Source organism: Perca fluviatilis, chromosome 4 (genome assembly GCF_010015445.1).
Source record: "Perca fluviatilis chromosome 4, GENO_Pfluv_1.0, whole genome shotgun sequence".
Lineage (NCBI taxonomy): Eukaryota > Metazoa > Chordata > Actinopteri > Perciformes > Percidae > Perca > Perca fluviatilis.
In genome coordinates, this window is record NC_053115.1 from 17704598 (window position 1) to 18143004 (window position 438407).

At 39.8% G+C, this 438407-nt stretch overlaps 18 protein-coding genes, 1 long non-coding RNA gene and 1 other non-coding gene across 86 annotated transcripts in view; 14 read left to right on the forward strand and 6 right to left on the reverse strand.

Moving 5' to 3' along the window:
* Positions 1–1617: 1617 nt before the first annotated feature.
* LOC120556837 (hyphal wall protein 2-like) lies at positions 1618–14732 on the forward strand. 7 transcript variants are annotated; one of them, XM_039796599.1, is made up of 16 exons: positions 1618–1688; positions 1906–1932; positions 2133–2429; positions 2887–3183; positions 3606–3665; positions 3764–3817; positions 3985–4032; positions 4129–4188; positions 4990–5064; positions 5918–5977; positions 6075–6134; positions 6235–6309; positions 7228–7329; positions 7623–7767; positions 14331–14440; positions 14619–14732. In XM_039796599.1, exons 1-15 carry the CDS (start codon positions 1655–1657, stop codon positions 14407–14409), a joined length of 1473 nt encoding a protein of 490 aa, XP_039652533.1. In that variant the 5' UTR covers positions 1618–1654; the 3' UTR covers positions 14410–14440; positions 14619–14732. The 7 variants fall into 7 exon arrangements, with proteins under 7 accessions (XP_039652533.1, XP_039652536.1, XP_039652531.1 ...); XM_039796602.1 differs by lacking the exons at positions 7228–7329; positions 7623–7767 and adding exons at positions 13117–13215; positions 13533–13653; XM_039796597.1 differs by lacking the exons at positions 14331–14440; positions 14619–14732 and adding exons at positions 8443–8551; positions 8713–8845.
* A 1111-nt stretch (positions 14733–15843) lies between these two features.
* Positions 15844–29414, forward strand: LOC120556838 (hyphal wall protein 2-like). Of its 7 annotated transcripts, XM_039796606.1 has the most exons (16): positions 15844–15906; positions 16121–16147; positions 16348–16644; positions 16833–16958; positions 23327–23497; positions 23919–23978; positions 24076–24129; positions 24297–24344; positions 24441–24500; positions 25297–25371; positions 26240–26299; positions 26397–26456; positions 26558–26632; positions 27562–27663; positions 28682–28725; positions 28809–29413. In XM_039796606.1, the coding sequence occupies exons 1-16, from the start codon at positions 15873–15875 to the stop codon at positions 28899–28901; spliced, it is 1386 nt and encodes a 461-aa protein (XP_039652540.1). In that variant the 5' UTR covers positions 15844–15872; the 3' UTR covers positions 28902–29413. The 7 variants fall into 7 exon arrangements, with proteins under 7 accessions (XP_039652540.1, XP_039652539.1, XP_039652542.1 ...); XM_039796605.1 differs by lacking the exons at positions 15844–15906; positions 16121–16147; positions 16348–16644; positions 16833–16958 and adding exons at positions 22213–22275; positions 22490–22516; positions 22717–23013 and having other exon boundaries at positions 23201–23497; positions 28809–29410; XM_039796608.1 differs by lacking the exons at positions 15844–15906; positions 16121–16147; positions 16348–16644; positions 16833–16958 and adding exons at positions 22213–22275; positions 22490–22516; positions 22717–23013 and having other exon boundaries at positions 23201–23497; positions 28685–28725; positions 28809–29410.
* An 84-nt stretch (positions 29415–29498) lies between these two features.
* cacna2d3 (calcium channel, voltage dependent, alpha2/delta subunit 3) lies at positions 29499–67275 on the reverse strand. 5 transcript variants are annotated; one of them, XM_039796591.1, is made up of 39 exons: positions 67024–67275; positions 65057–65138; positions 62321–62545; positions 60627–60743; positions 58965–59024; positions 54632–54794; positions 53960–54091; positions 51227–51287; positions 50608–50758; positions 50392–50466; positions 50193–50282; positions 47821–47934; positions 46705–46783; positions 45778–45911; positions 45372–45389; positions 43661–43732; positions 42695–42775; positions 42507–42581; positions 41506–41589; positions 41112–41183; positions 40943–41004; positions 40773–40840; positions 40491–40536; positions 40282–40379; positions 40027–40120; positions 38584–38679; positions 38341–38462; positions 37611–37688; positions 37454–37515; positions 37316–37360; positions 37162–37224; positions 36613–36683; positions 36409–36484; positions 32210–32250; positions 31705–31760; positions 31458–31575; positions 31203–31315; positions 30955–31037; positions 29499–30418 (listed from the first exon to the last, which is right to left on the reverse strand). In XM_039796591.1, the coding sequence occupies exons 1-39, from the start codon at positions 67146–67148 to the stop codon at positions 30326–30328; spliced, it is 3495 nt and encodes a 1164-aa protein (XP_039652525.1). In that variant the 5' UTR covers positions 67149–67275; the 3' UTR covers positions 29499–30325. The 5 variants fall into 5 exon arrangements, with proteins under 5 accessions (XP_039652525.1, XP_039652527.1, XP_039652526.1 ...); XM_039796593.1 differs by lacking the exon at positions 62321–62545; XM_039796592.1 differs by lacking the exon at positions 45372–45389.
* LOC120556840 (parapinopsin-like) lies at positions 64889–76231 on the forward strand. Of its 4 annotated transcripts, none has more exons than XM_039796617.1 (5): positions 64889–65231; positions 73354–73513; positions 73728–74056; positions 74897–75139; positions 75756–76231. In XM_039796617.1, exons 2-5 carry the CDS (start codon positions 73387–73389, stop codon positions 75867–75869), a joined length of 813 nt encoding a protein of 270 aa, XP_039652551.1. In that variant the 5' UTR covers positions 64889–65231; positions 73354–73386; the 3' UTR covers positions 75870–76231. The 4 variants fall into 4 exon arrangements, with proteins under 4 accessions (XP_039652551.1, XP_039652550.1, XP_039652549.1 ...); XM_039796616.1 differs by lacking the exon at positions 64889–65231 and having other exon boundaries at positions 72871–73513; positions 75756–75907; positions 76060–76231; XM_039796615.1 differs by lacking the exon at positions 64889–65231 and having other exon boundaries at positions 72871–73513; positions 75756–75871; positions 76060–76231.
* A 474-nt stretch (positions 76232–76705) lies between these two features.
* cacna1da (calcium channel, voltage-dependent, L type, alpha 1D subunit, a) lies at positions 76706–139633 on the reverse strand. Of its 19 annotated transcripts, none has more exons than XM_039796573.1 (49): positions 139227–139630; positions 136706–137144; positions 133269–133374; positions 117390–117529; positions 113793–113971; positions 112373–112525; positions 109848–110044; positions 109355–109458; positions 107803–107972; positions 106086–106160; positions 104284–104371; positions 103874–103900; positions 103216–103376; positions 102488–102713; positions 102186–102393; positions 101345–101465; positions 101113–101200; positions 100989–101019; positions 100738–100892; positions 100489–100618; positions 99129–99188; positions 97732–97838; positions 96839–96926; positions 96626–96733; positions 96445–96497; positions 96200–96346; positions 95821–96022; positions 95330–95488; positions 94390–94500; positions 93399–93482; positions 92728–92739; positions 89301–89333; positions 88223–88351; positions 88072–88137; positions 87882–87973; positions 87602–87761; positions 87053–87180; positions 86840–86936; positions 86603–86705; positions 86337–86438; positions 84538–84671; positions 83557–83673; positions 82790–83178; positions 81974–81997; positions 81174–81302; positions 80844–81004; positions 80344–80450; positions 79778–80095; positions 76706–79621 (listed from the first exon to the last, which is right to left on the reverse strand). In XM_039796573.1, exons 2-49 carry the CDS (start codon positions 136996–136998, stop codon positions 79316–79318), a joined length of 6378 nt encoding a protein of 2125 aa, XP_039652507.1. In that variant the 5' UTR covers positions 136999–137144; positions 139227–139630; the 3' UTR covers positions 76706–79315. The 19 variants fall into 19 exon arrangements, with proteins under 19 accessions (XP_039652507.1, XP_039652509.1, XP_039652504.1 ...); XM_039796575.1 differs by having other exon boundaries at positions 80865–81004; positions 81974–82000; XM_039796570.1 differs by having other exon boundaries at positions 81974–82000.
* Positions 139634–156748: 17115 nt separating this feature from the next.
* Positions 156749–166189, forward strand: LOC120557367 (transketolase-like). Its single transcript, XM_039797629.1, has 14 exons — positions 156749–157153; positions 158738–158855; positions 158977–159090; positions 159197–159294; positions 160255–160446; positions 160692–160810; positions 160952–161148; positions 161286–161450; positions 162579–162735; positions 163227–163357; positions 163471–163554; positions 163687–163780; positions 164257–164379; positions 165042–166189. Exons 1-14 carry the CDS (start codon positions 157047–157049, stop codon positions 165227–165229), a joined length of 1887 nt encoding a protein of 628 aa, XP_039653563.1. The 5' UTR covers positions 156749–157046; the 3' UTR covers positions 165230–166189.
* A 3317-nt stretch (positions 166190–169506) lies between these two features.
* LOC120557366 (protein bicaudal D homolog 2-like) lies at positions 169507–183982 on the forward strand. The gene is made up of 8 exons (XM_039797628.1): positions 169507–170034; positions 174934–175146; positions 176603–176755; positions 177349–177813; positions 179100–180092; positions 180432–180583; positions 181078–181309; positions 182641–183982. The coding sequence occupies exons 1-8, from the start codon at positions 169795–169797 to the stop codon at positions 182641–182643; spliced, it is 2451 nt and encodes an 816-aa protein (XP_039653562.1). The 5' UTR covers positions 169507–169794; the 3' UTR covers positions 182644–183982.
* A 649-nt stretch (positions 183983–184631) lies between these two features.
* card19 (caspase recruitment domain family, member 19) lies at positions 184632–189668 on the forward strand. Its single transcript, XM_039798374.1, has 6 exons — positions 184632–184699; positions 185180–185319; positions 186079–186235; positions 186384–186446; positions 187155–187220; positions 187396–189668. The coding sequence occupies exons 1-6, from the start codon at positions 184693–184695 to the stop codon at positions 187503–187505; spliced, it is 543 nt and encodes a 180-aa protein (XP_039654308.1). The 5' UTR covers positions 184632–184692; the 3' UTR covers positions 187506–189668.
* Positions 188696–188823, forward strand: LOC120558252. Its single transcript, XR_005639081.1, has one exon. It is a non-coding gene; the product is annotated as a U6atac minor spliceosomal RNA (small nuclear RNA).
* A 118-nt stretch (positions 189669–189786) lies between the features above and the next one.
* On the reverse strand, positions 189787–195426 carry ninj1 (ninjurin 1). Of its 2 annotated transcripts, none has more exons than XM_039798375.1 (3): positions 195000–195426; positions 191763–192000; positions 189787–190567 (listed from the first exon to the last, which is right to left on the reverse strand). In XM_039798375.1, the coding sequence occupies exons 1-3, from the start codon at positions 195054–195056 to the stop codon at positions 190425–190427; spliced, it is 438 nt and encodes a 145-aa protein (XP_039654309.1). In that variant the 5' UTR covers positions 195057–195426; the 3' UTR covers positions 189787–190424. The 2 variants fall into 2 exon arrangements, with proteins under 2 accessions (XP_039654309.1, XP_039654310.1); XM_039798376.1 differs by having other exon boundaries at positions 195294–195425.
* Positions 195427–200100: 4674 nt separating this feature from the next.
* On the forward strand, positions 200101–225521 carry wnk2 (WNK lysine deficient protein kinase 2). Of its 17 annotated transcripts, none has more exons than XM_039797862.1 (30): positions 200103–201709; positions 206097–206269; positions 206901–207121; positions 207949–208106; positions 208712–208800; positions 209019–209238; positions 209912–210179; positions 210509–210816; positions 210926–211819; positions 212233–212355; positions 212852–212884; positions 213099–213215; positions 213358–213774; positions 213978–214589; positions 214961–215010; positions 215130–215292; positions 215389–215505; positions 215592–215762; positions 215888–215930; positions 216041–216202; positions 216369–217240; positions 218708–218765; positions 219537–219601; positions 219736–220325; positions 220435–220667; positions 220792–221022; positions 221163–221261; positions 222065–222109; positions 222187–222509; positions 223168–225521. In XM_039797862.1, the coding sequence occupies exons 1-30, from the start codon at positions 201041–201043 to the stop codon at positions 223453–223455; spliced, it is 7812 nt and encodes a 2603-aa protein (XP_039653796.1). In that variant the 5' UTR covers positions 200103–201040; the 3' UTR covers positions 223456–225521. The 17 variants fall into 17 exon arrangements, 16 of the variants coding, with proteins under 16 accessions (XP_039653796.1, XP_039653798.1, XP_039653799.1 ...); XM_039797864.1 differs by having other exon boundaries at positions 221163–221237; XR_005638976.1 differs by lacking the exon at positions 223168–225521 and having other exon boundaries at positions 200101–201709; positions 221450–222109; positions 222187–222290.
* Positions 225522–225884: 363 nt separating this feature from the next.
* Positions 225885–243241, forward strand: LOC120557498 (inter-alpha-trypsin inhibitor heavy chain H3-like). 8 transcript variants are annotated; one of them, XM_039797885.1, is made up of 24 exons: positions 225885–226011; positions 227356–227516; positions 227633–227737; positions 228085–228247; positions 228397–228507; positions 228851–228979; positions 229101–229217; positions 229421–229589; positions 229674–229784; positions 232403–232584; positions 232725–232904; positions 233004–233125; positions 234056–234300; positions 237129–237146; positions 237399–237425; positions 238112–238126; positions 238591–238614; positions 238883–238927; positions 239490–239549; positions 241288–241395; positions 241996–242164; positions 242547–242695; positions 242829–242913; positions 243010–243241. In XM_039797885.1, exons 1-24 carry the CDS (start codon positions 225940–225942, stop codon positions 243122–243124), a joined length of 2682 nt encoding a protein of 893 aa, XP_039653819.1. In that variant the 5' UTR covers positions 225885–225939; the 3' UTR covers positions 243125–243241. The 8 variants fall into 8 exon arrangements, with proteins under 8 accessions (XP_039653819.1, XP_039653820.1, XP_039653823.1 ...); XM_039797886.1 differs by lacking the exons at positions 237129–237146; positions 237399–237425; positions 238112–238126; positions 238591–238614 and adding exons at positions 234591–234608; positions 235573–235587; positions 236052–236075; XM_039797889.1 differs by lacking the exons at positions 237129–237146; positions 237399–237425; positions 238112–238126 and adding exons at positions 234591–234608; positions 235573–235587.
* A 3250-nt stretch (positions 243242–246491) lies between these two features.
* On the forward strand, positions 246492–257129 carry LOC120557497 (inter-alpha-trypsin inhibitor heavy chain H3-like). 5 transcript variants are annotated; one of them, XM_039797880.1, is made up of 25 exons: positions 246492–246646; positions 247366–247526; positions 247658–247762; positions 248126–248288; positions 248385–248495; positions 248876–249004; positions 249126–249242; positions 249434–249602; positions 249688–249798; positions 249949–250130; positions 250271–250450; positions 250550–250671; positions 251038–251288; positions 251566–251589; positions 251865–251909; positions 252296–252316; positions 252625–252669; positions 253057–253077; positions 253216–253242; positions 253820–253885; positions 255193–255300; positions 255883–256051; positions 256438–256586; positions 256716–256800; positions 256897–257129. In XM_039797880.1, the coding sequence occupies exons 1-25, from the start codon at positions 246575–246577 to the stop codon at positions 257009–257011; spliced, it is 2748 nt and encodes a 915-aa protein (XP_039653814.1). In that variant the 5' UTR covers positions 246492–246574; the 3' UTR covers positions 257012–257129. The 5 variants fall into 5 exon arrangements, with proteins under 5 accessions (XP_039653814.1, XP_039653815.1, XP_039653817.1 ...); XM_039797881.1 differs by having other exon boundaries at positions 251038–251249; XM_039797883.1 differs by lacking the exons at positions 251865–251909; positions 252296–252316 and having other exon boundaries at positions 251038–251249.
* Positions 257130–260764: 3635 nt separating this feature from the next.
* Positions 260765–274005, forward strand: LOC120557499 (inter-alpha-trypsin inhibitor heavy chain H3-like). The gene is made up of 21 exons (XM_039797894.1): positions 260765–260901; positions 261621–261781; positions 261898–262002; positions 262168–262330; positions 262430–262540; positions 262783–262911; positions 263033–263149; positions 263341–263509; positions 263594–263704; positions 263845–264026; positions 264167–264346; positions 264446–264567; positions 266430–266638; positions 267037–267084; positions 269078–269131; positions 270523–270582; positions 272049–272156; positions 272757–272925; positions 273312–273460; positions 273590–273674; positions 273773–274005. Exons 1-21 carry the CDS (start codon positions 260830–260832, stop codon positions 273885–273887), a joined length of 2619 nt encoding a protein of 872 aa, XP_039653828.1. The 5' UTR covers positions 260765–260829; the 3' UTR covers positions 273888–274005.
* A 3882-nt stretch (positions 274006–277887) lies between these two features.
* LOC120556720 (inter-alpha-trypsin inhibitor heavy chain H3-like) lies at positions 277888–293940 on the forward strand. The gene is made up of 20 exons (XM_039796419.1): positions 277888–277980; positions 278735–278895; positions 279012–279116; positions 279282–279444; positions 279544–279654; positions 279899–280027; positions 280147–280263; positions 280455–280623; positions 280708–280818; positions 280959–281140; positions 281281–281460; positions 281560–281681; positions 283291–283644; positions 283938–284077; positions 284173–284211; positions 286217–286354; positions 287841–287948; positions 292253–292421; positions 293466–293614; positions 293810–293940. Exons 1-20 carry the CDS (start codon positions 277909–277911, stop codon positions 293938–293940), a joined length of 2850 nt encoding a protein of 949 aa, XP_039652353.1. The 5' UTR covers positions 277888–277908.
* A 1394-nt stretch (positions 293941–295334) lies between these two features.
* LOC120557500 (interleukin-17 receptor C-like) lies at positions 295335–302781 on the forward strand. The gene is made up of 15 exons (XM_039797895.1): positions 295335–295480; positions 295641–295980; positions 296294–296534; positions 297381–297484; positions 297702–297816; positions 297898–297939; positions 298041–298156; positions 299013–299069; positions 299269–299332; positions 299420–299643; positions 300057–300110; positions 300203–300254; positions 300356–300463; positions 300820–300858; positions 300961–302781. The coding sequence occupies exons 2-15, from the start codon at positions 295882–295884 to the stop codon at positions 301617–301619; spliced, it is 1974 nt and encodes a 657-aa protein (XP_039653829.1). The 5' UTR covers positions 295335–295480; positions 295641–295881; the 3' UTR covers positions 301620–302781.
* Positions 302782–302858: 77 nt separating this feature from the next.
* On the forward strand, positions 302859–307891 carry LOC120556657 (protein disulfide isomerase Creld1). 2 transcript variants are annotated; one of them, XM_039796297.1, is made up of 6 exons: positions 302859–303195; positions 304074–304283; positions 304376–304459; positions 306221–306316; positions 306440–306580; positions 306658–307891. In XM_039796297.1, the coding sequence occupies exons 2-6, from the start codon at positions 304085–304087 to the stop codon at positions 306876–306878; spliced, it is 741 nt and encodes a 246-aa protein (XP_039652231.1). In that variant the 5' UTR covers positions 302859–303195; positions 304074–304084; the 3' UTR covers positions 306879–307891. The 2 variants fall into 2 exon arrangements, with proteins under 2 accessions (XP_039652231.1, XP_039652230.1); XM_039796296.1 differs by having other exon boundaries at positions 304112–304283.
* A 3637-nt stretch (positions 307892–311528) lies between these two features.
* On the reverse strand, positions 311529–352925 carry LOC120557728 (ERC protein 2-like). The gene is given in 21 exon segments (XM_039798292.1): positions 311529–313030; positions 313168–313351; positions 313478–313545; positions 313793–314030; positions 314032–314441; positions 316298–316445; positions 317889–318049; positions 318243–318366; positions 318758–318769; positions 322116–322318; positions 324553–324588; positions 326148–326288; positions 326517–326657; positions 329415–329552; positions 330658–330825; positions 331020–331187; positions 332140–332295; positions 334702–334776; positions 335098–335532; positions 346175–346982; positions 352802–352925. Coding segments are annotated over 18 exon segments (3456 nt in total). The 5' UTR covers positions 346850–346982; positions 352802–352925; the 3' UTR covers positions 311529–313030; positions 313168–313351; positions 313478–313518.
* A 12486-nt stretch (positions 352926–365411) lies between these two features.
* bsnb (bassoon (presynaptic cytomatrix protein) b) overlaps positions 365412–438407 on the reverse strand; it is a 74843-nt gene continuing 1847 nt past the window's right edge. Inside the window, 13 exon segments of the mRNA XM_039797849.1 lie at positions 365412–368680; positions 369606–369817; positions 370274–370393; positions 370605–370659; positions 370846–370992; positions 371084–371204; positions 371724–372445; positions 372448–372675; positions 373022–375110; positions 377190–383594; positions 384936–385742; positions 415580–416404; positions 432212–432593. Coding sequence (XP_039653783.1) covers positions 370619–370659; positions 370846–370992; positions 371084–371204; positions 371724–372445; positions 372448–372675; positions 373022–375110; positions 377190–383594; positions 384936–385742; positions 415580–416404; positions 432212–432593 — 11767 coding nt within the window. The 3' untranslated portion in view covers positions 365412–368680; positions 369606–369817; positions 370274–370393; positions 370605–370618.
* LOC120557485 lies at positions 406578–407905 on the reverse strand. The gene is made up of 3 exons (XR_005638973.1): positions 407766–407905; positions 407469–407640; positions 406578–407027 (listed from the first exon to the last, which is right to left on the reverse strand). It is a non-coding gene; the product is annotated as an uncharacterized LOC120557485 (long non-coding RNA).

A 438407-nucleotide genomic window follows, 5' to 3' on the forward strand; every position in this document is an offset into this window, starting at 1 on the left:
GTGTAATTTCTACACTTTAAGTGGAGAAACTGTCAGAGTCCTCTCATGTCTGCAGATACTACACGTTCATTCTATAACCAGCACATTGGTGTTGCTACGGAGGATTCGGCAGAGTAATAGTGACAGCTGCAGGTCAGAAAGGCTACTGCCAAATTTTCCAGCAGAATCTGAGATTTACACTTTTCACTCACATCATTTAGATGTTTGGGGAGTAATTCATTAATTTGGAAATGTGTACTAAGCTTTTGCTTTCCTCTGCCATTAAGACACACTCTTTACAAAAGCTGTTTTTCTATTATTTTCCATTTAGACCAAAAGTAAACGTATCTGGTCTGCTGGCTGGTTATGATGAAACTTACAGTATTGTCACCTATGGATCCAACACATGAGCTGCTTTTCTCTTCCTGAATGTAGCATAAGGTAGAGAGTTTGATTAGCTTCTTGTTGGTGCATATTTAGCCAAAATATGTAATGCTGGAACGGGCATAACATGTCATTATAGGTACAAATTAAAATGCACATTCTCAGATGTGAAAAAAGTTGTTATTGTGGGATTACAGAAACCAAACATGCATATCAGAGTCATGTCTGTTTCTCTTCATAGAATGACAACAGCAGCAGCTCAGAGATGCCAGCTACATCAGTCCTCAGAGATCCAGTAAACAGCACTCCAAAGTTAATTTGATGTCCAATTGTTGTTTTATTTGCATTTTTTCACTTGTCCTTTGTTTTTGAGGTTAATTAATGTTTGTACTATTTACATCATGATCCCCAAGTAATGTAACTTCATTGAATTGATATAAACAGAAGTTAACATGTGTCATGTGTCACAGTGCTTTGAATAATAAAAACATTAATTTCAAAAGGTGAAGTTCAGTAGCAGACGTCTATGCAAATTGACTCAGATCGTTTTGTGAGTGAATGTCTTCTCAGCTTTTGTTATTCTGTTGCTTCCTGTAACCTTGTATAAAACCCTGACCAGAAAACTCATTCTGGTCAGAGAGAAACCTACTGTTTCTTGTGAGCTTCTGTCTCCACTGGGCAGTGAATAAATCTCATCTGAACCAGCCACTTTATTGGACCTGAAAGAACTTTTTCTTCCACACGTTTTTACTAAAGTGCTTTAGACAAGAGGAGTGAAGTGAGTCATACATGTACACAAAGTCATACAACACACATACAAATAAAACAATAAAAACAGATTACAAAACAATATGCAATACAAGAATAACAATAAAGGGGAACACATCAAATAGAATAAATCAATAACAACTGTTATCAACAAGAATATACGTTTTAAGATGACTTTAATGAATTGAGCCAATGTTTACACTTGATTTTTTGTATATTTCATATAGAAAAAGCAGAAACAGAACTGCTGTATATCAACCAAGACACTGAAATGATGAAAACACGTACTCATCTTTCTTCAGCTATGGACCTCCAGTGTGGTCGATTCAATATAAATAAAACACATGTACTCTAATAAGATTGTTCTGTGAGTGTATTTCTGTGGCCTGTCTGTTATGGTTTCACGTGTGATGCTAGCTGTGGTTTTCCTGAGAGCTGCAAAATGACAGTTAATATGTCAAAGTCTACGTAGTCAGACACACAACTATCTTCTCTCTGGACAGTCTTAGTATTCAGCTTCATCATGGCTGAACGCCTGCTGTTTGTCATCCTCATGTGTAAGTAAAACCTTTTTTTCATTCCTAATACAAACTAATGCAGGTTCACACTAGCAAACATGACATTAATATATAACGTCAGCCATCATGTATCAGCTTGTTATACCACACTCTTGTTTTTATCTTTTTAATGGCTAGTGATTATTATTATTATTATTATTTAGTTATTATTATCACATCATTATTAAGTCTATTTGTGAACACGTATTTCCAACAGATTCCTTTCACGAGGTTCAAGCACACGGTCAGTCTCTGATCTGTTATCTTTCATGTCCAGCTGTGCTGTTATCACTGTGTCTATTATAGAGTCTGGGTTTATTATAGTCTGTTGGTAATTCAATGCTTGTATATACTTCATTAAAATCACAATTTCTCAAGTATATTACGATGATAATGTAATTATTTATTCATTGATATAACATATGTTTACCTCTAAATTTTCAGCTCTTCTTCCACCTAAACTGACAGTGAATCCAGCGGTGATCACAGCGACAGAAACAGTCACACTGAACTGTCAGTCTCCATCATCTGTTTCTGTGTCTCAGTGTTATTTCTACACTTTAAGTGGAGGAACGTTCAGAGACTTCTCATGTCTGCAAACACTGACAGGAACTGAGCTGCTGAAGATGTCGCATCAAAGTTTACCTGCTGAGGTTCAAGTGAAATGTTACTACACCGTAAAGGATGGAGACAGAAATTCTCAATCTCCACACAGTGACACATCCTCCATCACCATACACGGTGAGTGAACACTGCGGCTATGGACATGTATCAGCACAAACAACAAAGTGGCTTTCAACGTGGATGTTGAGTTTTTTAGAAAATGTTCAATGGGCATCTTCTATCATCATACATTTATCATCAGATTTTTTTTTTTTTAAATACATTACATTCCACCTAACCAAACCAAACCCACCTTTTTTAAAAAAAACACTTAAAAAAAAAAAGTTGAAAAAAAAGCAGAAAAAAAACTATAAAAAAAAAAAAAAAAAAAAAAAAAAAAAAAAAAAAAAAAAAAAAAAAAAAAAAAAAAAAAAAAAAAAAAAAAAAAAAAAAAAAAAAACAAAACCCAAAAAAAAAGAAAAAAAAAAAAAAAAAAAAATTTTATTTTATTTAAAAAAATAAAAAAAAAAAAAACTTAATTAAATAAAAAAACCAAACCTTCAGTTATTTGATCCAACATGTGCTTCATTTTCAGCTCTTCTTCCACCTAAACTGACAGTGAATCCACCAGTGATCACAGAGACCGACTCAGTCACACTGAACTGTCAGACTCCATCATCTGTTTCTGTGTCTCAGTGTTATCTTCACATTTTAAGTGAAGGAACTGTCAAAGTACTCTCTTGTCCGCAGACACTGACAGGAACCAAGCTGCTGAAGATGGCAAATAAGAAGTCATCTGCTGAGGTTAAAGTGAAATGTTACTACTTTGTAAACGTTGGAGAGAAAAAGTATCCATCTCCACACAGTGACACATCCTCTATCACCATACACAGTGAGTGACTTCTGTTATCGTTCTTTTATACATTATCTACATTTTCAGTTAGTGGCTACAGTACCCCTAGTAAAAAAAGTTAGTCTGGAGCCCTGTGTAATCTTTGGAGGGTGGCAGTGAAACTAATTTGTTAGTGGGATCAATATTGTGCAGTATTTTAAAATGTAATTCTTTAAATTTATTGGGGATAACAAATGTGTACGCTAGAAGCCATGTTGATTCCCAGTGAATATTAGAAAAACAAATTTCCCCTGTGGAATTATTTTCCTTTTGCTGTAGAAATAATTCTTTATATGTTTATTGGTACATTTATGACTTTTATTCCATTAACAAAGAAGGTCAGATCCAATTCTTGTCTCTCAGAGTGACACTTTATTAGTTGAAGAATTCCACATTGACATTCACAAATCCCTTTCCTGTAGATATTGTGGCAGGAGAGTCAAGCATTATCCAGGCAATGCCAACCATTACTATGACCACAGGTAGGACATGTTATACATTTTAATAGCAATCCAGAACATCATCACATTTCACTTCTATAAAAGAGTTTAAAAGTTTTGTGTGTGTATTTATTCACCAGATTTGACTGATAGCAGCCCAGGTGTTTCCACGACTCCTGTGAAACCAGCAATGGGTAACAAAATGTTCAACGTGTTATGTGTGACATTAGTTAATCACAAATTATTTAGTACTTAAATTTCTTTTATTGCTGCCTGCTTAAGCAATTGCACAAATACAGTGTGCCACACAGTTGTAAATGCATGAAGCTCACAGTTTAAAATCCATCTTGTTTTATTGTAGATATTAAAGAGGTGACACAGACTATGCAGTCTTCTACTATGACCACAGGTACGGTATATATGTATATTAACATAGAAATCCAGATCATTATCACAAATCCATTATTTGTTATTTTGAAAGTTTTAAAAGATTTTTATTCCGCAGGTCTGACTGTTAGCAGGTCTGGTGCTTCCACTCCTGTAACTCCTGCAAAACCAGCATCAGGTAACAAAATTACATAATAGATAAATGTGTGACTTAAATCACAAAGTACATTTATTTTATTTTTATTTTATTGGTTTATTTGATAGGGACCATGCATATTTATGAACATTGTTGTATAAAAACACCATCTAAATATGCCAGAATTAGTAAAAATAACTACTTTTCATCTGCAGTCCCTAGGCAGGTAACATAGGACTAACATTGTTTAGTTTCATGTGTCGCCTGGACAAGTCAGAGAACCACATAATTGAAGCTCTAGTCAGCCCTGTGAAAAGCTGTTATAGATACACTTCTAGGTTAAGACAGCATTGGTGCAATAGCCTGTATATTCTATAGGTTAATATGAAATTTGTATGTATTATTCTATATCCTATAGCCTAATATGCAATTATTATGTATTTTTGTATCTCTGTTTTATACTATGTATATTGTATTATGTGTTATATGGACCTGTGTCTGCAATAAAGTTTATATATAACATATAGTTATAGACAGCCAGCAGTCATACAGCACTCATTCACTATACATTAATAGATACACATAATGGTGACATATACAGTACATTGACAAAACAAACAAACAAAACAAAAATACATGATGACAAAGAAATTATTCATCCACCTCTATACTGCACTCAATTTAACAGTGAAAGTGTATGGGTGATGATATGTGTGACAGTTAAAAGTGAGTGCATCTCTGGTTTTCTAGAAGCCACTGTTTTAAGTGAGTTTTAAAAGTGTTTAAAACATGTGTATTACACTTTATGTGAGTATTATTAAATGTATTTTTCTTTATTCACAGGTCACCTGACGGTTGGATCAAGCAACACTGATAGTTGTATCTCTACTTCCCTAACACCAGAGGAACCAGCACCAGGTGACACAAATGCTCAGTTTCTCAATGATTCACACTGACTTTTTTATTGTTTTTTTTGGACATATGTCTTTATTAGATAGTGATATAAGATAAATGACAGGAAGCGAGAGATACAGCAAAGATTTAAGAATCATTTAGAAAATGTTCAAATATGCCATTTTAATGCTTATTTAATATTTTCACTGTCGAAACTCCTCTGAATCTGGCATCTGGTGAATATTACAGCTGAGATTCTTATGAGTTCATCATACCGTAAATGCAAAAATGCATTTCTCTAAATGTGTTGATTTTGTCAGACACCTCATAAGCCAAGCAGTAAAGCTAGCTTGTTCCCTGTAACCACTAAACCCAGCAACAGGTGATTACCTGGTGATTACTTACCCATACTGCATGCAATTCATTAATTCAAAAACATTTAGCAACATACCTAAGATTTAATATTTTAATGTTAAAAATAAAATAATAAAATCAACGAGATGTGACAATTCTTGTCTCTCAGAGTGACACTTCATTAGTTGAAGAATTCCACTAGGTATAGCACTTGTTGCTGTTTGATATTCTTTGTGGGTGACAGAAAAGATTTTAGATCTCAGAAATTCCTCATAACAAAGTTGAGCTTCATCATTTTGTAAGTCTGCAAGAAAAATAATATTCCTATCAACCCAGTGTTGTAAAGACTTATTCTATTTAACAACCTCCATTCCCATTAAAATGCCACCTGTGGGCGATGATACAGGTGATACAGATTGTATCAGATTGTATGGTGTTGTATCACAGCAGGATTTCTACATTAATATTTATATATTTGTACACTCAACATTTCTCAGCTGAAATTCATCTTCTCTTACTGTAGATATTGTGGAAAGAGAGTCAAGCATGACCCCGACAATGCCAACATTTAGTATGACCAAAGGTAGGACATTTGATACATTAAGGAAGCAGTCCTGAATATTATTACATAGCAATTTAATATGAATTAGTTTGAACATCTTTGTGTTTTTATTTGTGAGGTCTGACTGTTAGCAGGCGTGGTGCTTCCACTCTGGTAACTCCTGTGAAACGAATGTCAGGTAAGAAAATAACTCTTAATGAGTGTGACATTAGTCAAATACAAGTTATACTTATTCAATGTATTTAATATTTTGGAATGTACTTTTGTTGATTCAACAGGTCAAACTGTTGATATGCCAAGTAACACTGGTAGTTCCACCTCTACTTACCTAACACCAGTGAAACAAGCAGCAGGTGATGGAATTATTCAGTTCAATGATTCAAGCTGACTCTTTACAAAGTGTTCATACAATATATTCACATGTACACTCAATGTGTCTTTACAAAGCAAAATGCAGTTGCTTATGTGTATGTGAAGTTAGCCTTCCTATTGTGCAGATGTTAGCCAACATTGTTCAAGTAAAATAAAGTTATTAAGCAGCACATTAACCCTAACCCAAACAATGTGCGGTGCTGCTTAACATTTGTACCCCTAGTGCAAAGGAAGAAAATATTATAATAGTTGTGATGTCAATATGTTTCGTGCCTGCAAGTAACAGATACTAGTACTTATGACTCCAGAATCTGGAGATAAATAACAGGTACATTTTTATTATTGCCTCAAAACGCAACCTGCTTTGCTTTTCTGTGGATGTTTATTGCTGTGCACTTATGGTCGAGTGTTAGTATGCCTCGCACAAATACAGGACCTTGTATTCTGATATTAACATATAAAACCTATTACAGTAATGTACTATCTAGTAGTATGTAACTTTCAAAGTTAACTTGAATTGTGCATATTGCACACCCAAATCACATTAGAAATAAAATATTAGATGTAATGTCATTTGTGCAAAATGTTGAGAAATAGCTCAAATTTTATATTTGACAAGTTGAATCACGTCTTTAGTAGACACAATGCACATAAGGACGTAATACATTTTGAATTATTTAAATTCTTGACATGTCCTCATTGAATTTAGTGATTAAATAATGTTTACAACCTAATTAATTCCATAACAAAGCACTATTTTGCTTTCCATGTTATATATTTGGTGTGCACTGGTATTGGTGGTTGAAACAATGTCGTTATGCACAGAACATGTCTTCCTGCTTTTTGTTAATGTTTTGAGAAGCAAAACTGACTTGTTTATGGCTTCTATTGTTGCAAAGCAGAAACGTGGATATTGAAGTTTGTAGCAGTTATGACTGGTTGTGGAGTCATTGTGGGCGTCATCTTGCTGGTTTCTGCAATTCTCTGCAACAAAAAAACTGGTGAGAACGAGGTTCATTTGTTTGTCTACTATATATTAAGTCTAAATCAGTTTTTTATATAGGGGTGCACATACTGTTCTCTAACGAATCTAAAACCCTCTCTATATATTTTTTAGTTTGTCTCTGATTATTAAATGATGTAAGCTCAATAAGTTGCATGGGGTACAAGTCTTCAAAATAAATGTTAGAAAGTTTTTAATAGACATCGTCTGCTATTATGAATGTATTATTAGAATTATTTTAAATAAATGCAATTTTCATTTATTTAATCCAACATATACCTACATTTCCAGCATCTCTTCCACCTAAACTGACAGTGAATCCACCAGTGATCAACGAGACCGACTCAGTCACACTGAACTGTCAGACTCCATCATCTAAAACCAGCACGTCAGTGTTGCTACGGAGGAATCAGCAGAGTAATAGTGACAGCTGCAGGTCAGAAAGGCTACTGCCATATTTTCCAGCAGAATCTGAGATTTACACTTTTCACTCACATCATTTAGATCACATGTGTGAAACTCAAGGCCCGCGGGCCAAATCTGGCCCCTCGCAAAAGATTTGATCCGGCCTGCATATCAAATTTCGGTTCACTATAGATTTTGGCCGCCTAGTTGTGCGCAGAAACCAAAAAGACCGCTAATTATTTTCAAACTGTAATTATGTGACACTCAAAGCAGAAATTTGGCAGATTTGCCAAATTTGAGACTCAGGAATTCCCACAGAAGCAGAGAGTTATCATATTTAGTCTGTGAAACAGGTTGCTGTAAAAAATGTAATCATTGTGTTGCTTTATTTGCAAAACTCTATGATGGCTAAGGAACTTTTTTTTAGGGCTTTATGTTGACATAACTGTAACTGAGACATGCAATAATACAGTCAAATATGTTTGACTTCGATTAAATAAAAGCATGTCAATAAACTCTACATGTCTGGCCCCTGATGTGATTCTTATTTCCAAGTGTGGCCCTTAGTGAAGTTGAGTTTGACACCCCTGATTTAGATGTTTGGAGAGTAATTCATTACTTTGTAAATGTGTACTAAGCTTTTGCTTTCCTCTGCCATTAAGACACACTCTTTACAAAAGCTGTTTTTCTATTATTTTCCATTTAGACCAAAAGTAAACGTATCTGGTCTGCTGGCTGGTTATGATGAAACTTATAGTATCGTCACCTATGGATCCACACATGAGCTGCTTTTCTCTTCCTGAATGTAGCATAAGGTAGACAGTTTGATTAGCTTCTTGTTGATGCATGTTTAGCCAAAATATGTAATGTTGGAATAACATGTCATTTAAAATGTATATTCTCAGATGTGAAAAAAGTTGTTATTGTGACAGAAACCAAACATGCATATCAGAGTCATGTCTGTTTCTCTTTATAGAATGACAACAGCAGCAGCTCAGAGATGCCAGCTACATCAGCCCTCAGAGATCCAGTGAACAGCACTCCAAAGTTAATTTTTACATTATTACATATCATTTAGCTGACGCTTTTATCCAAAGCAACTTACAATTGCTATATATGTCAGAGGTCGCACGCCTCTGGAGCAACTATGGGTTAAGTGTCTTGCTCAGGGACACATTGGTTGATGTATCGCAGAACCCGGATCTCCCGCACCAAAGGCATGTGTCATATCCACTGCGCCATCACCACCCTATTTGATGTCCAATTGTTGTTTTATTTACATGTTTTCACTTTTCCTTCGTTTTCAAGGTTAATTAATGTTGGAACTATTTACATCATGATCCCTAAGTAATGTAACTTCATTGAATTGATATAAACAGAAGTTAACATGTGTCATGTGTCACAGTGCTTTGAATAATTAAAAACATTAATTTCAAAAGGTGAAGTTCAGTAGCAGACGTCTATGCAAATCGACTCAGATCGTTTTGTGAGTGAATGTCTTCTCAGCTTTTGTTATTCTGTTGCTTTCTGTAACCTTGTATAAAACCCTGACCAGAAAACTCATTCTGGTCAGAGAGAAACCTACTGTTTCTTGTGAGCTTCTGTCTCCACTAGGCAGTGAATAAATCTCATCTGAACCAGCCACTTTATTGGACCTGAAAGAACTTTTTCTTCCACACGTTTGTACTAAAGTGCTTTAGACAAGAGGAGTGAAGTGAGTCATACATGTACACAAAGTCATACAACATACATACAAATAAAACAATAAAAACAGATTACAAAACAAGATGCAACACAAGAATAACACAATAAAAGGGAACACATCAAATAGAATAAATCAATAACAATGGTTATCAACAAGAATATACGTTTTAAGATGACTTTAATGAATTGAGCCAATGTTTACACTTGATTTTGTGTATCTATTCATATAGAAAAAGCAGAAACAGAACTGCTGTATATCAACCAAGACACTGAAATGATGAAAACATGTACTCATCTTTCTTCAGCTATGGGCCTCCAGTGTGGTCGATTCAATATAAATAAAACACATGTACTCTAATAAGATTGTTCTGTGAGTGTATTTCTGTGGCCTGTCTGTTATGGTTTCACGTGTGATGCTAGCTGTGGTTTTCCTGAGAGCTGCAAAATGACAGTTAATATGTCAAAGTCTACATAGTCAGACACACAACTATCTTCTCTCTGGACAGTCTTAGTATTCAGCTTCATCATGGCTGGACGCCTGCTGTTTGTCATCCTCATGTGTAAGTAAAACCTTTTTTTCATTCCTAATACAAACTAATGCAGGTTCACACTAGCAAACATGACATTAATATATAACATCAGCCATCATGTATCAGCATGTTATACCACACTCTTGTTTTTATCTTTTTAATGGCTAGTGATTATTATTATTATTATTTAGTTATTATTATCACATCATTATTAAGTCTATTTGTGAACACGTATTTCCAACAGATTCCTTTCACGAGGTTCAAGCACACGGTCAGTCTCTGATCTGTTATCTTTCATGTCCAGCTGTGCTGTTATCACTGTGTCTAGAGTCTGGGTTTATGATAGTCTGTTGGTAATTCAATGCTTGTATATACTTCATTAAAATCACAATTTCTCGAAGTATATTACGATGATAATGTAATTATTTATTCATTGATATAACATATGTTAACCTCTAAATTTTCAGCTCTTCTTCCACCTAAACTGACAGTGAATCCAGCGGTGATCACAGCGACAGAAACAGTCACACTGAACTGTCAGTCTCCATCATCTGTTTCTGTGTCTCAGTGTTATTTCTACACTTTAAGTGGAGGAACGGTCAGAGTCTTCTCATGTCTGCAGACACTGACAGGAACTGAGCTGCTGAAGATGTCGCATCAAAGTTTACCTGCTGAGGTTGAAGTGAAATGTTACTACACCGTAAAGGTTGGAGACAGAAATTCTCCATCTCCACACAGTGACACATCCTCCATCACCATACACGGTGAGTGAACACTGCGGCTATGGACATGTATCAGCACAAACAACAAAGTGGCTTTCAACGTGGATGTTGAGTTTTTTAGAAAATGTTCAATGGGCATCTTCTATCATCATACATTTATCATCAGATTTTTTTTTTTTAAATACATTACATTTTCAGTTATTTGATCCAACATGTGCTTCATTTTCAGCTCTTCTTCCACCTAAACTGACAGTGAATCCACCAGTGATCACAGAGACCGACTCAGTCACACTGAACTGTCAGACTCCATCATCTGTTTCTGTGTCTCAGTGTTATTTTCACATTTTAAGTGAAGGAACTGTCAAAGTCCTCTCTTGTCCGCAGACACTGACAGGAACTGAGCTGCTGAAGATGGCAAATAAGAAGTCATCTGCTGAGGTTAAAGTGAAATGTTACTACTTTGTAAACGTTGGAGAGAAAAAGTATCCATCTCCACACAGTGACACATCCTCTATCACCATACACAGTGAGTGACTTCTGTTATCGTTCTTTTATACATTATCTACATTTTCAGTTAGTGGCTACAGTACCCCTAGTAAAAAAGTTAGTCTGGAGCCCTGTGTAATCTTTGGAGGGTGGCAGTGAAACTAATTTGTTAGTGGGATCAATATTGTGCAGTATTTTAAAATGTAATTCTTTAAATTTATTGGGGATAACAAATGTGTACGCTAGAAGCCATGTTGATTCCCAGTGAATATTAGAAAAACAAATTTCCCCTGTGGAGTTATTTTCCTTTTGCTGTAGAAATAATTCCTTATATGTTTATTGGTACATTTATGACTTTTATTCCATTAACAAAGAAGGTCAGATCCAATTCTTGTCTCTCAGAGTGACACTTTATTAGTTGAAGAATTCCACATTGACATTCACAAATCCCTTTCCTGTAGATATTGTGGAAGGAGAGTCAAGCATTATCCAGGCAATGCCAACCATTACTATGACTACAGGTAGGACATGTTATACATTTTAATAGCAATCCAGAACATCATCACATTTCACTTCTATAAAAGAGTTAAAAGTTTTGTGTGTGTATTTATTCACCAGATTTGACTGATAGCAGCGTTGCCGCATTTCACTCCTGTGAAACCAGCAATGGGTAACAAAATGTTCAACGTATTATGTGTGACATTAGTTAATCACAAATTATTTAGTACTTAAATTTCTTTTATTGCCTGCTTAAGCAATTGCACAAATACAGTGTGCCACACAGTTTATTATTAGTTAGTATTATTCTATATCCTATAGGCTAATATGCAATTATTATGTATTTTTGTATCTCTGTTTTATACTATGTATATTGTATTATGTGTTATATGGACCTGTGTCTGCAATAAAGTTTATATATAACATAGAGACAGCCAGCAGTCATACAGCACTCATTCACTATACATTAATAGATACACATAATGGTGACATATACAGTACAGACAAAACAAAAAAAAAAAAAAACAAAAATACATGATGACAAAGAAATTATTCATCCACCTCTATACTGCACTCAATTTAACAGTGAAAGTGTATGGGTGATGATATGTGTGACAGTTAAAAGTGAGTGCATCTCTGGTTTTCTAGAAACCACTGTTTTAAGTGAGTTTTAAAAGTGTTTAAAACATGTGTATTACACTTTATGTGAGTATTATTAAATGTATTTTCAATGTGCGGTGCTGCTTAACATTTGTACCCCTAGTGCAAAGGAAGAAAATATTATAATAGTTGTGATGTCAATATGTTTTGTGCCTGCAAGTAACATATACTAGTACTTATGACTCCAGAATCTGGAGATAAAATAACTGGTACATTTTTATTATTGCCTCAAAACACAACCTGCTTTGCTTTTCTGTGGATGTTTATTGCTGTGCACTTATGGTCGAGTGTTAGTATGCCTCGCACAAATACAGGACCTTGTATTCTGATATTAATATATAAAACCTATTACAGTAATGTACTTTCTAGTAGTATGTAACTTTCAAAGTTAACTTGAATTGTGCATATTGCACACCCAAATCACATTAGAAATCAAATATTAGATGTGTTGTTATTTGTGCAAAATGTTGAGAAATAGCTAAAATTTTATATTTGACAAGTTGAATCACGTGTCTTTAGTAGACACATTGCACACAAAGACGTAATACATTTTGAATTATTGAAATTCTTGACATGTCCTCATTGAATTTAGTGATTAAATAATGTTTACAACTTAATTCCGTAACAAAGCACTATTTTGCTTTCCATGTTCTATATTTGGTGTGCACTGGTATTGGTGGTGAAACAATGTCGTTATGAACAGAACATGTCTTCCTGCTTTTTGTTAATGTTGTGTGAAACAAAACTGACTTGTTTATGGCTTCTATTGTTGCAAAGCAGAAACGTGGATATTGAAGTTTGCAGCAGTTGTGACTGGTTGTGGAGTCATTGTGGGCGTCATCTTGCTGGTTTCTGCAATTCTATGCAACAAAAATACTGGTGAGAACGAGGTTCATTTGTTAGTCTAATATATATTAAGTCTAAATTAGTTTTTTATATAGGGGTGCACATACTGTTCTCTAACGAATCTAAAACCCTCCCTATATATTTTTTAGTTTGTCTCTGATTATTAAATGATGTAAGCTCAATAAGTTGCATGGGGTACAAGTCTTCAAAATAAATGTTAGAAAGTTTTTAATAGAGATCGTCTGCTATTATGAATGTATTATTAGAATTATTTTAAATAAATGCAATTTTCATTTATTTAATCCAACATATACCTACATTTCCTGCATCTCTTCCACCTAAACTGACAGTGAATCCACCAGTGATCAACGAGACCGACTCAGTCACACTGAACTGTCAGACTCCATCATCTAAAACCAGCACGTCAGTGTTGCTACGGAGGAATCAGCAGAGTAATAGTGAAAGCTGCAGGTCAGAAAGGCTACTGCCATATTTTCCAGCAGAATCTGAGATTTACACTTTTCACTCACATCATTTAGATCACATGTGTGAAACTCAAGGCCCGCAGGCCAAATCTGGCCCCTCGCAAAAGATTTGATCCGGCCTGCATATCAATTTAGGTTCACTATAGATTTTGGCCGCCTAGTTGTGCACAGAAACCAAAAAGACAGCTAATTATTTTCAAACTGTAATTATGTGACACTCAAAGCAGAAATTTGGCAGATTTGCCGAATTTGAGACTAAGGAATTCCCACAGAAGCAGAGAGTTATCATATTTAGTCTGTGAAACAGGTTGCTGTAAAAAATGTAATCATTGTTTTGCTTTATTTGCAAAACTCTATGATGGCTAAGGAACTTTTTTTTAGGGCTTTATGTTGACATTTATGTTGTAACTGAGACATGCAATAATACAGTCAAATATGTTTGACTTCGATTAAATAAAAGCATGTCAATAAACTCTACATGTCTGGCCCCTGATGTGATTCTTATTTCCAAGTGTGGCCCTTAGTGAAGTTGAGTTTGACACCCCTGATTTAGATGTTTGGGGAGTAATTCATTACTTTGGAAATGTGTACTAAGCTTTTGCTTTCCTCTGCCATTAAGACACACTCTTTACAAAAGCTGTTTTTCTATTATTTTCCATTTAGACCAAAAGTAAACGTATCTGGTCTGCTGGCTGGTTATGATGAAACTTCCAGTATCGTCACCTATGGGTCCAACACATGAGCTGCTTTTCTCTTCCTGAATGTAGCATAAGGTAGACAGTTTGATTAGCTTCTTGTTGGTGCATGTTTAGCCAAAATATGTAATGTTGGAATAACATGTCATTATAGGTACAAATTAAAATGTGTATTCTCAGATGTGAAAAAAGTTGTTATTGTGGCATGACAGAAACCAAACATGCATATCAGAGTCATGTCTGTTTCTCTTTATAGAATGACAACAGCAGCAGCTCAGAGATGCCAGCTACATCAGCCCTCAGAGATCCAGTGAACAGCACTCCAAAGTAAATTTTTACATTATTACATGTCATTTAGCTGACGCTTTTATCCAAAGCGACTTACAATTGCTATATATGTCAGAGGTCGCACGCCTCTGGAGCAACTATGGGTTAAGTGTCTTGCTCAGGGACACATTGGTTGATGTATCGCTGAACCCGGATCTCCCGCACCAAAGGCATGTGTCATATCCACTGCGCCATCACCACCCTATTTGATGTCCAATTGTTGTTTTATTTGCATGTTTTCACTTTTCCTTTCTTTTTCGAGGTTAATTAATGTTGGAACTATTTACATCATGATCCCTAAGTAATGTAACTTCATTGAATTGATATAAACAGAAGTTAACATGTGTCATGTGTCACAGAGCTTTGAATAATTAAAAACATTAATTTCAAAAGGTGAAGTTCAGTAGCAGACATCTATGCAAATCGACTCAGATCGTTTTGTGAGTGAATGTCTTCTCAGCTTTTGTTATTCTGTTGCTTCCTGTAACCTTGTATAAAACCCTGACCAGAAAACTCATTCTGGTCAGAGAGAAACCTACTGTTTCTTGTGAGCTTCTGTCTCCACTGGGCAGTGAATAAATCTCATCTGAACCAGCCACTTTATTGGACCTGAAAGAACTTTTTCTTCCACACGTTTGTACTAAAGTGCTTTAGACAAGAGGAGTGAAGTGAGTCATACATGTACACAAAGTCATACAACATACATACAAATAAAACAATAAAAACAGATTAAAAACAAGATGCAACACAAGAATAACACAATAAAAGGGAACACATCAAATAGAATAAATCAATAACAATGGTTATCAACAAGAATATACGTTTTAAGATGACTTTAATGAATTGAGCCAATGTTTACACTTGATTTTGTGTATCTATTCATATAGAAAAAGCAGAAACAGAACTGCTGTATATCAACCAAGACACTGAAATGATGAAAACATGTACTCATCTTTCTTCAGCTATGGGCCTCCAGTGTGGTCGATTCAATATAAATAAAACACATGTACTCTAATAAGATTGTTCTGTGAGTGTATTTCTGTGGCCTGTCTGTTATGGTTTCACGTGTGATGCTAGCTGTGGTTTTCCTGAGAGCTGCAAAATGACAGTTAATATGTCAAAGTCTACGTAGTCAGACACACAACTATCTTCTCTCTGGACAGTCTTAGTATTCAGCTTCATCATGGCTGGACGCCTGCTGTTTGTCATCCTCATGTGTAAGTTAAACCTTTTCTTCATTCCTAATACAAACTAATGCAGGTTCACACTAGCAAACATGACATTAATATATAACGTCAGCCATCATGTATCAGCTTGTTATACCACACTCTTGTTTTTATCTTTTTAATGGCTAGTGATTATTATTATTATTATTTAGTTATTATTATCACATCATTATTAAGTCTATTTGTGAACACGTATTTCCAACAGATTCCTTTCACGAGGTTCAAGCACACGGTCAGTCTCTGATCTGTTATCTTTCATGTCCAGCTGTGCTGTTATCACTGTGTCTATTATAGAGTCTGGGTTTATTATAGTCTGTTGGTAATTCAATGCTTGTATATACTTCATTAAAATCACAATTTCTCAAGTATATTACGATGATAATGTAATTATTTATTCATTGATATAACATATCTTAACCTCTAAATTTTCAGCTCTTCTTCCACCTAAACTGACAGTGAATCCGGCGGTGATCACAGAGACCGACTCAGTCACACTGAACTGTCAGTCTCCATCATCTGTTTCTGTGTCTCAGTGTTATTTCTACACTTTAAGTGGAGGAACGGTCAGAGTCTTCTCATGTCTGCAGACACTGACAGGAACTGAGCTGCTGAAGATGTCGCATCAAAGTTTACCTGCTGAGGTTGAAGTGAAATGTTACTACACCGTAAAGGTTGGAGACAGAAATTCTCAATCTCCACACAGTGACACATCCTCCATCACCATACACGGTGAGTGAACACTGCGGCTATGGACATGTATCAGCACAAACAACAAAGTGGCTTTCAACGTGGATGTTGAGTTTTTTTAGAAAATCTTCAATGGGCATCTTCTATCATCATACATTTATCATCAGATTTTTTTTTTTTAAATACATTACATTTTCAGTTATTTGATCCAACATGTGCTTCATTTTCAGCTCTTCTTCCACCTAAACTGACAGTGAATCCACCAGTGATCACAGAGACCGACTCAGTCACACTGAACTGTCAGACTCCATCATCTGTTTCTGTGTCTCAGTGTTATTTTCACATTTTAAGTGAAGGAACTGTCAAGAATCTAAACGTCCGCTTGTCGAGACACTGACAGGAACCAAGCTGCTGAAGATGGCAAATAAGAAGTCATCTGCTGAGGTTAAAGTGAAATGTTACTACTTTGTAAACGTTGGAGAGAAAAAGTATCCATCTCCACACAGTGACACATCCTCTATCACCATACACAGTGAGTGACTTCTGTTATCGTTCTTTTATACATTATCTACATTTTCAGTTAGTGGCTACAGTACCCCTAGTAAAAAAGTTAGTCTGGAGCCCTGTGTAATCTTTGGAGGGTGGCAGTGAAACTAATTTGTTAGTGGGATCAATATTGTGCAGTATTTTAAAATGTAATTCTTTAAATTTATTGGGGATAACAAATGTGTACGCTAGAAGCCATGTTGATTCCCAGTGAATATTAGAAAAACAAATTTCCTCCGTGGAGTTATTTTCCTTTTGCTGCGTAGAAATAATTCCTTATATGTTTATTGGTACATTTATGACTTTTATTCCATTAACAAAGAAGGTCAGATCCAATTCTTGTCTCTCAGAGTGACACTTTATTAGTTGAAGAATTCCACATTGACATTCACAAATCCCTTTCCTGTAGATATTGTGGCAGGAGAGTCAAGCATTATCCAGGCAATGCCAACCATTACTATGACTACAGGTAGGACATGTTATACATTTTAATAGCAATCCAGAACATCATCACATTTCACTTCTATAAAAGAGTTAAAAGTTTTGTGTGTGTATTTATTCACCAGATTTGACTGATAGCAGCCCAGGTGTTTCCACGACTCCTGTGAAACCAGCAATGGGTAACAAAATGTTCAACGTATTATGTGTGACATTAGTTAATCATAAATTATTTAGTACTTAAATTTCTTTTATTGCTGCCTGCTTAAGCAATTGCACAAATACAGTGTGCCACACAGTTGTAAATGCATGAAGCTCACAGTTTAAAATCCATCTTGTTTTATTGTAGATATTAAAGAGGTGACACAGACTATGCAGTCTTCTACTATGACCACAGGTACGGTATATATGTATATTAACATAGAAATCCAGATCATTATCACAAATCCATTATTTGTTATTTTGAAAGTTTTAAAAGATTTTTATTCCGCAGGTCTGACTGTTAGCAGGTCTGGTGCTTCCACTCCTGTAACTCCTGCAAAACCAGCATCAGGTAACAAAATTACATAATAGATAAATGTGTGACTTAAATCACAAAGTACATTTATTTTATTTTTATTTTATTGGTTTATTTGATAGGGACCATGCATATTTATGAACATTGTTGTATAAAAACACCATGTAAATATGCCAGAATTAGTAAAAATAACTACTTTTCATCTGCCGTCCCTAGGCAGGTAACATAGGACTAACATTGTTTAGTTTCATGTGTCGCCTGGACAAGTCAGAGAACCACATAATTGAAGCTCTAGTCAGCCCTGTGAAAAGCTGTTATAGATACACTTCTATGTTAAGACAGCATTGGTGCAATAGCCTGTATATTCTATAGGTTAATATGAAATTTGTATGTATTATTCTATATCCTATAGGCTAACATGCAATTATTATGTATTTTTGTATCTCTGTTTTATACTATGTATTTTGTATTATGTGTTATATGGACCTGTGTCTGCAATAAAGTTTATATATAACATAGAGACAGCCAGCAGTCATACAGCACTCATTCACTATACATTAATAGATACACATAATGGTGACATAATACAGTACATTGACAAAACAAACAAACAAAACAAAAATACATGATGACAAAGAAATTATTCATCCACCTCTATACTGCACTCAATTTAACAGTGAAAGTGTATGGGTGATGATATGTGTGACAGTTAAAAGTGAGTGCATCTCTGGTTTTCTACAAGCCACTGTTTTAAGTGAGTTTTAAAAGTGTTTAAAACATGTGTATTACACTTTATGTGAGTATTATTAAATGTGTTTTTCTTTATTCACCAGGTCACCTGACAGTTGGATCAAGCAACACTGATAGTTGTATCTCTACTTCCCTAACACCAGAGGAACCAGCACCAGGTGACACAAATGCTCAGTTTCTCAATGATTCACACTGACTTTTTTATTGTTTTTTTTTGGACGTATGTCTTTATTAGATAGTGATATAAGATAAATGACAGGAAGCGAGAGATACAGCAAAGATTTAAGAATCATTTAGAAAATGTTCAAATATGCCATTTTAATGCTTATTTAATATTTTCACTGTCGAAACTCCTCTGAATCTGGCATCTGGTGAATATTACAGCTGAGATTCTTATGAGTTCATCCTACCGTAAATGCAAAAATGCATTTCTCTAAATGTGTTGATTTTGTCAGACACCTCATAAGCCAAGCAGTAAAGCTAGCTTGTTCCCTGTAACCACTAAACCCAGCAACAGGTGATTACCTGGTGATTACTTACCCATACTGCATGCAATTCATTCATTCAAAAACATTTAGCAACATACCTAAGATTTAATATTTTAATGTTAAAAATAAAATAATAAAATCAACGAGATGTGACAATTCTTGTCTCTCAGAGTGACACTTCATTAGTTGAAGAATTCCAGTAGGTATAGCACTTGTTGCTGTTTGATATTCTTTGTGGGTGACAGAAAAGATCTTAGAATGTCATTCGTGCAAAATGTTGAGAAATAGCTCAAATTTTATATTTGACAAGTTGAATCATGTGTCTTTAGTAGACACATTGCACACAAGGACGTAATACATTTTGAATTATTTAAATTCTTGACATATCCTCATTGAATTTAGTGATTAAATTATGTTTACAACCTAATTAATTCCGTAACAAAGCAATATTTTGCTTTCCATGTTATATATTTGGTGTGCACTGGTATTGGTGGTTGAAACACTGTTGTTATGCACAGAACATGTCTTCCTGCTTTTTGTTAATGTGAGAAGCAAAACTGACTTGTTTATGGCTTCTATTGTTGCAAAGCAGAAACGTGGATATTGAAGTTTGCAGCAGTTGTGACTGGTTGTGGAGTCATTGTGGGCGTCATCTTGCTGGTTTCTGCAATTCTCTACAACAAAAAAACTGGTGAGAACGAGGTTCATTTGTTTGTCTACTATATATTAAGTCTAAATTAGTTTTTTATATAGGGGTGCACATACTGTTCTCTAACGAATCTAAAACCCTCCCTATATATTTTTTAGTTTGTCTCTGATTATTAAATGATGTAAGCTCAATAAGTTGCATGGGGTACAAGTCTTCAAAATAAATGTTAGAAAGTTTTTAATAGACATCGTCTGCTATTATGAATGTATTATTAGAATTATTTTAAATAAATGCAATTTTCATTTATTTAATCCAACATATACCTACATTTCCAGCATCTCTTCCACCTAAACTGACAGTGAATCCACCAGTGATCAACGAGACCGACTCAATCACACTGAACTGTCAGACTCCATCATCTAAAACCAGCACGTCAGTGTTGCTACGGAGGATTCAGCAGAGTAATAGTGACAGCTGCAGGTCAGAAAGGCTACTGCCATATTTAGCAGCAGAATCTGAGATTTACACTTTTCACTCACATCATTTAGATCTAGATTTTAGATTTAGATTTAGATCCCTTAGTGAAGTTGAGTTTGACACCCCTGATTTAGATGTTTGGAGAGTAATTCATTACTTTGGAAATGTGTACTAAGCTTTTGCTTTCCTCTGCCATTAAGACACACTCTTTACAAAAGCTGTTTTTCTATTATTTTCCATTTAGACCAAAAGTAAACGTATCTGGTCTGCTGGCTGGTTATGATGAAACTTACAGTATCGTCACCTATGGATCCACACATGAGCTGCTTTTCTCTTCCTGAATGTAGCATAAGGTAGACAGTTTGATTAGCTTCTTGTTGATGCATGTTTAGCCAAAGTATGTAATGTTGGAATAACATGTCATTATAGGTACAAATTAAAATGTATATTCTCAGATGTGAAAAAAGTTGTTATTGTGACAGAAACCAAACATGCATATCAGAGTCATGTCTGTTTCTCTTTATAGAATGACAACAGCAGCAGCTCAGAGATGCCAGCTACATCAGCCCTCAGAGATCCAGTGAACAGCACTCCAAAGTTAATTTTTACATTATTACATGTCATTTAGCTGACGCTTTTATCCAAAGCGACTTACAATTGCTATATATGTCAGAGGTCGCACGCCTCTGGAGCAACTATGGGTTAAGTGTCTTGCTCAGGGACACATTGGTTGATGTATCGCAGAACCCGGATCTCTCGCACCAAAGGCATGTGTCATATCCACTGCGCCATCACCACCCTATTTGATGTCGAATTGTTGTTTTATTTGCATGTTTTCACTTTTCCTTCGTTTTCGAGGTTAATTAATGTTTGCACTATTTACATCATGATCCCTAAGTAATGTAACTTCATTGAATTGATATAAACAGAAGTTAACATGTGTCACGTGTCACAGTGCTTTGAATAATTAAAAACATTAATTTCAAAAGGTGAAGTTCAGTAGCAGACGTCTATGCAAATCGACTCAGATCGTTTTGTGAGTGAATGTCTTCTCAGCTTTTGTTATTCTGTTGCTTCCTGTAACCTTGTATAAAACGCTGACCAGAAAACTCATTCTGGTCAGAGAGAAACCTACTGTTTCTTGTGAGCTTCTGTCTCCACTGGGCAGTGAATAAATCTCATCTGAACCAGCCACTTTATTGGACCTGAAAGAACTTTTTCTTCCACACGTTTTTACTAAAGTGCTTTAGACAAGAGGAGTGAAGTGAGTCATACATGTACACAAAGTCATACAACATACATACAAATAAAACAATAAAAACAGATTACAAAACAAGATGCAACACAAGAATAACACAATAAAAGGGAACACATCAAATAGAATGAATCAATAACAACGGTTATCAACAAGAATATACGTTTTAAGATGACTTTAATGAATTGAGCCAATGTTTACACTTGATTTTGTGTATCTATTCATATAGAAAAAGCAGAAACAGAACTGCTGTATATCAACCAAGACACTGAAATGATGAAAACACGTATTCATCTTTCTTCAGCTATGGGCCTCCAGTGTGGTCGATTCAATATAAATAAAACACATGTACTCTAATAAGATTGTTCTGTGAGTGTATTTCTGTGGCCTGTCTGTTATGGTTTCACGTGTGATGCTAGCTGTGGTTTTCCTGAGAGCTGCAAAATGACAGTTAATATGTCAAAGTAGTCAGACACACAACTATCTTCTCTCTGGACAGTCTTAGTATTCAGCTTCATCATGGCTGGACGCCTGCTGTTTGTCATCCTCATGTGTAAGTTAAACCTTTTCTTCATTCCTAATACAAACTAATGCAGGTTCACACTAGCAAACATGACATTAATATATAACGTCAGCCATCATGTATCAGCTTGTTATACCACACTCTTGTTTTTATCTTTTTAATGGCTAGTGATTATTATTATTATTATTTAGTTATTATTATCACATCATTATTAAGTCTATTTGTGAACACGTATTTCCAACAGATTCCTTTCACGAGGTTCAAGCACACGGTCAGTCTCTGATCTGTTATCTTTCATGTCCAGCTGTGCTGTTATCACTGTGTCTATTATAGAGTCTGGGTTTATTATAGTCTGTTGGTAATTCAATGCTTGTATATACTTCGTTAAAATCACAATTTCTCAAGTATATTACGATGATAATGTAATTATTTATTCATTGATATAACATATGTTAACCTCTAAATTTTCAGCTCTTCTTCCACCTAAACTGACAGTGAATCCAGCGGTGATCACAGCGACAGAAACAGTCACACTGAACTGTCAGTCTCCATCATCTGTTTCTGTGTCTCAGTGTTATTTCTACACTTTAAGTGGAGGAACGGTCAGAGTCTTCTCATGTCTGCAGACACTGACAGGAACTGAGCTGCTGAAGATGTCGCATCAAAGTTTACCTGCTGAGGTTGAAGTGAAATGTTACTACACCGTAAAGGTTGGAGACAGAAATTCTCCATCTCCACACAGTGACACATCCTCCATCACCATACACGGTGAGTGAACACTGCGGCTATGGACATGTATCAGCACAAACAACAAAGTGGCTTTCAACGTGGATGTTGAGTTTTTTAGAAAATCTTCAATGGGCATCTTCTATCATCATACATTTATCATCAGATTTTTTTTTTTTAAATACATTACATTTTCAGTTATTTGATCCAACATGTGCTTCATTTTCAGCTCTTCTTCCACCTAAACTGACAGTGAATCCACCAGTGATCACAGAGACCGACTCAGTCACACTGAACTGTCAGACTCCATCATCTGTTTCTGTGTCTCAGAGTTATTTTCACATTTTAAGTGAAGGAACTGTCAAAGTCCTCTCTTGTCCGCAGACACTGACAGGAACCGAGCTGCTGAAGATGGCAAATAAGAAGTCATCTGCTGAGGTTAAAGTGAAATGTTACTACTTTGTAAACGTTGGAGAGAAAAAGTATCCATCTCCACACAGTGACACATCCTCTATCACCATACACAGTGAGTGACTTCTGTTATCGTTCTTTTATACATTATCTACATTTTCAGTTAGTGGCTACAGTGCCCCTAGTAAAAAAGTTAGTCTGGAGCCCTGTGTAATCTTTGGAGGGTGGCAGTGAAACTAATTTGTTAGTGGGATCAATATTGTGCAGTATTTTAAAATGTAATTCTTTAAATTTATTGGGGATAACAAATGTGTACGCTAGAAGCCATGTTGATTCCCAGTGAATATTAGAAAAACAAATTTCCTCCGTGGAGTTATTTTCCTTTTGCTGTAGAAATAATTCCTTATATGTTTATTGGTACATTTATGACTTTTATTCCATTAACAAAGAAGGTCAGATCCAATTCTTGTCTCTCAGAGTGACACTTTATTAGTTGAAGAATTCCACATTGACATTCACAAATCCCTTTCCTGTAGATATTGTGGAAGGAGAGTCAAGCATTATCCAGGCAATGCCAACCATTACTATGACTACAGGTAGGACATGTTATACATTTTAATAGCAATCCAGAACATCATCACATTTCACTTCTATAAAAGAGTTAAAAGTTTTGTGTGTGTATTTATTCACCAGATTTGACTGATAGCAGCCCAGGTGTTTCCACGACTCCTGTGAAACCAGCAATGGGTAACAAAATGTTCAACGTATTATGTGTGACATTAGTTAATCATAAATTATTTAGTACTTAAATTTCTTTTATTGCTGCCTGCTTAAGCAATTGCACAAATACAGTGTGCCACACAGTTGTAAATGCATGAAGCTCACAGTTTAAAATCCATCTTGTTTTATTGTAGATATTAAAGAGGTGACACAGACTATGCAGTCTTCTACTATGACCACAGGTACGGTATATATGTATATTAACATAGAAATCCAGATCATTATCACAAATCCATTATTTGTTATTTTGAAAGTTTTAAAAGATTTTTATTCCGCAGGTCTGACTGTTAGCAGGTCTGGTGCTTCCACTCCTGTAACTCCTGCAAAACCAGCATCAGGTAACAAAATTACATAATAGATAAATGTGTGACTTAAATCACAAAGTACATTTATTTTATTTTTATTTTATTGGTTTATTTGATAGGGACCATGCATATTTATGAACATTGTTGTATAAAAACACCATGTAAATATGCCAGAATTAGTAAAAATAACTACTTTTCATCTGCAGTCCCTAGGCAGGTAACATAGGACTAACATTGTTTAGTTTCATGTGTCGCCTGGACAAGTCAGAGAACCACATAATTGAAGCTCTAGTCAGCCCTGTGAAAACCTGTTATAGATACACTTCTATGTTAAGACAGCATTGGTGCAATAGCCTGTATATTCTATAGGTTAAAATGAAATTTGTATGTTTTATTGTATATTCTATAGGCTAATATGCAATTATTATGTATTTTTGTATCTCTTTTTTATACTATGTATATTGTATTATGTGTTATATGGACCTGTGTCTGCAATAAAGTTTATATATAACATAGAGACAGCCAGCAGTCATACAGCACTCATTCACTATACATTAATAGATACACATAATGGTGACATATACAGTACATTGACAAAACAAACAAACAAAACAAAAATACATGATGACAAAGAAATTATTCATCCACCTCTATACTGCACTCAATTTAACAGTGAAAGTGTATGGGTGATGATATGTGTGACAGTTAAAAGTGAGTGCATCTCTGGTTTTCTAGAAGCCACTGTTTTAAGTGAGTTTTAAAAGTGTTTAAAACATGTGTATTACACTTTATGTGAGTATTATTAAATGTATTTTTCTTTATTCACCAGGTCACCTGACGGTTGGATCAAGCAACACTGATAGTTGTATCTCGACTTCCCTAACACCAGAGGAACCAGCACCAGGTGACACAAATGCTCAGTTTCTCAATGATTCACACTGACTTTTTTATTGTTTTTTTTGGACATATGTCTTTATTAGATAGTGATATAGGAGAAATGACAGGAAGCGAGAGATACAGCAAAGATTTAAGAATCATTTAGAAAATGTTCAAATATGCCATTTTAATGCTTATTTAATATTTTCACTGTCGAAACTCCTCTGAATCTGGCATCTGGTGAATATTACAGCTGAGATTCTTATGAGTTCATCATACCGTAAATGCAAAAATGCATTTCTCTAAATGTGTTGATTTTGTCAGACACCTCATAAGCCAAGCAGTAAAGCTAGCTTGTTCCCTGTAACCACTAAACCCAGCAACGGGTGATTACCTGGTGATTACTTACCCATACAGCATGCAATTCATTCATTCAAAAACATTTAGCAACATACCTAAGATTTAATATTTTAATGTTAAAAATAAAATAATAAAATCAACGAGATGTGACAATTCTTGTCTCTCAGAGTGACACTTCATTAGTTGAAGAATTCCACTAGGTATAGCACTTGTTGCTGTTTGATATTCTTTGTGGGTGACAGAAAAGATTTTAGATCTCAGAAATTCCTCATAACAAAGTTGAGCTTTATCATTTTGTAAGTCTGCAAGAAAAATAATATTCCTATCAACCCAGTGTTGTAAAGACTTATTCTATTTAACAACCTCCATTCCCATTAAAATGCCACCTGTGGGCGATGATACAGGTGATACAGATTGTATCAGATTGTATGGTGTTGTATCACAGCAGGATTTCTACATTAATATAATTAATAATATAATATAATAATTTGTACACTCAAAATTTCTCAGCTGAAATTCATCTTCTCTTACTATAGATATTGTGGAAAGAGAGTCAAGCATGACCCCGACAATGCCAACATTTAGTATGACCAAAGGTAGGACATTTGATACATTAAGGAAGCAGTCCTGAATATTATTACATAGCAATTTAATATGAATTAGTTTGAACATCTTTGTGTTTTTATTTGTGAGGTCTGACTGTTAGCAGGCGTGGTGCTTCCACTCTGGTAACTCCTGTGAAACGAATGTCAGGTAAAAAAATAACTCTTAATGAGTGTGACATTAGTCAAATACAAGTTATACGTGTTTCAATGTATTTAAAATTTTGAAATGTACTTTTGTTGATTCAACAGGTCAAACTGTTGATATGCCAAGTAACACTGGTAGTTCCACCTCTACTTACCTAACACCAGTGAAACAAGCAGCAGGTGATGGAATTATTCAGTTCAATGATTCAAGCTGACTCTTTACAAAGTGTTCATACAATATATTCACATGTACACTCAATGTCCCTTTACAAAGTAAGTTATGGTTGCTGATTGGCTACTCAGATAGTGTGTGATAGATATGCAGTTGCTTATGTGTATGTGAAGTTAGCCTTCCTATTGAAGAGATGTTAGCCAACATTGTTCAAGTAAAATAAAGTTATTAAGCAGCACATTAAAAACAATGTGTGGTGCTGCTTAACATTTGTACCCCTAAAGAAAGAAAATATTCTAATAGTTGTGATGTCAATATGTTTCGTGCCTGCAAGTAACAGATAGTAGTACTTGATGACTCCAGAATCTGGAGATAAAATAACAGGTACATATTTATTATTTCCTCAAAACACAACCTGCTTTGCTTTTCTGTGGATGTTTATTGCTGTGCACTTATGGTCGAGTGTTAGTATGCCTCGCACTAAACATAGTTCTTTACACAAATATACAGGACCTTGTATTCTGATATTAATATGTAAAACCTATTACAGTAATGTACTATCTAGTAGTATGTAACTTTCAAAGTTAACTTGAATTGTGCATATTACACACCCAAATCACATTAGAAATCAAATATTAGATGTGATGTCATTTGTGCAAAATGTTGAGAAATAGCTCAAATTTTATATTTGACAAGTTGAATCACGTCTTTAGTAGACACATTGCACACAAGGGCGTAATACATTTTGAATTATTTAAATTCTTGACATGCCCTCATTGAATTTAGTGATTAAATAATGTTTACAACTTAATTCATTCCGTAACAAAGCAATATTTGGCTTTCCATGTTATATATTTGTATACATGTATATGTCTTCCTGCTTTTTGTTAATGTGAGAAGCAAAACTGACTTGTTTATGGCTTTTATTGTTGCAAAGCAGAAACGTGGATATTGAAGTTTGTAGCAGTTGTGACTGGTTGTGGAGTCATTGTGGGCGTCATCTTGCTGGTTTCTGCAATTCTCTACAACAAAAAAACTGGTGAGAACGAGGTTGATTTGTTTGTCTAATATATATTAAGTCAAAATTAGTTTTTTTATATAGGGGTGCACATACTGTTCTCTAACGAATCTTAAACCCTCCCTATATATTTTTTTGTTTGTCTGATTATTAAATTATGTAAGCTCTATAAGTTGCATTTTCACAATCAGTGCATCTTAAGATTTATTCAGTTTGAGAGGGTTAAACAACTACTCAAAAGAAGCATCATAAAAGCTACCACTTCAGTCAGAGACACTAGTCAAGGAATTGGCCATTTATTGCAAATGGTTATACAAAGGTTGTGCTCTTTAAAGAAAGCTCTCAAAGAATCCAGCAGCATTCAAATTAAATTAAATATACAGTACCAAGAATATAGCTCATAGCAGCAGCAGCAGCAAATGTTATTGGAGTGAGTCTGAGTCGAAGTGTCAGATTATAATGGCTGTGCCACACAGCTGGTGAAGAAGCTACTGATGCCAGTCAGCTAATGCAAGAGCAGCCTCAGTGCTTTCTCTGAACTAACACGTTTTGGTTAAGATTGGCCAAACAGTTGTCCTTTACACACATTGTTGGCTTAGATTGATCTTAAAACCCTTTTGCCATTTGCAAGACATATTTAGCGTAGCTTCACATTTTCTAACTTAAACAGAGTTTAAGTAGCTCACAGCTACTAAAATAACTATTGGGTAACTCATCAGCTTGCACAGAACAAACACACAAGACCTGCATCTCAAACTGGAAGTAGTGCTGTGGAAATAGGTCTGGCAATGCGAGACTCAACTGAAAGTAAACCATGCGTGTGGGAGACCACCACTGCACTGAGACAAAAATAACCTCCTTTGCTCGGGTCCAACACTCTTTTTCACATGTAAGCAAAACCATCTGGTAAGAGAACACTCTTACCAGATGGTTTATTATGTTTTGTTTTTTAGAAACATATTAATTGATAGAGACTTTTGAATAAAACACCACCCTTTGTGGGGAACAGTCATCTTACTTTGTGTGTCTTTCTTACTAGCAGGTTCTGAGGAAGTAAAAAGGCAAGACCCTGAAAACAAGAACGTAAGTCTGACATGAGAGGCAATTATAAATACATGTTCCATATATATTGATAGATGTTACAGTTGGTTCCTCCCCCCCCCCAGTTTGACACATACCATATGTACTACACCATCGATGAAGAGTCAGCTGCATCAGCCCTGAAGGATATGGTGTACAGCACCGTGCAGGCACACTGAAGCAGTGTTATACTGTATAGAGAAAGAGAAGCAGACAGCCTAAAAGACTAGAGAAATGTAAAAATTTAAACCTTGTGTTTAAAGTTGAGTGGTATATTCCAGACTAATGTTAAACGATTGTAATGTCTTTTTATCAGATCAACCAAACTGCTGTTTAAGACTGAACCAAACTTTTACAAAAAGTTTCCAAGTTTTCCCAGTTGGATGCACTTTTAAAGTTGAGGTTCATGATGTACAAAGCACAGCTTGGTTTCCAAACTGCATTTAAATTTAGCTTTATTTTAGATCAAGATTAAACATGCATTTAGTTTTACTCATACACAGTATAATTAAGACGAAAGGTCACTCGTGTTTGTAATTGTTTTGTTTGCTAATGCGTTTTCTGTTTAATGTTGGTCATATTTTTTAACTTACTGATACTGTACACACTGTATGCACATGGCCTCCCAATAATACCATACCTTGTAATACTTTGTATTGTTCATTTACATATCACACACACACACAAACACACACACACACACACACACACACACACACACACACACACACACACACACACAGAAATAACACAAGGGGTAAATAAAGAAAGGAAAATATTTCTTTCTGTTTATTCATCAGCTTTCTTAAACATGGGGTCAAGAGTATGTGGTCACCTTGACAAATTATGGCTGGTTATATCAGTGTAACATTCTGTGATCTTCTTCATGCATCTTTAGCTCTTCTGAAATGTCTTCTGCTCTAAAACAAGGAAAAACTGGCAGATTAAAGCAAGTTCTAATTTTTCCGTTGTCTCGCAGCTATTTTACATGATCCGTATTATTACAGACACTAAAAACAATTAGTTACAAAATAAAATATTTGAAGAAAGAAAACTATGACGGCACTGTTAACTCTTTTTTAGCAATTTACTGCCAAAATATAGACCGCTCTGCATTCTTTTCACATATGACAAAAGTGCATTTTACATTCTGCAGACTTTTACATTAACCTTCATTTTTTTTCACTCACAACAAAAAAACATGACTTCTTACAGTACTATCATCCTTAGCACAAAATAGCAGCAAAATACTTAGTTTTTACTGTTGACATACTGTATTTCTTTCTCTTATTTCAGCACTCATTCAGAACACTGTGTAAAACTGTCAGTGGTGTAATCTGCAGTGTTCAGAGCAAAGTCACCGAGCATTCCTATAATTCTCATTTTCTTTTGCTGCACCACATCGCTTATTTTATTTTTTAAATTTTATTTTATTTTCTGCATTAATGGATGAGTCTCAGTGCTAGATTTGTTTTCTTAGTAGAGCGCTGCCTGTTGCAGAGGTATGAGCAAATTCATTTCTGATTGGCCATGTTCTCGATGTGTTTATAAGCATCTTCTTGTTGTATTAGTCCTTACTGATGGGCAGTTCTGCTGCTAATGGTCACCTGCTGATGGTCGCTGCTATCAGAGGGAGCAGAGCTGCTGTTAGAGGACTGGAGAGGCGTGTTGCTGAACCACACTCCATTGCATTTTCCTGCAGAAGACACAGTCATGGGTGATACAGATGAAGCTGTTCAGGTTATGTTGAATGTTAACAGGGTGGATATACTGTACTGTATGATTTTATCTGGCAAAGACAGTAGTTGGTGCTAATAGATGTAAACGTTTGGTTGTTGAGGATTTCCGTAATGTTTCGTAGAGGTTGTAAACAAGCAAACAGTTAAGCTAATTTATCTAAACCACTATATTTTGAGGTAAAAGCAAAAAGAAACACACCTGTAATATTGTTAATAATCCCTCATTGCAAAAGTAAATTGTGCATGTTTGGTACGGCTACAGTTGAAGCAGTAATTTGGTCTGTAAACATTGGGTGATCATTTTACCATTCACCTTCTTTTATTCATCCAAATAAGTTTGCTAACCTCAGGGTTTATTTAAAACCAGTATGACTGTCTACTTGCCCCGTTGGACTTCTTTTTAACAATACTGCTAACAAGGCGGCTGGCATCCCCCCTCATCTCCCCTCAAATCGCCTACTGCTTATATGCAGACAAACACATGTCCTCATACCTCAGGGTGGAAAGGATGGCATGATTCAGGCTTTTTTCTGTCCTTCTGAAACTTCAGTCTGTCACATTTAAGTGACTCGTTGTGTTCAAAGGCGTCAAGGATGTAAATAAATGAACAGAAATTCAGCGCTTCACCAACATAAACGCATTGAATCCTAAGGAAGATATAACATAATTCTCACATTAAGTAACTGTACAAATATTCTTAGGATCTACTTTCTGCATCTGTGTTACATCTCGAAAGGATATACATGATCTCGATGGGATCCATGGTTACTGGAGGAGAACTGCTGCAGTCACACTTATTGTCCACAACAACCATGAAGAGGTTGCTGCTGGGAATCTGCTGTATGACAAAAGATCTGCAGCCCAAACAGAGACAGGAATTGAAATAAAATGAATAGTAGCAGACCGAACATCTACTGATCAATACGGATAGATATTTTCAGGAAAAGTGATGATTATTATATGATTCACTGTGTTTACGTTGGGCTGAAGCAGTACCTGATACAGCCCTCACAGTCAATGTTGCCTGTTGTTTCTTTGATGGTGCGTTCGGAGACAAAGGCAGGGTATTCTGTATCACACGGCACCATCATGGTTTTACCCCGAGATCTCTGAGCTGAATGTGTGACAAAGCAAATTCAATTGAACTGCAGCATGTTAACAAAACCACAGATGAACAGAGAGGGTTTCCAGTTTCCTTCTCATACTCTCTCTCTAACACATAATGATGGTTAACTACAGTTACCTTTAACTGAAAGATCCACATTCCACCAGCTGTACAGGTTAAATTCGAGCAGAAAACTTAAGAGAAAAAACACAAAAATCATATTAAAACAAATGTTTCCAGTGACACGTTATGAGAACATTTTAATTAATATCAGTTAACACAAGGATACACATTATTCAATAGTTAACTAATGTCTTTATTAAAAGGGTATAGTTAATGAGAGAATTAATTCTGTTTTTATTCATAGCACAATATATGAGTATTAAGTAACCATTAACCATTGTATATTGTTACTTGTTGAAATGCTGGGTTATGAAGTAATATTAGTACATAGTGGATAGGATGTAATATTTAAATGCCTTTATAAGTGAAAATATGTTTTAAAATGTTTATTAAAAGGTAATGATCATCAACTTAAGTCTCCATCCTTCAACATTTTGTTCTTTTCAAATACTAACTATTATTAATCAATATACCTTTATTACCACATTGTGTACATCATACATGTTTTTGTTATTCTTACATGACAAGTTCAGTCAGGAGCCACTTAACAACAGTGAAGGGCTAAAAGAGAGAGAAAAGCATATTATGTTAGAACGTGAAATGAAAAAATGTTTGAGTTTGTTTAAATGTCGAAGTTCCTTTCGAGACTGCTCTCTCCCGATGTTGCACAAGAGAGCAAACAGCATCGACCACAAACTCTGAGAGAGGTTTCGAGGTCTTTGCTACAATGGTTTTAACCATTGACATATATAAAATGGACCAACAGAGCCGTTGCTCTGGATGGAGACCAGTGAAGGCTATTAGAATCACTTTTCCGGTGATCTCTTGCTTTACTGCGCAGCCTCCAACTGAAGGAGACAACGTAAATGTGACGTGAGCAACGTGTCTGAAAGTGTGAAGTCTTCTGGTAGCTGTGCCAAGAGAAATCTCAATCATTTCCAATCTTACGGAGACGGAGAGCGTAGGTATATGTAAGGAGAGAACATAGGCACAGGCTAATTATTGATCACTAACATGCTAGTTAACATTAGTAATTAAACCTAAACAGCTAACGTAAGTCCAAACTGCCTGCGACCTTCTCCTGTACTATACGGTTACCTCTTCTACTGTGCGACAGTAAGTTACTTGGTTATGACACAATCGTTAGCCTATTTTTACAAAAACGTCTGCTACGGAGCCATAACGTGAGGTACAAGGTAATGGAGCCTTTTATACATTGTCGTGTTTCTTTAGAAATAAACAATGGACAAATGGAGTCTTTAAACGCTTCAGATGTAAAGTTTTTCGCTGTCAAAGTGGCGCCAAAATGTATGCTAGTTAGTGGAATGCTAACGCGAGGTGATCTCTTTGTAGCGTCAAAATGGCGCCATAGGAGGTTCGAGTTCTGAAGCGAAGCTTACCCCCTTGGTTTTAACTCAGGTCCAGTGGCGGTTTTTGGCACGGGCGAACCGGGCAGCTGCCCGGGGCGGCATTTTTTCATGTCACATGGGGGGCGGCACGAGAACTTAAAAAATATTAAAAAATAAATCCTCTGCGCCGCAAAGCGTTTTTCTGTTTTTTATCATTTCACTGTGTGGGGAATTGGTAGATCAGCGCCCCCAGCAGCTGCAGGCGCCCTGCTTGCTGAGAGAGGTCAACACCCCCACTTTCACAATGAAATGGACTAGTCCGTAAAGTGTGCCGCGGCGCGAAAAATAAAAACAAAGTGACAGGAGAAATGGGAAGTACACAGAGACTGAGCAAGACCAAGGGGGTAAGCTTCGCTTCAGAACTCGAACCTCTGATGGCGCCATTTTGTTGCTACAAAGGTATCACCTCCTGTTAGCATTCCACTGACCGCCATTTTTTTTTTACGCCACTTGACTGCGAATAACTTTACATCTGAAGCGTTTAAAGACTCTATTTGTCCATTGTTTAGTTCTAAAGAAACACGACAATGTATAAAAGGCTCCATTACCTTGTACCTCACGTTATGGCTCCGTAGCAGACGTTTTTGTAAAAATAGGCTAACGATTGTGTCATAACCAAGTGACTTACTGTCGCACAGTAGAGGAATTACCGTATAGTACAGGAGAAGCTTGCAGGCAGTTTCGACTTACATTAGCTGTTTAGGTTTAATTGCTAATGTTAACTAGCATGTTAGTTAGTAATAATTAGCCTGTGCTTATGTTATCTCCTTACGTATACCTACACTCTCCGTCTCTGTAAGATTGGGAATGATTGAGATTTCTCTTGGCACAGCTACAAGAAGACTTACAACTTTCAGACACGTTGCTCACGTCACATTTACGTTGTCTCCTTCAGTTGGAGGCTGCGCAGTAAAGCAAGGTATCACCGGAAAAGTGCTTCTAATAGCCTTCACTGGTCTCCGTCCAGAGCAACGGGGTCTATTGGTCCATTATATACTGTCTATGAGCAAGACCAAGACGAGTCTAACACTTTCTTTTATGTCAGTGGTCTAAACGCCAAAATGAAACAAAGATACCCAAGCGGCTCAAATAAAAGAAAAAAGCGAAAACATTATTTCGGCAGTAGCAGGACCTTCATCAGCTCCCATGGCCGATGATAGTGGTGTCGACAGCAGTGGCATATGCACAGTGGGGAGGAGACTCAGGAGGAGAGGGACAGAGATGAGGGAGTGAGGCTACAACCTGCGGTAAGCACAACTCCCCTTAAAACACTTAACCCCTTGATAAAACTGAGTGGTGGACAAACTGTTGATGATAACACTACAAAAATAAAAAAGTAGGCATGCTTTACTGTATGATTGCATTAGTAGCCTATATAAACGTTGCACATCATGCAAACTTTCTTCACGAGAATTGTAGCTTTTCTATCTGCATTGGCAGACAAAAACTCATAATAGACCTCTTCAAATTATAGCACAGGACCTATTGAACTGATAATCATAAAACAAGCTATATATATTTATATGTTTGTGTGTCTGATATTGTGCTGCTGCAACACAGGATCTATCTATCTATCTATCTATCTATCTATCTATCTATCTATCTATCTATCTATCTATCTATCTATCTATCTATCTATCTATCTATCTATTTATTTATTTATTTATTTATTTGTGATCTTATGTGGTGGGCCGGTCTGGGCCAAAATGCCAGGGCTGATTTTTGGTCCCTGTCCGTCCCTGTCAGTCACTGTGGCTCAAGCAGAGAGGAGCTTTTCCAAACTAAAGTTGATCAAGTCATACCTGAGGTCACCATGTCCCAGGAACGGATCACTGGCCTTGCCGTCATCAATATCAATCACTCAATAGGGGAGCAGATTACATACGATGTAGGGCTGCACAATTAATCGAATTTTAATCACGATCACGATTTTGGCTTCCCACGATCAAATTTGCGTGATCGAGCGATATTTAAAATGCGTCATTCCCTTCATAGAACAGTTTTTGCAAAGCCAATCTAGCGCTCCATAAACCACTGTCTGATCACATGTCTCCATGAGCCAATCAGAGCTGTTCCCTGCCTGCACCGCGCAGCTTAGTTTCTAGATGTAGACAGTCACAGAGGACAGAGTAACGTGAGGAAAATTCCTCATCATAAGCCGGTCACAATGTTTACCAGTTTACCAGTAAACGCAACGTTTTGTCCCGTCTGTGTTGTTTTTCAAACAACTAGTTTGTGTCTTTTAGCTCATAGCTTTAGCAGCAGACTGTTGGACGTCCCGCTGTTGGAATCCTACAGTGAAATACTTCACACTACACACTACACTGTTTAGCAGTCAGCATTTTAGCCGTGTTTAATCCAGTTACTACTGTGGCTAACGGTAGGCTAACGTTACCTGCTGTGTAACGAGTTATTAGTGTTTACTAGCGTGACATTCAGCGATGTTTATGTTGCCTCTAACGTGGGTTTCGGAGCATCAGAGCGCAACGCAGACATGTAAGTGGCAGTGTAATGAGCCACAGAAATCCGCGTAGCTATTTCGTTTGGTAGATACCTGGCACCACATGCGCCGTTAAGGTGAACAGAAAATTGCGTTGCCTGTATCTTTCACGGCAAACATGCATGTGTGGAAAGTGGTTGCACAACAGCTGAAATGGCATACTCCTTCACAGTATCCTTCAATAAAGGAGGAATGTAGCACAATATGGATGTATTAGTAGGAATGTAGCACAATATGGATGTATTAGTAGGAATGTAGCACAATATGGATGTAAAAGCAGTTATAATTATATAATTATGTGACAATAAAAGTTTTGGCTAAAATCAACAAATAATTGTGATAATTAATCGTGATCTCAATATTGATCAAAATAATCGTGATTATCATTTTGGCCATAATTGTGCAGCCCTAATACGATGACATCATTGGTGATTTTGCATCAAGGAAGGCCAGAAAGGTCAGGTTTTAGATGTAGTTTGGGTTTTCTGTTCTTAGTGCTATAGTGTAATAATTACATTCTCTTTAGTGTGTTTTCACATTTGTGTGATGAAGGATTTGTGCTATTTCGAATATTTATTCAATATTGTGTCTTTTGGCAATGTTGGAGGTAGAGATTGTGCACCTTAAAAAAAAAAAAAAATTGTGGGGGGCGCTCGGAGGGGGTCTCGCCCGGGGCGTCATTCAATGTAGAACCGCCCCTGCTCAGGTCATACAAATGTAGATGGAGCCTACAGTAGTGAACCGCAGATGATAAAAGTATTGTGTCTAATGTCTCTATCTATACATCTACCAGCTGATGTTGTGTCTTACATCTGACAGAGTGCGTGCACTGTCGCTGCTCCCAGCGTAGTCTTTGCAAAGGGCCTGGTAATCATACAGCATGATCCTGCAACACAAACCGAGCAGCGCACGTTGTTATAACCACATATAATGTTTTTTGTAACAACATGATTTTAAAGTCAGGTTAAATGTATCAATTCAGGGCTCAGGGAAATGTTATGTTGTGTCTCAGACCTTTTAAATGACCCCATTTGGAGAAGTTTGTTCATAACAGCACCCTCCACCTCCCCAAAGAAGAGCCCTGTCTGAGAGAGAAGTTATGTCAAAGCACACAGGCACATAGCTTTACACATACAATGGGTGGACAAAATAATAGGAACATCCGATGAAAAGACTTAATCTCGTAACTAAGTAAGTTGTGATTCAAGTTTTTTTTTGGTTTCAAAACTTCACAAATTGCATCAGCAGAGAAACTGCTTTTTTCAGGGCTGCTGTTACAGTATAGGAAGCCATCTTGTAGGAGTCAGTGTGTTATATTATCACATCTAAACATTATTGAATCTCTCTGGGATGTTCTGAAGTGCAAAATGCAAAGGCCTTCAGTTATCCTATTTGGATTTACGACTCAGTGTTGCGCTATACACATTCACGACTTGTGGGAAAACATTGGAGCAGTTAAGGTGTGTGTGTGTGTGTGGGGGGGGTTGGGTGTTTAGGTGTTTCTATTATTTCAACCTTTGTTTTATAGATGTAAACATGCATACACAGCCATGCACACCGTACCTGAGATTGCTCCTCTGTGACAAGAATGAAGCCATTGTTGTCAATGAGATAACAGTTAATGTCCTGTCAGAAGGGCAAATAAAACATTACTATATGTTAACAAAACAACCTGACAAGAAAATTCAAAAAGCCAGAGTTATGTGACTGTTCTTACCGCGTTATCACAGCTAATGCTACATTTTCCATCCAGAGCTGTACACTGAGCACAAAACAAAGTCATTAAGCTTCACGCCTATTACGGGAGCTCATGTTGTTGTAAAACATGCTGCAGTAGATGATGATGTGTAGCTACCTGTCTGCAGGCAGTCCAAAACTTCCTCTGAAAGAATTCAAGCTTCATCTGGATCCCCACAGCTGAGCACAAGACCAAGCACATGAGCTACTGCATCATATCATAAGTCTTAACATGAAGATAATAATGATATGATAGATGGTTTAGAGGTTGTTACCTGCAACAATTGGAGACTTTCTATCATCGAGGAGCTGAATTGCTGTGCTGGCCAAAACCACACTCTTATTTTCTAAAGCTAGAGAGGAAGAGCAGAGAATAAACTTACACTTTCTGCTCACTAGATGGTGGTCTTTACTCAGCAGCCTGATTTGGCAGGCCCAAAAGAAACCGCAGTACCAGTCTATTTCATTACAGTAATGTCCAGTCAGAGCTTTTACTACAGCAAGATGACTCTAAAAACTCTGAAATGGGTGCTGTGATGGGAACATTTCAGGTTATGAGTGGATGCAGTCATCATTTACAGAGGAAAGGTGGTGAATGTCCCGCAGAGTGAAGCTGAATTCTCCATCTACGAGCAGGCAGAGCATGGGCCACATTAATTGCATAAAAGCTGTAAGGGAGGTGAGCTTCCTATCTCATAGAGCACATCCTATCAGCGGAAACCAGTAAAAACCACAATCCATAACAGAAAGAGGGACAAAGAGAAAGACTGATTAAGATATTAAAAAGCTGAATGGCCAAAGCAACCAGATGAACTACCCTGAAAAATAATTTATATATTTGCTGCACTCAATAATTAAGATGTTCTTATATAACGTAGATGCAAGATGCAGATTATTTAGCAACAATAGGCAGATAAAATTACTTTCTTTGTGCGGCACAGGGAACTTTTATTTTGAACTGCACACTTGAGCTTCTACCTCTATCTCTGGTTCTGTTCTGCATACCTGTGCTGAAGGGTATGGAGTAGAGAAATGTGCCGGGGACCTGCTCTGCAGCTCTCTTGTACCACAGTGGGAAGTGATCAGCATTAAACACACCCTCCTTGTCCTCAGCTGTCAGGAAATCTCTGAGGAAGCACACATAATGAAATTGAGGCGAGGAGCAAAGGATTAGATTTATCAAGCACAATCACAGCCTCGCCTTGTGCTGTAAGTATAATTAGAGCAATGTTGAGCAGCGGGACTCACTGATTGGATAGCTGATCGGCAGGTACAAACAGGTTGGTCCTCGACAGGCCGGTGCGTGTACCCAGAAAGGCAATCTCCACTCCTTTGTCTGAGTTCCTGTGGGTATATGCAGGAGCAGTGTAACACATCTGTACATTCTTTCTGAATGCTTTCCCTGAACATTACTGACTGAAAAGTCTAAACACAATTTTACAATGCCACATGTAATTTGGGTTTTACTTTGAAATTTATGGTGTGGAATATTTATGAATGTATTTATGCAGTGTGAGTCAGATCTGGTGCTGATTAAACTGAATGGTAAATAGAGGAAAGCTCTCAAAATACCACATTAAATGAGTTCATCTCAAACGTTTATTATTTTATAAGCTAAATTATTGATGAAATAGTAGTTAGTTGTATATAGTAGAAGTTGGCTCAGTGGGTAGAGCAGGCGCACATAAACATAGAGGTTTATACCTCGACGCAAAGGTCCAGGGTTCCAATCCAACCTGTGACGATTTCCTGCATGTCCCCCACCCCTCTCTCCCATTTCTTACCTAACTGTCCTAGCCATTAAAGGCGGAAAAGCCCAAACAAATAAAAAAAAAGATGAATCTAAAATGATAATAAACTTAAGTTATACTGTAAAGCCTTATATGACACATACACATCAAACGTACATTTTAAGACTGACAACGTCACATTAATATGTATACCAGGACATTATAATAGGATTCAGAGTTTAAAAGGATAAGTTCTTAAAATAGAACTCATATGTCCACACAGTTTTTTGTCACTGTGATTCTTTTCTCCTGTTCATTCTGTCAGTGAAAAAACACCCCTTCCTAATATCATGTATCATGTATCATATCATCTCCCAAAGTTCTCTTTGTGGTCCCCTCCGTCCACCAGTGCACAGCAAGGAAACTGTGTCTGGGTAAACACACAGAGATAAGGCAGTAACTTTTGGAAGACTGATTAAGCCCCATCTCTTACACTGAGATTGCTTTAAGAAGGGAACAATAAAGTGACTAACAGTTCTTTCAATGTACATAATGAGTATGTTAGTATCATTAATGGTAAAGAGATATAGTTATAGAGTTTCTGTAAACAAATGTAGGTGCCACTTTCTAAAAAGGCATATAAAGGGTATGTAACGATTGCCTTTGTTAATGGTTATTAATGCCTTATAAATCAGTTATACACCATTAATAAGAATCATTTTGGGTTGCCAGCTTGTAAAAAATCCCTTTGGCTGTTTTTTTTCCCTTTCTACTTGATCATGAAAACTTATTATTAACATTTACATAGCAGACTTGATGGATTATTGTAAGAACATTTCATTCATGACTTGCAAACATTTATGATTGCTGATGACTTACAAACATTTCCTGCTGGCTTATTAGAAAACCTTAATGACACCCTTCATTAATGACTTGAAAATGGTACCAAAAATGTTCTTACTCTGACTTGTTGAGGGCCAGTCCAGTCCAGTAGGCCTCCAGTGGAGCAGTGACCACAGCATCAAATAACACCTCCTGGATCAGCTCTCGGTCACCTGCAGAGTGTTGTTCAAAAACCTAAAACATCCATCTCTTTTGTAACAAAATTCATTTTTTTCTGTATTATATTCATTCATATTAGAATTAGAATTTGATGAGAGATAAAACAGACTCCATGTAGTGTAGTTCATTCAGGTGTGACTCAGATGTCTCTTACATCTGAGGTGTGGTCTGCGGCCCGTCATGAAGAGCTTGATGGCTTGAATCTGGGTCAGGTGACGGTGCTCGTGCTGTTCTTCTGTGTTGCAGTAAGTCCTGTGGCGCAAACAGAGCCACACTGTTACATCACAGGCCTCACTGTGTGATGATCACCGAGGGATAACCTACATAACGCATGAATGCCCGCTCCCATAACCCCAGTGTTACCATTCATTTGCCAGGGCGACATCTGGCTGTTCCAGATCACGGAGCCCTGAAAAACACAAGTCAGTAACGCTTCAGCAATGCCAGCCTGGGTAGACGAATACAATAAGCCCTCTCAAACAAGCAAGTCTGAGTGAAATGCATCTCACTGTATTTAGGCTTTTGTTAATAGAGTAAATGACAGAGTTGGAGTGACATTTTATTTATTTTATTTAACCTTTATTTATCCAGGTAAACTGTTTGAGAACAACTTCTCATTTACAAACATGACCTGGCCTGACATACCTGCTTCAACTGATACATTTCCTCGGAAGAAGTACTTTCCCTGACCTCTGGAGAGAGCCACTCCGACACTGGAGATGCAGACAGAGGTGAAAATCAACATTTAACTGTAACCAAGACATAAACGGACAGAAAGTCGTTTTAGGAATGTAATGAAACTTTTTTTTCTCCACCTGAATGGTGTTCCTTTGATGTCAGTGAAGTAATAGTCATTGTGCATCTTCAGGACACGCCGCTAAAAGAGCAGAAAAGAAGTGCAGATGAGATTTACACCTTGAGTCTCGAGACAACGGAGAGAACAAGCCTTATCTGATAGAGAGACATCTTTATCTGCAGCCTCACCCCTCTATCCACCGTCTTCTTCACTTCCATAGAGAAAGTCCCTGTCCTCCTGTTCACCATAGCGTTGCGTAGCTGAAAGATAAAGCACAGAAAAAGGCACATGGAGCAGAGAAGTCGAGGCCGGATCAGTGATCCAGCAGCCTGGATGTGGCTGGCATTTTGCTACAGTAGGATACTGAAAACAGAGTCGTACCTTGATGATTCTTAGGGTTAATTTGAAATAATAGATGATTTACTGGACAAACTAACTAACAATGTGAAATCAAGGCATTGTGTCAATTGCAGTCACACAATGTTGCATGTAGTCCAAAGTACATCTATTGTTTCATATTGTAGACTGAATAATGACTTGTCTTTCCATAGAACATTGTTTTTTTAGGAGTTTAACACGTACAAAATCATCTTTGTCTTCCCATTCCACCTCAGAGAGATCCACGCTGCTGTAGTTGGGCTTCCTCCTCTTCTGACTGCCCTGATACTGCACAGAGAAACACAATATACACAATTGAATGATCAATTAATTTTATTTTTGACAAACCACGGCTTAAGCATGTCTGCTACTCTAGCCTGACCCATTTGTGAAATCTGCATGTGACACAATTTTCAAATCTATGAGCATGATATTTAAAGAAATAAATCTATTTAGAAAGGTGTCACTGTAATCTGTCTTTTGTGTTTCAGTGTCAACATGAAGACTTGCTGTATGATCTTATTTATCAAGCCTTGTTATGGAGGTTTTGTTGTGTAATTATTTAACAAATCGTCTGTGAAATTAACACCACTGTCAGGTAAATTAAAATCATTAACATGATTGATAGGAAATCCAAGCTTAAACAAGTCTACATCGATGCATTAAATTGTACATGTCAAACTCTGCTAGTGTATGTTGTCTGGTCAATGATACAACCACAGCACAGTTTTAGCCACAAAGAGACGCTCACAAAAAAACAACAAAGACCACCACATACACGCACACACACACACACACACACAGTTGCACAGAGAGGAACAGCACTAACACTGGCACACACAGATCCATTAGCACAGCCATAGCTCCTGAGGAACCAACGGTCCCAGGGCAAGCGGCTGTGGTCTCTGCCAGCGAGTGTTAAGTTACCTCTGGGAAATCTCAGGCCGGCCAGCCCTATGAGTGGCCTTTATCCCTGCATGCATACATCAAAGGAAAAGGTGGGGATTACAGACTATACGAGCCCATTTAGCCTCCTAACTAGATAACACATTTGTCTCTGTGTGCCCTCAATAATGGAGGCTTTCAGTTCATCATTTCCGTTATGTATACAATTGCATGGACAAAACAAAAATAAAAACATGGTAAAGTCAGGGAATGCTGTGAGACTGTTCTGGTGTAAAAGTAACGTTAAGAAACTGAGTTACCAAAGGCCTGAGGTCTGGATGTGTCAGGACGTAGCCATTGTTTGTGATAGCAAATGCGTACCCATGGATTCCTAACTAGAGACACAACATGAGATACAGAGAAGAAGAAGAGGAAGAAGAAAAAAAAGCATATTAATACATATTTTTTACTCAAAGCAAAAGTACAAGAAGATCACAGCTGATTGTACCATATGTTTAGGGATGAGCTTCATCAGCTCCTGCAGAGGGATGTCTGTTCCTACGACCCCCAACAGAATACCCTGGTTCTTCTGCATGAAGAGATTCAAAACACACATACACAACTTTAGAGGAAATATGCATGAATATTTACTTAGCAGTGGTGGAAGAAGTACTCAGATCCAAGTACCAATACCACAACATAAAAATACTCCATTACAAGCAAAAGTCCTGAATTCAAAATCCTACTTAAGTGAGTAAAAGTACGGAAGTATTATCAGCAAAACGTAAAGATTTAAAAGTAAAAGTTCTTGTTACTTAAAAAAAAAGCCCTGCTGATGTCATTGTATATGACATTATTAGAAAATACTAATTCATCAATCTGTAAGCAGCATTTTACTGTAGCAACTGATCAAGGGGTAGCTAGTTTTAACCACTTCATATACTGTAAGGTAGTTTAGTCAAAAAGTAAATCAAATTTATAATCATTTTCTAGACTTTTCTCCATACTCTACATTTTGTGAAATATTTAATAAGTGTACCTCTTTGGGCCTTGGAGAGTTGTTTAAATGAAACCAAATGAGAAGTTTAGAGGGGAAATGTCTCTTTGGTGGAACTGCTAACAACTAAAAGACATCTGAAATGTGACAATAAGCCCCAGCAAGATTTATTTGTAAAGGGTCACAAGCCAAAAAGGTTGGGAGCCATTCATTTATTCTTTAACAATGTATTTCATTTAACAATATCATCATATCTTTTTTTTTGGAAAATCTTAATCTGAAAAGGAAGATGTAACTTTAGATGTAAATATGCATATATTATATAAATGTAGGAGTAAAAAGTACACCATGAAATGTAGTGAAGTATAAAAAAATGGAAATACTCAAGTAAAGTATGTCAAAATGATACTTAAATACAGTACTTGAGTAAAGGTACTTATTTCTACCATCATGTGAGTCAATGACTCACTCGCTTACCGTTTCATTCTTTGTGCTGAAGACAGGCATGGCTACTGTAGTCGTCAGACTTGGGCCTGCTTTGTTTTTCAACTGAAAAAAAGAAGGAATTTCTGTTTGTTGAATGCTGCTATTTGAACTGAGCAATCCCATTGAGAGTGGTGTCAGCGTGTTCTCTCATCAGGTTGGTAAGCATTAGTCAAAAAGCAAAAGCAAAAACTGAGAAAGACACACATTTAAACTGTATTCTTATACCTACAGAAAAAAGATGATATTTTTTGTCCTTTTGCTACTGCAGCCACCACTACAGAAGAAATGCTATTAATGATGTTAAAACAATAATTTTATTCATAAACAAAACGTCATCTAAACTCAAACAATAAAAGAATGTAAAATTTAAAAGAAAAAGAACAGCTGCCATGGAAATGTTAATCAATGTTGCCAGGTGAAAAAGCACTTGACTCCTAACACTTTTTTCCACATAGTACAGTAGCTAATTACCAGTGAACAGGCAGCCTAATTTACATGAAATTCAATTTAAAATGTCCAAATATTAAAGAGAGAGCATGGGTTATTCAGCAGGGAATAACAGCTTCAGGACTTGACAATAATGAAGCCAAAAGTGGCTACAAATTCAGTAGTAGGGAACACAAACAACAGACAGAATCTGTTAAAAGCCGCCTCAACATGAATTCCTGCAGAATCATACAGGATCCTGGTCGCAGCCTTTCAGTTGTCAAACCAGAACCGAGTGAGTCTCACGTGGGGTCAGTTCAGTAGGATGAAGGCTGACATTATTAAGCACATGAGCGCTGTTAAAGTAGGTCTGCTATTCCCTCACCTCGTGAGTTGACACAGCTGAGTGTGCCTACGTCCCTGTTTGTGTGGTGTGTGTGTGTGTGTGTGTGCGTTGTTGATGTTCATTTGTGTATGTGCATGCATATGAAGCAAACGAGCCGTGAACTGCAGTGTGTACTATCTAGCTTGACAAAATGAAGAATGGCGGGTCCTTAAATTCATCACACAATGGAAGTAGAAACTCGACTGCTTCAGTCCACACACACACACACACACACACACACACACACACACACACACACACACACACACACACACACACACACACAGGTCAGGTAAAGCCACAGACGCCTAACCACATCCCCCCCCACCCCTCTCCCTTTCTTGGTCTCCCCTCCAATGTCAGTTTTATTATGGGCTTTAGGAGATAAAATGCAATGATCCACAGAATGATGAATGGTGTGTCTGAGGCTGAGATACAAGAGCACACACTCCAGAGGACAATCTCCCAACCCTTCTGTGTGTGTGTGTGTGTGTGTGTGTTGTGTGTGTCTGTGTTTTAATGTATGCATGCTCATTGTCTCCATACTGAGAGAAGTACAATAAATGCTCCTCTACTGCTCCTGCCCCTCAGAGAGCCTCTCCTCACTTTAAACTTGTTAAAGAAAATTAAAAAAAGCATAATGTTGAAAAGTAGGGGCAATAAGCAGCTATTTAACCTCTCAGGGGACTTCTTTATAAAACATGACTCAAATTTGAGTCCCAGTGGAAACCTTTCATAACCTGCCCGTGATCTCTTTCTGATGCTAGTTCAGAACTACTTCCTACAGCATCTGTTCAATTATTTTATGATAAGAATAAGAATAACATTAATAATTCTTTGATTAACATGATTCTACCTGCGAGCACGCAAACATCACATGTAGATATTTACCTTATGAGCCTGGGAAAGCTGAAATGAAAGAAAAGATGCATAAAGATTGAATTGTTCAGTGGATTAAAGCCTTCACATTGTGCATTGACTTTGTGGACGCAGATGTACGACGGGGGGGGGGGACTAGTGCAGATTAATGAACCTCATAATGAGGAATCATTCCAGCAGCATGAAGAGTAATGATGAGAAAGCACACCCACACGTGTGGATGCTTACTGTACGGCACAGGAATGGACAAAATAACGTGGATCCTGCAACTATCACAAACTACAGCCCCTAAAAGTGGAATCAAAACATTTTGCTGCACTGTACGCACATGCATGCAGTCTCACTCATATACTCACTCATATTCAAATGTGAATTGGGAGAATTAATAACTTGAAGTAAAGAACTGTAACACACTCACAGCACTGTCCACGTAAGCTTCAGTCCACACTGTGTCGTGCTCGTGGTCAATAACCTTCGGGCGGCTCATGACGTGAAGATACCTCATCACATTCTCCTGAACGTCTGCTAAGGTGGAGATCTGACTGAAATACCCTGCAATTAAACACATATTAACCTAAAATGAGGCACAGCATACATAATGTGTAGTCCTACATGTATTCTGACTATTTAAGACAACACATAAAAATATTTACAACTGATATCCAGTGGTAAAAATGTTTAGTCCTGCATCTGAAACTTAAACAAAAGTACTATCAGCAAACAGGGCTGTAGCTAGGATTTTAGAAATACTGAAGTCATGAGTCCAAGTTTCCCCAAAGCACTTACCCCTTAACAACATTTCGTAATTTGCGGCTAATTTCCCTGACATTACTGCATTGCACTGAACGACTCTGGAAACAGATTTCCAGTGGGTCAGTTTACACTGACACGGGAGTCACTTGACTTGTGTCAGCTCCTGCTGTTGCTGACAATGCTTCATATCGGACATGTAAGGTTATTCCACATTGGGGGTCTGTATGGGGTAGGATTTTTGGGGCTTTCCCTTTTTTCAGTTTTCCTGCCTGTGACTTTCCCTTCCAGAGGGCACTCATCCAGAGCGTTGACACGTGGGAGCCATCAGCAGCGAGCAGCCAAGGGGGAGACACTCTGACAGGAAGAGGGATTAGAGCAGATTGACCTCTGACCCCCCCCAAGTGCCACTTCATTGCCTCTTGGCAGAACGAGTCTGAGCCAGCACACACACATAACATACGCATACACAGCCAAACCACACGGAGACATTCACATCCTCAACCATCATCACATTGCTCACCACAGGAGCAACACATCAGCCTACACTCGACACTAGCTGTCTTGAGAAGTGTTCGTCAAAAAAGTCCCAAACCTTTGTTGGCACAAGCCATCCATTTGAGGTTATCAGCAAATGCAGACTCTCGTCCAATCAGGTACGGGAATATTCGCACCTGTGCAGAGGACACATAGATGTCGACAGTTTCAAAGATGGAAGGATTGAAAAAACATGCAAAGTGATGTGTCTCCTTAGGACTTTATCTTCCTGTCCTGATTCTATCAGGCTTTGGAGCAAGAAGTATAGGTGCCTGCTTTTACATTCTCATGCAAAAGCACTGAGCATTATGCTGCTTTTCCAGCTCTTTTTTTCCAATTCTTTACCTTTTTCAGTCCATCTTTGTCAGTTTTTTAACAGTAAGTTATGGCTTTTTTTTTGTTTCTCTGCAGTTCATTTTTTTTTCTTTTGTTGGGGGTTTGGCATGAGGGCATGTTCCACTGTCCTTTTAAAGAACGCTGTGTGACACTTTGCCTAACCTGCACGGCTCATTGGCTCCAGATGCTTTGCTAAGCATGAAGCATATAGAAAACAGTGAATGGCTGCCATATAGCAGCCCTGAGGGTGTATGAGGGGGGATGGGGTCCCAAATATCCTGCCAAACACTGCCAACACACACATGCTTGATAGGACTGAACAACCGCCCCTGAGCTCTTGTTTTATCGCTTTGTGAGTGGCACAGTAGTCCATTCCATTTCAATTGCATTTTGGTCTTACAATGGAAGGCTAACAAAAGATTTTAAAACCCATCGTTGAGTCCAGGAAGAAAAGTGGGGAGAGCACAGCAATGAGGGGACGAAGAGAGCCTTTGAGACTGAGCTGCTTGCACTGTACACACTCTACCATTGGAAGCAGTTTATTCCCCATGTATTATTCTATGTGGGGGGAAATATTGCTCTGTAATGCGTCAACATGTTGAAAATCATCATATTGACATGGGTTGTAAATTACAGAGTTATGAGTGGTGATGAAGTAAGAAACCAATTCCTCATAACGTCAAGACAGGAGCTCCAGCTGGCATAAGGTATTAAAATGTACATGTATCCCAACTGGAAAAAAAAAGTGCAGCGCAAGCACAGTGTTTTAAAAAGGACATGGTTAACATTGAACATTAGGCACTGTGAGGAACGGAAAGAAAGAAAGAGAGAGCCTCACCTTTCTTTCTGGCCAATTGTACTTCTCAAAAACGTCGTCATACATTTCAGTTGCCCCGTCAGTCACAAGCATTATGGCCTGGCTGCACAGACTGCCATGTCCAGTCTGATTAAACTGCAGAAAGAGAGAAAACACATTAAGATATAAATTCACAACACAAATAATATACAGTATGGGTTGTTATTTAAACATTAAACAAACAGAACTGTCCGTTTCCACTGTATATGATGATGATGATGATGATGATGATGACTGATAAGGCAGCTGTGCAACCATCAGTCAATAAAATACAGATAATGTCTTGGTAAATAAACCTAAGTGTGGTACACTTTATTCTGATGCCAGAAGATGCATGGCAGTAATTAAGTGGTTCATTGACTTGTAACGTAGAGGAAGAGGAGGATGTAGTGACACGATCACACAGGATGAAAACTGCTGAGCACCGCTACTCTCAAATCACAAAGGCCGAGCATCAGGAGGCCTCTCTTGAGAAAATCATCTGACAACCATATTTTTGAGGGTCTTTAAATTTCGTATTGGCTGGGAACTTTTATATGCATGACACAATAAACAAATGTCTAATATCTAGATTTTCCATGTTCACTTATATAAATATAAATAAATAACTCTAAAGTAAGATAATCAGCCACAATATTTTGATATCATGAAATGTTAATTGTTTTGCTGATAATGGACTTTTTTTTTTTTTTTACAGGAAAGATTTTGGCTTGTCACGGTAGTGAAAGCACAGCTGTTATTAATGACATTAACGATGGCTCTGTTCCATTACGTGTCCCAGTAGTCAGTGACAGTTAGCCAGCATGCACAGTACCAGGACCCTAAAAACTGAAGCAGCTAAATGGAATTCAACCATCATTAATTTACTTATTTACACCTGTGCTTTAAGATGTCAAAATAGCTTCTGTGCAAGAGGCAGTCCAGTGTGTGACATTCCTCCTGCCGTGAGTAGGCTCTCTTCATCAAGCTCAAGAGGCAACTGGCTGACAATGGAGGGTCGCAGCTCATCTAGCTTCCCTGGGCTACAGTATATGTGATTAACCTCCTCCTTTTCTTTCTTCCTTCAGCTGGTGTCCACCCTGCATCCGTTTCTTTTCCTTTTTTCAACACCTCCAAAATGCATTGCTGATTTAAGCATCCTTTTTGTTATGTTTAGTTTAATAAATTACGTTGTTTTAATATATCTCTTACGTGGACTCTCCATTCTCTGAGCCAGAAGGAGATTTTCAGTCTTGGTTTGAATGTATAAAATTACATTTCTTTCAGTAATGAAAGTAAATAGGAATTAGTAAATCTAAATGTTAATGATAAAAGACATAATCAATAACAGGAATCATGAAGTAGTTGATGCTGATACAATCTAATCAACCCCAAGCCCTAGTTGTTTGAGAGATAAATCAATGATCTTGTTCTAATACCATCCAACAAGGGGATGTTGGGGATATTTTATTACACATTTTGTGATTCTCTCATACCATCCGCCTGTGAGAGGGTGAGACTTTGCTTTTTTGTATCTCAACACTGCTCTTATGAACATGGTGCAGTGCTCTTCAAGTGAAGCAAGTTTCTTTTTGATTTGGTCTAGGATAGGCTGTATTTTGACTTCATTCACTGGGCAGTGGTGTAACAATACATTTCAGTAGTAGGCTACTGGCTACCTGATTACCATATTCATTGCAGGGCTTTAATTAATCTGACAAATGCAGAGGTAAAAGCTGCAGTCCCTCAGCTTCAGCGATGCAGCCAAAGCTCGCCTGAATACAGGGAGATAAAAGGAGTGCGGCGTGGCTCCTGGCCTTATCTGCTTTGTGTTCCAATCAGCCACGTTATTAATCATCAACATTAATTAGAGCCATTAATCACGATTCAGAATAGATGTGTCTGTGTTTGGAGGGCGGAACAGGGATAGCGCTGGAGCGTTTCGACAGGCGACACACCTCCCAAACGCTTAAATATATATGAATGGAGTGTGCTACTTTTTATGATTAGCTGAGAACATGAGGTTGTACTCGAACACTTCCTGTCACTGAGAATAAATGTGGCTTGTAAAATTAAAGTTTTCCTAATGTTCTGATGAAGTGGAGCCCTTCAGTTAAATGAAAACAAAGAGCATTTGTGAGATCTGTGCACAAATACATTATTGTTCCGTCAAATGAATCAATAAATAAATGGATCATTTTGTGATAACTCATGAATACTTAACAGCATTGTCACATAATCATTAAACAGTAAAAAAAAAAAAGAACTGAATTGGTCTGCTTTGTGATACATCATTTCAGTGGAATATAGACTAGGAAGATCCCTATTAAACCGACAGTCACAGATACAGAGAGGTTTACTGTACTGGAACTTACATCACTCAGGATTGTGAACGCTTCAGCCAGAGCGTCACCCAGCAGCCCAATCCCTTTGGCAAACAGCTTGTCCAGATGTTCGCGGAAATGCTAACAGATAACGATAAAAGTGGAAAAGAAAGGTTTTAAACATTAATCACAGGAATTAACCTTATACGATATACTGTATTCATTACATGTCAGTTTGATTGCGACTCACGTCTTTATTGGTTCTGTCGGCTCGGATCAGCGTGCCATTCAAACAAGGCTCCACATAGTGGATCTCCTGATTATACTGTGGAAATGCAAATTACAGATTAGTATTTTCCATGGAAGACTGAGCTCCAGTTATCTGAAAAACTATTTTGTTAAGATAATAGACAGGAATAGACACAGATATAGGACATAAACTGTAAATGACTAAACTAAAACTTACTGCAATAATGTTGAAGAAGTCGTCCTCTCCAAGTGTATCTAATATGGAGGAGACAGTCTGCCTGGCGATGGTCAGCCTCAGTCCTTTCATGCTTCCACTAACATCGACTAAGATAACGACATCTTTTGGAGATGTTGCTGCCTGAATGTACCTGAAATATGCAAATATGTTAAATTACACATTTTGATACCTTGTTGCAAAATAAGAAAAAAAAACCAATATCAACAAATTTAGTCTAGTATGTAGTAGTCTCGCTTTGCCAGACCTTCCTCCACAGCGCTGCGGAGGAGGGTCTGGCTAGTCCACACAGCATTCTGGGATGGTAGAAAAACATGCTCTGGTTTATTGGCATTTCTTTAAACCAATCACAATCGTCATGGGCGGCGCTAGGTTCGCACGGAGCCACGGTGTCGCTGCAAAATAGCCTCTGGAAGGAACTTGTTTTGGTGGAACGTGTATGTTCAATAGTTGTTTTAGTCGTGTGAGAGAAAACTCAGATTGGACAGATAGTCTAGCGAGCTGTCTGGATTTACCTTGCAGAGATCTGAGGAGCAGTTAACCATAGTCCACATAAGTGGAACGTGGTGGATATAGACTAAGTAGTTATGTAGAGGCTTACCACTTCCTGTTTCTACAGTCAAAGCCAATGACACCATGTTCATCTGGATGCCACTTTACTCCTGTGAAATAGAAGGAATAGGAAGTCAATTAAAGTGCTCATATTATGGTAATTTTCAGGTTCATAATTGTATTTATAGGTTATACCTGAATAGGTTTACATGGTTTAATTTTCAAAAAACACCATATTTTTGTATGTACTGCACATTGCTGCAGCTCCTCTTTTCACCCTGTGTGTTGAGCTCTCTGTTTTAGCTACAGAGTGAGACATCTCACTTCTGTTCCATCTTTTTTGGGAGTCACACACGTGCAGTACCTAGGTAAGGACTACCAGCCAGTCAGAAGCAGAGTATGAGGGCGTGCCACACTAGCAGCTAGGCGAGCATTATAACGTGTGTTACAAAGTGACGAGCGTTCGTCACGGAAGTAAAGGCTGGACTACAATAGAGCTGTTTGGAGCAGTTTGTGAACAGTGTTTTCTGTTGGAGATGGTAAGTCCCTTTGGGGTGGACTTTGAGCTTTTTCACTCTGTAAACCTATTACATGCACAAAAAAGATATATAACACAATAAAGGAAAGGGAAAAAGCCAAAAAGCATAATATGAGCACTTTAAGAGAAAATAACAGAAAACAGAAAATAGCATTTCTGAGTGGATAAACACAAGCAAACTGCCATAGGATATATATGTCAATGCGCTGCACCATGTTATTATACTGTACAGTGTCAGCTGTATGTACGAAGCTTACTGTAGGCATTAAAATTACCACAAAAAATGAACACATTCACAGGGAGGTTACTAACAATGCTTTATGTTTAAAAAGGCATTGACTTACAAATTGGTGACCATTAATTTTGTTTTGGATGTATTGAACAAGAACCCTAGTCAGTAGTGGAAGAAGTAATAAGATCCTTCACTTAAGTAAAAGCAACAATACCAAACTATAAAAATATAAGTATGTACGTCTTTTTTCCAAAGTATCAAAAGTAAATGTTTCAATAGTATCAACGTATGCATCCGTTTTCTCAATCCAGTTTTTTATGGAGATGAAATTTTCTGCAAAAGTTAGAAATGGCTAGAAACTTCACCTTTCTGTATACCTTTTTTTTAATCTCTCGTCTTTACACCGGTTTGAAGTGGGCGGGTCTCAGATGAAAACAGGTGGTTCACATACTTCTGAGCACCAATCAGGATTTAACAACATTGGAATCAATATCTGATGACAGTTTGTGGGTTGTTTGCTCACGTTGCCAGCAGCGTTAATCAAATCTGATAAAACCGCACCCACACAGTCCTGATGAAGCAGATATTAAAGTCTTAAAGCTGTAGTGCGTAGTTTCTGTCTCCCCCATGAGGAATTCTAAGTAAGAAGAAGACAACAACACTGTCGGCGCATCCACATGATACAAGCCTTCCATAATTGCGCACGCGGCCCCACCCTTCCTCCACGCAGTTGCTAGTATGCAAGGAGGACACGGAGGATTAAAAAAACATGATTGACTCTTCAGAAGAGGTCATTATCTTCGCTCGAGCTTCTGCACGGGAAAGTGACCGGACGGCACAATCTTCTGAATATAGCCATACTAAGAAATACAGATAGAGTTGTGTGGAGCTGATAGTCTTAATTAGCTTTGTAGCAGCTCTTTTGGCAATGGCTTGAATGTGAATGACGTTCATTAATATCAAAAAGTTACACACTAAAGCTTTAATAAATATTAACAGAATATTTTTTCAAAGTGCTTATTTAGTCATGCACATTAATGATTTAGGGAAATACTTCAGATTTGAGGGGTTTTAACATGTAGTTGGTACTTTGATGTTGTAGTTGATCAAGGCTGAGCTAATTTGAACTGCTTTTAAATCTATCAAAATGCATCATATTTTATAAACTGATGTTTGGATGTAAAATCTTAATATGAAAGGTAACTGGGAAAAGTGCAATATTCAATATTGCAATATAAAGCAGCATAAAATGGAAGTACTCCAGTAAAGTATGTGTACCTCAAAGTGGTACTTAATTAGTACTTGAGGAACACTGCCTACAGTATAACCTACATACTGGGGGCTATATCTTTATTAATGTTTTCACTCTTTGGATATTGCATACGAGTATGACCAAAACAAGAAGCCAAGAAGAGTTCAGTGAAGTTTGATTTGCAAATAACATGTTAATGATGAATACATTACTAAAAGGTGTCACAAAACACTGGTGAAAGAAATCTCTTTTTTTATGAATGGCTCCTGATACATTAAACATACAGAGTCCATATCTGTATTAGAATATCATCAGCTGTAGCTCATCTCTGCAGCTTCACTCCACTTCACTGCAGTGAGCCGACCGCCTGTTTCATATCATTGTAACAGTCTGATAAGTTTGGTTGGATCCAGCAGCCGCGCTCAGTACGACTGTAGACCTACACCACCAAATTCTGATTAATTACAGCCTGTATATATGCATCCTCTCTGATGGTCTGTAAAATTACAACATTAGCCAAATTACCCTTTTAGTAATTCAAAATCATTTGTTCTGATCTTTTTTTTGTCTTTTTTCGTGCGCTGATGGCTGATGGCTCCCTTGAGACAAGCCTTTTTACACACACACACACACACACACACACACACACACACACACACACACACACACACACACACACACACACACACACACACACACACACACACACACACACACACACACACACAGACTGACAGAGTGACAGAGTGACAGCACTCACCAGGGTACTGCCTGAAGAAACCCTTGGCGCTCCCAAAGTACTGCCAGATTAGTGTTGGGTCTCTTTCAAAATTATCTACAAATACTTTATTCAGAGCCTCGGACCAGTACACTCCGTTCACTATGTCAGGATCTGAGGAGGGAGAGAAACAAGTAAATTAAATGGTGATAATAGTAATCATCCTGGTCACCATTACTGAGTGCACAGTTGACCTTTGTCCCTTATTGACTCCCCTGAAGGAGTTACAATGCCTGTGACTAAATCATCCCCTCCCCTCCTCCTGCTGGACGAGCCTGCCTTTGTGCTGTGAACAGAGTTATGGGGAGTCCATTATGACCAAACAAAAGCAGCCCTGGCAATACACAGGGAAAGGTGACACACTCTGTTAAAAAACAAGAAGCGACTGAAAAGCTAGCGTATACATCTTTCCCACACCCCCTCTCTGCAATCTTTCCAGTCTCTTTGAGAGGTCTGCAGTTGCTTTCCCTTTATGTCTGGACTGTTATTGATCCCTCAACTCCACTTCTCCCAGCCCGTGACACTGATACAGCTTCAGCTACCATTTCTCATTTTCACCACTTACTTTCCTCCCTTCTCTTCTCCTCCCCATTAATCAGCTCACAGTAGGTAAATCACACTCCCATAATCCTTGTGTGCAGGCTGAGCTCTCACCTTTGTTGTACATGTTGGTGGGCACCTGCACCACACTGAGGCTCAGGTTGACTGATAGGTTATTGAAATGGTCGTTGGGCTCCAGGAGGAACTCTCCTCCCAGCTCTACATTATTGCCCTCCTCGTCCACTTCATTGATCAGCACGGCGTTGAAGTACTCATACTGAGAAATAGAGTGAATACCCAAATGCTTAAAATCAGTGGTGATATTAATACTTAAAGTATAGGTTCACATTTTTACCAATCTTTTTTTAAACAATACTCACATTCCCATATGTATATTTAAACACTGGTGGAGAAAATCCACAGTCCTTGGTCTGTGCAAAAAGTGCATTCTAAAGTTTAGTCGAAGATTAAATCTGAGCAGTCTGAATTGTCTGAGTAGCTTCCAAAGTTACAGTCTTATTCGTATAAATTTTTTCCTCTGACAGTGTTGCGGCCGTGGATGGATAATACCACAAAGATGGAATCTGGGACTGATTTTGTCCCCCATCTCTTCATGGCCAGTATAGACAGCAAGAACAATTACAGCAACCAAAAACTGTTTCAGTGTGCATATAGGAATTTAAGTATTTTTCACAGATTATTATTCAGATGCACAATAAGATGTGCTTGTTTCTACATCTGTCCTCCTAGCATTATAAGCTGATAATAAGGTCACAGAGAAGTAAGAAAGACTGTGAAATGCAAAATAAAACAAGTGTCACAATAAAACCAGAAAAATAAGGTGTAAATGGTTAAAAAAAATGCATGATGGCTTCTCACAATGTGGAAATATTACATTATGTTTTTTACATTGCATTGATTTGGAAGAGGTTTTTGTTCTAAATTATTTCCGCCACATGCACACACCATTTGGGAGCAATTTGGGTTCAGTGTCTTGCAAGGACGCTTGGACACACGGACTGGAGGAAGCGGGGATAAATGAATGTGCTGTACTACCAAAGCTACTGCATGTTTATTAATTATGAGTTCATAATTAATAAACATTTTTTAATTAAATAATACATAATAACAACAAGTGAGGTTGTGCAGTTTTTTTTATTTTTTATTTCTGTTTCGTTTCTTCAGTTCTGTTCAGCTCAGTTTTTCAATGTTCTTAATGTATCAAAATGTGCAACCATTGTAATTGTCACTCGTCACTGAGGTCTAAGAAGGCCCTGGACGTGCAAAGAGGACTTCATGATTGCCAGTTAAAGGTCTGTCCTCCCTGAAGTGAAACCCAACAGTTTGTCTGTCCTGCCCTTCACCGAGAAGAAAGACTATCCTGTCTGAGCGGCCTCTATGTGGCCTGTGGTCCTTATTGGCTACACTAAGAGAGAGAGAGAGAGAGAGAGAGAGAGAGAGAGAGAGAGAGAGAGAGAGAGAGATGGGTGATGGACTCTACAGCATCACACTCGAGGGAGGCCGCGCGGGCATCACCATCAAGCAGTCCCTGACAGCTCATACCACGCCTGAGCAGCTCTCTGACGAGCTGCGGCAGGGCGGGGGGTGGTGATGGGGGGCTGCTGCTGCAGAGGGGGAGCAGCAGGGGAGAGAAACCTGCACCCTCAGCAGAACTTATAGTGCTGTAGAGAGGCACGTTAACCACCAGGGTTATTACTGTAGAGCAGGCCATGGGACACTGCAGCTCTCTGAGACGCCCCGCTGACTCTACACCACTGCAGTTAGCTGTAGGCCCTGCTGCAGAGATCTGCCCTCCATTATGGGCTGCTGGGACTTACTGTGTACCCACACTCCAATATCTGGAGATGGTGGGTCCCAATAAGCACTGAAGGTTTAACAGGCCCTGACTCGTACTGCCGTTGTTATAACTAACATCTTCATAGAGTCAAAACTAATTTGCTCAGAAACTTCCCTGATGTTACAGATCACATTGTTCAAGTAGACGTGTTGTTTAAGATAAGTTACAGTAATGTGTGATCAATACAATACATTCAGCATATGAGCCAAATACACTGTATGCCTTACTATATGAATCAATTAGAGTGTTATTGTATAGCATAATTTTGTAACAGTGTTACTGGGCCAAACCAGTTGTTTTTTAATGATCCTTAGAAACTATCCTAACAGCAGCCAAAATCAAGTGGATTTTAGCATTTTTTAAAATCCATTTATCCCTTTCATTTTAATTTGATCATGTAAAAAAAATATGAAATGCACAATAAACAAGGATTCTTAAATTAAACAATATGTTTTACTTTTTACATATGCTTCAAATATTTCAGGGGCAATCACAAAAGCAGAATTTCAGCTTTTATCTCAACAAGGTTCTGGCAGTCAGATTAAAGAAATCTTTAAAGCACACAAAGAGCATTTAATGAAAACTGTTCAAGTTGTTTAACTGTTTAATTATTTTTGAAAAGTTCCTGATTTTCAAAATCGATTAGAGGCTTTTTTCATAGGCCAACATAAATGTTTAAAGTTGAAAGCAAAAGCTCTGTTAGCAAAGACACTTTACAGTATAATACAATTTCTGAGAGCCAAGTTTCCGTTGCTCCGTCAGACCTGATCTGCACACCCTTGAACCGCGGACTACGCTCGGGTCAATGCAAAACACCTGACTGCCCTGACACAAAGAAGCTGAGATAAGAGCAGGCGGCTTATCTCATTGTGGTCAGTGAAATGGTGCGTGAAAAATGTGCAGTGTCAGGGGAGGCGAGGCTGACTAAATGATGCCACGAGGAGTAATATCATGACATCACATGATTATCGAAGGTGGATATTGAATTTTCCTTATTATTTTTTATGGCCTTTAAGATGAAATCTCTGTGATAGGCCTGTGCTGTATGTCAATTGCCTGAATATAAAGCATTCAAATAGCTTGAACTTATCAAAAGTATTTTGTTTACATTTAATTTATAAAAGCACATAAATGCTTAATATATATATATATATATATATATATATATATATATATATATATATATATATATATATATATATATATATATATATGTCTATGGCAAACTATAAAAAGAAAGCCAATGAAACTATCATAAAATCATGTCAAGTTTACAAAATATTATTTAAATATTTCAGCAAAAATAATATAAAGAATTTAATTAATACCTTGGGTTCTATGTATTTGTGGAGTCCATATTGTTTGATTTAAGGATTACTAGTTTGAGAGTAAGAGATACCAAACTGTTTATAACAAATATTATAATTTAATCAAAAATATCTAATGAAACGAGTCATACATACAGTTCATCCTTCAGTAAAATGTGTTTTTGGAAGCAATCTGCTTTAGAGGGCCAAAGCCATATTAAAGTCTATAGGCCAAATATTTTCAAGGATAACGGTGAAAACAAATATATATTTTTTCCCCTTTACTATTAGAATAGCAGTCGTATTTTTTTTTATTGAAAATGTTTAAAAGTAGGCTACAATCTACCTGTCTTGTTCTGGCTGTGTGAACAGCAGAGAAAGGGGCAGGGAACAAGGCGACTGAAATGTATTCGTATGATGTAAATGCTGCTATTAACTGTAAAGTGCTGCCGTTATTTCAGTGGTTTGTTGCTCGAGTGGGTTTCCAATCTAGAGCCACGAAAGTGAAACAATGCGCCGCGTAAAAGAGTTTCATTTATCTTTGTCCACTGGACGCACACACACACAGAGAGAGAGAGAGAGAGAGAGAGAGAGAAAACTAACAAACGACAGAAATACTGCATTCCCTCTGCAGACACCGAGGAAGCTCAGTGCGACCTGGAAATCCGCAGTGAGAGACGCTAAATAATGTCCTGAACAGAGTCTGAGCATACGAGCGTAAAATACGATTTAAACTAGAAACAATGCGGGCCGACTTCTTTCTCCCATTTTTCTCTCTGCTTTAGCCACACAGAACTGAGTCCAGTATCTCCTGAGAAATGTTCCTGCTAATAAATAAAATACACAACACAGCCTTTAATTCTGCACGCAACATCAGGAGGACACAGGTTCTCTAATAGCCTACTGTATTACAGTTATTCGGTTACTGTAGGCTACTGAACCTAAAGGCGCTGCGGCAGGCCTACAGACAGCCTTTGAGATTGCACTTTCACAATCAGTGTGAGTTATGACAGCATGGCGCTGCAGCCTTCAATATGTGCGGCATTGCTTATCAAAGAAGCATTATGTATCAAACCGCTGACAGGACATCGGTGCGAAGGACGATGCCAACGCAATTAAAGACTTTTAGGGCCTATTACCCTTCTCTCACCTTGCAGCCGCTCCTCCCCAGCTCAACTAAAAATGATTCATTCTGGTCTATATATAACACAATGACACACCACATTTTTAATAATTACGTTCCTCTTTTCTTTTCTTTTCTTTGGTCCGGGACAAACCTCACCTGCAGGTCGGGATTATCCTCATGCTGATGGTGCGCTTCTTCTGCTGCCTCCACCAGCCGCTGAGAGGAGAAAAAAAAAACGTTGGTTAATAAGAATAGATACAATGTAGCCTAATATGTTAAACAACCAAATTCCTATACAAAACATGCATATTTACATTAAGAAATATACACTATTCTTTGAGATTTCCCCAAAGCCTTCTAAGTCATTCCCAGAAGTTTTTCTACACTACTTTTCAGCTCTCTGTATTTCTCAAACTTGCTGTTTGCGCATTACTCTGCCACTCTTATTTTCAAACCTCAACACATGTCATTCCATTGAAGAGCAACATGACCGAGGGCCATTGCCAGGCTTTAGATTGATGTTTGGATAAAATCCATGTCCAGCTATTGTTTTAAATTGTAATAATAGAATATGATGACAGAACTGTTAGTCTCTCCCTCCTTTGCAATCCTTTCCTCCTTTGTAGTATTTTGGACAACAATATGCATAAAATGTAGGGCACTACTGTGGAGTGCAGCTGTGAAATGATTGATGGAGGCAGGTAGGAGCAGGATTTCATGCCGTGTATAGCAGCGATAGCTTCTGTAATAATTTGATTCTGGAAAATGTGCTTGGCTCTGTGTTTCCGGGGGAAACGCCACCTAAACGTCACGGTCACTCTCGCCTTCGGAGCCAAGCAGGTAATTAACATCCGTCACATGTGTCAAAAGAACTGCCATATAAACACAACTGGGGCGGTGGTGACCAAATTCAATTGACCTCATGCTGAGATCTCATGTCGTCAGCAGTTGGCTAATAAAAAACATCATGAAATAAATATTATGTTTTCTGATTTAGGCTACTCTTGGTAGCCTAAATAATTTCTCTTCTTGTGAAATGTACCTGCAGGAGCCAGACACCCGACCTCCACCGCTTTATTGAGGTCACTGCATCATTTTAAAACTCTGATTTCAATTTGAAGAAAAGCGATGACGTCATCCGATTATGATTTATCACACCTGTGCTGGTTATTACAACGGCCAAATTTGTGCCTTGTATTGTTAAAAAAATAAATAAAACACCATCATATGTTGATGCATCTCAGGGAACCAAATTATGTTAAATTAAATTAGGGCTTTACTGTTCGTGTAATTTATAGGCTGGACTGTCATAAATTGTCGCACACATGGGATCAGGCGGGGGGAGATAAACGTTATCAATACCCAGCAGTCCCTGCGAGGTGCAGCATTAAAATGGTTACAAGCTCCTTAGCGCTGAGGTCGCAGACAGGCTGCTGCTGTGAGGCTGACAACAGCTCAGGCCTGCACCGTAATACATTACATACAAGACCATATCCCAGACGGACCTTTTACATTTACATTAAGAACAGATTTTATTTTTGAACAGTAGTCTGCTTTTCCAAGTGACTAATCTGCTCAATTGAGGGACTGTACAAAAATCAGGCATATTGTGGTGGAGAGGTGCCCCCCCCCCCCCACACACAGTGTTCTTCTATTTAAACCTTATTATGTTAACAAAAGCAATACTTTTTTTTCATTAAAAGTAGAGTTATTAACTGCAAAAAGTATGGCTAACTCAACAAAAATGCAGCAGAATATTCCAGAAACATAAATACAAAACAAAAGGCTTCTTATAAATATATTTAATATTGTACCTACCCTGGTGGCCTCCGCTTTTTTTCGGAAAACTTCCTCCATCTTCACAGCCAGGTTTTTGACCAGTTTTACACCATCAATTTCCTCCACTCTGACTGACTTTTCAAAGTCTTTATATTTCTGAAAATAACCAGAAACCAAAGTGTAGCATTGACAGACTGTAAATCGTATAACATGGCTGCAGGAAAACATACTGAAAAACGTATTGAGCTCACATGGTTGATTAACCCATTAGGAGTGTCTTAAATGTCCACTTAATAAGACACGTTAAAAAAAAAAAAAACATTGAGATAATCATCTCTTTCTGTGTGTGGTTCTGCAACATTTTAAAACAATTCACTGCATCACACTCCAGAGAGGTGGGGAATTGTTGAACAAGGCTTATAAGCCTTCACATGTTGGCTGACAAGCTGCACGCAGCCAGTCTCAGATGAACGGTTGATAAAACCCTCCCTGCAACACAGAATGATTGATAGTCTTTATCCCGTCTCACTCATTGGCTGCACATGCTGCTTCCTTAACTCTGATTGGCTGGAGATGGCCATGTAGGGTGGCCAAGGGAGGGAGGGGGGCAGGCTGGATCTGAAGGCTATGCATGGTAAGAGGGTAATTGAAATGGAGTCAAAGCACAGGAGAAAGATAATAACGTGTCAAGCTTGGGCGATTCTGGGTAATGAACTACACCTCACATAATGCTGATTCTGCTGGATGCACAGGACCTCCAGTGATACAGAACAAAGCCCGCCACAGCTCGGAGGAATATAACATTACATAATCCCACACCTGGCACGCACGTGCACGCACACCCACACCCACACACACACACACACACACAAAATAAAAACAAAAACCTGATGCTCTCACACTGTTCAGCTATATCACACACACTTCCAATAACCTTATCTAAAAATAAACAGGCCATGTTAGGCTCATAGGACCCATTCAAACATGACACACACAAAAACACATGCACACACATACACACATACACACTTATACACACTTATACACACACACACACACACACACACACACACACACACACACACACACACACACACACACACACACACACACACACACAGACCCCCCAGTACATGAGGCGACAAATTACCTACTGAAAGGAAGAGTGTGGGCTCGCAGTGGAGCAGAACAGTTCATTTCACGCCTGTCCTCCTCGCCTCAGCACCCCGAGTCCCCCAGTCCCCCAGTTCCCCCTCCTGCTCCCTCACACTCCTCCAGTCATCAAGAGGAGGTTAAGCCCCATCCATCAAAAGCACTGATCATGATTATTGATTAGAGTAATGACCAACGCAGGAGTAAGGCCGCCCGGTAGCCTGAAGATCCCCAGTGTTTCCCCCTTTGCAGAAAATCTTGGTGAAATCGGGTAATTCACCATAAAAGCATCTAATGATCAGCCTTAATGACCAGCCCCTAACGACCCGTCAGTTCCCTCACAGCTCACTGCTTTATGCTGACTGGCTCGGCACAGCTCTCTCCAGACATGCCTCCATGAACAGGAACACAAGCAAAGTGCTTACATACACACAAAAAAGGGAACAAATCTGCAGGGCATATTGCAAAATGTTTTTTGTAGAAAGATGAAATACATATTTGGTAACAAATGGAAGGACAGTGCTTCAGCTTCCAACACACGTTTGAACTTTAAATCTTATCTTACATTAAGGAACTGTCACCTCAGAGCAAGGAGGTCCTAGGTTTGGACCCAGGAGCCGCTTTCTATATGCAGTTTGAACGCTCTCCCCATGTTTGCGTGGACTTCCTCTGGTTCCTCCTCTTTCCTCCCACGCTCCAAGACATGCAGCGTTTTTAGGATTAATCCTGCTATTGCCCTTGACCGAGGCACTGGCCTCAGAACTGGAGTTGGTCCCCGGACGCGGCGCTGTGATAGCCCACAGCTCCTAAAATAGTGAGGATGGGTCAAATGCAGAGGGTTAACAAGTATGACGGGGACTGATGTAGTAACTTAACCTACAGGAAGAAAGTAAAGACTTGTTATAGATCACTACCCTGGAAATCTAGAGTTCTCGCGAGAGCACAATTTGAATATGCTCAGCGAGTCACTCTGGCATTCAGTAATGACGCTCATTAACTATGCCCTTGTAGCCATGCTGCACCAATCACATGGGTGTATCTGATATAGGCGGGCCAGAGGTGAGCTAAACAGATGACGAGAGCGCTGCAACGTCAAAGTCATTGGTAAATATTGCAAGATGGCTACGGATGAACACCAGTTGTTTGAAACGGCTTTGGCCGCTACAATGAACGAGTTAGACTTGGCCTTTTATCTAAAAGAGGAACAGAAGACGGCACTAGAATTGTTCCTTTGCAAGAAGGACGTTTTTGCTGTTTTGCCGACCGGATACGGCAAGAGTTTAATCTACCAGTTAGCTCCGCTGGTAAGCTAAGTGTATGGGTACACTCTGGATACGTCACCCCATGTGTTGTTGTGATTGGTCGTAGTGTTATCCAATTGCGTGCAGTGAGATTTTCAAATGCATGCTTGGTGCTGCCCCTCGAGTTGGGCCATTTTCATTACTCATTGCCAGACCCTTAATCTTTTGGATTTGGGTCTGGATTTCCAGGCTAATAGATCACTGTGTCCCAGTTGACAATGGTCTATACCGGATTTATACTGTATATGAGTTAAATAGATGCCATGTCCACCGAGTGACCAGAAAAATAGAAACAGCTGTCCACTGTGATGTAGTCCTGTAATAAATCAACTCTGACAATTAAACTCAGTTGTCAGAGAGGCGTTGATTCAAATCTGTTGTTATTTTTAGGCTGAAGTTGGTGGTGTTCTTTAATTGTAATGCATGATTAAGAAGGTGACTCCAACATTTTTGTTCTTTCATACTGTATATGTAAAATATGATTGACACAGTATTGAAAACACCTTTCAATATAATGCAGTTCATTTCAACACTACACCACAAACCACAGCCTCATAACATACAGAAGAACTAAGTCAACCAGCTGAAATAGAAAAACTAAAACAGGACATTTTAGATACGGTTTTATTTATGACTGTAATGTAGTGTGTTCTACAAAACCCAGGATTTAAACAAATCATGCATTATCATTAACCCCAAGTAAAAAAGATTTTAAACTGCTGATTAGACAGAAAAGAGACCTGAGACATTTGAGTATAACCTTCTTAAAATGCCATTATTTAGTTTGGCTAGAACCTAAAGTGTTGGTAACTTCCTGTATATGTTTGCGGTATGCTTTGCACGTACATAACCCTTTACCAGGGTTTAACCTCTTCAACCCACAGAGCTTCTTGTGCGTCCACTGCTTTTATTTTGGATACACAGAACTAAATACAACTAATACAACTTTCTACACATTCTGCATATTGTAGTGCAGAGTTTCTAAATATAGCTAATATGCCAGGCTGCATTTTGGGGAAGCATAAATGAAATAATGCACACGATTTCCAGAACATTTACATTTGATGTAATGATGCAGCCATAAATACGTGGTGTGTTGGGTTTGAATATTTCACATGGTCTATGTATCATAAAGTATGTTGAAACAAGTCTATATGTCACAGACAGTGGGTGCACTTTTTTAAATGAAGGGCTTGTTAAATGTGATGTTTTTGTGGCTTGTGCAGTCTGTGTGCATGTTTTTATCGTCTTGTCCGTCGCTTCGTATTTTCTTTCTTTTCTCTTGTTTTGCAAAGTCTAAATTTCTTTAACTTATTAAGGGGAACATTTAAGGCTAAAACCAGAATTAATTAGAGATGTAATGCATTTTAAAATGCCATAAGACACGACTGTAAAGGAGAGTTTACACACACATTAAACACCTTATAAGCATGCTGATGAAAAGTTCACCGTTCATCCACCTGACTCACCAGAGGCCTGTAAACACAGAGCCCACCTTTGCCTTTAAGTGGTCAGAAAGTTAAATCTACTGCACTGAGTCATCACTCATTCTCTGCTGATTTCATTCATCATATCAACACCCCCTCGCCCACTATCGAAACCAACCACACACTTGTTCAATTTGTCTCCTTGTCGCATTCATATCCAGAGGTTGAAACTCTTGACTCCAGAGAGTTAACTGGAGAGATGAGATGAAAGCGGAATCAGAGACGTGGTTAATGGGCCGTATCAAGTACACACACACACACACACACACACACACACACACACACACACACACACACACACACACACACACACACACACACACACACACACACACACACACACACAGAGCTCTGTCCCACACCTGAGTCTCCTCTAAAATAACGCATCAGCATTCAGCTGAGACACCGAAATGTTTCTGCAGCCATTAGAGAGGGAATACTTTATATCATGCAATGTGTGTAACTACATGACCATCAGACAAAAGGGAAACATGCATGTTCACACAAGACTGGGACGTAAGAAGAATACCTTTTGCAGTAGTTGGGATCCAGAATATTTTGCAGAAATGGATTTAATTTCTCCACCAAATGCCGAAGCCCAGAGCTTCACGCTAGAACACAAAACAGCCAAATAAGACTTTAGCCAACAATCTACCAAGTATTGTGGAAAAATGCGCATAAAAATGTGAAAAGAATTACATAAGGTAAGTGATTCAATTAAATCATTAAAAATTAATATCTAAGTTATTTACAAGAAGACATTTAAAACCATTCTTAACAAATGATATGAGATTTCAGTTTGAGCAGCAGTCATATCTTCATCACCTGCTTGTCCTCTCCTCGGCCCAGCTGCTTTTAAATGCCTTTAATCTCCCCTCGGCTGTCATTTCCTTTTAGTTTTTTTTTTTTGATCAATCAGTCAAAAGATTATCGTCATGGCTCTGGTGTCCCTGACCTTCACTCTCCTGACAGATGTTTGCTTGTAAATTTGATGATCTATATTTATTGGAGCTTTTTTAAACTGTAAATGACTAAGCGTGGCGGCAAAATACTGTACATAAAATGTAGAACATGTAACCGTCTTACAGAAGACATAGATGCTGCTTTAAGAATGGGGCCTGATTTAAAGATTCAGAAATTAAGGAAAACTACATTTATAAAAGTATGTTTACAAAATAAAGGATTTGTAGTTACATGAGGTGGTTGAACTGTCCTCATCTGCAGAACCAACTTTTCAAAAACAGCTCAGAGGTGTTTCATGAGCACAGCCTTTTTCTAAAACAAACCCCAAACATTTTCTTTAAGAATAATGAGATCTCAGTTGGCGTTCTATTTTCTACTGTTTTGCAAAATCGTATTGATTGTTTCTGTAATATTGTGGATTTTAAACTAAACTGACCATTTTAAGACCTTGCAGGAAAATGATTTAAAATGCTTTATAGGTGCGCAATCTAGCCTTTTTGAATCTGTGCAGAGTTTAAATACATACAAATATATAACTCTGGCATGATATCGGGGTGAGATGAACTTTTTGAGTACACATTTACATTTTAGACTTTTATTTGGGATTTTGTGTTTAAAGTGTTTTAGGTAGAAATAGCAAAATAATTCTGCAAAAAAAGGTTCCCAGAGTAAAAGGTTTTGCAATTTAACAAATCTCCCAATCTGCTGCAGATACAATCTGACATATAAAGAAAACTGTGATTTATTATCAGTTCATTATTGTTGTGATATGTAGACAATTGTGAATGATTAGATTGCACTTGTGAAGGCATGCCGAATTGTGAATTGGATTGTAACAATTTACAGTTATCAGAAAGTTTGTAAAAACATGACCTGCTCTTCATCAATTTGAAATATTGTAGACATAAAAAACCAACTGAGATAAAATGTGCCATTAAAAATGTACCTCTAAAGTCCATGAGATCTAAAAATCTGTCTTGTTTTTAGCAGAACCATATATTTTAATAACTTTTTATTATTATTAGTATTATTATAATTTATTGATTGTATATAATGCAACCATATAACAAAATAAGACAAATAAGAGTTAAATGTCTTAACCTCTTTACTGCAACAGTTTAATCAACATGTCACATTTTTAATTACTCCACTTTCTATGATTTTTTAATCATGCTGCTTATTTACTAAAATCACATGTGTGATTGCTTGTTCGTACCCACCTATAGTGTCACTCTCTACCAATAGCTAAACCTACTGTAATATGGCCTGTGTGTGGGAATACAGACAGATGTCTGTGGTTAAATTAAACTCCACATGGTGGTCATTTTAAGACAAACAAGAATCAGATGATGGAGATTTTCACAAAAGAAAATCCCAATCTCTCTGTTCCTGTAACCTGTTTAAACATCTTTAAAAGCCTAATAAAAAAAGTCAATGTAAAAATGTTGCACTTCTGGTTACAAGTCCTGCCCATAAGGGGTCAACATATTACTTAATTCCATGTGAAACAAAGTTGCAGAGCTTCTCACTCACACTGACAGAGGGATCCCTTGCTGGGACCCCGCCACCTCCTCCACATTGATGCCGACGAGGATCCAGAGCAAAAGGAAGCTGCTGCTGCACACGTGGGAAAACAGGATCCTCCAGTTCCCCAGCATCTTCGGCTCTTCTTATAAAATACCTGTACAGTAAGAATCCCGTCCCAGCACCGTACTGGACCCCGGTGCAGCGTCTCCAGTCCAGCCTCGCTTCTGCCAGCACGTACCCTACTGTATTTGATTGGAGACAGAGAGAGAGAGAGAGAGAGAGAGAGAGAGAGAGAGAGAGAGAGAGAGAGAGAGGGAACCCCCTCCCCTCAGTTGGCTTTCTGCTGCAAGAATCACGGACCTTTTATTCTTGGAAACGTGTCGCCTGCATGTTTGCAATTGCAACTAATAAGCCTGAAAAGCTTGTGGATGTGAAATCGGCACAGTCTGATTCACGAAGAGGGTTCCTCTATTCAGTTTCCAGCCGAGAAGAGCAGCATGGACAGGTGCGACCGGCTACACAACTACCGAAAACATGTATATTCCTCTACAAAATGCTGAAAAATCAAATTGCCTGCTGTACTTTAGTTGTCCTCTGCGACGCACATCCCTGATGTCGACTGTTCAGAAGTTGTTGCATTTAACGCTGACGCTGCATTATGGGCTACTGTACACGCTTGATGTAGCCGAGTGTAGCCTATACTGTCTCCGATCTCCACGCTGCACACACAAAAAGCTGTTTTTACTATAACTGCGATGTGATTATGTAGTGCATGACATAATGAATTACCTAGAACATACAGGTTAAAAAGAAGCACAGAATGAGGGGAGATTCCTGACAAAATGGCTCTGTGGGCGATAATGAGACTGCAGATGTTTGATGAAGGTTTCCGCACTGCCAGCAGCACAGTAGAAGAAAAAAAGATGTGCACACTGAGTCCAGATGAATACTACATAACAACTAAAATGAAAGAGCACCATTAAAAGTCCTGCACCCAAAAAAAACACTTAAGTAAAAGTACAGAAGAATTAGCAACAAAATGTATGTATGTATGTATTATATATATGCATATATATATATATATATGCATATATATATATATATATATATATATATATATATATACTGTATATATATCATATTTTATTAACTGATGTGTTTTTAGCTAGACTCTTAATTTGAAAAGTAGCCATTCCTAACTATAGCTCTTAAATAAATGCAGTGAAGTGAAAAGTACAATACTTTCTACTGAAATGTATTGAAGTAAAGGTATAAAGTGGTTGTGTATTTTGTCTATGATTGGCTGAAGTTTTTTAATTCATTACTTTGGACAATGACGTAACTCACCAGCAATTCTTCCACGTGGACGTGTATGGAGGGTAAGCGCCTCTGCCACGCACGTGACTGGTGAAGACATAAAGTTTTGGTCAGTGCTTACTGTATAAAATAAGACCGAAAGATGTTCTCATCGTCTTCTGTAAACGCTGATTAGGAAGCGATAATGATGTCAAGGCAGCAGGCGGGTTGATGCACCACCACCACAGGAACCACGTTTCGACTTGAAGCTTTTATTAGTTTAGTAATTGCATCGTACATCAAAGTTGTGAGGAGCCTGTACTGTCTGGGACGTGCCGATAAGGTGCCTGCATGTTGGATGACGGACAGTATCATCCACTCTCTCCTCCCTCGCCTCCCTGAATGCTTTAATTAACTATTGACGGCAAATAAAAGCAGTTCTCTGTCATGATACTGAAGAAAGTCCTCGAGTTTTATTCGTCCGGTTAAAAACATGACTGGGACTCAAGTCCTGCTGAAGTGTCCTTGGGCAAGGAATGCGTCATCTGCTTCTGGGTCGCTGCACCAGCCTAACTAAAAAGTCCATACTCAGGGTATGCATCACACTTGTGTAAGTTGCATACTGGATCACGACTGGCTTCCAAGCTAGTTGTGATGTCACAAATCCTGCTGGTACTACACGTCCTAAACTCAGATTTAAGGTGAACACAGAGAACCTTTCTGTGAAAACAGCCTTCGATTGTCAAACTCTGCACATACATCACTCTGCACAGTGAAGCTGAAACATCACCGTGAAGTACCAACAAGCAAAATTCATTGGTGAGAGAGGGGGAGTTGCTACATACATTTCAATGAGGAATGTACACAGATATTTATGTTATGGGTTTCACTGTCCACATTATGAACTGAAATAGAGTTGAGAGATTTGGTTAAATGCTTCTCAGGCCTTTAGGTGCTCTGGACTTGGTTTGCAGTGCAGCATCTGAGTGTGTATATTCTTTATTTAAAGAAAAACAATCCCAATTTAGGGTTAACTTACAAGCTTTTCCTGGGGCTTTCAACCATACCGCACAGACTTCATCAGGGAGTGATCATGCTCAGTTGTCATGGTGATGATGGGGCTGATTTGGGGTTAAGAGTTCAGCAAGCTGAGTAGCTTTAATCATTTAATCCATAGCACTTTGATGCGTTCTTGTCCAGGTTGGCTTAGCGTAAATTCATATTTAACCTCGGAAATATTACTTTGACAAAACAATTTGAACTTACTGGCTTTATGGAGAGCTTTGTACCAGAAAAAGCTCAGAAAACTCAGAAAAAAAGATTTAAACTGCTGAAACCTAATTCATGGACCTTGGGATGGATTAGTCAAACTGTCTCCAATTTCATGGTTAACATGGTTTTTTAAAAACTGTTTCACTTACAGTATGTGACAACAAAGAAAATATACAAGTGAATGGACCTCTGCTTTATGTGTCATTTCAAATGAATCAAAATTAAAGATATTGTTCTAGACATAAAGCTTTATAATCGCAACCAGACTGCTGTTGAACTCTTAACCCAAACAGTAGTCTCTGTCTTGACTTAATTGGAAATAAACCTCTTAGGGGTTAAACATCAGACACCTGTTGTCTAGGAGCTTAACCTCACCTCCTGCTCTCAGCGGTGAAGGATAATTCATGTCAGACCACCTACAACTGTCAACTCATTCTCATCCAGTGGATTGTGACTGGAGAAAGATTACATCTCACCTCAGTGTACCATATGTTGTTAATTGGTCTTACTCATGTACAGACTGTCAGACCCATTGTCATTTCAAGTGATAAAGCCTTGATATGTGTAACTCAGCATCAATCTGACTAGGTGTTTAATAACATCTTTAGAGGAGACTTATTTTTAGCACATCCCAGTGATCCTGAGTCCAGACTCGCCATTGTGTAAGTCAAAAAGAGCTTAACCAGTTACTTCACCATTGTGAGAATACCAGTGGGGTTTAATTGGATCTCGTTGTCATTTGTAGGACATAAATAGAAAAGGGAAGACCGTCCAATCGCATGTGGAGTTAAATCTTATTTAATGTTTTCATTCATACGCAGTGCAGATGTGTATAACACTGCAGGAGATGGACAACATGACCAAAACACCTCACAATAATTAGGCTGTCAATACCAATTTGGTGAAGTTCATATAATATTCATTCTTATTCAGAGATGCATCAGAGGTATTGATTTTACACGCAACACATTAGATTACATTGTTGTTTAGTAGATGACTTAATGAATGCTGCAATGTTGGTATATATTCAGGTGTACAGGCTGTATGCTGGGTTTGATATATGTTTCCATCATTTAAATCCCTGGGCTACCATACCAAACCAAACCAAACCATTATTGACTAAAACATGGTATGTAGTTATGTGGTACATCAGGATGACATTTTTAAGATCAGATACAAGTTTGTAAAGATGCCTTTAGGCTGTATGACGAAGTAAGTCTTTCCAACACACTGATTTATCCACACAAACAAAAAGAATCAAGGCGTCTGACAAAATCTGACAAACTAATTTGTAGCTTTTTCCACATAGGTCTATTGTGAAAATACACTTGATTGCATATCATTCTTTATTTCTATGATGTTTTAAAAATTCTCTTTCCCTCCGTCTAGCTACTCTCATCCTAAAGCTAAGAATCAATCTAAGAATGAAAACATAAAATAAGATTTAAATCTATTGTATTGTTATACCGTACACTAACAGTATTTTTTATATTCAAAAAGCTGATTCTGATTCTGAATCAAAAAAAGATTTAAATGCTTCAGTAATAGTGAAGAAAATACGAGTCCACCAAAATAGATTCAAGTATATCAATTATTGAATATTGATCAGTTTGACACTACCCTGTGCCAAACTAAGCTTGTCCTAGCAGCATATATTATGTTTTATACTTGTCATTGATTTGTGCAGTTAATATTTCCACTGTGCAATGACAGCAGGTTTAAATTTCAATTTGTCAGCCTTTCCCCATGTTTTTATTTATTATTCTTTTTATTTTACACGTTTTACATGTTCTCATCTCTTCGTGTCTTGGTGACACTCTCTTTATGTGGGAGTCAGTCACCTTGTCCACAATGCAGCAGCAAGACTCCTCACTGCTACCAAGAATGGAGACCACATAACTACATGATCCCTTTTATTTTGTTGGCAACAAGTAGCCTAATATAATAGTGCAAATGTACTTTGGTCAACATCTATTGTCCTTCTTACATGTGCTCTATAAATAACTTGACCTGACTTGATGCTGATTAAACTTTCTCTGATCTCTGATTTGTGTGAGGAGAGAGAGAGAGAGAGAGAGAGAGAGAGAGAGATAGTCTGTGTGTGTGTGTGTGTGTGTGAGAGAGAGAGAGAGAGAGATGTAGAAAGTGAGAAAAAGAATCAAAAAGAGATAATCAGCCCTCATCAATATTTACACTATACCTGAGCATTTCTTTTTTGTTGTTGTTGGCCTTGCAAGGATGATGATCCTGATGTTGATCCTGGTGAAGAGCAATGCAGAGTCATCCTGTTATCCTGAGGTCAACGCTGTATATGACAACAAATAAATAGTTTTAAATTTAAAAATAGTTTTATGTCATATTTAATATCTCCAGATCAATACAGTGTAACTTAGAGATTACTTTTTTTGATTATAAGAAGAGAAATGCGCTGTTTTCAACGACATCTTCCATGCAATCGTAGGCCTTTTTAGAAATCTTCAACCAGCCTGGAACTACAGTATCTTTGTAAAATAAATCCATAATGATGAATCCATAAATCACGTTACGTTATCTCCAATATTTCCGCATTGTGTCAAGTTAGCATCATTTCTTATGAAAGCTAACATCTGGGCAATTCCAAAGAGGGCTTCCGTGTGATCATAGCTCTTCTAGAAGCTTAGTAATCTAGCCTAACTTCAGTGTCTTTTCGGCGACTTTGCACAATAATTCCAAAACAAGAAATCCACAACTAAACGATTTTTAAGTAATCTTTTCATATGAAAAGATTGATTTACTGTTAACAACGGCCATCTTCACTTCCTGAATTCAGTGGGCTGAAAGTGTTGACCAATCAGAGGCTATCTTTCTGACTATTTTCTTCTTCTTTGGCGTTTTATGGCAGCAGCAACCGCAATTGTGTAGATGCTGCCACTTTCCTGTCCGTGTTACTTTGCTGCTACATATTCCAAACATAAAACAAATGAACCAAAATATTAATATAACAGCGTGAATGTAATTAATAATGTGTAAATTATCATTTGTGCATTTGGATAGTATTGTAGGAGGTGTATTGGATATGACACAACCAGCTTTTTTAATAAGAAAGTGTAGACTTTTCTAGTAAAGAAATTGAAATAGTTTTATATTTGTGTTAGTTAGTGTTTATTTTTGTTCCCTCTGATTGCCAAGACTTGGGAGAACAATTTTCAAAAGCCAAAAGTCTTGTTTATTATTGTTCTCTGTGTGATTTCGATACAATTCTGTCAGATTCAATTTCCATTCAGTTTTTTTTTTTTTTTCGTCATAGTCATGAAACAATTTACACATTAACATGACATCGCTGCAGCATACATATCCTGATTACCCAGGTTGTTCTGAAAACAAATATGTTTATTGATTGTGCATAACAGAGCATTAAGTGCCTTTACAATCCAGCAAAAGGTGGGCGATCGAGGATCATCATTTAGAGGAATTACTCTTTGTTAAGCCCAGATCTGGAGGACTTATGCTTAGACTGTGGGCATCTAATCTCAGCTGTCACACTCAAGCAGTGAGATTTTGAACTTCTAGAAGCACCGGGACAAGAAGAAACTACCTGACCACTTATTTAGTGTTACATCCATGCAACCATCTGTTTTTTTCCAAAATGCTTCCTATGTGGGCCCACATGGGGAACCCCCTCTGTCACGCATTGGATTCATCATTCTCTCCATCATTATGGCTATTTTCACCGGTCCAGCCATCATACTCAACGCTACAGTGATCATTGTATCTCTCATGCACAAGCAGCTGAGGCAGCCGCTCAACTTCGCTCTGGTGAACATGGCTGTGGCTGACCTGGGCACAGCCATGACCGGAGGGGTGCTGTCTGTGGTCAACAACGCCCAGGGGTACTTCTCCCTGGGAAGAACAGGGTGTGTGATGGAGGGCTTTGCAGTGTCCTTGTTTGGTGAGTGAACAGAGAAGCACAGTAAAGGTTTACCTGCTTATATTATTTCAGAATTATAGTGCCTCTCTTATGTTAAATCACATTTTAGTTCAACAAACATTTAGTTCAACACACAAGGATGGCACATTTCATCCCTGTGTTTACACCTTTTTAACAATATTTATACTTAATTTTAGTAATCCCCCTGACTTTGCTTTGCCTCACTTGTCCGCAGGCATTACATCTCTGTGCACAGTTGCTCTGATCGCAGTGGAGAGGATGTTTGTTGTATGTAAGCCATTGGGGTATATGACCTTCCAAAAAAAGCATGCAGTTGGAGGTATTGCCTTATCTTGGCTGTGGTCCCTGACTTGGAACTTGCCTCCCCTGTTTGGCTGGGGCAGGTATGAGCTGGAGGGCGTTGGGACGTCCTGTGCACCAGACTGGCACAACCGAGACCCTCAAAATGTCTCCTACATCCTGGCTTACTTTGCAGTGTGCTTTGCAGTTCCCTTTGCCATTATCTTGGCATCCTATGGGAAGCTGATGTGGACATTACACCAGGTGAGCATTTATACATTTGGCTAGCTAAGTACTGTAAATATTTTTGTAGATTTGAAGGTGCATTATTTCCATATTTCCACACTCTGTAGGTGATTTGAGGGGGGATGCCATCCTCCTTGTTAGCTAAATGTCCAAAATGCATGCCCCTTGTTAATCTGCCCCCCCCCCCAAACCCTTATATCTATCTTGTGAGGGGGCAGAACTCTAGGTTCTACTAACCAGTGTTATGTTGTCACAAGCAGAACCTCTTAAAAATACAGTTTTCATAAGCAAAATAAAAGGTGCATATTAGCAAAAAAGAAACAAAAGGCAAATAAATATCAGAATCTTGTACCTTATAAAATTTTGTGACAAAATATAGAATATCTCTTTACAAGTATTCTTTCATTATATACTATAACTATACAATATTAATCAGGATATTCTAACATATTAAAATAACCTGCCTGCTAGTGCATTTCTCACAAATGTGTTTGTCACTTCAAAGTACATATCTCAAGTTGAATGATGCTATAAGCACAACACTTGTTTTAGTAGAACAAAATTCAGATTGGACAGATAGTCTAGCTAGCTGTCTGGATATACCAAGCAGAGATCTGACGAGCAGTTAACCATAGTCCTCATAAATCCACCGGAGTTTAAAATGCCAACACAAAGGAAGCCCAAGGTAACGGACATCCGGCCGAAAAGAGGGACATCCAGCGGAATTACTGGCCGCACCGGAGCAATCCCGGAAGTGGAACCTCCTGGATATAGACTAGGTGTATTGTGACATGCAGCAGTGGCACCCTGTCATTATCATGGACCCCTAACTATTTTAAACAATATTCTGTGTTACAGGTATCAAAGATGGCCTGTCTGGAAGGCGGTGCAGTAGCTAAAGGAGAGCTGAAGGTGGCGTACATGGTGGTTCTGATGGTCCTGACATTCCTGATCAGTTGGTTGCCTTATGCCAGTCTGGCCATGCTGGTGGTCTACAACCCTGATGTGGAGATTCACCCGCTGGTAGGCACAGTGCCTGTTTACTTGGCCAAGAGCAGCACTGTATACAATCCTATCATCTACATCTACCTCAACAAAAAGGTAATGTAACACCACAAACAAATGCTCATTGAATTTAGCCAGACGTGATGGACAAAATTTAGGGAAAAAGCTTGCTGTAAATCGCCTCTCAAATGCTTTACATCAGCACCATCTGGTGGTATTGATGGATAGTATACCTTGTCTTCGGATATTGGGGGGATGAAGACATAACTACATTTTATGTAACAGCTCTTTCTGTTTTCTATTCTATTCTATTCTATTATTATTATACTGTTTTTGTCAACAATTATAACTTCTCTTATAAAGACTTATTTTTATATTATTAATAAACACTTATTTATGCTCACAACTACATTATAGTGCATTATGAACTATTTATTAAATGTTTATATACTGCCTATAAATGCTTAATAAAGGGAGTTAAAGAAAAGTGTTACTGTTTTTGAAGTTATTGTTTATTTGTCAATATATTTAACACTATTGTTGAATATTAGTTAAATGTTATTACACAGCATATATCATGTATATGATTTGGATTGATGTTTGTACTGTATGCACAAAACTGCATCTTGTATTAGCTGCTGAATGTACATAAAAAAGAGACAGTATGCATCTTCTTGGCTTAACTTTTTATGGCTCATTTTGTTTTCTATAGTTTCGTAAATACACAGTGCCCTTCCTACTGTGTGGGAGAGAGCCCTCGATGGACGATGATAATTCAGGGGCAACGACTGTCGAGATTTCAACCAGCAAAGTGTCTCCCGCCTGAAAGTACACACACCTACAACTCTATCTATTAAAAATAATGTTGGTTTAAATGTTTACAACACAATTTACACATCCTTTTTGTCACTAGCTACACACACATAGTGGATCCATGACTACTGGTGTTTGAATGTTTGTATTTGGGTGTTTTGCTGTGAATTGGGCATTTATTCTTGTTTTCTTTGTTAATTCAGTTTTTCTGCTTCGGTACCCAGAGCTCCTTGACTAGAGATGAGCTCAAAAAGACCAGGGATACATCTCCAGCGAATTTCATTTAATACTTTGCTTTATTGTTTATTCCCTTCTAATATGTTTATTGTACAAACTTAATTTGGCAATAAATCTTTTTCAAGTTCAGATTTTAAACTGTGATTAACTGTGATTTTATAGTAGGTATGAAGATTTTTTTTTGTGTATGTACAAACTTAGTTGTGATGAAAACAGTGTTTGTTCTCTAAAAAGGGCACAATACAAATAAATGAGAACAGTAATTCAGCATAAGTTTATTCAATGATGATCAATAGAAAATAAAATATCAGTATCGATTCAATAAAGTCAAGGCCAAAATAAAATGAAAAATACAAAAAAATGTATTGATAAAAAACCTAGAAGTTTATGGTAAAGCATTTGCTACTAAGATAAATAATGTTTACTGAATAAAAACATTAAGGAGCAAATATCAAGACTTTAAAGTAGAGAACATTACCATGGGTCTTTCCATACTTTTGTACATATTTTACATTATCTTCTATTTTAATACAGCTTTCAGAACATTAATAGTTGTAATAGTAATTATAATCATAACAATATGAGGAAAACTAATAGAAACGTTCAAATCAATATGTGTTTCTCTGTAAACTGGTACTTTACCATTTTATTTTTTCCCTACCTGCAAACAGAGAAGCAGTGCACCTTGAAAATATTTTTGAATACTCTTTCATTCCCAGCATTGTAAGGTGAGGTGTAAATGACAAATATAGATTCCACTAAACCATACACACAGTCACAAAAAGTACAAAATTGTCTCACCTTAATACACAAATCTTTTTAGAAAAAGGAGAACCAAAAGCACTATACAGTTACTTGTGCAAAGACAAACAGCTATGTGCTAATATTTAAATACCATTGGTATAGACTAAACCAAATCATTATTTTCTTTTTTCAGGAATCCCTGACATGAGGTAAAAGTAAGTTCTTTTCATCTTTAGTTTAACACAACTTTTAAAAGTGTTTACAAAATAATGCATATCTTCAGTTCATCAGTACTGTAATTGCTACGAATAGTACAATGTGCCTGTTATGTGCATTGGTCCTTTCATATGACAGTTGTCAACAAAAGGACTAGAACACTTTTTTTTTTTTTTACTCACAAACAATTCAAAGAGCCCTTTCAATGTGCACACAAAATGTAAAACCTACATTTTCATGACAGTATTCGGTTGAATTAGAATACAGTACGCACTCACCTACAAATCAAACACTCATGAACGACACATTAACCCTAAATATCCTTGGTGCTAATTCAAACTCTCCATGGTAATGCCTGAAAAGCCCACTTCAGTTTGTTTAGTTCAGTATCCGTTTTGTAATAGATCAGTAGATGATAATTGATAAAAACTAAGAGATATTCTATTCTGTCATGTGTTCCAACTTGTGGGCTTCAGTTGCTCATTTTATGCATCCAGCGTGAGTTTTCCCCTACTGTTCTCATTAATACATATGCTTAGAGAAAAAAACACAAAGACCAGGTTCAATCTCTTTCAAATACTCCACTGTGGGACACTGTGACTGACAGGTAAGATGAGAATGATATGTTGTCACCGTTGCCTAACGAGGTATAGTGTATGCAGGAACCAGGCAGGCTGAGAGAGAAAGGGGCGGGGGGTTAGTATTGCTTAGCCTCTCTCCAGCATCCTGACACCAGGACACCCTCTGTCCTTCCACCTGCAACACATGTTGGACTGTTTTTGACCTTTGGATGTGTGCATGTGTCTCCTGCCACCACAGGCTGTGAGGCCTCACACACTACATGAAGGCTAAGATGTGATTGCCAAGATTCAGTACAAAGGTTTAATTGAATTATTACACCATCAACAAAGAGTATGTCATGGAAGATCCCAGCACAAGCTATGAGAAATATTAATTTATCCCTGTTATTACCATCTATCATTTTTCGTTCTTTCAACAGCAAAAAGGCATTTCAGTAGGGGCTGACGAAACCTAGGTTTTACTCTGAAACCAACTAAAAAAAGCAGCATTGTTAATGCACTATGCATTTTAAATTCCTGTGCATGCCCTGCACAAAATATGCAAACAAATGTGTTCATCACATCTGTATAAAATTTTAGCGCTGGATCCTAAAACTGCTCCTTTAAAGGGGGCTTAACCTTATGCAACTGGTGTTGGTTTAATGAAGTAACACATGTACTCCTAAGCTAAGAAATCAAAGCCATTTGCATATCTTGTGCAGTAGTGTTGTCATAAGCAGAACCTCTTAAAAATGCTGTTTTCATAGGCAAACTAAATGGTGCATATTAGCAAAAAGGAAACAAAAGGCAAATCAGAATATTGTACCTAATAAAATAATGCAAGTCTGCTTTTATAGCATACCAGGCGTCACAAGGGTCCATATTGCTGATCTTTTAAATGATACATAATTACAAAATATAGAATATCTCTTTACAAAGTTTCTTCTGTTATATAATACAATTTACAGCATATCAACTATGAAATATTAATCAGGATATTCTAAAATTTTAAAATAACCTGCCTGCTAGTGCATTTATCACAAATGCGTTTGTCGCTTCAAAAGTACATATCTCAAGTTGAATGATGCTATAAGTAGGACAGTTAGTTCCTGCATAATCTGGTACAAGTCTACTGGTGCACTTCACTTTTTGACTCAGCTGTAGTGATCATTAAACGGTCTGCTCTAACAACAAAGGGATCAAGTCATACTAACGAATACGGGAGGAGATATGCCTTTCTATGCTTGCATTGAAAACTTGCATGATATGCCAAACCTTAATAAAGTGACCGAGGTAATGACATCGTACATCTGATTGTCATCACCCTTAGAGACCCAACCTAGAGAGTATCTCACACTTTTGCCAATTGGTCCATCTTTTACTGGCATCAATGTCCTCATCTCTGACTGGCTGCATGCTGAACCTGTACGTCACCTCCAGCTTAAGGCCTTTGACAGGAGGTTTGCAGTCAGTCCCTCTGTGCTCAGCAGGGATGGTGTCTGGCTCTGTGTCGTGACCTCCTTAGCCGGCAGGTGGAGAACAATTAAATGAACGGGACTAATGTGTCTCTTGTCTATATGCCTATTTATCTTCAATGTAAAAGGCACTTCTTTTGGTCGGAGCCAACAGATGCATTTCTATTTAAAATTTTCACTGATTGTAGTCTGACAAGGTTCTAAGTTGCAGATTTCTTCAGCTACTGCTATAAAGTCGTGATGCAGATCATCTCGTCTGCCAGGTCCTCCTCATAAGGAGCTCTCGGTTCTGTCTCTGGCTCCTCGTCGCTGTAGCTGGCTGCAGTATCCTGCAGTTCATAGTCCCTTGAAGTCAGAAGGGGGAACACGTTGACCCCGTTGACGCTCGGGGCCATCCCTCCATTCAGCAGGTGGCTGGCTGCACTCTCCATCTCATCTATTGTCATCTCACACGCATCTGCTATTTCGTGCTTTGTGGCAGCGACGAACTTGGGATCCTTGGCATATCTCCCAAGCCCTTCTGATATCAACACCTGCTTGACAGAATGAGAGGAAAGAATATGTTACTGTAGATGTTTTAGATACTGTAGATCTTGTTTTTCTCATCTTATTATTTTGTTTTGACAATCAAATGATTTGGTCACGCACACCTCTCCTCTCCCTACTTCCCGACCAAGCCTCAAACTCACCGCTTCCACAAGGCTGGTGGCGCTGCCTCTCTTCTGGTGGTACTGGTTGTGGTACTCAGGTGGCACCTGCAGGTGGACAGGTGAGTACATCCTCTGGGAGAACTCTGGGTCGTCTGTGTACCAGGAGCTCTTGCGCAGAGACACGTGGCTGCTAGCAGCACTCTCCCTGTGCGGGTGGTCCACACGGATGAGAGGGGTGTAGTATGGTGACTGGTCTTTACTGGCCGGAGTGGCAGGGGGAGTGGCCCAGGAGCGGGTGGAGCGGGTCGGGGAGAGGCGGTGGGCTCTGCTGGAGTCCAGGCCTGCTACAGCCATAACCTGATGGTTCAGGAGAGACACAAGATACAAACTTGATACACTTTGTAGCACAGTGTAAGTTGTACAACTACTGCTATTACAGGAGGATGTGTGCACAATTTACCTTGCTTCAACAAATATACGGGTTTTATATCAACAAATTTAGAGACTGAGGGAAATAACACATTCAAAACGTGTCCAAAACGTGACGGTGTGTTCAAAACAGTGTAAGTGAGCAAACAGTGCAGTGAGACATGTGCCTGTGTTACCTGGTGCTGCATAAGGTGCAGTGGTAGAGCAGTACGCTGATGTGGAAGCTCGTCCTGGCTACCTTGTCTGCGCAGACACTCAAAGTTGAAGGACGGCCTTCTGTTACCTGAACGAGTCAGGAGTGGACCAGTGAGTGACCTCATGCAGGAAGATTTGACAGCATGCAAACACTCAAGGAATATGAAACTGGGTGAGTGGGTAAATCTGTGCCGAATTCACATTTTACAGTTACAATTAAATTATTATCATTTATATGTTGATTTATCTCATAATATTGTATTCTACTCTTGACATATTATATTTAATTTAGGTCTAGTGATAACTATTACATTTTATTTGTGTTCCTGGTGATGCTGTGTGCATATAGGATAAGACACACGTGTCAGCTCAAGATTTACACTCTAGCAATGATTGGATCCTACATGCCTCATATTATGTGGCATGATATTTTTGTGTTTTATCTAAAATGTATAGGCTACAATGTATAAGTTGAACTTACATGCTGCAGGGGGTAAGATACCTTGAGGTGTGGCAGGAAGCAACCGTCTCTTTGGTGACCTCCGTGAGTCGCGGTAGAGAGGCTGCTCGTCATCGTCGTAGTAACTGTCGGGGTGATGGTAACCTTTGGGAGTCTCATACTCCGTGTCACTGTTCGGATACCTGTCAACATATGGAATAACGAGCATGTTGGACTGCAATGGTTTTGCACACACTAGCCCAAAACCCCTTGTATTTGGATTAAGTTTCTGGTTTTTATGCATCTTTCTTTCCTATTCTGAGCAGGTTACAACTGCACAACGACTTCTACATAATTCAGAAAGACTAATACCTGTCCCCTGACAGCATACTGTCATCTTCATAAAACTCCTCCCCGCTGTAATACTCCCCAGAGAAGCGGTCTTCATCAAACTCCTCCTCCCTGCGGATGGTGGGGTGGTGTCCATCGACTCCGTGGGACCTGATGAGAAGTCAGGGCACAGGGGTCAGAGTGTGCATGCACGCTGCGGCTGTTAAGGGAAGTAACTGGAATATGGCCATGCACTGGCATGCATACAGGGGGCAGCAATGCAACTGCCCACTCTTATAATTAGTAACCACAGCCAAACCAAGACAACAGGCAGACATTTCGAGCTGAAGAGCATCACTCTGTCATGTAATCATCCCATCTCATATCATCACTTTGAGGTTCTTGTTAGATTAATTAAAACACAGATCTTATCTGGAGTGAATGTAGGACACTTTTGGCGATATGAGCATAAAACAGAACTAGCAGTGACTGGTATCATTCTCATACACTTCCTTGTTTTCGAGCATCTGGGTCCTTTTTCAAAGCAAGCTTTAGCGTTACTTTTATACATGCATAAAGCAGGGCTGCTCTCAGCAATATGCTGGCCACTAACATTAACGTTATTTCTACTTTAAGGCATTGACACAACTGCGTCATAACAAAAGGCAGATGACAACCAGTCAGTGACTGGCCAGCATATAGCACATAACACTGCCTTAGCAAGGATGCAACCATTCCCCGATCCAAAACCAAATCAAAATGAAACAAACAAACATGAAAATAAACTCCTTCTTTTGCTGTTGAGATATACTTCTGGAGCCAAACCTAGAAAAGCAACATACCTAACATAGGTCTCATAGTAGCGCCTTCTGTCCAAGAAAGCAGAGGGAGGGATGGTTGAGAGAAAGCATTTTGGTTAGGAAGGAGAAAGGGGGGAGAAAACAAAGAGAAATGCGTGGAGAAAGCATGACATATATATCATACAGTATATGAAACATATACAGCATTTTCATATATATGTATGAGGAGGAGAGAGCGTGACGGCGGATGTCGACAATTCCATTTTCTATTCTTAAGATAAGAAACAAACTCAAAATCATTTCTCTTTTGTAAAGTGGCAGCAATGAAATTGTCTCCCAAACTTATTGGGTACTAAAGAAAAACTAAATAGACGAAACAGAGCATGGGAAATCAGGAGATAAGTGCACTATTGATCACTTATGAAATTAACTGTCAGTATGAGAGTAGGCTTGTGATTCATTATGGAGTGAAGGGTTTACAGTACAATAAAGGTTTGTGAAAAGGGAAGGTCTGATAAGAAGCTAGGTCCTGCCTGTGGGAAAAAATACTTGCAACAGATAATGTCCATTTCGATGCAGCGAGCACAATGCAAAGAAACTAATGTTTTTTTCTTTTTAATTTGCTCAGTCAGATAGCTGCATGAAATGACTAAGAAAGCGTCTCAGGTGAACAGTGGAACATGATGAATTTCAAAACTTCTGCAGTGTTTTTTTTTTATCTGTCAATTGAATTTCTACACACCACCAAACAAAATGTGCTCAGAGACACAGGGTACACAGATATTTCAGCTGACTCTACATCTATTGTTTGAACTATTTCTGCAGCAGATCAAATGCTGATGATCAGTGTGTGCATACCTTTGACCCTGGGGTGTCCGGGGCTTGTCATAGTCGTAGTAGGAGCTGCGAAGACCTGGGTAGCCATTGGGAGGTGCATGTTCATAGTAACGATGGTGTCCTCCGTTGGGCAGACTGGACACGTTGGCATTGTTGAGGTTGATGTTGGTGGATTTGGGCGACTTTCCGTAGGAGTTGTGGTGGCGGTGGTGATGGTGGTTGTGGTGGTGATGGTGGTTGGGGTGGGACATTGCGTTGGCTCGAGACAGCCGTCCCACCGGCTGCTCCATGTGGGCGTAGTGAGGTGGAGGTTGCACCTGCAGAGGTCGCTGCGTGGCGTTGGTCTGGTGGCCGTTGGATCGCCGATGACCACCGTTCATGAGATGGTTGCCGAAGAGTCCACCATTACGCTGTGAAAGAATGCTCAAAGTAAAACCACCAGAGCTTGTACTTCTTACAAAACAAATGTGCTATTGATGTTAAGTCTCAGGGCTGATTTTCTTTTCAGAAATTGTATGAGCAAAAAGAAGTTCAGAAGCTGGTTTCATGGCACATGACGTGAGCAAAAATGAATGCACTGTTTGTAATTTGTTGGAATTGAAATGGAGGAAAAACAAAGAAAGCCAAAGTTACGTAAAAGCTACATATAGTAGCAATATAAACTAGAGATTATACATCTACTACATAGTTAGCTGATTATGTCAGAACACCAATAAGTAACTTTACAAGCACAATATTTAACTTTTGCCACAAACATTCCTCCTGTCATGTAAAATTAAATCAGTTACCCTATAAATTTCCTCGTCTTCCTCTGGAATAAAGTCTACTAGCTCGTCATCTTGCAGATCACATGATATCGCTCGGCGAATTTCGGGCCCAATATCATGCAGCGTGCGAAGGCCAGCCTGTAACCATGACAATAAGAGGGCTAAACACTACAGCGGGGACCTTCATCTTACAACTCACATAAGGAAATCTGACATCATACAGTCACAACCACCACACATACTGGGCATACACACACCTGTGTTGGAATATGCAACACCTGACGTTTACAGTACTGACAGACTGTGAGAGATGAGAATACACAGACAGACAAATGTGCTCTCCTGAATGCAACCTGCCATAAGGATTACTCTGCTGAAATGTCTTGTGTAGCATCCAGCTGTGCTTGGTCTCACATATGCTGCAGTGAGTTAATAATTACTTACCCCCCCCCCCCCTTCCCTTTACTTTGTAGGAGTAATTAACCAAATTAGCACAATATACACAAACATGTAAGTAATTATAAATAAATTAAAAGTTGGTCATGTTTACTGTCTTACAATGATATATGGGTGAATAGTATAGCCATATATCATACATTATAAGGTAACAGAAATGGCGACAAGCTTTGCATGTGAATTTCATGAGTCGATGAGTGAATTGTGATGCAGAGAAAACACGTGAAATGATGGTTGGAGATGATGACACACGCTTAACATCAACATCTATGATATATAAAGACGCAGAGACACGAATAACAAATTCACACATCGGAAACGTAAAACAAACACAGTAACAGATTCATACTGTACACCAAGATCATGAATGTCCTGCTGGATCATAAACCATAACATTAGCACACTTAATGATATTTGAATGAAATGCACAACGACACATTTTACAGACAACAGAATTGCAATGCTCATAAATCCATGTTTTCACCCAATTTCAAACAATCTCTCTCCTCTCTCCCATAAATAATACACAAACACTGTGAGACTCACCTGTAATGCGATAGCTGTGTTGTTCTGCGCCGGGTGAGCACCCACCAGGCCTTCCTCTTTACGTTTCTTGAATTTCCTAAAGTAGTCCTGTATCAGGAAGGTGGCATAGAACTTCCCCACGGTTACCTCATCATCTGAGTGAACAGACCACACAAATGCTTCCTGTGTCAGCAGGTCACTTCACACAGTACCCTGGGAGAGAGAAGGAGAGACTCTTCTCCTCTCTCGTCCATTCCCCTAAAAATTGTGGGTCCATCACCTCAGGACTGCAGACAAGTGAGGCACTCTTCCACCCCCAATCAAATTGATTTTTATCCCAATTATATACATCCATCATGATGGTGTATATACTGTACCTCAATCTGCACATGAGATTCTTCGCTGTGATTAAAAAACAACAACAGAAAATCAAATATGTGCTACAAAACCTTCATGTGTGTAGGTGTATTTCTACACATGAACAGCTTTAGATGATACATAAAAAAGAGATCTTCTACATTATATGTATGTTTGATTTTAAATTGGATGGATTTAATTGTATCAATATGATCCACTGAAGCTGTGAGTATTATCTAATGTAACTTCTCTGTCCCTACTGATGAAGAGGACAGAATGAGAAGAATCAAGGTCAGATAGACTACAAATAAACATACACTATGATTATAAAATACTGCTACTTTTCAATTAGCTTTCAATTAGCATAGGTTTTTAAATATTTAGATAATATTTATCTTAAACAACTGCCATTCATTTATTTTTAAGACACTTTTTAAATGTGTTAATTTTTCAAAATATCTTTTATTGGGAGGCAGGAAGGTATAAGAACCATTCTTTTTTAAATGTCAGAAAATTGCCATTTAATTTACTAATTTAGCACATGCAAGCAAGCAGATCTACAGTACAGTGTGCATCATACATGTCAGTATGTTTGCGTTAATTCACCTGTTTGTGCTCATGTATGCCTTTTTGTTGTACGGTGTGTGCTAGTCAGTGAATGTTAAAACTGTGTATGTGCATGTTCTTGCATGTATTTTTGTCCCATTGGATTGGATTTATTTGAAGTGTGTGAGAATCATTCTGAAGCAGGGGTCTGAATCACTTTAAACAAGCACGCTGGGGACAGAGATCGGAGAGAGAGGCAACACTAGTTCCATGCCACCACCCTAAAACAGAACTGCTTCAGAATATTCTGAAGTGCCTCAGAGTTTTAGATACAGAGATATAAGAGTGTGAGAAGAATAAGCTGTGGAAGCTCAAGCAGTGAGAAAAGGACAGAGATTAAGACAACTGAGTGAGTCAGAGAAATTGAGAGAGGAGCTAGAGAGACAGATAAATAAGAAAAGAGAGTGAGCTATTAGTAAGGAAGACAGAGCATGCACTTGCACAGAGGTCTACAAGGCCATGCAAGCCCAAAGCCCAGCAGACAGTCAGTGGCCTCCATTAGAATCCAGGGCAGGAGCAAAGAGTGTGGATCAAACACACACATAGATAAGAAACACACTGCTGAGGGGGCAACCAGGAGAACATGAGCAGAGCAGAAACAGCACAATACAGCGTTACTTGTGTGTGTGAGCGAGTTTCTATTTGAGGACATAGTTATGAAAGAGCAGTTTGGAGCTTCCTGTAATTTTATGCGAACAGCATATGGGGTGTGTGTCTGTGTGACTGTGTGTGTGTGTGTGTGTGTGTATGTGAGTGAGTGTGTGTACGAGCTGCTTTAGCTGGGATTGTGTGTCAAACTATAACAGGACAGGGAGGTGTGTGTGTTTCATTGACAGGCAGAGGCAGATTCCACTAACCACCAGCAGGAGGCACCACTTGATCCAGAAGCTTCATGCTGGTTCTCTTCCAGATTTTCTTGATGACAGCTCGCAGCTCTTCGTTGGCCTGCTCTAGATTACCTGCACAACAGGGAAACAACCGTCCCTGAGAAACAGCACTCCAGCTCACAGCCATTTTAAATCCACCAAAGCTCGTAAATACAGGTAACAGAGAACGTTCAGTGAAAGTATCAGCAGAGTATGATTGTATGAACAGTGTAATGGCATTACAATTTGTCTTATACCTTCTGTTTTGATCTTCAGGGCAGTGCGCACCAGTGCAAACAAAGTGGCATTAAACATGACTGTGCCGTCACTGTTCAGAGGCATGTTCATGGCTACCAGCCTCTGAAAGAAGAGAGCACATAGAGGAGAAGAGAGCACATAGAGGCTTTTAACAATGTAGAACAGGCCAGCTAAATGATCTCTATTTCTGTGTGTATTTTGTAAATTAGATGATAAAATAAGGGAGGAGAAGAGACCTTGCAAGCCACTCTGTGAGGGCACAGTTTGCCGAAGCCGAGGGGAGGCTGGATTCGACGAAGAAGTGTCACAACATCCAGATGTTTAATTCTGCCCCTGTATGAGAACAAAAACAGATGTAAGTAAGACATTAACTGCCAATGTACTTACTGACAGAGACAAACGACTGCACAGAAACATGAATGTGAAACACTTTCTGATAAAGCACATACTTAGCCTCCGGGTCGTACTCTGACCAAATTCTCTTGAATTCATCGAGGTGGTGTGGACCAAGAATGGACCAATCACGTGTAAGATAGTCAAAGTTGTCCATGATGACAGCCACAAACAAATTGATAATCTGGAAGGGCACAAGCAAATTGTCTTACATACATTTGCTTAGCATTGTGGGGCCTTTTTAACGTGTTTCTACAAATCACATCAAGCACTATCACTAGACACTGAATATTTGCATTTTGTTGAACTATACTGTACAGCAATCAAGGTTACATAAATCTAAACTCCAAAATAAAAGTGTAAATACTGGCTATCATGTGGTTTAGAAAGGGCTGTGAATGTTACATGCTATTTTCATGAGTCTTACAGGCTAGATCAGTTAAACTAAATAAAAATGATAGACACACATTGTGACTATGTTGTGCTTTATTGGAAAGAAATTACGATGATGCTGTCTTGGTTGTGGCTGTCTCTTAACAGATGCACAGATTATTATTGAGTTACGGCCAATTTCATATTACAACTTTGTAAATTTTTGCACGTACCAAAAAGGCGCAGAGCATGTAAAAGGTGATGAAGTAAATTATTGCAAATCCACTGCCACACGTCATCTCCTCCCCAGGGTTGTAATCAGACTCCGGGTCACACAGTTTCCCTGGCATACAGGCCAACATGATCTCCTGCCACGCCTCTCCAGTGGCACACCTGGTGGAACATACAGACAAGACAGACACAAATGAATCACTCAATTAAGTAACCCAGAAAAAACTAAAAACACAGTGCCTCATTTTACTGATGACCCCCTGAACCCAGAATCATACACACCTGAAGAGAAGGAGCACAGCCTGAGGGAAGGTCTGGAAGTTGTTGTTTCGGTTGATGTGCGTGCCGTCCACCATGGCAACCTTTCCAAACACCTGATGCAGAAATATCGTGCACATGAATTTAACTGCAACCTTACCAACTAGCGTAACCCACAGAGGAAAAATATTTTCTGTCACATTTAGTTACCAACCTGCATGCCAATGACAGCGTAGATGAAGAACAGCATGGCTATCAGAAGAGCAACATATGGCAGAGCCTTCAGGCAAGTAGAGAAAAAGATTAATATGAGTGACTTTAAAATTTCCCTCAATCATCGATCAGATAATTGTACTGCCCCTCACCTGGAAGGATTTGATGAAAGTCCAGAGCAGAGTGCGAATGCCCTCCCCTCTGCTGAGGAGCTTGACCAGCCGCATGACTCGAAACAGACGAAAGAAGGTGATGGAGATGCGAGCGCTGTCCTCCGTGTTCTGTGGAGAAATAGTCCGGTGTCAGAGAGGAAAGGAGAGCAACAGTGCATGTAGTGGACACAGAGCACCTGGCAGTGCTTTACGGGATGATGCGGTCTGAACTGAGACCCCAGAGCCAGATACATATGGGCTGAGAAAGCAGCACTGCATCTTCTTATGGGCAAAACCGCATGTTTAGATTAGAACAAACCTAGTTTTGCCTTTGAGCATGGATTAGTTTTCTGGTGTGGTGGCAACATCTTTTAAATGTTCATAGTGCAGCTATTATATACAGCATATACAAAGCTGCAGATTTTAGACAATTTCTGGTCAAAACATAATTTAAGTCTCTAAAGCAGTGTTGCTGCAGCTGATATGTTTCTGTTAGTCTGCGTCCAAAGCACTGTCAGGAGCCCTGTGACTGTACAGACCTACAGGGTAAGAAGCAAGGAGGCAAGCATGCTGGAGAAAAAGCATGGCACCCTCAGTCCAGAGTCACTGCATGCGGAGTCACAGTGGGGCCAACCCGAACGGGTCGGCCGGGAGGTTCACAGGTCAGAGCTGGGTGACCTGATTCCCAGGGGTCATCCATGGGTCACTACCCTACGCAAGAATGGTGGCAGAGACCATTTTGTATTGTCAACAGCACAAACGCGAGGAGCGGCACAAACCACTCCCATCTAACAGGACACGCAGCGTCACGTTTGAGTGACACACTCTCCTTAGAAATAACTCCAAACATTTAGGAAGAAGAAAAACTAATAAAAAATAAAAAAGAAGCAAATTAACAAACCAAACAAATGAATGAAATACAGAGAATGGGAACATACCATGAGGAAATAAATGAAATAGAAATAAGCAATAGATCATAGGGGGTTTAACTGAAAAATACCAAACAAAGAAATGCAGATCTAAACATGGCATGGCCCTAAAGGGGAGGGGTTGGGGGGTTGGGGACGGAGCATCTTACCCCCTGCTCATCCACCTGAGGAGTCTCCGTTGGCTTTAAAATCAAAGACCTGTATTAATGACTTGTACAGAGCCCGCAGCTCTCACAAACATTGGACCAAACACGTAAACATTACATTGGAAATGTCTTTATCACACAATGTCAGCACACGTCAGTCAAGACGCAGACAGAACAAAATCACTATACTCTTCTCATTGACGGGACAAAACTGTCTTATTGTTTCACTATGACAAAAACAGACATTCATGTATCACTGTCTTTGTAAACGTAATATAATGACAGACATAACACATATCTTAACACTTTAAAGGACTACCACAGATTTACAGCTTAACATTCCTATGCTTGCATGTCAGACTGACGAACAACATGAAATTACTTATTAACTTAGTAACATGTAAGACTTGCACACAACTTTATCACTCCCCCAGTGTAATGGTCATTACTGATGGGATTGAATGGATTTTATGGTTAAGATGTCTTTGCTTAGCTTCAGAAAATATTAATGAAAGGTAACTGATTGACGTAACAAATGTTATGAATTTGTGTCATGATAAAAGCACCGTATGCTATTCTTACAGAGCCTCAACTCATAGCTAATTATTAATTTTTCCTGTATATCATCATTTGGGCGGATTCAGGTACGTCAACATATGACTTAACTGGACAAAAATCATAAATTGTGTGCATCATTAATAGCACCCATTAAAAGGATTGGAGTACATGTAAGACAGCTGCAATCTCTCTGGGTTGTAATTTTTCTTTTGTAAACCAAGTATTTTTCAGTGGCCGAGATGAAAATGCTTGCTGACCAAAAAGAGATTGAGCATAATAAAATAATTTGATCTACACATCGCCCACACAAATCCACACCCATACACAGATATTGTTTGTGATTCTAGTCTTAACAATAAATTACAGGATATCAGCAGTATTCAGCGAGCATTTTATACACAGTGAATGTCCAGGTGCAAAATAAAACCAATCATAGTGGTGGCGGTTAGATTGAACCTGTATATTGATAATGTGATTTTTTTGTGTGCAAAACAATGAGATTAACTTGACACTGAAAAAGTCATATCAAAAGGCTTTGAACTGGAAATAAAGAGATACTCCAGACAGAAATGGCTTCATTCAAATCCCTCAGCACAATACTTCACAAACCGTAAGTATGAGGTGCAGAATGAGCAGAAACAATAACAAAAAAATGTAGAATTAGCTTGAGGAGGTTCTTTAGGTAATCCTGGCCACAGCCTTGATGGAGCATGCGTTCAGCATTGCCACGTTGCTGCGGAAGCACTGCACGCACACGCAAGACGTTTGGATGATAAGGAGCCTTTGGTGAACTCATAGCAATGCAGCAACTCATGCATGTCAGTAGTGCCCTGCAACAAAACCGCCATAGCAGGGCGCTCTCACAGTCCAGTGCAAAAAGAGTTGAATGAACAACAGAAGAGGAGAGAGGAAGACAAAGAGGGCGAAGGAGAAAGCCAGAGATAGAGACCAATACTGGCATAGGAAATAAAACCAGACAGATTGAGTCATATTGGAATAGATGAAGAGTAAAGGCAGAGAGTAGTGAGGAGTAGAGAGAGTAGTTACTGTTCATGCACCTGACTGGAGTCTACACACCTGCGCTACACATGAGCTCCATTCTGAGCTTTAAGAGCTCACTACAGGAAGACAGAACAAAACACAGAGACAATCACTCACAGAGACACAAACACAAGATCATCAAAGAACCTCAAACTCAGCTGCATTAAACCACCATCAGTGTAAATGTACAAAAATAATACTAATTCAGTGTCTTCTGACCTGCTGAGGAATTTTTTCTTCACAGATTCTTATCTGATAACAGTATGGTAAAAAGGATGCTGAAATTTCTTTCTTTAATTCGAGGACTGTGACTGAAGCCTATTCTAAGTTTTAGTTGCTGCAAAATCTATATCCATTTCACGACATGACTTATCTGTTTTACCTAATATTGATGCATTAAATCAAACATATGTGATGCTGCACTGGCCTACACAACTTTAGGGAAAGTAAAAGATGACATTTCTTAAAAATCTCATCACGATTTTCCGCTTTAAAAGCGGATTGAGCTTCACAAAGTCTATATTATAGCTGTCCTTAATGTTGTGTAGGATGGATACTTCCAAGCTCTGAGCTCCAGGGCCATCCTGTCTGGAGGTAAAGATTGAGGGGTATGGTAAGAGAGAAAGGGCAAACTTCACAAGGCTCTATGGAAAAAACTGACCGGAGGGGAATGGAGCTGCTGGCCGAGCGCCATCTGTGAGAGGCGGGACATGGAAAGGATGTTAGGGAGTGAGGTAAATGGCTGACGCTTCCCAGCATGCATTTGGAAAGGTCAGGGTAGTCAGGTTAGAAACTAAACAATCACACAGCTCATAACAGAGATGGCAAGCAAGTAGCAAAAATTAATAAATCAAAATGCAAACCCATTGTAGATCAGCTACAAATGTTGAATTTAATATCTGATCTAGTTAGTTTGCTGTATGACACAAACAGCAACAACATGCAATGCAAACAAAATAAATGTAAATGATGGATGCAAGGTGCCTCACAAGAACAACTTTAAAAGTCCTTGTGAAATCAACATTATGTCCCCAACGTTCACAACACGCATACGATCATACATACAGCACACCTTAAAGAACTGTATAAACATGTATGTAAAACACACATGCATAACAATAATAACCTGCACACACCACCACTGTATGTTTGAAATAAAGTTAGTGCTTGTTTATACACTCATGCAGACACACATTTAGGAACACAAACTGAGAAAACACAGAAAAAAATGAACCATAACTCCAGAAAAACAGCACTGCAGCTCAGATGTAAGAGCACTCAGGATGGGGGGAGGAGTGGTGCAGCAGTGAGTGACTGCCCCTTTAACAAGCACCATCATCACCATAACGATTCCTTTTAGTCTCTTGGTGTTTGTTTGTATCTTGGACTACGAATCTAACTATCTTTACCATTTATATAACAGTTAATCTCAAAGCACAACAAAGTGGATCACAGACATTTTGTCTTTGTTTTAAAGGTTTTTGTGAAGAGCCATAAAGAGAAGAGTATTTTTGTAGTCGGTTAATGTAGAGAAGTAGTCATCCACTATTCTATGGAGCCTTGACATTAATTTTCAAAGTGACTGACTTTGATTAGTAATGAAATAAGCTGTCAAATAAAATTAAAACTATGTGCTACTCTAAATTACAAACATTGAATGTTCAAAAACATTCAATGACCAATCTAGTTTTGAATCCACTGTAAAGGGGTCCCGCAGATAAAGTTGTTATAAACATTAGGTCACACACACACACACACACACACACACACACACACACACACACACACACACACACACACACACAACATTTTTGTTCATTGCCATACTTGCCTCTACAAGTTTCTATGGAAACAAAACGAACAAGAGTAAGAATTAGACAACCACATCATAAATCATTCTGCTCTGAACCAAATACAGGCCTCAGTTCACAAAGAAATGTGACAGACTCCTGTTTTTGACCCGTGTTTTCACTGCTGTGTCCAAAGGGTTAACAATCAACACGTTCATCACACATTTTGTCATGATTCCTGCAACAAACAGTTCTGCAACACATTGGCGATAGAGCGTTTAGCAGAAGCAAAATTCCAACGAGACAGACTTTGAATAACTCATTGTACTGTAGATGTAGCACTAATAACAGGACACAAATGAAGGTCAAACTGAAGCTTTACAGAATAAGCCAATGGCACCTTGACAACTATTAAAGCCTTTACACAAATAGCAATGCAAAGGTTTAGCATGATAAATATGGAAGCTCTTAGTTTAGCAGACAACATTTTAAAGTGGAGGCTACAACTACACACGCTAAAGAAGAAAAACCCACTCATCGATTGATCTGCTCTCAACTCTTGTCAAGAGGGCAATGTTTCATTTTCAGGGTCCTCAAGACAAAAAGGTTGGGATCCACTGCACTAGAGGTTGAGATGAATTCTGGCAATTGCCATGTGGCTTTCGTGTAAGGCTTCAGTTCAACTTGGAAGGCAGAAGAGAGTAGTACTTACATTAACTTCAGTGATAGCAATATCGACGACGCTACCAACAACAATTAAGGCATCAAATGTGTTCCAAGCATCAGCGAAATAGTGCTGTTAATGCATGACGTTACATGTAAGGGTAAAGGTGGGAAAGAAAGAGAAAGACCATGAAGAGAAGGAAAGGGTAACAGAATCGAACAGATGATCAGAAGAGTGAATTTGATGAAATGGCAGGGTCAGGGGAGGACAAAAAGAGAGAAAAAAGGAGATAAAGTATTAAGATTGATCAGATAAAAAGCCAGAAATCAGAGTCCTGCCATGTAAACCTGCAGTGTGGGCCGAGGTTGCCCGAACAGAGAGAGGACAGAGAGCAGCGGGGCTCGCTGTAGCGGAGCTTTACTTACATCAATCTCACTGAGAACAATGTCTACTATGCTGCCCATCACAACCAGGGCGTCGAACACATTCCAGGCATCCCCAAAATAGCCCTGAGTGAGGTGGAGCGAGTGGTGGGCAAGTTGGATGTGAGATCAGCACAAACTAAAATTCTTTACTCTATACTAATAAGTATATAGACTTATTCTGGTCATTTAAAACACACAGGAACCCCTGTTGGCTTCTTTAGCTGAATGGCAAATTATTACAGTGTATTGATTTCTAGCTTGTGGTTGAGCAGCAGAGTACTAGATCTGATACTAATACTACATGCAGAAACACTGCTGCCAAGAACTTGACAAACAGTTTGTGCTATTTTACTGAAAAAGAAAGTCAGCACTGCAACCCACACTGTGTCTCTTACTAGCATCCTGTCCTTTTTCGCAACACAGAGCTGTTGGCCAGACAGTTGAGGGAAAATGTTTGGAAAACAAACAAAAAAAAACATTCACTGCATGTACACTGCTCCATTCTTTAAAGATTTAAGCAATAGTTCAACATTTTAGGAAATACGCTTATTTGTTCTCTTGCTAAAAGTTCGATGAAAGTGGTTGTCAATGAAGACGTTTGCAGGCTGACTCACCCTGGGTTTGAAAGCGATGAGTTTGAGAACCATTTCCACAGTGAAGACAGCAGTGAAGACCATATTAAGAATGTCCATTACATAGTTGAAGAGCGCTGACTGTCCGTAGTGCTGCAGAGAGGAGATGAAGAGACGGTTAAAGAAAACTGAAGAAAAGGGAGCTGCTATTATTTTGATATGCACTTAATTTATTTTAGACAAAACAAAGACTCTGGTCAGAAAGATACTAAACAAACACGAAAACTGTATGATAAGAATGCGAAATAGTACATTTAAAAGCCACTAAGTGTATATTATTCATGTGATTACAGTATCCTTCAAATTATTCTAAAGGTTAAGTTTTATGTTGGAAGAAAAATTAAACAATCTGGGCGAATATTGATCATATATGCTTTGCTGTCAGTCCATGTATCTACTTGTCCCTGGGTCTGCTTGCATTGATGTCTACCACAGTGTCTTTGTTGATAATACCACTGGAGGGGGCCAAAATCAAACATTTTAAATTGTACACAGTAGATGGAAAAAAAACTGCACTGCTAAAGTAATTATTGCAGTTAGGCTGGCAGAAAGAAAGCTAGCAGTTAAAATACTGATGACAAAATAACGAGACTAATGTATCTATCCTGATGAAAATATTTTTGGAACATCATTGCACTAAGACCAGTGTTTGATATATTATAATGTCAACTTGACAGCAGATTAACACATATTTATAAAACATATATAAGTAGTTATATTAGTTATATTGAATATATATACCAAAATAACCACACATTCAGAAATGCCCACTGATAACAAACCTTTTCTCAACCTCTGCTTTCAAACTAAATAAGCATTAACAATCAAGTGTGATCTCATTCTTTTGAACAGATTTTTATTTTTATTTTTTTGTCACAGAGCTGGTTGGTTTCAGCGGTGTAAATACAGTGCGACTTCTTACCTGTACAGCCAGGCAGAGCGTGTTGAGCATAATGAGCACAAACATGATGTACTCAAAGCCTGTGGAGTTCACCACATACCAGAACTTATACTGGTACGGGTTCTTAGGGATGTACCTCCTCAGCGGACGTGCCTTAAGAGCGTACTCCACACACTGACGCTGCACAGAAATATACAAAGTTAGTTTTAATGCTCAGTTAATGACACACTTAATACTTTGATTTCAGTCCAACTAAGATTATTTATATGATGTTAAGAATGTAATGGTGATAATCAATTCAAGGAATTAATTATTCAATTATTAAAATCATACCTCAGCTTTTTCTTCACACATTACCACAAAGTCAAGAGACCAACTATTAGCTTTGTTTGTGGAATAAGTTAAAATCAGTATATTTTAAGTTCTCCTTAACTTCTCTTTAGTTTTTCACCAAACACAAACAAACACGCTGCTTCCACACACCCATATTGCGTGAACCTGCTGACTCTGACCTGGTTCTTGTCGAGTTCACAGTTTTTGTACTCTTTCTCTCCTTGTTCCTGAAATGTGACGATCACAAAACCTACAAAGATGTTCATCATGAAGAAAGCAATGATAATGATGTAGATGATGAAGAAGATGGAAATCTCCACGCGGTAGTTGTAAATGGGACCCAGGTTCTCCCTGTTGGAGTCGATTGCCTTGTACAGTAAACTGAGAGTAGAAGAGAAGAGAAGAGAAGAGAGAAGAGAAGAGAAGAGAAGAGAAGAGAAGAGAAGAGAAGAGAAGAGAAGAGACAGAGAGAACATGTGATCCAATTTCTTTAAATACACATTTTTGAGAATACTGACTCAAAGCTTTAACAACAGGATTAAAAAGTTAGAATCTTACGAAGGCCAGCCTTCAAAAGTGGACACGGTGAACAGAGCCATCATAGCCATGAGGACGTTGTCGAAGTTGAAGTCGCTGTTGTGCCACAGTCGTTTGTGGATGGTTGGCTGGTTCACATCTCCTTCCTTATACAGGATGTAGGTGCCCCTAGGAGAAAATCACATGTTGCGTGGAAGTTTAATACTGAAACTAGGATGATAATTGCAGGTAATTAACTGTGAAAAACCAAGATAAGTAAAACTAACTTGCACTCATCTGAGCTGGACTTGGCTTCATCCGTGCAGCGATAGAATTTTCCCTGTGGAGGAAAATTATTCATATTTTTAAACTATTCTATATACAGTATATATATATATATGCATACTATACTCTAATCTCTGACTTAATGTGTAATACAGATTTCTTTTCAACCTCAGTACTGCTGACCTTAAATAGCTGCACCCCTATACAGGCGAACATGAACTGGAGCAGAGTGGTGACGATCATGATGTTACCGATAGTTCTGATGGCCACAAACACACACTGCACCACGTGCTGTAAGACGGAGACATAAACATGTTTACAGATTGTGGCAGCTATACTGATACTGTGGTTATTGTTGTTGACAAGCTGCAGAATGACTTTGAGATGAGGCCTCACCTTTAGGCCTTTGGCCCGGTTAATGGCCCGAAGGGGTCGAAGAACACGCAGGACCCTAAGAATCTTCACCACAGAGATGGCCGAGGACCTGAACGAAAAAGAAAAGCAAATGGGTGTACTGGCAGTTTAAAAGCAAGATATTCCAGAATACCAAGTTCAAGTTTGACCGCAGGAACTCAGGGACTTTACTTGCTTTTCAGCCAGAGGAACCAGGAATTAAATTATTTTTGTGCCATAGCTCCTTGTGCCAAATAAATTGTACTTTTGATGGCCCTGTAGCTACTGAAGTGGAGTCTGCAGGGCTGACTGTTGCTCATTATTCAAACGTAAAACTTGTGGCTGCTGTTTTTACAGCTTTATTATAATAAGAAAGCACTGTGTGACACTAGTATCAATACAAGGACAAGAGTGGGACATTTCTTCTAATGTTTACTGAAAACAATTAAAGTCATGTTGTCGCTTTACTGACTAATCTAAAAACAAAAAAATAAAGAGACAGTTTGTAAATGAGTGGAGTGAATGAAAGAGAGAGCCAGCAGCGATCGAGAGAACAAAGTGAACTGTTACAGTAAGTATTAAACCAGAAATACATAACCATTAAACACTCAGTAGATTGTCTACATTGGAAACAGAGGTTCTGGGGTTTTCAGTCTCCTTTTCCATCTCTGCATGTCACCTTTGCATTCATTCACAACATCCATTCAAACATTAATTTGTCAGTCTTTAATCTGTTATCTGGCTAATTTGCCAAATTTCCATGTTGTTTTTAGAAGCGTTGGAAATGCAAACTTGAATACTAAAAGGGGACTTTTGAGTTTAGCTCCTGTGGCTCCATTGTTCCTGGAACTATTTTGTCAAAAAGGGCTAATTTGTCTGTGTTTGTTTATACTCACTGAATGCCAAAGGAGACAAGGGAAACTCCCACCACCAACAGGTCCAGGAGGTTGAAGTAATTCCTACAGAATGCCCCTTTATGTAGAAAGGCTCCATATGTTGTCATCTGAGGAGACGACAGAGGAAGTTAGAGGAGCAAATGACCAAGAAAAAAACACATATCATTCAACGCACACTAGTCACACACAGAGTTACACTGCAGAAGACGCAGACACACATACAGTACAGTGTGAACATGTTAAATAGGAAAAACATATGCTCACATACATCACTCTCCACCTTGCACACGCGCACACGTCTCCACACTCTTTTAGATCACTCTGATTCAGGGTGGCGAGCTCAGAGCAGTGAAACAGGAGGCTAACTCTACCGTCGCCACCCCCACAGCCCTTAACTACATGAATGTAGTAGTAAGTCATTCATTTCACAATCTACTATGGGATGAGGCAATAAAACATGCATTTTGTTGCCATGAAGTCAGGGATATCTACTACCTGCAAGAGCTGTAGTTATAGTGATTGGAAAGTAGAAATGGCCTTACTGTCACATTCATGTGGACCGTCATCTTAAAGCACATTCCATTATGTTCTTTAACAGTTCAGAATAAGGGGAAGCAGCTCCCAATTAAAACTTCATATTTCAGCAGGCAGAGAAGAAAAACCAGCCAAAATAACTCTGCTTCAAATAATAAAAGGATTAATTTTCCAAGTGCATGTAAATGTGGAGCCTTGCAGAGAGACAGAGAGAGAAGAGCGCTAACTAGGAGCAATTTGAAGTAAAACAGCGGTGGACTTGAAAGGTTTTTGCCCAAATGGGTGCAGCCACAACTCCACATTTCTATGCACTCAGTCAGGGAAAGCAGACTGAACCATGCTCGGCAGGAACATGGTTGGTTTTGCCCCCTCTTTTATGGGTAAACTGAAGAGCAGTCAGTACGAGAGGCATGAAGTACGCTTCGACTGGAGTTGACTTCGAACACCTCCCTAAAGATGACCTCAAACTCAACTTCAGCCAATGCCTTAACAATGTCTGAACAGCTCACTAAAATGTGTTGCATTGCACAAAGGGTTGCATCATGTTTTAAATATCTGCATCATCAAAATCATTTCAGCGATGACTGCCCGAATGACGTGACACCCATGTGAGTATGTAATGTAATGTAGATGTGATGTTTCCTTCCCCCAACATGAGTTCTTTGATTAGTGTAATTTGAACAAATCTTGTGTTTGTGTAAATGTGTGCAAAGTAACAGCTCCAATATTTGCTTTTTAAAAGAGGTGCCGTGAAGAAAAAAGTAAATAAGAGAAAGGAAACAAACAAGCCAGGTTGTACTGAGTGGCAGGTGACACACAAGGAGAGAATGCAGCAAGGCTCTCGTTGTCATTTAAGGGGTTACCTTCAATATGATCTCAAATGTAAACATACTAGTGAAGACATAATCTGCATAGCCTAGGACCTGGAAGGCAACGAGACATTTGGAGTGTTACTGGGGTATGGTTAGTCACAGCACGGACAGGGGACACATGGCATTTACCTTCAATACGATCTCAACAGTAAAGATAGCCGTGAAAGCATAGTCAAAGTAACCAAGTATCTGCAAAAAGCAACGTACATGTTTAACAAAGACAGGTCATTGTGCAGCTTCATACATCATATGTAAACAAGATGAATGAAAAAATAAATAAAAACATTTGAAGCCTTTTTTTTAAAAAGAGTTTGATAGAGTAAACATCACACAGTACATTATTACTTTCATTATTCACTGACTAGTTCATAAAGTGCAAGGTGCAATTTTACTAATCTATCATTTCCTATGCAATATCATAGTGCAGTTGCACTGAAAATGAAACACAGATATCCCTGGAATGTTTACTTTACAGGACTGTACCAGTGCTTTTGCCTGTTTTAGCTTATAAAATATAAATTGCATATTTTTATATTAACATTATTGTCAGCCAAAGTGTACCATACATTCAAACCTTCCAGATAGCAAGGGACATTCATTTAATTTTGGCATTTCAGAAACTTGACACTAGCTTGACATGAAGTACATCACTGTGAAATAATCACTGGCTTTCTTTTGTTTTGTACAGATTGTGTCCTCAATGAGTTAAGGCAGGCAACATTTCTTAAAAGCTCTCCTTTACGATGCATTTAAGGACACTCTGACATCTGTGATGTGTGAGCCTCCTTGCAAATATAAGCTGTCTTGCTGTTAAAACAATTCCAAAAGGCAAACGGCATTGTCAAAAAGATTATGTGAATTTAACCTTTTAGATTTAAAAGGTTAAGGTACCTTAACCCCTAAGTCATGAATGTTGGAACAAACCAGCATGAGCAGAGTCACCAGACGTCGCCATTAAATTTGGACAGGCCGTATTTTCAAGCATTTATCCTGGCATCGAGATAGAAACTGGTAATTACATTGTATGTATTGTTTTTGAAAATAAACTGCAATTCACTGAAACATAAGCATGAATGTTTCCTCAAAAGAAAGAAATAAACGTACAAACTCAGGTGGTGAATGCTTTGGAAAATGGTCAGTAGTAATGTAACATATGCAAGTTATAACAAATGGGCTAAAACATGCAAAACCACTAGTGTGGTCAACGAATTATGAAACAGATCTCAAAATGCTAAACTAACTTAACACTCAGAAAAGTTATATTTTCATGATGTAACTTGACCCACTTATCTTTGCAACACAGTCTGTTAGAAGCCATAAATACAATCCTGTTGAAGGGTCGTGGACTTACAATATTGCGAGCTGAGAAGTTTCGGATCGGATCCTCAGCAGCGAGTGACACGGAGCTGAGCATGATGAACACCAGGATGAGGTTGGTGAATATGTGGTGGTTGATAAGTTTGTGGCAAAACACACGGAACCTGGAGGACAAAGGAAATACAACACAGCAAGAAGCATCAGTGTGATATGAGGCACTGTGAGTGTGTGTGTGTCCATGTGTGTGAAGCCTGTGTGAACATGATGTGTGAGTGTTTCGTACGGGTTTGTGGTGCTAAAGATGAAGAAGGCACTTCCCTCTGGGATAGGAGTGATCTTCTCCTTCTTTATTAGGTCAGAGATGACCGGCCGAGGCCCCGATGGAACTTCTGGATCCTCCTCCTCTGCCGCAGTGTCGTCAATCTCCTCTTCTTCATCCTAATAGACGAGTAGAAAGTTTGAAAAGTATGTCAGTGTGTATAACTCCTCAAACTGTAAAGATAAGTTACTGTTAGATTCAGTAAGTCAGGATACCTTGTCATCTTTTTCATCCTCCTTTTTGTCCCTGTAATGAACACAGATATTGTTATGAATAATAGAGTACATACAAGCATATTTATACAGAGAGATATACAGTAGTAGGAGATCCAGCTGTTACCCTTTCTTGTCTCCTTCGTCTGTGTTGAGAGACTCTGCATCTGCCAAGTTGTCCACAGCGATAGCCAAGAAGACATTCAGAAGGATATCTGAGCAAAGTGTTCAGTAAAGGACAGTTCTCTGCAAAAGCACTTTAACACTGCTTTAAACACATACAATGATGAATGTAGGTCAACTCATGTATTTGCTGTTTCAGCAGTTTCAAGTGTGTTTGTATCAGTGACAGAGGATACAGTTTCCACAGATGAAGAGGATGATGAAGTAAAAGCACACGATCATCCCAGAAGAGGAAGGGCCTCCATACGCCATGATCCCATCGTACATAACAGCGTTCCAGTCTTCTCCGGTCAGGATCTAAAATCAATTATCATATTTATTTTGTGGGAGATGCATCAACAGTAGTGTGACAAGCTTAACGATTATACGGGGCCTGTATGTGTTGACGACACTTTTCCACATGCTACAATCCCCCAATCCCTGCTGAGAGTCCACAATAAACCCGTTACAGCTGCTATCAATGGGCAGAGATACAGCAAATGGATATGTACGTTGAACTATGGCTGTATATTTTGTCTGATTGACGCTGCCCGTTGGACGGTTCTGGTCTTCCCGTCATCCATTAATTCCTGATAATGGACACCTGATAATGGACACCGCGTCGGACATTAAAGGTGCTGTAGGTAGGATTGTGAAGATCCAGGACTTAGCCAAAAAATGTGAACATAGACAACTTCTCAGTCCCTCCCCCCTTTCTGCTAAAGCCCAAAACTGTCTCCTAAGCCCCTCCCCTCACAAGGGAGAGGTGTGCACGATAGAGCGTGTGTGAAGAGGGGGGGAAGGGGAGTAAACCTATCTGCAGCTCGTGCTCGGGGAAAGGGGGAGGGGAAGACGCTATGAAATGTGTGTGCCTGAGCAGTGATTGATACGCAGTTAGACAGTTAGCTTTTTCATTTTTATCTGCATGTTTATATGCAATGTATTTTCCACCAAATGCACCAATGGGCAAATGATGGATCTTCTGCTATTCAGATGGGAGTGACTGTGGTGTACCGTCATAATCTGAATAGTAAATACCTGAAACACAGTGAGAAGGGCTTGGGGAAAGTTGTCAAATGTACTCCTCTTGGTCTGGGTCTCGTCAAAGTTGAACTTTCCACCGAACACCTGCATGCCCAGCAGCGAGAAGATGATGATGAAGAGGAAGAGCAGCAGCAGCAGGGAAGCAATGGACTTCATGGAGTTGAGCAGAGACGCCACGAGGTTACTTAAAGACTGCCAGTGACTATAAAGCAGTAGAGAGAAAGAGAGACAGGTGATTAACTGAACACCACACAAACACACACACACACACACACACAGCATGGAAGCAGTCTTACCGTGTGACCTTGAAGATCCTCAGCAGGCGGACGCAGCGGAACACAGAGATACCCAGAGGAGACATGACTTCCAGCTCGACCAGAATGGTTTCAGTGATTCCTCCACACACCACAAAGCAGTCAAAGCGGTTGAACAGTGATACAAAATAGGCCTGTAGCCCGAGACTGTACATCTTCACCAACATTTCACATGTGAACAGGGCTAGCAGCACCTTGTTGGCCACATCTGTAACCCAGAATTTAAAAAAAAAAAAAAATAAATGGAGAGAGAGAAAGAGAGAGAGATAAGGAGTTAAGGATGACACGTGAGATAGTGTAGGTGGTTATATTGCTGCTGTTAAACCACTTAGAGATCATAAACCTAGGCTGCACAAATATAACAGCTGCACAGACAAACATTGCATTTTAATAATTAAAATATAGATGACACAAAAAATGTAACATCTTCACTAATATTTTATTTATATACATTTCTATTCAAATAATTGAGAAAATAGTTAAAATGTTAAAAAATCCCATCATCATGACTTGCAATATCAAGTAATCCTTTAATACTTTAGTTCTCTTTGGCTCATGGTTGAAATCTCCACCTAGTTTCATTGAAATGTAAGATATCATAACTAAATGAAATAGACAAATGAGGTAATAAAAAATGTATCAAAAGGTTTTCTTTCTTACTTTCTTTCTTTTAAATAAGACTTTGATGTGTACTGTAGTGCTGTTCATACCCTGTACTTGTGTGAGCCACATTGGCTGGTTGTAATGCTCTGATGATATGGTGAGCGTGTTGAGGAACACAAGGATGATGACCAGCCAATAGAAAGGCACCGATTTGACAGCCAACCGGCACTTCCTGCGGCAGAACCTGTTCCAACGGCGCCAGCGCCGACTGCAGGAGCAGAAAGCAATGTCAGTACGAAGTATAATGCTGATGTGTGTGTGTGTGACTCACTTTGCTAATGAATTGATTTAGAAGAACACAGAATCTGGTCACATAGATTACAGTGTCTAAACACAAAAATGTAACACTAAAATAGTTTAAGGTAAACACTACATTTGTTTCTATTAATAAGAAGAATGCAGAGGAGTGAGGGGAAGGAGTCCTGGGGGAACTGCATCAATATATTTTTTGCAAGTCATACTGTAAAGTAAATGAGCTGAAAAATACTGCGTAAGACTATTCTATAAAAAAACCTTATGGTACATGCTGACTTTCTAAAAGCTGTTGATTTATCATCCCCAGTAAAGTCTCATTAAAATACAGTAAAATGAAAGCCAAGCACTTACAAATAAACATTTATATAATCTAATGCTGGGCACAGACCCCTATGGTAACAGCTGTACTGTATGCACCATGCAGAGACACACACCCATAAAGATACTGACCTGAACTTTGACTTTGAAATTTTTTGACTGAAAGAAAGAAGAATTTGTCAAAGTTTACAAATGCAGGTTGTAGCAAAGGTTTGATAGGGGCAATGGAGTGGTAGGGAGAGGTCCATTGATAACAACGTTAAAGTGTCCAACCGCAAAAGTCAGCAGCATTACAGGGTAGGAAGGCAATATAAACATGCGAGTTGCTTTAACCATTTGACCGTTTAAAAAAAAAAAAAAAAATTGAAATCAAAAGTGAAAAGAGTAGCACTCGATAGAGAACCTGTAACGTGAGGGACGGATGCTTTTTAAATCTCTGTATGCAACACTCACACCAGAAGGGACAGCAAGCCGATGTATAGAAATTCAAAGTAATAACTGTGATCTGGTTTTTGAACAGGTTTGCTGTGTAAAGTTCTCACCACAGAGGTCCGCAGCATGGTGTCTTCTCCTCCTCCCCGTTTTGATTCTCAGTGTTCACAGATTCTGTTTCGCTGGGTGGGACGCTCGCTGCAGCAGCAAATAAAGCAGACATTTACAAAAGAATACTCATATGTGCTTCACAGTGGCACAATATTCTACACCCTTAGATAGACTGGAGTGCAGTACATCCCAGAGTGAAGAAGTGTCTAAAGAAATAAAATGGAGACTGCCTTCATCACATCAGGCTATTCTGACAGGCATTTCTTCAGAAGGAAGTAAAAAGATACACTAAAGGAACATACTTAACAAATCAGCAAAGACAAAAAAAAGAAGTTACACTCAAAAAACTAAGTGCATCACAATATTTTGATAGTGATTTAAAAAAAGGAAGTGACAAAATGATTATATTTTTCATCTCCAAAACCATGTTGCAGCTCCAAAACTTCCAACCTTATAGAAAGGAAAGAGCTAAGCGATGTGGCTGTGCATCACTGTCATCATTAGTATCATTTACCAAGTGCTGAAAGGGAGCTGACATGGGACAGGCGAGTGGACAGCTGCTCTACGAGGGCTGACTGATGCAGACAATGAAGGAGCAGAGGGAAGAGGGGAGCAGGCCGAGGAGGACAGAGCTCTTAAAGCTGTCTCTGAAATACTACACTCAAAGTACTGCCAGCGCTGCGGAAAGACTGTCTGCACAGACAGATGATGATTAACTGTGCGAAACATCTCAGTGCTTTAACTCGAATGAGGGAGCGTGGTGTGTGCTGCTTAGCTTATGTAGACGTGTTGGCTTTGATTCCTGAGTGGTCGGACAGCTCTCCGCTCTGAAAATAGTGCTGACTGCTGGAGTAGTGATCTGGGTTTAGCCCTGTTTCCTATATATTCATACTGAGCCGCTGCTTTTAAAATGGGACATGGAAAGGAATCAGGGCGTGCCTGCTATCAAACATAGCTGTATTTCTATTTCATATTAGACACGTTTCATGAGTAAAAGATAGGCTTTTTTTTAATTTAGAACCAGTAGATTTTTAAAGAAGAACAAAACTGGGAGGAAAAACAGGAGTGAACAAAAACTGAAAAAGGCTGTGATGCTCGGACACGACGGGTTTAACACAATAGTAAAGCACAAAGTGATGAGGTATTACATTAGGCTTCACATCAACACACTCTTACTCAGCTGTCACTCAGGATGCTCCAAATGGGATTTTAAGGCCGCTGCTGCTTACTACCTAGTTTTAAGTCCTGATGTGTTCACCAATAATGCAGTTGAGTATTTGGGAAAATCAATGATTCTTCACTGATAGATGGAAGTAAAGTTTAAATGATTATTGTGTGGGTTTTTTTTGCCCACAAGATGAAACACAAGCTAGCAGCATGTTGAATAAAAACAACAAATGAGATTTTAGGTTCATGGTTGTCTTTCAATTGTTTATGATATTTAGCATATTCTAATATGTTTAGGTTATTTAAGTTTCCTTTCCTTCTGCACTCTAAGGTATTTCATTTTGAGCTTATCTTTTCTATTTAAATCTGTTCTATATGATGTTTTATTGTAATGTTGTGTTGAATGTTTGAATGTCTTGTCTGTCAGCTCACCAAGGCGACTTCCTAACAACAGTTTTTGGAAATGGCAATAAAGTCAACTTTGTAAGATCTAATCTAATCAGGTCTAATCTGATTTTGACCTAATTATTGACACATTTTTCTGCATCAGATTAATTTGAGCATCAAACACATACACACGCACGTACACATACACAAGAGCAAGAGAACACTGGAGGGAAACCACAGGATTTACCATGAGTGTCGGACGACTGGCTGAACCACCCAAACCTTCCTTTCTTCTTCTCAGTAAGGTCAGCCAGAGTCACCCCTTCATGTGTAATGCATGCAAGCCCATGCATTCAGACACAACAGCACAGCAGAGGGACATGGGGGGCGAGAATGGGCTGCTATCAAAATGGGTCAGAGCAGACAAGCACCACAGGACAACAACAGTATTCAAAATATCAATATCCAACAATGACAAGAGCAGCAGGAGTCACAGGGGCTGCAGACACTGAGGAGGGCAGAAGAACAACACGGAGAGCTGTTAGTCACTGGAAGTGCCTGCAGGTGACGAGGCCCTTTGCTAACATATTACAGTGACAATTAAAGCATTCACATGTTAACGTGTTAGCAGGGGCTCATTTATCGTCGACAGACACCAAAAGCCAGGATGGATGTTGAAGAAAAGCAGTATGGACCTGCCTCCTTGTCACACAGAACCTCCACAGCTTTAACTAGGAGCCTAAACATCTAACTTTATACATGAGGTATGACTAGAGGAAAAGACAGGTGGGAGAGGCGACAGTAAATGGACAGAGTACATTCAAAATGATGGAAGATCGTAATGAGCAGACAGAGTGTATAAAAATAAAGACCAAACTATAAGGTGAATCAGTCGCAGTTTCTCTGTTCTGCATCGTGTCTGCTGCTTATATAAAGAGGATTTGGATTAAGAGTTTTTCTACTGCTCAAGTAATATCTTTTTTTCCTCCTTTTACCCTTCTCAGATAAACTCTAGTGGTACTCACAGCGTGCTCCACTTCCATCAGTGACATGGATTGAGCGTGAAGATATTAACAATCTGTACAGCTCTGCTTCAAGCACCTTTCATATACAAAACAGTAGTCAAAACATGCCCCTATGTTATGTAGGTATGCATCTATGTGTGTGCACTGTGTATAATGAAAGTATCACTGAATATAGCACAAATATTGTCGATAATTTTACTAGTCGTTAAGGGAAAAATTCCATCATCAATTGTTATGAAACTGTTAACCGTGCAAATTTGCGGCCACAATCGATCAACCTGCTTCATCTATTTTTGCTTCAGTTAGTGATTTCCTACAATTCCCAGAATGACTTTTGAAAAGCTTTATCAGACCAACAACTGATCTGCATGAATTGCATTATGGACTATTAATGCTACTGTCGGTGGAGAAAGTAAATAATTCTCTCTCTGATGATTTTTTGTGGAGCTAAATTAGGAGCATGTCTTAGCTTGAAGCTTCTTTTTACCTAATTAATACCAGCTGTATCTATGCTAGATTTGTCTTAATATGATTGACCAGTTATTCGGGTCAATTTGAAAAATGGAGCACTTTCCACCCAAATGGACACAGGAGTGCTAGGAAAAGCACCTGTTTTGTTTTCAACTGTATGATGGGATAATACATATTTCTCCTCCTGAGAGAAATTATTTTTTGTTTTTTTGTTTTAGCTAATCCACTTTTCCCCCCTTTTCTTTACAAAAGGCCCACACTATATATTTCTTGAGGACCAACTCTTGCATTTTCTGATTATATAAAAATACTAGTTATAGTTCAAAACCCTCTTAAGCCACCAATAATACACACTGCTGGATATTTGTCTTGATGCGCCAGTAACAGATTCGATCAGTTTGCTGTATTGAAGGGCTCTTGTGATGCCAGCGCAGCATTACTCTGGGAGGAATGGGAGAAGGTGCTTACGGTTGCGCTTGGTCCCCTCATCGGCCTCATCCTCGTTGTCAGGGTCGATGTCTTCGGCCTGAGTGATCCAATCCAAGTAACCTTTCAGATCCTCCTCCAGCTGCTGCTTCTCACGCAGCTTCTGGAAGTCTCCACGGGCTTTAGCCTTCTCTCTCTCCTTGGAGAACTCTCTGGGTTTGCAGAGGCACACATAGACAAAAAATGCAAACACATACAAACACACAGGAGTACATAAATGACCCAAAACACATAGAGAAACTTACTTTCACAGCAAACAAAGTCTTCCTTCCTATATTAAATAATCTCTAACAATCTGAACATTTCCACTACACTGCATAAATACATTCTACATATTCACATACTTCAATCATAACCTTTCAATGCCTTGTGTGTTTTTGTGAACCCTAGCCACTGGAGGGAGATGTACACCTTTGAAAGACAGACACAGCACTATATTTAGAGCCCGACAGTACAGTAGCGTATCCTTCAGGCGAGCATCTTATTCATACAGAAAAGGCAATTTAGGTGGACAGATGGTTTCAAGACGCACGAAACATTTGCACAACATCTAAACTCATATATTTTATAGAACAACAACTGTGGAAACTACAGTATGTAGGGATTCAGAAGATGATACATAAATATATTCAGTGGACGGTGGGATGTTGTCTTTACTGAAAGAAATAAGCCAAAAACAAAGAGACTTGATGGTAAGAGGGTAGAAAAGCAGCATTTGTAATGCTGCATTTAGAAAATTGATGCAAGTAACAAATTGTGCCAATCTACAGCAGCCAACAGGACTGCAGGAGTGTCTGAGTTGATGATTCTGCTAACCTTGTTGGCTTTTTAAAAAACATCTGGCTTTGCTGGCTGGTCAACCATCCAGAGTTAATTCAACTGTAATACCCCACCCCCCACTCCACAGAGCTGGGAAAGCAAACTGGGGTTTGAGAGAGCTTAGTAGCGCAGAGGGAGTGAAGGCCGAGGAATAAGATTAATTTCCTTCTCAGGAGGTTGGGTGGGTTGAGGATGGGGGGGAGATGAGGAGGAGGAGGAAGCGCTCACTTTGCAGTTGCTACGGAAAGAACGTGATAGTTTGACGCCAATGTCTGAGAAAGAATATTCATATATCTCGTGGTCCTAACACAGAATAGCCAATCATAGGTTTAATAGCTCAATATTTTTGTATAAAGATTTTCAGGATCTTACTTCCCAAGACTGCAGCATAGTTTATACTTATGTATAGGCTAACACTACATACTAAGCAAATAACAAACCACTGCATACATGCTTCGCACACTGCAAACGAAAACCACTGCACACGTTTCCTCTTACCCACTTAGCACACCTAACACAAGGTTTAACACAAAAAAGGATCCCAGTATGATCAGGCTAACAAAGTAAATCCAAGGTGTTTCCCATCCGATGGCGTCGTTGACCTACGGGAGCCAAAAGTAGCCGTTTAACAGACAGAAACACAAATAAGAACAGAGAACCTGCTGCCTGAAATCAAGCAGAAGGTCTCTGTCTGCAAAGAGAGGAAGATGCTTACCCGCTCAACACACCCAAAACCAGGTTAAGAACGAAAAAGGAGCCGAAGATCACAAGACTGACAAAGTACACCCATGGAAGCTCAAGGCCCATAGCATCATTCATCTGGAGGAACAAGCATCACCACAGAGGAAGGAGAGGAGGGGTAAGAGAGGGGAAAAAAGAGTGAAACAAACTGTTAAATGTAGAAACAGTCAGAAAAGAAAAACAGAAGAAAAGATAGTCAAAAGTAGCTTTTTCTTCAGATGAAGAAAAATAGAGATCTTGCAGGAAAAGTACCAGGATAGCATCTTATTGTTGTTGTGAGTTGTTGTATGCATCCAATCATTTAGTCAATCAATCATATCAGAGCGATAAGAGCTGCCTCAGGAAGTTATCAGCAGCTCCATCTTCAGAATGTCAGTCACATTATTGTTGTGTCTGATCTGAGTCGACGTTTAAGCTGAAGGCGTGTGACAGTCACAGGATATTGAACTGGGAGAGCAGAGACTCACCCAGTATAACACGTCCGTCCAGCCCTCCATGGTGATACACTGAAACACTGTCAGCATAGCAAACAGGAAGTTGTCAAAGTTGGTGATGCCACCGTTGGGACCATGCCAGCCTTCCCTGCACTCGCTGCCATTGATGGGGCATTGGCGCCCATGCCCTGAGATCGCACATGGAGCTGGTTCCTCTTCTGCTATCACATCTGAAGAAAGAGAGGATACAACTAGGATTGTAATCATGTATGTATTATATATATATATATATATATATAATAATATTATATATTATAATATGTTAAAAATATTAGATTAATTCAAACAGTGGTCACAAACCAAAGCCCCCTCAGACAATTTAATCAGGCCCTGACCATGTTTACGATGTATTGTTACCAGAGATGGGGACTCGAGTTTGAGACTCGGACTGGAGTCACACTTAAGTCACACACACAGAGTGACTTGAGACTTGACTTGAGACTCGTCCTCAAAAGACTTCAGACTCGACTTGGACTCAAGATGCGGGACTCGTGAACAATCTTTATTTTTAGGAAAAGTCCGATGAGCTGAATGTTATTCCCCTCCCTGCGTAACCTACAACCAGCCTACGTAACACGTAATACGTAACGTATCTGCTGTGGGCGGCTACACGTGAGAGAGTGAAACAAACGTGTCGACCGCAGCGGCAGCTGCTGTGCCATTCATCAGAAGCTTTAGCTTTAAAAACTTCAGACAACAAGGCCCAAACAAAAGTAACATTGAATGTGTGGTAATATGATAAAGGATTCTTGCTCTACCACATCTAATTGTAATAGTTTGTATTGTATTTTAAAAAAGTATTCTGATAGGTTAACAAACATGTTTAGCTCAGCATTGGCCATCTAACGTTAGCTTGCTTTAGCTACGACCTACGGGAGGTTAACCCCGACTGTCATTCGCTAGATATTATGAAAAGATGAATGAGCATTTGTTTGTTTGCAAAACTTGTGATACTGGATTTATGTAATCATTAACTTCCTGATGGATGCAATCCTTGAATTCCTTATACAGTATATACAGTCCTTCCAGAAAAATGCGATGGAATATGCAGGATATTTATGCAATTTTATGCGATGAAATTGCAGGAACTTGCAAAAACTGCGATTTAATGAAAAAGAGGGAAAAAAAGTGATTCCCCCAACACCCTGCTTTTTGATGATGTTCACGTCGCGTAATTACATCACTTCATAACGTTCCCATGGCAACAGGGAAAAATGGCTGCTCTTGTGTGAAGTAAACACAACATTTTTCAACTTTCTGCTAAGATATATGTGACTTTTTTGCAACGAAAATGCGGGGATTATGAAATCATGCAAGGCCCACATATTTTGCGCGAAAATCTGCAATTTATGCGGCGAAAGTGCGTGGTATTTGAAAAAATGCATAATCGCGTTTTTCTGGAGGGACTGTATATAGCATAGTGTTCTAAGCAGCTTGGATGGAACACAGCAGGTGATATAACATTATAACCACAAGAGACTTGAGACCTGACTCTAGCTCAGAGACATGTGAGCATCTCTGATTGTTACATCTGGTCTTCAAATACATTTCTTTACTTTTTCTCATTTTAATTATAGTAATTGTAGTATAGTAATTATAATCATTTAACTTTCTAGCAAGACTGCAAAATTAGCGAATAAAAATGGCTTTTTATTTCACATTTAGGCTTAACTGCGGAATTAACACTTGCTTTGACCAACAGCACCTTACACTTTCTAAACCTTAAAGTAAGGTTGACCACGAGGACAAATAGTTTTAAGAGTGGTGGATTGTTTTCCGTCATGGAGTGTAATGTGACTGCCTCCCTTCTCATCTGGAGAGGGAGGAGAAAGCTGCAGTTCTCCAGGAAAACATTCTCACTTGGCATTACTCTAAGGAAATTACAGAGCAGCATGATGTACAAGTGTTTTAACAGGCCCTCTTGGACAAAACAACCTGGCCAGTGCATCCACCAGGTAATGAAGAGATTTGCAATGTCAGAGTATAAATGTCATCACCTGCATGAGACATCCACTAGACATTGTAAAAAAACAATTAAGGTAAAGTAACACAGCAAAATGTAACAGTGTTAGACTGTGCATATGTCTGCCTATACTGTAGATAGTGTGTACGTTTTTTCATAGTGTTGCAACTAGAAAAACACTGATCATGTTTTATTCCCTATTTGAGACAAAGTGAGTCAAATAAATTTATGAAAAAGCATGCCTGTGACTTTCTATGCTTCAGTTTGTGCAATATGTCATGCACATAAGTTATTATGTCAACCTGACTTGATTAATTGTGTGAAGAATCCCTTATACACCTTTTAGGTGGGCCCACATGCTGTCAGATTAGACATTAGGTTTCACCTTCATAATGGAGAAATGCATGTTGATTTTTGTTTGTTTGTTGAAAGTCAGTGTACGTCAGTATAGTGTTACAGTATTCAAAATACTAGATGTGTAGACTAGAAAGATGACTTAATTGTATATGTACAACAGACAATCAAGAGGGCATACCTGAGCCAGGAATAAAGCAGGTTGCGTGCATTTTACCGATGAAAAGCTCCAGGCCGATAATCGCATAGATGATGATGACAAATAAGACCAGGAGGGCAATGTGAAGGAGAGGGACCATGGCTTTAATGATGGAGTTCAACACCACCTGTAAACCTAAGCAAGGAGGAAAATAAACACATTATATGAAGCTTGGCTGTACTTTGAATGCACAGTAAGAAACACAGCTGCAAACGTCAGTTGGTACCAGTCTCCATCCATGTCCTTATTGCGACGAAATAACTCTTGTGTCTTTTGTAAGTCATGATGGTTCACATAATGACGGGCTAATGACCTAAATATAAAACTATAAGACATACATTATAATATTTTGTTTATCAACATGCGATCTGAGCATACAGTATGTGTGCAGTGTGGGATGATTATACTGTAGATGACTGTATGTTTCCCCCACAAGTAGGAAGTGTGTTTTCTTTTTTACAAATTTGATACCAGTTTGACCATGACCATGGGCGCTGCCCTAGGGAGATGTTCCAGACACGTCCAGCTGGGAGGAGGCCTTGGGGAAGACCTAGTCTATATTGACGACGTTTCATTTCCGGGATTGCTCCCGTGCCACCGGAAAGTCAGCCAGATGTCCCTCATTTCGGCTGGATGTCCGGTACCTTCTGCTTTCTTTGTGTTAGAATTTTAAACTTGGATTTATGAGGACTATGGTTAACTGCTCCTCAGATCTCTGCAGGGTAAATCCAGACAGTTACCTAGACTATCTGTCCAATCTGAGTTTTCTGTTGCACGACTAAAACAACTTTTGAACGTACACATGTTCCCCCAAAACAAGTTCCTTCCCAAGGCTATTTTGCAGAGGCTCCGTTGCTCCGTCCGACGCTTAGTGCCTCCCAAGACGGGAGGAAGGAAGGTCTTGCAATTCGAGACTAGGGAAGACCCAGGACTAGGTGAAGAGATTAATTCTCCACCCTGACATGGGAATGCCTCGGGATCCCCCATTCAGAGCTGGTTAATGTGGCTAGGGAAAGAGAAGTTTGGGGTCCCCTGCGAGAGCTGCTGCCCCGCAACCTGACCACAGATAAGTGGATACATTTCAGTACATATAGAACAACATATAGTTCATAAATGTGTCAGAAGTGTTTACTCTGAGGTTGTTTTTATAACAGAGCTCATGCCTCTAGGGTGCTGATGTAGATGTTGAATAGATGTTTTTGAAAAACAGTCCTCAGGGATGATACATAGACCATCTGGACTTGTGATGTGTAACCCTTCAACCTACAATTTACTGGGACTAATAAGGGTTAGGATCATTATACAATATATACAGAAAATATGTGGTAAATCGTATATCTTATCTTATGTATTTGGTTACACAGGGTAAACATGGTGTTTGCATATGGAGCTCAGTACTTACTGGGTACTCCTGAGACCAGCCGCAGGGGTCGCAGCACACGGAAGGCTCGAAGGGCTTTAACATCGAATCCACCTGGTTTTCCTCCATGTCCTTGCATTGACGGATGGAGACCTTCTCCTTCTGCTTCGCTTTCTACCTTCTCTTCTTTGGTCAAAAGCTCCAAGACAACACTGAAGAGTCTATCAGAGAGCAAAGACAGAACCCCACACTATTAGTCTACTGAGGAAAACATTCTGTATAACATACAACAACGTGTTTGCATTTGAGCCGAGTTAGCAGAGCTGAAATGATTAGTCGATTATTCAATTAGTCGATCGGCCGAAAATTAAGTAATTTGATTTATTGTTTTAGTCCATTTTCAAAAAAGGAGATGCCAAACAAACAATTTGCAGATGTCACCTTTGGCTCTGGAAAATTATACTATACATTGTTTTTTATAGAAAGAATGACAATTATATTATCAACAAAATAAGCAGAAAAAAAGCAGAATTGTCAATTTTAAAAATTGTTCCAATCCTAAATATCATTTCCTTTACAGAGAAGAGTTTTCCCAAGCAATATAGGCTACTAGATGTGTGCTTTTTGAGGGGTCATATCAGACGACCAGTTTGATGGAAAAATAGCTTTGATTTTCGATGGGAATAGGTTGTTCTGCTTTCAGAGAGGCTTTCATAGAATTCATGATACATCCTGCATTATAATCATGAGTTGTGCATTAGTTAAGCATTACAAATAAGATTCATACCTTTATTATACACATATAATCTAATTTGAAAACATATAAACAGGTTCAAAGACCAAGCACTGAACAGAACCCTTAGAATGAATGCATTTCATTTCATCAAGCATCATATATTATATAGTTTTCCATCATAAATTATTCACAAGTAAATGTTCTCTTTGTACTTTGCACTTACTTAATTCTGTTAACAGTACATTTAACAGTGACTGCAATGTACCGATTCAATTCATCTTTTTAATAATGCTCTTGACTGTATACAAGCTCTGTCACAAAGCCTTCTTACATGTTGCCCTTTCCTGGCTGAGAGCATTTTTATTTTACTGTTGTTGATCCCTCAATGCATGAGATGTAAAACTATAATGTAGCATGTGCCAACGCGTACTTTACAGCCACCCACAAACCATACTGATATCACCAGGATACAGTTGGATTAAAAGAGTACTACACATATTAAATGCAATGCACCATTAATTTTAATATGTTACATAAAAACTGGTTAGTAAACACTGTAGTGGTAGCTTCCACATATTCATAGTATTTGTACTTTTGCCAGGGGCGATGCTGAGAGTGCAGTACAGCAGCATCTCATCCCCTTTGTCTCAATGCCCAGTTACAGTGTACAAACAGCAGATAAATGTACAAAAGCTGTTTCCTTACTGTGGTCACAAAGTGAAATCAGCAGTGAACAAATCCCTCACCATGAAAAAGGACATTTCATTACAGTCAGTTAGACGTTCCTCGCCTAGCCAAGAGGGGAAATCATCTCGACACATCATCACATCAAAGCTGTGGACTGTGAGCAGTGAATGAAGCTGCCAATAGGAAGGAGTTCTGAGGGCCTATAAGCACAGTCTGCTCAGACTTATGTTATACTGAGTCACAGCTGTAAGACTGACCACTAGGGTTTCATTACTCATTCAGTCATGTTCAAAAGAAAACATATCGACACCTTATTTTACTGCATATACCTGAAGAGAACCGCTTTGATAAAAGTGATACATCAGGTTTCTTTACCGGTCAAGCTGCATAACTTAAATGTGTCTCCTCGATATTTAAGGAGTCATACAAGTGGTTTTAACTGTTTTAGTCTATTAACTACAAATCACTTTACAAAACTGCTGTAAACCATGCTACTGTGTGAATGTTGTTTTCTCCTGCTGGTTTCAATATATACTGTATCTGTATGAAAGTCGATGGCTAATTGATTTTAAAAAAATGGAAACAATTGCTGCATGGAATTGTACATCCCAATATATAAAACTGTATAACATGCATTTAAAAATGATCAACACTTGGTTAATATGAATCCATTATTGACTGTCTTTATGTTTTGGTCTCTTTAGCTGCCTAATGCTCCACTAAATATGTTCACCAGCTAGTTGCCAACTAAAAGGTGGGGGAATTGCAGATTAGGGTGATCATTCTATTTGTCATTAAATCCATTGCTACTGTTATGTAAAAATATTGATTAGTGCAGCTTTAAGATCTGTAGTTTAAGAGCTTAAACACACTGGCATGATCCTTTAAGGAAAAATAAATCTTCCGATCTCATCATTACTCACCTCTACTACTATACCCTCAAAATTGAATATGTCTCATTTTTTTGATAAATTCAATAAATGTTCTTTTACATGACCTTACTGTTAGATTTTTCTTTGTTGCAAAGCTAATTTACATTTGAAACCCACGTCCTTTTACAGTAATACAATTATGTTTTTAACAAATCTTCCCCCCACCACTTGTTTTTTACTTCTTTTTTTTTAAATTAGATAAGTCAAAAAAAGAAGGATTTTTACTGTAACATTATACCCCACAGGCCTAAGATATTTTCTTGCATTTCAACACTTTTCTCTCTGTGAAGAGCAGTATTGAATAAAGAAATACATTAAAGCACGGCTGAATCTTCGGGCACCTACGACCTTTTGTTAACCTCTATTGAACCATAAGGTGAGCTGCTATAATCTATACATACAAAGACACACAAACATATTGAAGTGTGCTGTGAAGTAGGCTGAACCTTGACCTTTCGACATGAATTTATATAGCCGTTTTAGAGCCACATTGACCTAGCTATATATTGTTACTGGGAGTATTATTTCAGTGGGTCATTTCAGTGATTTAGCAGCAACAGTCACTCTCCATAGCAGGAGCAGCCGTCTTTGAATTTGACTGCATGGCAGATCAACTCTGCATGCTGCAAACAGACAGAGATCTGACCCAGCTACCCACTGGACTGTGTATGAGAGGAGAGAAAGAGGGAGGAGAGACATGAAGGAAGATAGAGGAGAAAAAAGAGAAGCTGCTATAAGGATGAAGATAACACGAGGAGAGTGTGCAGGAGATAGGAATGAGGGCAGAGTGAGGTGGGGAAGTGTAAAGCTTAACGTACAAGATCAAAATGGAAGGGGAAGTAAAAGAAAGAGCTGCAGAGACAAAAGCAGAGCAGTATGGAAGAGTGTGAGCGAAAGAGTGAGAGGAGAGGGAAAAATGGGAGGGAGTGTTGGAGAAGAGATGAAGTATGGAGAGATGGTGACTCACGCCAGTGGTGGTAAAGCTCTGATTTATTCTCTCTGTCTTTTCTGGGTCATATACTGTGGGTGTATGAGGGTCTCTATTCGCACTTGGCCGCTTGGAACAGAGGCTTAAGCAACTTTAACTTTAACACCAACGGCCTCTCTCAGAAACTGTCAAACTGTAAACTGCAACTGTGAAACTGAGATCAAAGTGCAAATCCAAACCCCAAACTGAAATAATAAAACCTGATGATCTGGTCTGCAAAAGGACAAAGTTAATAGGTTTAATCAAACACATTATACAGAAAACGTTAATTGAAATAACTGAACTTGAGGACTTACCCTATGACGACAATGACGAAATCCAGCATGTTCCAACCGTTTCTCACGTACGCATTCTGGTGCATCACCAACCCGTAAGCAATAATCTTCAGAAAGGTCTCAATTGTGAAAATGATGAGGAAGGCATACTCAACGGTTTCCTGCAGACACAGAAAAAGTATATATTTTTGATAGGAACAAGACATGATGGATTATCATGAAAAAGCATGAGCATGGCATTAATAGAGTGTGTTGGCTGGATGACGCAGGCAGGTACAAACACTGAAGCACAAATACAGAAGCACACACAGACACGAACGGATAAAGAATCTGATGAGACCATTTCAATCCATCTCTGTAGTATTGATGAATGTGCTCAACGGAGTAAAGACAAAGCTAATTTTGGTGGAAACACCAGAGACAACAATGAAAAAAATTCCAGGACCTGATTGGGTAATGCTTTAGACTATGGCCTGCAACGTATAGTGTAATTCTTTTTTTGTTCCAGTACTGTAAAAAAATATTAATAGTTCTCTTTAAATTCCTCCCAAATGCCAGATTGTTGCTACCTAGTACTCCATAATGTTAAACAGGTACCTGTTGTATCAGTTCTCTTTAAATTCCTCCCAAATGCCAGATTGTTGCTACCTAGTACTCCATAATGTTAAACAGGTACCTGTTGTATCAGTATGTACTGTAGTAGTACAAAAAGTAGTACAGAAAACACAGTAAATTGGAAAGAATTACACTGCACATTGCATGCCATAATCTAAGGCATAATGTATTTGTTATATCCATGACAAAATATGATGTTATATTTGTTTAAATACATTAGAATGTTGTTAATAAGCCAAACCAAAATAATGAGGTGCATGTTGTTACACAAATGTCATTCACAGAGCATCAACAATAGTTTTTTTTTTAAGATTATTTTTTGGGCTTTTCTGCCTCTAATTTGACAGGACAGCTAGGTGAGAAAGCGGAGAGAGAGGGGGAAGACATGCAGGAAATCGTCACATGTCGGATTCGAACCTTGGACCTCGGCGTTGAGTCATAAACCTCTCAGTATATGTGTGCCTGCTCTACCCCACTGAACCAACCCGGCCACCGTTAACAAATTCAAAAAGTAAAAACAACATTGTTTAACCAGAGCAGCCAAATCTCACCTTTTCTTGACCTCATTCTGACCTGATTTGGTTCTCACACTTTCCAACAAGCCTCAGAACATATTCACAGACCACGATGGCTAGGTGCAAAAGAACATTTAAAATTTTAGGAAGAAAAGGTAGGGACATTGGTGTTTTTAAGTATCATGTAACCTCAATTTGAATAGAGACAATAAACTGGTTATCTTAATGGTTTATTAAACACCAAACCAATCTGACTGTTTGAACATTTTGCTTGTGAACACACAACAGAAAATAAAGTGGGCGGACAGCTGACCACTGACATAAATGTACCTTCTGAGCCTGCACGACAGGAAATAACTAGTCAACAGTCTGTACTCGTAATCCGAAAATAATAAACAAAAACCTTTGTTATTAATATAGAAGATTAATTGATAATACATGATATGTAGGTAAAAAGTTATTTGGCTGTGCACAGGCGTTGTCAGCTTTGCAACTCAGCATTGCGTCTTTGTGGAAGAAAAAAATGGAAAAAGCACAAATAAGGACAAAATGGCATTAATTGGGTGAAAACACAGATTCAGTAGGCCGAACAACCAGTCAGAGATCTCTCGCCCACCAATGCATGAATGTATCTGAGAGAAGTTAAAAAAGAGAAAAACACTGAATAAAAATACAGTTTCTAGAAGGTATGTGAAATCATTGATGTAACTCAGCATTGTGCCTTTCTCTGGGTTGTTTCAAAGACAGAGAGGAACACGGGAACATCAAGCCATCAGGTTGAGGTCAATTGGGAGCGAAGCTAGCAACACGTTGTTAGATAAAGGTGGTATTTTCATGTTAGTGCAGTAAGATGTGTGAGAGGCAGAAGGTGCAGACAGCACAGGGTGACTTAGCTTATTGAGGACAGTCCTGGGACCTCCCTGGAGATATGAAACCAGAAAGAGGCCCTTTCATCCTTTATGCATGAGGCAGGTCAACGTAAACTCTGCTCAAAGGCTGGTATACATAATATTTGTCGGTCAACACAAAAGTCATTGAACTTTTCACATGGGACGACCATTCAGCTCTTATAATACACAATAGAGACAAATACTAAAAGCCACACACACACACACACACACACACACACACACACACACACACACACACACACACACACACACACACACACACACACACACACACACACACACACACACACACACACACATAAATATTATTATTATATACATAATAACCTCCTCCACCTGAGGGAGTCCTTAATCCTTAGCTCTGTGTTCTCTGCGGACACCATAAATGCAAGAGCACTGTGGGCTGCGGGGCTCGTTTTCCCAACAGTTTACTGCAGATTGTGAGAAGCACTTAGCCCAGAATAGGAGACATGGGCCTCTTTGTTACTGATGTAAAAGGTTGAGTTAAGCTTATGGCTGCTGCCTCTGTGACGGAGCATGCTCGTGCCGCAGGGAGCAGAGAGAACAGAACGATTCATACGAGGATGGAAGGGAAGTGACAGATAAACAATTTTAGAGGCATTTATGGACCAAGAGCAAACTGCTGCTGCAGTAATCTGTTGGTGTAAATGAGGCTTTGCTATAGTACTATTATCAATAGTATGGTGCAGTGTTAGTCACCTAAACATATCATAGTGCAATTCTTTCAGTTAAGTTATTGTTACAATCAGTTAGTCCAAGACCAAACAATGTAAGATACATGTTTCCAAATTACCCATTGGGGTGCTAAAGATTAGCTTTTTTCTTCACTGTTTTCACATTACAGTAGGCACAAATGTAACTGTACATTACCCATCAAATTCAACAACAAACTATTTCCATAATTCCTATGCCATAATCAGAAGTGTGATCAATGAAGACATCTTATCCAATCATCGATGCAACACACTTTTACTGTATTGCAACATTACTGTACGGTTTTGTCTAATCAAATACTGTAAAAAACATTGTAACAGAACTGAAAGAAAATAGTTTTCTGTAAATACTGTAAAAGTTTTCTGTAGTACACACTACACTAATCTGCATCAATTCAGTCTTCTGGATTTGGCCATAAGTACTCGTCCACATCACAATGTATGTTTTCATAGTTCATGGTTCACCTTGGGAAAAACCTTCTTGAATGTCGAATCCAAGCCTGACATTGGTCAGCAGTGATGTCATCACAAGCCTCATCCACACTATTGTATTGTAAACACTGTAATCATTGCAGTGGTCCTTTGTGGCCCTGATGGTTTGAGCACTGCTGTAAATTACCAACACTAAGGTTGTGGGTTCAAGTCCCGCCAAGGTCACATACAAATCTCACACCTTAGGGTGGTGATTGTAAAGTTTTGCATTGGACTATAATAGGCAAAAAAACAACCATACATACAGTATGTTACGCAAATGTTTCATTGATGATCAGTTATGAACAATGAGCATAGTGTTAGTAAAAAGTATTGTAACAATAGAGAAGAAAATCCGGTAACACTTTACTTGAAGGTACTTGACATAATGTCATCCTGTTTAATGTCAAGTTGTCTTAATAAGGACACTCCAAAGAAATGTAATGTCAAGTTGTCATGACAAAGAAATCTTCTGGTAATGTCATCCTGGTTAATGTCAAGTTTTCATTACAAAGACATCCCAAACAAATTTAATGTCAACTTGTCATGACCAAGACAACTTCTGGTAATGTCACATTGATTAATGTCAACTTGTCATAATCAAGACAACCCAAACAATGTCAACTTGTCATGACAAAAACCGAATGACACTTAATGACAGAAGTCATAAACGTTTATGACTTGTTTATAACGTTTATGACACGTTCATGACAGTGTCATGTCATAGTTATGACAGTGTCCTGTCACAATTATGTCGATACCTTCAAGTAAAGTGTTACCGAAAATCCTATCCAAAGTTATGCATGTAATTTGTATGACTGTAGTGTATTTCAATTAGAGTGCGGATCAGGCCGCATTTTCCTGTCCGAGCCTGGCCCTCGTCCGACAGAGCAGTAACCGAGCCCGGCCCGAGCCCGACAGACATTAAGATATTTACTGTATGTCCGAGCCCGACCCAAGGACAACACAGTTAAAATCAAATTTTTGTTCTCATACTATTGACAACATTTGTAGGAAGGCATTCGGAAATGTCAACAGATGAGCACATCAGAGCACACGGGGCAACAAGCGCACGTTAACACAGGCACGCACCTACATAAAAGCATTTTTAAATTTAAAATGTCCAATACCTTATCACCCTGATGTGACCGAGTCCGACCCAAACCTGAACATAATTTCTAAATATCTGTCCGAACCTGGCCCGGTTCGGGTATCCATCCTCTAATTTCAATGTGAAACTGGTCTTTTTAGATGTTTTTGTTGTACACAGTCAATGTCAGATGTACTTGTGAAAAGAGGTACTTTTTGATGATCTGTTGGTTTATTTGCACTTAAGGTAGTAAAATATTACCACATACTTATAGTATAGTACCATTATAGCGTCAGAAAAAAACTGTAATAAGTACAAATAAACAAAACTTATTCCGCTTGTATGCCTGCCAAAAAAAGTACCATGATGTGGACAGATTTTCTATGTGAATTTAGAATAAAAAAACATAATATAAGATTTTCTCCTGTGTGGTCTACAACAGTAATTGAGTAATAATTGTAAAGATGCGGAAAGCAGCATGTAATACATTGTCAGAACAGTTTTAGCCTTCCAAGTAAATGTATGCAAATTGCCACTTCCTGGTTCGTGAAAGCATGTAAAATATAATAGCAAATGATAAGCATTCCCTCTCAATTAACCGGCAATTTATTCAATCATAAGCACGTTTCACTGCGAGCAGAAATAGAACAAGGGAGAGACACAGAAAGAGAAGGAGAGTGAGGAAGGAGGCCTTTGGGGATGACCATAAATATCTCTGACTCACTCGTCTTAGTTTATTTGTGTTGTAAAGAGACTTACAGTAGTATGTTCCCTTCTCTCATACAGTATGTGCATACGATAAGTGTATGTGTTCACTTCACTTGCTACTATTCTATTAGGTATATATGATACATCATGCACTCACGGATACAAAGACACACATAAACACGGCACGTTTATGTCCTAAACTGCACACTAACAGCACAAACTCATGCAGAGCAGGATACAACACGGCATAATACATGTTCCTCCTCGACCCCCACATCCATACAGACCCTCCTCTGCCACAGGGTGAGTGTTCATGTTCAACTCACATACTCACAGAGCTCAGATCACCATGTGACAAAGGCTGCTAACCCGCTGAACCATGCATTCTTCTACATAACTCGCCATATGACAGAGCCATGCGGACAGCAGTAATATAAACCTAAGAATTCAGATGGGCCTATGCGCAATGCCCACAAGGCTCCGTCTATCTTCCTCCAGACTACACACAAATCACCAATTACATTTTGTGCATAATAATAAAGAGCGGAAATGCAGTCATAAAAATACAATGAAACAGGTTGTCTTGCAATTAGTTTGTAATTCTTCATTGTTCATACATTATCTTTTATTATCTAAATAAAAGCCAGTTTTAAACTGCAGCATCCTTAAAGGAGACCAGGAATACAAAAACTAATGACAGCCCTAAACTATTTTCAATTCAATATATATATATATATATATATATATATATATATATATATATATATATATATATATATATATATATTCAAATATATTCAAAATGCTTGAATATTTATTAGTGCTCCCAAACCAGCCATATCCCATCCCCTAATTAAGTCGGATCACTTCTAATTATATAGCCCAATATCACGAATCACAAATTTGCATCAAGGGACATCATACTATCCGTACAGCATTCGACACCCTCTGTCCCTGGACCCAGAAATGCAATATATGTTGTGTATACAGAATCGACCAACATTACAGTATAGACAATCAGGATGACAAACAGTTACAGAATACAGCATTTAAAGGAATAGTTTGACTATTTGTGAAATATGCTTGTTCACTTTTTTGCTAAGTTACTAGATGAAAATACCACCCTCATGTCTGTATGCTAAAAAGAAAGGTAGCACCTGTAGCCCATTAGCTTAGCTTAAGCGTAAAGAGAGAAAAAAGTCATAATTAGTGCTACAAAACAAAACATATGATAATCTGGAATATGTAGGACTGTTCGGTACATTTCTACACCTACAACAAAAATAGATAAGTATATGAAAGTATAAAAGAAACCTGCATAAATGCTGCACCTTACTGAATCTAATGTCAAGGTTCATCTTTATCACTTTTAAACTCACCATGAGACACTGAGACATTGAACTGTAAAATACTGCAGTGCATTACATTAAGAGGAACCAGAGAATACTGAAGTACAGTATGTTTGCCTTACTCTGCTTGTACCTCAGAGACAGATAAAATAGGGTCTCATAGTTTACAATGTACCAATAAATTAAATGTACAAATCAACCAGGCAGCCGCAGGGCAGGCAACCTGACTGACGATCTGTAATAAATCTCAATGTTTTATGTTAAGTACTGCAGACATTTGGAGGAGGCCTGTGACCATAAAATATTTCCATATTCGTTTCATGACAGAGAAATGGAAAAGAGAAAATTATTTTAAAAAAATATTTTCCTTTTTTTACTGATAATTGCACGGTTCAAGGTTGCTGATATAAATGTAATAATGTACTGATATAGGATTCTGTTCAAATAGAAACGATCTGCCAGAAACCATGACATAAACAGTATATATGTTAGGGCTCCAACTAAAGATTATATTCATTATCGATTTATCTCTCCAATATTTTCACAATTATTCAATTAATCGTTAATCATGTAAAAAAAAAAATTGTTCTCAAAGCCTAAAGTGATGTCTTGTTTGGTGCAATCTCACAGTCCCAAACCCAAAGATTTTCAGTGCAGAGTATTAAGAAAACAAAACGATTTATTTGAGAAGCTGGAACCAGAGAATTTCGACAGAAATTGAATCTGCATTTTTTAAACAAGAATGCAGATTACATTTCTGTTGATCAATTAATAAACTAACTGCTGCAGCTTTAATATGAATTCTCTGTGCATCTTATGTATTTCTGATTACATGACCACCTGAGTGTTAGTACATGTGCGTGTATGGAAAGTCACATCTGAGCGTGTGGCGGCGAGCCAACAGTCACATGAGTCAGGGTGACATCATGCATGTTTGATATCTGTGTGCGAGCGGAGCGCTTACAAGCAGAGCAAACACAACAAACTTCACAACATAATACTAATGTCAAAGCAAGCCATATATAGTACAGTAGAGACGAGCACACACAGTCAGTGCATACACCCAAACAGCACAGCCGTCAATACATAACTGGAAACTCTGCAGCTATCAGCCATGGGATAGTTTGAGAGCAGATCTCTCCTTAGTGTCATAGAAATATTATAATGTCATTTTGGATCTGATCCTGCACACAATGAGCGGACATATATTCTGTAGGACTTCCCACATCACTCTCCCGGGCCGCTACATCTCCCTCCCCCATGCGCTCGTCATCTCCCGCAAACTCCCTTTCCTTCCCCTGTCTGTATAGATCAGTCAGTGCCAACCAGCCATGCCGGGGGAGGCGGCCGGGGGAGGGGGGGCGGCAGCATTAAGTCCTTCTTCACCACCTACTCCTGCAGGTTTGCACAGTAAATACGTGTGTTTGAGTGTGCCTGTTCAAATGTGTGTTATGCATGGGGTTTGTATTATTCTTGTGTACCTTTTAATAAGGCCTGTTGCATTACCAGATTGTTTTCTTTTTTATCACAGTCTATTCAGAATTTCCTGCTAGTTCTCATTAGGAAATAGTAGAATGTATTTGCAGAAATTCATCCACATGTCTCTGCATTGCTTTAATTGTTCAAATGCTCCTGTGCTTAATACTGAACTACTGACTGAATCCAACAATAAAACACCAACAGTAGCAACAAAATGCATTGTTTCTACTTGAATGCATTAAATTGAAATCCAGCAACTACATTACAAAATACAACATAACTAACCGCACACCTGTTCTAATGCCCTGTTCTTTATCACTCGGTATAGCTGGGCCCATGTCTTTGTTCGCACAATATACTAATGTGTACATATATGTGTGTGTGTGTGTGTGTGTGTGTGTGTGTGGGGGGGGGCAGGCAAGAGTTGTGTGAGGATGCCAAGGAATACACTACATGTGCAGGTCATCTTAAGAATACCCACACTACCAATGTCTTCACAAAGAAAGAAAACATCACATTTGTTGCATAAGCTCGGTGATGTATTGCTTAGTTTTGCCCTAAAGTTACATGATCGACGCAGGATTGAACAGCGATGTAGTTATTGAATCAAGATGTTGTTGATGTTGTATGGTTAGATGTTGTGTTATTGTGTCAGTGTATGCATGTGACTGATGTTACTGTAGAGAAAAAGGGAAATAGAGCAACCTGAATTCTGCAGCATCTCACGAGGAATAAAGCATTCTCATGTGTTCCCATTTCAGTGAAGCCCACACACTCCTATCTCTCTCACAAATATGCATACACACACACACACACATACACACACGCAAGCACACACACACACACATACACGTAAAGACCTCTTATTCACCCCTTCTTTCCTCTCTGGTTTTCTTTCTGTGGTTCATCATTTGCAAAGTGTACCTGTGAGTGTTAGTGCACCATTACTGTACAGTAAATCTGTAAGAACAAATATTCATGCTTGCAGATGTGTGTCCATGTAAAAAAGCACATATGACATAAAGTAGCTGTCATAGAAACCAAAACAATGGCTGAACACAGGAAATTAAAGTGAGATCCCAAAAGGCAAACTTTGGCTTTTCAGTTTTATTAAAATTCCTCTTAGCTTTTGAGCTAAAACCGATATTAGACACATAAGTCGAATATTTTCACTAAAAAGTATTGGATTTTTTTATATCTGCCTGACATGATTAGGAAGGTAAGAAAACTGTACCGGTGTCTCCACCACTCTGTCTAGGTTTGCGACCTCTCTTCATTGTCTCTTTAACAACTCTTCCTATTATGATTTGGTGTCACCCTCAGTTATCATGTCTCGCATGTTACAATAAATGTATCTCTCTCACTCTGTCAACTTCAGTCTCCCTCACATACACAAGCCCAAGCATGCACACACACACAAAGTCATGACAATCATTCCACTAATGGACTATTCAAGTTTTGGCGCAGCTACTTTTACTTTTATTATGTATTTATACAATTTACCAACCTATGAATACTGTTGTATTTTTACATTATTTATTATTGACTGTTTTTATCTTTGCTGGTACTTCTTTTTGGTAATATGATATTTTATATTACAATGTCATTTGTCTTTTGACTGACTTAGCCACAGATTGAAGAGTTGCAACTGTAATTTTGCTGTTAGAGAGAGATAACAAAGTGTCTTGTGTGGGTTTGATGTAAAGCATATAAAGCATATATGTAAAGTGAAAAATGCTATTACATAACATTTGCATTACTGAAAAATTAACTACATTGAGCATATAAGAAGGGCAAAACAACAATGCATGAAACTACACAATAAAGCATACAAATCACTGAATATTTTGTCACACGTATTTGTTATTCATTGCATCGTATTCATAAGTAATCATATGTGTTATTTAGAGAGCCTGAGAAAAAAATTCATTCATTCACAAATGGTCTGCCGTTCCCCTTTAAGAAGGCCTGTTTGACGCACACACTGTGCACATGCGCTATGCTTCCCACAGTATCCATACCAAGCTAACACAGCTCTGACTCCCTCTTTACTCTCTCTCTCTCTCTCTCTCTCTCTCTCTCACACACATACACACACACGCACGCAAACACACGCATGCACATGCATGCACACACACACGCAGGCATGCACGCACAAGCACGCACACACACACACAGACACGCAAGCGCGCGCACACACACACACACGCAGAAATACACATTCAAGATAACAAGCAGGGACAGAGCTAGTGTGAGCCACAAATGAGCAGTTGTGTTAAGTGACTAAACACATACTTCTACCATCATCTCTATAGGAGTCCACAGTCCAGACGTTGCTGCTTGTGCCAGCCATTACACACACACACACACACACACACACACACCGCCAACTACTTCATCCGTCACACACGTAGCCAAAACACTGGCACATGAAGCACTCCTCATATTGCAAAACATGTCATCAACTCCCCCGGCGTAGACTTGAGCCATAGACTATGATTACTATATTAAAACAAGGACTGTAGCAAACAGGAACTTACTGTAATAGTATTTCAAAAAACCACAATGGCAGGTTGAGAGTTGAATTGTAAATACAGAGACAGGACATAGTAAATTAAGGGTGATTACCTGAAAGACTGTGGTGCATGTTGGCTAAATATTTGTAAATCATGTTTGTTCATTTGTTTGCTATTCTACATACAATTTGAAATGTTTACCGGCACAGAGCCTGAAGAGCACTACTACTACTGTTGTGTCCTTGGTTTGTCTATGAGTGACAACAAAGCTGGCAATTCACACAAGGCACTTTAAGGCAAGAGAATAACAAAGGCAAACTGTACATGCACAGAAACGAGGGGGAAACCTGAGCAGAATTATTAGGGTGAAATATCTAGTGCAGAGGAATGTCTACTTTTACACATTTCTAATCTGCATCCAAAATAGGTAAGACAATAAGCAACAAGAAAGATGGAATATGTGATAAAAGCACTGACAATATTATCAGATGTCAGCTCAAAAAAAGAAACCACTGTATTGTGCCTCTAATAATCTTTGACAAGAACCACTGCAATCTGGAGAATGCCTCTCAGTGACTGGTTGTCGCACTAAAGCACTTGGTGACTTTGATCAGTCAACAGGCAATGGCTGTGAGTCAAAGGTTTGGCACTGTGACGGTTGTTGGTATGTATTTACATCACAAATTACTTTTTCTTTGTTGGTAGTTGCTCATTTTCTATTACACAGTATGTGCATTTCATGCCTATAACAGAGTTGCATGCAAATGCAAAACATATTAAACAACACTGCTTTAGCGTGGCTTTTGTCTTGTTGTGTAACAGGCCTGAGAGTTCACTGAAGTCAGTGTTAAATTGTGCATGAGTGAACTTACTGTCAGTGTAAGCTTTAGGGGCTAACTGATGATAGATCTGTGTGATTAGTTAAACTACAGTGTAATGGAACCTGTAAGAGGAACTTCTGCCTGCTCGCCTACAGATGGTGTTGAGGAACTATGGCCAGTATACATTTTAATAAAGGAGTGTGCCATAAAGCACTAGTTTGTATAAATTGATTTTGAATATGTCTTAAAACACAGGAATAACTTTCATGGTGCACTATGAAAACAAACATATGGTAAGTGACTTCAGGATAAAACTGTGGTTCTTCTTGTGGATGACTTCTTGATTTTGTGAAAATTGCAAGAATGTCAAGTAATGAAATTAATGTTACATACATTTGTACAAAGCCTGCCATCTCAATTAAAGATGGTATTAGAAAAGCGGTGCTGTCCGGTTGTGTGTCACAGTAGACATTATATTATTATATATTATATTACATTACTGGGAGATGACAAGCATGTAACTGTTATTACTATAAATAAGCTTCACAACTTAAACAAGGGGGACAGTTGTTTACAATGCCTATCTCCCTTCCGCCTGCCCCCCTCAACTCTTTCTGTGTAAACCACTTGAGATTGCGACACAATGTCAACATCAAAAGAAAAAAAATCCAGATATTCAATAAGGTATTCAATAAAACCAGGTATATGTGTGGCATGGGTGTGTGTTTGTGTGTGTGTGTGTGTGTTCATTAGTCCCTCTGTCAATAGCGATAATTCATATTTAAAAAATATTCAGCAAAATGATTCATGTGATCATTCATGTGATAAATTAACTGATTCAAGCTGTGAGTTCTCTGCTGGCGTTCACATGACCTCTGTATTGGTTTGTGCATGGACATTTCAGCCTTTACATGTGTCCTTTTGTCCCCAGTAAAATAAATAGCGCTGCGGCTCCAGTTATGCAATAACAGTGGTACGGGCAAACACTACATGATACCATACGCCATTCACTGCGTGTTGCCTCACGAAGGATGAGATGTATGAATTATATTCACCATGAAAAGGTCATTGTTTTGCTCAGCTACCTTCAGCAGGAGCTGCCCGGGGTGTTGAGTCTCAGATAGATAAGTCAGAAATGACCTTAAAGCAAAGGCAGGAGGGTTGCAGACTATTTCTCTGTCCCCTAGAAAAAGTGGGTGTGAAGGAGACTCAGTCACGTGCAGGATATGTTGTGTCTTACTATTGCAGTGAGATGACTAAACAAAGGAAAAGCAATTAAGGAGAAAGCTCAGCAGGAGAAGAATGAGTGTGAGTTCCTGACAGAGGTTGTTATCTTACGTGCGTGTGTCCTCGCTACGTCCTGTTACTCACTTGTGCCTCCTGGTGGTAGCAGGACCCCAATCTTTTGCCCTGTGTTCCACCCGAGGAGGAAATTGCTTTCTATTTATAATGAGCTGCTGCATTTAACCAAGCCTTACTAACAAGACAGGCAGACTCATGCTATTAAGGCCTCTGTGACTTTGCAGCATTGCTCTGTTCTAACCCAGAGGAGCTCTGCAGCATCTTGGCACTGTTTAGACAGTGTAGCACAAGCAAACGAACAGATTCAGTATTTGGACCTTCCAGGAGTTAATGTTAATTGAGAATGCTCTAAGTGAGCTGTCTACACATCCACAATCCTAGAAGTCAGCTTGTCTGCATTGCAAGGTTTCATTGTCTCTTTGTGCTGAAAGTTACACCACTTTTGAATGTATCACTGAGTAAAAACCTGCTTATGTCGGCAGTCTAGTGATATAATTTGATCCTCGCTTTACACATCAGGCCTTTCAGCACCGCACCTCAGGTTTCATATCAGTCCTCAGTCCACCTGTGAGGCTGCAGAGCAGAGCGGTGTGAAATGGCAATCTTCACTACAGCTTTACCTGCTGACTGCGAAAGCAAAACTAGCTCAGCACTTTTGTCTCTAGTGCTCCTCCTGTGACTACAGCGTGTGTTCTGTAGAACAACCAAGGCCAAGCTGGCCCACCTGCCCTACAAAGTATTCTATTGTTCAACCTCTGCTGAAAAGGGAAAGACTGCATTATTCACCCTCCGGTATCTGAGTTAACGTTGACACCGCAGAATTAAACCATAGTCTGTGCAAGCATTGGACCAGGATCCATATAAGGATCAGCAAAAATGTATATAGTGCAGTTAAAGAAGAATCCATAAAACCACAGAAGAGGCAGTTGTGCGTTTTCAAAAAGTTAAGCTCTGTCCTGACACTCAAAAGAAGCAACTAAATGATAATTGGATATCCAATCATTAGCATGTCCTCTCATCTCTACTTAATGATCTTGTTCATGAAGCATGTAAGCCACATCAATGATGCTGCTCACTCATGATAGGCAGTACACAAAACGTAGCATCTTGGTTAATTCTTAATGGGTGCATCCATAAATCCAATCTGACACTTGTGTTTAGAGGAGACATATACAGGGTCTAGTAACAAATATTACACAGCAATGCCCTGGCCTCATTAAAAAATATCAAACTATCTATATTCACACTTACAGCTTTGGTTTTTATTATAAAGGCTGAGATGAGACATAGAATGTAGCTTATTTCCAAGCGAGTGTAGTTATTTAATTTGATGCCATTTGGTCATAACAAGAGTGAATACTGAATTGGTCCCAGAACTTTCTCTTTGCCCTTAGGTGGGATCTGAACACATGAGAAGGTGAAGCTCTGAACATATGAACATAAATTCTGGCAACGCTCTAAATTTATTATCCTTATTATTAAAATTGCAGTTTGGCTCCATAATGGTTGTGTTGTAAAGCTGTTAAAATACCTGAGGTTTAGAGGCTACACAAAAAGTTACCAGTTTGAAATAAGCACCTGTCAACACTATGCACATGGTCATCATTAGTCTGACGCTGGGACACACATTAGTGAGTGGCATCTGTCGCTGAGAGCTGTTTAGCTCAATGGAGCTGCTGTTCAGCTGAAAGTAGCTTATTTTAATAAGCCTCACATTCATGCTGTGTAGTAAAATATTTATTTGGTACATCGCAACATTTTATATATAAAGGTAGAAGAAATAAACATTGTATTCTGTTATAAAATTAGTAAACTTCCCTAACACCTCTGGCTTCACAGTAAAGGCCTATCACATAAATGCCTTCATATTAAAATACATTTATTGAGTGATTTTATGCCTCAAAACTAGCTCACCACAGAAAAAGACCAAAAAGAAAACTATATTTAGCCTAATGTGGATTGATCACGTCTGGCCAGTGCCTGATTCACTTAATAAGGTCAGTGTGGATGCCGATACCAAACCAACGGGTCGGATTGTTGCATCCGTAAACTAAAAACAAAAAGAGAGCTGGCGTGTGTGTAACTACTCCAGTTCAGCAAGCGTTTGCATGCTGACATGTATTAGAATAGCCTTTCAACGCTTTTGCTGCTGTATTTGTATTCACACAGGAGAGCAAAATGCACAGATTTTTCAGCAATGCTTTATTCAGAGTCCAACCAGACTCTCAACACTTTTCCAGATTCTTGTTCCATACTTATGCAAGTTTGGACATTTTCTTCGAGTTGACAATATTGACAATCAAATCAAGTGAGACAATCAAAATGTTTCGAACTTCCCTCCCAAACTTACCCTGACAACACACTGTACATAATACTGTATCAGACTTTGTAATGTCCCACATGGCCCACTTTCCCCTGATGCACCACCGCTGTGTAAACAAACACCCTGAGGTCACCCTCCAGGAGGTCAAAATGAGAGCAGTACATCTTACTTCTCTGAAGTAGACCAGACACACTTTTAGCCAAAGCTGTAGCTTATCTTGCACTGTGGGTTCAGCAGCGTAACTGAGAGAAACACTCCCGCTGGTCTTTTACAGCGGGCTGGTATCTTTCTCTAACATGTTCCTACTCTCAGATGAAGCTTTCAAGAACATTCAAATGTCTGCAGACTCGCTGTATAAGCTGCTCATGAATCATTGAACACTACAGCTAAATTCGGCTCATGTAAGGGCCACATTCTGTGTGTTTGTCTGGCTTTTGGAGAGTGCACTCATTCACAGCTGTGGAACAATGCTTACAACACTACATCACCCATAATTCATCACACAGACATAAATGCACAAGGTGCACAGAGTGGTGCAATGACGATAAATTCTAAAAATAGAAAGCTGAATAAAACCTCTGTACAGGGAAACTATGGCATGATAAAGCACCAATGAGGATAGTTGTCAAAGTGTTTCACTGTGTAGGCACAGCAGATACTTCAAATCTGCATGATATACTGAAGATACATTCTGTATGCAACGTCTTACTATTACTGCAAAATCTCTGACTATATCTTGATCTCGAAAGGGCGATACAATCAAACTTTGTCAACTGAAAGAGGATTATGAAGTAACAATGCATTTTGTAATGTATCTTGAAATTATTTAACCAAACAAGAAAACAACAACAGCCACTCAAAGAGATTATCTTCTATTATTTAACTCCTTATTATCACAAACATACAGATATCAACCCTTAATTGAAGCCAGACATTACAACTTTGAAAATGTGAACTCAGACAGTCCATATACACACAATGTAGAGTAATACGTCTTTGGCTGTAAGTAGCAGTACTGATACAACAGGCACCAAATGGATTATAGTGACATATAAAGACTACTCACCAGGTCATGGTTTGTGGAGTTGGAATCATCTGCAGGGAAGGGGACATAGACAGCTAAGGCCATACAGTTGGCAAAAATAGCAATTAATATAAATATATCAAATGGCCTGGGGAAAGAAGTTAAGGAAAACACAGAAGAGCAATAATGCAACATAGCAAGACAAAATAATTATCATATCATTTATCATATGGATAAAAAAGACTTACCTGCTGTGACATTAAACATTCTGCACTACTTTAATTTATAAACTATTCACAGAATTTAACAAGTTAGACATGAAAATAACTTAAGACATCATAACTCCCTGATCCTGAGTTTTGAATGGCTTTTTCAATGAACAATGTTTTAAATGGCAGAACAAAGCCACACATGATCTGTATGGTTTTGTTTGGGTTATATATCTTAGCTGCTATTTGAGCTGTGTAATTGTTTATTGTAGAGCAGTGGTTCCCAACCAGAATACATTAAAGGGGTCATAATATGATTTGTAAACTAAGCAGAGAAAGCATATAATCACAATTGGTTGACTTGGTTGTAATCCATAGACGTGAAGAGGTAGTCAAATTTGGACAAAGCTTTGTTCTGAGGGGTCAAAAGTAAAAATGGTTGGGAACCACTTTACTACATTGATGTTATCATTGCCTCTTCTGTTACTTACTTTCCCAAACTAAATCTCAATCTGCAGATTTACCAGAATGTTACTCAAATGCTATGAACTATTAAAACTAAGAAATATCTGCCATCCTAAAAAACAATATCCTGTAATTTACACTAAAAACAATTCAATGTTAAACTGATTAACAATGTCAAGAATTAGAGATTGTTTCACTAAAACAACCAACTGCATTCCACATTACAGTAACAATGACACAGCGACTGGACCATTACTTATATCATTTATAAAAAACATCTTCAATTCAGTTAATTCTTCACACTCTTCTGAGTTGTTCTTCTCCAATCACAAAATCTCAGAAACAAACACTATTGCACTGTTGCATGCAGTCCATGCCAAACAATTTGGGACTGCTGATAAGGCCACAGCTGCATTTCCCAAAGTGTACTGGTAGTAAATCCCTACCGACCCTTTTCTCGACAAACACACAAAGGTGGATTATGAAATGTATCTTTGCGATTCATGATAGGCAATCTCCTTTATAACATCTGATTGCTTTTGTGATGACAGCATCTGCTTTAGCAACAAGCACACCAGACTGTCAAACAGCTGTGTTGTGCCAGTGTTGAGTCCCTTTATCCATATACCCTGCCAGTATTTTAGGATTCAGTGACTTTCACTCTCTCTCACTTTCAGTCTTTTGTGCTAAAAACATGTTACATCTTTATTTTTTAAATTGGGACTCAAAAATATCAACTACTGTGCCGTGTGATCAGTGTTGGGGAGTAACGGAATACATGTACCGGCGTTACTTATTCAGAATACAAATTATGAGTAACTGTATTCCGTTACAGTTACAATTTGAATAGTTGGTATTTAGAATACAGTTACATTGTTGAAATCAATGGATTACATGACGATACTTCTCTGTTTCACGAGTTTATTCACTCCCTAAATAAATTAAGGCAACTCCATGCATTTCCCAGAAGCCCCAATATGAAAACGAAAAAATTAGCTATTTGCGTGATCAGTCACAATGGAGCCGTTGACAGACTACTAGCGCCGTTTGACATGCTAGCTAACGTTAGCTAAAATTAGCTCGTGGTATCTTAGATTTTTGTAGTGTGCAGTTCGGGACTACAAATACAAAAATCTATCTGCTTGTTCAGGTACACATTCAGCCAGTTGGAACAGAATAACACACCAGAGTAGGCCTGTTTAGTAAGATGTATGTGATAGCTGCATTCCTACACTTATAAAATGCAAAGTAATCCAAGTATTCAGAATATGTTACTCAGATTAAGTAACGTAACGGAATACGTTACAAATTACATTTGTGGGCATGTATTCTGTATTCTGTAATGGAATTCGTTTTGAAAGTATCCTTCCCAACACTGCGTGTTATCATCTATACAATATATTGGTTCTTGAAAACACTTTACATCATGCTTCAGGTTTCATATATTATAGCTATAAATAACACACTGACTTGTGGGGGGAAAAAAGCAAAAGGCAAGGTCTAAACCAAGAGAAATGGGTATTTCTTCTCTTTCTTTTGTTGCCTGAGTAAAAAGCACTACATTAAATCACATAATGTGGCAATACCACAGCTAAGATCCAACAATGGTATACACACACAAGCTGTGAACAAGTAGGGCTGCAACTAACGATCATTTTCATTATCAGTTAATGTGGCAATTATTTTCTCGACTAATCCATTAGTCATTTGGTCTATTGAAAAAATGCCCATGAGAGTTTCCCAGCGCAGAAGGTGGTCTTATTTTTGTCCAACTAACTATCTAAAACTCAAAGATATTCAATCTAAACAGATATAAAATGAAAATAGAGAAACATTCTCACATGAAACCAGAGAATGTTGTGATTTTTCCTGATAAACTATTTAAATGATTAATCGATTATCAAAATAGTTGCCAATTAGTTTTCTATAATCAGTTAATCCACTAACAGTTTCAGCTCTATGAACAGTTAATGATCTTTGGTCAAATCCCAATACTCAAACCCCATTTCCACCTGGTATTAAAATCTGTCCTGAGTGATCGAATCACAATCGCAGCGCTCTAGGTACAGGTGGGAATGCACCCAGGATGCATTGAGGACGCGCTGAAATCCGATCACTCAGACCACATGCGACGGTGGTTTAGGCCACATATTACCACATTCTAATAGCAGTGTGTACGTGAACATGTCCTGGGCCATATTGAAGGACCGCCTACTCAACTGTAAGCGGAACTACATACTCATTCAAAGTATTTCTCATGTCACAGAAATCACTGAGAGTAACTCGTGTGTTTTGGATGCTTTTATCCCTGGTTCTCTAGAGCTCTGTGCCCCGCGGTAGCCTGGAAATGGCGGCCACACGGAGGTCCCCGGGGAACGCTGGAAAACAAAAACCTTATTTTTAGTTTCATTAAATGTACCTGAATTCACGAATATGTGGGATATTGGACTACAGACATTCATGTTCTTACGTCGCAACTTCTGTTGTTGCTCAGCCGGCAAGCCTGACTGGTCAAAGGAGCAGCTATAAAACGGTGGATGACACGTTTAATTTCCTGAAAATACTTCACAATAGAGAATATAGAGGATCGCTTTGTGACCAGCACGGAGAAATGTACGACTGGTATGAACAGCCAGACATGCGATCGGGCACGAATCTACGCTTCACAGCGCTTCGCCGGCGGTGTGTTTACAGCGTTAGAGCTGTCCACTTGTGATCGGATCACTCAGGACGGGTTTTAAAACCAGGAGGAAACAGGATTTCAGACATGCACCCAACAACACATAAAACCACTGTAAAGGATACTTCCACTCCACCAGGCTGATGCAGGCCCTGCGTATGGGGTTGTTCAGTTTGAGGCAGAACAGAGCCCTCGGTGGCCTGCTGTTGGCATTACTGCCCTGTTTCTTGCTTTTGGCATACTGCTGCCGCTTCTTCTGTGCCAACGCACCTGCCGGGATGGTAGTAGACGCTGGGGCAGGAAGGGCAGGAGGTGCGGGTGGTGCAACAGGGGCTGGGGCTGGGGCCGCAGCAGGGACAGGGGTTGAGGCGGGAGGGGCCTCTGGGGCCGGGTCTGGGGCGGGCCCGTTGGCGCTCATGGTGCGGGCGTGGCTCTGTGAGGAGCATCCAGCAGCATGGATCTGCCAGGGTAGACGGGGTGGCTAGAGAAGGGCCGAGTAATCTGACCAACGAGCTGGCACGTCACCAGGGGGAGCGACTCTGGTGCTGCTGGCATAATTTGCCTCTGAGAATGAGAAAAAAGTGAGAAGAGATGGCATCAGTTTATTTTACACTTTTTATAACAATAAAAGAATAATTTATATTGCTTTTAAGTGAGAGCAGAACACATTAAATCTGTTCTTTAATCACTACATTGGCATGCATAATGCACTACACAAGACTTTCAGGTTCTTCTGCCTGTTTATAGAAATGTGTCGACTGAAATATTTTCCCTCTGTCGCTCAGAAACGGACGTAAAAATATCACCCATTCTCTGTAGTCTACCGTTAGCTAGCTACCGTAAATGTAGGCTACTTTTAAAATGGCATATTTTCCCTCTGGGCTCACCAAAACAGACGTAAAAGCCTTTCTTTGATGTCATTTCTCAGTTTTTCAAGAATTGGTTTAGGAATCGGAACCGTTTTAAAAGTACTGGTTCGGCATCAGAATCGTAAATATCCAAACGATACCCAACCCTATGAAACATGCTATATAAATAAAGCTTGCCTTGTCTTAATCAAATGTGTTTTCTTTGTCCAAGGGTTAGGGTTACAATCCAAAATCCAGCGTATACTTTCTCCCCCATTTCTATACTATCCTCTGTCAAAAAAATTGAAAATGCCCCTTTCTCAGGTGCACTCAGCAGGTAAACAGTGTACAGGGTACAGTAGGTGCTCCAAATGGGCTCAAAGGCAGTGGGAGTTCAGTGAAGTAAAAAGGTGCAGGGGTAATTCCTATTGGTATATAGAGCACAAACCGGCCTACAATTAATGTTTGAGGCCATGTGAGAACTTTTGACTTCAGCTTAGACATGACTGATATTATGATCACACACACCTACAAAAAGATGGCAAAATAAAGCCAATAAGTCTCGGACAGCTTATTGAACCGCACTCGTCTCTTCAAGGATAAAGAAGCAATTTATTTTTCCCCTCAAACATGCAAATAAGATAATTCCATTATGTCATCAAATGTGAAATGTATCCTGGTGTGTGCCTCAAACTGTGAAAATAATGAAATGTGCAACTGAAGCCGAGGACCCGTTCACAACTATGAGATATATAGGAGGTTGGCCTGATTTTGACGTTGCCATCAAAAGTCTAATTAATAAACAATCAAACATATTCCTGAACCTGAACATATTCTAGGAGGAAACATATGAAAGCAGATGTTAAAATGCACACACAAATTAAGCTGTAAATTCAGAGCTGCCACTCTCAGGCATCACTTGGTCACATCAGTTGTGTAAGTCCTTGAACTGCTGAGCAGGCCCCGCAGAGGAAGAAACAGAAAAGGTCACATTGCAGTGATGCTCCAAGAAGAATTCATCTTCATATTGCATAGAAAAATGTGATATGTGTTGCTGTGATGTAAGACTGCACATCTTGTGGTGAATGCAGGCTGCCAGCTTTGGATCTTTTTTGTGCTAGGATGCTGCCTTCATGTAGCCGAGGCTAGTGCAAGCTCAATATGTGAACAATGCGTACCAAATGCGCTTATTTTGAAATATTAATTTCACTGCTACATCGACAACGTCGACAGTGCACCCGTGATTAAAACGACACACTGGCATTTCCACGTAAGATTCGTCACAGAATAACCATAAAGCGTGCTCTTATTTCTCCTTGGACGCCACCAAGGTAGGATATGGTGAAATCCCCCCCAAAAATGATGTGAAATGACAGGCTGACTCCGGGCGCTCATAGTGAAAATTGAGCAACGCACAGCCGTCAGCTGATCCTCGCTGCTCAGCAGAAACAGCTGGCAACGTTATTACAACAAACCTCAATCAGTGATGCTCTTACACTCACTCAGGGCTAATATAGTGGACAGTCCACATGACCACAGCCCACCTCAGTTTGTAGAAAAGGTACCAGCCTAGTATCAGCCCTGACCACGCTCTATCAAAATGTAGACTATTTAAATGTCTCGTTCATGACAAGTCGACAAATCTCCTCATCTAAATCGACAAAACATGACAGCGTCGACAGGACACTGTCATCTGACAGTAACGAAAAGGCATCATCATTGCCTGCATGCAGGAAAACGCAGCTATGCTAAAGAGGCTAACTTCAGTTTGTGGAGCAGAAACCGCACCGTGCTTTACCTTTTTCTGAAGACTTTATGATTCAGCCGCGGTCCCCTCCGCTCGGTAACAAGGGTCCAGTGCTTCAGAGGGCGAAAAACGTCCGGTCGCAAACGGCGGTTTAAAATTCATCAGCTCCGGGAGCAGGAGGGACACATAAAGCCTGTGCATTAATTAAGCTCTTCCATGGTGATCGTGGAGAGCTGGAGACAGGAGTGTGCGCACCAGACAACAGAGCATCCTCGTCCGCTGCCTGTTTATCGTCACGGCGCCAGTGAACAGTGAAACGATCTACATCAGAGAGCGAGCTCTCCTCCTTCTGCCCCTGCTCCTGCACAACACCCTGCTCCCCTCAAACAGGCATGTCCGCAGTGTTACCTGCTCTTCAATAAAGGTGACACATTTCAAACAGGGTGACACATGCAGCATCCATTAATCACGTGAAGGTCACTAGACTGAGTGGATCCAAATCAGTGTGCACCTGTCATTTGTAGGCTGCAGTTCTGGTAAAGATGAAAAGCAATAATACTAAACCTACTTGGATACCACTTTCTAATAAGGCTCCCTTTATAAAGGGCTCATGATCAATAGAAAATTAATCCGTTATGGTTACTAATGCTTTTCAATTATGAGTTATTAATAAGAACTCATTTTGTGTTTACAAAGTTGTGAAAAATTCAGGCAGCTGTTTTCCATTTCTATTTGAAAATAATGCTGTAATAATTGCTCATCATGGCTTTCCCCCTTTCTGATAAGCCATCGAGTCAGTGGTTATAAATGTTAATAGGTCATTAATAAAGGGCTTTAATCATCAAATCTGCAGTTGTGTGTTGATAAGTAGTCAATAAATGGATTCTCTGGGATTTTCATATCTTGGCAACCCAAACGTTGTTCTTGTTGCTATAACTGATCTATAAAGTATTTGTAAATGATTTATAATAGGTTCAACCATTCAGATGCAGCTCCTAAAGTCTGATAAATTCAAGCTGTTAAAGTACCCTTCTGCCTTGGCTCTTCTTTTTGTTGCTACGATTCAAGACGCCATATTCTAATAGCAATGGCATTGCTGAAAAAAAATTTTAAATCGAAAATTGAATCAAATCATGACCTTAAAATCGAAAGTCAAATCTAATTGTGAATTTGAAGAACGACACCCCTATTATTAATTTAATTTATTTTCTGAGAAATTATACAAAATTGTTGAAGATATGTGGAATCAGCATCAATGAAATTATAATTACTTATAGGTTATCATATTAAAAATTCTCATGATCTTCAGAGAATGCACCATAGGCCTACAGTACCTCCAAAATCAAACAATGGTTATGTATTGACATAAACCTAATCTATTAGAGCTGTAAATATAAAGGGGTCCTGTTAAGGCCCCAGTGACTCTAAGAGTAAGGCATGTTTGGCAATGTCTGCTCTAAAATGACAGAGGAGATTCTGGTGGTCATAGAGTATGTGAATGGAGCCTCAGCTGTTAACAATGTCTCATCAAAGCAATATGTAATCCCTGAGCTCCCAACCACAACAGGTGTTCTATTTATCATCACCTTGTAGGTCGATATGACGAACTTATCATTATTTGCAAATCCAGCAGTTATGGAACAACATTATCATTTATTTAGAGTCGTGTTTCTGTCCACCTGATGAATGTAAGTGTTGTAACTCTGTTTTTGGTGTCCACCAATACCAAAGGGAAATATCTGGCCCTTAACCTGCTAAATGCTCCACTATGTTCACGAGCTAGTCTCTATCTGTGTCTGTCAGTTGTTTAGTGCATGCTGAGCAGGTACTACACAGTGGGTTTTTAGAAACTTTTCTCCACAAACAGCTGCCTGCTGCAGATGAAAAAGAGGCTGCGAGAGCGGTGAGAGTGAACTAAAACAGTAAAGTTGTGACCGGACAGCTTAAAAATAAGCTGAATCTCACTATAGAGCCCTGTAAAACCAGATAAAATTTCTCTGTAGGTTCATACGAGTGACCCCTTTCAAATTGTCACCTTGATTTTACATTGTCATTTGATACAGTTATAATAAAAAAGAATGATTATAGCCATTTAAAAAAAAACATCCATTCTGTGTACCAAATCTATATGATGAATATATTGAGACATGTCAGATAACCTAGGTAGCCAGACACATTTTTGCTATAATGATGTTTATGTCTCTCCTGCCAAAGTCAGTGAAAATGTGTCCTTTCCACTGACAATATGCTGCCCTCCTTAAACTGTTCCCTTTTCAAAATAACTACATTTCCCCACACACATACATCTTTCCCATTTCCCATTTCCCCAGTTCTTTGTGAGCAAGCAGATTCTGAAATTTTAAGATCTAATAATAAATACTGTCTCTTTATGTATACATTTTATCTAAAGGGATGTACAGGGTGAATTTGAAAGTATTTTAGATTCTGAAATAATTAGTTTTTTATTTTTGCTCCAGGGTCAAACAGAGATTAAACTATCTATTGCTACATTTTAGAGAATGCTTCCTATAAGACACATTGTCACTGTCTTTACTGGTAAGATCTTTAACTCTGTAAAAAAGTTAATTATCAGACCAACTCATTAACTTCTGATGTCAAATGATGTAATTCATTGTGTTGTGTAAGTTTTTTTTTAAGGCATTATGCCAATACGGTTAACATTGTCCTACCATAAAACATTTGAATTTGTAAGTTAAAAGGCAGTCTGATAAATGCAACTGCATCACGAGGCGCTTGTACATCTGTCACACAGCTACACATTAATCCCACCCCTATGAAAAACTAATGACCAAATGATAGCTTTGACCCACAGAAGACCCTTTAAAAACTCTTTACAGTCACTTCTTATGTTGGTATCAAGCCTCTTTAGTAACACCAGCACTTACAAAACAGGAAATGTTCAGCAAGACTTACTTTACAGTCAAATATAAAGTTAAAGCATTTCAATTAATGGTTTTACCCAATAAGTATTTCCTTTTTTACGTAATGCTTTTCATTACCGCAATACCACAACCTGATTACATGTTTTTGTTGCAATTTGCTCAAATAGCAGTGACAACAGTTCACTACTACTGAGCTATTATTGTCAATGATGTGAAAGTCCTACCTGCCAGAGTAGAACAGCGTCGAGGCCTCTGCGTCACCTACATGTCCCAGCTGATAACAAAGAGCAGAAAACATAAATTTACTTCCCTGGTGGGCTGGTCAGTGAGTGTTTGGGGAGAGGTGAAGAACGACTGGGCGAGGAGGCAGGGACGAGGCTCATCGTATCAACTTACCTGTCTGCCCAGGATAATGGTTTCTTCTAGAATCGTCTTGAATTATTCACATATGGTTGAGGTGGTGTGTGTCTATGTGTGTGTGTTGCTGGTAATTGTGTTGCTGTGTTTGTCAAATAGGGTTGCAGCGATTTACCTTTTCACGGTATACTGTGTTATGAAAATTGACGGTTATCATACTGTGTACATTTGCTTATCTACAGTATTGAAAACCCCATTTTATTTTCAAAAGGGAGATTTTTAACACATACTTACATTACAAAATGGTTTTAAGTTTCAATTACAATAATGTGTTTGTTCAACCAAAATAACCTATTTTTATTCCTTCAAGGGTCATTGAATTGGCACTTGCTTATAATGTAATTTAAGGGTGGGCAAATGAGTCACACCTCAGGAAATATACTTCAGAAAGGAGCAGTGATAATAATTAGTCCCCTCACCAACACAGACTGGAAGACAACAGAATATTTGATTTACAAGAAACTGTGGCCTCAAAAGTGTAATTTTAGTTTAATCAACATTAATTGAATTACATTTTAAAAATGTATAGGCCAGTCCTTCACCGCCTGGACTTTTTCTGTATCCATCCGCACCTTCCCTCTCCGCGATTACATATCCCAAGGAGAAGACGGAGAGGACATGAAATTCCCACTTCCTCCGCTTTCATGAAGAGTTGGTGGTCAAGCAGGCATTGTAGGATCTGGCTAACACACTGTTTGTGGGTCTGCAGATCTGGGGAAAAAAATCAAAATGTCTACATTAAGCATCTCTCTCAGAACACCGTTAACTAAGGCTTGGGAAAAAAACTGCCGCTGCATTGGTGAGGTCTAATGACATCACCAAATATTCATAGCAGCCACTTGGAGTGTTTAGCGGTTTTCCATTTGTCCCCCTCCCTAATCCTGACTAGGCGATAGCATTCCTCAAATCCAATTTAGTAAACATCTTGGCCCCTGGCAACAGTTTAAAAGCCAAGGATATCAGAGGGAGAGGGTAACGATCTTTAACAGTCATCAGCCCTCGATAGTCTATGCAGGTGCGTAGGGACTTGTCCTTGCCTTGTCCTAGAAGAACCCTGCGTCCGCTGGGGAGGATGAAGGTCGGATTATCCCAGCCGCCAAAGATCCTTCCACATAATCTTTCATAGCCCGCATCTCAGGCTAGGAGAGGGAGTACAGTCTACCCTTGGGAGGAAAAGTGCCAGGGACCAAGTAAATTGCAAAGTCATATTGTCTATGTGGGGGAAACAATGTATCTTAGGCTTTATTAAATACTGACGTGACGCCCAATGCTGTATCCTCCCTACTCCAGCTGCTTGGCAAGGTGGATCAAATCCAGGAGCAGCTCTCTGGCGAGGTTGGCGTCCATTAAAGGTCCCATGACATGGTGCTCTTTGGATGCTTTTATATAGACCTTAGTGGTCCCCTAATACTGTATCTGAAGTCTCTTTCCCGAAATTCAGCCTTGGTGCAGAATTACAGCCACAAGAGCCAGTCCCACAATGAGCTTTCTTTAGTATGTGCCATTTCTGTGTATGTAGCTATTGAGGAGGAGAGAGGGGGGGGGCAAGGTGGAGGGTGGGGGTGTGGCCTTGACCAACTGCCACTTTGCTCGTTTGAAAGCCATGATGTCTCTCTCTCATGGGTGGGCCAAAATCTCTGGGAGGGCAAAGCAGAGAAAAGGGAGGTAACCTTTCTCCTTATGACCTCATAAGGAGCAAGATTCCAGGTTGGCCCATCTGAGCTTTCATTTTCTGAAAGGCAGAGCAGGATACCCAGGGCTCGGTTTACACCTATCGCCATTTCTAGCCACTGGGGGACTATAGGCAGGCTGGGGGAACTCATTAATGTTAAAAAAGCTCATAAAGTGAAATTTTCATGCCATGGGACCTTTAAGTTAGCATAGGCGCAATTATCCACCAACACTACCTGTGAACCGGAAACAGAGAGGGAGAAGACAGAGTTGCTTGGGAAAGAGGCCATGAGGGACATGTATCAATGCTGGCTCGGCTCACCAACGCCTTGGGCAGGCGGCAAGGAGGGTCCAGCCTACGCACAGTACAGACTCCCGAAAGGGTGTCACTAACGCTCCTCCAGGGTCAGCAAGTGCATCACAGCTGCATGGGTTCCTCCACAGCTGTTGAGCCGGCGTTGGAGCTGGCTGGTGGAGGCGATGTCGACGTGGAGGAACGCTGGAACCTCTGGGCGACAAAGGAACCTCTGGAACCCAAAAGACGGGACACTGGGCCGTGATCTCTCCTTCTCTCTCTCAAGTAGATGTTTATCAATCTTCACGGCCAGGGCAATCAGAGCATCTAATTCAACCTTAAAGAGTCTCAAACTGGGGACTTACGGCTTCACTCTGCGGCTGCCCATGCCTCAGCTCTGCCAGTAGGATGGGGGATATGATACAGGCGATCTTGGCTCGGTCGGTGGGATAAGCAGCAGCTTGTAGCTCAAAGTGGAGATCACATTGCATGAGGAAAACTCAACTCCAGAGAACTTCTCAGGTCTTACGAGGTGTGTTGACATCACTGGGGAAGCTGGTACTAGACCGGAAACATTGGTGGGAGCAATGGTGACAGGAACTCCCAGAATGGATTCGGTGGGGGTGACTGGACCAAACTCACCACTGGACCAGACAGCTTCTGCACCTGGTTCACGAGCTGCGTGATCTGTTCTCCCACCATCGCTATCAAACTCTCATGACGATTGGCCAACCCTACTATCTCTAGTCGATCAGAGTCACCTGAGTCCATTACTGGCCAGACCGTACTGTCAGGTCTGTCACAGGATGGACTCAAATGCATGACTCAACAGGCAACTCAGTTTTCAAGATTTATTGTACAAAGTACAATTAAAGCAACAGTGTCCAAATCGTCAAATAAGGGCTTATACAAAAACAGGCAGAGACAAAGGCAGAGTCAAAAAACATTCAAGGGTCCTAACTTACAAGAAACACGAGGAAGGAATGCTAGCAAGCTGTCACAGAGGTACAAAATGATCTGGTAACTAAGGCTAGTGTGAGGCGGGGAGACAATTAGACACAGGTGAAACACATTGGGGTTGGGCAGGTGATCACACAGGCGGGAAAGCAGACAATGACCAGAGTGAAGCAACCTGAAACGAGACAAATGTGAGTTTCAAAATAAAACAGGAAGTGACAAATATTGACTAGGCAATGAAAACATGTGACATGGGGTGCAATTTGCAAAGGCACATACTTTCCACTTTATTAGGAAATATATCTGAACCTCACTCTTGAGAAATATTCTTTTTCTTCTCTTTTTTACACGCTCTTTTCTCCTGTTATTCTTGACCTGGTTTCCTCTGTACTGCGATTTCCTTACAAAGATGGACATATGGTAGTGAGGATGGTGGAAATAACAGTTTTATGTTTCCGTGTTCGTTCACCTGGAATAGCCGATGTGCATGCATCTGTGTGTGTTTGGGAGATTGTGTTCAAACTCTGCACCTCTATTCAAACACACACAGTCTGTGATATAGGAAAGCGCAATGCAGCTCATTTTCACTGAAATGGAGTAAAAACACAAACAGAGGGTGCAGTGGCCCCCAGGGACCACAGATGCCATTTGGCTCAGCACAGCAGTTTGCCCCCACCTCCGATTTGATCTGCTTCTCAACTCTCTGTGCCACCAAACTCTCCCAACCGAAATAACCTTTATTCAAATACGGTAATGGCAAATCACTTTGCACCTGAGCTATTTGACAAAACGAGTTTTGGACTTCTTTGCTTTTAACATACCAGATAAAGGCACATTATAATATTAATATCCCAGTGTTTTCAGTTGTTTTTCTAAAGATCCCTATGAAGATGTCTTGTCTTGTCTTGTAATCTGTGCAGTGTGCATAAGCACATTTTTTTATTTTATTTTTATTTAACCTTTATTTAACCAGGTAGGCCGTTGAAAACAGGTTCTCATTTGCAACGGCGACCTGGCCAAGAAAAGCATAAGCGTGCAAGACAACATACAGTTTCACATTCAATACAATACACGAATACAGAATACAATAGGTGCAAAGTGAGGTGTAAGTAAGTCCATGGATATGCGAGAATGATATGGTAATAACACAATATACAAGAATAGACAGTCTATATCACTGCTGAGATGTAGTAAAGAGTCAAAACACAGTAAGGGCAAAATGTGGTCTAGTTAGTGATGTATAACAGTTATAACGCATTATATATGCATAGACAGTCTAAATAAATGCTGAAATGTAGTGAAGAGTCAACATACAGTTAGTGCAAGTTGTGGTCTAGCTGTGGTCAGACAAATAGCCTTTAATTCTTTACAAAGCAGGTCTTTGGCTCTGAGCTCTGTTGTGGTGAAAGTCCTGTGTAAATGTTGTGTTTGGCCAACCTCTAAAGAGATTATGATGTGTTGACTCAATAAAAATGCACGTGTTTAGTTTACACATGCAATTCACTCAAACAGCTGTTATGTTTTTAGATCTCTTTGTAAATGCACTTAGCTTTTACTGTATGTGCTTTATCCCTCAGCCTCACCCTCTCCCTCCCTCACTCTCTTTTAGCAGCTCTTTTAAAATCAGATTGCAATGAGCGCTTCACTTATAAGCTGTAAAACGTCTATTTTCTTTCTAGCGCTGTTCTCATTTAATCTCACTCTCATTCAGCATTTCTGTATCTTGCTGAAATCCTTTTTTTTTCAATCCTACAGTGGTAGTGAAGGTTTGGGATGTTTGAAACAAGTTTGAATATTAGCATGTGCGACTTGATGTCTGATTTCCTGGCCTTACCAAGCATATAAAACCTGATGCAAAAGCATTGATGCAACAATCAGTGCTTTTGCATGTTTATGAGTGTGTGTGTGTGTGTGTGTGTGTGTGTGTGTGTGTGTGTGTGTGTGTGTTGGTGGAGCTGCTTGAAGGAGAGCAGTAGTGATGGAGCCTGAAAGCCCTGCAGCACAACTGTTCTCCCAGTGCATCGTCAACTTCACTGCTGAGCCCACAACACACGCTCAGCCTTAACCCCTGCTCGCTCACTCTACTCTTCTCTCTGAATCTTCCTTTCTCTCTTTATTTCTCTTCTCTTGCACCCTCTCTGCTTATCTAAAGCACACCATCTGAATCTTTATATCTCTCATCTTCAAATAGTTCCTTTTTCCACTTTGCTTTGATTGCTTCACTTATTCACCGATTCCATCTCTATACCATGGCCATGTCTTAGTCCTTTTCACTTATTTTTTTTATTTCTATGTGTGCCTTCAACTGAACCCTGACCCCTACTTTCAGGATGATCACCCAGTTTAGCTGTGAACAGCTGTATGACTTATTGCTCTAATTCAATTATAAATCCTATGCTCTTGTCTCATGCACAGTTAGGGGGTGGGGCCTTTGGGTGACAGACAGCTCTCAGATAGAAGGGCAAGCACTATGTCATCATGGTGACTGCAGAGCGATTTAAGGAAATGGAGTGATAAGAGCAGAGTGGAAGAGGTTCAAGCCTGAAGGACCAACTGGCATTAAAGCAGTGTACCAAGATTCATGGATGTGTGGGTAAGAATCTTGTGAGAATATCCCTGAGTTTATTTGTGTGTGTACGTGTGCACATGTCAGCGAGCCTGAGTGCATGTGCACATATGTTAAGTCTGTATATGTATACATGCATTTGTGCTGCTTCTTAAATCCCATGAATCATTCAAGCCCAAAAGAAGCTGAGTACATTTTTGTTCACCTGAGCTGTGCGTTGTGTTGGCATAGCCACACATGCTCTGTGTTATATTAAGGCATTGTTTCAAAAGTGGTTGCTTTGCTTCTCTTTTCCTGCCAGAGAGATTTAAAAATAGAAACATTCATGCTCTCTGAATGTACTTTCCCTCCAGGAAGTGTGCAGTTGTGGGCGTCTGACATTGGCTGCACAGCATCACGTGGCACCTTCTTCCCAGGCTGCCATTGGCTGGCACCTGTGGGGCTCTGTGAAGAAAAGCTTTTCTGACAGGACCCAGGAGCCCAGAGGAGTTGCTGGAAACTGGGAGAAGGACAATGTCGGTGGAACCAGGAGAGTAGTGGGGGGGCTCAAGAGATGGCATCACCATGACTGTGAGAGCGGAGATGCTGGGACGTGACCTCCCAGCCACAGCAAAGGGCAGGAATCCACAGAGAAGATCACATGGCTGAAGAGGTGCAGAGGAAAATGAATGAGGGGCAGGAGAGGACGGTGATTCGCAGCAATGACACTCAGAGAGCATGTGTCGTCATCATATAAGCTCAGCTGACATGTAGATTTCACACTGTTTAAACTTTACATCTATCCACATTTGATTTATTTGTATTAGGTGATGGTTTAAAATACATTTCTCATTGCCGTTTGACCTCAGTATTGATTCAGTATTTGTTAATTTCATATTCATAATTAATTATTTAAAAAGTCCTCTCTGTTGACTATATGTTATGTTTTTTTTATTTCTGTTATTGGCTAATAAAGTGGATGGAACTATCCTATGAACTATCATTTATAGAAGCTATAACCCTACATTTATGGGGAGACAGTGTCCTCTGGTGTTTAATGTTAGGAATACAACTGGCCTGTAATGAAAGGCTGTTCAAAATGGAGTAATGAAATACAACAAATATTCATGCCACACTTGCAGGATTGTGTCTAGCTGATGTGTCTACATTTTCATGCCAAGCAAGTATTGTTTAATTGATTATATTGTTAATTGATTCTATTACAATTGATTATTAATTGATTGTTATTTCTATTGTTTAATTGATTCTATTGCAGCTGTAATACAATAGATAGGCCCCAAATCTTGGAAACACACTGATATCTTAACATCACACACACACACGCGCACACACACACACACACACACACACACACACACACACACAGTCTCACGGCAGTTGAGGCAGTGAAATGTTCACGTAATTTAACCTAGTGATTCGTCTACACGGACACTCTAACCTGTTAACATGGGAGCCGAAATAAAAACGGACACCACGCAGCTGACACGCTCACGCCACGCAGCTGACACGCTCACGCCACGCAGCTGGCCTAACGTAGTGCAACCAGAGCCTGGCACGTTGCAAGTGATAATTTATACAATAAAAATACCAATAATGAAAAGTTAGTGTTTTATGCTAAGCACTTTGTTTTGCCTTTGCCGCAGAAAAATAACTATATAAAAAAAAAAAAAAAAAACTACAGTTGAGTGTTTAGAAATACAGCCTAATGGCTTGTTTGAATAGTTTTTTACAATCACTTTGCTACTAATTTCAGAACCTTGACATAATTTTTCAAAACTCTAGACACAAAACGATCACTTGTAACACAGGCTGTCCAATGTTCAAAACATTGCATTGTGCATTCATATTTTTAAATAAATCTTGCACAATCATTGGTTCAAAAGACAAATTGATTGTGAAATACCATTGAAACATTACTTTAGTTCACCCACACACAAGCTACCCATAGTTTCACTGGGTCATCGTTTGTACAATCATTACAGTTTTTCTCAATTGCTTAAACACATTTGCCCACTCTGACATCACATTTTCAAAACAGTTAACACAGGATAAAACTGAAGCTCAATGGCCAAAATGACTCATTTTGTTAGCAAAATGCTCTAACACTCACAAAACATTAAAAGCATGCAACATAAGCAAATATTTCCATCAAACACCACAACTTGTGGTCAAATTAATTTATTCTTTCAAGCAATCATTACACAATGGACAACAAAATACAAAATACAGCCATCAATATGAAATATGACACTTTACAAACTCAAATGGATACTGAAAAAAAAAAAAAGCTACCAAAGGAAACGTATGGGTGGAAATACCTTAAAAAAAAAAAAAAAAAAGATATATTTTATCTTTCACATTTAGTCCATTCGTTCTTGACGATTATGCCACAGGATCTCATCAACATCGCATTGAATGTTTTCCCTTGCAATGCACCGAGGGAAATACCTCCTTGCATGGCGCATCCATTCCTGGCAGTCCTCTGCACCTATTGCCAGGCAACCAGCATTCATTGCCTCCAGGAGGGACATCTGCTCATATGGCCGGTGATCATACACCTTCCACCTCCAAGCAGAGAAGAACTCCTCGATTGGGTTCAGAAAAGGAGAGTATGCAGGAAGGAATTGCATCATAATACGAGGCTGTGCTGCAAACCATTCGTTCACAAGACGAGAGTGATGGAAAGCCACATTGTCCCAAATTATGACATACAGAGTCATGCCAGGCCTCAACAGCCTTTCTCTCTTTTGGTGGAAGCGCATTTCTTTCAATGAATCAAGAAATGTGATGAGGCGTTCTGTATTGTATGGGCCAATGGTTGGTATGTGGCAAAGGACCCCATCATTGGAGATGGCAGCACACATGGTGATATTGGCACCCCTCTGACCTGGCACTGTGACAGTGGCCCTCTGCCCAATGATGTTCCTCCCGCGTCTCCTCACTTTACAGAAGTTGAAGCCGGGTTCATCCACAAAAATTAATTTGTGATGTGTCCCTTCAGCTTCAAGCTCCATTATTCTCTAAGAAAAATAGCAAATTCATAAAGCAAATTACAGTATTCCAGTCGCATGTAACTATGGTAAACAAGGTATTACAATAACAAAATCTGTACCTGCACATACTGGAATTGTGCCTCCTTTACGATGTCAGAGTTTCTTTGAAATGGAACTTGGTACAGCTGCTTCATTCTGACATGGTGTCGTTTAAGGACTCGATCTATAGTTGCCAAACTCACATTGTTTACATTTCTAAATGCTCCCTGATCTGCAATTACTGCTGCCTGGATTTCACGCAGTCTGATTGCATTGTTTGCCACTACCATATCTACAATGGCAGACTCCTGTTCAATACTAAATATCTTTCCTCTGCCACCAGTGTGTGGTAATGTGTGGATCCTATAAAGTAAAAGCAAAAAGCATGTCAAAATTGACATTACTGTTTGACAGTCACATAAATGGGATTGATAAAACATCTGCATTACTGTAGACACAGTTTGTTCTGCTAACAAGGCAATACAGTAAAGCTGAAATACACAGTGGTATACATTACAGTAACACTGTGAATTACCTGTTCTCATTCCGAAAAAGCCTGACAATAGATGCCACAGTGCTCCGAGTCAGAATGGGCTGGACCCTTTGTCCAGCCTCTCTAAAGGACAAGCCATGATTGATGACATGGTCAAAAATTGTTGCCCGAATTTCATTTGAAACTTGAGCTCGATTTTGTCCTCTTGCTGCTGCAGCTCCTCCACCACGCATACGGGCTCCTCTTCCTCTGGCCCCTCTGCCATGGCCTCTTACTCTATGGCCTCTTTGATCCATGCTTGCAAATAGCAACACAGAGGTGGCATCTTTTATAGATGGATGAGGACTGATTGCTGAATGAAGAGTTGTGCAAATGCATAGAGGTGCATAGAGTTTTATAATTATGCAAGTACTTTCTATCAGCTGTGAATAGATGTTTTCCATTTGTTCAACACAGTGAATCCAATAGAGTTCGGGGTCTTTCAATGAGATCTGTGGTAACTGTTTTGACAAAAGGTGTGAAAAATGTGTGAAACAAATGAAAGTGTTAAAACATTTGCAAGAGAAGACTTCTGCTGTGCTAATAATGTGATGATGAAGATAAAGTGGATCCCAGTTTAATTTAGTGTGTCTTAGCAAATGAGAAAAACTGTAAATATTGTAGTACAACATAGGTGATACCTGTTCCATTATGGTACTAGATGTAAATACGTCCCTGTAAAAGTACTGCAGTAGTAGAGAGAAAACTACAGACAGTGGATTCATTGACCATAACCTGAAATATATTGATGAAAAACAATGCAGTATCACAACATAGGTTTACTTGAATCAAAGCAAAATAATTAGCTACAAAATAGAAAAGACAGTACTGTAAAACATCAAATGCAGTGTTCCTCAACTTGCTTGTACTGTAAAAAGCTAAACAAAGAAGTGATTACTGTACTTCTACATATTCATCAACTCTGTCTTGTGGATTTGGCCACAGGTTGTCATCTACATTGCAATTAGCCAAACATCTTGGAAAAAACCTTCGGGCATGGCGAACAATGTGGTACAAGTATATATGTATATGTATATGTATATATACAGTATATATATATAGGCCTGCATGCATACAGTGCAGTATTGTCAATACTGTAAATAGTCTCAAAGATGGTACATGGGACCATAGAAACAGTGTCTGATAAACAGTAATACATTACAGTAAAGAATGATGATGAAATATTACATCCATAGATAATGTAGTCTAATTGGTTCCTGCTCCAAACTAATTGGTGACAATGAATCTCGTTATCTTGAAACTTTCATGATCTAAACATGGAATATTGTTTGTCTGTTTCCATACAGTCATTAAGAGTAATGCAACAGTTACTTATCATTTTGAGCAGTTGTATCAATTGATAGTTAGATGATTGTAATGGAATGAATAGACAATCATCTGAAATGTAATGTGTGAAATGCTTTTTGAAATAGTAGTACTTTGATGTTAAGTTGTGTCATATTGAACAGGTGATCTTTGTTAAATGAACAAATGATCTTTGGTTTATGTGTATTGTATCCAAGCAATTGAAAAAAGTATTAGAGTTTTGATACATGATCTGCATTTTGATCATTGGTTGTGAGTTTTTATGTCTAGAGTTTTGAAAAATGACGTCAAGGTTCTGAAATTAGTGCCAAAGTTATTGTAAAAAACTGTAATTTGCATTTGTTTTGACTTGTAATGTTGTGAAAAACAAAAAATTTACAAAGAGAAGCATTTAGCCTACTATTTACAAAGAGAAGCATTTTTTATTTTATTTTCCATGCATCGTTATTTAAAAACTAAATTTTCTAATTTTGCGTTTGATGAATGTTAATAGCAAAGCCTAAAGGGAAAAAAAATTAGCATATTTATGTGTGGGACTTTGTTTGATTTCACATCACACTGCATTATTAGTTGTTTTAAATAAAAGAATTTTTTGAAATAACAATTTATGGTAGGCCTAACATATTAATTATTATATTCAGAAGATCATCCTCATATCAATCACCATGGTTGCAGCTTGTAGCCATCCTAACCTTTGCAGCCTTTACTGAGACTAGGGACTAGTTTTAGGAAGCGTTTTCAGGAAATTAAAAGGATAAGCAGATTGTTGCCGAGGTTTTTGTTCACAGGGTAAGATGTATATAGCTTTGTATGGGTATGTGTTCATATACGACATGTGTTTTGACATTTTTGGCACATTTCTACTCTTGTCACTGTTTGTGAAAGATGAGCAATAGATTGTGGCTGTGTGATGTACTTCAGTCTGGCTACATATCACTTTGTTTATGTTGTTTTTTATAAGTATATGTTAGCTGTATGATAAAACAAGTGTTGTGTCAAGTCAAGTGTTATGTGTGAAGCATTTGAACTCAAGGCAAATATCCCTGTGGGGACAATAAAGGAGGCTATCGCTGGCAAAGTGGTCTCCATGATATGTACAAATTAAAATATTGTCGTAGGACTATAGCAAACACATTGTTGGAAAGGTCTCAACCTCAACAATAACATATGTCAGTCTGGAGAGGATACATTACTCCTGCTTTGAAATATTGACCTCTGAACCTTGAACCCAGTACATGTTTGAAGGCTTGTCATTTAGAAACTGAAGGTGCTACACACATAGGACCAGCTGTTATAGAAAGCTCTGGACCTCAGCTGTCATGTAGATATGGGCACCAAAGTTTACCCACTGTGAGCATGAGACACCGTCAAATATGGTAATAAGCAATTTTCACCTATTTAAAAGATTTTTTAAATCTGATGACACCAGTGTGTTCCCCATCCCAACAAACCCCAGGGTGTATCCAAAATTCTACACTGCCAACTTCTACTTATGAGAAATATACCAATATATTTAAAAACTACAACTTCCACTAGAGACGCGCCACAGAACAAAGCTAGTGTACTTGTAGTTCTTCCGGAGTGGGTGGACTTGTTCGGCTCCTGTGTTTCTGCTGTCTGCCGTGAATGGGCTTCATTCCATTTCAGATGGCCCGCCGCCCACCAGCCGGCCGTACATGAGACAAAATACATGAAACTGTATTGTATTATTATTGTTATCTTTATTGTTTAAATCCTCAAATACAGCGTTAGACTTTCCTATCCGCCGAGCGGTAATTACTACGTCACTTCCGGAGTATTCCGCTGATTTTTTTAAACGTTATTATGGTGCATAACTTACTAGAACAAAACTGCCGGATCGGATCATATTGTAGTGTTCTGTCTTACAGTATACTGTAATATTTCACCGGTACTAAGACTGAAATAATATTATTTAAATCAAGGAATGAATACCATGATAGCATGTTGATAGATGTAGCGTTATAGTTTTTTTAAATATCAATAAACAACAAAGCAATCCAGCTTCCCTGGTAATAAGACCCAAATAATAACATTAAAAGAAATACATATAAACCATGATAAGATCTTGTGAATAAATGTTGATTAAAACAGCGGTTATAGGGCTAAATATACCAATAATAGCAAAGCTGTATACAGCTTCTCTGCTGCAGCCCGACTGGCAGAAAGAATCGTGCTGTGATCACGAAAGATGCTTCCCATTGAAATACATTAGTTTAAAAAACATGCTGACCATCACGAAAAAAAAAATGAGATAAACGTGTCCGTGTACACAAATCAATAGGTTAAATTACGTGAACATTTCACGAACACACACACACACACACACACTTTAATAGCAGCATGTTAAAAATTAAACTTGACTCCACATGGCTTTGTTTTGTGATATTACGCAATGCAATGTTGGCCGTTTGTTTCTAAATAAACAAGTCATTCATGGACAGTTTGTTCTTTACACATTTTTAACTTTACCAAAAGGTCCTCGGAAAACCCCCCAATGTAACCAGTTTTCATGTGGGTCATATTTTATTAATTCTCTTCAAATGGCATGTTAGACTCAGCAGCTGACCAACGGAAACAGGTCAAATGTAGCATCAAAGATTATCCTCTAGATGGCAGGCCAACTCTCTCCATACTGATAACCCTGTCAGATGTTTTGTGCATGTGCATATTAGAGCAAAGGCTGCAAACCAAACACCAACATGTCAGCAAACTGCTAAAAGAATATTCACTTATTTTTCAAAATGTTTTTAATGGTGAACGGAAATGTTCAACCTCCTTTTACAGTGTGAGTAAAACCAAGACCTGGGATTGTATAAACATTTAATTTCACACAATATAGCTTATAGCAAAGAACATTTATTGTGGTAAATTGCAGAAAAGGGTACACGTGTACTGTGTATTTGTTGTAGCATGATGTCACTGTCTATTTGTAGGCCTACAGTTACAAACTCAAATTGTGTAAATAAGTCATCTAGATTTTAAAGAAATTTCATTTTCATGGCAGTAGCTCTTCTAATGTAAAGTGCTCTGTACGGTACATTTTGCCCTTCATATAAGGTGAATATAAATATAATGTAAGTATGTCTCTCACATTCTTTTGTTCTGTCTTTTCCTGTTTTTACCTTTCTTTTTAATTCTCCATTTGTCACTCACATCCATCATTTTTATTTTCTACTAAATTTCTAACAAAAGCACATTAGGTGCTGTTCAAACATAGGCTTTGGCAATAAAAATTGAGTGTTTGGTGCGAGTAAATAACAAAGAATAATCAACTATCCATCCATTAGCTATACCCCCTTATATCCTTGAGGGTCACAGGGGCTGTAGCCAATGCCAGCTGATGATGGGAGAGGTGGGGTACACCCTGGACAGATCGCCATTTAATCTCAGGGCTGACACCGTTCACGCTCACATTCACACCTACCATCAAGATCTGAATCATTGGTTTCGATGGTAAAGCCAAAGTGAATCAGGCTGAGATGCCTGAAATGCCCTCCCTACTCCTCCCCCATTCAGCCTCTCCTTACACACACACACACACACACACACACACACACACACACACACACACACACACACACACACACACACACACACACACACACACACACACACACACACACACACACACTAATGCACATCTAGCTGTGACACACCTCCACCATCCCAGTCACACAGTAGCCAATGAAATGAGGGCTATTTAATTTTAGCAGTAACACCCAGCTCACATCACTGGATTTCCCCGCCTTCTTGCCTTCCCTCCTGTGTGTGTGTGTGTGTGTGTGTGTGTGTGTGTGTGTGTGTGTGTGTGTGTGTGTGTGTGTGTGTGTGTGTGTTTGTGTGTGTGTGTGTGTGTGTCTGTGTCTGTGTACAGTGTGTCCTTGTGCATCTATGTGTCCGCACGCCTGACAGGATAAATCCAGCTTCTCTTCCATTTTCTCTCTCTTTCTCTCTGACTCTCGTTCTCTCTCTCACACTCTCTCTCTCTCTCTCTCTCTCTTACACACACACACACACACACACGCATACACACAGGTGCTGTTCTTTGCCAACCCTCACTCTCACACACTCACATTCAGAACACACAAACTCAACAGAGGATTGTAGTTAGCCCACTTTTCTGGTGCTGAGGAACTCGACATTTTGCCTTCATGGAGGATTACCACAAACCTGACCAGCAGACAGTGCAGGCGCTGAGGAACATTGCCAATCGCCTCCGAATCAACTCCATCAAGGCAACAACTGCAGCGGGCAGCGGGTGAGATACCTCCACTGACTCTCAGACATGAGCTTTAATACTGTGAATGCAATGTAAACATGCAAAATGTGTGTGCAAACCATAATTCAAACTTAATATTTTTTTGCAGCATGCATAGATGAGAACCGACAGTCACATCTACTGAACTAGACACATGCATAAGATGCACACACAGACATGCAAGTGAAGGGCCAAAGGAACAGCATGTCCTGCCTTTGTTCTCTTCTTTTGAGCCATTGGCAGAACAATTTCAATCTCTCAATCTCTTATGAATTCAATTAATGAAACAAAGTCTCTTTCAAAATATCTCTATGTATATTACACAATTTCTATATTGCACAATTTCTATACAATTCTGCTTTATACAACACTTTTCCTAAATAAAATATACATTATGTTGCAGAAATGTTAATGCATAAATTTATCATTTTGAATGAAAAGTATAACATACACAACCGTGAGACACCTCACAGCTGACTTGAAGTTTAGATATTTGGATTTTCATATTCTGGAGGACAGAAATGTATTTGGCCTTTTTCAAAATTTCAAAATCTTATATTTACTTTGCTTGCAGGCTGAATATTGTATTTAATTTCTGACATTGAAAAGGTAATATTCACCTATTAGACTACCATGTGCAATGCTGGGTGGATTGTATGTTGCGGATAGACTTGGGTATTGCATGGTTGCTGCAAGAAAAGGGCTTTAGAAGTGTTATTGATAAACTGAAATTGTGCATATTATGTCATCTTATAGCTATGCATGTTCATGATTGCTGTTGCAATTCTCACTGTTTAAACAGCTTTGTGAAGCCCAACATTGTCTGCATATTTGAAGAATCAAGAGAGTTATCATGTTGGAGCCCAACTCCCCACGCCACAGTTCTGCACTGTCTAACTGATGGGAACAAAGAGAAACACTGAATAATATTTGAAAAAATAGTCTGAGCCACATAAATATTGATAACTAATGGCTATTTAAATGCCAAATAACTTTTGTGTTTGTTATATTGATACATTATTGAGTGAAATACGCCACCTTTATGTGTGGGAAAGGCCAAAAACCAGCCATTGATATTAACGCGCCAAAATACTTGCACTACTAGCACTGGATGGAGCACTTGGTAATTAAGTGTTGGTGGGTGGTTTAATAAAATGGCTCTTTGCAATGATAGTTAATATAAGCAAAATAATCTAACGTTGATGGTATGATTGCATTTACAACCAGTTCTCTATCTAATCTGTTCGAGGGCCTTTGAATGAAGTATACAGCATGCTGTCCCTAGGGGTCTGTCTTTTGCTCTATTAGCACCACAAATGGTCTTTACACAGTGTATTTAATTCATTTCCAATATAGTTACTGGTTCAACATGCAACTATTTGGGGTTTTCCAAGGCACTGTGACATTTTAAAATAAAAGCAGTTATTTGGTCTATTAACTGCACTTTGCTTTTGTTTAGTCACTGATTCCAAACAAACCCACCCACATGAATTTCACGACTTGATTACCTGGGCTGCATCTATAGTCACAACTCTGCATGCTGCCTGGCATATGGGTAACAGCACTGTCTCCTCTGTCGTACAGACATCCCACATCATGCTGCAGTGTGGCAGAAATCATGTCTGTGCTTTACTTCCACACCATGAAGTATCGCCCTGAAGACCCAAGGAACTTCAACAGTGACCGCTTCATCCTGTCCAAGGTGAGAGTCTTCCCGATCTGAACAGGTGTCTAAATGCTTTACAGATTTTTTCTCTTTCCCTTGAATTACTTCAGTGTCGTTTGACAAAAGATAACGTTTGTGATTGTTTTTTAATCCACAGGGTCACGCTGCTCCGGCCCTGTATTCCATGTGGGTTGAAACGGGCTTCCTAAAGGACAGTGAACTGCTCAGTTTGTGCCAGGTTGACGCTTCCCTAGAGGGCCACCCAACCCCTGTAAGCTGCCACTTACTTTATCACACCTTAGGAATCATCTAATAGAGCACAAACAGTGTACCAGCTGTTTTTAAGTCTGTGTCTGTGTGTGTTGTGTGCATTTCAGAAGCAGCAAATTGTGGATGTAGCCACTGGCTCCTTGGGGCAGGGTCTTGGTGTGGCCTGTGGAATGGCTTACACTGGGAAATACTTTGACAAGTCCAGGTAATCTTTCATACATGTGGGCGCACACACACACACACACACACACACACACACACACACACACACACACACACACACACACACACACACACACACACACACACACGCATACACACACAAGAAAGAAATGACTCTGGTTTGACCGTTTTAGTTACTTTATATGCATTTAGTTTTTCTTGTTAATTAGCATTTTAGATTTCTTGCATGCATTTAAAAAGCCCTTGCCTTGTGTAAATTAACACTGACTCAACATCGTGTTTTGATGTTATAAACATTTTGAGGTTTTCTTAATTTGCATCATAATTCTTTCAAATGTTCAGTGATAAGGATTTTCCAATTTTGTGGGCATGTGCTGCAGCTACATACTCTGCTCTCACGATTCTTCTGCTCTATTAATCACAAGCCCAGCAGCCATATCTCACTTATTTCTTACCATCCAAGCTGATTTAATCTCAGAATCACAAACTGAATAAATGTTTTCTCATTGTTTTATCCTTTGTAATGGTGGCAAGAAAAACATTGAATTAAACACCTACTGTATATAGAGTAAAAGGTTGAGCCATCTGATAATATTTGACCCATATGACACACTTATATTACCAATTTTTTTTATAAAATAATGATGATAATTTGTACCATTTAAATACTCTGTGGGGATCTTATGGGAGACATGTTTCAGAGGCAGGTGTGAAACTCAGCAGACACACCTTAACGGGCCTCAGGAAGCTTTTATCATGTAACAGCTGGTTACCCACCTAACTGTCATATAATGGAAATATAATCAATCTGACTCGAAAAGTGTCAGAGAACATTTTCGTGAGATTTGTACTGCCCCACCCTCATCTGAACGTACATGCATGCACTCACACGCATGCACTCACACACACACACACACGCACACACACACACACACACACACAAACTCACACTCTCATAATCTCCCCCTGTTCTCCAACTCAGTTATCGTGTGTTCTGCCTGATGGGGGATGGTGAGATGTCAGAAGGTGCTGTTTGGGAGGCCATGTCGTTCGCCTCCTACTACCAGCTTGACAACTTGGTGGCCATCATGGACATCAACCGTCTGGGCCAAAGTGATTCGGCACCCCTGCAGCATCACGTAGAGAAATATCAGAAACGATGTGAAGCTTTCGGGTAAAATTAAAATTTCATATTACAGTCAAGGCTGATTGTGTCAAAGATTATGATGAAGGTGGTGGTAATACCAGTAGCATTATCTGATATCTATCTATAACTATTGCATTTAGTTAACACTGTCCTGGTGTGTCCATGCCATCTGTGTCCTAACGTGGCTTTGATTTGTCTGTGTGTGTGTGTGTGTGTGTGTGTGTGTGTGTGTGTGTGTGTGTGTGTGTGTGTGTGTGTGCGTGTATATGTAGCTGGCACGCCATCATTGTGGATGGACACAGTGTGGAGGAACTTTGCAAGGCTCTGAGCCAACCACGTCATCAGCCCACTGCCATCATTGCTAAAACCATTAAGGGCAAAGGCATTCCAGGTAACTCTCACTGTCCACTCCTCATCTGCAAATGCATTGCTCTCACTCTTGTGCATATTACGTAACAAGCCTAAGTGTGTAACCCTTCCACCAAACAGTGTTTAAATCTACCAATGTGATGCTGTATGCATGTGGTTTCAGCTGCAGAGGATAAGCTGGGGTGGCATGCCAAACCTCTGCCCAAAGACATGGCCGAGATGGTTATGAAGGATCTGCAGAGTCGCATCATGAACAGCAGCAAACACCTGTACCCTCCTGCTCCTATCGAGGACTCCCCACCGGTCAGCCTGAGGAACATCAGGATGCCTAGCGCACCCAGCTACAAGACTGGTGAAAAGGTTTGTCATGTCCATATAGGAACAGTATGTTCACACAGTGTTTAATGAAGCCAGAGAGGGAAATTATTACATTCTTTATGAAGATTAGCCAACAATCTTTGTCAATGATTGATTTGTTTGGTATCCCATCTTTATAGATTGCCACACGGAAGGCGTATGGGATGGCGTTGGCCAAGTTAGGCCGCTACAATGAACGTGTGGTGGCCCTTGATGGAGACACCAACAACCTCACCTACTCGGAGATCTTCAAGAACGAGCATCCCAACCGCTTTGTGGAGTGCTACATCGCTCAGCAGAACATGGTATGATCCCTCATGAATCTACAGAATTAAGAATTATTTTTAAGACGTATATATTTATTAACATAGCCATTATTTTATTAACAAAGCCATCTATATTCTGTGTATGGTATTTTTGGTCTAATGCTCTCTCTTTTATTTTTTAAAGCTTAGCATTATTTTGCTTAGTACATTGCTCTTATTTAGCTCTGATTGGATATGAGTAGGGCCTTATAGCTCACATCTGTGGGTCTGAGCCTGTGTTATTTAATTATACATGACTTGTCTATCCATAATGTAAGGATGGGCAAAGACGGACCCATTTTGCCTTCTCGTGGCCAATGTGGCTGCTGCTGACACCCCCCTTCCGTCATTATTTCATCTGAGATTGAATTAATAATTTGGAGAGAGGCGATCAGACATTAATTCCTTGTGCTGTCATGGCTACAGCAGCAGCCAACTTCAACGTAGGTTAGGCGTGTGTGATGATAAGCAGTCATGACAAGTGTAGTCAGAAGTAAAATATTAATCAGGGCAGAGGGTGGGACCATCTGGCTGAATGCATGAGAAACCTTGAATGGCAAAACGTCTGTGGCTTTTAGAAATGCGATGACAACCCATTGCATTTCAAATATTAAACACTTAATGACAATTAATGAAACACTTGATTTGTTAAAGACACAGATAAATGTACTTTTATTGTATTAATAATTGCATCCTTTTCTAGGTTTGGATGAAACAACTGCTAGCTTAAATGCCCTTAAAGAAGTGGTTTTCTTTCTTTGATTGTATCTCTAAGAATTTATCTTACATCACAATTGCACTTTCATGGATGCTTAGTTGTTGCTTTTGACAAAGCAAGGAAATAAGTTGTGGGATTGGGGAGAGTTTTGGAGACAGGACAAAGGAAATTATTTGGAAGAGGAGGTATGCCACTGATTCCACACATATGGGAAAATAAGCTCCGGAGCTTTGGAGAAAACTCTTATCATTGACTCTCGACTTAACATGGTCTTCTGTTGAAAGAGGCTTTCAAATATGGTTTGTGCTGCAGATATTTTACCCTCTGGGTGATCTTTTGGGGATCAAGCACAATGTGGAATCTCTTGTGCTATTGTATAGGTACTAAGATGCAATACCTTCCTTTCCCAGGTCAGTGTTGCCATGGGATGTGCTGCCCGTGAGAGGAACGTTGTGTTTGCTAGCACTCTGGCTTCCTTTTTCACCCGTGCCTACGACCAGCTCCGCATGGCAGCCATCTCAGAAAGCAACATCAACCTGTGTGGCTCCCACTGCGGCCTGTCCACCGGTTAGTAAACTGGTGCTGATGAGCCAGGCACACCACAACCCCTCTCACACCCTCACCTCACTCACACCTTTACAAAAAACACCTTTATTCCCCTCACGCTGAAGCCAGACATTTCACAACACCCATTTTATCAGACCGTATTGTATCCCTAATGGTGGTAAATGTATAAAACAATGATCTGTGTGTTTGTGAGTGTACATTCGTTTCAATCATTTCTCACTTTCCCTCTAATCCTGTGTTTTCCTTGCTGTATTTACCTCCTTTGGCCTTACAGCTAGTACTCAACCCTCCCCTTTTTCTCCCTTCCTGTCTGCCCTGGAAGCTGTCAACAGGGAACCAGGTGTCCCTCTGTTAGTGCAGGTATACTGCATGCAAAGCCTGGTTTTATGTCTCTGGATCTGCATGCATCAGCTCACCTGACCTGTTAATAACTTTTGAGGACTTACTGAATGTTGGACATATGAAATTAACTATAAATGTACATATTGCAGGAGAGGAAGGACCCTCTGTGATGGGTCTAGAGGACGTGGCTATGTTCAGGGCCCTTCCCGCATCGACTATTTTCTATCCCTGTGACGGTGTGTCTACAGAGAAGGCTGTGGAACTGGCTGCAACCACAAAGGTACATACAACCTAAATGCAGTGTTCTTGCTTCCCTACAGTATATGTGGTACATTTATTTATTGACAAAACAGCCTATTTGTTATAAAAAATGTCATGTTTCCCTTCAAAAAGGGTGTTTGCTACATCCGAACCAGCCGCCAAGACAGTTCCATTATCTATAACAGCAGCGAGGACTTCCATGTTGGACAGGCTAAGGTGAGACTGTCTTTGTCCTCATATAGCTGTTATGATAATTATAAAAATAAAATAAACTATCGCTACAAAATGAACACACCCAGCACTGTCAACACTTTAACCTGAAACAGAAGACAATTTTCTCTTTGCCAGGTGGTGTACCAGGGCAAGGAGGACCAGGTGACTGTGGTGGCAGCTGGAGTGACTTTGCATGAGGCCCTGGCTGCAGCTGAACATTTAAAGAAAGGTACAGTACATGAAATACTTATTTTGATCATAAGAAGATACAATATACTGTATACCACATCGCATCTGACATCCAACAGATGAACATACTTTTTAATCAAATATAGTATGACCATATTTGACGATAATTCATTGTTTATCAGAATTAGCCCAGAATATTATATTTTTGAATGTTTGAATAAATTACATACGGGCATTCTGGCCTTTTTTTTTTTTTTACTGCTTTTGCAGACAAAGATAGTGCTTGCTTGCAGTGGATACATCTCTATATCTATAGTAGATACATTTGTGATTTTAACTTTGTCACTGTGCTATTTTATACATGCATTGTTGTAATTATTAATTAGTTACTGATTAAAACCAAGATTTACAAGGACACCCTGGCCTTAGAACCACTATATGAATTGCATGTCTCAGTTGCAGCAATGTCATTAATAGTATCATGTTATTTGTCATATCCCTCAACTCAATTTCCAGAGAGGATCTCTGTCAGGGTTATTGACCCCTTCACAATCAAACCACTGGATGTCAAAACCATCATGGACCACACACGTGCCACCAGGGGACGACTCCTCACTGTGGAAGACCACTACTATGAAGGTTGGTTTCCATGAAAGTTTCTCATACACCACAAGTTCGTCCGCATTATACATCTGAGGCCTTGTCATTGGTTCATATCATCGGATGTGTTGTGGTAGCATGTTTCCATTGGTTCAGCAACAGAGACGCCATGTGGTGGCATTTGCTTATTGGCTAAGGGGAGGCTGACTGTGTGTGTGCCCTTATTGCAGGAAATGTATTGGTATTGTGGTGCGTCAGTTTTGTAAGTGCGAGAGCCAGCAGAGAGGCAGAGTGCTGTCAGATTTCCTTAACTGAGCATGTGCCCATGGGGCTCTGTGTGACCTAGATAGCACAGACAGCCATGCCCTGTGTCTGTTAAGAGAAAGGGGATGGGTGAAGGCATGGACTTGACTAGACAAAGGATTATTAGCATCAGTGTGATGTCTGGTTGTATTCATTTTACATCTGCACCAGATGTTGTATAGTAGTCAAGGCGAGATGTTTAGATTTAGCTTGTTTGTAATATTTTCTTGTCCTCTCTATTTACTGTACATGTGATGAAATTCTGCTCATACACAGCCTAATTTTTTTGCTGTCAATAATGCTCCAAAGCATTTGAGGCGATTGGGTGTCCCCCATCCTTCAAGGAGGATCAGTCTTCCTTCTACATCTCTCTCATGTGATGAATTGCTGTTCCACAGGTGGTCTTGGGGAGGCAGTGTCCTCAGCAATGGTCAATGAGTCTGGCTTCAATCTGCATCGTCTGGCTGTGTCCCACATCCCCCGCAGTGGCAAACCACACGAGCTGCTCAAGATCTATGGCATCGACCGTGAAGCCATCACCCAGGCTGTCCGCAAGATGCTCAGCAGCTCTACCAACGCCAAGTAACTTTCTCTCTGCCCTACCCACCTATCTGTTCACACCCCTGCAGATGACGATAAACAGTCAAGTATGTTTTTGATTCACATGACACCCAACTTTTTAAATTCCTTCACTGTGAATGCCCCTAAGTGTGTACTGAAGTAATGTGATTTTGTGCTGTACACTTTGAAGTAGAGTTCCACATTTACCTTTCTTTCATGCATCCATCACATCACAGAAAAGAACAGAGATACACAAATTCAAACACACATATCCTCACTCCTAAACTTAGCATTGTCATAGATCTAGTTCAGTATTCAAAATGTGGCCATAACTGACTTTGTAGTTGATGGATGCTCACCATACAATTACAATTACCGTATTACATGTTCAACAGGAGTACTAAGTAATGCTCTCATGTGTTTTTTTAAATGCTCTTTGATGAACTTCAACTGGAAATGTTTTTATATTGTTCTTATGTAGCTCTTGGGTGGGGCATAGCTTTAAAGTATGTTATCATGACAGTAGGGTCAGAAACATGGTAACTGAGTTGTTGTTTGTAGAAAGTAGTGGAGAAAAAAAATCAAACAAATGTAGGTAGGTCATTAAGAGCAGTCACTCAGAACCACAAATCACATCTTCAGATGATTAAAACTCATGTGGTTTTAAAAGTTGTATAATTTCTCTTCAGCACTGTATATTGTTGTTATTGATTTTAAAGTTACCATCAACCTACGCACCTCAATGTTCATTTGCTACAATTGGACCATACCAGCAGTGTGGAGATAATCATTATTTGGTCAGTGTTATCTTTTTTACATAAGGTGGAGGGCTGAAGGCCCTTTAAGTGCTGATGGAGAATATGGCTAGCTGTGACTATGAAGGTAGAGTTACATCTGACTTGTAAACCCAAGAAACATCACTTTCTTTGTTACTTGAAATTTTGTATGTACCTGACTTTCATGTAATAAAGCCCACTGCATTTGACTTTGAGCGTTTACAATAGTTTTTTCTTTTCCCTGTAAGTATATTTGTGTTTATTTCTATATTTGCGACGTGTGTAGTTCAAGCAGTATACAGGAACCTGTATTTGAACTTTTAATTCAAGCAGTGTCTAAGTAAGCGATACAAAGCCATGATTAATGACAACATACACAATATAACACAATTCTTAGCACATATCTGCATAACTTGTTTCAGACATTATTACTTCTTTACCGTACATCCCTGAGATAGCTAATACATATTTTGACCTTAAAAGATCTAATCATAAAACTGTTTCTGTGGAGACGTGCATGACTTCCTGGTAGAATTCGCCACCTCTGAGTCCAAAGTTAATTTAATAAAACTGAATTCTGTTCTTTGACCATGTGGTTGTAAACTCCTTCTACCACCGCCGGCGCTTTCTCTTTCTCAGTATCCTGTCCAAAAGATCATACAATTACCATCACTTCAACTTTCAAAGACATCTAAAGACACTGAATTATGTGATAAAGCTACAAAGGCTGTTGATCTATCAAAACAATGTGTAAAAATTCAATCAGCTTTTGTAAGACCACCTACTTTAGAGAGCTGTATTTCCGTATTGCTCCTCGAATAGCAAACACAATGATTCCACATCCATAAGACAGTGTGTAAACTGGAATAAATCACAACATGTAACCACAGAAATAATATTTTGCCATACTAAGTAAAGTAAAGTCATGGGGCTTTACCATGATATGAGTTTAGGTTCAGGATGGCCACGAAAAGTGCAAAACCAAATCCCCAGTAAACATCTAAAGAGAGTTAAAAGGTAATGTTAGTTTGTATAAAGAACAGGTCTGAATGTGATTCCTAATTTAAAGAAAAGTAGATGCCATTGTTTTATATATGTATCGATGGAAATTGCCAGCAATATTATTACTCAATAATTTGTTAGTGATGGATACATATTCCTTGTTATAATTAATATGTTGTAAATTAACAATAAATTGCTGTACCTCTTCTGACATAGGGAGGGCCTTTACATCTCCTAGTATGGGCTGGTAGATCTGACAGGAACCATAACAAAATGAGCATCGGAACTGTCATTGTTGTCCAACATTTGGAATTATGGAATTGTTTCAAAAGATCACCTTCTGGTAATAAATGACAAGAATAAGTAATGTGTTGTTTTTTTTTAAACAAAGTTCAGCTTACCAGATATAAATCCCACAACTGCAAACACTATGGTGAAAAACACACCAAGAACTGATGGAATCATTAGTGCTGGAAATGCAACACAAAAATTGTTAAACAATAACAATTATAAACTTGAAATATAACAAACAAAAATAAGCAGGCTTGTTGATAAATTAGATCATTGGAAATGTACATACATTGTCCAAATAAAATCTTAATCAGGGGTTCTCAAATGTATTACTCAAAGGTCCGCATCTGATTTTCATCCAAGGTCAGAGGTCCGGAACAATTGGCAATAACATAATAACCTAACAATTAATCATCTCACTTATAGCTTTTAAGCAACACACATTCAAGTTGAGTACTCAGGTTTCCTGGTCAACTGTTGTACCAGTATCAAAACCAACAATTCAATACCTTTTTAGGTAGCCTACTTTCTCTTTGTAATAACAAAAAAATAATTTCAGTTGTAAAAATAAGACAAAACCTATTTATCTTATTTACATTTTGTTATTTATTTAGAACATTTTAAACACCAAACAAAATAAAACCCCTCCCTATCTGCCTATCCTCTCTCAAACCCGTCCCTTCAACCTCCAGCCTGTCAGTCTGAAACCAGGGCATACAGAACGCTCTCGTCTCAGAGGAAGAGTCACGGAGTGTAACCTGCGGCCCCTTTCGGACGTTAATATAATACAGCCATGCTTTTGCTTTGGGCTAGCCATTATATTATATTGCAGCGAACGTTATCTGTGTGGAGCTTTAAAAAGCGGCATTGACCACGGTCCGGACTTTGAGAAGCCCTGATCTAAATTATGTAGCATTTAAGAACTTAAATTATACTTTCTGTCTACTTACAACAAAAGGGCCTATAGAGTGCTGTTCCACATCCCAGGCCAAAGCAGATCGAATAAAAATGGTAATATTTGTCTGAAATGTTCAGAAGCATAGATTAAAATTAAGAAATATCTTCTAAATAAATTAGTTGTGTGCCACTCCTATAATGTAGGCTACATACAGTGTTGGTAAAAGTCCACTTCCATATTCCTGAAAAAGAAACATTATCATGATTTCTTGGTAGAGAGTGGTTGAATGATAGAGACAGAAAGCGATATATACTAGTATAGTATATAGTAATATAGGCCTATATAGGTTGAATGGATTAACATTACCCCATGGTGAAAGACCCAGAGACCCAGGAACACAGGTATACACACAATGTATGTTCAGCTGCAGGTGAATTCTCCAGGTAGGTGTAGCAACAACAGAATCATCAAACAGAAAAAGGTGACAACTTCCTGAGGTCAAACTACTCTGCCAAGTAGTCTATTGTGCACAGACAGAAGGAAAGTCCCAAATGAGAAGGTTTTACTTTCACATTTGTATGAATTTGTTTTGTAACGCTATGTTGTAACGCTGTTACAGTCTTGAAGTGCAGGGTGGTTCGAGGCTAAATGACAATTGTTCAGTCACGTAGCCTATTTAATGAAAGAGTTTGATCTAGATGAAAAACATTTTTATTTGGCATTGAGTCAGTTATGCCAGTAAACACTGTACAGACATTACTGATGTAAACAAAGAAAATAAACACATTAATATATGTTTTTTAAATAGTGTCAGTCCATGTAGTTAAGCAAAAATGTTACCTCTTTGGTCCGCCTATGGTTCCAGCTTGCTTTTATGCATTTATATACATTTTAAATGGAATATTTATTGGGTTCAAAAAGACAGAAAGAGACATATAGGCTCTAGTATCTTATGACAGGTATTTTCCTGACATTTCATAGACTACACATTTAATAAGTTTATCCGAAAATATTCGACAGTTAATTAATTATGAAAATAATCGTTTCTTTTGCAGCAACATAATCACAAATTGTGCCTTTAATAAATAACATGCACTTTGTCTCGTGGGTTTAGATCATAGACTTAATATTTAGTCTATGGTTTAGATGTAGTTTTATTATAAAGTCTCTAGATGGCAGTGGTGTATTGAAATCTTCAGGAAGTTAATGCATCACGTACAAGCCCACGCAGTGCATTCTGGTAATTGAAGTCAATAAGCAGCTGCAGTACGTATTCGTTGAGATACTGACATCACACTCAAAACTACATTTCCCTTCCCACTCATACCGATTTGAATGTGGTGCAGGAGTAGCTTTTTCCAATCGATGATCTCAACTGAAGTTTCCTCTGTCAGCTTCGTGAAGAGGTGGAAGAAACTCCTCGAGAATGACAAAAGTATCGCCTAGGTTCAGCATCGTTGAAGTTTGCGGCGGGGAAAGGCAAAGGGAACTTAATGCCGTTTAAGTCCCAACTATGCGGTTCAAACAAAGACGGCAGTGATTTTTGGTCTTGGTGGTTTTCTGCACTGCCCCTGCTAGCCAGGGTTGGGTCCCGTTACAGTTGGGAGTCGGCGGCTCACCAAGATGTCTATGGAGGAGCAGGAATATCCCGAAGCGGTACTTGTGACAGAGGCCGGGCCGCAGTGGCTTCGAGTCGAGGTCGAGCGTCTTACCAGGGAGCTCCGTGAGACCACCCATGAGAAAATCCAGGCGGCTGAGTACGGGCTGGCGGTGCTGGAGGAGAAACAGCAGCTCAAGCAGCGATTTGACGAGTTGGAGACCGAGTACGAGACGGTCCGACAGGAGCTGGATCAGCTGAAGGAGGTAACCGGAGGTCATAGCCACGCAGCCAGACACTCGAGGGTCGTTGTAACGTTAACCGAATGTTAATTGTATCGGTATGTGAACACATGGCATTTAAACAAGCAAATATTGATGTTATCAGCACGTTAAGATTTTGGTGCAGCAACGGTCAGCTGTTTACAAACGGATTTGTGATACGTGTCACGCAGACCCACACCGTCTGTAATCAGAACCATAAATTAACAGTAGCTACTTTTTGGTCACTTGCCCGTACTTGCTCTTCTTGGTATGTAAGGTTGACGCCTACAAATCAGACATATGCAGCTGCAGCAGTATGTTAAATTTAGATGCCTATGTGGCCAACCTGCTCTTAGTTTATTGGGTTTAAAAGTAACAGGAAGGGTCAGGCTCGTTTCAGACGTGTTCATCAGTTTAAAGTGAATCTTGAGAAACCTAATCTCCCTCCATGGTATTTTTATAACTCCCCTATCCTGATGTCCTTATTATGTATCCTGCTTTTTGGAACCCACAACTACAATAGGGCTGTGCTCTATTAAAGAAATTCTTAGTCAACTAACACTCATTCAATTGCATCGACTAATCGATTAGTTGATTTAATCGACAGATCTGTAAATCTGAGTTTCGCCGCAAAGAGTCATGCAAAAGCACCACTTTAATTCTTGTGTTTACCAGAGATGTGCTCGTACGTTTCTTGGAAATAAGTCATTCAGCATGAAAAAAAGCATAAAACATGACTAATTGACTAATTTAATCTAAGTTGACTAAGACCAAAACGACCGATTAGTGGAATAATCGACTAAGAGAGAGCAGCCCTAAACTACAGTGATAGACTCTGGTTTCCTTGAATTTCTCCTACATCTTTTTGGGATTTGTTACTGGGCTCGGGTCAGTAAAGCATGCAGTCAGCTGCCCGAGACTGGTTTTACCCAACAAGTTTTAAGTTTATTTCATGTGTATAGCACTTTAAAATGCAAACAAGTTTTGCACCAAAGTGCTTCAGAAAGACAGACATACTGTATATGTGTACAAGCATAAAGATATGTGCATAGATGTTGTGGAAATAAAACAAGATTAAAAATGGAAGCAAGTTTAAACACAATCTAAACCCAGGGAAATGGGTAAAACAAAAAAGCCAGAGAATAAAAGTGAGTCTTAAAAGCATCAATAGACTCTGTCTAATGGCCTCTGGCAGGCCATTCCAGAGCCAAGGAGCCCCTACAGAAAAGCCTTAAAATGTTATGACTTTATGCCAAATGTCTTTTCGCATTCATTATGACTCCAACAGAGTTTTTTTCTTAGTGTGAACATGGTAGCCCGTCACATCACCCATTGATCTCAGTTATTGTCATTGGAGCCCGAAATTGCAAAATTAGAGAATGAGGAAGAGCCTGGGTAAACCTGGGACGGGAAAAGCAGCGACCACCACAGCTGAATGTGAGAGACCCATTCGGACACCTGTCATTCAAGCAAACATGGCCCAAAACATGCATTTTGTCCTAATAAACCAATGATTTTTGAAATTCCCACGACTTTACTGTATTTATCTTTACTGTATTTCAAGAGAGACGTTGGGATTTTCCCTTCTTTTCATTATACTCAGTCTTGCAGCCAGTTTTAACAACCCTTTTAGAGGAACTGCATCCTACAGAAAGGCACTTCCACATTCACTTCAACATTCAGCAGTTGTGGTCGCTACTTGTTATCGACTATGCCTCCTTCGCTCACTCTTTAGTAATTTAGTGTATTTGATATATTTTTTTATTGTGTGGTGTTTCACTGTTAGCCAGAAAGCCACAAATGCATAATATTGTGTACAGATAACCGCTCAGAATAGTAAACAAGTTAATGGGCTCAGATAGAAGATAGAAGTTTACTTGTGCTGTTTTAAAAAAAAAAAAAAAAAAAAAAAAAAGGCTATGTTTAATCACAAGCGTTACTACACATTACTAAATTCATGTTGATAGAGTCCAATTTTTAATAAGGGCTGCAACTAATGATTATTTTTATTAGTAGGCTAATTAATCAGCGTTTATTTTATGTTTTGATCTATGAAATGACTCAAAATGGTAAAAAAAGAAAAGGCCTGTTATAAATTCCCACAGCCCAAGGTCATGTATTCAGGTTGCTTGTTTTACTCAACCAACAGTCGAAACCTTAAATATAATCCTGTACTGTCATATATGACAAAAAAGCATCAAATCCTCACATTGAAGAGGCTGCAACCAGGGAATGTTTGGCATTTAATTGACCTCCATCCATCCATCCAATCATATTTCGTCCGCTTATCCGGGGTTGGGTCGCGGGGCCAGCAGCTCCAGCAGGGGACCCCAAACGTCCCTTTCCTGAGCCACATTAACCAGCTCCGACTGGGGGATCCCGAGGTGTTCCCACACCAGGTTGGAGATCTAATCCCTCCACCTAGTCCTGGGTCTTCCCCGAGGCCTCCTCCCAGCTGGACGTGCCTGGAACACCTCCCTAAGGAGGCGCCCAGGGGGCATCCTTACCAGATGCCCGAACCATCTCAACTGGCTCCTTTCGACGCAAATTGACAGATTGACTTATTGTTACAGCTGTTTTCTAATTATAAATTACACCCCCAGACTCGCTTGAGTCCTCACTGTATGAGTTCCAATGACTTATTCTCAGTTGTGTGTGTTGATGGTGATTTTTGCCTACATTACGGTAGTCATCATGGCATAGACCACAGTCCAGTCACTAAGTGACTCATTGTTGTAGTCATTGTCTTGGTATCTCATGATTCTGACTATTACTTCTCTTTTTAGAGTATGTCACTGATTTAGGAGAACTTAAGGAATCCTCTGTCAGCATCCACTCTGCTTCAGGTTACAGATCGAATCCTATTATGACTGACCACTGCTTGTCACACGCATCTGTTTGACCGGAAACTGTTGAGGAAGAAAATGAGGGGTTAGATGCTGGTGGGAAGGAGAACTACAGCTCCGTGGTGGGTTTCAGGACTTTCTTAGACAGTAGTTGTTACATCACTAGTTTGGCTCAGTGTCCCTGCTTTTGGGCTGGATGTCTACAAGCCTCTAAGTCAGGTGGCTGCGGGAATCATCTCAAACTGTTCACCCTATTTAAGCTATTGTTCTGATTCTGTTAGCACTGTTAACTTAAGCCTGTACACCTTTCTTGGTATCCAGCCATTATTGCATTCACAACCCCACTAGGGGTCATCTCCATTAGACCCTGCCTTGCCCACCTCTCTGCTCTGGAAAGGCCTTTATTGGACCATAGAGTAAGTGCTTTTCAGTGCATCACCAAGCATTCTGTGAAGTTTTTATGTGGTTATTGTGGTCCAAAGTGACTGAATATGCCCAAAATGCAGCAGCATTTCAGACAAATTGCAAAACCATTTCTTGGTTTATTTTCATTATATTGCAGTCATTTTTAGAAACTGTACCTTAGTAGGATGGAAATTTATTAAAGAAGTAACTGATGATCACAATGTGTGATTAGGTTTAAAGGTCCCATGACATGGTGCTCTTTGGATGCTTTTATATAGGCCTTAGTGGTCCTCTAATACTATATCTGAAGTCTCTTTCCCAAAATTCAGCCTTGGTGCAGAATTACAGCCACTAGAGCCAGTCCAACAATTCAATTCAATTTTGACAACAACAATGAGCTTTCCTTAGTATGTGCCATTTCTGTGTCTGTAGCTATTGCGGAAGGGGGGGGGGCAAGGTGGAGGGTGGGGGTGTGGCCTTGACCAACTGCCACTTTGGTCGTTTGAAAGCCATGATGTCTCTCTCTCATGGGTGGGCCAAATTCTCTGGGTGGGCAAAGCAGAGAAAGGGGAGGTAACCTTTGTCCTTATGACCTCATAAGGAGATGATTCCAGGTTGGCCCATCTGAGCTTTCATTTTCTCAAAGGCAGAGCAGGATACCCAGGGCTCGGTTTACACCTATCGCCATTTCTAGCCACTGGGGGAGTATAGGCAGGCTGGGGGAATCCATATTAATGTTAAAAAAACTCATAAAGTGAAATGTTCATGCCATGGGACCTTTTTAATACGAATACAATTTTTTTGCCCTGAATTAATATGTAAGGGAGTGCTGCTCACACCCAGGGTGTGTACAGTTCAAAAAAACAATGTAAATCAAATGGTAAAGGTTGGGTCACTGTAGGAAATGTAAGACTTTTGCCCCCACTGTCTAAAAAATTGGGGCATTTACAAAATTGGGGGGCACTTAAAAAAAAAAAAAAAATAGTGCATAAAGTTGCGGGGTTTTTTTTAAGTTAAATGAGTCCAGATTTAAATGCATACTTAGTAATCACCACCTTTTGCCAACATGACTAAATCAAATGCCTACTGCAGTGGCAAATTGGGCATAAATGTCTGCAGCACAACGTTTTATTGAAATGTAATACATTTAGATATTTTCAATGTTTAACTGTATGTGGTTGTCTTAACTCAGATTTCCAAGACAGACCAAACTGAATGAGAGGTTCTTGTTCCCTTGAGGATTGGACAACTGCAGCCTCCAGCTGGCTCCAGCTTGTCATGATGTGACCATGACAAATTCCATTACATGCAGTTTTATTAATTAGTCCTTGGGTGCAATAATCTCATTGCATGCTCTGTTAGTGTGTAATATGAACCTCATGACATAAAACCAAAATGCAACCGCAACATTACTTGTGAGTGAATGGTCTTCTGTAACACAAAAGGCAAACAGACAGCCAGTAATACATTCTGTGAATGACAGGCCCTTGGTTTTTCGAATAAACACTGTGTAAGATAAGCCTTATCTATTGCCAGTGGTGGTTATTGTGGCCATACTTGTGGTTCTGTGTGCGCGTTTTAAAACAGCCCAGCTATTAATCCTCGAACAAAGTAGTTTCTCCTGATGTTTATTCTTTCTCTCTGTCCCAAGGCCTTTGGACAAGCCTACTCGGCCCACAGGAAGGTGGCAGCAGATGGGGAAAGCAGGGAAGAGTCACTGATCCTGGAGTCTGCCAGCAAGGAGGCTCTCTACCAGCAGAAGGTCCTAGACTTGCAGAATGATCTCCGACAGGCCAAAGCCTCTCTCACCAGTGTACAAGCTGAAAACGATCGCCTGTCGTCCATTGCCCTGGAGATGAGAGAGGTGATCATTTAATTATACAAATATTAAAAAGCAGATTTACAATATTAATTTTGTGCTCATTTTAAATAAAATCTTATTTCAGTCATGCTGGTCCTAATTTATAAAGAATATAAAATAAATCTCATAATCTGTTAAACTATACAGTGGTGCTCATAAGTTTATGAACCCATGCTAAAAAATCATCTTTTGGAAATTGATCTTAATGCCTTAATGCCCATAGAGGCAGGCAGATTGTTATTTTTAAAGGCCCGTTATTTCATGGATCCAGGATACTATGCATCCTGATAAAGTTCCCTTCGCCTTTGGAATTAAAATAGCCCCACATCATCACATGCCCTTCACCATACCTAGAGATTGGCATGGTTTTATTTCAGTTAGCCTAATAGCTGGTTTGATTTGCATCGAGAGATAATTTTATGGAAAGTACCCCATGCCAATCTCTAGGTATGGTGAAGGGTATGTGATGATGTGGGGTTATTTTAATTCCAAAGGCCAAGGGAACTTTATCAGGATGCATAGTATCGTGGATCCATGAAATAACTGGCCTTTTAAAAATAAGAATCTGCCTGCCTCTATGGGCATTAAGGCATTAAGATAAATTTCCAAAAGATGATTTTTTTTTTTTTATTTCCCATCTTTTCAGTCAACTTTAGCATGGGGTCATAAACTTATGAGCACCACTGTACCACACTGTCTTGATTAAGTCAGTACTGTATGTGTCGATGAAAACTGGATCTTACCGAGTTGATATTTCTTTTGTGTACTTCGAATATGTTAAGCTGAAATTGCTCCCTCAACGTTGTTGACACACAGACCAACAGTTATGCCTGTGGTGTGTTTTTATACTAGCCTTTTGTGTTGTCAAACTGGAACTATTTCTCCTGAATCAAATGTTAAGTGCTAAAATCGGGATTAGTTTTTCTCACTGCTGTAAATGGGAGCCATTAACTTTGAATCAAATAGCCTATGTGTTTGAAATGGTATTCATCTGTTAAAATCAATAGTATGAAAGGGAAGGTTAGATATCTGTAGTTTAGACTGACATGGAGACCAGACCATCACTTGTTGTCAGGGTGGGTTGTGAGCGAGTAGAAGTTTGTGCATGTTTTGGAGGATTGCCGTGAAACCAGCAGGAAAGATGATGTAATGGTCTACTGTGAGTGACACAAAGGATGTCCTCCGCCTGGGCTCTCTGTCACATGGATTGGTAAGTGGACCATGTCCTCCTTCCGTCATTACAGCCGCCTGCCAAAGTCTTGCCCCTGTGGTATGTGAAACCTGCTGATCCTCATTTCACTTGACCAGACACTTGCAAGGATGTAGTTTGCACTACCTGGGTGAAATTTGTTTGTTTTTTTAACTCAAAGGTGGTCAGCATTTATTTTTTAGTTAGAGTTTATTGTCATGCAGCCTCCCATAACATGTCCTCTCTTTTCCACTCTCCTCCTGTGTGCAGAATTGCGAGCTGGCAGAGCTGCAGCGAGGTCAGCTGCGTGATGACATGAGAGAGTGCAAGGTGCGGGAGGCTCGTCTGCTGCAGGACTACAGCGAGCTGGAGGAGGAGAACATCTCTCTTCAGAAACAAGTCTCGGTGCTGAGACAGAACCAGGTGAGACTAAGAAGAAAGAACACGATACTCGCTTTGTTACACGTCTTGAACTGGGTAAAAATCATAGAAAAATAGCAATTTTTTTCCTTTTTTTTATGACTAACTACATTATTGTTTTTTTGTTTTAATATAACGTAAGAACACTTTTTTGCACTCCTCTTTTGTCGGGCAGGTGTGTAAGATATGATCAAAGGTAGAAGATCAAAATTTGTTCAAAGAAAATCCCACACACTGACCATTACACTAGCAAAAATGTATTTAGAAAAATACAACGTTTCGGTCTCAGACCTTCATCAGGTAAATAATTATAAATAAATAATTAATTTATAAAAAATAAATAAATTTACCTGATGAAGGTCTGAGACCGAAACGTTGTATTTTTCTAAATAAATTTTTGCTAGTGTAATGGTCAGTGTGCGGGATATATATATATTTTTAATATAACCAAATATTTAAAATATATAAAGTTTTTGTTTCATGCTCACTGGACAATATTATGAACATTTTGGACAATATTAGGCACTTTGGCATAATGAAAGACAATTGACTACAATTATTAACCGTTTTATTCACGTTTTTGACCATCTGCTAAGGTGGAATTTGAAGGTCTAAAGCACGAGATCAGCCGTGTGGAGGAGGACTCCCAGTGCCTACACAGCCAGCTGGAGGAAGCCATGCGTCTGAAAGAAATCGCCGAGCGGCAGCTGACGGAGGCCTTAGAAACGATTAAAACCGAGCGTGAGCAGAAGGCCACTCTTCGCAAGGAGCTCTCCCACTATATGACCATCGGCGGCTCCGTGTACAGCAGCGCTTTCAATATCTCCATCGACAACCTAAAACTCCATGATGATCCCTCCGCCATCACCGAGCCTGACAACGACGATCTAATCCGAGGCTTTGAAAACGGCTTGACCAAGACAGGTGAAGGTGATGAGGACTACAGACAGGCAGTGAACAAGAGAGGGGGGGCTTTCCAGCCAGCTCCGAGTCTGGTGGATGACCTGCTGAGTGAGCTCAACATCTCTGAGATCCAGAAACTCAAACAACAGCTTGCGCAGGTATGAAGTCCATGAGATGCCCTTTTGACTATCGGCACCATTACTGGCGGAATTACTGCACTGTGTTGCCTGATCCCATGATTTCAACACATTCACTGAAAGTACAGTCAACTTTCAGCTAAAACATCACACACATGCACAGAAATATTGTCTTTGATTGTTTGTTTGAGTAGATTCATCTCTGGCCTTTAGTTTACTCCCTCTGCTCTCTGAAGGTCCATACAGGCACATCCAGCTATCATGACTTTACCTAAACAAATCCTTATGGTGACAAAACAAAATTATTATTATTATATATGTGTAATACAACAACATCTTCATTTATCACAGACATTTATATAAAATAAACTTTTGGTTGAGCTTTAGTGCAGAGCCTCAAATATTCTTTTTCCAATTTAGCATTAGTGGCAATCACTCTTTAATTGTGTGTTCAAGTGATTCAGTCGTCTACTTATTGGACCAGAATAGACAACGCTTATTAAATGCACAGTGCTCATTCTCTTCACACTGTCAAATGAATCTAAAGAGAATACAGAGGTATACATTAGCATTTATTGACTAATGTCACATATTGTTTGATAGATGGCTACAATGATTGTTGGAATGAAGGTTCTGAATTTATTAAGGCTATGTTCAGACTGCGGGCAAAAGTGGCCCAAATCAGTTTTTTTGGGGGGGGGGGTCAAGTGACCAGGTCAGACTTCTTCAGAAGTAGTGAACACTCAAACTTTCCCCAAATCAGATTTTTGTTTTTCAAATCAGATTTAGACCACTTCCATATGTGGTCCTGAATCTGACCCAGGTCAGATTTCTTTCACACTGGAATCTGATACAGGCCACATTTTAAAAGGTAATGTGAACAGCCAAACAAAAAATCTGAATTAAGCATTAATACTTGCGGTGTGAACGTAGCCTTAGTTTTGTCCATGTCAAAACGGCAAAAATATATGATTTTCTAGTTGAAAATGTTGCTGCACAAGATTACTATGTACGCTCGACCTAGTCGGAGCTTTAACGGTCACCATCAAGTGCTCACAGTGTAAGTACATGGTTATTGATCATCTATGGCTATATGACTTGCATATGCATTTTTACATAGATATTTGGGCATATTTGCTGAAATCAATTTTGTTGAATTTGAAGACAGAAACTGTACTGGCTTAGACGTAGAGGGGCAAGTTGAGAAGAACAAAATGTGCATTCTTCCAGCTAGCTAAATGGCTTTTGCTCTGTTTTTGTTTTTTTAAACTGACTGAAAATGCGTTTGTTTTTATGTTCATGTTTAGGTGGAGCGGGAGAAAATGGCCCTGATCAACTCTCTCCAGGAGAACCAGAAGCACCTGGAACAGGCCTATGGGACTGTGTCCGAGCAAAAGGAAACGGTCAACAGGCTGACTGAGAACCTCACTGCAATGAGAAAACTTCAGGCCAGTAAGGAGCGCCAGTCTGCCCTCGACAGTGAAAAGGACAGGGACAGCCATGATGACGGAGACTACTACGAGCTGGACATTAATGGACCCGAGATTCTGCAGTGTAAATACACGGTGGCGGTGTCTGAAGCTGGAGAGTTGAGGCAGGAGCTGAAGACTCTGAGGTCACAGTACGAGGAGTGTCGAACTCAGTATGAACATGAGCGAGCGCGGCTGGACAGCGACGTCCAGGAGTTGAGGTCAAAGTTGGCGTCCCTGGAGAAGATTAGCCAAGCAGATCAAGCAGAGGTGGCTCGTCTGGAGAAGGAGCTCCGTCTGGTCAGTGAGGCTGCAGGAGAATCACTCGGCAGCCTTAATGTGGCCCAGGACGAGCTCATAGCTTTCAGTGAAGAGCTTGCCAATCTTTACAACCATGTGTGTATGTGCAACAATGAGACCCCTAACCGTGTCATGCTTGACTACTACAAGGAAGGCAAGGCCACAGTAAGAAGGGGGCATGAAGAGAAGGAGCAACAGTCTTCCATACTTCTCACCAACGGGCTGATCACTGAGACTGAACAGGAAAATTCCCGCGGCACCACACCTACCCCTGCCCGAGAGCAGCGGCCAGAACCCATGAACGTCTATAACCTCGTAGCCATCATCAGAGACCAGATCCGCCACCTGCAGCAGGCAGTGGACCGCACCACAGAGCTGTCACGTCAGAGACTTGCCAATCTAGAGTTGGGCACAGTGGCAGACAAGGACAAAGATGCTTGCATGGAAGAGATCCTCAAATTGAAGTCCCTGCTCAGCACCAAAAGGGAACAGATTGCCACTCTCAGAGCTGTGCTCAAGGCCAATAAACAGGTCAGAAGACCACTGTGTGTGTGTGTGTGTGTGTGTGTGTGTGTGTGTGTGTGTGTGTGTGTGTGTGTGTGTGTGTGTGTGTGTGTGTGTGTGTGTGTGTGTGTGTGTGTGTGTGTGTGTGTGTGTGTGTGTGTGTGTGTGTGTGTGTGTATGTGTGTATGTTTCTCAGAGGAAGGATGTTCATTGTTTCTCAAACTGACAAGTACAACAGAAAAGGATAATAGTCTTAGCTATCTAAAAATAACCACTGAGTTTAGACTTAACGAAAGTGCAAGACATGAATGAATGAATGAATGAATAATGAATGAATAGTTATATAAGATCTTATTCCCTTTTTAGACAGCTGAGGTTGCTCTGGCCAACCTGAAGAGTAAGTATAACAGCGAGAAGGCTATGGTGACTGAGACGATAACGAAGCTCCGCAATGAACTCAAGGCTCTGAAAGAGGATGCAGCTACGTTCTCCTCTCTTCGAGCCATGTTTGCTACAAGGTATGATTATACATAATCACTGCCTTATATCTTATCCCTGACACACGACATTTACAATCATGTGGCACCTTGGTGGTCATCACACCATAATGCACAACAACTATTGTACCGTATCTGTCACAGGAAACATTACAAAAAGTACCAAAAGAGCAATAATATTTCATTATATCCTGCTAATTCTGCCTGTTTTCAGCATCTTTTCCTAACGATGAAAAGAATAATTCAAAACTTTAGCGCTTATTCTGCACAAGTATTTTATGTCCGTGTCTGTTTGTGAGAGACACAAAGCATTGTGGGAACAGTCTGATGTAATACTTGTGTGAGTGAGCTAGCAGAGACCTCCCATCTGGAAAATGCTGTCTGGGTAATGGAGAAAACATGTGACTGCAGCAGTAGTTCACGGCAAATTGCTCCACCTGCTGGAAATAATGTTTGTCTCTTGTTTCTTTTCCCCTCTCTTGCTCTTTTTTCCACGTCCCCTCTCTTACGCTCAGGTGCGACGAGTATGTGACCCAGCTGGATGACATGCAGAGGCAGCTGGTTGCTGCTGAAGATGAGAAGAAGACCCTGAACTCTCTGTTGCGTATGGCCATCCAGCAGAAACTGGCTTTAACTCAGCGCCTGGAAGACTTGGAGTTTGACCATGAGCAGGCACGCCGCAACAGTGCCACAGCAATGGGAGGCAAGGGCAAAACAAAGGCCAAGGGAGCCTCTTCCAACCATCATGTAAGTCAGAAGCTGTTCTGCAGAACCAACTCTGAGCCACAAAGCATCAGCGGAGGCCCTGGGTTCTGCTGCAAGGCTATATGTGGCCTTTTTAAACTACTAGATCTATATTTTTTGAAGATTTGTATTTCTCTCAGGTTTTGTATACACTCACTTTTCTAACACTAAGCTGTCTTTTGGGAGGCATTATAACTATAACCCAATACATGGCATACTAATACTACTTAATACTTTTGTACTGGTAACAGTACATGGTTGTTTTCACAATGTTAGACTGGTTGAGCAGAACCACTCCTTTCTTTTGTCTTCATGGTACAATTAATATACAGAATATAGTTTTAGTTGGCAACAAGGAAGGCACAGATCTCCTGAACATGGAGTAGTATAAGTCCTATTTTCCATGTGATATTTCTATCATTATTTGGCCTGAAAACCACATAAAATTGGAAACCTAGGTGATAATTTTAATTCAACTTACAGTACACAGTGTTTCCTTTAGGATTTGTTTTAGCAGTGGGGGCAAGTCCAGTTATACACTATTATATCGAATCAACAGCCACGTGCAATTTAGCTCGCAGGTGAAGAATACAAACGACGACAATCACCAGTTAACTTAATTTAAATTTCCAAGACCAGGCTTAAATGAACTGACAACATAAGTTATACAACTTACAGTTCTCAAGGACGTACAGACACCATCTCAACTGGCTAGTTATGCTCGTGTGTCCGCGCTATTCTCCGACAATGCAGCCCTATTTCTGATATTGTGGGGGGGATTTGATTTTATTTACAGTTTACATTTGTCAGCAAATATTTAATCTACCTCCTTATTTCTCTTAAAACATTAATTTAAATGTAATCTCAATTCGTAATACAGATTTCTTTTTCTCTTACTGGTCTGAAACAGCTAGTGATATATTGATAACAAATACATGATGGTACCACTGTGACTTTCATGAAAGTTGAATACCAAACAAAAACTCTCAACAATGTTCAGTTTTTACTTCAATAGTCATGTTTTTCTTTAACACATAAGATGCTATTCTCTATTTTCTGTATCAAATACATTATGAATGCTTATGTCAGCATACAAGAGCAAAAAGTCTAAACTATTTGAATGAACATTTTCTTGAGATGACAGTCACTCATTATTGAAGCCTGCATGCACAACACACCTCAGTCTTCTGCTTTCTGCTTCAATCTAACTTTCCTAATGGCTATTTTCATTATTAAACTTCATCTCAGTAATTCAGTGTAAATTGAAATTTCAACAGTCAATCAACAATCAATTTAATGTGATCTTTCTTCTGTTTTTATCTTTCCATTTGCAGTAAATCTATCATGCCAAGACTGCTTAAGGAGGTCCGTCACTGTCCCTGGTTCCTTCACTCTCTAATCATGGTCCAAATCATGCTGTCGCTAACACAAGAACATATCCAACAGTATTTGCCAAGGGTCTTGTTTTAGAGTGCCAAAACAAGTATGTAAAATATTGTCGAACATTTTGACTGCAGAAAGAATGACTCATCGCATCAGCTGCCCACTGCAGTCCTTGAGTCTTCCAACAATATGCACCACTATTATTATTGAACCAGAGAAAGAATCAAGATGGGTGTTTTTCTGATTACTCATTGCCTGTGTTACCTTGACTGTGCACTTTTTGTTTTACTTATTTGCTCTTAGGTGATTCCCCTTTCTTTTTAGAAATCATACTAGTTGTTTCAAGTATTATACCATGTTTTTAGCAGATGTGCATGTTTATCTACCAGATTCTATGTGACATTTTCTAGGGATTCAACATATGTTGTATCCCTATTTATTTCATAGGAACAAATCCAGAAATGATGTGGTAATTCTTTTAAAACAAGAATTTTAAACTCCCTGGTTGAAATCCAACACAAGAGACTAATACACTTTTCTGCCTTAGTTGTTTTCCTTTGGGCCTTTAATGTATAGGTGCCTTTCTGACAGCCCATGGAAACACTTCCTGTTTAGCTCATAAAACAATAATGCAATATATTATTTTCACTATATGGTCCTGCAACTACAGAGCTTCAGTTTCAGGGTCTTACTACATTTTGTGGAAATGGGCGCCTCCTTTTTAGACATGGCAGAGCTGTTACAAATTCATCTATGCTTGTTATAACTAAGGAAAAGTATTAATGCAAAGCTTTTTATTTAAGGATTTCTAAGTTAAGGTCAGATGTTAATAGTATTCATAAACTTCACTCATGAAGGAGAGGTTTTTTTTTATATAATTGTTTTAATACAACTTTTTGTAAACCTAAGTCCTAAAATCTGCAAACAACAAGCTTTCAGTGCCATTTTGTATTTTGTTTATTAAAGTGCAATTTGCAAACATGGCAAGAAAAAACTACTAAATGTTTATGCTATGAAAAAAAAATATATATATATTGTACACATTGTTGCTCATACTTTGTCCTAATTGATTTTATTTGTTTTTACTATTACTGCAATTGTATTTATTTGACACTGTTCAGACTACAGGATGTCATCATCCTCTGTTTCAAAAGGGAGTTTGAGTGGCGGTGGCTGGTCAGAATACTGATTGACTGAACTTGTGGTAAAACACTAGCAAAACTCATGATTGTGGGCGACTGTCTCTGCTAACAGTTATGTCTGGTGAAGAAATAAATTAACTTTCACAATAGTGACATTTTTCTTCTTTTTTATTAAACAAGTTAACTACTATGCCCTAGTCATTTTACAATAAAGCTATTATTTCCCTGATGAATAAAATACAAATGTGACAGACTCATCCTGTATTACTTGTCAGTAGTGAGTACAATATGGATGGTTCTGTGGGTTGAGTATTTGCCTGTGTACATTACTTTTTTTCTGAAACATACGGACCAATCATCAATTGAATACAAGGTGACTTATTGTGCATACAAACATAACATAAACATATAAATTAGTAATACAGTAAATATAGACCACACCTAACGATAATAACATGTACCATAAGCTTTTCATTTTACAGCAACGTACACACGTTTTGTTGTTTAAATTTTTTTACTGAAATGTACTCATTTAAATACTGAGATTTACAATGAAACAGATTGTTACATTGAAATTAGAATATATTTACCCCTAGTTACAACGGAATGACCAGTTTTATTGAAAAGAAATTTCAATATATTTGTATAAACGTAATTCATATAGGTCAATAACAAAAATGAAAACGTTAGTGCCTAGCTTAGCCTTTGCTACATTCATTCCATGGATGTAACCATTGACATATGGATGTAACAGGAAAGTGTTTTTTTTCCCTTTCTTTGAAGACGTTAACGTAAGCCACTCCCTGCCTACGAGGTGACGTCAGGGGGCGTGTCCACACAAAGGACAGAGGGGACTCCACAATGGGAGGTTTGTGTCTTTCTTTAACGAAAACTAACGCTTATCTTACCATGTAGTTAGCCTTCTGCTTTAATATCTTCTTATCAGGTCCAGACCACGAACATTAGCTACCACACAGCGCTATAAGACGACCTCAGCGGTTGCCTCGCTTTGCCAATGACAATGTAAAGTTAACGTCTCAGTCCAACTCCTGTTTCTGAAAAGTTTCTCAACAACACATTTGCCATTAGAGAGAAGAGAATTACTTTTCAATTCGCTGTCAACCGTCAGGTTAGCTGTCAACAAATGTTTCGTAACATTCCCGATCCTCCATGTCCTCCCACTCCTCTCCTGCCACCGTTACGAGGAAAGACTGGAGATAATGTCATTTTCCCGTAACGTTCCCTTTCAATGATAAAGCTAGCCTGTTTTCAAACAGGGTATGGCAGGGTCTTGCTGGTGTAGCCTACTAAGTAGTTGTTTTTAACGTTTCTCTGCTAATATGGACAGACAGTTTTCAAGAGCAGCTGATAGAGGACAGCGCCTTCCTCAAAGCTGACCGGAGACTGGACACCGAGCTGCTGGACAAACTCATCCTGCAGCTCAACAGAATCTACCCGCAGATCCTCTCAGACAGGGAGGCCACCAAAGTGAGTCCTCATACACAGTATCTGGTCACATGCAGGCGGTGGTGGAAGAGATGAAGTTACAGTATTACTACAGTGTAAACATACTCAGTTTTAAGTAAAAATGCTGCATTAAAATCTACTGCAAAGTTGTATTTGAAAAATGTTCAATAAGTATTCATTATGCGGCAGAATGACCCTGCCAATGTTATATTACTTTATTATTACTGGTGTATTTTATAAACATGTAATGCTGCAGCTGAATATGTGCTGTAAATTATTCTATAATAATTGCAGAATCTTAATCTGTAAAGTAATTGGTAACTATAGTTTAGAGATAGATGTAATGGAGTAAGAAATACATTATTCCCCCCTGAAATTAAGTAAAAGAATGATGTAGAACAAGATGCAGGAAAGTAGAAATACCTTAAAATTGTAATTCAACAAACATATTTACAATATCTTAAGTAAATGTGCATAGTTATGTTATATCACTGCATGCAAAATTATGTAATCTCAAGCATCTGATTGGTGATACAGATACATTCAGGTCCAAAACGGTACCAAGAAAAGAATGTCTCAGATTTACTAATTATACGATAATATGAAAACATGATGAAAAAACATTTTAATATGAATAAATGAAAGAATTTCTAAAATAATTCCAGTGGAGATGCTTCATCCTGGCTTTGGCAAGCTTTGCCAGCAAGCACTCCAGGAAAGGATATATCCATTTGGGGAATAGAAAATATATAAATTATATCTGTTGTTATTGTTATCCAGTTTCGAAACTTGGACGTGCCCACAAGTGTTCGAGTGGGTGAGCTCCTGTCACACCTGCAGGGGAAAGGAGAGGAAGCATGTAGGGAGTTTTACAGAGCTCTTCACTTGCATGTAGAGGAGGTGTACTACAGCTTGCCCACACGGCTGCGCCTCAGAGGTTCGTCCCCAAAAAACGCTTCTCTATATCATGTGTGATATTTATTCATTATTTGGATATTACAGAATGTACTATACATGCTTAGTTTTATATTCTAGTATATTCTAAATTGTATGCCCACACTAAAACATATCTGTCCCGCCTCCAGATTCCTTAGATCCACTTGCTTATCCACGTGTCTACCAACGGAGATATGTTCAAAACGACAGAGGTAAAATCTTATATAAAATAATGTATGTGGCCTCGGATCTCTGAGGTGCCCTACAGTACTATGCGCTTGGCTTGCTCTCCAATGCAAACTTTAATTACCTCAGTTAACTGATGTTTACAATATTTGAATGCATATCCACCCTGTTGCTTTAGGGGTGCTGTTCTTTTGTGTATGTGTATATAGGCACATGGAGAAATACACCTCCAAATTGCTATACCCTAGTGCTTCTTTAGAGATAGGAGGGGTTATTAAGAATGTTTAATTTAGTAAATTTGGGAATTCTGTTTTTCCTTTTTTTCCCCCATTCTCTTATAAAGTTAGAGTTGGGTTATTATTCTGGGGACGGCGGTTTTTGAAGGGATATCATTTTCTGCTACTTGTATGTATCTAGAGACATACAAATGTGTTCTTGGAAAAAACAATAAAGAGATTGGGGGAAAAATAGAATGTATGTCAATGTGTATGCAGTGTTGAAACGGTTACTTTTCAAACTATTAAACTGCTATTGTTAAATGTTATGAAGCAAGATCATAAGATAATCAGTAGATGATTTAATGTGATGATCTTCAAAATCACCAAATATAGTCAGGAATAGTCAGTGTGATCCAAACTTTTTCCAGGCTAGAAGTGTGTCAGGTAGTTATTTAGCACTGACACACACCAGAAAATTAATTTAATTTATTTTGTTATGTGTTTACCTCTTTCCAGGTCCCCTTTTCTTTCTGGGCTGTTTCAGCGTTGCAGTGGGAATGGCTTTACTCTATTACTACAGTGGTAAGCAGCTTTTTCAGTTTTTTAACATCATCTAACATTGCAATTGTGATAATCAATATTGTACGTATTATTGGCTAGTTAACGTATATCAACCTTAGCGTGCATGCTTTTGAAAATATAAGTCCACTTAATGCTGTTAATTCAGTGTTATAAAGATGGTGTCTTTGTTCTGTAGAGGCTAAAGTGACGGGAGGTAGCCGGGCCCTTGGGATGGCGGCTCTGGGATTGAAAAGAAAGGCTCAGGAGGTTCTCATATGGTACACTGAAGAAAGCCTCATGAAGTAAGGGGGGGGGGCGCTTCTTCACACCAGGTGCCTCAGCAGTACTCCTCTTATGAAAGCTAGTTGTACCAAAGCACAACACACTATATATTTTTCCACAGTTGAGTACTAATTTTGTACACAGTTGTATTTACTATTTTGCTTGTGATCTAAAATGAGAAAGGTGGGGTAAATTTAGAGCTACATTTGGCACTTTGCTCTTATTTCCTCATATGTTGATACCTATTTAAGTGGGTTAAAGGGACTGAATACACTCGAGGGATGAACACAGTGAATTCACAAACAACCTGATTAAACAAGTTGTTCTCACTACAATCTTCAAATGTGGCTTAAAACGCTTTTACAAACCAATTAAACAACGGAAATATCGACTGCACTGGTGACAAAATGAGGGATTTTAAATAACAAAATATTAACAAGTAGAGGTACATTCTTGACTATATACGATCCGATTTTTCCAGCACTACAAAAATGATAACCTCAAATGCATCAGTACATTTTGCAGCCATATAATAATAATCCTTCAATGCAGAAAGCAACAACCTGCAGTGTATGTATGTGCTTCCTTACACGTTGTTGCTAAGAGTAATTTATTACATTTATTTTTGGTAATTAAGAATTATACTTTCTTTTTTTCTCAGTTACTTACCACTGATGTCAAGCATACTAAAATACTCTTCCATGTACTCCCCAAATTGAGTTAGAAACAAAGATGAGGCAGAGCTCTTTGTAGAACATAACCGCCCTCTTGTGGCCAAAAGTGAACTACATCACCAAAATGTGTTGGCTTGTTTTTCTTTCATAAGAGCGTCTCAAGAGTAATGTGAACCGACAGAAATAATATTGAGCTGTGTCAGTATAGTAATACCAGAGACGGTTCAGAAAGCATCTTTGGTGATACTTTAGACGGACTTTGCGGTCACATGATTGTTTCTACCAATGATATTCCGTTCTACTAGCGCAGTGCATTATGGGTAGAGTTACAACCTAATCCAAAACCATAGATATATAAAATCCACAACATACTAATGTCGAATGAAGATTAGTAATAATGATTCGTTAACACATATCAACCTGTAATACAACAGCTGTGTTTAACAGATGTAAGTATTAATAAACCAGGGAATTGCACCGTAAGTGAAACCATGTTACATATTACAGTATATATATAGTGACGTGCTACTTTATTAAAGCGTGTTGTATGAAAGGAGAGAAGGTTAGCACTCCCCTTGACAAGGATGGAATTGGCCCTAGTGGCCATCAACACACATACGGTTAAGGCACTGCCACCTACTTCGTGGCATCTATAACCATATTTTTTCATTTGTATAATTTTGACTTCAGTTAAACGATTCCCTACTACCTTTAACTTCGTATTCACGGATCTCAAACCGTGCCTCTTGTTTTCGCCATGTAGTCAAAGATCGGAAGCATGCCTGCATATTTTCCCGTGTCTTTGTTTCCGCTGGGTCGGGCAGGATAGGAACTTTCATTTTACCATTTTGGCCTGTAGCATTTAGCCCACTGCTGCAGACACGGACGATTACTTTAACGTTTACGCTTGGTCTGCTGTCTATCGCACAGAAGTTGTACACTCATTTTGTGAGAGTTTAAGTAAAAGTACATTATGTTTATGAATTCCACGCAGCTATTGGTAGTGTGGATATTATTTTGTTCCTACTGTGCCTTACTACCGAGTATATACTAAGTTAGTTTCTGATAAGCCTTTTTATTTATTTTTTACTGACTAGCAGTAAATTAATTTACCCCAATCAGGCAGATTTTAATGACATTTCTCAGGCTATTTGTAAACAATTTATTTAAAATGTATGACTAGAGAAGGGTCTCTAAACATACCAGTAACTAGCATGATGGTGCTTTGTTAAACTGTATTTATTTGTGGTTTTCTTTATGGTTAAAGTTCAGGATCTCAGAAGCCAATACCCCAAACACAGAAAAACATTTATTCAATGTGCATGGCTTTGTTGTTATTCTTGTACTCAACAATTTTGTAATATTACTCTAAAACGAAATATTGATAATCGATTTCTGATGTTTGTCAATTAATGTCTACTATTTAAGTCCAGTGCCTGACAGTTTGTCACATTCTGTGTGTTGTACTGTGTTGTGTAAAAATGCCTTAAATATAAAAGTGCCATCATTTGTAGGACTGAGACTTTTGTCTTTGTACAATAAAAAAAAGCATGATAAGAATAAACAGGGCAATACACACATATTATCACTTCTGTAGTTTTATTTTTAAGAGTTCATGTAATAAAAGGTTTAAAAATATTTGGTCCTTAAAAAAGTGATTTAAAAATGCCTAAAAGTAACTACATACACTATATACTTCAACGGAAACCTAAAGACATTAACTAATATACAGGTAAATCAGTTTAAACATTGCACACTATACTTTGCATTGCACTTGCAGCATATAACCCCCCACACACACACACACACACACACCATAATAAGATGGCTCCTGATGCACTTACTATTCAGAATGTCATTTGGATTATACTGTGGCGTTTTTTTCCCCCAGGAAAACATTCACAATGGTTGTGACTGACATACAGTATATTGCTCCTGATATTTCTTAGCAAGTAAAGGTAATCATTTATTTGCATCAGTAACCTGAGCATGATAAGCAGTAACACAATTCCCACATAAAATGAAAACTGACCACAAATTTGTCCATAGCCATAGTTAGAGATCTCTCTCTCTCTCTCTCTCTCTCTCTCTCTCTCTCTCTCTCTCTCTCTCTCTCTCTCTCTCTCACACACACACAACCTGATCCTCAGTATGTTATATACTAGCCATTTAGTTTGGTGAATAAATATCCTGTTCATTAGCATAAACAATGTGGAGGTCCATCTTTACTAAGTTGATCAGCAGGCACAGAGAGTCACGTCAAGAGTGATCAAGCGCTTAGTTTGGGCCGCTGGACACCAAACGCTGTGATGAAGACGTTGACCACGACTATGATGAAGACGAAGGCTGTGGCGAAATTCTCCATGATGTTCAGCTTGTAGTGCATGCTTTCATCATTCAGGTTCCACTTAACTGACAAAAGGAGAAAAAAATGCAACATGAGGACATTACTGTTTCCCCACAAGGTGGCAGCACAGAGTTTCCTGTCAGATTAGCTGTGAAGTAATCATTACTCAGCACTATGATATACATTAACAGCATCTGACAGCACTGCCCACAAGTGAATAATTAGCTTCTTCCTCCATTAAGACATTATATGTCTCGCTTGTTTGAAAAGAGAAATTTCTTTTTGACCGAGGATAAGCCTGTATTTTTTACTGGCCATCTTAGTGTTGGTAAGTAACACAATTGCCCAAGAGAGCACTTTAAAACTGGAAACAGCTGACAGCAGAGGCATTTCTTCCTGCTGTGGCTCTCTAAACTCAGCTCTCGGTCACAACAGTGTTCTCTGTTTGGTAAAGATAAGGACAGAGGGGAAGAGGGAGGACACTGATGTAAGGGGAAGACATACTTGTGCTCCAAGATTTGTGTCCAAATAAGCGTAAGAAGGATTTTGTGCTTGTGAAATGGTGTGCATAAATGATTTCAAGGTATGTGGCTGTAAATCACCCTTTGTAGACCTTTGGAAACAACTCTGCTTGAGAAAATCAAGTTTGTAAATTTGTAGAAAAAAAATAGTTGTAGTTGTAGAGAAAAACATGACCATGTCCAAATTAAATGTTTGCATACATTATATCAACGGTGAGATAACACAAAGACTTAGAACAAAAAAAGAACGGCTTTGTGAACATCTAAGTACAAATTAAAAACGGTTGTCTGCTGTTTTCCCCTAATGGGTGTGACACTGACGGTACACGTGCACACACATTCTTACAAGTACAGGTTTTGAACCTGCCTTTTGGTTTTAGCAGTCAAAAAAGTCACACTTGTAACTTAGGGCGTTTCCACACCTCATTTGGTTCGAACTTTCACTGTGAAAACGCCCCTTGTGTGTATGCATGTGTAACTTCAGTGTCACACGAAGCGTCGGAGAGTTGAGTGCTGAGTTTCACACACAGTGCTTTGACTCTGAACAAATATTTTCTTTATGTTACCTCAGTGTTGATATTATTGAGACAAAGTAAATTGAATAAACATAACACCACACATACTCGTTTACACAATGTTGCAGTAGAAGACACTAACGCATGTCTGTCTGCAGCAGAGGACGGAAACAATTTGTGATTGCTAAAGTTTGCCAAATAGACCTAGAAGGCTCCACACTTACCAATGAAGATGAGCAGAACTCCCACGATGATTTGCAGGATGAGGGAGATACTAATGAGAGTAATGAGGGGCACATAGAAGGTGAAGTCTGATCCTTGCTCCAGCACAGCCTTCATCTGTGAGGCATTAGCCAACAGAAGAGCCACATCCAGCATGCTCTCTGCTGCACTCTTCTTATTGGCATAATGGTTCATGTTCAGAGGCCCCTGTTGCTGCCTCCAGGGGCCTCGCAGCGGGACCTGAACGCAAACACAAACCCCGACATCAGTACGACACATAAGTTACGTGTAGAAATGTGATATTTGGAAAAAGCTTGGTCAAATGTATTTCTAATATTCTTTTATTAATGGCTCCATGAAGGGTATATCTAATAAACATATTTACATAACATAAAATATAGTCATCAGATGCCAGTTAATGATTTTGAGATGAAGTGTCTCAGGGACCTTTAAACTCAACAGCCCTCATCTAATCATCATTTCTTGTCCTGACATTTGTGTAAACATGGTATTTCAAAAGTTACTCAACACAGGGGAAATTAAAGCACTCTGCTGCTGCCATCATATTGGATTTCATATACAGTACATATGTGACTGGAAAGACTGACTGATTGGAAAGTATGCTTCCCCTCCTGGGAACTATATAGCTGGATATTTGGGGATTGTTTTGCGGCCTCTTACGGAAGGCATAAGAAATTACAGAAGTGTGTCGGCACAAACAGGGACTTTTTCATCAAAGCTAACAGTCCAACATAATGAAAACCCACAATAATCGAAATTCACATGTGACAATGAATTACATCAGAACTGATCAGCATGATGGCAAAAGTAAGACCCATATTTGTGCAATCACAATGAAGTAATCTTTATGGAAGTGAAAGTGTAGAGGGACTTAATTCAAACAGGAAACACCAATTACTGGAAGGTCACTGAGTTGTTTTCTGTCCAAAGGTCAAAAATATTTGCTCATGCCTTTCTCAGGCTGACCAGGTTATATATCTGAAACATGGGAGTGGCCTCCACAAAAATGCAGTGGAAACAGTGAGTAAATAACGCTTATGAATATGTTACAAATACACCATGCATACAGTAAGCACATGTGAAAGCATGCACTTAAGGCAAGGCAAGACAGCTTTGTTTATATAGCACATTTTAGCAACAAGGCAATTCAAAGTGGTTTACATGGCTAAAACATTAAAAAGCAGTTAAAAACAATTAAGGTGAATATGAGACAGGTATGAAATACAAGAATAAAAGTTACAGAGAAGTGTAAGAAATGACCAATTATTTAAAGGCAGCATCAAAAAGCAAAGTCTTCAGCCTTGATTTAAAAGAACTGAGAGTTGCAGCGGACCTGCTGTTTTCTGGGAGTTTGTTCCAGATATGTGGTGCATAAAAACTGAACGCTACTTCTCCGTGTTTAGTTCTGACTCTGGGGACAGGAAGCAGAGCTGTCCTAGACGAGCTGAGAGGTCTGGACGCTTCATAATGTAGCAGCAGATCACAAATGTATTTTGGCCATAAAACATTCAACAGAAATTTGAAATCAATTATTTGGGAGACTTACAACAAAAATCAAGCTCACAGGCTCATTCTATATTCCTTAAATAAATAAAACAAAATATGCAATATGTTGTGTTGTGGAAAAGGAAGCAGAATTCCACGTGCCTTTAACAATCAAATTGAGAAAGGTTGAGGAAAAAATGTCCTTCTTTATTGTGGAACAACAAAGAAATGATTTACATTTGTCTAACAGGTGAAATGAGCCTGTGGTACATGGTTCACTTAAAAACACATTGTGAATATTACATCACAGGAAACCAGGGGCATTGACCCCTGTTTCTCCTAATGTGAGTTTAGGTAAGGGCTTGAGGTTTCATCTGGGTGGAGAGTCCAACAACGCCACCCTTGTGCCCAGGTTGACAACATCTTCCTCTTTTTTTCAACTCTGAAAACCAGCCCAGGCTTTCCAAGAAATGGTGATCTCTCTTTGAATTTCCTTTTCAAAGGTCTTATTTTTTTTTTTAACTTATGTGCTGGGGTTCTTGGTAGGAACTAATTTTTAAGTTGTCTTTCCAGATAACTGGGACTGTTGCTGCTTGTGGGCGTGTAAAGCCCACAGACATGGTCTATGATATCTTAACGTCTTGACAACTGGGGAAGCATGCTGCCCAGAACAAGAAGTTATTGGTAATATGTATAAAATATAACTTTAGCTATTCCAAATTTTCAATGTTAATTTTACTAAGCACTGAAGGTTATGGAAGCTCAGAAACAAGTAGGCCTTCAACTAATTATATTAAATTTATTTAGTATCAATTAAAAACGTTGTCAATTACTGGTTAAAGGAAAGTGCCCATCACAAGTTTCCAGAGCACAAGATGACATCTTCCTATCAATAAATGTGCACATAATATTCCATTTAAAATGATATAAAAGAGATAAGTTTAAAAGGCCATTATAAAATTACTTAAACAATTAAAAATAAAATAGTTGTAGATTCATTTTTGTTCAACAGAAGTGAACATGAAGATAATCCCCACTGACTTTTTATTGTAAGACCACTTCCCATTGAAAGTTTTGATCAAATCAACACAGAATGTACTTGATTATATTATACCACCGCGTTCATTAATAACTCGTTATGCATTGAGGTTATCGTTGGCTTTTTGGGGAAACCGATCTGATCCCACAGTATCGACACTTGGACAGGGTATCCTAATACAACACAGGGGTTTGGGTGACTGGCTGAGTCGACCCACCTGGATTCCGTTACACAGCGATGATTGTACGAACCCACCCCACCATGGGCTGCTCTATATCGCCTATCATTAAGTGTAAACTGAGCCTACAGCAGAACAGAGAGGCAAACTAGGCGAACTACACAAAAATAAGTTGCTTTGTTAACTAACGTTAGTGAAAAGTTAATATTAGCTCTGAAACAAGAGCTAATCTGCTTACCGGTCACTAATTAGCTTGATGAATTCTCTAAATGACACTTGTTAAATCAACAACAACAAACACGATTATGACGTGTGAATTGATGATGGGACATATGGATGAAACCCAGGCAGCCGTAGATATCCTGTACCCGACGAATATCTCCTGCTTGGGAATGTTTCTGATTGGATTTAGCTTTTGACCGAGCCTGGCTGGGATATTAATGGTAGCTTTACATACTGAACACAAAGCTACATGCTGCCCTTTGTAACTGGCACCAGCGCTGCCTATAAACTTACCTCCGCGTTGCCGTTTCGCCCAGCATCACCGTTCATTTCCAAGTTTTCCGTAGCCATCTTGTTAATAACCGCGTTAGATACCCCGCCCGAATAGGTTGGTTTGTATATAGAGTGAGCTTCAAAAGAGTCGGTGGTTCAGCAGCCGGTGGGCATAGGCACAGACTGTTTATGAGAAACGTGACGACAAGTGTAGAAAAGACGGGCTAACGTTACCGCCCCTGCAACATGGGGGCGACCGTCCTCAGAAAGCTGTGGGCTGTTGGAGAAGTATTATGAGCAGGGAAGGCTACTCACTAGCGATGATGCATGGGGTAATTTCTGTAATTCCCCACAGTTGAACTGAAATCATGATGTGATGTAGATCCAAGCAGTGTTTCTACTTGGACTGTCCAGTTAGCCGTTCCTCAGTGACAGACAGTGAAGGCAACATGACTCTTTACTGCCACTCTGCGTATTAATTCGGTAGGCTACTGCAAGCGGGACTCATTGTAAGCTATACTGTCTATGGTTTTTTGTGTGTGTTTTTTTGAACGATGATAAACCGGGGAATATATATATATATATATATATATATATATATATATATATATATATATATATATATATATATATATATATATATATATATATAGGCTACCCCAAATTTCTAATTATTTCTACTTAAGTAAAGTACTGACACCTCTGGTAGTTTGTCATAACTTGATAAAACTTGTTCACGGACATGCATCATGAAAACATAATATTTATTAACTACATTTTGTCATTTTGCCGTATACAAGCACATTAGGGCCCATATTTAGGTTTTGGCGCTTTGGCGGTGCATTTACAAACAAATATAGATCTATGTGATAATTGAAACAAATTATTTGGCGCACTGCCAAAAGATTTGATCATTGATGCAAAAATAAGCCTGAGCCCTTTTTTTGTATCTTGTAGGCCTATTAGTAGCAATGGATAGGCCCCTACGTTAGAATGACCAGGGTTTTCCACACAAGTCATCCTGAAAGATTATATCTAGGCTATTTAAAGCAAAGTTGACAAAGCAAGAAAACAGCAACAGGTCAAAGTCATAACTGGAAAGTCTTTTCCTTTGAAACACAGCGTCATCAGAAAAGGAGAAACAGTGAGGATGGCCAGATGCTAATTGCCACGTCCATAGTTTCACTTTGTAAACCAGCCCGTCTAGGCCTGACCATAGACTGTTAATATTAATATATAATATGTATAATATTTACAGTCAATGGGCCTGACCGCGATATTGTTTTTACAGGGTGGCAGGGGAAGACTCATGAATATTCATTAGGGAACTCATCCCTGATTGGCTCACCCTGACATTCTTACCCTAACCATAACCAATCCCACTCCTCTTGCCTAAACCTAACCAACCCAACCAGAGCAGGCACGAGTACTAGCCATTCATATATAATATATATAATATTTACAGTCAATGGGCCTGACCGCGATATTGTTTTTACAGGGTGGCAGGGGAAGACTCAGGAATATTCATTAGGGAACTCATCCCTGATTGGCTCGCCCTGACATTCTTACCCTAACCATAACCAATCCCACTCCTCTTGCCCAAACCTAACCAACCCAACCAGAGCAGGCAACGAGTACTAGCCATTCACTAGCCTTACCACCCTGCAAAAAAAAACACCCACCAACTGCTTCCCCTGGTGATCTGAGCAGGTTTGTCACTCAAGGTTGACCCCACAAAATATAAAACTGTCCCTATAGGTTGATCCTTGTGGAGAAAAAAAGAATACTTTTGAGGCCTTATTTTGACCTCTTGGTTCTGGTCCTTAGTATCTTGTTTCCCTTAGGCCTACTTCAAATTTTGATTCTGTAACCAATAAAGTTTAAAGAAAAGAAAAGATAAATGTGTCAAGCCTAAAACAGGCAGAGAATGACAATATGAGCTTCTGCAGCTCCATCTTTGTCCTGTGTCAACCAGAATGTTAAAGGGGTGATAGAATGCAAAACCGATTTTACCTTGTCATAGTTGAAAAATGACAGTTTGGTGGGTAAATAGGACATACATAGTGTAATGGGAAAATTACATTTAAGCATAATTCCTTATATTTTTATTTTTTATTTCTACTTTAATTCTCTCACAAATGCTGAAAGAGTCTATCTCATTTCCCACATGTAGATTTTGATTCTAACTTTGTGAGACATCCAGTCTGGAACATTATGTGAGCACTGTTAGCCTGAACCGATAAAGGTACAAGGTCACCTTAAAACTCTCTAGTTTTCCCATGCCAGTTAAGATGTAACTGGGGGGTGAAAGTCATACAGGGAGGAGGAGGTGAGATGGCTCCAAGATGTCTCTTGTATTTCTCTGATTGTCTTCATGTGTATCAGATTGCATGTAAAACTTGTAGCGTCATACCAAAAGTGCGTGTGTGCTGTCACTCTGAAGATGCATATAAGCCTGGTGTTCTTGTCCACTCATTTGAGAAACTGACTCCACACTGGGCTGCGGCCTTTTGTGAAATCATGTTGCTCCTATATTTGCAAATATATCTTTTTTAATAAAATACAAAAACCCAACTTGGTTTTAGTCTCAGTCTGTCTTATTTGTTTCATTTTACTAAACTCTGAAAATTCCCCCCCCTGCTGCAAAGGAAACTTCCACTACAATAGAACCTCAAAATCCCAATGACACCTCTTTCCTCTGCAAATCTCCCAATTTGAAACTGCTTCTGAAAACGAGCCGCCTAGTTGACGTCAACTCGGCGGCTCCTCCTCATTTGGCTCTAGTCTCTCTCTTTGTCACGCCCCAACATTTACATAGGCTACACAACTGTCTTCTGAATCTAGGTCGCGCAGATCTCTGCTATTCCATTACAAAATTCACTTCTGAGACTTTTTTATGCGAGAAATCAACTATGTAGAGGTCAAATATGGGCAGTTTTACGAAAATGGATGGCTAATTGCAAATTTTGTCCGACTGTGTGTCGGAGTTCAGCGGCTGGTGCTGCCTGGGTTGCTACATCGCCGCCCTGCCTGTCCTCCTTCACAGACCCTGGCCTGCTGTGAGCTAGATTGAGATCCGTCATTGCTCAATACCCGCGCAAACTCACCCTTTCTGGGTGAATGGACTACCAAACGCCGCTGCCCTGACAGAGCTCCAGGGCCTGCAGCTTGCTGTTCTCCCTCCCCTCTTCCTGCTAAATGGCCGGTGTGTGTGACTGAGAGCGCGGTCAGCGAGCTTGTCTCTTACCACAGGTTCCAGTTAATCTTATAATGGAAATGTGTGTTGAGTTATTTAAACAAACGATCGGGGAAATAAACGCCTCTTGTCCGTGAGTCTCATTGATAGATCCCGCGGTGAGCTGGAGTCCATCAATGAGAGCTAGCTAGCCTCCTCCTAACGAGACCTCTAAAATTTACAAAAATGCATTAAATTAAAATTCCGAAATCGGACAAGTGTTAGCTAAGCTTTGTAAGACCTTGGGGAACCTGTAATATACATGCCGTGACAAAATTCTAACTGTAAATATACTATAGTTATGCCGAAAGTGTAGCTAGCTAGCCGCAATCGTTTCCCATTGTATTGAATGGAACACATAGCTAGCTAGCTACTCCTCCTACCAAGACCCCTGACATTCACAAAAATGCCTTAATTTGAAATCGGACACAACGGTTAGCTTTATAAGACCTTGGGGTAGATGTTAGATAAGTGGCGTTACGAAATTCAAACTGTAAATATACTATAGTTATGCCGAAAGTGTAGCTAGCTAGCCGCGATCTTTTCCCATTGTATTGAATGGGACATATAGCTAACTAGCTGCTCCTCCTAACAAGACCCCTCACGTTTATAAAAATGCCTTAAATTTAAATTGGACACAACGGTTAGCTTTGTAAGACAATGGGGTAGCTGTGATATAAGTGCCATGACGAAATTCAAACTGTAAATATATTCTAGTTATGCCGGCAGCTGCCCAGCTCCGCGGAGCCCCGGTAGTGCAGTAATCCACAAAGGGTGACTTTGCCCTGGGTACGGAGCCCAGCAGGCTGCCACATTCTCGTCAGACTGTGTGGAGCTCCTAAAGTCCGACACGTCTTACCAATTTGCAATTAGCCATACATTTTCGTAAAACTGCCCATATTTGAGCTTTATATAGTTGATTTCTCGCATAAAAAAGTCTCTCAAGTGAATTTGGTAAAGAAACATTGCCTGGAATATGAGATTCTGTCGCGTCTCTAATGTGTGTGTATGGGGATTCGCTCAACCAATCAGCGCGCAGCTCCTCTAAATATTCATGAGCATACCATATTTGGAAGAAAAGCTCTTGTTACAAAAAGGGCCAAAACACAGGGATGCATAAGGGCCAATAAAATATCAACCAGGCCATTTCCAGCTCAACCAATGTTACATACCCCATTAGGAGACCTTAAGGAACAGTGTGAAATACCCTATACAATCATTCTATCACCCCTTTAAAAACAGCAACCTTTTTTTATTCCATGTAGCCTATACTTACTTTATGTATTTGTAAAGGTGATACAAAGCTGCACAACATGGGCAGACTTTAAAAGCTTCAGTGTTTGAACTCTTTGAGTGCCTGTAATAAATGGTGTGATGCAGGGCACTGCAACTTTATTTAGGTCTTTGTGGGTTTATTTGGTATGACACAATCATACATTAACACACAGGCTAATCAAACTAGTTTATGTTACAAAAAAGAAAAAGCATTAAAAAGACGCTACTTAAACGTTGTATTTATTTATTTTACAAACTAACTCACATGGAATAATGTAACACTTGAAGTGTGAAGGGATTTAAGAAAGTATAGTATAATAATAGCCTATTAGCCGAAACAAAAAGCTATTGCTCATACATAGGCCTAGAATATTTTTTTGAAAATTCTAAAAACAGATTCATTGAAAACACTGTTTTATGGAGAAATCACTGGGCAAAGCACTTCATATTCTTAACTACTGAAGGTATCGTATTCATCAGCCTCCCTGCAAGGGCTCCATGTGGAGGAGTAAAATACTAAGATGGGGTCCGCTGCGTCTTATCCGGTAGCCCATACTTCCTAGCAGCGTCCCTTTTGGTTGGAGGCTTTGACAGACATCTTCCCACTGGAAGCTTAGCGCGTCACGATGAGGGCGGACAGTGGTGCGGTCCTGTGTCACGGGAGGCTGAGGGTGCCGCCTAAAAGCGTGCCGAGATATTGGATACGTGTTGTTGCTAGGGGCGTGGGTTGTGCCGTGAAATATTCTAGTTATCCCAAACCTGGAAGAAATTAAACATAGGAAGACAACAGCCTTATCAGCTGGACGACAGACGCGTTGAGAGCTGCCTGATTCAACCTGAGGGAAACTGTGCCGCAGTGAGCATTATCTGATAAGCGATCCTGTCCATCCTGCACTCTCCAGGACACACACCATGGAGAGGAAACAAGTACGCGAGGATAGTTAAAGGAACAGTGCAGAGAAGACGAGGTCACACTTCTCTGAACTTATTCAGATTTTCACACGGAACACCTGCTATTTATTTGCATCAAACAGAGTCCGGATGAGTGAGCCTTTACAGGGTATGACAGCTGCGCACTTGGGCATCCCGTGATGTGTCTAAAGATGGATTAGTGAGCGGCACAGACTAAACATCCTGTCCTGACCGCTGTAAGCCAGCGATTTCTCTGCGGAACTAATCACATTTCTATACTTTGGGCTGGAGCGGCAACCTTATGCAATGTGGAGGGAACTGTGTTCGTGAGCTCATAGGTTAAACTGGCAATGACATCAGGCTTAACTTGAATAGCTCGGTGTTGTATTGCAGCAAGATGGACCGGGGCGTGAGGTGGCAAAGAGCAATGCGCGCATCCTCAAAGCTAGACATTTTGTGGTAGTGTTCTGTGTCCTAAACAAATTCAAGGCATAAGGCCATACATCCTGATCCGGCGAACTGCGTCACTGCATGCGAGTGTTGCAGGTAGGCTATAGGCAAATCCCACCACCGGGAGAGGAGCATGCTCATCATTCTTCCTGCACAATGTCGCCGGTAAGTGCTTAAAATTTTACCTGGGATGGATTCGGCGGATCATTCAAGCAAAGATCCGACACTGAGATCCACATTTTCCTCAGCACCCAATTTAGACTCGGACATTAATGCAAATGCCCGTAGGCCTGTTTATCAGAATGGGACAGACCACAATGTCAACATCCAAAACGCAGCCCTGCGAGGAGCAAGTGACCCCAGCGCATACCCGTACACAGACTACCGGGCGCTGGTCCGCCAGAGGTTCATTCGGCGGAGTTTGTGGGTGTCAGACAGCGAGGAGCATCAGCCGGTTGACACGCCGGTGGAGTCTGCCAACATCAGCCCGGTGCCCCACATTGACCTGCGGACACTCGTTGATCGGACCCGGATTCTGCACGGAACCTGTGTGGGCCTCCCGGACACTTCGAGCACGGAGAGCCAGGTGGTGCTGAAGGACAGCGCCACGGGGAGCGTCGACGAGGAGAAGGGAGACAAGAGCCAATCCGAGCCAAAGGTAGAGGCTGCGCTCTCGGATGTCACAGGTAAAGCAGGAAGTGACGAGAACGAAGAGGAGCCCGGGACGAAGGCTGTGTCCACTTCACCTGGGGGGCGCTTCCTCAAGTTTGACATTGAGCTGGGGAGAGGGTCCTTCAAGACCGTCTATAAAGGTCTGGACACCGACACCTGGGTCGAAGTGGCATGGTGTGAACTCCAGGTGGGTTTATTGATGATGCAGGTCCAACATCAACCAATTATAGGCTTATTATCTGAGTTATAAAGGACTGTGTGTAGGCCCATAAAGTCAGTCCTTTGTCAGTTTTCAGCCTTGTACACAGGTCGCCAACATTTGGTCAGGGGGAATCCAGGGATCTTTCTGGATGTGTTTTGATTCCCCATAAAACAAAGGACTGGTTTTATTACACTGCTACTTCATTCATTTTAAGTTGAAACAGTGATGTGCACATCTAACCAGACCTGTAACGTATCATATCTAACAAACTCTTAGGTTGGGGTCTCTCAGGTAGAATAGTGTTATTGTCTGAAGGGTCCGTGGCACTTTACAATGCTTAAATGACATTTCCGGCTCACACGTGCCTTAACATCCAGGAGTGAATATGGATTATTGTCAGATTTTTCTGCGTATTATTGTGGTTATTTCCTGCCTTTTCTTCTTCCCCTTTTACTAGATTCAGCCAGTTCAGGAGCAATTTGAAATTGATGAACCAGTCAGCAGTTACAAGCATTTGTGTGACATACTTTCTTATTGGTGATAGGTTTGTTATCAACAGAATAGTTCTGTTCCATTGTTTTTATAATCTCATATTGCTGAAGTGTTATGCTGTACAGCACACAGATGAGATACTGCAGTACCCCATTCTGTTATCTGTAATGGATTTTTTAATGAGCCATCACTGAAGTATTTGTTCTCACCGAGGGACTGAGCACAAGTTCAAAGTATTGTTACAGGGAAGAGTGAGGAGGAAAAGACATTCATGTGGCTTTTTACTTTTTGTCAGCGCTCACATTGCACCAGCTTTCCCTCTCATAATACTGAGCCTAAATGTTTCCATCATTTAGTTTTGTGTCACCCCAAGATGTTTATAAGACGTCTGTATTTTCCATTTCCGCTATATACTTTCTTGAATTAGAATTGAATCAAATCAAAGCAATTCAAATCTTGCACCTAAACAGTATTCAGCCTTACGCAGCGTCAGCAGGTGAATTTATTTAGACACTTTAATTAGTCCGGGGCTAATATAAACACAGTCTCATACCAGTGACTGTTTACTGTATCACTAATCTGTGTGTGTGGTAATCTAATGATCAGTTAAGATGCTATCCATGTGATATACAGATTAGCCCGTAGACAGACCTGTAGACAGCGGTTGTGTACAGTCTGTCTAGAGCAAAAAACTGCCCAAGATTACATTTGAGAACACTTAATGAAGTATCATACTACTATTACTACAATTATACAGTATTTTCCAATAAAACAGAGGCACAGACAAGGAATATACTGTGGACACGTGCAGACTTATATTTCTGTGTCTGTCTTTTTAAAAGGTTCTGATATCTGAGGAAAATGTCCCTGTTAATTGGTTCAGCCACTGTTTTAACAGATAGTTCACGTCTTTGCTATAGCTTTACTATTGTTAAGAATTTATAAAATACTTTCTTTTCATATGAATTCCTGTAAAGACATGTTTATTGTACTGCCTTAAGTATATAAACAACCAATAAGTCAAAATCATGTTTTTTTCTGCAGTATGCTGTTTTTTTTCGACCAAACTTTTATTAGCAGCTTTATTTTAGTCAATGGCTGGTACTTGTGTACTGGCGTTTAGACATTTTGTAGGGGCAACAATGCAAGCTGGTTCAGGCTACATTTAGGAACCTTTGATTTACTTTAAATGATCATAATGAGAATGACGTTTGTGACTTTAAGGCGCAGTCCTGCAGCAGGATTTTATAGATTTAGTGTGGCTTCAGAACGAATAGAGTCAAAGCTTTTTTTTGTCTTCCTACTCTTGCAGAATCCAGGTTCACCCCATCAGACCTAAGGGAATAAGTAATACAAATCACAGCACAACTCAATCAAGTTCAGACATAAAATTAAATCACTATTACTTAATGTTTAATGTTTTTTTTCTTTTTTTTTTTCCCAAAACACACCCCTCTTTTTTCAAATGAGTTTTTTTTTTAATTTTTTTTTTTTTTTTTTTTTTGCACGCACTATAATATACATAATGCAATGAGGCTATTTTGGATGTGAAACTTCAATTAACCGTTGTAACAATTAACAAAGTGAGCCCCTAATTCATTGAGCGTCTTGGTTAGATCCCACATTTCAGCCTTGGTTCACGGCTTTTGTAATTTGAATTTAATAACGCAGGGTTGAGTAAAACTATTGCTCATATAGGAGTAAAACTAAAAGTGTGCCTTAAAGTTTTTTTCAGTAGTTCTTGTCATCTATTGAAAGAAAAAAAAATAGTATTTTTTAAACACTTCTACATTATTAACTGAAGTTTCAAGAGTACATTTTAAAATATGTATCAGAAAAGGCATGTATCATGCATGATTATCTCTACAGTAAGTGCATATGTACAGTGTGTGTGTGTGTGTGTGTGTGTGTGTTTGTGTGTGTGTGTGTGTGTGTGTTTTTTTTTTGTGTGTGTGTGTGTGTGTGTGTGTGTGTGTGTGTGTGTGTGTGTGTGTGTGTGTGTGTGTGTGTGTGTGTGTGTGTGCGCGTGTTTTCCCTTCTAAGAAGATTCTTAGGGGAGATCTAGTTATGATTCAACCATTCTGTCCCTGGAGATGAGGGCCTTGCCCTTCAGAGCCTCTGTGCCTCGCTCACAAAATGCCACTGTCTGTATACAGTGTGTGTTTGTGGGTAGGACTAAGAGTGAGACAGCAGAAAACATGGACGCTCATAGTAAGATTTAAAAATCAGATTTGAAGAGTAGCCGGTGCCTGGTGTCGAGCAAACCTAGTTGAGCAAACTAGGGCACTAGTCTTGTCACTTATTTATCCACTAATGATGATCAAACATCTGTTGAGTGATTTATTTATCCGATATTAGCAAATTATGCTACTGTAATTCTGTAATACTGTAATACTGTAAAACTGCTATTTAGTAAAATGCCAGAACACCTAACCACTTTGAGATCTGCGTCTCACTGTTGCACATTATTAGTCTTGCTTGACGGCTTAGTAATGAATGCTAAACATGGATTTATACCCATGTGGTATTAGCACACAGAAGTGTCTGGAGAGTGAATCCTGCTGATGCAGCCCTCTGCACCAAGACACAGAGAGAGGAGAGAGGGAATGGGGGGGTGGAGGGTTCAGCTGAGGACAGCGAGTAAGACTTGTAGTATTTGATACACAGCAAAACAAGAGTTCTATATTTATATTCATTGCAGCGTTATGGCTTCACCACTCCTCACTCCATTATATACAAATGTCAGTGCTGTTTATTCATTTTTATACAGTCTTTGTGTGCAAAATGAAGACTCAGTAAAGCAGATTCTTTGTTGTAAGTGCCACACCCTGTTCAGATCTTCTCTCTGCAAGGAATTGATAATCTGTAGGTAAACTAACTAGAAAATATGAACAGAGAGATGAGAATATAGATATATGAACTGTAATATATTGGTTATACATTAGAATCAGCATTGTGAAAGCGGGGAGGCGTATCCTTCACAATGCTGCTCGTAATCTAAGACGCATTAGGCTGCACACTGCATAAGTCACTATGGGCTGTGAATGAAATCTGATTCCCCAGCATCAATCAATAATCAATGCCAAGTAATGCAGTATAGGTTATTGTGTATCCAAGACATTTAAAACAATAAATGCACCCTCATTGTCATCATTAAAATGTCTATATTGAGACAGCAGGAGAGAAAATCCTGAGGTCATTCAGTCTGCCATGCTGACTGGAGAGAAACAGAAATGTAGAGGTTCGCTGTCAGTTCTTTGACTATTTATACAACAGTTCAGGGAAGGCAGGGTCCAAAATATTGATCCAGTATACAGGGTTTCACTCAGGCTTTTTTGTGTCACATTTAACATTTACTGTTTCAAAATGCAATTTAATCTTTTGTTTATATGTCATGACAGATGTGTCTGTCTCTGTATCACAACATCAGATTAAATAAGGATTTTACTTCTGGAGTCAGGATTTCACGCATACAGCTGTGAGGTGTTTTAATCACAGTAGTGATTAAAAAAGAGTAAATGGTTCAGACCGCCATGTTCACTCATTCAAAATGCCAGGGTTGTGTTCACTCTAAACATGAGCCACAGGGAGGTCGAACAGAGCTTCCACCCTGAAGCAAATCCAGACTATATTTAAAGGTGGTGGAAAAGGGATTGCATCTTCCATTACCATTTGATTTAAGAAAAACACTGAAAATGACAATGATTCAGCCCCTCCTTCCTCCTCCAGCGCTCCCTCAAACTTGTTAAATTTTGACAAATTGACCACTGCTGAAGCTTCTCCTCTGATAAGGCTCCAGAAAACTGAAAGAAAGTGAGTGGATGAACTTGGAATTGATTATTTCTCATAAAAAAAAAAAATGTTTCTCCATTTTCCCCAGGAACGGAAACTGTCCAAAGCTGAGAGACAGAGGTTCAAAGAGGAGGCAGAGATGTTGAAGGCTCTCCAGCATCCCAACATCGTGCGGTTTTATGACTTCTGGGAATCACCCGTTAAAGGGAAGAAGTGTATCGTTCTGGTGACAGAGCTAATGACCTCAGGGACACTAAAAACGTGAGAGTCAATATGAAAATACAAAAAAAAAAACATTTTCTATAATTGTCTTTATTGGTATGTTTGATATGTCTTGGCATGCTCATTTTAGCTCATATTGTATGTGTCCTTTTCAACCTTATACTCAACTGTAAATCACTGATCGCAAAGATTAGTCTCTTATTGCTTGTATTAGTCAGTTTACAACAACCTTACAGTAATGGCCATTAGACTGTCTACATCATGTGTATCAAGTTGCATACCAATTGAATGACACCATTACACTAAATCTAATAATAGAGTGTAGATACTGAAAGATATACAAATTAAGTTGTAAAATAGTTGTAATTTTAACATTGTTTTTCTTGCTCAAAGTTATTTAATAAACACAATGGCAAAAAGGCAGTCAAAAGGAGGAGATTACTTTGAGAATAGAATAGTCAAATTCATATTGACTGTGTGTTTGCAGCTGATGCTTAATGAAAGCAATACTATTTTGCAACACTGTACCAGCTCAATGAGAACATTATATCAACACAGTGACTAGTAAGGACAAACCGTGATATGTCAATTTGTCTATCACCATTCAATGTTTTTCAAATAGCAAATGTCTATACCTGGTGACATCTGGAACATCTCTATCCTCTCACAGATATCTGAAGCGTTTTAAGGTGATGAAACCTAAAGTTCTTCGTAGCTGGTGCAGGCAGATTCTCAAAGGCCTCCACTTCCTCCACACAAGGACTCCTCCAATCATCCACAGAGATCTCAAGTGTGACAACATCTTCATCACTGGTCCCACAGGCTCTGTCAAAATAGGAGATCTGGGCCTGGCAACACTGAAGAGGGCCTCCTTTGCTAAAAGTGTTATTGGTTAGTCATCAGCTAGTTGGCAAGACACTGTTATATAGCATTGTGACTATCAGAATATTTATTTTAATTCGCAGTAACTGACTTTTTGGGCACTCTGACATTGTCACTGTTTAGGTCGATATGGCAAACATGTTGATACGGAGCAACATTAGCATTAATTTGGAATCGTGACTCTTGTAACCTTATGTATGTAAGACTAATATTAGGGCTGCACAATTAATCGCAATTATATCAAAATCGCAATATGGACTAGTGCAATATCCAAATCAGTATCAATCAATATTTGTTAACAATACATGTCATGTCTCTTTGTTAACAATACTTAATTATAAAAATATAATTAAGTATTGTGGTGCTACAGAGACATCCCAGCCTGAAATGAAAACATCTTGGTTTGGTAAAGGCCTTTAATACAAATTTAATTATTTTTCAATAAAAAGGAGAGTAATGATACAGAAATGATCACCTCCCCCCCCTCCCCCCAATATTGTGAATCCTTGGTGCACAGTGGGGCAGAAAACAGCTACCTGCTGTAGCCCAAAACAACACTGATGAGAGGTACCAAAACAGTAAAGTCGGACTGATGGTTGCGTGATATCTCTCTGAGTTTGTTACTACGAGTGACCCCTTTTATTGTTAATACAGACATTTTGATTATGCTTTAAACTCTAAATTATAAAATTGTGTTTCAAAATCTGTTTGATCCGTAGGCTAGTTGAATGGCACTAGCTCACATTTCTGGTACTGATCCCATTGAAATAGGATGACACACCGATGACTGCATGCAATTGTATAATTGATCTCCCTGTCTTGCATTAATTCTCTAGGCACTCCAGAGTTCATGGCCCCAGAGATGTACGAGGAGCACTATGATGAGTCTGTGGATGTCTACGCCTTTGGGATGTGTATGCTGGAGATGGCCACCTCAGAATATCCCTACTCTGAGTGTCAAAATGCTGCTCAGATCTACCGCAAAGTCACCAGTGTGAGTTCTCGTTCAAAGCTGTTAAACTCATTGCTATTAAATGTTCTTAACGAAACCGAGTAGAGTGTGTACCATTAAGGCTGAGTCCGGGTTCGAATCTGGCCCCTTGGTGCAGGTCTTCCCCTCTCTCTCCCTTTTCCTCTCTGTCACCTTCTAAATCAAAGCAACATGCTTATAAAATATCTTTAAAATAGATCTTAAGAGTCATTAAGTCAGCGAAGCTACTGGTCACAGCTACTGGTGTATTTTATTTCTTAGGAATTAGGAAAACTTTGAATTTTTAAGAAAAAGAATGTGTTATTTATTTTTTCAGCAGTTACATAGTCTTGCTTTAACCAGCAAATGTTTCCTCCTACAATGAATCAGTTATTATAATTTGAATCAGGTTTTTGTGAATTGACTAATCCCTCAACTAATTGTTCCAGAGCCCTAAAAGTCCTCTTGTACAGCAGTATGTTCTTAATCCCCAGAGTTGAGGTGTCTGGGAGAAAATGTGTTTCCGAGAGTCTGTAATTTATGTTTTTTGACACTGCAGACAGAAGTACTGCTGTTTTGAGTGTGTCAGTTGGTGAGTTAAGACATATTAATGCTGGTTTGTTTTGCAGGGGGTGAAACCTGCCAGCTACAGCAAAGTCAGTGACCCAGAAATTAAGGAAATAATTGGGGAATGTATCTGCCACAGATGGGAAGAAAGGTAAGTAAAGCAGGACCTTTGGCGGGGCTTCGGTGGGGCTCATGATGCATTTTGTATGATCCTTACCTTAACACCGTGTTGTTTTGTTTCTGTTCCTGCAGTGTGCCGTCTGTGCCTGTATTTGGCTCTGACACGGTTCATGTTTCTGTGTTCAACATTACACTATCATTATGACCTATAGCCCAGGGCAGTAGCTGGTGTTTGTGTTTTTGCTGCAGGTACTCCATCAAGGACCTCCTGAATCATGCCTTCTTTGCCGAGGATACAGGCGTGAGGGTGGAGCTCAATGAAGAAGATGATGGGAAGAAATCATCCATTGCTCTGAAGCTGTGGGTTGAGGATACTAAAAAGCTGAAGGGGAAGTACAAGGACACTGGTGCCATTGAATTTTCCTTTGACTTGGTGAATGAGGTACCAGAGGTTGTTGCACAAGAAATGGTAAACAAATATTTGAAGTTACTGAAAGAACCATTGTACTTTGGTGAATATACACAGACAGTAATTGTAGAGTTAGACTTTTTCTTTACACCATTATGTTTTACTATGTGGGTAGTGATCAAATGTCTGAAACCAGGTAAATTAGGTGTTCCAAGGAAAGGATTGTTCCCTTTTTCTATATGATGTGTCCGCTCTCTTATGGCCTTGGCTTTGTGTTGGTACAGGCCAGACTGCACTTTGTGTTCCACAAGCTTCATTTTTCGTCTCGGCCATAGCCTTAGAAAATACTAATTTCTGTTTGGCCGGCTTGTGTTTGTTAAAATCCATTGACACTTCAAAAATAGCTCTAATTCAGTGCACAAGAAATATTAAGCTGCAGGTAACCATAGTAACAATACTGCTTTATGCTACGTTACAGTACCAGTTAACTCCCATTGATAAAACAGATTAAACTGGCTAAAAACAACAAACTGTATTGATTGAAACTAGAACAACTGATCAGTTGATCTTTGCTCTTCCGTGCAAACATATGAGAAGGCATGAAAAGGCAGCTCTTTGTTGTTCAGGACAAGAATAGAGTGTAGATTTGATGATTGATTACATAAGGTGTTGAATTACAACCATGACTCAGTTTGTTCTGAGCTGCAGCAAGCATCTTACCTTTGTCTTGTAGGTGGAATCAGGTTTTTTCCTGGACTGTGATGTGAAGGTAGTCGGGAAGTCCATCCGGGACCGTGTGGCTCTCATTAAATGGAAGAGGGAGCGAACGGTCTCGTCTGGAAATGGCGAGGCAGCTGTGAAGAAGCCACAGCAGAACCTACTGCAGGTGCCCGGTACCGTTGTACCACAGGCACCCACATTAGCTACGACAGATTGTGAGGACCAAGAGGTGGAGCAGCAGACCCTGATCTGCACCGTGCCTGCCATCACGTCTGCCCCATGTGAGAACCTACAATTAATATGACTGTATCGTATATCATAAAACCTCAGTGTTACTGTTATAACTCTCTCACCCATTAACAGGAAATGACACTGACCATGCCTTGAAATGGTTAAATTGGTATTTGTGAATGTAAATGAGAAAAGGTCGACTGCAGCGTGCAAGCAACACCTATTAATCATCAATGAGACATAATCACCCAGCTTTTGAATTTGAATGAATGAGATGCTACTCCACTGTTTCCCTCCCCCCCTCTCCGTCCTCAGTGACTGTCCTTCCTGTAGAGGGCATCGTTGTGAATTATAATGTTTATTCACTCTGTTATTACAGCTGACAGCGGAGTGAGCTCTACCATGCAATTAGATGATCTAAGCAATCAGCAAAATGGCGCCTACCAGTCGCCTACAGAGCCCATTTCCACAGCTCAAGTGATCTACAGTCCTCCTGCACAGGTTGACCCTCAGCTGCACCAGGGGCCCTACCAGCAACCCACAGCACAGGCCTCTCATGAAAACTACACACAAACATCCACTCAATTAAATCAGGGAGCCTACCAGCAAACCACAGGTCAGCTGCATCCTGGGGCCTATCATCAACCTGCAGCACAACTGCACCAGGGGTCTTATCAGTCTCAAACAGTAAGTGACAGCATTTCTTATTTTTGTGGCAACTTTCTTATATCCTTAATTTGGTTTTTCTGAGTTGTAACAACAATTTTTTTTTTTTTTTGGAATGATACCTGATCAGCGTCACTACAGTGATCCCTTTGTATGTCATGACCTGTTCATCACTGAGAGCGCAGTGTGTTTTAGGCGTGGAAGCGCCCCCCTGGTTGAGGCGTCACGATGTAGGAAACACACTAAGACCATGAATAAAAGCCCCAGTCTGTGTCCGTCACAGGATTTGGCTTCAACAAAAAGCACAGAAAACTCAGTGCATGCCACAGACTTCCTGTCCTCTAACTCTGCCCAGAATCCATCATTATTATCTCCTCTCTTACCCCCACATCAACACTCTCATCATGACTCAGCAAGTAATTACAATTCACCTCTCCTTCCCCTGAATTTACAACCTCCCTCAGAGCTCCGTCTGAGCGTTCCACGCAGCCCACAGCCCCACCGCCACTGCAAGGCTTGCATGTCTCTCCTCCTGAGGGATAAGTCAAAGGCAGGTGCATCTCTGGGACACACGCATACATCTGCCAGAAAGTTAACTTCAGTCTCGAAGCCAGGCTCACCCATATCTCATCATCTGGCAAGTTCTCCTCCAGTCACTCTTCCTTTTCTTTTGGCCTCACCCACTTCCCCATCATCAAACAGTCAACCAACCCTGGTGACTTCCCCTTCACATCTTTCCCCACCCTCACAAGTTGTGCTTCCACGGAGTTTGTATGAAGGTGGAGATCTCACTCTTCTCAACCACTGTCTCCATCACATCGTCGGTCGCAGGACCAGTTCCCCCACCCTCTCTGCTAATCATCCAATGCACAGACAGGGGGAGGTCGGGGGTACTACCTCCTCAGTAGTTGAGCATATAGACAAGAGGCTGAGTCTTGATGTCCCACTCTTCTCTCGCCCAAATCTGGACTGGAATCGGCTGTTATCAGCACTGACAGCCAGTGAAGGCAGACCAGATCCACTGGTAGGTTAGAGAAGGAGGCTTCATGTAGGCTAAACTTGCCAGCAGCAGCCTGCTGTATCTTTCATGATTCTGCCAGCTGCTTTGCTCCTCTGGTATTTCCTTGTCTCTGCTCCTGCCTAATCCAAAATAAGGTATCTGTTTTAGTGTGGCAGCGTACGAAATAATGCGCAAGCCCAGTTTATGGCAGTATGGCAGTTTAATGCTTTAACTTCCCTTTTCCATTTTAGCTTGCCCTATTAAACCTGCTAAAAACATCCCTCTCTACTTTTTTGCTCATGACTACCCGTGCTTTGACACTCAACATTTTAACCGAGCTTAATAAGTTGAAGCAAATACACAAACATCATTGTGTGTCATATTATACCTAAAAACAGGGTCCAATAAATTTGATCTCTCCTATGTGTTTCTGACAGACAGAGTCTGCTCCAGCTACACCAGCCCCTATTGTGCACCAGAGTAGACAGACAGCACAGAGCTTCCCAGCTGCAGACCCCACTCTACAGCCACAGCTTACTGCCCAACCCAGCCAGGAGCAGGTACTGCATGCATACTCTGGCAACAGCTGTAGTAAGACGCAAAAAGCAGAATTAGGAGACAAAAGTCTGGAAGTCACCCCTTGCAGGTCACCAAGAGATAATTATTAACGGTTCCTAATGTTTGTTTGACCACCAAAATTACTTACTCTATCATGGGCATTCAGTGTAAACTGTTTTATGCTATAGTTAACTAGAACATGCAAATTTACAGGAGATTAATGCGCAATTTAGTGGTACTAGCTATCTGAAAGCACACTATTTGTAGGGTACCTGTGTGAGGTGGGTACAAAGTGCATCTATGCATCTTCCCCTTTTTAAATGCTACATCACATACTGTATATTTGTGCGTGTGTGTGTGTGTGTGCGTGTGTGCGTGTGTGTGTGTGTGTGTGTGTCTGTGTGTGCGTGTGTGTGTGTGTGTGTGTCTGTGTGTGCGTGTGTAAATGGCTTTTCATGTGGTTTGTGTTTTCTTTCCATTTGTCTTTCCTCCCTTTAGTGCCATCTCCAACCAGCTGCTGTCCTTTCCCAGGTACAGCCATACATAATGTCTTGAACTTAACTGCAGGCTACATTACATATACTGCAAACCAAACAGAATAAATTAATCACATTAAGTACATCTGCTCTGCAGCAAAATTGTATTAAATTGGAGATTTTAAACCAACATATCTTGGCAGTTTAATTCAGTATTAGCTTTTCTATCCAGTCAAAGTAGAAAACAAATGTTTGATTTCCTTCCTTAGCTGTTATCTGCTGACCAGCCTACCTCTCACCTGAGTCCTCCTGACATATCTACCAGTTTTCCAAAGTCAGTGTCCAGTACTCCTCCCCCTCTCCTGCCCCTGCAGATCAGCACACAGGTGCGTTGTGGTAGCATTAGAAACACAAAAAAAAAAAAAAAAAAAAAAAAAAAACAAAAAAAAAAAAAGGGGCTTTTTTAAAAAAAATTTCTATCGTCCTTGTGCATTTGTTCATTTTATATCATTTTCCCTTCTTTCTCAGTTTCCCTCACCATATCCTGTTCAAATAGGGGGCCTCAATCCCTCTCCCTTCCCCTCATCTCCTCTGCCATGTGCTTACAGCAGCAGTGACCCTTTTATGTCTAGCTCCCACTACTCACCTTCACCCCACCATCCTTCCCTTCCTCTGACCCTTAATGCCACCCTGCCCTCTATACCCACTCTCAGCACCCCTCAGACCCCTTTGTCCACACCTCAGCACGTGCCCAATGTGGCACTCCCTATGCCAATTTTTGCCATGGCCATGTCTCCTGCAGTGCCCCAGAAGGGCGGTCCTCTTACATGTCAGACAAACCTTGGTAGCTTCCATACCACCCATCCCTTACCTCTCTCCCAGGTACAACCCACCCCATACCCTGCCCCCTACCCTGAGCAGGAATTGGCTCAGCCACCTGTCCAGGTGAATATTCGGCTCAGTTCTCACTGTTGTGGTTGCGTAATGGAAATAATATCACCTTATTATAAATAATATAATAAGGTAGTAATGTGTCTTAATTGTGGGTATAATGCATGCAGGGCATGCATTTGGGGATTTAGAAGTGAGCAATATTTTTATTAACTGATGAACAACACCTAAACACCTAAATTTGGTATTTCTTCCAGGTAAAGATGATTGCACCACAGGATAATTTGGGAGATGTTCACCTTTTGGCTCAGGTCCACCCGGTCTTGCCTGCTGTTCAGACTCCTCTCTGGGGAAGCGGATTAGATGCAGAAACTTCTGCAGCTGGCCGAGACTTAAATGTAGCTCCTACAGTTCAAGCCCCAGCCTCAATCTCAGCTACAGTCCAATTTGAAACTCAAGCCCCAGCACAAAACCAACCACCACTTTCAGTATCAGCTCAAGCTGGAGTCATGCCTCAAACTCCAGCTTCAACATTTGTTAATGCCCCGACTTCAGTCCCAATACAAATTCCAACAGCAGTGCACACCACTGCCTCAGCCCCAGTTCAAACACCAGTCTCTGCAACAGGTCTCACTTTTGAATCACCAAAAGGCTCATCTACAAGCTCAGAGACATCTGTCCCAGGTTTAGGCTCTGCTCTCATTCCTGTCACGCTGCCAGCCACAGCTCCTGTTGCAGCTCCAGTTCTGCAGCCTGCTGGCATCCAGACAGTAGTCTCAGTGTCTGAGTGTGCCAGCCTGGCCACAGCTCAGCAAAACTTTGAGTCGACATCTGCATCCAGCACCCTTCAACAAGAGCACTGTGTAGAGGTAGGAATAAAGCCAAAGTTTGTACTTTTTAATGTGTAAAATGTGTACAATTGTGTAATATATTGTGTATATTGATCTATCCGCATATGCATAATCATTTCACATTTACATTTGCGGTATGTAAATTGTCCCTGCATCAGTAATGTCTACTCATAAAGCTTATTCAAACCCCAGGCTGTGTTTCAAATTATGTTCACATCAATTAATTCCTCCATCCCATCTCAAAACCAGCCTCTCCAGTTGAGATTAACATATCCCTCTAAGGTCAAAAGCTAATAGCACACACCTACGCTAATATGACTATTATACAGTCTTGCAACAACCCATTCTTTATAAAACTGTTTTGCATCTGCCCAATTTTCTGTCTTCAGGATGTGCTTCAGGACAAACCCATATTCTTACCTAATTATGCCTATGACAGGTGCGTGTCAAGTTTTCCACTGTCTTTCTGCTCTTTATAGATTCTGTTATAATTTACTGTGATGGAAATTGGTCACCAACCAAGAGGTGATGAAGTGTTTCCATGTTTTCCTTTTATAGTCTCAACTCTGATGTGGCATCTGGTAAGGAAACAAGTGACGGCTATGACAGCTTGGCTAGTGGAGCGAAGGGGGACGGAAAACCCAGGAAACACCACCGCAAGTCTGCTCGCACTCGCTCCCGTCAAGAAAGGACCAGCAAACCCAAACTGAGCATGCTCAATGTGGGTTGTGTTGGTGTCATTATTTTGACAATTGAAGTTACAATGTCTTTAACATTTGATGTGTCTGATTGTAAAGTGTCACCTCTACCCACACAGGTTTGCAACACTGGTGATAAAATGGTCGAATGCCAACTGGAGACTCACAATCACAAAATGGTGACATTTAAATTTGATCTGGATGGAGATGCTCCAGAGGAAATTACCACGTACATGGTTAGTTGAACCTTTTAAACTGTGCCGTTTTTTTCATTAATTGGTTATATGTATTGTATAACATCTTTAAAACTGAATGCTTGCAGGTAGAGAATGGGTTTATCCTACTGTTAGAAAAGGAGATCTTCATTGACCAGCTAAAGGACATTGTGGATAAAGCTGAAGACATGCTGAATGAAGACATGGAGGGTGAAAGGGCCTCCGCCTTGAGTTGTAGTCCTGAACAAGGCCAGATTTGTGAGGGCCTGGTAGGAGAGGTAAGAGGGGGGTTGATATAAGAATATAGTCTGTACAGATACATTACACATGCTTATACATTAATTTAGAGTACAGAGTGGCAAGTAGCATATTGACTTAGCTCACGTCTGTCTACTGTCTACAGAGTCAGCAGCCTGGAGCACCTCAGCCTGTCTATCAGCAGAATGGTAAAACAATTATCTCTTTCAAAAATGTATCCTTCTGTATGCCTCCTTTTTGCATGTCCTATTCACTTATAAGAAAATGGGTGGTAATTGTCTGAACTCTTGGATTGCAGTTCTTCATACAGGAAAGAGATGGTTCATAATCTGCCCCGTAGAGGAGACGCCCACATCCAGCCAGGAGACCCCATCTGATGGTACAGCTACACAGTCTCCGGGGAGTTCAGCCACTACCCAGCCTCCTGACAGTGGCACTGCAAGGCCTTCTGCATCCAGAGGTGACTTCGTTTCTACAGAGCAATTTTAGCACAACATTTGACAGCTTCATTGAACAATAGCACTACCTTGTGGCAATGGAAGACATCCTACAGCTCTTGTGTGCAATGGTTACTTAAATTATTTTTTTTATAATTTTCTCTCATCTTCATTTTTTTCCTCCTGCAGAACAGGGGTCGTCCTCCACAATGTCTGGTGGAAGTGGAGGCTTCACATATGATATGTATGGATTCTGTAGCCCTCCAATAATGTCCAACACAGACCCTCTCCTCTTAGCTACTCTGTCTCCCCCTGTGTCTGCTCCCCCGACCCTTCAGTCAGTGACATCACTGGAGCCTGTGGACAGCTCTGTGCAGCCCAGTGTTCATCATGCCCAGCCAGCCAGAGCTCAAACTTTGCCCCCGTCATCCCCACACACGTCTTTCCCAGTGGATGAGTCACAGGGATCCCCTTTGGGCTCCATCTCCCCGACCCATGCAGCTCAGCAGATTCCTGACATGACATTTCCTGTTTCTGTGGCTGACGAGGTGCCCTGCTGCCCTCTGGTCATGCCCCTGTCTCTGGATGTGAGCGGTTTACAGGGTGGGTCTCCTCTCACTCCTCTTCCACTCCAGGAGCAAGTTCCAGCCAAAGAGCCACTCTCTGTGTCCTATGCCTCCGCAGCACGCAGCGAGCGTCCACAGCAGCCTGTGGTGCTGCACCAACCTTTTTCCAGCGTGGGAGGGACCAAAGTATCCTCACTACCCCAGAGCCCAGCGCTATCCCAGCCCGCCACAGGGCCCGCTGAGTCAGACGGCGAAGGACGACTGGGCCGAGGGGGCTTTGTGGACAGCACCATAAAAACACTGGATGAGAAACTAAGGAACTTGCTCTACCAGGAATACGCTCCCATGTATCCATCAGGCAGTGCTGCAGAGACACCAGGCTATGGCACAGAGTACATCCAGTCTCCTCCTGGTCCAGACAGCGCCACAGGAGGGTCAGGAAACAGCACGCCAGGTCCGATGGGAGAGGGACGCTACAGGGCAGGAGAACAGCTGGCAAGTACAATACTCAGTAACTTCTTAAACTATATAAATGACTTTAATAAACTAGAAATGCACTTGGTGAGCGCAGACCTCTGCCAAGCTTGGCCTAACTCACAATGCTAATGCAGTGTGAATTTTTCCAGTCAGGAACGCACCCTTCCATCAAATTTCATGAAAATTGGGCCAGTAATTTTTCCGTAAACCTGCTGACAGACAAACAAACGTACAAACCTCCTTGGCGGAGGTAATAACTCTACAGTATGAATGAAGACATTTATTTCCGACACATCAATACATATATACACATATTTACATACACTCACACATACATACTGTACAATATAATAACCCTAATATATTTGACCACATTTCTCTAACTTATAATATAAGTAAATTATTACCACAAATGTAACGGTATATCTTATTTATATTTATCACATTTATCTATTATAATATATACAGTCTATATACACAAACATACACATACCTCAATGAACACACATTGCAAAGGCCTCCTTCTTTCCTATGTCTTTTGAAAATAGTTGCTTTGTACCTTTTTTTGAACTGGATTATGTTTGGACATTGCTTTAGTTCTGTGCTCAGACCATTCCACAATTTCACACCACTGATTGTAATGCACTGACTTTTTATAGTCGTGCGAACAGCTAGAACCTTGAAATTAAACGTATCCCTTAAATTATAAGCCCCCTCTCTATCAAAAAATAACTTGAATAACTCTGAATATTACCTGTTAATAGTCCGTTTCTTGCTTTATACATGATTTATGCAACTTGAAATTCAACCGGTATATTCACATACAGTTGGAATTGAAATGTATTATCTTAAAATGTGGGATTTACTGTAACTCTTGACCTTAAAAAACAGAAGTTGACAAAATAATTTTACCACAGGTCCACTTAGTTTTTAGTAAATTTCTGCTGGGGAAAATTGTGTGATATTATCTTTATTATATTTTTACAGACATTACTGGTATAAACAAACCTTTTACAGTTAGTAGTTGTCTAATGTTATTCTATGTATTAAAATGTCAATCAGTTGGCAGAATGAACATATTGTGGCATACATTAAACTAAAATGCAGTATATTATAATAGTATAACTATTTGCATGTAGGGAAGGACTCCCCAAATACTTTTTAGAAAGTATAATTTTTTTCACACATAGTTTGCCAATTGATGTTTTATTTGATATATTGCCAGATGCATTCCAAATAGAATGAACTATACTGTGAGTCATTAGGATACATGTAAATACATTTTAGTTGCATAAAGGATTTCAAAAACATCTGCACTACCTAATTTTACACGAGCTACAATAAGATTTCACAAGAAATATTTAGTGAGACATCTAAATATCACCTCTATATTAACAGTTATATAATAGGACAGTGATAAATGGTTTGTATTGTAGTTTTCTAATGTCTCTTTTTTTGTTTATCTCTCATCATGTCACCTTTCAGCCTCAAATTCCAGAGAGAATGGATAGTTTAAGCACACTGAGTGACTCAGCCGTGTGTGGTAAGTACAGCACACACAAATGTATCTAACAAGAGTGACATCATTACCTTTTATTTTTTTTATTATTTAACTTGTATTTAACCTTTATTTAACCAGGTTAGTCTCATTAGTTAGTCTCTTTTTTCAAGAGAGACCTGGCCAAGATAGCAGAACAAGTTTGTTACATATAAAAACAATTTACAATCACAAAACAATCACAAAAGAGGCAAAGACATCTTAAGTGCATTTCAATTAAATAAAAGTACCATTAGTTAAAACATTTGCACGTGTGGATGGACTCATGTTCTATGGTTTTAACATAACCTTTAAAATCATTTAAGGAAATTAGACACTGTAGTTTGAGTGTTTTCTGTAGGTCATTCCAAAATTTTAAATTGATGTTTTACTATTTGTTGCTAATTGCAGTGCCACAGTTTTAATTGTTGTGGATTAAGGCTGATTCACAATATTGGAGGGAATGATAATTTTTGTATCATTATTCTCATTTTCATTGAAAAATTGAAAAATGTAAATGATCATAGTGTAATTTTTGCAAGGATCTTTACCAAACAATTTTCTTTTCTTTAGTCTGTAGGATATTATTTGTAGGCTGGGACTTCTCTGCCGCACCACAATACTTAATTTAGAATGCTTTGATGAATATTTTGCCTTTAACAAATATCGCGCCCCCCTGCGATTTGGCTATTGCACTAGTTCATATTCATTGTGATTTTGATAAAATTGCCATAAAATTGCAATTAATTGTGCGGCCCATTGTGGATATATTTGCAGCTTCCCTGTCAAGAAAACACGTCCCTCACTCTGCTTCCTGCTCTGGAACAAGAGGCCGCTTTAAGGTACAAAAGGGAGATTTTCCTAACATTTTAGGGGAAATATGAATTGTCTTTCAGATTAGTTCAACTGCATTTGCTGTTACAGAAACAATACATGATGCCCTGTATTTACCCAGTTTGTTCTTTGCTTTTGGCAGATAATCGCTGTTCCTCCTGAAGTGGCCAACAGACAAGATGTGAAGCAGAGGAGCTGGAGCAGTGCTGCCTCACCGGCACACCCTGGAGGATACAGCGAGGACCACGTCCAGGCTGAGACCATGACTGCCTCCACTACAATTGGTCGTTTCTCTGTGGTTAGCACTGAAGATGACATTACACAGAGGATACGTTGCAGCCGCTACTCTGCCCCGCCTGATTTCTACCTGGACACACCTCCGTCCATGGCCAAGCGGGGCTCCCTGCCTCGCGCCCTGACCTCCAACTCTGTTGCTGTGGATGTCACAGTTCATGCTCGGTTCCTCTCCTCAGACTCGGGGGCTGAGAGCAGCCCTGCAAAGCTGGCTCCTGCAACCCCGTCTCAACATACTCGCTCTGAGCGCAGAGGAAGTGACCTCATGAAGAGGGCTGTGGCCTTCCTCCGTCGTTCAGGGCGCAGCAGCAGTGTGCAGAGCTCTGACTCACCAAGTAGGCATGGAGGCGTGCATGGCTCGGCCTATGCCAGCAGCGATAATGACTCAGAGATGGAGGACTCGGACATGAAGAGGGAACTACAGAGACTCAGGGAGAAGTAAGTGTAGCCGCTGGTTTGCTTTTGACCTCATTTAGTGTCTTAACATCAAAATATTTTGTCATTTAGCTCGTAAGTGACCAGTATATTCCTACCTCTATCCCGTCAGACATCTGAGGGAGATCTCTGAGCTGCAGGCCCATCAGCGGGGGGAAGTGGAGCTACTGTATCGCCGGCTTGGCAAAGCCCCGCCTACGGGCCTGGGTCTCTCACATGTTGCACCACATGCTGGCCGTAGGAAGAGGTCCAGCAAGCACAGGCTGAAGCCTGGCAAACTTCTCAGCCCTCTGGTTCAACAATTTAGGAATGTCACAACCAAGACTAGTGACTCCAGCAGATCAAGTGAGTAACTTTTCAGAATGGCCATTATTATAAGTTGAATATTTACAGCAGGACCATTCCGATTCTTGATTCCTGATTCCTAATTCCTGATTCTGTGTGTGTGTGTGTGTGTGTGTGTGTTCAGGTGCTGCTACAGGTACAAGTGAGCCCACAGTGAGTTTAAATGGGTCTCCAGCCAAAGGGTCTGTCCCTACTCATGGCAGGGCACGGTCATGCACCAGCCACCTTCCCAGCTCAACCTCAGAGCCCGTGCAGACTCAGCAGCCCTGTTCCCTCAAGGGCTCTTTGTCTTCTGATAATATTTACGCTGGACTACACAAAGACGGCATCGGCACACAAGTTCCACCAGGACAAGGTGACCACCAGCATTACACAACAGAGCTAGCTTAGCTGAACAGTCTTTCCACTAATACTATGCTGTAAACATGTAGATTCACCAGAGAACGCTCTTCTTACCCAGGTGTCTTCTCCCTTTTTGATTATACTCCTCTACAGGCTGGTCTAATTACCCTCAAACATCTGAGAGAGTGACCTATAAATCGAGTAGCAAGCCACGAGCTAGATTTCTCAGTGGGCCTGTGTCTTTGTCTATCTGTTTGTATCTCTTCTCTTCCCACATAGCTTCATTTTGTTTTGGTTTCCATTATTATTATCATCAATTTCTATACTTTTAGCTCACTAAATATCTTTTTTTCTGTCTTTTCCAAATATTCTGCAACACTGCTGGTTCGCTTCATCTTGTTCTTATCACTTGCCTTTATCTTGTATTTTTGCTTGCACAGAAGTATATTGCTTATTCAAACCCCTGTAATGTAAAATTGAAGATAATGTAAAGATTATGATTGATTAAATGTTTATTTTTTTAAACACTAGAATGATTTATACTCATCATTCCTCTTTATTGGACTAGTTAACTCATTTCAGAAGCTTGAGGTTTGGATAATCAAGGTTCATTTAAATAGTAATGGGCATTATCTCACATTTCAAGTGATGCTTGTGCTATTTGTCCACTTTATAACATACCCATTTTTCCACTTATCCACCATGCATTACTGAGCAATGGACTTCTGCATGCCACATAGGCCCCCGATGTGCTATAACACTGCTAATCTCTCATCTCTTTTTAACCTCTCTCTCTCCTTCTCATCTCTGTCTCTCTAATACTCCAACACTGCACTTTGATATGGCTCTCACCCAGACCACTTGCATGACTTTGCTAATAAATGGACTGTGTTGTTTCAGGGGACTGATTGCTTTTTTCTGTTAGTTTGGTTTTAGTTTGCTCCTTTGTTTTGTGGCAGTATTCAGCAGCTTTGTTTTGCACTGCATTCAGTTATTGAACATTTTTACCAGCTAAAGGAAATGCACATTTGTATAAAGGCTTTTTTGTCTTATAGGGTCAACACTGAAGCGACTGTGTCTCGGCAAAGATCGTGGCAACAGTAGGTAGAATTACAATGTCTCACTAAAAAAACATTCATGTTCGTTTATATAAGTCTAATCATGTGTGTCGCCTCAGGGTCTGGAGCCGGGCCAGGGGCTTACAATCAATCACAGCAGCCGCCTACAGGTGCCACACCTCCTTCTCATCAGCCAGTAATGGGACTGGCCCAAGCTCAAGCCAATAACAGCAACAACAAGACAAGTTCATACACTGGCTCATCCATGAGTGCCAATGAAAATAACCTGCCTGAAGACTTTCAGCGGCTGATGGAGGACTGGGCCCAGGAGGTTCTTATCGTCACCCACAGGCCGCGCACTAACTCTCTGAGCATCAGTGGGCAGCAGCTTTGGAATCAGGTTGTGCCTCGAACACGTGGACAGCTGACTAGTGCCTCAGATGTGAGTTTCATGCTAGTTATGTACCAGTTTTTGTTTAACCAGCCCTGCGGTCATGAGAAACAAAATTATTAAAATCTTAAGGCAACACTATGTAACTTTTAGCTGCAGCTGTAGTTCCAATGAGACAACCTGTAGGGGGACGGTCCCCCTACAGGTAGTCTCATTGGAACTACAACTTGTGTTGGGTAGTGCGAATTATAGTTCCAATAAGACAACCTGTAGGGCTAAAGGTTACATAGTGTTGCTTAAAACAATCTTTAAGAGAATTTAGTTAATAAAAGAGATACAGTGGCCATGCATATAAACACAGTGTTTAGATAATGAAGACAACAATAGGCGTTGACAAAACATTTTCATTTGCCTAGAATAAGGCAGAATTACATTTAAAAATACATACACATGAAAAACCATTTACACACACACACACACACACACACACACACACACACACACACACACACACACACACACACACACACACACACACACACACACACACACACACACACACTATAAGCTTTGGAAAATAGAAAAGTTTAGTTTTGAATGTGTTACATGTTATTAGGCAGCAATTTGATTACATACTTTATTGTATTGTGTAAATGCTGTTAATCACCAATAGGTAGTTCAATATCTACCCATTATCTAACCATGTTAGGTATCATGGACAGCTCAAGGTCCAGAGGCCTGCAGTCTTCCCCTGTCTTGGCCTGATAGCCCTGGGTCAACAATGATGACCAACCCCTCCACAGGACCCCATCCCAGTTATCCTGCTCCATTCAGGGCCTTGTCCTCACCTCTCTCTGTTAGCCACTGGCCTGGGTTGCTATTCCCACTTCCTTCAGGAGTCTTTGCCTTTCCTGCTGTGCCCTCAACCCAGGACGCCCCCAGCCCTGGTCCAGTTCCATCATGTCAGCCGCCTGACCCCAAAGCCAGGACTCTCTAACCTGAGTAGCATTGTGTCTTCCAATTCCATTACCAAAAAAGAAATGTCCTTATAGTTCTAGCCAATTTTATGTGTATATGCTGTATACATTTAACCAGCATGTATTTATTTATATGTACATACCTGTCTCCATTCTTGAGTTTTATGTTATTTGTTTAAATTGCATCAACATACCTCATGTCCATATTACAATACATAATCCTTGAGTGCAGTGTAATGGTAGTAGTACATTAAAAGATGTATAATTACCCCAATCAGGCTTACAAGAGAAGATTTTCTTAATTACTTATAAATGTACCTTACCACTCATTGAATGTACATAATGTACTGTTCATTCATGGTACGTTTATATAAATAGTTCATGTTTGTGTTGCTCATATCACTCTATATATATATAGGCTGCCGTGTGTATATATGAATTATTGTTAATCTGTACATAGCTCCTGTGTTTGTACAGTTAACATTAGATAATCCATTGGTCGGTGCTGCAGATATGTGTGTTAATGCAACACCTTGTTAGCCACCATCATGCCATCACTGTGAAAACTTGACATCCCAGTCACTAGGACTGGATGCTTTATTCTGCTTTTTCAGTCCAAGGATAGTTTTCATTTTTCATCGATTAAATGCTTCCAGCACAAGCGCTTGAAATATCCTATAGAGATTTGAATGAACTTGAATTTTATCTTCAGGTGAAAAAACACCTGTGAGAGTGCCTTGAATTGCAGTTTCAGTTTTATGAAGAAAAGCATTTAGATCCAAAGCAGAGACGAGATATTCTATGTATGCTTTCACCTCCAAAGGTAAAGTATGTGATTTGAATAATGAATGTGGATAGACACATATCTGATTTAGCAACAAAACATAATTTAACACTATAATCTGGTCATGGTGCAGTTCATAAAATATCACAGATTGTAAAACAAAATCTTGTTCACTGAAGTATTTTTCTCGTGGGATTGCTCCACCGCCTGCATGAATACACTGATATTCTAAATGTGCACAGGTCGATGTGGTGAGTTACAGGATGTAACAGGAGAAACTGGCATTGAAACCATACGTCAAGGAGGGCTAAAGGACTCGATATACGAGTCAAAATCCTAATTATGCCATACCTCGACTAATGCAGTCTGTAGCTTTACATATGGTTGCCTTTGTGGTTTTTAAGAGATTACTGAGTGTTGTTTGATACATGTTGATGATATGACAATGTTAGAGGCACATGAAGAATGTGAATTATTGAGAAGCCACAACTGTTTGACATCTCATTTGTACAATGCATAGGTTTTCTAAATTATGTTTATTCAATGCTGGCCTCACAAGATCATCTGGCTCATACAACTGATTGTATGTATTATGGCTGACTTAATTCAAAGACCTCCAACAATCATTATGCTATCACTTATTTCAATAGTGCAGCCTCAAAAACAACTCTTTCACTTTCAATACTTACTTCTCTTGTTTAACTTCTATTAGCAAATGTCGTTCTGAAGAATAGTTTGTTAAATGCATCAATGTGTTGATGTATTTTGGTAAGACAAAGCAGTGGCGAAAAAACTATGTAGTCAAGAAGTAGGTTTGGAGTAATGATTCAGACAGAGTATGGGTCAAGCTCCAGGAATGCTGGAACCTACATTTCCCATAATACAACTCAATAGCGTCGCTTACATTATCAGGATCATTTTTCAAAATTTGGAAAGCTCTTTCCAGAGCCACAGAAGACAGATGGAGTGTCGCTTTTGAAAACCTTCCTTGTTTGCACAGTGTGACAATATTTTGATTTAACCTGAATATTTTGTCTTGAAGACAGACATTTTTCCATGATGATATGTAGATTATTTTTTATTTTTCTTGAGAACATCTATGTAGCTATTTTCTTTGTGCTTTACACAGTAACTCCTGTATTTAATCTCTTAAATGCAATGAAAGCTAGGTTGATGGTTCCTTTTGCTGCTGTATCACCTGTCTCCCCGCCATTTCCTGACCTCATCAGAGCGGTACTCTTTCACAAAAGCTGTACATACTTGAAGACAGAAATAATAAATTCATTTTTGCTTGACACCATACAATATTGGTCATGTACTTGTTTCATAAACAGCGCATACTGTGTATAAAGCCACATTTTGTCTGTGTATCTCTTTCTACTTTAAGTTTTCAAACCAGTGTTGTGGCTGGCAAAGTGGGCAGGCTGGACTGCCGATGTCAACAGTAAAGTTCACATAAGCAGTTGAATTTCTGATAAATTTCTGCTTTTTCATCCTGTCGTGAGTCTCGTGACTATTTCTTTGTGTGTGTGACTGCCGACAGTATACAGAGGAGGTAAGTGGGCGGGAATGTGTTCTTGTCTGTGGTTGTGCAAGTGAGGGATTGTTGAAACAGGAGAGAGAGAACGTGGAGTTTGCACTTTTAAAAAACAACGAATGTACACATTCATGTTGTCCTTGACAGTTTGAGCTGCCTGGGCTGCACTCTGGTGGAGCCATCATGGAGAGAGCTGTGGTGCAAGTCACGCTTTTTGGGCTGCTGCTGGTTTTGGCTAGCACACTACCAAACAAGGTAAGGTCACAAAACTTAAAGGACACACTACCGCACTGCAAGGAAACTGAATCTATTGAACATATAATTTTCAATTAGGTTACGGTAAAATTCCAGGGAATTATTGTGAGTCAAAAATGTAATGTCCTTTTAAGTGACAAGTGATGTTATTGTGTGTGTTAATGTGTAGGCTATTACTCAGTGGGAAACAGTCTTAATGGGGGGACTCAACTCCATATTGGGTTAAAAAAAGCTGGTCCCCATGTTAATTATTACATTTTCAGGTTAAGATTTAAAGTTGTTGGTATTGGGAGTGTGCAAGTCATATGTGAAATGATAACACCAGTGATGGGGGAAGTAATCAGATTCTTTACTTGAGTAAAAGTACTAATATTGCCCTGAAAATACTCGACTACAAGTAAAAGTCCCGCATGCAATACCTTTATCAGCTAAATTTACTGCAAGTATGATAAGTAAATGTTGACATGGTGCAGTAAAACTGTCCCTGTTTGTGTTTTATTATTATATAAGATGTTTTTAGATTGATATTACTGTACTGCTGCATTTATGTGTTTGTTGCATTTTACTGCTGTAGAGGTTAAGGTCATTTTTATATACTGTTGGGTAGTTTAGTCTACAGCAATGCATCATATATCTATAAGATCTCTTTAAAAAAAAGTTTCATGAGCTCAGAAAAACAGCCATTTGCAGCTTTGTGACAATGCATTTTACAGCTGATACAAGACGGTTAAAAAAAAGAGTTTAGTTAGCTTAAGAAGTAGGACATTTTTTTCAACCCATAAATGAACCATTCATCCTTCAGTTTATCACAAACTCATGTTTTAAATTCATGGTTACACATGGCCATTCAATTTAGATTTTCACTGGACACTATGCTTCACTGGTATGAAAATGTAGCGTAAATGTAAACTGGAAAATTCTATGTTGTCTCTGAGATACAGTGAAGTAGAAGTATAAAGTTGCAATGTGTGTGTGTGTGTGTGTGTGTGTGTGTGTGTGTGTGTGTGTGTGTATATGTGCGTGCGTGCGTGCCTTCGTGCGTGTGTTGGGCCGTAAATCTGTTTCAGAAAAAGCTGGTTCCCCTGACTTTAATCATTACATTTTAGGGTTAATACTTGCTAAAGGTTCAGTATTATTGGGACACATTGCCATGTGAAAACAAAACGACAAGAAACAAACAGAATGGGGTGTTTCTGCAGTTAGACCAACAATATTTCACTGATGCCACCCACACTTTTTTGTTTTCCACCATCATCTGATCTTTGGTCAGCTGGTCGTCAGCCAGCGACATTAACCAAGCCATTTATTTTATTGTGAAATGTGCCTCCTCCTGTATTTGCTCAGGACAACTGGAACATCTACAGCTTTCACATCAACTCCACAGTGACCAGTCGTTATGCAACCACGGTCGTCACAAGCCGCGTGGCCAATCGCATGGACGACTCAAAGGAAATAGAGTTCCAGGTCCGGATTCCCAAGAACGCCTTCATCAGTAAATTCAGAATGTATGTGAAGCAAAAATACTTTTTACTGGATTTTGCACATAAAGCATCATGAAATGAAATCATGGGCTACTCAGGAGTACGTATATAAACAAAGACTTTTGTTTGTTCTTCTTTAGGTTTATAGATGGCCAATGGTACGATGGTGTTGTGAAAGGTAAAGAGAAAGCTCAGCAGCAGTACACTGAGGCTGTGTCCCGTGGCCAAAGCGCTGGGCTTGTCAGGTACATAGATCAATGGATCAGTTTATTGCCAGGTCTAATAAAGCTTGTTTTTATTTCGTATTTTTTTAGAAGAGCCTTGTGTGTCCTTCAGGATAAAGGAGGACAAAAAGAATAAAATCTTTGTTTTGTCTGACTTTTCTCAAATATTTGCCTTTTTCTTTTTAAATAAGGCTACTTTAATGCCTTCAGGTCTTTGAAATTCTTCAAATGAAATAATCTGAGAAGGAAATGCTGCTCTTTGATTGTATTACTCACATCCACACCATAACCTGTGATGAAGTGTCATTGTTCTATTGTAAAGGGGTCAGAAGGAGGACCACTGCTTTAATGTATCGTCTCTGTTGCAGTTCTGTAGGGAGGACCCTCGAGGAATTTAAGACCTCTGTGACTGTGGCTGCCCACAAAAAGGTCACCTTTGAACTCACATATGAGGAGCTGCTGAAACGCAAGCTTGGCAAGTACGAGCTGCAAATCCACGCTCGACCCATGCAGCCTGTCAAAGACTTCAAGGTGTGTCTTTCCTGTTGGTTTCTATTAATCTTAAAAAAACATTTTACATTGAAGTATATTATCACCCTATTTTATCGATACTACATACACCACAACATAATCAGAGCTTCAAAGTGTTTTTTTTTATTTTTATTTATTCTCAATGCCAGGTCGATGTGTACATTAATGAGAAAGCTGGCATCAATTTCATCGAGGTTAAAGGAGGACTAAGCACCAAAGCCCTGGCTAATGCCATTACCAGAACGCATGCAGACAAACAGGTACATGCAGTAAGCACTGCTATCTTTGTTCTGAACGATAGTTTACTAATATTGTTAATAAAAGAATATCTGTTTGACCACAGTATACATAATGGCCCTGGACATTCTGTCTTATTTCTCTTCTATATCTTTATGCACTTTTGCAACAGTTTTCACTTTGTTGTTATTCCAAACTGCATTTTGTTGTACAAATAGTGCTCAACTCTGTGCCGAGACAACACAGTTGAATCTAATCAAATTAAACGAAATGCAGAGGACTCATATTTTTGGCCAATGAACCCAGTACATCAATTTCCATATCTCTATTTTCCAGTCTCTAAAACCTGTTTCATCCTGTTTCCAGGCGTGGGTGTATTTCTACCCAACAGAGGACCAACAGAAAACATGTGATGGCTGTGGAGAGCAGGGTATGAATGGAGATCTGGTTATTGTTTATGACGTCAACAGGGACACCTCAATTGGAGACATCAAGGTAAAGCAAGAGTTCATTTCCTGGATGACTCCAGTGGTCTATTAGCATTGTTAAAAATACCGTACTTATTTAAATGGCTATCTTCCCCTGTTATCTTAACTTTCTTCTTCCTCTCTCTAAGACATCAGCTGGATACTTTGTTCATCACTTTGCTCCATCTAGTCTTTCCCGCATACCAAAAAATGTTGTCTTCGTTATTGATCAAAGTGGCTCAATGAGGGGCAAAAAAATGCAACAGGTACAGCATTTGAAGAGTTAAGTTTGTGACGGATTGTGACTGTTTTAATGTCAGTTAATTATGTCTGTGGTTCACTTCACAGAAAGCTTTATTAAGAACACGTGAAAAGAACAATATTACATGGTTTCTTACATGAATAATAATAATATATATATACACACACATATATTCATTTGTTATGTGTGAATGATGTTTTTGCCCAGACCCGAATAGCATTAATCCACATCTTGAACGACCTGGCAGAGGATGACCACTTTGGTCTTATCACTTTTGATAGCAACATTTTTCACTGGAAACAAGAACTTGTTCAGGCCAGCAAGGAAAACCTGGAGAGTGCTAAGACATTTGCACTGAATATTATTGAGAGAGGAGGTGAGGGTTTTAATAAATATTTCATGAAGGTATGTGACTATTTTAGTAATGGCAGTAATGAAACATAGTTTCATTCCATTTCAGCCACAGACATTAACGCAGCAGTGTTGGAAGGAGCACGTATGCTGAATGCACATCCCAGAGAAGGTTCAGCGTCTATCGTCATACTTCTCACCGATGGAGACCCAACCTCAGGTTACAATAAAACACACATGCACACAAAAGTGAGATAATACTTCAAGAGATTAATGTAAGACTCCTAACGACACAGTCCATGGCCCAATCCCAATCTCCACACTCACAGACTTTGAGACCGTTCCCGTTGAGTCTGTGAGGGCTTAAGGCTGTCCCACTGTCGAATCGTCTAGTGCATGAGGGCTCTCTTGCAAACATTTGAGCCCTTTCTGAACACTTTTTGTAAGTCCACATTTCTGCAGACTTTGCCTGAGGGAATTACCTACAATTCATAGCATTGTGACGTAAAAGGTCCCATGGCCAAAATTTCACTTTATGAGTTTTTTTATGCATTCCGCCAGCCTGCCTATGGTCCCCCAGTGGCTAGAAATGGCGATAGGTGTAAACTGAGCCCTGGGTATCCTGCTCTGCCTTTCAGAAAATGAAAGCTCGGATGGGCTGATCTGGAATCTTGCTCCTTATGAGGTCATAAGGAGCAAGGTTACCTCCCATTTCTCTGCTTTGCCCGCCCAGAGAATTTGGCCCACCCATGAGAGAGAGACATCATGGCTTTCATGGCTTTCAATATTGGGGCGGCTGTGGCTAAGTGGTAGAGAGGTCGCCTGCCAATCGGAAGGTTGGTGGCTCGATCCCTGGCCCTGCAGTTCCATGCCGAAGTGTCCTTGGGCAAGACACTGAACCCCGAATTGCCCCCGATGCTGCGCCATCGGAGTATAAATGTGTGTGAATGTTTACCTGATGAGCAGGTGGCACCTTGTACGGCAGCCTCGGCCACAGTTATGAATGTCTGTGAATGGTGAATGGCTCCTGTACTATGTTAAAGGGCTTTGAGTAGTCGTTAAGACTAGAAAAGCGCTATATAAAAACAGTCCATATACATTTACATTCAAATGAGCAAAGTGGCAGTTGGTCAAGGCCACACCCCCATCCTCCACCTTGCCCCCCCTCTCTCCTCCTCAATAGCTACAGACACAGAAATGGCACATACTAAGGAAAGCTCATTGTGGGACTGGCTCTAGTGTCTGTAATTCTGCACCAAGGCTGAATTTCAGGAAAGAGACTTCAGATACAGTATTAGGGGACCACTAAGGCCTATATAAAAGCATCCAAAGAGCACCATGTCATAGGACCTTTAAAACACAGAGTTACCAGGGGAAGCTTAGTCTCGCATTGTCAGACCTATCTCCACAGTGATGTGGAGTAAGGTCTTGCTACTCTACTAATGTGTGTTCAGCCTGGCGTATTGAATTTACATAGAAACATTACCTTAACTTTAAGGACTTAAGATGGTACTTAAGTGGTAGGCTGCATAAAACACATGAAATCAAAGTGATGCAAGCACAGCTGATTTATTCATTTCATTTTGCTTAAAGGTGCTTTAAGCGATGTCACATGTTTTTTAGGCTACAACATTTTTTGTCACATACAGCAAACATCTCCTCACTATCCGCGAGCTGCCTGTCCCCTGAACACACTGTAAAAAAACGCGGTCTCTGTAGACAGGCCAGGCTCCACAAACGGCAACAAAAACAAATTGCGCCAACCTGCACCACCCCACAACAAACAGTGTTCCAGCCAATAACTGACAAGAAGGATTTGGGGGTGGGGAGGGGACGGGATGAGGAGGAAGGAGGGGCGAGCTAGCCTCCATTTTGTTTGACAATATTAGGGATGTCCCGAATCTAGGATTTGGGTTCGGATTCGGCCGAATATTGGGCTTTTTGACGGGGTTTGGTTTCTGTGTGATCTAATCTATGGATCTGACGAAGCCGACGAGCGACAACAATCAGGCCAGCAAGCTACACTGCCATAAGAGGAGTTTCATTCAGATGGATTCAGAAGAGATACAATGAAGGCTGCTGGAGGCTGAGGGCAAACGAGACGCTACCACATGAGAGAAAGATGTCGCCTTACTTGTTTTCCCACAACACAAACTTTTGTAAATGCACCTTTTGAAACCTGAACAAGATGAAGTGCGGACTCACGGAGTCAATGACAGGCCGGAGCTGCACCCCCGGTTGTTGGTCGTCTTGACGAGGGACGCTGGGACGCCGATCCGGAGCGGCGGTTGCTCAAGATTGAGTCAGCAGGCCCGTGTTTGGAAGTGAACAAAACAACTTGTAGGTGATTCAGTTTGACACAGCACAACCCCTCTTAGGTAGGAAAGTACACACTCATCTAGGCGTCCACTGCTCCCTCTTCAGATGCACCAATCAGGGCCGGGGGGGTGTCTAACTACGCGTTAATCACTGCTCATACACACGCATTCATTCTTCCTTGTGGGGGGAGGGGCTTAGGAGACCGTTTTGGGCTTTAGCGGAAAGGGGGGAGGGACTGAGAAGTTGTTGAAATTGTTTTGAAGTCCTGGATTTCGCAATCCTACTTACGGCACCTTTAATGTTACCGGCTAGGCTAACCTTTGTTGAGTAACGAGTAAAGTTAGTTTAGCGCTTACGAGCCCTTGCAGCCTCTCGCACTCCGTCACTCACCGGGTGACGTCAGTGAGGGTTCAGGGTTTAAGGTTTTAGGGTGGAGAATGGGTTGGGCCCATGTATTACTGTGTGAGGGAATTTGAGCTCAACTTCCCCTTTTAAATCTCATGCCTTGGTTCTTTGCAGGGGAGACAAATCTTGAACGAATACAATCAAATGTCAGAAGGGATATTGCAGACAAGTTCCCACTCTATTGTCTTGGTTTTGGTTATGATGTCAATTTTGAGTTCCTTGAGAAGATGTCGCTGCAGAACAATGGTGTGGCACGACGGATTTACGAAGACTCTGACGCTGATTTACAGCTCAAGGTATTTGAATTCACTTGCTCCCATTATAAATACTCTGTTTACCATGTGATTTGCTACATTTCCATAGATAAAATTGATCCTGATTGGCTGTGGAGAGATAAACATTCATACAGCGTCCATACTGTACCGTATGTCAACAGGGTTTCTATGAAGAGGTGGCCACTCCTCTGTTGACAGATGTGACAATGATCTATAATGGAGGGACCAATCTAACCCAGACTAACTTCAGCCAGTATTATAATGGCTCTGAGATTGTGGTGGCTGGTCAGATCACTGACAACGACATTGAAACCTTCACTCCACAAGTTGTAGCCATTTCGGTAAGGATTGCTCCACCCAGCACATCAACTGTAATCTTCTGAAAGCTTGGTGAAAACCCTTGTGTATACTGACATAATAATTAATTTGGACTATGACAGAGGGATAGAAGAGTGACATATTCTAACACAAACGCCACCGTGGAGTACACTGGCACAGATTTTGACAGCCACGTCCAGAGAGTTTGGGCCTACATCACAGTCAAACAGCTTCTGGAGAAAGAGTGAGTGTGATGTCGACAGCTGTGGCTCAGGTGGTAAAGTGATCGTCTACCAATCGGAAGGTCGGTGATTCAATCCCTGGCCCTGTAGTCCCATGTCAAAGTGTCCTTGGGCAAGACACTTAACCCCAAATTGCTCCTGATGCTGCGCCCTCAATGTGTAAATGTGTGTGATTTTTTTAAATCTAATGAGCAGGTATGACAGCCTTGTATGACAGCCTCGGCCACCAGTGTATGAATGTGTGTGAATGGTCCTATACTATGTAAAAGTGCTTTGAGTAGTCGTTAAGACTAGAAAAGCTCTATAAAAATACAGTCCATACAGCCCATTTACCTTTTTCACGGAATATCATTTTTACTATTTACTGTACTTTAGCTTTGTCTTTATAAGAGTCACTGGGCGCTGCTGGTTTTTTGGGGGTTTTAACCATAATACACACATGGATGGTATAACTGTATTTACAAGTCGCCCAAATTAACATCAATGCTGTCAACACATCTGGGACCGTACTTCTGTTCTTCACATTAAAATGACATGCTTCAACAACTTCAAATTATGCAGCAAAAGCTCTTTAATTTCCACTTTGAATGTAAAGTTATATTGCCACCTGAGCATTGCCCAAGCGTTCTTACTGCTTTCTCTCAATGAAGTCACTTTGGTATACTAATTAGACATGGAAATGAGGGGGGGGGGCCAGATTCGTCACATAGCGAAAAGACTGCAAACTGCGTCACACCAGTTGTGTCTGGATATGGCCAATAAACGCGACTGGATGTCTGATCAATGGACACAGTTACGTTACCATCAACAATCATTTCAGCACTAACACAACAAACACAACAAAATGTTATCAAAAGTAGTGTTAGCTGTTAATTAACTTTATCATACCGTCATGTCAAATGTTTGAATTTGTGACACAATTTATGACACAGGCTGCTGTTTTCTGGACCTGAGAAGGAGAACGTGAAGAAAGAGGCCTTGGAGCTGTCGCTGAAGTACAGCTTTGTAACCCCACTTACATCCATGGTGGTCACCAAGCCTCTGGGGGAGAAAACAGATGTGCTCCATAAACCTAAGGAAGGTGGACCAACACAGGCACGGCCATCTCATGTAGGGCATCAACCGTCTTTGACACAAAATACTATGGCGATTCGGGGATACGGCGGTTCCTTTACTCGTAAGCAACACAAAAGTTAACAAAACAAACACAATGCAAAAATACAGTTATCATTTTCAATTACAACTAATAAATAAAATTTTGGGTATGTGTGAGTATGGAACTGGACATAAATATGTATGTATGAAAAAATAAATAATTTATTCAGTTGATGTAAACGTTAATTGCTAATAGTCAAGTGTCTGCAAAATTAGCAGACCATTGAGGGAAATGAAACCAAATGACATACAATGTTCATTATTTTAAAGTAAATAAATAACACCATGTTATCATCTTTTTCTTTTTAACAGCACAAATGTTTTTTCCAGGTAAGGCATAGAGTAGGTACATAGGTACACATATCTGAACTGTTTTGACATGAAAGATACACTATTGATTCATAATAATACAATGTAATTTAGCATACATTCTCTCTCATGAATAAATCTTCTCATCCTTCACAGAACAATGTGTTGTTTACATTTTGTGAAAAACCAAACAAAAAAAATCATGACTTTTTCAAAGTAAATTAACAACTTTATCTTAACTTAATTTTATCTTTTTCTTTTTAACAACACCAGGTGGTTGGCCTATGCCAATGGACATAGGTACATCGGCGCCATTCTGACATAACAGATACACGATTGATTTAATAATACTTGTAATATAATGTATTTTATTTTATTTTCTCTACTTTGTGCTAATGGAAATGAAAGTTTAATATTAAATTAGGCCTATGAATGAATGTAATGGAAGCAAGACTGATAGCTTTGTAGTCACAAAGGAGACAACCAAAAGGAGATGAAATTTTGGCATTCACACATTAAACGAATGAAGGTACTTCAGCTGCTGCGAGATTATTCGGAAGTAAAAGATTACTGATGGGGGATCTCCTGATGTAACATCCCCTAATCACTCTTAAGCAAGAGCATCAACCCTGATCACAGAAAAAGTAAAGATTCACCTACTCGTATGGATGGTCAGAGTGTAAACTGCGCTGTAGGGGAGAGGCAGGCGGATGTTGGGGCGTAAGCCCTTGCATGGATTAGTTTGGGCAAAATGGCGCTAAACTGACCCCTCCCAGCTATACATTCTCTCATGGTGGATTATCTCCTGAATTACTCGTTTCTTTCTAAAAGTAATATTATTTGTTTTAACTGTCTAACTCTCCCATACGTGATTCCACTTGAATAAAACCTGATACAGCATGACTGACAGCAAACTAATCTACAACCATGACCATTTCAAAGTAAATTAACAACTTATCTGTTATCATCTCTTTCTTTTTAACAGCACAACCTATACCAGGTAAGACATAGATACATATCATCTTTTTTCCTTTTAACAGCAAGGCGTCTTTCTCAAGGCATTAGTAGTTGTTTCTCCGGAGGTATGGGTACACATTTCCACTGTTCTGATATGAATACACTTGTGTATATATTTTACAGTATATAGAGATTTGTTCACATTTCTTGAGTGACAACCAACATTTGTAGAAATATGAATAAGGCAAGGTTTATTCAGATACCAAAATGGCGCTAAACTGACCCCTCCCAGTTATACATTTTCTCACTGTGGATTATCTCCTGAATTACTTGTTTCTTTCTAAAAGTAATATTATTTGTTTTAACTCTCTAACTCTCCCATATTTGAAACAACGTGATATTATTCCACTTGAATAAAACCTGATGCAGCATGACTTACAGAAAACTAATCTACAACCATGACCATTTCAAAGTAAATTAACAACTTTTCTGTTATCATCTCTTTAGCTTTAACACCACAACATATACCAGGTAAGACATAGATACATAGGTACACATCTGCAGCATTCTGACATGACTATTTATGAATTACTCATATAATGTATTTCATATAATGTATATAGCCCTACAGCATACATTTCTCATGTGTACTGTACACATTTGCATTATTTGCAGTACAATGCATCGTTTTCATTTTGTAAAAACAGAACTGAGCAGAAAAACTGAGGGTGGAGGACGGTGCAAGTTATTTAACAACTGTATCACAATGTCATGTTATAATCTTTTTTCCTTTTAACAGCGTAGGCCGTTCTCAAGGTGTTAGTAGTGGTGGTCTCTCGAGGTATGGTGGTACACGTGTCCACTGTTTGCAAATTTGTTTTAAATTTGACTAAGGCAAGGTTTATTCCACATCTGCATTCATGACAACGGTGTAACAGTGTAATGATCACCTCATGAGTAAATCTTTTGTTCTTCTTAGCTAAATGTATTTCACAAGACACTGCTTAGATCAGGGAAACTTTGGTCCCCTCCTGCAGACTCACCTGGAGGGGACATTGCAGTCCAACCTGTGGTGTCACAAATTCTAGTAGTTTGCCAGTTGGTGAAGGCAAGGGGCCATGGCAGTATATATATATATATATATATATATATATATATATATATATATATATATATATTGAAGAGATCATGCAAGTTGTATGACAATAATGTGTTGCTTGTGTTTTCTTATAATTACATCTTTGATGAATACTTTTTGTAATACTAGCAAAGACTGCAGTAACTTAAAAATGTGTAACTTTCATAGTTATTAGAAGCTAACTCTTCTGTGCCTTTCTAATTATATATATGGTTGTGTAACATATGTGTATTTTTACAGATATGTACATACTAAAAGATGTTTAATTCTTAAATTACATCAACTGAATAAATAATTTATTCAGTTGATGTAAACGTTAATTGCTAATAGTCAAGTGTCTGCAAAATTAGCAGACCATTGAGGGAAATGAAACCAAATGACATACAATGTTCATTATTTTAAAGTAAATAAATAACACCATGTTATCATCTTTTTCTTTTTAACAGCACAAATGTTTTTTCCAGGTAAGGCATAGAGTAGGTACATAGGTACACATATCTGAACTGTTTTGACATGAAAGATACACTATTGATTCATAATAATACAATGTAATTTAGCATACATTCTCTCTCATGAATAAATCTTCTCATCCTTCACAGAACAATGTGTTGTTTACATTTTGTGAAAAACCAAACAAAAAAAATCATGACTTTTTCAAAGTAAATTAACAACTTTATCTTAACTTAATTTTATCTTTTTCTTTTTAACAACACCAGGTGGTTGGCCTATGCCAATGGACATAGGTACATCGGCGCCATTCTGACATAACAGATACACGATTGATTTAATAATACTTGTAATATAATGTATTTTATTTTATTTTCTCTACTTTGTGCTAATGAAAATAAAAGTTTAATATTAAATTAGGCCTATGAATGAATGTAATGGAAGCAAGACTGATAAACTTTGTAGTCACAAAGGAGACAACCAAAAGGAGATGAAATTTTGGCATTCACACATTAAACGAATGAAGGTACTTCAGCTGCTGCGAGATTATTCGGAAGTAAAAGATTACTGATGGGGGATCTCCTGATGTAACATCCCCTAATCACTCTTAAGCAAGAGCATCAACCCTGATCACAGAAAAAGTAAAGATTCACCTACTCGTATGGATGGTCAGAGTGTAAACTGCGCTGTAGGGGAGAGGCAGGCGGATGTTGGGGCGTAAGCCCTTGCATGGATTAGTTTGGGCAAAATGGCGCTAAACTGACCCCTCCCAGCTATACATTCTCTCATGGTGGATTATCTCCTGAATTACTCGTTTCTTTCTAAAAGTAATATTATTTGTTTTAACTGTCTAACTCTCCCATACGTGATTCCACTTGAATAAAACCTGATACAGCATGACTTACAGCAAACTAATCTACAACCATGACCATTTCAAAGTAAATTAACAACTTATCTGTTATCATCTCTTTCTTTTTAACAGCACAACCTATACCAGGTAAGACATAGATACATTTCATCTTTTTTCCTTTTAACAGCAAGGCGTCTTTCTCAAGGCATTAGTAGTTGTTTCTCCGGAGGTATGGGTACACATTTCCACTGTTCTGATATGAATACACTTGTGTATATATTTTACAGTATATAGAGATTTGTTCACATTTCTTGAGTGACAACCAACATTTGTAGAAATATGAATAAGGCAAGGTTTATTCAGATACCAAAATGGCGCTAAACTGACCCCTCCCAGTTATACATTTTCTCACTGTGGATTATCTCCTGAATTACTTGTTTCTTTCTAAAAGTAATATTATTTGTTTTAACTCTCTAACTCTCCCATATTTGAAACAACGTGATATTATTCCACTTGAATAAAACCTGATGCAGCATGACTTACAGAAAACTAATCTACAACCCTGACCATTTCAAAGTAAATTAACAACTTTTCTGTTATCATCTCTTTAGCTTTAACACCACAACATATACCAGGTAAGACATAGATACATAGGTACACATCTGCAGCATTCTGACATGACTATTTATGAATTACTCATATAATGTATTTCATATAATGTATATAGCCCTACAGCATACATTTCTCATGTGTACTGTACACATTTGCATTATTTGCAGTACAATGCATCGTTTTCATTTTGTAAAAACAGAACTGAGCAGAAAAACTGAGGGTGGAGGACGGTGCAAGTTATTTAACAACTGTATCACAATGTCATGTTATAATCTTTTTTCCTTTTAACAGCGAGGCGTCGTTCTCAAGGTGTTAGTAGTGGTGGTCTCTCCGGAGGTATGGGTACACGTGTCCACTGTTTGCAAATTTGTTTAAATTTGACTAAGGCAAGGTTTATTCCACATCTGCATTCATGACAATGGTGTAACAGTGTAATGATCACCTCATGAGTAAATCTTTTGTTCTTCTTAGCTAAATGTATTTCACAAGACACTGCTTAGATCAGGGAAACTTTGGTCCCCTCCTGCAGACTCACCTGGAGGGGACATTGCAGCCGACCTGTGGTGTCACAAATTCTAGTAGTTTGCCAGTTGGTGAAGGCAAGGGGCCATGGCAGTATTATATATATATATATATATATATATTGAAGAGATCATGCAAGTTGTATGACAATAATGTGTTGCTTGTGTTTTCTTATAATTACATCTTTGATGAATACTTTTTGTAATACTAGCAAAGACTGCAGTAACTTAAAAATGTGTAACTTTCATAGTTATTAGAAGCTAACTCTTCTGTGCCTTTCTAATTATATATATGGTTGTGTAACATATGTGTATTTTTACAGATATGTACATACTAAAAGATGTTTAATTCTTAAATTTCACTGTTCATTTTGCAGCATTCCTTAAAAACCCACCGACCAACAGTTATCAATTTGTTTCCATAGTAGCTTCACCAGGTAATCTTAATTTTGCAGTTCTGATCCTTCCTTCAATTTTAATATTTGCCAACAAAAGATGGTTTCCAACAGCTAGGACATTTGGTATTGGTTGAGGCAGAAATAATGGGGTGAAATTACTTGTAGGTAAAATGTAGACTAAAAAACCCATAGCATGTTTCATGGTATAGTTTCCATAAAATTGATCTATTTCTGTTCAAAATCATACAAAACGTTTAGTAATTTATTATAAGGTAAAAATATTAGTTGCCCTCATGTCATTAGCTTGCAGAATTCTTGAAACAAAGACTAACAACAAAGGCCTAACGTGTATACTGTAACACACATACATGTGTATAAGCCTAAAGTAATTTGTTGTGATGTTAAAGAAGGGTTTACTTTTACTAAGAGATTCTTGTCTATGACTATAAATAGTAAAATCAGATCACTTGGGTTACACCGAACTATTCTTTGAAATCTTATGAGTCTGAGAACATAATGGTACCCATCTTTCATTCTTTATGTGCCACACAAGTACAGGTGTGCTTTTACATTTTACTGTAAATGTAATTCTCAAATGATACATGTTTACTGATCACCACATGATAGTCAAGATTTTGGATAATCATTATCAAACACTCTATAATTAATCTTAAAGGGGTGATAGAATGCAAACCCAAGTTTACCTTGTCATAGTTGAATAACCACAGGTCGGTGGGTAAAATGGGCATACAGAGAACCTCAAAGTCCCATTGACACCTCTTTCCTATCCAAATCTCACAATTTGAAACTGCCGCTGAAAACGGGCGAATCCCAACAAAGCTAATAGTTGACGTCAACTCAGTGGCTGTACCTTATTTGGCTCTGGTCTGCACCTTTGTCATGCCCCAAAATTTAAATTAACACTAATTTTATCTGTGCGCTGCTCTTTGTACTTCCACGGGAATTACAAAGAAGACAGTTTGGAAGTTTTTCAACGATATTGAAAACAGACCACGGTCGTAAATGCAGTGTTCCAGACTGTACAGGGAATGCTCACACTTTTCACATTTCATCGCGAGCTGCCGGTCGGGGTGCTCCAGGTAAGCAGTAGTTGGTGGTTCAGTTACCCCAGAAAAGGTGACTGTGCGCTGGGTACAGAGCAGCGCGAGCTGCTGGTCGTGGAGCTCCGTCATGTCAGCGGTAGTTGGTGGTCTAGTTAAGGGGTAACTGCGAGTGTGGCAGGCATGTTCCCTGATATTATTAAATTTAGTTATGTTGTAATTTATATTGCAATGTAAATAATACACTTAACACTTACAGTAGCTGCCATGACCTCGCACAAATCTCCTGGATTTTGATAACCAAATGTTGGCAGGTATGAGTTACCCCAGAAAAGGTGACGCTGGGTACAGAGCAGCGCGAGCTGCCAGTCCCAGTGCTGTTGGCCATTGTATATTTGCTCCTCAGCTTCGCTCGTTGTAAACCAACCAATTAGCGCGCAGCTCAACTAAATATTCATGAGCATACCACAAAAGGGAAAAAACCTCTCATTTCATTCTAGGGCTATTTCACAGGGTTGCATTAGGGCGCATAGAACAGCACACGGGCCATTTTCAGCCCAACCATTGTTACGTACCCTATTCGGAGACCTTAAGGAACAGTGTGAAATACCTTATATAATCATTCTCTCACCCCTTTAAGTTAGTTAAATTGGTGTTGAGAGCAACAATCATTTTCAGTGTTTCCTTCTGCTGTGTGACTCTGTGTTCCTCTCTAGTTCCTCTTTCCCACAGGTTTCTGCTAAAAACTGAGAATCTGTCTCTTCCACTCTGCTTTGATGTCACTGGAGATGTTCGCCTTAAACTACTTCACCATCGCAACAGGGGTCAGTAATGTTACTCTTTGTGCCATCACAGTTTTTCTTGAATTCCTTTAACAGTCCAGTCAATAGTCGGTTATATAATGTGTATCAACCCATAATTATCCCATAGTTTGCAGGGATGGAAAGTAACTAAGTACATTTTATTAAGTACTATACTTCAGTACAATTTTGAAGTATTTTGATGAGTATGTGTATGTGTACCACCAAATAGATTTTTCCCTTCTTAACTTTATCAGATGATTTCATTGAAATAACTGTTTTTTTGGTCTAAAGAGGTATAATTATCTAATATTTCACAAAAAAGAAAAGATTAGAGAAAAGACCAAAAGATTCATTCAAATTTATGTTTACCAAATTAATAATTTCCTAACATCTTGTGGGCCTGACACCTAGATTGAGTACCACTACTACACTGCTACAGTGGAGTACTTATACTTTTGATACTTCAAGTACAATTTGCTGATAATACTTCTGTACTTTTACTTAAGTGGGATTTTGAGTGGAGTATTTTTTATGTTGTTGTACTGGTAATTCCACTTAAGTAAAGGATCTGTGTACTGTTTAAGTGTGGTGTTGAGTTGCATTTGTTCTCTTTTGTGTTAGAGCTGTCTGTGAATGGTGAGCTTGATACAGTAACGAATGGAGGCTTCAGAAGGATTGTCATCCACTTCAAGACTGACCTTTATGTTGAGGTTGACACCAATGTCATCACTGTACGAGAGGGACAGACACTGACACGCCACACTGGACAGGATCTCATCACAGCTGGAAGGTGATTTTACATTGTAATGGTCCCGACCAAGAAATAGTCAGGCACATCACCCCCCTTAAAACAGAGATTTGTTGTTTTTACTACACCTTTTTGTACGGATTAAACAAACGAGATACATCATGTTAATTAGTGAGCTTTAGAGGTGCTGGTGCAGATTTTGTTACCCTTGGACAGAGCCAGGCTAGCTGTTTCCTCTGTTTCCAGTCTTTATGCTAAGCTGAGGTAACTGGCTGCTGACTGTAGCTTCATATTTCCTGTACAAACATGAGTGGTATCAAACTTATCATCTTACTCTCTACAAGAAAGCCAATCAGCATATTTCCTTCAATGTCAAACTTGTGCAAACAAGTCCAAAATTAAGACAAAGTGCATATTTTTCTAGTTTGACAGTGATTAGGCGGAACAAGGAAATAGATGTTGCAGCTGGAGACACACGCATGGTCATCTATATTCATGAGAAGGATGGCGTGGAATTCCTCTGGCCGGTTTTGAGACAGCAGCCACTGGACAACAACGTTACAGGAATCATAGGTGGGTGAAAATGTTTATTTGATTTGATATCGGGTCAAAAATAGTTAGTGTCAGAAGACAAATATTTTTTGCTGCGTCTCTTGTAGTGGTAGCTTTTCATTGTCATTGCTTTGTTTGTCCTCTTTGTTTCCAGCTCTAAAGCCAGCAGTTTATGAGGAGGTGCAACAAACTCCCTCAACAAAACTTAAGATCAAAGACCAGGAGATTGACGTTACCAGGTATATATGTTTGTATGAAAAATAAAGCTGTTAGAGAGTGCTTTAATTATTACTCATATTATACACAAAGATATGACTATTTTTGTCTTTTTCTAGGTCCAATGCTTTTGACTACAGTATAGTCTCTCCACCGACACTGGACTGCTGGCTCATGTCTGCGGCGTCTGTCCTGCAGAGACGCCTGGATGATTTCATCGTTACTCAACTTTAACTGGGAATTATGTTGAATCACTTGCAAAGATTTCATTTTAAAGAAAAAAATGCAAACACTGATTCATCTTGGAACAAACCTTCCACCTGGTACTAACAAATAAATAGTATTCCCGATCTTTCGTTGTCTTGTATGAAGTTAACTAGATCATAATGGATTTTTCAGATGGCATCACTATTTTATTTGTTTGGAATAATTCTTCAATCTTAAAACTTTATTCTTAATGTGCTCATATTATGCTTTTTGGCTTTTCCCCTTTCCTTTATTGTGTTATATATCTTTTTATGCATATTATAGGTTTACAAAGTGAAAAAGCCCAAAGTCCAACCCAAAGGGACTTACCATCTCCAACAGAAAACACTGTTCACAAACTGCTCCAAACAGCTCTATTGTAGTCCAGCCTTTACTTCCGTGACAAACGTGCATCACTTTGTAACACACGTTATAATCAGTCCCTCCAGAAAAACGCGATTATGCGATCGCATAATTCAATGCATAATCAGCCAAATTCCGCATATTCATGCAGGGGCCGCATTTTTTCAAATATGCCGCACTTTCGCCGCATAAATTGCCGATTTCATAATCCCCACATTTTCGTTGCATAAAAGTCACATATATCTTAGCAGAAAGTTGAAAACTTTTTGCGTTTACGTCACACAAGAGCAGCCATTTTCCCCTGTTGCCATGGGAACGTTATGAAGTGACGTAATTACGCGATGTGAAGATCATCGAAAAGCAGGTGTTGGAAGTTGAATTTGACCTATAAATTTGACATGTACTTTGAGTTGTTATCCAATAAGAAAGCTATCTTAATATCTGATGTCTACTCAAATTTCTTTGTTTAAGTGCTCCTGCTGTCTATATTATTAACGATTTTTGAAAGTCTGTCTCTTTTGTATCTTTTATTTCCCTCTGTTTAGACGATTACTTTTATTTTTACTTTAATATTATATTATTTGTATATATTTTTGTATCTTATTTGTTTACTTATTGCAATGACTGAATATCTGTAAACTATTTTTGGAAATTAAGTTTTAAAAAAAGCAGGGTGTTGGGGGAATCACTTTTTCTTCTCTTTTTCATCAAACCGCAATTTTTGTAAGTTCCCGCATTTTTTGCAAGTTGCCGCAATTTCATAAAATTGCATAAATATCCCGCATATTCCATCGCATTTTTTAAGAAAACGTGCCGCATAATCAAGGATTTTTGCCCGCAACAATCACAAAAAAACTCCACGTTTTTCTGGAAGGACTGTATAATGCTCGCCAAGCTGCTAGCATGGCACTCCTCATGCTCTGCAACTGACAAGCTAGCTGTATTTACTGTGCATTTGCGACTACCAACAAAGATGGAACAGAAGTGTGATGCCTCACTCTGTAGCTAAAACAGAGAATTCAACACACAGGGTGAAAAGAGGAGCTGCAGCAATGTGCAGTACAATAAATATATGGTGTTTTCTGAAAATTAAACCACATAAACCTATTCTGGTACAACCTCTAAATACAATCATAAATCTCAAAATTAGCATAATATGAGCAGTTTAAAAGATTAGAAGAGAAAATAGTAAATCAAGAATTTAAACACCTCCATGGTCTGCAACACCACATTAAAGTGCTGATTCTATATGTAACAAAACATATAAAGCCAAATTGTTTCTTTTCAAACCAATGTTGTCTGTGTTTGCATGACAATTCCTGGCAAAGGGGGCAGGCTGGACCCAATATCAACAGTTAAGGTCATATAAGCAGTTCAATCCGGAGAGACCTCATTTTGAATGAACAATATTTACATATTTCTTGACGTGTGCACAACAAAAAAAAATTAGACCCCATTTCCCATCGTGACATCATCACATTTTAAAGCGGGTCGAGAAGCAGGTATAAGTATTGTAGGCTTCCCCCGATGGAGTGTAGACACCGGTGGTGATGTGATGAATGAAGAGGATGCTGAGCTCTGAATGAGAAGAGGAGTGAGCTCTGCTGAGCTCAGACCTGGGAGCTGGAAATGATGAACTGGAGGTGAACTATACTGCCTATACTGCCGACACAAGGCACGACGAGTCACGCTTAAATGTGAGCTGACAGCATGGAGAGCAAAACATTTAACCCCCCATTTGTCCTCGGGACAAATTTGACCCATTTGCAAATTTTCGATATCAGACATTTGGGTTTCTTTCAACCAAACTTCCCCAAAATAACAGGCATGGTTCCATACAACGCTATTCACAAGTAAAATTAAGGATCAGATCTCTACTTTCATAGAATTTTGGGTGTTTTATTTAATTTAATAGCATTATCCTGACTAAACGTTGACTTATCTGTGATTAACCATTAACTTCATTCATCTGATCTTAACTATTAGTCAACATCATTTAGAATTTCTGCTTTTTTCTAGCACAAAAATTATAGATAATTTCATATATATGAGATATATTGACCAAGAATTTCAAAAATCTGTGTAAAACTATTGGTAATAAGTTGGTATAAGTGGTGAATATACTGGTGGTAATGGAAAAAAGTGCCAAAAATGTTGAAATAAGCGACAAAATATTGACAGCAAGAATGTGATTGGCTGGTAGAGAGTGTGGCTAAATCTGGTTGGTTTAACTAAAAGTGTAAATGCCCCTAAGCAGCTGATGTGAAGCAGGAGGAGAGGGAGAGTGAGGTGAATGAGAATGAGTGAGCAGGCTAACATAAGGAATGTCTTCCTTGCTGAACTTACACTACATTACACTTACACTTGGATCTACTCCAACAGCGTGGCAAAGACGGCCCAATCCATTGCAGCTGACCCTAGCCACCCCTTGTCCTGTCAGTTTAAGCTACTTCCCTCAGGCCGTAGGTACTCCATGCCCAGATGCAGGTCCAATAGACTCAGAAACTCTTTTATCCCAACTTCTATTTCCATTTTAAACAATTTGCTAGAACTGTTTTAAATTTTTGTATTTCATTTGCTGTTGTGTTTTAGATACTGTGGGTATTTCATGTTTTGCTGTATTGTTGTGTGTCTTGTCCTTATGTCTGTCTGCTGGCTGTACAAACAATTGCCCCTCAAGGACAATAAAGTTACCTTACCTTAGCCCCCACCCACAACCTCATTTTCTATCCTCTTACTCTATTGTGTTGTCTATTATTATTTTTTATGGATTTTATTGTTATTGTTTTTATTGAGCTGGAACAGGTAAACAAAGAAGCACATTGTACTGTGTATGAGTGTCTATGTGACAAATACATTTGAATTACTTTTTCTTACCTTTCCTGTTTTTTTTTATGTGTGTGAATAGGTAAGTGGGGGGGAATGTGTTTTTATGTGTGGGTGTGCAAGTAAGGGATTGTGAAAGTGGAGTTTGCCCTTTTAAAAAACAATGTATGTACACATTCATGTTGTCCTTGTCTGTTTAAGTTTAAAAGACAGTTTGAGCTGCCTGGGCTGCACTCTGGTGGAGCCATCATGGAGAGAGCTGTGGTGCAAGTCACCCTCTTTGGGCTGCTGCTGGTTTTGGCTAGCACACTACCAAACAAGGTAAGGTCACAAAAATTAAAGGACACACTACCGCACTGCAAGGAAACTGAACCTATTGAAAATATTGTTGCTGTCGGGCAGAAAACTTGTATCTCCAAATGCCATCATCACTCTCTGTCTGTGGGTTTTACAAATATTTAAACTATGATTCTGTCTGACTTCTTCTGAAGTAAATAGATCAACAATATGTTTTCATTTTATTAAAGGAAAAAAGGTTTGGACATACAAGCACAACACAGCAACAACATTTAGTGTATCACTGCTGATTTATTACTTACTTATTTTATGATGTTTGTGCTTAATTATTTTTGTATTTCAGCATCTTTTGGTCAGGTTGAAGGACGTGCAGGCTCTCTCACCCTCAGTGTTGTATCCGTGTGTGTGTGTGTGTGTGTGTGTTTATTACTCATGTTGTTGGGCTGTAAATCTGTTTACAAAGTGAAAATGGGGGGGCCACAATCAAGTTAATCATTACATTTCAGGGTTAAGACTTGGTAAAGGTTCAGTAGTATTGGGACACATTGCCATGTGAAAAAACGACGGTTAAAATAATAAGAATGGGGTGTTTCTGCAATTAGACCAACAAGATTTCACTGATGCCACCCACACTTTTTTGTTTTCCACCATCATCTGAACTTTGGTCAGCTGGTCGTCAGCCAGCGACATTAACCAAGCCATTTATTTTATTGTGAAATGTGCCTCCTCCTGTATTTGCTCAGGACGACTGGAACATCTACAGCTTTCACATCAACTCCACAGTGACCAGTCGTTATGCAACCACGGTCATCACAAGCCGCGTGGCCAATCGCATGGACGACTCAAAGGAAATAGAGTTCCAGGTCCGGATTCCCAAGAACGCCTTCATCAGTAAATTCAGAATGTATGTGAAGCAAAAACACTTTTTACAGGATTTTGCAAATAAAGATTTCTACAATAAAGCATCATGAAATTAAATCATGGGCTACTCAGGAGTACGTATATAAACAAAGAATTTTGCTTGTTCTTCTTCAGGTTTATAGATGGCCAATGGTACGATGGTGTTGTGAAACGTAAAGAGAAAGCTCAGCAGCAGTACACTGAGGCTGTGTCCCGTGGCCAAAGCGCTGGGCTTGTCAGGTACATAGATCAATGGATCAGTTTATTGCCAGGTCTATTAAAGCTTGTTTTTATTTCGTAATTTTTAGAAGAGCCTTGTGTGTCCTTCAGGATAAAGGAGGAGAAAAAGAATAAAATCTTTGTTTTGTCTGACTTTTCTCAAATGTTTGCCTTTTTTCTTTTTACATACGGCTAATTTAATGCCTTCAGGTCTTTGAAATTCTTCAAATGAAATAATTTGAGTAGGAAATGTCGCTCTTTAGTTGAATTACTCACATCTCACATCCACACCATAACCTGTGATGAGAGGTCATAAGTGTCATTGTTCTATTGTAAAGGGGTCAGAAGGAGGACAACTGCTTTAATGTATCGTCTCTGTTGCAGTTCTGTAGGGAGGACCCTCGAGGAATTTAAGACCTCTGTGACTGTGGCTGCCCACAAAAAGGTCACCTTTGAACTCACATATGAGGAGCTGCTGAAACGCAAGCTTGGCAAGTACGAGCTGCAAATCCACGCTCGACCCATGCAGCCTGTCAAAGACTTCAAGGTGTGTCTTTCCTGTTGGTTTCTATCCATCTTAAAAAACACTTAATAATCAGAGCTTCAAAGTATTTTATTCTTTTTTATTTATTCTCAATGCCAGGTTGATGTGTACATTAATGAGAAAGCTGGCATCAATTTCATCGAGGTAAAAGGAGGACTAAGCACCAAAGCCCTGGCTAATGCTATCACCAGAACGCATGCAGACAAACAGGTACATGCAGTAAGCATTGCTATCTTTGTTCTAAACAATATTTAACTAATATTGGTAATAAAAGAATATCTGTTTGACCACAGTATACATAATGGCCCTGGGCATTCTGTCTTATTTCTCATCCTTGCGCACATGTCTTAGTTTAATTTATTCATCTTTAAATACTGTATATCTTTATGCACTTTTGCAACAGTTTTCACTTTGTTGTTATTCCAAACTGCATTTTGTTGTACAAATAGTGCTCAACTCTGTGCCGAGACAACACAGTTGAATCTAATCAAATTAAACAAAATGCAGAGGACTCATATTTTTGGCCAATGAACCCAGTACATCAATTTCCATATCAAGAGTCTCTAAAACCTGTTTCATCCTGTTTCCAGGCGTGGGTGTATTTCTACCCAACAGAGGACCAACAGAAAACATGTGATGGCTGTGGAGAGCAGGGTATGAATGGAGATCTGGTTATTGTTTATGACGTCAACAGGGACACCTCACTTGGAGACATCAAGGTAAAGCCAGAGTTAATTTCCTGGATGACTCCAGTGGTCTATTAGCATTGTTAAAAATACTGTACTTATTTAAATGGATATCTTCCCCTGTTATCTTAACTTTCTTCTTCCTCTCTCTAAGACATCAGCTGGATACTTTGTTCATCACTTTGCTCCATCTAGTCTTTCCCGCATACCAAAAAATGTTGTCTTCGTTATTGATCAAAGTGGCTCAATGAGTGGCAGAAAAATGCAACAGGTACAGCATTTGAAGAGTTAAGTTTGTGACGGATTGTGACTGTAGCATTCAATGTTTTAATGTCAGTTAATTATGTCTGTGATTCACTTCACAGGAAGCTTTATTAAATACACAATTTAAGAACACGTGAAACAAATAATATTACATGGTTTCTATAAAAGTTCTAATGTGTGAATGATGTTTTTGCCCAGACCCGAATTGCATTAATCCACATCTTGAACGACCTGGCAGAGGATGACCACTTTGGTCTTATCACTTTTGATAGCAGCATTTTTCACTGGAAAAGAGAACTTGTTCAGGCCAACAAGAAAAACCTGGAGAGTGCTAAGACATTTGCACAGAATATTCAAGCTAGAGGAGGTGAGGTTTTTAATAAATATTTTGTAAAGGTATAAGACTATTTTAGTAATGGCAGTAATGAAACATTGTTTCATTACCATTTCAGCCACAGACATTAACGCAGCAGTGTTGGAAGGAGCACGTATGCTGAATGCACATCCCAGAGAAGGTTCAGTGTCTATCGTCATACTTCTCACCGATGGAGACCCAACCTCAGGTTACAATAAAACACACATGCACACAAATGTAAGAACATACTTCAAGAGAGTAATGTAAGACCACTACCACGACACAGTCCATGTATCACTGTGTGAGGGAATTTGAGCTCAACTTCCCCTTTTAAATCCCATGCTTTGGTTCTTTGCAGGGGAGACAAATCTTGAACAAATACAATCAAATGTCAGAAGGGATATTGCAGACAAGTTCCCACTCTACTGTCTTGGTTTTGGTCATGATGTCAATTTTGAGTTCCTTGAGAAGATGTCGCTGCAGAACAATGGTGTGGCACGACGGATTTATGAAGACTCTGATGCTGATTTACAGCTCAAGGTATTTGAATTCACTTGCTCACATTATAAATACTCTGTTTACCATGTGATTTGCTACATTTCCATAGATAAAACTGACCCTGATTGGCTGTGGAGAGATAAACATTCATACAGCGTCCATACTGTACCGTATGTCAACAGGGTTTCTATGACGAGGTGGCCACTCCTCTGTTGACAGATGTGACAATGATCTATAATGGAGGGACCAATCTAACCCAGACTAACTTCAGCCAGTATTATAATGGCTCTGAGATTGTGGTGGCCGGTCAGATCACTGACAACGACATTGAAACCTTCACTCCACAAGTTGTAGCCATTTCGGTAAGGATTGCTCCACCCAGCACATCAACTGTAATCTTCTGAAAGCTTGGTGAAAACCCTTGTGTATACTGACATAATAATTAATTTGGACTATGACAGAGGGATAGAAGAGTGACGTTTTCTAACACAAACGCCACCGTGGAGTACACTGGCACAGATTTTGACAGCCACGTCCAGAGGGTTTGGGCCTACCTCACAGTCAAACAGCTTCTGGAGAAAGAGTGAGTGTGATGTCGACAGCTGTGGCTCAGGTGGTAGAGCGATCGTCTACCAATCGGAAGGTCGATGATTTAATCCCTGGCCCTGTAGTCCTATGTCAAAGTGTCCTTGGGCAAGACACTTAACCCCAAATGGGCCAGGAAAGGCATATAGCGAAAAGACTGCAAACTGCATCGCACCAGATGTGTCTGGATATGGCCAATAAACGCGACTGGATGTCTGATCAATGGACATAGTAACGTTACCATCAACAATCATTTCAGCACTAACACAACAAACACAAAAAAATTTCATCAAAAGTAGTGTTAGCTGTTAAATAACTTTATCATACTTTACCGTCATGTCAAATGTTTGAATTTGTGACCCAGGCTGCTGTTTTCTGGACCTGAGAAGAAGAACGTGAAGAAAGAGGCCTTGGAGCTGTCGCTGAAGTACAGCTTTGTAACCCCACTTACATCCATGGTGGTCACCAAGCCTCTGGGGGAGAAAACAGATGTGCTCCATAAACCTAAGGAAGGTGGACCAACACAGGCACGGCCATCTCCTGTAGGGCATCGACCCTCGGCAAGAACAAGAAATGGCAAGACACGTCTTCTGGCACATCCCGGTTCCTTTAGTCGTAAGCAACACAAACGTTACCAAAACAAATTCATTAATTACTAATATAATGTATTTCATATAATGTATATAGCCCTACACTGGTTTGGATTATCTCCTGAATTACTTGTTTCTTTCTAAAAGTAATATTATTTGTTTTAACTGTCTAACTCTCCCATATTTGAAACAATGTGATTCCACTTGAATAAAACCTGATACAGCATGACTTAGAGCAAACTAATCTACAACCATGACCATTTCAAAGTAAATTAACAACTTTTCTGTTATCATCTCTTTAGTTTTAACACCACAACATATACCAGGTAAGACATAAATACAAGGGACACATCTGCAGCATTCTGACATGACTATTTATGAATTACTCATATAATGTATTTCATATAATGTATATAGTCCTACAGCATACACATCGCATTCTTTGCAGTACAATGCATTGTTTTCATTTTGTAAAAACAGAACTGAGCAGAAAAACTGAGGGTGGAGGACAGTGCAAGCTAATTAAGAAATCATGACTATTTCAAAGTTATTTAACAACTGTATCACAATGTCATGTTATCATCTTTTTTCCTTTTAACAGCGATGCGTCTTTCTAAAGTTGTTACTAGGGGTCATCTCTCCGGAGGTATGGGTACACATGTCCACTGTTCTGATATGAATACAAACGTGTATATATTTTGCTCTATAGAGAGATTTTTTCACATTTCTTAAGTGACATGCAAAATTTGTAGAAATCTGACTAATGCAAGGTTTACTCAGATACCAAAATGGCGCTAAACTGACCCCTCCCAGTTATAAATTCTCTCAGGGTGGATTATCTCCTGAATCACTTGTTTATTTCTAAAAGTAATACTATTTGTTTTAACTGTCTAACTCTCCAATATGTGAAACAATGTGAGTCCACTTGAATAAAACCTGATACAACATGACTTACAGCAAACTAATCTACAACCATGACCATTTCAAAGTAAATTAACAACTTTTCTGTTATCATCTTTTTCTTTTTAACAGGACCAATGCCAGATATACCAGGTAAGCCATAGATACATAGGTACACATCTGCAGCAATCTGACATGACAGATTCATGACTATTAATTAATTACTCATATAATGTATTTCATATAATGTATATAGCCCTACAGCATACATATATCATGTGTACTGTACACATTTGCATTCTTTGCAGTACAATGCGTTGTTTTCATTTTGTAAAAAAAGAACTGAGCAGAAAAATTGAGGGTGGAGGACGGTGCAAGCTAATTAAGAAATCATGACTATTTCAAAGTTATTTAACAACTGTATCACAATGTCATGTTATCATCTTTTTTCCTTTTAACAGCGAGGCGTCGTTCTCAAGGTGTTAGTAGTGGTAGTCTCTCCGGAGGTATGGGTACACGTGTCCACTGTTCTGATATGAATACACTCGTGTATATATTTTGCTCTATAGAGAGATTTGTTCATATTTCTTGAGTGACATGGAACATTTTTAGAAATCTGACTAAGGCAAGGTTTTCAGATACCAAAATGGCGCTAAACTGACCCCTCCCAGCTATAAATTCTCTCAGGGTGGATTATCTCCTGAATCACTTGTTTATTTCTAAAAGTAATATTATTTGTTTTAACTATCTAACTCTCCCATATGTGAAACAACGTGATTCCACATGTATAATAAAACCTGATACAGCATGACTTACAGCAAACTAATCTACAACCATGACCATTTCAAAGTAAATTAACAACTTTTCTGTTATCATCTCTTTCTTTTAAACAGGACTAAGGCCAAACATACCAGGTAAGTCATAGATACATTATGTACACATCTGCAGTAATCTTACATGACAGATTCATGACTATTAATTAATTAATTACTCATATAATGTATATTTACTATATCACAATGTCACGTTATCATCTGTTTTCCTTTTAACAGCTAGTGATCATAATATAGTTGTTGCAGGTATGGGTACACATGTGCACTGCTCTGATATGACAACTCTCATGTATATATTTTACTGTATATAGAGATTTGTTCACATGTCTTGAGTGACATCCACAATTTGTTTAAATTTGACTAAGGCAAGGTTTATTCCACATCTGCATTCATGACAACGGTGTAACAGTGTAATGATCACCTCATGAGTAAATCTTTTGTTCTTCTTAGCTAAATGTATTTCACAAGACACTGCTTAGATCAGGGAAACTTTGGTCCCCTCCTGCAGACTCACCTGGAGGGGACATTGCAGCCGACCTGTGGTATCACAAATTCTAGTAGTTTGCCAGTTGGTGAAGGCAAGGGGCCATGGCAGTCGCTCTGAGCTGTGAAATCTTTTGCAAGGATATTGAAGAGATCATGCAAGTAGTATGACAATAATGTGTTGCTCAGCATGTCTTGTGAGGGGTATTGCCATTCAGTCCTTGTACAACAGTGCAAGTTTATCAGTACTAGTTTATCAGCATTAACCTTACTGTAATGAACTGTGACAATTCAAAGACATATTCCTTCACAATCATTCATTCTACCCATAATTCTTTAGTTGAAGAATTCCTCAAAACCTCACAGACCAACAGTGATCAAGTTGTTTCCATGGTAACTTCATCAGGTAAACTTAATTTTGCAGTTCTGATCCATCCTTCAAATTCAATATTTGCCAAGAAAAGATGGTTTGCATATGCACATGTGTAAACTGTAACACACATACATGTGTATATAATAAGCCTAAAGTGATTTGTTGTGGTGTTAAAGAAGGGTTTACTTTTACTAAGAGATTCTAAATAGTAAAATAAGATCATTTGGGTTACACTGAAATATTCTTTGAAATCTTGAAAGTCTGAGAACATAATGGTACCCATCTTTCATTCTTTATGTGCCACACAAGTACAGGTGTGCTTTTACCTTTTACTGTAAATGTAATTCTCAAATGATACATGTTTACTGATCACCACATGATAGTCAAGATTTTGGATAATCATTATCAAACACTCTATAATTAATCTTAAAGGGGTGATATAATGCAAACCCGAGTTTAGCTTGTCAGGTCGGTGGGTAAAATGGGCATACAGAGAACCTCAAAGTCCCATTGACACCTCTTTCCTATCCAAATCTCACAATTTGAAACTGCTGCTGAAAACGGGCGAATCCCAACGAAGCTAATAGTTGACGTCAACTCGGTGGCGCTGCTCTGTGTACTTCCACGGGAATTACAAATAAGGAAGTTTGGAAGTTTTTCAAGGATGTTGAAAACGAACCACTGTTGTAAATGCAGTGTTCCAGACTGTACAGGGAATGCTGACACCACGAGCTGCCGGTCGTGGAGCGCCGTCATGTCAGCGGTAGTTGGTGGTCTAGTTACTGGGTAACTGAGAGTGGCAGGCATGTTCCCTGATATTGTTATTATGTTTTCATTTATATTGCAATGTAAATAATACACTTAACACTTACAGTAGCCGCCATGCCCCTGCACAAATCTTACGGATTTTGAAAACCAAATGTTGGCAGGTATGAGTTACCTCAGAAAAGGTGACTGTGCGCTGGGTACAGAGCAGCGCGAGCTGCTGGTCCAAGTGAGTGCTGTTGGCCATTACATCTTTGCTCCTCAGCTTCCCTCGTTGTAAACCAACCAATCAGCGCGCAGGTCATCTAAATATTCATGAGCATACCACAAAAGGGAGAAAACCTCTTGTTTCATTCTAGGGCTATTTCACAGGGTTGCATTAGGGCACATAGAACAGCACCCGGGCCATTTTCAGCCCAACCATTGTTACGTACCCTATTCGGAGACCTTAAGGAACAGTGTGAAATACCTTATATAATCATTCTCTCACCTCTTTAAGTTAGTTATATTGGTGTTGGAAGCAACAATCATTTTCAGTGTTTCCTTCTGCTGTGTGACTCTGTGTTCCTCTCTAGTTCCTCTTTCCCACAGGTTTCTGCTAAAAACTGAGAATCTGTCTCTTCCACTCTGCTTTGATGTCACTGGAGATGTTCGCCTTAAACTACTTCACCATCCCAACAGGGGTCAGTAATGTTACTCTTTGTGCCATCACAGCTTTTCTTAAATTCCTTTAACAGCCCAGTCAATAGTCGGTTATATAATGTGTATCAACCCATAATTATCCCCTAGTTTGCAGTGGTGGAAAGTAACTAAGTACATTTAATTAAGTACTATACTTAAGTATAATTTTGAAGTACTTTTATGAGTATGTGTATGTGTACCACCAAAGAGATTTTTCCCCTCTTAACTTTATCAGGTTTTTTTTGGTCTAAAGAGGTATAATTATCTAATATTTCACAAAAAAGCAAAGATTAGAGAAAAGACCAAAAATATTCATTCAAATTTATGTTTACCAAATTAATAATTTCTTAACATCTTGTGGGCCTGACACCTAGATTGAGTACCACTACTACACTGCTACAGTGGAGTACTTATACTTTTGATACTTCAAGTACAATTTGCTGATAATACTTCTGTACTTTTACTTAAGTGGGATTTTGAGTGGAGTATTTTTTATGTTGTTGTACTGGTAATTCCACTTAAGTGAAGGATCTTTGTACTGTATAAGTGTGGTGTTGAGTTGCATTTTTTCTCTTTTGTATTAGAGCTGTCTGTGAATGGTGAGCTTGATACAGTAACGAATGGAGGCTTCAGAAGGATTGTCATCCACTTCAAGACTGACCTTTATGTTGAGGTTGACACCAATGTCATCACTGTACGAGAGGGACAGACACTGACACGCCACACTGGACAGGATCTCATCACAGCTGGAAGGTGACTTTGCATTGTAATGGTCCCGACCAAGTAATAGTCAGGCATTAAAAACAGAGATTTGTTGTTTTTACTACACCTTTTTGTACTGATTAAACAAACGAGATACATCATGTTAATTAGTGAGCTTTAGAGGTGCTGGTGCAGATTTTGTTACCCTTGGACAGAGCCTGGCTAGCTGTTTCCTCTGTTTCCAGTCTTTATGCTAAGCTAAGGTAACTGGCTGCTGACTGTAGCTTCATATTTCCTGTACAAACATGAGTGGTATCAAACTTATCATCTTACTCTCTACAAGAAAGCCAATCAGCATATTTCCTACAATGTCAAACTTTTCCTTTGAAAAAAGTGCAAACAAGTCCAAAATTAAGACAAAGTGCATATTTTTCTAGTTTGACAGTGATTAGGCGGAACAAGGAAATAGATGTTGCAGCTGGAGACACACGCATGGTCATCTATATTCATGAGAAGGATGGTGTGGAATTCCTCTGGCCGGTTTTGAGACAGCAGCCACTGGACAACAACGTTACAGGAATTATAGGTGGCTGAAAATGTTTGATTTGATATCAGGTCAAAACTGATTAGTGTCAGAAGACAAATATTTTTTGCTGCGTCTCTTGTAGTGGTAGCTTTTCATTGTCATTGCTTTGATTGTCCTCTTTGTTTCCAGCTCTAAAGCCAGCAGTTTATGAGGAGGTGCAACAAACTCCCTCAACAAAACTTAAGATCAAAGACCAGGAGATTGACGTTACGAGGTATATATGTTTGTATGAAAAATAAAGCTGTTAGAGAGTGCTTTGATTATTACTCATATTATACACAAAGATATGACTATTTTTGTCTTTTTCTAGGTCCAATGCTTTTGACTACAGTATAGTCTCTCCACCAACACTGGACTGCTGGCTCATGTCTGCGGAGTCTGTCCTGCAAAGACGCCTGGATGATTTCATCGTTACTCAACTTTAACTGGGAATTATGTTGAATCACTTGCAAAGATTTCATTTTAAAGAAAAAAATGCAAACACTGATTCATCTTGGAACAAACTTTCCACCTGTTACTAACAAATAAATAGTATCCCCGATCTTTCGTTGTCTTGTATGAAGTTAACTAGATCATAATGGATTTTTCAGATTGCATCACTGTTTTTTGTTTGGAATAATTCTTCAATCTTAAAGTGCCCATATTGGAAAAAAACACTTTTCGGGGATTTGGGGTGTTCTTTTGTGTCTCTGGTGCTTCCACATGCATACAAACTTTGAAAAAATCCATCCATGCTGTTTTGAGTGAGATAACGGTTTCTGAATGTGTCCTGCCTTCAGTCTCGGGTGAGCTGTTCAAAATCGCACGGCTTGTGACGCCACAAGCCGAACAAGCTGGCTAGCGGCAAACCGGTAGCTTCGTAGTGTTAGCATTAGCTTGCCAAAGCTAATGCTAACGCTGGCATGCTACCTCGTTCTCAATAGCAAAGCACTGCTACAACACACAAGTTCACCATAATCTACAAAGATACTTCTACATGTGCCCCCATTTAGAAGTCTCCCAGCTAATCCTGCCTAGTAACTGACCGGTTGGAGAAACAGGCTCTTTTACTGTCTATGGAGCTAGCTAGCTGACATGATCTACATCTGAGCTACTGCACATGTGCGAAAGAAAAAAGAGAAGAGACAAAAGAGAGAGAGGGGCAAAAAAAAAAACAACAAAAAGACCGTGCGGAATAGGCTGAAAATAAAAAAAAAAAAAAAAAAAAAACATTGCCCACAAACTGCTCAATTGTAGTCCAGCATTTACTTCCGTGACAAACGTTTGCCACTTCGTAACACACGTTATAATGCTCGCCTAGCTGCTAGCATGGCACTCCTCATACTCTGAAACTGACAAGGTAGCAGTATTTACTGTGCATGTGCAACTCCCAACAAAGATGGTACAGAAGTGAGATGTCTCACTCTGTAGCTAAAACAGAGAACTCAACACATAGGGTGGAAAGAGGATCTGCAGCAATGTGCAGTACAACAAATATATGGTGTTTTCTGAAAATTAAACCACATATGTGATGATGATGCAGGAAAGAATAGGACCCAAACGCAGGAAGAGGGCAGGCAGGCAGAATGTTGAACACAAGGATTTATTGGTACAAAAACAGGGAGCAGACCAACAAAAGCGATCCAAAAGGCAAACGGCAAACACAAGGAGTCCAAAACTGAGGCAGGTAGGTAAAAGGCAAAGTCCCAAATCCAAAAAGTCCCCAGAGACAAGGACAACAAAAAACTGCAGGGAAGATTCCAAAAACACACCGACAGGATACAGACAAACAAAGACAAAACGATTTGACAGCAGACAAAGGAAACACAGAGGCTAAATAAACTAGGTAATGATCAAACACGGGACAGTTGACACCAGGGCTGGGGAACAGGTGGAGCACATTAGACAATCACACAGGCGGGCAAACACAGGAAGTAAAACCAGATAAGACAAGAGAGAAAACCAGACTATCAAAATAAAACAGGAAACAGAAATACACAATCCACAGAACACAGTCAAAACAGGATAAACAGAAACACAAAATGAACAGGGAAATAAGGAAACCAAAATATACACAATCCAGGATACACAAAACAGGATAAATCTACACAACAGGGAACAGAAATATGCAGAATATACACACAAAACAGGAAACAGCAACAGAAACATACAAACTGGCAACAGAAACATCCACAACCACAACAGTACCCCATCCTCAAGGGACGGATCCCAGACGACCCAAAAAAAATCAACCCTGGGAGGGCGGAGAGGGACAGACGGGGGAATAGTCAAAACTGCAAGAGCAGCTCCCCCCCGGAGAACGAGCAGGTCGGCCAAGGCAGAGCAGGCGAGGGGGAAGCTGGGCAGGAACCAGGCGGGGCTGGAGCCAGCCAACCAGGCAACAGGAACAGAGGTCGACAGTGTGCCGACAGGACACGAGGGGCAGGAGTGAGTCTGACCGCCGACAGGGCATGAGGGGCAGGTTTGGGTTTGACCGCCGACAGGGCATGAGGGACAGGAGTCGGCCGAGCCGCCGACAGGACACGGGGGACAGGAGTAGGTCGGACCGACAAAGGCGAAGTCTCTGGGGGGCAGGACAAGGGCAAAGTCTCTGGGGCGTTCTCAAGGGCGGTCTCAGGGATGCCCTCAGGAGAGCTGGAGACCGGCAAAGTCTCAGGGTTCAGGACAACATAAACCTATTCTGGTACAACCTCTAATACAATTATGTCAATTAGCATAATATGAGCACTTTAAATAATTTGACGAGAAAATAGTAAATGAAGAATTCAAACACCTCCATGGTCTGCAACACCACGTTAAATTGCTGATTATATGTAACAAAACATATAAAGCCAAATTGTCTATTTTCAAACCAATGTTGTCTGTGTTTGCATGACAATTCCTGGCAAAGATGGCAGGTTGGACCCAATATCAACAGTTAAGGTCACATAAGCAGTTCAATCCGGAGAGACCTCATTTTGAATGAACAATATTTACATTTTTATTGACGTGCACAATAAAATCAATGGGAAAAGTCTTTTTGTAATTAGACCCCATTGTGACCTCATCGAATTCCCATCATGACATCATCACATTTTAAAGGGGGTCGAGAAGCAGGTATGAGTATTGTAGGCTTCCCCCGATGGAGTGTAGACACTGGTGGTGATGTGATGAATGAAGAGGATGCTGAGCTCTGAATGAGAAGAGGAGTGAGCTCTGCTGAGCTCAGACCTGGGAGCTGGAAATGATGAACTGGAGGTGAAGGGGGAGGAGAAGGGGCACGACGAGTCATGCTTAAATGTGAGCTGACAGCATGGAGAGGAAAACATTTAACCCCCCATTTGTCCTCGGGACAAATTTGACCCATTTTCAAATATTCAATATCAGACATTTGGGTGTCTTTCAACCAAACTTCCCCAAAATAACAGGCATGGTTCCATACAACGCTATTCACAAGTGAAATTAAGGATCAGATCTCTACTTTCATTGAATTTTGGGTGTTTTGTTTAATTTAATAGAATTATCCTGACTAAACGTTGACATATCTGTGATTAACTATTAACTTTATTCATCTGATCTTAACTATTAGTCAACATCATTTAGAATTTCTGCTTTTTTCAAACACAAAAATTATAGATAATTTCATATAAATGACGTTTATTGACCAAGAATTTCAAAAATCAGTGTAAAACTATTGGTAATAAGTTGGTGTAAGTGGTGAATATACTGGTGGTAATGGAAAAAAAAGTGCATTCATTTGAAGCTGCTCCCATCATGGAGGCGTCATCGCTGCCTGAGAACAAACTCAGAGAGCATGAGGAGGAGCTTCTTTCCTCAGGCTGTCCGTCTGCTCAATGACACCTGGGGCTAGCCCCCCACCCACCACCTCATTTTCTATCCTTTTACTCTATTGTGTTGTATATTATTATTTTTATGTATTTTATTGTTATTGTTTTTATTGAGCCGGAACAGGTACACAAAGAAGCACATTGTACTGTGTATGAGTGTCTATGTGACAAATACATTTGAATTACTTTTTTTCATCCTATCCTGACAGTTTCTGTTTCTGTATGTGTGTGACTGCTGTGTGTATACAGAGGAGGTAAGTGGGCGGGAATGTGTTTTTATGTGTGGGTGTGCAAGTGAGGGATTGTGAAAGTGGAGTTTGCCCTCCGACAATGTATGTACACATTCATGTTGTCCTTGTCTGTTTAAGTTTAAAAGACAGTTTGAGCTGCCTGGGCTGCACTCTGGTGGAGCCATCATGGAGAGAGCTGTGGTGCAAGTCACCCTCTTTGGGCTGCTGCTGGTTTTGGCTAGCACACTACCAAACAAGGTAAGGTCACAAAACTTAAAGGACACACCACAGCACTGGAAAGAAATTAAATTGAAAATATTGTTGCTGTCGTGCAGAAAACTTGTATCTACAAATGCCATCATCACCCTCTGTCTGTGGGTTTTACAAATATTTAAAATGTGACGAGGCAATTGTGTCTGACTTCTTCTGAGTTAAATAGATCAACAATATGTTTTCATTTTCTTAAGGAAAAAATCTTTTTTGGACATACAAGCACAACACAGCAACAACATTTAGTGTATCTCACTGCTGATTTATTACTTACTTATTTTCTGATGTTTGTGCTTAATTATGTTTGTATTTCAGTGTCTTTCGGTCAGGTGTGTGTGTGTGTGTGTGTGTGTGTGTGTGTGTGTGTGTGTGTGTGTGATTATTACTCATGTGTTTGGGCCGTAAATCTGTTTACACTGTGACAATTGGGGGCCACAAACAGCTGGTGCTCCTGATGTAAATCCTTACATTTTAGAGTTAAGACTTGGTAAAGGTTCAGGAGTATTGGGACACATTGCCATGAAAACATGGTTAAAACAATAAGAATGGGGTGTTTCTGCAGTTAGACCAACAATATTTCACTGATGCCACCGAAACTGTTTTGTTTTCCACCATCATCTGATCTTTGGTCAGCTGGTCGTCAGCCAGCGACATTAACCAAGCCATTTATTTTATTGTGAAATGTGCCTCCTCCTGTATTTGCTCAGGACGACTGGAACATCTACAGCTTTCACATCAACTCCACAGTGACCAGTCGTTATGCAACCACGGTCATCACAAGCCGCGTGGCCAATCGCATGGACGACTCAAAGGAAATAGAGTTCCAGGTCCGGATTCCCAAGAACGCCTTCATCAGTAAATTCAGAATGTATGTGAAGCAAAAATACTTTTTACAGGATTTTGCACATAAAGCATCATGAAATGAAATCATGGGCTACTCAGGAGTATGTATATGAACAAAGACTTTTGCTTGTTCTTCTTCAGGTTTATAGATGACCAATGGTACGATGGTGTTGTGAAAGGTAAAGAGAAAGCTCAGCAGCAGTACACTGAGGCTGTGTCCCATGGCCAAAGCGCTGGGCTTGTCAGGTACATAGATCAATGGATCAGTTTATTTCCAGGTCGCTCTTTACTTGAATTACTCACATCTCACATCCACACCATAACCTGTGATGAGAGGTCATAAGTGTCATTGTTCTATTGTAAAGGGGTCAGAAGGAGGACCACTGCTTTAATGTATCGTCTCTGTTGCAGTTCTGTAGGGAGGACCCTCGAGGAATTTAAGACCTCTGTGACTGTGGCTGCCCACAAAAAGGTCACCTTTGAACTCACATATGAGGAGCTGCTGAAACGCAAGCTTGGCAAGTACGAGCTGCAAATCCACGCTCGACCCATGCAGCCTGTCAAAGACTTAAAGGTGTGTCTTTCCTGTTGGTTTCTATCCATCTTAAAAAACACTTTACATAATCAGAGCTTCAAAGTATTTTATTCTTTTTTAATTTATTCTCAATGCCAGGTTGATGTGTACATTAATGAGAAAGCTGGCATCAATTTCATCGAGGTTAAAGGAGGATTAAGCACCAAAGCCCTGGCTAATGCTATCACCAGAACACATGCAGACAAACAGGTACATGCAGTAAGCATTGCTATCTTTGTTCTGAACGATATTTTACTAATATTGTTAATAAAAGAATATCTGTTTGACCACAGTATACATAATGGCCCTGGGCATTCTGTCTTATTTCTCATCCTTGTGTACATGTCTTAGTATCATTTATTAATTTTTAAATACTGTATATCTTTATGCACTTTTGCAACAATTTTCACTTATCCCTGAAGTTTCTAAAACCTGTTTCATCCTGTTTCCAGGCGTGGGTGTATTTCTACCCAACAGAGGACCAACAGAAAACATGTGATGGCTGTGGAGAGCAGGGTATGAATGGAGATCTGGTTATTGTTTATGACGTCAACAGGGACACCTCACTTGGAGACATCAAGGTAAAGCAAGAGTTCATTTCCTGAATGACTCCAGTGGTCTATTAGCATTGTTAAAAATACCGTACTTATTTAAATGGATATCTTCCCCTGTTATCTTAACTTTCTTCTTCCTCTCTCTAAGACATCAGCTGGATACTTTGTTCATCACTTTGCTCCATCTAGTCTTTCCCGCATACCAAAAAATGTTGTCTTCGTTATTGATCAAAGTGGCTCAATGAGTGGCAGAAAAATGCAACAGGTACAGCATTTGAAGAGTTAAGTTTGTGACGGATTGTGACTGTAGCACTGAATGTTTTAATGTCAGTTAATTATGTCTGTGATTCACTTCACAGGAAGCTTTATTAAATACACAATTTAAGAACACGTGAAACAAATAATATTACATGGTTTCCATAAAAGTTCTAATGTGTGAATGATGTTTTTGCCCAGACCCGAATTGCATTAATCCACATCTTGAACGACCTGGCAGAGGATGACCACTTTGGTCTTATCACTTTTGATAGCAACATTTTTCACTGGAAAAGAGAACTTGTTCAGGCCAACAAGAAAAACCTGGAGAGTGCTAAGACATTTGCACAGAATATTCAAGCTAGAACAAGTGAGGTTTTTAATAAATATTTTATGAAGGTATGGGACTATTTTAGTAATGGCAGTAATAAAACATAGTTTCATTCCATTTCAGCCACAGACATTAACGCAGCAGTGTTGGAAGGAGCACGTATGCTGAATGCACATCCCAGAGAAGGTTCAGCGTCTATCGTCATACTTCTCACTGATGGAGATCCAACCTCAGGTTACAATAAAACACACATGCACACAAACGTGAGAACATACTTCAAGAGAGTAATGTAAGACCACTACCACGACACAGTCCATGTATCACTGTGTGAGCTTAGCTTCCCCTTTTAAATCCCATGCTTTGGTTCTTTGCAGGGGAGACAAATCTTGAACGAATACAATCAAATGTCAGAAGGGATATTGCAGACAAGTTCCCACTCTACTGTCTTGGTTTTGGTCATGATGTCAATTTTGAGTTCCTTGAGAAGATGTCGCTGCAGAACAATGGTGTGGCACGACGGATTTACGAACACTCTGACGCTGACTTACAGCTCAAGGTATTTGAATTCACTTGCTCCCATTATAAATACTCTGTTTACCATGTGATTTGCTACATTTCCATAGATAAAATTGATCCTGATTGGCTGTGGAGAGATAAACATTCATACAGCGTCCATACTGTACCATATGTCAACAGGGTTTCTATGACGAGGTGGCCACTCCTCTGTTGACAGATGTGACAATGATCTATAATGGAGGGACCAATCTAACCCAGACTAACTTCAGCCAGTATTATAATGGCTCTGAGATTGTGGTGGCCGGTCAGATCACTGACAACGACATTGAAACCTTCACTCCACAAGTTGTAGCCATTTCGGTAAGGATTGCTCCACACAGCACATTAACTGTAATCTTCTGAAAGGTTGGTGAAAACCTTTGTGTATACTGACATAATAATTCATTTGGTATATGACAGAGGGATAGAAAAGTGACGTTTTCTGACACAAACGCCACCATGGAGTACACTGGCACAGATTTTGACAGCCACATCCAGAGGGTTTGGGCCTACCTCACAGTCAAACAGCTTCTGGAGAAAGAGTGAGTTTGACGTTCTCCAACTTTTCTCTATGTTATTGTTGTTGAGTCCATCAAATCTAACGAAAATTAAATAAGAAAATATTGGGAAAAGGCCCACTCACAATTTCACATAGTCATGTATTGATTTTTTGTCAAGCAATTGACTGTTTAAGGTTCCAGGTTCATCTTTATTGTCATAATACAATACATGATTGTACAATGAAATACAGTTGTAGCCCACTCCACATTACACACACAGAAATGTATAACAAAATATTTAAACTAGAAAATAAATAATAAAATAGCAGAGTAAATGAAGGCATTAAAGGGATACTTGCCGATTTCAAGTCAGCTCTGTGTCATCTTTGTGTCCTCTTTGTGTGGGCAGTGTGTTTAGATAAACGGTGTGTGCATTCCCTCCATGGAGCAATTGCATGGAGCTAGGGGCAGCCACGTTTTGCATCATCCAGCAGAATCCAGCAGACCACAGCTACTCCGAGCTCTATGCAGTGGCGCCACGGAAGAAAGGCACACACCGTTCATTTAGACACACTACCATTAGACAGAGCTGGATTGAAATCTGCAAAATATGTCTTTAAGGGAGAAATTAAAGGTTAAAACAAAATTTACATTTACAAGGAAGTTAAAATTACGTAGACACAGAAAATAAATAAAATATGTGCAATGTCAGTGTAGATAGAAGCGCAAATATAAAACTCTGCTTATAGTAGGATTGACTGAAAAAGGAACCTCATCTCACCGATATCACTGATGCTCAGTAGGGTACAATGATGTTCTGTCTCACCTGCTTGAATCACCCTCTGCTGAACCCTGCTCAGGATGCTTTCTATTGCTCCTCTGTAAAAGTTAAGGACTTGGCATGGGAAATTTGCTTTTTGCCTTTCCTTAAGATGTACAGTATTTTACAAAAAAAGGTTGACAAGAGCAAGTATTTTGATATGTGTGTGCATACAATAATTTTAGGGGAAGCCTACAAACACAACAAAAATAGAATGTAAGGAATAATGTAACGTTAAAGGACCTGGTCATTATGCAAACTAGATCCACGACGGGGGTGTCAAGGGTCTTGCATCAGCCTGAAAGGGTTCAATTCACAATAATGCCAGGCTTACTCTACATTATCCCGCTTAGTACATAGTTTATTACACTATTGGTTGGAGGTAACGGAACAAAAACAAATTAATTACACTGCCTAGCTTCTCTGACTAAAAAAACCTAAACAACGCTGTTTGTACATCAGGGCAATGTTCATTTTTATTTCACAAGCAGCAATTATCCATCGGACTATTAAATTAACCAAAAAGCCCACCGTGGTCTGCACATTCTTGAATGGCAGAAACGTTTTTTTGCTTGTTTGGGATCCGACTGGTCAGTGTATTTGAAAAAGTTAAGCAAACTTTGTTGTCTTTTTGAAATTTTTCCAGCAATCTCAAGCAGCATAAGTGCTTGTGTCACTAGAGTGCAGCGCCGCGCTATTGATGTGTCTCCCCTCCCTCCGTCTTTTCGGAAAATTCACCTTAAAAACACAATATTTTTGTGGAGCTTCAATGGGGGAATAAAGACTAACAAGACAGATAACAACATTGAACACTACACAAACAGTAGTTTATTTTTTTCATTTAGGCGATTACTTTTTCCTGGTGAGACAGGAGGTGCCAGATCCAATAAAAAAGGTTCCAGATTCAACGTCGGAGGTGCCGGAACATGTTCCGGCGTGTTCCGGCTCAAATTAAGCCCTGTATTCAACAATGCTGTGTAATAACAAAACATGGTGTTAGCTGTTAAATACCTTTATCATACATTACTGTCATGTCAACTGTTTAAAACATATGGTTTGATTTGTGACACAATTTGTGACCCAGGCTGCTGTTATCTGGACCTGAGAAGGAGAATGTGAAGAAAGAGGCGTTGGAGCTGTCGCTGAAGTACAGCTTTGTAACCCCACTTACATCCATGGTGGTCACCAAGCCTCTAGGGGAGAAAACAGATGTGCTCCATAAACCTAAGGAAGGTGGAACAACACAAGGACACAGCACTGGAGTCCCCTTTCCACCCCCAGTCCAACCCTCCTGTGTGTAATGATCAACTCATGAGTAAATATTTTGTTCTAGCAGTAGCATTAATAAGGTGGGTCTTATCTAATATGAGTCTTTCCGAGGTTTTGACACCACAGTGGAGAAAAAGAGAAGGAAGGAAGGCGACCGAAACACAAGAAAGTTGGCGCACTGCAGAGTAGTGTGGAGCTCTATTGTTAAGACCAAACAAAATTGTATCTCACAAGAAAAAGAGAGACACTGCTCAGATCAGGGAAACTGGGGTCCCCTCCTGCTGATACATCTGGAGGGGACGTTGCAGGCGAGTCCCTGGTGTCACAGATTCTGGTGTAACAGATTCTGTTCAAAGATCTCTACTGTGGCAACTATGTGACATGACGTGTTTTGTGAAATGTAGTTGTGCTTTGTCCTTCAGGGGCATCAATCATTCCAGCCTTCCACAATGGCTTGCAGGGGATGCCAGGTAAACGTTTTTGCAGTTCTGATCCATCCTTCTAATTTTGCTATTATGGTTGGACAATCCTCTTAATTCTAATTATGGAAAATATCATAACACAACCCACATTTATTTATTTATTTATTTTCAAGGATAACCCCTTGAGATGCACCATCTAATTTTCACACACATACACATAGTGAAAGACAATGGATTTTAGGTGCATATTTTCAATAGCAAAATGGGGCAGAGCCACAAAAATGTAGGCATGAAATGTCAAAAACTAATGAGTACATTTCTGTGTCCTCAAAATATATTTTAAATATTTACCAACAAAAGATGTTTTGCAAAAGATTTTCAACAGCTAGAAGATGTGTTGAGGCAAAAATGGAAGTGGCCACTGATAGATTATTCTAATAATCTTGTATCGTGTATTTAATGGTTTATTTTAAAGCTGTCCAAATATGAACATCAATAAATACAATATTCTCTTAAATTAATACAATATCATCTAAAGCCTTGAAATATAAATGTATATAACTGGCTTTGTGTAAATGTATTCACAGCATTTCTTTCTGATTATGGATATTACAGTATGATTCCTAGCATTGTGCCAGATAAAGAATCTAATGGTAAAGTATCTACTGTATCTCATAGTTATTCATGGTAGCCTATAGTTTAAATCAAATCGATCTATTTCTGTTAGAAATTGTACAAAAAGATAATTCATAACGATGTAAAACATAAGTTGCCCTCGGGCTTTCAGAATTTTAAAAACTGACAACAAAGTTTTCATAAACAAGTGTATACTGTAACGCATATGTGTATACAGTAAGCCTAAAGTAATTTGTTGTGGTGTAAAAAAAGGCTGTACTTTACCTAAGAAAAACACTGAAATTAATGTGGCCACTGACAGATTATTCTAATAATATTGAAGAGAAAACCATTTCATTTCATGTTTTGTAAGTCATAATACAAAACATTTCACATGTGGCCCTACTCCTCTTCCGTATAAACAGATGCTGCATCAAATTTTAATGTGTTTAACCAAAGTCCTTTGTCGATCACAAAAATAACTGTTACCTGGGGGTCTCCCATTAAAACACATTTTGGAGGGTGCAAACTATAATTTACAAATCATGACTGTTTCAAAGTAAATAGAGGTATGACATAGGCACACTACACATGTGCTGATATGACTCCATTTGCACATATATATTTCACTGTGTATAGAGATTTGTTCACATTTCCTGAGTAACCTGTCTGAAATTTGAAGAAATATGACTAAGGGATGTCCCCTTTCCACCCCCAGTCCAACACCCCTGTGTGTAATGATCACCTCATGAGTAAATATTTTGTTCTTCTTAGCAGCAGCATTAATAAGGTGGGTCTTATCTAATATGAGTCTTTCCGAGGGTTTGACGCCACAGTGGAGAAAAAGAGAAGGAAGGAAGGCGACCGAAACACAAGAAAGTTGGCGCACTGCAGAGTAGTGTGGAGCTCTATTGTTAAGACCAAACAAAATTGTATCTCGCAAGAAAAAGAGAGACACTGCTCAGATCAGGGAAACTGGGGTCCCCTCCTGCTGATACATCTGGAGGGGACATTGCAGGCGAGTGTCACAGATTCTGTTCAAAGGTCCCTGCTGTGGCAATTAGGTATTATGTTATGTTATTATGTATTATGTTATTCATCTGACTCTTCTCGGCCCCATTGGGTTAGGATGTTGTTGGTAACCCAGCTGTATCTCAGGTTATTGTTTACTTGTGAGAAAAACATGGACAGTGAAAGTGAAGTGATGCAGTGTTGGACTGAGCCTGAAGGCAAAACTCTTAGTTTGTTTTTCTACCTACCAATCTCCCCTGTTGTCATGATGTAAGATTTTGGATATAAGCTGCCAATAAAAGCTCCCCCTGAGGGTCAAGGTAAGGAGCTCAACATCTGGAAGGACAAGATGAAATGCTGTTGTGTTTTCAGAAATGACGTGTTTTGTAAAATGTAGTTGTGCTTTATCCTTCAGGGATATCACGCTTTACAGACGCCTATGATGTCTTTGATGACTTTGTGGGAGCAGGTAAACTTCATTTTTGCAGTTCTGATCCATCCTTCTAATTTTGCTATTATGGTTGGACAGTCCTCTTAATATGTCATTCTAATGATGGAAAATTGAATAGACGTTTTTTGTATTTGCATCATAACACACATAGTGAAAGATAATGAATTTTAGGTGCATATTTTCGATAGCAAAATGGGGCATATCCACAAAAATGAGGCATGAAATGTCAAAAACTAATGAGTTTCTGTGTGTCCTCAAAATATATTTTAAATATTTACCAACAAAAGATGATTTGCAAAAGATTTTCAACAGTTAGAAAAAAACGTGGCCACTGACAGATTATTCCAATAATCTTGTATCGTGTATTTAATGATTTGTTTTAAAGCTGTCCGAATATGAACATCAATAAATGCAATATTCTCTTAAATTAATACAATATCATCTAAAGCCTTGAAATGTAAATGTATATAACTGGCTTTGTGTAAATGTATTCACAGCAATTTCTTCTGATTATGGGTACTATGTTTCCTAGCATTGTGCCAGATAAAGAAGTATCTACTGTATCTCATAGTTATTCATGGTAGCCTATAGTTTAAATCAAATCGATCTATTTCTGTTAGAAATTGTAGAAAAAGATAATTCATAACAATGTAAAACATAAGTTGCCCTCGGGCTTGCAGAATAAAAAAAATAAAAAAAGTGTGTATACAGAAAGCCTAAAGTAATTTGTTGTGGTGTAAAAAAGGGTGTACTTTACCTAAGAAAAACGCTGAAATGAATGTGGCCACTGACAGATTATTCTAATAATATTGAAGATGTACATACATATAATAATGTGCTTCCATTTTATGTTTTGTAAGTCATAATGTAAACTATTTTATGCCACTGTTGGATCTAAATTTCCAACAAAACAATTTACTTTTTGTATGCCTAAACTTTCCAAATATTTCTGAGCTGTAGCAATTTTTGAGATATTGTGCTAAAAGTCAAACAAACAGAACAGAAAACCTCCTTGGTAGATGTATAATGCCTCTATTCCCCCAATGTATCCAATGTCTACATTAACATAATGCAAAATTAAATACAGCCAAAATATACAGTTAAGAATGTGTGTATTCCTCTTAGGGCTACAATTTAAAATGTCAATCACAAACACCAAGCAAATTTACAAAATCAACCATTAGAATCTCTTAGGGCTACAATTAAAAATGTCAATCACATGATTTGATATGAATAAGAACATTTTTAAATGCAGGTGCCAAAAAGTACCACTACACAGATTTCCAATCTGTAGGTCTTGTAGGTGAAAGCTATATGAAATTGATTTGCAGTGTTTGTTAATGCAATATCCTCAAAAGCTTTAAAGAAAATAAATGTATATAACTGGCTTTGTGTAAATGCATTCACAGATGATGTTGATTCTGATGATTATGAAGACGCAATGATTGTGCCTGACAAAACAACTAATGGTAAGGTATTTATCTCATAAATGTAAATCATCATAATCATGGTATAGTTTATATAAAATCAGAAGTTTGTGGTAATTCATTATGACTGATGATGGGAGAAAAGGTAATAAAAATAAAGATAGTTTTTGTTATGACTACATTTTAGTGTTGCCTTTTTTGTCAATGATATTGCATGTTGATATCACTACAGCCAGGGTTTAAAGCAACACTATGTAACTTTTAGCTGCAGCTGTAGTTCCAATGAGACAACCTGTAGGGGGACCGAAGAGGGAAAAGTTACATAGTGTTGCTTTAATAATGGCAGTTGTCTCATCATTATTATCGTTAACGAATTTACCTTCAACACAGGTGTTCATTTCCAAACAGGCTTAGTGGCTTGACGCTATAAAGTAATGTTAAAGTTTGGATTTAATTAGCGGAGGCATTTTGCCAGCGGTAATGTTATTTGTTTTTTAAAAGTTAGCACACTTACACAACCTAGACTGAGTAAGACAGCTCTTCTTTCCTGGTCAGGCTCTGAGATGACGTTATCTTCTGCGTCTGCTTAGATGTGGTGAATTTACAGCTCACAGCAACTTAACACGATTTAGTGTCTGGCTTTTGTTTGACATCTAGTGTCAGCAAAAATGCCTTTTAGTGAGTTTCCTCTTAGTGAAATGCTCTGAGTGAATTTAAGCTAGGCTTTTATTGTGAAGGGTAAACACAAAAGCCAGCATTATGGCAGCATTTTGTTTTCAAGCTTTATTGTATGGCCATTTAGTTTTATTCACAGTTTATTAATATCCAATATCCAACACTGTCCAAACTGCTCCAAAGTCTAGACCCCAAGTTCATTGGGTACACATACCCAGGAAGCCAAGTGTGAAGTAGATAGGATGAACAGTTCTCGAGATATTTGAATAACACACACACACACACACACACACACACACACACACACACACACACACACACAAACACACACACAGACACACACAGTGGGTCCTCCATTTATAGTTAGATGTAAAAATATTAGTTGCCCTTGTGTCAGTATAAGCTTGCAGAATTCTCAAAACAAAGACTGACAACAAGGTCTCACATGTGTACTGTAACACACATACATGTGTATATAATAAGCCTAAAGTTATTTGTGTTGGTATGAAAAAGGTGTACTTTTACTAAAAAGTTATGTGACCATAAATATAGTAAACTAACATAATTTGGCTTAACTGTTCTTTGAAATCTTGTGAGTCTGAGAACATAATGGTACCCGTCTTTCATTCCTTATGTGCCACACAAGTTCAGGTGTGCTTTACCCTTTTAAATGTAATTCTCAAACGATACACGTTTACTGATATGAAAGTCGAGATTTTGGATAATCATTATCAAACATGCTATAATTCATCTTAAGTTAGTTCAATTGGTGTTGAGAGCAACAATCATTTTCAGTGTTTCCTTCTGCTGTGTGACTCTGTGTTCCTCTCTAGTTCCTCTTTCCCACAGGTTTCTGCTAAAAACTGAGAATCTGTCTCTTCCACTCTGCTTTGATGTCACTGGAGATGTTCGTCTTAAACTACTTCACCATCCCAACAGGGGTCAGTAATGTAACTCTTTGTGCCATCACAGTTTTTCTTAAATTCCTTTAACAGCCCAGTCAATAGTCGGTTATATAATGTGTATCAACCCATAATTATCCCCTCGTTTGCAGTGGTGGAAAGTAACTAAGTACATTTAATTAAGTACTATACTTAAGTATAATTTTGAAGTACTTTTATGAGTATGTGTATGTGTACCACCAAAGAGATTTTTCCACTCTTAACTTTATCAGATGATTTCATTGAAATAACTGTTTTTTTGGTCTAAAGAGGTATAATTATCTAATATTTCACAAAAAAGCAAAGATTAGAGAAAAGACCAAAAGATTCATTCAAATTTATGTTTACCAAATTAATCATTTCTTAACATCTTGTGGGCCTGACCCCTAGATTGAGTACCACTACTACACTGCTACAGTGGAGTACTTATACTTTTGATACTTCAAGTACAATTTGCTGATAATACTTCTGTACTTTTACTTAAGTGGGATTTTGAGTAGAGTATTTTTTATGTTGTTGTACTGGTAATTCCACTTAAGTGAAGGATCTTTGTACTGTATAAGTGTGGTGTTGAGTTGCATTTATTCTCTTTTGTATTAGAGCTGTCTGTGAATGGTGAGCTTGATACAGTAACGAATGGAGGCTTCAGAAGGATTGTCATCCACTTCAAGACTGACCTTTATGTTGAGGTTGACACCAATGTCATCACTGTACGAGAGGGACAGACACTGACACGCCACACTGGACAGGATCTCATCACAGCTGGAAGGTGACTTTGCATTGTAATGGTCCCGACCAAGAAATAGTCAGGCATTAAAAACAGAGATTTGTTGTTTTTACTACACATTTTTGTACGGATTAAACAAACGAGATACATCATGTTAATTAGTGAGCTTTAGAGGTGCTGGTGCAGATTTTGTTACCCTTGGACAGAGCCTGGCTAGCTGTTTCCTCTGTTTCCAGTCTTTATGCTAAGCTAAGGTAACTGGCTGCTGACTGTAGCTTCATATTTCCTGTACAAACATGAGTGGTATCAAACTTATCATCTTACTCTCTACAAGAAAGCCAATCAGCATATTTCCTACAATGTCAAAATTTTCTTTTGAAAAAAGCGCAAACAAGTCCAAAATTAAGACAAAGTGCATATTTTTCTAGTTTGACAGTGATTAGGCGGAACAAGGAAATAGATGTTGCAGCTGGAGACACACGCATGGTCATCTATATTCATGAGAAGGATGGCGTGGGATTCCTCTGGCCGGTTTTGAGACAGCAGCCACTGGACAACAACGTTACAGGAATCATAGGTGGCTGAAAATGTTTGATTTGATATCAGGTCAAAAATGATTAGTGTCAGAAGAGAAATATTTTTTGCTGCGTCTCTTGTAGTGGTAGCTTTTCATTGTCATTGCTTTGTTTGTCCTCTTTGTTTCCAGCTCTAAAGCCAGCAGTTTATGAGGAAGTGCAACAAACTCCCTCAACAAAACTTAAGATCAAAGACCAGGAGATTGACGTTACCAGGTATATATGTTTGTATGAAAAATAAAGCTGTTAGAGAGTGCTTTAATTATTACTCATATTATACACAGAGATATATAACTATTTTTGTCTTTTTCTAGGTCCAATGCTTTTGACTACAGTATAGTCTCTCCACCGACACTGGACTGCTGGCTCATGTCTGTGGAGTCTGTCCTGCAGAGACACCTGGATGATTTCATCGTTACTCAACTTTAACTGGGAATTATGTTGAATCACTTGCAAAGATTTCATTTTAAAGAAAAAAATGCAAACACTGATTCAACTTGAAACAAACTTTTCACCTGTTACTAACAAATAAATAGTATCCCCGATCTTTCGTTGTCTTGTATGAAGTTAACTAGATCATAATGGATTTTTCAGATGGCATCACTGTTTTTTGTTTGGAATAATTCTTCAATCTTAAAGTGCCCATATTATGAAAAAAACACTTTTTCGGGGATTTGGGGTGTTCTTTTGTGTCTCTGGTGCTTCCACATGCATACAAACTTTGAAAAAAAATCCATCCATGCTGTTTTGAGTGAGATACGGTTTCTGAATGTGTCCTGCCTTCAGTCTCCGGGTGAGCTGTTCAAAATCGGCACGGCTTGTGACGTCACAAGCCGAAACAAGCTGGCTAGCGGCAACCGTTAGCTCGTAGTGTTAGCATTAGCTTGCCAAAGCTAATGCTAACGCTGGCATGCTACCTCGTTCTCAATAGCAAAGCACTGCTACAACACACAAGTTCACCATAATCTACAAAAGAACTACTTACATGTGCGCCCTCATTTAGAAGTCTCCCAGCTAATCCTGCCTAGTAACTGACCGAAGTTGGAGAAACAGGCTCTTTTACTGTCTATGGAGCTAGCTAGCTGACATGATCTACATCTGAGCTACTGCACATGTGCGAGTGAAATCAAAGATAGTACAGAAGAAGAAGAAAAGAGGTCTCACTCTGTAGCTAAAACAGAAACCAGGTGAAAAGAGGATCTGCAGCAGTGAGAGAGAGCTGTGCAGTACAACAAAAATATGGTGCTTTTTGAAAATTAAACCATGTAAACCTATTCTGGTACAACCTTAAAATACAGTTATGAACCTGAAAATGAGCATAATATGGGCGCTGTAAAACTTTATTCTTAAAATGCTCATCTTATGCTTTTTGGCTTTTCCCCTTTCCTTTGTTGTGTTATATATCTTTTTGTGCACGTTATAGGTTTACAAAGTGAAAAAGCCCAAAGTCCACCCCAAAGGGACTTACCATCTCCAACAGAAAACACTGTTCACAAACTGCTCAATTGTAGTCCAGCATTTACTTCCGTTACAAACGTGCACCACTTTGTAACACACGTTATAATGCTCGCCTAGCTGCTAGCATGGCACTTCTCATGCTCTGAAACTGACAAGGTAGCAGTATTTGCGCATGTGCGACTCCCAAAAAACATTTTACAGAAGTGAGATGTCTCACTCTGTAGCTAAAACAGAGAGCTCAACACACAGGGTGAAAAGAGGAGCTGCAGCAATGTGCAGTACAACAAATATATGGTGTTTTCTGAAAATTAAACCACATATGTGATGATGATGCAGGGAAGAATAGGACCCAAACGCAGGAAGAGGGCAGGCAGGCAGAATGTTGAACACAAGGATTTATTGTTACAAAAACAGGGAGCAGACCAACAAAAGCGATCCAAAAGGCAAATGGCAAATACAAGGAGTCCAAAACTGAGGCAGGTAGGTAAAAGGCAAAGTCCCAAATCCAAAAAGTCCCCAGAGACAAGGACAACAAAGAACCGCAGGGAAAATTCCAAAAACACACCGACAGGATACAGACAAACTGACAGGGCAAAGACAAAACAATCTGACAGCAGACAAAGGAAACACAGAGGCTAAATAAACTAGGTAATGATCAAACACGGGACAGGTGACACCAGGGCTGGGGAACAGGTGGAGCACATTAGACAATCACACAGGCGGGCAAACACAGGAAGTAAAACCAGATAAGACAAGACAGAAAACCAGACTATCAAAATAAAACAGGAAAAAGAAATACACAATCCACAGAACACAGTCAAAACAGGATGAACAGAAACACAAAATGAACAGGGAAATAAGGAAACCAAAATATACACAATCCAGGATACACAAAACAGGATAAATATGCAGAATATACACACAAAACAGGAAACAGCAACAGAAACATACAAACTGGCGACAGAAACATCCACAACCACAACGGTACCCCATCCTCAAGGGACGGATCCCAGACCTACCAAAAAAACAAAAAGTCAACCCTGGGAGGGCGGAGAGGGACCGACGGGGGAATAGTCAAAAAGGATCAAAAAACAAAGTGTTCAGGGAACCAAAAACAACCCAAGGAGGAAGCAGAGAGTCAATGGGAAACTGGGGAAAAAGGGAACTTGAGAACCAGGGACAGGGGGGCACTGAAGCACTGGGGACCGTGGGCACTAGGGAACAGGGGACTGAACTGTTTAGGGCAGCAGGGCTGCTGGCAGCAGTGAAGGCAGAATCCTTCCGGCAGCCGGCGGCGAAGGCAGAACCCCTCAGGCGGCCAGGCAGGACGCCGAGGGCTCTTGGGCAGCAGTCGGCGAAGGTGAATCCCTTCTGCTGGCCAAACAGGACGGCGAGAGCAGCTCCCCCCTGGAGAACGAGCAGGTCGGCCAAGGCAGAGCAGGCGAGGGGGAAGCTGGGCTGGAGCCAAGCGGCGGGTCAGCGGGGGAGGAGCCGGCCAACCAGGCAACAGGAACAGAGGTCGACTTGGGGTGCCGACAGAACACGTGTCTCTTTTCAAACCAATGTTGTCTGTGTTTGCATGACAATTCCTGGCAAAGGTGGCAGGCTGGACCCAATATCAACAGTTAAGGTCACATAAGCAGTTCAATCAGGAAACACCTCATTTTGAATGAACAATATTTACATTTTTATTGACGTGTGCACAATAAAATCAATGGGAAAAGTCTTTTTGCGATTAGACCCCATTGTGACCTCATCGAATTCCCATCATGACATCATCACATTTTAAAGGGGGTCAAGAAGCAGGTATGAGTAGCCTACCTATTGTAGGCTTCCCCCGATGGAGTGTAGACACCGGTGGTGATGTGATGAATGAAGAGGATGCTGAGCTCTGAATGAGAAGAGGAGTGAGCTCTGCTGAGCTCAGACCTGGGAGCTGGAAATGATGAACTGGAGGTCAAGGGGGAGGAGAAGGGGCACGACGAGTCACGCTTAAATGTGAGCTGACAGCATGGAGAGGAAAACATTTAACCCCCCATTTGTCCTCGGGACAAATTTGACCCATTTTCAAATATTCAATATCAGACATTTGGGTGTCTTTCAACCAAACTTCCCCAAAATAACAGGCATGGTTCCATACAACGCTATTCACAAGTAAAATTAATGATCAGATCTCTACTTTCATTGAATTTTGGGTGTTTTGTTTAATTTAATAGAATTATCCTGACTAAACATTGAAATATCTGTGATTAACTATTAACGTTATTCATCTGATCTTAACTATTACTCAACATCATTTAGAATTTCTGCTTTTTTCAAAGACAAAAATGATAGATAATTTCATATAAATGACGTTTATTGACCAAGAATTTCAAAAATCAGTGTAAAACTATGTGTAATAAGTTGGTGTAAGTGGTGAATATACTGGTGGTAATGGAAAAAAAAGTGCATTCATTTGAAGCTGCTCCCATCATGGAGGCGTCATCGCTGCCTGAGAACAAACTCAGAGAGCATGAGGAGGAGCTTCTTTCCTCAGGCTGTCCGTCTGCTCAATGACACCTGGGGCTAGCCCCCCACCCACCACCTCATTTTCTAACCTCTTACTCTATTGTGTTGTATATTATTATTTTTATGTATTTTATTGTTATTGTTTTTATTGAGCCGGAACAGGTACACAAAGAAGCACATTGTACTGTGTATGAGTGTCTATGTGACAAATACATTTGAATTACTTTTTTTCATCCTGTCCTGACAGTTTCTGTTTTTTGTATGTGTATGACTGTTGTGTGTATGCAGAGGAGGTAAGTGTGTGTGTGTGTGTGTGTGTGTGTGTGTGTGGGGATGTGTTTTTATGTATGGGTGTGCAAGTGAGGGATTGTGAAAGTGGAGTTTACACTTTTAAAAAACAATGTATTTGCATTCATGTTGTCCTTGTCTGTTTAAGTTTAAAAGACAGTTTGAGCCGCCTGGGCTGCACTCTGGTGGAGTCATCATGGAGAGAGCTGTGGTGCAAGTCACCCTTTTTGGGCTGCTGCTGGTTTTGGCTAGCACACTACCAAACAAGGTAAGGTCACAAAACTTAAAGGACACACCACCGCACTGCAAAGAAATTAAATTGAAAATATTGTTGCTGTCGGGCAGAAAACTTGTATCTACAAATGCCATCATCACCCTCTGTCTGTGGGTTTTACAAATATTTAAAATGTGACGAGGCAATTGTGTCTGACTTCTTCTGAGTTAAATAGATCAACAATATGTTTTCATTTTCTTAAAGAAAATTTTTTTTTTGGACATACAAGCACAACACAGCAACAACATTTAGTGTATCTCACTGCTGATTTATTACTTACTTATTTTCTGATGTTTGTGCTTAATTATGTTTGTATTTCAGCGTCTTTCGGTCAGGTATGTGTGTGTGTGTGTGCATGTGTGTGTGTGTGTGTGTGTGTGTGTGTGTATGTGTGTGTGTGTGTGTGTGTGTGTGTGTGTGTTTATTATTCATGTGTTTGGGCCGTAAATCTGTTTACACAGTGACAATGGGGGGCCACAAACAGCTGGTGCCCCTGATGTAAATCCTTACATTTTAGAGTTAAGACTTGGTAAAGGTTCAGGAGTATTGGGACACATTGCCATGAAAACATGGTTAAAACAATAAGAATGGGGTGTTTCTGCAGTTAGACCAACAATATTTCACTGATGCCACCGAAACTTTTTGTTTTCCACCATCATCTGATCTTTGGTCAGCTGGTTGTCAGCCAGCGACATTAACCAAGCCATTTATTTTATTGTGAAATGTGCCTCCTCCTGTATTTGCTCAGGACGACTGGAACATCTACAGCTTTCACATCAACTCCACAGTAACCAGTCGTTATGCAACCACGGTCATCACAAGCCACGTGGCCAATCGCATGGACGACTCAAATGAAATAGAGTTCCAGGTCAGGATTCCCAAGAACGCTTTCATCAGTAAATTCAGAATGTATGTGAAGCGAAAATACTTTTTACAGGATTTTGCACATAAAGCATCATGAAATGAAATCATGGGCTACTCAGGAGTATGTATATAAACAAAGACTTTTGCTTGTTCTTCTTCAGGTTTATAGATGGCCAATGGTACGATGGTGTTGTGAAAGGTAAAGAGAAAGCTCAGCAGCAGTACACTGAGGCTGTGTCCCATGGCCAAAGCGCTGGGCTGGTCAGGTACATAGATCAATGGATCAGTTTATTTCCAGGTCGCTCTTTAGTTGAATTACTCACATCTCACATCCACACCATAACCTGTGATGAGAGGTCATAAGTGTCATTGTTCTATTGTAAAGGGGTCAGAAGGAGGACCACTGCTTTAATGTATCGTCTCTGTTGCAGTTCTGTAGGGAGGACCCTCGAGGAATTTAAGACCTCTGTGACTGTGGCTGCCCACAAAAAGGTCACCTTTGAACTCACATATGAGGAGCTGCTGAAACGCAAGCTTGGCAAGTACGAGCTGCAAATCCACGCTCGACCCATGCAGCCTGTCAAAGACTTCAAGGTGTGTCTTTCCTGTTGGTTTCTATCCATCTTAAAAAACACTTTACATAATCAGAGCTTCAAAGTATTTTATTCTTTTTTAATTTATTCTCAATGCCAGGTCGATGTGTACATTAATGAGAAAGCTGGCATCAATTTCATCGAGGTTAAAGGAGGACTAAGCACCAAAGCCCTGGCTAATGCTATCACCAGAACACATGCAGACAAACAGGTACATGCAGTAAGCATTGCTATCTTTGTTCTGAACGATATTTTACTAATATTGTTAATAAAAGAATATCTGTTTGACCACAGTATACATAATGGCCCTGGGCATTCTGTCTTATTTCTCATTCTTGTGTACATGTCTTAGTATCATTTATTAATTTTTAAATACTGTATATCTTTATGCACTTTTGCAACAATTTTCACTTATCCCTCAAGAGTTTCTAAAACCTGTTTCATCCTGTTTCCAGGCGTGGGTGTATTTCTACCTAACAGAGGACCAACAGAAAACATGTGATGGCTGTGGAGAGCAGGGTATGAATGGAGATCTGGTTATTGTTTATGACGTCAACAGGGACACCTCACTTGGAGACATCAAGGTAAAGCAAGAGTTCATTTCCTGGATGACTCCAGGTCTATTAGCATTGTTAAAAATACCGTACTTATTTAAATGGATATCTTCCCCTGTTATCTTAACTTTCTTCTTCCTCTCTCTAAGACATCAGCTGGATACTTTGTTCATCACTTTGCTCCATCTAGTCTGTCCCGCATACCAAAAAATGTTGTCTTCGTTATTGATCAAAGTGGCTCAATGAGTGGCAGAAAAATGCAACAGGTACAGCATTTGAAGAGTTAAGTTTGTGACGGATTGTGACTGTAGCACTCAATGTTTTAATGTCAGTTAATTATGTCTGTGATTCACTTCACAGGAAGCTTTATTAAATACACAATTTAAGAACACGTGAAACAAATAATATTACATGGTTTCTATAAAAGTTCTAATGTGTGAATCATGTTTTGGCCCAGACCCGAATAGCATTAATCCACATCTTGAACGACCTGGCAGAGGATGACCACTTTGGTCTTATCACTTTTGATAGCAACATTTTTCACTGGAAAAGAGAACTTGTTCAGGCCAACAAGAAAAACCTGGAGAGTGCTAAGACATTTGCACAGAATATTCAAGCTAGAACAAGTGAGGTTTTTAATAAATATTTTATGAAGGTATGGGACTATTTTAGTAATGGCAGTAATAAAACATAGTTTCATTCCATTTCAGCCACAGACATTAACGCAGCAGTGTTGGAAGGAGCACGTATGCTGAATGCACATCCCAGAGAAGGTTCAGCGTCTATCGTCATACTTCTCACCGATGGAGACCCAACCTCAGGTTACAATAAAACACACATGCACACAAATGTAAGAACATACTTCAAGAGAGTAATGTAAGACCACTACCACGACACAGTCCATGTATCACTGTGTGAGCTCAGCTTCCCCTTTTAAATCCCATGCTTTGGTTCTTTGCAGGGGAGACAAATCTTGAACGAATACAATCAAATGTCAGAAGGCATATTGCAGACAAGTTCCCACTCTACTGTCTTGGTTTTGGTCATGGTGTCAATTTTAAGTTCCTTGAGAAGATGTCGCTGCAGAACAATGGTGTGGCACGATGGATTTACGAAGACTCTGACGAAGATTTACAGCTCAAGGTATTTGAATTCACTTGCTCCCATTATAAATACTCTGTTTACCATGTGATTTGCTACATTTCCATAGATAAAATTGATCCTGATTGGCTGTGGAGAGATAAACATTCATACAGCGTCCATACTGTACCGTATGTCAACAGGGTTTCTCTGACGAGGTGGCCACTCCTCTGTTGACAGATGTGACAATGATCTATAATGGAGGGACCAATCTAACCCAGACTAACTTCAGCCAGTATTATAATGGCTCTGAGATTGTGGTGACCGGTCAGATCACTGACAACGACATTGAAACCTTCACTCCACAAGTTGTAGCCATTTCGGTAAGGATCGCTCCACACAGCACATCAGCTGTAATCTTCTGAAAGGTTGGTGAAAACCTTTGTGTATACTGACATAATAATTCATTTGGTATATGACAGAGGGATAGAAAAGTGACGTTTTCTGACACAAACGCCACCGTGGAGTACACTGGCACAGATTTTGACAGCCACGTCCAGAGGGTTTGGGCCTACCTCACAGTCAAACAGCTTCTGGAGAAAGAGTGAGTTTGACGTTCTCCACCTTTTCTCTATGTTGTTGTTGTTGAGTCTATCAAATCTAATGAAAATTAAATTAGAAAATATTGGGAAAAGGTCCCTCACAATTTCACATAGTCGTGTCAAGCAATTGACTGTTTAAGGTTCCAGGTTCATCTTTATTGTCATAATACAATACATGATTGCACAATGAAATACAGTTGTAGCCCACTCCACATTACACACACAGAAATGTATAACAAAATATTTGAACTAGAAAATAAATAATAAAATAGCAGAGTAAATGAAGGCATTAAAGGGATTCTTGCCGATTTCCAGTCAGCTCTGTGTCATCTTTGTGTCCTCTTTGTGTGGGCAGTGTGTTTAGATAAACGGTGTGTGCATTCCCTCCATGGAGCAATTGCATGGAGCTAGGGGCAGCCACGTTTTGCATCATCCAGCAGAATCCAGCAGACCACAGCTACTCCGAGCTCCATGCAGTGGCGCCATAGAAGAAAGGCACACACCGTTCATTTAGACACACTACCATTAGACAGAGCTGGATTGAAATCTGCAAAATATGTCTTTAAGGAAGAAATAAAAGGTTAAAACAAAATTTACATTTACAAGGAAGTTAAAATTACGTAGACACAGAAAATAAATAAAATATGTGCAATGTCAGTGTAGATATAAGTGCAAATATAAAACACTGCTTATATTAGGACTTGACTGCAAAAGGAACCTCATCTCACCGATATCACTGATGCTCAGTAGGGTACAATGATGTTCTGTCTCACCTGCTTGAATCACCCTCTGCTGAACCCTGCTCAGTATGCTTTCTATTGCTCCTCTGTAAAAGTTAAGGACTTGGCATGGGAAATTTGCTTTTTGCCTTTCCTTAAGATGTACAGTAGTTTACAACAAAAAGTTGACAAGAGCAAGTATTTTGATATGTGTGTGCATACAATAATTTTAGGGGAAGCTTACAAACACAACAAAAATAGAATGTAAGGAATAATGTAACGTTAAAGGACCTGGTCATTATGCAAACTAGATCCATGACGGGGGTGTCGAGGGTCTTGCATCAGCCTGAAAGGGTTCAATTCACAATAATGCCAGGCTTACTCTACATTATTCCGCTTATTACATAGTTTATTACACAATTACTCATACAGATGTTACCCGTTGATGACGCCTGCGTCCCGGTTGGGACGGTTAACTTTACAGTTGATGAGCACAGCTCTCCGGTGGAAGCTAGATGGCCCCGGTGAGTGAGCTTAACCATGGAGCTAACTCTGTTTGCACTGTTACCATTAGCGCTGTTAGCACTCCCAGTTTCCTCTACCCTCTCTCTCCCTTTGGTTGATCAGCGGTATGAACTCAGTATGAGCACAATTATTGATTTAAAATTTTTTCCCAGAGTCTATGATGAGAACTCCATCCATGGCATCGGCCTGGTTTTTCTGTTATTTCTAAACAGCAGAAAGCCATGATTGACCAATCAGAATTGAGTATTCAACAATGCTGTGTAATAACAAAACATGGTGTTAGCTGTTAAATATCTTTATCATACTTTACTGTCATGTCAACTGTTTAAAACATATGGTTTGATTTGTGACACAATTTGTGACCCAGGCTGCTGTTATCTGGACCTGAGAAGGAGAATGTGAAGAAAGAGGCCTTGGAGCTGTCGCTGAAGTACAGCTTTGTAACCCCACTTACATCCATGGTGGTCACTAAGCCTCTGGGGGAGAAAACAGATGTGCTCCATAAACCTAAGGAAGGTGGAACAACACAAGGACACAGCACTGGAGTCCCCTTTCCACCCCCAGTCCAACACCCCATGAGTAAATATTTTGTTCTAGCAGTAGCATTAATAAGGTGGGTCTTATCTAATATGAGTCTTTCCGAGGGTTTGACGCCACAGTGGAGAAAAAGAGAAGGAAGGAAGGCAACCGAAACACAAGAAAGTTGGCGCACTGCAGAGTAGTGTGGAGCTCTATTGTTAAGACCAAACAAAATTGTATCTCACAAGAAAGAGAGAGACACTGCTCAGATCAGGGAAACTGGGGTCCCCTCCTGCTGATACATCTGGAGGGGACGTTACAGTCGAGTGTCACAGATTCTGTTCAAAGGTCCCTGCTGTGGCAATTATGTATTATGTTATGTTATTATGTATTATGTTATTCATCTGACTCTTCTTGGCCCCATTGGGTTAGGATGTTGTTGGTAACCCAGCTGTATCTCAGGTTATTGTTTACTTGTGAGAAAAACGTGGACAGTGAAAGTGAAGTGATGCAGTGTTGGACTGAGCCTGAAGGCAAAACTCTTAGTTTGTTTTTCTACCTACCAATCTCACCTGTTGTCATGATGTACGATTTTGGATATAAGCGGCCAATAAAAGCTCCCCCTGAGGGTCAAGGTAAGGAGCTCAACATCTGGAAGGACAAGATGAAATGCTGTTGTGTTTTCTGAAATGACGTGTTTTGTGAAATGTAGTTGTGCTTTATCCTTCAGGGATACCAGGCTCTGCAGACTTCCCTTTGCAGGCACAAGGTAAACTTCATTTTTGCAGTTCCATCCTTGTAATTTTGCTATTATGGTTGGACAGTCCTCTTAATATTGTCAATTAATAATGTCATTCTAATGATGGAAAATTGAATAGACGTTTTTTGTATTTGCATCATAACACACATAGTGAAAGATAATGAATTTTAAGTTCATATTTTCAATGGCAAAATGGGGCATATCCATAAAAATGAGGCATGAAATGTCAAAAACTAATGAGTTTCTGTGTGTCCTCAAAATATATTTTAAATATTTACCAACAAAAGATGATTTGCAAAAGATTTTCAACAGTTAGAAAATGTGTTGAAGCAAAACGTGGCCACTGACAGATTATTCTAATAATCTTGTATCGTGTATTTAATGATTTGTTTTAAAGCTGTCCGAATATGAACATCAATAAATGCAATATTCTCTTAAATTAATACAATATCATCTAAAGCCTTGAAATGTAAATGTATATAACTGGCTTTGTGTAAATGTATTCACAGCAATTTCTTCTGATTATGGGTACTATGTTTCCTAGCATTGTGCCAGATAAAGAAGTATCTACTGTATCTCATAGTTATTCATGGTAGCCTATAGTTTAAATCAAACTGATCTATTTCTGTTAGAAATTGTACAAAAAGATAATTCATAACAATGTAAAACGTAAGTTGCCCTCGGGCTTGCAGAATTTTAAAAACAAAAAAAAAAGTTTTCATAAACAAGTGTGTATACAGTAAGCCTAAAGTATTTTGTTGTGGTGTAAAAAAGGGTGTACTTTACCTAAGAAAAACGCTGAAATGAATGTGGCCACTGACAGATTATTCTAATAATATTGAAGATATACATAATAATGTGGTTCCATTTCATGTTTTGTAAGTCATAATGTAAACTATTTTATGCCACTGTTGGATCTAAATTTCCAACAAAAGAATTTACTTTTTGTATGCCTAAACTTTCCAAATATTTCTGAGCTGTAGCAATTTTTGAGATATTGTGCTAAAAGTAAAAAAAAACAGAACAGAAAACCTCCTTGGTAGATGTATAATGCCTCTATTCCCCCAATGTATCCAGTGTCTACATTAACATAATGCAAAATTAAATACAGCCAAAATATACAGTAAAGAATGTGTGTATTCCTCTTAGGGCTACAATTTAAAATGTCAATCACAAACACCAAGCCTCTGGGAAAGAACACAGATGTGCTTCATAAACCTAGGGAAGGTGAAACAACACAAACTCTTGTAGGGCAAAAAGGCAGCAGAGGGAAACTTTACGGGGGACACAGCCCTGTATTAGGTTGAAAGTTGAAAGCAACACACAAAACAAACACAATGCAAAATCAATAATGTCTATCGTGTTTTTTCCAACATGTCTCTCATCAGAACAATTTGTTAGTTTAGTTGTCAATCCAGTTTAGACAGCATTCTGACACGACAGATCAGTCTGTAAACTATTGATTAATTAATAATATAGGCATGTATTTTATACATTTTGGCACTGCAAATATGCTTCAGAAAAAATTTAAACACAACCAAAAAGTTATAAGAAACATACGGAAGAGCATTAGGGCCACATGTAAAAAAAAAATTATTTGAGTACTGAGTTTAAAATCAGAATTCTGAGATTAAAGTCTTTAATAAATGCAAAATTCGAACCCCAAAACCCACTGGCGGGTTTGAAAAAGCATGTTTTGTTCAAAAGAAAAAACCCTTAACCTAGAAAGAAGCTGAAGCTGTTCGTCGGATTCTCCGTCCCTGAATGCATCTCGAAAAAAAATCGCCGACATTATGTAAAAAAGCTCCAAAATTGGGTCAAAAAACCTCACATAGAATATGTCCAAAATTACAAAATCAACCATCAGAATCTCTTAGGGCTACAATTAAAAATGTCAATCACATGATTTGATATGAATAAGAACATTTTTAAATGCAGGTAACAAAAAGTACCACTACACAGATTTTCAATCTGTAGGTCTTGTAGGTGAAAGCTATATGAAATTGATTTGCAGTGTTGGTTAATGCAATATCTTCAAAAGCTTTAAAGAAAATAAATGTATATAACTGGCTTTGTGTAAATGCATTCACAGATGATGTTGATTCTGATGATTATGAAGACGCAATGATTGTGCCTGACAAAACAACTAATGGTAAGGTATTTATCTCATAAATGTAAATCATCATAATCATGGTATAGTTTATATAAAATCAGAAGTTTGTGGTAATTCATTATGACTGATGATGGGAGAAAAGGTAATAAAAATAAAGATAGTTTTTGTTATGACTACATTTTAGTGTTGCCTTTTTTGTCAATGATATTGCATGTTGATATCACTACAGCCAGGGTTTAAAGCAACACTATGTAACTTTTAGCTGCAGCTGTAGTTCCAATGAGACAACCTGTAGGGGGACCGAAGAGGGAAAAGTTACATAGTGTTGCTTTAATAATGGCAGTTGTTCAACTTCAACACAGGTGTTCATTTCCAAACAGGCTTAGTGCTTGACGCTATAAAGTAATGTTAAAGTTTGGATTTAATTAGCAGAGGTATTTTGCCAGCGGTAATGTTATTTGTTTTTTAAAAGTTAGCACACTTACACAACCTAGACTGAGTAAGACAGCTCTTCTTTCCTGGTCAGGCTCTGAGATGACGTTATCTTCTCCGTCTGCTTAGATGTGGTGAATTTACAGCTCACAGCAACTTAACACGATTTAGTGTCTGGCTTTTGTTTGACATCTAGTGTCAGCAAAAATGCCTTTTAGTGAGTTTCCTCTTAGTGAAATGCTCTGAGTGAATTTAAGCTAGGCTTTTATTGTGAAGGGTAAACACAGAAAAGCCAGCATTATGGCAGCATTTTGTTTTCAAGCTTTATTGTATGGCCATTTAGTTTTATTCACAGTTTATTAATATCCAATATCCAACACTGTCCAAACTGCTCCAAAGTCTAGACCCCAAGTTCATTGGGTACACCTACCCAGGAAGCCAAGTGTGAAGTAGATAGGATGAACAGTTCTCGAGATATTTGAATAAACACACACACACACACACACACACACACACACACACACACACACGAACACACACAAACACACACACACACACACACACACCGAACACACACACACACGCACACACACAAACACACACACACAGACACACACAGTGGGTCCTCAATTTATAGTTAGATGTAAAAATATTAGTTGCCCTTGTGTCACTATAAGCTCGCAGAATTCTCAAAACAAAGACTGACAACAAAGGTCTCACATGTGTACTGTAACACACATACATGTGTATATAAGCCTAAAGTTATTTGTTGTGGTATGAAAAAGGGTGTACTTTTACTAAAAAGTTATGTGACCATAAACATAATTTGGCTTAACTGTTCTTTGAAATCTTGTGAGTCTGAGAACATAATGGTACCCGTCTTTCATTCCTTATGTGCCACACAAGTACAGGTGTGCTTTTACCTTTTAAATGTAATTCTCAAACGATACACGTTTACTGATATGAAAGTCAAGATTTTGGATAATCATTATCAAACATGCTATAATTCATCTTAAGTTAGTTCAATTGGTGTTGAGAGCAACAATCATTTTCAGTGTTTCCTTCTGCTGTGTGACTCTGTGCTCCTCTCTAGTTCCTCTTTCCCACAGGTTTCTGCTAAAAACTGAGAATCTGTCTCTTCCACTCTGCTTTGATGTCACTGGAGATGTTCGTCTTAAACTACTTCACCATCCCAACAGGCGTCAGTAATGTTACTCTTTGTGCCATCACGGTTTTTCTTAAAGGGGTGATAGAATGATTAAATAGGGTATTTCACACTATTCCTTAAGGTCTCCTAATAGGGTATGTAACGTTGGTTGGGCTGAAAATGGCCCGGTTGCTATTTTATGGGACCTTATCTACCCTGTGAAAATGGCCTTATTTGTAACAAAAGCTTTTCTTCCAAATATGGTATGCTCATGAATATTTAGATGAGCTGTGCGTTGATTGGTTGAGCGAACCATATACACATACATTGGAGACGAGACAGTGCAATGTTAGACATTGTTTGTCTGCTATTTCGTTATTAAATTCACTTCTGAGTCAACTTAATAACTATATAACTATATAACTAATAACTATGAACTATATAAAGCTTAAATATGGGCCGTTTTATGAAAATGGATGGCTATTTGCAAATTTGGTAAGACGTGTCAGACTTCAGGAGCTCCACACAGTCTGACGAGAAAGCCTGGGCTCCATACCCAGGGCAAAGTCACCGCTTCTGGATTACTGGATTACTGGACTACCAGGGCACCGTGGAGCTGGCCAGCTGCCAGCTGCCGGCATAACTATAGTATAGGCTATTTACAGTTTGAATTTCGTCACACCACTTATATTACAGCTACCCCAAGGTCTTACAAAGCTAAAACTTGTCTCTGATTTCAATTTAATGCATTTTTGTGAATATGAGGGTTTTGGTTAGCTGCTAGTGTCCCTTCAATCCTATGGGTAAAGATTGCGGCTAGCTAGCTACATTTTCGGCATAACTATAGTATATTTACAGTTTGAATTTCGTCACGCCACTTATATTACAGCTACCCCAAGGTCTTACAAAGCTAACACTTGTGTCCGATTTCAATTTAATGCATTTTTGTGAATATGAGGGGTTTCGTTAGCTGCTAGTGTCCCTTCAATCCTATGGGTAAAGATCACGGCTAGCTAGCTACACTTTCGGCATAACTATAGTATATTTACAGTTTGAATTTCGTCACGCCACTTATACTACAGCTAACCCAAGGTCTTACAAAGCTTAGCTAACAACTTGTCCGATTTCAATTTAATGCATTTTTGTGAATATGAGGGGTTTCGTTAGCTGCTAGTGTCCCTTCAATCCTATGGGTAAAGATCACGGCTAGCTAGCTACACTTTCGGCATAACTATAGTATATTTACAGTTTGAATTTCGTCACGCCACTTATACTACAGGTAGCCCAAGGTCTTACAAAGCTAACACTTTTTTTCCGATTTCAATTTAATGCATTTCTGTGAATATGAGGGGTTTCTTTAGCTGCTAGTGTCCCTTCAATCCTATGGGTAAAGATCACGGCTAGCTAGCTACACTTTTGGCAAAACTATAGTATATTTACACTTTGAATTTCGTCACGGCACTTATACTACAGCTAACCCAAGGTCTTACAAAGCTTAGCTAACAACTTGTCCGATTTCAATTTAATGCATTTTTGTGAATTGCAGAGGTCTAGGAGGAGGCTAGCTAGCTCTCATTGATAGAGCTCTATCATAGAGCTCTATCAATGAGACTCACGGACAAGAGGCGTTTATTTCTCCAATCGTTTGTTTAAATAACTCAACACACATATCCATTATAAGATTAACTGGAACCTGTGGTAAGAGATTGCGGGCTTAAGCTCACTGACCGCGCTCTCACTCACACACACCGGCCATTTAGCAGGAAGAGGGGAGGGAGAATAGAAAGCTGCAGGCCCTGGAGCTCTCGGGGTCTGTGAAGGAGGTCAGGCCAGGTGGCGAGGCAGCAACCCAGGCAGCACCGGCTGCTGAACTCCGACACACAGTCCTCCTTATTTGGCTCTAGTCTCTACCTTTGTCATGCCCCAACATTTACATAGGCTACACCACTGATCTGACATCAGATAGTCTTCTGAATAGGTTGTTGAGATTTGCACATTTTCAGAGGCAGTTTCAAATTGTGAGATTTGCAGAGGAAAGAGGTGTCAATGGGATTTTGAGGTTCTATGTATGTCCTATTTACCCACCAAACTGTCGTTATTCAACTATGACAAGGTAAACTCGGTTTTGCATTCTATCACCCTTTTAAATTCCTTTAACAGCCCAGTCAATAAACCACAATTTCCCTGTAGGCTATGTTGTTTTTAAATTATGCATTGTATTGATGTATTGTGTTTTCTTTAAAGTGCTCATATTGTGGTCATTTTCAGGTTCATAATTGTATTTAGAGGTTGTACCAGAATAGGTTTATGTGGTTTAATTTTCAAAAATCACTACATTTTTGTTGTACAACACATTGCTGCAGCTCCTCTTTTCACCCTGTGTGTTGAGCTCTCTTTTTTTAGCTACAGAGTGAGACATCTCACTTCTGTTCCATCTGTGTTGGGAGTCCCACATGCACAATACCTAGGTAAGGACTACTGGCCAATCAGAAGCAAAGTATGAGGGAGTGCCATGCTAGCAGCTAGGTGAGCATTATAACGTGTTACAAAGTGACGCACGTTGGTCACGGAAGTAAAGGCTGGACTACAATAGAGCTGTTTGGAGCAGTTTGTGAACAGTGTTTTCTGTTGGAGATGGTAAGTCCCTTTGGGGTGGACTTTGGGCTTTTTACTTTGTAAACCTATTACGTGCACAAAATAGATATATAACACATAAAGGAAAGGGAAAAAGCCCAAAACCATAATATGAGCACTTTAACAACTTCCTTTGATGAATAGAGAAGTTTTTTTTTTTAATTGTAAAAGTTTTTCATGTGTGCTCTGCTCTCCTGCAAGGTTGACATTTTGGAGAATGTAATATTTATTAATCAGAATGTTCATTTTTATGACCTGACCCACCCGATAAACGGATCAACCACAGGGCTTCGGATATAATTGCAATCTGTGCTTCACTAATATACAGAAAGCCAGTACAGCGCACCCGCTGCAGTCTCTAACTGGAGTAATGTTGCACTGTCAAGCCATTATTAGGCTTCTCAGATTTCCTGGTTACATTTTGTGCCACCATGCATCAGACTGTTGTAAAATAACAACAGAAGCCCCGTGCTCATGTGCACATTAAACGTGGTTTGATAAAAAATCAAGTTAAACTTATCGCTCCGCTTAACTCCCTCAGGACCGTCCGTTCCTGCCCGTTCCTGCCAGTTCCTGCCAGTTCCTGCCAGTTCCTGCCAGTATTTTACCCAGAGTCTCCATCCTAAACACCGGGTAACCAGGGTTACATTTTCAAACGAGGCTGCCCATAATCTGGAGTTCCACATTTTTAATTTTAATAGCCCACAGGTGGATGTGGGGCTGTGATGAGCAACATGATGTGATAGAGATTGTTCTGGGTTAAAAAATAATCTATGAAAATAATTACCGTACCAAGTCCCACACAATAACTTTCCTCTGAGGACAACTCTCTACAGGTTTCCCAAACTGTCGGTGCGTAGTGCAGGACTAACCTATAAAATCAACCTGACATAAACTCTCACCAAAATGAACCTACTGTTGAACACACAGGCTATCAACACACAATCTGCCCACAATGCCAAACGAGAAAACTTGAGTCCATTTTCTGAAGACTTGCCAAAACGTAGGAATGTTTTAATTAAAATGAGGCCTCAAATTACATCTTGTACACACAAATTTGTAAACTGTGGCCTTAATACACATAATGTTTCACAAATGTCACCAGGGGGGATCCATTTACTTCCCTACATTTAAGATGAAAATATTGTACATTTTACTCCACTACACTTATTTGAAAGGTATAGTCATGGCGTTAAACATATGTGTATTACACACTCAATGTTAAACTATGTTAACTAAGTATTAAACAAAATAATAAACCAGTAGCCACTGGCCTTTATTTACTTACAAAAAGCAGACAATTAGCAGTTCCACCAAATAGATATTTCCCCTCTAAACTTCTTAGATAATTTCATTGAAATAGCAGCTTAAAGCCTATAGAGGTAAATGATCTAACATTTCACAAAAAGGCAAACATTAGAAATAGTCCCAAAAATGTATAGGAATTCATGTAGCAGGACTGTTACTGATTTTTCTTCTTTACCCCATTAATTATCTCTTAACACCGTGTTGGCCTGACCCCTAAATTGAGTACCACTTGGCTACAGTGCAATACTTTTACTTTTGATACTTCATGTATAATTTGCTGATAATACTTCTGTACTACTGTGATATTTTGAGTGGAGTATTTTTTTATGTTGTTGTACTGGTAATTCCACTTAAGTGAAGGATCTGTGTACTGTATAAGTGTGGTGTTGAGCTGCATTTGTTCTCTTTTGTATTAGAGCTGTCTGTGAATGGTGAGCTTGATACAGTAATGAATGGAGGCTTCAGAAGGATTGTCATCCACTTCAAGACTGACCTTTATGTTGAGGTTGACACCAATGTCATCACTGTACGAGAGGGACAGACACTGACACGCCACACTGGACAGGCTTTCATCGCAGCCGGAAGGTGATTTTGCATTGTAATGGTCCCGACCAAGAAATAGTCAGGCACATCACCCCCCTTAAAACAAAGATTTGTTGTTTTTACGCCTAGATTTTTGTACGGATAAAACAAACAAGATACATTTTGTTAATTAGTGAGCTTTAGAGGTGCTCGTGCAGATTTTGTTACCCTTGGACAGAGCCAGGCTAGCTGTTTCTTCTGTTTCCAGTCTTTATGCTAAGCTAAGGTAATTGGCTGCTGACTAGAGCTTCATATTTCCTGTACAAACATGAGAGTGGTATCAAACTTATCATCTTACTCTCTGCATATTTCCTAAAATGTCAAACCTTTCCTTTGAAACAAGTGCCCACTACAATTGCATATTTGACAAAAATCAGTAAAAAGTGCAGGGCATCCCCAAACACCCCACTTCACTGATGATGTTCATTATGTTGAATTTGTTATTAATTCCCTATAGAGTTTTTTCACGGCAGACATGTTGACATAGTAGGAAAAGCACAGGTTTATTCAAAACCATTAATGACGGCTGCATTCCACTTAGGAGAGGCCCTGGTATTGTTCATGCTGACTCACTGAAACAGCTTACTGGGACACTTGATGGAATGGAGCCATCGTTAAGGTTATCAATTTCAGCTGTGCTTTTCCTACTATGACAAGTCAAAATGTCTGCTGTGAAAAAGCTCCATTATAAACAAATGAAATCCGTTGCTTACAACTGACACACATTAAAGGCTCTTGCCACCCATGGTACACCCACACAGGGTGATTTTAATTATCCTGGATGATAAGAGCTCTTCTCAGGAGTGTGTTGGAGTGTCCATACTATGTTTAATTAACATCTTCCTCAGTTTGCTGTTAGCTTTGATGCACCTTCCAGGGTGGGACACATTACACTTTGATCATTCTTATTGGTGCATTGATGACCTCGTGCAATGCTCACCGTTGTTTTGCACCTCTTCAGCCTGAGCGGGTGTGTAATCAGCCAAGACAAGGGAAATGACCTGTGCATCTGTGCAGGGCCATTAAAAAAAGTGCATATTTTTCTAGTTTGATAGTGATTAGGCGGGACAAGCAAATAGATGTCGCAGCTCGAGAAACACGCATGGTCATCTATATTCATGAGAAGGATGGCGTAGAATTCCTCTGGCCGGTTTTGAAACAGCAGCCACTGGACAACAATGTTACAGGAATCATAGGTGGGTAAAAATGTTGGATTTGATTGTGTGATTGAATCACAGTGATTCATACCATCAACAATATATTGAATCAGTGTTTTACACCCAACTGTGGATGGAGAAATAATTCATCAAAGGGGCAAAATATTTTGCTGTGTCAATTGTAGTGGCAACTTTCATTGTCATTGCTTTATTGATTGTCCTCTTTGTTTCCAGCTCTAAAGCCAGCAGTTTATGAGGAGGTGCAACAAACTCCCTCAACAAAAGTTAAGATCAAAGACCAGGAGATTGACGTTGTCAGGTACGTTGTGTTCTGTATTATTACTATTTTTGTCTTTCTTTTGTAGGGCCAATGCTGTTGACTACAGTATAGTCTCTTCCCCGACACTGGACTGCTGGCTCATGTCCGCGGAGTCTGTCCTGCAGAGACGCCTGGATGATTTCATCGTTACTCAACTTTAACTGGGAATTATGTTGAATCACTTGCAAAGATTTCATTTGCAAGAAAAAACAAGGCAGACACTGATTCATCTTGGAAAACAAAGTTTCACCTATAACTGACATAAACTAATAAATAGTGTCCCAGATTTCCTGTTGTCTTGTATGTATTAAATCAGATATACCTAAATAATTGGTAAATGTTTCATTTCTTTGGAATAATTTTAAAATGTAAGAATACAATTCTTAAAAGATTAAAAGAAGAAATGTATGGTTGCATTTTTCATCAACTCATGTACCAATACCTATTTTTGAGAAAATGTCAATATGCATTATACGTCTTTATCAGTCATATAAGATTAAAAGGGTATATCATGTAATTAAAACCACCATAAAGAATACCATAACTCATGATCAAACACTATCATGAGTCATATTTTTTTCTGTAAACTACTAACTACAGTGATCAGTTAAATGTTGTCATGTACATTTATGAATCTTTATAAAATGGAAATGTTCAGTGGCAGTGCCTCACCCAGCTAAAGTAAATATACTGTCCACCTTTGCTGTAACAAAGTAACTCCCATATTTATTTACAAAGTACACAATAGGTGGTTGTTGTTTTTACTCTGGTTTGAACACATTTCCTAAGAGTAATAAGCCAACAAGGGTTTTGTATTTACACTAGTTCAACATTATGTGGTCTAACCAGTTGAGCTGCTGTGGAGCTGTGTGCCATTGTGTTGCATGGGATTGTCCTCTCCCAGTGAACTGCAGTTCAAAGGTACAGTATGTGGATTTTTATGAGCGTAGGTGGTAAACTTGTTTATCAAGGCACAGTTTACTGAGAACTGCAAAAGAAAAAAAAATGGATCTTTGCCAAATCCACATATGAAGACAAAGAACATGTAACAAATTGTTGCCAACAAACTGACAATGTAGTGTTAACTCCGTTTAAAATGCAGCTCTGTGTAAAAAGCTGCTTTAAACTAGTGATCAAAGTGGAAGTGTTGTCTTCATAAGAAAAGGAAAAAAGTTAGACTTGGACCCATCTACAGTAAATCGTGGTGGTTACACTGTAATGAAGAATTCAGAGCAGGAAGTTATGTGCATTTTGACCTGGTTAGGGACTCTGCTGGGACTAAATCAGAGATAGACAAACAGAAACAGAGAGAGTGAGAGAGTGTGAGAGAGAGAGGGAGGGAGAGAGGGAGAAAGAGAGAGAAAGAGAGAGAGATAGAGAGGGAGAGAGAGATAGAGGGGGAGAGAGGGAGAGAGAGAGATAGAGGGGGAGAGAGAGGGAGAGAGGGAGGGACTACTCCTGAGACAGGACGGTGACGCGCTGTATGGTTCAATTTTCACATGACTCAAACACTTCTAGGCAACTCTGACAAGGTGTACTCCTGGTCTGAGGAGTGGAACTATACTTACAGTGGATTACTAAACACAGTAAGTAAGATGAGGCTACTAGTATAATTTTATATAATTTCTGATGTCACCTTATAGCCTGGCACTGTTAGCTGTTTTACTATATTAAAAGAAAACATGGGTTGTTATTGTTGCTACTGCATATACCTGTCTGCATTCATGTATGTCTCTTCTTCCCTAGGCCACAACCAAAGGCCAAACCCATCAACCAGCTATTCTCAAACAGTTTGTCTCGATTCACTGCCTCCCATGCCAGTGTGCAGTTTCAGCCAGGATATCATCAACTTGATTTTCCAGCCTTAAGTCATGATGAGGACAAAGACGCTGGGCTTGTTTAACAAGACTGTCATGTCGCTCCTGCAGAAAGCTATTTGGAGAATAATGCTGTAGGACTTAAATCTTTCGGTGTGTCCCCTGGCAAAATGTTACTTCCTGGACAGTCCATTTGGTGCATTTTACTGCCTCTATGCATGACAGTCTGTGGTTTGGAGATTTCTGGAGATGAAGTCATTTGCTCACAGGTACTGGACCTACAATACATTTCCTGTGCTGTAGTAGTGTACATATAGTTTTTATTGACAGATTACACTTTTAATTTCCTTTTACTACTGTAGCCTGCTCTGACATTTAAATTTCCCTTTTTACTGATAAAGTGTTTTATACCCAAACATTTAATTAAACGCAGGGGTATGACCATCTGCCAGCTTGTCACAACATAGGGCTGGTGTATGTACATAATATAGCCCTCTGAACAGCAAATATTTACCATCCAGATAAAATTCAGTACAAATGTGATGCCACACATTAAACGTGTCAAATTCTGTCTCTTTTTAGGGTCTCTCTGATTGCACCATGAACAAGGTGAATATTCTTGTAGTAGAGGACAACAATGCTGTGAATGTTCAAAACCTGACTCCATCTATCGAGCTCTGCTGCAGAGACAGCGCGCCGTGTACAATATGTCTGGTGATAGACATAGAGATAAACATCCATCTGGATAAAGTCATTGAGGATGAAGGCCACTCTGGATATGAGGAAGAGGATTATAGCGGGGAGACGGAGAGGAATTCAAACGGTAAAAACTAAGGCTACATGTAGTCTACTGTCACATTATCACTTGTCATTAAATGACCATACCGGTTGTTTTGTACGCTTAAATCCATTAATGAGCCTCTATGTCATTGTCTCCCAAAGTATACCACGTTAAGATAAGATAAGATAAGATAAGATAGACTTTTTTAATCCCACACTGGGGTTAATGAAGGTTAATATAACTGGGGGTTAATATACCAAGCTTTAAAATAATGTTCTACCACCAAGGCCGCTTATATTGTAATAGGCAACCCATCACAGTGAACACATTCTTTTTATTAATGTTCTGTCAAATTTACATTACCGTCACATGGAGTGGAAACTATTTTGAGCAGGTCCGAGATTTAACAGTCAGCTGCTGAGGAGCGTGTTGTAGGATGTTGGGAATTCATTACTGGAATAATACATGAGCAAACATGGAGGTTGTGACAAGGTTATCGTGAAATTAACAGTAGTTTGTTGTATTTGTGTAAATGGTTGATGTATTTCTGCTGTGAACATTTCCTTGAAAACACTATAATAATGTAACTTTAACACCACAGAGAAATTTAATTTTTAGCTTTATTTTCATCGTTGATTGATCAACTTGGCTAAAATGTTTACTGTAATCAACTTGAATCTAGTGGAGTAAATAAGTCACAGTAAAACTCTGTCATTTTTGAGAAAAAATATATGTAGGCCTTCAATATGTTATGTATACTCAGTTCATAGTTAATGGGTTGAAACATGACCAAACACTGGTGTAGCGTGGGTGTTGGATGTGAGTTTTGAGTGTTCTACAGGTGTGTTTCAATGAATTCTGAGCCCCACCTTGTTTCTGTTGCAACAGCGTCTGTGACAGTGTGTTACTATGCACTACCTACCCTGCCCATGTGCAAGAAGGTGGAGTTTACGGTTAATCATACAGCTCTTACTCTGCAAAACCAGGCAAAGGTACTGTAGACTCCCTGTACTGGAATATAAAATCTGTACTGTCAATAGGGATGTACTATATGCACACTTCTGGGCATCTTGTCTTATAAACTGTGTGTTTGTGTGTGTGTGTGTGTGTGTGTGTGTGTGTGTGTGTGTGTGTGTGTGTGTGTGTGTGTGTGTGTGTGTGTGTGTGCGTGTGTGTGTGTGTGTGTTTGTGTGTATGTGACTTCTATAGATTTCCGTGAAGATTACTAAGCCAGCTGGGGTTTCCTTCAGCAGCCATGTGTTTGTTTATTCTTCTACACCACCAATGCCATCACGAGAAGTTGTTGCCCCTTCTCTAGATGAAGGTATGACGTTTGGTCTTCTAACTACAAAGCACCTGTTGAACTCATAACTGGCTGCCAGTGACACATATTATCTGTCTTCAGTTTGCTCCCAGGAGTGGAAGGAACGTGTAGAAGAGTGTCATGGTGAGGAATCCCCTACATAATACGTGTAATATGTGTTGGTTTTACTTGTTTAGTTTCTGTATTTGGGGAAATTAACCATTTTCTTCTTTCCTTTCTTTCAGTGCCCAGTCTTAGCTGTGTAATTGACCAAAAAATGAATTGGGTGGAGCTGCAGTTTGGCAGGAATAAAAGCCTCCCCTCTGTGTGTGTCCAGTATGAAAAGAATGGTATATGTCAGGTCAGTGTTGGATATAAGTGCCTAATTTTGGGGGCAGTCACAGTTATTCATTTGTGTTTTTTGCTTCTTTTTGTTTGTTTGTTTTTGCAGAGGTAAAGAAAGTATTCGCATAGCACAACAATGTAAAAAAGAGTAATGCGTTCAAAATAACACTTAAGTGAAAGTTCAAAGCATATATAGCGTATAAGCTCAGAATGGGCCTTTAGATGTTTATAAAAAAAACGACTGCATTATCATTACTCATGTATTTAGTACAGCAATGCATCATATTTTAGAAGCTGATCACGTTTTGTATTTTAAATGTTTGCAGAGAAGTATCCTGCAACAATATGTATTAGACAATTAGTATTGTCATTATTGATCAATCTGCTAATTAGTTTATCAATTAATCCTTTTGTTAATAGAAATGTCAAACATTTGTGGAAAATGTAAATCACAATTTCCGAAAGCCCAACTTGGCATATTCTATTTGTTTGTTTTGTCCAATCAGCAGTCCAAACCCCAAATATATTAATTTTATTATCATATACAACAGAAAAAAGCATGAAATAGAACCAGTGAATCAGTAAAGAGAAGGAGTTATGACCAAAAAAGTCATAAAAGCCATATTCAGGCACTCAAGGTTGGTTACAAAAAATAAAAGGCCTTTAATTGATTTGGCAACAAAAATCCACCACTGCGTGTCAGCTTGAAACTTCTCTATCTGAAATTCAGTAGTAGTATGAAGTAACATAAAATGGAAGTTGAGTAAAGTACAGGTTACCAACAGTACTTGAGTAAATGTTCCTATAGTCACTCTCCACCACTGGCTTCTCACTCTCATTAAAGCCATGATGTGTTAAATGTTACTTTATAGATATGGAATAGGACGACCATCCCTCTGCATTCTGTGACCCCCTGCATGTGTCTTCAGGTACCATCATTTAAACATCATGATTACTTATGGCTACCACACCAACAGTGTTGTCTACACAGAACTTTATGACTGGTGTGTGTGTGTGTGTGTGTGTGTGTGTGTGTGTGTGTGTGTGTGTGTGTGTGTGTGTGTGTGTGTGTGTGTGTGTGTGTGTGTGTGTGTGTGTGTGTGTGTGTGTGTTTGTGTGTGTTTTTAGGTATGGGATGAGGATGATCAGAGGTCTATGCGCACTCAAAGCTGCCCCTTCATTAATAACACAGGTGAGATGTCACTTTCCTCTAGTCCACATGGTGAATAGTGGGTAGTTTACCATTGGTCGGCTGATGTTTCCTGTTTGTCTATTTTAGATTCTCTCCAAAGGAGCGTATGGCAGAATGTGTCAGTGTTTGTAAGCCAGGGACAAATGAACAACTACCACACAATGCTGTCATGGAACCTGTCTGCCCCCTGCAGGCTGGGGGGTGAAGTGTGGCCCTGCCAGAAAGAGAACAGCAGCTGCTGCAGAGAAATGAAGGGCTTTAGACAACAGCTGAAAAATGGCACATGGAGACAAAACAGCAAGGGGCACTGGGTAAGAAACTTTAATAATGAGGGTTGTATCCCTTGTTTTATGCCTGCCATGTTTGTTTTTGTGAACTTCAAAAATACTTTTTTTTCCACACTTTTAAAAAAATCCTATCTGCTTTGACAGCGCCCCCCCCACACACACACACACACACACACACACATACACACACAGACACACACACATACATATATATACATATATATTCTGTATCAGCTTATCTCAACTTTTGATTGCAGCTGTATAATGTTTACACTGAGTGAACTATAATATTCAAGATGTCTTGTGCAAAATGTTATACACATTTACCCAATTTTCAACTGACATATTTGGTATCATTGGAAATTTTGGGGAATGCCTGGCTACACAGCATGAGTTGTTAATGACTGACCCAAGATGTATAATTGTGTCCTCTTCAGGAGACAATAAGGGTGTTTGAAGACATCCACGTTCAGCTCTCAACATGTGTGATGGTAAAGTATTCGCAACCGTCCTGTGAGTCATACAGTATATTTACTTAGTTAGTGATGTTCAATAACTCATTTATGTTTATCCATTTGTGCAGGTGGAAGTAAAGGGAATGGGACATGAGCTGGGTCCATTTTGTTTAAAAAACAGTGAGTCTGAAATTTGATCCTTAACACAAACTGGACTATTTTGCATATAAACAGCACCTGTTCCTTGAACTTTTTATGAACAGGGTTTTGTTTTGTACTAGGCCTACTTGCAGACAACAGGTCGCGCTGGATTCTTCTGGTTGTTGGTGTAATGCTGCTGGTTTGCTTGGCTGTGCTCATATTTTATCTCCTTCATGACTTTGTCAAGAGTGAGTTTTCTTTTTTTTCTTTTTGCATTAAGTCTCTTAAATATGTAAGAATACCAGGACATACATACCATACACAAAGAAGACAAAGCAGTGTCTAATTTCTCTGGTCTTGAATTTGTAACCAACCCATGATTAAATGCATTGTCCAACTTTAACTGTTTTTCCTCAGGCACTTTCATTTGCCTCACAGAACGAATGTTTACTAGATCTGGGAATTGTTCATAAAGTGTGCATATATTTTACCCACATACAGTTTAAGGAATCAATTATTTGTGCACTGAAATGATACATATCCCTGTAGTGTATTTCTGCTCAGCCCTCTGGTATATTTACTTTTCATTTTCTAAATTTTATAGAATGGGCTTGGAGCTGGCATCATGGCGGATTTGTAAAGAGTGAGTATTTTCTTTTACTGCTACTACTTGTAATAAAAAAGAATCATCAAGTCATGATTGAACAACTCTCTGACCCCCCTCCCATGTTTTTCCTCTCTAAAGTTTGCAGAAAGGGTCATATGGTGGTGTTGCTGAGCCCCCCAGATGAGGATGATGGTGTTTCGGAGTCAGTATGTCAGCTTGGCTCCCAGCTCTTTAACCAGGGCTTCAGTGTGTCTGTGGATCAGTGGAGCAGGAAGGAGCAGTGCACTATGGGGCCTCTGCCATGGCTGCACTCCCAGCTGCTGCAGCTGAAAAGCCTGGGCGGCCGAGTTGTGCTCGTCTTGACCCGCAAAGCCTTGGAGAGAGCAGAGGAATGGACCCATGGGAACAAAGAGGTTATCAAGATGAAGGGAGACAAGGGTCTCCCTCAGATATGTTCCCCTTACTCTGATGTGTTCACGGCCTCCCTATTCCTCATTCAAGCAGACAAGCAGCTGGGCAGACCTGGAGAACGTTTTCTTCTGGTGAAATTTGACTCCCATCGAAGCATAGACAGGAGACTACCGGAGCTTTTTCAAGGGCTGCCCCTGTTCCAGCTTCCCTCTCAGATCCAGGCTTTGTTGTCTGAGCTCACTATGGGAAGGACAGGGAGGCAATCAGGTAGAAGGACACGGACAAGGTGGAAATGGAGTGCAAAGACTAAAAAGGGACAAGACCAGCAGAAGGCATCACACTGTAAATATGTTGGCCCTGAGAAAAACTTGGAGCAACGCCTTTGAAGTTCCCATAAATTATTTTTGCATATTATTGCTGCTCTGTGAATATGAAAGACATGTTCATCCAAATTCTGTATGAGATAAACATAGGTCACTAAAGGCTGGCTGGCAATGATCTATATTGTTGTTATAGTCAAGAAATGCCATGAAATGACCACAACAATACGTCCATTCCTCACTACTTTTTTCGACTACACTTCTCTGTCTGGAGTTGCCAGAACCCAAACCTGTTTATTTTTACTTAAGATGTCCTGTCTGGACTGCCCACCAAGGCCCTTAGCAGACTCCAGTATGCCCAGAACTCTGCTGCCAGGGTTCTAACCCACACCAAGCCCTGGCAGCATTACATTCTCATCCTCCAACAGCTCCACTGGTTGCCAGTCAAGTCACGCATCACCTACAAGATCCTCCTGCTCACCTACAAATCTCTCCATGGACTCTCACCACAATACCTCATAGATCTGCTCCACCCCTACACTCAGTCACGTTCCCTGCGGTCCTCTGACAAGGACCTGCTGGTTCCCCCAAGCACCAGGTTGCGGACCTTTGAGGACAGGGCTTTCTCTGCCAAGGCTCCCACACTCTGGAACAGTCTATCACTCCACGTCCGCTCTGCCCCATCCCTGCCCATGTTCAAAAAGCACCTCAAAACATTTATTTTCATTAAGTCCTTTGACCCCTAACCCCTCTCCCCCCCTATTTGTTAAGCGACCTTGAAAGGTGCTATATAAATCCAAGTTATTATTATTATATTATTATTAAGTAATTTCTTAACAAATGGCTGGACACTGCAGTTTTTAGAAAACGTTATTCAAATAGGAGTAATTTGTTATGGACTATTTTCAGCTGCAGATTTGATGTGTTAGTGAACAGCTTGGCAGCAGGAGGAGTTTGTGGGACTGGCTCAAATGTTCATTGTTATGAAGGAAAATGTCACAAAGTGCAACAATGTCAAAAGTGGTTTTGGTGGTTTTTGGACAATAACGGTGGTCTATGGCACAGAGGAATAAGTTATATAAGGCTTTGGCTACACAGACTACTTTTTTCAGGATTAAATCATTGTTTGTCATTGTCTTCACATGGAATTTGAGTGTAAGAAAAATATAGAATATGACCAGACTTATCTTTTAAGCTTTCAAATGTTTAACAAATGTTTAAAATCTTACAGACTAATTATATATATATATATATATATATATATATATATATATATATATATATATATATATATGTACTGTAAGTCTGTCAACACTTGTCTATAAATAAATGTGCTTATTTTAGTGCATGGCGGATTTCGGATAGTGATTGGCCATCTCTGAGTGAAGGGCGGTGGATCTTATTGGTGCAATCTAGTGTCCTTTTAAGGACACACAGAAGTACTTGTTAAAATATTCCATTACATCCCGGAGGGGCGGTGCTTTGAGAGTGTTGCATGCTCCGCCCGCTCGGGATGTTTGGTTTATTTTCTGTAATCAAACACAAAGGAGTGTTGAAGTGTGACAAGTGCGTCTCGGCTGTATTCGCAGCATTTAAACTTTACTTAGGAGGACAGAGTTCATACTCGACACACATAGAAGAGGTACAGTAAAACCCTTAACTTAAGGCTAGAGTATTCAGGTCCACTTAAATGATTGGTGCGTTATTTGTAAAAGTACATAAGTATGTTACGTAGTAATAAATTATAGCTGTCAGGTTATAGTGGAGTAGAAAGTACAATGTAATGTCTCTTGCATGTAGTGAAGCAGAAGTATAAAGTTGCATACAGTACAATTAAAATACAAAAGTAAAGTAAGAGAGTAAATGTACGTAGTTACTTTCCACCACTAGTGCTACAAACAGACTCCCCAACTCCTTTTTTGTACCTGGTGGAGCTTCTTTTCTTTTTTTTCAAGTGGAGCTTTTTTTATTTTAATCCCTCATATAGCCTACTTTATTCTGTCAGCCATCTGTTCTTAACTTGCAAGCATCATTAGATCATTAGGTCATCATTAGGTCATTAGGAGGGAGACAAGGTCTCCCTCCTAATGAAGCCCCCCTCTACCTCAAGGAACTCCTTACCCCACAGACCTCAACACGTACCCTCCGATCTGCCTCAGCATATTTTTTGAAACCTCCCAGGACAAAGCTTTGTACAATGGGAGATCGGGCTTTCTGCTCAGCTGCTCCCAGACTGTGGAATGCTCTCCCTGACCACCTGAGGACCCCACAGACTGTGGATGCTTTTAAACGTGGCCTTAAAACCCACCTTTTTAGGAGAGCTTTTGAGTGAACTTGTGTCCTTTTGCCTTTTATTTACTTCCTTTTCTTTTCATGCTCTCCATGTGTTTTTATATTTTTTTGGACCATCATGTAGGACTTTGAGATTTGCTTAAATATAAAGTACATTACAAATTAAATGTATTGTTATTATTATTATTATTATTATTATCATTAAACAAACCTGGGTGTGATATTTAGGAGAGAAATCTATGTCTCTTGTGGACCTGATGGGACAGATGGGAGTAAGGATGCTTCACAGGAACCCGCTGCAGGCTGCCTGGCTTTGTTGTCTGTTGGCTGTTCAGGTGCACAGCTGTCCAGATACCTGCGGCAAGTGTTCAGGCCCAGATAATGACCAGTGTGAGGAATGCAGAGCAGGATGGACACTCCATAATAACACCTGTGTAGGTACTGTATACAGAGCCTATCATCACATACCTGTATGGCATAAATCATGCACACTAGTGTTCTAAATGTATTTATGTTTCGATCTGTTTTAGACGTTGATGAGTGTGGCACGGAGCTGGGTATCTGTCCTACAAACAGCTACTGCTTCAATACAGATGGTTCCTTTGAGTGCAGAGGTCAGTGGTTTAGAATTGGAGTAAAAATACAACATGAAGGCTTTTTCTAAAGAAGAAGAAATTAAATTACAATGACTACGTTTACATGCAGCCAATAACCCGTTCAAAACCGGAATATTAGCAATAACCCAAAATATCTCAAAATAGTGAGATTTATAAGAAGGTGACCGAAAAGTTATTGCGTCTTAAGGTTGTCCGTAGGCTACGTCCAGACGCTAACCGTGCGTCGCCGTTTACGTCGGGATATTGCCAATTGATTACAAATTCCATGTATACAGGAGTAACTCTCTCTGCTCACGCATGTAAACGGGTTATTCCGAATGTTTCAGAAACCCGAATAGTGACCTTAACCCGACCATAACCCGAAAATTGACAGCTTGTAAACGTAGTCATTATTGTCAGACGTGTCCTTAAGTTGTTTTGCTCTACCAGCAGTCCAAAATATAAAGATATTCAATTTAAAGTGATATAAAAGAGAGAGAAGCAGCAAATCATCACCTTTGGGAAGCTGGAACCAGTGAAAGATTGACATATTTGACTGATAAATGGCTTGAACAATTCTTTAATCCGTTTTTTAAATTGTTGTCTTTTCTTCCTTTCTATTGAACTTCTCACTGACTGACTAATTGTTTCAGCACTAATCCAGGCGAACAGAGCCCCAAAACTGAAAAAAAAGATGGTAAAATGTTATCAGACAAAATAAAAATATATAATAAATAAATGATATTGTTAGTTAGATAATTATAATGGAATGTAAACTGAAAACACAAAGCTTTATGTCTTTCTTTTTTTTTAATCGCCAATCAGCATGTAAAAAAAGCAAAAAGCTTAAACTAGAATATTTAATTTTTTCGTATTTTTATTATTATTATGTTTTTGGGTTGTCCGCCATCTCATTCTCGTAAACATGATATCTCAGGGACGCCTGGAGGGAATTTCTTCAAATTTGGCACAAACATCCACTTGGACTCAATGATGAACTGATTAGATTCTGCAAAAACACTTTTCTGGCCATATTCAACACCATAACTCAGGAAAAGAAGGGGATACATTTGGTGGACATGGATGTAAACTGCAACTTGATTGGTTGGCAGTGGCATACAACCGCAAGGTGATAACTCTAGTTTGGTCTTGACACACATTTAATCAATTATCTATGCCCTATTTTCCCCGCACAACATTTCCAATATTCCTCACAATGTTTTGTTTTTCTAATATTTATATGATAACAAGATGGGTGTGTCCATGTATGTACAGTGCATGATATGTGTGTGTGTGTGTGTGTGTGTGTGTGTGTGTGTGTGTGTGTGTGTGTGTGTGTGTGTGCGCTAGCTACATAGCAGAGACTTACTTTCTTCATAAAATTACACCCATTATAGATCATATTAATCATCCATACACTGTATTGTATACAGCTCAAGCATCACTGCATAAACTCTTGTAACAGTAGATGAAGCATCTTTTAGCGTTCATACAAATGCTCTCAAGGTAAGCCAGTCAGTTTTTGCAATAGTCTATTTCACGTTATGAAACAGGAGACATTAAATTACACATATCTACAAAATGTCAAGCATAACACAGTAAAGTCCAACAAGTACTCCATTGTGTCCCCTGATGACCACTGTCAGTAACTACAGTCGTATACTTGTTCCCTTTCAATAGCTGCACTGGAGAGCCTAAATATTAAATAACGCTAAGGCACCTTTCACTCATATACATTGTTTTGTAAATAAAGAAATTAAATGGTCACTCTTTCCTCAGACTGTGACTCGGCCTGTGTGGGCTGTATGGGTAGCGGACCAGCACGCTGCCGGAAATGTGCCTCTGGGTACACACTGACAGGGTCCAAGTGTTTGGGTAATTGCTTAAAAAGAGAATATGTTTTAAGTATTATTTCATCAGCATGCATACATGATGTGCTCCTTGGGAGCTGCATTGATCTACAAGTCTCTGATGAGATGATATCTTTGTTTTTCTTAGATATAGATGAATGTAGTGACAGGGTACTTGCCTGTCATGGTCTGGATGAGATTTGTACCAACACAGAAGGCTCCTTCCGCTGTGACTGTGCTGAAGGATTCGTCCATAGGGACGGAGTCTGTGTGAAGAAGCAGCAGCCTGGTGAGTCTCATCATACACAAAATCATGTGAACACCTAACAACACTGCAACCTCTCACATGTTTATCTCCCTTTGCAGGTGTTCGGGAAAAAGGTCTGTTTGAGGATATTCAGGACGACGAGGTGGAGGTGCTGCAGCAGATGATCTTCGGGGTGGTGCTTTGCGCTCTGGCCACGCTGGCTGCTAAGGGGGATTTAGTTTACACATCTGTATTCATGGGAGCAGTGGCAGCCATGGCAGGGTACTGGCTTTCTGACAAGGGAGACCGTTTGTTAGACAGCTTCTTAAAGGGACGTTAAAGCTCAAAAAGACTTTAACATTGCATGTGCCACTGCTCAGCAAGGCCTGAAACAATCCCTGTCCAGATGGACAATGTCACACTTTTCTATCTGGAAGATCATTTATGGCAACATTTTAACAACCACTGAACCACCATGAAAATAATATAAAACCAAGTTCAGTGTACAGAGAGTAAATCTCAAAAGAACATCCCTTCTTCCACATTTGAAGCCTTTTAATGAAATTCAGGTTTTAGATGCAGATACACAGAAGAAGTGACAAATCAGGTGACAGCTTCTTCTGTCCCTGCATCTTCTTTCTGTGTTGTCTGACTGACTATGGGAAATATCTTTTTAATTTTCACCGGCTAGGATTGATCATGATTCTTCATCACTACACAGTTTTTAGATATCATCCTGTAATATCACAGAGATGGGCAACATGAGTGTGGAAGTTTATTCTTGACCTTGTAAATAGTAGTATGACAAAGTTTAATTCAAGGTCCACTTACCAGCTTTGTCTGGAGCCTTTCAACTGTATTTTACTGTCTTCATCAGTGGATGGTGTTTGCATTGTTATCGTCACAAACTCCAGTAACTGATGAGGACCGCAAGATGCATTTGAAGACTTTTAAACGACTGTCCAGCTGTACCACTTTTCTGTAATGAGCTGGAAAGTGCTTTTTATTGATACCTTGTTCTGGCATTTGTAGCCACCAACAATGGTGTCAATTGTAGCTTCAAGAATTTACAGCTTGCTTGAATTTGTTTGCAGAAACCATGTACTGTATTAGATTTACTTCTTATACTGTAATAATGGCACTGCATTTGTAACATGTACATTATACTATATAGTAATATTTCTAATGACCCTTTCCTCCACGTTCACACTGTAAACCCAGATTTACAGTAGTTTAGTGGTCACTACTTTACATTATTACATTACATGTCATTTAGCTGACGCTTTTATCCAAAGCGACTTCCAATTAAGTGCTTTCAACCCTGAAGGTGCAAACTCCAGACAACAAGTAGTAAGTGCAAGTATATTAGCTTTAAATAAGCAAAACTACAAAGAGACAAGTGAAAGTGCAGCTTCAATAAATATATATATAATAAAAAAGAAAATCTTACTTACATACTTATTCTTTCATGTTTTGTTAAAAAACAAAATTATTACTAAATCACATTAGTTGTCTGTAATGATCAGCTTCAGTATGCAGTGTGTTATTATATATATCTTATTAAGCAGAGATAACTAAGGATCTTAAGATTCTGTATGGGAGGGGTGAGGTCATTTGAATTGTTCTTGGCTGAAGCGATGCAAAGGCTCATGGGGGAAAAAATATGTACAGAACAGTTTCTGTCCTAGTTGAAGTGTGTTTTTATAATGTTCTGTTAATGTTGGGCGTGCATTTATGTTTAGTTTTAGTTTTGGTTGATTTAGGATTCATGTTATGTTATTCATGATTGGGTCTGGGCCGTGAAAGAATGCTTCATGTTTTCTATACAGATTGGAAATCAGTAACTCTGTCTCTAGAGAGAATGTTCTACACAGCACAGGACATTGGAAAGCTTCAATGTTTTATGTTCATTGATTTCTCTCTGTTTCTTTGGAATGAATGCATTGAATACATCACAAAGGAAAAAACATTTATATAAACAAAGTATTTCTCTAGTATTGGTAAGTAGCCTAATGTTCCATATTTGTAATGTTTCTTTGTATTTTTAACTGAACAAGCTTATTTTAGACAACATAACTCCAGAAAAAAATAATTTATGTTTACAAATGATTTTTAGTAATGACTACTGATGTAAACTTGATTTGTCTACTATGTTAATACAACTTAACCCATTAAGTTTCACCTTGTGTAAAGACTAAGACGGTTTAAGGCAACAGGTTTCCACGCAAATTTCAACTAATTCGGGATAACGTTTTGTCTTAAGAATATAAAACACTGAAATAAAAGTCCTGTGTCAACATGCTGTATACCCAGGATTCCTCTTTTTATCATTTTGCAGGAAGCTGCTGTTGAGTAATATATAATTATTGAATATTAAAACCCAGGCCTTTTGATATTGAAACGATGGAGGTAGAAATAGTTATTAGAGTAAGTTTACTGAACTTTGCTATTCTAACCACATAGTATTACAGTATTCCTACCATTTGGTTTTTGCAGTAATAATTACAGGACTAAATTATTCTAATAATGTATATTAAAATTTAAACTGATATGAAATTAGTGCACAATTCTACTTACTAGTGTGCTTGTTTACAACTTTTCAAACGTTTCACGCCATGCATTCAAGTTGCATACTTGTATTTGTACTAGAAAATAATTAACTAATACGTTTTAACTGATTTTAACTTTGAGTAGAAATTTGCAAACAGAGACAGAAAGAAAGTCACCTTTATTTGATGGATATAAACAAGCTGGCCAACACTCAATAGTAATATTCTGATACAGCACATACAATAGAGCAAACTGGGGCACTGAGGACAGCCTTCTATGTTTAAAAAACAGAAAACATCACAGAGTATCCATGCTTCATTCAAAACTCCAACCGACTCAATCTCGCTCTTTTTTCCTCTAGGGACTTCCTCTGATAAAGTTTTTTTAAATAGATAATTCTCGTTTGCATTCATAACACGCATAGACACACATACACACACCCATTAAAGCACACACACACACACACACACACGCATCTCTCTTTTATGAATAGATTTACACAAGCATGCTGCACTCTCACAAAACTGCACAGGCTGTCTACTAGGGGGACACAGTAAGTGAGACACACATCACTCTCAAACACGACATCACACCGTCACAATGCATGATGCAGATGCAAGTAATGAAGAGGAATGATGCTTCATGGGAGATTTGCTCACGTTCACACAAGTAATCATTCAGCATGCTGGACACTCACATTGAACATGTTCCTAGGTCTTTACTGTACAGCTCAAAACATTTACTTATACAAATAGTACAGTCTCAAACTGGCATATTCAATAAGCTGAAACAATAGAAAAAAAAAATCTAACTTAAATACAAAAATGAAGAATACAAAAGTAAATAATATTTGTTCTGTCAAAACAAAAATGTTTCTGGCATTGGTCACAGTGATTTGTTTAATCCAAAGTTTTCGGCAACATACAGCAAAAGAAAAACAACCCGTATACAACAATAAAGTGAAAATGTATGTTAGGCTTTTCAGACCTTTTTCTCAAAGGCCTTTGAGAATTATTGGTGAACCAATCAACTTAAGTCTCTCTAGACAGCTGCTTCTATTCACAGATGCAGACTTGACTTCTTGACTCTACCTCACACTGAATGTGAAGTCAGTCATTCACAACCAGGATTAGTCTTTCGTCTAAGCCCAGGAAACCAGCCCCAGCTTCTAAGCCTTTGTGTCTCCTAAACATTATTTTTTGACACAACAGTTAAGAAATCGCTCTGCATAGAGAACAGGAGATTATCCTTATATCATCGCTTTCAGTTGGCACATTATGTAAAAATCAGCATGCATGGGCACAATTGAAATGTTTCATGTTTTCTACCATGTAAATCATATATGGTATTTCATGGTAGGAGAACCCCCTACTTCAAGTATTCAGTAGATAAGGACCTGAAAATGGAGGATTCGTACTCCGCCCCCCTGATGGTGAAGTGAGAGGTTTTTTGCTCCTCTGTCTGTCTGCATTGTCTTCCCTTTTTAATTCTAAAATCCAAATCAGGACCTTTCTCGTAACATTTGTAAACACAAACACAAAAGCTTCACACAATCTGTTGATTCTTGGTCAGTGACAGGAGCTGTAGAGGTTCATATGTGAAGCGGACACATAAAAGGCGATGCATGGATCACCTCGGTTTGTGGAGAGATGGGTAGACATTTATATACAACGATCGACAATTGGCCATATAAGGGAGACACACAAGCACCATGAGGGGAGGGAGAGGAAGTAGGGGATTGTAACAGTCTAATTCAATTTTCCACTATACTGCACCAGTGTGTTGGTTTTTCTACTTAATCAGCTGTCACGGTCACGTATGTTACCACATCTGTTTACGAACGACAACGACGACAAACACGCGAAAGAAATGCATCCCGACAGAGTCACTTAAACCTCCACTTGGATGTTAAACGTGATAGTCCTCACTCACAAGTGCAAGTTTCTGACTGCTGAGTGTAGCAGACATAATCTCGTTGCTACTTATGTGAGCTGCAAAGTTCAGTCTTTTTTGTTCGAAGTTGTCACCACAAGCCAAGTGGTGTTCAACTAAATGTTTTCACATTGAAGAAAGGAATGTAATAATGTCATCTTTTCTAGACTTCTAGATATATTTGGATACACTTCTCTATTTCCCATAAACTGCTCTAAAGCTCTTATATATATATATATATATATTTTTTTTTTTTCTTTTCTTTTCTTTTTGGGCTGTCCTGTGTTTTCAGACAGGGAATGTTACTTTCTGCTGAGGGGTTTTCTCACAATGTACAAATCAGAGGAAAATCACACCACTCAACACTCTAAATAAGACATCTCTCTGACCTCCAGCCAGTTAGAAAAATAACCATGAAGAAAAAAAAAATTAATTTTTTTTTTGTTTTTTAATTTTTTTTTTCCCCCACTTTACCCCCCCAAATTTTTTTTTTTTAAATTTTTATATTTTGCATATCTATAATGTATGTGTACAGTTTTTACGAGGCACAAGCCACCTTGTTGAGAAGGAGAAAACAAGTCACTATGATTGAGGAGTTCACACAGACTACTGCTGAAAGAGGAGAATTACAAGGGAGAGGGGAGCAGGAGCATACTGTAGGTCAGAGACTGGGGTGTCAATGGTACAAATAGACCTGCAGGGAAAACATCTATTGAACATCCTCCACTTCATAGTCTATAATGTATTTATAGTAGCAGTATTCATAGAGGGAGATCACCTCTGTGCGGGTGTTGAAGTGATAGTTGATCACAAAGCCCACAAGGTCAAATCGTATGTACAAAGCAGTCTTTTACAGTTTGTTTGTGAAGCCCATTGTGGGATCAAGCTCCTTGACTGTAAAATGACTAAAAGATGCTCTTGACCAGGTCTTCTGACACCATTTAGTTTGAGCACCAGCAGAAGCACCATTAGTAAAAATTCCTGCAACACGGAGGAGGTGCATAGTCTCAGAAACTCAAAATAATCTGACTGATTAATAGTTTCTGACCGCTCTCTTGGCCACTCTGATTGGATGGTTAATTACACTTTGACTGATAAATCTGAGTGAGGATGGGGAAATAAAAATGCATTCACTCTGAATTGACATCTGCATAGATTGATTTTTTTTTTTTGACTACTTCTGATTAAAATGAGGTAACATGAAGAGAAACACCGATGGCACCCGCAGCCTTGAGGCTAAAACAAGCGCAAGAACTGGAGGGCCCTGCTCGTGCAGCCAAGGAAACCCCTGATGCTGCAGGCAAGGCTAAAGGCGTACTATCAGTCAGCTCTAAGCTCTTCCTTTTACCAACAAGAAATGACAGCAACAAAAACACTCAAATCTAGTGTGTGGAAAAAGCAAGTGAAGGGACACTACATCACTTTTAGAAATGCTGAGCATAAGCCTCTCTAGAAATAGATGGTGTTTGGGGCATGTATAAAGGTAAAAAAGAGGTCCATGTGCGCCACAAAGGATAAAATAGCTCATCAACACGATCAGATGATTGAAACTACAGAAGAGTCATGAGTCATGAGGGTCACGATAGCCAGGTAGAGGGGTCAGATGTCACCAGGTTGGTCAGCAGGGCAGTGAGGATCAAGAAACCATGACAGAGTCAGGTGGGGGGGGGGGGGAAGCCAACCACAGCCAGAGGAGTCAGTCAGGCAGATGAGACATATAGCAAGACAACCATGATCTTGAATCAATTACAGGAAGAAGGAAGAGGAACAAATACTGGGCTGGCAGACTGTCGGGAGATCTCTGCTGGGAGGATCAAGAGGGCATTGTTGGCCTGAAGAGGTGCAGTGTTGAGCTGGTGACAGACAGGTGAAGTGACCTGTGTGAGAGCTATGATGCAGGGCTGCCTTGTTGATCGCATGCCCTGTCCAAGCAAGAATCTGATACATCTGTCTCTCCATCGGCATCAACATCTGTCCCTTTCCTTCCAATTAAGTCCCGTATCTGTGATCCTGTCGGAGGAAGTAGATGACGCAGAAAATGAAGAACATCGTTGCCGTTTGGAAATTAGTTTTTTAACAACTGAAAACATTCATTTTGTGGGTTATTATACATTTTGCGTGTCCTAATATGAAATGTTTGAAATCACCTGCTCAGCTGTCAGTCTCCCCGCATGACCTGGACACCTGAGTGCCCCCTCCTTTCCCCCGGAAAATAAACTAAAAGTCCCATTGCTGAGTGTTGATTGAGTGGAGGTAATATATGTTTGCCCGGGTATTGTAGTGTTTCAACATCATGGCATGGCTGTGCTCCTCCTGTAGTGACTGAATCATCTGAATGTGAGAGATAACAAAATACAAAAATCCAGACGTCACACAGCCATTTCTTTTGTTATCAAATATATTAGGCAGAGAGGAAACTGAGAATCATAAAGTGGAAAAGTCTTAAACACATCTCACCCCTCAAAACAATATTAGAGCTTTGGTTGTCACAGCGAAGATTATGCCCAAATTCCCTCGTCGTCATCCTGTTAATGGCAGTGGTATGCATGGAGGAAAGAAAGTAGACAGAAACTGGAGTAACTGCTGATCAAAAGACATCACTGGAACAGCAGGCAGTGTGATAGAAAAATAAGTGTTTAAAATGTTTACATGTATAAGAAAGCATCAGAGAATATATTAATGTGACAAGTACTTGCAGTGCTGCTTTTGTCAATGATTTTCTAGGGTTTGATCGGTGAATTGGCGGGATTTAAAAAAAAAATGACATCTAACCTGGTCCTGGGCAGGGCGGTGACCAGCATGTGGGGGTCCTCGGGCCGGCCCTCCACGATGATGGGGCGATGGGTGACGTGGATGCTGGCCATGGTGCGGGTGCTGTGGGTGCTGAGGGTGCTGAGGGTGCTGAGGGTGCTGAGGGTGTTGAGGGTGTTGAGGGTGTTGGGGATGTGGATGTTGGGGGTGGGGTCCTTGTTGGGGAGCGCCGTGTGGGTGCTGAGGGTGAGGGTGTTGGGGGATGTGCGTGTGGGTGCTGTGGAGGATGCTGCGGGTGCTGTTGGTGAGGGTGTTGGGGCTGTGGGGGCCGTGGGTGCTGTTGGTGCTGGGGAGGTGGTTGGGGGTGCTGAGCGTGCTGCTGGGGGTGCTGTGGGTGAGGGTACTGGGGTTGTGGCTGCTGTGGGTGTGGGTGCTGTTGGGGGGCCTGCGGGTGCTGTGGGTGCTGCGGATGCATGGCGTGTGGATATGGGGTCTGCTGGGCGATGGGGGCGTGGGGAGCGTGGGGGTACTGCGGCTGGGGCTGGGGCTGGGGCTGGGGCTGAGGTTGAGGCTGAGCATGCGGAGGCTGAGGCTGGGGGTGGTGAGGACCGTGTGGATGATATTGCTCATCTTCGTAGTTGTCGGCTATCAGCTTCATTCTGCTTTGTGTCTGTAGAAAGAGGAAACTGGTTAGGGCATGATGATCTGCAGCTGTTAAAAAGAACATCAATCCCTCACAATGAGTTTATGACGGGACAAAGCACATATTTTCAGTATATGTTGGCTGACGTTAAAACAGTAACACCTTACAATGTAATACAATCCAGTGCAACAACCATGCAATCAACACTGAGGCTTATACTTTTCTTTTGTTTTCTCAGACTTCAGCTGTGATTTCATCTCTGTAGTCACTTTTAAGGTAACTGATATTTTGTTTAGAAAATACACAATTAAAGGAAAAGTTCAACACTTTGGGAAATAAGCTCATTCACTGTTGATACCACTCTTACATCTGTGCACTAAATATGAAGGCACAGTCAGCAGCCGATAAACTCACAGTATGTAGTAGGGCATTTGCGGTAAGGGCTCCACAATTATAAAATAATCTTCCATTGGGAATCAGACAAGCTACTTCAGTATCCTCTTTTTAAAACTCTTTTAAAAACTATTTGGTAATACTTTCTATTAGCCTGACAAGCCGGACCCACATCAAGATGTTGGGTCTGGGAACTCACCGTTGACAGGGCTCAATCCGAGGGGCGGGATAAACGGCTGTCTTTCAAATTCTCTCTGCACGCAATAGGATAGCGCTACAACCAAGCAGAGCAACGAAGAAGGTACCTCAATATCGATACCGCAACGATATTGTAGTGTTGACTATTGGTGCTTTCACAAAATATTTACACAATGAGATTTTTGATAACAAATCATCAGTAATGTGGATATAATGACTAAGTGGGTAAAGGCAAATAACAGAACAATAACAACAGTCTGGTAAGTTCATAAAATGACATCACTTTACTGTAACGCAGCCTTTAAAACCAGGAAAAGACAACACTTATGCCATATTACGATATTACAATATCCAAAATCTCAAAGAAAGTCTTCCAGAGTCGCGGCGAAAGCCAATTCAAAAGACCGCTGTTCCCAGCAGCAGCAGCCATAAGCCCGTCCACCGACTCTATACACAATGTGATTAGCCCGGCCAGTTTGGTTTTTCCAGCTCGCAAGCCAACGGAGAGTTGCTAGACCCCCTGGCTGTCAATTACATTTGCACCCTAGTGGCACTAGGGTGCGTCTAGATTTCTAGGCTAACTTTCTATAACACCCGTGTCTATAATGCTCTATAAATATACTTATAATATATATTATTGGGCACCTTACGGAGACCTAAGGAGGCCATTTTGTCACTGCCTGAATTTCTAGTGTATAATTTGAGTCTTTGACTTAAGTTTCACTCGAAATCAAAGTCTCCGCCCTATAGATCTAAGACTTAAGACTTGACTTGGACTTGACTTCACTTACTTGAGACTTGACTCCTTGAAGACCTGACATGACTTGAAAGCAAAAACATTTAAGACTCAAATTTGGACCTGGTACACCTTGAATATTACATTTTTAGGCCTCTGCACTGAATGGATTTGACCTCAGCTATGCACATGAAGACTGCTTTGATGGGAAACTATCAAAGCTCAAAATAAGTGTCATGTTAATGGCCAGAAAAGAGAGTCAAATGACTTGGAAATTTGCAAATGAGACCGTGTAACTTGATGTGGACCTGTGCGGAATGAGTTAGACTTGACTTGCCCGTAAAACAGCTCTGACTCAAACAGCAGAATGAGACACATTTGGGGAAAAACTGAACTAGCAAAGATGATCAGTGGCCATGTGTGAGCAGCACCCCCTGTAGATGAAATGGAAAAAACTGGCTAGTTGCAGCTACATTTTTCTTTTCGATTAACGTTACCTTGGCAACCAGCTACAGTGCAGACAGAATTTTCCTTGACATTGGGCTGCAGTACTAACGTGTTGTTTGAGCTGGTGCATCAGTTTGTCCCGCTCCCTCTTGAGGGCCAGCACCTCCTCCTGGGTCTTCTTTTTATTGGAGGCCGACAGTTCCAGCAGTGCTATATTAGCATCTTTCTCACTGATGGCTGCCAGCAGAGCTTGTTGCCTGAAGAAGAAAAACCTTATGGCATCAGCATGTATATTCTATAAAATAGGAAGAACATTTAAGAAATGGTATATAGTTAAGCCATCTCATTACTAAAACACTTCAATTTAAAGTAACTTTCAGTTTGTGTTGATTCTAGCGGCCGCTATGGACAAAAACGGTAGTGTTTGTACCACACCTGCTGTTGTAAAGATCTTTTCTTTACAATGCTATACTGTATTACTGAGTTAGCGTTACCGGTAGGTCATATAGTTGCGATGAATGTTTTGCTCGGACAGAAAATCATTCATTTACAAAAAGAGAATACGTTACAGATGCATCGTTGCATTAAAAGTGTTGCATACGGTAACTTAGTCTACTTTGGATGGATCGTGAGCTAAATCGGGTATCACTGTCACTGTGTCAGGAGCCAAAGCATTAAGAGATTGTTGTAGCAACAAATGTAATAATAACATCATATAGCGCATTTCATGAAACCCAAGGACGCTTCACACAAGTACAGGGGGACAAGAAAATACAGTAGGCCAACACAAGCACAGACTGTAAAAAAATAAAACCGGGCGCTAAACGGAAGGGGGGGCCTAATTTACTGTAGGCTACTGACTACAACCACATCGTGCATTGTAAAGTTATTTTATGAATGAAATAGACAGTACGTACCTAAGGGCCAATTTTGGGTCAGTTTTGAACCATTTACAATCCCGTAATTGTCTCCATTTGTTAAAAATCCGACCAAGGTTGACAGGTTTTCTGTCACTTTCCCTTTTAGCTTTTAGTTGTTCTTTGTTTAATTTCCTTTTTTTCTGTCATGGCCCTGCCCCAGTATTAGCCATAACTACAACAGATAACTTCTAAAATCAAATTAAAATACAATTAGGCCTGTATAAAGATATCTCTTGCTACCCTTTACCTGGCTGGTTTACACAGGCTTTTTTGGTATTACGCCGAAATCTGTGACCCATCAGAATGTGTGACTGTAGAACTGATTTGCCTGCCGTAAATCTTTTTGTGACTTTGCGGGAAAAATCGGACCCGTGCAGAGGCACTAATAAAAACTATATAAAAATAGCATTCTTTTCACTGTTAAGTCTCCTTGATGTTATAGGTCATTTATGATCATCAGATGAAAAATTACACAGTTGCAGAAACATTTAAAAGTTACATGTAGTTACTTTAACTACATCAAAGTCAAATGCTGCTTAAGTGCAAGTAAAACTACGTATGGCCAGGGCTGATGTGACTTTAAATTGGTATAAAATTTGTCATGAACTGCATGCCCTGTTTCTCCCCTCAAATTAATATAGAAGATTATTTGGTTGATAGTTTAGAGAGAATTTACCAAACAATACATTAATCCATGCCTTAGTCAGAAACACACCAAGATAAGTGAAATGATGGGCTGTTTTTGTGAGGCTGACATCAATTGTCAGGATGGGCACTAACTTCATCTCCAGTATCTCCTCCAGCTGTTTCCTGCGCTCCTGTCTCATGTTGGTGAGGTGGCCGTCCCTCTCCTGCAGCGACTGCTGTGTGGAGGAGAGACGCTGCTTGGTGGAATCCAGCTCCTGCCTCGTCCTTTCCAGCGTGTTCATCAGCTCTTCCAACTGCATTATATGTGAACACACAACAAATGTATAAATAAGACACACAGACATAGAAATTTAGACATGTCTCATTAATAAATACTCTCAGCTAAAACTAATGCAGTCCAACACAAAAGTCCTACAATAAATCCCACCTTCATGAAGGTTAAAATAAACTGGCAACTAAGTGTATTTCTCAAGAGTAAATTTGCACCTTTACGTGGTGGCCACTGTCCATGGAGCTGTCCTTACGAGGGTCTTGTCCTAAGCCTTTCTTGTCGCCTTGTGGTCCTAGTTTGATATTTGGACCCTTCTTAGTCAGGTCTTTGCCTCCTTGTCTGTAAAAAACAATTTAACAGCATTTCCATGCCAATCATTTTTCTGAATTCCATTCTGTAGTTGCTGTACCATTTATCTATTGGGGAAATAGCGTTAGGAAGTAATTAGATGTGTGAGTATGGTACTATATATTCCCATATATCACAACAAAAAACATGAAACACAAACAAGGAGAACAAATACAGCGTAATGGACAATAATGTCTTGTTTCAAAATGGTACCAATCATAAGATCACCAGGACAGCAACAAGACATGAGCATCACAGATGAATTGATAGCTTCATGTTACGTAACATGACATTGCTGAAATGACTCACAGGTTTAAGCACCAGAGTTAGGATGGATATAGGTAGAGATGGGTCCACAATGGGGGAGAGGGGCATAACTTACCTGGGAGCTAGACTGCAGATGGGGAGAGGAAGAGATAGAAGAGAAGGGGGTGACAGGACAAGTGAAGGAGACATTGGAAGCAGCAGACGAGAGCACACAAAGGAAAAAGTAAAACAAAAAAGAGACATTAGAACCAGAACATAAAGAAACAACCACAAAAAAACAAAAAACAATAAAGAAGACCCAGAAGAGATCACAAATGTTCATTGTCAAACAACATGGGAGATTACAGAGGCGCCTGTGACAGCCGCTGCTCTGCAGCCTGACACAGCTAATGCAGGATGCACCTTCTCTGATAACATGGAACCATGTGCATCTGCTGCCAAGCCTGGGAGTGGCAGACATGCAGTCAGACAGGCAAAAGTCAGCAGGGCAAAAGGGAGGAAGACAGGTCTGAGTGCCGAGCAAAAGGAGAGGAAAGCCAAAAGTGGTTTGACCGAGAGAAGGAGTGAGCTAGTGAGAGAATTAGTTATGGATGCAGGGTTTTTCAGACAGAAGAGACCCAACTGGACTGACATACTTCAAGATGGAGGGTTCAGTCCTGACCCTACCTACTACAGCACCTCACTCACAGAGCGCGTGTAGACCTGGAGCGCAGCAGCCCTATTCATGCAGGCCACTAGGTTGATCATTTCCCTTTAGTATCTGGAAGAGCAAGCTAGGCAGGGTGTGGTGGGGCAGGAAGGTGGGCACCAGGAAAGACCACTAGAAAAGAGAGGGGCCGTTCAGGTGATGTTACTGGGATGATTAGAAGGTGAAAGTTACAGAGGGTGAGGGTGATGTAGGGTGAGGTGGGCAGATGGGTGGATGGAATGAGCAGGGGAAACGTGCTCATGGCAGGAGGAAGCCACAGCTTTAAGGACAGAAACTTAATACGTTTCAACAAACAGCCAACACCACAAAAAGACACAAAAGGGTATATGTGTGTGTCTGTAAGTGTGTTAGTGTGCATATGTGCTCTAAGATATTTCAACAAAGGACACTGAGCGACAAAAAGTACAGTACAGTCAACTAAAATGGATGAAAAAAGTGTGAGCAGTTGGGAAAATCACACCAAGAAAACTGCTTCTAATGCAGTATATAGTGTAGTATTTACAATATTACTTAGTATTAAATATCTATATACAAGTGCAAATTTTGGGGCTCTCAGTTACAACTCTGAAAACTTTACAGTGTAACTAAAATTTGGTTGCTAGTTTGCTGAATCCTTGGTGCGATTGGTTTTATTGTGTGACTTTACTATGCATCATTACAGAAACAGGCCACAAAAGGAACCCCAGCAAGAAGTTACGTCTACTGTTCAGGAAATCAAAGGAACACTACAGAATATATGAGCATGTGCACATATATTGCAAAAATTATGACCTGAAGTTTTGTACTTGTGAGCTGGCTGAGCATATCACTGAGCAAACACATGCTGCAGAAATAAAAGCAAACCAGGAATCCAGGGATCTTTGTATCATGTGTATGGGTACAGCAATAACACCACAGACTAAAAACAGAGCCTGCCACTCTGATACAAAGATATGTGAATCCTTCAGACAGCAGGCAGACCCAGGCACACAGGTGAAACCAGACGCAGTTGCAGCAGTTGCAGTCGGAGACTTTAACCACGCAGCCGAGCTGAAGTGCCAGGGCAGAGCACTCACTTTCCCAGGAAATCCCACACCATGCCCCCTATCTGCTGGGGGGCAGCGGACACAGAAGGGAGCGGGTCAGGGGGGGCTCTGCCACCGGGACGAGGGGTGGGGCGAGGGGCAGAGGGAGGGGGGCTGGTATCAGGGGGGCACAACAGGTAAGAAGTTGCGTGGGAGATGGAGAAGAGATTTTAAAAACAGAATAAGATTGGAGAAAGGGAAGAAAAAATGAGGTTCGAGAACGAAGTTGAAAATGATCAATGGCAAAGGGTGAAGAAAGGAATAGGAATGGAATAAAAAAAAAAGAAAAAAAAAAAAAAAAAAAAAAAAAAAAAAAAAAAAAAAAAAAAAAAAAAAAAAAAATAAATAAGAATGACACAGAAATGAAAGGGCCCCTTTATAATTAGCTGGGAAGGAACACTAGAACTGTTTTAAGTGGTGGATCTGGGACTGTCATTGGCAGACAGTGCTCATGTGTCTTTCTCATGCAGTCCATCCAGTCTTTGTCTCATCAATTTAAATTAATTCCAGTTGAATGACGTTGGTCTCCTCCATTATCGAACCAAAGCTAAAAGCTGCTTCCAGTGCGAAGACTCTGAACCACATGCTGCACTGAGAGGTGAGCCAAGAGCTGATGAGGCCACCAGCTTTATTTATGTGGTCCATTAACTGAAATCAGTTTGACCTCTTCCATTAAGGGGGTGACTGAGTGGCACTTGTGTTCTAATATCACATCTAACATAGGGTCACAACTTTTACAGAGCCCTCTAGGTGTATCACAACATGTAGCTGCAACTATTGTCCATCGAAAGGTGTATTTCTGAGTGTATTACACAAAACCAAGAGTGGATCCAGTGCAAGACAGTGTGCTGACACAAAGTCATGATGTCACACTTGTACATAACAACGGAAAAATTACAGCACATGTATACAAAGAAACATGGAAGTTCACTTAAAAATGGAGAACATGGAACAGGGCACTTTAAAGTTGACAAAGGATTATTTACTACTTGAACTTTGACTGTTGAAATGTCAGGGGCTCATAGCCTCAATGGACAAACGGTAACATAATGTATTGTTTAGGATAATAACATTAAAAGGTGGTTCACCCAAATTACAAAATAACATATTTTGTTAGCTCACAAACAGGCAGAAATCTCAGAGACCAAATTTAAAATCTTCTGTCTGGCAACTGCACACAGTAGGAGTAAGTGAAAGAGTTTACATTGATAAACCAGCTCTTAAAAAAACGTCCCATTTTTGACGACATCTACTGTAGTTTTTCTTTCTATCATATCTGGATATATGACGATAGGAAAAAGATGATATATAAATATACAATGGAAATGTTTTTGTTTTTTCTTCTCATGTGTGGGTTTCTCTCTTTGCTGTATCTTGTTTTGTTATATATTGTATGTTTGTATGTATCTCTTGGTCCAAAGCTGAGAGTGGTGGGTTTTGGAATTTTTTTTTTTTTACTCACAGCTCATCTTCCTATCAAGTTTGAATGAACTTATTGTGAGTAGCTTTAGACAAAAGTTTCTGCCAAACTAACGTAATGTAATAATGCAACAATTTTGCCAAAATAGCAAACACATATATTCATTATTTCTATGTAACAATAGTACTAGACAATATATATAATCACATCAGGGTAAGCCAAAGGTTAAGATGTCTTTGAATACTTTAACTAACTTGTCGAGACAATCAGATTCAATTACCTTTCCAACTCAGCGATCTTCTTGTCCTTGTCATTCTTTTCGGTCTCCACCTCTCGCAGGATGTCCAGGAGTCTCTCCACCTCCGTCTGAGCCTTGTTGGCCTCATCCTTGTAGTAGCTCACCTCCTTCTCCAGCAACTTCACTCGGTCCACGTACTCTGGGTTCCCTCTGGGGCCGGACTGCAGCTCCACCTCATGGGCCTTCTGAATCCACGTGCCAGGGAAAGACACAAACAAACAAACAAACAAACATGCACACACCCGAAGATACACTCCATTAACATTATAACATCAACACAACCATGCACTACAGCACAGAATGTTTTACTTCCCATGGAAGAGAGATACATACAGTACATTGCAGTCCATCAATGTCTTATATTAACCACTCCCCTTGCTCTCTCTCTCGCTCTCTCTCTCTCTCTTTCTGAATAAATAAAGCAGAGTAAAATGTTGTGGACAAGCCAAGGGCATCATTACTGGTGCTGGCTCATTAGCTTCAACAGAGCTATTATTTAGCTCCATTTAACAGCCCTCTGAGACTCACAGTCACTTGGCACACTTGGTGAGTATGCAGAATACAGGACTGTGTATGTGTGTGATTGTGCAGCAATCAAACAAATCAGTGGCAGTGAAATGCTAAATCATGGTCCTGCCTCTTTGCTTATCTGTCACAAACTAATCAGAGCTTTACTGCTTGGTCAATATGGACTAATCTCGCCATTGTTGCAACAGTTTGTAACTCTCCATTAAGTACATTACAGTGGTACACATCACCCTCTAGACAATATGCAGCCACACATTATCAACACAGGTCGCAAAAGAGCAAGAGTTGTACAGAGCCAGAGAGCATCCACCAAAACACTGCAGTGATCTCAGACCACGGCTGATACCTTAGCTAACCGCACCACACTGAGACGAAAGAAAAGCGTGGCAACACTGACAGTGACAACATGCAACAAAGGTCGACCATGTCATGCAAACCCAACGAAGCTGCACAGTCTTTGTGATTGTCAGTCAACAGAATGGAGAAACAGAAGCAACAGGGACCAAGGAAATCTGTCAGCTAAAGTAAGTTTCATATTTTAAGCATGAGGAGCGATGTTAGGATTTAACTTGCGGTAGATTTTTCTCAATGATTCAAATTGTAAATATACACATCAAGTTATTTTAGAACCACGAAACAATGTGGAAGTATATCAAAAATACGTTATTGGACAGATAAATTTGACTCCATTCAGCCTGTGGGTTTAAATGTGGATTTTGATGTGAGCATTATGCTAAAGATGGGGTTTAAATAATGCGTTTGAGGGTTGTAGGAACTCCACTGCATAATGGCTTTCGTATTTTCATTATTTTATTTTCCTGATTTCTTTCTGTATTGGTTTATCCTCTGTTTCTGTGATATATTGTATTTATTATAAAAGTATCATGGGAAATAAATTACCTCAGGATAATTAAAGCTTATCCTGTTTTGCAACTGCGATTTCATTAAGTTCCACAAAAAGCATCAGTGATACAAGTGAGAAAAATTAGGAAAAAATCAAATGTCACTATGAGCTTTAAAAATCGATAACCGTGCGTCCCTCGAGACTATTTAAAGCATGACTTATACGTTTACTGGGATCCTAATAAACAGAATTTTATTCTGTTAATGACAAACAAAATTGTACTAATGCAAATAATTTCTCGGTCATCTTCAAACTTAATTCAGTAACAAGAGGAAAAGATGGAAAAGGTTTGGGATCACAGTTCATTCCAGGGTTGAAACTGGAAGTCAACCCCAGGACATGTCCTTTGACTTTCATTACATACTGTATAGTATCTGAGTAGCCTTTGTGAAATGATTGATGTTTGATATGGATTTGGGCCTTTAGAACTAAAATTGTAAGCTACATTTCCCATGTGTACTTGCATGACAAAACACAGGTGTTAGCTTTGGTAGATCAAACATCTAATGAAGGTCTATTGACAGAAGACCTAACCTCATCTTTAAATTCTTGTACTGGAAGTAAGTGTGCAGAGTCTTTTTTTCTCTAATGTGCAAGGGTTAGGATAAGGGAAAATCATGTTGTAGTTAAGGTAATCACAGATAAACCAACTATAGAGCCACAATTACAAAGTTCAGAATAAAAAGATATACTGTCTAATTCCAACTAACCAGTGAGTGAACTTTAAATACTGTACATGTAGCACCAGTTTCACCACGTTTCACAAACAGTTGCAGAATGAGTACGTTGCACAGGGCTCTGAGTGCAGTATAAAAATCATTATATTAGTACAGTGCGATGATCAACATGCATCTGGGTGGCTCGGTGGGTGAAATCAGAACCTGTGCTGGGGGCTGGCATGATCACCATCTAGCATGTTTTAAATAAGTTATCAGTGGTCCTCATGCTTTCAATATGTGCCTCAGAAAGCTCAAGAGAGGGACTTACAGGATTGTTCATGTGACTGAATAGCTGCTCAGCTTGCTACATTGCAAACGGAGGGGTTGAGGAAGGGAGTGGGGCGGGAGAGTAAGTGTTAGGATTTAGTTTAGTAGACAGAGGAGAGAACAGCAGCATCACATGTTACAATACATGTTTGACAGAGCAGTAACATAGTCTCAGTACAGCACATGTTGTTACATGTTAAGGGCAACACATAACGGACAAATGTAGAGGAACAGACACAGGGATAGTCTGGGGGTTATAGAGTACGAGGAGGCAGAGGAGGGTATTTAATGGACTGTCTGCCCCTGCAGCAGTCTAACAAAGCAGTGCAGTGCAGCCCGTTACAGGAGAGAAAGCATGATGTAGCCATTATCCTAATTCACTGTGTCACTGTATAACGCAGGTTCACGTTCTGGGTTCAGTGCGGATTACAGTGATATTTACAGATAAGGAATTAGCTTAATGAAGGACTACGGGTTTTCACAGTTTTTCACCTTGTTATATATATACATAATGGCAAAAAGTGTGTTCTGTTGAGTCATTCTGAATTATCCTCCATGAAAATAACACACAATGCAAGAGTTGAAAAATTTATGAAAAAACCCCAAACTCTTTCTCTCTCTAAGAATAAAAGGAATAGTTCACAATTTGTGAAGTCTATAACTACTTAACACTGGACACACAGTGAGCCAATTATTTTCTTCACAGTGGATACACAAGCTTTGGTTTTTATCTATAGTTCAGTGCAATTACAATGAGGGACATCTGAACAGTCTTCATTCTGGGCAGACAAGCTCTCCACAGTTCAGCCAGAGTTTAAGCATTTATCATGAAAAATGAAAGTGTATTGGTGACTAAAATAGGCCATTTCTATCCTGGACCTCTTTCCTATTTCATAACAATAAAGTATATATTTGTTCATGTTTGAAACACATGATAATAATTTCCTAATGCTTTCAGTTGAGTGTTTTTCTTAACTATTTTATTTATGTAGTCTTTCTTTCTACAGTCAATGAGAATAGTTATAGGGCATGTAATTGCAAAATAACTTTGATTAGATGTATGTGGGACTGTTCCTTGTATGAGTGCATTGAGTCTTCTTTGTGTGATGTTCATGTTCCCCCACCAAATCAAATGGGAAAATGAAATAAAAAATAAATTTGAGACTGAAAGTAAATTATTGACCTTAGAAACAGTAGTTAGCAAAACAAACTAACCACAATTGCCTATTGCACAATATTCCTCAGCAGGTAGAGATCAGTTGTCATGGAATTGTATTTTTAGATGTCGTTTTTGATGTAGATCATGGGATACAATCAAAAGCTCCAGAACAGCTACTGCATGCTACTACACTACATCTATAAATTAGTATGAACATGTATTTGCTATGACAGAGTGCTGTGGTATCATGTTAGCTTTACTGAACTGTGGAGTTTTTTTTTGTTTGCCCTGAATAAGAACTCTGTAATATGTGAATTATTTTTATAACTAAATACTACATATGGATCTAGGTTCAAAATTAGTAAATACCTCTTTCTCAAAATCCAATCTACACATTTGCCTGATGAGTAATTCTGCTCTGTGAAACGCACACCTACCTTCTGCAACTGCGTCTCCAACTTACTACACTCCTCTTTTTTTTGCTCGATGGCGATCTCCAGTGACTTGAGCTTTGAATCCTTCTTGAGGCCAGAGGATGCCAGGGAGGAAGCATGTTCTTTTAAATCGATGAGACTGGACTGCAGGTAGACAGACAGTACAGACAGTTAGCATAGGTTCAAATCAAGAGGTCTTACTATGGCATAGTGCCACAGCTTAAATGTCATATAAAGGCCTACTGAAAGAAAGAGGAAATATGGAACTATAGAGAAATATAAAGGCACACCATGTGTACAATATGCAGCCATGTGGACACAACCCACACACGCTTTCAAAAAAATCTCTTTGCTCCATGCATACTCACTGACCTCTTTCTCTGTTAATTCTATCTGCAGGCTGTTGACCTTCTCCTTCAGATCCTTGTTGTCCTTCTTATAGGACTCCACTTCTTCAAGACGTTCTCTGTCTTCCCTTTCCCTTTGGTCCTTTAAACGCTCTATTATCCTCTCCTAACACACACACACACACACACACACACACACACACACACACACACACACACACACACACACACACACACACACACACACACACACAGAACTTAGGAATGTTAAAGAGCCAATTTAGGGGTATAACAATTATTGGCTGAGTATGAGCAACAAAACACATTCATCAAGCAACTTAAGTGTAAAAGTAAGCTTAAGAGCAGCTATCAAGTGGCACCTTTAAGTTGTGAGGAATGTCATGAACAAAAAGCTTTGCGAGTATGAGTAAATGTGAAGGATTATTACTTTAACTTTTTTTATCTAGTAGCTCATGTTTTTCAGAAATATTTTTATAATCATTTTCAAAAGTTTCTGCACATTTAAAACATAACTTATCCCATCTACTGTATGTTGTCTGAGAACATGAGAACAAAGAAGTCGTAATTTAAAAGGAATAAAGTAACAATATTTCAAGGAAAATTCTACCTGCCCTAATAGTCTGCTGTTACTGTATGGTATCTCCTTCAGACAGTCTGATAGACACAGAGCCCTGTTTGGGACAGGTCTGCTTCAAAGCTCTGTGTATTTGTGCCTAAACACCACAAGAAGAGGGGGTGGGCACTGGGCAGAGGGCGTCTTTGGAGGCGGGCTGTAGGCTGCCCACCCAATCAGAAGCTAGAAACTGTACTGGTATTTTCTGTGCTATTTTTTCCATTGGCTGGACACAGTTTCTTAACTTTTGACTGGGTGGGCAAGACGCACATTTTGGTGGGCTGAGCCCACTCTTGCCCCTATCTATCGCCAGCCTTGAATGGGACAGACACCTACTGTATGCTCTCATACTTAGTCATGCAGCGGCTGTTCGCATCCCAACCGTGAACACACATTGCATCCACAGGGCTCTAGAGTGCGACCAATTTGGTCGCAAATGCAACCAAAATTTGTAAGGGTGCGACTAAGATTTTTCCTAGGTCGCACCGGTGCACCTAACGTCCTCGCATCTGCTGCCTCTCCACGAACGAAGCGAGGTTGTTTATATGGATATGGTTTAATGTTGCGTTACATGACCCATTCCTTCTGTTAAGCCGTGCCTGTGTTTGGATCTCTCCTCCGCGCACGAACATGGAGAGACACAGCGCCGCCGATCCAAACTGCTGACATTTGTCTACAGTTTTAATTGTTATTAACACAGCTGTATATTGTTAAGTATGAGAGAGAAACCTATATTGGTACCAGTGTTTCCGCTGGTAAATCTCTGTTATTGCGGCCGCCAGAGCGAAAAACACCTTAGAAGTTATTAAATGCAACTAACTTCAGTTCGTTGAGTAATAGCGTGTAAGACGGAGCCTGCTGGACCTGGGCGAGAGATGTGACCCATGGCCACATTATCATAGTTCATAAAAATGCAGCGCAGTGACGATTCAGACATTTCATAGCCTACACAAGTTGTATGTAACCCCATTGGCGACGATTCATGTTTTCCTCCGTGGGTGCTCACGGGTGCATGCCCTTTAAAAGAAAAAGTAGTCAAAAAATGTTTGCATTTCAGAACCTTAGGAAACGGACAGCGGCCGATACAAACACACTATTAACTCGATAATAAAGTAGGCTATCTTTCAACTCAGGACAGCGCCACTTCTCACAAATACAGATAGGATTGGAGATGAGAAGTTTAACTGACCACCAACTACCGCTGACCTGACGGAGCACCACAACCCGTTGCTCACGGTGCTCTGTATCTAGCGTCATCTATTCTGGGGTAACTAGACAACCAACTACTGCTGACCTAACGAGCACCACAACCGTGCGCTGTATCTAGCGCGCAGTAACCGATTCTGGGGTATCAACCGCGATCAGCTTCGTGGGAAATTAAGAACTCTCTGCACTGGTGGTGGATGTCGTTGATGCACTTGCATCATTAGTTTTGATTTGTCCATTTAATTCTCACTCTGATTACCTTACGCAAATGAACACACTGTGGGGGGGATGGAGGCATTTTCATCCAAGAGACGCTGTGATTGGTGGATAGGATATGGAGCAGGGGACTGACAGTGACATAACCAATCACATTATGACAGACGTTCCAATTGCAATGTTTAATTTTAAATGAATGTAGCCTACTGGCAGTCTGGCACACGTGGGTGCTCAGTGGGCGCCTATGGCTGACCCGCCAAAGCGCATTCGACCCGTGCTGGACGCGATATTACGAATCCCACTATGGCCACGCCAAGACCCGCCCTTCAATAGCATTCACACACTACTATTGGCCAGGCATCCATGCTTACATGTACAGGTCCTATCCCCTGACCAATCCCCTAATATAATATATATATATATATAATTATATTATATATAATATAATAATATATATAATATATATATATATATTTTATATATATATATATATATATATTTTTTATTTTTTTTTATATATCCTAGGCTCTTTATTTCAGATAACTTTCATTTACATGTGTTGCAGCTGTATATTTTCTAACTGGTAAAGGAAACCCTGTCTTTGCATTTTATTCACAATCTGTTTTAATAAAAGAGCTTGTGAAAAGTGGCTTTGACTTAAAACTGAACATTTAGCCCACTTTGTAAAAAAATACAGAGCTATATATCGTGTATCACCATTCAGCGCTAATGGCGATGCGAGGAAAAATTTGAGTGCACCTAAATTTTGTGCTGGTGCACCTAAATAAAACAGTTAGGTAAGGCAAAAAGGCAAAAAGTTAGTCTGGAGCACTGAATCCATTGTAATGCTATAGTGCTTTACCATACCTTCTCTGACAGAGCCTCCTCCAGGGTGGCCAGGGCAGTGTCTGTGTTACTTGAGTCGGTCTGCAGAGACTTAACCCTGTCCTTCAGGTTCCCAAGTTGCTTGTCCTTGTCCCGCAGCTGCTCCTGCAGGTTCTCAATCTGACACAGGCAGGGTGGTGGAGAGAAAAAAAGCAGAGAAGCATGATCTCACAACCAGAGCAGTATCTGTACCAGAGCAGTTGGTGTAATAGCTGGACTTGAAGATTACATAAGTCTTTGAAGATTAATACCCTCTACAGACAACGTCATGTTCATAGTTTGAAATGTGCTGGCGCTTTACAACGAAGCATTTTCCATTTCAAGAAAAAACATCAAAACTGGCAGACTTTAAAGAAGAGTTAAGAAGAAGTAGAATGAAGTGTAGAATGGATTATAAAATCCATCTGTGAGAAAGTAGGAATTGTGCATTAAGATGTGAATGTGTGCACTTATCTAATATACAGTATTATATGATTGACACAACAAGAGAAACAAAACCAAATAATCACGTCAGGAGAAAACAAAGATTTAGAAATCACAAGAGATGACAGCAAGAGATAAAAGTGGATGTATCAGGGAGAGGAGGTGTGATAGAACAAGAGATGAGAGAAAAAAAGCAAATGGAATGGGTGAGCAGGTCAGGGTGAGAGAGGGAGTAACACTCTGTGAGTATTTATAGCACAAAGACACACACGTGCACATGCACACGCGCGCACACACACACACACACACACACACACACACACACACACACACACACACACACACACACACACACACACACACACACACACACACACACACACACACAAGCCAGTGAGGCAGAAATATCTTCGTGCTTGTCTTTCTATGGACACTTTCCCCCTGAGAGCAAAAGACACTCTCTCACTCTTAATGGAGAGCATAACCACTCTGCTTTGTATTTTCACAGAGTGACTGGTTTAGTCCAGGACACAAGAGTCTGATAAAACAACTCGCTCCACTCATTGCTCATTTTAAATTTCAAATTACATCTGGAGTACACCGACACAGACCTCCGCCTACTCACCATAGTTTGGTGTAACCGATAAATATTGCAACAATAACTCAGCGTGTGCTAAGTAAATGGTTTGGACAACTTTTCTAACATTTTCCTCAGTTTGTATTCCCACCTTTTGGCTTTAAAACTCCTTTCATCCCTTTCTTCATCCTACATGGGAAGGCTTTCTTCAATTCTGATTCTCACCTTCTTCTGCAGGACATTGATCTTCCTTTCTTTGACCTCCAGCATGTCCTTCATGTCCCTGATTTCTCCAGCGAGAGTGCCCTTCTCTTCCGTCAAGTCCTGCAGCTGCTTGGTTTTCTTGTTTAGGAAGGATTCTTTCTCCTCCAGTCGCAGTCGTAGAGCATCCACCTGACACATGACGCCAAAAACACACACTGTAGTGAGTCTACTTTAAATAAAAGAATTGTACATAATGTGGACTTGACTGTAATTGAGGCTCAGAGCAAGCCTATTATTTGCTCAGTTAGAGTATGAAAATGCTCGTGAGACAGTGTATTGTTAGACTGATTTACTGATTTAATGTAATACGAATGTTACCTTACCTCTGTTTGAAGGATGGCAGCACGTTGCTCCTTGGCAGTGAGAGACTCTTTGAGCACCTCGATATGCTGTTTGCAGTCGGAGTTCTGGTTGTTGAGGGTCTCTAGTTTTGTCTGCAGAGCCAGCAGCTCTGACTCCTTCTTTGACAACTCCTGCTTCAGCTGGTCAATCTACGGACATGTGAAACACCAATTTGCACGAGCAATGTAATGTTTTGCACACGTGCATGTGTGCATGTGTGTGTGTGTGTGTGTGTGTGTGTGTGTGTGTGTGTGTGTGTGTGTGTGTGTGTGTGTGTGTGTGTGTGACAGAGATAAAGAGTGGGAAACCTCTTTTTACCAAACAGTCAGTATGGCTTTTGCACTATTTTCATCAATGCATTCTTTCATTAAAAATTAATTTGGACCGACTCCTGATTCATTATATATTATACATCACCTCCATTCATGATTGATGAAAAGAGGTCTAAAAATAGAATAACAAAATTGTGGCTGGTCTACGCCTCGTCGACTAATGTGAGGAGCGGTATGTAAACACAGGGTCCGAAGAGACATACAAGCCCCAGAGAGCGGCTGTACACCTTGATACGATCACAGATTTCAGGTAGCTCTGTTGCTGTCTTAACAGTGTAGCTCTTACTATTGAAACACAAGTTATGATGTAATCATGGAGCGCTGACTGGTCTGAAAACTAAAGCAGGTGAAGTCGGTTTTATAAAACCCAATCTATTACTCTGACTGGGCAGGCGTAGACTTCACTCTTTGAACAGAATTTAAATCAAAATTGTCTAGCATAGAATAATAAAGTAACCATCTTTTATATGTAATTAAGGAAGAAAAGTTGATTATTTTATTATGCAACAGCAGGCGCTTGCTGATTTTGCCTTTTTGGTATTCTTGATACTGAGCTCTTGAAAAAAACAACCAGCAATAGTTGCCAACAGGACACTTTGCTGATGACACTAAATGCTAAAGCAGCTAAATTAAGAGACACATCGGCTTCATTTAGTATTCTCCTCTCTGCAGTGGTCTATCTGTACCCCAACCGACTCAATCGTGTTTGTTTTTTTCAGCCATATTTTCACAGGATCTATATTTCATGCATGGTGCAGACGGTATCTACCTTGTTCTTCATAAACTTAGAGTGGTTCTTATAGACCTCCATCTGTTTGATCTCCTCCTCTCTGTCCTCTGTGTTCAGTAAGCCGTTCGCCTTCAGCATTTGGATCTCATCCTCCAGATCCCGAATGTTGCGCTCCAGAGAGGCAATTTTGGTGTCCTGCACACAAACATGCAGAGGAGACACACCTCAAAACCCAGACTGGCATGTCCACAAGTTGCATGCTGCAAATAAACCTGAACCAAAGATGAGAGTCCAGAACAGACAGAAAAACTAAAAAAATATAGAGAAACTAAAAGACAGTGGGAGTGAGAAAGAGATAAGGCGAGATAGAGAGAGACTGGCAGAAGCTCTTTGATGTAGCTGAGAGCAAGTGCAGTATCTGTCGGTGAAACCAGAAGCTTTCTACCCAGCTCCTCGCAGCCGCTCAGAGGATTAATCACCATTGGGAAATATTGAGCACACATCCAGCACGGAGAGATCAGCAAGAACCAGAGAGAAACGTGCAGAGCGACAGGAAGAAAAGTAACAAGCCGCAGCGTTTGCTGTAGTTGCTCGCAGATCAATGCAGAATCCAGCCTCTGGACTGCGACTGCGAGTGCAGCTTTAGCTTCACAGCATTTTAAATAAATAATACAACGTCTTTAACATTAGCCATGGTCCATCTCCCTCTCAAACAGAGCATCGAGCAACCTTGTTCCTTCCTGTCTTTCTCTCTTTTTGTGTCTCCTTCCTTCCGACTAGTGGCTCTGAACTTATGAACTTGTGGCCGTTAGCAGGGTCAGTCACAGCCCGCTGCAGAGGAACATGGGAAATATATTGTAATGATGAATGATAGACTATCCACGAAGGAAGAATGTGAGGGGTTCATGCATGAGCAATGCACATGTACATGCACTTCGCCCTGCCGCTGCATCTCACCTCTCCGTGTTACGAGGCGAACATAAATGAACTAACATCGCTGCGATAGATACAAGACACCGTACCTTCAAAGGAGGGAGATTTTATTCCATCCGCATGTAATCACTGGTACATCGACCTGGTCAGTTAATCTTGCTCTTAATTTCTCATTCCTTGCCTCTGTGTGTATCTCTTTCTATCTATCTCCCTGCATACTGGCTTGTCGCTGTCATAAACAACCACACCTGTTTCCATGGTAGCAGCAGGCAGGCTATATACTGTGCACGGTCTCTGGTGAGTGAGGAGGAGAAGAGGGCGGGAGGGATGTAGGGGAGTCGGGGAGGGAGGATTATTCGTGTTTCAGCATCAGCATCAAAACAGCAGAGGGAGAGAGGAGAGAGGAGAGGGGAGAGATGCAGGGTCTTCCTGCACAGCACAGGAGACGGAGGCGGGTCTTCCCTCGCTCTGTATGCAAATCAACAGGATCCCGGAGCACAGATGGAAGGCTGTGGCCTGCACAGTGCAGATCCAGCCGAGTGAAAGGGGCTGTGTCAGCTCAGCGATGATGTCATGATTTATTTTGAGGAAGTGATGTCAGGCCTCTGCAGTGAGGCTGGCAAAGTGTACAGCCATCCGACACTTGTTGTACAATTCAGCAGCACAACAAGTATTGATCTGAATATTATATTTGCATGGTACATATTTGCATGTTGCAGCTGCATTGGTTTAAAAAAATGTAATATGGATGTAAAATGTATGTTTGCTTGAGCTGAAGGCTAAAGGCAACCACAGTTGATGGTGATGGGTGGGGTTTCTAAAACTGCAGTCTTATCTTCTTAAATATTTTCTAATGTAATATGAATGTTTGTCCCAATATTTAAATGGCCCTTAAGTTTCCCCTGAAGCTTTAAAGTTACATATACATATTCTTTCGCTCATTGTTTCACTGTTATATTTTGAGTGAATTATTAAAATCCAAGATGCCATTTTAAGACTTGCACGACAAATTTTTAAAATCGTGTGCATCGTTGAATACACATTAGAAGTGAAAATGTAAAACAAAGCTCTGCAGTTTTAACCATTGCTCATCTGCACAAAATTAAGCTTAAATGATGGTTCACAGTCTGTGATGTTAAAGAGTTCTCTATTAAAATTGAATATGCCATTGCTACTCATTAAACAAGAGTGATGCAGCTGTTGAACACTAATATTGATTGTTGTTGATGTTTACACAACTGCTTTGTGAGCAGTGTGTCTGCGTGTGAGAGAGAGATAGAGAGATGTGTCAGTGTGTTTACTATTGACTCAGCTGATGATCATCACAATAACAACAATAGATTCAGAACAGTAGAACACACACCAGGGCCTCGGTTTAGATATGCAACTGTATACATAATACAAGGCCTGTAAGTGTCAGTGACACAAACACGTAAAAACACATCTGTCTTTTAACATCTAGTTTTAGACAGATTGTCCATGATTAGCTTGTTTGTTTGCATACAGTTGCAGAGGAACCTTCCTATCAAAAATGGTAGCTGGATAAAACTAATTAAATACATCAATACATCGATTACTCCATGAAGTGTTATTTTGAAGACAAATTATTTAAAGAATAATGTTCTAATGGTGACTGCTGCTGTAGTATACTGTAAGTCAGGTTCTTACTTTCATTTCTATGATGGTCTGCAGGGCCTTGGTTTTGCTTGGATCCTGATGCAGCTGATTTCTTCTGTGCAGTTCCTTTGAGAAAAGATACAACATTATGTGGTACCTGTACAGAAGAATCTCATGTAATCTCTTCTGAAAGCGAGACTGGGGAAACCTCCCCCCACCCAAAATGCATATAACACATGTAAAATGTTCAATGCAACTGATGGGTTTGCAGTTTTCTGTTCATACATTACATAATCGATATGCTACAATATGAGCCACAGAGCAGAGCATATTATGAGAGACTCAGCACTGCCCTCTAGTGACGACAAACTAAAAATACAGTACATTTTCAGTGTTGTACAGTGAATCCCATATATTTTTATCAACACAACCCTTGTCATAGAGTACCTCTCGCAGATGGATGTTCTCCTTCTCCTTTTGATCCAGAATGACCTCCAGGTGTCCAAGCTGGGCCTCTGCCTCAGCAATGCGCCTGGCTCTCTCCTGCTCCTCCTCCTCAGACACCCTGCCCGGCCCGGGGGGCAGCCCTTTACTCTGCAGCATTTCCAGCAGCTTCTTAATGGACTCATCCCTGGCACCTAGTGTCTGTTTCTGGGTCTCGATCCTCAGCTCCATCTCCTCAAGGGTCTTTCTCAGCAAGAAGAGCTCCTTGGCCTGCCTGTCGTGTTCGGCCTGCAGCCGACGGAAGTTCTCCTCCGTCAGCTCGATAGTGGTGAAGTGGTCCGAAGCGGAGCGGTTGCCGCCCTCCTGCTGCAGCAGGTGGTTTAGGTCTCGCTGTGTTCGCAGCTCGTCTTGCAGAGCCTGGATGGTCATCTGGAGATGCTGAAAGAGAGACTCAACAATTATTGAAATTAATTTTAGGAATAAACAAAATGCTAATTATTTCATGACAACACTCCATATTAGGGAAACGTCATGTAAACACACTTCTTGATATAATGATATTGTCAAAAGACAGTACGGCTTATCTGAGGAAAAGTATGAGAGAGGTTTTTTTTCTTTATTCTGGAACAAGAATCATATTAACTTTTTTAAATATACTAAGACTTGAAATAAACAGCTGTCACACTTATTCATTTGTTAGTGTAGGCTGCTCTATTTTTAGACATGTGAGCAGAATTAACGAGGGATGTTTACTAACTGTTAATTAGGGCTGAGTATCGTCGGTGGTTTTCCGAATCGATTCTATTCCGATTCACATGGTTCCGATTTGATTTTATTCCTGATTTTATTTTATTTTTAATTTGATATCAATTAGGTTAGTAACGTTTCAGTTACAATACAAATTTAGCTTGGATATGAAAGAGATTCTACAATTGTACAAGGTTGCCTCTAACCTGCTGCATTCCTAAAAGTATCAATGTTTACATTAATAACTGACCCCAAAGCAGTTACATTAATGTTATTTTTATTAAATATGAAAACACAGTAAAGTGCAGCACTACAGACTCTACAGTCAGTGTGTATTGAGTGATGTTTCATTCAGATATCTTGAGGTGACAGAGGGACCACTTTGAAATGGCCATGTCAGTTTTTCTCTCCCCAAAATGTAGCCTTACTTTGGAGATTTATTTAACCCCCTTACCAAGCTAGCATGGCATATTAGGTACCAATGGATTCCTTAGGTCTTCTAGTTTCATATGATACAGAGATCAATTCTTGGATTTTATGAATCGATTTTGGATCAGTCAAATGCAAATCGATTTAAATCGTAATATCGATTTTTTAAACGCAGCCCTATTGTTAACGTGCTAATCAAGGCGGAAGACCACCCTGATGCTTCCCTGCCATGCAGCAGAGGTCTTTGCTCTCTAACAGTCAGCCACCTCCAGAGGTGGCAACACGTTGTAATGAAAAGGGGTCTGTGAGCGAATTGAGCACCATGTAGAAAAAGACTGTATGAGTATGATTATTATTATTTTTATTATTAAGAAATCTTGGTGGAAAAGGAGTCAAAATTTTAGATGAATAAACAGATACTGCAACAGAACCTACGGTATCCATACAGAGACGGCACATTAATGTGTTGAATTTGTGTGTCCAGAATAAAAAAATAAATAAAACCATTCTCTATTAAGCCTGTTATATTTCTTTATATGCAGGGGTGTTGGTTTTGAGTTTAGGGAAACAATGTTCGGGCCGGGTTTCTGTCACAGATTGACTCAGGCTTGATCCTGCCCGTTGATATTTTCTTCCAGCAGATATCTCCAGAGAGAGATCAATCAAATGTCCAGAAAATGGCCCAATCAGGATTTAGAGGAGAGGACACAGATTATTACGCTGTAATCAAACCCACTTCACAGGCAGTCTGGGGCTGTACGGTTTGTGGTACAACAAGGGGATGGAGCACCAGACACGTTTGGATTGACACAATTGAACAAACTAATCACTTTTTTATAGTTTCAGGGTTTATAGAGGAAAATATGAGGGTCCACAGGGAAAGGAGACAGGGTGAACTGCCAGAAATAATTCCCTTCCTTTCGGAGGTTCACAGGAGAGGAGGTTGTAATGGTGCAAAGGGATTGCCAGGTGTCTGAAAATACACGCCACACTGAAGGTGACTCTATGTTGTGCACTCAACACGTGGTGCAAACATAGGGACAAACCTTGGTTCTCCTGGCATCCAGCAGCTGCAGAGCATGGGCAGAATGAACAGAAAAACAAACGTATGGTAAAAACAGAGCGTCAGAGCATGATGCAACAGAAATGGATGATCAACACAAACCAGCCAGAGATTGAAAATGAGATATCCAGCAGTCTGTCCAGCTGTCTTTTTTATCAGCCTTCAGCCCTCAGTCAGAACATAATATTCACAAAGTACCTACAGAAAAAATATTACTTGTTGAGATTACCTTTCTGGAAAGAGATGAAGACCAATCAACCAGTATGATCTTACATTTACTTACTTTTGATGTATTAGATTGATCTAATATTGTTATTAGTAGAAGCATTTTAATAGTTTGGTTGGGTTTTATCGGTCATAAAAAACCTTCACATAACACACATGTTGAAATATTCATGGTAGTAATACCGTTAGAAGTGTAGTAGTGACAAGATAATGATGAGGTATTAGTGTTTAAATTAATGTATTGAGGAGCTCAAACATTAATCAATCAATGAGTTGATCAACAGTAAAGTAATTGGCCATTACTGTTAGATGTTTAAAGAAGAAACAAATATTGAATATATTTTTGTTTTGGATTGTTGGTCTGACAAAAACAAGACATTTAAAGATGTCACTGTGGGCTTTGGAAAATGATGATAGCAATTTTCTGACGTTAACAGAACAAATAATTAATCCAGAAAACAATTGGCAGATGAATCCATGATTAAAATTGTTATTTTTAGTTTCAGCCCTGATTTATTAACACTATTAACACAGCAGGATAGAAAAAGCAGTGCATTGATCTTAAAAAACATAATTAAAGGACAAATACCAAAGTACAAAACTAAATCTGTTTTTCATTGCTCTAACATTTCTTGTTGGCTCACTTCCTCATTACAGAACAGACGGGATACTGTCAGCATGTGCTCTTCCAACCATCTGGGGGCAGTGTTTGTGTTAGCAGAAGCAGCTGAAAATGATTTCTGCTGACTGCTGCCATCTTCAACAGTTTTGGTCACACTCCCTTGTGAGCCAGTGCCATTTGGTCCGGCACAACACATCTCAAATTCTTAATTTCACACTGAGAGTGGTCTCATTTATGTACATGATGCCACCACTTGGAAATATCATTTATAATGGAACGGATTTGTAGACTGTCCAAACCTTAAAACTAAATCTTTATCTTTTACTGACAAGCACATTTTAATACAACAGTTATCTTCCTCATACACGTGAAATAAAAAAATAAATACATTAGAATGTGCTACTAAAGAAAATGCTTAAAATGCCTCTTCTTAAACATAAATAAATACATGCAATGTTACTGTAATCAGAATTTACCAAAATCAAAATGAGAAATGACTGGTTTCTTAATGAGTTATGACCACATAAGGCAAGGCAATTTATTTATATAGCACAATGCAGACACAAATGCAATTCAAAATGCTTTACATAAGCATAAACATACAAAGGATCCATGGATACAAATCCATTTAATATGGAGCAATATTCAAACTGTTAAATTAAAACCTTTTTCTCTCTCCTTTTAACTTCTCTCTCTAATCTCACCTGACACTGCTCCCTCTCCTTGTCTCATCAGTACTCCCTCTCTTTGCCCTGATCAATAATCTTGGAACTAAACATGCAGTAGGCAGCCCAGTGTCCATTTCCATAATTGCACTGTGGGTTAAAATGACTATATGGCAGTTCCCCCGACATCTTGCAGAACTGTACTGGATCCTGTGAGTCAGTCATGACTCAGCGGATATTGTCATTGTGGTCATCCTGCCTCAAGAGAATTAAGGCTTCTCTTTCACTGCATATCTGGAAAATGAGCTTCCAGAGGTTTCACAGAGTCGAGGGGAGATGTTGAGCTATAGTGCTTCCCTCTCTAACTGACACCTGGGGCAGCCAGGGGTAACTGGCTGTCATAAATTCTTTTGTGCAGAAACACAAAATCCTTCTAAGAGCTCTCTCAAAATGTCAAAACCTCATGTGGGTAAAACTGTAAATTGGCGAGAATCTACAGGTATTATAGCAGCAAAAATCAAATCATCTAGTTACTACAATTGATCCTGAGGGGAACATGAATGTCTATACCAAAAAAAATGAGAATCCTTCCAATAGTTGTGTTCTCTTAAAACCATAAATGTCAACCTCATGGTGGAGCTAGAGGAAAAGTCTGGGGACCACCGAAGTCATTAGGATACATCATCCCAGCACCGTCAATGTCTTAACAAAATGCTGTGGCAATCTATCCCACTACGTTGGAATAATGTACTGTATTTCATAGAATAAGTGAAAAAGTTGACCTGCTAGAGGAAAAGTCAGGGGATCATGACCAAAGTCACAGGGAGTCCTCTGGGTACTGTGAATGCCCCAGAAGATAGCAATCCATTTATTGCAATCCATCCACTAAAAAACAAATATTTCAACCTATGGCAATGCTAGAGGGAAAATCAAGGGATCCCCAACGTCAGTAGACTTCATCCTCTGGGGACCAAGAATATCTTGACTAAATGTCCTTGCAATTCATCTAGTAGTTGTTGAGATATTTCAGTCTGGACCAAAGTGGTGCACTAACCAACCACACGACATACCTAGGCTACTCTGTACTCTGTACAGAGTAGCAGTCTTTTACCAGGTGGCATAGGCACGAACAGCTATATGTGCTGTATACTGTGTGTGTGTGTGTGTGTGTGTGTGTGTGTGTGTGTGTGTGTGTGTGTGTGTGTGTGTGTGTGTGTGTGTGTGTGTGTGTGTGTGTGTGTGTGTGGTTAAGAGAGAGTGGGTGTTTGTATCTGACACATGGACAGCTCCAATGCGCTGAGTCAGAGCAGGCTCTCTGTGTTGTATGTCGTGATGGCTGACAATATACAATTACACCCACAGCCATACATCTGTTAGGCTCTGGCTAGACCATCCACACGCTCCGGAGCGGAGGAGGGTCTGGCTACTTCACACAGCATTCTGGGATGGGAGAAAAATGTGCTCTGGTTTATTGGCATTTTTTTAAACCAATCACAATCATCATGGGAGGCAAGAAGCTCCACACGGAACCGCTACAAAATAGTCGTGCGAGAGAAAACTCAGATTGGACAGATAGTCTAGCTAGCTGTCTCAATTTACCCTGCAGAAATCTGAGGAGCAGTTATCTACAGTCCTCATAAATCCACCGGATTTTAAAATTACAACAGAAAAGAAAGCGGAAGGAAACGGAAATCAGCGAAAATACATGCACCCGGCAGAATTTCCTGCGGCACCGGAGAAATCCCGGAAGTGGAACGTCAAGGATATAAACTAGGCTCTGGCCTATGTTCTATGAATCACAGCTCTGTGATTTAATACTATGTATTAAATCTTTCACTTCACACTGTTGCAAAATACTCAATGATACACAGCCTCTAGATAATGATGAAGTGAAGCTGTATAATTCCACGGTGATTCTGCATGAGAACCAGACAGACAGCCTAACAGTGAAGGCAATCAAACCATTCAAATAGATAAAAAGGCTGATTTTCATCGACAGCAATGTCAACAAAATAACACCTTTCAAATTACAAAACCATTCTTATGCAAGGGTTGATTCAAAATAATGTTTGGGGTAAACACTTAGTGCTCCAGACCATGCGGAGCAGAGGGACAACAAGGACAATGATCCTTAATGAGTTGCTACATACATTTATGTGGAGTTTAATACTGCAAACATCAGTCAAAATACAGAATACACAGATACACATTAGCCATAAGTAACAAGTGTACTGTTTTTCTCGGAACATTTTTCCTTTTCTAGTTCTGCCTGGAAAAATTTGACATGTTGTGCTTACACTCCCCATGCAGACATACACATACGCACAAACACACATACATTTACATAATGGACCTTTTTCACAGCAGACATGTTGACTTGTCATAGTAGGAAAAGCACAGTTGAAATTGATAACCTTAACGATGGCTCAGTTCCATCAAGTGTCCCAGTAAGTTATTTCAGTGAGTCAGCATGCACAATACCAGGGCCTCTCCTAAGTGGAATGCAGCCATCAGTAATGGTTTTGAAAACACCTGTGCTTTTCCTACTATGACATGTCAACATATCTCCCGTGAAAAAGGTATATAGGCATTGCCTTTCTTTTTAACAATATGGTCTTTTAGAATAATGTTTTGTACGGTGGTTTACATTTCTTTATTATTTATTGTATTGTCCGAGTATGGTACCTACCTACCTATCTACCTATCTATGTATCTACAGTATCTCCATCACTTCTTTCACTCCATCATCCCTGCATATCTTGTCTACTTGTTACAAAACAAACAAATCTTAGGGTGCTTTCACACCTGAGCTGTATGGTCTGTTTTAACAGATTTGTTTGGGGTGGTGTAAAAGCTCATTAAACTCCGTTTCCAGCATGTGACATTTGTTTACAATTTTCGATTCTTGACAAAGTGCAGTGTCAATGCTATCCAAACCAAATGAAAAATGCAACAATGTTGCAACTTCACCCCTGAATTGCACCTAATCTACCAATATATATGTTTGAACCCCCCTCCCCCCCCTTCTTGACTAATTCATTAATTATTTTGCCTATAACATGTCAGAGAACAGTGAAAACTTTCTTTGACACGTCGACATGTGAACATGAGGAGCAGGACAGGAACAGGGGATCAAACTGCCAACCAAAAAGTGCCAAAAAGAATTCATGTGTTCAATTCTTCTTTCCTGGTTTAAAGAAGAATATATCTTTATTATTGGATTCTCACTTTACATGTTACAGTAAGATGGACATTTTTGCACTGCTCTGATTTAATCTAAAACTGTGTTGTTCTGGAGAAAAAGACATCAGCAGACTGTAACACGTCGTATTCCCTTTGCTTTGTTCTTCCATTCTCCTCTCATATCTTAATGAGGTTGCTAGAGGAAGTATCCATGAGCTCTTTTGACTTTTCACATAATACTTCCTGTGTTCACTTGAGCTCACCATGTCATGACATCACCAAAAACATCAATTTCTTTGCTCATCATGTATACGTGATTGCTGCAAAAATTGTTTACCACCAATTGAACAGAGCTAGATAGGAACTCGACAAACTGTGTGGGGTGCACACCTGCTGCATCACAGTGAATATAAATGATATGTGCAAACGATAATTGTGACTATAAAGTACCTCTCCCACACAAAATACAGACTGGCGGTGATGACAAATCCTCTGCACACACATTACCAGCTGGCACAAAGGGAAGAAACCTCTAATCACCAATGCAAACATCCCTGTCCAAACCACAGACTGTATGGCACACAGAAGTAAGTATGTGCACATGCTAGGGATCGACTGATACAGTTTTTTTTCAGGGCCGATACCAATTATTAGTTAATGAAACCGATAACCGATATGCATTTACAGTTAAAATGAAAATCTTTAAGTCAAAATTAAGATTTTGGAATGTTACAAACTCCAACTAGCCTGGTTGACACCAGACCTTTCTCAGTAGGTAACTGAGTGTGGGTCTGGGCAAGGTTAATTTGCAGTTCATTTCCACCACCGGACGCCACTCAAATGCCTCTGGGCGCATTGGATAGTCCTTCAACCAATCAGACCAACGATCCGGTTGACATAGCAGCGGCAGCGGCATCAACGGGTTGCTGTGCTTCGTTAGCCATCATGTTGAAACAAAAAGTTGCTCACAGTCGCTGTGCTATCGTCATTGTGTTGCGATTGGTGTAAAGCCCGCCTTAACGGTTGTGATTGGTGCCTCGATTTGGAAAAATTGGAAATGGGCTTCAAAGGGCTCTTGGCCAGACTGACTTGCAGAGCAAATCTCAAATTTGCCAGAAGTTTGTCAGGGTTTTCCCAGGCTAAACTCCAACACAACATTTTGTTTAAATGCTTTAAGCAATTATTTAATAAATGAGAAACTTTCAACATAATACACAGTCAGATAGTGTTGTGGGCGGGACATTAAGTAAAACTCAGTGGTGAATGAAACCGAAGCAGAGGGACAGACACAGAGCTGTAGCGGAGCCAAAGTAGCGCACTTTTTAATGAATTAATTTTATCGGTTATCAGGCAAATAAAACGCTGATACAGATAATCTGCAAACTGCCAAAAACGGGCCGATAATCAGCCAGGGCCGATGATCGGTCTATCACTAGCACATGCATCCACATTTAGTCACAATGTGCTCCAAATAGACCCAAGCCCCTTACAATTTACTGAGACACAGTGACATGTAACAATAAAAAGAATTTTAAAAATCATGTCATGTCTGAGGCAAAGTATCCATGCACAGAGTTGTGTGATATGGGAGGCTCAGCCTCCATTTTGGGGATTGCGTGGATGAGGGCTGACTGGGTGGCTGAGCAGCAGTGGTCATGACTGCTGCTCAGCCACGACCAGATATGGTCCGCTCTAGCTCACACAGCAGATCTTGCCCAGCTTCGGCACGACAAAAATTAATTCAAATGGATCAACGTTATAACAGCCTGAGCCAGTTGCATGGTAGATTAAAAATGCGCCTCACAAAACAGTCCTGGGCTAATCACCGCCTGTAGTCATGACCATCTACTGTCTTGAATCAAGCTCTGCAGGCTACGGTTGGTATTTCACTCACAGTTGAGTCTGTGCTTTAAAAAACAGATCAAGGACAAACTAATGCCTGAATGGTTTTCATCTTTTCCTAAGATGTGGTGAAAAGAAGCACATAGTCCCAGATCTTATTTTTCATGAAATAAATAATGCACAGCATTTGCTCAAGCTAACAGAGGCCTAGGGCACCTGTATGCAATTGTTAAGGGTGCTTCAAGACAAATGTAATGATTGGCCTGAAATTACTCCATTATTAATGAGGCAATTTGCTCCTCAGTCAGTCTTTCAAACCACCCCACCGTAAGTATACACTTACGTAAGGATGCCTCACAGCCCAGAAATCAAGATAGAAAAGACCAATTATAGTAATAAGGCACATCTGCCTTTTATTAGCCGACATACTTCATTAATGAACCCAACCAGGAGGATATAAATATCATTCAGTGTAGAGTCAGAGTGAACACTGATGGACAAGGCTGAGGATTTAAAAAAAAGAGCCTTCTTTTTGTATCAAGCACAAAGGCATGAAAGCCCACACTGTACAGCTTTTATAATCTGCCGGACACATTCAGCTCCTACAATGTATGAAGCCAAGCTAAAAATACATACAAGGATTCAAGCTGAGTATTTAATCGCACTGAACATAAGGAATAAGTAAAATGATTAATGGCTTGGGCCTTGTCAGTGGCAGTACTGGTTTAGCTTGAACAGGCATATTCTCCTCCCAAATACTGTCCACATACATTTTCACGAATCATAAAGATATAAAAGAATCAAAGGACCTCTGGCTCCCCTCTAGGGATCACTAGCAGGTAAAACTGTGAGGAAGAGAGCTCAACATCCTTTCCTTTTAGCAGCATGGCATTGCTTCAGGGATAAGCTGGCCAACTGCAGTCTCTTTAATCTCCAGTCAATTCAGGTAAGCCACAGACGAGGATACAATGTTTATCGAGACAAATGCAGCGAATGAGACATGCACAAAGACAGACAGGTCTCACAAAGGGTCACACTAACAGTCTGCTGTGACCTTGAAGGGTGGAGTGACAGTGTTGAGTAATGAGTGGCCTACTGGCTGCTCAGTGTCTGACAGCATCATTCAACCAGACAGACAGAAATGCAGACAGACTGGCACAAAGACCACAACCAGCTGGCAAAACCTAGCCTTTACGTTGCACAAGGCATTGTAGAATTAGCTGCATCATGACACAGAACTGCTTCAAAAAGCAAAATGCCTTAGAGCTCAATCTAGCCAGTCTAGCAGTACGCTGACATATTCCACAATCTACCTCAGTGTGCCACACTATATCTTTGAACATTGATAGATTGTGAGAACAATGTTACCATATTGAATGTGAATGCAGTAAGTGATGATTGGCTGTTTTTATATCTACATTATTATAAATATTTAATAATATATATAATCTAATACTATTCAAAATAATAGCTGCAAATTGAAAATTTTCTACATTTTGTGAGCAAAAAATTGTTTATTGGAAGACAGCAAAGGCCAGATATACAGAGGTAGACAGTGAGAGATGATCAAAGTCAGAGTAAGTAAATAAAAGATCATGGAAATGGGATGATAAGGAGAGTAAGATAGAACGTTTAAGTATCCTTGACATTTGTCTCTGGAACTTGTGCCTACTCTTGTCAGTTACTGATTTAACTGGGCCATGACTACACCCCCACATTGAAGCAAAAAAACTTTTGCCAATCGGATAATAACCTTTGAAAATAAACTAAAATGAATGTGGTGCCCAGATTGCATACATAAGTTACAATTCATTAGTTGTTGTAGTGTCATTGTGCTTTTCACATAATCATTAAACAACTGAATGAGAGCAGATTTTCATCATCAACCTTATAGATCATAAGATTGTTTTATACATGCAGGCTCATTATATTAGCCTTGTAGCCTTGTTTCAAAAACTTGATTATAGAAAACTAGATTAAAGGGTTTTGTATTTCCTGTGGCTCAAGTCGTCTCTCTGACATTGATTCTGTACTGGAGCAGTATGGGAGGAGAGTGCGTGTTAAATATTTATGTGTGCAAAGAACTCTTTCCAGAAAGGTTTCCACAAGTACTGAAAAACATGACTGACTGCAATAATTCTATTGAACTCTTGGACTGAGCATGGCAGTGGTCTATTGCAGAGAAGGGAATGGTGAAAGCAGAGACACACAGATCAAAGTAGACAATGGAAAGAAAGCAAACTAGCAAAGTGAAATTCACTGCAGTAATGACTGAATTATGACAGCTGAACGGGCTTGTCTCACCTGATTCTCCTCATGAGTGACTCTCATCTGCTCTTTAAGGATTGATGTGCGAGCTGCCTCTTCTTTTCTCATTATCCTCTCCTTTTTCAGCTCAGGACTCCAGAAGCTCTTGATGCTGTTTGTGGAAGATCCCAACTTGCTGTCCTTCAAGTCAAGCTCCCGGCGCAGCAGCTCATTCTCCCTCTGCATATCCCTGAGCTGGACCTGCATCTCCAGCAGCTCCCCCCCACTGCCCCGCACCGCCTGCCTCAGCAGTGCGGAGGGCACGCCCTGGTGGTGGTGGTGGTGGTGCAGCATGGAGAGGGAGCCCAGGTCACTGTAAGACAGAAGGTCACCATGGGGCAGCCCCACAGAAGCAATATTGGGACTGCTGCCCATGGCTGTGACGCGGCCCCCATACATGGCCCGGTTGGTGGCGCGACCCAGAGTCATAGTGCTTTTTGGGTAGGTGGCAGTGGAGCCCACGCCTTCGTGGTCACTCAGGTACATGGGCCCGGAAGTAGCATAGGCAGCGTTGAGTGACTGGATGTTCTCCATGGAGAGCGTCTTTCCCCCCGCACCACCCCCGCCCCCGCTGTTGGCCCTCCGATGGCCCAGTCTGGGGGACCTTGGCAGGCGCGGGGACCGTGCGGGGCTGCTCTCTATATGGCCTACAGCTCTGGCACTGCCGTACATGTCCTGTGAATCAGCGGCGTAGCCACCAGAGGGTCCTTAACGGGAGCGTGCTGAAATGAGACTGCTCTGACCCTTTGTACCACACATGGGTGACTTATTTCACCCTAATGGGTGGAGCACATCAAAATCAGATCTGAGGAAACAGGAGAGAAGCACCTGTTAGATGACTCACAACGTGTCAGATGAAAGGCACAGATATACCACAGACACTTTAAATAAATCCACAAGGTCTTACAGGGTAAAACAAACATATTTGTCCTGCAAAATGATACAGTTGAAGAAATATATAGTTCTGTTAGCTTTACAGCTGTATCAGTCCACAACAGCAGCAAACTGCCACATTGTATTTGGCTCCTATTTCCAATGGCCCACAGGAAGTTCCCAACATCATCCTGGATTTTCCACTGGCCAACATTTATCTACATCCGATTAATACTTTACAGTCAGGAAAAACTTGATTTACAACAACACTGTAGGCCTAAATCAGCTATGTATATGTTATATTTATCTATAAATTGCAGGAACGTCTGTCAGTCAGTGTGTGTGTGTGTATGTTATGCACATATCTCTCAGAGAGCAGCAGAGCTTTGGCAGCTAAAATGTGACATACACCTCAGACCCACAAACATGTGCAAAGTAGCACTACTTTGGACTCTTTTCCTGCTATTGTATTAAGTTGCTGTGAACTGGCAGAACATAAAGTAGCCTAATCAGAGATTATTCCTTCACAGCGCTGTGCAATGCGAGAAAATCTCAGAGTTGAACCGGGCAGACACATCAGTTTTCATCAGACTCGCCCTGGGTCGGGTTAATTAAGTCTACTGCTAATTTACAATACTAATAACATTACCGTCACCAAAATACCCCCGCAAATGAAATCTATACTTCACCGTTAACCGTAAAGCCACTAAACCTGTATGGAAATGAGCACCTCTGCTGAAGTGTTAAATCCGTTAACGATCATACGACATAAGACTACGTCTCTCTCTCTCTCTCTCTCTCTCTCTCTCTCTCTCTCTCTCTCTCGCGTGCCCACACACACACACACACACACACACACACACACACACACACACACACACACACACACACACACACACACACACACACACACACAGTCCGGTTCTGGTGGTTGATGAATGCAGATATTTGCTGATTAGCTCTCATAACGAGCCAGATGGGTAGCACACTGCCATGAGTTCATGATGCTAATGTCTGATTACTCCACACTTTCATTGTGATATTTTGTGATTACATTCTGAATCTGCCCCATTCTCTCTCAGGTAAATACAGTAGTACAATGTCTTCCTCTGATGTAGATGTAGCCTATACTGTAAGTCAGTAGTAGGCTATACAGTGGAGTTTTAATTAAGTGGTTTGGGGTCCTTCTGTAAGTAATTTTGGGGTACAATTTGGTTTTGAAGAATTCTACAAGAAGCAATACCACAGGCCAAGAAATCACCCGTTCCAAACAGGGACATTTTCAACGGGCACTGCACTAGTAATAATAAACTAATTAAAACACAGAATACAATATTATATATATCACATTTGTCTGTTCTGATATATGATGTAAAATGTTTTATATCAGAGCAAATAATGATACCTATGAAGTAATGACAAAAATTAGATGTTAACCAACATTTTTAGATTAGTGGTTCTAAAAAAAAACAAGACAGATTCTATTTATCCAGTAATACCGTGAAGTCCAAATTAGCGGTTTATGCGAGTAAGGGCTGTGCAATTAATCGTGATTACGATTTTGGCTCCTAAATTTTAGGTTTTGCAAGTAACATTTCTTATTTTGTCTTGTTTTCTGAATGTAATAAAGTAAGAAGGACAATTTCATAGTTCAGGGTGTTTTCATTGTTGATTTGTTTAACTGTTTCACTGTTTTTAACTTCAATAAATGCAACATCTTTCCAAAAGTCAATGAATAATCACGTTAAATAATCTTGATTTCAATATTGCCAGAATAATCGTGATTATGATTTATTCCATATTGTGATGTTTGTCTCTTTGGCTCCCTACCCACAAGATTTGGATGCAGGGTTTATTACTGTAATACGTGTTAGAAACTGAACCAAAGCTACAAAGAGCACCAGAGTACAGAGACATACACCACTGTTTTGCACCAAACAATACAACCAATACAATGTCCCCAACTCAATGCAATAAAAGAGAGCTAACATAATCAGGCCCATGGCATATGACAAAGTAATCATCTGCTGCATTGTATTGTCTCATAAACGCATCAAAATTACAAATTAAAATTGACAAGGGACTTCCAATGATTTTATAACCACTGATGTTATGCAATTCACAATAAGCTATACCGATTTTCTAGTCACAATTTTAATAAAAAAACCATAAACCAAAAGGATTTTAAATACTGCAGAGCTGGCTAACGAGGAGAAAAGTATAAAGGAGGCTTAATTTTTTATGTTTTAATAATGGTTCTGCCATTTCATGCCACCTCAAGCTTCAAAACAGAACACGATATATCACAGTCTAATTACAATATATTTAAGCTTGAGATTACACATAATGGCAGTGTCATTATTACATTATGGTAGATAACTTTTTGTGTAAATACAGAGCCGTTTAACAACAAATGTTAAAGACAAAGAGATCGTTAATGTCACAGGCTTTCTGGTGATGAATAATATTGGACCGTCTGTGAGACAAAAAAATTAGACCCTTCGATCAAAGTGAACTACGGTACTTTCACTCCTCTGGTGACACTTGCTGCTCAGACCCAGTTGCCATGGTGACTATGCCTGGGCTAACGGAGATAAAGCACCTCAGTCATCTGACATAAGTCTCCAAACATTGTGGCCAAATGGTAATGGTGTGTGTTGCAGCAGTGCCAAGGTGACATGGCAGTAGGCTTCATGGGAGCTTTTTTTTTCCAACAATCCCAGGTTTTTTACTTCATGCATATTCTTTCATATTTCTTTTGAGGGACAGGTGAAATGACAATTCCTGGTACAGAGAACCATGTGTCAACAGGTCTCGTCGGTGTATGAAATCCAGGGAGATTTTGGATGACAGGAAACCTCAGTTGCACTCACTGAAGCACCACCCGTGTGGAAACACGTGGCCAGGGGGCAATCAATGCAACCTGACAGAGGAGGTCAGAAAGGACACTGTCATCTCTGTTAGTAATATTAAGTAAAAGGTGTCTGGGTAGATGGGAACATACTAATATAAAATGGAAGAACAAATGAACCAGAATCAGTTTAAAGGCTTCGACAGAGCATGTGTAAAGATTTTGCATTCATAGCCTAAAAACTGTAAAACAACTCTTTTTATTTCTATTTCCCTCTGAGAGACAAATTCAATTCAAATGTTTGATATGCAGACATATGCAACAACAAACACTGTAGCTCTTATCTACAGTGGTCAGCCTGCTACAGCAGGTCTGTGAAGTCTGGTCGGTAAATGTTTTAGGAGCAAAAACCAGAATTCAGCAATGGGCAAACAGACAAAACAACAAAAACATCTTGCAATATATTATAATTGACCTGCTGTAAATCTATTCCGTTGAGGATTGTAATGTTTGTTTTTTGGGGAAACTGTGTGGATGATTCAACTCATTTTTTGAGGCCTTACATCCTGTGAAGGATCTTTAAGTCAGTGTTTGATATGATGTATTTGTAATGACTGCTTCTCTTTAATGAAGCTTTTCTATGTTCATATGTTGTCATCATTTTGTTAGAGTTTCTTCATGTCGTCAGTGTTGTTCCAGTGATTCACGCAGTGTCTCTCTGGCTTGTTTGTACCTCTTTCAGTTCCCTAATCTTGCCTTAAAATCGTATATGTAAAAATTGTGTTTGTCAGCCCTCTTATTAAAGTTGACATGTTTCAGTAAGTATTCAACTTCAGCTATGATTCACTTTTGTTGCTGCCTTTGTAATTGGAAATTACAGGAAAACTATGTAATGTCATGTGGGGAAAAGTTTAAAAAATGATGCCAACTGTGCCGTGCTGGTGGGCCAGTGGTCTGGGATGTGTGCCAATGTGATTGCAACTTCCACGATTTGATTCCCCATCTCTGTTGCATGTCTTCCCCCTCGCTCCTCATGTTTCCTGTAATCTTCACTGCAGCTATTCAATAAAAGGCACATATGCCAGAAATATCTCCTTTAAAAAAGCATGATGACATATGCCAAACAGAGGAAAACACTGCTTGTCACGTCAGACTTCCACCTCAAAAATAAACACACTGAACCTGACAGACGCAACCAAAACCAAACATATTCACTTATCCTAACTGCTCCTTGCTTGCCTTTTATCTTCTACAGTAAGATGTTTCTATTTTTCTGTCCACCAGGCTGCATAAACTTAAACTTTAATGAAATGGGAGTGGCACAGTCACACATTTTACAGATTCATAGGCTGGAGCTTTTTTTGTATTAATCAATTCATATTTTAGTCCTTGAAATGCCAGAAAATAGCAAAAATGCCCAAGGTGACATATTTAAATGCTGTTTTTTCTCTCTCTAGCAGTCAGATTCCCAAAGATATTCAATTCACAATGATATAAAAACATAGATGTGCAAATCCTCTCATTTTAGAAGCTGAAATCAATACATTTTTGGTGTTTTTGTTTGATTAATTACAATTACGTATTTTTTTGGTCGATTGACTAATCAGCACTAGTAGCCTACAGGTCAAATACTGAATAGGTTGGCTCCAATGAAAAACATTACTCTGATTCTTTTATTCTTCTAACCCTGTTCTAAACCCCCCACACACGGATCCACACCGCACCAAAGCACATTTCTCAGTATGCCAGACAAGGGAGGGAAATGACCAGTGCAATATTAAAAAAAGAGTATCATATTATTGCAGAAACAGAAACAGCACAGTTAATTGTACAATAGATAGTCCAAAAACAGAGATATTGTGCCAATATGTCACGTTACCTGAAAATCTGTCAGCAAATACCAGTATAGGCCTCTGAAGAAATAATCACTGGCAATTCAGAGGGCAGTGGTGCGTTAAGAGCAGGGAGGGCAGATGTAGTGACACAAAGATTTCACCACAGGCAATGCTGAGTGTATCTGTGGGGTCAGGGAGACCCTTTTTTTATATGGCGATCATGACATTTTGAAAGCAAGCATGCAGGCATTTTGTTCCAAGCCTACTCTAACAAAACTGCATAAGACTAGTTTAAATAGCTGTGAGTACATACTTTTGAGCATGTCTATGGCGGACAAAGGCCATTTCCTATAAAAAAAAAAAGCCTTTACAATGGGTTGATAATAAAGACATTCCATGTGAAGTGCCAGTGCGGTGCAATGCTTATGCAGCCTCCTCATCACGTATTCTACTACAGTATTAACGCCCGCGTGTTTCCCACTGACTTCAATGGCTGGTTGATTGGATGCGAAAATAGCCTATATGTGCGACTCCAAATGGCCTGTTTGGAAATCATGTGAGACGTCCTCGACAGATGTTTATCTTAATTAGGCCTGCACATAGGCTTCTGTTATCAATTCAAATTCTAATATCTGCTGACTGATGTGTACGCTGAATTAGATATACATTTAATGCAGCACGACCGAGCAATTGACAGCTCATTGGGCCTTTACATTTTCGATGGCTCCGACGTGGTGTGTGTCGAGCACCTGACTAGGCTACACCAAGGAAATATGAGTCTAACCCGGGGTAGGGAAGCCGATTGAAACCTTTATTTTGAAATATGGCGCTGGTCGTTTCAACACGGCTTTAAAAATTCAAATTCTCAGATATCAAGTGAGCACTGACTGGCTGTGTCCATGCAATCAACGAAAACCGGAATGTTTCTTTTTTTTAACGCACATAGCCGGTGCTTTTTCCGCCAAATCGCTCACAAAACGGCCCAAAAAAACGACAGGTTACACGTGTCACTACTTCTATAACGACACGCGGAACACAGGGTGTAAAATAAAAAGGCAAATGTACCTTGATCGATGTTAATTCCTTTCCTTCACCGCTTTAGACGGCACCGTGTCGCCTCCATTCACCCGAGCAGCCTCTCTCAGCATCCTGCCCTGTCATTGGGCAGCGGACACGCTCTCTCTCCTCCTCTACACACCAGGGAGCAGCATCACCACTACTGCAAGTGGCAGCTGGCAGGAGGGGATGGGCGGATGAGATGAATTTCACATTATCTTGGTGTTGAATGGTAATCATTGGCCGCGTCCGCTCACATTAGTCGAAGATATTTGAAAACAGTGTGATGTAGTTACAGTGCATTTTAGGGTAGGTGGGCCTAATTCAAAATTAGATGTGTAGATCAGTAGTCAAACCTGCTGTGGGTAGAGCCAACAGCAGAGTTTTTGTCAGGGGTATTTTTGCCCTTAATTTTGACTTTCAGGCAGTCCTTCCTCTCAGGCAGTGTAGCCTACCCATAGAAATAAAAATAAAAAAATGGATCTGTGTAGGCCTACCACTTTTATCAAACCATTCTGATTTAATGCTGTAGGTGAAATATGGTTGGGTAATACCAAGAGACGGGACTGTAGCAGGGGCGGGGCTAGAAGGGGGACACTTGGCTTCCATGATGACTATCCAAAATTCTGATACTGTGAAACCAGCACTTACTGAGCCTATGGAAAATGTGTATTGTATTCGGATATACGATTTTTTTGAAAATAAAAACAAGTGAAATTAATAATGAATGGGTTGTGTTGTATTTAGCACAATTACATTGTGTTGTAAAATTCACATTTCTATGAAGATTTTCAATGCTGTACTCTGATAAAACACAACTACCCCAACACATGGAGACACTCTGATATTCTTGAAGAGTTAGATGGCAAGATTAATACCACTCTCATATCTGTTAAATGTGGAGCTATAGCCAGATGCTTAGCATAGCTTAGCATACAGACTAGATACAGTGAGAAACAGCTAGCCTGACACTTGACAAAGGTCCAATCCACCTATCAGCACTAGGGATGGGCATGATTACTCGACGATCGATAATTGATTAGTAAGAATTTCGTGGAAAACGTTAATTTGTTATCATTAATCTAATGCTGTTTGCGTTGCGTAGTGTGAGTCTTGAAGCAATGAAATGAATTTCACAGTGTGGCAGCAATTAAACATTTTACCACCCAGGGGCAATATTTGACTCCATACACAGTTACCTGGCTGCGAGTTTCCGTTTTGATTTCAAAAGTAATCATGAAGAGGCGAAGTGTGGTGTGCGACCATTTTGATTTAAAAAAAACAACTTAGTTCACTGCAAACACTGAGATGACGTGCATGTACAACACGGCCACGACTGATATGATAATGATGTAGCCTACCACTAAACAAAGTAGAACCGACCGAAAATTACCCAAGATATACAACTGCAAGTTCATTGACATGGATATTGCAACCAGCATATCACATTCCGTCACGACGTACCATCACCAGACTGGTAGAAACTCACTACGAAGAACGGAATAAGGTTCCCCGGGCTGGCCAAGTTAGCGCGGAGGTACCTGCGCATCCTTTTTTTTATTACTTTATTGTAGTGCTTTCCATATCCAACCACATGTTACATATTTTTTCCTTTTGCACTTCAATTTTTTACAGTCTTATATTATTTAATAACACAAAAAAACCCATAAAAAAAACAAGGCTAGAAAAACAAAAACAATAAAAAGATAAAGAAAAAGAAAAGAAAAAAATGTGTGTACGTGCGTGTGTGCTTGTGTATGCTCTTGTTTATGTATGTGTGAATGTGTGTGCGTGTATGTGCATGTGGATGCACTACAACCTATATCAAGCCATTGAAATACTTCGTTATTTTATCTAATATGTGTTTGGGATATATTTTCTTCCACTTTTCTAAGCTATTACTAGCTATGAAAGTGAGCTTTTCCATTTCTAATACTTGTTCTATTGTGTTATACCATAAATATAATTGTGGTGCTTTTGGTTGTTTCCATGTCCTGCGCATCCTTAACCTGACTCCGCCAGATGGATTGCTCGGCATATCCATCTGGGAACTTTCCGTTGGAAAACTTTTGGGAAGGGGCGAAAATACTGGTTAGCTGATTGGATAAACCATCTGTCTATCACCACCTACAGTCGGGAGAAGAGCAAAAACATCTTTTTCTCCGAGAAAAGCCTCCAGTGCCGTTTTTTGCTCTTTCAATGAAGGAATACTTTCTAATTCGGATAAAACTTGCGCGATAGCTACGCTCCTCACATCTGTGGAAGCTGCCATGTTGTTTAGACTAACGGTACAGATAGATAGATAGATAGATAGACATTTATTGATCCTTTCGGAAATGTATCTTGCACCATACAGCTCATCAAATAGACAGACAACAGACCATAACCAACAGACAACAACAAGACCACCAACCCCTCCTTCCTCTCCACACAACCCTAATACACAATCCCAAATATCTCCACTTGTCCGTGCTTCTGTCGCGCCGCGCTCCACTCTGTTCCTATGGGTGACGTCAAGCAACTTCAACGCTCCTGCAAAGCATTCCGGGAAGGCGGCGCTACATTGGAAAAAATGCTGCGCGTCAAAAAGCTGGCCGATGTCCCGTGTCGCAAAAGTGGATCTGTACCGTAACAGTCGCTTCTCGTTGCGTCACACCTAAACCCGCCTCAAAACCAACGCTGATTGGTCGGTCGTTTGGCGAACGGCTCCAAATTTTCTCTATCTCAAGATGCCAGACTGATCTGCAAGTGGAAAACTGGAGCTTGCGCGATCAGGATGGTCTCACGAGGCTAGTGCATCCTGGCAACGCGGGTGTTTTCGGCGGCTGGACTGACAGTCACCAGGTAGCGGTCGGGTCTGACCCCAGATCATATCAACATGCTTATCTTTCTCAACAAAACTCAGTAGACTTGTGCAGAAGTTGTATCTTTTGTTATTAGGCTTTGTCCGTGCCTTGGATAATTTTGAGTTACATTTTGACAAAACCTGTCAGATCTAAGTGTTATTATGTTTTTGGTTAAGTTATTATTTAACATGATTATTTTTATTTATTATTTTGGAACAAAGGAGGGTCTCTGTTTAAGAACGCTGGCTCACAGCTGCAGGTTCTGCTGCTTCAGAGCACCGCAGCGCATATATCTATAATCTATATCTACAGTATATCTATAACCTCCAGTTTAACTGCCACAAGTTGTTCTTCTTGTAATTAAGATCTCATCGAGGAAAAACACGCTGCATTTTTGTATTTTCATTGCATTTTTGTATTTTCATTGCATTTTTTATTTATAAAAAGTTAAATAAATAATTAATTTTAATATAAAAATATTAATGATTAATCGATAGTCGATTGTTAATGATCGACTAAGAAAATGTAATGAAATGCCCATCCCTAATCAGCACCACTAAACTGTTATCATGTTGTATCTCATTTGTTAAATCCATACAATAATAATTGTGGTTTTAAGGGCGTTTATGTGACAGATTACTTCTTGGGCCTGCGCTGTAACTTCCTGGAGCTTGGCTGATTGCCTGGCAACCTCACTTTGAGGACAATCCAGCTGGTTGTTTCATATTCACAGTACAGACATGAGAGTGGTATTAATATTCTCATCTAACTCTCAGCAAGAAAGCAAATAAGCATATTTTCCAAAATGCCAAACTATTCCATCTGGTTTGAAGTGTAAGCAATATAGAATAGTGGTTTTAAATCCATAGTTGGAAGAATGATACAACCAGTAAAGCAGTGAGGTATTGGGATGTCTCCTATAACACAATAAACTGGCTTGTGTCAGTATTCAGACTGCCAACATTATAAATCAGATTTGCCTGAGGGTAAACCACAGATCCAGTGAGCAGCTCTAACAGAGGAACTTCTCTTGCAGCATGAATCAATCTAAACTCATGACATTAGACAGTAACTTCTCCATGAGGTGTGTACGTCCTTCAGAACTGTTTGAACAGACAGCCCCAAAACTTAAACAATGACCCCCTGGCTCCTGGCTTCCTCCTGCTCTCGACTGCCTTCAGGCCTCCTGGAATTACAGGTTCTTTCTCCCATTTTGCATTGTAAACACTGATGCTAAGTGTGCTTGACAGGGCCCAAAGGAGAGGCATCAGCATTTCTGTGTCCTAAACACAAACACAGAGACACACACACAGTATATCAGTCCCCCTCTATCTTTCTCTCTCATGCACACATATGAGGTTATATGAACTGGAAAGGGGTAGGCATGGGTACAGTAAGAAGCCCTTTGTGCTCCAGTTTATTGACTACCTCTTTCCTCTATATTCTACTTATAAACCTATTTCTTACTTATTTCCAATATGAGATCCCACTACAGGCAGAATGTGAGTGGTGGTTGGTACAAATTATGGTGTACACAAATAAAAACATCTGAAAATATACAATTCACAATTTAAAAATCCAATGTTTAATGTGATAAGTAAAATCCCACCGGATGTCCCTCAATTTGGGCGTGTGGACCAGCCAGACCCTCCTCCGCAGCGGTGTGGAGGAAGGTCTGGCAATGCGAGACTAGCAGTCACCCATCAGCCTATCAGCCCCTCAATCTCTTAAGCAATATTGATTTATAATTAATTAATATATTAACAGACAATGAAGAAGACAAGTGATGTGCCATGTAATTGTATGAAAATGTTTGAAAATGTACTGGGGTTTCAATTCAATTCAATTTTATTTATAGTGTCAAATCACAACAGGGGTTATCTCAGACACTTTACAGATAGAGTAGGTCTAGACCACATTCTATAATTTACAAAGACCCAACAATCCCGTCCAAGAGCAAGCATTTGGTAAGACATTGGTGAGGAAAAACTTCCTTTTATAGGCAGAAACCCTGGACAGACGCTGACTCTTGGTGGCCGGTCATCTGCCGCTGCCAGTTGGGACACAGAGACACTGATACAGATACAGATATGGAGAAATATGATTCATAATAATTATAGCAGTTGGTATGATGAACAATAACAACTATAGTACCAATAAAGATAATAGAACAATGACTAGAAATAATAGTAGTAGCAGTGCAGGGCGTAGCATGGTGTCGAGCAGGACCATGGCAGCAGCTGCAAACACGATTTAGGTGCCACCCCCAATCCAAGGAAAACTATGAGGCGAGAAAACATAGAACTCCGAGGGAATAAGTTCCCCAGAGCTAAGTTAGTAACAAGCATTACTGGGATATGAATGCACCCAGATGGAAAGAGAGAGGAGAGAGGAGCTCAGTGTCAAAGGAAATTCCCCGGCAGAAAAACCTGAGCTAGCCTTCAAAGGGTTGGTAGAGGTTTGGGTGTAGCACCAGGATGCGTCACTAGGTGGTTCCTTAATGAGACAGTCACAGGTGTGTGTAAAATGGCAAATTAGCTTCTAGACTAAACTGCTATCAGTGTGGACTGGAGCATGAGAAGGCGTCGCACAGGTGCTGAGAGCTGCAATCTACCAGTGACAGTCAACACTGTTCGCTTTCGAAAGGAACTCTGGGAGTCCCAGAGGCCCGCCTGCAATTTCATACCGCCAAAGCTGTTGCTACAAACAACCTTACTCAATCTTACGGACTACAACTAAGTAAAGGATCTGAATACTTCTTCCACCACTGCTTGCTTTTGTCCCCTGGGTACCACGAATGTAAAAAACTTTGTTATAGGTTAGAGTAGATTAGAGATTAGAGCACATCCAAAACCTCCGTCATCCTCTGGGAACAATGAATGTAAAACATTTCATCTTTATCCATCTAGTAGGTCTAGTTGTCAAGATATTTTAGTTTAGACTGTCAGGAAGTTTGAGGGTTATGTCGCCTTGGTATACCCGTGTCCAGACCTCTAGATAAATAACCTTTTTTAAGTTTTGGGAGACTTTGAGTTGTCAGTTCTGCACATATTACAGTCCACAAGAGTGCAGACATAAATCTAATAACTTATGAAAACATGGTGGGATAACAACTACGATGCAAAACCAGAAAATTACACAATTTCCCAGTTTGACATAATGTGCTATTTTACATTTCCCACATAGTTTATCAGGTTATACTCTGGCTGGGCACATAGCCATTTCAAACTTACTGTATATCCAGCCACAAACCTTACATTGTATAACAATGATAATAAATAACAACAGCAATATACCATGCATTAATCCAGAATTATATTAATTTCTAAATTACTCAGCAGGTGTACATGTTTAGCCTACCTTTATATCAGCTTACATCAAGGGTAAAGTAGCCAACAAGCTTGTAATTGAGCTCACAAGGACAATTACAAATAATAGTAAAGTTAAAACCTGTTTGAAATCCAAAATCAGTGAATGGGCTTATTCCTCTTTTTCTGAAACATGACAGATTTCAGATTATTAACCTTTTTTTAGGTGAGACAGCAATGGTCCACAAGCAAACCCTTAAAAGGCATTAATGCCTGGAAAAGGATTGTTTCATTTTTAAGTGCTATGTATTGATTATGCTGAGTGACAGGCGAGGGAGGAAACCCTGAGCAGCCAGTTCTCTCAGCCTCATTGTAAGGAATAAGCTCAATTAAACTAATGTACAAGCACATTGGGCTGTAGCAATGACCAATAATTAATAATTAATCTGCAGAGTCACGCTCTGCTTCCAGTCTCCATCTACCTGTATGTCTCACACTTCCCATCACTTGAGGTTGAGTAACAAAATGGTCCTGTAAGGTCATCGCTGATGGAAATGACTGGTTAATTCTCAGAGGCTGAGGCTCCCGTCATGTCTTTCAGGAAATGGATGAATGTAAGCCTTCCAATTATAGTTTAATGACTTAAATGTATGCCCTTTATAAGAGGACATGTAGTTCAAGTGACCTATAATTCAGGACAATAATGTCAAAACCAATAATTAACCTGCTTTATACAAGCATCCACTTGATCTGTAGTGAGAGATGGGACAGAGCTGGCTCAGCTCATAAGACCACTGCTGCAAAAGAAAAAATGTAAACAGAAAAGTGTCTATTAAGTAATATAGAGTAAGTGACCTCCAACAGTGTATGAGGAGGGTCACTCAGCAGTTTTATATATCATTATTATGTTAAATATGCTCCATTAGAGCGACCTGACGAAAAAAAGGTTAGACACCATTGCTGTAGAGTTGGCTGCTGGGCCCAGCAATAAATCCTTGTAAGGACAAAGATTGAGCACTTACGCCTTCACAACACTTTCATTGATGGGTCGTATAAGTTAATACAGAAATCTTAGTGGTGTTTTACCCTTTGTGCACCTATGTCATGATCATCTTTATCAAAAAATATATTTTGTATGAAGTCTACACTTCCTTTGAAAATTGCTAGCGGTAGCAATTGGTTATGGTATGGTACAGCGTGGTCAATCGCTTTCTCCAAACTGACACTTTCCATTTCGTTTCTTGCAGGTCAACCTCACTTATAATTGAGAATCTAGATCTTTTAAATCCCAACAAACACGTTTTCCTCTTCAAGATTCTGCTCATGTCATAGCTTTGATGATCTGTCAAGATTTCATGAATCATATCAGATCATAGTACAGATATGGCCTCATTAAAGAAACCAGTGACCTTCTTTTAGCCGCAGAATTGGGTAAAAGTTCAGTTTACTGTAATATTTTCACATCTTAGTGTAGTCTTTAAATATGTAGTCCATGCAACTATAATTGACCACTTCAAATTCAGGATTTGCAAGGACATATAGCATTTAAATTCAATGTCAACCTATTTTGCATTTACATTCTTCAACTTATATAAGTTATATATATATATATATATATATGTTAATAATTCTGTGAAAATATCCTAACATATTAGCAGATAGTCTATGCTTGACCACCAGCCAAGCAAGACGTTCATGCATCTCTGCAACACTAGTTCTCGAAGAACAACCAAGAACCAGTCTTGCAGCCTTATTTTGAGCCACTTGTAATTTTTTTAAATGACTGCATGATGCAGCAGACCATACAACAGAACAGTAATCCAAATGACACAAAACCAATGTACAAACAACACTACTAAACAACCGTGAATTTAGAAATTATATAACTTATATAAGTTGAAGAATGTAAATATAGGGAAAACCCTGACGAACTTCCGGCAAATTTGAGATTTGCTCTGCAAGTCAGTCTCAAGTCAGAGTTTACTACTTTTGATAACTGTAACTACACTGCATAAATAAATAAATAAATAAATAAATAAATAAATAAAAGCATGTTTTTTTTGTTGAGTAAATGTAGAACTTATTTCAATTCTGTACCTAACCAGATGAGGGCAGCCAAGAGCTTCCGATGTCACTAGAAAGGCTTTACTCTGAAGGAAAGGTGATCTGCAGAATGGATTGTGGTTTCATAGTAACCTGATGGCCCATTCAATTTGTTACAGCAGAGTAGCGCTCTGCTTTCTGCCACACATTCAAGCACAATACAAGAACATGACTCAACAGCTGCTGATAAGTTGATACCTTAGCTGCACTGCAGTGTTAGTGTGAATGTAAATTCTCTCCATGAAAAAATGGTAAGTCAATGTGTCCTTAATCTAAGAAACAATACATGTACCACATTGACATGAGGAATACACAGATACATGGTGAAACAACCACTGAAAAAGCACATGGTACATGCCTTTTACTCAAATCCAGACTTAGTAAATTGCCTAAAAGACATACAACACACATCTTAGATGGGTCAAAAAGAGGAGTGAAAGAGGCCATCACTGTCAATCGATCAAACCTAAATACAGCAATATCAAATTGAACGATTTAATTTTAAGCTATAGTGCATAGTATCTGTCTCCCCATGACGAATTCTAAGTAATGACAACAACACTGTTGGTGCATCCACATGATGCAAGCCTCTGGTGATCACAGAGGATTTAAAAAACATGATAGGCTCTTCAGAAGTGATATTAATCTTGTAATTTGTATGTCCTCTTCGTCTCCAAAGCTGAACGCTGCTGTTGCCCTTTCACAGCTGTGATGTAAAACGCATCACTTGAGCTTCTGCTCGCGAAAGTCGCCGGATGGCACCATTTTGTAAATATAGCCATACTGAGAAATACAGAGAGAGTTTTGTGGAGCTGATAGGCTTAACTAGTTTTGTATCAACTCATTTGGCAATGGCTTGAATGTAACGGACGTTAATTAATATAAAACAGTTGCGTACTATAGCTTTAAACTGATCAATTTATGTGACATATGATAGACCCTCATGTGACCTCAACAATCCTCGTGTGACATTAAAGGGGTGATAGAATGCAAAACCGATTTCATAGTTGAATAACGACAGTTCGGGGGGTAAATAGGACATACATAGAAGCTCAAAATCCCATTGACACCCCTTTACTATGAAAATCTCATATTTTGAAACTGCCGCTGAAAACGGCGAATCTCAACAAAGCTGGAAGTTGACGTCAACCTCCCAAAAACGGAACCTTTGTCAGCCCATGGGTGTATTAAGAGAACGGTCACCGCCTAACATTTACATAGGCTACACAACTGACCTGAGATCAGGTAGTCTTCTGAATCTAGCTAGGTCACGCAGAGTCTCTGCTATTCCATTACAAAATTCACTTCTGAAACTTTTTTATGCGAGAAATCAACTATGTAAAGCTCAAATATGGGCCGCTTTACGAAAATGGATGGCTAATTGGAAATTTTGTCCGACTGTGTGTCGGAGTTCAGTGCCGGTGCTGCCTGTGTAGCTGCCTCGCCGCCCGGCCTGCCTTCCTTCACAGACCCCGGCCTGCTGTGAGGTACTTGGAGCTGCGTCACGACTGGCAGCCCACAGCACTCCATACCCGCCAAGTCACCATCTCTTGGGCTAATGACAACCAAATGCCCCTGCCCTGACAGAGCTCGAGGGCCTGCAAGTCTTCTCTTCCTGCTAGCTAAATGCCCGGTGTATGTGAGTGAGATCGCGGTCAGCTAGCTTGTTACGCCAGCAATCTCTTACCACAGGTTTCAGTTACTCTTTTAATGTGTGTAATTATAATGTGTTGAGTTATTTAAACAAACGATTGGGGAAATAAACGCCGCTTGTCCGTGAGTCTCATTGATAGAGCCTGCGGCTGGATGTAGCTCTATCAATGAGAGCTAGCTAGCCTCCTCTTAGAATTGCTCTGAAATTCACAAATATTCATTAACTTGAAATCGGACACCGTTGTTAGCTTTATGAGATATTTAGCTAGATGTCGTATACGTGGCGTGACGAAATTCAAACTGTAAATATACTCGAATTACGACCAAAAATGAAGCTAACTATCCGTGATTTGTACAGGTAGCTAGGATTGAAGGGACAGTTGCAGCTAAAGGAAGCCCTACTCTTCACAAATATTCATTAATTTGAAATCGGACACCGTTGTTAACTTTATAAGACATGTAGCTAGATGTTGTAAACGTGGCGTGACGAAATTTAAACTGTAAATATACTCGGAATTACGCCGAAAATGAAGCTAACTATCCGTGATTTGTAGCTACAAATCTACATCCAGCCGCAGGCTCTATCAATGGGACTCGCGGACAAGCGGCGTTTATTTCCCCAATCGTTTGTTTAAATAACTCAACACATTATAATTACACACATTAAAAGATTAACTGAAACCTGTGGTAAGAGATTTGGCGTAACAAGCTCTCTGACCGCGCTCTCACTCACATACACCGGGCATTTAGCTAGCAGGAAGAGGGGAGTTGCAAGCCCTGGAGCTCTGTCAGGGCAGGGGCATTTGGTTGTCATTAGCCCAAGAGACGGTGACTTTGCGCGGGTATGGAGTGCAGTGGCGCTGCGCCCTCCAAGTACCTCATAGCAGGCCGGGGTCTGTGAAGGAAGGCAGGCGCGGGCGGCAGCAACACAGGCAGCACCGGGCGCTGAACTCCGACACACAGTCGGACAAAAGTTGCAATTAGCCATCCATTTTCGTAAAGCGGCCCATATTTGAGCTTTACATAGTTGATTTCTCGCAAAAAAAGTTTCAGAAGTGAATTTTGTAATGGAATAGCCCGATAAACAATGTATAACTTTGCAGTGTCTGAAATATGAGAGTCTCCCATGTGTTTCTATGTAGTTTGCTCAAACCAATCAGCACGTAGCTCATTCGGAATATTAATGAGCATACCATATTTGGAAGAAAAGCTCTTGTTCCAAATAGAGCCATATTCACAGGGTAGTTAAGGGCCTAATAAAATAGCATTCGGGCAATTTTCAGCCCAACCAATGTTACATACCCTATTAGGAGACCTTAAGGAACAGTTTAAAATACCCTATATAATCATTCTATCACTAAGGTGTGAATGTCAAACAAGTATAAAGGTCTCAGTACTTTAAAACGAACTGGTACATAAAACGGCAAAAGTGTACCTGTTATAAAATGGTTACTCTCGAATGTTGGGTGAAAACCATAGTGCCATAAGGAGGGGAGAGCCACGAGGAATTTTACAAATGGGGATAGTGATGCACACTTTCTGATAGTATCCCCTTAAAGGGGAACTCCACTGATTTTACACATAAAGCCAGTTCTCAGGTCTTGGGGAGTACCGCTGCCTATGTGAAAAAAGTTGTAGCATTTATTGACTCCATAGGGAGCTGCTCGAATTCTGATAAAATACCTCAAGTGATGTCACTTGAGTCAGCGTTGGTTGGTCTGACGACTAAAAGTTTGAAAATAGAATAAATATGGAGGAGTGGAGTTAGAAAGAAGGGAGGTTACCAGACCCTTGTAGCACACTCCTCATCTCTGCTTGAGGCTAGCGGCTCGAGGCTACATTAGCCGCAACTAGCATAACACTCCCAGATTTTCTGACCGAAGTGTTGACAGTCAAGTTGCATAGTGGGTAATGTAGTTTTTTTTTTACAAGGAATAAAAATCTCGGGTTAGGCTGCATCAATTTTGATTGGACTCTTTAACAGGCATTCATAGTTTTGCATCTGATTGTACTGTACATACGAAAAAATTACGGAAGTGGTTGTATGAAGAATGAAAATAGAAAGTTCAAACAATGCGTACTTTCAGACTCTCCACACCTGGCCAATTCGTAAATTGGGTAATCATTTTGAAAAGTTAAAAAAATCGTGAGACACAGCCCAAGCCCTGAAACGGCTGTTGGAAAGGGGGTTTCGGATGCTGTTAGAAGAGTCCAGTTGTCACTGACTTACCACTTCATAATATCTTACCGTATGTCTTGAGGCACTAAAAACCTGTATAGACTGTCCTCTTGAGCAATTCCAGTTCCAGCTGTATTTGTAAATTACATTAGAGCTGAATGGATACAAATTGACAATCAGCTAAACGACTAAATTCCTATAAGGTTAATACATAAAGTGTGATATATGGATAGATACAGTAGATGTTAGCAACAATACAAACTATTCCAATTCTCTCTTTTCCTGATGCAAATATGCAGACTCAGTCACACCTTCTCACACCTCCATCTCTTCCCATGCATTGGCAAACAGTTCTCCTTTCTCAAGAAAAGCCTGGTCTTTTCTGAACGTTTGCATTGCTACTCTTGGTCTCTACTCTGTCTGCAGAAAACACACACACACACACACACACACACACACACACACACACACACACACACACACACACACACACACACACACACACACACACTGACACATGGACCACAATATATTCCTTTTCTTTTTATTCTTCTCTCTGTTTGGAAATTGCAGGGTCAATATTTTCATTAATCACATTACTTGACATGATGCACCAAAATTTACTCTATCTGTTTACAGGAATACACTGAATAGAACACAAGGTTTCACAATGGATACACGACTGACGTTTTGCCCATTGCACTTACAACAGTGAATGACATTTTCCAGATTTTTTATTTAAATTTTTTTCCCTTACCCTCATCACCTTGCAGATCATATCCATCAAATCGAAGACCTCCTGATAGTCTGACAAAGGCATTCTACTCTGCAATTGCTGAGGAGGTTCTTTCTTCTTGTTTTACAAACACAATATGTATAGAAACTATACACAGACTGGATATGTTTCTGAATACGAGTTTTGTTCCACTGTTGTAAACAGTCAATACAAGTCAGCCACATACACTATGCTTATGCAATAATAATAATAATAATAATAATAATAATCATCATTAGTTTCATCATCATCATCCTCATTATTGTGGTAATAAATTTTCTTTTTATACACAAAAGTTGGCAGCAAATACGGCATTGGGATGCACATGACAGCCGTACTCAAAACTCATAAGCTGTACAGAAGAATGAATTCATATTTACAGTAAGAATGTGTGTCTGTCTGCCTTTCTGTCAATCAGATGGCTGCACTTTAGGCTGTTTTGTCTCGTGCACCTCACATCGACCAGATAGCATCTCCACCTCGCTTTTATATAGATCTTACACTGTTCAGTTGGAGGCACTGTTACGCAACCTCCATATTTCTGCGTTTAATCCAGCAGCAAGTGCTACCAGTCAGGCTTGTGCTTTCAAAATGACATGCCCTGATTTGTGAATGACTGGCTGAACATTTCACTCATCAATATTCTCTACATTGGCCTGTGAAAGTCAAGGTTCATTAGGCAAACCTTGGTGAATCATGCCTTACCCTTTTTTAATTCAGGTACAACTTCCAAGAATATAAGATCTAATCATGCACTTTTCCAATGGCTTGGCTGCTGAGTGGTTTAATCAACAATGAAATATCCAATAGAAGCATTCCATTCACCCCACAGGTTATACTGACACCCAATATGTACACTGACAAGTATTAATGAGAAGTGCTGACCATCTGTATCACAGGTTTATAGCAGCACGCACAGTCACTGCAAGCCAAACACTGAGGAGCCCAGGTCAGCCAAAACGCACAAAAACTGAATGAGGGCTTACAAACAGCCAGACAAAGCCAAGCAAACCCATGCTTCAAAGCAACATGATGGTGGGCATTCAAAACCTACAGTATACACAGTTTACCCTTTGGCAACGAGTCCCCCGTGTTGGGAGTGAGGGGTCAAAACATGCCACGAAAATAAAAACAATTCTATTCAATATTCAAATTCATACAGACAAGTTGCTAAGTAAAAACATTTTCATGACCTTTTTTTCTTTCTTTTTTTTACTATTTTAATTCATAATTTTGTTGTTTTCTTGTGAATACAATGATGATAACAACCTGTTTAGGCAGAATCACTTCCAGGTTCAAAATGAGTCATTGCATAGAACATTTTAATTGATAATTGCTTTCATCCTCTCCTATATCTGTATGTGTGTGTTTGTGTGTGTGTGTGTGTGTGTGTGTGTCTTTGCACAATTAGAGGCAGTGGGCCCAACTTGTTAGTGAGATCATCTTGTTGGTGAATTGGTAACCTCATTAATTTGCAGGAGGTTAACAGGTCTATTCTGTGGAGAACACAATTAACTTTGTTGGCTCTGAAATGTAACTATGATTTAAAGTGTGTGATGTGTAAAATGTGTGTGCCTGTGCGTGTGTGTGTGTGTGGTTGCAGAGAGATAGAGAGAGAGTGTCTGTGTGAGTGTGTTCGTACCTGTCTGCATGCTCTTATGCATCTGCAAATAACATGCACGTCTGAACGCGGTACTGTGGTTGTAAACCCTCTGACAAATTGTATTACGGCTATTTATCGACAGAAGTGTTTGATATTTCCCATCACTAATTTAAACAACATTTATACGATTGTGCTATATACCATTTTCTGCATGCTATTGCTTTTAAAAACAACAAGCAAATTATTTGATGCAAGAAAACAGATTCAAACAAATAAAAAGTGAAAAATATAAAGTTTTACCAAAGAAAAACACAGAACAAAAATCACTGGAAAGTGATTCCATAAATACACAAATGAAAAATTTACATAATTAGATCTCTGATTTGTTTTATGTACATACAATAGTATACAGTTGTGTAAAAAGAATGCATTATGACATGGACATTTTAAAACATATGAGGTATACAAGTGAAATCATGTACTGAATAAGGCTCTTCCATTCAGTGAATATCAGGCAAAAACAAAAAGAAACTAAAAGATGAGACAAATCAATAAAAAGGATAAAGTCCTCTCTGGGACTTTATCCTTTTTATAGTCAGCCCCAGAGCGTTGGGCTGACTATAACAATGGCTTTGTGATGGCTAATCAAGCCGTGGCCACTCTTTCATTTGGTCCTCTCATCTGTGTGAATCTCACACTTGTGGGCACACTGGTAGTACTTCCCTTCCCTAAAAAACTACAGCTGATGACTAGTGGCATCTCAAAGGTGGTGATAAAGTATTCATATGGGCTTCTTTTTTTCAGTTTTTCAAATAATTTTGTGTGCATTCGCATGTCCACATTTACACAATGCATTCTGTAGACATTAAAACAAAAAGAGGAGAAATAAAAACACATTCAAAGAAAGGGTCAAATTCCCTTTACTGGAATGTACTGTAGAGATTAGAGAAACCAAGCATTCAAGGATTGTATTGGAGTCATCAGGTTGGTTGTCATTGCCATGATACACCTCGTCTACTCCAGGTATGTGACACCATTGTGGGCATAAGATCAGTATCTTTGATACAAGAAAAACCTATGAAAATCTGTCTTCTTCTTTTTTCCACTGTGTTTTGCATGAAAAGGCTGTGAAGACATCAATGTAGAATAAAAAATCCTTGCCAGATTTGTATTCCCCAGACATGAGTGGTGTTCCATTAAAATTCCAATAGAGGGCGCTGTGAGGCTTCCTTTGTTGGGCTGTTTGAAAAAAGGGACACGCATGGCCAAACACGCTGAATTTGTCCTATGATATCCAGATGCCTCAGTTAGCGGGACTTTTACTGTCACACAGATCCCAGAAGGCGTTCTAGGAGGAGGAGGGTAAGGGTGACTCTCTCCCCCGCTTCTCCACATCCTCATTATTGGCCGTTGTTGTCCTCCTGAAATAAAGACCATGTGAATGTTAGCAGTATATACCAGTTAATAAAAATGACTAAACAATTTAATTTATGAAGAAAAATCTAATAAATTGTATTTTAATATGATCTGGGTCTCTAAAATTCTGCATAGTTTGCAAAACCTTCTGCAATGTTTGTTACAGCTCTGCCAGCCTACTTTCCTTTACTTCCCATGATACTTCAGCCAATCACAGTGCTGCTGGTATCGGCAGTAATCCACAGGGTTGAGCAGGCTGGCCTACTGCTTAAAGATGCACTGAGTCGGGTTTATCTTCACATTACCCCACTGAATCCTGAGACTGGCCACAGGCACAGAAATGACTTGACACGCCTACTGATATTTATCCAAGTTTTAACATAGACAGCATAGCAGCTGAATGATAGACCTTCACTCAAATGTGTTTTGACAGACGCTGAATAAAGTGCATTGAAATCTGTTTTATTTACGCTTCTGTAGTTCTGCTCCATTGAGCAGAATTAGTTTGTTAACTCATTCTACCATGTAATGAGCGACGCTTACCATGAGTCATGATTCTGTGTGTCTGCATGTGCTCTTGTCCCTGTGTGTCTTTGCGTGTGTGACATTAAAGCAAAGCCACAGATTGCCTTCTCAGGCTAATTATAGCCCGATGTGCTTGGCCCAGATTATTGGGAGTGTGTAGAGTCAGAAGGTAGTGCTGACCTCCCTTGTTCTTGGCTTTTGCCTCTTACATCTGCAGCATAAAGTTCAAGCGGACTGTGACTTTAATAACATGACCTGACACGGCAATGAGGAAACCAATAAAATAAAATGCAAACACGCAAACAAAACTAAATTCTATCAGCCCATAATCCAGCAACATAAACACTTACATAAGCATACACACATATACACACAGATGTATGTGAATGGCTTTTAGTTACTTACCATTGGTCCAATGAGGCATCAGACATCTCCACAATCATCATTCTGGGACTGTAGTTCTATCAAGGCATCCACTTACTTTCAGGCCTTTTCAGCTCTCTGCTCATGTTTTGTAACACCGTGCTGACGAAGCAATCACCCTTATTTAATTCACTTCAATCGTGTGCCCATGTCTAGGGAATTCAGTGCTGACAAGGCATCCTTTGATTCAAGCTCTGTTCAGTAATTTGAGGTAAGGGGAAGGTACAGGAGATCAGTCAGAATATACAATCACAGCATTTAATCAGTCATCACTTCACTTGAGTCTTCTCACTATGCAGGCACGGACTATGCTAATCTATGTAAATATCCAAAACGTAATCAATTAATCAAAGTGTGACAGCATTTTATGTTTTCACAGTTTAAAGTCTCTGTGTACTTAATGAAACTAAAACTAGGTAAAACAAAAATATCACCAGCAATCAACCATTTACCAAGTTCCTGCGTTACTGCTGTTGTTTTACACAATGCAAGTGTCACAAAAGTGAATACACACATTATTACATCTTTAAATGGGTTTCCACAATTACATTGTTTTCACTTGACTTCACAGCAGGTGAAAAAATATTTATCATAAAGACATAAAAAAAGTTTCATTTCTCAACGATAAGAAGATTTAATGGGATACTCACTGATACACTCAGGATCTCTCTTCCTCTATTTCCTCTGTAATGTGAAATGTATGTAATGCAGTTTCATAGGTTTTTCATAGTACAAAGCTTCCAATCCATCTCATTTCAACTCTGCATATCCTGAAAAAAAAGTACAGTTGATTAAAAATAATGAAATAAAGCATAAGCACATACATTATCATTTCCCAAACATCCATAATTTACGACGAATAAGAAATTTATAATTTCTGTGGATAAGCATAGCTAGCTGTTGCCTCCCATTCTAAAATCATTCCATGCATCTAAGTTCAACATTCTGAGTTGCAAAAGTCAGTAACTTCAGTTCACTTACCCTCCTCTTTTAGTTCACCAAAATGAAGTGAACTTCTTCCCAAGGCCAGACAGAGCTGCAAGAATGACAAAGAGGTGGCAAATATCAGAAAACAACCTGACCCAACAGTGACATACTCATTCAAGGAATTCCAGTATCTAATATTTGCTGTTTTATTTTAAAATAAAAGCTAAAACGGTGGATTTAACATTTGCCAGACCGTAATTCAGTTTCTTAATCATTTATTTATTCATGGCTGTACCATCTCCCAGTTTTCCCGCCTGCTCTGCTGCCCCTCCTTGCAGGATTTTAGTGAGAACATTATCCCCTTCAGCAGGTGCCTGTCCTGGTGCGGCGTTGCCTATACCTACAGGTTTGCTACCGATCCCAACAGGGGGGGCCTTGGAGCCTGCAAACAGCAAACAACATAACCATCAAATATTCTGTTGTTTGCCTGTGGTCAATGTGTGGTTTATAGTAATGGTGGAACTGAGACTTACCAATGCCTGTAAGAGGAGGTGTAGCTATTTTGATAGGCTGAGGTGTTGTTGTGGCTCCTGTTGTAGGTTTAATTCCTGTTGTTGCTGCTGCTGCTGCTGCAGGTGTAGCATCCATTTTTGTCTGTCGAACAGAAAAGAGACAAATATTAAGTTCAGGGCAAAGTTTAAATTGCTACTATATATTATTTCAGGCTATATTTTAAATGTAATCCCATTTGAAATATAATCTCATATAATTAATCTAAAATGTCATTATTGTTAGTTATATTCTATGCCTTTGTCTTTATCGCAGTGTAATTCTTAATTTCCCCTTCCCACCTCTGTCTGTGTATATTGCTCACCATGAACTAGAAGTGTCTTTTCTGAGTGGTCAGATTGTTCTCACACTCTACAATCCAAAAGCATGAAACAAACAACCCTTGATTCTGTTTGTGATATTTAAAATGTTTTTGAAGGAGACACCACAACAATTGCATTTTATGGCTAGAAAAATTATCTGTCATCATAACTAGCCTCTTAGCAATATTTGAATAAGAAAATACCACACAATACATGGTTTTCAAGTAGCACATCCTTAAAAACAAATTACAAACACGTCATGTATGTTACAGTAAGTCAAATCTGGCTTAGGTCTACTCACCGCTGTGAGGGCTGGCTGCACTGCTGCAGACCCTACTCCTGGTTGGCGTCCCTGTGGTGGGGCTTGGCCAGATTTGGGCTGCTGCTGTGCCGGTCCAGCTCCTACAGTGGTTGTTGTTGGCTGGCTGCTCTGAGGGGTCTGGCTGTGCTGCAGGGATGGTTGCTGCTGCTGCTGCTGCTGCTGTTGCTGTTGCTGTTGCTGCTGGGCCTGCTGGTTACCATCAAGTGGTTCAGAGCCTGAATGTCTACCAGACTGGCCCTGACCACCTGACCGCTGCTGCCCAGCATGGCCCTGAGAGAGCTGCTGCCCAGCATGGCCCTGAGAGGGCTGCTGCCCAGCATGGCCCTGAGAGGGCTGCTGGCCAGCATGGCCCTGAGAGGGCTGCTGCCCATCAAGGCCCTGAGAGGGCTGTTGCCCAGCATGGCCCTGAGAGGGCTGGTGCCCAGCATGGCCCTGAGAGAGCTGCTGCTGCTGTGGTTTACACCCTGCTGCAGAGGGCTCCTGCCTTCTGGACGTTGTGGGTCCTTGGGGTCTCTGGCTCCGTCCCCCAGTGCCAGGGTGATGACCTGAGGCTGAGTCTCGAGAGAAGTCGCCTGAGTTCCGGGGGCTTCCCTGGGTAGAACGGGAGTCTAGACCACCCCTTCTTTGTGTAGACGAGGAGCCTCTGCCATCAGAAACGACAATGGGATGGGGGGGGGGGCGAAAAACTGCGTAGGAAGCCAAGTGCTGCCATGGTGACGGTGATCCCGTGTTGTTGTGGAGGAGTGGCGCGGTTGGTTGTACTCATCCTGGGGGCAGTATTCCTCTGGAGGTTCGTCATAATCATGGTAGGTTTGTTTACTACGCCTGCCTGTGGATGAGTGACCTCCACCTCCATGATGTCTTGAGCGATCAGATCGGGCCTCCCGTGGCTTCTCAAACCAATCAGTCTCCTCTTGGCCCAAATGATAGGCTTTTAAAACCAAAACAAACATTATCAGTCAAGTGTTTTATGTGGTGAGGAGTAGCATGCAGATGGAAGCCATGCAAAAATAACTGGGAAAACATACTCCACATCCCAGAGCCATGCACATTTTTGAGGAATCCAACAGAAAAGAAAACATGTATGTCACCTCAGACTTAAAAATGATGCGTGCAAAACAGAAATATAAAACAGGCATTGTTGGCTTAATTCATCACAGGGAACATTGCATAAAAAAGACAAGACAAACAAAGTAATCACTCTTCTCCAAATTCCACACTTGGCATGCAGTCCCTTTCCAGCACTCAGGCAGCACAAATTATTCAGCACCAGTTACCTTCACTGTCAGACACAGCACAGTGCATGTCATCTACAAGGTAAGGGTCATCTGGTTTATATACATGACTTCTGGGCAGGTCCTTCTTGTGATGGTCCTGCACATCTGGCAATGAATGGCTGGAGCCATACTGATTCCTCGCATCATGGGCGTCTGGTATGCCAGAGCTTCTTCCCATGCCTACAGGCTTCCCAACAGGACTGAGTGGACTCTCCTCTTCTGAATTCTGGCTGCGCATGGGAGGCCTTCCACTGCGGCTGCTTCTCTGAGACCGCTCCATGGCATCCCTCTCGTAGGATTTACTTCTGTGGCCTGTGGCATCTCTGGAGGAAATCTTGTCCATACCATATCCAGTAGACCTGGACCTACCAGAGCTGTACATGCGGTCCTCCTCCTCAAGACCTTCACGACTGGTGCCATAATATTTCTGCTGGTCATATGCATTCTTCTTCATTCCGTAGGTGACATCATCCTGAAGCTTCTTGGATCTGGACACAACTGTACAGCTGCCTCCTGTTGATGTGGTCATTGTGTAAGAGGCAAGGTCAGACTCTACATCCCGTGCTTCCTCAATAGGGGAGAATTTAGAAATCTTCTGCTCCATTCCCTGCTTCCTGTGCTTACTACGTTTAGAGGAGACTACTGCAGGGGCGAGATTCTTGGGTGCAAGTTTGTGGCTACTGGAGCTGCTCCGTGATGGGTGTTTATAATCATCATAGTAATAGGATGAGCCTCCACTTCCTGTGGTGCTGGTGCGACTGTCCACTGCACTCTGGTACCCTGTTGTTCCTGTAGGTCTGCCATAAGCATCCACAGGCTCATCTTCAGGCCTACTGTAGGCACTTCCACGTGCAGGGCCATTCTCACTGCGATACCGCCCTCCCACAGGATGGCTTAGAGCATCAGTAGCTTGGCTAGTGTTGTCTTTTGTCAACTCACTGATATCATCAATCATGACATAGTTCCTAGGAATATTCTGCTCCAGGTTAGAAGTGTAAAGTCCATCTGAAGCATAAGCAGAGGTGGGGCTTTCCGCAGAGTGAGTCAACCCAGGCTCTGGGGGGCGGTACTGCCCATACGTATTGCTGTAGACTGAGCCAAAGTTGGTATCTGGAGCTGATGTGGCCACTGACACTGCTGGGTTGCTGATGACTTCATAGTTGGTAGGGAGTTTTTGCTCAAGGTCAGCCAAAGAGGTTTGCCGTGGTCTTTGATGGACTGTAAGGATCTCTGCCTGGGGCTGATAGGAGAGACCAGGTTGATAGGGGCTAGGGTAAGGAAGGCTCTGGCTTGGCATAGGCTGACCAGGTGGATGGAAGCCCTGGTGACCATGCTGCTGCATGCCAAGGTCTGTCTGGTAGGAGGACTGGGCATACATGCGATTGGAATAGGTTCCCTGGTTCTGGTAGCCAGGGCCTGGTGGGGGATGGGGCTGGAATGTTCCTGGCTGGGGTGCAGAGGATGAAGGGTACTGAGGAGGTTGGAAACCTATCTGTTGGTAAGCAGACCCTGGCTGCTGTGTTGATGGTTGACTTTGAGGGTATGGATAAGACATATAGGATGAGGTTGAGGGATACTGGGAGGTTACATTAAGATCATTTGTAAATTGGCTCAATGGTGCAGTGCTGGGCCTTGTCAGCAGACCATTAGCATCAAAGGTTCCTGTTGCAGCTACCAGCCTGAGATTATTGAGCTCACTGTCAGACATGTAGTCGCGAGCATCACCCATACATCTCAGGTAAGCCAGCTCTCTCCTCTCCCTGTCCTTCACCATGGTCTCCTTACGTTGGGTGATGCCTAGCTCCAAGTAACGCAGCTTGGCGTCAATCTCTTTCTCTTCTTCCTCCAGTTCAGCCTGCTGCTTACGGAGCTTTGACGACTCTTGTTCCACAGCTTTCAGTTCACTCAGTAGGCCAGCCTTGGTGACTCCCTGGGCAGGTCTGGGTAGGACCCTCTGGGGCATGCCAGGAGAGCTGTACATTTGTGCTGGAGTAACAATAGGGAGCGAAGTCTCCTCTGGAGGGGGGCTGGGGAGAGTTCTCTTTATTTTCCTCATCAGAGAGTTCTGCTGCTGCTGCAGGGAGGCCATCTGCTTGGAGAGGCAGAGACACTTTAACAAACACTGAGCTATAAACAGAATGAGTTTATGTTAATTAGACTCATTACTGTACACTGGGTACTCACAGAGGGTCTACACATTTCTTCATCCCTAGACCTAAGTGAAGAGCTATCCAGCCTGATATGTTGTCACACTACTTGGTTAATTAACCTATGTACTACAGGGGCATTATCTCTATCAGTAGTTCAATTAACATAGTTTGATTTCATTATATAGATTAAAATGTTGTTTCACTGAAGCCAAAGTAGTGGCAGTCAGTGTAGTCAACACAAAGCACCTCTATTACATATTAATATTTCAAGGTACAATTGAACCATGTTACTTGTTATACTAAACCAGTAACATTTATAATAGTGTTACTGCAATGAATTAAATTGTCTTTAAATGCAGTGCTTGGATGTAACTAAGTACATTTACTCAAGTACTGTACTGTACACAAATTTGAGGTACTTGTACTTTACTTGAGTCTTTTCTTTTCATGTCACTTACTCCACAACATTTCAGAGGGAAATATTATACTTCTTACTCCTTTACATTAATCTGACAGCTTTAGTTACTAGTTACTTTACAAATGAAGATTTTTGCACACAAAACATGTGTAGTTTATTAAATATGATGTTTTATTATAAATTAAACTACCCAACAATATATAGACCTACAAGTACAGCTGAAATGATTAGCCGATTAAACACTTAGTTGATTGAGAACTGTTTTGATCATTTCCAGTTTCTAAAATGTGAGGATGTTTAGTACATTTTCCTGATACTTTTACTTAAGTAACATTTTCAATGCAGGATTTTTCCTTGTAACAGAGTATTTTTACAGTGTGGTATTAGTACTTTTACTTAAGTAAAAGGATCCACAAATGTCAGAATAATTCTTAATCAAAATAATATACTAAACAAATACATGTGTGTTTAGTAGCTTAGTACATGTAAACATCATGAATACGTAAAAGTTTTTTTTTTTTTTTTAAATCGACAGGAGACATCAGTCAGTATGTTAAAGCAATTGTGTTTTGAGTCATTTGATTTCATATAAATGTATTTTGAGAAATATGTTAATTTACCCTCTGCTCCTTTGATCAAATATCCATAGTATCTGGCCTTTTTTGAGATTGCTTCAAATATTTATGTATGGCATGCAGGTAACAGCAATCAAACATAAACTACAAATAAAAACACAACTTAAAAAAGACATCTGTGCTAGTCTAATACTTACAAAATAGTTGTGTTGGGTAGATCCATGGCAATTTTCAAGTATCCACAAGAGAACCGTGTATGAAACACTAACACTAAAGATGAATTCAAATGTGTAAAATGCCTGAAATCTGATTTCTGTTTGCTTCTCAAACTAATTTTGGTCTAAGTGCAGAGCAATGCTAATTTACTTTGACCAGCTGCTAACAATCAGGAAGACAGCAAAGCACCACCAGTATTTCTCCACATTGTATGTCCCCCTGGCAATTCTTAAGGGGTTGCCAGATATAGAAGATATGACACAGAAAGAGAGGAGAGAGAGAGAGAGAGAGAGAGAGAGAGAGAGAGAGAGAGAGAGAGAGAGAGAGAGAGAGAGAGAGGAAAACAGACCAAAAGAGTAAAAAGGGAAGATAAGGGAAGAGAAACAGCAGAAAAGGATGATGGGAAAAGCTTTTCTGGCATGGCCAGCTGCTCTCATGAGAACATTCTGTCACCTTCTTGATGCCAGATCCTGTGTGATCATCTATGTCCACACACAGCATATTCTGCATACACACTTTTTTTTTTATTTAGACAATTAATTGACAAATTCTACCCTAATTTAATGTTTCTCTAAATGCAAATTGGCCACAACATATATTTGCTGGGTTTGGCACTGGTATGCAAGAATCATGAAACATTAGTTTGATTGCAAACTATATGACAATGTTATGATACCATGCATAATGGTGCCCTGTAGCTTTATTTAAAGAAACTACTCTGATTTTTTGGGTGTGCTGCATTTCTAAAGACAGATATTTGGATAACTGATAAATGAAATTGTGTTCAAAGAAAAGTGATGGTTTCGTACCTGACTGTTGGACATAGCTTGCTGATGATATGGGGAGAACCTGTTCTTGGCAGTGTCATCTGATGTGGGGCTGAGAGGCTTGGGATCCGACATAGAGCGCTGCACACTTTTTATGGGTCTTGGTAGGGTCTGGTGGCGCTGGGGTGATTCGGCAGTAAAGGCCTTCTGCTGGGGTGTAACGTGGGCCTTGTTAAGTTTCTCCTGGGAGGCAAATGTTGTCTCCAGCATGCGATGAGGAGACAGTGGAGATACAGGGGAGTATAGCACCTGGGGAGATTTGGGGGGCTGGCGAGAAGGAGACTCATTTTGTTGATAGCCAATTTCCAAGGGGTCTGGTTTTCTCCTCTCAAACTTAGCAACTCCTTGGAGTCGAGGAGAGGTTGGTTCAGTTGTGTTCGCACCTACTATATGCAGACTTGTGGAGTACGGACTAATAGTTGTAGGGACACTCAGCTGGGGGACGACCACACCCTGAGACTGAGACTCTGGTTCTGTCTGGCAGGCCAGACTCTCTCCTTTGTGGGTCCTTTCAGGGGCTGCTATGTAATGTAATAGATCAACCTTTGAGGTCTCTGCCATGGTAATGTGGATAGCAGGTGAAATCCTGCTAAGTTGGTCAGGCTCTGTTTGGCATGATGAATCATTTGTGGTCTGAATAGCTATACTTGCAGAAGCCACTTTAGATGACCCTTCTGGTTTAGCCTCACCACTGGACTCAGAGTGCTTTGATACACGTGATCGCCTGCGCCTCACTGGCTGCTGGTCCCAATCTCCCTGGTCCTCCTCATCAGTCTGCACACTGCAGTCCGCAATACGCCTTGTTCTCCTGCGCCTGTTCATGAATCTGTCCTCTCCATCTTCATCATCTGTTTGCACACAGCTGTCTGTAATCCTCTTCACAGCGTCCTCCTCTGAGCCATCCCTCAGCCGAGGCATGGAATTCTGCTTTTTCATAATCTTGGAATCAGCCTGTTTGTCACTGCTTCTCAATGACATTTCAGAGGCAGAACTATGAATAGGTCGAGCAGCCACCACGGCTTGGACTACTTGTCCATCCTGCCAAAATTTAACAGTCTGTCCATCTTGTTGAATAACTCTACCACTCTGGTCACAAATAATGAACCCTTGAGGGGGCCCTCCTCCAACAACTACCCCTTGTATAGCACCCTGGGCAGATGTCGCTGCTGCTGCCGCCACTGCTGATGCCGCTGCTGCTGCCTCCGCTGCTGCAGTAGCAGCCGCTGCCTCCACTGCTGCCGTCTTTTGCCTTTTCTGCTCCTCCAACTGCTGCTGAAGCTGGTGCTGCAGAGACTGAATTTGTTCAAGCTGCATTCTCTGTTGGGCCAGTTGTTCTCTTTGCATAATGAGCTGTGTCTCCCGCTCTGCCTGCTGTTGGTGTAGGACTTGCTGTTTGATTGTCTGCAGCTCTTGAATCTCACGCTGAACGATTAGTTGTTCTTTTTCTCTGTGCCGCTGAAGCTCCATACGATCTCTTTCAAGCTCCTCATGTAGGCGCAACTGCCGTAATTTTTCCAGTTCAACACGCTCTCGCTCTAGCTGCAACACATGCTCTTGCTGCTGACTCAGTCTCTCATCTTCCTTAGATTTCTGGGGTTCCATGGGAGGAGAAAGATTGGAACTCTGTGCTAGGGCAGTGCAGTGGGGTGTCGCTTGTGGCTGACCCTGTTGCAAAACTAATGGTTGAGGTTGACTGAGGGGTTGAACTTGAGGTTGGATTTGAGTCAAAGATAAAGGTTCAGTTTGAGTAGGTAAATGGTGTGGCTGCATTTGAGCCTGCAATGGCTGAACAGTTGGAAGATGACCTTGAGCTTGAGAGGGGGGCGTAACACTCTGTGAAGTAAGTTGAGTGCGGTCTATCTGTTGATCTGACGTGGTTTGTATACCAGTTGCTGGTACATTTTGTGCTCCTAAGTGTGCTGCAGGTTGGGTGGGTGGAATGGTTGCAGCTGTTTGAGCAGCAACTGTTGTTAAAGGCTTTCCAAGGTACATAGGAGTTTCCTGGTGTGAGCTGCTTGCATCAGGCACATTTCCTGATGGTGTAGCTGAAGTAGGATACTGGTTTGGAGTAGGGTAGGAATATGGTCCCTGCGTGGACAGAGGCATTCTGGGAGTCACTTGAGGCAACCTGGTAAGGCTAGCCAATGGTACAGCAGTTACACCTGTAGGGTAAGGTCTGTAAATTCCTCTAGGTATGGGGCGAAGGACAGAGGAAGGCTGGGTGGTAATTGGCAAGGTGGAGGCTATGGGAGTGTTGATGGTGGAATATATCATGCCATCACCTCCTCGCATAGCAGCAGGGTACAAAGCCCGTATACTTGCTTGTCTAGCATTTATTAGGTTTGTTAGGGTTTGGCCATTTGCTGTTGGTCTTCCATCTGGGCCATACAGTAGATTTGCTCTTATTGATGCTAAGCTTTGCTGGAGGTTTAGCCTAGCTAAGGGACCACCCCTTCCAGCCCCATATGGTACAAGTTCAGGGTTATTTCCATAACGGCTCCCAAACTGGTCCACAGAGTTAAGAGCCGCACACATACGACTGATCTCCCTGGCAGTGGTTGCACTGTACTGAGCCAGATTGGAGTCCTGTGGTCCTGTTAAGTCACGTGAAGTGTAGGCATAGTCGGAATTGATATTTGACATGGAGCCATATCGGCGAAGGGGTAATGAAGGGCCTGCAACATCTCCTTGGTGACGCAAGTCTGTGTAAGAACCATACTGTGCTCCAATTCCAAGGTATCCACCATCATAAGCCTGATTCATGCTGCTTAGATCTACTGCCAGACCCCCCTGGGCATTACTCTGATAGTGACCAGCATCAGTCATGGAGGGTAGATTAGTATCAGACATGGAGGGCTGAATTCTTCCTGAGGGGACTGTGGGTTGTTGATATGGTTTATGTTCCTCTGTCACTCCTTGAGGCTGAGGGTGTTGTTGTTGTTGTTGTTGTTGTTGATATTGCTGCTGCTGTTGCTGTTGTTGATGATGTTGATTATGATGTTGTTGTTGTTGTTGGCTGACATTGTAATGTGGTGGATGGGCAGGGTGGGCTGCTTGAGAGGTTTCAGTGATGGGGTTTTTATCTGAAGATACTGTTGTAGGCTTCTGACTGAATGACCCTGAACAGGAACCAGCAAAGGGCAATTTATAAACAACATCACAACAAGCCACTTGGTTTTCTGGTTTGATCTGTCCAGTGAGATCCAAAACCTGAGGAGGGGGAGGAGGTTCCTCTCTCGTAACGAGTTGAGTAACTGTGCCCCCCTGTGATGTGTTACTTTCATCTAATTGCACCATCATAACATGGGGCTTCCCTGTGGACAAGTTCATTACTGTTGGCTTGTTTTTTAGCTCTAAGGCAACTCCACTATAGACTTCATGGGGAGCATTGGAAGCAGGAGCCCCAGACACTGATGGTGAAGCCAGTGGGGATGCTCTAGGAATGGCACTTGCAGTCACTGCAGGCTGGGCACTGCTTGTCTGGCTCACTACAAGATCTTTTTTCATCAGCAGTGGCTGGACCTGATTAGCTAAATTGTAACGAGCAAAAGAGGATTGCTGATGATGCTGCTGGAGCTGCTGCTCAAGAAGCTGTTGCTGCTGCAAGAGCTTCTGCTGCTGTAACTGCAGTTGTTGCTGTTGTATACCCAGGTTCTCCAGGCAGGCATCAATTTTGGGAATAGATGGGTCAGTAATTGGTGGCTTGCTCTGGGTTAAACACACAGCTGATCCAACACCCTGTCCCAAATCCACACGGTTTTGCAAAGGATCTCCATACACGACTTGTTGCTTGGGTTGGGACATGAACATAGAACCTGCAACTGTGACACTAACTGTGGTCGGTGTTGATACAGATATGTGCGGTTGCTCTTGTGAATTCAGGTTCATAATAAGAGGTTGCACTGCTGTGTGTCGACCAGATGGGTGCTCTGCTCCTAAAGAGTATCTCCTTGTATCAGTGGCAAGGGATGTTAAGTCCATTCCCTGGTCTGTCATTATAATTGGAGCCGGCCTCATTGGGGCTCTCAGATCCACCACATTAGTGTTTGGATGTGTCTGACTATGACCCACAACCATTGAAGAGCCTGGAATATTTGACATTTTACATAGAGATATGTTTTCCATAGATCCACGACTATGTGCAGTTGTGGTCACAGTGCTAATACCAACATTTACTTTTTCAAAATTTTGAGCCATCTGTAAGGAACGTTTAGGAGACTGTTGTGATAAATGCATTTGTGGTGATGTTGGGGAACTAGTCGAAGGGGGCTGGGAGCTATACAATGTTTTACAACTGACCTGTGTTGGTGATGACAAAGGGGAAGTGGAAGAATTTACAGTAATTGGCTTGGCAGGACTAGTTGTATCAGAGCCTAGTGTTATCACCATAACTGGTGAATCTTGGGAGGATTGCTGTCGCGTAAGACGTGGCGAAATTGCCCTTTGAGGTGCCTGAGCTCCATGGGATGCTGCAGCTGATGTAGGACCACCAGGCAAAGATGGTAGCTGCCTGCCACTACCACCAGTGGGTCTCATGGATGGCGTATGTGTTGGGCTTTGTACTGGGGAAGCATTGGGGGAGGCCGAGGGGCTGGGACCTTTGAAAAGGGAGAAGACTTTGGAGGTTAGGGAGGATGCTCCAGGGTCAGGTGATGCCTGTGTTGGCTTCTGGGAGCCTGCTCTGTTGCCAACAGGCACTGTGCTACCTGCCTGCCGAGTTGTGGCAGTCTGACTGACTTGGGCTTTGGTTGTGGCAACTCCAACAACACCTTCAATTTTGGCACTCTGTGTCATTATCCTGTTTTGTGTTTCTTTTGATAGATGCTGTGCTGCATGAATTCCTGAAATTCTTGGATCACTCCCTGTTGTGGAGAAGGACATAGGTGCAGTAACCTGCGTTGGGCTTGAGCCGGGGGTTAGGACAGTTCCTGCTTCAAGATGATGTTTACTGTCAGGCTGAGAGGCACCTTTCTGCTGATTAATTGTATGTCCTTGCCTCTGCATGAGCTGTGCTTTCTTCATCATCTCCTCATAGACCTCCTCTGCACTCTTAAGTGTTTTATCAGATGGTGACGTTGCTGATGTCTTTTCTGTCGGGGAGTAGAGTGACGTGAAGGTTGGAAGGTTATATTCATTTCCTGATTTGTAAAGCTTTCCACCAATCATCTCAAAGCCCTCTGCCTCGGAGTCCATAGATGGTGAGTATTCAGAACATGATGATCTGTGAAGCTCCTCCATCTCTGCAGCCTGCCTCAGCTCCTCTGTAGGCGATGCATCCTCAATAGGAGAGAGATTACTGGGGGGAGTTTTGGATCTCTCCCGGCGTCTCTGTGCCCGTAGCTCTTCTTTATCCCTCTTTGTTTTTCGAGCAGTACTGCGGATCCTCTGTTGCTCTAGATCTCTCATCTGCTCCTGTTCTCTAAGTAGTTCTTCCTCCTCTCTGAGCTCATCCTCCTCAGATGAGTCCTCGATAGTGGGAAGTAGTGGACCATGGGACCGATGTCGAGCCTTCCTCTGCTGCTTTGCCTCCTCTAGTCTTGCCCTACGACTAGGGCTGCTATCACTGTCATCCTCCATGGATGACACAGATGTGGGGGATGTTCCAGAGGTGTAGCTGGGAGTGGTGGCAGGTAAGGTGGATGAATATTCTCCCTTGGACCGCTCCTCGGGAGAACCAGTCAGACTCTCCATCTCTAGCTCTGGTTCTCGTAGGTCATGCTCAGTACTTAGCTCCATGTCTCGATTGTAGCTGCTGGTGTTATTCAGCTCAATGGTCTTAAAACGCCGAAGGCCTCCAGCCATTACAACATCTTCCTCTTCATTAGCCTCTGATGCCTTGGTGTCATCCTCAAAACTATTAGACTGATGAGAGAGTCGCCGTCTCTCTTTGCTCAAATCCCCACTGGTTTTATGTCCCCTTTTAGTCTTCTGGTTTCCATGTTCCTCCATCTCCTCTTCATCCGCACTCATCTCCATAATTTGCCTCCTCATATATTCCTCATCTGTTACATCTTTATGCGACTTCTTCTGTCTTACTGGCAATGGTGAGAGACCACTTTCACTGCTGTCCTCCACATAATCATGGCGAAGCTTACAACTGAGTTCATCCTCTGATTCATCCCTTGCTGCATCATCATCAGGATTGTAGTCTCGGCCCTGTCCTACAGACAGTGAATGTGGCCTGTGCTTCTGGTCTGATGCCGACTCTAGCAAAGGCTTCATGGAGCTCTCCAGCTTGGTGATTTCAGAGGGCATGGAAGCACCTCTTTCACTGAGTTTGATTCCTTCTTCCTGGATCTGTCCTGTAATCTCCCCATGAGAGCTGGAGATCCCATCTGATGAGTATCCAGTGTCACTTAGACTCTGTGTACTTGATTTGATGTAATCCTGAAAAAAAAGAGAAGGAAAAAGGTCAGAAGCATAAGACATTTTTCCCCCTAAATTAACTCATTGCATGGTCTATTACAGGCCTCAGAGCACTCCGTGTGTCCCATTATTTCATCAAACTAATCAGCTGTCACAATTTCATGAGCATTTTTTCATTATATGTAGTAAAATGAATGCACTTGACTTAATACAATCAAAATGGTCTCTAATACTTATTAGGGAACAATTACATTGGAATGAACAAACCCTTTAAATCAAACAACCAGACATAGTAACATTTTAGGCTAAAATCAACCCAAATATTTACTATTATGTTTTGGTTTAGAAGTCAAGCGTATCTGACTCATACATTTGTTACCCTGAAACAAGAGTAACTTAATTTCAACATTTGTTTTATATAAAGAAGCACTGAATTCTGATCAAAGCTTTTATTTTGACTTGTTTGTGAATATAATCTTATTTTGTAGATTATTATAGCTATTGATCATATTCTATTGATTTGGGTTGAGTTTGCCTTTCAAAGTTATGTACACACAGATGGATAAATAACTGACACTGACAGTGAATATAACAGACAGTTAAACATACAAACATCTACAGACAAATGTCATTTGTTTACATGCTTGATTGCCACCTTTGACGCATTCTCCTTTGCATTCTTCGGACCGTTGAAGAATAACGAACATGCTTAGAATGCTTAAAATATCATCACAAAGTGTCACAGTAAACAAAAAGCTTGCGTTTGATTCAAATAAAATTAAAGTGTAAAAAAAAAAGGAAAAAAAGGAAAACCCCCCCAAAGAAGGGGAAGGGGAGACAAAGAAGGGGGGGGGGGGGGAGGGAAAGGGGGGGGGGGGTGTTTGTGTTTTTTTTGTTAATTATAGAGGGGGGTGAAATGATGGTTTTATTTTTAAATATTATTTTAAAAAAAAAAAAAAAAAAAAAAAAAAAAAAAAAAAAAAAAAAAAATATAATAATATAATAAAAAAAAAAAAATTTTTTTTTTTTTTTTTTTATTAAATTTTAAAAAAAAAACTACTACTAACTAACTTTAGTTTGAATGGTGATGGTAGAATGAAAGGTAGAAAGGAAAAGAAGAGCGATAAAATAATAGATAACAAACATGTTAACTACATAAATTATAATTACGAGAAGAATAAAAAAAAAAGATAAAAAATTATGATATGATGATAGCAACAACAGTGATGTGGAATGAATAATTAAAAGGATTATGATATGATGATGATTCTGAGAAATGGTTACAATACTTGAATGGAGCAAAAAATTTAAATGGTGAATCAAGAGTAACAAGTGAAGGCGAAGAAGTTGCAGGTAGCTCACTTCATGGTGTTTTGACTTGTGTGTATCTTCAGCAATCTTCATGTCTTTTGGTGAAGTGACAGTCTCTGACAATGCCTTCTTTGGTGAGGCCTTGCCGTCTTCTTTTAGAGATTTGGATGTGACTTTGGTCTTCTCCTGGCTCTGCGGCTGTTTGCGGACCTGGTTGTTACCTGTGGGTTTAGACTGAGTAGGTAGTGTTTTTGATGGGGTGGGAGAGGCCTTGGCATGGTTGGGTGTGGCTTTACCAGGGGTGACCTTGGCACCAGAAGGATGAGAAGGGTCCTTCACCTGAGCAGAGGGCTGAGCAGATCCCTTTGTCTGAGTCTGCCCTTTGGCCTGGCTCTGGCCCTTTATTTGATTAGCAGACTGAACAGGGCCCTTACTCTGAGCATGTGATTGATTAAGACCTTTAATTTGAGGTCCCTTACTCTGAGCTGAGAGCTGTGTTGGACCCTTAGTTTTGAATGTAGGCTGAGCTGAACCCTTAGGTTGAGAAATAGGTTGGACAGAACCCTTGGTTTGAGGGGAAGCTTGGCTGGGCCCCTTGGTATTAGGGGCAGGCCCAGCATGTTTCACAGGAGAGACAGGGCCACTTACTTGGGGACCCAGTGGTTTCTGTTGTTGTTGATGACCTGTGGGCCTAGGCCCTAAAAGTTGATTTGGCCCTTTCTGCTGAGGTGGTTGTTGATTGGCTGTAGTGGGTGGCCGGGGGGATCCTAAGGGCTGTGAAACAGGAGCTGGAATATCTCCCAAGCTTCCTGACAGAGCCCTCTGCGTCTGGCAGTTCAAGCACAACCATTCTTTCTTCTGAAAAACAAGCACAAAGAGAACAGCAATTAAAAAATGTTGAAATAGAATAATCAAAGGACATGCAGTCTTGCAACAAACTCTATTATTCATGTACATTATTCAGCAAAACAAACTCTTAGTGTCACCTGGATTCCACCTTGTGCCAACAATAAGCAAACAAAAAGGGGAACTATTTAAATGGGAAGCAATCTGACTACATGCACAAAGTATGCCCAACATTGGTGTTAATTTGGTATTGAAAATGTGTCATCACATTATCTGATTATTATGTATGATGATTGATGGGTACAGAAATATGTGTCGGTTAAAAAAAAATATTCAGAAAGTTGTTGCTGTAATAACGGTCATCTAGTGCCAAGGACTCAGTATAGCGAGTCTGAAAAACTGAATATTTGAAAGCCTGTCCAAACAAGGCCTTTTATCTCTTGGTGAAGACTTAATCATTTGACAACATTAAGCACTGTCAAACAGGGTACACAGAGGAAGAGAACTGTGTGAATACAAATGAACACATCTGTTATTAGATTGGAGGGGTGCAACTGTCATTAGACCTTTTATGGAGCCGCAGCAAACCTTTAATCTGCAAGAGTAGGATTTGTCCTTCACCGTCATCCTCACTGAGCCCTATGTGTGGAGGTAGTTATAGATTCTGACACAGCTAAAAAATCTAGAACAAAATCCATCAAAGACAGGATATTAACATAAACAGATTCAATTGCAGGCCAATGCAGCAGATCGATGAAACTGCTCGATGGAAAGAAATTGTTATGACACAGTTTATGAAAGCTGAAAAGAGAGGTGGCCGCACCATGTTTGTAACGCAGCCTTCCGTTTCTATGATAATCATTTGTGCCTGAGGCCTGAAGAGAAAGCGTTCTTGTGTCACAGACTCATACAACAAAACAAATAACCTCATAAACACCTCTATTGCTGATTACGTCTGCCCAATAAATCATTACTTGTATTGGTGTCATAAGCATAAATAGAGAAGCATGCCCAGAAACAGCTAATACATAAAAACAATGCAGGTGTTCAATGACTGTATCAGAGGGCATCTTTACTGCGGTGGAGACAGTCAAGATGACAGAGAAGGTTGCAAATAAAAGTTGTTTTTTTTTTTGTTTTTTTTTAACAAAATACATTTTACTCACATTGCAACTATCAAATGTAATCAGTGCTCATGGAAGTTATTGAGATTCTGTCACTTCTGTCAAATGTCTGACATGGAGGGAGGCTTAAAGAAGAGTCACCAGCCTGAATGATATAAATAACTGAGAAAAGCCTACATTACAAGCAAGCAAAGAGAGACAGACAGAGAGTGACAAAAATGTTACTCAGCAGAGAACATCCTAACAGACAGATAGAGATCTTAATCTAGAGACCCCAGAGACCGGCGTTTGACAGACGAGCCTCCATTGATAAAGTCTAGGTATAGGACACAGTCTACATTCTTTTTCGCTTTATACTAAATCTGTGTAGATGAACTGATCAGGTGTGAGTGAGAGATTGAATTTTTGATCTTCCCAGAGCCCCTTTGTGTCCTCTGGTTTCAGGCTCACTGGCCATGATGAAGGGTGGATACAGACCATTACAGGCCACTTCTATTTTTTTCCAGTTAAACTGATTTGTGAAGGCAAAATAATCTACAAGTAATGGTTAACCATTCGCTGATGTGGGTGGTAGGAGATAAAGCTACAGCTAAAATGTAATAAGAGGATGAAAAAAGAGGAGGATGGAGAAAGAAAAACAGGAGGAAGGAGAAAGTGGTAGTGGACTAATGACAGATGGTGGTGGTGGTGAAGATTATGGCTACAAACGATGTAGTATTTATGTGATGATGATTTCTGTATATTTATTGAATCAGTAGATAACTATCATTCATAGTAAAGTAAATTGCTATGTAAATGAGGCAAGGACAGGAAAATGTTCTCTTTGGAGAATCACTGAAGACAATTTCCCAGTGCATACACAGATATTTAAAATGGGGCTGCAACTGATCGAATAATGTACCAATAACTTTCTTGATTAATAAATTAATTGTTTGGCCTATAAATGTCAGAAAAATAGTAACAAATGTCCTTCACAAGTTCCTTGAGTACAGCTAATGTCTTTAAATGTCTTGTATTGTTTGACCGTCCAAAACCCAAAGATTTCCAGTTTACATTCAAAGAAATCTAAGAAAATGCTTAAACGATTATTCAATTATCATTTTTGCTTGAGAAATTAATTAATTATCAAAATAGTTTCTGATTAAGTTTCTGTTATTCAACAAATGATTAACCAACTAATTGTTGTGGCTCTTGGGACTTTAGCTTGTTACATGTTAAGATATTTTCACCAGCTGCTGTGTGGTGCTGGACAGGTAGCTTGCAGACAGTGGGTATACCCTAACCAGCTGCCTACTGTAGTGACACTCAACCTCTCTCTAAAAAAAAAATGTGATTATTTCAGCTTTAATACCAGTAAACTTCAACTGATGTTCTGTTGATAATAACTCAATTAGACACTTATTCAACATGAGTGTTAAATTATGCAGTTCCCTCATTTAGAAATGATGCCATTTGTATCATGAATACTGTGAAAATATGCAGTTAAGTAAGGACAACGCCGCAGCAAACTAAGGAATAGTGTGGGCAGTTACATTACAATATTTTTAAGCATAAAAGGTGATAAAATAAGAGCCTGGCACACGCTTGGCCAGTTAAAAAAAACACTTTCAAGAAGTAAAAACCACAGTCACCTTAAGTCTTACTATGAGACTTTTAACTTCCTAAATGCAATAACTGCCAAAACCAAATGTAATGTAACATATGAAGACAGATATGACAGCTACATTTTAATCTATATATGTATGTGTAATACTGTATTTTTACTGATGCTCTTTTTCCATCCAAGATGAAACCTTTCTTAACGTGCCCAAATCCTACAGGAATCTGTTGTCTCAACTGAGACCACGAAGCAAGGATGGAGCTATTGGCATGCCAAACAGACAGACAGGCTTTGTTTTCATCTCTCTCAAGTGCTCTACTGAGAAGCTATATATAAACAGGTGCAGTACTCTCAGAACTAGCCATCTGTGCCCGTTTCACATGTAAAAAAAAGAAAATATATTGTGTAGAAATGTAAGAGACAAGTGTCTGCGTGTTTATGGACAGCTAGTGCACAATGGGACCGACAGAGAAAGACTGAAGCGACACAACAATAATGACGGTGAGGACATGCTATGTGTGTGTGCTCTGTACACACTTGCATGCTCACATAATTATACGAGAAAAACTCCCAGCCTCTGAAGTCCTCTCACTTCCAAATTCCTCAAGACAGCATCAAATCTGCTTTAACTATTTATTTTTTAGCATGTTCACAAAGCACAATTGAACCTTAATTAGATACTATAATGAACATTCCTCCACTGAGAAGCTTTCTTCCTGCCATTTTGGCACTGCCAAACTCCCCTCTTTGCTCCTGAATCAGCATAACATCACTGTGTGGGTGAAAGGGAGAGAGGAGCAATGCCAAACCAGAGCTAGGAGTAGCAAATTATTCATGTAGAGTGCTTTAGCTTGTACAGCAGTGAACAATGTGGGCTGTGCTTCCCACCTCTGCCCACACTGTGTGGAGAAAATCAGGTCCGTATAAAAGACTGAGCTTCTGCGCTTCAGGGACAGGCCTTTAATACACGCTGAAAACAGAGCAACCAATTCACTCAGGCAATCCCCTTCTACTTTTTAACTGCCCTCTGAACAACAACACTTTAACAGCTCAATACATAGAGATTGAAATACAGCTTAAACTACCACAGAAACAGTTAATGAAATGTTTTCTTCAAGCAGAAAATAATTAGTTTTGAAACACAACTTGTTTTTGTGTTTTGGGGATTCGGTGTGGGTGTAGTCTATATCCACGACTTTCCACTTCCGGGATTCCCCCGTTGCCGCGGGAAATTCCGCCGTACATCCTTCTTTTTGGCCGGATTTCCGTTACCTAAGGCTTTCTTTGTGTTGGAATTGTAAACTCCGGTTGATATGTGAGGACTATGGTTAACTACTCCTCAGATCTCTGCAGGGTAAATCGAGACAGCTAGCTAGACTATCTGGCCAATCTGAGTATTCTGTTGCACGACTAAAACAACTTTTGAATGTGCACGTTCCACCAAAACAAGCTCTTTCCCGAGGCTATTTTGCAGCGGCACCAGAGCTCAATGCAGCGCATAGCACCGCCTATGACAATTGTGATTGGTTTAAAGTAGGGCTGTCGCGTTGCGATTAAGGGCCGAGCATAACACGTTAATTTTTTTTAATCGCATTAATCTCATGCCACCATTTATTAATTCATTTTCATTTCACTCGGCTTCACGTCATGCCTAACAGGCTACTATTTTGACCATTTGCCACACCTTTACTTATCATCAAGCTCCCATACTTCCGCGTAACACATCCTCCTGCTGCTGGCTGCAGGCATGATGGAGAAATGCAGCAGTAACACAATTCTGAATGGCGCTTTTTATTTTCCGAAACTCCCGGACGGCTCGTAGACAAGTCGAAAGCCATATGCACATTGTGTAAAGCCAAATTAAAATATCACCGAAGCACATCAAGCTTGAGCTACCACCTACAAGCTAAGCATAGTAGCCTAACGTGACTCAGGTTGATGCTAGCGGGCTCAGGCAAAGCACAATTTTGGAGAGTGCTACTCGCCGACCTGTTGTTGAAACCAAAGTGCAAACGCTGTCTCATCAACCGGTAATCACTGGACGTCAGTGAGTAATCAAAATTATTTAGAAGTTACTGCACACTGTACTGACTCTGGTAAGTAGGGTTGGGTACCCAAACGTGCCGACCTAAACGATAGTAACAAGACCGAATAAGAACGAACATTTTTGTGCCTAATTTTGGTGCCTGACTTTACACTACACCTGACAGCGGGTAACGTTAGCCTACCTTTAGCTAGCAGCTGGATTAAACACGGTTAAAATGCTGACAGCTAACGTTAAACAGTATAAAGTGTGACTCTATTTCACTGTAGAGGATTCCAACACTGGGACGTAACAGTTTGCTCTGCAGCGCAGCAGCAGCTGCCGTTGTCAGAATTAAACAACACAGACAGTGCATTCACTTAAAACAGGTAGCCTCTTGGTGCATTCACAGTAATTGTAAAATACCCTTTTCCCATCTGGTGGTTGTTTTTGTCGTTCAACAGCAATTTACTGTTGAAATAAGTTATTGTTATAGTTATTACATATTATTAAAGCATTAATTTTAACAATAAACAAGTTGCTGACTGTTGTTTAGTACCCTTTTTTTTTCCTTTTTTCTTCTTTTGTTTACAGTAAATAAATAATAAACAAATACAAATCTTAAAGTCAAGTTCCTAAAGTAACTTTATTTGCATTCATTTGATTCCCAATCAAGATACACTGGTAAGAATTGCTTTCCATTGTTAATATGTACATAAAAACAGTTCTGAAATGCAAAATAGAATTTTAATCATATATAAAACATGCGATTAATCGCGATTAACTATAGAAATTTAGCGATTAATGACTATTAAAAAAGATTAATCATTTGACAGCCCTAGTTTAAAGACATGCCAATAAACCAGAGCACGTTTCTCTCCCATCCCGGAATGCTATGTGAACTAGCCATACCCTTCCTTCACAGCACTGTGAGGCTCAGTTTGTAACTGAGATCATCTTGTTAGTGGACTCGTCACCTCATTAAATGGCAGGAGGCTGACTTGTGTGCTCAGTAGAGAGTGTACTTAACCTTGGCTCTGAACTGTAACTCAGATGAGGCTGACAAGACTAGACACTGACTGTAATATATCAAGTACATCTGAAGCATTTGGTGTCTGCATTTATCCACTGCAACATGTAATGAGTCAACAGAGGTGGTTTTCAGCATCCAGTTTGAAGACATTTCAACAGAATACATGATTTTTGAACACTGTATACTTATAATAATCTCTTCAGTCACCGGTGCAGCTATAGCATCTCTAATCAAAATATATTGAATTAAACATTTCTCATTTGACACAACCAAATACAGAAATGCACTGACGTTGACTACCCATACATGGTGTTGAAAAGTGAGCTGACATATTAAGTGTATGTCAGTTTAAACATTTTGATTGTATGATTGAGATACTATTGCAGAAATGTGCGAGCACAGGATGTGTTTGTCGATTTTTAGTGTCCACAGAAAACGTTTTCTCTTTTGCTTGTGTTTTTCTGTATATTGTTGCATTGTGAGTATTTGCAGCACAATTCTGTATTTGGTCATTTTCTATATCTGTTATGCTGGAGATGTGCATGTGAAAAGTAATCTTCAAATGTGAACTGAGATTTGTACATTTTCACATTCACAAATCTGAGTACACACATACAGATTGAGATACAGTTTCACAACTCTCCACACACATTTATTATTAATAATAATAATAATGCATGTTATTTATGGGTGCCTTTCATAGCACTCAAGGACATCTTTCAGTTTGCAAATTATATTATATTATATATTATATCATTGTAATCACATAGGGGTAATTTGTTGTACAGTCATCAGTAACCACATGAACATCATACAACAATAAACAATAAATACTATAAAAATCACATTGAGTATCTGAAGTAAATATTACAGGATGCACCCAGAAAATCATCTTACAGTAACTGCGCGTACACACCGCCGCCGACTTGAGCTGTAAAGAAGCTCTGGCCGCCCTATCAAGGACGCTTGTCAAAAAGTACAGGGAAGCTTTTTGACGCTTTGGCCGCTCTGACGTGGCAGCATTCTTCGATCATGTTCAACACACGATTGAAGAAAAAGAACAAGCAGCCACTGCACGGCCAATACACTGACACTAGAAACCTTTTATTAATTGCATATATAATGACAGAATTTTTTGGTTGCGGCGGTGTCTGTTAGCAGTTAGCTCGCTCGTTAGCCGCTGAACCCCAGCAGAATGCAGGCAGAGCGAGCAGCCGCCAGCTGTTGATCCGTGCAGGACTTCACCGTGAGCAGACTGTTTAGAGACCATGTGACGGCAGGTAACGTTTACTGGTCCCTAGACGCAAACAATGTCATATCATAAATGATAGAGGAACCCAGCAACGGCGATTATGATATTTTCCTCTATTTTCACGGAACTAATGTCTTGGTAGAAACAAAAGTTTACATCGTATGTTTCTCCGGAATCAGCCAGCTCGAAGGACGTCTATATACCGATTGGTTGCTGCCGTTTGCCGCTGCTTGCCGCTGAACCGCGTCATAGCTCATTACCATAAAGTTGACCAAAGTTCAACCAAAGCCGGTCTACGGAAAGCCGTTCCACTCCCTATTCAGCCCCATTGTACCGATTTTGTTTGCAGTTCCACCATAGTTCCACTGGGGGTGATCGCGGTCCAGTGCAGAATGAATGGGACTCTATGGAGCTAGACGGCTAAATGTGTCTCTTTCGCCTGATTGTCGTTGAGAAACCTCAGATTTGATTGTAGTTTTTGCAAGTTCAACATGGGTTATAGGTCGAAAGTTGAATGAACGAGTACTTATGTCCTTTTGATTTCTTACAGGGGGAGTCATTGTTGCCCATAACACGCTAGCATTCTGCTAATGAATGCTGATTGGTCAGTGAAGGAGTGATTACGATCGGAGATCCGCTTGACGGCATCCGAAGCAGAGCCTGAATGTCAGAGTGAATATTTCGGCGTGGTCTTTAAAACATTAGCAAACCTCTTTCTAGCACATGTATTAACAGGGAGAGTCTAACCTGTCAGCTGTGTTGTCGATGCCTCGAGAGAAAAAAGGAAGCGACTCAGAGCTTGCCGTAAAGCAGTATCTCTGGCCGTATATGTGTATGACGTCATTGACATTTTAAAAGGCTTTTTAGAACAAAAAAACGACACCAAGTAGTGTGTATTTTCATAGCCTCCCCTTTCGAATGCAACATTCAAATTACTAGACAAAAAATTATATCCTGAGAAAAGTGGATTTTGAGGGGTATAGCTCCATAGAGCCCCATTCATTCTGCACTGGCCTGTGAGCGCCCCCTATATGGAACTCTGGTGGAACTGCAACCAGTTCAGAAGCCGGAAGTAACGAGAGAGTGGAACTTCTTCCTATATTAGAAATTCTTTGGTTCAACTTTCTGATTAACGCTCTGGACACTCAAAACGCCCAAAACGCGATGCCGACAGATTTGACGCTCCTTGCAGCTGAGAGAAGCCAGCTTCCATTGAAAATGAATGACTTCCGGTATCTTTAGAAGCTCAAGTCGGCGGCGGTGTGTACGTACAGTAAGTGCATGAAGTCCACAAACGTTGAATAGTAGCTCAGTTGAAGCAACAGTGTTTAGTGTGTTTGACGCAATAGCAAATACATTTTGTTTTTTTTATTTCAGTTGACAAGGTACCAAGAGTGTAGTTGAGAGAGCAGTTAGTGAGTGAAAGTTGAATAGTGTGAACACTGGCAGTGTAGTGATGTTCCTGTCAGCTCACAGCTGGAAAAGCTGCCCTTTCACTGTCAAATTAATGAGAGATTGAACACTGTAGGTTACCACAAGGAAAAGGTCAGAGAGATTGATCCTGTTCTCATAGATTGATCCCACTCTCAGAGGACCTTGCTGAGACATTACAGCCCGATTACTCATGTGTGTTTGTCTCTCTCTTACACATATTTAATGCCATGTGTCTCCCTGTAGCCTGTACATTAGGAATCATACAGATGTTTGTACAGGCGAACCTGCTCGGTCTTCTTCCCAGCTGACCATGTTGAAACGGAAAGCACAGCGCCCACCAAGGTTCAAAAATTCAGAGGTGCACGACCATGCGCAGTGACAACTTGCAGAGCCTTTGCACTGGAAACAACAGACGCGGTGACCTCATTTTATGGCCTAGTGCCGGGAACACCACGGCGAACATAAACCTAGCTTTAATGTGTGTGTGTGTGTGTGTGTGTGTGTGCACACGCGTGCGACTGCACATGCGTCTGTCTAAGCAAGTGTATATGAGTATAAATTCACCAAATTATGTAATGCAGAAAGGAAAGTATATTAATTATCCAGACCCCTAATGACAAGCTAAGCTGAAAGCAGGTATGTGAATGACAAATTTAAGCGCTCAGATGGAGCTTCATTTGATTAAGGAGTGTACCATCCTGAATTAAAATCAAACTATGTTTACTGTCTCTCTCAATTTGGAATGATCCAATAAAAGCAAAAATTTATCAAATGTAATAGGATCAAGCTCTCAAAGTAGCATTTTTTGAAGTTGTAAAAAAAATAAGTACAAAAAGAAGTCAACTTACTTCAGACAAACTTGCACAGAGGAGGTAAAAGTAAATTGCAAACCCCTGCAGGATGGTCCTCCAGAGCTCAAAAGAGGACTTCAAACTGCCATTTTTGTTTATTGTCTGTAGTTTACATGCTAATCAATCAATTACACACTTCCACAAGTGCAAGACTCCTCACAAGAGCTCACAAGTATAAAAACATATTCTGAAATTAATTGCATTATTTCAAACAGGATACTGTGCATTAAACCCAAATAACTGTTATTCTTTTGGCCATTTGCAAGCAGCCAAAAACAAAAGATGATATGGCAATCTTCTATTCATTTGGAGGCAGGGGTTTTATGACCATCTGGCGAATGTAAGTCCCTCTCTTTTTAGCACCGGTTTGCTTTCCACCAACTCCTGAGGGAAATATGTGGCTCTTTAGTTGCTAAATGCTCCGCTGTGTTTACCAGCTAGTTGCTAACTTTGTCAGTCTGCATACTATCCATAGACTGTATAAAACTAGGTACTGTCACATACTGTAGAGAAGTGTCATATATTTGTTGCGACAACATGTTAGGACTGCCTCTTGGTAAATCAATTTTTAAAAACAACATGGTAATTTGAGACAGTACATGTATTGTTTCAGGTAATTAAATGTTTGTTTTTATGTACCTCCTTTGTCCTGATGTCTTTCTTTTAAGTAATACTGAAGTAGCGATTACTTTATTTTGCATACTCCATCCCAGTGGACCAGTGATTCCACTTTCTAGCTGAAATGCAGCTATGCAGTCTCTTTTTTGACAGCGGGAGTTTGTCTATATGACAACAGGTGACAACTGAAAAGCTTTTTCTTCAGGGAGAAAAAACTACTAAGAATGCCCCAAGTGGACTCTGTGATCTGCCTTAAAATACCTGGCCTTTTCTCCAAAAGGCTAAAATTGAAGGTCACATTGTTCAACAGCTCAACTCACAATCCTGGTCATAAATCCCAGAATGTCTCTTTGTTTAGTTGTAACCATGATATAAAGGCCAAAATGCACAAAAGTAATGCTTGCCAGAAATGTGCACAGATAACAGACCTACAGAGCCTAAATGCTGGTGAGGCAAGAATATGATGGAGAGCTTTAATACTTCTTACCCATGGAGGGAGCCAGAGAGAGCAACATTTCATAGAGAGATATGGAGCCCCGTGGGAGCATACACACCCACACAACATGAACGCGCAGAACAGAAAAACAAACAGGGCACTTACAGAGTCTGATTCAAGCATCCTGCTAAATATTGCACTTGAAGTGGGCTGCATATTTACCACCAACCTTTTTAATAACATCTTAGCTCTTATTCCATGCACTATTGGTGGTGATAGTCACACAACCCTGACCCACCTCTGACATACAAACATACACACATATTTTGGTATGCTGATCAGCAAAGTGTACGAACACATGTGCGAGCAGACTGTGTGTAGCATGCACAACCTCAGTAATTTCACCTCTCGCTGTCAGTCATCTCACAGCAAGAGTCTGACCCTGCATGGTGTCTCTGCCAGAAATCAGACCACAAGCTGTGAGCAAGAAATGTCAGCTATCATTAAACGCAGTCACAAACCTCACCGAGATATAATATTTTAGGTGCTTATTACCAGGAAGGAAATAAAGATCAATTCACACTATGTCGTTGTTTTCATGCCACAATAGAGATCACAAATGTAAAAGAAAACTGAGGCAATGTTAGAAAGAGAGCTATAAAACTTTCTGCAAGGAAAAAGAGCAAATGGAAGCATGGTAGCAATGCATGGCAATATAAAACATTTGTCACGCATCATGTGTAATCGTCTTCACCAAAGTTTTACTTCTGAATGTCAAACTTTGTCAACCCTCCTTCTATCATAAGTTATCCCAAAATAATTCAACAGTAGCTTTCCAATTTGTTTTTTTACCATCAAAACAGCCACGTCATAACCTGAATGTAATCTTGCTTTGACAGTGCACAACAAAAGCACCGGCCTTAAAGATGACAACTATGTAACAACTAAGGCAGAAATCATCATGATAACAATTCAAGTTCTGTGTCTCACAGAGACTAATGAGGCATACAACAGAGGAGGTCATAATTAACTTGTAACAAGTGAAGGTCAGGTTAGCAGAGGGTCAGTGTGAATTATTAACTACCACGTGCGCAGGGGCGCGCTGCCAAGCAGGTGTGAATTGGGTGAGTTTCAGGTGAATGGGGATATATGTCACGCAGTTTGTTGCCCAAACCCAAAGACACACATTTAATACCAGTAATGGAGCATAGGAACACCTAAACACACTGCATGTTAAGTACGGACATCAGCAAATGTAAATGAAAATGCAACAGTCAAATGTTACATTCAATCAAAATAAAATTCACTTCAAATAACCATACTCACTGTATTCAATCTAGTTGCAGAATCAAAGATCAGCAGAGCAGGTTACTCTATTAAAGCCCTATCAGAGCTTTTAAACCACCGTATCCATTTCTATTATGCACAGTCTGAATGAACAGTGGTTTAAAGCTACCAAGTGCGCAGTGCAAAGCGTGAGTGAACACATGTCACAGCAGTGTGCCAGGCTGTGCCACACCACACCACGGCTGTGACAGGTCAGTAAGAGTCAGCAGGTATATAGGTTAATCCCCCGGGACTCCTTCAATGGGGACATGTGGCCAGGCCTCTGGATTAGAGAGGAAATGAAGGATCATCCACTGAGCAAGCAGGACTCAACAGGCACAGTCACACATATACAGTTCCACACAGTGCATTCAAAATAAATACATACAACATATTGTCAATGTGTTTTACTAGGCCATATTCAGAGCATCTCCATACTACACTGTCCTACTCCTTCTTCTACCTCAGAGAGGTAGTGGCATGTTCAATAGGCTAACCGGCATGTACTTATTTGCTGCAGATTATTTTTATTAGAATAATATAAAATCTGTCTGAGCAAGGTCACATTCAAAGCATGAAGAATCTCATTTTGAATCAAGCGGAACTGCCCCTGACTGTGTCCTGCTTTAATCTACCTAGATGCACATTTTATATTTAAAAAAAATAAACTAATCTGAAAAAGGTTACATTTCTTACACATTGGAATAACATTCAAAATAGTCTACAGCCTCACACTGTCCTTTGGCAAAGTGGTGCTTTGAGGGAATTCCTAATGTCAGCATGCTGGCATACTCACAATTACAATTTTACCATGCTTATTTTTAGCATGTATAATGTTTACTATGTTCACCATCTTCTTTTAGCATATAGCATGCCCAACATTTCTAATTAACACTAAACACAAAGTACAGCTCAGCTGACTGGAATTTCATTAGCTAAGAACTGGACAAATTGAAAATTTGACTTGATGGCTGATGAAAAGTTGAGGGATCACCACAGTCATTACGCTCCATCCTCTGGGAACCGTAAATGTCTCTACAAAATATCATGGCTATCCATCAAATAGCTGTTGAGATATCAGTCTGGACAAAAGTGGTAGATCGATTGACCAACTGACAAGCCGAACAAAATTAATCTGTAGTGTGATGCTGTAAAAAGAGAGACATGCATAAACTAATTAATGTCATTTTTTTGCATAGGAAAATGATTAGAGCAGCAGATCTTTAAAGCTAACCCTATCCCTTACTTGATTATTACGCGACTAATGTGCACACACAAGCATATTACCAAACTGTATGTCAAAGAGATTTCCAAGACAGTGGCGGTCTACATTAGCCTGACAAGCCAGACCCACATCAAGATGTTGGGTCTGGGAACTCCCCATTGACAGGGCTCAATCCGAGGGGCGGGATAAATGGTTGTCTTTCAAATTCTCTTTGCACGCAATAGGATAGCGCTACAACCAGGCAGAGCAACGAAGAAGGATAGCGAAGCTAGTTGATAGATTAAACTTTTGCCGTATCCAGTCGGCAAAACTCCGAACACATCTTCCTTCTTTAAGAATTACTTCTGTGCCGTTCTTTGTTCTTTTCTCAAAGAAAAGCTTAACTCCAAGTCTTCCAGAAGACCGCTGTTCCCAGCAGCAGCAGCCATAAGCCCGCCCACCGACTCTATACACGATGTGATTGGCCTGACCAGAATTTGGTTTTTCCAGCTCCCAAGCCAACGGAGAGTGCCTAGACCCCCCTGGGCTGCCAAATAAATTTGCTGCCACTAGGGTGCGTCTAGATTTCTAGGCTAGGTCTACATGTGAAATAACTTATTTCTCCAGCAAACTGTGTTGCTGCAGGACAACAGGGTGTCATCTGCCATTAAGGATGTGTGTCTTTGCTGTCCCTCCAGGGGCTGGGTAGCACAGGGTTAGGTCATGTTTTCTGCTCTTTATTTACTTATTCTGTCTGTTTGTATTTGTTTCAACGGGGGGGCAACAGGTGCCCAGGCACACAGGGGCCGATCACATCGGTGAGACTGTCCTGCCTCTGTAGGGGGCTCTCAATTCATAAATAAGACACTGTGAAAAGCACCAAGACATCCAAATGATCCCACAAGATCATTTTGTCTGAAAGCCTGTTTTTAATCACAAATCTTCTTTCTGAAGTGAGTCTGACACAGACACAGACTGGTGGATGATGTTTTCTGCTTTCTACCCTTTCTGCTATATCTGGGCAGGTGTGCATTTGAAGGAAGCTACAGGATACCTTTAAAACACATTGTGTGTTACAGTTCTGGATCTGTAAAAGTATCAGCAGCCATCTCCATAGGAAAAAAAAAAACCTGCAAGAATCATACAGAATATGTACAATTGACATTTTTTTATTTAACCTTTTTTATCAAGAGTGTTTCAGCAGCAATAAGAACACTATACTACTACAGCATAACAACAAGACATATGACTTAAAAATCGAAACTAAACAGAAATGCGATTAAAGCTGCAAGCAGCGATACACAGGCCTTCACCCCTCCCAGCATGTCGGGGGTACTTGCCGGACACCAGTTGATGCAGCTGTGGATTTCATAACCATCTGATACTGCGTGCATGAGTTAGACATTATTTCCTGGGTGGAGTGCATGGTACTGGAAATGACGTATTGCAAATTTAGTAACACTTCCTCTGTCCACTATGTAGCGCTAGAGAGTACACAATAATTATACGTCATGTTTCTGTAAATCATGTGTAGACCATGCAGTTGCTAACACGGAGGATTAAAAAAACATGATAGACTCTTCAGAAGAGGTAATGTCTCCAAAGCTGAACGCTGCTGTTGTCTTTCTCGGTGACGTAAAACGCATCACTCGAGCTTCTGCGCGCGAAAGTCCCCGGACCACACTATTTTGTAAACATAACCATACAGAGAAATACAGAGAGAGTTTTGTGAAGCTGATAGGCTTAATTAGCTTTGTATCAACTCATTTGGCAATGGCTTGAATGTAACTGACGCTATTTAATATAAAATCGTTGCGCACTTAAGCATAATCTGGAGATGCCAGTAGAGCTGAGGTTGGCTAGGTTAACCACGTATTAATGCATTTCCAGCCAGCAAGGAGGTTATGATGTGTTTATTACAGCTCAATGCGTCCAAAAAAGATACATACTACTGTTTCTTCACACAAAAATATGCTGTAATAGTAAACATATTGAGGATGTAGTGCATAGCATGCGATTTCCGACAACAACCTGAATGACACCTTAAAACAACCCAAGAGTTATTTAAATCCATAAAAACTGACTATTGCCAAATCACCATCATATATGAGGCCCTAAGCTATTAAACATGGCATATAATAACCCTAATCCATTGCCTCCACCATGTCTAAATATAGCTGAATCTTTAAGAAAGATTCTGTGGAACCACCTCCTTCATCCCTCAAAGAAGTAAAATATTTCCTAGAGGACAAGAACAATCCAATATCCCACTTGACACACTTCAGGACTTGTAAGACAGCATTCAAAGGACAAAGTTGTTCTGAAGGCAAAGGATGGTATTTGACTATTTCCTTATTTTGTTTTTTTGTTTTTGGAAAGCCTTTTAGCAAAGCTCTGCTAATTTGCTCTGAGAATATACAAGATGAATTGCAGTGTTCATCCCTCTGCAATCTTGCTTAAAAGCACCTAGAGTGGCAGAACGCAGCTCAGCCTAGTTCAGTGAATGCACCTCTCTCTGTGGTCAAACTGTCTAATGCAGTTAGTACAATAAGAAGTTAGTGATGTGTCGTCGTTTTACCTTTCTACCTACCTACCTATTTCCCATCCATACAGTGGATGGGTGATGCCATGGGTGATTTGCTCACTCCTGTGGACACACGGGAAGATTCAACATTCAGATGTGCATTTTGCAAAACTCTTTAGAGGCAAAAGCAGAATAAAGTCAGTGGCAAAAACAACAGTCAAACTTCTAAACATACATCTAGTTTCCAAAATGTTAATCAAGCTGCAGCCAAACAAACCTATTTCACACTGTGGTTGGCAGCCGAGCCCAAACAAGTCATGTGTCTTATCGCATATGTCTGTCCCCAGGACAAGTTAATCAGGCTGTCTCCTCGGCCCGGTTTCATTTTAGATGAGATTCTTATATTCATGCCAGGCAAATCTACAGCTATCAGCCAAGCAAATACAATTCATGTATCCCACATTTATCTTTTAGATAGCTGTAACCTATCACCAGCGTCTAGTCAGGTGATAACTTTAATGGAATGAGTCCAGCAAAAATATACGTCTACTAATGCTACACTAGTCTTTCAGACAGGTTGTGCATTATGGATGCACATACAGTGCCTTGCGAAAGTATTCGGCCCCCTTGAACTTTTCGACCTTTTGCCACATTTCAGGCCTCAAACATAAAGATATAAAACTGTAATTTTTTGTGAAGAATCAACAACAAGTGGGACACAATCATGAAGTGGAACGAAATTCATTGGATATTTCAAACCTTTTAAACAAATAAAAAACTGAAATATTGGGCGTGCAAAATTATTCAGCCCCCTTAAGTTAATACTTTGTAGCGCCACCTTTTGCTGCGATTACAGCTGTAAGTCGCTTGGGGTATGTCTCTATCAGTTTTGCACATCGAGAGACTGACATTTTTGCCCATTCCTCCTTGCAAAACAGCTCAAGCTCAGTGAGGTTGGATGGAGAGCGTTTGTGAACAGCAGTTTTCAGTTCTTTCCACAGATTCTCGATTGGATTCAGGTCTGGACTTTGACTTGGCCATTCTAACACCTAGATATGTTTATTTGTGAACCATTCCATTTAAGATTTTGCTTTATGTTTTGGATCATTGTCTTGTTGGAAGACAAATCTCCGTCCCAGTCTCAGGTCTTTTGCAGACTCCATCAGGTTTTCTTCCAGAATGGTCCTGTATTTGGCTCCATCCATCTTCCCATCAATTTTAACCATCTTCCCTGTCCCTGCTGAAGAAAAGCAGGCCCAAACCATGATGCTGCCACCACCATGTTTGACAGTGGGGATGGTGCGTTCAGGGTGATGAGCTGTGTTGCTTTTACGCCAAACATAAGCTTTTGCATTGTTGCCAAAAGTTCGATTTTGGTTTCATCTGACCACAGCACCTTCTTCCACATGTTTGGTGTGTCTCCCAGGTGGCTTTTGGCAAACTTTAAACGACACCTTTTATGGATATCTTTAAGAAATGGCTTTCTTCTTGCCACTCTTCCATAAAGGCCAGATTTGTGCAGTATACGACTGATTGTTGTCCTATGGACAGAGTCTCCCACCTCAGCTGTAGATCTCTGCAGTTCATCCAGAGTGATCATGGGCCTCTTGACTGCATCTCTGATCAGTCTTCTCATTGTATGAGCTGAAAGTTTAGAGGGACGGCCGGGTCTTCGTAGATTTGTAGTGGTCTGATACTCCTTCCATTTCAATATTATCGCTTGCACAGTGCTCCTTGGGATGTTTAAAGCTTGGGAAATCTTTTTGTATCCAAATCCGGCTTTAAACTTCTCCACACCAGTATCTCGGACCTTCCTGGTGTGTTCCTTGTTCTTCATGATGCTCTCTGCGCTTTTAAACGGACCTCTGAGACTATCACAGAGCAGGTGCATTTATACGGAGACTTGATTACACACAGCTGGATTCTATTTATCATCATTAGTCATTTAGGTCAACATTGGATCATTCAGAGATCCTCACTGAACTTCTGGAGAGAGTTTGCTGCACTGAAAGTAAAGGGGCTGAATAATTTTGCACGCCCACTTTTTCAGTTTTTTATTTGTTAAAAAAGTTTGAAATAGCCAATGAATTTCGTTCCACTTCATAATTGGGACCCACTTGTTGTTGATTCTTCACAAAAAATTACAGTTTTATATCTTTATGTTTGAGGCCTGAAATGTGGCAAAAGGTCGAAACGTTCAAGGGGGCCGAATACTTTCGCAAGGCACTGTATATGTTTTAACTTAGCAATTCTGTATGCGCATCAGCATCCTTTGAGTGAGCGTGGAACTTGTGCATACTGTATGGGAGAAGTAAGTAGTGAATTCCTAAAATGGAGTGACATAATCCACTATACGAAATGTCAATTAAAGACGACAGCAGTCACAGGACTGTGGTCCTACACAAGAAACCAGTAAGAATTTATGTAAAATCTATGTAGCAATTTAACTTAAGCAAAGAAAATGGTAAAGGCAAGTCTTTATGAACACTTACGAAACGAAGATACACACTAAAACATATACCTAATGAGACACAGATGTATGACCTAGATTAAAAGGATATTGACAAGTATTTTTAAAAGCCCCTAAAATTAAATGCAAGGCAATCAAAGCCACAGCTAAATCCTAATTGGTGTTCAGGAATGTGTGACATCATAGTTTTCTAACTCAGTCCTGCCCACTTTCAAATCATGGAGAAGAGCACAGAAAGAAAAAAAAAACTATTGTAACTTTGGCATAACAACCTGTGATCATGTAGATCCTCATTGCTCATAGTAAGACGCTGATTTAAATAACTAGGTCATCAGGGCCTTTAAAGTACAGAAACTGCAAAAACAACATTTCCTGAAGAAATAATTAATTTAAGGATAAACTGGTTGTCACTTTAGGCTTGTCTCATACTTTGTCTGAAAATCATTCATTTATTGTCTCAAGCTAGCAACTTGTCTAACAAATGGCTTTCTACTGATAATACAGGAATACATTAACTAATAAATGTATTGTATGGGGACTATTTAAACCATTTAAGAAGATGACATGTCCATGGCAAATTAATCTCATTTCACTTCTTTGTAGGCTACTGGTGTAATTTAGTAGTTAGTGGAAGGATAAAAAAGGTGGCACACTGTGTGGTGAGTTGTGAGTGGTTCTCAGGAGAGACAGCAAAGTTGAAGATGCATTAAGTGCAGTGGATTGATCTGACATCTTTACTGCATCTTATTGCACATTAACTGGTTCAAAGCAGAGGGATCCCTAATCCAGTTTTGCAGTAAAAAAAAACTATACATTCACATTTTACACAAAATAACCCTGTATGTGTTGGTTGGTGAAGTTAGGTATTTATAAGAAATCAACAGTGACCAAGTGAACCCATTAAAGGTGCAATATGTAATACTGACAGCTAGTGTTTAAAATAGTTACTGCAGCACAAATTCAAAATACTGGAGATAGTCGTCTCCTCTGCCCCCTCCTCCCCAGACTCGAAGTTCAATGAGGTTGCCAGGCTGAGACTGCATCATCCACAACAATGTTGCTAGTCGCTTGTATCACATAGCCAGACATTACTTCACAGCATAGCGGAGTAGCTAACGTTAGATGCTGGCTATATTGACAGTCATAAAATCCCATACTCGCGCGGAGCTCTGTACCCAACTGACAGACACACTTTTTTGTCTTAGAATTACGTTAGGAACCGCTAAAAACACCACAACCTCGCCGTCCTCTCCACCCGACTGAACACACTTTATTGGCTTAGAATTACGGCAACAATCGCTAAACACACTGTAAACTCACGGCCCTCTCTTTCCGATTTGGCTTAAAATAATTCACAGTTGTCGGCTACGGCCGCTGAACAGGCTACATGTTGTAAACAGCCATGGCCCGCTTGCCTGGTCCTCTGGTAACGTCAGCAGTTAGCAGGGTTAGCATTAGCCTGGACCAGTTGGGATCACTTCACTGGCTGTCTCAAATGTTTTCGTTAGTAACTGAATCGGGTACAATAGCAATATAATTCAATGTGAGTACACAAATGTTGAAATTACATAAAATGCCCGTCCCTTGTAGCCGTGATAAATTAGCCTGAAGCTAATGCTTACCTGTTCAGGAGGAAATTAACCAACTCGGCGTCCTTTTGGGCTCTAAGCTGTCTCCATTTTTCAAATACATCTCCAATATTTACCCGGTGTTTGTTACGACTCTGGTCACTCAACTGTTAGAAACATGCTGTTTTTTTTTTTAGGTCGGGTAGAATCTATCTCCGTTGATCCCATTTCTATGTTTGCTGCTTTCATGGCTGTAGTAACGTTACAGCCGCTGGGTTTACGTTTTTACAGGTATATCTGGCACCCCAGCTTGGCCAACACACAGGCCCAAACACAAACAGACATTCCGTCATGGAACGGAAATTTCAAAAGGATAAAATACTGGCATTAGCATTGTTGTCGGAAAAAATAATATTTCAACTTAGCATGTTTCCTTAATATCTGATGACGCATTGGGGTCATTTTTGGATTTATTACAGTAAATATATTACATATTGGACCTTTAAGAACCATTACCCTTCCTTTAGTTGTTGTGTAACGCCCCATCAGTAGGCTGCACTGGTAGTGGAGCCCCAGCGCCTTCACTAATGGAGGCAGTGGGAGGACCTTCTCTCAGCTGAGTGTAACGATCTTAATGCTGCTTTTGCCATTGTTAATATTGTTGTCAGGCCCCTGCTCAGAGCAGCAGCCTAGACCCTCACAACTGATCTGGTCTCCACTGCTGTCCGACAGCTGCAGCACTGAGAAGATTAGCAATGGGTTAAATGTAATATCTGAGTGATCAGCTTTATCTCTTTCATTTTGTCTCTCAATCTCCTGCTGCCTTTCATTATAGCTCTCCCTCTGTCTGTCTGTTTTTTCTTTCCCCTGATATACAACTACACGTCTCCATTCCATAATCTCACCAGCCTTTTAGTATTTGCAGCCTCTAAGCATAGCGCACACTCAGCTAACCCCCTCCTTCTTTCCTAATGCCAGCATTAGGGAGTAGTTGCATGCCTGAGGTGCTGCGGGGAAGAGAGGGGAGCACAGATGAAGCGGGTGAAGTGATGGGTTGAGACAGGAGGGCCCAGTAGCAGGGGTAGAAGGACTGCTCCGGCCCACCTCTGTAGCTCTGACAACGAGGATAGACACGGCACTGCCAGGGGCCCCTGGAGCATCGCTAAAGCTTGTTAGCATAGCCACCAGGCGTTGAAGATGATGAGTTCTGAAGAGGTGATTAAGCCAATGCCGAGGTCCCTTGTAGGCTTCAAAGCACATTCATGCACAAGGTAGGAGAGGAAGGGCATTTGAGTTCAATTTGGTCACTGTGCTCCTAGATAGTCATTCATCATAAGAGCTGATATTGCTGCCGGTGGAGGCTGGGCTTGGAACAGATCGGGGTTGACCTCAAAGACATCTCATGAAAAATGAACACTCGTGGTGCATAGAAGATTAGCAGAATAAGGCACATGCAATGCAATTCCAGTGTCAAAAGGTGCTTTTCATTGTAGATTTCCCTAGATTTCCTGTCAGTCTCAGGTTTAGAATCAGGAAATACAGTACACAAATAATGAAACTTTAATGTACAAGCAGTTGTGAGAGCATTGTTCTGGATCTTTCAGCATGTCTGTGATATACAGAAGTTTAAACAAAGTGTATGCGACTCTAGCTCAGACTGAGCCCAGAGCCTGTTGCCAAACACAAAGGTCCCAGAGATGAGAGTGAGTGGCATTTAAGCTTCCAAACCAGCGAGCCATCTGTGCTGGGTGCCACATAATCTCAACAGTAAGCAGTCATTGCTGTGCATCACATCATCTTCTTGTCTTCTCGTCTACCGCAGCACAGTCACACACTGAAATTTGTCAAACATGTACCACCTCTTTAGAAATACAGGATTTAGGTGTAAAACCTTTGTTTCACCATTTCAGTCTCTGTAACGCTAATTTATTTATCAGACAAAGTTAAAAAGGCATTGTCTCGGTTTAATCATCCAACAAGGCTTACTATTCTCAGATGGCACTTATTTGTGTGGGTGGATCTTTACAATGGTGTGTTGGGGTTAAGCATCGTACTCAAGGGGATCACTACACTGCCTCAACACGGATTACAAACTCAACCATTAGCTCCTTATACCACACACACACACACACACACACACACACACACACACACACACACACACACACACACACACACACACCCACCCATCTCCCTGTCTCTGTTTTTGTGTGTGTCTGTATCACCTCTTACAAATACTTTGTCTTATTATGTGCAGGGGTTTTAAAATGCTCACCCTGCTGTTGCTGCTAAATCAACAGAGCGTAGACTGAATCAAGAGGGCTGAGTACCCGTGTTGCAATGTCAACTGCGAGCGGTTCAACCAGGAGTAATTGCCAATTCAATCAATGTGTCAACAGCAAGCAGTCTCCAACTGGGCATGTAGGCAGGAGGTAGAGCAATGCAAGCTGAGGAAGAGGACAGAGAAGAAGGGTGCATGTGTTGATCTATTGAATCAAATTTGTGTTAATATAATCAAACAAAACTTGTGAAATATCAAACAGAAATAAGAATTTGAGAGAATAAAACTCACTGAAGCAAAAAAATCTTCCTTGAGTCCACTGTTAGTGTTGTTGCACCTGTTAAGGCGGGACAAATTACACTTTTGTCATCCTTATTGGTAGAAAGAATTTGTGACCTAATAAGTTCTCATCAAAGCTCTGGCCCACCTTCAACCTGAAAAGAGTCTAATCAGCCAGATAACTGAAAACACCTGTTTGGGTGTTCAGAGGCTTTAAAGATTATTTGGCAGCCCCCCTGCAGTAACTCTGAGGACCCCCTAGGGGTCACGGAACCCCTGTTGAAGAGCTCTGGTTTACACAATTACACAAATAATTTGTTTACAAGTTAGAAGTTTTACTTTGAGATGACTTTTTTTTTGCTTCAGTGAGTATTATTCTATGTAAATTCATTTATGTAAATTCATTTTATTAGGAATAACCCCTTGAGATGTATCATCTCGTTTTCAAGGGGGTCCTTCTCTCAAATTCTTCTTTTTGTTTGGCATTTAAGAAGTTTTGTTTGATTATTTTGTCACAAATCTGATTCCATAAAGAAACATCCAGACTACAACTGAAACAAGAGAGGCAAGAGAACCAGACAACCACATTTTCACCTGTGCCAAGTACATAAAGCTGTATTATGTAAGAGTGGGACAAAACATTTGAGAAAGAGTTGAAATAAAATAAGGTACAAGCCAGCAATGAAATATTTCTGCTTTTGGCATACTGGCAGTTTTACAGTGAGGTGAGTCAGGATCACACAGTTCCCCCATTTAATACATTTGAAATAAGAGAATAGGAGGGTGACGTACAGTACAATGATTTGTGTGGGGGTCCATATTGTATGTGTGTGTGTATGTGGGTGGTTGCAGAGCACAGTACAAGATGGTACCATTAGCATTTTAAAATAGGAGTCAGTAGCATAATTCAATATATGGATGGTTAAAATAACAAAAATCACAATAATATGTAGTTATGGGTAATCATATTATTTTATTTACAAATTATCAGTTATTTATCTAATATAAGGCTGTTGTTCTTGGTAGTCTTTGAACTACAAATAAAACCTTTTTAGTGTCTGTATTCACAATTACAGTGAACTGACAAATATTGCATTCTTTGTTATAATATTACTCAAGACCCACTGTGTGTAATGTGTTAGTTCCCAGTATTGAGTTTCAGTGGGCGTGAATACATGCATTCTGGCATGTGCAGCATGATACATGTCGGCGTGTGAATCTGAATTATTGTGTAAGTAATTTATGTGCTTTGGCTTTCTACAAGCACATACTGTATAGTGCATGCAGCACAAAGAATATGAAAGTATTAAAAGCCTGATTGAGGCCGGGTGGGTGTTTGAATCTGTGATGGTGTACCATCATCACTTTGGGAGCAGCCAGGCTGAGCATGGCAGGCTTGGATGTATGATGCCGGCAGCCATCTGGCTTTGGATGGGACTCCTGAGGGAGACACAGGCTGGTGCCAACCTTCAGAAAACACTTCCAGCATGTTTGAGAATGGAAATGACAAGTTCATCTATACTGTGGCTCTGTGTGAGAGCTTTGACACATTTGCAAAAAAATACATGTTTTACATAAGTTCACTGTACACCAAGTGTGTCTTCAGGGGCACTGCAGTCTCAAGCAAATTGTAGTCCTGAATGGAAAAATAGAAATCAATAGAATTTCTATCATTAATTCAAGACATGGATTTAATCTGTGTATAGCTCTCAGTAGCTACTGGATATGAGCAATTCTTCAAATTAATCAACACTATGCTCAATTTGCGCAAAGAAATGTTTAAAAAAGTACACATAGTTTTAAAAGGGTAAGTTGTGTGCTACACAATATCTCTGCTATTTCTCATTATCAATATTACATCATGTGCTAAACACAGTTTACGGCATCCTATGTACTAGGCACATAAAACTGAGCCAATATATAGTTACAGCGGACGGTGTTACAGACTGTTAAGGTCTCTCTTTGCAGTCTCTGAATGTAATTGCTTTGTCACAGTTGAGAAAATTACAGAATGAGAATGTAAGTGTGCCCATGTGTGTCATGAGGAAGCCATCTTCCTCATATACAATAAATGCATGCTGGTAAAGGTGACATAATGAGCAGGTAAGTAGTAGATAAAAAGTAAAATAATTAGTCATTTGTAGATAAATATGTTGCTGTAAACACGTTACTTAAAGAACTTGTTTCTGGCAGACCAAATCTTTGTGACCAAGGACCAGAGCCAGGATAGACCACAGGTAGAAGTAGTTCAATAGTGTATTTAGACTGAAGAGGCAAGTCTAAATGTTGGAATAAAACTGCTCTGAGTTGCCAGCAGAGTTAATATGTAATGTTTGATATGAGGGACCAAATATATGTTCTGAAAGGGTAAGTAGACTTTTTGTGAGTTTAAGTACATCATTTGATTACCTAATAAATCATATTGGATTCTAACACCAACCATACAGCCTGCTCCTGATACTCAGCAGCATACAAACAAACGCCTGCAGTAAAACTAACATGCACCTGCAAGTTTGCATTTCTCACACTGCCCTTATGTGACATGAGGAATCAAACACAGCACTCTCCCTGCTCCACACTGCATGAACTATTTATTATGTTCTCCCTCACTGAATTATTAATGAACTATGTTTTCTGTTTCTCTAGACATTTTCTACAGTTCTGTGAAAAATTCAGTCCTTTAACGAGCGATCCACTCAGGGCCTCTGTCGCGCTATAAACAGAGGCCACACTTCTATATCATAATAATAGACACACTGAGTCAGATCAGTACACCTGCCCAACCGTGGGAACAAAATGTTAGGCATATGGGAAAAATAATTTCATAGTGGCACTGCTGGGAATTGAAACATAATGTATGTATGAAAAAGTAAAAAGTAAAAGCTAAGGCCTGGCTGTATATGCCTCTGTGGGCTGGAGTAGCCTGCGCTAGTGGAAGGAGAGGCAAGCGATTCAGGGATGAGGATTGACATGCAGCGTACTGTAAATCAGATTGAGCAGCAGACACTCCAGTGAAAACATTTCATGTTCTATTTGCAACCATACTCTGGGGAGACGGCAATGACACAAGGTTGGTTTTAATCTCCTTGAGAAGCATAATGGGGGAGGAAACAGTCCCAAAACAAGGACATCTTATTTACTCAGAGCCACACATGACTTTCAGCACTAATTGATGTGAAATATTATGCAAAGCAACAACCACTTCCTCTCACTCATTATCTCTGATTCTCGCTCTCTTCCTCCTCCTCCTCCTCCTCCTCCTCCTCCTCAATCTATCACCTCTTTCCTTTCTCTCCTCCTCTGTTCTTCCACTTGTTCTCGCACAGACGCTGGCATTCATCGTCTCGTCGCAGATTAAAAAGGGGCAAAAAAAATGTATATGATACATCTCAGCCTAATTTGCTCTGAATTAATTACGCAGTGTGTCACTCATGGGGTGACAGAACATGTATTTTTATGAATATTAAAATTTTTCTGATTTCCACAAGCGTTTTTAAAAATCCTCGCTAAGAACCTTTACAGAAAATGTCATTACAGGACGTCTATTACAAGTCATGCTTTAGGTGTGACATGGTAAAGGCGCTTAATACGCAGTATTTCAGAGTTTAATTAGAATTAATTTAGGTCAATTTGTAGAGATTTGTTTTTACTTTTTTGTTTGTTTGTTTATTGTTTGTTTTTTATTTATGTTTATTATTTTGTCAGTGCGGAACCTGTTTAGGCAACAAAACTACTTGGTTAGGTTTAGGAAAAGATTGTGGTTTGGGTTAAAATAACATTTGTTAAGAAACTTGCATACTTAACTAATGCCACGTACTAAAAGTACAAAACAGAGAAGACGGACTGTTAGTTTTGGTCTTTTCATGATATTTGTTGATACAAAGTTTCTGCATGTTTCCCCAAGTCAAATTTACTAGACTTTTTAAGACCTATTTTAGACCATTATTAATTAAATTTAAGACCTTTATCACAATATAAACTATAAGCCCTAAATTCAGTTTTTTCAGTTACTTGCACTTCCCCAAAGCTGAAGAATAAAATCAGTTTTATGTCTGTAGTACAATCCGAAAGAGACTCGCGCCAATAACACGAAAGCTGATTGGCTGCAAAATAAGTTGCATGTTGGTCTCATTTGTAGTCTTAATACAGCAAAATGATATTTGGACTAGCGAAAGAAAGAACTACAACACCATGGAATAAAAACAAAACAAAACAGAGCATTAGAGGTAGCCTTGCATGGACATAGACCTTTTTAAAATGACTTAAGACCTAGAACACAATACTTTTTAAGACCCTGCGGAAACCCTGTGAAAATAACAAATATATTGAATATCGCTAGCCTTGTCCTTATATACAATTCTAGTACTGTAATTGGTAAACTGTTGTCACTACCCAGTTGTTCAGCCACTGAGCACAGATTAAAAATTGAGAAACTGAGAAACAGAAAAGTTTGGAGAGATTAGGAGAGGACGAGGAGGAAGAATGTGGCAAACAGGCTGTGGAAATCAAGCTGAGAAAACTAGATTCAAAGTACAAAGCCTCACACCATGTCCAAATGGTTCTCACCCACTCTGGAGTGACCAACCTGCCAGCTCACATGGAATCGAATGACAACTAAAACTGTTCACAGGTTTGGAAAGAATGCACCTTATGCTGGATTGAGGCTGCAGCCATCTGAGCACCAACAAAAAACACACATAAGTAATAACAGAGTCTCTCATGAACACAGAGCAACAGCAGTCTGTAAGTTTTTGTAGACTCTCAGCATCTTAGCAGCCAAGCATGAAAGGGACGCCTGACAAACAAATTATCTCTCTGTTTCCATAGCGATCTATGAATGGCCTGTGCTAGTGCCTGTGACAACCAGATGCCTGGGAAGACAAGGCTCGCCCATAAAAAGCCAGCGTTCTGCCGAAAGCCTGTTATTACTGCTATCATTCAATTGGACTTGATTTGCATAATTAAACTCTGTTATTGCCTGGCTCTGGAAGTCTACAAGTCTCTGCTCTCACCAACTGGATTCCTACCATGACAGAAGACCAGGGGGTACTTCAGGTAGGAATATACCCTCAGCTGACCCCGAGCTGTGATTAATCAAAACTGAGATTATCCATTAAATTGAACTTGATAATACTCCGTTTTCTGTAGATGGGTCATATATTTCTGTGCAGCTCCGGGGTACAGTGCACACTGATGAGGTGAGTCACAGCCTGGACTTCACTCTGGTAACTACATGAAAGGCCCTGACAGAGCAGAACAGAGCAGGTCCTGACTGAGAAACACAGAGAGAGAGAAAGGCAGGAGAAAAGAGAGGAAGCTCACAGGCTTACATAAAGCACTGTGGGCTCTATTTTAACGATCTGAAACGCAAGTGTGAAACGCAAAACGCAAGTAGCTTTGTGGGCGGATCTCGGGCGCTGTTGCTATTATACCGGCGGGATAAATGACTCTTGCGCCCGACGCAAATCTTAAAGTGATGGTTCGGAGTAATTCACCCTAGGGTCCTTTGCACCATGACCTCGAGCCAAACACCCCCCCAGAAGCTTTTTTCACCTGGGTTAACAGCGAGTTATTAGCCTTGAAGTGTTATCAGCTAGATATAGCTTAGCGCAGGGGCTAATGGACCCACATTTGTATCTCGTAAATTACCCCACTAATAATGCCCGAAATGATACCAAACGTCTACAAGTAGTACAAATAGGTTATGCTCTCATAAAACGATGGATTGGAAAGTTTGTAAGTACACCAGAAGTTTATGTAAATTACACTTGCCTGCTGGCTTCTGCTCTCTGCTGTTGTTGTTGCTGCTGTGAGACGAGTGCTTAGGGCCGTCTACAAATTACAACACCGAAAAGAGATGCAACAAAAATATTTATTAATTTAACTTTTTTTTTAAAGTAAGTGCTGTAGTATAACTAGCAGGAGACAAGTAATAATTGAGGTAAGTTTGGAGACATTACCTTATTTAATCATTTAATTAATAAATATTTTTGTTGTAACTCTTTTCGTGTATTTGTAGTAGCACCTAAGCCTGCCTAACAGCGGTGCAGCCGCAGCAACAGAAGCGAAGCGAGCAAGGCAAGTGTTCATAAACTTCTGGTGTAACTTACAAACCTTTTACTTTTTGAGAACATAACCTATTTGTACTACGTAACATTTGGTACGCTCATTTCGGGCATTATTAGTGGGGTAATTTACAAGATACTAACGTGGGTCCATTAGCCCCTGCGCTAAGCTATTCAGCTGATAACGCTACTCTAGCTAACTCTCCCAATGTTCGATCCAGGTGAAAAAAGCTTCTGGGGGGGTGTTTGGCTCGAGGTCATGGTGCAAAGGACCCTAGGGTGAATTACTCCGAACCATCACTTTAAATGGGTTGGTCTGAAGTAGCTAGGTGTGGTTTGGGTGTAACGTGAAAATAACCAATCAGAGCATCATCTCACATTCCCTTTAAGAGCAGGCGCACTTGTTCCATGGCGGATTGCTATTATGACGGCAGATTTACCTGGCGCACGCCAGCGGGAGCTGTCCGGGATGCGGCAAAGAAATAAATGCCCATCTTGTCCGGGTGGCGATGTTGCTGCGGCCTCTCGGGCGCGTCTCCTCAAGTCTGGAGAGGATTGCTGCAGCCATGGAACGTGGGCCTCCAAACGCACCACCTGCACCTGTTGTGCCCCTTCCTCCTCCCCCAACTCCATCTCCGTCCACCCGCTCCATCAGGAGCGCATCGCGCATTGCCACTCCCGGACCAGATTCCGCCGGAGTGTCCAATCCCACCGTAGTTCAACATCACGTCTCCTTAAGTCCTCTAATATTTCCTCATTTATGTTATCAACACATCCATGATTCATGGAAATGTGTAAAACACAACAAGCCACAGAGAATGCTGCAACTTTTTGAGGACTGTACTGTAAAATGCCTCCTGATCTATCCAAACACATGAAGCGCATTTTCAGTGATATTTTTCTTTGTAATTATGTATGGTTTTCAAAAATGTGAACTGCTGTAGATGAGAGAAGTGTATGCGCGTTGTGCACACGCTACATTATGGCCAAGCATTCGTCTCTAAAATAGCATCTGAATAACGCGCTACTGACTTTAGACTAGCGCCACTGACTTTAGACCAGGTTTTTCCTGGTCAGTGGCAGAATTGTTTTCTGAAACTGCAAAATAGCACCACGTAACGTTTGCGCCGGAACACGCCTCCTCTTTTCAATGAACCGCCCCCGGGAGTGCAAATACATTCCCTAATTTAATTAATTAATTTAATCTGTGGAGGGAAAAGTCTGCTGTGCGTGGGGTGCAAAATAGGAATGATACATGCGTCGGTGTACAAAGTTAATTGCGCTGAGTGCAAGATAGGGCCCTGTGTGTACAAGCTGCATACAGAACCTGCAGCTTTAAAATCCCAAAATCAACCCTTCTTTGCATGACATTTTTTGAAATACTTTGTTGATCCCTCTGTGTTAAAGAATGAGAGTAAACAACAATGGACCATTCTAAAAAATAGTAAGAGACAATAGGAACCAGCACAGACATACAAAAGGGGGATCATGAAGAACCTCAGAGACAGAGCAAACAGAGACAATTGACAGCACCTGAAGCCAAATACTTGATAGATACGCACAAGAACCCTCTGTAAATTGTAGCTATTCACTCCAAGACCAGGCGGCAACAAATGGATAACAACACAACCCATTCAACTGCACTATGACACAGCATTTTTCACAAAAACACGTCAATAAATCATTACATTTAGTGAATCCATGGTCTGCAGACACTTCGTTACACACAGCTGAAAGCCAAACAGATCAAATCAGTCTTACCTCGACTAGGTGTGGAGTGGGATTGAATCCACACATGTTGCACACTTGCTGATGGCACTGTGTGCAGGTGTTGTAGTTGGGTTGTTCTGCTACGTTGCCGATGTTGAGGTTTGTCTTGCAGAGAGGACAACAAGCTTTGGGTTTAGAGGAGTCTGGTGGAGCGTGCTGTTGTTGCTGCTGAGCAGGGGCTTGAGGCCCTTGCAGTGTCGGCTGAGGTCCTGAGGGTTTACTCACCCCAGGCCCAGGACCAGGAGGTCCTCCTGGTTTGGGCGCCGTTTTGGGGGGCTGTTGTTGGGGTTGAGTAGTCTCAGATATAAGAGTGCTGGCTTGGTTAAGAAGAGAAGCACCAAAGCCAAACAACTTCCCAAAAGTCTGCTCTGGAGGTGGGGGCTGCCGTGAAGGGGAGCTCCCTGCACTGCGAGTCTGGTCCTGGCGGGGTTGATGTGGTTGGTGGGCGGGAGAGTTGCGGGACAGATCCGGCTGAGACGGGGCCTTTGCCATGCCGGGGAGAGCGACTGCCCCTGGAGGGAGCTTTATTTGTTGCTGACCTGGGCCAGCTGGACCAGTCTGTTTAGTAGTGCCAGGCGCAGGATGGGCCTGTGCTGGAGGCTGGGCCTGAGCTGGAGGATGGGCCTGAGCTGGAGGCTGTGTCTGAGGAGAGGGCTGTGTCTGGGGTGCAGGCTGAGTCGAAGCATCAGGTTTAGGTTCTGGTTTGGCTGCATGAGAAGGAGAGTGTATCTGTTGCTGACTCTTGGAGCGTGGTGTGGTCATGTCCATCCCCAACGCTCTCTGCATCTGACAGTTCAGACACAGCCACTCCTGAACCTGTGAAAGAAAAAAAGAAAAAAGGAAACAATGACGATAAGCTAGAGCATCTAGTCTTTATCTTTCACTATATAAATGACTGTGGGAATTAAAGAAACAGTTCGACATATTGGGACATATGTTTATTCGTTTTCATGCAAAGTGTTGGATAAGAAGACACTCTCATGTCTCTACCCTTTGTACTGATTAAACAAACAAAATAAGTGTTAATCAGTAAACTTTAGAGGCACTGGTAGGCAGATTTGTTTACCTTTAGATGGAGCCAGGCTAACTATTTCCCCCTCTTTTCAGTCTGTACCATATGCTAAGCTAACCGCCTGCTGATGGTAGCTTCATATTTACTGTGCAGACACAAGAATGGTATCATCTTCTAATCTTAATTTAATTTTAAAAAAAGCAAACATTTCCCAAAGTGTCAAACTAGTCCTTTGATTAAAAAAAAAGTTTAACTGACAGGGCTATTGTAGATGATCAAAAGTGGGTGAATTATTGAAATAAGTCAAGATATCTTTAAAAAAGATTCAGTAACTTGGTTGTTTGCATCTTCTCCCTGCATTCCCATGGGTTCCTAGTGGATGCTCTACTTTCTTTCGACTGCCAAAAGAGATTCAAGTAACATGAACTAAAAACTCTAAATTGCCTATGGGTGTGAATCTGAACATGAGTGTGTTGGTCTGTTTGTGTGATGGACTGGCTGCCATCCCTTCCCCTCATCCAATGCATGCTGGAACAGCCTCCAGCCTGCTCTGAGTAGGAAACATTGTCTATGGAAAATGACTAAATGAAAGAATAATTGTGAATGATGTAAAATATCTCATTGAGGAGGGATTTAAGCGTCTCTGTGCTGTTGCATGGACATTTATTGGTAAAAATCATTCACCCATAAACAAATGCGTAGAAAATAAATGAGACAGACAGGGTGAATTCTGGACATCTTCAATAAATCATAGCTGCCCCTGATTTAGTACACTTCCTCGCATATTTTCTGTGTGGCTCTTCCCTTTTTTGCTTTCTTCTACATTCCTACTCATTACACAACATGTTCCCTTTCTCATTAAAATTCTCACACCATTATCTTCTTGTTCCTCCTGCTGTTGTCATTTCCTTTATGCCTTTGCTTCTCCTATCTCCTGCTCCATACAGGCACATAAGAAGGTGAAAGTCAGAAAGAGGCTCTGGTGATGGCACATGGCCCTGTGTGGTAATTGGCATCCTGGTGCTTTGACAGTTGCCACACTATTGTAGCCGTCTTGGATTCGTGGTTATTACATAATGCCTTAATGTATTATAAATGCAGTCAGATAAAGGTTGAAAGGAGGGTTGGGGCTGGGTTGGAGGTCTGGGGCACAAAGAGCGAGGTGGGAGGCCTGACCGCTGGCTTTTTTGTCTTTATACCTTTGGGTAAAAACTCCCTTTTAGTCTGTAAATGTGGTTTCATAAAGATTTTGTTTCAGCTTCAGCTGAGAGTCTTTAGTACTTCAGAGGACTGAAAATAAAGGGGAAGATCTCATCACTTCTGCTGTGGAATCAAATGTCTCTGCAAGCCTCTGGCCACAATAGATTGATTCACAAACAAGCTCACAAACAACACATCAACATCACACAACTTTACATTGACTGTATACTAAAATACTATATTAAAAGACGACTCATTTCCAGTGGACAATAATAATTTAATATTTAAAGGTCGTCTTAATATGTTTGCCTCTAGTATTTGTAATTGTACGTTAATTATATCCTGAATTGTAATCAAAGTAATAACTTGTAATTGTTGTTTTACTTCTTTATTGTTTTAATTGCAAAAGGATAGTGACTGCCTAGAGCGTTGTTCCATATATTATCTGTTAAGACATTTCATACACCCTAGCCCAGTAGTTGTAACTTAACAGTTTAACTACAGTGGTATGAGTCACTGAATCTAAAGTGTAGTATTGCTCCACATAATCCTAAACACTGACTCACTGCTGTGCTTTGACTTTAGTTAAACAAACTCAGAGCTGATAACACCTACATTTGCCGTAGCATGATAATCAGACTGAACTGCCACTTTGTTTCACTCCATTGTTAATTGATAAATATTCGCCAATTGAATTTCAAGGAAAATCAAGAAGTGGGCAATGATTGAGATGAGATCTGGAACCAGACTAATTTTGCTGGCCTCCAGTGTAAACGTCCTTGATGAAATGACATAGAAAGTGTTCTTGGTGTGCCCTAACATTACCATTAGGTATGGCTACAGGTGTAACAGAGCATACGTCAGACGACATTGGTATCTAGTCAGAAGTACAGTAACCATTTAACTGCCTGTCTCCTTTTCATGCAGGAAAACCAGAACATAAACCTGATGCTGCACCCCAGACGCATCCTGAGACACAGCCTCCAGCACAGGCCCATCCAGCGCCTGGTCCTAACAAACAGACTGGTCCAGCTGGCCCAGGTCAGCAACAAGCAAAGCTCCCTCCAGGGGCAGTCGCTCTCCCCGATATGGCCAAGGACCTGTCCCAGCCTGATCTGTCCTGCAGCTTTTTATTAAAAATTGCATTGTTCACTGCTTTAAAATGTTTAGTAACCTCTCCACCTGCTTTGCAGAATTTCTCCAAGTCAGTCAGTCAGTCAGTCAGTCAGTCAGTCAGTCAGTCAGTCGGTCAGTCATTCAGTAAGTCAGTACAGACAGAGTAAGTCACAGGCTCAGCAGCATCTTAGCCATGTGTCTGGCTCCCTGCCAATCCTCAGTATAAAGAGTGATGAGGCCATGGTTTTCACTGTCGATCAGGAAAGCTGAGAAGCCGGGAGCAAAGGTGAACCCCGGGGACAGTCAGAGTAATGTGGACAGTGAAATAAGCCAACACTGGAGCAACACTACACCATCCAACACTGGACTCTTTATCCAATCAGAGGCAAGTGGGAACTCCTCTTTCCATCATTATTATTGTCCTTGATTTTTTTTCACCAAATTATAGTTAGAATAATCATATTAAGCCCATTGGGGAAAAAACAAGGGCAGCTATTTATCAATTTCCTCGTGTCTCTGCTTGCCTCCGCCTCATCTCTCCATCTCATTCCTCTCTGAGTCCCCCTTGTTATGAGGCAATCATGTGGATCTTTATGAAATCTGATCTGTATCAGCAAAAACAAGCACCCTGCACACTCTGTCTCCTGCCCTCCTTCTCTATCAGCTCTGTGTTGCAACCCTCCATCTTGTTCTCCTTCACCCATCTTTATTTCTCCTTCTTATCTGCATCTCTCGAATCACATCACTCCCTCAAACTCTCTTTCTCCATCTCGATCTCCATCTCAAGTATACATTTTTGATGGCTCTCATTCAGCCTTGCTTTCAAACATGGATCCAATTTCATGCTTGCGTATGCTTGTGTGTATGTGTGTGTGTGTGTGTGTGTGTGTGTGTGTGTGTGTGTGTGTGTGTGTGTGTGTGTGTGTGTGTGTGTGTGTGTGTGTGTGTGTGTGTGTGTGTGTGTACAATAGTATGATACTCGTCAGAGGTCATAAGCCGGGACCGTAGCTCACTGTTCTGCGAGAACTCAGCGTCTGCCAACAGGATGCTTGAGCAACGTGGTTTCATGAAGATCAACGACTTGCTGCCAGAAATAGAACCTTTTAGCAGCAATGGCCCACAGAGACTTGGATATGGCTCAAATAATGAGAGCAAAGCATCTTTGGCAACACACACAGACACACACATATTTACATGTTGAATTTTATTCTGATTATCTGATCATCTTCATCAGCAACTGTGGCTCTAACTAACGATTATTTTTAATTATTGATGAATTTGGAGATTATTTTCTTAACTGATTCATTGTTTGGTTTATAAAATGTCAGGAAAAAAACACAATCAATCGCAATCACAATTTCCTACCTGACGTCTTCAGGTGTAAAACAACACTAAAAATGTAAAGATATTCAGTTAACGATCACTTTTGGCATTTCTGCTTAGTAAATGTTGAAATAATTAATTGATTATCAAAACAGTTACTGATTCATTTTCTGTCGATCAAATAATCGATTAATCGACAAATTGTTTCAACTCATATATCAGCTATGAGTTCATTAAATCTGATGCATGGCTAGAGTTTATACAACCCAAAAGAATAGAGCAACTAAAATGTTAAATGCTTATAGATCTCTTCAACAAAAGACATGTTGACATGTCAAAGTAGGAAAAGCACAGGTTTAAATAACAAGATTAATGATGGCTGAATTCCATTTAGCTGCTTCAGTTTCAGGGTTCTGGTATTGTGCATAGTGGCTCACTGTTACACTTTCATGACTTACTGGGACATTTGAGTAGAACAGAGCTAAGAGTTAATGTTACTAGTAAACCCTGCGTTTTTCCTACTTTGACAAGTCAAACTGTCTGCTGTGAAAAGGCCTGTTGCATATTTAAGAGCATTTTATTGCTGATACTTGTATATATTTACTTGGGTAAAATAAAAATAAAATAAAAAACTGTGATATTGCTACTTTTACTTAAAGGCCTATCCAATCTGTAATTTTTCAACCACATACATTTTAGGGACATTTACCGAGTTTGAGTTATAGATAGAAAATCTGCATTTTTTGTCTTTTTTCACTAAATAATTCAAAATATCAGCGAGTTAACTCATCTGTTTATAGGCGTAATAACAGCATCAGAAAACATCAATAATAATAATAATAAGACTTAATGTAGTCTAGAGTCACTGTGTATAACAATAAAAGACATGTCAAAAAATTAAACTCATAGTAGATTCCAATCCAGTATTTTGATTTTTGATGGTGGGGTAAAACCGTTGTTTTAACATGGATCACAAATTGTGGCTTTAAAGATATAATATGTAATATTTCTGCATTTAAATGTTTAAAAATGACTATGTTTTATATTTTTAGTTGTGTACTTACATTATCCTTAGTGTTTCCAACAGTGTTAAAACACAGGAAAATCTGCAATTTTAATTTAATGACACAGACCGTGATGTTTGGTCGCCTGTAAAATAGCATCATATAACCTTTGTCAAAGAATTGCACTCACTAAGCATAGTTTTTTTCATTAATTACATGCTACTTGGCAGCATGGTAATACATCAAAGACCTTAATTATTGATAGGATATTTCAATACTGATCCAGCCTCCTACATGTGCTAGTGTACGTTGACAAGCTGGTCATGCTAATGCATGGTGGCTAAAACGTATGGTAACGTTATAAGGTTGCAACAACACACTCATAAAGTTATGTCTAGTATGATTGTTTTGACCACGGTCACCAGCACTGGGCTAACCCAAGATTAAATTCACTACATTTGCTAATGCTTTCCCTCCGTTGCTGAAAAAATCCGAGAGGAGACTCTGCCATGTGACATATATTATCATATTGTGGTTTTAGGCCAATGTTTACTTGCTTGCTCACTAACTGGTCAGCTACCAAAATAGAATAGAAACTTAGTAATTATGTAATAAACACTGCAGCTGTTTTACTAGAATGACATAAATAAACCTTACAAAACGCATCATGAATGAAACTTTAATATATTAACTTGTCCGTGAACAGATACATTTTCTGCGGCGATCGTGGTTTAATATTATAATATTGTAATATAATATTGTATTGTATTACATATTGTACAAATAATGATCCTATTAAGTTACAATTGTGAGGAGTAGAAGAAAACAATGACAGCTGAGGAGAGAGGTAGAAGGGATCTTTGCTACACACACACACACACACACACACACACATACGTTAGAAGATGTAACACTGCATACATCACACAAGTGCACAGAGTTACCCACTTTTTGTTCTCAAGTTTTCAGCTGTTGACAGGAGTGAGACATCATGCACTCCATCATCCCCCAGGAAAACTGGATAAAGAACACACTCTGATACAGAATCAAACTTCAACAGAACAAGAACGCAGACACAGGAGGAAGCTCTGTCTCGGAGATCAAAATGCAGTATTACCATGCAGTATGTACAGCAGCTGAGAACTGCAGTTTGGGGATAAGGAAGCTTGGGATGCTGCAGTTTATCAATTCCTTGCAAATTGGGCCAAAAGACATTGAAATTCCTCCCAATGCCTCTCTCTTTCTCTCCCCCCATCTCTCTCTCTCTCTCTCTCTCTCTCTCTCTCTCTCTCTCTCTCTCTCCCTGTCAATTTGCCTCTTTCTGCCTCTGCTCACCCTACACATTGCCAAGCAGGAAATGGCATTCATAAAAGGAAGGTCAGTATAAATAATGAGTGATTGTGGGAAAACCACATTTCTAATAATGCTGTTTGTTGAATGTCTTCACAAGGTGTGCTGGCGCAGTGCGGGGAGCCACGGTGTTACTGAGGATGCTGGAAAGTAGTGCAGAGTAGTAGTCGGTCAGTGATTTGAGGGGGGATAAGGGGGGCTGCCATCCCCCTTGTTAGTAAAATGTCCAAAATTCATAACCCTTGTTAATCTGCTGATCCTTCATCTGACTGAGGTTTGCACAAGTTAGAATCTATGGCCCTCGACCATTGGCTCTGAAATATCAGTAGCCTAACTGTGTATTGATAAATCCATGGCGCTTTCCATGGTGCTGAAGTAGCAGACAGATTTGTATCGCGACTTTTTCTCTGAGTCCCGCCCTTCTGTCAGTTTTGTCTTGGACATATAATCTTCTCTAAAGTATATAGCTAAGGGGGGCGGGGCCTCCAAAAGAGTCATTCCTGGGGCCGTTCACTAGTCACGGATGAACAAAACGAACCGTCCCCCCTGTTAAAAATTATCAAATTGCCTACTGGTGGTAGTGTATAACATTATTTGTTGATATGAAGTAAAGGAGATGGACACAATTTAATGAACACCTGTGCAGGTTAATGCAAACAAATACTATAGTGTATCTCTGCAAAAATATGCTGCTACATGGCTTGACATTAACCTTTTTACTCACCAGCCACTGTGGCTAGTGGTTTTCCAAAGTTACTAGCCACTCAGCCTTTTCTCTAGACGAATTTGAAATCGAAATGTTATTGAAGGTGAAAAATTATTTTTGGATCCGGACCGTGATTCGGATCCGCTTCAAAATGGAATGGGTTCTTCCTTGGCCCATACTACACCATTCCACCAAGTGTCATGAGAATCAGGGCAGTAGTTTTTATGTAAAACAAACCAACAAACCAACAAACGGATAAACTGAACCAAAAGGTTCAGCAGAGGTAACAACAAAAACAAAATAATATGTTGTTTTGTACTACCAATTGTTGGTAGAATTTTAAAGACTGAGAGTTAAGAAATAAACATGTCAGACTCAAAAGAATAAATAATGCTATATATAGACTTTAGATGCCTACTGCAAAAAACTAGTTCCCAACCTGAAGCACTGGCAGAATAAAAAGACACAAACAAATCACTTGAATATATGTCACAAGATGTAATAGTAATGCTGCTGTGTTGTTACACAAATAATGTGTGCCATATACAGTTTGGTTAACTTTGGAGTTGCATAAAAAATAATGAATCACCATCAGTCACCATGTTTCAAAAAGTGAGCTTTCAATGTGTTTATCCTGTGTTATTGTAATACACTAGCAATCTTCAGAAAATAGACTAATCAAACACAGGTGCACCATCTAAATTCAAACAGATTGACAAGAGGTGATGGTGCCTATGATAACCTGCTGAAGAGCACAGCTCGACTGACTATAGCAAGCTGAGACTTTAAATGCAGCGATTTAGAGGGTAATAATCAAACCAGTGCCCCAGATTTATTCTCTGGCAGTTCTCATTGCAAAATATTTTGGTATATTCAAAATTCAGCATGTAGTGTCTCAGCTGGATTCCTGACCCAGTTCATACTGTTTGTCCACTTAAAGTCCCAGTCAGTCAGTGATTACAGCCTGGTGCACTGTGTGAAACACTGTCACCGAAACACTGACATTTAGTAAATAGAACTTACTGTACATGTTCAGTGATTTACAGTAAATAGCATTAGAGATATCTCAAAACTTTAGGAACAAATTATTTTAAAAACACATGTTGTAATGTCTGCTAAGAAGTCAGACTTTTCAGCATGCTGTCAGAGTTTAGATGATCAAACCATTTAATCTAAACTCTTTAATCTAATATATTTGTTATTTATATATATATATATATATATATATATATATATATATATATATATAGATAGAGAGAGAGAGAGAGAGAGAGAGAGGCATGGTTTTATGTCGGTTAGCCTAATAGCTGGTTTGATTTGCATTGAGAGATGATTTTATGGAAATACCCCATGCCAATCTCTAGGTATGGTGAAGGGTATGTGATGATGTGGGGCTGTTTTAATTCCAAAGGCCAAGGGAACTTTATCAGGATGCATAGTATCCTGGATCCATGAAATAACTGGCCTTTAAAAATAAGAATCTGCCTGCCTCTATGGGAATTTAACAAAGGGGTGTACTCACTTTTGTTGGCAGCGGTTTAGACATTAATGGCTGTGTGTTGAGTTATTTTGAGGGGACTGCACATTTACACTGTTATACAAGCTGTAAACTTACTACTTTACATTGTAGCAACGTGTCATTTCTTCAGTGTTGTCCCATTAAAAGATCCCATTAAACTCACTTTTGTGAGATACTGTATATTAATGATATAATAATTATTTGAATATATACTGTAAATAAGGCATGATGTGTTTAATTAGGGAAAAAGCTTTAATTCTTTCTAAAAACGCACAGCCTCAGTTGCTGTTAACTCAGCAAATGACAAACAAGCAGGCTGACTACTACCGTCTTGATGGTGGGAAACCAAGAATAAAACTACAGCTCACCTTTTCCTCCCAAATACTTTTTCAGCAAAACCTCTGATGATTACCAGTCCCAAAAACAAAATGATTAAATCATTCAGAATATATTTTTTCACTCATTCATTTTCTCAACATCTTCCAGCACACACAAGGCAGAAGACAGACAGACACCTCGACACCAAAGAAACTGAAAATTCCCCCCAAAACCTTCTCCCTCAAGGACCTGAACTAGAATGGTATTTTTTTGGCTTTATGTTAGGGTAAAATCTCAAGAAATCACATCCTGATTCTCTACATTCATCACATACTGTATATCAACCATGGCGTCCTTGGCTAACATTTAACTGCAACACATGAGAAGCTCTAGACAATACTAGTGAGAGATCCATATAGCAACCATTATTGTCTTCCACTTTGCGAGATCTAAATGTCATTGAATCTCTTGTGCCACATGATGCAAAGTTAGAGGGGGATTAGAGTTGTCTGATGCTAAATATTTAAATTAATTCGAAGGGACTAGAAACCAGGCTCTGGCTCCCTTGAGGTATAATGGACTTATTCTTCAATGATATGACCGCATCATTGTAGTTTTAATTTTTCACTTATTATTTGTCGACTTTCTCTAAGAAATATTTGACCATGGATAATAAATAAATGCGGTCACTTACCTATATAAACAGTATGCACACTATAAAACAACTCAAGCTCTCACTTTGAGACAAGCATTAAACTCTTGAACAGTTTAAACATTTTAAATCAATAATGTACCTGAGACACTCACAACCTACAAAGTTGCCTTCAAGAACACCTTGAAAAACTAACAGAATGTTTACTTATGACACTATGGATAGCTTGTTCTCCCAGGTTGGTGTTACTGTAGCAGCTTCAGAAAATCAATTTCGGGCCTTGGGATTAGAACCTGGGCAACACTATAGTCTAAATCAGCTAAAGCACCCCTGTCTCTATCTATGTTACTGTACGCCTGTATCCCACAGCTGTACATGTGCAGGGAGGAGGGGGCTGAAACATTTGACTGACTGGCCAACATAGTGGCTTCTAGTCACAGCTAAAGACCTTCTTTTGCAGTTTTATTTTATATTTATGGACTACACTCAAATCGAAAAATTTAACCGTGAAGGACAACCTTTAACTGTTGCCTATTAACATCAACATTAGCAACATTAGCATTGATTTGGAGTCATGTTTCTGGCCACCTGTCATATGTAAGTCCAACATTCACTCTGCTTTTAACTTTGCCTTGGTCTCCATCAACACCTGAGTGAAATATCAGGCTCTTTAGCTGCTATATGATACACTATGTTCACCAGCTTGTCTTTAACATAGTCTGTTTCCCGTTTTTTGCTAGGCAGGTACAGTACAGTGGGTTATCTGAGATATTTCGCTGAAAACAGCTACCTGCTGCAACTGGAAAAGAGGGGACTGAACCAAAACATAAAAGTTGTGGGCCATTAAACCAAAACCATGAGCTGAAAGATGCTAAAATCATACCTGTCAAGTATCCCGTTTTGGCCGGGAAAGTCACGTATTTTACCCTTCTTTCCCGCCGTCCTCCCGTATTAGTATTTTCCCGTAAATCTCCCGTATTTTAACCTGCGTTATTAAAAAATAATAATAGCCTGGGCCCGAGCGGAGTAAAAAAAAAAAAAAAAACATTCGCAATCTGAGCTCTGTCACTAGCCTCGCGATAATTGCCACCTGCAGTAGCCTACTACAGGTACTGTAGGTGGCAGTTGTCGCGAAGTTAGTGTGTGAGGTCAGATGATGAGTGACAACACAGGGAAAAAAAAGAAAAAAAAACAGACGGATGATGGACGCTATGACAGAGACGGTGCGCTGCCAAAACTTATGAAGGCTTTATGCATTCCCCATAGCAATGCAAGTTCAGAAAGGGTGTTTAGCATGGTACGAAAGATTGTTACAGAGAATAGGATGACGTTAGCCAACAGAACTGTCTGCGCTCTACTCTCATGTAAAATGAACCACTCTGGCCCAGCCCACACAAACTCTCCTTCCAAAACAGTCTTAAAGAATGCAAAGTCTGCAACAAATTTGTACAATAACTCACTAAAAGAGTAAAGAAAAGTTATGTGAAATGAAAAGAAAAACTGTAAAAGAAAAGCAATATGAAATGAAAAGAATGTGTGGAATGAAAATAAAATGTAAAGACAAGCAAAGTTATAAATTGTAAATGTTTTCAGCATTCTGCATCAACTGGTGATTTTAGCTTTCTTGTACACCTGTCTTAAAATGTAAGGGATACTGGAGCTTGGTTGGGGTGGTGGGAGTGCTCGCGGTGGGCGCCGGAAAATTTCCCTTATTTTCAAATCCAAAACTTGACAGGTATCGCTAAAATGCTCCATAGAGCTGAGGGGGATACTTATCTGTGGATTCGTCACTACGAGCAAAACCCCAGTTCAAACGTGTAATACATACCACGCAGCGACACAAACATAAACAACAATGGAGGGAGGAGAGAGATGCACGTTTTCTAGCTGGAAATACAGTCACTATTTTGAGTTTGTGTCAGCTAAAGATGGCAATATTAAGGTTCGTTGTTATCTCTGTGCTGGTGGTGACAAAGTGCTATCTAGCTACAAAAACACTACATCAAATTTGAAGAAACATTTGGAGTCGCAGCACTGCACAGTCAAACTTACAGAGCAAGTCCCACCAGGTGGTGCGAAGCAGAGAGCAGGAGGTCCCCCACCACCCAAACAACAAAAGCTGGACTTAGGTGCAAAACCAGTAAATTGGGGAGAGTTGAAGAAGTTGGTCGGGCAGTATGTTGTAGAGGAAATGCTGCCCTTACACACGGTTGACTCGCCCTCATTTCGTGCCATAATAAACAAGATCCCTACTACTGTCACTGCTAGCAACAGAAGTTATATGGGAGTAATGCTCCACTGGATCAGTAGATCCACATTAGAGCGCAACAAGGCAGCATTGGCATGTAGGAGAATTCACGGTAGACACACGTATGTTATTGGTGCGGAAATCAAAAACATTCACTCTTCATATGGGCTACTCAACAAAGTAGTTGCAACAGTGACTGATAATGGATGCAACTTTGTCAAGGCATTTAAAGTTTATCAGCCTGTCACAGAGTCCGATGATGAGACGGAGGAGGGAGAGTCCACCCCCACAGATGATGATGTCACTTTTTTAGATCTGTCAGAAATCCTCTCAGCTGAGGATGAAAGTGATGGCCATCGGTCTCTTCTAACTAATAAAGTAACTTGTAACATAACTTAGTTATTTTTAAAATCAAGTAATCTGTAAAGTAACTACTAGTACTAGTACTTTTTAAAGGAGTAATCAGTAATCAGATTTCTTTTACAAAGTAACTGTGGCAACACTGCATGCAAGTCATGTAATCCATTGGTAATTTAAAATGATTGATTAATGCAACTTTAAATTATAAAATATAAATATGTTTCTGGATAAAAGTAATACTAATGAAATATTAGCTTGGATGTAAAATATTGTTTTTTGGAGTGCCTCTGCAGAGTCTTTTGTGTGGGAGCATTTGTTAAAACGTGTGGGATTGTTGGTTAAAATAATAGAATCTGTTCCAAGGCACTCTTTAAACAAAAGTATTAAAAAGTCATCATTTCATGACAAAAAAAAAATGCTCATCTCCATCTTCAGAGTGATTTGGCAATACTGAGGCCTTCATCATAGAAACACACCGAACTGCACACAAAAGTGCCCCAAAATCACATATTTGATTTATCTCTTTATTTTGTATTTTTGTATTGCGGCGCTTGGAGCTGAATCAATGTATATGCATTGCGTTATTATGAACACCCAGACTATTATGGTTAATATATGATGATGCTTTTCTCTCCAGTTCTGTCTCCCCCTGCTACCACACAGCTCTTTCACACAGCTCTCTCTCTCTCTTTCTCTTTCTTTCAGCTGTGGCTTCTCAGGACCGGGCCATCGTAGACAGAAGGAGGGTAGGATCTAGGTATAAATAGAAATTGGACCAATTATAAAGCAGATGTTTGCCTGTATGATGGTGGGAGAACACTGTCAGTGGCGGGGGGTGTCTGTGGTACTTTCACTATCTCTCTGAACTCTTGTTCTCTCTAGTTTTATTCTCTGTCTCTCAGTCTGTTTATAATTGTCTTGTTTCTCTCACGCTGTCTACCTCTCTCCTTAACTCTTTCATCACCTCCATAAACCACCATCATTTTTATTTTGCTGTTGTCTACATCATGTGCACCTGTTCCTTACAAGCTCACGTGTATGACTGCTTGCACATTCTCAGCAAAAATATCAAAATAAACCGCGTTGTCTCTGTAACAGCCTATGGCATATAACACCCATTTGTTGCTCGCTGTTTACATCTCTCTAAATTGCATTCCCATCACCAGGTTGTTTAACAATTGTTATCATTCCTCAAACAATCCTGCATGAGCAGGGATTGTCTTCATGAGAAATTCAACTGATAAGGAGACTTCTTTCTAAATGTTTTAAAAAAAACTGCTCTAATTTATATTTTTGATGCTGGGCTGGAGATACCATTTGGGACTTTGTGGTGAATAAGCATAATCTTTCCAAATATGGAATCGCCCTCGGTTATCAACACTTTAATCAGCAGTGCCATCTTTCTGTAATTTGATGGGAAATCCTCTTCAATAGCAGATTTTGTTCATATTATCCCTATAATCCGGGACAGTTCAATCAGTGTCTAAACTATTTGTAAACAGAAACGACATGAACCCGGACTGAGCCTGTGTTGTAATGAAGAGACTATCCTGAAACGGCATTAAATGAGATATTGTATAGATTGTACAGATATGTAATAAAAAATGCCACAGGTGATTATTTTCATCAAAACACAGAACAACGAAAAAAAGTATAATCCTTGAAAATCCTGAAAGTCTATCTCCATTTCATCACAGGTATAAGAATATCTGCTCCTGCATAGGAGGAACGCTTCACTTCCAACTTCCTAAGCATGGCTATCCTTTTGTCCAGGTCTGTCCTCGCCATCACTGTAATTGTAATTCCAGTCATTGTCGTCTTCAGCGTTATCATCACCTTGATCGGCAACAACAGGCCCATCGTCAATTTCACTGTGTTAGATCTGCTGCAGTGAGGCAAAGGCCCAATCCATGCTAAGTAGGTTAAGGGGGTAAATCTTCATGTCTCCAGAGGCTGAGCGTTTTCCCTCAGAGTCTCTCTCTCTCTGTCAGCATCTGACAAGCTCACCAAGGCTAAGCTGAAAAATACCCATAACATCCACCTCCGCGGTTCTCTTTACTGCCATGCTCTCCTTCACTCCCTGTAATGATCTATTCTTTACTGTCTGTCTCTACTTTGGTCCACGCATTTTTTTCTAGTCCTTCCATCTCCCACGACTTCCTCTTTCCAACTTTTGCAGTCTCCCTTCCTATACACACCAATATACACTTATGCAAGCATGTATTCAAGCTTGCACACACACACATTAGTCAATACATTTACATGCCAATGCATCTACAGTTAAAACATGAAACATTTACTCCCTGATTTTGAGTATTTATGTAGGCCAGCTTAACTGACATTGCATCTTGGCTACAATGTGCAACATGACTCACTGGAGTTGATGTGAAACTTTGTGACAGATGACACAGCCACACTTGACTCACAGTAACAGCAAAGCATAGACTAATTCAATTTAGGCAAGTGATTTATTTTAGGATGAAGGCAATAAGCTTCCTCAGCTACCTGTTAACAGCGATGACTGTTTAGATGCATCTGAATGATTGTGAATGATGGGGAGATGTGTTCAGCGGTGTTAAAAAAAGCTTTGTTTGGAAGAGGCTTTGGGCATGATTTGGATGCTCACTAGTGCCTGTCAGAAAGGATGGATAGAGCTTTGTTCAAGTGTTGTGTGCATTTACTATGAACATCAGCTAGAAAAGAATGTAGCACTTGCTCAAGATAAGGGCCTACAATTCATTACAGCTAATAGGAAGTGACCAATATGTTACTAGGCACATAGTTGTGTGATAACCAGGTCTCTGGGGATGTAAGATCATGAGCCCACCAGATCATTAAACACTTCATCATTCGAGGCAAACAATGGCTAGAGCTAGGAAGTTCACCGCTCTCAATCAGAGTGCAACTAATTCACATCCTCATTCAGTTTCAGTTGGTGCAGTCCAGTCTGCTAGCCAGTTACAGCCAACTTGACAACAATAGCCATCAACGACAATACTCACAAATGTCAATGAGAAATAATTACCCCAGGACAAATTCAACCACAATGAAGCACCTGAATCACCCACTTTGATCAACAATTTTAAAGGTATGCACTGACGTCAGTTTTCACATACCACCTCCCTCACCACCACCCGCTATGGATGCTATGAATGGGTAGAGCTGTTGGGAGGAAGCAAATGAAAAACTATAAGAATTAAACAGTGAACTGGTTGATGTGCCAGACAGTCAATATTCATATATGACTGATATACGTTTATATATGTAGCTCCACCAGGAGCTCCACATTGGGGAAATAATTTGACATTAAATAAAGCCTGAAGGCAAAGAGACACCTAATTTCTATATAAAGCAGGATCTGTCAGCTTGATCACAATTACAAGGATTTTGAAGAATATCCTGGTTGTCTGTGGACAGGTGTGTAAAATATTTAAATTTTAATATGTGTTTCATTCGGTAAACCATGTGCTTGGTAAGTCAACGTCACACAGCCACCCCACTCCTTCTCTTCAATTAAGCATTCAGGCAGTTTATAATACCATATGCCTGAATTCATTCAGAATCTGTTTGTGCAGTCGATTGTACAACAGCTTCTTTTTTTTTTACCATTTTGTGGACGTGTTTCAGATGTTTTTGTTTTCCATTTGAATGCACCATGGCAGATGCTGACTGTGTTTGTAATTCAGGACAGAGTGACATTGGTGTCTTCCCTTACATACCATGTATACCATATTTATGTATTAGGTCAGTTGTTGAGTAAACTACTATAGAAAGAAAAAATAGAAAAATGTCCCTATAACGAATGTACCGCTTACCTCTGTGAGGTGAGGGTTGGGGTTGAAGCCACACTGGCTGCACACCATGGAGCAGCACTGTGTGCAGGTGTTGAAGTTCGGCTTGTCGTCCCCAGTGCCCGTCAGGTCGGTGGTTTTACAGACGGGGCACAGTTTGCTGCTCGGCATGGGTGCAATTTGTGGCACAGAGTAAGGGGATGTGGGGACACTGCCTCGGTCCGGGGACACAGAAGGGGACCTTCCTGTCCTGTTGCTACCCACATCCACATGCAGACTCTTCCTGGCCACATGGCCCTGGCCCTGCTCTCCTTTTTGCTGATGGGTGTCATGGGAGGCCAACCTGTCCCCTGTCCCATGACCACTCTCAACTCCTGCTTTAGGTCCCAGGTCTGACGGAGGTGGTCTGGTAGAGATGATAAAAAGAACACAAACTGGATTTGGATTACAATTGATAACACACATTTCTGTATACTAGGTTCACTTCTTCAAAACGGTTCGGAAAAGTTCTCTTCAGTCAGCACAATCCACGCACGCACACACACACACACACACACACACACACACACACACATAAACAGACAGACACACACAAACACACACACACACACACACACACACACTGACATCATTTACCGGTACAAGGTTTTATACTGCTGATTTCTACTTAATTTAAAAAATGAGCAGTACTGCTTCTTCAGTGGTATATTTTTGATGCCTTCAGCTGTGAGTTGCACTAGGTCCACATGTCATTAAAATAGTTTTATTGTTGTTCATAATGTAATATCAGATAGGACTGGGCAATACGGAGAAAATCAAATATCACGATATTCTTGACCAAATACCTCGATATCGATATTGCGGCAATATTCTAGGGTTGACTATTGGTGCTTTAACAACATATCTTCACACTTAGATTTTAGAAAAATAATCATCAGTAATGTGGACATAATGTCTAAGTGGGGAAAACGCAAATAACAAAACAGCTAGAACAGTCTGGTAAGTTCAGAAAAGTACATCACTTTACTGTAATGCAGCCTTTAAAACCAGTAAAAGACAACACTTATGCCATATCACAATATTACGATATCCAAAATCTAAGACGATATCTAGTCTCATATCACGATATCGATATAATATCGATATATTGCCCAGCCCTAATATCAGACTCAAAACCTTGGCCAACAGACAGGCATATGTTGAATATTTTATATTGCGTATATCAGTTTCTGTGAAGTGCTACATGTGGCTTGTTTTCACTCTTTGAAGCTGTTCTGTACAGGCCTCAGTGATGTGTTTAGGGTGGAACAAAGTTTGTGTATCAGACAACAGCATTGTAAACTTTTTTTCTTGCTCATTCCAGCCCTCAGGCATTAGTGCCAATAGTTAAATAGGAATGGAGGATTTCCACTGTCATAACAACTTAGACCTTGTTTTGTCATGCTTATCATCTTCAAAGACAGTTTGAGCAGCAGCTCTGCATCCACAGTGAGAGAATGTTGGAAATAAAGTGATGAATAAAGGAATTAAAATAGAGCATGTTGGCAATTATGAGTCCCAGCCGATGAATTAAACTGCTGCACTCTAACATTGTCGCTCTAAGGCTAAACTGGACTTTTGGGGATATTGTTAAAGCTATTGACCACTGATATACACGGAGTGGACAACAGAAGTATAAATCTCCCTTCTGTCCTCACAAGATAGAAGATAGTTTCACATAATAATCATCACTTGAATGGCAAAGACACCAATCTTGTCATTTATGCAAAGCCTCAGGCATGGCTTAATGAGACTCAAATGGTTAAAAGAGTTTAAACTGGAAGACACCTTTTAAAAAAAAATCTTACAATATTCTCATCCATCAACAAATGGGAGTCCACTGAGAACAACTTGTGTGTCTAAAGCAGTACAACTTGCTTGCTTTATCACAAAGTGGAGAGTGAAGGGTTTGTAAGCTGCCAATCCTTTGTAATATGAGCTCCCTGTGAAACAACATCTCAGTGTCACTTAAAGGAATAGTTCAACATTTTGGGAAAAATAATTCTCCGGTTCCTGACACAGTAAATTAAAATGTAATGTTCAAATCTATTTGAATTTGAATACAGAATAAGGAAAAATCTAAGGTAAGTTCAGTAACATATCAGCAGCCAGGTACGCCCATTTCTCTCGCACCAATACCACAGTATAATTGACGATACCAATTCTGAGGGCATAAATTAAAGTACTGGATGGTTCGGGTAGCGACCCATTGCATTACTTTGAAATGGTTGGATTAACATCTGGTCACTTTACAAATAAAATATGTACAAATATATTATCCTTTGAAAACATTGCCTCACACTGACATATACGGTGTGTCCCTTGGAACAGGAGAAAATTAGACGGGTACTTAATTTTAGCCTACTGTGTCAGTATCCCTATAATGGAATTCTTTATGTTTCTTATTGATTTATTCCTCTGTCCATTGGAAATTAAACTGGTTACCTTAGGCTTCTTAGTGAAACCTATTTCCTGCCGTCCATTCAGTAATATTTAAAGGTCAAACCAAAGAGGAAGTGGATGCATCAGACTTGAACATGTTTGAATGCATCATTTGTTTGTGATGGCCAAATGCACGTTAAAGGCATGAAGTGGAGCATACATCTGCGTGAAATGGTCATTGACCCAGGACTAGCACTGTTGTTTTCAAGTTTTTAGGAATGTCAGTGACCACTGATGTTTTGTAGGAAAATTCCAAAGTAAAATGGAAAAAGGTAATGATTTTTCACCAGAAGGAAATATTTTCAACTTTATAATTATTCTGCAGGGTAGTTTTAATTTTGCCATGCTGTGGTTGCAGGACACCTTGCTTGTTAGACAAGAGGTTTAATGTGTTAAAGTGTTTTTTTTATCAGCTCCTATTGCCAGGGTTAAAGTGCGACAAAGAGGACTTGACACACATTCAAGTGATTTCTGTCAAAAATTATGTGACAAATTCATCCTTTTTAAAGGTCCAGTGTGTAACGTGTTTAGTTGTTCATTATCAAAATCTGTGTTGCCCGTTCACAAACTTTTGATATTTACCTCCACCATCAATTCCAAGTATTCCTTTTGGCTGGAAATTTTTACGTGTGCATTCGCATGAACTGGGGTAGACGCTCCAGATTCATGCGCCATCTTGAAATACGTTAGCCGGTAAGGGACATACAGGACCTACTGCTCCGCCTTTCGCGTTTTCACCGTCACATGATAAACTCACAGGTGCTGCTAATGCTGCTAATGGGTATCGTAGCTTCCCGGCCCTGGCAAGTTTGAAGAAGGAAACATGGAGGACCACACGTATTCAAAATCCAAATTTCAGGAACAGGAGTCTTCTTCTTCGCCCAGAAAAAGAAAAATTATATTGAAAAGAGCAAGAGACCGGTTTTTTAAAGCGTGAAGGCTACCGTAGCTGTAATACGTACTTTGAACTGCATGGTGCGAGAGAGTTGATTGCGATATATGATCTCAATGCTACATGGGAGCAATTCCTACACATTGGACCTTTAAAGACACAAAATGAATGCAATAATTTTTTTAAGTAACCAAGTGACAAAGCCTGTTACAATATTCACTAAACGAATGATCCCAATCCCTAACAGAGGTGGATAGCAGTGTTATAGGCCACAGCACCTTCTATTTCCATTATTTGCAGCCGTTTCATCATTTAGTGTCAGACAAGTTTGGCAAACCCTCAAAAAATAATTGATGAGCAGCCGAGACATGGATGAGAGATTACTGGAGAGACAATATGGTCCTCATCATGTTGGTCAAATGCGAATGCAGGAGCTGTAGTGTTGAAATTTTAACTCTCCCACCTGCAGTGCGTCACACGAGAAAAGGCTTTTCACATGAAGCAGAATACATCAAAATCACGACAAGTGGCCCTTAAACAAAGACAGCACACACAGTGTGTGTTACAGCTATGTGTTTTGTTTGATGGTGATTGTTCAAGTTATTCAGATGAGTGGCAGGCTGCACCATAGCCCCAGTTTGTGCCTCTCATGTATTGACAATACATTCAAGTCCCGGAGCTAAGCATTTGATTACCCTAAAAAATATATACCTTGTGTTCTTTGGAAAACACAGAAGGTAATTTAACGACCCTTGCCACTATCCTGAAGGTGTTTCCAGAAACTTTAAAGATTCTCTAAACCATCTAGATAAATATATATCCAGTCTACTGCACAATTGCATCTTTTTCCCAAGTTGCAACTTTTTCCTCATCATGATAGAGATGGAAGCCAGAGTGAATTGCTCAATTTGTACAGCATGAACCAAAACGATTATTATGAGCTATATTGCTATATTAATGTTTCCTTACAATATTTAAAATGTTCATACAGAATAACGCATCAATATTTTGCTTGACGGAGTCACAACTTGAGAAACGGGTTAAAGATCTTGTTTATCGTGCAACAAATAACATATTTGTTTCATCCACATGGTTAAAAGTCTATGAGGATTCTGGAAAATACATTCAGAACAGTGGCAAACATTGTTAAACAACCATCTGGGTTTTTCAAAGATTGTCCATGTATATTTTCCAGAAAATTAGATGTTAAGCTCTGTGTCTCTAATGTAATGAGAGGTACAAAATGGGGCTACATGCACCAATGTGTTTGCCTCTAAAAGCACCAACCACAGTGTTCGTTCTGTCAAAAGTGGGAGTGGCATTGAGAAGTTGAGCAGACTTCAGCTTCAGCCATAGTTAAGTCTCAGTATATTTGAGATGGACCATCTACAGCACGTGTCAAACTCAAAGCCTGTGGGACGAACCGGCCACTCGCAAATTTTGATCCAGTCAGCGTATCAGTTTAGGTTCACAATAAATGTTGGCCCACCTAGTTGTGCACCAAACCAAGAGACAGGAAATTGTTTGTCAAACTGCAATTATGCGACACTCAAAGCTGAATTTGGAAGATTTGCCAACTTTGAGACTCGGCTGTGTGGTAGCCTACTTTTAAAAATGTAATCATTGTTTTGCTTGATTTGCTAGATTCTATGATGGCTAACTTTTTTGCTGACTTTTTTAGGGCTTTTTGTGGATCAAACTGTAAGTGAGAAGGCTATATGAGATCTAGCAATAAACTACATGTCTGACTCTTGATGTGATTCTCATTTTCCAGTTTGGCCCTTAGTGAAATTGAGTTTGACACCCCTGATACAGTAGCTCAAATAATTTTGAGCAAGTCACTGTGACACAAAATTTCAGCTAATGTCAACTTTGTTGGACATCTGGAAACAATGCTACACTGCCAATGACTCATGGGTAGCCATTTATTTTCTGTATCATATGGCTGTCATAATGTCATAAATAATAAGAACTGCTTTTGCATTATTTGTTTGAGTTGTGATAACCATTTGGTATGTGCAGGCTGCACAGTGAACAGTGCTTTCATTGTTGAAGGTAAATTAATTATGAGGGCATACTGTTTGCGCACTCTGTTTTAGAACATGAGTGACTCCATCATGTTCATGGGTTTTATGAACTATAGCTTTGTTCAGGTTGATTTATGATGATTTAAGTTGCTTAATGATCTACATGTTTGAAAAGACTGAATCAAGTAGCTCTTAGCCCTTTATCACATGTGCTATTACACGATGGAGCAAGTACAGCTTGCAAGGGAAAAAGTGACACGATAATATAGCAGCAGCACATTGAGCATATTGTTGTAAACATATGAAATACCTGGAGCATGGAGTATTTCTTACAATTCTGAATGCTTGTCAGTTATGGGCATAAAGTCAGGATGACTGTGCACTTAGTCAAAGCTGTTATGATTAGAGCAGAAAACAACCATTGTAGTGCTTTGTGGAGCAGAAGGGTAGGGTGACTCCCATATCTTCAGATTTAGCTCTTTGACTGCGATGAATAAAATATCATAGAAAAAAATGCCTATATGGAACCCACTTCTGAATATGGTTATACGGTATATAGCAAACAAGTTCCCCAATTATATTAACAGACTCTAATAGAATAGAATTCATAAAACGCAGCAACTCATTTTAATTAAGATGAAAGTCTTCTATCTAAAGTCTCAACAGAGCCACCGTCTCATTGTTTCTTACACTCTCATAAGTTCTTTGTGGAAGAGTATTTTAAGGAAAGATTCAGACTGAATGTGGGGGTACTGATCTTAAGAAAACCATTTTAATCAGCCATATGATGTAGGCTATTCTCTCTCTCACAATGTCTGTC

Bases quoted from the DNA above. Each gene is read 5' to 3' on its own strand.
- card19 (XM_039798374.1), top strand. The intron at 185,320-186,078 runs GTGAGTCCTCAT...ATTGTTATCCAG, and splicing joins CAGACAGGGAGGCCACCAAA to TTTCGAAACTTGGACGTGCC. The intron at 186,236-186,383 runs GTTCGTCCCCAA...TCCCGCCTCCAG, and splicing joins CACACGGCTGCGCCTCAGAG to ATTCCTTAGATCCACTTGCT.
- wnk2 (XM_039797862.1), top strand. From the start codon at position 201,041: ATGGATTCGGCGGATCATTCAAGCAAAGATCCGACACTGAGATCCACA. The intron at 207,122-207,948 runs GTTAGTCATCAG...TTAATTCTCTAG, and splicing joins CTTTGCTAAAAGTGTTATTG to GCACTCCAGAGTTCATGGCC. The intron at 210,817-210,925 runs GTAAGTGACAGC...ATACCTGATCAG, and splicing joins GGTCTTATCAGTCTCAAACA to CGTCACTACAGTGATCCCTT.
- LOC120557497 (XM_039797880.1), top strand. From the start codon at position 246,575: ATGGAGAGAGCTGTGGTGCAAGTCACCCTCTTTGGGCTGCTGCTGGTT. The intron at 249,603-249,687 runs GTGAGGTTTTTA...TTACCATTTCAG, and splicing joins GAATATTCAAGCTAGAGGAG to CCACAGACATTAACGCAGCA. The intron at 250,131-250,270 runs GTATTTGAATTC...GTATGTCAACAG, and splicing joins ATGCTGATTTACAGCTCAAG to GGTTTCTATGACGAGGTGGC.
- LOC120557367 (XM_039797629.1), top strand. From the start codon at position 157,047: ATGGAGGATTACCACAAACCTGACCAGCAGACAGTGCAGGCGCTGAGG. The intron at 161,451-162,578 runs GTATGATCCCTC...TTCCTTTCCCAG, and splicing joins ACATCGCTCAGCAGAACATG to GTCAGTGTTGCCATGGGATG. The intron at 163,555-163,686 runs GTGAGACTGTCT...TCTCTTTGCCAG, and splicing joins TCCATGTTGGACAGGCTAAG to GTGGTGTACCAGGGCAAGGA.
- LOC120556720 (XM_039796419.1), top strand. From the start codon at position 277,909: ATGGAGAGAGCTGTGGTGCAAGTCACCCTTTTTGGGCTGCTGCTGGTT. The intron at 278,896-279,011 runs GTATGTGAAGCG...GTTCTTCTTCAG, and splicing joins TTCATCAGTAAATTCAGAAT to GTTTATAGATGGCCAATGGT. The intron at 279,655-279,898 runs GTACATGCAGTA...TCCTGTTTCCAG, and splicing joins GAACACATGCAGACAAACAG to GCGTGGGTGTATTTCTACCT.
- LOC120557500 (XM_039797895.1), top strand. From the start codon at position 295,882: ATGTTACTTCCTGGACAGTCCATTTGGTGCATTTTACTGCCTCTATGC. The intron at 297,817-297,897 runs GTATGACGTTTG...ATCTGTCTTCAG, and splicing joins TGCCCCTTCTCTAGATGAAG to TTTGCTCCCAGGAGTGGAAG. The intron at 300,111-300,202 runs GTAAAGTATTCG...CCATTTGTGCAG, and splicing joins AGCTCTCAACATGTGTGATG to GTGGAAGTAAAGGGAATGGG.
- cacna2d3 (XM_039796591.1), bottom strand. From the start codon at position 67,148: ATGCTGGGGAACTGGAGGATCCTGTTTTCCCACGTGTGCAGCAGCAGC. The intron at 54,092-54,631 runs GTGAGAGCTCAG...CTCCCTCCTCAG, and splicing joins CACCAACATGTACAACAAAG to ATCCTGACATAGTGAACGGA. The intron at 32,251-36,408 runs GTAAGACACAAC...TCTCTCTTTTAG, and splicing joins GTGCACGCACTCTGTCAGAT to CCCTTCACTGTTGTTAAGTG.
- LOC120556657 (XM_039796296.1), top strand. From the start codon at position 303,049: ATGCTCCGCCCGCTCGGGATGTTTGGTTTATTTTCTGTAATCAAACAC. The intron at 304,460-306,220 runs GTCAGTGGTTTA...CTCTTTCCTCAG, and splicing joins TGGTTCCTTTGAGTGCAGAG to ACTGTGACTCGGCCTGTGTG. The intron at 306,581-306,657 runs GTGAGTCTCATC...CTCCCTTTGCAG, and splicing joins TGTGAAGAAGCAGCAGCCTG to GTGTTCGGGAAAAAGGTCTG.
- cacna1da (XM_039796570.1), bottom strand. From the start codon at position 136,998: ATGAGCGCCAACGGGCCCGCCCCAGACCCGGCCCCAGAGGCCCCTCCC. The intron at 97,839-99,128 runs GTAACCCCTTAA...TCGTCTCCTCAG, and splicing joins CATTTGAGATCATATTGAAG to ATGACAACATATGGAGCCTT. The intron at 81,303-81,973 runs GTATGTTGCTTT...ACTTCTCATCAG, and splicing joins TACTATGAGACCTATGTTAG to GTCCCACGGAGTCGATGGAC.
- LOC120556837 (XM_039796597.1), top strand. From the start codon at position 1,655: ATGGCTGAACGCCTGCTGTTTGTCATCCTCATGT. The intron at 4,189-4,989 runs GTAACAAAATTA...CTTTATTCACAG, and splicing joins TCCTGCAAAACCAGCATCAG to GTCACCTGACGGTTGGATCA. The intron at 6,310-7,227 runs GTGATGGAATTA...ATTGTTGCAAAG, and splicing joins ACCAGTGAAACAAGCAGCAG to CAGAAACGTGGATATTGAAG.
- LOC120556840 (XM_039796613.1), top strand. From the start codon at position 73,186: ATGCAACCATCTGTTTTTTTCCAAAATGCTTCCTATGTGGGCCCACAT. The intron at 73,514-73,727 runs GTGAGTGAACAG...ACTTGTCCGCAG, and splicing joins CTTTGCAGTGTCCTTGTTTG to GCATTACATCTCTGTGCACA. The intron at 74,057-74,896 runs GTGAGCATTTAT...TCTGTGTTACAG, and splicing joins TGATGTGGACATTACACCAG to GTATCAAAGATGGCCTGTCT.
- LOC120556838 (XM_039796606.1), top strand. From the start codon at position 15,873: ATGGCTGGACGCCTGCTGTTTGTCATCCTCATGT. The intron at 16,148-16,347 runs GTCAGTCTCTGA...CTAAATTTTCAG, and splicing joins TCACGAGGTTCAAGCACACG to CTCTTCTTCCACCTAAACTG. The intron at 28,726-28,808 runs GTAAGTCTGACA...CCCCCCCCCCAG, and splicing joins AAGACCCTGAAAACAAGAAC to TTTGACACATACCATATGTA.
- LOC120557499 (XM_039797894.1), top strand. From the start codon at position 260,830: ATGGAGAGAGCTGTGGTGCAAGTCACCCTCTTTGGGCTGCTGCTGGTT. The intron at 262,541-262,782 runs GTACATGCAGTA...TCCTGTTTCCAG, and splicing joins GAACACATGCAGACAAACAG to GCGTGGGTGTATTTCTACCC. The intron at 270,583-272,048 runs GTAAGGTATTTA...GTTCCTCTCTAG, and splicing joins GCCTGACAAAACAACTAATG to TTCCTCTTTCCCACAGGTTT.
- ninj1 (XM_039798375.1), bottom strand. From the start codon at position 195,056: ATGGCTACGGAAAACTTGGAAATGAACGGTGATGCTGGGCGAAACGGC. The intron at 192,001-194,999 runs GTAAGTTTATAG...GTTTGCGTTCAG, and splicing joins GGCGAAACGGCAACGCGGAG to GTCCCGCTGCGAGGCCCCTG. The intron at 190,568-191,762 runs GTAAGTGTGGAG...TCCTTTTGTCAG, and splicing joins AGTTCTGCTCATCTTCATTG to TTAAGTGGAACCTGAATGAT.
- LOC120557498 (XM_039797885.1), top strand. From the start codon at position 225,940: ATGGAGAGAGCTGTGGTGCAAGTCACGCTTTTTGGGCTGCTGCTGGTT. The intron at 232,585-232,724 runs GTATTTGAATTC...GTATGTCAACAG, and splicing joins ACGCTGATTTACAGCTCAAG to GGTTTCTATGAAGAGGTGGC. The intron at 238,615-238,882 runs GTAAGACATAGA...TCCTTTTAACAG, and splicing joins AACACCACAACATATACCAG to CGAGGCGTCGTTCTCAAGGT.
- LOC120557366 (XM_039797628.1), top strand. From the start codon at position 169,795: ATGTCTATGGAGGAGCAGGAATATCCCGAAGCGGTACTTGTGACAGAG. The intron at 170,035-174,933 runs GTAACCGGAGGT...CTCTGTCCCAAG, and splicing joins AGCTGGATCAGCTGAAGGAG to GCCTTTGGACAAGCCTACTC. The intron at 180,093-180,431 runs GTCAGAAGACCA...TTCCCTTTTTAG, and splicing joins TGCTCAAGGCCAATAAACAG to ACAGCTGAGGTTGCTCTGGC.